Raw genomic sequence first — 418,054 nt, 5'->3', positions numbered from 1 at the left:
ACCTTAAAAAGTTCAGTCATTGGGTATATGCCTCTGGCATGCCTGGTTTTATTTTAGAATTTCCTTGTGTGGGAGAAGATGACTGAGACATCAAACTGTATGGACAAATGAAGAATTGAGTTCATGAATTTTATTTTCCCTCCCAATTCTTTCATAAATGGTCCTTAAGGAAGGCTCTGTATTTTTTTGCTGGTCACATTATTGATACACATTCCTCTTCAAACGGAAAAACCTGAGAGCCACACAATTGCTCCATTTTAGTCCCAGTTTTCTCAATTGCTACACTCTCCATTAATTTGAGGAGGTTTTTTAGAGTGGTAATTGAGCAGTTGCTCTCAGCACACAACAAGGAAAACAACATATCAAGGCTTGATCTTTTCTGAGTGATATCACAGATACTGAACCAGGTCCTGTCTTGTCCAAGAACATCACCTCACCCTTTCTAATTTGGCTCAATTCCTTGCCATGCCTATCCCAGCCAGCAACATTCTTTAGGGTTTTTTTTTGTTTTGTTTTGTTTTGTTTGGCTTTTTAATTTTATTATTATTATTATTATTATTATTATTATTATTATTATTATTATGCTGCTTCAATTCTGTCTTCACACAAGATGCAAGATAAAATGATCTGCACAAAACAGATTAGCCAAAGGTCTGAGTCCAAGAATGTTCATGACTGTCAGAGCAAAATCTGGGAATAAAGGCTTTTCCAGGTATTAAATCTTGCAGTAAACAGTGCAAGTCCCCTGCCACCCACCCTCCTTTGACTGTACTGACTCCAACTAAAGTGACACTATAAAAGCTCTTCTTTTGCTAAAATTTGCTAAAATAAATTTTAAAAGAAAATAGTGAAAAAAATTTAAAAGGGCTTCCCACTGAGAACATGGTATGACTTGGATCAGAGCTGACCTACATAAGAATCACAAAGTAAGTAAGGAAAATAAATTATAAAGGGAAAAGAATTTTAAAAAACAGGGAACCAGGTCAATCCAGCAAGAGGAAGAGGAAAAGGAAAAGGAAGATCTGAAAGTTTTGAGTAGGCTGCAGAAGTCCTAAAGAACTAGGATCCCCCTTTCAGCTGTGATAAAGAATGTGATGATGCTAATAATGGAGCCAGGTCCTGCTCCATATTGCCCAGCTCCAACCCCTTCCTCTTCCTACATGGAAGGAAGCAGCAGGGTTTAAAATAGGCAGCTGAGGCTCAGCTGGTTTGCTCCTCTTTCCTTTTTCATTGGAATCTCACCTCCACAGTGGTGTCCTGCCTGACCCATGCCCAGAAATGGGCACTGTGTAAAAAAAATATTTTTAAGTGTTTTGTTATATAAATAAATACATTGTCTAGGTAGGGGGATTCAGCTACCATTACCAAATTCATGGACAGCACCAGGCTGGATGGGAGTTTTGATCTGCTGGAAAGCCTGAAGGCTCCATAGAGGGACCTGGACAGGCTGGATCCATGGGCTGAGACCCAAGATGGGTTCAAAAGGATGGACTGCTGGGTTTTACACTTTGACCACATTAACCACATTCCAGGCTGGGCAGAGGGGCTGGAAAGGGCCCTTTGGGAAAGGCCCTGGGGGTGCTGGTGCCAGGGGCTGGACACGAGCCCAGGGTGCCCAGGGGGACAAGAGGCCAATGGCCCTGGGCTGTCCCAGCCAGGCTGTGACACAGCCCCAGGGCAGTGCCCGTCCCTGTGCTGGCACTGCTGAGGCACCTCCAGGGCTGGGGACAGCTCTGGGCCCTCAGGACAGCAGAGACACCGAGGGGCTGGAGCGTGTCCAGGGCAGGGAACGGAGCTGGGAAGGGGCTGGAGCTCCAGGAGGGCTGAGGGAGCTGGGAAGGGGCTGAGCCTGGAGAAAAGGAGGCTCAGGGGGGACCTTGTGGCTCTGCACAGCTCCTGCCAGGAGGGGACAGCCAGGGGGTCGGGCTGTGCTCCAGGGAACAGGGACAGGAGGAGGACAGAGTCTTAAGCTGCACCAGGAGAGGTTCAGGTTGGACATTAGGAGGGATTTCTTCACAGAAAGGGTGGTCAGGCAGTGGAAGAGGCTGCCCAGGGTAGTGATGAACTCACCATCCCTGGAGCTGCTCAAGGAATGACTGGACATGGCACTCAGTGACAAAGGGGGGATTGGTCACGTCTCGGACCCGATGACCTCAGAGGTCTTTTCCAACCTAAAGGATTCTGAGATTCTGTGATTGTTTCTCTGAGCCAGTGCCAGAAGAACCCCGATGCTACAGAAACAAAGAGCAGCCCTGGAATCCCATTTCTGCCACAAAAAACCAAAAAACCTTCTCCTGGACGATTTTAGTCAACTACAGGTATATTAAAAAAAACCAAGAAAAAAGTTTAAAAGCATTTTCTACTGCTCTTAGCTGCCGTTTTTTTTGTACCAAGAATGTGCTACTGTAGCTTGCTACTCCATTATCATGCTCTGCAAAAATAAGGTCTCATAATTAATGTCTGAAAAAATAGCAGGTGTCCAAGCCTGGATTTTCCCCCCTTCCTTCTCTTTTTTCCCTTTGTAGCATAAAGGTGAGTTAACAGCCTTATGTGTTCTGCTGAACTCGAGCTAGATCCAGCTGAACTTCAATTCATCCCAGCAGCAAACTGTTTATTAAAGACCTGTCAAATGCCCATATTCTGTGGATCATCACAGGAGCTGACAGTGCGACAAAGGCTTGAAATCCAGTGCATATCACTGGAGGATGCCATTAAAATGAAAGTGAGACCAAAACCTCGCAGCTGTCAGTCATTATCTAGGACATTCTCACACAGTAGATCTCACACACTTCCCTTCATCTGGCGTGGGTCTCCTCTTCACACTTCTCCATTTTTTGCTGTAATGAAACAGCTTTCGAACAAAAAAGGATTTTTGAAACAAAAAAAAAATCCATAAATCTCTATAGAAGATGTGCATTTCTACTCCATTTGGAGTTCTCCTGCATGTCCAGTTAACCATTGTATCTCTCTTTTTGTCACCTGCTGCTTATTTTATAGGCTGTTATAATTTAGAACCTGAAAAGAAGCATAAATAGGAATGACTGAATTTCAGCCATTAAAATAGACCTTTCACAAGAAAAATTGTTCTCAGCCACTTGCCCTTATCTCAGGCCAAGCCTGAACACAACTTTGTTCCAGTTCAAGTGAGACTGGCTCATAATGTTTCTGTCCTCATTATTTTTTTGGGTTTTCTTTTATTTTTCCAATTCTGGGTCTGCCTGGGGATTTATTGGCTGTGATAGCCAGATCAAGGCTGTGCCAGTGCTGTCAGTGACCAGGTCTTAGCCAGAGAAATGTCCAGTCTGAGCTCTGTGGACCAAAAGTAGGAAATACCTGAAGTCTCATAAGCTTGTTCTGAAAGAGCTTGATATCCAGCCTGTCACACTGATTTTACAGCCATTTATCTCTATCAACATCAGAGACACTGTGCCAGAGCAAAAAATAATAGAGTGTTGACTCAGCCTTTTACAATTTTAAAGTCATGCTTGATTTACTTTAGGATACAGCATATTTTATTGCCTCTTGTCTTCACTCTTGAACCCATGTCTCCTCATCACCAGACCAGTGGCTAAAGACATATCCAAACACAAGACAAAAGCAGGGTGTAATTACTCAACTGCACTCTCATCACATGTCCTACATAATTATGAAATGGTTCCACTTTTTATGTCTATAATTATTACAAACTCATATCAAAAGGAAGGTCATCCATATTAGCACAGCTTTCAGATTTATTACACTACTCTGGCACTGCTTTGATGTAAAAGAGTTTGACAAATATATTTGGTGTAAAAAAATATTAAGGGTAATTATGTCATTTGCGCATGGATTTTTATGATTAAAGAATTTTTAGAGGCTCAGTGCACAACTTACCTTACACTACAATTATTTTAAAATTTTATTTTGCTTTAATATGTACAAAACAGCTACAAAAATTGTCAGAATAATTCCAATGCGGCTCCAGGTTAAATTCTGTTTCATTAAGAACAGAGAGTTAATAATGCCAGTCATACATTTCAACTTAGGGGTAATTATACCCAGTTAAAAATATATTCTAAGTGTAATTACAGTGGAATTACAGTAAAAGAACCATGCAATGAAAAACACTCCATTACCCAGAATACCTGAGGCGGGTGGAAACTTAACTAAATCAGATGACTTAGTATTTCAGCCTGGAACTTTGGAGACTTTTCAGGCATGTCAGTGAATAAGGAACAGCAAAATACAGTGAATATTACAAAATGTTGCAGTTAAATCTAATAGCACACAGCTGTAACAAAATTTCCATGACACAGACAGTACAAAAAAGTGTAAGAAAATGAGGATATTCTGACCACAGGTTTTGAGTTCTGGCTACAATTTCTAAATGTAAATAAAAAACAGTTTTGGGGAGGGGTTGGACAGCAGTTTTTTAGACTGGACAAAGAAGAGAAGGATGGTGTAAGGAAAACCTATGTAATGCTGCCCAGAAGATGAAGCTCCTGCTGGAAGGATGTCTGGAACCATGGAAGCCATTCCGGGCGCCTCCTGCTCTGCTTAGGAAAATGAGTCATACATTCACATACTCTTCATGACTAAAAAGGATGGCACTCCTGCACTGCTTGGCTACAGCAGCAATGCTGCCTCCTGACAGAACAGCCCTGGAGGCCCCAAATCCTGATTAATTGCTCATGACATAAGGAGTCATGTTAATATCAGCAGCAGGATCTGGCTCCCAGGGAGAGAAGTGGCAGACTGGTAATTCCTCTTGATCCAAAATGGAACAAATAATGGAAATGATCGTGCAGATCAGATGAACAAAAACAAAAACCAAAACAAGGGTGGAAGACGAAGCAAGAAAGTTTTAAAAGAATATCTGTAAGCATCCCTGGAAGAACTTAGAGTTGAGCTGTATTTGGGTAATGTAAAATATTTCCAAGGACAAAAGCTACAAAAAGTCTGAAGAGACCCAGAATCTCTCTGGTAAAGGTGTCCCTAACTCTAGCCTGGCAAGGTGGGTCAGGATGGTGCAAGCTGTCCCCAGGCACAGCAGAAGACATGGAGAGAGTTATGGCCTGATGTGTCCCTGCCCAAGATGTGCTGTGGCAGGGGTTCAGGGAGCTGGAAACATCAGCTTCTGTGAGCAGTGGGAGGCGTGCAGACCAGCATGTCTGGATGAGTCAGTGGAGGGGGAACTGGGCCAGCTGGAAGATTTGGTAAGACTGGGCACATATATCTTCCACATTGTCTGTAACCAACATCATCCTGGAACAGAAAGGCTGGATTATCCCAGCCTGAGTAACACAGAAGCTAATTATTTTTGTGCAAAAAAACCTCCTCGAGTTCTTGCTTCTGTTTAATTCCATGGTCCAAGTGAAAAACTTGGAGACTAGACAAAATGTGCGTGAGGTAGAAAGGGAAAGGACAGGGGCACTTCCAGGCAGCCAGCTGGATTAGCTCATCTTCAGTGGTAATGCAGCACAGTGTCCCCAGGAAAGAAGCTGCACGACCCAAATCTGACAGAATCCCTTTGGTGTGGGGTGGAAGGACTCACCTCATCTTGCCGGAGCACGCCCAAGAAGACCCCAGCTGAACCTGAAAGAGCCTGTGGAGACAAGTCCTCCTGGCACGCCCAAACTCCACATCCCCACAGCAGCTGAGGGTTGGGAAAGGACAGAGATCTTCTGGAGGTGGCCATTCAGGATCAGTAAAAAAGGCCTCAGGACTGCAGCAGAGGTTCCTGACCTTTCCAAAGATCCTGGGGTGTTCCTTGGTGCAGGTGAATGAAAGAAGGAAATGGGTCACCACCGGGCATGGCAACACTTGGACACGTGGCCTGAGGGTGTTGGGTAAGGGGATTTAACGTGGCTCGTGAAAACTTTGGGAATGACAGGAAGAGCTGTGAGACTTTGGTCTCAAATTGAGGGGAAAAGGCAACCGGAAAAAATAAAGATTGCAGGAACAAATTAATTAAATATGGACACAACCAAAAGAAACTTCACTCAATTCAAGGCTGGACAGGACAGAGCCTCACGGTGCCCAGTGAGCTGCTTTTGGGAACCTGCAGATCACCAGCTGGAGATGTCTTTTTGGGGGAAAACTCTGTGTTCCAACATGGGCAGTGCAAAGCCCATTTGGGAATTTTGCTAATAAATACAAAAATCTGTGAAGGACACAGGGATAACTGGACAAATTTTAAAGGTTGATTTTCATATAATTCTAGAGGAAACGGAGCCCAAACTTATCACGGATGGAGAAGTTTGACAGGAAGGCAGGAAAACACTCAGGAAGATTTGAATCATGTGGTTCTTTCAGAAGGCTGTCCATAGGAAGAAAAATATACAGTTTGATTGTAATTTTGGTAGGAACTGTGATACAAGAAAAAGTGGCCAACAAATTCAACCTTTAGAAAAGTATTTTGAAGAGGACAGTTGACTGAAGTATGATTTCTAAGTATTTGGGAATAGTAATTGTCATAACCATGACAACAAAAACAATAATAACTACAATAATAATACAACAATATGTCCTGAAATCATTCTGAAGTCAGTTCCAGAGCTGTATTCTTGCTCTTAGTGAAAATACAGATGATGCTGATGAAGATGGAGGTTGGCACAACAGCACACATTGAGCAGCTACTTGATCATTTCACAGTGTGAAAAAGGATTGAAAAGTCCCAGCGGAAAGTCATCATCATAGTGTGAATTAGCCTTCAATATGTCCTAAAATCTCACCTCCTTTTTGGCTAAAATGCATGGTGGAAACACGTCTTCTCTGGAAGACAAAGGATGAAAGGCTAGAATCTGCTTTATTTTCAGATAGATGTTGACCAGGATGCTCTAACAGGCCCAAAGTCCTTGGGGAAGTGTGTGTAGGGATGTGTAGCAGGAATGTTAAACAAGGTGAGGAGAACTGCAGGACAGGATTACATCTGAGGGCATCCTATTTAAAAGTTTAAAATGAGATTGGAGTGAAGCACACTGGAACTTCCCAAGGGCCTGTCATAAGGTCCCTTGGTTTATCAGGACAAGGACACAGCTGGAATGACTGGCTAAGAAGAGGGAATTCTTTGTGGGCTCAGTGTCATTAGGCTTAGAGTTGAACCCCAGGGAGTGTTTCTGCCTTATCCTTCTCCCCTTGCGTCCAAACTTTAAAAAGTTTATTGCCGAATCTCAGTTAAGGATATATTTTTTTTTTTTTTTTTCTCCCCCAGGCTGAAAATCTAGTGCTTAATTACATTTCAAATTCTTACCATTTTGGAGGCATCCCAGAGAGGAACAAGAGAATTTCATTTCAGTAGCCATTTTGCTCTTGCTCCCAGTTCCCTATTCCTTCCCATGAAAGACGTTTTACAACTTGGAGCACCAAATCTCAAGGATTCCTTCTGTAACATGTTTAAATTACTTCCTTCTATGGAAGATAATTGTTTTTCTTCAAGAAATCTTACAGACAGCAGTGCTTAGAGACTGCAGCAAGAGCCCAATGGACCTGGCACAGCTGTGCCATACGACAAAAGCTCCCAAAGAAAATAACTTGGGCAAAAACCCCTTTGCTGAAAAGGAAGTTCTGGTTGTGGTTAAATCTGTAAGGCACTCTCACCATGGCCTGCAAGGCAGAATAGCTGTGGTTAGATCAGGCCATAGTTTCTTGCACTAGCTCTTTAATTCTGACATCCAGGGGAAGCTTGCCAGGTGGTTGGAAAAATTGCCTTGTTTTGATTTCATGGTCATATTGAGGCCTGGGTGTGAAAGCACAGTAAGGCTGATGCTCTTCCAGATGGTGTTATTGGGAAGCTAATTGTAAACACTGTCTCACGCAGGAGTGGGAGGAACCAGTTGCTCCAGAGAAGGCTCCTGTTTGGGAAAAGCTGAATGCTTCTTTTTTTGTCCTACTTTTTTTTTTACTTTTCTGCCCATTTAAGAAAAGCGGAGTGAAAGTGAGAAAGTGGAGTGAGGCTGCAGAAAAGAACACTAGAAAAGATCTTCCAGAAACAAAATTTGCTATCAAGACAGAGGGGCCAAAATATAATTTGGAAAAAAATTCCTGACCGTCCAGAACCAAAGTATTCCCTACATTTTTTTTTCTCAGTGTATGAGGAATCCCTCACCCTGGTCTGAAGACCCCAAAAATAAGATGTTCAAGGCACTGGGGACCATGTGTGAAAACTGGGAGAGCTTTCTAGACTGCAGAGAAGTGGCTGTCAGGGAGGTGGATGCCCTGTATCCTATCCCAAGCCTTTCTGATTTATCTCTGGGCTACCCTGCAGTCTTCCTGCTGGTTGGTCTTGCACTGGAAGATGCTGGACAACCTGAGGCTCGGATGCCACTGGCACTTGTGGGTGCTGTGCTCTGTCTCTCTCTCTGCAGCCAGCAGACCAAGTGCAGAAATGCATACTAATGCCCTCACGTGCTTTACACCTGGACAGGTGGAAAGAGGAAAAAATTATTTTGCCTCTAGAAGAGGAACAGAGGTTCCCATCTGCAGTGGTGGAGGAAAAGCTCATTGCTGAATCTCAGTTAAGGACATGTTTTATTTTTTTTCCCCCAAGTTGTAAATCTAGTGCTTAATTACTTTTCAAATTCTTACCATTTTGGAGGCATCTCAGAGAGGAGCAAGAGAGTTTCATTTCAGTAGCCATTTTGCTCTTGCTCCCAGTTCCCAATTTCTTCCCATGAAAGATGTTTTACAAGTTGGAGCACCAAATCTCAAGGATTCCTTCTGTAACATGTTTAACTTACTTCCTTCTATTGAAGATATTTGTTCTTCTTTAATCTAGCTGATTTTTCCCCCAACAAATGAACTATAAATTTTTAAAAATTTCTTTACTTTTTGGTTGATTTTTTTAACCAAACATCATGCTTCCGGTTGGCACTGAAAATGAAGTAATTCCTTCTGTTTTTTCAATCCTCTTTGAATGAAAACCTCTTTATTTTTAGCTCACTGTCAGGCTTTATTTCATAATTTAAAACTTTTCCAAGTTAATGAAGAGTTTTGGTGTGGGCACTAAAAAATAAGTCTCGCAAACTCTTGACTCATTGACATGCACCAGTTCCCCAGGTTCACCCACAATTTAAAGGCAGAAGACAGCCTTTCTCAGCCCCCTCTAGTATCCTTCAAAACACATTTCTTTAAGCTGCACAAGAATGTCTTAGAGGCTGGTGCAATAGCCAGAAGACAAGCCAGCACTGTTTTGGGCACAGAGCAGCAAGTATGCAGGCATTAAAACAATCTAGCATGACTAGAATTATTTTACTATACTGTTTGTGATTAAAACTGTCCAAACAGTTAGAGGGAGCTGATTTTGCACAGCTCTGTCTGCATGCCTTGTCGTATTTAGGATTTGGACCTCTGAGGAGCAGGAATGCAGAGGTGGAGATGCATCATGGCACAAAAACACAGGGCAGATGAATTTGTTGCTGCTGGGTGGACAGTGACAAAATACTGGTAAAAACACCCCAAGCCCTGCTGCTTTTAGCAAAGGCCATTGTGCTAAATTCAAGTTTTACACTAGCCACCTCCTGCAGTTGTTCAAAGCTCTGGCCTACAGTGGGAAGAGAAACATTCCAGTGGGCTGCAGGGGTACAGGTGGTTGAGTTTACCAGCTCTCCAAGTGTTTTTCATTTCTTTTTCCTTCCTGAGATAGTTAAATGCACATTCCTCAGCTGTGTAAAAACAAATGGCCTACTCTCCCACTTCGGGTGGCGTGTTTCAAATGAAAGCCAGGCTTAATTAGAGCTTTTGAAGGCTTAAGAGTTAATGTGTGCCCATTAAACACTAACCCCCAATTCTTTACTCTCTGGCCATCAGTGCTCACAGCCATGCCAGTGTGGGCTGTGGGGCTGTGCTAGTGGGGACAATCTCAGGGTCCTGGCACCATGCCCAGCCTGGGATGGGCCAGGAGCAGAGGTTTGACCATTGTGAAGCTTGGAGAAATGTCACCAGGTCAGAAACACTTGGATGGTGATCTCGTTTTCCAGCCGGACTTACTGTGGTGTTTGAACTTGCAGGGAGGTGGAGAAAAGCTTGTGGGGAGGTGGCCCTGGTGGCCAGCATCACTTGGCACCCTGCTGGCCAGCTCTTGGGCTCTGTGGGTCAGTGGTGATGTGCACCTGGCCAGGGTCAGGCAGAGGATGGATCCCTACACTTGCCCCTGTGGGGGAAACACTGCAAGGATTATTGCTCCTATTTTATAGGTTTGGGAAGCTGGGGATTAAATGAGTTGTCAAAGGCCACACAGAGAGCCAGGGGCAGAGCAGGCAGCACACCATGAGCCTTCAACTGCACTCCAAGGCAGCTCCAGACCACACTGCATCCTAAAGGCAGACATTCAACAACCCTGTGGCTTGTGTAGATGCTTAAATGGAAGATAAATTGCAGCATTTTTTGCTTTTATTTGCAAGGGTAACATCTGTCCAGACTTCTAAACCTGCACAATGACTGGTGAGTAATTCAGCAAAGAGCTCTACCAGACAAAACAGACATGCAACACACAGGGATTTCTATGCTGGGTTTCCCTGCAAAAATCGCACCGACAGGCTTGCAATAAATATATAATTTTATGGCATATTTCTCAATCATATTCTGCTACATAATATCATGCTACGAACTGTGAGCTACCTTGCCAAAGGAAATATGCAGCTGGCAAGAAGTAAAGTCTCTCCAGAGCTGTTCAAGGAGTCATAACTGTAACAATATAAGCAAATAGATCATCAGCATACTCCTTTATGCAATTTTTCTAATTTTTTTTCCTCTCCTCCTTCTTTCTCCTCATTTTCCCCTCTCACATTCTTCCATCTGCCCTTCTCCACCATCCCTCCCCCTCAGTCACTCCTCTATTAGTGTTTAGAAGATTTCACAGTTTTCTCCCAACCCTGGAAAGAATGTAAGTCGATGCTGCTGATTGCCTTTGAAAACATTTGGAACAAATTATGTCTACTTTTGGAATCTGAATAAAAGAATGTGAGCCTCACTGGAGAAATATGAAATACAGGGTGGGATTCACAGAAGATCTGTAGCATTTTTTCCTCTCCTTTCTTAAAAACAAAAATCAACAACACTTTTAATTTATTTTTCCTTGTTTTTGTTACTTCAGGTTGGAAAATATTTCATGTGGGAAAAGTGAAGGGTCCAGAAAAGTGCTTTTTATGAAGTGACATCTTCATCAGTTCTTTTAAAGGTGACAATGGTGATTGGCATAAGTCAATTGTTAACATGAACTCTGTGAACCCTGCAGGCTTGATGAAGAAATGAAGCAAATTGTATTTTCTGTACCTCCTCCACTGAGGGACATTTTGGGTGGCTGAAGTCTCTATTTTCTGCCTTATTCTGCTTTTAGGTAGTTTGCCTCAGTTTCCCTGCCTGCTGGCTGCTGATTCTCTGTGGTGCTGTGAGCTGCCATCAGCAAAAGAGCAGAGATCTCCTGGGGAAAGGTGCTGTAGGGACATTTAGGGCAAATCACACATTTCCACATTCAGGCTTTCCTGCATGTAGAAGGTTTTGTGTCCAGGATTTTGTTTTGTCTTATTGCAGAAAATGGTGCTAACCACAAAGTTTGGTTCCAAATCATCCTACAAATGGCTCGAGTTTAGTGGAAGGAAAAGTGAAGGAGGACTTCTTGTTTCTCCTTCTTTTTACAAAAATTAATGTTGATTTGTTTTGGGTTCAGATTCATGCCTAGTTTAAGTGGAAAAAACCTCATAATGAAAATATGGACAGCTTTGCACTTCTACACCAGGCTCTGTCAAATCAGCAACTAGCTGATCCACAGCCACATATCTGAGTTTAGGAACATTTCATCCTTTGCTCTTGAGGCTTAATTAAGAGAAAATGAAGACAGAAATTTGCCCTGTAGAGGGCCAGCCATCAGAACCAGTGTTGCTGAATCTCCTGGGCCACCATGGTCTGACAGTTCTGGGCTTAGCCCTTCCCTGGGGAAACTCAAAAACTGGGGAAACGTACAAACCAGGAATAAGTGTCTCACAAGGGTTTTCAGCAGATATCTACTGATATCCTGCAAATTGTGCAAAATAAAGGGAAAGGTCTTAGCAATGACCAAGACCTTTTGACCAAGACCTTTTGCCATTTCTCTTCTGCTTTTGTGGAAGCTCTCCAGAGGAGTTGAAGCTAGTTGAAGCCTAGCCACACTTCAAACCTGTTGCAGCTACTGAGTTCAACAATAATCTTCTTTCCTTTTTTGGTGGTGTTTTTTTTTTTTTTTTTTTGAGCAGATGAAAGCTATTTTCTAAGCTTTGGACTTTTTATTTTGTTTCCTTGACTCATAAAGCTTAGGTGAATCCTGCTCCTAAGTGCTAGAGATGGCAATAAATGCCAAAGCCCTGGCAAGTTTGAATCTGTTCACATAAACTCTGTAGGTGTGAATTTGACTCTTTCCAATGATTGTTGTGGAATTATTTAGTCACAATGTTTTGACCTACTTTCTCTCCTTGCAAACTTCATCTAGGATGGTTATGGTTTATACAAAGGGACAAAAGGCTATTTTATATGCTGGTACATTATTTCTGATAAATAAGCTGAGGGAAAAACAAAAAGAAAATAGGTGAAACACGCTGTAGGGGAAAACCAAGAGTTTTTTGTCCAGACTGGAAAAGTCACAATGCAAAGAAGAAGGTTGAGAGAGCGACTCCAGCAGCTTTGTCCCTCAGCACTCTAAAAGATGAACACAAGAATATGAGAAAGCAACTGGGAGAGAATCCCTTGTGGGCTGGGGAAAAGAAGATGTCTCAGGGGGGCAAAATCAAGGCTTGAGAGGTGACCAGGAGAGGAAGGAAAGTCCATTGGAGACCATTACCTGGTATTCCCTGATGGAACAAAGTCAGTCAGTCAGTCAGTCAGTCAGTCAGTCAGTCAGTCACCAGCAGCTGGACCATGGGAGAATTTTTGGGAGACCCTCTCCTTGGTTGCACTGACAGGCTGTTTGGTCTTGTCAGCACCACTGTAACAGCAATAATAGGGATGATTGGATTCCTGCTTCCTGGAGAGAGAAAGTGCCCTACGGAGCTGGGGAGAGATAGGAATCAGGAGGATCATAAAAGATGGGAAGGCAACAGTTGAGGCAGGGAGTCATTAAAAGGAAGTTAATGCTGTTAGTGGGAGGTAGTCTAAGAAAATATATTAGAAGCTGAGATGTAAACTTGAAGGGCAAATATAACCCTTTACATCTACAATTTTCAAGAAACTCCTACGGAGTGGCATGCCACAAATTTTTACTGGAAGCTTGACATCTGGTAGCTTTTTATGCCTCTGGTAATCAGCCTCCTCATATATGACAGCTGGGCTGGGAGCAAGTACTTTTCTTCCAGTGTTTGCTGACACTTTGGAAAACCACCATCACTGAGAACAGCACAAACCCTCCTCGTGCCTCCTCCAGGGAACTCAGAAATGATCATTATGACTATAGGGTTCCCACAGAACATAGCAAGGAGGCATCCCTCTGCTAAGTCAGTCTTGAACTGCAGCAGGGAAAAAAGAATATTAAAAAAAAAAAGACTGTAAATAAGCCTTCAACCCCAGATCTCCTGGACCTTAGGAAACCCACATGAGCATACAGTTCCACTCAGTTTAAAAGCTCAGGGCGATGAAATATTACCAGTAAAACACCAAGAATAGACTTTCACATATAGTAATTGGAATGCAAAAGGTATTTAATTGTCAAGCAGGACATGTATCATGTCTGAAGCCTGGAAAACCCCGAGAATGGCAGTATTTATAGCCCTTTGCATTCTCTGCATTTCAGTTCTGTGCAAGACAAAGAAATCATCTGCTGGGAAAGTGTCAATCCTGTGGCAAAGGTTACAGATTAAACTGCTGCTCTGTAAATATGTATATACATCCACAATGCATGCATTATTCTGAAAGGAAGCCAGTCATCCAGACATTGATTTTCCTGCAAGGAATATAATTCACTGAAACAGAGTGGTTGCTGCAGTTTAACAAGCACTATTTCCTTCCCTCATACATGGATTTTTGCATTCAAAGGACACGGTTTGCTTATAAGTTTGTGTGTGTGCAGAAGAGGGAAATCTTTACCTAGAAATCTTTATCTTCACTGAATGCTACTTTTCAGCTAATGAGATTTCTGTCACCTAAATTTTCATTGTTTTAAGAGCAAGTGGCTGCCGACAGTTTCCTTTCAAGCTTGAATGATGAAAGGAAAACACCACGCTGCCTCATCTGGCTAGCTTGCTGTGAGCTAATGAGCCTGAGGCTGCACCCATCTTTGCTATACTAGTGTGACCTTATGTCTGCTAATGCACAGGGAAGGAGTGAAAAATGTACTGCTAGTTCCCTCCAACAGTTCCCTGGGGACACGCTGAATGTGCCAAACAATTTAGTAAATATATATCAGGTTACTGTGTTGAAACATACTCCAAAGTATTGCAACCTCAGGTATCTCAATCAAAAGATCATATTTTATTTTTGCTTACCTTCCCCCTCTGTGTTCAGCATTTGGTAATTTCTCTCTGAAAGGGATATGTTCACCTTGTAATTTTTATACCTTTCAGAGTAACTTCCAATTAGTGATTAGTTTTGTAATAGGCTATCTGAAATTTTTAACTGTATTTTTGGTTGGGTGGTTTTGGGGGTTTTGTTTGTCTGCTTGTTTTCTTTTCTCTTCTACTACCAGGTAAATAGAAGTTGATTTTAGAAATAATTCCTGACTGTGGGTGTACAAACGTGCTCTATCAAATCTCTCACAGAATGGTTTGTGTTGGAAGGGACCTTAGAGATTACCTAATGGTAATCTCGGATTACCTTGCTATGGGCAGGGACACCTTGCCCTGTCCCAGGTGCCTCCAAGCCCTGTCCAACCTGGCCTGGACTCTTCCAGGGATGGGGCAGCCACAGCAGATCTGGGCACCCTGTGCCAGGGCTTTACCCCTCTCACAACCAAGATGTCTCTTACTCCAGTAGAAGTGATTTATCAGCTGTTGGCAGCAGTACCCTCTGTAGTTTGTTGATTTATGAAGTTCGCAGACCTCTATGCAAAGAGGCAGAATGTTTTTAGCTATTCCACCCACACCACAGCTCCCATCTGACTGTTCTTCACTCTGTGTCCTCAAACAATAAATTTCCACCATTTCCCTCTAGAATGGACTTGGCAGAGAAAAGAGTGCTTATCTTTTGGGAAGTCACTCCCTGTAGTGAAACAAAGGTACTTTTCCAAAGGCAGCCCTGACCCCAGGCAAACAAAAAATGGGGAGAAGACCGTGCTTTCCCCATTTGAGGGCAGGGGGTGCCGGGAGGGATGATAAGGTTCTCGGCCCCGTGTGGCACAGGACTGACTGTGTTTGCCTCCAGCACCGCAGTGCCTGCCAGGGCTGTCTCTGCCTGCTGCAAAGAAGCAGATCTGAGCACAGACCTCCTGCCCTGTGCCTTTTTAATGGGCTGTTTTGTTTTATTTTGTCTGGGGCTGCCAACCAGCATTTTCTCCTCTGCTGTTGGAACAGCAGAAGTGCTGGCTTGTTGGCACGGAAGCTGCTTTTCCCTCTCACTAAGCCTGTCTGAGTTATTATTGCACTGCAGTCACCTCGTCCTTTTTTGCTTTCTGTGGCATCAGCATTTCCCTGCAATAGCAGTTGCAGCGCGCTGTAACCCTGCGGATGTGCTCCATAAGCCCTGAGTCTCAAATCACAGGAGCAGTGTTTTTCCCTCTGTGGTCCCTGCCTTCATTTTAAATAAGTATTAGGTCTGAAACACAGAATCCTATGTTTGATTTCCTTTATTTGCCTCCATCCACACCTTCCTGAACTGCTGTGGTAAATCCTTCATGCTAATTATGATCCTTTAAGACTCACAAGAACAGCAAATGCTTATACACTGCTTGAAATGCAGAGATAGAGCGTGGCACTTATCCAAAAGCTACAATCCAGCCAGGATAGGATTAAGTATATTCAAGGCAAACACACCCACAATCTAATCAAGACAAAAGAAGCAATCTTGGCTCAGTTTGAGTCAATGGGAATTTTGCCACTGACTTCAGTGAGGTTAGGATTGCACCCAAGATAAACAAGTACGAGACAAGACAAAATAAAATAATTTAGAAGTGGGGAGGTTTTTGAATGAGTCATGGGAGAATAAGGCAAGAGATATTTACTTTCTGGGGGGAATGAAGATGAGGCAAAAATGAAATATGTTTATTTATTTATTATTGAGTGCAGTGAAGGAGGAGTGAGGGGTCCCTAAGTGCAGAGCCCTCACCTTTCTGACAGCTGCAGGATGGTCACAAGTGAGGTTCCCCTGGCTCAGTATTGGAGCCAGACCTGTTTAACATCTCCAGGGATGATCTGGGTGACAGGATTGAGTGCACCCTCTGCAAATGTACAGATAAGACAAATTTGGTTGGGAGTTTCAGCCTGCTGGAGGGTAAGAAGCTCAGCAGAGGGTAGTGAGATGTGGCCGTGTGTCTCGTCCTGCTGGCACTCTGCTGATGAGAGGCTGACACCACAGGATAGGCAGCAAGACAAATGTCTTCACCAAAACCTCACCAATTATATTTTTTCCTCCCTGCAGTTTTTCCCTACTGCAAAAGTCCTGGAGGGTTCTTTACCAGGCTTTATTTTTCATTTTTTATATGAGAGAGCAATAATAAATGTCCTAAATCTAAAAGAACCAAAGAATCACCTTTAATTAAAAACGAATAGAAATATAATATTTTTTAATATTTTTTTTCTTTTCCAAGTGTATATAGCTTAGCATGTAAAGCTTACCTAAAATTTATTTTATTTTAAATAAATTGCTTTTTTGGAGGGAGGTGCTTCTTCATGACAGTGTGAGTGTATGTTTTATAACTGGGAGAGAGCAGGATCTTTCACTCTTGGTCTTGCTCTCAATGGAAAGTGAAGGGTGATGGGTCTTGTGTTAGAAAATTCTGCCAACCCTTGGCCTCAGGGTCCCTGCCACCCTCAGGACCTGTTGCTGGGGACAGGAGCTACCACTGCTTCATAAGTGAGTGCATGCCTACCTTCATCCTTTGGGCTTTCCCTTCACTGGGGTAAAGAGGTGCCTAAAGTGGGCAGGATGCTGTGGCAGTCTCAGCAGGAGCCTTGCTGAGGCTGCCATCTCTCTGCAAGGAGAGCTGTGCTGCTCCAGAAAATGCTCCTCAGAGGTGCCAGCTCTGAATCCCCTTCTGTGACAATCTGCTGCTACCTGCTGCTGCCATCAGCAGCACAAAGCCCAGGAGGAGGGCAGGAACCTCTGGGATACAAGGGTGCCAACACTGGGGCCAGCATTACCTAATACCTGCACTGGTGCAAGGGCAATAGCACTGAGAGAAGGTGCCAAACTGGGAGGCAGAGAGGCTGGGTGAGGGTGTGGCACCACTGGGAGGACCTGGATGACTGGGAGGGATGGGTCTGCAGGAATCCAGGGGAGCTTAGAAAAGGGAAGTGACAATTCCCTCCCCAGGGAGGAACAACCCCAGGCACTGCACGCCTGGAGATGCCCAAAATCTGAGTGGACACAGCTCTGCACATCCTGCTCAGACCATGGATGAGCAGGAGTTGTACCAGAAAATCTCCAGAGAGCCTCTCCATCCTCAGCTGTTCCTCAGGACAGAGAGAAGGTTTTTACCAAAACAGGCTGAATTTAGTCTATGGATGTACCTGACATGAACATGATACCCATGTCTAAGTCCTGTGTGTTTGGATGAATAACAAATTCCTTTTCCTAACACTTTCACTTCTGATGGTGGGAATTGGATGTCTGCAGGTTATTCTGGTGTCCCATGCACACACACAAACAAGAGCATGGGCATGACCAGCCTGGGCCACCCAGGTACAACGGGTAGGACCCCACCTTTGCAGCATTTAACAGATTTTTCTTCACACACTTGACTGGGAATGGGACTGAGAAATTGTAAATTGGTATGACTGAATCCCCTTATGAAGCTAAAGATACTGTCAGGGTAAGACACCTATAATGATCGTGGCTTCCATTAAAATGTCATTCATGAAACAGCTCTTACCACCTCAGCTTATCATTCCAAATGCATGGGAACTGCCTGCCATCCCAAATACTGAAGAGCAGTGACTTACTACACTCTCTCAATCACAATTTCTTGCAAGACCTGGATGCAGCAGAGAGGAAGGCAGGACATTTTGGCTCAGTCACAAAGTCAGTGACTTGTCCTCAGGGTTGCTCCACTGCTGCTCTGCTCTGTGATGAGTCCCTGCTAAAGAGGGAACAAAACCAAAATCCTCTTTGCCAAAAGGGGACAGTCAAGGGACTGCATAACAACGGGGCATGGGTAGTGAAAATGTTTTCTGCTTATAGTCCTGTATTTCAGACAAGAATAAACAGTAGGGACACCTTCTGGAATTTTGGCTGAATTTTTTCAACCTCCATAGTGTCTTCTGACTACTAGCTCTCCTGGAACCTGCAGGTGAGCAGGGGAGGAGCCAAGTGAAGCCTTGTGCCTTTCTGTCTCTTACCTGGCTTTGCAACAGCCCCCTGGGGTATAAACAAGATGGGCTTCAAAGCTGCAAGAGGATGAAGAGGGATCTACACCAGCTCCAGTGGAGAATGTGTGATTTGTGATGAGTGCCTGAAAATAGCACAGCTAAATCTGTCCTTGAAACAGAGCTACAGAAAAAAAAACAAAACCAGCAGTCCAAGAAAAGGTCCAAAGATGACAGAAAGTTCAATAAATGTGGAAAATACTTTCTGTGCTTTTCTGTTTTTTCAAGCTGCCCTTCTTTGAAATGCCCCTGTATGGTCACACCCACTGCCTTGTAGTGAGGGGGAAAAAAGTTTGCAGTCAGACCTTATTTCAGAAAGTTCCTGAAAAATTCTTGTTTTCATGTAAATTCATCCTGCTACCCCGTGCCCCCCAGAAAAACCACATTCCAGACTATATCTGGTTATCTGTTACTGAAACCATAACATGGTCATGAAATCTAAACTCACCCTCTTCCTGGAGGCATGCCAACATCTCCAAAACTTTTACAACCAGAGTTTCAATCAAGTTATTCATCCACCTAATCAAAAAAGCTAATAACATATACAATTTCAGGACTTCAAATATTTTGCCTTCCGTGGCAGAATACAAATGAAACCACAGTTTTCTTAACACTGGTGATAGCTGACAGGAACTATTTGATAAAATAACCTCTGCCTGCCTCAAACAGAACATGCCTTCTGAAAGGAAGAACCATAAGGAAAAAACTAGGTTAAATGGTGTGAATGAAGCAAGATTGAAAGCCCAAATAGTAAGGGTATGCATAACTGTTGCTGTCATAAAAGAAAAAAAACCCAAGGGGTTAACCCAGAAAGATGTCTGTATTCTGGGCTGAAAACATAGTGCTTGGGGCAAAAACTAAAAAAAGCTAAGAAAGCTGATGAAAAGGTCCCTCAACACCCTAATTAAGCCATATTCTATATTCAGTTCCAGGACTACCTTGGCTGTTTTTTTAAGCAAATGATTCATTCAGATAAAATGAAATCAAGCAAGAGTTGGTGTTCCTAAACTAATTTGGAAATGTTACACTAATTAATTGGTATTTCACATCGGGATGGAAATTGAGGGAGGATTCTATGAAGCTAGCAATGTTTTCCCGTTATGTGAAAGAGCAAGGGGCAAAACCTGAATGCAAATTCCAGCCTTTACATATTAGAGTTTTGGGCTTTAAGGTATGGCAAACATTTTTGGCAACAACAGTCTGCAGTGTCCTGAATGACAAAATAAGATAGTCTGCTTAATGTGGTGAGAGATTTAACAAAAGGGTGAGAAGGACGATCCATTTCTGGATGAGATCCATGAGGAATGGAATTTGAAAACCTCCTAAAATACTGGGGGTCATTTTGGAAAGTGCAAATTGACAAAACAATCTTGTTGCATCACTGCTGCTGAGTCTGAAGAAGGAGAAATAAGAACAATCAAGAATGATAACAAACAAGGGGTGAAAATAAAAAGGTCTAAGCACAGCACAGCAGAATGAGACATCCCCCACTCCTATTCAAATGGACTTGAAGAAGTTATTGAAATGGACCAGCTGCTTTGGAAACAGAAGGAAAACATCTTGTGAACAGGGAGGCATATTACTACCTGAATTACAGATGCAAACAGCTGATTTTAGAGAGCATTCATAGTTCACCCTTCTACTACCAACTTTTCTACTAACCTTTTTCCATCATTTTAGTTAGGCTGAGCAGGATTATATACACATTTGCATAAAAGATCCAAACTGAGCAACACATTTCTGCCTTTCTCCCCATGCTGAAGCTTGACACCAGTGTGTCAAGAAACCTTTCAGGGAACTGTTTGGAGGAAAATGTCTCCTTCTGGTAGAACTTATAATTTCAAAAGAAAAACTCCCTCCAATGAAGGGAACCCTCATTTGTGAGATTAGGACAATTACAAGTTCACAAGTTTTGTAGGTATGTGGCAATGATCAGGAGCTCTTTATTCAGCATAATCCCTCCTTGACCAGCCTGGAGCTATCTCTACTGAATGCTCATGGGTTGAAGTGCACAGTTATATTTTTTCTTATAGTAGATGACACAAACAGCTGGCATAGCAGATGAAAACATTTCAGATGGGAAAGGCATTAAGAGTTCTGTGTCCTCAAACATCAGGCATTGGAAAAGATGGGATAGGTTAGCATAACAGGGAATTGCAAAATTATACAAGATTATCCCCTGGGAATTATTTAAACAGCATTGCTCTGCCTGTAAAAAGGGTTTTCCCTATGGTTAATCACATTTATTGTTGCTGTTATTAATACCTCTTCCTTCTAAGCTTCCAAAGTCCCACTGGGATGAAATCTAGTCAGTGGAGACAAGCACAGGGACCATAATTAACCTCCTGGACTGCCACCAGATCAAGGCAGTATCTGCTAAGATACCATGTGATGTGGGATCCCCAGAAAGGGAGAACACCAGCCTGTTAGAGTGACTCCAGAGGATGAACACCAGGTTGATCAGAAGGATGGAGCAGCTCTGCTGTGAGAGGAAAGGCTGAGAGAATTGGAAATGCTCAGCCTGCAGAAGAGAAGGCTTTGGTGTGACCTAATTGTGGCCTCATGTACCTAAAGGGAACCAACAAGATGGGAAGAGGCTATTTAAAAATGCCTGGGGTGACAGGACAGGTGGGAATATCTGACCTAAACCTACTCTCTCCCAGCCTTCAGACAGGGAGAGAATAGGTTTAGGTTAGATATTAGGAAAAAATTCATTCTTGTGAAGGTGTTGGGGCCCTGTCACAGATTGCCCAGAGAAAGCTTCCCACCCCTGGAAGCTTTCAAGGCTGTTTTAGGGACATTGCCCCTACCCATGGAAGGGGGTTGGAACTAGAAAAGCTTTAAAGTCTCTTCCAACCCACACCATTCTGTGGCTCTGTGAATCTCTGAGGAGTTTGCTTGGCCCGTTCATCTTGCCATGCAAAATGAAAGCAAAGCCACTGGGTGTGTTGTTCAGTAGCTGCTTGTGGAATGGAATGGAATGGAATGGAATGGAACGGGATGGAATGGAATAGAATAGAATAGAAATAGAAATAGAAATAGAAATAGAAATAGAAATAGAATTAGAAATAGAATAGAATAGAATAGAATAGAATAGAATAGAATAGAATAGAATAGAATAGAATATTTCAGGTGAACTAACAGTAATGATCTTGTTCAACTGCTTATGGTGTGCTAAACTTGCAGATTGTGGAATTTCACATGGCAGTTTTGTGGTCATGTGTACAGATACAGAAACCTGTGTACTCTCAAAGCAGACCTTTAAAAAGCAGAGCAGAGCCCAGAGTCTAAGAAACCAAAACATCCTGTTTCATGCTGTCCTGGCATTTTCCTTTAGGAGGCCACTCAAACACACACCAGCCTCTATCCTGCTTGCTGTCCAAAGAGGGGCCAATGGACCAGTCCCTGGCACCTTGTATAACCATTCACACTTGTGAAAGGTCACTGCAAAAGCACAGCACATCAGAGCTGTGCTGCTTGACACCCACTGTGTACAGATGTAGATGGCTCACCACTGTGGAAAGCAGCTGAGAGCAGATCCAATATGCTACACTAATTAAATGTCAGACTGGGCACAACTAGAGGGAAACCAGACGAGAAAGAGAACTCCGTTTTTTATTTTGTTAACACAAACATTTGGACAACTCTTGTGGCCACAAAGCATATTTGCACATTCCATAAAACTTGAAATAAACACAACAACAACAAAAAGTTACTGGAATTCCAATGACTTCTGCAGCTATATCAGAATTACAATGTCCTTAGAATCACAGTTTGGGTTGGAAGGGACCTTAAATATTATCATCTTCCCTGCCACAGGCAGGGACAACTTCTAGTAGACCAGGTTGCAACTAGCTCTATTCAACAAACCCTCTACCTGATGTTTTGTAAAAAGCAAGCACTTTTGGCATTGCATCCATCAGCATCTTAAATAAATTATGTTTCCCTTTAGTGCCAAACTCCCAGTTTTCAGATGGTTTAGGAACTTACTTGGTAAAGATGTGTTCACAAAACAGATTGTGCCAGACTGTTCCAATAAATGCCTGGTTTTCTAGAAAAACACAACTGATTTTCTAGGTATAAAAGATGGGAAAATCCTCATTTGTTAGGCTATTTTTACAACTTTTGATGAAGACACATAGAACAGACAGCAAGGGGTAGCACTGAAAGTTGAATTATTATTCGAGAGGGAAACAGTGCTGTTGGACTAAATTTTGTTTTTCTGCTCCTGTTGTCATAGGGCAACATCTTTGAGTGGCAGCACAGAGGAACATCAGAAAGTGTCACAGATATGGCATGAGCTTGGAAACTTGATTGGGAAGAATATAATACCATATCCTATGTCATCATATCATATCATATCAATCATATCATATCATATTTGTGGGTGCCTCATCCCTGGAAGTGTTCCAGGCCAGGCTGGAAGGAATCCTGAGCCACCTAGTGTGGTGGGAAGTGTCACTGCTCATGGCAGGGGGTTTGGAATGAGATGGTTTATAAGGGCCCTTCCAGTGCAAGCCATTCCATGACTCCATATCACGACTTCTATGATTCTATATCATTCAACAACAAGGCACAAAATCACAGACCCTGAGGGCAAGTATCTCAGTTTTGATGTAATGATATTTTGAGAGTTTTTCCCCCGGAATGACAAAGGAAGAGATGGCCCAGAGGTGGTAGCTGATCACAAATGGAAGTTGTTCAATGACAAGTACGATCCAATAGTTTGCAAAATAGACTGCAAATTCTGTGGAGAAAATGAGGTGTTGCTGGTGAGAAGTCCTCCTGAAGATATGTTCAAGTGCTCAAGAACTTGTAGTGTAATTAGATAAAAGGAATTCTTGTAAATATAAGGTAAAACACAATTGCTTTTAAGATATTTCCTTTTTTTGAAGTTTATTAAGTTTATGGAGGGAACAAATGGGACATTTGTAGTGGTCAAGGCTAAATTCCCTGGTCCAGATCTATAAAGTCATAACAATCTCTTTCCAAGTTACCTGTAGCTCCTCACGATTGTTATTGATATAAATGTCATTTTTGACTTGGACACCCTACTCTTTTCTCCCCTAATGCATGGCCCTAGTCCCTTTTGCTTCAGTAGGTGAAAAAATTATCCACTTTTTTATAACATTCACCTGGTGAGATGAGGAAAATGTGAAGTGACTTCTTGCACAGGTGGATATTGCACAGCTTCCATTTAAAAGCCTCCTCATGGCAGAGCTGTGCCAGCACCAGCACAATTGATTCCTGTACTACCATCTGTTAAAACAACATGTTGGCTTCTAGACTGGGTCTGGTTCATTCTGGGATGCTTGAAACACCTTCCCATTGTGTTAGACCCTCTCCAAAAGCTGTGCCTTTCATTTAGGGGCCAAAGAGTGGGTTAATTGGAGACACCACTGCAGCAGGGGCTCTACAAACACCTGGCCAAACCAAATGTGATAAAAAAATCAATGAACCTTAAGTGTTTGCATCTGGGAAAAGTCATATTTTCTTGGGAGCTTGCTCATCAAGTCTAGGGAATTAGTGACATGCACACTTATATCATCTATAAGTTGCAGACCCTTCATCGTAATGTGCTGGGCATGTGTCTGAATTTCTTCTTCTTAAATATCAAACCAGAAAGTACTGCTGGTACAGGCAGAGGGAAATTATTCAGAGAGAAAATTACTAGTGAGGTTGGCAAGAAAGGAATTCTACAGCTCAGCAATTCAGCCCATTAGGCAGTCTATGATTTTGCAGATTCTACCTGACCCAGTTCTGCTCTAATTTTTCTTTGATTATCTTGCATACAATATGTCTGTATTCCTATTAGTCTAGCAAATGTTGGTGTAACCTGAAAATTTTACTTGTATTTTGAAATATCAAAGTGTATTTCTTAATTACAGCAAATTTTTTTCTACTTTAGAATTTCAGTTTATTTCAAAAACTTCCTGTCTACAGTCAATTTCTCAACTGTTCTTCAAACCAACGTGGTTACACACACAGAGAGACAGCTAAAAGGAAAAAAAAAAGAGAAAAAAGAAACACCGGGTGCTAAATGTTCTCATAATTTCAGACTCTCTTCAGACAAAGTAGTTTTGGATTCATTCCTTATTTTCCAGCTCATCAGCTTTAATTGTAAACTCTTCATCATGACAGACTATGGCCAGCATGAAATCTTAACCACTGCAGAAGCTTTTTAAGCTCAACACACAAACCTTCTTTGGGGGTTCTGAAGGGAAGATTTTTAACTGTTTGTGTGCCCTTTGGTAACCAGCTCCTGGAACAGGGCTGTGCAAAGATCTTTGAGATCTCTGGATGGAAAGAAAATCAGCTTGTAAATGTACCAAACCCATAGTTTATTTAAACATGCTTCCTCTGTTGCTTTCTGTAAAGAATGGCCCTGCACCTTGAGAGGCAAAGACATTTTGCTGGTCAGATAATTGCTCTCACTGTTAAGGAACATGTCAAAACCTGATGACATAAACACAGAAAAGGTGAGAAATTTTCTAGTTTCATTTGAATCCATCAGCCTTGAAATGGAGATGTTGGTTCATCAGGACAAAATGGACAATTCCTCCAGATTATTAAAAAGTTCCTATGACCACTCAGCCTACTCCCTACTACCAGAAGGTAGTTGATAGGTTTAGGACCCTATCAAGTACCTTCTGTTTGCCTGTTCTACAAGAATAATCTTCAGGAGAAATCTGCTGGCAACCACAAGGCTGTTAATTTCTGTAGGCTTGTTTGCAGCAATTATGTCCAGGAGTGTCATCAACTGAAACAATTATTTTATTATTGCTAAGAAATACCAGCTTCAGAGTAGATGTAGAAACATTGTGTAGAGATCCTGACAAGAATAAAAGTTTTGGATCAGGGCTCAAGAAATGTATAGCAAGGCAATGCTTTTTTTACAGCCTTTCATAATTAAGACTCTTTTGTCCTAATCCATGGGATTGTTGGATAGGGAAAGGATAAGGTTAACTTCACCAAGCACAGCTGTAGGCAATAGGAGTGGCCTTCCATCAGTTTGTGGCCAAGGGCTGGGATATTTACCTACGCTGTGAAAAGTCTGGTGCAATTTCCTTTTCTGCTGCTGACGATTGGAGCTGGCATATCCCAGGCCAGTGAATTAATGATGATGCTCTGTGGGTTGCCCAGGGGTGGCACTCTGGGCCCCTCCTCCCCACTGCCCAGCTCTCAGTTGTGGGCGCTGTTTTATTTTGTATAAACAGGTAATAACCAGAGCTGGGACCGGCGCACACGGCATTGAACCGCCAGGTCACGGTGTCATTCAGCATCTCCCTGGCTCAACTCCTCCACTGAAACACAGCACAGAGGTTTCAGCAGATGAGATGATGAAAGGTCAGCCCTCCCCTTGGCCTACAACCTCTGATTTGGACATTCACTGCAAACACAGGAGTCATTCATCCAAATCCTTGCTTTGAACTTTTCCCCTGCGTTTTTGTAAGTCTCTCACAGCCACCTTCCCTCAGTTTTTCTTTTGTGGGAAAACGAGAGGTGGCCCTAACCCAAAATTCTGTAGGTTTTTCAGGTGTTTAGATACAGGTGTAAGGACAACATAGAAAGCAAAATGAGTTCATGGAGTAGTTTGTTATGTCCCACCACAAGGTGAAATCCCCTGAGGCTGCCCAGGCAATCATTGCATGGCCATGCAAACCAGTGGTACAAAATGTGGTGTCACAGGATCCCATTACCATTTGTAAAGTTCCATGTGGTCAGTGTTCTGCAAATCCATTCTGAAAAGAAGGATAATAATGACATGCTATCCTCTAGACCATCTAGTTTTTCCTGTCAAAAATATCTTAATCAGCTATTAGAGATGTTTAACATGTGTCATGGCAGGGATTATTTGTGGGTATCAAACAGTGGCTGAAACCAACTGCAGAGGAAGATCCTGCCCTCATGGTCCTGGTGATGCCTTAAGTTTTAGCTTTTATATTTTTCAGATCCTGCACTGCATTAGTGTATAACTCTGAATAATAGAGTGTTGGTAAGTTCTCTTCACAGTTTGGTGGGACAAAACAATCCTTTTCCAGATGGGAAAGGCCATCATCTAAAGGTCATCATCTCAGCCTCAGGCCTGAAGAGTATAAACACAAGTGAACAGGGAGGAGCAAACTGAGGGAATGTGACTTCATTACCTAAAGCCATAATTGGACAATAAACCCCTGATAGGCAAATAGACTAAAATTACATCTGCCCAAAAACCTGTGACTGTCATCCAGGTTGGGTGCAGCCTCTGCCGGGCTCCTGCACTGCCCAAGGTGTACCCTTCAAAGCCCTTCCAAATAAATCCTTACTTTATTTTATAACTCTCTCTGGCCTCTGTTCTAGGTAGCCTCTCCAAGGCATCACTGGCTGCTGTGGGGTGCTGTGGCAGAGTGACTCAGGCTGTGCTGGCTTGTTCTGCTTGAGATTACAGCCCATCATATTTAGAAACACGGTATTAAGAGTGGTTATGCTCTAAAACTTAATGAAATTACAAATTGGAATATCTCTAGTGAAATTAATGATCCAGAATATTACACTCGAGCAGAAGTCAGCCTTGTCTTGAATTTTGAAGGTCATTTGGAAACATTAAAATTCAGTTTTATGCTTTAGAGCTTTGAAACAATAATAAGGTAAAGCGGACATTTGACAACGACGGGGGGAGAAGTATCTATTTCCCTTCTATTACAACCAATTTGCTGAAAAAATTATGGAGAACTGCAGTCCCCCAAAAACCCCACCATATCCAGAAAACCATGGAGACATTCAGAACAAGCTGGTGGTCACTATTGCTTTCAACTCGTGCTCATGACGGGGCAGAAGAGTGTTCCAAAAAAAAGACCACGTGGAGAAGGTGCCTCAGCAGAAACATTTGCCCTGTTGCCAACCTGGCATACTTTTTCTTCCTATTACAAGCCCACTTTAAGAACCAGACAAATTATGCATTTAGGAAAAACTGGGATGAAAAATAAAATAGCTTGAGTCAAGCCAAGCAAAATAATTAGGTTTATTAAGTGGAATGAATAAAAACCACCCAAAAGCCTAACTCAAACCCAAAAAGCCTCGCAGGAAAACAAAAGGTTTTTTAGGGGAAATAAATATTTATTCAGGTTCAAGGCAGTTTTTCTGGTTTTAGTGAAAAAATTGGTTTAGATTATTTTCCCTTTCCCTAATTTTTTCAACACCACAATTCTTCTTCTTTTTGATTAAAACAAAAAAAAAAAAAAAAAAAAGAAGAAAGAAAGAAAGAAAGAAAGAAAGAAAGAAGGAAAGAAAGAAAGAAAGAAAGAAAGAGAAAGAAAGAAAGTTGGTTGCTTTTGAATTGACTGATTTTAAGAAAAAACTTTCAGTTTCTTTAAAACTTAAAACTCACTTTTGCAGCTTTAGGAATTTAATTTTCTTAACATAAAGAAGGCTCTTGCAAGTCATATATTAAATTTGAGGTAGTTTTCAGATAATTACTTATCTCACAGTAATATTTTCTCTACTCTACCCAAGACCAACAGAGAGTGGACATTATTAATAAATCCTAAGAGAGAAAAAAGGTAAATGAGGAATGGACTACTGAAAAAAAGACATTACCCCATCAGAGAGAAAATTTGTTGTTGCAGAAGAGAGTAGTGCATTAAAAGAAATAGTTGATCCTACTGCTCTTGGCCAAAAATATTTGAACAATTTTGGCAAGCAAGTCACAGAATAAAAGTGCCTGCAGTAGGAATGCCTCACTCCTTGATCCAAGTCATACATGGTAGGGACTGAACATGTTCCTCATGTGCCTCATTTTTCATTTGTAATGTGGGAGTAATAAATATGCTACCTTGATGTCTTGGGAGTTCAGAGATAATTATGGAACTACAGGGTGAAACTCGAAGCTAACTGAAATCCACAGCAGCATTTCTTTTGGCCTTGGCTTCTTTTCTACTTCTGCTATTGTTCCTCTTGCTTCTCTTTCAGCCAAAAAGCCACAATTTTGAGAAAGTCAGAGGATGTCTCTGTTTGTGCCCATCTCTGTTGTATCAGACCTTGAGCACACACGGGGAGAAATCTTTGCCCCAGATTCCTCACAGCTCCCACCAAAGCAGGGACTAGAGAAAAAGAGATATTTGCTCCCTAGCTTTCAAACACTGTGGTTGACCTGCTTCCTTCTGGAAGTGAGTTCAGGCTTAGGAATTTGCCAGGAAAGCTTTTTCTCTGGCCCACACAATTCTGAGTTCCATCTAGAGGCAGCAATATATTTTCAGGCTTTTTTTTTTTTTTTTCTCACTCTCATAGAAAGAGCATTAGTATAGTTGAATTTTTAGAAAGGGCAATATTAACAAAAATGGAGAAGGTAAAACTAAATCAATACAAGGTAATGTTCAAGATGACCTGTGCTGAAATATCATTTTGAAATTTTCAGCCCATGAAAATACCCCTAGATTGACATTTTGTCTTCATTTTTGCAGGAAAAAGTGCTTTTATATTCACATTTTCATGGGAGGGGAAAATTGTTTTCCATGCAGCTGTGTGCTTAAAGTTGACAGCTGCATTTTTCATGGGTATGAACACTCAAGCTGAAGTTGTCACTCAAGCATCTTGAGCTGATCCCATGCAGGGCTTTGAAAATGACCAGAACTACCCTGAAATTGTCCTGAAGAGAGAGGAGTCCCAGGGCAACAAATGCTTCAGGGCCATGTTGCCATGCAGACCATTTGCTCTGTTCTGACCCCAAAAGAGCTTGGCATCACTAATTGTGGATTTCCTACATGTGACAAGACAGAATTAGTGAATCCACATCATTAACAGAAACCCAAATTGTTGGTACATGACAGGAGACAGGAATGGGACCTGTTTCTCCTGGGGGGTGTGGTTGAACACTGCTCCAAATCTTACAAATGCCAAAGTCAGAATGAGAATGCCTTAGAGCTCTGAAAAGACCACCTAAAATCTCATGCCAAACCGAGTGTGAAGGCAGGACTGGTGCAAGAACTTCCATCCTTTTAGGTTGTGGATTTATTCCCCAAATGTCCAGTTTTGAGAGCTCAGTTTTCACAGAATCCCAGAACAGATAAGGTGGGAAGGGACCACAATGGCTCCTCCAAGAGCACATGGCACAGGATTGTGTCTAGATTAATATCTCCAGTGGGGAAGACTCCACACCCTCTCTGGGCAACATGTTTCTGTGCAGAGTCAGTGAGCACCAAAGAAGTTCTTCCTTTGTTCACCTGACACTTCCTGTGCATCAGTCTCTGCCCATTGCCTCTTTAATCTGCTCAGACTATTTTAATCTGAAGGGACTAATGTTTTTTGGTGATTTTCCTAACTTTAAAATAAAAATTAATTTAATTAAAAAAAAAAAAAGCAAAAGAAACAAACCAAACAACTTTGCCTAATTGAGTCAATGACACCGAGAAGTCAGTCGATAAAATTTGCATTTACAGCAAATTGAGACAGGGATTATCTGGGAAAAGGGGAACTTGGATTCTCTCTTGATATGTTCTTGTAGAGGTCAAGCTTACCTCTCTGCATCACCACATGTGTGTAACGAGGGCTTCATTCTGGGGGTTTCCAAAATGGAAAAGCAACCTTCCAGATCTTGTGCACCCTGCTATGCTGAAGGCATGAAATGTGAGTTGGCCACAGGGTTGCAAGGCATTATGAGTAACCTACACGTGTAACCTGCTCTCTCTCAAATACCTCATCAATCTGGAGGCTACACTCCCCATATGTCTCTTCTGCCAATTCGTTTTAGCTGTCAAAGAGGTTGTTTTCAAAGGACTCGAGTGACAGCTCAGAAATCCATCTTGGTGGATTGGCAGGGCCTGGAAACTGTGCATCTGAACTGTATAGAGGTCAGATGTTTAATTTCATGCGGGTTCCCATGATTTATAAATGCCCCAGCTCTCGATAGAGAACGGTCTGTGCTTCCTCTGTTTGTCAGGATGCAATGCCTGCCTAGGGACTGCTCCCTTCTGCACAGCCTGTACAGTTGCAAAGCACAAAGTCAGTTCCAAAAGAGATAAATACACTAATATTAATATTAAATCAAAAGGGGAAGCAGGCAGGTGTCCTGTGAACAAAAAATCTGATGTGAAGATGTCACAATTTCTCTGAATTTCAGAATTTCTCTGGGCATCCCTCTGGATGGTGGTTTGAGCAGCATTAATGGGCAGAGGTGAAATCTCTGGTATGGGCAAAGGAACTTGTCTGGTAAGATGCACAAGGGAGAAGGAAGGAATTCACAAAGCAGTTCTTGTGAGACAGAGCAGAGCCTTACAACACTGTAATTCTAGTATGTTTATTTTCTGCACAAACAAGGGCAATTTTAGAAAGACACAGAGAGGTGTTTTGCCCGGTTTGTGCAGCAAAGGAGGAAGGAAGTTTCCAAAGGAAGGTTCCTTTAAAGGGAGGAACCAAGCCCATGAGACATGGGCTGGGACTAGGTGACCTTAAATTCCCTTGTAACCCAAACCATTCTGTGATTCCTGAGTTACCAGCTTTGCTTCACTCCATGGAGTGGAGTCATTCCTATGTTGTTTCCACCATCCAATATACTCAGCCATGGGAACAGTCAGGAGAACTCAAAGGTGGCTTCCAAACTTGGCCTGGAAACACCAAAAGACCAAAAAAGCCAGGACATGGTTTTGATTACTTTTGATACCAGCAGAATTATTCCATCCCAAAAATGCTCAGACTCTTGGGAAATTATAGGAGAAGAAGGGGAAAAGATGTTATTTTTTTTCTTTTTCTCTTCCCGTTTCATTTTTGCTGAATCTTATTCTCTGTGATTTTGTATGCTGGGCTATAACATCATTCTCATATGGAGGACAGCCTGAACTGAATCTTGCAGAATGAAAAAGCACCAGAAAAGACCTCACCAGCACCATCTCTGAAAGGCTCATACATCTCCTGTCTCTCTGCTTCTCACAGAAATGCAGCTCTGGTGGCATCAGCAGCTGCCTCCTGGGGCAGGTCCATGCATTGAGCAATTATTCTCTCCAACCCAGACTGATGGAAGGTTTCTTGCCTTGGCAAAACAACTAAGCAATCCATATATTTCTGCTTTTTTTATGACTTGAAAAGTTAAACTGCTTTCTGCCTTGATTATTTATCTTTGAGTAACTTGTAAGAGAAAAGCCAATAACATAAATGGAACCAATGTGTCGAATTTTAACTCTACTTGGTTTCACAACTATTATTTCTCCATTATTAGCAAGCTCTCTTTTTTTTTTTTTTTGTTTGTTTTGTTTTGTTTTTGTTTTTGTTTTTATTTTTGTTTTTTACTTTCCTTGCTTGCGCCATTGCTTGGGTGTGATGGAAGAGGAGGATCCATAAATATAAAATACATTCTTTTGTATTTCCATTAAGACTGCTGGTTCTTGTAGCAGATGAAGGAGAAATGAGCCAGCACAAACAATATTTGCTTTGTGAGGCAGGTAAGTCATGTGTGCACTCTAAAGCCAAACCTTCCCTTGGCTTTCCCTTAAGCTCTCAGTGATTCAGAGGCTCCAGATGAATTTTCTGCTAGCCAAAGTAACAAACATCTCACAGCAAGTGTTTGCACAGGCTGGTTGATGGATCACAAACGGAGTCTCATCAATCTCAAGTGTCCTTCTGCACCATTCCTTGGCCCATGGATGTCTTAGTGCAGACTTCCCAGGACACTGGGACATATGGCTCTTGGGGAGCACTCTCTATTCACACCCATCAGTAACATTACACCAGCACAGGATGAGGAGACAACTTTTAATTTCTCTTCTGGTGTCTAAACACCACTATATGGTAAGGACTAATCAGCAGTGAGCCCAGATCCTCATAAATATGGGTGCAGTCATCTTTGTTACCTGTTCTGCATAGCTGAGTACTGTGACACTGCAGAAAGAGGGAAAAATTCAGCCTCTGTCTCCTGCTTCCTGTCTCTCATGGGGATTATCATGTGGATTGCAAACAGCACCTGCACCAAAAGGTGGTGCTCTGGGTAAATGGTTGTTCCTCTTATGGTTCTGGTTGGGATGTTGTGTGTGTTGTGGAGTGAGCCCTGACTTCATGGATTTGCCCTGTACTTGTGCACCCCTCAAGTCATTACTCCAGCAGTGTCAGCCATCAGCAAATGCCACCAAATGTGTATGTCTGTGAAGATCCATGGCCATTTTCAGCCCCTTCAGTTCCAAGTGCTTCCTTTCCTCCTTTGCAGGTGGTCCCAGTACAGCTTTATATGCGTTTTAACAACCCAAGAACATCTGTAAAATGTTTGTGCCATGCTTGGAAACAGAGGAAGGGAGAAGCCTTAAAAAGAATAAGTTCTCATACCATTTCAGGATATACTGTAAAGACTTGTTGATATCCTTTCAGGATACCCTGTATTTCATCAGAGGCTCCTGAGCTTTCTTCAGAGAGATTTAGCAGATCAACCATCACACACCAGCACGTATCCCAGCACAGAACATTTCTGAAAACTAGATTTACTCCTGAGCATGGGGTCTGATCCAAAGTGACAGACAGGAAACTTCCTTCCCCCGTGCTCTTGTTGCAGATACAGGTCATAGCTCTTCAAAGAAATTAAGTCCAAGGCAAAGAACAAACTTGATCTAGGCAGTGTCCCATTTTACTCTGAGAGCTCCCCCTGTGCAAGGCAGATTGATTCCTTGCTGTCCTGGGAGATGTGACTGTAAACCAAAAGAATAAACAAGGAAGTTATGCCTAATATGCCTTTCAATATAGTACTCCACCAGAGTGATCACTAAAATAAATAAGCTACCTTTGCCTTTGCTCATGTATTCTCAGTGCAGGGGTGCACTACATGGGTGCAATGGCTGCACAGACTTACACAAAGACTCCATACAGTTTGCTATTTCAAAATAGTGTAATGCTGCATTTCCCCTGCACTGAGCTCCGTATTTCCAGTTCAGCTGGACAGGCAGCTCTCAGACTCCACACTACACCTGTGTGATTTTCCTGCATTCCCCAAGTGGCATGCCACATTGCAGAGACACAGGCAGCATTCAATCCTTTCCCCAGAGTGCCATGGGCTGTAAAATCCTTCTCTGGAGAGAAATTAAAGAAGCCTCCACTGGCTTTTGGAAATGGCAGGCTCCCATCAAAAGCAGAGGGTTGGGACAGGCCAGAAGATGTTTCCCACTTTGTTCTCCTCAGCATAGGTAAAATGAAGTCAATGGAGCCAGTTTGCTCCTTTTGGCCATTCTGAACATAAAGCAGCAAGAGACAGATGCCAGACTATGTTCAATAGAAACTTATGGGTTTATTCACACTGAGAGGCATTTAATGCTCAAAATTTGAGAAAGTAATCTACAGCAAACAGCCACAAAGCAGAATGAAATATATAGACCAGGATTACTCAGCAGCTGGAAATTTGACTTTTGTTTATGGAAAAAACATCTTATAGGAATTACCCAAATCCACAGAGTTCACAATTATTATTAATGGCATTAAGCAATACATTCTGTTACATTGTAGATTGTAAAACTGGCCCTTTGCCAACCAGTTACCTACTGGAACACTCATTATAGCACAGAATTAATTCAGTTCTTTGGAAAAGTGCTCAGGCAAGTGAGTTTTCAGACAGCAGGATAAAAAAAATAAATGGATTGCATTAAGCAAAATATTTCTGTTTGTACAAAGCAAGCAATTTTTTTATTCCTTTGGATTCCTACAACTGAAAAGTAAGGGAAAATGTGGTTTAGGGTTCAGCCTAATTTGGGAGGAAGTCCACAAACTGTCAAGAAAAAACACTACATCACAGCAAAGCTCCCAAGTATTCCTTCCTTCTTTCTTTCTTTTCTTTCTTTTCTTTCTTTCTTTCTTTCTTTCTTTCTTTCTTTCTTTCTTTCTTTCTTTCTTTCTTTCTTTCTTTCTTTCTTTCTTTCTTTTTCTTTCCTTCCTTCCTTCCTTCCTTCCTTCCTTCCTTCCTTCCTTCCTTCCTTCCTTCCTTCCTTCCTTCCTTCCTTCCTTTCTTCCTTCCTTCCTTCCTTCCTTCCTTCCTTCCTTCCTTCCTTCCTTCCTTCCTTTCTTTTTCCTTCCTTCCTTCCTTCCTTCCTTCCTTCCTTCCTTCCTTCCTTCCTTCCTTCCTTCCTTCCTTCCTTCCTTCCTTCCTTCCTTCCTTCCTTCCTTCCTTCCTTCTTTCTCTCTTAAAATTGTATTATAGATTTTGTGTTTATGAAAGGAGATTAAAGATAAAGGCAAAAGGCTGTCCTAAAACCTCCAATCCCACAAAAGAAAGTCCCTAGCTATTTTTCTCTCAACAATTATGGACATGGGCTCATGACCCTCAAGTGCTTGGCCTAGGTGGAACCGTGGAAGGGCAGAAACTGAGTCCACACAGAACAGACCCAGGAGCCCAAAAACAGGGGCCAGCCTTGTCAGTGCCTCAGGGTGCTGCTGTCTCTTAGGCTATCCCCTCCCCTGCTCAGCAGTGCCAGCTTCCAGCTGTTTTCCAGTAAGATCAGACAATCCATTACATGAAACAATAATGGCATGATGTGGTCTCCTCCCAAGGAGAGGGATCACTCTCCTTATAACACCACTGCAGACAAGTGCTGAGTCTCTCCAGGAGAGTTTCAGTACAACAAGGTGGCAGAGTGGCTTAAATTGCCCTCTCAGTGAGTGAATGTCTCAGCTGGGGGGCACAAACTCGTGAAGCAGTGGTGGCTTTCACAGGGGCCCTCAGCTTCGTTGCTTTTGTCCTTCCCACATCCCTTTGACTCTGATGGCTGCCCTGGCTGCCTCGCCTGGTGGGAATCATGTATTCCTGTGTGTCCCTGCAAAGTGCCTCACTCTCTGCTGGTGACTCAATTTGTAATCCACAGTGACCTTTAGACCACCAGAATCATCAGCACAATCCTATTTACATTAATGTTAAATAATGTGTACAAAAGGAACACTGCATATAGCATCTCTCTTTTTTCTTTTTTCCCATTTCACAAAAGGTTAAATTAGTGTACATGCTACGGGATCTCCACTGTTTTCACTTTATCTGCTACAGAGCATGAACTTTAGTCTTTGGGTGCAAAGGGGGGAAAATCAATAGCACCATACTGATACACAGGAAATTTAATTAAAGCAGCCATGGGCATCTCCACAACCTTACTCTATCAAGCTGGCTTGCTAATTGGTTTGCAATAGTGTGGCAGCCATGAAAATTATCCAGGTCTGTCTCGTGAAAATCCAGCTCTATCAGCATCAAGAACACAAACATCCAGGGAAGTGGGCAAAGGTCACTTCTTCGTTGTAGGGAATAGAAAATGAAGCTTGTTAACATTCTGCTGCTGCTTCTTCTAGGGAGGGAAAAAAAAAAACCAACCCACATCAGTGCTGCGGGGAGCTTTCCTCTGGAGGATTGAACAAAGATGATCAAGCTTCTCTCTGCTCACTTCCATTCACCCATCAGGTTTTCACTGACGGGGAAGCCTGAAAAAGCCTGCCAGACATGTCATTTCATACCTGCCTGAAGTCTTTAGTTTGTAGTGCTTCTCTTATTTGTCCATCACAACACAGTCTCTCTCCCTTTTTACACGTCGTCTCTTCTCTTTGCTGAGCCCTGGCTTGTTGCTGTGCTAAACCCAAGTCAAGCTCAAAATGGCCTGAGAGACAGCAGAGTATCAGCAAGAAGGAATTAAAATGTTGCAAAGCTTTTGCAAGAAATGCTAATTATAAATGGAAGAGGAGAGATGCAGTCTCAAAACCACCCCTGCCACCAAGCTCCAATCCAGAAAAAACTTTGGCTGGCTTCAGGAGTTTACAGTGGTGTCTGTGAGGTAAAAATGTGACTTTAAGGGTGGTGTTGCCTCACTGAGTCTGTGCCAGCAAGAACCTGAAAGAGATCCTGTGTAAGGAGAAACAACTGCTGATAAACCTCAATTCACATCAGGTGTGTTAGCCACACAAAATCAGCACTGATTTGCTCTCTGTTTTGCACCAGAGTTTCTCCACAGGATTCTGTGATAGAAAAATTCCTCTGACAACTCTCTCAATCCATCTGAGAGGCCAGATGAACAATCAAAGGTGTCCAAACCCTGGTTGTTTTGGTTTGTTTCCCTTGCAAAACTTTAATTCAGAATGTGGCCCCCAAAATAAATGAATCAGTTTTACCCCTTCATGATGATGAGGAACTTCACCATAGGGCTGAAGCAGTGAATATGGGGCTCTCCTTGTCTCCAAGAAATTGAGAGAGGTAGGTTTTTTGACATATGCAAGCCTTCATAAACACAACTTTTTTGGGGCCTGCCACAACTCAGAAATAAACCATCAATCCATGCCCTAAAGCTTAACCATTGCAATCTCAGATACATGGAAGTTAAATATGGTTCACAGCCAGTTTTGTTCCCTGATCAATCTCCTGATCATCTTGTCCTACTGATGGATTCTTGACACTTGGAGGCATTCTCTGTTTGAACTGACAGGATCTCTCTCCCAGGGAAGGGAACCTGGATGTTCACAGACGCTCTCTGTGAGCCACACATCCCCACACAGATCTCAAGGTTAAACTGCCTTTAGCACTCCTCATGTGTGGCCATCCTGTGTGTAAAGATCTAACTTTTAAATCCATCCAACTGCTTATACTTGGATAAGACCCTGGAGGCTAACTCAAAAATTTCTATCTGCGTTGTTGTTGTGGTTGCTGTTAAAAAAAATAATGTAGAGAAAATTTTGCACAAAACATATGGAGGAATCATAGAATGACTAATGCCAAAATTGAATGTTTTATTTTTTTTTAATCACAGTTTACTATGAAGATATTTTTAATTTCTCCAGCCAGCTCACTGGGGATGATTTCAGCATTCCCATATTGCAATGGAAGGAAGTCAATTTAGGGATCTGCTGTGCAAAATCTTCTGTCCTGGCTGGTCCAAAATATTAAAATCCTAAGGGGTCAGTGGATAAGGAATAAAAAACCAACTAAGAATGCATGAAATATGGCTTCAGGAACTGGATTTGAAAGAAATGGAGGATTTCAGTTTGATGTACATTTTTTTTTCCTTACTATGGAGTGGTTATGTCAAAGTAGAAGAGACTCATCTTTTTGTCCTGTTCACTTTTCCATTAGCCTGCCAAGAGCAGTAGATCATCTTGAATTTTCAGAAAAAAAGAAGAAAGATGAATTTTATGTCATCATTAAAAGAATTAATACCTCTTTCTGAGGGGAACTGCAGATTTTTTTTTTTTCAGGTGGAGCAGGAGACACTGGACAGGAAAACAAATGGATTCAGAAGGCCATTGAACTCTGTGAATAGCTCAAATCTCTTCAAACTAGTAAGGATTTGAAATAGTTTGTTGTTATGCTACCAGAGTCTGCTGAAATGTCTCCTCCAGTACCTCACATGCAGAAGAACACACTTTAAATACAATATTAAAGATACCCTTGACTAGTAAAGATCCTGTCATAGTATGCTAATCAAATCCAGCTTTGATTTCATGCTTACTTTTCTGCTCATCCCAATTGTAAAGTTAAGCTGTAATTAATACATAAGAGGCTGGTGATTATACAGTATTAGGCTGAACATATAGAGTGAACATACAGCATTAGATTGCATTTCAATAGATCAGACACTGTAAAGAAATAAGATCAGCTCATGAGGTCTGGTATTAGCAGGCTGCTAACTTATCTGGGTGAAAATCTTGAGCTCTTGCATTGATCTCCTGCTACGGGTGACATCTTCTGCATCTGTGTGTGTGCCAGCTTACCTGTGCACATGCAAACCTGACAAGTGCTCCTTCCCAATTATTATTATTATCCTTTTTTTAAAAATTTGTAGATTCATAGAGTTGTAGACTATTCTGAGTTGAAAGGCACCCACAAACATTACTGAGTCCAACAGCTGGCCCTGCACAGGGCTAAAGAGTCCCACCATATGGCTGAGAGCGTTGTCCAAAATATTTCTTAAACTCTGACAGGCTTGGAGCTGTGACCACTCCCCTGGGCAGCCTGTTCCAGTGCCTGACCATCCTCTGGGGCTCTGCCACCCAGGGAACCATCAGTATTTATTGGGAAATGGACCTGGTAGGTGACTGCCATGGCAGAGGTTGTGTCCCTGCAGCAAGCAGAGGTGGAAGCTGTGTGTTCCCTCCCTGCCTGCTCAGAAGAAGGGGCAGAACACATAAAGGAATAAACCCAGCATTAGCCAGCACCCTCCTGCCAAAGGGTGCATGAAAACTAGAGGAGTCCCTTCAGACATCTTGTCAAAGACCTGCTAAGATCTTCTTTGCATCCTCCTGCCAGAAGGAAAAAAAGATAGCTTTCTATAGTCTGAAACACTTAAAACTAGAAGAAAGGACATATGAGTCCAAGAAAAGCACTGGGATTCATCATTCAGCTTTATAGCATAGGAAATCACACTAACTGTAATAAATAGTGAATAGCAGAGATGAGGAAGAAGTAGCCCCCTATGATCCTGAACCCACTTGTGCTTTCTCTGGAGTACATCCGGAGCAATTGCAGTAAAAAGAAACAAAAGAGGTCCAGACACTCAAAGTCAACTTGGCTCCATAAAAGTTTAAGGAGTTCATCCTTTGAAGAGCCCTGCGGCTCAAAAGATTTTTATTAAAAGGAAAAAAAAAAAAAAAAAAAAGAAAAAGAAAGGAAAAGAAAGGCAGGGAAAGGAAGATTCTGTTACAGAGAGAGGTTTATTGTGCATGCAGGGACTGACTGCCTTTGGCTGCAGAACCACACCAGAGCCCTGCTGCCACTGCTGTGGCATCCCATCTCCCCGCACCGTAACGAGATCGCATGTGAAAGCCTAAATTATGCAAATGAAAAGGCTCCACTAATACTGTTGAAATATTCCTGGAGTGTACACTTGACAACCTCAAAGTACATTTCACACCACTAATGACTTCATCACTAACACAATTGTCATGAGTCAAGCAGTTTCCATAGCAACGCCCTCGTACAGCTGTTTACCCATATAAAGTACTGCACCTACTTAGTTCCATATACAGACAGATCACTAGATTCCTAGGTACTGAAATTGAAATAATTCAATTTTCAGTGTCTCTCTTTATGAAGTGATTCTGCCAGCTATAGGTATTAGCATATCAATGTGACTTTGACAGGGTCTGCTGCAAAAGACATATTTTGCAGGCACTTCATGTCAATTAGAGCCCTAACTGTTTCATGGAATAATCATTCCTGCCAGATTAAGGTCAGGCTGCAAGGTAATTTAATTGGTGCCATTATATCTAGGGGGAAAAATGCTCTAATAAAGTGCACACACTGTAGCTGCCAGTGAGGATGTGCTAGGCGACATAAAAGGGATTGCCTTCCTAAATGTGTGGGCAAACCATTTAGAGAGGAGGAAATAAGATGGAAACAACTTCAGATGCTTTGTTTCCAACAAAATTCCAGTGTGTTTGACCAAAGGGGGAATTTTATTTTACTTGAAGTGGTGCTACTCATAAGGGAGGAAGCACTGAAGAAAAATAAATAAGAAAACATAAGGAATCCCCTCACTCTGCGCACTTCTTATCTCCTGTGGAATGATAAACACTGTAACTAAAAATCTGAAAAAAATCAAAACAAAGTCTGTTTTTCCCAGGGCTGGGATGTAGCAAGCAAGGCAGGAACCTCCTGGCCTCCCCATGGGGAGCAGAACTGTGGGATTACTCTTTCCTGCGGCAGAAACTTTGAGCCAACAACTGGTTTCATAGGCAGCACGAGTCCAGTTTCCTATGGAGTCAGGTAGAATACCCCCTAGATTTTCCCTACCTATCTATAATTCCACTTCCCACATTTTTTCCAGAGGTTCCCTTGCTCCTGCAAGAGCCAGGTCCAGGGACATCCAGTGAAGGAGTCAAGACATGACTTTGTGTTAATATGGGCTGGGAAAGTCAGCTGCGTAGTTGCTGCTACCTGCTTTCTTCTAACCTGAAAGGGACAGTAATTCAGGTATTTTTTAGTTCTCCAAGTCTTGATTTTCACAGAATTCTATTTATTTTCCCCGGAAATTTGATTTTCCTTGGAGCACGTGTTTTGTTTTTCTCTGCTGTCTACATCCAACCAAAGCTTCCAGTGGACTGGCAGATGGATGGAGCAGAGGGCTCTCCAAAATGACAAGCTTATAAGGTAGGAAGGTGATGAGAGAATAAGACTTTTAGTTCTGTATCCAGATCCCATGATGAATTATCTAATGTCAACAAACAGGGCCTGTCCTGGGCAGGGCCAGGAGCTGAATTTTGATGATCCTAGTGGGTCCCTTCCAACTCAGGGTATTCTGGTCATAGCCATCCTTTAAACACCAGTATATCAAAGACAAAGCCAACTGAAGGATGTAAAGTATTCCTCAAAGGCTCAAGGCCCACTTTTCAGTTATCCCACCTGTCTCATTTTCACAAACTTCATCTAGGCTGCAATGACTTAAACCTGAGCATATTCATAGGATATTGTGACAGGGTCAAGAACAGAAAAAAGTTTGGTTTGATTCTTTATAACACAAAGAGTTTACAAGTCTTTCTCAGGATACTGCAATCTGAAGATTTTATGCAGCACTATTTTTTTTTTCCAAAGAAAACGGCATATTTCTTAACTGTGGTTCCAGACTGGTAAATTTTACATCCCTAAAATACTTGCATTTATGACTTAGAGTTGTGCCTAGGATGTTGTGCTGTGAAAACTGATCGTGACAAGCCTAAGCTCAAAAAGCAGAGATGAGAATGTGAGAATGAAAGTTTTCTTATTTTCTGAATGATTAAAAAAAATTATATACATATACATACATATATATATATATTTATATATATATATATATATATCACAGGAAATTCTGCCAAAACAGAATAATTTTGCAAAATTGAAGCAATGGAGAAAGATCAGATTCTGAACCCTTTGAATTTCCTTATGAATATTTCAAAACTCTCTATTCATTATTACTATTTCCTTTTTGCATCCACTCAGGCTCATAGAGGAACTATTTATGAAAGATATAGGAAGGATTTTTTTCTGCTATGAATATTGTATAAAATAACTGATTAAGGTCAAGCAAAAGTAGATTATAGATGGAAATGAAAATTTTGGTCATTATTATTTTCCTTTAAATGTCTGTTAGAACATTTTGGTTCAGCATCTGATTCAAACGCATTTGATCAGCCATAAATTACCCATTAAAATCTCCATTAATCCCATTACAGATGCAGTCTATCTTCCTTCATTTGGTTCACCCTTGGTCCTGAATGCAGGAATATGGATAATGGGGTGAAAGATGGCTCTGGATTTGAGGGCTCAGCAGCTCAAAGAACTTCAAAGCTCTTGGACCATTTTTTTTTTTTAATGGAAGTAAGGAACTTTATGTTTTTGGGGTGATATTGTAGCCACAAACTAAGGAATTATTGAATTTTGTTTGGAAAAGACCTTCAAGATCATCAATTCCCACCATAAATTTCACACTGTCAAGCCCACCACTGACCCATGTCCCCAAGTGCCACCTCCACATGGCTTTTAAATCCCTCCTGGGATGGGGACTCCACCATAGCTGTTCTTATGTTCAATAAAGCTTCTTGGTGAAGAAAATTCTCCCAATTTTCAATCTAAACCTCCCCTGGCCCAGCCTGAGGCTCTTCCTCTCCTCCTGTCCCTGTTCCCTGGGAGCACAGCCTGACCCCCTGGCTGTCCCCTCCTGTCTGGAGCTGTGCAGAGCCACAAGGTCCCCCCTGAGCCTCCTTTTCTTAAAAGAGTAAGGTTTAGTGACAGCAAGCAGAGATTTAGAAACTTGAACCTACTTTAATGTTATGAGGGAATGCCCTTACTGTCTTTCCCACTCTACTTATCAAAAAGAATAGAAGAGGGCTTCTAATAGAAGAGAGTAAAAATAAGTGCAGAAGGAAAATCATGATATTTTCCATGTTTCCCACATTCCTCTCAACACAGACACTGTGGACTATGCTTAAGACAGTTCTGCCCACAAAGTCCAGATGCAAAGTCCACACTAGATAACCAGTCACACTGTCAAAAATCTGAAACTCTAAGATGCTTTCTGGTAGAAACTTAAGTTTTACACTCAAGAAAATGTGAGAACAGTCAAAACTCTGTATGGTTGTTGCTGTATCAGTGTTGTCATTAATCTTTCTGTTGTATATGAGGAGGGAAGCAAAGACTCAGCCTACTCAACAAGAAACTTTGATTTGAGCTCATGGGACTGACCTGTAGCTTTTCTCTCACCTGCAAGAAAGAGAGACTCACTGTTGAAGCATTCAGACTTTGCTTCAAGTTATTGCAGCAGTGAAATGAGCTGTCTGCTGTGGTCTGGGTGTTGAGCCTCTGCTCTTTTCATGGACAGTTTGTCCACATTTATAACATAATCGCTTTCACCACTGGGCTGTGTTCATATGAGCATGGCTTGTGGAAAACATCCTTCTCTTCACCAGGTGATCTCCATGAGGGGCTCTGTACAGCCGTGCAGATCAGCTGCACCTCTGCTCTGGCTTTGGCTCCCATTTGCAATATTACATTGTCCTGCTGCCTACGGCTTCCTGGCACACCTATGCACCTGCCTGGGGCTGGAGGAGCACAGTTCATCAGTGAATTTTTAGGCTTGCACAAATTTTTGCTCGTGAGGCCAGCTGCATCCTGCAGGAGCCCTTGTGCTCTGGGCAGTGGCTGGCCGATGATGTGGGAGGTAACAGTGTACAAGCAGATTGATTTTCTGCTTGTTTTATGAAGTGTTACAGTTCCTCTTTCCCCTTTTTCTGTCTTTTTCTTTAATAATGCCTCCTTCTTCAGCTCCTGTAATAGGAATGGACTTGTTTTCCCGAGTCCAAGAATGCTGAGCTCAATGTAAAGATTTAAGGACTATGAAAACCGCTAGATCACATAGCTCTTTCTTTCTTTTCTTTTTTAATAATTTTTGAATGACATGGAAAACAGGCAATGGAAAGTTTTCACATTTGTGCAAACATCTTATTTCAAAGGTTGTCAGACAACAAATAAACTAAACAGATGACAAAAGCTGACGAAAACTGGGAAAATATTTTCATAAACAGAATTTATTCAAAAACACATTTCCATCTGGATGAAATCCCCTTTCATTCTTTTCTTCTAATCTTATTTTGAATGAAATAATTTTTTAACAAAACTCTCAGCGGAACTGGAGATATCCCCCTGGTGCTAAGACCTGACTTGTTAACTGCCATTGGCTTTCTCTTCACCAGGTGAAGCAAACCAGATGAGTTTGGCCAGGGATACCTCATTGGCCACGAGAAGACCCTTTAACAAGCAAGCAACATTATTTTGTCTGTACAATGTCTACAGCCTGCAACACCATTATTTAACCAGCAAAGAAACCGATTATCAGAAAAATACTTCAGATTTTGACTGCTTGCTTTTAGCTGCCGTGATGCTTAAAGCAGAGAAAGCAGCTCAGAACATGCACAAAGGAAGAATATATTAAGTTATAAATTAAGGGAATAAACCTGAAAAAGGCTTTCATGCCTAATTTATTTTTTATTTTTTACAAAAGGAAGACAACTTGCAAATGTATATCCGTGGAAAGAGGAGGTGGCAGTGAACAAGGACAGTGCATTTCCCAGTAGGGGCTGAGTAAGCTGAGGGATAGCTGCAGGATGTCAAGATGTACTCTGCTGTCACAAAGATTTTACACATAGGCTGGACAACCTGTTAAATAAATCAACATGTATCTATCTCTCTCTCTTTTTCCTTTTTCCCCCCAGATATCAATGTGGAAACTCACAGCTGCATTTTAATGTGTGCAGAGTGTTTGTTAACTTGGCATAGCCTTTTCATCATTTCCAAACCAGTGCTACCTCTGAGGGGGGTGAATCATCATTATGTAACACAGCACACATGGTGCCATGTGATGATCTTTGTCCTCGCTGAGGAACGAACAAAAAGAAACTGAAAAACCACAGAGCAATATTAATACAGAGGTACACACACATCCTGGTTATCATAAACAGGATGGACTGGCTGCTGGATATGTTTTTCTCACCTCTCAAAAACACTTATTGATTTGAGTGGGAAATGTTCTTTCCTAGCCAGTACAGACTCTGGTCTCTGGAGTAATTAAAGGTGAAATTTATTTTTTTTTAATCAGCTTTTGCATTGAAAGGAGGAATTTCAGCTAACTCCAGTAGTCAGAGCAGGCTTACAATAACCTGTAGCTCATCCTTGTCTTAACCTCTGATGCACTGCACTGATTCAGACCACAAAATAAAGTGAGATTTTGTGGTCAGAAGTCTGTTGTAAAGCTGAAGAAGATCAACTTGGTGGTCACAATATAAAAGGAAAGAGTGAGATTGTTGCATGGGAAGTTATAAACAAAACAGAATAAGACCTAACTGATCAAGTGATAAACAAGAGCTGAACATGAAATTAAAACAGAGACAAAGCAACTTTGGCTATTCTTCTGCACTGGTAATGGGAAACATCAAGGGAATGCTTAGTTATGAGGAGAAGTTTCCACTGCAACTCAAACAAATCCAAGAGTGGGCACCTCTGGTGTCCCTGTGAAAGGGAGCCAACAGCAAAAGTGTGTTGGAAAACATCTGTCTGGGAGAGAAGGATCAAGGAATATCCCACCTATAACTGAGTGGTTTGTTCTCTTATAAAGACAGACTCAGGCACCATGATCTGGGCATTGAACTCTAGTGGGAATTAGTAGATAAGAAGATTTTTAGAAAGCTGGGAAACTAGGCTTCAGAAACAGAAAGAACAAAAAATTTAGAGTTAGCTGCAGCTGTAAAGTCTGAAAGTAGAAAAAGTTACAATGGTGTAGTGAGCAAGGAAATTAGGTAGTTTGAGTCTGGGTGCTGCTGGCTGTACTTGACCTTTGCCATCTTCCTATTGTCTCAACCATGCAATAAGGCTGATGCTGCTAATAAAGCTCAAGGAATGTGCCCCAGCAGTCCCGTCCCGTTTGTGAGAAAGAAAAACACCAACACAAATTCATATTTCGAGAAACAGTGTCATTTACAGGGGAAACTACCAGGACCACCACAGCCACAGACAGCTGTGACAGCATATAAATCCTGCCTCAGAAAGGGTCAATAGTTTCTAAGATGGAATCAGTGGAAGATAACAGATTTTGCACTACAGGTGTGAAATGGCTTCATATGTCATAAAACTGTCTCTCCCAGGTTTGGGAAGAAAAAGTAGACAAACATCCTATCAAGTCCTGCTCTTAATATTCAAACTTCCTCAAGAACTTTCAGAAGGTTTAATATTTTCAGTAGATGTTTTAGAAACCTTTTATATTCAACAGCTTGCCCCTGTCTTGCTGTTCCACGGGTGGAATACCCAAGCTGCTAACAACCAAAGAACAACATAAAGTGCCTTGAGAAAGGAAGAGCTGGAAATAGCTAATATGTAATAGCTAATATGGAATCACAGAATGGTTGGGGCTGGAAGGAGCCTTAAAGATCATCCAGTTGCCATGGGATGATATCACCTTCCACTAGACCAGGTTTCTTCAAGCCCCATCCTACCTGGCCTTGGACACTTTGAGGAATGGGGCATTCACTACCTCTCTAGGCAACCTAATATAAACATAATTTTTGAAAATGGCATTGATTTTCACCAAAACCCTGTATTATATCTGACAGTATGAAAACAGGAATTGGGAAGAAAAGTACTTTGCTTCTCTGGTTTACTAAGTCAACATGGGATTAAATAGATATTTGTATCTGCACTGAATTAAGATTTGAGTGATTGTCATTCAAATTTTGTCTGCTGTTTACAGTCAAATATTCTATCACACAGACTCTTTCTTTAAATATTTGTATCAAAATATCACTATGATTTAATACAAGGCATGGACGCTGATGGGATTTTTTTTCTGTCAAAATTGTCATCCTCCAAGTCCACAACTCACCATGTATACAACAGGGAGAAGGAGGAAAAAAGTACCTGCCAAGTATTCACAACATGTTTTCAGACAGTAGCAGTATCACTTACGTTTGAAAGAATATCAAAATAGGGTATTGCAACCTGTCCAAATACTTCTGCACTGCAATGTTTCATACTTTAAGAAACAGAAGGAAAAAATGATTTGCCATGTTTCAGTGGATCAGTTTCTGAGTTATGAAGCTAGTAAATTAATTAATATCTCAGACACAAGAGAGAGTGGTGTAATGAGCCACAAAGAAACAGAGAATCATGTAATGGTTTTGGTTGAAGGGCATCTTAGAGATCATCTCATTCCAACCCCAGTGGCATGCCTGGGCAGGTACACCTTCCTCTAGGCTGGGATGCTCCCTGGCCCTTCTGCCCACACTGCTGGGGATGCAGCCAGGACACAGAGAGTTTCTGGGCTGCAAGGGCACGTGGCTGGCTCATGTTCAGCTTCACATCAACCAGCACCCTCAAGTTCCTCTCCCTGTTGTCATTCTCAACCCATTCCCTGCTCAGCCTCTCTCTGTGCTGGGGATTGCCCCACACCAGGCACACTTTTCAGCCTTGCTGAACTTCCCAAGGTTTGCACATTCTCACCTCTCCATCCTGTCCACGTCCCTATGGATGGCATCCTTTCTCTCCAGTGTGTGGCCTCCCCACACAGCTCAGTCTTGTTGGCATTTATGCTGAGGGTGCATTGTTGCCACTGCCCAGCACTGTCATTGTGCCCTTGTCACCAACAGAGCTGTTAAATGTCACCAGTGCTAATTCTAACCTTTGGGAATGCCACTGGCTACTGGTGTTCTCTTGGACATCAAGTTCTTGACTTCACCTCTTTAAATGAGACCATCCAGCCAGCTCCTTATCCAATTGAGTCATCTGTCAAATCCACATCCTTCAAATTTAGAGACAAGGATTCCACGTGGGATAGAGCCAAATGCTGTGCAGAAGTCCAAGCTGATGAAACCAGATGCCCTTCCATCATCCCCTTACACTGCAACCCCAACAGAGAGGGCCTCTGAATGTGCCAGGCACAATCTGCCCTCAGTGGGTCCATGCTGGCTGTCACCAGCCACCTCCTTATATTCCACATGCCTTAGCACAGTTTCCAGAAAAAAACTGCCCCGTGGTCCTGCCAGACACCTCGGTGAGTCTGACTGGTCTGTAGTCCCTTAGGTCTTCCCAACACCCTTGGGTCTTCTTCCTTTTTAATAATGAGGGGTATGTTTTCCCTTCTCCTTGAAGTCAGTGCAGATTTCATCACACCACTTCTACAACTACTCAAATATGATGGGCAGTGGCTTAGGAGCTCATTATTCTCCATATCCAGACTAAACCCACCCTCTGTCAGTTTGAAGCCATTCCCCCTTGTCCTGTCACACCAGACCTTTGTAAATAATCTCTCTCCACCTTCCTTGCAGGATTCCTTCAGGTACTGGAAAGCCACATTAGGTAACCCCAAAGCCACCTCTTTAGCAGGCTGAACAATCCCAATTCCCTCAGCCTTTTCCCACAGCAGAGCTGCTCCATCCCTCTGATCACATTGGTGCCTCCTCTGCATTCATTCCAGCAGCTCCAGGTCCTTGTGCTGTTGGAGCCAGGGCTGGGGCAGCTCTGCAGGTGGGGTCTCACCTGAGCCCAGGGGCACAGGGGCAGAATTCCCCCTTTCCTGCTGCCCACCCCTTTCCTGGGTGATGCCAGCCCAGGATGTCACCCAGCCTGTTTTTGAGCTTCACATGCCTCACAGGGATCTCCTTGCTGGGATCCAGACTAAGTGAAATGTATTTAACTGCATGCATGAGTAATAAGGTGACCAAATTGGATGCATATGCTCAAATTCAGAAAAATGACTTAGAATTAAATGTAGACCGTGCCCAGAAATAAAACAATTACAAAAGAGTGTTCTGAGGGTGGGGAGAACCATGTGGCATCAGACCAGAACTTACAGGGGAAGGTCAGGGCATTTACAGGCAGAAAGAGGGGTTTTACCCCAACTGCATGGAGAGAAGTGGTATCTGAACATCACTGATGCTCTAGAGGGTGTTTCAGAGGTTGAGCCAAGAGTTAGTCTATTTTTTTCTTTTAGAAGAAATCTAAAGCATTCTAAATTATCTGAGCATGACCTCAGAGTATAATTATGAAAGTTTAAATTCAAACCTTTTTACAAGAGGTCCATTAATTCTGAGAGGATATTTTTTTTAATACAATTTTCTTTTTTTTTTTAATGGTGAGATTTTTTTACCTTGATTTGACTTAATTTTCAAGCTTCTGTGCATTAAAAGACAGATAATGATGATCTATTGTATGTTAAGGTGTGTTATCTGAATTTCATTTTCATGTAGGTGGATTAAACCAAACCATTTTTAGAGAGATACCTTAAAGATTCCAAATAACAGGAGAACTGCCATGCTGGCTGATGAACAGATACAAGATGCTGCAACTGCCACTGGTAGAAAACTGGATGTAATTTTCAAGTGTGAATTTCTCTTACTTTTAACTCTTGAGCATTCTTATAAATTGGGTCTTGAAAATTAAAATACCCATTTCTACCTGTTCTACTGCTATGTAATTTCCCCACATGTCACTAGCCACACACACTACCAAAATCACATGGAAAGGCTTTCTTCCCCAAATTGATAATATGTGCCCTCCATCTGCTTTCTTTTTCTTACTCCATTTTATTTGAAGAAGCCACAAGAAATTTCATAGCTTTTCTAACAATGCTGAGTTATGATCAGAGATTAATGTTTTTAGAATGGATACATTCATTAGGACAAAAATCCCAACAAACCCATCAAGAAAATATGGCTCCAGAGGGATGTGAGTTATTCATGAACTGTGGTCAAAATCAACATAAATTTTGTGGCCAAGGGAGTTGAAAGAACATTTGGAAATATATAATATTTTGTATTGACATTTTTGAAGAAGAAATTGCCAATTTTCTTTCCAAGTGTCATTTTGTCTGAAAAGTTGGAAAACATTTCCTTTTAAAACAATCCTATAATTATAACAATGACAATATTGCATATTTTCCATGATATTTCCTACTTGGTATTTTATGACACCATTTTTATTCAAATATCAATCCTAAATCCCTTATTGAGCAAGTCTTTGTCTTATATTTCCTACCTTTGAGATTAATTTCCACTAGCATTTCTTTTTCACTGTTTTCTATTTTATAAATTTGATCCATAGTTTCTGTTCATGGTGCTGGACATTTTGTTTTGTTTGTGAACTTGTTCTAATAGATGTTGAACCTCTGGTGAGGCATTTCACTCATTACTGCACTTATTACTGGTCTACTTAAAACCATTGTGGCATTTTCAGATTTTACTGGTAAAGATTTATCTCATTGATAGAAATGCTGAAGGGAGCAGGATTAAGACCCTAATCCCTTGAAGACTGCATTAGCAGTAACTCATGGATTTCTACACATTAAAAACACTGTTTCAAGACCTCTCAGACAGGCAGTTTTAACCCATCTAATGTGAGCCTTGTTAATTCAATATAATGTGCCAGTTTTTAATCTAAAAGTCATGTGGTACTAATTCAAATTCATTGGAGAAGTTCAAGTATGTTATGTAAACACCCTTTTTCATTAACCAGACCTGCACCATTGTAAAAAAAAATGATGTTTGTTGTTTGACTTATACCTACTTCCATGCAAACATGTTGACCAGCATCAGTTATATTTTCAGCCTGTAGTTATTTTTTGTCTGAGTCCTGAATTAAATGTTTCTGTATTTTCATCAGACTGACAGCTGACTAACGAGTCTGCTGAGTCATCTCTTCTGATCTGTTCAAATGCAGGGCTTTCACTAGCAGCCCTCCAACCATCAGGAAATATCCTCAACTTTTTAGAAACTTGTTAAAATCTGGTTTGGACAGCTACATCTTTTTGGATCACCATAACACATATACAGATCTGATTATTTAACATTGTATTTCCCTCTATACCAGATGGCCTCCACTCTACTGCTGCTTTATCTGTCAAGTCCATTCTCCTGATTCACATAACTCACAGGACAGAACTACCTGCTTTAATATGAATTTTTATGCTTTAAACATTTTTAATATACGATAAAAAACATTTTATGGCATCACTGTAAAAACATTTAATAATGAACAGCAAATACAGAGGTTTTTTTTCCCCTTATGCATTATATAATTGCACTTTTATATATTTTCATGAGTTAACTTCTCCACATTATGTATTTTGTTTTTATTTTTCAGATGTCCTATAACTTATTTCACACCTCTTTTAATGCATATCTCAAACCCATATTTTAGATATCACCAGATTATGAAAAGTATTCCCCAAAACAGAAGACATTCATCTATCCATCAGCAGGGTGGAGAATGGGTTTCTTTTCCTTGCTTCCTGATTTGTGCCTTTTGTTAAATTTCATTGCATCTTCATCAAACATGAGCAATTTAACTGGAATTGTACTTCTCACAAACAAAGCAGATTTCCCAGGCAATGGTACCCATCTTGCAAAGTTTCAGGACCTCTTTATTATTATTATTATTATTATTATTATTATTATTATTATTATTATTATTGAAAAAACCCTAAATCCCAAATCCTATCTGTAACACAGCAAGGCATTGTAATTCCATGCCAAATTATTTCAATCACTTCACCAATTCTTCTCCATAACCTTTTTTTTTTAATTCTTTCTTGGTAAGCATGCCAAGAATTTGTGTTTCACCATCACAGCTAGTAAGACTTCTGTACTTGGGGAAAAAAAAAAGAAAATTGTATTGTAAGAAAATACAGGATATGCTGCCATCAAGGTCTCAGCTCACATACTCAAGAGAAAGAAGTTGCCAAGGGCCAATTTGCACATTATTGTTTAAGTTCTTAAGGAAGGGAGGATTTGGCCCTAGACTAGCATTTTTTGATCAAACCAATATGCTCAAGTTTGGATGGGTAGTTTAAGGAAAAAAATAAAAAAGGTGTCCTATTTCTATAAAATTCTAAAAAATTAATTCTGTGCGGTTAAAGAGCCTTTCTAGAGTAAGTCAAGTTTCTGAGATTTGGTGACAGCACACCAGTAAAAAGAAAAACACAGAGTGATACAGGTCTTCTACTTTCTGATTCTGATCCTGGGACATTATCTGTGGAGCCATCACAGCTCTTGCACTCCCTGGTCTTGGAAATGTTTTGCTTTCTCTTGCTTAAAAAAAGTGAAGGATGATTGTCCCTTTGAAAAACTGTCCCTGCTCTTTCCTACCTAGAGCACTTCAGTCTCCCAATCCTTGTTTTAGAGGTTTAAAAAAAAAAAAGAGCAGAACAATATGGTTTCAATTTGAGGTGATGCATGAATTGTATTCTTTAATTAATAAAATTATACTCCTTTGTATTATGTGTCATAGGAAGTTTTGTTTGCGCACGCTGTGGTGAAAAAACAAGCCCCAAAATATCAAAAAACTGAGGAGTGACATGGATAACTTGTTGGACATAACAGACGAAAAACCAGAAGCAGTGGACTCCTCTGGGCAAGTCAACACCAATGTACAAGGCAGGTATGGACTAAATCTTGGGAGCTGAACTCTTAACCCAAGCCATTGAGCACAAAAACACTGATTCTCCTCTAACATTCTGCAAAAGTAATTCTGAACTCAGCAGTTTTGCAAAGTTTTAAACCATTGAATCTCAAGACCAAGAAACTGCCAGTTTTATCTCTCTGTCATCCTGCAAAGATCTGTTCAAGATGTACACTTATAATAAATATAGAAATAATAAATCTTTTCTCTGAAATACACTTTGTCTAGCGTTTCATTACTGCCTTCAACAACCTTTATATTGCCTTTCACAATGGTGTCTTATCTAGAAAAGAGGTTAAAGTGCCCAGAGCCTGGTTAAAGAAAATGAAGGTAGGAGATATGCTCTTACATGCCTCTTATTTTCATTTCCCCTTTCCTACAGTTATGAGCAAACTTCTCTTCAGTCCATTTCTGTAGATTACTTCCATTTAATCTTTTGTTCCTCTTTGCAAGAATACATCTTCAGAGTCAATTCAAGCTCTAATACACTGCAATTACTAAGGAAATAAAATACTATTACCCCACACCTTCAAGGATTTTGGACATATTCTTCTTGCCTTTTCTATTTCCAATATCTAAAGTGCAACACTCCTCCAGTGCCCTTGAAGAAGTACTTGTTACATTGCACATTATTTCTTAGCAGCAGAAGGGATAAAAATATCATCTTCAATTTATGAATCATTCTTATCTTTACTCTTCACCTTTAGTTCTCTTTGTGCTTCCTTCTCCCATAGTCTTCTAAATTATTTCTGGAAAACTAGTGTGCCTAAATTGGAACACTTTATTTTGCTACTGCTTTTATCAATGTTTTTACTCCTGCCATCTTGAGGAAGTTCTGCCTCACTCTTTTGGCACTCAATAACATTACAGTAGAAACCTATTTTTCTCTTTTTATTTCTCACCAACTGTAGGGTTCTATATTTACTTTTTTAAAAATGTTTTTTTTCCCTATGCCATTACTTTGTCCTAAACACATTTCTGACCTAAGTTACATTGGCCTTTACTAGAAGCCCACAGTACTTGATATATACAGCTCTGATTTCCTCAAAAGCTGTATTATGGAAATGAAACCAAATGACACCATGCACAAGAAACTCTTATCTACATAAGAAATGATTGCCAGGAATACTTGTAGAACAAAGTAATAGGGTGGCATTTTAATGTGCTCCAAAGAAGGAAAAGAACCATTGATATAATAATTTTGCATGTTACTGAACATGAGCAATCTCTGGCCACCCAGCATGGCCTCAGAGGAAAATTTAAAAGGCAATTGGATGTTTTGCCAATGGACATTATTAACTTACTAATATAACTCAGATTATGAGGCAAGGGGATTAATACTGTGAGATGAATATGAAAATCCATGGAGATATGAAGGTTGCAAACCAAGACAAGAGACTAGGGCTGACACACTGGACTTCATGAGCTGGGTGGGCAAACAGTTTCTTCAAAACACACCACCTGAGAAACTTCTGCAAAGAGTAGATGAGTTGCAGCTCCCTATCCAGCAGCAGATGTAAAATGTGCAGGCTGACTTCCCCAAGGAAAGATGTGCACACCAAAACAATGAGAGACCAGCCCCCCAGAGAAGTCACACAGACAAGATAGAATAGCTGGGCACATTTTCAGTAACATTCTCTGTTTTTATAGCATTTTTCCACTTTGGACAGCTCTCCAAAATGCTAACCACAACCACATGGCTGTCAAGTCACAGATATGTGAGCCACAGGAGCCCCCACAAAAGCCCCACCACCTCTATTGTGTTCCCTTGCAGTACGATAAGATTTCTCAGCACAGCCCCAAGCTGTGTTGGCTCCAAATTGAGTTTCAGAAGGACCTTGCAGGAGGCAGGTAAATTACACAACAGTTATGACTTGACATTTCTCTTTCCCTGAGCATTTTGCTGCTACTTTGCAAATTCAGAGTCAGCTTTTAAGTCTATTACATTTATTTCAAAAGTTAGAACATACTTAAGGCATTTTTGAACTACGCAGAGCTTCAGCAGTAGAAGAACATTGTTCCTCTCTACCTTTATTCCTACACAGTATCTGCTGAAGTCAGATGTAATAAAGACCCTACACATGGGAAATGGCCTCAGGTTTCACCAGGGAGGATTCAGGCAGTAGGAAACATGGCCAGGGCAATGGTGAGGCCACCATATCTGGAAGAGTTCAAAATTATGTGGATATACCACTTGAGGACATGGTTAATGGTGAGAATGGTGCTGGGTTGATGGCTGAACTTGGTAATCTAAGAGTTCTCTTCCAACCTTAATGATTCTTTGATTCCATAGAGCAGGGTGATGGTCTGCAGCCTTACAGCTGCTGACTCTGGTTTGTAAAAGAGTTTATAAATCTGTACAGATTAGCCCTATTCATAAACCCTGTTCATTATAAATCTGTACAGATTAACCCTATTCAAAACCCTATTCAAACCTCTTCTCCAAAACTAATGATGTGGAGCTCCTGGTGCAGTCTTACCACAGTGAAAGTTTTGGAAGGTTCACTTGCAAGGAAGGACGGTACAGCAATTCCCATTTTAACACAACAATCCCGATTTTCATACAGCAAGTCCCATTTTGCATGGAAAATTGGGACACAAAGAGGCCAACAACTGGAAGGTTGACTGTCAGAAGATTTGTGAAAGTCTTTGAGGATCCAAGTTGACCTGGTTTGCCCATGATCACTCCTAAATATTGTGGTAACAAGTTTCCCCAAGCCTAGGAAAATGAAGCACTAGGACATGGAAACCGGATGCGCAATTAATTTTCTCAGTTTTTCAACCTTATTTGTTTTCAAATGCACATTTTAACAGCTTTTTGGCAGTTTTAGGAAGGGAAGAAATTGAGAATTCTGGAAGAGCAAAGAAACAAGAACAAAATAAATGAAATAGTGAGTGCTGACTCACATATTTTTAAGACTTAGATCCCTGTTCATTCAAGGCCAGGTTGGGTGGGGCATTGAGCAACCTGAGGTGCTGAAAGGAGTCCCTGCCCATGGCAGAGAGCTGGAAAGAAATGAGTGTTAAGATCCATTCCAACCCAAACCGTTCTAGGATACTACAATCTCTGCTGAAGTTGATTCCATAACATGCAAAATTAATGGCTTGGAATGTTGCTGGATTTCTGGTGAATATTACCATATTTCTGTTGGTATAAACAAACATTTTCTGGCTTGTGGATTGATAAAATGCTCAGAAAAGAAGGAAGCTGGAGAGCTCTCTGGCAGACCACCTTGAGGAATACTTTGTGGCAAGACACCACAAATGTGTACCTCAGTTTTAACACCTAAGTTCTTAAAATGTGCTGCCCAGTGCTGCACATATGTGTGTGTGTGTGTGTGTGTGTGTGTGTGTGTGTGTGTGTGTGCATGGCAGATGCAACAAGTATTTGAAATATTCTCGGAAGAAGACAACCTCAGAGCTGTTGGATGTCTGCTGTGGAAATTAAATGACCCACTAAGTGCCACCACTGCAGAAGATAAGTGTGGGATGAGAAGCAAGCTGCAAAAAATGACATGGCTGAGAAATGAAAAATGTAGATGTTTAAGGATATCAGCTCTGTGTAAGTGGATGATTGGGATGAACAGGTTGGAAAATTAAGAATCAGGGCTAGGCATCCTTAAGCTTTGCATCTATGTGCTGTCAGCACAATTCTCATCCTATCTGGATTCACACAGAGAAGAGCCCTGATGGTGGAGTGACTTCTAATTTACACCATCAGGGTGGTGCTTGCAGTCTCCTGCCTGTAAATGACAAAGCTGTCAGCACAGGTTTGTCTGGTGCCATTTCCAGGTGAAGCTAGTGAGGACTTTGTGCTAATGAGGAGAGCAGTTGTGCGTTAAAGCGGTAAGGGAAAAATCAGATCATTTTGTTAAAAAAAAAAAACAACAACAAAAACAAAAAATAAAGGGGGGGTGGAAATAAAAGAAGATAATCAAGGTTTGTGTAACTATGTGTATGTGAGAGAAAGCGCTGTGAGAGAAGAGTGAGATGTGCAAGGGGAGACCATTTGCTCAAATCTGATAGCATTACTAATACATAACGACCCTGCCAGCGAGGCACTGCACAGCTGGAATTAATCTGAGAGAATGTGTGCTGCTGCACAGACAAGCACACAGAACTTTCCCCGTGTGAAGGCAGCGTGAAGCCCTGCCCTGTGGCTTGGAAGCAGTTCATCAGGCCCTGACAGCACCGACATCTTCTTTAGACCATCGCTTTGGGAAAGAGGGAGGAAAAATCCCTGCCCTGCTCAGAACAACACCCAAGAGGAGATTTTTGTTTTATTTCGTGGTATTATGCAGTCCACCACTGTGTCTCAACTCCCTGCTTTTTTAATTTTTTTTTTTTTTAATCACCTGGTTATTTTTGTTCTTCTCTTCCCTTATTGCCTTGGCTCTGAACCCAGCTGAAAATTTGCCATGGCTTATTTACACCAAGCATCTATTCAGGCCATAAGCAGCTGCTCCATTTAGCCAAGCACCTCTGTGCTATCCAGTTTCTCTCCTTGTTATAATAAGGTGCTTTCTTTTAAGTCCATGCTGTGAGGAGGTAGTAGTGAAATGTATGCAGCAGATGACTGTTCTCTCTGAAAGAGGGTTTTTGAAAACTCAGTGAGCCCAGGGTCATTATTAATAAACAATTCCCCAGTAAAAGACAACTCTATCCAGAAATGCACTACAACCACAGCTGGTTTTAAGCAGATTCATACATATGTGTGTGGTTTCTTGCCTCCAAGCCCCTCTTTACTCCAGTCTGGACCTGGGAGGTTTCTGATTTGCATCAGTAAGTGATTTACCCTGAAGATTTCAGATTGCCAGTGTGACCCACTCTCCCTTTGTCATGTAGCAGAGATCCTTTCCTACAGAAATTCAGCCACAAGGAATTGAGGGAAATAAGAAAAGTGCTTTGAAAGGGAAATAATATGGGTTTAGTGCAGAAAATGAGACAAAATGGGGCTTCTGCAAGGAAAAAATATGACTTTGAGGGGAAAGTTTTGTCCCCTTTTTGGTGAAAGCAAAAGCAGACATGCTTGTTCATACACACACATAGAGCTTAGCTTGCAAACATTGATTTAATGTTCATTTCACCCCTAATTATCCTTGTAATAGCTATCAAAAGTCTCACATAGTCACCAAATTGAAAATAACTTCCCTTGCGCCACTTCCAGTTACTGCAGGAATTATGGCTTTATTGCCATTATTAACTTTCCCCAGCTATAATGTATGCCTGGCCTTGGATTACCCCACTGCAGAGGCCAGTGACTCCAGCATAGTTTGTTAAATGATTTTCTTGCATTTTACTTCTCTCCAGCTCTTCATTCCAGTCTGACTCTCCAGCATCACCCCTAAATATATTTCCTACATTTAACACCACTCCTCTTCCAACTTCCACTTTTTCTTGATTTCTGTGGAATTCCCCTGCCTTTCTTTTAGACTTCCATCCCTGCCACTCCCAGGATCTTGTCCTAATCCTTCGGTTCCTCAATTTCTGCTCAAAGATTTCCCAAGTCTCAGAAGATTCCCTCAGGTACTATATAACCAGCATATCTACCTCTAAAAACACTTGCTCCAGTTCATTGGATTGGGATCTTAGCAGGGACACCCCAGACACAAAAGAGCTGCTAGAAAAGCCAGAGGTGGGCTGCAGGAGCCACCAGAAAGTCACAGAGCTCCACCAGGCACTTCCACAGGTCTCACCATGCCCTTCTGTGAGATAACTGAGCCAAGCTGTGGGACTGGTGTTTGGCTTAGTGAATAATTTGGGCTTGATGAACACAGGCCTGCCTGTAGTTTAAGCTGAGCTGATGGTGGAGTCAGTGCTAGATTGACTTATGTGGCTGAAAAAAACCAGGAAATATACAAGTGAATGAATTAAAAACCCTACCCCACCCCCTCCCCAAATAATCACAGAAAACCCCTGCCAACCTCAAATTCTGTGCCTAATTTCTTGTTTGATTTCACCAGACTTCAGCTCCTAGGCTTGTTAAATCTTTCTCCTTGCTTTTTAAGAATTTTGTTGGTTTTTTTTTTTTTCAGAGGTACTCAACTCTACATAGTATCTTTGAAAAATTAAGCAGTTTGTCGACCCAAAGCTTCTGAGTAGGAGGCATTTCTGCCATTTGTCCTCAGAAACTGAGTGACTTTCTTCTATAATTCCAGCATTTCAGCATGCAGTTTTTCACATAGAAACTAAGTGTCTGATCTAGATATGGGATCTCAGTTTTACTATAAAAATACATAAATCATGAGGCAGAGGGGGAGGAAGAAGACCTACAGTCCCTTTCCCACTATGGATTCCCACACCTGCATTGTTCACACATCTTTATCATGACTCATCTTCATGTTTCCTAATATTTGTCTCATGGCCTGCTTGGTGACTTCTGTGATTCCTGTACATTGGCAATAAATCCAGGATTAATTGTACCTCACCTTTGGTGCAAAAAACCAAGGGGGTTTGGCTTCTTTGATAGCAAGGGGCCCACCCTGATAAGGACATTCAGCATTTAGTTGATATCCACTTCTTTTGCCACTGATCACAACTTTAGGTAGCTATTTTCCCCCCTGGCTGTACCCACTAGACATCTATCACATACTGGACTGTTTATTCTGGTCTAAATGTGTTTCTGGGCGGGCAACAAGGGTCCTCATCCTGTTATTGAGGACAATATCAAACACTTGATAAATGCAATGCCAAACAAATGTATCTTAATTATGAGAAGATTCAGGAGAATGAGCTGATTAAAACTTTGCTTCCAAGGACATTGAATCTCAAAGTCAGGCTGCACAGGGCTTCAAGGTCTGGTTGGATGGGACTCTGAGCAACCTGCTCTAGGGGGAGGTGTCCCTGCCCATGGCAGTGAGTTGGACTAGATGGCCTTTTAAAAGTCCATTCCAACTGTCCTGGGTTGTAAGATATGGTTTGGGGGTGTTTATTCTATCACCATCTGTTAGAGGTGGGGCAGCTATCTAATTAGGCATTCTGTTTTCTTTATCTCTTCACAAACCAATCCTCCCTCCAGGAGATCTCTTCTGTCCATGGCCACTGAGTGTCCCTGCAGGGCTGATCAAATTCCACCATCCCATGGGGAGATGCTCCACCCAGGGGAGGAGCCAAGCATTCCTACCTGGATACAATCTGAGATTTGGAACACCACAACAGCCTTTGCCCACTGCATTCCCATAGGAGCAGCTTTCTTCTCTCCTGCATTCCCAGATGAGAGCAGGCCCATCTCCAGCAGCCCTGGAGCTGCAGAGGAAAACTCCCCTCTTGTGCAGGATCCCTGCTCCAGCAGAACCACAGCTGGCACTGCAGGAGGGCTGAGCCCCCCTGGGATGGGACTGTGCCACCACCCTGAGCCCCCTTGGGATGGGACTGTGCCACCACCCTGACACACAGGGGGCCAGCTCCTATTCTGACTCTGGCAGTGTTCTTTTGTATTACTGCATTTTTATTTAATTTTAATTTTCTTCCCTAACAAAGAATAGTTGTTCCTACTCCCATATATTTACTTGAGAGCTCCCTTAATTTCAAAATTATGATAATTCATAGGGAGGGGGTTTACATTTCCCATTTCAGGGGAGGTGCTTCCTCAGCAGACACCTGTCTTCAAGCCAAGACATTAACCCAAACTGTTTTATGATTTCAATATGCAGCCACTATCAGCATGCAACCAGAGTGTGTGGTTTTACTGCAGAGGTGTCAGAGTGTCCTGGCTAGGACTGGTTTTTGTAGGACAGGGAGATTACATGGACATGATGGACACGTGGCTGCATGGCTGCAAAGCCTCTCCAGAGGCTCCAGAGCTACTGCTGTGCACAGCCCTTCATGTTGAGATTCTGAGTAATGGTTCTCTACCCACAAGGGTTTTAAAGGCCATGGGATGGAAGAGGAATGATTAATAACAGTAATTTGTAAAGGTTATGTTTGCATATCATCATTTATTTGAAGGCTCCAAATGGCAGCTGATCTCTCTAAATGGGAACTGAAATGGGGAGACTTAAAAGGATTTTAGCCAAGAGTTTCATCCTGGACTTGAGGGCTTGTGGGATTTCATTGCCAGTAGCATGACCAAAAGTTCCAGATATTTTTCCAGCAATACAAAGCACCATTTCTGGAAGTCCCATACTAATCCTTTTTTGCCCATAAATAGCACAGCATTTCACCACACCCACCAGTTCTCTTGGGAAGACAAGACTGAATTTCAGAGATGCCTGAAGGTTTCCCTCTGTGCTTTTTTGTGCATTTGTTTTCCCTTGCAATGAATGCAGAAGAAGAACTCCAAACATTTCTTAAAAAGCATTTATATATTTATAAGCACATAAGCAAATGAGAAAGCTTGTAGAGGGAGGGCTCAGCTCCTGAAATGCAATTGTTCATCAGGTGGATTGTGGCTACTAATAAGAAGCTAAAGGCAACACACACAATAATTGAAATCAGCAATTCAAGAAAAAGAATGTGGTTTAGAACAGCAGCAGGAGAACCTTTAGAACCTTTTTACAGAGGTTTCATTACCTGTTCTTTGTATTCAAGGCTGGGTATTTTGAGGACACTTGACTGCAAATCTACAGTCAGTAAACCCTCCTCTTGGGTTACACATTCACTGCTAGGCTAACATTACTGCAGATACAATATTTCCACTGGATTTACTACAGCTATATTTTAGAAAAGCAGATCTAACACTCCTCTGCATTGCAGTTTTGTTTGGGGGGCATTAGTGACTCTAATGACGCTGTGCTTACAACAAGTGCTAAGTAACTGCTTTGAGATAAACCACTTAGGAATCAAAGATGCCTTCTACAAACACACATCTGTTTGCAATGGGTTCTCCTCCTCATTCTGCTTCCCTGAGGTCCCTCTCCCATCAGTGGGTTCATCACCAAAGCGCAGAAAGCTGGTTTTGTGGGAAACATATTGATTGAATTTCTTATCTGTGAAATCAAAGTGTATAATGAATCAGTCTGCAAGCAGTGCTCCCTGACAAACAGCATCCCTGCCAAACACAAGAACTGGCTAGAAATCAAATTTCTAGGTGTTACTGTTTACTAAGCAAAGTCGTCAGATTGTCTTTATTCCCAGGAGAGTCTATAAAGCCCCAGTTTGATTTCTATTTAATAAAAACAAGCTGGTGAGGTCAGGGGGAAATAATTCAAATCTCCTAATGTTTTTTGGGCTTACTGGCTTTGAATGGAATTGATTTCATATTATGGATTTTCATCTTTGCCCCTCGATTGATACAATACATTAGGAAACAAACACTAGGTATTAATTTATTCATACTGTTAAACATATTTTTAATTGTCAAGTGGTCAAACAATATTTTGTCAGCTTGCTTAAAAAAAGGCTTCTATATAATGAAATGCAACCAGTTCTATCTTTTTAGATATATAGATAATTTTTTCACCATTGGTCTTACTATTTCCTACCCTAAACTTCTTACATGCATTAAATGTACACTTTTCTAACCTGATGCCAACATCAAAAGAGTATAGAAAAAATATTCTCCATATTTTTATCTGTTGGAAACAAAATCTCAAACAGGTTGCAGCACAGAGCCTCGAGGCAACTTTGATAGTTAAATCCCTAAGATTTCAAGGGAGATCTTAGAAGGTTGAGGAGCTGGGACCAGGTGATTTATTCAGTAGTAGAGGAAATATATGGTGGGGAGGCAGCTGAACTGTAGAAGTGATCTACCTTAGAGCTGAACTGTGGAGCTGAACTGATGTCCCTTTGATCTGTAGCCATTTCCTAACCCAGGAGGATCCTTTGCCTGACTGTTGAATAGCTTTTTTTCCAAGGACCAAAATCACAATGGAGGGAGGTATTTTCTTCCCTAAAGGAGAAATGGTCATATAACTTTGATTTGGATATTCACGAATGGAAAAAGCAAATACCAGGTGTTTTAAGACTTTTTTCAGATCTCTTTTTAGTGCTTAGAAGATGAGTTTGAAGATGGTCATAACCCAAGGCAACAGGAGGCATTGTAACTCCTGGGCTATGAGTGTAATTCCAGATTTGGGCTGTATGCTCTTCTGTCACAAGTGACATAACAGTAATCTGCATGATTAAGGAGCAACAGAAATAATTTAATTTTTTATTTATTTCATGCATTCTTGCCACCTGTGTAACCGCAGAATGTCCTGATTCAGAAAGGACCCACAAGGACCATGGAGTCCAACTCCTGGCCCTGCACAGACACCTCAGCAATTCCAGTTGTGCCTCAGAGTGCTGTCCAAACTCTCCTGGAGCTCTGGCAGCCTTGGGGCCATGCCCATTCCCTGGGGAGGATGGTCAGTGCCTGACCCCTCTCTGGGAAAAGACCCTTTTCCTGATATCCAACCAAACCCTGCCCTGACACAGCTCCAGCCATTCCCTCAGGTTCTGTCACTGTCACCTGAGAGGAGCAGATTGGTGCTGCCCTTCCTCTTCCCCTCACAGAGCATGCAGGTGGGTAACTTGGAGGGAAGGAGGAGCTGCAGCATAAATCCAGTCAGTTGGAAACCACAAGGATCTCAGGCCCTTCAGGTTCTTTAAGGACTATTCCATTTCTGCTGTGGCCTCCATAAGCACAACAAGAAAGAGATGTGTTTTAATGGCTGGACTAAGGGTGCTGAAGGACTGTGTGTGCTCAACAGGCTGCCTCTCAAACATCTCATCTCTCTGCACTGCCTGTTAATGGCAGAATTCTTCTTCATCAGCTCAATCCCACAAAATCTTTAGTATGTGCTTAACTTTCTGAACTCTGAGCAGTCCCTCTGACTTCAGCACAGCTACCCCTGGTGCAAAATTAAGTGTAGACATAAATCATTGCAGGACCAAGCCTGGAGTGTAGCATGGTGAATTTTTCTCTTCAGGAAAGCATTTATTTCCTGAAGGCACTGCTTCAGCTTAAAGTTTTCACATATTTGGGTTATACTGAGTCAGTTGGGAAGCAGAATTGAAGGACAACTAGAATTGTCCAAAATACACATTACTAAATACAATATTTTCAAACTGGGGTGGAAGACTCACAAAGGAATTCAGATGCCACAACAATGTTTCAAAAAGAAGTGTCAGAGAAATTTGTACTTCTCTATCTTAGCTCAAATGACCAAGGGTAATCGTCTAGGAAGAAAAAGACTGGAGTTTAAATTTCCTCTTTGCTTGAAAGTATGAATGGGAATTTAGATTCCCAACACCCTGAGGAAATTATATCTTAAACAATGGACTGTGGAATCTGAAAAGGTTGCATAAGGCCAGGTTTGTGAATCCAGTCCTCTTGAGAGTTCAGTGCCCATTTATAAATGTGAAATATATGCTTAAAATTACTAATTTAAAAAAAGACAGAGAAAAGAATGAAGAAATAGAGGGGGAAAAGAATTAAAAAGTTAGAAAAGGAAGAAGAAAACAGTGTCATGTCACCAAAATGTTTAAAAGCAAGGTCATGTCACTTATTCACATCTTGTGCTATGGCTGGAGCAAACAATAAGAAATTTTTCCCAAAGATCCAGCTATGACAGGGGTGGCTCGCAAGCAGGACTTTAAGGTACTCCCAGTGCCTCAAAATATTTTTTGGGAATAAATTTTAACATTTCTAAGATGTTAAATACTTATCATAGTTCCATAAAATTTTACATTCATTGCACCGCTTGCTTGCTTTACCTGGACCTCAAAGAACAAAGAGAATTCTGTAGTTGCTTCCTCTTTCAAGCACATCAAGTAATTTTTTTTCATAATAGCCCTATTAAGCCATAAGTCTCCCAGTTTCCCAAGGATTGTCACTAAGTCATGTTGGTGTCAGTGCAGAGACCCCAGCTGAGTCTCACTGATGTCAGTCCAAAAAGGGACGGAAAAAAAAAAAACCACCAAACCCCAGAATTTTTATAATTACTGGAGTTAGCAAGACATGTTGCTCATGTTGAGTTGCAACTTCCTTTTCTGCATTTGCATGTTGACTCTCAATGCTTTTTTGTCTGTATGGCATCATGCATATTGCCAGCATGACACAAATAAAGGAGCTAATGAATAAATAACGGCAATCAATAGAAACTAACATAAGATTGACTGACCTCCTCATTGTTCTCACTGAAAGAGATGCCAAAAGTAATCAAGCAGCATAAATTATAAAATATAATCTCCGCGTCAGAAAGTCATTGTTTCAATGTTTTAAGGAAACTGTGGAGTGAATAAGGCAATGTACTGCCTAAAAACATTTACTCAGGTTTGATTTGTTTTCAGCAAATTTCCATTTCTTCTCTCACTGAAAGTAAAAAATAAGTTTCCTGGTGCAGAATGGCTTCCAAAATCTTTCAAAATGTTTTTTACCAAATGAAGTGTTTGTAATTTTTTTTATTATGGTGAAATTTCCTCCTGTAAGGGGTTGGTGTGTTTTAGAAAATAATTTTGATCAATTTTGCCAAGGATCTGAAGACTTGAGGCACATATGTTTGTCAACAGAGACTCTCTGCAAGTAGTGAATAATGAAATACTCCTATGGAAGTAGTTATTCTTGAAATAACATTGAAATAACTGTTTTCAATAGATGCACTACTTCTTCTACTCTGTGCTTTTAAGTATTCCCACTCCTCTTGAATCTTTATACCACCTCTTTCTTTTGTCTCTTTCATACAAATACACAGAGAAGCCCTGTATCCATGTGCAGTGCTTGCCACAAGCCAGCTCTCTCCCCGTGACAATGCTACTTCTCACAGTTTCCTTATCTTCTTCCTATCACTAATGACCCCTTAGTCATATATTTACAAGCAAGGAAAAAACCCCACTGAGAACCACAAGAGCAGTGGAAGATTTTTGCAGCAATCCAGCACAAGGGAACCACGATGCCCAGATTTACCATGACAAAGATGCATTAAAAAAAAACACAACAAGGAAACAAACAATCAAAATTTAAAAAGAAACCTAACAAACAAGCAGAAACCAGACCCCAAAAATAAAATCTCCAAGCACAAAGGACTGTATAAATAAGGTGCCTTGGACCTCCCTTTCACCACTGGGTGCCAGATTGTCTTTTATTAGCCAAAGAAGGCTCTAGCAGACAAAACCCAAAAGGCTACAAAGGCCCATGTTGTAGCCATGTTCTGTAGTGCCATATGATAATTTACAGTCTGTGTATATTGAGATAATACCACGGGGCATTTTTCTCTAGCAGAGTGCATATCTATTGTTAAGTAACTGATGACAAAGGCTGGCACATTATTAAAGGCTGGACTGAGTTCAGAATTTAAAATTCCCCTCGCATTTCAAGCAATTTTCAATGTCCACAACTGTCATCCAACATTGTTTCCAAGTGGCAATTCAGTGGGAGAAAAATAGCGATCCATGTAGGGCTTCACAGTGACACATCTGTTATGTTATTTATCTTAAGTGTGAAGACAGGAATGAACCAACTTCCAGCCTGAACTGAACATAATAGAAATTAAAGGCAGAAAAGAAAGGGACAGCCTCTTTGTGTGAATGTAGGTTAATGGAGTATCATGTGAAGCTGCTTTTGCCAGAATGACTCTCTCTGATTGCGTCCAAGTCTACTTATCATGATGGAAATCAGGAGGAGCTTCATTAAGTGAATTGACTCACTTTGGCCCAAACAGCTGTAAAAGAGATCTAAATGAGGCACAGTATCACTGCAAGGGGTCAGTTGTCTGAAGCCTTTCCATGATTAAAACGGTGGGACAAGCACTCTAATCTTTCAGACCTGAAATATGTTTGTCTTCCAAGGCAGCTCCCCAACACTGTATTTTTAAAAAACATTTCCTGCTTTACACTTCAGTATTTTGGGGCTTGCCCCTCCTACCCCTTGCCAGCAGTCCCCACACACAATCTCGTGGAACTTCCAAACATTTCCTATGGAGAAAAAACCCCAAACTTTCTGAACTCTATTTTGCTTCAGGGCATCTAATCTTGAAAGTTATGTGTGCTGTTAAAAATTGGCTTTCAAATCATGGAACGAGGCCCTTAGGGATACTTTCTTTATCTTATTTTATTTTTTTTTTCCCCTCTTCAGAAGAAGTTTCAGAGCTGCAGAGCCTCAAGCCAAAAGAAATAGTTGTACAGGCAAGTTTTCTACAGAACAAGAAGCATGCTGGGGTACTTGCTGGAGGCTGTTTTACCCTCCCGCACTCACATGCCTCCCACAAGGATCCACGTAGCAGATATGAAAATGAGTACATGAACTCTTCTGTGAACTTTTAGGTTGGCCTCACTTCCTCCTCTCATCTTGGCCATTTCACAGAATCATGGAATAATTTGGGTTGGAAAGGATCTTAGAGATCATCCAGTTCCAGTTGCTCTGCCATGGGAAGGGACACTTTCCACTATCCCAGATTGCTCAGAGCTCCATCCAGCCTGGCTTTGGGCACTTCCAGGGATGAGGCAGCCACAGTTTCTCTGGGTAATCTGTGCCAGGGTCTCACCACCCTCCCAGGGAAGAATTTCTTCCTAATATCCCATCTAAAACTACTCTCTTTCAGTTTGAAGCCATTCCCCCTTGTTCTGTCACTCCAGGCCCTTGTAAATAATCTCTCCATCTTTTTTGTCAGCTCCCTTCAGGTACTGGAAGGCCACATTTAGGTCAACCTGAGGCTTCTCTTCTCCAGCCAGTGCTGTGATTTGGATTTTCATCTAACCAGGATGGGATTTACTCAGAATCCATTGATATTTTTTTTTGGGAAAAAAGTCACTGCAGTTCCCGATGTGGTTTAATCTGGCAGTTAATGCCACACAGATTCTTGCTGACTTCTTCCCTCTCAGCAGGGTGAGGGAGAGAGTTGTGGGGAAAAAAAAATCCCCAGTATAATTTGTGTGTTGAGGTAAGGGTCATTCATGGAGGCAGAGAAGGAAAAGATGACAGTAATAATAATAATAATAATAATAATAATAATAATAATAATAATAATTAGCAATCAGTAATAGTAATAACTACAACAAAACAGATACAGAAAAAGTGATGAAATTGTTCAACACCTGCCATCTCCTTACCGACATGTGTTTAGAAAACAGAGTTCTTACCCACAAATTCCCAGATCACTACATTTTCTTCGTGCTATATGTGATAGAGAGAAGGCTTTGCTTCTGCTTGTGTTAGAATTTTTTTTTCTTTTTTTCCCCACAAAACACGCTACTCATATTCTCTTTTCTATACCTTAGGGCCAAATAGATCACTGTTTTTTTCTGGCATGACTGCCTCTGGCATTGAAAATAAAGCCTTGAAATTTTTCTTAGTAGCCCTGAAATGGCAAAATTTAGTTGGAAAAGATGAGGGAATGCTGTCAGATTTCACGCTTAAAATAGCTTTTCAAAGATTCATGCACAAAGGGAAATGCTTAAATTAAGTGTTTCACACACCAAGCAGGCTGTTAGATAGGAGACTTTCACTTTGGTACTATTATTATTATTATTACTATTATTATTATTATTATTATTATTATTATTATTATTAATGGTACATTGCAGAGCTGCCCCCAGTAGTGCCTTTGTAATAAAAGACAGATTCCCTTTCCCTCTCCTTTCATGACTCTGAGTGATTGCAAACAAAGGCTCTGACCATGCCAACCTTCACACCCATGGTGAATCTCACACACTCTGTGTTTCCTCTGAAAACCACGACTGTACACAGACCAGGGCTAGATGATGTCACAACTATGAGCCTGTGCCCACAAAAGCACATTTGTACAGTTGGTGGGAAAGTTTGAGTTCTTGCTCATGTCTTTTTATACTATCTAGACATAGAATTCATAAACTATTTATTTTCCTGATAGTTAAACCAGAGAAATTCCCTGGTTAGCAGAGTCCTCAGCCTTCACTGATTTGAATATGGAAGGCAAGTATAGGGGTCAGGTGTGAGATGTTTCTTTGTGTTTCCTCATCCCAATAACCCACAGGGACTGAAGATAAACTTTATTTCACACACTGATGAGCCCTGGCACAATGCAGGTTCATTTCTTGCCCCCAGACTGCCAGCTAGCAGCACAACAACTGGGAAAATGCATTTCTTCACCTCCTGGGGTCACACTGCTTGCGTGGTGGTCTGCCCTGCATGAGTCAACCAGAGTACAAATATGCCTTTTTTTCTCCTGTGTGTTGATCTCTCCTTCAGCTTACCTACACAGAAGGTTTTTCAAATGCACTTAAAGGGTATTAACTTGTAGTTTCCTTACAACTCTCCAGTCAGGCTGCTGAGCAATTAATTGCATACTTTCTTTTCAGAAACTCAAACGGGGACTCCAAGGACTAAATCAACCTAAAGTGCAGAAATTTGTTCTACCACAGCTAATTATCCAATGAAAACTCTCAGCTCAGCAATATATCTGGAAACAGAGTGCTTGGACAGCCAACCTAGCATTTCAGTCTATTTATTATATAAAGCTCCACTGTAGCCAACATTGTTAAGAGGTTTTTACGGTATATAACATGAAGTTTTGGTCTTTAATTACTCCTTTAATCTTTGCTGGGCTTGTTCCTGAGAATAAGTTACACTCCTGCTTTTTACAGGATAAACAGCTTCCAGGAATGCATCAGACTGCCACAAGGGTCAGGGAGTGCATTTATTGAACACCTATTTCAGCCTAAATACTGACTGGTCTGGTTTTGTTTAGTGGAAGTGTAATTAATATAACTAATTAATGACTGACCACCCAAATTTATTTTTTTTTCAGAGTATTGGTACACTTCAACATTTGTTTCATGTGGCTCCTCTTCCACCTGGACAGGTCAGCTCTTTGGAGGATTGTTAAATCCCCATATACTAATATGAACATTATGCTAAATAATGCTAAATATGCTATGCTAATATAGGGATTATATTAAATTTTAAAAACACACTAATGCTGCCCATTTGTGTTGTCAGATGGGTGTCTCATAGGACTACAGCATTTACTTTGTTTTATTACACTTTCAAACCATGGACGGGGTCCAGGTGACACTTTGATTCCTGTAAAAAACTCAAACGAGGTTCCCAAAGATAAGGTATTTTCTCTAAAGTCCTGCAATATGACAGGAAGACAGCTGATTTCACAATGACATGACGTGTTCCCAACTTCAGGTTAACCATGGAGTAACAGCCCTACTTTTTCTGGATACCTTTCAAAACTGGTTTGAGATTCTGGGTAATAGGAGAATGAGGCCTTGTTGCAATTATAGAGCTTCCAATAAGAAAAGAACTCTTTTATTTACCATACATCCCCAAATCATCATTATCAGAAGACAAACATCAAAAGAAAAAGGGACATTAATTAAATTTATGACATTTGATTCTGAAACAGATTAACTGAGTGACAATTGTCTACATCATTGCTCCCTCCATCTCAGCCTCTGTTTTCAAGCAAAGGGTGCCAAGATTGTCTTGTGGAAGAGGGTTCTGATCTGAAGAGATGCCCCCTTGCAGACTTCTCCTAAGGACTCAAATATTCTCCTCATCCAGGAGGATTTTTCAGGACTACAGAAATGCCAACAACCCTTGAGCATAGCAAATTAGAGAAATCCCCTTGCATGCAACACAGTTTTTGGAAACTCAGTCACCCATTGGAAGGAAAGAGGGTTTTCCTTGCCAGAAAGTCAATCATTCTTGTGTAACTTTTGTTTTCTCAAAATCTCAGTTTCATATACAGTGATGGTTGACCTGTATTCATGCATGCAAGTGAGACTTCATGCATGTGGTTGGCTCTAGGAAAGCTCCTCAGACTCAGCTGTAGCTGGATAAGGATTTGACAGTTGGCTGGAGTGCTGACACTTCATCCTGCTTTGACCGATGTCTGCCTGGTGTAAAGTTGTGGTGCAGCACTGGAAACTCACTGCTTGGTCAGCAAAGGCACATGGAGCCCAGGAGTTCACCACATTGCGTTGGATTAGGATTTAGGGTAGTGCACAGCCACCACAGTGGGATTCTGGAAGCTGCTGAGCTTCACAGGAAAAGAAAGGAAGAGTTGTGAAATGGTAGTGAGAGGTTCTTGTTAGAGGTGGCATATGATGGATCAGTGGAGGGATGGATGGATGGGTGGATGGATGGGTGGATGGATGGGTGGATGGATGGATGGATGGATGGATGGATGGATGGATGGATCAGTGGAGGGATGGATGGATGGGTGGATGGATGGAGGGATGGATGGATGGATGGATGGATGGATGGATGGATGGATGGATGGATGGATGGATGGATGGATTGATGGATGGATGGATGGATGGATGGAGACTCAGAAGAATATGAATGATACCGTTCCATAAGAAGCTGAGGACTTCTACTGAGGAGCTATTGATTATCACTAAGAAAATAAGACTGAGAAAATGAGTCGGAAGAAATAAGAGAAGAAATATGAGTCACAGAAGCATATAAAACAAAAGTTTATGCCAATAGCTGATGGATGGATTGATTGGTTTGATAGCAGTGAAGGCAAAATCTGCTAAACCATGAGCACTAGCAGACCACACTTACTAATGCAATGCTTCTGTAGTGGTATTGCTCTGACCACAAATCCACACGAGTTCTGGAAGCACACGGTAAGTGGTCTATGCACTAAAGAATAAAACATGTTATGTTTATCTCATACAGCTGTACAAGTTGCCTGTGATCAGCTTATTTAAATTGCTCTGCTAACTGAGCTCATGAATGATTTGTATGTTTGTTCAAATGAGTTTTTAACTCCAAGAGTAGCTTTCCCCGCAGAGTGGTCTGAATGGTGGTCATCAATACTTTGTGTTGGTACTTTTATTCTTAGACATTGCTTGCAACCTACTATTGATTTTTGAAAATTGATTTATTTATACACATTCACTAAGCAGCTTTGACCAACAGATTCTGAAGTATGAGGCATCCATGAATGGCACCTGCTCACTACAAGATGTACATTATGTGTCAAGTTTTACCTCAATCATAGGGTACTGTCCCCAGACTAGACACTTTAAATTCAATTAGTGAGTGGATGGCTTAAGACCCATTTTGAATCATGAATGACATATAAATATTCAGAAAAGCTTCTTTTGGGGAACACAAGGGACCTGGAAACAGACTGAGAACAGACTGTGGTCATTCATACACTCATGAATAGTGTTACAAGACCTCAGAGGAGCAGGGGAGTATACCCACATACTAATATGTGCCTAACCTCATTTTATTATTCCAAGGGCTCTGATCTAACTCAGAGGGAGATAATTTACATGAAAGAATCATTAGATAAAGTGCATAAACAGCCTTTGAAAGAGAGATGAACACACAGATCTACCTCCTTCCCAAAGCAGGCATCTGACACAGTAGATTTGAGAGCTCTACAGTCAATTGATATCTCTTTCAAGCTCAAAAAGAAAAAAAAATCTCGAATCATTTTCTCATCAGCTTCACCATTTCCACCAAAAAAAAAGTGCTAAATTTAATGTAGTGTAATCTGGTGTCTGCTGAGCTCCCTCTAGGAGCCACAAGGTCTATTTTGAATCTGTTAAGGTAAACATGAACTCAGACCTAGGCTTCACATGGAGCCCCGTGCTCCAGCAAGTGTGGCTGCTAGCTCCATTTATGAGGGATGTGCAATATCAGTAGCTTTTCCTCCTTTACCTGCCTTGCAAAGAAAGAAAGGACTCTGGTGTTATAAAACATTACTGTATTTTAGAACACCTGCAGAAAAAGAAAATTAGATACAGGGAACACCGTGGGGTTTTCTTCCTAAAGAAGTCATTGATGGAGTTCACGCTTATTCAATATTAACTGGCAGTTCAGATAATGTTTTCAGAGTTGAAATTTTTGAGTCTATTCTGAGGAAAGGTACTACTCAGTGTGATTGAGCAGGTTCTATCAAAACACAGTGATACAGTCAGGGATACAGTCAGCATTCAGCTGTCTGCAAATGATGTCTCTGTCTAGATACTTGTGAAAAATGGCAGTGCACAGAAGCAAATCTTTAAAAATCAGAGTTCTACCAAATGGAGGCAATTGAGATCCATAATATGCAGTCATCTCTTGAGTCATTTCCAAAACTTTTCTTTGTCTCACCAGAGGCAGCTGAGGGTTAAATGTTAATGTTCTTATCAAATTGTGAAATATTAATTAAAAGAAAAAAACTCAACGAACCAACAACCATCAAACCCAACACACATACAGCACTTTTGGGGCCAAACTTCCCAAGGGTTGTGAAGATAAGATTATGATAAGGCTATCTAGAAAAGAAATAATCTAAACTAATGAGATTAAGTGGGGTGAGATCATACATTGATGAATTTATCCCACGACTGAGAACAATGAAATGGGATTAATGACAAGGATTTTGATCATAATAAGATGTGGGCTGATGCCTGAGAGAAAGTTCAGTGGTTGCACAAACTGCAGCAAGTCCCACGTGAAAAGACAACACAGTAAATCTTAATTGGCAAAACGCCTTCTGGTAAAGGGATGCTTTTGCTATTGTTTTATGGAGAAGTTTTATGAGATTTAACAGAAAACTGCAACTCTTCTCTCAGTACTATTTCTTTCTGAATGGATCATGTAAATGAAATGGAAACTTTGTATCCATGGCAAACCTTTTTATAAAGCTAAAGCATCTGCCAAGTCACCTTATGTGCGAGGCCTTTGGACAGGCTCTACCCTGGAGTGGTGAGACTGACACGAACTTCATCACCAGGAATTTCCAGGAGAAATTCCTTGGGGAGCACCTAAAGGCTGTGTCATTCAGGGAAGTCCACCGTGGTCAGGATCATGCTGGTCTTTGGGTTCAATTCATCTCACCCAGACATGAGCAGGTCACCCTAGTTCTCCTTTCACCCAGGAACAGGGTGTGCTGTGGAAGTTCATTTAACCAATATCAGAAGCTTGATCTAGGATGGCATCAGTTGTCTTTGAAAACATCCATCTTTTCTCTCACAGAATGGAAACAGGGACTAGTTCAAGAAGCCAGATGTATTTATTCAGGTGATAATGAAGGATTGTTCTGTGACTTGCCACTTTTTCTCCAATATACTAGGTAAACTTGATCAATATAATTAGTACTGTTAGTGAAACTAGAATGATACAATGGGAAAAAACCCCACCAAATCTTAGGTTTCTGATTGTAAAATCCATGAAATGAGACAATTCACAAAAGCTCCTTATTTGAAAAAAAGAAAGGTACCATTTTCCTCCAGAAAAAGCACAACTGAGAAAAAAAATATAGCACTAACAAAGCCTTAATGTTATTAGACAGAAGAACTCAGAGAGATCCTGTAACATAATTGTCCTATTTTATTAACAGGTAAACAGAGATGTCAAAAGATGACATGGGGAGCACTGTGAAATTACCATAATAATTTTCAGGCAGTTCTTCTACAGGGACTCATCACTTAGAAGAACATCAACATGTGAAATGTAACTACATCCTCTCCGAAGCAAGACTGGAGTCTCCCAAAATATTTGGTTTTAATCAAATTCCTTCACAAAATGTCACAGTAACAAGTAACAATCAGTGAGTGTATACAGCTACATAGACAGAAAAAGGGAAAAAAAATCTCGTATCTTAAATAACCTTATTAATAATACTAAAGTATTTGCCAACTTTATCATCCATTAACTTTTTATGGTGTGTGAGCACTTCATGTTTTACTGAGATGTTCAGAAAACATGTACAGAGGGACTAACTAGGTATGAGAGCAAGGGAGTTGTCCTAATTTGTAATTTCCTGTTATTGTAAATTATACATTCTATGCATCTTTATGGCCTCCTTATATCTTGAAATGGTACTACACTACTTTTCTCTTAACTTATGCACCTTGAATGTTGTAAAAACTACCTAAAAAGTCAATTAGAAATACAATGGCACTGAGTCAATCAACAGACTGGAGTAATCTCTACTGAGCAGACAAGCTAAAACACAACTGCACCAAGTTGTGATTGATTGAAGATATGAATCAGAAAATTAAAAGTTTGGGTTTTTTTCCTCCAGTCTTAGTTACTCCCAGCAGCTTAATTTATAGAGGAGTTACTTGGATGTTATCTCTGGTTCTGTAAAGAGGCTGCCAGTGCAAGAGGTGATGCTGTCTTCTGTTGCATTGGTAGCATGGCTTGACCATGATTATCCTAAATGCACAACAATACATATTGCCACAACATTAGTTCACTTCTATTAATGAGAAAACATAGGTAAGAATGTGGATTTTTTGTTTGTTTGATTTTTTGGTTATTTGTTGTTGTTGTTGTTGTGTTTATGTTTGTGTGTTCCATGGGGATTTTTTGTTTCTGTCTTGGTTTTTCTGCTGGTTTTTTGTTTGGTTGGTTTTTTTTGTGTGTGTTTTTTTCATTTGTTTCTCTTGTGGGCTTTTAGTGGGCTTGTTGTTTGTTTTTGTATTTATTTTTGTTTTTTGGTTGGTTGGTTGAGGTTTTCTTCCCCATGGGGAAGAGCATGACAGCTATGACAAGAGGGGAAGCTTAAAGTCATCCCTCCCCACTACAATCTAGGTGGCTTCACCCAGGGACCTGTTAGCCCAGAGCTTCACAACTTTAGCAATCTTTGTTGGTTCTTTTTGTCTCTGCATTTGTGTAACCACTTCATGGAGCCCGTCTAGATTACATCAACCTGCCAAGCAAATAACTCACAGCAAGCTGTGCTGATTTCAGCTCCTTTTGTAAATTCACATTTGAAGGGAGAATTCTACAGGGAAGATAGAATTTTGAAAATAAAGCTCCTCACAGGGCCATCAGAATGGGTCAGAAGCTGAGCAGAGAGGAAGCCATCATCTCAGTGATGGGGACATCAAAGGAAGAGAGAGGAAAATTTCAAGGCCAGTGTGGGTAATTTTTTTTTTAATTTCTATTGAATTTTGTTATGTATGTCTGGGAATAAAGTATCTTCTACAAGAATCCAGAATCCAATTTACCATTTTGGTAAATATGGTCACTTGATTCTAAGCTCATCTTTACACACAGCAGATAAAGAAGCAATCATAAAACATGTCATCATAAATAAAAGCATTATTGAGCTCAGGCAATGAAAACCAATCAATAGAGGACACTCATCCTCAGTGAAAGCAACTGCTAATGCTCTGTGGTTCCTGGTGGATACTCTGTCATTGTGTTTTAAAACCACAAGGAATTCCCTGTGTCATCAGCAATGACCATTTTATTGCTGGTGAATTAGGAAATTAGGAGGGCTAAGGGTGCATCTGAAATCCAGGGGCTCGTTCATTTAGCCCATCCTCCAATGCAGGAGATCACATGGATTTCTCATGGATTTGGATAGGTTCAGAGAAAGAAAATTGGGGCCTCCCTGCAGTATCAAAATACACATGGTACTGGAGAGAATGGTGGAACTTGTTCTTCCAAACACAAGAAGGAAATTAAGAGCTGATTATCAGTAAAAAAAAAAATTGAGCTGATTAGCAGTCAGATTTTTATGTCTATTCCTCAGGTTGTTTCAGTCAAAAATTCAAACTCTGAGGAAAACTTTTCTAATTTTTCCAGAAGTGTTACACTCTTAACATTAACTAGATTGAATATACCCTTTTTATAAAGAGCAAACCTTTTCTATTTAAAAGTAGCTCTATTCATTTTTCATGAGAAAAGCTTTTTGAACATGAAGGGTTCCAACTTGAAATGAATAATTTTATCTATATTTTAAAAAGTTATTTCATTCAACTTGAAACCCCATATAAAACCCCCAACCCCCTCACCCCCAGTATATTTTATAGAATGAAATATTTTAGTGAATAAGAAGTTTCAGCAAACTGAATAATATATATAATAATTGTGTATTTCTATTTATCCCAAGATGAATACTATGCTGACTACTATCAGATGCATTAAATCAGGCTCATTTAATCCAAAAGTGATCAAACTTCATTTAAACAATGCAATTCCTTTTGAAAGTATTAGAGGGGAGAAGAACAACAAATTCAAATCATTCATTTCTCTCTTGCTTAATGAATTATTGATTTGTGCTTCCCTTTTGAATGATAGTGCTCTGATGCGATAAACATTGATTTGAATCTTTATACAAATATTGTATATCATCAGCATGTTATGGCAACAGAATAATACATACTCAAACAGAGCTGGAGGGATGGAATGCCATGAAAAAACCCACCATGAGCTGCCACAGCTGTGTGTACATATGTGTGAGGGTGCACATGTAAAATAGCAACTGGAAATGAAAGTTATAAATAAATAAAAGAAAAAGCAATAAATAAATAATAAATAAATTAAATCCAGGATGGAGGGGAGGGGGTAAGATAACGATGCAGAATTACAGAAAGTTTACATTTGGGTTAACGCTGAACAGACAACCTTGGAAATGAAAAATAATTACTTTGTACTACTGGTAATTCCTCTAACTTGACATTTCCTGCAGTCATGAGTGCAGAGCTGTCACAGGTTTAAAGGGAGAGCTCTTTCACACCCTGCTTGTGTTCAGCAGTTTTGCTTCGTGCTCAGCTATTCACACCAACAGGAGCTCCGCAGCCAAAAGACAAAAGAAAAGTGCTGAGAGGGGTAAACACATAGATAATCCTGTCCACCAAACAATTTTGCATTTCCTTTATGCACCATTTATTTCAGACAAAAAAGCTGCTGAGAGATTTACGTCAAAGTGATTTCCACAGCTCAGCTGCTGGAGTCTGGGGAGATGATTGAAGCGCTGAGCTGCACTTTCCTGGGGACCATCGCATCCCCCTGTCCTGCCCTGCTCTTCCTCAGGCAAGTCAATTTCTAGCATCAGCTGGGTGGTTTTTAGGCAGCCTGGATGAGAGGAAGGATCCTGTGACTGCTGTGAGGTGAAGGGACAAATCTTTTTTCCCTTGCAGAGCAGTGGATGCCCAGCACTGGTGGCTCCTCCGAAGTGGGCGGGCTGGGAAGGTGTTCCACCATCCCTCTCCTGAGCTCTCTGCGGTGCCCTCTCACATCTGTGGGGGAGATAGCTCTGCTTGGGGCACACAAAAGTCCAAAACATTCAGGTTTTTTGTTACAAAACCCAAAACATCCATATCTCAATGGAAAACCTTCCTGCAAAGCCCCTCAAATGAGTATGGCTGCACTGGGACAGTGAGTGTTTGTGCTATCATACACTTTCACAATGAATTAGTCTTGCAGCTAATGATCTAAAACTATTACCCACCAGGGCAGCATTGAGATTTTTTCCTACAAGGCCACAAAGGGTGAGATCTGAATCAGCATTCAGGGACTAACCAGATCCAAACATGCAATCCCATCTCAACAGATTGTAAAGTGGGAGCAGGGAGACATGGAAGCTGATCTCGTTCTCTCAGTCACAGGTATCACACCCAGTGTGGGCACTGTCATTTATCCTGCTGCATGACAAGAGCAGGATATGATTCCTGAGGGTAGGAAACAATCTGGCTTTCCTGTGACCACTCTCAAAGGAACACAGGCAATTTTATTTTAAAATCCTGGCTTAATGAAGTATCTGTAGGTAGAAGCTATGATAAGGTAGGTAAGGTGTGCAAAATACACGTGCAAATTAATTTGTAAACAATATCTATAACTTTTTTTTCTCCTGTACACATGATTTTGTTCATGGTTCTGCTCTTTTAAAGTGTCTCTCAATGGACTTAATAGAACAAGACTCCCCTCAAAATTTTTGCATGAGACAGTTCCCAAGGAGTAGGTGGCTAATTCAGAGTTGCCTTTTGCTTCTTCTAGTCTCGACAGAATCAGGCATGCTATTTCTATCACTCAATAAAAATTAGTTCTCCATTCCCAGAAAATGGCTCTAGTATTAATTGAGAGAATGAAATGCTTTTTTGTGGTTATCAGTAAAAAAACCCCAAACAGTCCATTTAAAACCTATTAGCAAGCATAAGAGGGCTAAAGAAGGCATAATTAATGTATTTTTTTTTCCTTTTCCACATATTTAACAGTGTTTTGGAACATGATCCATAACATACACAGCTCTGATTGTAAGGAGTTAGATCAACATCCTGCCCCAATGCTCTTACATATGGAGTGGGAAAATGAAACTTGAACCTTTAGTTTACAAGTAGCTGGGGAAAAAAATAGATCACAGGGTTGAAAACTTGCAATTATTATGGCATTTGCATTATGACAAATTTAAAAATGGTATTGCAGGTTACAGGCAGTGCTATAAAGCTGGTATTCTACGCTGTGTGTTGCAGGCTCATTTAAAATGTACTCTTCCACGACATGATGAGAACACAAATTATAATTAGGAAAGTAACCCAAGCAGAAAATTAGTCTGCAAGACTAGTCTGAATGTGCTCCTGCAGACAAAGCCACCCTGTGTCCCAACTTTACTGTCTCGGTGTAGGGAGAGATTGATGCAGAAGATAAAGAGAGATACGGCTTTCCGGGAGGGGGAGAAAAACAGAGGGCTTTGCAAATATGATCCGTGGTGTTTCACTCGTGCAAACACACACAAAGAGAAGCCCCAGCAGATCCCATCTTTGCAAAGCTACCCGGAGCACAGCTGTGCTGTGCAGGTCTGTACCTGGGGTTTTGTTCCCACCATCCCATTCATAGGCAAAGCCCCACATTTATCAGCACAGATAAGGTCTGCTGACCCCATCCTGAACCCAGAGCCCACTTGCACAAGTAAATGTACCTAACATTTGTAAGTAACAAAGGGTTGGCTGTGAAGGTAATGATGTGGGAGAAAAACATGGTTCAAAATTACATTTTGAAACAGAAGGACTCACAGCCCCCCTACTCCCCCCCACAAAAAAAAGTGAAACTGTCAAAAGTTCTTGCTACTGCTAAGTAATAAACCATATAAATGATTCTGAGAAACTTCTAGGCAAACAAGATACACATCTGAAAACATTTGCATTTGAAGTTTTCTCTTCTGTAAATGTTTTGTGGGGCTTAAAAGCCCCACATTTACATTTTCTTTACAAATCAGTTGATATCTCTGCACTTTTTCTAGATGGACTAGAACAAATTCACTCTTTGGGAAATTATACCAACCTTTCACATGTCTCTTCTTGTATACTCGACACTGGGGACATTGCACTCAAAGGAAAGGTTCACAATTTTCTATTAAATATTTCTTTGTATTTTCTGTGAGAGTGAGTTTTCTTGAGGTAACTGCTGCTGTTTCATTTTAAGTGCACCCATGACTTCCCCGTACCTTACAAGACTAAGCACATTTATTCTCACTTAGAAAAAGACCAAAAGGCAACAAAAAAATTCTGCTGAGGCAAGAAGCCAGATCCAAAGGTGGCATTAGAAAAGAATTGACAAACTAAACAAAGCAAGAGGAACAGAGGCTGTAAGTGAGAGCAAAAAAAAAAAAAAAAAAACTCTTAGGGAAGAATTTCCCACCTGCCTTTTGTGGGACAGAAGTTACTTGATACTTAGGACAGCATTTAAAGACATCAAAATATATTCAATCCAACTCAGACTTAGACTGAAATCCATCACCTTGACTTAGCAAAAACCCAGATCATCTACATCAGTTCCTGGTGGTCGCTGGGGCTCTGCCACATTTATCTAATCAGTATATTTTCTTTAATCTCAAACTTACCAGCCAGTCAGAGAATCTCACTTCAATGGTGGAATGGTTCAGGGACTCAGACTCTGGTTGGTGACAGTGACAAGAAATCCAAACCAGGAAAAAGCTCCAGGAGGGGTTTCTTGGACATGAATGAAAGAGCAGATTGATTAAGGTTAGCTTTTCCTCTCATTTAAAGGCTGTGGTGAATTTAAGTTTACTCATTTCACATTGTTTCATATGTAAATTTAAAAAATTTTGCTCTGCATCCCATATGTCCAAGAGCTTAGGGAAAAGGGAATTATGATTTCACATACAATGCATGGTCTGAAACAGGGTGTGTATGAGTTTAGTGTGTATTTGAATCTGATGCTGGTCAGAATATTTCCCAGGAGCAATGTTTAGTACAGGTTTCAATAATGTGTTTCTGTTCATTTGGGGGTGATTTAAAACCATGTCTGGAGTAAGCACACGTTTATTAACTGTTGTTTGGGGCACAGATATTTCCTGATTTGGGCTGTAGAAGAAACCAGAATTTTTCAAAACCAAAAGCAAAACTCTAGGTAATTGCTTATATTTGAAAAGAAAATAAACATGCCTGAGGTCAAAGCTCCTCCTTTAAACTTCATCACTGGGGTATGTGTTGTGAATTTGCGTTGCCCATTTTGAAAACTTTTAGGCATAGTATTTTTTTTTTTGTATTCAAAATGTGAAAAACATCTCTAGATGAAGAGCGCCTCCATAACAAAAAAAATTGGGAACAGGGATACAAATTCCAATTTATTGCTCATCAGAGCCCTCATGTTGGATTTAGTTTTAATGAAAAGGAAGAAATATACTATTATTAAAAAAAAAAAAAAACAGCAATAATGATGTAGAAGATTTAGGCAACTTTAAGTTTCATTGTTTGTTACTGACTCCTGAATTTTCATTCTTCCTCTATATATTTTCAGAGAAACTACTTATGGAAAGTAGCTATATATTATGAGCTAATTAAATTTCAAAACTCCAGTCTGGTGACACTTACAGGATATTTAACACTTTCCCAAACTGTGACAGAATTTATATTCATGGATATCTTTTCAGGAACCTAATTTTAAGTTTAAAAATACTGACTCATAGGCTTCTCGAGATGTGTGAGAAATGTCCTATGGAACATTCATAAGATGACAGCAAGAATAAAGGTGTTGGGTTAAAAAAAATTCTTGGAGAAATAAAAACCTATCAGGAAAGGTATTAATCTGCTCATGTCAAACTGCCCTGAGCAGCCTGAAACCTCCTTAGGTGAGGTTTCTTACCCAAAGTGTGTCATGGTTTGTACAGATTAACTGAGCTGGAACTCACAAAGTCTGACTTAACAAGCCTTCAATTGAGGATGAACTTGCTAGGATGTAGTCAGCAGGAGGGAAACTTCGTTATTAAGATTTTGTTATTGAACCAGGCAATATCACTTTGTAAAAGTTTTGGAGCTCCCTGAGTCCAAGAAACAGGATAAATATTCCTCATTAAAAGAATTTTACATGTAGGCAGCATTAAAGGTACCTGATGCTTGTCATATTGACCTGGATTCAGGTGATAACACAATATCTGGTTTTGTTATGAACCAGAACCTCAAATAAAACTCATAAAAATAATTTAAGTACTAATAAGAATGGTTGAAAGTTAAAACAAAAAATGTATTTACAGAGCAGCCCTTACAGTTGTGCTTGCAGAGAGCAAGGCAAAACCAAACCTGTTTTTTGCCAAAAAGCTGCTTATCATCTGAAGTGTTTTACAGAATTTTAGAAATTACTGGGTTACTCAGTAGATTTCTGAAAGCTTGAGAAATCACACTACAGCATTTTTTGGCAAATTTTCCATCACTTGGTTAGACTGAAGAAATTAGATATTCTGCTTTCCTTTTTCATCACCTCCTCCTTTCAGCACTCCAACAGATTAAAAATGGCATGATACAGCAAGACTGGCCAGGAGAAAAAATATGCAGAAACATCTCTCACAGCCTCAGGCTTCCAAACTCCAAAAGAGAGGGATGAAAGCTCCAGACTCGAGTGCAGCCATGCCATTAGCCCCAAGACTGTGTGTAATGTCCAGCTGAAAATTCTTCCCTGCAGTTTGAAACTCCCAAACTGCTCCCCTCTGCCTCCCCCTCGCTGCCCAGCTCCTCCAGTTTTAATTAATGACACAATTATGGATCTCCACCACAATTTAAGAGACCTTGCTCAGGCACTGTGCAGGAGCACCTGGAAGAAGACCTTCAGACAAATGAGAACTGTGATTGCTCTTTCTGGGTTAAGCCTTCTGTAAAAAGTATGTGAACATATAGAAGGGTCATTGCAGACAATTTTTAAATGAAATCTGTACTTGCATTAATGGTCTTCAGCAGCTGGCATAGGTTGAAGAGGAGTTAGCACAAAAAAAACTCAGATTCATTTCTGCCTTTAGAGTACACCCTTTCCCATCCAGCCTCTAAGTACAGAGCCCCCCCTGCCTTGTCCCTGGGCACAATTCAGTAGTTCCAGTGAGTTATCAGTGGCCAAAATCATGTATCTGGATATAATTTAACTGTGTTGCCCTTAATCATTTGCTTTGCCCCTAATGATTTGTTTTAATTTTCAGTACCCCTAAGCTGGTCAGGTAGTCAGATTAGTTTATCAGTGGAGGTCCCTTGCAACAGAAATATCCTGTTCTATCCTATCCTATCCTATCCTATCCTATCCTATCCTATCCTATCCTATCCTATCCTATCCTATCCTATCCTATCCTATCCTATCCTATCCTATCCTATTGTCAGCCCCAAATTCAGATCAGTGCTTTATCAAAAGCTTCCTGTCTTCCTCTGGAGCTTGTTGCCTCTAAGGACAGTTCTGGGAATGCAGCTTTAAGAGCCAGGCACTGTGAGGGTGGGGGTGAGGTGCCCCAGCCTGATCTGAGAGGTTTTCTTGACATCCATCTGATGTTGTGCCTTATCTCCATCTCCTGTACTGACATATAGATCCTGCTTCATCATTTCTGTCCCTGACCACTATCAGTAGTCTTCGATTTACTGATTGCCTTATCTTTGCCACAGCCTCATTTTACTCAATACACCCTGCAAGTTTTCAACCTCTGCTGGTCCCACAAGGGCTTCTCAAGACAGTGTGTGCCAATAAATGTCTGGGTGGGGCTGAAATGTCCCAGAGAGATAGGAAAAGGTTGGTTCTCTGGCCTGTGACACAATGTTATATCAAGGCTGCATTGCTGATAGGTAAATTCCCTTTTGCTTTACTGCACAGAAACATCTGACTGAGCAAAGCTAAGCTGTTTTTTTCTCCAAAGGAAAGGAGGGGAAGCATGTCTGTAAATTGTTTTATTCTGCTTGTTCCTTGGCCATGATTGTTAATCAGACACTTTTAAATTAAAAAAAATACCCTGAAAGAAGCATCACTGTGGCCTTTAGAGCAGAGAGGGGAGGTAGGGGAATCTTCAACACCACTCATGACTGCATTATCACAGATCAATGCAAACTGAAAAACCAAATACTTTCTTTCAGTCTCTTTTACTTCTTTCTTTCTTTCTTTTCTTTCTTTCTTTCTTTCTTTCTTTCTTTCTTTCTTTCTTTCTTTCTTTCTTTCTTTCTTTTTTTCTTTCTTTCTTTCTTTCTTTCTTTCTTTCTTTCTTTCTTTCTTTCTTTCTTTCTTTCTTTCTTTCTTTCTTTCTTTCTTTCTTTCTTTCTTTCTTTCTTCTCTCCTTTCTCTCTTTTGGTCACTCTCTTTTTTCTTTCTCTCTCTTTTTGTCTTTTTCTCTCTCTCTCTCTCTCTCTTTCCCTCTTTCCCTCTTTATTTATCTGATGTTACCTCAGTGTTCATGTGCAAGAGACAAATGAATAGAAGATCCTTACTGAAACATAAAATGGAGAGTAAGGAGTGAAAAGAAAGAGAGAAACATCTCTAATCCTGGTTTATGCAACACTGGCTTTCAACATGCTGCAAATATACTTCATGTCCCTTTAAGAATACTCTTAGTTTATAAAAGCCAACAGCATTAAAAATACAGTAATTAACATGTTCATAATGTAAATGCTAATAATTTAACATGTCAAGCATCCTCATCCCCTACTGAATCAATATGAATTATTAAAACCGACTCTTTAAGACCTTTAAAATCAACTCTCAAAGCATGCACTAACAATTACACCGTTGGCATACAGGAGCACCAAGTTACAAATTCATGTGTAAGACTGTCTGACACACTCGTTCTCTTTGATGCAAAAAACCAAAAGCCAAAAAAAAACCTCCCCCCAAATTCTATGTTTGGAAATGCATAATCTGAATGAATAAGTGAAATTTGTTTTTTTTCCTCTGAGATTTTCTAAGTTTCTTAGACATAAACCTTATTGAGAGGTTATAGAGTAATTTTTTCCATTACGAAGTTGTACGACAATCCAAAATGTTCCTGAATCAATAAGGAACATCAAAATAATAAAAAAATTAGTCTAATAAAGTAAAAGCTCCTAGACTTAGACCAATTTCTCTCAAGGTTGTTGGTCATGAAGAAGACACTTAGAAATTGATTTTAAATGTTATAAATAAAGAGTAGCCCTGAATGGTTATTCCCATGTTTACTGCATAAAAGAAAAGAATAAGTTTTGGGGGTTTTTTTAAAACATCTGTGAAATAAAAATGGAATTATTAGACAGATGCATCTCTTACCTCACAGCTTGCTCGAGACTCTTTGAGAAAGGCTCACAAAGTCTGCTTTGTGTTTATATATGGAGACACAGCCAAATGCCCGCAGGAGATGGCTGTTTCCTGGTCAGCCCATTGAAAGAAGATGGTAGATATGACCTCTTTTTTCATTTGTTACAGATACAAAATAAAGTTTTGCAATTGAGTACAAAACTCATCGCACCAACTGTGGCTTTCAAAAACTTATCCTATCAAATTGTGCAACGCTCGTGTTAACGTCTTGCTCCACTTGAACAATCAGCTAATGGACTGGAGGCCAATAGGCAAAGGTTGTTCTTCCTTTGGGAGAATGTTCTGTGCCCAGGAATTTCACTGAAAGCTGTTTTTCACAATGCCATGGTACCCCACTACAGCCAGACCGGAGTTTCAGCTCCCTTCAGACCAGTGCACGGCCCCCCTGCTCTCCATAAGCATGGACTGACTCAGCCCAGCTGGGAATCCAGCCCTTGTTTCCTATTTCTTGATCCCCCCAGTTGCAGTTGGGAGTTCTACCTGGGCAATGCTAAACCCCCTCTTTACTGTGAGAAAGGAGGAAGCTAATTTCAGAGAGGTTAAAATTTGACAAAGTTTGTGTACTCAGGAATAGTTTGTGAGGGGTTATATGTCTGATAGGAGATAAGAGCTCATGTACCTTACTTTCCTAGCACGAGAAAAAGGTCTTAACTTCCTACCACCCCTCTCCAAAACAAAATAAAAACCAAAACGACTGAGTGACCTGGAAAAGTTAAGTACACTTCCTCAGATGCTTTGAGATTAGCACAAATTACAGGCAGACAGGAGATGGAGGATTCCAGATCTGGGTCAGCTGCAGCTAGGGAGGCTTTTCACGGCTCTTGAGAAGAAAACAATTTAATATTGAGGGACATGCCTCTCTTCCAGTCCCTTGTGTATAGCAAAAACCTTGCACAAGAAGATGAAGAGCTCACATGAGAGATGTGAGCACAGTGCCATATTTTGTGATCTCTTAAGCCATTCCAGCTGCACTTAAATTATTTTTGAGAACTCAGAAGTATCATTATGGCAAGACCTTCTCTGAATTCCTATTTCAATTTCCCAGTTTGTTAAGGCTACACAATATTCAGCTAGAAGGGAGCACTTGATTATCTACTAGCTGTTTCTAGAGATAAAAACAAGACACACTTCAAAGTTCTGCAAAAGATGGGAAAGTTGAAACAAAACTCTTTCTACACTTCCCTAGTTTATCTTCTCAGTACTTGAATGTGAGATAACTTTTTTCTTTTCTTTCTTTTTTTTTTAAATCTATAAACATTTGATTGACATTCCCGAAGATAGAGATACAGAGTCAAAAGCTTCAATAAATGCAAACAGAACTGAAGAAATGCAAAGCACAAACAGAAAAAAAAGAATTACAATGACATTAACTTTTACAGGATATTATTTCTTTTGCTCTTTCACACCATAATGCATGTAAGGAGCAAGCATTAGGATACAAGTTTACTTAAGCAGTCAGAGAAAACACAGAAAAGCAAGAAACCAAACATCAGGAGGAAAGCTTGGGATAAAAGTGAATGTCCTCAGCCTTGAGCAGAACTAGGAAGTATGAGCCAACTGGATTTTTACTTTTCCAACTGAGGGGAATAAGATAACTGTCCCAGAGAGATGAGTTGAGGCTGGAACCATGAAGAACAGGGAGGGAGAAGAGAGACAAACGAGGGAGATGTTACAGGCAAGGGGATGCTCTTTGGAGGGAAGAGCTGAGTTGGTGACTGCAAATACAGCCAAACAGCATGATCCTTAAGCCACTCCTGGACACAGATGCTGGAAAAAGAATCTTCTGTAATTCATTTCAAATCCTACAAAAATAGGAGACCTTGGAGCCTGCCAGTATAAAGGCTCATCAGTAGTTAGGTGGGAATGTGAGATTAAATCCTAAATGGATTCATTCAGCGGATTTATTTGCTATTTTATTTTGTTCAGTGGATTTATTTGCTATTTCTAAGATTCCTGATACTGTGAGTTGCTGTCTACAACTGGCCCTCCCAGGAGTTTACACTGCACTAAACTTGTCTTGCATTTGATGATTTGCTATGATTTAATTTTACAGAGATGTAAATGGGCACAGCAGTATCAGCACGTGGCAAAAGGATTATCATCTGGAAAAGCTCACACTCGTGACAGGTGAAGTGGACAGGGTAGAAAACAAGGAAATGTACAATAGAGTTGTGATGAGGTTACTTGATCACGTATAAACCCAGACTGAGTCCCTTTAACATAAGGAATTATCCTTTAGGGAAAGAAGCACGGAGCAAAAGAACATATTGTTAGTTTAAAGTCCATAACTTCTCCCCACCAAGATCTGGTTTTTGAGATTACATCTTTCTGTTCCTTAATGATGGTAATTTTCTCATTACCACATGAGGAAATTGGTGATGAAGTACAACCTTAAGCAGGCATGGCTATAATTTAAACAAATACCATATCAAGGAAAGGTATTAACATACATAACAGCTTGGTAATGTTCAAGTTTTGAGCATTTGCACTGTGCAAAGAAGGACCTAGGAAAAAAGGCTTAAATTTGCCTCATGATTTTCTGTCAGCTTTGAGTGTCTACTGACTTAGCAGAGGCATGGCCAACACTTTGTCATTTCCACAAAAGAGTTACAGTGAGTGACATTTTCTATTAAGGATGCAGACATGGTGAGCTATACCACATCTCCAGTGACAAACTGTCTGCTGAGAAGAAAAATCATGTGGTTGTCATGCATATCTGATCCTATAATTACACATGTACATTTAGACACTGTTGAAAGAAGGGGCTTTCTGAGAGACAATTGTTCCAGCAGGACTGCACTTGCAAACCTCTGTCCATTTTAGGGTATGAAGACAGATCTTAAAAGATTTGTTAGCAGAATGGTCTGGTATTCTTAGACAGGGAAATTAAAAATAGAGACAGAAAGGAAATGAAGTTAAAACAGCAGTTTGTTTAGAAGACAAGAATAAAGAAAAGGCCAACATCCTTTGAAGGTGGCCACGGGTCTGAAGTGGATTAGCACAATGGGGCAACTTAGAAGTTGGCAAATTTGACTTTCAGCTGGATTAGTTTTGCCTATGGCAGACTTACAGTGTCACCTACCATGAAATTTATTGTCAGGCAAAGGAGACCTGTCACCTCTGAAAATCAACCTGTCTTTATTCCCTTCTTCCTTCAAGACTCTGCACACCAATTTAACATACATCAGGTAAGTTAACTGGCTGCAGAGTGCAGACATACAGCAAACTTAAATTCAAGCTGCAAAACTCTTCTGATTCTTCTGCCAGAGTGAACAAAAAAATCAGAACTTTTCTCTCACCTGTAAGTTTTATACACAAAATACTCATTGTTTATTGCATATCAGTGAAGATCTAGGTCATAAATACTGGGATGGAGGGACAGAGAAGGAAGAATAAATTTCAGCAGAGCTGTGTCTCATAGTTCCACAATTCCTGGAAAAGTTTTCACTGAACACCATCATCCTCACAAGCTGTGATGGTCACTCTTCCAGTACATGACATAAAAAGCAGACTCATTCCAGCATCTGATCCCTTAGAACTATAAAAAAAGATATTAACAGGACCTTGCTACTACCCCTCCTGGCTGATGAAAAGGAAAATAGTTTTCATACCAATTTTGAAATGTGCTGCATGCTGCTGCTACAGAGTTTGGGAGTGAAAGACTGCCAAGGCAGTCACTGCATTTACACGTTGGGAAAATGAGGCATGGAGAAATGTCTAAATGTCTGCTAGAGTAGGAAGAGAGGGAATCAATCTGCCTGAGCTTAGGCTTGCCTGGGATTCCTTAGAGCCCTTCCCAATCATGACTTTAGGACTTGCCAATGTGAAAAGAAGAATCAAGAAGACTTCCTGGTCTCTTTGGTGCTTTCCTGTGAAACCTAGGAACTCCAGGTGCCACACTGTCATCAGCATGAGCTCAGTCCTCAATTTTTGCAGGCAGGCCAGCCTGTGAAGCCCACTCTGTCTCCTCTCTGGTCCATTCCAACAAGGAGCCACAACAAATTTCAAGAGGAGCTCCAGAGAGCAGAAGACTTTGGGGAGAGTTTTCAGAGCACATTAGCAATCCTTCAGGACTCGTGCACATGTGCCACTCTGAACTTGTCATGACCTTGATCTTGTCCAAATCCACCACAGTCAGGTCTGTAGCTGCAGATAAAGATGGAGTAAAGGAAGCCAAGGGAGATGTCATGCTGACTGAGATTAAACCCTGTCCTGGGATGCCCCATGTGTTGGAACCAGCTGATGGCAGAGAAAAGAAGCAGAAAACACACACAGATGTTGGGGTTGTCACTGCATTAAGGATGTTGAGATGCTGGTGAAGGATCTAGGAGGGGAGGCATTCTCTACAAGTGTTGGACAGGAGGTTGTAGCCAGGTAGGGGTGGGTCTATTCTGCCAGGTAACCAGTGACAGGGCCAATGGAAATGCCTCAAGTTACAGCAGGGAAAGTTTCAGGGTGTTAGGAGAAATTTCTTGTGAAGCCCTGGAAAAGGCTGTCTGGGGCACTGTTGGGAGTCGCCTCCCCTGGAATTGCTCAAAAGCAGGTGGACATGGCACCTGGGGACATGGTGAACATGGTAAGGCTGGATGGTAGAAATGATTCTGTGCTGCTTTCCCTCACCTTAGTGCTTGGGGACAAGATTCCAGGGAGCAGAAGTCACAGGCTTTTCAATTTTCTAGAGTACCAAGAGGCAGAGTGGCAGCTGAGAACTGGATGAAATGTACCACACTGGCTCTCCTCTGCCTCCTGTGAGCAGACTCCTTTATTCCATGAGACAAATGTTTTTTTGTGGGACCAGTCAGGAGGGCAAGGAGACATTAAACAACTTCTTCTGCTTTCCAGCAACACCACCCCCACAAGGAGGGATCATGTCAAAGCCACTCCTCCTGGAAGTCCTGCAAGGAAACTATTTCATCCATCTCCCATTTCCCATATTTTTTTTTTCCCCTTCCTTTTTTTTTTTTATTTTTTTTATTTTGGTTTTTTAGAACAGGAGCCTGCACTAAATAATTTGTTCTCTTCTTAGCATGGCAGAGTTTTATTTACCTATCTTGCTGTTTTCCATAAAAGTTTTCAGGCTGGCCTGTGTTCAAAGGTGTGTCACCCCTTGACATGAGCCTCACAGCTAGGTAGCAGACAAAATGTGAGAAATCAAAGATACTTCATCTCTGTCTATAACCAGCTCCATCCTGACTCACTTTCCCTTGCAATTTGACTTTCATCACCAAATCTTCTGCTGAAATATGAGCCCTAAGGACTCAGAGCCTCACACTGTAACAGAGAAACAGTGCCCTTTTCTTGGAGCCAGCCGTGTGTGACCACTCTGGTGTTTCACTTGGTGATTTTTCAGCTAAAATAATTAGGTAAAATGGTGACAGTGTATTCAGATGTGATGATGTCTCCCACAAATAATTTTCAAAAATTTGTTTAAACTCCTCCAAGAAAATTTTTCTTTTCAAAATTCAAAAAAAACCCTTCTATTCCATCTAAACTATCAACATGAATGTTATTTCCATGTAAGACATTGGTTCAAACAAAATGTGCACAGTGATTGAATAGGCTTTGCTAGAACATGGCGATGAGCTAAATTCCCCCAGCTGTCTGCAGTTTTGTAGAAAAGTTTAATTTCATTTTGGTTTTCTTAAATTCGTAGAACAGTTTGGGTTGGAAGGGACCCTAAAGACCATCCAGTTTCATCCCCCCTTCCAAAAACTGGAGCACCTTCCACAAATCCAGGTTTTTCCAAGCCCCATCCAACCTAGCCTTGTTCAGAAAAATTCCTCTTTTGCTTTTACCTCTGCATTTAGCTTCCCATTGTACCAGCACAAAACACGTGCACAGATAGATGATTCCAAGGAGCAAAATCTTTAGGATATTTCATATCCTAAAACAAGGAGCTTAATGACAGTTCTTAACCAAAGACCTATTGAGATTTAAAAGTCCTACCCACATTTCACTGATTTTTTTTTGCCTACCCCAGCTGCACAGCTGGGAGTCTGGCACCAGCAGGGTTTTATTTTCTGCTCAGCTTCCAGCAAAATTCTTCTTGTGACTATTTTAACAGTTTTGTCTTCAGGGAAGGCCGTATTGTTTTTGACTCAGAGGAAGGATGGGCAGTTTACAGCAGAGAGCCCCGGGGGACGTGTGTTTGGCACCTTTGCTGTATCACAGGCACTGGTTTTGTGGATGCTAATATGAGGGGTTGCTTCCCTCTGCCTGCATCTCCTCTCTCTGAAAGAGCAGACATGCAGCTGTCATCATTAGGCTGCAGAAGAGCTATCAATTAGAGCAACTCATGAAATCCGTACAAGCGCCTCAAAGAAAGCTAGAACAAGCACATTCCTTCCCATTTGCCATTCTGTTTCTATGTCCACTGACTACAGAGGCTGCTGAGAAAAACAGAAACATAACTGTATCCTCACTTGAAGTGAGATCATTCAGTTCACTAGGCAAAGGAAATAAACAGCTGAGAGAGCACTGAAGTGGAGGTGTGTTTTTCCTTTGGAACTGCTGTTTAAAATGTGTATGCTGTGGAAGATGTTTATTTACTGCCTTTAGAAAAGCTCTCGCACTCAGAGTGAGTTTTATTGTGTTGCTCTCACAGTCCTCAGAGAACAGCAGGGAGCACATACGTTTTTCACACAAACCTTTTTTGAGAAGTCTCCTGAGATTCAGGCCTTTAGCAGCTCCTCTCCAACTCCTGGGTGCAGGAGGACATAGACCACCACCTTCCTCTCACTGAAGTCTTCAAATTTAGTAAATTATGGAAAGATCTTAAAAAAAAGAAAACAAAAATATGTCCTCCTGTATATCCTCCTTCTGGAAGAACAGTAGATAAGTGGCTTCAGACAGTGTTGTAAGATAGAACATTTAATGCAGAGCTTTCACAATGCTGCATCCTCCCATTCACCTCCCTCAAAGTTTCTTTGGCTTTAAGTCCACCTGGCTTTTCAAACATCTTTGCTGGCACTTTGTGCTCTAGCCTGCACCTTTGTGGGGACCACCAGGACACACCAGAAACACCGTGGTGAATTAAACCCATGGAGCTATGGGGACATAAGTCATGTAGTCATAACTGGGGTGCAACGGGGAATCAGGGATGTGCCTCTGAGAACTCCAAATGTGCTTTCCCATCAACTCCCTGCCTGGTGCTCCAGCTTGTCCTCGAGCAGCACCAGCCCAGCCTGGGACTAGTTTGAGCTGACTTGGGACAAGCTGGTTGACTGATTTCCTACTCTTTACAACAAAGTATTAGCTAATTGGTGCAGCAGCTCTCCAAGTGGGGATTTTAGATGATCCCGGAGGTACCCCAGCTCAAGGAGTCCCTGCTGAGCCCAGACCAGTTCACAGACACTACCTGCATGCAGCTTTACATAAGTAAGGCAATTGTGAATTGTCAATAGAATCTGTCCCTACAGATACAGAAATTGTCACACAGTGACAGTTCTGAACTTATCTTGGAGTCACAGTGTGCATATTTTCAGCATTTCAAAAGCAGTGGGTCTGGTGTGATCATGTAGGACCTTTAGCTGGCTGGGTGTAGGGACTGAGGACAGCAGCAGTCTGGTGACTGAACTGCCCATCAGGGTCATCACTCCTCTAGCTGTTAGTGTCACTCTTAAAAGCATAGGAAGTTTTCCCCTTTTTCTTTCAGAATGTGGCATGCCACCATGCATCTTTGTCCAGCATCAGGTCACTTTATGGAATATTATCTAGAAGAGTGTGAATACTATTTTTGGTGTAGTGCTTTAGAAAGTAGGAAAGAAGTCTGAAGAACTTCAGCCCTCAAGACTCAAGTTATTTTCAAGGTACTGAGGAATTATACATGAATAGCCTGAAGCATCTTGTATGTTCAAGTTCTGTATTATCTCATGGAAAAGTCAAGCCCATACACGTGTGTGGGTATGTCGGTGTGTGTGAGCAAGGAATGAGAGATATATTGATATATCTGAGTAAAAAGAGAGAAAGGGGATTCTTTTTCCTTAAAAATAAGACTCTGCATTTTCTCAGTGCAGTGCTATTCCAGCTCAGAACAAGTTCCAGAAGATTAATTCACTGAAAAACTTTTTGTTTTTCCCTCCTTGGCCTGGAACCTTTCAAGAGTGTTTGGGAAATGCCATGAAGGAATTTGCATGCACAGAGCTCTCCAAAAAGTGAAAAATGATGTTTCACACTCCCATGTGAAGAAACCTGACTATATCTGTGCTAGGGGAGATGGAATATGTAACACATACGTTCCTGCAGGAGAGGAAATTCATTTTAGTTAATGGAGACCTCAAAAATCGGGTGCCAAAGACATTAATCAGCTAAATATCTTTCCATGGTGTTGGTTTTACCCACCAGCCTGTGCTCCTTAATGATTCCATTTAGTGTGTGTAACATTTACCAGCCAGGGCAGTATCAGAACTCAGGTTAGAAAACTGCTGCCAATAGAAGGTGCTGGATCCTGCCATTAAATCAAAGCATTGGTTGCCTTCCTATTACCCCGAGGATGATAAAGGATCCTTTATTTTTTTGACAGGGAAATATATGTAAAATAAATAAACTGTCAGGACTGACTTTCTTTCTTTCTTTCCTAGCTTGTGTTAATATATGGGAGCAAGATGGAATTAAATGGAAATGTGGCTGAGACACGGCGCTCTGCTCCTCTGTCAGTCACAGGTAATGTACGATGTAACATCCCTATGAAAATACCACAGAGTTTAAGATGAATGGGGGATCATTCCAGCATCAGAACCCATGAATTCAAACTGATTTTTTTTTTTTTCTCTCCTGTCCACTGGGTTAAGTAATGCATAATACTAATGCATCCCTTCCTAGACACCAGAGAATCCACAAAATCCCCTTGGATGAGCAAAGACCTCTTTGCTGCTTTGAGTTCAAAGTATTTCTGACTTTACCTTTATTTTTAATTTCTTTTTTTTTTTTGCCCTAGATATTTAATTTGTTGATTTATTTTCTCCTCTTTTTGGGGGAGTGTTAATCCAGTGCTTTCCACGAGTCAGCTGATTCTTACCATGGATGCTGTGAGGACTTTGTATCTCAGCATCACTGCTCTGTCAGACCTGCAGCTGATGAACTGATCCAGCAGTTATTAAGTAGGACTGACAGGCACAAGGATCATTCAAGCCTCATTTCCTGAAGAAACCAGGATAAAAATTGTTCAGTAATTATCTTTAATTGTCCAGGATGAATCTCCACTATTCAGTGAGGAACATTTAATATGATATTTATGTTTCGGTGCTTTTTTACCTACAAAAATAAAGCCATATTTTATCTCCACCTCACATCTTCCCAGTGGTTCCTCCAAAAATCTCCTTAGACAGCCATCTATGGCATTTCTCTATTCAGATTCCTTGAACATGCATACTTAGGGTTCTTTTAAAAGCATAATAATCTTCAACAACAACAAAATAACTCTTGGAAAAGTCAGACAACTGTCAGCCTGTGGCAATACCAGAATAATTTCCTCAGGCAGCTGAAATAAATGAGTAACTGAGCCTTCTAAAAACCCAAGTGAGAATGGACTTGAATTCACAAAGCCAGCAAAACCTGGGCATGAAATTTTTCAGTCCTTAAACAAGATGAAACCATGCACCCAGAAGCCTTGAGTGTCTCATTCTGTTTAACTAGGCCATGAGAAGCAAACAAGTTTCTCACATGTCAACAACTCAGATTTACTGGGATGTAAAGCACCAAGCACATCTCTGCTTTTAGGAAGTGTGGTCTGAATAAGTCAGGAAATCACTGAATCATAGAGTCACAGAATAGTTTGGGTTGCACGGGACCTTAAAGCTCCTCTCCTTCCACCCTCTACCATGGGCAGGGAGAGGTTCCACCATCCCAGGGTGCTCCAAGCCCCATCCAACCTGGCCTTGGACACTTCCAGGGATCCAGGAGAAGCCACAGCTGCTCTGGGCACCCTGTGCCAGGGCCTGCCCACCCTCACTAGGAGCACTATCATCCCAATATCCCATCTGTGCCTGCCCTTTGGCAATGGGAAGCCATTCCCTGTGTCCTCTGTCCCTCCATCCCTTGTCCAAAGTCCCTCTCCTTGGAGCCCCTTTAGATGTGGAAGAAGAAGATGCTCTAAGGTCTCCTCAGAGCCTTCTCAGTCCCAGGATGAACAAGCCAATATAATATTGAATGTAATCCAAGCAGATATAGATGCCTAGTTCCTACTAAGAGTCAGTCCTAGTCTCCAGTGACTTCCAGTCATGGATTGCATGACCAGTTGCAAAATTTCTGGATATATTTGTACATTTAAATGTACTCAAATTACCATTTATGAGGGGGAATTCAGTTGCAGTTAAGCAGTTAAGCAGCTAACATCAGCTGCATGTTTCTGTGTATTGCAAGGGGTTTTGGTTTTATATAAAATTAAAAAAAAACAAAAACAACCAAACCAACCAAAAAGCACAATACCAAGAAGAACAAAGTCTTGTAATTTCAAGGTCTAAACCATGTGACTTCATAGAAAATTCTGCTTAAAATTTTAAAGAGAAGAGAATGAAATCTCCCAGTCCTGTGATTTCCATTTAAATTGGAGATGGCTACACATCCAGTGATAGGGAGGAGAAGAAAAGAGGGATGGTTCTCCCTGTGGGTGAAAGAGAAGGCGTGATCCTTCGGTGGGAAGCACTGCTGCATGAGTACACCTCAACTCTGTAAAATGGGTTTCAAGAGTGGTCTTTGGGATAAACCATGATCTTTCTTTAAATTTAGTCCATCTTTTCACAGCTACTGACACATAAATATTTCATTCTACAGAGAGATTGACATTGCATGGCTTGATTGCACGATAAATAGGACCCTAAAAAAGTGGTTTTCTGGTATCCTGGCAAGTAGATTTAAAGAACACTAAAGCATTATTTCCCTGGGGAAACGTGAGGGGAAACAGAGGGGTTAAAGATATTTACTGGTGAATAAAGAGAGATCGGGGTCTTCCAAAGGGGTGGGACAGCAGCACTTTGCTGGAGTCAAACAGAAATAACCAGGACTGCAAAGACCATGTGGGAAATATTTACAGGAAAAAAAAAATATATACTTTTAGTTTTGCAAAGGAGAATACACGACAGGGATTTAATGGGGTGAAATAGCAAGGAATTAAAGAGACATTTCTTCTTCTGAGTTCCTGTTTCAGTTGTTCTGTTCATTACAGGGCCAGTGTTTCCAGGAGAGGATTCCCAGCTATGAAAAAATTATATTTATTCATATTCTCTGGATTTCAGCCTAGCTCAAAGGAAGCAAAAGTGCTGAATAAAGAAATACATATTTTAAGTATAGTTTTATCATTTCTATATTTCTTTATTTCTAAAAAAGATAAGAGTCCAACAAGTAACCTATTATTTTCTTTGAAAGGCTTGGCTTGTGACATTTTCAAATAACTCAAAATTTTCAACATCTGTCTCTAATTAAGTAGCATTTTTCTACCAGGAACAACGATTACAGTGTCTGAAAGTTCTGTTTTGTAGATATGATTCATATCTCCCTCCTAAGAAGCTTGTCTTATGTCCTGAAATTTGAGATTTGTAAATCCTTTAGCTAAACATTTATATCTGCTAGGATTGTGCAGGTGCTTAACTTTGCAGTGTTTTGCTGAGGTTGATCTGTAAATGCATAACAGACGTCTAAGTGTTCTGCAAGCCTGGGAACTTTTCTGTCAAGGCTTTTCCAGTTTCAGGTAATGTATTGAGTTCTGTCTCCTGTGCGATACATTTTACACAAAAAAATGCCTCATGTGAAAAATTACCTTCCTGCACTGACTGCCAACCACTTTCCTCAAATGATAAAATAAGCAAAGAAAGATGTTTGATTGAAAAACAAAAAGTAAAGGAAAATTGTTCATTTAAATTTTAATTTTAGGCAAATGTTATGGTCTGCTGGTCTGAATTTGGTAGTTTTTGTCACTTAATAAAAGTACATTTTCCTATGTTTTGCATATATCTATGCACACACTTTTTATGTGTGTGTATATATATATATATATATATATATATATATATATAAACCAACCTTTTTTATGTATGTATTTATATGTACACTCTTTCTATGTATGTATAAGTATGCTTTTTATGTATGTGTATATATATATATATGTGTGTGTGTGTGTGTGTATAAATGTATTTCCTATATTTTCTTATATTGTCACAGAATCACAGAATAAGCTGAATTGGAATTGCACCATAAGAATCACTGAGTCCCACTCCTGGCCCTGCACAGCACCATCCCCAAGAGTCACACTGTGTGCTTGAGAGCATTGTCCAAACACTTCTGGAACTCCACCAGGTTTGGTGCTGTGCCCATTCCCTGGGGAGCTGTTCCAGTGCCCAAACACCCTCTGGATGAAGAACCTTTCCTTGTACCCAACCTAAACCTTCCCTGACACAACTTCAGGCCATTCCCTGGGGTCCTGTCCCTGTCACCACAGAGCAGAGATCAGATCCTGCCCCTCCTCTTCCCTCTCAGGGAGCTGTGGCTGCCCTGGGCTCTCCCCTCAGCCTCCTCTTCTGCAGCTGGACAGACCCAGTGCCCTCAGCCCCTCCTCTCAGGGCTTCCCCCCTGGGCTCTTCTCCATCTTTGCTGCCCTCCTTTGGAGGCTCTCTAAAGTCTTGAGACCTTTCTTATCCTGAGGCACCCAAAACTGCTCACGGTGTTCAAGGGGAGGCAGCCCCAGCCCAGAGCAGAGTGGGACAATCCCTCCCTTGCCCAGCTGGTGATGCTGGGCCTGATGTCCCCAGGACAGGGATGTCCCTCCTGGCTGCCAGGGCACTGCTGACTCAAGTTCCACTTGCCACTGACCAGGACCCCCAGGTCCCTTTCCATGGCACTGCCTTCCAGGGTCTCAATCCCCACTCTGTGCATCCAACCCAGGCACAGAATCTGGCACTTGCCCTTGTTGAACCTCACTTGGTTGGTGATATTCCATCTCTGATTTGTTGAGGTCTCTCTGCAGGGCCTCTCTGTCCTCAACAGAGTGAACAGCTCCTCCCAGTTTGGTACTGTCTGCCAACTTGCCCGGTATCCCTCCCATTCCTGCCTCCAAGTCATTAACGATGGTGCTGAGGAGCACAGGGCCAAGGATGGAGCCCTGTGGAATCCCACTAGTGACAGATCCCACTGTTAATCCCACCTGAGTAATGCCACACCTTCCAGCCTTTCTGTGATTCCTTGAGCCTGTATCTCTGTGATTCTGTGATGCATTGTGGAAAACAGTATCAATGACATACCATGTGTTCTGTTCATTTCTGCATACAGTTTTCTGAGGTGAATTTATCTGGAGATGAAGAGGAACTCTTTCCTGACAATTCAGTGCTGCTTGCCAGAAATTAGATGGTAAAATGAGACACGACAGTCCCATGTCCTTCCCTCACCTAAGACAGTGCCTAATCACAGTCTACAACCTTGGAAAGGACGCTGTTGTGCTTTAAATGCATATCTGTACTATTTTAATTAAAAAGAAAATCAAGTTATTAGAGTGGTTCAATACAATGGTTTAGCACAGTGCACTGAAAGGATTAAAACCAAAAAGGTAAAAGGCTATAATCTTATTGAAATATACAAAGCCATTGTTAATATAGCCAAGCGTCCTCTATTTAACTCTTAGAGTTGAGTGGGCTTTGTGCACCATTTTTTATCCTGTTTTAGCACATGACAAGAATTACAGCATGGACCTCCAAGTCTGTTAAAATTTATCAAGTATTTCCACTGTCTTTTTGGAGCAAACAGGTTTGATGGGGAGATGGGGAAGAAGTTGTGTTGCCTCACACCTGCTTATCTACCAATGCCATATACACTCACAGGCCTTAGCAGAGGTTCACTGATAAGAAACTACTCTTTCCTTATTTCTGTCTTATGTCATGATGATTTTCCCTGAACACTTGGTGGAAAATGTAAGAGCAAAGCTCTCACTGTTTCTCAATGAGATGCCTGCTTTTAAAGTATATTAGGAAAAAATAACTCTTAGCAGCACATTAGAATCAGAGAAAAATAATATTTAACATTGCTGATCAAGAATTGCCATGCATCTTCTCTATATGTCTTAATACGACCAAGTTGGTTTTTTCTGCACCAAAAACATTTTCTATCAGTGTGACAATACCTTGCACAATAACAAACATTATTTGGCCTTTTTTGGCCTAAGCTAATGTTAGTTCCCATTCACTGATTTAGAGATGGGTTAATCACTTTGGTTTGTCTGCAAACAGATGAGCCCTTGACGTGGGTGTGTGAAAATGCTGGGTGCACAAAAGTGTTTTTGCAGTAATGAAATCAATTAAAGTCTGACTAATTTCAGGTAACTTTTATGGGGTGTATTAAAATGCTGATACTAAGGAAAAGTTTCATCAAAGTATTTTGATGTAAGGAGATTGAATTGGAGTCTGTGAACCTGTGAAAATTTGGGATCTCAGCTGACAGAATTTCCTGTCCCTGGAGCCTGAAGGAATGAGTTAGTGAGTCAGTTTGAATTTGAGGTGGGGTTTTTCTGGTCAAATATTTAAACACTATCAAAATACCATTTTTGGACATTTACAGAAAGAAAACATTTGAGATTTCACTAACTTATATTTTTGTGTTGACATTTGACAACATTTGTAGCTTAAAATAGTATAAGAGAAAGTAAAATTTTTAAGCTGTTAAAACAAAACTCTTCATTTGGGGTGTACTGGTGCATTTTTCACTTCAGTTTGCAAATGTATTTGAGCTTTTGAGTTTTAATCTCTCACTGGAATGAAAATGGTGAAGAAAATAGCATTCATGCAGTTTATCACCACCTCTGAGCATGACACATTACTGAAGATTAATTCACCTGAAGTATTTTTGCTTTGTACAAAACAAAGCTGGTTTTGTTATTTTATTTTCATGAAAGGTTTTCTCTTGAGTTGGTTTTTTTCCCCCTCTGGTGTACATTATTTTGCTGCCTTCTCCCTCAAGTCTGATGGATAACAAACACATTCTCCTCCAGGACCTTCAGGAAGGCATGCACTCTGGGTGAACTCAAGTAAAGGATGAGTTAAGGTGAAGAAGAATTATTTAATTTGTGGTGTTTTCCAGTTTTATAACCTTGCTGTAACTTTAGGCCTGTCTTTGTCCATGCAATTATTTTCCAAACATATTAGAGAGTGGGAGAGAAAAATACACCCCTAGGCGTTGTTTTATAATCTAAACAATGACATTATAATATTTAATATGAAGAGTTGCAAAGGAATAAATCCCCTCCAGAGAATGCTAATATTGAAGAGGAAAGACTTAGAAGCATTTCAGAACTGACCACACCTGATACAGATTCAGAAATGAGTTTTATGTCTGCAGCCACTGCTAAAAACAGAGATCTCTTCTAAACTTTTTTTGACATATTTAGCCTCAAACTTTGAAAGTTATCCTTTTGGTTTAAATCAAACTGTTCACTTAGGTAAAACTAAGGCAAGTATCAATCATGAAAATTATCCTCTCCATTAGAAGAATAAGGCTGAGAGGTAGAAACATGGACTATAAAAGCAGTTGATGACATTTTAGGCTCAGTAACTTCCCTGCACTTACTTAAGTGTGACCGTTTCAATGTGACCACGCTCTAATGTGATTATTGCCATTCACGTGGCTCTGGTGCACTTGCAAGGAGAAAAAGTGTCTTCAGTGCTCTTCTCTTTTGGCCCCTACCCACTGCTGACCCACATCAAAGGCTTCAGCATGGGTGCCCAAAGCTCCAGACGTGATAAAGTGCATGTGGAAAATATGCAAATCATCATCAGGAAGAAATTTCCATTTCTGTGCCAGTGGTTTGCAGTTTAATCCTTTCGTCTTGAAGAGTTCATTTCCTTAGAAGAAGGGGGGTTGGAAAGGGAAGGATAATCACTCTCTAGTTCCATTTCTGTTGTTGCAGAGCCCTGATACTGAGATCCCATTTCTCAAGCTTTTTTGACTTTGATGAAAGCCTGTGACTTGCTGAACTTGCTCTCACTTTAAGTATAGCTATAGAATTATGGATTTCCTGACAAGATGATTAATATTTCTCTGTCTTGCTTTCTCTTTACGTATGTGTGGGAACCCAATAAGCTCACTTATAAAGTGTTTTTTATGCAACTTCTATCTAAAAACATTAAAATTTTCTTTTTTGTCTCATAAACTTCCAGGAGAAATGGCTCAGATGATCTCTGTCTTGCTCCAATAGACACAAAAAGTAATAAAAGTCAATCTAATTAGTATTTCTTGCAGTATTTTATGACAATAGTTCATCTTGAATAGGAAAGGAAAAAATGCTTTATGTACTTCATGCATTTTTTATATTTTTAATCATAATTTGAAAATCTATTGCAACCAAATACTTTATGTTCTGGATACAAAAACCTTTAGTTGGAAAGAGAATTGTGCTGTAGCAGGAGAATCGTTCAGTCATTTTAATGACTTAGAAACTGGGGCCAAACTTTTAAAGTCACATGGGAAGGCTATGGTAAAGCCAAGAAATTTATCTCTTGATAAAATTGTATGAACCAGACGTTTAAGGAATATACCACAATTTTACAATTTTCCATAGGTCAGCTGCATTGTGGTTATTATTGTCGTGTTTGCTTCTAGTCCACACTCAAAAAAATGTAATGAAAGTTAGCTTAATGACCTTAATTACTGATTAAGACAAGATAGAGTATCTCACAAATATTGGTTTGCTGTTTGACCTCTCAGTCTGGGGAAAAGAGCTGAGTCTGCTCCTCCTTTCTTTTACCAGGCACCCCTAAAAGGTGAGCTCCTAACTCTGGAGTTGTCATCACCTCTCAAAGTAGGGAAAGAATATCCTGAGGGCTGCTGACCCACGTGCATAATAAAATCTAAACTGATATTTCAATAGTAAAGTGTCAAGGCTTTTAAGTAGTCATTCTGGGTCAGTGTTCATTTTTCCCAGGCATGGATGTGCTGGCCTTCAGGACTCCCCCTTCCCTCCCCTTACACACACACACACACAAAAGAAAGCATCAGATATATGAAGATTTCATTTAAGAGAATAATATCATAAAAAATAGATGCATGAATTCCAAAGAAAGGGATATTGATAAAAAATAATTGTACAGAGGCGATGTTTTTACCTCCAGGACCTCTTGCTTTGCTCAAAGATCCAAATTCCAGTGCTTGAGGCAGCAAGGGTAATAATATGCTCTGTCCATCTGTTTCTCACAATCAGGAAAACAAGGACAGTGGAGAAAAAGGGTTATACCATGTTAAGGAAAACAGACTAGCCTAGGCTTTTCCTGTGGAAGTGACTTCCCAGTATTTCTGCCTCTGTAGCACCCGGAGATCACTTGCCATGCCATGTCAGATCGCCACATCCAGCATCATCAGGTTGTCTTCCCCCTCCACTGTCAGACATCCCTGTAGGGAAACCACAGCAAATGCTCTGAAATGCTCTGACCTACACTCCCTGATCCCTTCCTCATTGCCTTTTATCTGCTGGAGTGTCTTCTATTTATTTATTCATTTATTTCTCTCCTGAGACCATTCAGAGATTGGTGGTTATGATGATTTCTTCGATGCAAAAAACCTTTGCAACAGGGTCCTGGAGTAAATTTTATGTCACCAAGAGAAGGAAAGAAAAGAATGAAGTCAGTGCTAAAAGAAGCCAAAGGCTTCTTTAGAAAAGTTCCATCTTTCTGTTCTATGGATATAGATTGTCAACAGAAACACAGGCATTAAACCAACAAACAAAAAACCCCCAGCATTAAACCAATGAAGAAAAAAAAAAAGCGTTTTGAAGAAGAGTTAAAAAATAAAACATGTCCCTAACAATAGTTTTTATAACTTAAACATAAAAGTTACCTCTACTGAAGATTTATTTGAGAGTTTCAGCCTTTTAAATAACATTAGGAATGACTGGATTGAACACTACCTCTGAACTAGATAAAATCCAAAACGACTTTATTAATATAAGACAAAATAACCTCTGCAGCCCAGCTCTAAAATATTACCCTCACATCAATGGCTGAACTTTATTTTATGTTTATTTCATATTCTGGGTATAAGCAGGCAGTTGTATACTTGCAAACATCAGAAAGTAGCTTGGTAGGAGGAACAAACTTAAACCAACTCTAGTGCCACTCCCTGTGGCTCCATTATAGAACAGGGAACTTCCCAAGATGTGCAAAGTTAAGTTCTCTTCAGATCTATGATACAGTTCTCTGAAAGTTCATAAAATCATAGAATGCTTTGGGTTGAAAGGGATCTTAAAGATAAGATCCTTCCATTGGCAGGGACACCTTCCTTTAGACAGGATTGCTCAAAGCACCATCCATCCTGGACTTGGAGGGTTGTTTTTTATCTTCCTCAGTATCAAAGAGACATCCACTGTACCCTGCAGTGGGGTTAAGTGTGAATTTCTCCTGTGACAGCAAGATACCTCCTGAATGGGTTCTTGTAGGAGACCTTTCAGGAAGTTTAAAGTCACAAAAGAATTCTTCTCTTTTAATGTCCTGCTCATGTCTTGTGGGACAGTGCATTTCATTAATTTGTACTCCCTATTGTTTTGTCTTGGGTTTGGTGGGAACAGAGTAATTGGGGATTTGAATGACACAATCTTACTGCCCACAATACTTTAGAAGGTTAAGTTTGTATTGGTTCAAATACTTTAACTTTCTTCACAATATGTGTCTTGTCAGGGGGGAACTAAACCATTCTCAACAAAATTTCCAGCTATAGGCATTGCAAAGCCTCTACAATTCAATATTGAGATTTGGACCAGGCTTCTGTCAAAGGCTTCCTTGAGCTCATTTATGAGCAACTTACAAATTCAATCTGTCAATCTTATGACTTAAGTATGGAGATGTGATGTGACCAAATTCTCACTCTCGTGTCATTAACAAAAGTCCCTGCCAGAAAGCCAGGACTGCAGTCTGAAATTAAATGTCTTGAGATACTTCAATTTCCCATCTACTGCATGGCTTGCCTTATTCCAGTAGTTATGTCAAGCAGTTCATCTCTTTCCTGAATGCCCAAGTATGAGTATATTTCTAACAGCTTGGAATGAGATGGTCTCTTCCCTGTCCTGCTTCTATTTATCTTCTGCAAGGATTTGCACTTAAGGTGTCTCTTTTCTTTTCCTGCTCTGCTTTTGCCCAAGTACCAGGGATGCTGCCCAGGTTCCTGATGTCCTTGGCCATATTTAGCCAGGACAATGGTTTTATAGGGTTGGTTTTGTCCTGTTTTACACTCCCAAGATAGCCTCTGCTTTCAGTGATCTCAGTGTTATAATTTGACTGCATCTGCAGTGGTACTATGTATCCTTTATTCATATATCATAATGCTTCCAGCATTTCTGAGAGCTCACTTGGCCTTCTCCTGTGTGACTGTCAGCTCTAACAGAAGAGTGCATTGACAGCTGAATGTATTTCCTGGTAGATAATAATAATATCTTTCACATATAAGCCAGCTTGGCAGAGGATTTCCATATCTTTTCATGTTTTCTTTAGTTTCCCCCAGATGAGAATCTCATATACTAGTTTATTTTCATATTTCCAATGTGTAAAGTTGTCTAGATGAGGAAGTAACTTTATACATCTTATTTCATTACATATGACACTGCAGACTCAGTGGCATACATTGAATTCACGCTGAAAATGGCTTTTAGCCATGCTGTGGAATTACAGAATAGTTTGGGTTGGGAGGGACCTTAAAGCTCAACCAATTCCACCCCATGACATGATCAGGGACACTTTCCAGCAGAGTGGGTTGCTCAGGGTCCCATCCAGCCTGGCCTTGAACATTTCCAGGGAAGTGTTTTTATTCCAAATTATTCTCCTGATATGTTTTAGGTGAATCAAGTAACTCTTTTACGGAACACATTTATTATTATTTATTTTGACATAGCAAGAATTCAAAGACTGCAAATGAGTTTAGAAGATGCTCACTTTAAAATTCCTAAAACAAATGATAAACAAAAAATACCTTCCTGAGGAGGTATTTGCTATAACAAATCTATTCTTGGGGGTGTCTGAAGTGTTCAATCCCTCATTCCTCAGCCGGTCCCAATCTTGTCTCAATTTTGTTTGTATTAAATTTCAAATGTATTCAGTGAGTCGCTGTTGGGAACAGATGGGGTTGTGATTGTGACCTGCCACAGCTTCTGTCACGCTGCCTCAGTGGGTTATGCACGGATGTAGGTGGATTTACATACATACATAAATGCTGAGCTAGAGACAGTGATGAGTGACTCAAAGAGACTCCCAGACAGGGCTCTGACTGCCTGTTTTCCTGTGGAAACAAGCAGGAACCAACCTGTTGTGGGGGATTCACAGGGGTGTGGCAACGTTTCCCTGGTAAAGGGAAGGAGGGAAAAGTCATTAAAGTCATTGCCAAAGACTTTGGGGAGGACAAATCTGCAGTGCTGGGTATAGCCTTGCAGCACTCCCACCACAAATGCAAATATGCATTTGCATCTTGGACCCTCCAGCACTGCTTTTTAGAGGGATGATATCCCATTATTTCCCCCAAACAAAAGAAGACAAAGAGAATAAGAACTAAAACATAGCCTGAAGGAGAGCTTTAGAATAGGAAAAATGGAAGGGGATCCTGAGCCTGCAGAGCCAAGACCAGTCCCAAACAAGTCAGGGCACAGAAGACAAAAACAAAAGCCTCAACCTGTGCCTGCTTAAATCTGCAAATAAGGTGCACAAAAATGAGCTGTAAAAGGAGATGGGAAAGGAAAAATACAAGGAGGTGTACAGGACTGTCAAATTCAATACTACATTCTGAAAGAGTTTAGAAGTCAGGGAATGGCGACATCAAAGCTGCTTTGAATAAGGACAAGGCTATAGATTTGCTGCACTATTCTAAAAAAGTGAAAATCTGTGAACTGATTCCCATCTTAAATAATCAGCTACAGTGAGAATTATTGGAACCTTGGGCTTTTCATGCAAGTGGGATTTGTACAAGGAGGAACATTTAAGCCTTGCAACAGGATATCTTTCTGATCCACTGATGTGTGAGCCATAGCCAGAGTACAAGATATAAAGAGGAATCAAGAAAATGTGTTAGGTGTCTATATCTGAGACTTTGGAAAATTAAATTTGCATTCATGCTGTCTAATTTATTCTTTTAGAAAGAAATTGTGATATATGGTCACTGAAGGAGAGAGGTAAGAACAAAATAATGAGGCAAGAACAAAATAATTAAGACTGCTCAAAAATCAGCAAAAGGGTGAAATGCTTGCTCTGGATTGAAAAAAAAAATCAAGCAAGCAAAAGCAGGAAAAAAAAAGACATGGCATAATTATCCACTCTTTTACCTATCAAAGGGAACAAACCCAATATTTTACATGTGAAAATTTTTAGATTTACTGTAAGACTGATTTTCCACAAGAGAACAAAATTAGAAAATTTGAAAATGGAAATATTTCTTCAGGATGGTTCTGATGTTTCCTTCTCTCCATAAAGGTAAATTTTTGAAGAGTATTTCCACAAAATGTAAAAAGGAAATTGCGGTTTGGTTTTTGTCCCAACATTGTTTTGGGAAACTCACTTTCTCTCTAAAATAATTAATAGTAAGAATTTTGGTCTTGCAGAAAAACCAAAACCCAAGAACCCATTTTCCCAAACAGTTTTACTGGCCAGTAATTTTGTCATTCTGCTTTTCCAGTGCTGTAATATGACAAGAAATGCAGCATGATTTATATTTATAATTATTATGTCCTACTGCTGGGGAAGGAACGGTTCAACTCCCCCAGTTCATAATGTTCCCTTCTTGTGACATGTCCTGTCCCTTGCCTTCTCTACAGCAGTTTTGAATAGGTTATTTTTAGTCTTATTATATTTTGTCTTGCTGCATGTGCTTTCAAGCTTCCCTCTGACTTTAATTAAAGTGTCCTTAGGCTTGTGCATGTAGAAAGCTAACAAGTTCACCCAGTCAAGATCTCTCCTAATTATAATGCAAAGTAGGAGTTCAAGTGAGGAGAACATCAAACAGTTTTTATGTGACATATGAGAGCTTGACACTGTATTTTGACAGGCCTGTTGCAGAATACACGATGCCACTGAAATACATTTTAAAAGTAATATCCCAGCTTACACATCATCCACAAAACAAGCCCATGGTGCAGAGAGCGAGCTGTACAACATGCTCACAGAGCAAAAGACAGTGTTTGGCGTGTTATTGATGTGTTATATAAACAGTGCTGAGATCCAAAATGCTTCGACTTCTGGGTTTGCTTCTTACGTGTGGTGGCACTCACGGGCGTACCAAACCCATGAGCCAGTTCTTCAGATGTTGATGCCTGCAATGCAGCTGCTTGATGAGAAATGATGCACTGGACCTGCCCCATCACACAGCCAACACAGCCTGCCACAGCATGAGATAATCTGTGCGGCCTTTCTAGGAAGGAGTAGGGGAAAAACCACATTTTCAGTAGGTGTGGCATAGACAGAAAGTACAATACAGACTCATTAGTCTGGGAATCTATGTGCAAAAAGCAGATTAATTTCACTGCAATTGGCTTTATAAAATCGTAAAGACATGAAGGTTTCAAAAGACCTTTGAGATCAAGTTCATCCACCCAGCACCCAGCTTGTTCACTACTAACCCACATCCTCAAGTGGTACATCCACACAGTTTTTCCATCCCTGTAGGGATGGGGATTACACCACTGCCCTGTGCAGACTCTGCAAATGCTTGGCAACTTTAACCATGAAAAAAATTTGCCCCAATATCCGATCTCAGCCTCCCCTGCCCCAGCCTGAGGCCGTTCCCTCTCCTCCTGTCCCTGTTCCCTGGGAGCAGAGCCGGCTGTCCCCTCCTGTCAGGAGCTATGCAGAGCCACAAGGTCCCCCCTGAGCCTCCTTTTCTCCAGGCTCAGCCCCTTCCCAGCTCCCTCAGCCTCTCCTGGGGCTCCAGCCCCTTCCCAGCTCCGTTCCCTGCCCTGGACACGCTCCAGCCCCTCGGTGTCTCTGCTGTCCTGAGGGCCCAGAGCTGTCCCCAGCCCTGGAGGTGCCTCAGCAGTGCCAGCACAGGGACAGGCACTGCTCTGGGCCAGCAGGACACTCTTGTGTTGGGACAGCCCAGGGGCCATTGCCCTTCTTGGTCACATGAGTACCCTTCAGTCCATGATCATATTAATTATTATCACAATACCCTCTAAGCAGGTTTTACTCTGCTGAGAGTTTTAGACATGCTTAGAGGCTGTGAACTGAGCATATTGGTCCCATTTTAGGCTGCATTTCATCCACTCCAGGCTGAGACTAATCATGCCAAGTTGTTTCCCACTGGTTGGAAGAGGATTCAGAGGTGACTAGCTGATACACCAATGTTGCAGACATAAAAACATAGAACTATAGAACAGTTTGGGTTGGAAGAGACCTCAGAGATCATTTCATAATTACTGCATGCAAACCAGTTGAGGAAGAAGAGAAACTGAGAATGGGAGAAAGGAAGAAGGGAGGATGAACATATTTAGTGTGTATTATCAGAGCCAAAGCAGACACATGTTTTTTACTCAGAGCTTTCCTCTTTCCATGGAACGCTTGCTGCTGTTGCTAAAATCTGAATTTTCTTGGAAAAACACACGTTTTGTTGAGGTCTTGAGATATTGCAAATAAGACTGAGAAACAAACTGAGACGTGTGAAGGAAACTTCAGTCAGAGGCATGAGGGGATCATTTCCTGACACGAGCTTTAGTCATAGCTCAGCACCATCAGCAGTGTCGTGATCACCCTGCAGTCAGAGCAGACACGACGGGAGCAGGGTGAGTCAAACCCTGTGGGGGTGTGGGTGACTGCACAGGACCCCAGCATGACAAGCACCTTTCATCTCACCATTCATGGTGCCCCTCAGCACTCAGCAGGGACTCCTGCAGCTGCAGGATCAGTATCCCAAGTGAGAAGGGAAAAACGCAAGGGAAAGGAGGAGCAGCAATGCACAGAGTAACAGGCAAGGGAAAGAACGAGCTCTACAGTGTGAAAAATAACAAGTAGTTTGTTTGATTAGTTGCACAGAGGCAACCACACATCCTTTTGGTCAGGGGTGACGTTTCTGTGAGATTCTCCCAGCATCTCATCTGAAATTCCTGCATGCCACTGTCAATATGAGAGCAATGTTAACAGGAAAATCATTTCACCCACTACATTTAAGCTTAAATATTTAAAGCAGCTTAATTTCAGAGCATCTGAACTCCCAAGCAGTCACTTGCCTGAGAAAAATTTAGGCCTGAACAGCCCAAGTGCTATGTACTGCCTCACAATTCAGGCCAAAAGGAGGCAATAACCACCACATTTTGCTTTCTGCTCAACCCTGCCTGAGAAAAGCAATGATCTCCTCGGAAGTGAATGGAAACACAAAACATGCTTGGAGGCAAAATAATGTGCAGAGGCTGGAAACACAGTGTCTCATGTCTTAGAAGGTCTTAGGCATCCATTTATTAGAGCTGCATTTACCTAAATGTATTTCAGCGTGGATTGTCTTGTAAGGAGGGGATGTCAACAGCGCTGCAGTGGCTGTAACAGCCACAGGGCCTCCCTGAATGGCACAGCACAACATACTGTACTTAATGTTGACACTGTTCAGTGAAACAATTATTACAATCAATTTGACTTCTAATGTGACTTCTCTTGTAAATCTCTGGGTCATTAACCTTAACAACATCAATGTACTGTCAGTATCCAATTCCACCAAATTAGTGTCCGAGGTAATAGGAGAAGGAATGTATTAATGTGTTATCGGTGACTAATAAAGACAGCAATCCTCTAATGTGCTATGAAGAACAGCTGAAGCATGCAAGGGAAGAGGAAATACACAAAGTCAGGGCAGCAGCACCTTTGGTGGTGCATGTCAGGTCATCAGGTTAGGTGGTAAACAGATTGACCTCTTTACCATTGAATCAGGAGGAGCAGGGATGGGGATGGTCCGTGGTACATGGTCTAAAGCCAGTTTTTTGAGGTTCAACAAGGCTGAGTGCTGGGTTCTGATGGGTCACCCAACCCCTGCAGCTCCAGGCTGGGCAGAGGGGCTGGAAAGGGCCCTTTGGAAAGGGCCCTGGGGGTGCTGGTGCCAGGGGATGGACACGAGCCCAGGGTGCCCAGGGGGACAAGGGGCCAATGGCCCTGGGCTGTCCCAGCCAGGCTGTGACACAGCCCCAGGGCAGTGCCTGTCCCTGTGCTGGCACTGCTGAGGCACCTCCAGGGCTGGGGACAGCTCTGGGCCCTCAGGACAGCAGAGACACCGAGGGGCTGGAGCGTGTCCAGGGCAGGGAATGGAGCTGGGAAGGGGCTGGAGCCCCAGGAGAGGCTGAGGGAGCTGGGAAGGGGCTGAGCCTGGAGAAAAGGAGGCTCAGGGGGACCTTGTGGCTCTGCAACTCTTGCCAGGAGGGGACAGCCAGGGGGGAAGGTCTGCAGCCAGGGGGACTCTTCACCCAGGTAAGAGGTGAAGAGATAAGAGGATATGGCTTCAAGTGGCACCAGGGGGAGTTTAGAATGGATATTATGATTATGATTATGATATGATAATGATGATGAATATTATTATTAATATTAATGGAAAATTTTGTCAAGCATTGAAAGGGCCTCCCCAGGGCAGCGGTGTACTCCAAATCCCTGAGGGGATTGAAAAGATGAGTGAATGTGGCACTTGGGGACATGGGTTAGTGGTGGTCTTGACAGTGCTAGGGGAACAGTTGGATTTGATGATCTTAGAGGGCTTATCCAAACTTTTTTTTTTCTGTGACTCTGCATTTCTACATGACAAATCAACATTGCATTTCATTTTGGAGTGGTCAAAAGAGCTCTTCCCAGTTTTATTTCATGTTCCAGTAGATGAGAAGCTGCACCATGGGAAATCACCTGTTTGAGTACAACAAGATGAATGAAAGGGATAACACCTAACTGTGAAAGTATTAGATTTTTTAGCCTCCATCATGAACCATAAGGTGCCTTGCACTTCAGAGAACTGAAGTTACGCTGGGCTGATAAAAATAGACTTTCCATCATCAGTGCCATCCAATTTCTCTTCCAGCTGGCAGGCTCTGTGACCTGTCCCAGTACTGTTTGAGACCCTCTTTGCTGAGACGAGAGGTGCCACAGCCCATCACATCCAGCACCACGAAAGGAGCACTCACAAGCCAGCAGGAAAGGGAACACCGAGGCTCTGGAGGGAGATGGGAATCCACTGACAGGGAGGAACACCCCCTTTGAGGGTGACTCCTGCCAGCTTGCATTAGCAAAGAGTGGTGGCTGAACGTGGCACGACACAGGCACTACTTGGATCCTCTCTAATGCCCTGAAACATCAGCCTCCACCTGTAATCACTGATGGCCAGCACATTCCTCTTCCAAGCTGTGTTCAGAGGGTGGATGTGGCACAATGCTTCGACAAACATCACTCAATAATAATAATAAGGAAAGCCTAAGAAAACATTGTATTCATTCTATATTCCCAAAGTTCTTACAGGCTATAAACCAAAAATAGGAATTCAACACCAAAACAGAAATCCTTTGAAAGCAAACATTCAAACCAGGAGAAAAGGACATAGAGAACTAATAACAAGTTTAATTAGGAAGGCAATATTTCCTGAACAAAGTAAATTAGGCACTTCATTTGGGGATTGGCAGGATCATCAGGTTAATACCTTTTCCTATTAAAAAAAATGCTACAGGATTTTAAATTGTGTCCTATAATTAGGATTCTTGTCTTCAGGCTTAAAAACATCATTCTGTCTTCTGGTAGGGCACTGCCCCTGATGCTTAATCTCTGTTCTGGAAATCCATATACAAAGGTAAAGAAAAATCAATAGTAATAATAAAATGATTCTTATATTTTGGTAAAGCTGATACTAAATGTATAAAATACAAACAAATGACTAAGCCAAGTTTTATATTTCTAAGAACTTTTGTCCTGCACTGTTGGTCAAACCCCAAGGTTATTTATTTGCTAAAAATTCCAATTTTCTTCTACCATGGAAACTTGATGAAATGTGTAATTGAAAACTCATAACGAGTGAAATTTTAACCACCTCTATGCTCAAAAAAGAAAAAAAAAGGAAAGACAAAAAAACCCCCTCTGCTATGACAGCCTGGTGCCAAAATAATTGATGAAATGCATGTGAGGCTTTTTGCTTGCAGTTAAGCTTACAATTAGTCTCATCAAATGTGATTAGTTTAATCTGACCAGTCATCTAAGAGATAGGTGACTAAACTGAGATATCTAAATAATCATCTTCTATAACCAGTAGCTTTAGATAAATCTCCTGAGGTGCACTGAGGATTAGTAGGGGTTGCAGCTATCTGAGGTGGGTAAAGCTTGGGGAAAGGACCACGTATCTCTCTATATTCACTGAGGAGGAAAGAACTGAGATACCTACTTCAAAACTGATTAAATCTTTTGCTTTAGTATGACTAAATCCAGCTGTGAGAAGAGTCATACTTCTGGTCAATTAACTGGTGAGGTGGGCCAGTGGCATGCCACAGAGTGCTCTGGTGACAGTCACAGAAAATATGTGTTCATAATTTAAAATAATACAGAAAGGGCAGTAAATGATGGTGCACACTTTTTTTGTTTTATTGTGCTGCCATGGGTTATAATTTTGATTTTCTCCCTCTCCTGGATGCTGAAGTAGCATGGAGTTTACCTGAGCTTTATCTTTCCTTCCTTGTGTTTTTTAATTCTACAAGAACACAGAATTTGACACTCATGTTGTTTTGCCTTGGGCTCTGTCTGTGGGGGAAATAGAGGCAACAGCTCTGCTACCAGCTAAGAACTGGGCTTATTTGGGAGGATCTAATGATGTAGAAAGCTGTGTGTTTTTCTAGGCCATGCTCATGGCATTGACTGGTGTTAACAGGTAAGAGTGACTACTGCACATTGGGGAACATGTTAGTTCCTGGGACCCAAAAGTGGGGGGTCAGGGAGGATGATACTCAGTGTAAATTATATTTTTAAAAAGTGAATTTTCAGCATGTGTACAGTCTATCATTTTGACTTGTGTTTCTGTCACTTAGAGAAAACAATTCTGTTTTGTTTCATGGAAACTTATGTATGCATTAATTGGTATGCCAAATGTTGAAAGTAATACCTAGTAGGTGATAGCAGTTTCCTTCAATATAATATTTTATGATAATAAAATTATATTTTATGATAATAACAGTTTATTGGGTGGCATTGCTTCTTGAGATTCAGCCTCATTGCACCACTCAGCTGCAAAAAGGCCTGAAATCATTTCTAATGACCAAATAACACAAACCAGAGGGTTCATGTATGCTAATCTGGAATGGCATAAACCAACACTGCTGCTGAAAGATCTCCCATCATTTATCCCTACCCCGCTGTGCAACCCAGCCAACAAAAACCCAAGCACTGATCTGATTTAATTTTAATCACCTCCCTCAACCTGTCGGGGTAGCATTTGCACAATGCTTATGTTGGCAGGTGGAAGGAGGGGACACGGGAGGGTGAGGACCACTCCCAGATTCCTGCAGTGGCTCCTGCACCAATAGTGGGCACTGCACTCCCACTGCTGCCACGGGGGCTGCGCCTGGAGGAGCAGCTGCAAGGGAGCACTTCTCCCACCCTGAATGTTGGCCAAGCTGCAATTTGCTCTCTGCTCAGGGGAGAAGTGGACTCTACCAGCACTGAATCTTCAAGGCCAGGAAGGGCTGCTCCACTGAAATAACTCTGTTAGTTAAACACAAATTAGTGGGCTCCATGCAGCAGCAACTGAATACATTTTTTATTGCCTGCGTTATGCCAGAGGTCAGACTCAATGAGATAATCCTCTTTTATAGCCCTAAAGTGTATAAAACCAGATAAAATTAATCCAGAGGACACTCTTGTGCCTGTTGATGCCTAGCAAGATATCTACTCCATCTGACTTTTGGTATTTGGGGTCATTTTAATTCACAGGCTTTTATTTTTCTTCCATTATTGGATTTTCTGTCCTTACAGCTCTCAGCCTTTATGGCTCATTGGCAGAAGTAATGAGTGAGTAATGTGAGCAGCATCTTTCTTTGCTCTCCCTGCCAACCTGGACTGCAGCCACAGCCTCCTTAGTTTTAAGGGGTTTTAATTTTCTACATCCATGAGGAAAGTCAGAACATTTCCTGGGCAGAATACAAACTACAGCACACAGGTCAGGGGCCACTACTCTAATATACAGTTTCTCTGGAAGAAGGATCCCACACAGGTATTGGGCCCAGCTTCCCTGTTTTGGAATAATACAAAAGCAAGACTTTTCATCTCCATCATGTTCAAAAGTTTGTTTAGTGATAAAATGTATTTTGTGTTAATGTGGACTGAACGTGGCATTTTGTTGCATACTTGCGCTCCATCACAGCAGCCTATGAATAGAAATGCTTCTTGACAGGTATTAGTTATTTTTCTTTTCACTCTCAGCAGACATGGAAAAGTGCTACTTTTGTTGGTTTGTGGTTTTTGTTGGTTTTTTTTTTTTTTAACAGAAATCAAGGAATAAGTGTCTTGTCTATAATACACTTTAAGTCAGTCACCAAACATACGTGAACTTGACTCCCTGTCTGGATCTGTAATCAAAGCACCAACTGTCAGTAAATTAAAACACTAATACAACAAATGTATGTGAAAAACATACAAGTCTTTGAGTAGATGAAGCAAAATCTTTCTGGAAGTTTCCACAACACCTTTTTTTAAAGAAAGCATTTTTAATTTTAGATCTTTCCACTAGAAATGCATGACCCATTTCCCAAGGACAAAAAGAAACGTGGACAGTCAAAGAATACCAGCTTGTGGAAATAAATGAGAGGGGAGTCTTGGCTCTCAATTACACAGATCCTTTGTCACAGCTCAAGTGTGTTCTTTTGGCCTGAGAATGAGATGGTTTTCTTAGTAAGTCAGGCACTGGCAGAGTTTTTTATCTTCATCATTTTAATGGAGCATGTCCATTATTCGATGAGTTAATTTCAGAAAGGGGGCCAAGTTTGGAAGGATTAAGTGCCAGCTAAAGAAACAAACCTACATTACTTGGGGAGGGATTGGGGGGGGGAGGAAATTGATGCAGCTTTCTATGTGTGTGCTCATTTCCAAGTGCCTTCATGAGACATGACGTGACAAAGGCTGTCAAGTGTTTAGCACAATAAATGGAACCACATTTTAAACACAATAAAAACCTAATGAAATCAGCCCCTTTTAAAGCCACCCACCTTTAGCACAGCATGTTAGAGACTTTGTAATAGAAAAGCAAAAGGAAAGAGTAAAAGGCATTGATATATATATACATATATATATATATATATATATATATATATATGTAAAATCCCAAGCATATATACAGGCATTCAAACACAGGAAATAAAAAAACAAAACAACCCAGCAGATTTAAAGTTATTGCTTAGAAGGCAGTAGTAGTGCAGTAGTAGTGGTAGTACTGTGTGCTCAAGGGAGGAAATCTCCATTGTGGAGCTAAAGATGAAGGGAAGAAACAGGGAACACCTATGCTGAGCTCTACCCCTAAAGAAATGTGGAGGGTCAGACTGGTCTTCATCTCCTTGGGAAACAAAGCCAATATTAAATGGTTATGGTTATGAGATTTTTGTCTGCAACAAGGAGGAAGATTCTGCCCCTGGACACTCATTGGGCTGGTCCAGTGTAGCTTAGCAAAGGAAATGGCTGAGGACCAGAGAAAAATAAATTTTTTCTGTATCTTTGAGGATGATTCAGAGGTGCTGTCTGCTTTGAGACTGCACCAATACCTTATCTTCCAGAAGAGCCCAGTGTACACATGGGATAAGAGGTGAGGGTCATGGGAGAAGAAGCAGCAGGGGAAGGGAGCAGATTAATTTCTGTGGTGCCCACTGACAGGACAGAGGCAATGGGCAGAAACTGTAACACAAGAAAATCTTCTTCACTCTGAGGGTCTCAAGCATGGGAACAGGCTGCCTAGAGAAGTTGTGGAATTTCCTTTTGTGGCCATACTCAAACCCTATCTGGACATGATCCTGTGCAACCCGCTCGAGATGAGGCTGCTTTACACAGGGCAGGTGGGACAGGGTGATCTCCAGAGGCCACTTCCAGCAGCAGCTATTCTGTAGTCTGTGTCCTTGGAGAGGGCTTTTCTGCACAGCAGCACTGCCTATTCCTGCCTATTCCACAGCCCAGAGAAACAGCATTCCTTATGATCATAATTTCCTCCCCAAATGAGGGACAGGAAATTCCCAAAGCTGTGGTGGAATAGACATATTAAAGGGCTTCAGTATGTGCTTATGTTCAGGTTGGATTACCTCACCACCAAGTTGTGAGGCTGGAAATGCTGAAACTGAAGACTGGTGTATATATTATTGAGGAGTATTTTTGTGTTACTGGTTCAGACAGAAAATAAGACATTTCAATTCTCTGAAAGCAAGTGTGTTCAGATTAAATGTCTGTATGTGTGTATATTTAGAAAAAGGTATGATTGATATACTTCTCTGGTCTTACTTTCAGATAAAGAGGAAGGAAAGATTCTGCTGGAAGCGGTACATTTGTCTTTATCTTCTACCAGTAAAAGGTTCCAGTGGGAAACTTATAAACAATTCTGTAGGTTAAAAGGGCTCCAGGGTACATCTAACATAACACTGATGGCCCAGACTGGAGAGCCATAAATGACTTCTCCCTTTCTTCCACATGTCCAAAAAGAAGTGCAGAGAAGTGTGATGCACCTATAAAAGCTTTGAAATGTGTGGGGCTTCTGAAAAGAAATATTTCCCCAGAACACATTGTGGAGTAGCATGGTGAAGAAACATTGATACATTCACAGTATAGAATGGAAAAAAGCTGTTTAAAGCTGTTGCCTTCTCTGTACCTTTCTCCCAAGGGGTATAAGAAGGCAAAATAGGCAAATGGGTGTAATCTGGCACTCTCTTTTCATAATTTCTTTACAATACTGTAGGTTCTGAAACTCAGAGAGCAGAGGAAAGTCTTTTTCTATTTGAAAAAGAGAATCATAGAATGGCTTGTGCTGGAAAGCAGGATCATCTCATTCCACCCCCTGCCCTGGGAAGGGACACCTTAAACTAGTCCAGATTGCCTCAAGCCCCATCCAACCTGTTCTTGAACACTTACAGAAATGGGACATCCTCAGCTTCCCTAGGCAACCAGGGCCTCATCAAGCCTCACAGAAAAGAATTTTTTCCTACTATATCCATGCCATTGGTGTTGTACCATTTGCAAAATATATTAGTCAAATAAAATATAAGCTTATCTGACTTCTAGGCATAAGATATGATGATGATGCTACCTCCTTCTTTAAGATTTATTTCTTTTTTTCTTTTATAGTATTCTATTTTTGTGTGGCCTGATGGAATTAGTCAGTTATTAGGTCTCCATAGAAAATTACAATACACCAGAAGTTTCCAGACTGACAGGATCCTTCAGTCACATTCCCTTTGGTTTAGTGAAAATGACATTTTCTGTTGTTGTTGAGGTAACTTGAGCTTTATACTTTTCAAAAGAACCAATTTCTTTGAAAGGACTGGATTGAATGTAAATCAGTGTCCTGAAGCAGCCTGCAAATTTTCCAGACATCTAGTCTGACACTTTTAGGTTCCCAGGTGTCATCTCATGGGAAAAAAAATAGCAGTAAAGATGCCTCAAGTTTGTAAACAATGGCAAGAAGAACATCCTGGCAGGAGGCTGTAATGTGATCTTTTTCTCTTAGTTATTTACTTGCTGAAGTGTGAGGTTTTTTCCTCCAATCCCTTCCAATACAGGAGGATGTGCACCACAAAAAAATTCAATGCTTGCCTGCAGGAAGCAAGCAAAGAGAAGCCCATGGGGCTTGGCAACCTCCCCTGCAAGAGGGACCTGCAGAGACACAGTCCCACTTAGCAGAATTTGGTATTTCCCCCACCATTTCACTGCTGTGGCAGCATTGCATGTCCAGGTCTCCAAGTCCCAAAGATGATAGGAGGCTTTCCAAACTGTGGTTAGTGTGAGAAGTCCAGCAATTATTTAATCATAGCCAGGAAGTAAATGAGTCAAGACAGTGATGGGTTCATTCAACACACAGAAGGAAACGAAGTGTGGAGGTTTTCTCAGTGCTGGAGACAGTTCTGTGTGTGTGGGCTTGCTGTTTGTTCAGGGGGATCCCAGCACTGGCTGGGCCACATAATTCTGCCTTCAGGAGGCATAGAAGGACAACATCCAGCTTGTCTCTTCAGGTGGAAGAATTATGGATGCAAAGATGCAGCCTGATATATCACAAACCATGCTTGTTGCAGGTGTGTTGGACTAGATGGTCCTAAAGGGTCCCTTCCAACCCAAACCACATTGCAGTTCTATGACTCCATGCCTCTGTGTTTCTCTGATTCAATTAAATGTGCTTCTTTTCAAAGTCTAACGAGTTTTTCTGGGTTGCTGCACAAGCTATGCCTTCAGCTTGCAGCCACTATCTTTAACTAGCTTTAACAGACCAGGGATTTTGCTTACAAATATTTCAACATAAGGCTTTTCAGTTGTTATGAAATGAGTCAAATGTGACTAGATAGAGCCAGCTGTCATGCAAGCTTCTCCCCATGCTTTTGCCAGGCTGTCGCTGCGTGCGGTACCTATATACCACCATACAGCATCTTGGCTGTTACAGCTTTCTATAGCAGGGCTGAAGATACGAGCTGGCCCTGAATGTTTTCAGTCTTAAAGAGCTGTATTACAGAGCTCCAAATATAGCAGATGCAAAGCAACTGTCACCTCAAAGAAGGCACGTTGCACTGGTAAGTCAGTGGTGTTACTGAGAGCTCTGGGAGAAGTTAGATCTTCCCCTTCTCTGTGTTATCTATCTGTCCAAATCCTTGGGAGACCCTCACCATACAGATTCACAGATAATATTTTAGAGCAACCAATTCAGCACTAGAAGTCTGGAGATGTTATAACTTTCATGATCCCAAATTCACAAATGGTGCTGTTTCAGCACTGTAAGTCTGGTCACATTTGTAGTGACAGATTCACAAATAGTGAGATTTATTGATTTCTGCAACTGAGTGAAGTTCAGAAACTGCCATTGATACATACACTGATATCAGAATACATAAGCAGAGGTATTACCAGGGAATAAAGCTTACCCAGCTGGCCTCTTTATGGGAGAGGAGATGGAGACAGCCCACCAGACATCCCAGGATACAAAAGTGTAGTCTCTTCAAAGCTCCCTTCCCTCTTCAGCTTTATTTACATTGTTGAGTGTGGGGAAAAAGATAAAGTTTCAGCTGACATCATCAATGCTTAGGAGGAGTTTGAGTGTCTTGAGTCATACATGTAAAGCACATACAGATTTTACTCCATTAGTGTGTGCAAGGATGTAAAAGGTAATATGTATTTTTGAGTTAATGAAACAACGTGGTCACTGGTTAGTCCATTCCTTTGGCTTAGTTCCCATAAGTTCTGTTGTTTAAACAGAGCATGACTGCAACACCTCTGTGCCACTCCATCCTTTGTCTCATTCCTTTCTCAGGGAAGTACAAGCTTCCTGTGTTCCTCTTCCTCAAATTGCAGACAGTTTGTTTTTACTGAACTATTGCCAACATGGATTTCTCCTTCTTTTTAGCTTTGTCTTACAGTATTTTTCCACAGAGTGTGAGTTTGGTTAATGGAAACAAACATGCACATTTTCTGAGGTTAAGGAACTGCATCACCTTGTATAATTTTGGAGAATATTTACAGACCTGTGATTTGGGGAACCTCACAAAAAAACATGTGGGGTGATTAGCAAAGAACATTCTCCTCTGCCCTAAACCCAAAATTTATTTAATGGAGCTTATTTTTAACTGTTTCGTCTTCTCTGTTATTTTCTGAGACTGCAAATTTGGGTTCCATCTATGCTAAAATCCACCAGTTATAGGTGGATTTTAGCATAGTAAACCACCATAGTATGCCACCTTAGTAGGTGCTTCACTTTTGAAAAAGGGATTGGTAGAAACAATAATTTTGATTTTTAGGCTGTCACCACTTGTCTCACCAAATACAGCATAAAGACTGGTGCACCAAGTCTGTAGCCCTGTCATAGAAGGTCACCAAATTTGTAATGTATGATTTTGCCTTTGTTTACTGTTACCAATCACCTCTTTGTGATATTCCATATGTATAATTTCCAAGAATATCTGCTCTGTGATCTGCCTGGCACAGAGGTGAGATATTGACTAGTACATAGTTCCTGGGGTCTTCTGCTTTCAGCTGGTTAAAAATTGATGCTGTATTTCCCCTTTTCCAGTTATCAGGGAATTCACCTGACTGCTACAATTTTTCAAAAATGATGAATAGTGTTTAAGCAACTTCATCTGCCTGCTCCCTCAGACACACAGATGAATCTCATCAGGTCCTTGTGCGCCTTCAGGATCCTGAGATGGTGTCAAACCTGATCCTCTCTGACAGTGGGTTTAGGTTCTTCATTCTCCCAGTCCCTGCATTTGCCTTGTCAGCTGGAGCACTTGCCATTGAAGACTGAGGCATAGCACTCCTTGGAAACTTTGCCCTTCTCTTTGTCCAAGGCACCCAGGTCTCCTGTTCCCTTTCTGAGACACCCCACATTATCCCTGATTTTTCTCTTGCTTGCAGCATATCCCCAGAAACCCTTCCTGTTTTTCTTAACATCCCTGACCAGACTCAGTCCTAAGTGGGCTGTGGCTTCTCTAACCTTGTCCCTGACTTCCCACACAATTTCACTGCTTTGATTTGAAAAGACAGGTGTCTGCTAAGGAAGACAGGAGCCTCTCTTTTAATGGAAAATGTAAAACCTGTTTCTCCAAATTGTTATAATTTTGAAATTAAAGGGGGCTCTCAGGAAACGATATGCGAGCAGGTGTAACAGTTCCTTAGGAGCAAAAAAAAAAAAAAAAAAAAAAAAAGATAAAAATAAAATGCAGTAATACAAAACAGCACTGAGAGAGTCAGAATAGGAGCTGACACTCTGTGGGTCAGGGTGGTGGCAGCAGTCCCATTCAGTGTTGGCTCAGCCCTCCTGCAGTGCCAGCTGTGGTTCTGCTGGAGCAGGGATCCTGTAGTAGGGTGGAGTTTTCTTCTGTAAGTCCAGTGGTGGTGTAGATGGGCCTGGTCTTGCTCTGGGAATCCAGTGGAGAGGACAGCTGCTCCTCTGGGAATGCAGGGGGCAGAGGCTGCTGTGGTGTTCCAGGACTCAGATTATATCCAGGTAGGAATGTTTGGCTCCTCCCCATGGGCAGAGCACCTCCCAGTGGGATGATGGAATTTTATCAGCCATACAGGGACACTCGCTGGCCATGAGCAGAAGATATTTTCCAGAGGGAGGATTGCTTGTAGAAGAGATTGAAAAAACCCTGCCCCACCTGGTTTTCACAGGTGGCCCAATGAGCAGAAGATAACTGCCCCACCTCTAACAGATGGTGATAGAATATACACCCCCAGCCCCATCTTGCAACCTAAGACATCCTCCCTGGAAACTTTTCCTTGCTTCCACTTCCTTTTTTCTCTCTGAGTTTGCACAGCAGCTCCATACCCTTGGGGGTCTCCAAGGCATTTTTATGCAATTTCCTCATTTTTGGGATGGGTTGCTACTGAGCTTGGAAGAGGGTATCCTATAAATTCAACCACATTCTTGGGCCTCTCTGCCCTCCAGGGTTCATCCCTATGGGATGATAACCAGTAGGTCCTTGAGGTCTGCTCTCCTGATGTCCAGGGCAGGAAGCTCACTGCAAGCCCTTCTTGCTGCCCTGAGGATAATTTAGGTAAATTCAGGACTTCAAGTTCCAGAGCTGCAGTGGAGCAGCTTTCACCAGCACAGAGCAAAACCCCTTGCTTGCCTCACCTGCCACTTCCCCATGAACCTCTGAAGACTGCTGAAACTCTTGCAGCAGCTTCCTGCTTGATCCTGAAACCCAGAACTACACTTCATTCACTGTTCAGGTGGAGGGGGCCAAATCCCCTGCTGGTGCAAACCAGAGGTAACACTTCACATTACACTACATTTACATTAACCTCTAGGAGCTTTCCCCAGCAGGAGATGTGGCCCTTTAGCCTTGGCACCACTTAGAGTACACATATTAAAGAAAATAAAACAACAGCAACAAGGAAGTGCTCGTAGACTTGCAGATTTCAAATCTTTCCTTACCCCAAACAGAGCAGAAAGGAAAAGACAAATGCCAATTTGTTGCAAGCAGGGAACAGTTGATAAATGCGTAGGGTTCATGATCTAGTTCATTTTCTTTTGTTTTGCCTGGGGAAAATAAAATAAAATGGAACCAGCTAACAGCTCAGCCACTTTCCTCTCCACCCAGCTGCCCTCACCTGATTGCATCATGGAAAGACTGGCTCACATGAGGGACACTGCTCATTCCCAGGTTCAGCTTCCTCATAGGAGGGCAGGTTGAAGATGCTGCTTTTGTTTCCTTTTCCTCCCCTCTGAGGTGCCACCTCCTGGCGTGTCAGCTTGGTGCTGCTCTGTTTGTGTGGGTGGGATTTCATCTCCCTGCTCTGTGCTCCCTGTTGGATGTCTCTAATGAGATCACTTGGACTCTGATTTCAGTTGACTCTGGTGGCCCCAAGGCTCAAAGGTCTGAAGAAAAAAATCCAGAATAGATTATGAATAGATTATTCTTTTAATTTTTTCTTTTTTCTTTTTTTCCCTTTGCTTGCTTTGTTGGGGCCTTTTTGTACTTTTTTTTTGTTTGTTTGTTCGTGGGGGTTTTTGAGAGGGTTGGTCTTTGTTGTTGTGGTTTTGAGTGAAAAAAGATTAGGGAAAAAGATAAAAAGAAAATGAATTTATTTTCATATGAAATTGAAAGCAGGGCTTAACTGAAGTCTTCAAGAATTTAGGGGATGGTTTGTTTTAGAAATCAGAGTTGAGCTTTTCACTTCATCATTGGAGTATCATCCTGGGATTTCTTTCCAGTCCACATTTACACTGCTTTTCTTTCTCATTCTTCCCTTTTCAAGCCACATAAAGCTTTCTTCTCGGGGAAGGATCTGGAGAAATTAATGGTACCCATCCTCTCCAAGGAGTGGTGGGATGTTCCTCCCCTTCCCATTCCCCTGTCCCTTTGGTTCCAGAACTTTTAGAGGGTTTCTGTAAGTCAGTACTGACTAAGGTCAGAGCACAATACACTGGGGAGTGAATGGAACCCTCATCCTCATGCCCAGCAGACAGTGAGCCCATCCTGGGAGAGGAGGTGGTAATTAGCTGCTCTGCTGGCATCCTCAGAAGAAGAAGAACGAGGGATTGATTGGGGTGTGTAGCCCAAATTGCCCACTTGCCTCTAAAAGGAAGGATTGTTTCAGGATAATGTGGGAGCTGGTGCTGCTACCGTTCAGGCCCTGTGGAGGGTGATGGATCTGGTGTGCTGCAAGCAAGCCGTGGTCCATTGAAAAGAAATTCAGTAGGTGATCTTGTCTGCAACAAGGGTTCGTTTCAGCTCATGAATTATGCATGAGGCTCACCCATTTGGATCACCATTTCATGCTCCCCTCTCAGCATGGCTCGGGCCACTGTGACAGAATGCAGCTCTGTGTGACCCCAGACCCAGCCCCAGAGCAAGGATCTTGCCTCTCCCAGCCTCCTGCCCTTCCCATCACCCACATGCATTGGGTGCAAATATACTTCAGAGAGCACATGAAATGGCTGTGGTGCCAGTTTGGCACTTTCCATGAACAACAAAATCACTACAGAAATTAAATGTATAATGTCTGGTGATCAAAGAGGTTTTTTTTCTTAATAAAATTGTACTTTTCTTGTTACACCTAATAAAACTCTAAACATTTACCCCAAAAATATTTGTAGGTAGTGTTTATTTCCTGCCAGCTAGCAATCGTGGCTAGAATGACAATATTGCAGGAAAATAGTACAAACCACAATGGAACATCCAAAAGCTTGGCTTGCTTTAGCCTGTTTTCTGCACAGCAGGGCCTGTCTTTAATATCACATCTTAACAGAGAACAATTTCTCTGGGAAAAGCAATAATCATGCAATTTGCTCACTGTGCTTCTGTAACGTTGCAGGCTCTCAATGGGAAAGGAGGCAAATAATTTGGATTTCTATTTTAATTGGATGTAGCAGTGAAAGAAAGAGGCATTGGTGCAACCTTCAGATGTGTTCATCTTACACTTGGTTGTGGACCAACTTCCTTATGCTCAGAGACACCTCATGTTAATGAATGAACTTCTCGAACGTGCAGTATGGGAAAGGAGAAAAAACCAGATTTTTCCCTCAGGAATCCTTTGTGAAACCCAGAGGTGAAAGAGGTAAGGCAGGAATGCCAACAAGGCAGCTCAAAGGTCATGCAGGTAACAGAAAACATCTTGTGCCAAATGGTCTCTCTGATAAGCTAGCTGAGGTATTGATGCTCCAGGCTGATGTATATTTGGGGGATGTAGGCTAAACCTTTCACCCTCTTCCTAAAAATTCAACCCCTTGGTGGCTGGCAGTAGACAGTGTCCTGCAGTGATCACCCAGGATGATTTTTCTCCATCCCAATCTACTCTGCCTTGTGAATCTCACTTCCATCCTGACAGCTCACTACCATGCCAGTGAAAGCATTATATGCTTTCAAGACTATTTGAGCACAGCAAAGAAATAGAAATATTGCAGAAAATCACCCTTGGGAGCACATTGCTGATCAGCACTGCTGGATGTTTGTGCCATAAGTGGCATCTCATTGCCTCCAGCACTGGGGCCATCTGGCTCCTGTGACCACAGAGGGCTGTAGACCCTCACAGGGACATCCAGACATGGAGGGAAAAATCCCATGAAGGCAGAAATAACGGGGAGAGAGTGAGACCAACAGATGTGGTTAAAGTAATTACTATAAAAAAAATCCCTGGTTGTTATTACATGCTAAAATACTGAGCCCTGCCTTATCATTCACTTTCTCCTTTTAAAGTGTGAATTTAGTGCTGTGTGAAGTGGTAGCTCTGGGGAGCCAAGGCCTATGTCCCTAGGACAGAGGGAAGAAATTGAACAAGCTTTCCTTCACACTAACCTGCAAATATGTCTCATCTCCAGCTGTGCAGCTTGCCCAGGAGCTTTGAGGAGGAGAACCCCTTCCAAGCAAGGCAGCCAGGGGAATCCCACAGCTATTCTGGATCACAGAATCACAGAATAGTTTGGGTTGGAAGGGATCCTAAAGCTCATCTCGTTCCACCCCCTGCCATGGGCAGGAACACCTCCCTCTATCCAAGGATGCTCCAAGCCCCATCCAGCCTGGCCTTGTACACTTCCAGGGATCCAGGGACAGCCACAGCTTCTCTGGACAACCTGTGCCAGGGCCTCCCAAAGAAGAATTCCTTCCCAATATCCCACTTAACCCTGCTCTCTGTCAGCACGAAGCCATTCCTCCTCTTCCTGTCACTCCTGAGTCCCTCTCCTGTAACCCCTTTACATGTAGGAAAGTAGCAGTAAAATTATCCCAAAGCCTTCTCTTCTTCAGGCTGAATGATCCAAATTCTTTCAGCCTTTCCTCATTGGGGAATTGCTCCATTGCTCTGGTCCCCTTTATGGACACACAGACCCCGCAGTGTAGGTGAGCAGCTGAGCACAGGTTAAAGCACAAAATAGTTCAAGTGCAAGGTTCGCTGTTTTTCCAAGTCAGGAATAACCAGCTGGCTTCATTTCTCACCCCTGGTTCTGATGGGAGGCTGGAGCAGATCCTACAGGAAGGTTTACAAGGATCCTTCCAGACCCTCATGATTTCACTGTACCCTGAGGGCTCGTTTCACACTGGTGTTACTTCCACTGGTGTGAAAACTGCTTATATTTGGGGGTGAAACACAAAGGTGATGCATTTGCTTTTCCAACACGGCTTATCACTGGTTTATTAGGTCCAGCAGCTGCAAGAACTGGGCTGGATGGCAGCTCCTGTCATCCTGGAGATGGAGCATTATCATTCTGCTCCCAGCTGTGCCCCACCTGGCCCTGTCAGCATCAGCCACCGCCATCCTCCTGCACCCCTCTGTTATGAGTAGAAAAGTTGTCCATTTTTTTTAAAGGTTGCAGAGTTAACAAGTTAAACCAATTGCTGCCAAGATGGAGTTCTAACTATTTGATGTTAATAATTTCATGTTGTAATCACCTGTTGTTAATAATTTTTCTTTAATTACCTGTTGTTGATGGTTAGAAATCCCCTTTGTCGAGTATCACCCTGCTGCTTCCTGGAAAATGGCACTTGGGACTGTGAGGAGGAGGTGACATCGGAGTAGGCATGCAAATGAGGAAACCCCCCACCAAATCTAGCAAGAAAAACCCCTAAAACAATGAGCCACCACGGAATTAAGAGATTGAAGTGATGTCTAGACGTGAAGAACGGAATCCAACATCTGCTGAGACCCTTTTTACCTTTCACCCTAACCTAAAGGTTGTTGGCTAGAAAGAGGACCCCAAATGTCAGACTGAAAAACTGGGAATCTCCTGGTGCTCTTGTGAGGACAGAAGCCCCAGCTCTGCCTGCAGACCAGCAGACAAAGCTGCACTCCTCCTCCTCCTCCTCCTCTGTGCCACTCCTGGAAGCAGCGGCTCTGTGAGCGCAACCCATCGGTTCTCCCCACCCAAGCCGATTTTTAATAAAGGCATTAAAAAGGAGAAAGATCTCCTGCCCTATTTATTTCACCTCTGCTGTCTCATGCTGTCCCTCGGAATCTCTCCTTGGCACTGGCAGGTTTTCCTGCCGGCAGTGGCTGTGGAACACGGGCTGCTCAGGCCTGAGCAGAGCCCCATGCTGAGCATGGAAGGGCCGCATGCCGCTCGGCAGCCGCGGGCCAGGGCTGGCACGTGGTTCACATCAAATTCCCGTGTTTTATTTTCCCTGGTTGTTTTATTAATGGCTGCCTCTAAGTAGACTTCCTGAGCTGTATTCACAGTGCACTTGCTGGTTTGAGCTCCAGTGTGTTCGCACCTCTGGCTGCTTACATGGATACTGCATTTCCACGCCTTAGCTGTCCCTGGGTCTGATTTTGCTGCCTGGAAGCTCATATTTATCTTGAATTTCCACCAGAACCACTGAAGAGTTGTATGAACCCAAGAAAGCAGCCACCACAGTGGTGTCACAGTGTCAGTGTTGTTTAAATAACAACAAAATCTAGATAAAGTTTTGTTTCTTATCCAATATAATTTTTGTAAAAGGAAGTTATTTCCCACAGCTTGAATACAATACATCTTGTGTTTTGGTGATACCTTTTGTTTAATTTTTCTGCTTGAGATCAATTAATTTTTCCTTAGATCTTGTCCTCAATAGAACAGCTGCTTTGCTTTCTAATTGGGATATTTAGTGGAGGTTTTCAGAGCAGTGGGCAGCCTTGGCTAAGGACAGCACTGTGCCCTTTGGAAGTTAGGCACTGGATTTTAACGTTTCACTATAACTAAGACCTCCCTTTAATTAAATTATGGAGAAGACTGAAAAAACAGTCATAATATGTTAAATCCACATCTAATAGAGACGAATCATAGGGTCATAGAATAATTTGGGTTGGAAGTGACCTGAAAGATGATCCCATTCCAACACCTTGCCATGGGCAGGGACACCTTCCACTGGGCCAGGTTGCTCAGAGAATGGCTCTTACAATTGGATGTTATGATACATGGCCCAAATAACATGCAGCCCTGAAAATACTGGTGAACTCAGTTATGATTTTGTGATGCCTGACCCCTTTAAACTTCATAGTTTGGAGTCCTTGGAAATCTGATATCTGGGGAGATTCATGTCTAGTACACAGAGCAGTGACTCCTTGAATTCTGATGAGGAGTCTGCTTGTCTCCAGGCTGTAAGTTTGTGTAAAGTGAAAGTAGAACTCTGATTATATATATATTTTTAATGGTGGAAGGTTTTGTAGCAGTGGGCATGGAGGCATTCCAGTGACTGAGACAGGCAGATGTGTCTATCAGGTTCATGATGCAGAGGGGAAATGCCTGTTTAGACATGTATGTGCTTGTTTGTGACACTTCAGGATCCTTATTCTGAATAATAAATTCCTTAGAGCAAAATGGGAAAAGTTCACCAGACAATAATTACTTACATTTTCCTGTTCTAAAATTATAAATTTCAAGTCCAAACAGAATGGTGGGGTTCATTTTCTTCTTGCTTACCACAGAATGTAGAATTACTCAATATTTCCTACACCACGCTCTGCTATCAAGACTTTAAAAAGATACCCAAAAGCATAGCAAAGATCTCCTCTCTCCTGGGCAAGGCATTCCAGTGGTTAATTACCTATACAATCTGTGTGTAGAAACTGACCTTTTTAAGTAGTGAAAATGCTGTAAGAGTCAAATTTTTAACTGCACTTTCCCATTCATTTGTTACAGAGTCTTTTGAAGAGGAATTTCATGTTAATTTAGTCTTGCTTAAATTTAATGCTTGGGGAAAATAGGAAGTTAATAGCACTGATTTCTTCCAGGTGTGTGACGAAAATGGATTTGCAACATTAACTATGCTGCTAGTGTTCAGTGTTTTAGCAATATGCTTCATTTACCATTAAAATGAATATTTTAGTGGCAGAGGTGAGCACAAAAGTATATATATATATATATATTTTTTTTTTTATATGCATGGCAGCACATAAAATAGAAGCTTTACACCATCATCTACTATCAATGACTGCTGTTCCACACTGGGAACCTAATGTGAGTGTCAGACACAATCATCATTAGGAAGAGAAGGGCTAAGAGCAATTTTAAAAAATATCTAGAGGGAAATCATTGTGCAAATAGTCAAAGATCTTAAAAAAAGAAAAAAAACCCAAACAACCCAGAAACAAAACAAACACAAAAGCACAGAACAAAATGAAAATCATAATAAAAAAAAAATCTGAAATAACCAGGAATCCCTTTGCAAGCGGGAGGGTGAAGAATTTGTGAATTATTCAAGTATCTTGCACTATTCTTTCTGAAGTAAAATGTTATTTAGCTTTTCTGCCATCAGATAGCTGGTTTTATTGTGCATAGAAATGAATCTACACCACATCTCTGCCTAGACTACTACACTTGAATGAGGTCTGATAGCTATGCTAATTGCATCTCAAAAACAAAGGACGTGACATTCAGACATGGCCACTCCTGTTTCTCCAGTCCAAATGAGCAAGCACCTAATCAGAGTTGGTTAGTAGGTAACATTTTTACACTGAAAATTAATTTTTAAATCAGAGCCCTTTGCATGTTCTTTACTACTTATCCTCTACTGATATTTCATGTTGAAAAATCAGTTTATTTTGGAAACTACACAGGTGCCATATTAAGAAATGCACAGTCTGAGAAAAGCAGTTTACAAATCCATATGGTCTATTTGGATATTGAATGAACTACTAATTATACTGCAACATGTCTTACCAGCAGATGCCTAAGGAAAAAAACCTCATTCAGCTTCCTTAGGTACTTTTTGAGACAGACATAGAATTGACATTAGTTTGTTCAATAGCTATCAATGGACCTGGAAAACACATACAATAAGTAGGACCATTTATCTGCAAATAGCTTCTTTTACACATCTATGAATTAATATCTTTGGGCTACAGATAGAAAAGAAGAAATCATATGAAACTGATTAAACATAACATCAAATCCTATGATGAATAATTATTTTTGAATAATAAATAGGAGACACCAAATAATAAGATGAGGTCAGCAAATCAGTGTGATTAAGGAAAGTACACAAGACACACTGATGAATAGGACAAGAGAGACCTCTTGGAGAAGGAAGCACATAAACAAAACTTCCTGGAGAACATGTACAACAGAACTGATTGTGGCCAAGAACATAAAAGATTTCTTAGAAGACAAGGTTTTCTTGGAACTCATTTAGAAAATGTGTTAAACCATAAAATGAATGCCAACTTTGCTATACATTTCAGAAGGAGAGCAGGAAAATGTTCCAGTAGAAATCATTTGAGGCATCTTTGAAACAGCCATGTCAGTCTATAATTGTGTCAAAGCTGTTAATCCTTGAGCAAAATGGACTGAAGCTTTTCATCTTCCAAAGGCTGATGCTGTTGGTGAGACCTCAGCTGTGTCTGCCAAAAACTACCATGGCACACTAGGATGTGGCAGGTATGAGGTGTGATGGTACCTTTGGCCCTAACAGGACACTTTCAAAAAGGCAACTAAGGATTCAAAATCCAAATGAAACTTCTGTGATGTGAAACACTAAAAATTTTTCAAAATTTTATTGCCAATGAAGCTCTGCAGTTCAGTATTGTAATAGTTTAAGTAATAAAATGGAGAATAAAAGAGTAGATAGGTCTGCTAAGATTGAAAATTATGTGCAGGTGAAGAGAAATCAAGGATGCAATCCCCCCTGAGGTTTAGAATTCAAGCTGATCTCATAAAAACAGGCGTAACTGAGGAGAAAGAACACATTTCAGGCAAAATGTTAGGGAACAGCTCAAAAAAAAAAAAACAACCCCAAAGTTATCCATAAAATTTCACAATGAAGAATGACTGGTCCAACCCTGCAGAAAATACCTGTCACAGCAAATATCAAGCTGAACAAATTCAACATCTTTGGTGTTGATTAAAAAAGATACTACTTTTCTGGGATGCATAAATGGAAGAAATGGGGCTGTCTCATGACCACTGCTGAAACCTCAACAAATGGACAACTTTTCTCAGTTTTGATCCTTACAAATGGAAGAAGTTTGGAACCAAGTGGAGGCTGGAAGAAATTCAGGATAGTGTAACAAAAATGATCTGGGGTTTAGAGACTGGAACATCTGGTAAAAATTGAAACAACCTAAGTTATTTAATTTATAAAGAGACCAGGAGCAGATATCATAACAATTTTCAAACACATAAAAAATACTGTGTTAGGAGGAAGAAGTAAAGCAAAGGCTGTTGTCCTTTTTTCCTAGGTGTGGGATGAGTAATAATGGGCTGAAATTGCAGCAGCATTTTTCATAGTCTAATAGCAGTGTGGGATTTATTATTGTATTATATTACCTAAGGATGTTGTGGAAGTCTTCAATAAGATGTTAGGAAAACATCTGCATGGATGACATAATAGATGCAGTTCTGTTAAAGGCATGGGAATGGCCTAGACAGTCTTTCTGTGATGCTCCTTTTATTTTTTACTCTCAACCCTATAATTATAATGGAAATGGAAAATCAGGCATTCTATAAGAGAGAGGAAGTTGACAATTTCTGTGAGTCATTAGATCAAAGATGGATATCCTACATCTTAGAAGCTGAATATGATCCAGGACTTTATGCATGTTGCTTGTCACCCTACTGTATTTTGGGGATGTGATGGGGTTATGGAAGAAAAATAATGCACACATTAATAGGAGAGTCAAGAATGGTGTCAGAAAATACATGGACCTCACAAAGAAAAGGGTTTCTTATAAAAATGCATATTCAAACTCTCTGGAGTCCACGAATGTTACTGAAGTATAATAGCTCAGTGAAACAACCCGTTGCCAAATTCTTAATTGAACTAATAGCTGAAAAAGTGGCAGTAGTGGCAATTAATCATAAAGGTTTTTTCTTGTACTTCCAGTTTTTTCAAGGGAAACAAGAGTTCCATAAGGTCAAATCTCCAACAAAACTACTTTTGTTGGGGAAATGCAGCAAGGCCATTTGTCAACATTGAGAATGCTCATTTTGGCTGAAACTAAATTACCTAGGGATCCTAAGAATGATGAATTTACAGATGGTTGATGTCAAGGCAAGTTGCCAGATTCTTTTCCCTGGCCTTTTCTACAGGAACAAAACAATGTTGAATTGATACCTCGAGCACCTTTTCTCTTCTTTGCTCAATGCATCTAACAAATAGAAGGCAAATAAAGTAACATATGGTCAATATAACTAAATAATCAGGATATGTGATATACAACTCAGTATGTGCACATTTCCCATTATAAATGCTTTAATAGTCATTTTTAGAGATGGTACGGTTTTTTTTCCATGTCTGATTAATTATAAAATAATTATCCTCATGTCTGAGAATGGGAAACAATAATTGGGCCATAAAATCTAAACAAACACAGAAGCTGTTGCAATTTCTTTAAATCACATCTAAAAATATTTAGTGCAGTAGTAAAGGAGATCCTGAACCAGCCATCACAGGTGGTCAAAGTCAGCCAGCGATTATAACAGCAAATACTACTGATTAAGAGATATACTGATATCCTAACCACTCATGTTTCTATTTTTGGTGGACTTTGCATTAACATAAAAAATAAAATAGCTGCAATTATATTATAAAAATTTGTAAAAAAAAAAAAAAAGAAAAAAGAAAAAAAGAAAAAAGTTCTTTCTCTCCCCTGCATGATTGTGTAGAAAACAGTCAGTGAATGAGCAGTCCCTGCTGAGAGACTATCCAGGACTATTTTTTTCTCACTGCACAATTACCCTGTATTTCTCCATGTCATTACATCAGTGTTGAATCATAAAACGGTTTGGGGTGGAAGGGATCTGAAATACTGTCTTGTTCCATAACCTATCATGCACAGGAACACTTTGCACTATCCTGGATTGCTCCAGGCCCTGCCCAACCTGTCCTTGGACTTCCAGGGATGGAACAGCCACAGCTGCTCTGGGAATCCTCTGCCAGGTTCTCAGCACCTTCTGAGCAATGAGCTTCTTCCTGACATGCTCTATAAGAAAATGTCCCCCAACCTGGAAATGTTTCACTGACATTGATGAAAATCTTGAAATTGGAACAGAAATACAGTGGTTACAAGAGTAACCCTCTCATGCCAGAGCATGGACACAACTAATTAGTTCTCACAGAGAGGCTTATGGTCTTGGCCATTCACAAGACATTCCTGAAACCCTTGGGGTTGGGCCATGTAATTACCTGGTTTGCCTTGAATCTGAACTGTTTCTTTTCCCACCCAGATCACAAAGGTCTGTAAAATCATCCTCCTAGAAGAAGAAATCATCCTCCTGTGTATCCTAGAAGCATATATATAAACATTGACAGGTCTCAGTACATAATAAGAACACTTAAAAATTGCTAGAATGTGAATTATGGCACACAGATGCTCAGAATGTCCTGTTATAAGTCAGTCCATTCCGGCCACTGGCATTTCTGGATAAAACAGGACTTCAAGTGCAATGTTCCAGTAAGATTTTGGGAACCTAAATATTTTTTTCTTTTCATACAGTGTCTATTTTCTGTCTTGTGTACTGGGCATGTGTGAGTTCAGGTGTGTATGTCTGTGTCTTTTTGACTGGAGGCAACAGTTTTACTCTCATGGGAGAGAAGGCTTGTTTTCCAAAGATAATTCTAATATTTAAATCCAGTTCCCACTCTGAGGAAAATCTGCTACTTCCAAGTACAGAATGGGAAGAGAGATCTTATCATGAAACTTAGTCTGTGATTCCTACAAAATTTCATCTTCTCTCCTTTCTCATACTAGCTCAAGGGAAAAAAAAAAACCACCAACAAAAAAACACACAAAAAAAACCCCCCAAAAAAACAAACCACACAAAAAACCAACCAAACAAACAAAAAAACCACACCAAAACCAACCAACCAAAAAAAAAAAAAAACCAACAAAACCAAAACATTAAAAAAAAAAAACCCTCCCAGAAAGGAACCTCACAAGGTTCACAAGCTGTAAGTAAAGATATTTATGCATGGTCAATATCTCTAATGGCAGACAGTGTGTTTATAAACTATTTTGGATCTGGCCAAGTCAATCCTGTAGAAAAGCCCTTTCCTACTGAAAAATCAGATAAAACCTCCACAAATAAATACTAATTTCCTGGTGCTCCCTCTTCTCAGGATTGTGTCAGGAATGTCAGGAGTTGTCTTGATTAGGTTTCTTCAGGCCTCTAAGATGTCCAGGGGTCCCTCTGTTAACTCATTTTCCAACCTTCCCAGTACAACCAACAAACTACTTACAGGAAGAGAGTGGATAGAGGATTAGGTGTGTGTTATGAAAGTGACCATTTTTTACTGTGTCCTTACTAGGAACAAAGAAGATTGAAGTGAACTGATTTTCATGAAAAATATCAAGTCCGGCACAGAGATCAGTTTACTCATGACAGCAATTATCCATGACCTTCAGAATTAGCCCTGCTATCATTTTTTCATATTTGGGCCTCATCTTACACCTGGTCTCTTTCCAGTTTCTCCTATTGATCTTGCTGGCACTTGAAACTTATTACAGCTGGTGGCAAAATAACTGTTCTTATTCCCTAGAACATCACAGCCAATTTCTGTGGGAAAGCCTTTGTTATCCTTCTTTTGCTCCAGACATGCAATACTCTGAAAATACCACTTCTACCTTCAAAACCAAACCCAGGTGTCTTTATTGAACCCACTTGACCACACTCTTCTTACCTCTAATTTTAATTGAAAAAGCGGTGCCTTAGTGTTCCAAAACCACAATGCAGTTTTTCTCCTAAGCTTACAACTGAACATTTCTTTCTGTTCCCGTGCTCTGAAAGCCCAGTGTCAAGATGACCCAGTAAAGGCCCTGTGAACAATGTGGTTCAGAGGATATTCCACAGTGAATGGGTGGATGTGAACTTTTGAGTGGGAGGCTTGTAGCCTAGATAGGCACAGAGCAGCACAGAAAAACAAGCTCTGCTGCTTAGCTCTCCCTTCTCCAGTTTTAATGCCTTGCCCTCAAACCTCAGCCCTCTTATCTGCTTTTACAGCTTCTCACATTGCCCCTGTCAGTTCCACTGAATAAATGATGTCATCCTTGTCTGCTTGAATGTTTACTTCTCTCTGCACTGCCTTTGGCACACAATACTCTTCCAAAAACTAATCCATCCTGAAAGCCATTTTTCTTTTCCTTCCGATCCACCCTCGAGGCCCGCAGTGAAATGCCAGCTGCAAGTGGCTAAGCAGATGCTAAGAATGCAAAACCTCTTTTCAAAGTGTCTGCCTCCTGAAGCCAGCTCTGTCACCTCAAAGGCAGCACCTAGGAAAGTTGAGATAGCTCTGGCTGCAGAAGGCAGAGAGGGGAGATGGTTAGTGCTAGCTGCTGAAGGAGCAGCTTTCAGACCTACTCGGGGCTGGGGACCGTGGCTGAGAAAACACTGCAGACTTCACGGCTTGGTTATCTCAGCCGGAGCCTGTGGGACACACCGCCCATCCCGCCCGGATCAAAGCCCACAACCCCCATGGAAAGGAGCCAAGGGAACTTTTCCTGCACAATGGAAGGAAGCAGTAGCAGCAGCTGTGGCTGGTGCCATGTGTTTGTGCACCAGCTCGCTGGCCGGGCTCTTCCGCCGGCACAGAGAAGCGACAGAGCCGCGCTCAGGCTTCTTGACACGACAGACAACATCCAAGGCTTGGCCATGCTTTGAAAGGAAAAAGTAGGAAAAACTACCTCTGGCAGTCATCTGCTCAAACAGACACGAAATAAAACCATCTAAACAATCTACTAGGAGAAACCAGGGAGGGAAAGACTCCATGCGTGAGATGGAGCCTGACCAGGCAGGGAGGATGTGCTGAAATCCAGCGCTGCAAACATGGGAGCTTCTAAGAAATCCATTAAATATTTGGGGTGAGGTGTTGGCTTGGAAGGATGTGGCTTGCCAGGAACTGAGGTCACAGGATTACTCCACTTTTCTCCATGTTTATATTTAATTTATTTTGTTTATAATAATTTATATAGTTTTTATATTTTTAAAATATTTCTTTTAATTTGTCTTTTGAAAGAATGAAGCAGGTGACCAAGGTTTCTAGCATTCAATTTCCTCAGTCTTTCTGCTCTAGCATGCATCTACTTACTATTAGTAAGTTTACCACTGCTCTTTGGAGAACTGTGTATTTATACATTGTCTAGTATAATGAGAGGGCCACTAAGTGTTTTGGGAAGGATTAGTATAAAGTATATGAGTAATAACAGGAGAAATGAAAAAAAAAAGCTATGACTCTGGAGCAAAAAAACTGCTTCTGTCCTGAGTGCTTGTTCCTTCTTTATGAGCTCTGCTGTACTTCTGTGCAAGGTTCTCTGTGTGGTCTTCCTTTGACAAAGCATAATCTGAAAAAAAAAAATTAAAAAAGCATTTTTTCTTTATCTTCTTACTTACATGTACCAAAAAGCCACCAAGTGAGCCATTCAAATAAAGTATACTACTTACCCTTAATTGAATTTACTGGTTTCAATATAATTGCAGATTCAGCCCCATTATTTAATTTCAGGATTTAATGAATGTTGTCAGATCTCCTGAAGGGATACACATGAGGCTGATGAACTGGCTCCTGGTTCACTTGTGCTGTGTAGTCTCAAATTTCATTTAACTAAAGAAAGGTTTCTTCCTTTGACCTTTATGACACGTCTCTGAACATTTTTCTATGCTGCACCTGTAGGAAAAAGGATCCTCTGAGCACGCAGGCCCATTCACACCTTCAGGGTCACTGCCTGCCTCTTATTCTTCCTTGCAGCTTCTGTTCCTCATCACAGAAGCAGAAGAAAACAAGTTCTGCAGGGATTCAATTAGTGCAGTGTCTCCAGGTGTATCTGCCTGATTGGGATGTCATCCAGGTCTGCTGGGCTTGGGGTGGAGATACAGCACAGCCCCTCTGCCCACATGGAGGCATTTCCTGGTTTATCAGTGCAATCATTCAAAGCCTCCCTGCTCCCCCCCGTTATCACACCTCCACTGAGCTGATTCATGGCCTCAGTTTTGGGAGGTGATGAGGGCACCTGATGTATGGAAACTCACAGTACTGCTGCACAGGACAGACATGGGTGTGCTGCTGAATGTGATGGCAAAGGTAGTTAATGAAAATTGATTAATGAAAAAATATTTTTGGGCTACATCATGGGGCCATTTCACATTTTTTTAAAAGACACATTATTATTTTATTGAAAGACACATTATTATTACATCAAATAAATGCCTATAAAAAACTTCTTGGAGTTCTCATGATAACTGAAGCTTGACTCGCTATGACCAACTAAACCAGTCAGTGTCTCAGAAAACAAACATGAACTTTTGTTTCATCTTCCCTTTGAAACCATAAGCATTCTAATTTTTCCTTCAAAAAACAAGAAAGAAAATAAATATTCTCAAAGACTGTAAATTATTTCTCCTAGAGTATTGAGGTTTTTTTCTATAACAATGTTATTAAGAATCTAACCTGCTTATAGAAATGGAAGATAATAACCTAATGAGAGAAAGTTGGGATCAACTATACCAAATGAATTACTTTTTAAAAGTAAATTGAGCACAAATTATGGTACGGAATGAGGGAGCAACCAATTGCTCATCTTTTGCATCATGTAATGCCAATACTAAATAGAACTAGTTTAAACAAGAAATTCAAACTAGTAAAATACATAGAAAGGAGGGGAAAAAAATTGATAAGAGTGGATATGTGGAATAAATATAAACAAGAGGTAAGGAGCAAAAAAAGAGTATTAGAGAACAATGAAACACTAGAAAGGTATACATATGTCACACTGCTTCTAAGTCCAATTAAATCTTACAGATAACTTGAGAGAAGAAATGTCTCTAAATCTGCTTGTAAGTTATAAATGTATGTTCATTGAACAAAATCTCCAAGGCAGTGCCAACCTAAATACCCCTTGGTGTGGAGATATTAGTTTAGATCGCAACAGTACAACCAGACTGCGTGACTCTGTCCCTTAGGTGAAGTAATTAAATACATAATTACACCGTTTCTGATTTCAGAGCTGGCTCTCTTGATGCATACATAGCCTCCAGTCATTTCACCACGCTCTTTATGCAGATAACTAGATCATGTTGGACATATCTGCTGTCCATTTCACTGGGATTACTTGGAACTGATTGAAAATCAGAACCTTTTAATGAAGAGTTCAGAAATTTAGCAGTCAGAGCTTGCTACCATAGTGATCCTTTACTATAATGATAAAAGAGGTTAACAAAAATCTGTGAGAGCTCCAGGGAAAACAGGGATTTATTTACCCTTCAGTCAGCCTACGAAAACGAGAAGGAGTTTGTGTAGAGCAAGCACAATTTTGCTGTGTGGCTTCCATTTCATCACACCCTCCTTGTTACTCAACAAATTGAACCAACTACAAGATAATTCAGAGGTAAAGATGCCTGCTTTTAATGGGTTCATGTCAACGAGTTAAAAAACATCTGCAGCAACTCCTGGTCATAGTTAATGTTTGTAGAATATCCTGAGTTGAAAAGAGCTCACCAGGATCAAGTCCAGCTCCTGCCCTGCACAGACTCCCAACAATCCCACCCTGGGCATCCCTGAGATCATTGTCCAAATCCTCCTGGAGCTCTGGCAGCCTTGGGGCCATGCCCATTCCCTGGGGAGCCTGGGCAGTGGCCAGCACCCTCTGGGAAAGAGCCTTTCCCTGATATCCAACCTAAACCTCCCTGGCACAGCTCCAGACATTCCCTGGGCGCTGTCACTGGTCACCTGAGAGATCAGTGCCTGTCCCTCCAATTCTCTTCAGGAGGAAATTGCAGACCATGATGAGGCTTTCCTCACCCTTCTCTTCTCCAGTCTGAATTGCTGCTTTTGCTAAAGAGCATGCCCATTTTCCCTTCAACTATTCTCCAAATGAAATGCATCTGAGAAATTCGAATGTGCGAGGAAAGTCTTCAAACTTCTGTAGATAAAAATTACTGAGCAGAACCTTACTGTAATCTAAAATATCCTCCCCCTCCTGTTTTACTCATAGCAATGCAATCCAGCACAGCAATAGTGTGTTGGATGCTAACATCTCACCTTCTTGGAAGCACTGGACAGATGTGCTTTCTGAGGCACTATCTCAGCCCAATCTTGTGCACTTTTGCAAAGATTTTAAAAGAAATTTTTTTGGATGAAAGAAGTGCTGATTGTCTCTTTCTCCCATCATTAGCTGCCAGTCTGAAGGCACTTCCCTGCCAGGGAATTTGTTTAAATTTAAAATTAAACTTTAGCTATGATGTTGAGACTCAAAGCTGATGCTGATGAGCTGTTTTGATGCTTCCACTCCATCATTCAAGTACGATACGAGTTGCCTTTGTACTGTCTTCAAACCATGTTCTAGTTGAGCATCAACCCTGTCTCTGACTACAAATAAGGAATTTTTCTTTTCTTGCATCAGGTATTTTTCTATAATTGCATCTATCTCTCTCTCATCAGTGACAAGACTTTTCTCAGGGAGATGCCTGCCTTGAACATTCCTTGGAAAGATCTTTGTATGAATCTGCAAGCAGAGTGCTGTGAACCATTGTTTTCTCACAGAAACCTCTTTGAGTGTTTGGTTTAGTGTCTCTGACACTCGTAATCTATCCCACAGGAGATATAAAAGTGTCATTTTGGCTAAAGTACACTGCAATTTTATTACAGGAGGCTTTCTATGCTAGGTTTTTCTGTTGTTATCAAAGAAAAGGAATTGAACACCAACACCTCTCCACCCCAAACCACCCCCCAACCCCAATCCCTTGGGCTTGACTTTTTTTCTGAAAGTTTCTCTAAAATTTTCCAGTAAAACAATGTAATGGAATTAAGGACCATAGACCCATTCAGGAACCTGGAATCTCAGCTGATATACAATGTCACTGATATACAGGGCCAGCTCTCCTGGGACTCTTCTTCACCTTGGTTGTATTTTCTGCTACTCCTGGCCTGGTGCTGCCTCTTTTCTCCAATATAGAATGTAATGTCACCCAGAAGTTCCACTGAGTGTTTACATCACTATCTCAGTATTGAATTGGATAACAAAATAATAAATAAACGATTCTGTTTTATTCAGATCTGATGAGTTTTTACAAAATTTTGTGTCAGCTGACCCTGAGTAAATACAGTTTCTCTTATCATAACTTGAGCATGAAGAGTCCCAGCTGCTCCTGCTCTCTAAAGCCTGAAAGAGAAGAGCTGGACATCACAGACAGAAATAGAAAATGAGAATAAACCCAGAAACGACCACAATATGAAGCAGCAGAGATGGAACTGCAAAGGAAGAGTCTATTTGGTTCTGTATTTCTACTGCTCTTCCAGAGCAGCTGCTTTTTATCCTCCTCTACCAAAGAATCATACGTTGCAGTGTTGCTGCATGAGAAACAACTCCACACTCCTTGCTTGACCTGGGGTCCCTTTTTCTGCTTTTGCAGCAGTCAGGAATTAATGCTGTGGCTGGTGGCTGGGTGCTGTGTTCTTGGCATCCAGCTGGGTGCTTTCCAGAGTTTCCTCCTCCCCTCTCTCAATCCTTCTGATGTATTAAAATCTGGGTGTTTATTCCAAATCATCAGACCGTGTCATTCAACAGTGTTTGGCAAGTTTTATTTATTAATTTTTTTCCCAACAAAAGCCTGCAAGGCAACAGAAAAGTAAAGCGTAAAATACGTTTGACTTAATTGGCAGCAGCAGACTGCATGCGTCAGAAGGAATTAACCTCCAATAAAGCAGGATGTGCAGGAAACACAATGTACTACTTTGATATGGTCTTTCAAAGCTACCACTTCCTGAAACAGAGGCAGAAACACAGGCTGGCTAAGCCTGCGAGAGGCCTCTGGGTCGATGTGTGTGCAGCAGTTCACAGAAGTCCCGGCACACACCTGTCTAGAAACCTGGCGAGATGGAATTCAGGATCTCCCGCCGTGACAGGGTTTTCATGCCCTTTTTCATCTTCAGTGTTTGAATCCAAGGCAGATGGAACAACATTCATGCTTCCCCTCCTGCGATTCAGCCTCGGTGTCCTCACCCAGTCTATGGATCTGAATATGGAAGCAGCAGGAGCAGACAGATATCATTTCTTGGACACCCTCATCAGTGAAGACATGAAGAGATGGCTGATCCAAAACTGCATAGCTTGCATCTTCAGAAACCCACCCAGTGTGAACAGACCTGTCTTGAGGACTATTTATAGAAAAGAAATGATTTCACGGGGGTTTGGATTTTTTATTTTTTTGAGTTAATGAAAGATGGACAGAAACATATGGCTGCAGTAAAGAAGGACAAAGGAACCTGTGCCCTGATTTAAAGATTCATTTTCACTCTGCTGTGTAAGTGACAAGGACTCATTTTTCATGGTTAAAAGAAGTAAGGAAAGAAGCTGACTTGGAGACAATGCCCTGTCATTAAAGTCTTGATAAGGATGCTCTCCCATTCAAGTTGCACATCTCCAGCAAGGAATTCACATTGTTTTGGTAAAGTTAGCAAATAGTCCTTCGATGTATGCAAGGACTACTCATGGCAAACTGAGGCCTGGGGCTAGGAACACTTTGTGAGATTGTTTAAAACAGAAGTCTATTGATCCCTGTTTCCACTCAATAAAATAATTAAATTTCATCTTGGCCGATGGGACTAGGTGTTGGAACTGGAAGCCGGGTTCATTTTTGTAAGAGCAATTAATCATCTACTTAATTTTAAAGTGCTTGAATCATACTGATATCAGTGGGACTAAACCAAAGCTTAAACATACATTCTTGTTTGTATTATGTCCTGAATTTCCATAAGCATGATAATGAGATTTTGCAAGTTAAGAAGACAGTGATTCAGACCCAGAGATCTCTGGTGCCTCTCGACTCCCCCTTTTTTTCATTAAGAAAAATAAAATCATTCTTGGCTGATGTAATCTGGACCCTCAGGGTCGCCATGGCCATTCTGGAGATGATATTCTGGTGAAACAGCATTTGAAAACAAAGCAAAACAAAAAATCTTCATGGTATCCTGAGCAAAAACATAATGACTGGCTCACAGTCAAATTCTTCAAATTTTAATTTTATTCAGACTTTTATGAAAATCACCAAGGTACAAGTTTGGGGAAGTTTGGATCTAAAAAGCTGCCCCACTAAAACCATGGGCTCTTTCTTGGAATATTTAGAAAACACAGAGGCATGTGTGGGACTTTAAACTAGAAGCACTCAGTAGCACTGTACAATCTGGATGATATGGACAGTGTTTCTCTTACCTTCTCAAAAACTGGGGTGCTGTAGTGGTTGATCTTGGGCACGAGGTTCTCTTCATCCCCATGGGAAGGTAAGATAATGAGACACCTCACAGGTATAGGTGTTTGGGGGCAGGTGTTCAATCCAGGAGAACTGCAGAATCAAGGAATGGTTTGGAAGAGACCATAAAGGACAATTTCATTCCAGCCCTCCTACCCTGGAAAGGGACACCTTCCACTAAACCAGAAGCTTTGGGATCAACCTAAACATGATCATGTTATCTCTGCAGTAAATGAGGCTCAGTTCATTCCACCAGAGAGAGAGCATCTCCTTGAGTTCTCATCTTTGCAGGCAGGCTTCTGTACAAGTGCTGCCTTTACTGTCAGACCTTTGCTGTCATTTGCTGATCCCTGACCAGAATTTTGGGAAACTGCAGCTACCAGTAATTCAAGCAAAGACAGTTTTACTTCTTGCAGTAGCTATCTATTTATCTGCAGTTTAGGGAGAGAGAATTGAAGCCTAATGGCCACTAACTGTGCCCTGATGGTAGCTGTTTAATGAGGATAAATGAGGAGTGCTGTGTCAGCTTAGACACTGGCAATAAAGTCCCAGTGAGCAAGCAGGCTGCCTCTTCCATCTTCTGTCTCAAGATCCGTTTTTATACTCTCTCCATGACCTAGATCTTCATATCCTCCAGCCTCTCCCTCCTTTCAGTAAATGCCCTTTTGTGTTTCTGAATGCATTTCTTCCCCTTCAAGTGGTGCTGTTTTATATTTTCCTGTCTTCAAGAAAAATAAGCACTGCCCTCCTTTGCCACTGGCTTCATTACAGCTCTGCCACATTATCATTTGCTTCCCTAAGAGATCTCTCACTTTTCATCCCTCCTCTAATTGTGTTCTTGCCATGCTCTGAAAAGGCTCACCACAGATGCTTTTCATGTGCTCAGTTCCTTGCCTTTGCCTTGCAGAGGTTTTCATGGTTCTCCCCTTTAAACTAATTTTGTTCTTGATAGGCTTGCTCTCTGAGAATATACACAGGAAAAGTTATACTTAAAAATTTTATATTTAATTTTATATTTTATTTATATTTAAGTTTGCTATTTATATTTATATATTTTATTTATAATTTAAAAGTTAATATTTATCAATTTTATATTTTTTTATTTATAAACAGGTAGGGCAAGTAGAAGTCACCAAAGGCTGTTAGGGTGCACACATAATGTTGTGGCATGCCAAGTCAGGGACAGGTGGTGGGAGTTTTGCTCCCTTTGAGTCAATGACAAAAAATTGTATTAATTTGATTGGAGCCTTATTTGCCAACAATATTTTTGGGACAGTTTGAGAACTACCAGACATGATCATGCATTGGATTGGGTGGAGACAGGCCAGAAATTTTTCTGCCTTATGAAAGATTCTCAGGGACAACCAATTTTACCTTTGATTTTTTTTCTGGAGCAGGTAACTTGGAAAAGTACAGAGAGAAAAGGTCCCTGCTCTGTGCTTTCCATCACTGTCTGGAGGATGTTCACAAGGAGATAAATCCTGTGAGGAAAACAGGTGCCATACAAGATGCACCTATTTCAGAAGAAGAAGGAAAACTGGGCTTCCTACATGCCTGACTCAAGCAGGACTGAGGCACTCCATGATTTTTAGGACAAGGAAATTTTTTTTTTTTATTATTTTTGTTGCACAACAGAGTCCTGAGAAGTAGATATTGATACTTAATTTAACTTTCTGGTGCATAGAACACACTTTAATCTTTTTCCCAAGGACTCTCCACTTCTTTTACCCTCTTCCTTCCACCACAGCTCTAATGAAACTGTGATGAGATGGCTACTTGAGCTGGTGAACCAGTTTTCAAACACTTGAATCTTTAACAAAGGCCCATTTTGTCAATATGACACTTCTTACAGGCAACAAACAACAAGAGTTTATATTACATCCTTCTACCAGGAGCACTCCAAAGCCACTTTGGGATGAATAGTTTCCACAAAGAAAATGAAAGTGGATCTTTTGCTCCTGTAAACTGATTTAACACATTTTAAACTGATAGCACAGCTCTGCATAAGCTGAGAATGTGAACCAGCCTGTCTTGCTTTTTGTTACAAGGAAAGTTCGTGGTCATAATTAAATGACTTATGATTGCACTAATATTTTGTCAAAGTCGTCCTACAACTCCTGTGGTGCTTTCACACCAGTTTTTCCTGCAGATCCCAGTAAAAAATTGCATAGACCGTTTGATTTGCCACTCTTCATTGTAAATTCAATGCTTACTATTAGCTCTTAGCCCCCCATGTTAGTGCACCAGTGATGTGGTTCATGAATTGTTCTTAAAAGGCCAAACATATATTTTTTTTGTTGACATCTATGCTTCCCTTTGCTTTCTAGAGCTTGCCAGATGGTGTGTGCTGAAGGGCTTTGAGTAGGGTCCTGTCACTGACCCCCTCAAGGTCACTGGAACATTTTTTCGACTCCGTCAGTAACAGTAGCATTGTTCTAAAATTATGTGAGTGCATTGTGTTTCAGAACACCAAATAATGCTGTCATGAGCTCACACAACTTGCACACAAGCTGCAGACATCTCCAGCTTGACAAACTTTCCTTGAGACAAAAAAAATTTAACATATGAGATAGCTCAGGAGCGTGGTGGGGAATGGTACCAGAAGAATTAGTGGGGTGAAGGTTGAGGTTTGTCTTGTCTCTGCCAGAGGAGGACGAATTTCCACCTTGGAAAGGCTCCTTATCCCAGGCCACAGAAGCATTCTTCACTTCAAAAGTGGATTAAGATCATACTTTGCCCCAAGGGGCATCATCTTCTCCGTACCTTGAGGGTAGATTGTGAAACTCCCTCATAAATTCAAACTCCTATGATATGGAGGATGGCCAAAGGAGGTTTGAGCAGATCTCCACAGCTTTTATGAGCAAAGGACGCTCAGAAGAAAGAGGACAATAATCAAAACCAAAAACGATGCTCTTTCTCCATCACACTTGATGTTTTCATTACTTGCAATTATTTCAGGGCAGAGATTAATAGTGAAAGTATTCTAATTTAGAAAGCATTGAACTCTTGCAAACTGAGACAAAATGACAATATCTCACTGAATGGGTAAGGTTGGAAAGGACCACTGGAGAATATCTGGTCCAAACCCCTTCTCAAGCAGGATTCCCTAGAGAGTTCTACTAAAGATTGTTCCCAGGGAAGAAGACTCCAATATCATTAAACAAAAAGTGCCTAAAAAGAAGTTACACCCTACCAGCGCTTGTGGATTTCCTATACTTTGTTCCTAAGACTTCCTGAGTTTTTTTCTCAGAGATGCTGTAATCCCCAGGAGCAGAGCTGGAGTAGTTACAGATGAAACAGTGACAGAGGGATTCTAGAAAAAGTGTGACCCTTTAGCAGCAGTCTGGGGTGATGACCAGAGGATCCTCCCTGCCCAGGAGGAGACTGGTGAAGAGTGTGATCTTCTGGCCAGCCTGGTGGGGAAAAAAAAAGGGCCCAGGGGCAAGAAAGGGTGAACACCTCACAGATGAAGTACCTCATGCCCTTGCCTCACCCAGAGACAGAATCCAAACTTCCCAGACTTTGCTCCCCAATGCCTCTCTATCCCATGGCTGTGAGGTGGCACCACCAAAGCACAGCAGAGTTGGGCTGATGGAGGATAAGCCTCAAGAAAGAGCTGGCAGGAGGAGAGAACAGTTCTGAGATACTGCTGCAGCAAACACATATCTTGACAGTTCACAGATGCTTCCCAAGGAGCTTGACCACAGGCTTTTTACTAAAATGTGGTTAGAGTTGGAGACCAGTAGCTTATACATCACAGATTCTGATTAAAAAAAAAAAAAACTGAGCAAAAATGTCAGCACGTTTGGAAGCTGTCAAAAGCTGGGGCTATGCATGTCTCATACAGAGAAAGAGAGAGAAAAGAGAAAGAAAATAAACTCCATCACATTTGAGATCTTTGGAGGAGATCGACTACATTAACATGAAGCAACAGCTGTCAAAACAGCAGCCAGAGGGGTTGTCTTTGCAGTTGGACGAGTTGGTTCCACCAAGGCAGTCCACCCCACAAAGTTCCAGAAGGAAAGAGTGAGAGAGGAAGCTAAGTTGTCTATCCTGCCTGGCCATCACTGACTTCTCCAGGAGGTGAGATTTTATTTCCATGAGGCTGCTGAGCCGCTGGCGGAGGTGGTGAACTGTCTCTGAGGAGGAGAAAGATGAAACCTGGCGTTGCTGTGGAGGAGCTCGTGGATGTTGAGGCTGACTGCCCGCAATGGCAGCAAGACTGCTCTCAGCAGCAACTTGGAGAGGAAACCTAAAACCCTCCAACGAGCTGTGGCCTGTGCCATTGTCACAGCGTGAGGCTCCACTGAACGGAAAATACCCCTTGGCCTACAGCCCTTCCTCTCTGATGCTCAGTGAAGAGAGAGTTGGCTCTCATCACCCTCTTGTCGACAGCCCAGCCCCTGGGACTGCCTTCCCTGCAGGGATCTGGAGAGCGATGCTCCATCTGCTTCTGGAGTGGAAATCCCACCTGGGTGGCAAGTTCTACTCTGCTGGTGCCCCCGAGGACACAATTTGGAACAGAGATGTTTCTGTCCTTCTTGTGATAGGCACAGCATGAAAGCCCCCTTCTGCCCATGGGGCACATGGCACAGTCCATTTTTAACTTTTAAGGATATTCTGGGAAAAATTAAAAAAAAAAAAGAGAAAAAGAAAGAAAGAAAGAAAGAAAGAAAGAAAGAAAGAAAGAAAGAAAGAAAGAAAGAAAGAAAGAAAGAAAGAAAGAAAAAGAAAGAAAGAAAGAAAGAAAGAAAGAGAAAGAAAGAGAAAGAAAGAAAGAAAGAAAATAAAAAAGAACAGAACCAAAGCATGTTTTTATCCATTACCATAAAGAAGGCTTGTGAATGCATGGTATTAGTATCCCAAAAGCTATTAAACTCCCTAGTGATGGGAAACAGATGGAAAATAAGACAAAAGAATTCACAACTCATGTTAGACTGAATTGAATTCCTTTAATTTCACACAATGAATAACATATGAATAGGATTAACTTTTTTTTTTTCTTTTTTTTTTTTAGTTAAGTGCTCTATACTGTGCTAACCTGATTTGGTAGCGAAAAGACTGAGCTTTGTTTTAGAAAAAAATGTTTAAAAACCAACATCTAAGATCATGAAGGAGCATGACATTAAAGCATGCCAGATGTATCTAAGCCTCAAAGAACATCAAGTCCATATCCATTTTTAAATGTACAAAAATGCTTCATGAATAAAAACTGTTACAAAAAGAACATTTCAAACAATGTACAAGTTTTTTTCTTGCCTCTATATTCAATAAAATACAAATACATTTTTTTGCTCTAAAATATGTTTACATACAATCAAAGTAGAACATGCAAATTACACTTTAAAAAAGGCTTTTAAAAACCACTTATGAATACAAACTAAAAATTAGCCAGCACGACTTATAGAACAATCTTGTGCCCCATTCGTTTGATTTTTTAATTTTTTGAAATACAGTATATACATATTTAACACTTCATGTGCATTTATTATTTAAGAAATAGCTTAAAAAATAAAGAAAAAGAAAAGTAAAACAAACCAACATGGGATTGAACTGCTTCCCCATGTTGTCCAATTGGCAGCTCTTTTCATGTTTTTATATTTTTTTCTTTTTCTTTTTTTTTCTATGTAGTGTTTTATGCAAACAAGGCAGGCATCTTAAGGAGATCTCCAATATGTGTTCTTTGTTGAAATGTGCTTCTAATTATCTCAGAACTGCTGCACCCCAGTTTTTGGATGATAGGGAAAGAAGAGGTATTACAAGGGTAAGATGTAGAATTTTTTCAATTCAGAAAACCATCCTGGTTTTGTTTCTTAGATTTTTTTTTCCTTTTTCAAATTTTTTTTGGTGTTTTTCATTTTGTTTCTCTTTTCCCTGTATTCTTTTAGTTGTTCTTCAAACTCTTCAGGATGCTCATTAGATGTGCTTAAGTGCAGTCCTGAATCAGGGTCTGTTAAAATAAGAGTTAGGGAAATCCTCGTGTTTGGAACAGTGATTTCTGTTTATTTGGTGCATTATTGTAGTGCTCAGAAGTCCTCGTGATGAACTGGCACCCCATTGCACCAGATGCTACCCAAATAGTCACAATTAGAATATTCTGTGTTCCACAACATTTCTGCCAAATGGGCCATGCTGTAGGATACCTGGGTAGCTGATTACCAATTTCACCTCTTCTAAATTTATTTTTTCTTTTTTTACAGTTATCCAAAAACATGCAAGGTGCTTCACAGAAAATTTAATATTGAAGGGCTCAAGAAACTGGCAGCATGAAGTTCTTGGAGACACAAGTGGTAATGGTTTTTTTTTTTTTTTGCTTTTTTTTGTTTTTTTTTTTTTCCTCTCTCCCTGAATATTTATCCCCATTTCTGGTTTTACACTGGATTGAGGAATAAAAGACCCACAGAGTGGATGCAAACCCGTGGCCTTATTTCATATGGCTCACAGCCACGTGATACTGTTTTGTGTTTTTATTGAAGCATGCTCAGATGTGTGCTAATCTGTGACACAGTGGAGGTGTTTGAAAGGTTTTTTTGGTCTTAGTAAGCAAAAGGGCTTTCACCCCAGTTTTATACAGTATTTGGAAATGTGTGGAGAGAATCTAGAGAGTTCCTCAGTAAATCTTCCTTGTGGTAAGGGAAAAAAAAATCAAAAAGCTCATTACTGGAATATTGTTGGGTAATAAACTGCAGGAGTGGGATTTTAGCCTTAAGCCCTAAAACTAAATCCTTTATGATCTGCATGTAGTACATCGCCTTAAAATATTATTCTGTCAGCAACTTGCTTATCATCTTTATAGACTATGCAACATGCAGAACACAAATTCTGAGTGCCATCTATAAGAGTATTTTCAGTCTACTTTTTGTGACACTAACAAGCTACTCTCCCTGTCAGCCCAGGACCAGCTGCATGACAGTGCTGTGTGGACAAACAGCCAAAGCTGAACCACAGCCCCACGTTCCACCAGCACCTTCTTGCCCTGAAAACACAAACCTTGATCTTCTGGATAGAGTCCATCCCACGCTGAGAGCTTTTAGCTACCAAGTCCTGAGCTCAGTTTCTCTAGGACAAATAGGACCTCTTCATGGTTTTGCTCAATGAAGGGTCTGTGGGGTTGTTCCCTCCATGTGGATGCTCTCCTTAAACACTGTGCCTCTAGCAGCCTTTTGGATAGCACTTTTTGGAAGGATAAGAGCATTCTTTTCCCAAATCTCAGGAGCATGAGAGCCAACAGCCACTCAATTATTCTTCCCTGGGGCAGTTTTATCCCAGTGTGTCCAGAAAGGACCCAAATCCAGCCCTTATGGGCACTCTGACCCTCTTGATGCCACAATGGGCATTTGTTGACAGAATTTGTTGCCTTCAGACCTTTTTACACTCACTGCACACTGAAAAGTCCTTCAATGCTAGGAAGAACATCACTGGAGATAAAACTAAGGATAAGTTGTTTGGCTTAATTTCAGCTACCTGGAATACCAAACTTACGATTTTTTCTGTCATTTTAAGTGACTGTCATGTACTTTCAAGCCCAAAGGAGATTGGGAATAAAAGATTTATAAATTAACTAAACCTCAATCCAATGTTTTTTAAGGAAGAAGAGAGGAGTTCAATGAGGTTTAGGGTTTTTTTTCTGCAGGCCTACAACTTCAGTCAATAACACTGTGCTAATTCAAGAGAGCTGAAAAGCAAAATTGGTTTTAACAGAACGAGCAACCAGCCAATTTATTTCTAAGCTGCATTAATTGGAAAACAAAAGCACAAATAGGTATGATGAATGATGCAAAACAAATTGGAAACAAAATTCTGCGATCCCTCTTATCAGTTTTAAGGAGTTAGGACCTCAAAATTTGTTCCAGTCTTAAAAAAATAAAAAATAATACATCCCCTCTTCCAGCTCCCCGACGCAATCCTATCCCCATATGCGTTCAGTTTTAATAAGCTAAGGTGCTATCACAGAAGAAAAATCAGTCTCTAAAAAACAACGAGTTGTATGTTTACAGTGTTCCTCTAACACCATAGTCTTGATATGATTTTTGTAAATAAATAACAGAATAGAAACACAACATTTTTTTGTGGGGACTTTTTGTTGAGTTTGTTGTTTTGTTTTTTTGGTGGGGTTTCCTTGTGGTTCTTCTTCTTCTTTTTTTCTTTTTTTTTTTTTTTTTTTTTTTTTTAGTGTCGTGCTATATGAAGCTTCCTTGGCAATAAACCAATTCAAGATTTCTTGAAAAAGGGAATAGCATTTGGCTTGTCAACCATTAAGTAATTCCAATCCCCCCTCCCTTGGTGGAATCTTCCCTCCCTGTTCCCATTTTAATATCCATCTTGCCATGCTAGGTGTTGAGTGCACCGCAGGATTTAAAAAGAGAGCAAATAAAGTTGAAAGTACCTATTTCAAATTTCAACAATTTACTTTCTTTTTTAAAAGCATTGACACTGCAATGGAACAGCTTTTTTTTCAGTCTTTGTTTTAGAGAAACATTTTAATTGGGCTGTGGATATGGATCTTGGGTATTTTACCCAAGTTTAATCAATGGTTAACGGACAACTCGAATGAGAAATGTACAATTTGAACTGACCATTTAAAGAGACGATTTGTCACACACAGTTTGCATCCATGCAGACTGAGAGCTTTATAATTACATTATGTACAAAAAAAAAAATTATTTTTTAGTTTATTAAGGCAACCACAACTTGGAGAACATGTCCAAAGTGGCATTAATACAATTGCAGTGGTGATACCCTTTGAACATTTTTATTTCTATTTTCAGATAAGAACACTTATTCCTTTTCTTTTTTTTTCAGAAATAATTGCCAAGAAAGGATCTATTATCCATAGGGTTTGTTCTATAGTTTTTTAAAACTACTTTATCTATTTTCTTTAAAAGATAATATCAAGGCATTACTACCCAAAGCAAATTTTTAATATTCTGGTTTTCCCGTTAATTTCACTGGAAATTGCAGATGGCAAAAACTTGGTAGATTTGGGTTCTGGTTTTTATTCTATTTTTTTTTTTTTTCTGTCCTATTTTTTTTCTTTTATCTTTTTTATATTCTTTTTTTGGTGATTTTTTTTTTCCATGTTTACTATAACTATTCCCCAGAAGTGTCTTGCTGTTCTCTACTCATATGTACCGAGCATCAAAACAACTTGGCTGATGGATGACCCCTTTTTCACATGCCATTGCCAAGTTGCTTCATATAAACGTGCTATTGTAACCGAATATCCGTGTATACCTTATTTTAAATGCTGTGATATTCCATCGTTTCTTGGGATAGCACTCCGAATGAGTGTGCACGCGTGTAAGGCTCTAATTTTCTATTGCCTATATTGCAGCTAGTTGTAACTAGGCAAGTAAATGAGAAAGAAATATATAGTTCTAGCAGGAGCCAGGCCTTTTAGCTTATGCTGTCCCAAAGCCTGGTAGGTATATAAAACTGGAAAAAAAAAAAAAAAATCGGTTATACCAATATCACAGTTGAGAAAATTACATTATTTTTTGTTGGGTTTTTTTCTTCTTTGTTTCTTTCTTTGTTTCTTTCTTTGTTTCTTTGTTTCTTTTTTTTTTCTTTTTTTTTTTTCCTTTTTTACAGTGATTTGTACTATGGTAAAGTTACTCTTAGTTTCACCTGGCCCACCAAACAGAATCAGAGTCAAGCATGCACCCTTAGTGACAACGTTTAGCTGTCTGCGAGGATGACTTCCAGCCTCTGGGTACGGTATGAGAACAGCAATGCTGAGATTCAGATTAGTTTTGGAAACTCGGCAGAGTTCATGCTTTTTCCAACTTTGACACACATCCTCCTCCCCTGTATCCCCCACTTTTCCCACGCCTTTCCCCCCTCTTTCCTTGGGGGGGGGCTTGGGTCAAAGCGATGAAGAGGAAAGATGCGTGCCCCAGCTGGCACAGCTCTCTGCAATGAGTTCTGGCTGCTGAAGGGACAGGTCAGTCTGGTGCTGCCAAAGGGGTGAGGCGGACTGTGCACCTCCTGTCCCCCAGTCCTGGCGTGCTCCACTGTGGGCACCCAACATCTGACGAGGTGCACTGGCCTTAGGGAAGGCCTTCGCTTTCACTCCCTCTGCCTTTCCGGTGCCGCTTCACTTTCACGTCCTCCTCTTCCTCCTGCGGGGACTTGTTTTTTCTTTTTCCAACCCGGGGTGCCCGGGGTAGAGGGAGAGGGAGTGGAGGGGGTGGAGGAGGCAGAGGAGGCGGCAGCGGTGGCGTCTCTCGAGCCATGTGTATGACAGCCTCGATGGTGGCCATGATTGTATCTTGAGTGGCTGCTTGCTCCAGTATTAACGGGTTGAGTGTTGGTCTCTGACCTCTTTTGCTCGGAAGGTCAACGCATTTTTCCAGAACGGGCATTTGGTCTCTGGAGTCTTCGTCAAAGGAAAGGGGTTGCTTCCGAGGACGCCCCCTCCTCTTCTTCACGAAGTTATTGCCTGTCTTTGATTGTCTCTGCAGCCGCTTGGCTTTCAGGATCTTGTTCACGTGGTCCAGGTTCTTCTTTGTGGACAGGATCTTGGTGTAGTTGCACATCTTGCGCACCTCGCACTGGATTGCTTCAATTTCACGGCGCTTGAACCTTTTCTTCAGTGGTGAGCTGGCTGTTGGGAGACAAGGAGAGAAACAGGGGCAGGTCAAACAACAGTGGTTGGAAACTCTTCTTTTACCCCTTCTAGAATCATGAAGATTAGATGAAAATACAGCTTTCATACAAGTAGTCTTCAGAGATTTCTCTCTGCCTGTTCACTCTTCTAAAGCAACAAAGCTTTTGCCACAGCAACATTTTAGCATGAGTTTGCTTCATTCTCATTTTTCAACCTTTAATAGGAGAGAAGGAAGCTTTGCTTAGCTGTCATATTGGTCCAACTTAACTATTAAACCTTCTGTACCCCAAAGATATAATCCTGATGTCTTCAATTCAGCCTTTAATTCTTGTCATGAATGCCAGTTTATATGAAAAGTGTTTGTTGCTGAAACTAGTGGGCAGAGACAAGATGTGTGGGTCACTTTATCTGTGGCAAATTCATTACCTCTGCCTGGGTTTCTGTACTATCATCTCTTCAGATACTAGCTGAAACTACTCAGTCATATAATTGACTTTAATGGCCCCCAAAGTAAGCTTCCTCCTGGTTCAGATCACTTACTTTAGATCTGAACAAAGTCCAAAGTAGTTAAGTTTCTTGCCAAGGTCACGTTGTGAGTCATTGTCAGAGCTGGGAAGAGTACCCAGAATTTCTTGGCTCCTTGTCCTTTGCTTAGGACACGAGACCTTGCTTGTTTTGCCTAAATTGTCTCATTGTCCTTTCCTGAATATGGCATCTGTTCAGAGTTCAGGATTTGCACACAGATTAGAAGTAACTACTCCTTTGTGAGGGAAGCAGAATGTATTAATTCTGCTATTGCAATAACTGGTGCTCCCTTTCACTCTTAACATATCTGTTCTGTGCTGCTGGGAAAGAAATGATGGAACTCAGAATTTCTTTTTTGGTAAAGAATAAAACATCCTGCTAAATTAACCTCAGCCCACATCTACTGGCAAACTTAATTTACACCTGACTGTCAAGCAGCCATTTGGGTTTGAAATCCCTGAAGTTTCCCAAGCAGGCGAGATTTTGAGAAAGGTTCATTTGGGGGTTATCTCTGCCTTCACGGCTAACAGGCTAATCTTGCAGCAGTAGTTTAAATAAAGTTGCTATTGTAGCATTTTCTGCAGATAACCAGGAGCTGTCAAGTTGTAGAATCTCCTCTTGCTCTCTATGGGCTGTGACAGATTCAGCATATAAACCTCATTCACTGGCCTCCCCTCTTGGAGAACATAAATTATTGGCTCTTATACCACCATGTTGCCTGGATTCAGCGAAGAGCTTGCATAAACAAACCCAAGTTACAATGTAAGAAGTAGGAGTGAGTCATAAACAAAACACAGACATATGCTCTCTTATAAATAAAGACCTGGGATGGCCAACTTCCCAAAGTCTGGTTTTCATTAATTACAAAACAAAATACATTTTCCATATGTAACCCACTCCCCACACCAAAAAGAAAAATAAAACCCATTTGCAGTTTGTGGTTCACAAAGGACAAAAGAAAAGAGGAATGCAGTCATTTTGGTACCAAAGGAAAAGAGAAAGGAAATGAAATATCCAAGTTGCTCAGGAGAAGCTAATTAGTTGCAAAAAATTCCTCCCAAGTAGGTCACCCCTAAAAACTGTGGATTCAAGATCCCTAAAGGCAAGTGGCAGCAAGCTATTTCCCAGAAATTTGATCAAAAAAGTTTAAGTCCCTGTCACAGAAAATGATTATTCTCATCTGTCCTCACTGGTGATTGACATAAGTAGCCCCAGTAACTTCAGCCTTAAGCATTCAAATCCTTTGAGTCCCATCCGTATCCTGAGAGTAGCTTCAGGTCAGAAGATCTAAAAAATCTAACATTTGGCACACTCCTCAAGTTCACTGTCCACCTTTTGCTTTTTATTTCTATTGTCAGGGCACATTTTCAAATCCTATATATTTATTTTTAAATTCCATTATTTGAGGCACTTTTTATTTTTTTCCTAAAAGTAAAGCTGAAATTTTTCATTTGGTGATTGACAATGGAAAATTTAGCAGAAATGCAGGAAAGCTTGCAAGATATCATGATGATACCAGGAGATTTGGCTTTACTCTCAATTTTCATTTGGAAAGAAAGTAAGCCAAGTAACTGGGGAAAAAAATTGTAATAAAGCATTAGCCAAGTCCCTGCAAAGATGTTATGTCTTTACTGAGATTTATCTGTAGCCAGCTGTTTCTGCAGATTGGTGTTACCACCTGAAAGTGGTCAGTGGAGACCTGGTCTGTACAGCTGGTAGAGGATGACCTCAGCTTCTAAACCCTAAAATGGGAACTCGATGCAATTCAAGATGACCTTGCACATTGTTTTGATGTCCTGATGCTGGATAAGAACACAGAGCTCCTGTCCATCCTGAAAACCCCTTAGGCACTCAGGAGGTCACTCAGGCTGAGTCCTTGAGTGGAGCCTGATTCTGAATAGACACTGCCCAAGTGGAGCAAAGGCTGGCACCTGCCTTCTACCAGACTCCCCAGCTCCCCAAAATTAACTGATGTGCAGTCAGTTATGGGTAGGCTTCTGCTCCTGCATGTAAATGGATGGCTGAACACCACTTTCAGTGCATTCCTTCATGTTTAGATACTTTTTTTGCCCTTATAAAACTTTGCAAACTCACAAGTCTGCTCATTTTTGTGCTGAAACACTTATTCACATTTAGGAAAGGAAAAAAACTCTATGCTGTTCTATGCTGGCTTACTACACTAATTTTTCCTTTGTAAATGTTTTGGGGTGTTTATGGCTTTCTCAGGGAGCTTGTTAGAAGCTACTAATGATTCTTTTTCTTTCTTCCTAGCAAGCCTCTGAACTTGCAGGCTCTAGAAATCATTTGAGTTGTTACACAGTCTGCCAGTAGTCAGAATGCATGTACTGGGTAACTACCTATGCTTTCAGGTCAGGCTTTTGAAATGAGATATTAGGAAACCCAACATTATTTTGATTATTGATTGTCAGGGACATCTGATTCTACATTTGGTGTAGGAAGACTGTGCAGAAATAGTCTGATGGGCCTGCAGGGGGAAGCTTTGATGAGGTGTGCCTATGATAAAATATCAGGGAGATCTGCCAAAGTAAACTGCATTGAAGTGAGAGCCATTAGGTGTTATCAACTCATCTGGAAGCTCTTGGTGAGCAATCTTTGATATAAAATATTTTCCTATATTGCCATGTGACTTACTGCTCTGCTGAAAGCCAAAGCTATGCATTAATCTTTTCCATTTTATCCAGACAGACCCTGCCCAACCTTGGACCCAGGCTGGTCTGTGTTGGTCTTAGTTTTTTGGATTTTTTTCTGGTCTGCCTCCACAGAGGCAAAATCCAGCCCAAAATGAAGGGAACCTAGAAATGCATGATGCAGCACAAGCTTTTATACTTTTGCTTCATCCTTTCCCCACTCTCCAAACAACCCCGCCTAGCTGCCCCAAAACAAGCAAGAGCCAATGTTAGCCTTAAACCACAGCTTTACACATTTCAAATAGGGCCCATGGAGGTCTGGTGTTTCTCCCCAGGGTTCACAGGTGCAGTGAGGCTCAGTCTCACAAATTAGAAATGGCTGCAGGCCATGCTGGGAAGCCATGCAGGAATGATATGATGCTGGAAACAGCTTCTGAAGCAAAGAGAGCCACTCCTACCAAATATATATATTTCCAAGGGAAGCTGAGAGGAGGCTGAAAGACTCACTCCAGCAGTGATGGTGAACAAGGAGGTGAGCCCAGGCAGAACAGACCCTTTGGATGTTCTTCTCTGGCCCGTTAAGTTCATTCTGGATGGCTGTGTTAGGTCTGAAGCCCTAAAATCCTTCTTGCTGCCTGCTATTCTCCATCCCTTCAGAGGTGCCTGAGGCCTCTTGCAAGAACATGGCCCAGAGGAGGCTGCTCAGAACTTGGGTCAATTTCTTGGCTTGAATTGAATGGAGGAATTTTCAAAGAGCTTCCTATTAATTACAGAAAACCCATAGCACTGTCCTGCTTTCCCATTTACACAGTTTCTTTCAGTTTTCAGCTAAATTATTTCAACATCTGGGCTACAGATAAACCAACAATTTAATTAGACTTCTGAAAATGGAAAGAATGAACTATGCAGTCAAGCATACACTTTCATCTTGAAACGGATCATAAAATATTTGTGTGCTTTCCTTCTCTGCTGCTTTAAAAATCTGTCCTTGGTTTATATATAGGAAAGTACTAAAGACTAAACAGACAATCCTGACTTTTTTTAATATAAAAATTTATCGTTACAGCGGCTAATTTGCAGCATGAAACCCTTGTTTTCACAATTTATTCAAGAAGTGAGGGGGAAATAAAAATGAGTGTGTTGAAAAAGCACTTTCTGCTGAATGATTAAATATACAATAATTCTGTAAGTCAGTGATACAAGTATATTTCTTGTGAATGTGACATCAAAAGTTTGACAAGACTATGAAACTCCTAATGGCTGCACGTAAGGTAATGAACTGTGGATTCCCCATTCACTGGAAATTAAGACAAAATGCAAGATTAACCTCTCTATCCATGCCCAAGTATAGGCATGATGATGCCTGAATGACTTGGCTCAATTTCCAACAGTATAAAGATATAATCTTTCTGATCTGATTCAAAATAGAGGCACAAAATATAAGTTGATAGAAAAGCATGCTGTTCTGACTTATTTATTCTGGTATTTTAAATCACTGCTCATTGCCCCAGACAATTTTGCATTTGCAAGACAGAATATTATGCTAAAATCACTGAAGTATGCAGTAAGAAATCTCATCTGCTCCTCAGCTATTCACTGTGTATTTGGTTTGTTCATGCTACAGGGATGGGGGCATTTAAAAGAAATGAAGAATGGGGCTGAGGAAGGACCCCAGGAGTCTTGCTTCAGAGTGTCCTGCTAGACCCTACAGGCTGTGCTACTTGCATCCTGATTATTGCACAAGTGGTGGTGTGTGAATAAAACAGATTTGATGTGCCAAGACCTACAATCATGGTAAGAAAGCATTGGAGATGTTACAGCCTGATTATCACATTAGATATTCTCATTTGCAGCTGCTTCTCCAATCAGGAAGAGAATTAGGTGAACATATTATACAGCTCCAGAAGGAAGAAGATGGGGAAGAAACAGAGGGGCTGGAGTGAAAACAGAATTACCTGCTTCAGATGTTGCTGATGATGAAGGTAGGAGAGATAATACTGGACTTGGCATTGCAACACTGTCAACAGCTGCTGGTTTCCTTCTGGTCATCACATTACAGGCAGAACTTTCCATTTTACCATGAAGTGAAGTCTGGTCTGCTTTTAAGTGGGGACCTGCAATTCCTGGGGAAACAAAATTTGGACGAGTATTAGTTCTGTAACATATCTGGGGATATATCTGAAAAAAAGAGGAGCCAGTTGCTGTCCTTGCTACTTTGATATATTTCCATATTTCCTTGTGAATATATCTGTAATATAGTCTTGATACTAGCAAGGATCATAACTGCAATCAATTTTTGATAATTCTGCAGAAGGATCTACCACCACTGGTCTCGGTAAACAATGATAAACCGACAAAACATTCTGCATTAGTTTAAAAAACTTCTAAAAAACCACGTATACTCTGATACATGTATAAAGACAGATATCCTTTGTAACCCTATTTACTGGGAATGCCTATGTATCATTTCCTGTGTAGTTCATTCTCCACACATAGTTACATACTTCTCTGCTATAAAGACCTGACTTAGTGGGTGTTTCATCTGAGTAAGGAGCAGGCATCAGGAACAACCTCAATATGCAATTCCCATCCGGAGCACGTTACATTTATTTTTCAGGAATTCCCTTCCTAATTAAATTTGCCTTGCAACTCATCAAAGGGAAGTGAGTTAAAGAAAGAAAGACTTGTTTGTCATATATCTTTCTACCTACAGTTTACAATGCAGAATAAATGAGTGGTAAAATAATGCCAAAGAAGTTAAATAGTCCAGAAAAATAAAAGTTGCGCACCTATGGCTGGCAAATTCCCCCACTAACAGTGTTTCTCAAACTCTCGTATAGTTTGTAACCATTTTGTTTGCTTGTGAATATGTAAAATATAAACTCCTGGCATGGAAATTTGAAAACCTCTCCCAGTCTCTGTGATGTGGGGCTTCAACATGATTAGGGCAGATATTAATTTATCAGAGAAAATCCTTCATAAATTCCTTCTTTTTTCAGATCTCAACCTGCACACGAGCCTCAGATAAAATGCATCAGATTTTGGCAACTAAATTATACCATGATTGAAAAAACTACAAAGCAGCTGAGGTTGTAAAGCTCCTCTTGAGACCACCTTGCCCATGTCACCCTGCTGCAACAGGGTCATCCAGAGAAGGTTGCCCTGGACCACATCAGGCCAAATGAGAATATCTCCAAGGAGGGAGAGTCCACAACCTCTCTCTACAAACTGTTCATCTCCTCATGAAATCTACACTGTTCAGGAACAGTGTTATGTGTTAACATTTCAGCTTGTGCCCATTTACTCTTGTCCTGTCACTGGTTAGCATTAAGAATAATCTGGCTCCATCCTCTCTAATCTTTCCCATCAAATATTTGCATTTCTGGAAAAATCCCCCTGAGCCTTCTCTTCTCCAGGCAGAACATCCCATCTCTCTGAGTCTTTCCTCATAGGAGAGATACTATCCCAGATTCTTAAAAAATTCTGCAGCCTTTGACTGGACTCTCTCCAATATGTCCATATTCCTCTGCATATCAGCCTCTGCTCTGAGTTCTGAAATTCTCCAGATTTGTTGAGGGTGTTCTCTACCCCACCACCCTGCTCATTATTTGACATATTAAAAGTTTTTAGTCCCCCTATCGTGGCGTGCACCTCTACTTTCTGGTGTCTAAGTGGATTTTGTGCTGCCCATCACAACCCTCTGAGACCAGCCAGTGTTCAGTCCCTCACAGAGTACATTTATTCTGCCTGTGTTTCATCATTTTGTCTGTAAGAAGCTGATAGGACTCAGTGGCAGAACTCTTGCTAAAGTCAAGATAAGAAACATCAGATTGGTGAGGCAAGATTTCCACTTCACAGATCTGTGATAACTACTCCTGGTCATCTTCTCTTCCTTCATATGTTTGGAAATGCTCTTCACAAGTATTTACTCCATCAAATTATAGAGATTGAGATGAGACTGAACAGTCTTGCTGCTTCCTTGCTTCTGCTTCTTGATCTTATTGGACTGATATTTCCTCTCTTCTAGTCCTCAGAAACCTCTCCTGATCACCACAACCTTTCAAAAACAACCTAGAGTAGTCTCACAGTGATGCCAGCCAGATCCCTCAGCCCCTTTGGGTACATCCTGCCAAATGCAATGGATTTATGTATGTCCAGTTCATTTAACTGTTCCCTAATCAGCTCTTCCTCCAAGAGCAGGTTTTCTTTCCACAGCAGTATTAGAGGCCTGGGATTCTCAAAGGCCAGTCCTACCAGTAGAGATCAAGGCAAAGAGGACAATCAGTCTCCTGCTGATCTTTTTCAGCCAGGGTCCCTGTTTCATTCAGCAAGGGGCCCATGTTTTCCACAGGCTATTTTTGGCTGCTTTATGTAATTGCCAAAACATTTCTTGTTGATCTTCTTCCCTAGATTCACCTCCAGGTGGGTTTTGCCTTCCTAACCCCATCCCTGCCTGCCTGAACATTGCAGACCTCATTCTCTGGGTCACCTGCTTCCATGTCTCTTTTGCTTCCTTTTTGTACCTGACATTACTTTGGAGCTTCTTGGTCAATCATGAAAATCTCCTGACATCTTTACTGAGTTTGATTTGCCACTCTGATCTGGTTTTGCATGTCTCCACAACATTCCTGATCCAGGCTAGCAGCAAACCTCCTGCAGCTTTATGCCCTGCAGCACTGAACCCCCTTTTCCACCCCTGGCTGCACTTGGATAGCACCTGGTGGCTCCCCAAAGAGTTTCCAAAGGTGCTCTGACATAGCTTGGGAAAGCTCCCTAAGATCACCAAGTCCCAGTGTTCCACCACCACTGCCAAGGCCACCACTGACCCACATTCCCAAGCACCACATCCCCACGGCTTTTAAATCCCTCCAGGGGATGGAAACTCCAGCACTGCTCCCGAGAGCCTGTGTCAGAAGTGGACAACCCTTTCTGTGAAGAAAGATTTCTTAATGCACAATTTAAACCTCCCCTGGCACAGCTTTCCTCTTGTTTTGTCCTTTGCTCCCTGGGAGTAGAGTCTGGCTCCCACCTGGCTGCACCCTCCTGTCAGGGAGTTGCAGAGAGTGAGAAGGTCCCCCCTGAGCCTCTTTCACTCCAGGCTGAGCCCCCCCAGCTCTCTCAGCTGCTCCTGGTGCTCCAGAGCCTTTTCCCTTTTGTGTCTCTTCACTGTGCTCAGCTTGTCCACACACCAACCAGAAATTCCTTATATTTGCTATTTGGAGCTGCTATGAACAGTCACTATGAACTTAGGTTTCTGGCACGTAAAATGAGAAATATCAGCAGATCTGTGGGGTGTCTCAGAAGCTGTGGAAGAGATCCCTATCAGATTCAGGCACAGAAATGCTACAGTGAGAGGAGTCTGAAAGACAGGGATACAAATGGGCCAGTTTGGGATAGGAGTCCTGATGAAAACGTGACCTGTTATCAGCTGGTGGATTTAGGAGAGGCAAGAAAGGGCAGAAATAGTTGTAAGTGAGACAGTGTTACAGGTCACAGCTTGGTGGAGATAAACAGAGCAGTCTCTGCCTGTTAGACCACACATCTTTCCAGAGCCTCAAATCTAGTATTAAGCATCTCAAATTGTATCCATTAAACTTCAATCTCTCTCTGCTCAGCTTCTCTAGTGCAAATGAGAACAATAATATACCCCTCATCTCAAGAGCAGTCCTGTGAAAATAAAATTATCAACATTCATGAAACATTCATCTATTCATACCGAGGCTTAGAAACGTGGAATAAATGAGACATGATGTCACGCACTGAATAGCAAGAGGAAAATCCAGCTCCCAAATAGCTGTTCATTAGGTGAGCTCTATACATTGAATAAAGCAGTGTCCCATAGAATAAGTGAGATATTTGACTAGGTAATTACCCTGTGGAGCTCTGTGTATGCACACCTGAGGTCTCACCACTACACAGTGCTCCGGTTTGTGCCTTAACAATATTTATTCACGAGTGCAGTGGGTGCACAAGAAATGTGCACATGTGGGTGTGTGTATCAATACACACACACATATATGCACGTGCATATGGTACATAATAATGCTAACAACCTCATAAATTCAACATCTGGTTCTAATTAAACTGAAGGGCCTATATAAAGAGCCGTATGAAAACATGCAGCTGTAACCTGTTGACCTCTATTGATAAAAAAAGAAAAAAGTCTGTGAAGCTGTGTTTCAACATATCAAGGGACAATCACTCATTTTTTCAAAGGTAATCCCCCACAAACCACTTATCCTCTCAAATCTCTACCTGCACACAGTGTTTGCATTAGGGACCTTGATTTATGGATCCCCACTCCTTGGATGGAGAGGCCAACTTCCTGTTGCCGTGGTTACTTAGATCTTGGTTCAAGGTTAAACTACTCCCAAATCAAAATCAGTGGCAGGCACAGCATCTAACAGCCAGGTTATTGACTACCCTAGGATGCTTAAAGGTCAAAGACCAAAGTGCTGCTCACTGCCTTTGGGGTGAGTCAATATTTTCAATATTTTTATTCTGTTTCTTCTGAAGAAGTAGTTGCTGCTCAATTACCACCTATCTGGGTTTAGCAAGGTCATACAAATCATTGAGGAAAGTCCTCCCCCTACAGAAGAGATACAAATGTAATGGATTACTTCAAAGTCCACATGGCCCAATTGCAGCTCATCACTGGTGAATCATGGGCTCAGACATCTGTCTCTTGTTTTAGGGGCTGGGCTTCTTCAGCCTGTATCCCTCACCTCACTGAAAATCTCCTCTATATTGAGGAAGGAGGGTAATTTATGGATCTGGAGCAGTCAATAAGGGAGAGCCATCAGTTTTCTTTCCTGGATAACAGAATGCAAACAGATTCAGAGGTATTGTTGGAAACACACAGAGCCACAGCAATTTGCTAACAAGGTTTTGATGCATTTGCAGTAGTGGGATGTCTGTCCTTCAGTGGACAGACCTGCTGGTGTGGCATCATCACCTCTCATTGCACTTTTTCCTCTCAGTTGGACTGCTCTGTTCAGAAGACCTTGGGTAAGAGAAGGCCCTAGTTCAACCCATCTAAGAATCAGGTGAAAATAAGTAATTTCCAACACCATCACATGGATGTAAGAGTTTAAAATTCACATGCTCATTTGTTGAATCAGTATATATTATCCTTTGGCACTGCCTCAGAAAGAGAGAACATCCTGTGGGGGCTGGAGCACTTTTGCCATGGAGACAGGCTGAGAAGAAATGAGAGTTTTTCAAAGTGAAGAAGGCTGTGGGGACACCACATAGCCCATTCCAGAACTTGAAGGGAGCTTCAAAGAAAATCTGAAGATTGACTTTTTTGTGCACCCAGATAGTGATAGGACAGAGGGGAACTGATTTAAATTCCAAAAGGGGAGTTTTAGATATTACAAAGAAATCCTTCCCTGTGAGGGTGGAGAGGCACTGGCCCAGGTTGCCCAGAGCAGCTGTGGCTGCCCCATCCCTGGAAGTGTCCCAGACCAGGTTGGACAGGGCTTGGAGTGACCTGGGACAGTGGAAGGTGTCTCTGACCATTGCAGAGGGGTTGGGACAAAATGGTATTTAAGGTTCTTTCCAATCCAAACCATTCAATGATTCTATGATGTAAACTCATGGCCTGATTGAGACCTTATTTATCACCTACCCGTTAATCTTTGTGAATTTCCTCCAAATTAAAAGGCTTTTCATCCCATGAAAGACCCATACCTTAACTCCCCTGAGTCCTACTGATAGCACAGACAACACCACATGCACATGAGAGCAAACAATGGGCAGCAAAGCAGGAAGGAAATCAATCATTATGTGTATAATGAGAAAGGGCACCGGGGAAAGGACAGCTTCAAAAGCAGAGGTGGACATGAAGGATTTCATCAGGAGCCTGAAACAGTGATGGCATGATTATAAAGAAATAATCACTGTAATCATAAGTACAAAGGTGATTCAGAGGAAGCACGATTCTAGTTCAGGACAAACTGGCAGAAAGCTTGTGTAGGAGGGAAGACAATGATGACTTGGAATTGGCCTTTCCTTAAAGATTTATAGCATTTTTCATTCACTGGCTAAGCAACTTATGAGCTCTAACTGAAATGAATACATTAATTTTAAAGGCCTGGTAATTATTGTTATTGTTATTAAGTGCTAACTTTTTAAGCAATGTGGTCCAGCTGCATTGTGCTGGGCTCTGTACAAATGGATTAATTTACTTGCCTTGCTTTACTGTTAAATCATGATCACCCTGCTTATTGCAATCATCTGTTTTCTCTCATCATCTACTTGCAAAGAAAGATTCTTGGACAACATGCACCTTTTCTTCTTTAATCTGTGTACAGAATCTAGCACAACATGCACCCAGGCTGGAACTCAAAGTGCCAGTCCAAAAGAGATAATAAATGTTAATTTGCCATTGGAAAATGGAAAAAATCAGCTGATAAAAATTGATCTCAGCGAAGCTTCCACTGGGGAAGATTTTTCTTTAGAGAGTTCATTGGATTGGATTTGTACTCCCTACAGATTTCTGGAAATCCACAGCTATACTTAAATTGTTTATGTGTCTGACCATTGTTATTGAAAAACCCTTACAGATGTTTTTTTTTTCCTCCCAGTGTCTTTGCACAATGCTACGCAATGCAGCTGTACACGTCTAAACATGCAGCTAGTCAGAGTATTTGCATTTTGATAACTCCTCAGTTTGGAATAAAGAACCAGAAGAAACCTCATATCTTGGTGAATCTTTTCTAAAGGCTGGTTTTAAATAAATCAGTCAAAAGTTTGGCATTGCATCATATTCCAGAAGGGAGAACTGAATTACTATGTGATAAATGTAGTTAAGGAAAGTAATTATTCTTCTTAAAGTAATATTATTACCTTTCTAACTTATGGAAGTAATTTCCCTGGGTTCTATTTGACGTGTATTATCATTTAAAATAACTGTACTTTCAATGTAAAGCACTGCTTTATGACTTTAAGTCCTTTTATCTTCCTCCCTTTTCTACCACCACATTAAAAACTTCAAATTCCACATTTTCTAAGAGGGATTTTCTATTTTGCAGAATGTGTCCCCCTGAATAAAAACCGAGTGCCTGTGGAATAATAATGCAAAAAAATTACTCCCATTGCCAACGGGCAAAAATTTAAGAGACGAAGTCTGCTTTATTTCATTCTTGCTATTTTCCTACTTTTTTTTTTTTTTTAATCAGAATAGCTTTAGAGAAAGAAAGAGGGAGACTGAGAAAGCCATCATTAGATAGATCTTCTGATCTTTATCTCCAGTAGCACAGTCAGAAGAGCTAATACTATGATGATAGCTTTGAAATCTCTTAGGAATTGAATAAAAAGAAGTGATAGTGATGAACTCCCAGCTAATAAACACAGAGTGCTTATTTCTGCAGGATGATCAATTTCTGCAGATGTCCTGAGGCTTGTCTGATACAGTTGATTTACTCATTCTCCCTCACTTCACTAATAAAGCCCAAGTCCTACATCAGATTAGAGAAGAGCTGGATTTCTTAAAGAGGCAGGAGGAGGGCTGGCATCATGGCATACAAATGCTGGGAGACACACTAATCTCTTCTGCCTCCTTCTATAACCACCAAGCTGTCTTAAACAGCTGCCTTCCTCTGCTGAAATCATACACTTTATCCACTTTGGGTTAGTACAGTAATGCAGACAATTAATTTGTTATCTTGTTAGTGGAAATTTAATGCAATGATCTAAAAGAACTCTTACATATTGTGATAAACTTTAGTGCCTCCGGGGCACTTCTCCTCCATAGGACTCATTTCACATCCCATCCATTATGTAAATGAGATGTGGAAATAGTTTAGTTCCCCTAATGTATTTGTACACTGATGGATTGCACAAAGTCAGCCCTGCTGAAACTAATGAGGTTAAATGCATCTTGCCATTCCTTTCTACTTGGGTGAGTCTCTGTGCCTGTGTTCAAGAAATGCAAAGTGAGTCTTCCTCCTCACTTCTTCATGAAGATAATTGTGTTTCCTGACAGGGAGCACAGTGGCAACTGCTGCAATACCTGAAGCCTGGCAAGGCATCTCCTCAGCCAGCAGAGCAGCTGCTCTGGCTCTGTGCAGATGTGGGATGGTCTGGGGAGGCTTCAGGTCCTCTTCCAGCTTGGGGACAAGGGTCCCAGGGCCACGAGGAGCTGCATGCAATGGCATACAGTATTTGATGACTGCATAGCTGTCAGCATTGTCAGTGAAAGGATTAAATCCCAGGAGAATAGGGAAAGAAGGCATTATTATCATCAGGACAGGTCTCAAGACTCCATTGCTCAGCCATAAAATGTAAGTAAGGTGCTGCTCCTAATATCTGCACTCTGTCAGTGTGAGGCCATTCCACCCTTGTGTTGTCACTACAAAATCCTTTCCAAAATCCTTCTCCAGCTTTCTTAGAGCCCCTTCAGGCATTGGAAGGGCCTCGAAGGTATCCCTGGATCCTTCACTTCTCCAGGTGAACACCCCCAGCTCTCCCAGCCTGGTTCCAGAGAAGAGATGCTCCAGCCCTCTGAGCACCTTTATGGCCTTCTTTGGACTTCTACCAACAGGTCCATATCTCTCCAGTGTTGGGGGCTCCAGGGCTGGACACATCACTGCAGGTGGGGTCCCATGACAGGAGAGTCAAGGTGGAGAATCCCCAGATTCAGCCTGCTGCCCACGCTCCTGGGGCTGCAGCTAAGAGGATGACCAACTTCAACCTGAATTTGAAAAGACCAGTCTCCTGTCTTTTTCATATTTGTGGTGAATTAGACTTCCTGGCAGATGCAGTCTTGCTCTTCTTTGCCTTTTGGTTTTGCTTTGGATTTCCTCTTCTCTGTACCACTACAGGAAGAACCACAGGCCTCCTTCCTCCTCCTCATATTGCCAGGGTGAGTCAGGAGACTGAGGGATAAGGGACATGCAGCCCCCATCACTGGAGATGAAGTCTGTGTGTCTGGAAACTCAGTCTGTAATGAATGTAGTGAATTCCAAAATGAACACTTAATGGAGCTTGTGGGAGCAGTTCACAGTCCAGGGCAGCACAGGACAGTCACACATGGTGACTGTAAAAGTGCTCCTGCCCTGTCCCCTCCAGCCCCAATGTGTGCCCTTCCCCAGCCCTTCAAACAGAGTAGGGCTGGGATTCCAAAGTATCATGGAAGAAGCCACCAATTTTTTTCTTTTTTTTTTTTTTTTTTTTTTTTTTTTTTTTTTTTTTAATGCCAGGAAGTAATGAACACGTGAAATTAGGATTTTTAGTGGAATCTGGATCAAAGCAGAAGAACACAGTAGTTGTATGTGGGTGACAGCAATAAATAAATTTAATGAAAAGAAAACTTGAGGGGTCAAAAGACTAATTCAGAGTCAAAGGCCTGGAGTTCCCAGGCCTTGTGAACAGAGTTTTACAGTAAAGGGTTCAGAAACAGAAGTTTTTCCTGCTCAGAGATTGAAAATTGAACAAAAAATTACAGTTTACAGTTGTTGGAGACTGACAGAACCAAGAGGGGCAGACAGAGGCTGACAGGGTTGGAGAAAATAAATTTGCCATTAAATCTCAGCAAATGAATCACTTAATATACACTCATGAAGAACTAAAGTCTCTCACAGAGGAGATAGGGCAAAAATTAAAATCTGTGAATGAGGTGAAATGAAAAAGCATTGTTTGAGGGAAGATGGTTAGGTGGAAAAGTGAGACAAAGGGCTCTTTTTTAAAAAAACATGAAAAGCCATTAGGTGCACTGAGGGGAAGAAATGAAAAGATCTCCAGGTAGGAGCAAGGAACTACCTAGAATAAGTAGTCATTCCAAGATGAGCTGTCACAGTGGATGAGGATTTGCTCACTGGGGAGAAAGAAAACAGAAAACAGGATTTCTTTCTCAAGAACACAGCTGAGGAAAGACAGATGGGGAAATTTCAGTCCGTAAGTAATGAGAAAAGTCAGGGGTGGTATTTGAGTTGTTGTTTTTCTAAACAACAGGGATGATAATTTTTAAATGTGGCAGATAGAGCTGGTATCCCCTAGGCAAGTAGGGTTGGGAGCAGTTTGTATTTATCACAGATTAAATGGGACACTGGCAGCTCTGGTGGGAGAGTGCTGGCATGAAGCAGAGCTGGAAGAGTCAAGTTGCCAGCGGGGGGAGGACAAATGATGCACAAGGGCTGGGCTGGTGTAATGATGGGAGTCATTTTTCAGGCACATCCGTGGTACAAAACCTGATGAAAACGAAGAGAAGTTCTCAAAATAATTAGCAAAAGTCTACCTGAACGAGTTCAGCTGAGACCTTCACTAAGGAAGCACAGTGTTCCTCCAGAAACAGCTTCGTTCTCTCTGTGTATGCATTAGCAAAGAAAATATATGTTTGCTGCATGAATTCAGCTGATATATTTCTCTTGCTAAAAGAAATATTATATTTGTACTACACCAACATCAGCAGTCCCATGGTGATGTCTGTATTAGAGAAGTAAACTTGCTGGAACCCAGAAATCCATCTGGTTACAAAAGAGGAGAAGAAGAGGACCAGGGGAGCTTCTCCACCATGGAACTCAGTTCACTGACATCTGAACTGAGCCCCCAAGGGGTCCACACCTTTCTACTCACTGCAGCTGCAGGTGAAGGTGGCTAAGAAAGCACAAAGGTGCTTGGGGACAGGTGGGGTGAGGATAGGCAGAAAGTCACAGGGCTGACAAAAGCATGCAAAGCTGATGATTTCCAAGTTAGCATTTTCCCTGCTGGGCAGGGCAGCAGAGCAATTTCATTTTTCTTTATCTGTAATAAGCTGTGCCACAGTTCATACAATCAGAAATACTCTGAGTATGACATGCATTTGAAGTGAAATCTCAGCACTTAATAGGAATCTCCATAGACACTGCAATCTAGAAGAGGTAAAACTCCACTGTAACAGAGGAGTTTTTATTTTTAGAAGGTCTCATGTTGGCTTTGTTTTAAAATCTGAGTCCATTCATCCCACTTTAATGCTGATTTATCATAAGATGAGTGCTTTCTTTATCAGCAGCAGAGATGAAAAATAGTGCACACTGGGAGTGCATCTATTGTTCTTCTTCTCTTTCCTTTATTTCACATCAATAGATAAGGGGTGCTTTCTCACCTTCATGAGGAAAACTACAGTAACTGACTTTATTATGAAAACTGAAATCTGTTTAAACAGATGTGTAGATAAGCTTGTGAGTATTATTGACAAATTTAGCAACAAATAAGTTAAACAGCATTTGAAAACTACTAAAATATGTGGAAACTATCAAATACATTACAATGTTTGGCTTTATTTAAATAGCTCAGTGTTCCTCTGAATGCAGAAAAGACAGTCAGATAGGAAAATCAGAACTTTCCTTGAAGTTCATAATTTTGCTTTTATCCAGTTGAAAAACCCAGCGACACACTATTGTTCTGATATGAACCTGAGTGTAAAATCTTCAGTTTTGCATTCTTTAAGAGGAAAATTCTGAAGGAAATACTTTACCCAGAGTGTTTTTCATTAAAATTCTTGCTGGAGACTGCTTCCTACAGCAGTGGAAGAAGGATGGCAGAGAGACCACGTATAATAAGGTCAGAGAGTGCCTCTGTGGAGCAGAGACACGAGGAGGGATGTGACTGATGAAGAAAAGGTTAAAGAGGTGAAGAGTGCAAAGTGGAATGAAATAGGGAAATAGATGGAAATAGAAGACAAAGAATAGATTGGAAAGAAGTTGGAGGAGGGAAATCACTTATTACAGACATGTGTGAAGAGCAGATTGACAAGAGCCAGAAGAAAGAGCATACATGGAAAAGTCTAAATGCTCTTAACCACTGACATTTGGAGCTATGCTATCAACTTTAAGGTTGCACATCTATGCTTGACTCACTCTAAATTTGCAGAGAGCTTTCCTTCATGGCTTTGGTGCAAGCTTGTCTTCAGTTTTCACATTTACTGGAGCCAAAACAGAGTATTTTAGGTTCTCCAAGCAGTGAACTGCTCTCCCTATAGCCTTATACTCTTATTTTATAGCACCAGGCAGACAAAATACAGACTGGAGGATCAGGGTAGGAATATGTTCTCTTTAATCATCCTCTCTGAGAGAGCATCATGATGAAGCAAAGATTATGCAAGCAAAGTTTTCTTTTTTTTTTTTTTTTTTTTTTTTTTTTTTTTTTTTTTTTATGATGACCATTTTCCCGGGGTGGCAGAATTTTATTGTACAAAAGCAAAGATGGAACAGAGACAGAATCTGCTGAAATTCTGGCCCTGACTGAGACTTTGGTCAGGTCACAGCCCTATGGAAAAAACAACGAATGTCAGGAAACTGACAAGCACAAGCTCTCCAAACTTTATGCCTAAAATTAGGTTAACAGTGTACTTTCTTTTTTCAGAACTCTGTGTCCCAGTACAGACCAACACGAGGACAGGTCTCAGTTTCAGAAAATTGTTTGTAAAAGCTGGCCTTGTAAGTTTTGCAGAAAATATAGAATTCTGGAAAGAAGAAATCTAAAGGGACTTTATTTAGCAGTTTGGGTGTAAAAAGGAATGCAGGTCTTGTTTTTTTCATACTGGGACATGTGCCCAGGAAAACAGCTCAATCAAATTCAGTGTTTTGAATTTTCTCGTCATAAACAAATTTATGGATTTGTACTTAACACCCTCCTGACAGTGTTTTCTTTTAATAACAAAGGGAATAGTGGGTTCATCTCACTTTAGGTGGCAGCAACTCATGTTTCTATGTGAGAGCTATGTATTTAAGGCTACAAAGATAAAATTAGTGCAGTCAGAAGAGTGGAGTGGGCGTTTGAGCTGAAAAAGTGGGGCCTGCTTTAGTGCAAGATTATTTATGCTCCAGGCTCCATTAGCTAAACTTTCACTGACCATAATAATAGCTGAGAAATCTTACTCAGGCAGCAATCTTATGCTGTGGATATCCAGATTTGGGTGAGAGCAACCATCCTCCCCCTGCAGCACTGTGGCCAAATCCCCACTCAATGTGTAAATTCCTCCAACTCAAAAGGAGAGGCTCAAACGTGGATGGTGCATCTCTGGGCCAGGAGCCTGAAGTCTATGCAGGCACCTGGTTGTATTTGAAATGCCCTGAGGTATTTGAAACATCCGAGGGAGGCTGGCAGATATGATAAAGGGCTTGAGACAAGACCTCTGCCCTTCTGCAAGAGCAGCTGGAGGCCAGGCAGGATATTCTGGGCATCTCAAATGACAGTTGACAACTATGTGTGGGCAAGTGAATCAAGTCCTGAGCCTTCATTCTTGCTTGTTCCAAAGTCTCTTGTGGGTAGGGAAATATCTCGTCACTGTAAATATCCCCTTGTCACCTGTGAAGGAGCAGCACAAACATGTCCTGTCAACTCTTCCCTGAGCAGGAGGTAAAATGGCTGTGATGCAAGACATCAAGGTGTATGGGCAGGAAATTTAAACCATGGAAATGTCCTCTGATCCTTTAGGATGGATTTGTTACCCAGGCTGAAAATTAGGAATTTTTTTTTTCCTGCCCCAAGGCAAGGGTCTTTGGCTTCACATTGTAAACAAGCAAGAATATATTTATATTTCCATCAAACAGAGCATAAAAATAAATTAAAAAATAATAATAAATCTTTTAAATCAGCAATTTACAATTGCAGTTGAGAGACAAACACAGGAACTTACAGGATCCAGCTCTACAGTTTCTGTTCTGCACAGAAGAAATCAATGCAACAAATATAGCCTATCCAGCTGATAGAAGAACAAGCCATTCCTAAGTGCATAATTTGCTTCATCTGTGTTTGAAACTACCTCAAAGGAAAAAAGGCAATATGTCTCAGAATGATGAGACAACTAAGTAAGCTTAACATTTCCTCTGCCCTCTTGTTTATCCATTCTTCATCGTTCATTTAGTTTTGGTAAAATTCTATGGAAGCAAAAGCATCATGGTGACTTATGCTCATGTATCACTTAAATCCCGCTCAACCTCTCAAAAAAAAAAAAAAAAAATAGGCTCTCAAGGCAGCCTAAGTTGTGGTTTTTTCTTAAGCAGGGCTTCTCCACAGGAATTTCTCTCCTTCCCACAAACAAAAGAGCCATTTCATCTAGAGCTCTGAATCCTCAGAGATAGGAAAAAAACCCCCCATGAAATGCCGAAGACGCATGAGTAAAATATCTTCATTTATGAAGATATACTGTTTAAATGAAGAAAAAAAAGTGTTGAGCAACTGGTGGGCATTTCCAGGGCTTGCTGTGCTATTTCTGTATTGCTGTGTGGCTGTTTCTCATTCCAGGAGTTAAAGGGGGGGAGGGGGGTGAAGGTCTTCTGGTTTTTTTTGAAAGATCTGGAACTACTTGGCATGTGATTTCTGAAGTGTTTAGCACAGACTTAAAAAAATGTCATGGACATTTATCAGCCTAGGCCCAAAATCTACTTGCCTGCCTTGTATCATCAGTCATCATGCTAATGAAAATAGTAATGGCATTTCAATTGTGTTTCAAGAGAAATGAGCTGTTTCGACTGAATTAGAAAAAAAAATATTAAATTTTTGTACAAAGAGTATATCTCTCTCCTTTTTTATTATTATTAATTAGATGAAGCATTGGCTTCAATGAAGGCTGTGGTCCCAGCTGTACAAGCAACATGGGCATTCAAGATGAGAAATGAGCCCGTATCAGTAGACAGAGAATGGAAGAAAAAGAGTTAAGAATAAAAAAAATAGAATAGGAAACAGAAATACACAAAAAGTTTTCAAATCACTCAGTAGTGTCTAAGCTATTTTAGTATTTCAGATGAGCAACAGAGAGGAGATGTCTCCAGAGGTCAAGTCATGCCACTTGAGCTAGATGCCTGTGCTTGAGTACAATTCTTTGTCCCTGAGTTACCCACACTGGCTGCTTCAAATCCACAAAAACTTCCAGAAATCAACATGTGAGTGGCAGGCAAACAATCTCACCACCACCTAACAAGTCAGCAAGACGTGCAGTTGCTGATAGAGCAAGAGGAAATGCCGTCAAGTTCCATGAGAGATTCAGATTGGATGTTGGGAAAAACTTCTTCATGGAAAGGGTTGTCAAGACCTGGTACCCAGCTGCCAGGGGGGGATGGAGCCCCCATCCCTGGAGGGATTTAAAGCTGTGTGATGTGGCACTTGGGGACGTGGGTCAGTGGTGGCCTTGGCAGTGCTGGGGAACAGCTGCACTCCTGGTCTTGGAGGGCTTTCCCACCTAAATGGTTGTGTGATTTTGTGTGTCACACTCCCGTTCCCCAGCCCAGTTCCATAACACAGACTCCATCTCAGGGTCATTGTAAGGTGGGTGCCTCTCTTCTGGGGCACAGGGATGGAAACACAGATGGCTCAGATCTCCAGGTGGCACCACCAGGCTGGTCTTGCTCTGTCAGGATGGAGCAGGACAGAGGTACCCTGCAGATGAAAGTGTCAGTAGGTGGTGCTGATGGCCCAGGGTGCAAGCCCAGGTTTCACTGCAGCATGTGCTGCATTTGTTCCCTCCCACAGCTCTCATTTTTTCTGGAGATCTTATAGATTCATCACATCATCTTCACAGATGGACAACGCCCAGTGCAAATTTTGACTGTAAACTTTTTTCAATTGCCATCTTTACAAGGTTTTTCACCTTTTTTTTTTAAACCCCCCTGTTCTGTTGAAAAGTGGTAGTGACAGTGCAGCTGAGTGCAAGGCAGGTGGCAAAGGTCAACCCACCACAGGTAGGACAGGAAAAAGGTGCCCTTAGGAGGTCTTGTAATGGATGTATGGGAGAGCCTCAGTGTGTCGAGAAGCTGGGACTGGTGTGAGACAGAGAGGAGGGGCACTTGCTCCCAGGCATGGCTTCTGTGTGGCATGGGAAAGCACTAGTGCCTGCCCCAGTGGGTGAGTAGACTTGGCAGCCCAAGTCTAATCCTAGAACAAATGCTTTACCTTCTGGAAATTTTCAGCAAAAAGATGAAGGGGTAGAAGTTGCAACGCTTTACCTTAAAAAAAAAAAAAAAAAAAAAAAAAAAAAAAAAAAAAAAAAAAAAGCCCCAAAAGATTTTAAAAACAGTGATGGTGGAAAACCACAACAGTTCCTATGTTCTGATCTGCCCTGCCATGAAACCAGAACAAATAGGCTGCGGCAGAGTTTTAAGAGTCGATTATAAAACACCCCATCAGAACATAAACATCCCACATTGACAAAGTAATCTCTGTGGATCTCAGTGGGCCTGACCTGGTGCTGCCCTCTTCCTTGTATAGTCATGAATACAAATGCAAGGTGAATGCTGGCTGCCTTCTGATCGGGTGACATTTTACACCCATGTTACTGATGTCAACAACTGCATGAGGGAGCAGAGAATCAAACTCAGGATAACCACTTGCAAAAAATAGAAGAGCAAGCTGAAGGCATGTTTCCAAGCAGTCCAAGCATTTCAGGACTGACACTTTACATGGCTAAGTCAATCCCTTTTGCACTCCCACATTTACTTAGGGAAAAGCCTTGTGCTTTATGTTGTGCTGTAATACATTGTTTGAGTAGGCGCTGCCCTATCTCGACGGGAGAGCTGTTCTCTGCTCCTGCCATCTCATTTTGTGGGTGCTAAATCAGTGAGAAGGAATACTCCAGCAAAACTACTCAGTTATCTCTGAGATCAAAGCCTGTAACCTTTGTCTCCGATATGCAAAGGGAGAAAAATTACAGCTTGTCTCTGTTCAAACAGTCCTTTCTCCTTTCACGCAAACAAACAAATAAACAGCAAATGCCCTATTCCCACCCGGCCTTGCTGCAACATTGTGTTTGAGGCTTTAAAAGCGTAAAAGTCAAACCATTCAAAATGATGGGTCCCGTAGCTAATGTAACATGGTCCCAGGGGTAGCTAGTAGTGTATGGTATTGCTGCACATGGTATTAACTTTTATGCCTTCGTCTATATATGCAATGTGGCTCATTTATGGTTGCTCTGGGAACCACTGTGTTTACATAAATTTTAATTTCCTGTCTTTTGTTTGTTCTCTTTATCATCTTTCTAAAACAAAATTTTCCTTGTGAATTTTAGTGCTCAACCAATTATCCGCAGATGGAGGCACAGGAGAATTGACATCCTCTGATTTTTCCATGTGGCCCTGGCAGTGCGCCTCCGCTTCGGTTCGGGCCCACTAGGAATGGCAGAGCTCCAGCAGTGACACTGTGCTTCCACCAGAGCAGGCCTGTTCCCACGGGCCGTGGCAATTTTGGTCCTGTATCTCCTGGGATCTGGCCAAAACCTTCCTGCTGAGTTGACACGACCCATATTTACTGTATCATAACTCATTTTCCTCGTTTGGTTTTCCTGTTAAATGAATGCAGCTCGTGAATGGAGCGAATCTGGTAGCTGACTTTATCCATCCACACGTGAGTTATATGCCTTCAGATTTTGGTGTGAAAGCCCTTTGTCACCTGCTCTGATAACTAAAACAAGGTGTTTACAGCTGCTTGAAATGCACCTTTTGTTGAAGCTTGCAAAACCAGTGCCTTGCTCAGAGCAGACCATCACTATAAATGATTGAAACTGTAGAGATGCCAGTTGCACAGAAACAAAATCCATGATGGTCCAGCTACAGATTAATGCAGTGATCTTCATGAACTTGTAATTAAAATTCAGTGTTGACAGGACCAAGCCCTGCTACTATATTTTAGGGAAACAAGGAATAACAGATAAAGCTAAATTATAATAGGTCGATGCAGCAAATACAAGAAAAATATGGCAGTTCTCAGCAGCTGTGATAGGAATCCTTCCTCTTCTTGAATAATAAAGGCTTTTGCTAATTTTAACCAGAGCTGAATCTGAAAAACCTGCAGTCACATGTGACTCACAGAGCCCCAAGGGAAGGGGAGGTGGGGGAAGATATGTGTGTGTGGATGTCTGTGTGTATAATCTAACAGTGCCCAGAGCTTTTGAGATCCTGGACCACTTCAATCGCACAGGCCAGATTCATTAAAAACCCTGGCTACATTCCAGCAGTTAAAATTGAAGCGGCATATTTATTGCATTTTGCTCAAATAAATCTGAAAACGTGTGAATCATATCCCTGGGAGAGATGGAGGGAAGGAGTAAACAGTCTCAGGCTGGTGCTCAGGAGCAGGGCACGGAGAGGAACAAAGATGCGGGAGGGTCACGGCCGCAGGATGCTCCAGGAGACCGAGGGTTTGGGAGGCTGAGGGCTCGCTCAGTCGCCATTTTCTGCGACTGAGAGGCTGCTGTGCTGGCCTCAGACCCTCTGTTTGGTTTTTTTCTGGGTTTTTTATACCCCTGTGCACACACACACACACACACACACAGATGCACACATATATTTTAAGGAGCTCCTCAGCTTATGCAACTCCGCTCCGCGGCCCTCTGTGGTTTTCCAGATGCTGTTCATGACGCTGGCACCTCACCCCACTTGCAGCTGCATTCAGCTGGGATTCAATTACAGTCTGTCTTGCAAAAGCAGATTGGTTTTTCAAAGATAACATATTTTGGGGAGGAATTTTTTTTCCCCCCTCCAAAAAACCCATTTTTATTAGGAAGGGAGAGGCATGACTTGTAGATTGATTTTGCCAGGTGCTGAAGGGCTCCAGATAGATCCTTAGCACCCACAGCATTGTTTTACTTCAGCACTTAGAGAACATGCAATACCCTGCAGGTTTCAATTCTGTAAGAAAAAAAGTGCTGGCAGAGCAGGCTGCTCCCAAGCTGCTCCCACGGGGAAACTATCAGAAACAGCACATAGATAACCATTTTTGTCACCACTAATTTTACCAACTGTAATCAGCTGAAAATTAGGAAGCCCAAGTATTGATTTTCTTCTTTTTTTTTTTTTCCCCTTTTTTTGATCAGAATTTTTTAGGAAGGAATTTAGTTAGGTGTTGCAAGAGCAGGAGGTGATTGAATCGTCCTCCAAAGCCCAACATGAACCTTGTTCAGGTGATCTGTGGCTGTTCCCAAGATGATGCTGTCCCATGCAGGACAGCATCATCTTGGGAACAGATGATGCTGTCCTGCATGGGGGACAGCATCATCTGGGGGGGGTCCCATGTCTTGGCAGCAGGGTGGGAGTGAAAGGACAGCTTTGCAAGGCTGTGGTGTACTCAGGGTTTGGGACTGAGAGAACTCTGAGGAGCACAAGGGGCTGGGATGGCTGTTTTCAGCTTCAAGTCCATGTTTTCAATTCATCACATCCTCCTATTCAATTATTAGTTGCACTAATGAATGCAAAATAACAATGTTATTGCTTTCTTCAAGCTTTGGATGTTGCTCAGAGGCTGAACACAGTAAGGGAATGCAGGACAGAGAGACCACTGCTTGTAAAGAGCCTTGAGAAATCAAACAGAGCAATTTTATTACATCACTTTTACCCAGGACTATGCAAGCAGCCTGAGTTTTGGGAATGCCAAATGTTTGCCCGTGTTCTCTGGTGGAATGCTGAGGAGCAGCCAGCAGCAGCAACCTTGGCAACACAGGTGCATAAAGCACAGAGTTTTGACGACTAATGTTGTACAGACACTTTGGCAAGTTGGTCTACTGTCTCCTGCCTCAGTTTCCCCTGTCTGTAACAGGAACAGAAAACACGTTATCTTGGCCACAGGGCTGACAGAAATAGGATGCTGTATGAAGATGAAACAAAATTGCTTGCTCTAGAAAAGGTATGGTGTCTCTTAAATGAAAATATGTTTTTTGGATCAATCAGAGAAGCAATAATATTATTTATTAGATCAGTACAGCCCTAGCTTTCCTCAGCCCTTCTACGTTTTATCTGCATGCCATGAAATCCAAATGCCCTTTTTCAAAGACTTACTGGAGTCTGTAGCAGAGGAAGCAGCTTTAGCACAAAGGAAGAGAACAGACTTGGAAATAGGGCTGCATGACTTTGATGAAGGAATTTCTTCGAATTATAGTAAAGATGGAATAGCTGAGGCAGGGAGAGCAGCGCGGAGGGCAGTGCAGGCGTGGTGCAGCAGCAAAGGCCCTCAGTGTGTGTCCTCCTCGTGCCACTGGAAGGCTGAAGGAGCACTGAGCTTTCTTGGGACTCTCTCTGCCTCTTTGATGTACTTAGCTGCAGAGGGAAAGCTTGCAGGGGCTGTGAAGGAGCCACACTGCATTAAAGGGAGGCAGGAATGGCTTGTGGCTGAGAAGAGCTCAGCCCAGCTCTCCCAAGCCCACCTGGGGAGCTCCTTCTGCCAAAGGGCCCGGGCACAGAGAGAGGGGTGAGAGGTGAGGCCGGGGCTTGCTTTGCTAAATTTCCCTGCTCTGGGTTTGGTTTTGGGAAACAGCATCCAGTGGTGGTTCAGAGTGAGCTCCTGTTTGATCTGAGTCCCAGAGGTTAATGACAGCTTTGCATGTGTCTCATAATGCCATTTGCTAGGGCAGTGCAAAGGGGTTTTTTAATATATATTCACAGATGTGGTTACCCAGAACCCCTGGAGGTGAGAAACATGATCCCTGTTTCTAGTGGGTGAGACTAAGCAATCCCATTGATTTTGTATCATGGTTTCTCTTGAGTTTTAATGGGGAGGCAAACACTGTATCCCAAAGTCAGAGTTTCTGTATTATACCACTTGTACTTCTGGGATGAAGACAGAATTCTTAATTCCCTAAATAATCTTTCTTTTCCCACTTAGAGAATTTGGAGACACAAAGAGCAATTGGAGGTCCTCTCCAGAGGTCTTAGTGGAACATCAGATTCATAGCAGGGTGACATTGGCATGAGGTGGTATCATAGGGACTGTGGAAAAAATGAGGGATTTGATCCATGGAGAGCAACACTCAGGGCCTTCAGCACCTCTGAAGATCATTCTACATAGTAAAAGGAACAGCCATTGATAACTATTTTAATGACCTGATCCTCAAGTATACTAAATAAAATATAATGAAAAGAGGGAAAAGGGAGGTGGTTTACCCTTCTCATAGAGGACACTTATAGCCTGCAGCTCTCTACTTCCTCTGTCTGTTATCCCCACCTGCATATTGCTGACTACCTAGTGGGCTGCTGAAAGTGTTTTGATTCCTACATGTTTTTTCACATCAGAATATGTATCTCAACAGCTTTATTTTTAAAAAATTATTATTGAAAAAAAGACCCGAAAAAAACCAAACAAAACTCTCCCCCTCAAAAAAAAGGAAAAATTCCAAAACCCAAAGAAACCCCCCAAAAAAGCAACAACAACAACAAACCAACCGAAAAAAAAAACCAACCCAAAAACCCCAAACAAAAAACCCCTTCAAACCAAAACACAGGGTATAAGTTCTTGCCTGTGTTGACAGGGAGGAATTCAGGGTAGGTAAGGAAATGTTGTCTAAATATTAGCCCATCTGACTACTGGAATGTGTTTAATAAAGACATTTTTCATGATAGCATGGTACAGTGTCCACTAAAGCCTTCACTGGATTTCTATTGACTGCAGGGTGCTTTGGATTGGTCCAAAACCAAAATAAAATATTATAATATAATATAATATAATATAATATAATATAATATAATATAAACATCTATTTTGTCAATTTGATGGATGTGTATTTAGCTGCAAGATTTCCACTAAATGGAGTAAGAGTTGTGAAGCTAAATCTCCAGGCATGACTTCAAAGATTTGGCTAGAGAAATACATTTATTAAGGCTAAGCAGGACTTCGGCAGACACAGTTTAAAAGTAAAAGCACGGGCCTTGAAAAGCAGTGCCAGCTCCCTGCTAATTCCCTCTCCCTTCAGCACATATATTTTCCTTTAAGGAAAAACAGGGAGCTTGCAGACCACTTGTGTGGCGCGTTATTTTCCGCCTGCAAATAGAAACAGGCATGCGGCAGGCCTCTGAAAAATGCAGTTTGTAACTGTAAGACCAACTGACCCTCAACTGTGGCAGCACTTTGTGGCCCCCACATGCAAACAATCATCTATTGATTCCCAAGGCATCCAGCTTCAAACCCGCCCTTGTTTTCCAGAGACCTCCAGTTGCAGGAAAGACACTGCCCTGGATAACTCCCCCCGCCCGGGGGCTGCTCGGTATTTCTGCTGCTCGCTTGAAGTGTTATCAAAATAACAACGGCTTGCAAAGCAGAATTATTGAATGTTGGTTTTTCGCTGCTTCAGAGTAGAGGCGATGAACTCTTGGCCGCACAAATGGGCTTTTATTGCCGCCCTTTTGGCACATCTGCCAGAAGGAATATTGAGGAATATGATATGGGAAATATACAGCACCGGGAGGAGGGATGGAGTAGATCAACCACCACTGCAGTGTTTCCCAGGGCAAATTTCAGTGAATCAAAGGCCATCAAGGAAAGCTGCTTAAGCCTCTGTGCTCTCTATAAGCACATTACTCTATGTTTGCCACGAACAAATCTGCTTTATGGACTACAGGGAAGACAGGGAGGGACCTTAAAAAATGAGACTGGAAAAGTAAATGCTCTTGAACCATATTTCAGATCTTCTTCATCACAGCGAAAGCCTGCATTTCCATTGCTTCCTTCAGTAAAATTGGAATTATTTAGATCACTTTAGTATGTCAGTAACTTGAGGGTGTGAGGTACAGAACAGATGGGTAGCACGCACCACACTTATTCACCAGCCATTTGGGGTGGTCTGTGATCACAGCACAGAATCAGGGAATCATTAGGCTTGGAAAAGCCTCTAAGTTCACCAACTCTAACCATTAGCCAGCATTGCCAATCCCACAGCAAACAATTCTTTTGCTTGCAGAAGGTGATGTAGTCTGTGCTGGTCAGGGATAAAGCCTGTGACTGCACTGTCTCCCAGCCAAGGCAGCAACTCCTCTAGTCCAAGCAGAAAGGATTTGTATTTCACTGGTACATTTAGGTAGATTGAGATCAACTAATTGGAAGTGCCTGATGGGCATGGTCAGAGCTTGTGACTCAGCTTGGAGATAGGTATCTCAGGATGGAGATTCCATTGACTCCTCTCCACGCACTATAATTACTGACCTCTCCACTTGCCATTGCCCTCTCTCATCCCAGATGAAACAGTCCTTAAACTCTGCTGCTGAGTGAGACCCTGATGGAAGATGGTGCATTATTCTTAGTGTGAGTCATCCCAGCAACCCAGGGCTCTGACCTGGCACTGCCTCTGGGAGAGATGCAGGATCCACTGAATGTCTAACAACAGGAGTCACAACCCTCACTGCCTCGTGGCATTTCTTCCAGGTAATTATGGGGCTTCACTTTACTAAGCATGTGACAAATTAAACACATGCACAAAAAAAGAAAGGAAAAAAAAAAAGAAAGGAAGAAAAAAAAGGAAAAGGATGAACCTGGGCTTGTGAGGCTTGTGTAGAAGAGCTAACAGGTGAGCCCTGGAGGAGAGCACCTCATAGGCCAGGGAGATATTAATTGCTGCTTAGGGGCCTGAACTTCCTAACTGTTGAATATCTCCCAGGGAAGGTTTGTGGTAGAAAATTGTTGCCCTTACTTTCCCCTGAAAGAGGCATTCAACAAGCTCACAAGAAAAACAAACAACAGTCTAAAGCAGAGGAGCTGTGGCTACATGCAAAGCAAGAGCCATGAGGGAATTTCCTTTTTTGTCTGAATCTTACTGTATTAAAAACAACTGGACAAAGATTGCAAGGGAAGTCTGGGTGGTAATCTGAGCATCCTGTTCTGACCAGCATACAGAAAGACTATGGGAAGAGAGAAGCCACACAGACAAATCCTGCCAGCTACTGCAGCCATAACAGCTTGTAATTTCATTGCAACATATTTTTCTTAAAAGTGGAAACTTTACAAAATGAGTGATGAGTGCATGTCAGATGTCTTTAAAAAAAATTAAAAATACCCCAAGTGAAAAAAAAAAGACAGGATGGAGCCTTCTTCTGTTTGGAATGAGAAAAAATAACTTACTGCTCCCTGCAAATACATGAAACAACAAGGTGAATGCAATGGAAGCTATTTAATATTTGTAAATGTTGAGAAAAATTGAGTCATTCCCCAAATTGCTGATATCTGAGAGCATTAGAATCTTTTGGGGTGTTACAGTATTGTTAGAACATGGGGATCATGTCTCCAGATGACAATCCAGGAGAAAGAGGATGACTCGGTGAATGTATTACTGGGAGGCTGTGGAAGCAATCAGTGCTGAAGTTAATCAGCACCAAAGTTTTATGTTTATGGGGTTTTGACAGCCCCAAACATGTGGTGACAGAAAAGGTACATATGCAATGACTTTTGAGCTCAGCAACTCAAAAAATGGATTTTTGCAGATTTTGAGTGATGCATAGGTTGGTCTTGTCCAGTGTGACAGATATGACTCCCTTGAACCAAAACATAATTTAAAACCTCTTAGATGAACACCTTACAACTTCTCCCTAAGGACTTTCCTGGGGCTATCCTTATCCTTCAGCCTGGATTTTGTTTCTTAGAGTAAAACCACACTCTAGGTCTGACTGGTCTACGTTTGTCTCCAAAGGGAGCAATTACAGAGACTTCCAGTTCATTTCCCACATTTCACATCCCCTTGCTCTTTTGCCCTATAGGAGATGAGGTAGAGAATACAGGCTGTGACCAGCATTACACATTGCTAAGGATAAATCTGGTTCCAGTCTACAAAAAAGTAGCTTTCCCCTCAGAACATCTTTCTCACTCCTTATTATTCCTGCAATCCTTGACTGACTTGTATTGAAGGGTTATTATGCCAAATCTCTTATACTGTATCTCTGCTCAAGATGCAGCTTTTGATGGGTGAATGTCTGTGTAATTTCTTGTTGCAGTAATCTTACAGTGCTTATTTTTTTCCCTGAAAGAATTCCATCTCCAGTAGTAAACCTAACAAAATTTGTGTACTTCGTTTATTTTCAAAGTCCAACTTTCAGATGGAGAGGATGGTGAAACTGTTGCAACAGTTTTGGTTTACAGAAACTGAAATGAAAAATAGTATATGTATCTCTCTCTTTGTATATAGGTCTACATCTATTTATATATAGATAGGTACACATATGCACCCACTCTTAAAATCATGCATATCCTCAACAATTACTATGAACATTAAGTAATGCTTTATTTATTTAGACTCCACAGACCATGGCATGTGGGAGGAAAAAACATGTCTGAACATTAATATGTGCATTTCCAACCCAAAGTTTATTTTTCCTTCTCTGAGTGATATTTATTATTTACTTAAAACCCAAACCATAACAAGGCATACATTGATCTTCCAGTACATTTTTTCTTTAGCGTTCCTTCCACAGTCTCCTCCTTCCTTTAACTGTTTCCCAAGTTCCTAAACTAGATTACATCAGTTCAGGAGCAGGAGTCCTGAGTCTTTTCTGCTTTTGGAGAGCAAAGTGACTTACCACAAAAGTTGGAGAGGGAAGAAGACAAAAAGCCACAACTGAATGTCCAGGGATCCTGCGGTTATGACTTGTCTGCCTACTAAAAATGCTGTTCCTCATTCTCTGGTGTGTTCCTTGAAAGCACGTCTGCCTGCGTTGGTGGGTCTCGACTGTCCAAGTTTAGGTCAGATATATTGGAAATGGAAAAGCCATATTAGCTCAGCTAGCCCATCCTTCCAGCTGTCCCAGAATAGGTCAATTCATTCATCCTTAAATGACTGGGCTTCCCCAGCTTCCCTGGGGAACACTATTTCAAAGTCTGATAGGTTTTCCTTCCACAAGCCTCTCCTGATGTTAGATTCATTTAGTTTTGGATACTGAAAGGGAGGGCTTAAAAACTGTCTTCTGATGTTAGCAGGACAGTACTGCGTGTGCTTAATCTAAAAGATGAGATCTTTCAATCTTCCAAACATCTGCAGAAAAGGGTTTTTAAAGGATCCTCAACTGGCCGAGTGAGGCACCAGTCAATTAAAAAGTTGTTTTTGCATACGGATATCGATAGATAAATAAACATATGTGAATACATACACATGTGCACAATACAAAAATAAAGAGTTATTAAAAGCTGGTGCCAGAGCTTATCTGAAACCTTTTTTTGAAAGCTTTCTGAGGGGTCATCTGACTGGTCCTTCTGCCACAGGCTTGAGACTGCCTCCAGGGAAGAATGAACGAGTGCTTTAAGTAGGACGGAACATGAGCCTTGCTGTAAGTAAATATGCTACACAGCTTTTTTTTTATACAGTGTGGCTTAGCTGTGGAAAGAGCTCTTCACAGCTATGATGAGCACCCTTCCAGGCTGTACATACCTGTTAACCCAGATTGTCTAACCCTGCTCCATGAATAAGACCTTTAATAATAATAATAATGGTGCAAAGTCCTCCTCAGGCGGCACAGCACTTGCTGCAGTGACAGCAGACGTGCTCCTGTGCCTGGGAAAATGCTGGGGGAAGCAGGAGGAATGGTCTGGCTCTGGCACAGCCCCATTCAGAGTGACAGCCTTTTAGGGTGGTTTGTGCTGAAGCCAGTTCAGCAGTACTGCCCACATTGCCACTGTTGTTTGTCTTTCTCTGCAGGCACTTGGTGCTGTTACTCCCTTGTCCTGGCTCCAACACGCATTACTCACTGACCTCTTTTCAGTCTCTGTGGCTCTCTTCAACACTGGCTTTGCTGGCTTTAAGAACTAGGGCTCTAATTTCTCTTACTGGCCTTGGCAAAAGAACTGGCAGTTCAGCTCAATTTTTTTATCTGACCTTGGTCTTTTGTGTTACCTTCTCTCCAGAAATTTGCCTCTTCCTACCTACCAACTAAGCAGCTAATTTACGCTGTGGCTGTAGCAATAATTATTATTTTAAAACAGCTTTTCTCACCAAACAAATCTTATTGTCCTCCAGTAGAGGCAGGGATAGAGGAAAGTGTTTGGGCATAAATGTGCTCCCACTAAGTTTTTAAATTATGACACTGAGGGTGTGTGTAGGCTGAGAAGGAAGGGGGATTAGAAGGACAACACATGCACAGCATCCCAACATATTTCATATGGCACTGAGGGTCTGAGTCCCTGATTCATCCACCCTGGCTAATGGATCTTCCAGCTGGCCTGGTCAGCAAACACTTGCCAAAGGCAATGCATGCATGTTGGAGGGGGCCATGTTGGCTCTTCACCTGCTCAACAGAAGCCCTAAATTGTCTGGGCTAAGGATGGCTCTGGCACCTTCCCTTTGAAAATTTTCTGTGAAACTAATTGGAGAAAAAAAGCATAAAAAGCACCCCTGGAAATTTAGCTGAGGTCTTTCTGACATCCTTTTGTCTTACCAAGTTTGGTTTTGAGAAAGATCAAGCAGACATGCATGAACTACAAGGGAAAGGCAGAAGAGAAACATTGTCCTTGGCACTTGTGCGATAGGGGAAAAAATAGGTTGTAAAGTGTAAATTAGGTGTTTTTTTATCCTCTTTTTATCCATTAGGGATTCACTGAAGTGATGTGAGAAACAGCATTCCCTGAAAAGCATCAGAGGGAGAGGGCAAATGGTAACTCCCTCCAAACGAGCAGGATTTGAGTTCCTGGAGCTGTGGAGCACTGAAGTTTTTTGCTGCCTTCTAGTAAACAGAGATACAACTCCACTTAGCTGACAATAATGTGACACAGCCTGTGGCTGTGATATTGTTGAGATTTAAATAGATCAAAAATGGGCCACCATGACTGTAGTGAGCAGACAATGGGAGAGGTGTGGGTGTGAGAACAGACAGTTAGATAGATGGGCAGGGAGAAAGAGCAAAAAATAGTACCCTCTAATCCCAAACTAGAAATGAAAAGTCACAAGGGTGGCTTTGCCCTCCTCCACAAGTTCATCCTGAGGAAGTCACCAAGTCTCCCATTTCTCACCAAAAATGCAAGGCAGAACCTGCAATGATGAGCACATAGGCGGCTGGCAAAATTATTCTCTGGAAATCATAAAATGATGAAGCCTTTATTTTTTTTTTTTCCCAGCCATATGATTTCTGCTGATGGGAGACCTACAAAGAAACAGGCCAGCACCAGAAGAATGCCTGAGGCTGCTGCAGATGGCCAGGTCCCTCAGGATCTCAAAACCAGCCGAACAAACAGGCTGTGGCACTCCAAAAAGTTCACAGCATCTCCATATCCTGATCCACACTGATCTTAATACCAACCCCTGCTCATCAGAAATGCCCTCAGCACCCCAGGAGCAGCTTAAACCCAACCATATGCAGCTCTCTGTGTGATCTCTCCACAAACAAGTGTTAAGATTATGCTGAGACCCCATGTGTTCAGCAGCCTCCCTGCTCCTACAGACGAACCGACCTCGAAGCTGTTAATTTTACAGATGCTGCTAAGCCAGAATCTGAGTTATGAGAATCTCTAAACATTAGCACAGCTGTATGCTTTTGCCCAGTCTTTGCAAATATCCCTTCTCTTTTTAATAGACTAGCAGGGGGTTCAGAGCCCAAACTCAAGTCAGGGATCTCAGCAGGATGCCAGACTATTTTGTGTATAAAGAACTTAAATAATACAATATGGATTCCTTATTGGGTTTTGGTCTTTTGGTTTTTTTCTTTTTTTTTTTTTTTTTCAATTTCTTTCACATAATTTCTTTCCAGCCTGTATCCTCTGCTCTGGGTGGCACACAGACTTTCCCAGACACTTTTCCTCTCACTTGAGCATTTAATTACATGTGTTTAGAATACACTGATAGCTTTTGGGACAGAAAATGTAATCAAAACCAACCATAACCCATAGTTGCAAAAATCAAGTGTCTTTAGCTAAAATATTTGCATCCAGAAAAAAAGTTGGGAGAAACAGCTCTTGCACTTTAAAGTCACTGGTGGAGAATTGCCACCTACTACAGCAGAGGGAAAGAGTTACAACATATCTAATATAATATTCCCAGTCCAGCCTGATATGCCTAATTATTAGGATCACAAACAGCTGAAGATATAATGCCAAAGATAGACTTTGACTGGGTAGTTGTGAGCTGAAACCACATTGCCATGTTTCAAAGAGCTTTGAAGCAGTAAGGATTGGAGCAACACAAGCACTTTGTTGCCCTACAGATGATGGGAGGGCGAAGAAAAGGACCTAAGATTACAACCTTGCTGTTGACTTGTTTTCAGAATTTGTAACATATCAGGAAGCCTCCTGATTTCAGTAAAGCTTTGCTGATTAAAGGATCAACAGATACATCCAAAGTGCAAGCCAACGGTTCATTAAACAGAAGCTGGGTTCATCCAAACCCTGGATTCAAAGCTGTGCTGCTCTCTCTCCATTTAACAGCAAGCAGAGACTCCTTTTTATGGAGAAAGCAACACAACTTTATGATAGCACTAAACAGATACAACTGTCTTCTTATCTTGCAGAAGAAAGGGTGCCTGCTGAAATAACTACATTATTGGATAGCTACTGTGTTCCCACAGCACAATAAACTCAAAGTTCAGATCAGTGCCATGCCAATAATGAGTCAATAGTGGTCATATAGGAGCAGAGATAATCAGGAGAGCAGGCAGACAGATAACGCTAAACTTTTATGGCACTCTTCACTCAGATATAGGGGGAGCTGCAATGACTACAAAGAATCACATTAACAGCTCAAGAAAAGAGTAGGAAGCCCCTAGCTGCTCCAGGGTTTTTGCTGAAGTGCTGGGGTGTCCCTGCTCCTGGAACAAATCACTCTGCCCCCACTCCTCAGTTTCCCTCCTGCAGCAAGGTACACCAAGGACAATGCTTTAGTGATGTTTGGCTCCTTCTGCAGGATCTTTCTCCAGGAAAACCCCTGAGGATGGGTCAGGAAAGCTATGTTGAAATGGTGACACTGATCCCAGCCCTCAGATGCAGGATGGGAGTTGGTGCCTGATCCCTCTGTGCTACCTGGTTGGGTGCCAAGAAAAGAATCTTTGAGACTTGACCCCACCCCCTATCAATATTCGTTAGCCAGGAGAAAATGGGAGGAAAAACTCCATTTTGGCCCATCCTCCAACTCCTTTGCCCATTTCAAAGCCTGTCTGGTGCCTATCTGATCAGCTCACATCCTCCTGTGAACACACAGGAAACCTATTCCTGATATTACAGCATTTACCCAGAAAAATGAGAAATGTGAGTTTAACCTATCCTCACTCTCTGGGGAACCCAAACCTCCCAGCTCCCAGGACAGTCTCAGAACACTGCCAGCACTCAAAGGCAGCCTAAGGGTGATCAGCTCAGAAATTTGTAGTGCTGTGGTGAGCAGCCCACCAACACCACTCATTTATCACCCAGGGAGGACAGACCTGCCTTGGAAACATCCCTTGTTGCCTGTTCCCAGGAGCTGGGGCTCATCAGGCTGAACACATTTTAGTGCAAACACTGATATCTGAGCAAGCCCTTTATCAGCATCAGAAACTAGCCATTACAGCCAGCAGAGTTTAAGGGCTAGCTCAGCCCAGCCTTAAGTGGATTCTTTTGGGTGAATGATGTCACTGCTGCAAGGATTCCTTCCTCACCCACCCACCCTGCTGGGCTGATTTGGCCAGTGGTTCTGGGTTTGGGTCCACTGGCACAGTGCAGCATGTTAGATGCTTCACACCATCACCTGTGGCATCAGCAGAAATGTGTAATGCAAGTGGATTACCCACAGTGCTACACCTTCCCCCTGAAACTGTGCTCAGCTCTCTCCCATGCCAGCTACAAATGTACACCAGGGATGAGACTCTGCTATCCCCTTCCCCTACCCTGAGCCTGCTGAATGTGTGGTTTGTGCCTCACACTCCCTGTAGGCAGCAGAGAAGACAAGGGCCTGAGATATGCCACAACAGGCTGCAGAAAGCAGCCTTCTTCTTTAAACATGCTCGGTGCAGAGAGAGGACCTGATTCTCATCACCACCATGGAGCAACATCCTTGCAGCCAGGGAGGTGAGAGGGAAATGAGCCTGGGAGACAAGGGCTGAATGCTTGATTGATTTATTGCATCAAAATTTAAGCTTTCAAAGCTTTTCTCTTTTTTTTTTAAATTTATTTTTGTTTTACCTGCTAACGGATAGTCACTCCACTCTAAAATAATCACAATCATCATAAAAGGAGTTCAAGCTGCTTTTCCCCTAAATGAGTTGGTTTTTTTTTTTTTTTTAGATGCCTCTCTTATAGCAGGAGGATTGAAACAAGGCAGATAAAAGCTGGAGGCTGCAAATAGAGAGGGTAAAGCCACCCACACATTGTAATAACAACCAGTATTTTAAATCTGGCACTACCTTTGGAAACATTTACGGTCTTAAAACATAATTATAAAGATACGGGGGTTGAGAGGGGTGGTGGGAAGAAAGACACACACTGAAAAGAAGAAAAATGAGTGAAACAACTGTTTAATTTCTTGCTGTCATTAATAGCAGAGTATTAAAGAAAATCTCGCAGATGAATAAAATGACTCTTCTGAGACAAAAACAAAATTCCATCGGACTGGGCCTGGTTTTTGCAAATAGCAATATGTGTATGCAAAGGAATTCCTTGTCCCTGAAAATGTTTACAACTGAGAAATAATTGAAATCAGAAGCCAATCCTTTCCACAAAAGAAAAATAAGTCTTTTCTTTTTTTGGTGCATTATTTCTCTTTCCTTTTCTTTCTCCTTTTCTCCATTTCAGGAGGTAAGACTCTCTGTAATTTTAACTCCTTCCAGCTCAGACCAAAGCAAAAACCAAAATTGCATTAATGATATGCCAGGTTTTTCCTCAGTGGTTTTAACATTATCAAAACTTTCTGCCTGGCTTACTGTCACAGAAGACAGGTGGGGCAAATCACTCCATTTTTTTTTGCTATTCTATGTTTTTCAGACAGAGACTGAAAAACAGTTTAAGGATTTTAATGAGTCAAACCTCAAAGGGCCTCTAAAAGAGGCTTAAGTATCAACATTCCCCAGTTGTTTCAGACACTTCTTAACAGTTCATAATTAGGAATTATTGAAAGGTGTGTAGATAAACAATTCTATTAGAAGAAAAAAATGTCCTGGTGATTCCTGCTTTGCCTGCTTTCTGCAAAACAAGGCCTGTACAAGCCAAATTCCTCTAATTTCCCCTACTTGTTCCTTTAGGTTCACCTTCAGTTAAGCCAATATGCTGTGAATGCACTTGGTATTTCACTTTTCTTTAAACTTAATTTACTATTTCTATTACTCTGTCTTAGTCATACATGCTTGCTATAGTAAGACCAAAATAATGTTCAGGGGGGTTGGTTTTTGTTTTTTGTTTTTGGTTTGAGGGTTTTTTGTTTTGTTTTTTTGAGGTTTATTTTTTTTTTTTTTGGGTTTTTTTAGGTGTTTCTGTGGTTGTGGTTTGGTTTTGATGGTGTTTGTTTTTGTTTTTGTTTTTGTTTTTGTTTTATTGGAAAGCATTCAATTTTCAGATAAAGAAATGTAATGATGTGTAGAATGGGACTTGGATCAGCAGCAGGGTCAGGAGGTTTCCTGAAGGACCAGCTGCTTCAGTTACCAGGCTGTTTTGATATATTCCTAAGAAAATCATGGCCTGTTTTCTTTCTTTAAAGGCGTGTCACAAGAAATAGAGGAGTTTATGTTAATTTTTATGTAACCTGAAGCTTTCAGTTTTCTCAGTGGGGAGAGGGAGAGCTAGCTGTAGACTATTTCCTCTGCATAAACTGCCCAGGTTCTTGAAAGGGAAAAGCAAACATGGGCAGCTGAAGACGCTTTATTTTGTTTTTCCCTCAAAACCACACAAAAGTACATCAGCTGTGCTCCCTTTGTGTTTTGGAGGATGACATTAGGAGGGGCTGAGTTTTCGACCTTGGAGACACCTTGGAGACCCTTCCCATCAAATTGCTTCTCCAACATCCAGATCACCAAAGGCTTTTTACTAAAGATGGAATCACAGAACTATTTAGGTTGGAAAAGATCCCCTGAAATCATTGAGTCCAATCATTAACCCAGCACTGCCAAGCCCACCACTAACACATGTTCCCTGGGGCCACAGCTACAAGTCACACTTCCAGGAATGGTGACTCCACCACCTCCCTGTTGTAATGCTTGACCACCCTTTCAATGCAGAAATTGTTCCTAAGATCCAATCTAAACCTTCCCTGGTGCAACTGGGGCTTTGACTTCTCAGAAGAGGAAGTCCTACTCACTATTCATGTCAGAGAAACAAATCAATGCTCAGGCCTGACTTGGCTCTCACACATAACAGGGCAAAGGGATGTTTCCATCACTGGCTTCAGCTTCATTAATAAGTGCTTGAGCAGCTTAGTTTTGAATAATCCTGGATCATATGCTTTTTTCAGAGTTTTGTAACCTATATGTGGCCTCTTTTTTCATCTGAGAAGATTTCAATGAAACTTTGTGGTCTTCTTCTCATGTCTCATTTAAACACTACCTCAAATTATAATAATCTTTCAACAAAAACAGCTTGCTTGGAAGTACAGGAGGGGGAAAGGGCACTGGCACTTCTTTCCTCCTGATTTACACAAAGACATTTTTTGCTTTGTCCAAAATGGGGCCCATTTATCATTTTCAGTTACCACTGGACCTGAACCTCAGCTGTCCTGACTGCAAACCACCCAGGTATGGTCTTGAAAAGGAAGAAAGCCTGGATAATAAGGATGGCAGTCCTGTGCTTGTGCATGGGTTTGGGCCAGGCTCACAGCCCCAAGGAAAGCAGGTAGGGGATGTTGGGGGAGTCAGAGATTTCTTGACAATCTGCATACACACAGCTGAAAAAGCCAGAGGGTCCAACAAAGAATCCAAGATGTCAGAGTCACTGTGTCACTTGTAGGGTATTTTAATTAATTAGTAAATTAATTAGCGATCTCAAAACAGTGTCAGCTGGAAAGGGATGTCGTGTAAGCACAAACTAGACTGTGATTTGTTCCAATTCAGTTTGGTTTCAGGGCATATGAGATTTTCCAATAAGATCAGGTCATGCGTGTCTTTGTCCATGAAGATGGAGAGCGGCAGCACAGCAGCAAGGCAGCAATCTCTTGTAAGACCAGTGTGTGACTCCCTCTTGTAAGATTGTACTGAAAACTGCTTAAGATGAGGTGAATTTGTAGTGAAAAGACACAAACCAGAGGTCTGTGGTATTCTTTCACTGTATTCAACACTCCCTGACTGCCTACTCTGAAATCACTACCTGCAATTGAATGGAGACCTGTACCTTCCATCATAGATTTAGTGTCATTAACACATAAACATTATCCAGCAATTTCAGTCTGTTAAAGAGGCCTGGGATTGGCAAAGATGGTGGCATGTAGATTGCTTCCTGCTTCTGAAAGTGAAATGGTGCTAATGACACCCAAAGCAGCTGTGGAAAATGTGTGACAGCGTCACCAATGGACAGGAGTGACCTTCAGAGGTAATGATTGCAATATTTAAGTTTCCCCAGATGCTTGCTCCAAATAACAGGCATTAAGGCAAGGTCAAAATGGGCTGAATTGCAAAAGTACCATATTTAGCATAGAGTCTTGAGGTGTGTGCATGGCATTTCAGCCAAATCTGGTAATACTTGGCTCAGTTCTGTGTGCAGCCTCTTAGGCCTGCAGAAATCCTTATCTAATGTCCCTTTAGGTAGCATTTGGTGCTGAACGGCCTCTTACTGCCTCCAAAACGTGGTGCTAATTAACGTGAACCAAGTTACAATATGTGCTAAAGATTCCAGCTTTGTTACTTATTTAATGAGCTCTGTGGGATTTGAACATGAGGCTCAAAGTAGCAGGGGAAAGCTCATAATTAGTTTCAATTAGAAGAAGTTCCTACACATTACAACTATTTGATAAACTGCAGAGAACTACTGAACAGATACAAATCACTAGTGTTGTTTCATTTGTTATTATACTTATTTTCTTCTTAATTAGTGCTGATTGGCTTATGATCCTAATTAATGCAAAGAAATTTGGAATGGTATACAATGGTATGGTTTAGAAGATGCCAGAGTGTACAACTGCTAAATTATTGCTAATTGTTATTTACATGAGGACAGGAAGACTAAGCAATGTGCTGCCTAATTAGCATTAAAGATATGCTTTCCATTTCCAAATTAAATGGAGGCAAATGGGATAAAATCATTACAGTTACCAAAAAAATCCTCATCCTTCTCTCTAAAAGTCAATAGTTGCACTGCCAGCAATTAAAAAAAAAAACCCAAAAAACCCCACAAACACAAAAAAACAATAACTCAAACTAGCCAAGAAGAAAAAGACCTTCAAGAAAATGTAGACCCTTAATCCAAAGTGGACACTGTTAAAACCTTTTCAGCTGCCACTTCAAAATGTTCAGTGCTATATCCATTACAAGGATATATTACAAGCAGCAAGCACTGTGCCAAGCTTAATTAGGGAAGGCTGCAGTGATTTTAGCAGGCAGTACAGGTGTACCCAGCCTACAGAAATTGCTTTGCTTCAGTGGTTACAAAGAGCTGGTGTCTTCAGTTACTCCCTCCAGAGCCACGTGGGAAAGAGACCAACTCTGAAACACCAAAAAATTGGACCAGACTCCTGAATTATATCCTGGTTTCTCCGCTGATTCATCAGCTAGCCTTCGTATTCACTTCAACTCTGCTTCATCTTCCTCATGGGCAATGCAAATCTCTTTGGTCAATCCATGGGCACTGGCAGAGCACCCATCAACACAGATTTACATACCCTTGCCAAGGTCTCTGTAGGAACCCCTGGATTCTTTATTACATAAAGTGCTGTGTCAGTGTCATGGTAATTTATCTCCTTTTTTGTTTTTTTTTTTTTTTTTCTTTTTAATCATGCAATATTGGAAACAAGATAAAAAAGTCTCAACATTACGGTTTATGGAAAACTTGTTATGTGAGAAAAGAAAAGCCCAAGGCATTTTAAAGAAAGCTCCAAAGATTTTTTTCCCCTCTTTATATCAGTTTTGACGGGTTTTAAGCAACATAATGTGCAGTGGCTGTCACAGGACTTCTGTTTGCACTGTGATTTCTGAAAAAATATACATTCCATAGCAGATATTTCGTAGCATTTTTTGTTTGTTTGTTTCTTTTCCTGCTCTCTTGTATCTCAGTGCCAAGAGAATAGCCAGGATTTTCTAGTAGGTCTTTTTTATCTCTGATTTCCATGATTTGATGAAAAACTTTATTCTACACACTTCTCAGCCCCACAGACAAACATTTTTCTTGGCCACTGGTCTATGTTTAAGGATGTCATTCACTTCTCAGGGTTTCTGAAGGTTACATTTTTATACACACGTAGGCAAACATATATTTGGTCTGTAGTACCACCAGTTTTCTGGTTTTGAAAACATTTGAAATTTGAAAAAAAAAAAAATCACCCAAAATACCTTAAAGCTGGGAGACTGTAGGTATTGGATGTTTTCTGACCAAATACTTTTATACACATACACATCTATGTTACAAACATACAGTTGCATATAACACGGTGCTGCCACTGCTTGTCTGAGCTGTCTTGTTCCAATTTGCTTCAGGGCTCAGGGAGTTTGTGCTTCGCTGCCAGCAAGGGGCCTTTCATTTACCAGATCAATGCAGATAGCTCAGCACAGCCCTGCAGTGCTGCTGAATGAAGATGCAGGCATGTGCATGAAAAATACACAGCTTTTTCTAGAGAAAAATGAGCACGGGAATCTGAGCAACAGACATTTTTGTGACCAGCCTGCACTGAAGGCTCCAATCCAGCAGCACAGACCAAGTTCACTTGGACTTCTTTCTTACTTAAACAAAGTCCTCTTTTAAATGATAAAAGTGGCATTTTTCCCTATTAGGGTTTTAGCCTGCCAAACCTACCAAAACAGGGCTTGCTGGAAGTGGGAACTCAGCCCGCAGACTTTACTGATGCCACTTGCTTTCCTGCAGCTGAGCTTGTGCTTCACAGCTCCACTCTTCCTCCCAAGCCCCCTCAGCCCCCTCTGACACCCAGACACAGCCTTGGTGGCACTGCACTGGTGGGTGACACCAGAATCACACGTGAATTTGAGGACCCATTTGGAAAATGTCAGCTCTATTCTCTGCTGTACTTTTCCCTGGACCAACATCTCCCCATCTGAACGTTTTCCCCAGATGAGCCATTCTAAAATGCTACAGAACTGCACCATGCTGGGATGCCCCATCCCTGGAGGTGTCCTAGGGCAGGTTGCATGGGGCTTGGAGCAATGTGGTCTAGTGGAAGATGAGCCTGCCCACGTCAGGAGGAAGTGGAATGAGATGATCTTTAAGGTTTCTTCCAACACAAACCATTCTGCAATTCTATGGTCTTACAGCTTTCAGGGTTTATGTCTTTTACATGTCCCCTCTGGCTTACCTCTCTGCCTGCAGACTCACAGATTTTAACCTCTCTCCTCTCTGGGACTCCCCAGGCACAACTGGCTCTTGCTCTTTGCCTTGCAAGCACCCTCAGAAACCTTTCTTTGCTTCACTGAGGAGGAGTGCCAGCCACCCTCTGCCCTGCTGCAAAAATTCACCACGGTCCAGCTCTCACCCTGCACACCCCTGAGCCCCGACCTCCATTCCCCTGCTGAAGCCTCAAGGTCTTGTGAGAAGAGAGCACTGTGAGGGACATGAAAATGTGAGGGGCCTTGAGGGGAAACCACACAAGGAGCAGCTGAGGACACTTGTTCTGTTCAGCCTGGAGAAGGGAAAACTGAGGGGAGACCTTGTAGCTGCCTACAGCTTCCTCATGAGGGGGAGATGAGGGGCAGCACTAAATTCTTCTCTCTGATGGAAGGGGCTGAACCCAAGGGAATGGCTGGAGGGTGAGTCAGGGGAGTTTAGGCTGGGTATTAGGAAAAGGTTTTTTCACCCAGAGGGTGATTATGCACAGTCACAGGCTCCCCAGGGAGGTGGTCACGGCCCCAAGCCTGACAGAATTCCAGATCTTGGCGTGGTTCCACACATGATGGGAATCCTGGGGAAGTCCTGTGCAGGGCAGCAGCAGGACTTGATGTCTCCTCAAGGAGAACATGGCACAGGCACAATGGGAGGTGGCAGCAGGGCTCCCTGCCTTGCCAGCCTCACAGGTGAGATCCAACATCTTTCAAAAATTCCCATTAAATTTTCTTCTGGCTATGGAACAACCAGATTTTATTTATCTCAATGGGTTTTGCCAAGTTAGAAGCCTTTTTATTGTCTGGTTTGAAGCACAATCTGTCTGTGAGTGAAATTAATGGCTGCTGCATCACTATCAGGAGAATCTGAGAGGCATTGGGGTCCTATACCTGTTAACTTCTGTTCAGTCAGTTTACCAACATTAAGAAGAGGAAAACACTCTGTGTTCTTCATTTATAGGCTTGTGGGGGACAAAAAAAGCCTCAGGAACAATGAAGATTAAAGGAGACATTCAAATTTTAGAGGACATTTCCTAAACCTTATAAGAAATTTAGATAAGGTCACATAGAGGAACTCCTTGAATATGTATCTTTCAAATCATTTGTACTTCTCCAATCGACAGACTGACAACATTAATAAAAATCAGAGACTGTGAACTAAAATCAGAGCCTGCCTCAGAACTTGCCCATTTTCAATTCACAGAGCACTGCATGCAGATATCTTGCTGGACTAGATGCCTTAAGCTAAAATCAGCTTCACATTCTCCCTCCCAGGCTGCTGCAGTTATCATAAAGTTGTTCCCATCCAATGGCTACAAAGCAGCCTCTGTAAAATGAGAATATTGCCATTCCTGTTGCTAGTGGAGATGATCCTGTTACAAGAACAGCATGAAACAGGCACTAATTCTTTGAACTGCTTTCTCAGACCTTGATGTAGGGGTCGAGGAAGGCTGGCTGTTGAGCACTGTGGATGTTTGCTCTGTTATGGATTTACTGTCCTTGCTAAAGAGAAGGAAAGATATTTTTCTGACAATATTGCATCCAGTACTTTTCTTGTAATCATTAAGCTCAATTATCTTTTCACTAAACACACAGGAGAGCCTTGGAGGGGGCCATTTGAATTTGTGCTTAGCAATTTATCTTGGGTAGATTTGTAAACAGATTAAAGAACTAGTTATATTTTATCAAACACTGTGATTTAAAAAAAAAACCTAAAAAAACCCAAAAAAAGCATCATGAAAGTGCTCTATTTCTCCCTGGTTTTAATTGGGATTTGTTGACCTTGTGTTTAGCAAGCCTCGAGGACTCACTTCACTGCTGTGACCACGTCACACTGTCAGCTTTCCACTGCTGAGGGAACAGAGTGAAACTCACCCAACAGGGCACAAGGCAAGGATGACTCAGTTGGAAGCTCTCTGATCACAGAATGACAGAATCATTAAGGTTGGAAAGGCCTTCTAAGGCTGAGTCCAATCATTAACCCAGCCCTTCCAGGCCCACCAATAAACCATGCAACCTCTGTATATCCATTGTCTAGGCAAACCCCCAAAATATCCCCAGGAGAAAATATCTCTGATAAAATCATCAGCCAAAGAATGTCCTGATTTGGTCCTAACACATGATTAGAAAAAATAAGTAATTTAGGAGGAAGGCAGCCACAATGAAATAATATATACAAGGCACACGTGAGGAGGTGATGCTTTTATGAACAACAGAAAAATATGTAGAAATATGCAGAATGCATGCTGCTCTTGACTCGTAATGCACAAAGGCCTTGAGATCTATGGAGGAAAATTCCTACAGCAGAAAAAAGCATATTTTTATTACCACAATTATTGATCCAATGAGCGCTTTTTTAAGAACAACACATGGACATTTTCCTCATCTTTTGCTGGTAACCAAATCTCCCTCCTCCCTCTCACCCTCAATATTGCTGTTATTGGCTTTAAATTAAGTCAGCAAATGATGGAATTTTTTCACAGTCTAACCAGTAAAATGGTAAGGCATAAAAAGAATGGTGTCAAATCATATCCTCAAAGCTGATTAAAAGTAATCCTGCAGATGCTAAATATGGATTACCACAGCAATTACTGAAAATTCATAACCTTGCTAAAAAGGCATTCTAATGGAGTTCTGCAGTACACTGTAGTTAAGGGCTGTTTGCTTTTTTAAAAACAATTTGCAGTAAAATGTGTGGAAGTGTGGTCTCATACAAGCTCCATCCAGTTCTGAATCAAAAGCTGTTTATGGCTGTTGAGAGCTCTCCTGTGGTATTTGAGACAACCACAAAGAGTGTTTTGGCTATCTCTATCTGCTCTCGGACCAACTTTGACCCACATTACGTCCTCATTATATCTCTTTTACAGTTTAAAAAGGCTTGAAATCTATTTCATTCCTAATTTAAAGCCATTTCATACTATAAGTTGCTCTAGGATAAAGACTCTTATTGCATTAAGGTCTGTATGCTCAAGCCTGTCTATTACACAGACTTTGTTTAAAACACCATTACACCCAATCACTGGTGATAAACTAATTAACAAGAATCTGGCCATTTTTAAGTCACAGCCATTAAATATTACATGTGAACATAGCAATTATGAAAACCTTTTCATATCCACTCTTTAATATAGATTTAGCATTATTTTCAGCAACAGCTAAATCTGTGCTGAGCTTCAGCAAATTTTTATGTTGGCAACTCCACTACAGCTGTCATTTGCACCAAATATCAGTAGTGAAAGTTGTCTTTTTCCATGTCTGAGCTCAGATGGCAGCAGAAGGTCATCTCCCACCATCAGAATTGTGGAAAAAACTCAGAAGTATGGATATGTGCTCCTCTGTATTTTGCCAAACTTTCTGGCAATGCAACAGCATTCTCTGTTGACAACAGCAGAGAACTAGGAATGCAACTACAATAGACTGTTGCTGTCTTCCTGAAATTAATTTTTTTCTAGACTGAAATTTTTAAAGTTTTTTTTTCCCCCATTAACAAAAATATAGATAAATTTGGATTTCCCTCTATTTTGTCTAAGTGAATTAATTTCCTATAGATTTTGTTCTGTAATACATGAGGATATGTTACAGCTGTAGGCTTTTTTTTTTCCTCACTTAAACAGAAAAAAATAGTAAGAATAAGCTACACATGAAGGAAAAACTGCTTAAGTGCAACCTACAGCATTCCTAGATGAGAATGTTATAGAATGTAAGCATAGGGATGAAATAATTTGATCTAAAGTTTGTTTAAGGTTAACACATTCTTCTTCCCAGTGACTTGGAGGCAGATGGGATATATTTGCAAGTTTTGAAATCAGATGCCTCAATTACTTTTCCGTTCCTCGATAAGGGAAATGTTACTCTGCATATGGGGGAATCTGATTACAAATGTTCAAATACTTTGCCCTTATCTAGCATCAGACCATGGATGTCATATTGGAACGTGATCCTTCTACTCAGGTCTGATAATATCAAAGCAAACAAGAAAGAAATATGTTTCAGCTGATAAAACCATCTTTCCTGTAACAACAAATTAATTTCACGAACCATATACTTAAGAAATAAAGAAAAGAAAGAAATGAGGAGGGAGAGAGTGTGAGAGAGAGAGAGCGAGTCTAAGTATTTCTTTTCACACTTGCTGCAGTCTACTACTGCCCACTGGCTACAATTATGTTCTCCCAGCTGATCAGATGGTGGTGGTCCCAGTCCCACCAGCAACCATCATGATAAATAAGTTTTTTCCTTGCTTCCACCAGCTCAGATTCCCAGGGACATTGGGCACTAATGAGAACTTGCAACACAGGCTCTAGGGAGAGAACACCCAAAATTGCCCTGCTTAAGAAAGATTTGTGCTTCTCTCTACTCTCTTCCAAGGCCACTAATCAATTTGAGACCTGAGGACTTACTATTGCACTGTAGGACTTGCATCCTACTCTCTTCAGTCTCTGTTCAGTCTCCACTTAACAGAAGATGCAAGACTACTGAAGTTAAAAAGTTAACTTAGAATTTTTCCAGACTGCTGATGTATTGCCTCAGAAGACTTATCTTTTCTGCCTGTGCCTGTTGAGGGAAGAGAAAAGGCTTTTAATTATATCTGTAAAGGATTATCCCCATTTCTGCAGAAGGGCTCTTGACATTTTTGAAGTCTAGGCATCTTCTGTTGCACTAGCAGTGGAGTGTGTATGATAGAAACAGAGAGTGTTGCCTTTCCAAGTTGGTAAAATGACCTATGCTGCTAATGGCAGAGCCCTCAAAGCTTGCTGTTTAGCAGGATCCTGCACAAATACAGATCAATAGCTTCAATTTGATTCTCACCAGTCCATCTGTAAAAACAGTATCATTCATATGTCTGCTGTCAACACAATCGCTCTCTCTGATCCAAACAATTTGTTGTTTCTATTTGTTTAGAAAGAAAAATCCTCTAAACATTCAGATTAATTTGAAAAAGCTTCTCTTTTTCAACTACTATGTGCTTCATACTACTTTAGCCCTATCTTCTATGCATCAGAGAACAGTTATTACACAGAAATTACATTATTCTTCTCTCACAGGAAAAAAAAAAAATCATGGAGTGTCTTTGAATCTTCCTTTCACTAATATACTAATACACTAATCATGACCTTAAACTAAATATACTAAACTTATACTTTAGTATAAGACACAGGTGTTTCTTCTAGATGGTAAGAGCACTGTGTACCATGATGGAGATAATGCTGGAATGCTGTTTGGTTTCTAAGGACAAACTAGTACTGGAAAAACAATGGAAGTTTGGATATGTTGGGAAATATTACATTAATTACTGCAGCCTAAGTAAATGATTACTAAAGATACAGAGGATAACAATCTGCAGGTGTTTGATGGATGCAAACATAGAGGAAGAGATTTTCTTAGGGTCATCCAAAGGGTAAAAGTAGCAGCAATGCTTGATGGCCAAGCTAAATTAATGGTTTTTCTCCACCTCTAATAGCTATGATTCTGTTATATTAAAACAGGGTAAAAGCTACAGGGAAATTCTGAAGCCATTTCTAATGCAGACCCTCACTGACAGATTAAATAGTACAGTAGATTGCAATTTCTTCTTCTGTAGTCAAATGTTAATTAGATTCCTTGCAGCTGTCTGTATATCCTGAGTTGGCTGATGAGCACATTAACAATGTGAGCTGATTCAAGAGTAAAATGAAACTTCCTTGAGAAGGATAATGACACATTGGAAGAACAGACTGGTCCCAGTGAAACACAAACCACACCAGGGCACAGTGGCTCTGCTGCATATTGTGTACCATGTTCAAATGGCTCTGCTGCACTGGCAGGGTCCAAATTATCTAGGAATCTCAGCCCCTCCACTAAGGCAGATATACTTAAAGACACCCAGAGAAATTGGAAGTGAATAAATATTTTTTTCCATCTTTTGCAAACAGTCACAGAAGCCAGTCAAGTCACCTGACACTTCTAAGCATTCCTCACATATCTGTAAAATAAGGAAACGTTATTTCTCTTAGTTTATTTTTGGTAAAACCTCACAATGTCCTTGCCTGAAGAGCACTGACATGCAAGCTATCATGCCACTGTATCAGTGTCACTACCAGGCATTTTTTCATTTTCCTGAGCCTTTAGCCAAGTGTTTAACTGGAGATGGAGGACTCTGTCCTGTTACCTAAAATTGTCTTGGTTCCTTCAGAGTCAGGTTTGTTTCAATTATTCTCAAGGTAAGACTTAAAGTTTGAATTTGAAACAAAACAATCAATTTCATTCTTCTCAGAGACAAACAAATAGAACACTAAGAATGTGAATCTAATTCAACTTTGGTTCCTACTTTTAGATTAAATTGAGATCACTGCTTAAACATGCAATCTACCCACCTGAATCCTAAGGCCAGGATTTTGACATACACCTTTCTACTAAAATGAATGAAACTTCAAAAGTAGTGTTTCACTTGGCTTTGAAAACCTATCTTTTATTTTAAAACCTGGCTGAGTGTACAACAGAATAAAACAGCATAACCTTTAAAATATCTCCTACTACATCTTCATAAATTAGGGCAGATAGGTGAGCTGATATCAACTCAAACTCAATCAAACAGAAATCCACTTGCCATATTTCCACTTGCAGTTTATTTGAGAGCAGTTTTGTGGGTACTGCCTAAAAATGTCCTTTGAAGGGAACTACTGCAGCAATTACATTATTTTCTGTAAGTCTGATATTTTGTCCTTTTGAAATAATGAAATTAGAGCTCCGGTCTGAAAAACAATCCTGTAATGGAAGGGGAGTGGAATATATGATCTAATAAGTCCTATGATTGCTACTTATGATATAATTGCCAGTCAAATAGAAACCCTTCCATGAAATAAAATCTGATCTTTTCTTCACTACATCAAAAAAATTGCTTGAAATGTGATGGCACAAGAGGAGAAAAAGGATATTTTTGCACTTTGCTGACGCAGCCTCTATTTGAGCACTGTTCTTGTGATAACCACATAAAGCATTCCTGTTCAAAGGTTCTGTTATTGTCAAGGAGATGAATTATAAAGCAACTTTATATTGTGCAATCTGCAGATTTTATTGACAAAGTTGTCAGGAGCAGAAGAACTGGGAGTCTCTCTGCTTGTCATGGGATAAATAAGAGGATCTACAGAGCTCTCAGCTTCATTCAATTTGTTTAGATACAAGTTGACTGGGAGCATTGATTCGATGCAAGACCAGTTATGGATTTTTAGGTAGGAACATACACAGTGGGGAGTAATAGATGGCTCTAAAGTGAGTACAAGGCTGAAATTCACTTGGGAGGCTGCAGAGATTGTGCAAGCCCAGCTGTATAAGCATGCTTGGATCAAGGGAAGATGGGTCTGATCCTCCCACAGAAGCTTTTTCTCCACCTTCCCCAGCAGCAAAATATTGCTTGACCTCTTCTCCCATGGGGGAGCATCAAGACAGGATATATTTGTGTGCTGGGGGTCTTGATTCATAGCCCCTCATTATTTAAAGCTTAGTTTCCCACCCATACTGCCACAAATGGAGAAAGTCTCAACTGCTGAGTAATGGAAACACCAAATTCCAGCTAATTTTCTGGTTAAGACGTGCCAGAGCATGAGATTAACACAATATTTTGCCTTCCCATCTGTTAAAATGCACCTCCTTGCTGAGGGAGTCCTGCAAAGCCAGTACAGCTAATGTGAATGATCAAATAAACCCCATGATCCCATGCTCCTCTCCCACATCATCATAATTTAACCTAGTCCTGAAAACTCTTTTTTCTCTGGGTGGGAACATCGGAGGAGTCAATCCATGGGAAGCCCAAACCCAGCGTGGCTTTCCCTAGACAAGGGAAAACATAAAAATCAATGGGCATTAAAGGCTTGTGGGATGCTGAAGGAAAAGATCAAATTCAAACAGAGCCTTCAGCATCAGCTGATGTTTTAGTAACACAGAGGAAGTTCCCCTCCACTTCTCTGCCAACGGAGCCTAAAGAAGTATTTCTGTACCTAAAGAAGTACCTCCAGTGGTGCTGTTGTAAAGATGGATGGAGCTCAGTGCAGGAGATGAAGAAAGAGGCAAGGGAGGGTGGGATTTATCTCATATTCCAGCCACCCAAAAGTTATATATCTAATCTTAACCAGTCATCTAGTCTGCTCCATAAGGACAGGAAACTGTCATGTTGATTCAAATCTTTGGTTGTATCTCCAAGAGGATCTTCATTGCAAACCAACTAATTTCAGGCTGAAAATCCATTACATTGCAATTTTCACTGAGTTTCAAGTGGGATGGGATTTAATCTGAAATCTCTGGAATAAAGAATTGCTTCCTTAGGCTTTTCAGCCATGTAGGCACCATCTATTATATCAGTTATCAGGTTTTGACATTTCAGAATTCATGCAAGATAGTTCAAACTTGTGTTTGGTTGCTCTGCTTGCTGACAAAGTAATTAAAAATGGAAAATGCTCTGAAGCCTTTTTCTGGTAATGGCATTTTAAAGATAAAAGCTCTTTTTCATCTTTGTTGAAAAGGTTTGGTTTTGAACTGGTATAAATTACTTGTTCAGCACCAGTGTAATTTTTTGGTTTAATATAACACTGGAGAGAGAACAATGTATTTAGGAGAATTTTTTTCCCTTAGAATTTATTTTCTTTCAGTCAGATCTCTAGGTAATTCTGTTTACTTTTCAATTCCCAGCGTTGGTGAGAAACCTGTAATGTTTTGATCTTTCAAATATTCTTCACAAAATGCTCCAAGGTCTTTATCTGACAGATAAATCTGTTCTTCTGTTTTATTATTTGTTCAGGCAGAGCTATTCCAAACTAAGAATTGAAACATTGTGTTCCTCACCACAAGTTTAAGCTGAAAGAGAAAGGCAAAATTCAGTTTTTCCTTACTGGGTGAGCTGTCTCAATAAAAATCTAAAATAGAAAATGAATTAAAAATATATGATCCATTAAATGTAACTTCACTGGATGTTTTTAAGTATTCTGACAATTTTCCAACATCATTCCATTTTAAATAACAGATCATTAAAATAAAGCCATAAGAATGTTATCAGCTGATTTCTAAAGAACAGTGATTTAGGAGATCTGGCTCCTACTGCTAGATTTAATCCAAGTTTGGGAAAGATATGTAGCATGTCTGAATCCTGCCAGAGTTTCATAGAAAGATGTTGAAGAACTCTAGCCTGGACCAGTGCCTGCCTCCCAGCATCAGCAGCTCTCAGTCACTGGAGATGCTGAAGGACCACCCTTGACAGATGGAAATAGAGACAGCAATAAATCATAGTGCAGGGATGCTCACATTTTAAGGGTAAGAGCCATATTCCACTGAGTATCTTTGCATCAAGCCAAGAGATTTGTCTGTGAATATACAATAGCAGGCAGCCTGGATCTGAAGTCTTTCAGATGTCAATCATCCACACTGTGCTAATCACAGTCATACCTTCATTATTATCCTGGCTTTCTTCTGTGTTCCTCCCAGACTGCCCATATTCAGGTGTCTGGGTCTGGGCCTGAATGCCAATCCTCCTCTTCACGTTTGTGTCCCATCAAAGAATCAGAGAATCACAGAATGATGGAATGGTTTGTTTTGGAAAGGACCTTAAATATCACCTAGACCCAACTCCTGCCACAGGCAGGGACACCTTCCAGCAGTCCCAGGGCTCTCCAAGCCCCATCCAACCTGGACACTTCCAGGGATGGGGCAGCCACAGCTTCCCTGGGCAACATGAGCCAGGGCCTCACCACTCTCACAGTTAAGAGTTTCTTTCTAACATCTACTCTAACCCTGCCCTGTGTCAGTTTGAAGCCATTGCCTCCTGTCCTGTCATTCCAGACCCCTGTAAATAGTCTCTCTCCATCTTTATTGCAGGCTCCCTTCAGGTACTGGAAGGCCACAACCAGGTGACCCTAAAGCCACCTCTTCTCCAGGCTGAACGAACCCAACTCTCTCAGCTTCAGCAGGGTGACATCCCTCATCCTCTATGCAGATGGTGGCTGTCTCTCATTAATCCATCACACTGCTTTCCACATAATTCCCAAACTGAGCACTTCTGTGCTATCTCCCATGGAATTTTCTGCACTCCAGTGAGGTTTCCTCTAATCACCCATGGAGTTACCCCACTGCTTGCCTTGCAGTGCTCTGTTCCTGTAGTGGAACCTACAAACCCTTTCAGACAGTGCCCTTCCTGTCAAACTCACCAATACAGTCCCATTGCTCCTGCACCAAATTTTGCCCTTTATCTTTTGTTTTATAATTAGATTACAGAGAAGTTTGATTCCTCACCAGCCCTTGTTTTAATGATAATAACACAAACCCCAGTGTCTACAAGCAAGTGTTAATGCTCACAAGCTGTCCCTGATTGGCAAAACTTCCATGAGAGCTATAGGCCAGGTGAGCACAGCCTTCCCATTACAGACACTGCTGGAATGGGATGCCAGGTGCCAGGGACACACACAGAGTTCAATTTTCAAGACATGACCTGTGCTTAGTCTTAAATGCATAACAAAAATTCAGAGTGTAGCCCAGCCATTGGTACAGGAAATCCCGGAACAACATTCTGAGCTTTTCATTACAAAAATCCACAGTGCCTTTGAGTTGCAGTGATGACAGGAGCACAGCTCTTGCAAGACAGAGCCCATCACTGGAGAGTTTAAATCTCTGTTCCACTCCCATCCTAATTTGCAAAAAGAAACTGCAAGTGTATTTGTGGAAGGAAAGGGCTAATTTGATTAGGGGCATAAGATTGATAAACTCCGCCCCTTATGAAAATATCCTGTGATTTTTAATAGCCATTAAACCCCCAAAGGATCTAATTTCTCAGGATTTAACTCAGAGGACTTGTTCTGCCTGTAGTAAATGGCCAAGCACTCAATAGATCTACATTAGCTTGGTAATGATCCTTCTGGCATTCGAAATTATGGCTGGACTGATCTGTGGCATATGGCTTAAGCTGCTAAGCCATTGCCTGTTGTCTCTGTTTTTCATTTGACTTGGTAGCTTCCTGAGGTCCTGAATTCATCCTTGAGGATAATGCAAGCTTTTCCTGGCACTGAGTGAGCTGTCATGACTTACCTATGTGATATTTAAGAGGGGTAAAGGAGGATTACTCTAAATGCCTGACTTAACCCAACTAAAGTTTGACCCATCACATGATATTTCAGTCGTTTTTGGGTGCATGGTTTAGTTATTTGCACATTGCTGGCTGTTTTCTTTGGAAAGTTTCAGATATTGGAAAAGAGCCAACCTTTAGCCCAAGGTTCACATAAACAGCAAACAAGGATAGTCCTAGTACCTGTCTAGAAGCAGCCTAGTGACTGGTTTTGCACTGGTTTTGATAGTATTTAAAAAAAAAATTAATTTAAGGAAGTGTTGGCATGAGAAACAAAATAACCCAGTCTTTTTACAAAATAAAACAGTCATGCACTGCTTTAAAATAATTATTTTATACTGACTGCACTAAACTGGGGTGCAGGAAATGGGTCTGGCCTCTGCTAAAGTGGTTGATATCATATACTTGTTGCCAGGAGGGAGGAAGCAAAGTGTAATTCCCTTTACAGCTCTAACATTCAAGTTTTTTTCTCCTAGGCAGTGACATGATGCTCCAGAGAACGAATGGCACTTGAGCCACAGGGCTCCAGTTTAGGCTGCACTGCCTTCCTGTACAGCATCACATCACATCCATGGGCTTCAGCAGGAGCTCTTTGCACCTTACTTTCACCAGCAGGGGTGTTACTGGACTTCTCAGAGGCTGAGCAGATCAGCAGCAAGGTGTGCTGTCAGTCAGGAGTTGGGGCCTCCTGTGCATCCTCCAGAATCCCCCGACTCCAGTACATTGTCCCTCTCCAGGTCATCCCACAAGGCAGCTACTGGGCTGGGTCAGTGCCTCCAGGTCAGTCATTATCTGCTCATGACAGCAGTGATCATTTCAGCAGAGATGTGTCACTAATCACATTGTGGGCCAAAGAAATCCTGGCGAGGAAAGGGAAATCTTCCCAGGGGCACTCCTGTAAATGGTGGCGCCCTTCTTCTCTCCTGGGAAGGGCACAGCCTGGCTGTGTATCCCACAGCAAAAGCCTCCCTCTGGCAGAGCAGCACTGCTCAGCAGATCATGGCAGTCACTTACACTAACTTTATCAGTTACACAGCCTGCACGCTCATGCAGATGTTGTCTGCAGAACCCCGAACGACGCCAGCCAGACACTTGGCACCAAGACCCAACCTGGGAGATGAGGAGCTTTCGAAGCTCATTCCTAACATTCATTATTTTCATATTTAATAGGAAAACTGATGCGACACATCAGGGAGAGTGGTCAGCTAGCATGGAAACTATCAGTGCAGAAAAACGAATAGCCTGGCAGTAAAATGTCTGCAACGCCCACATACTCCGTAGAAGAACTTAAGGTTATTCATCTGAATTTATCTCATGATCTCTGGGTATCAGAGCAGTGGTTGATAGTGGCTGGAACTTTTTGCACTGCTTGTAGCTCCATCAGGGTTCTCTGTGGTGAACAGTGAGAATGTTTAAGGCAGAGTTGTCTTGAGTCTTAAAAGCCAGCGGGCAGATCTCAGAAAATTTTTAGTAACACTTGTGTGACACAGGGTGTTTCCCTGGGTGCAGACCCTCTGGACATCAGTTTCCAAGTGACAGCTTCAAGGGGGGTCCAGGAGGTGACTGTTTTTAGAAAGTAATTTAGATATAGTGGGTCCTGGAAATCTTCTTTTACACATACTCTTTTCCATAGTCACTGTCAGTCACTTTCCAGCAGCAACACCAACCTTTGAAATTTTAAAATAAGAAAAGACTCACAGTGGGTCCTTTCTCTTGGACAGCTACTTGCACACAAGCTCCAGTTTCAGACAATAAGAAACTCTCAGGTTCATCTTTCATTTCCCTGTATGTTTTTGATTTTTTATTTCTTTTCACTGCATACTCCTCTTGGGCTATATCTACATCAGTAAATAAAATGGGTCATCACACACTGCCCCTGAAAACAAATGGAATGGCTTGTTTTACTAGGATTAAAATTCTTACTTGAAACATGATCACCTCATCTGTGTCCTGCTGACTGAGAACCATCCCTGGCTCTTGCTGCCCCCTGAGCCATTCTCAGGTGTGATTTGGAGAGAGTTGCCAGCCACAAGCCACAACACCTGTGACAAGCTAACATTAGCTTGGGACAATCACCTCCTGTCCCCTTTCCAGTCACCAGCACAGATGGGTAGATCTGTGGGTCTGCAACTCAATTCATCAGTTCAACACCATTAAGACCAGTGGGTACTGAAGAGATTTGCACTTGTATTCATGGAAATAAAATTTTCCTCCAACTCTGAAGGTGGTGAGTCACCCTCTCAAAGTTGCTTCCTCCCTCCAGGGACTGTAGGAGGAGCTTGGATCAAAAGTTTCCCCAGGTTGCCTGGCTTTGGGTGGCTAGAATTTAGTGAAAATCCCATGCTATAGGATAAAGGGCTTCCTCCATTTTTAATCTGAATGATATTAAAACCAACCTCTACTTTGCAGGGAATGAAGAAGTTCTACTTAGAACATATGCAGTTCACTTCTTTCCTGTGAAGTTGCCATATGGCAGGGGAGTGATGGGAAGAAGAAAAATATTGACAGTGATGATATATCTTATTACAGAGCATACGGACCAAATTTTCCTCTCAGTTACACTAGTGAAAATCTGGAGTGAACAGCCTTGTCTTGATAGGAGAATCAGATCAGTCAGTGGATATACAAAGCCAATTATGAGAATGAAACAAAAGCAAACTTGGGAAACATTATGGTATAGTAAAGAAGACATGTGGTAGGATGCCAGAAGACAGGAAGTCGTTGAGCCCAGCATGCTTACTCTTCCTTTGAAAAAATCATCCCATCTACAGTAACCACAAGTGGTCAGGATCTTGTTTTATGCCTGAACTTGGCAAACTGAATGAAAGCTGCCCAAAAACATCTGTTCTGGGTTCCAAACATTTATACAGCCTTTTGTTAGAGTACCAAAGATGGCATCGCATCAATGGAAGGGAAGCTCTGCCGAAGAAAGCAGTTCAAGGACGCTATGGGGAAAAGTCCAAGATTAACACAAGACCTGCAATGTTTTACACATCAATAGCCATCACTTATTTCTTGCTGAACATCTAGGTGATTAAAACTTCAAACTGTATTTGACAGACAAAACCAGAAACTGGTCCGAGGAAAGAGACCAGGGGTGCACTCCTATTCCATATTATTTAGAATTTAGTATTCTGTTCAAAATTATTCAGAAATGCATAGTGGGCAACTTAAGTGTGAAATATGTAGCAATACTCCTGTTTCTCCACTATATTAAAGTGACAAAAAGGCAAATACAATGCTGAAAAGACTTCTGGAAATATAATGTGTATTTAGCAAATAATAGTTGAGTTATTTGAAACTTAGTTTTGCAACCAGCTAGCAAAAGGACTGTTTGAGTTTTAGGATCTTTTCCAGACTGTGTAAGATAATCAGAAAGGTAATCAGAAAGGTACAGACTTTTTGGACTTAAAGGCCAGGATGATACCATTTATATAAACTGGAAGAGGTAAACAGTGCATGAAACTCAGCCAGACAAATCAAAAAAACTGAAAACTGAAGACAAATTACCACCTGTAATTCAGCACACAAAAGAGTTAAACAGTTTATTTGATAAATAAACTATGTATTATTTTTTTTGGAGGCCTCTGAAGACTGAATTCTTGCAAACGAGTTCAAAGACAAACTATAGCCAACTCAATGTCCACAGTTGCTTTGGAGCCAGCATGGAACATTTGGCCAGAAAAAAACCAGTGCCAACTACCCAGTGCAAAGCCTATACTTTAATTTGCAAAAGCAAAAAGCTGTGATTTATACCCCTGAAAGGAAGAAGTTAAAAAAAAAAAAAAAGGATCCAACAGAACATTCTGTGTAGGTTTATTATTTCGCCAACAGTTTGTGGGTTGGATGATGAGGTACGTTCCTGAAGATTACACATCACCATTTTTTTAAACAAACAAAACAGCAGGCAAGATCAAAATTCCCCTAAAGCAGAGGCAGTGCTTGTGAAAGTTCAAGGCTTTTGTGGCTCTCCCTCAGCTCCTTAATTTAAAAAAAATGAAATTCATCAACAAAGAGCATTAATCAGCTTTGGCTCACAGGCAGCATTTTTTGCTTCCAGTTGCAGACAATTAGAGGTACAGTGTCAACTGGTCAGTGATTAGGTTGTGTAAAGCTCTGTGGATACACATTGCTTTTTGTGACACCAAAAAATTCTCATGAAGGATGGGACTGTAACAAGTAGACATGTCCTGGCTTCTTCTCCCTTTAAACCAAACGGGTTACTAGTTCAGAGGAAAAGGTTTAGAATAAATGGGCACTGGAAATAAGGAGTGTGGTTCCACTGACAAAATCAACAGACAATTGAAAATCAAGTGGAGTCAATGGTGTGTTGTTAATTCATGTGCTCAAACCTGGTAGCATGGCTAAGGGAAGGGTGTCTTGGTCTCCACAAATATCTACTGATGAAATTTAAAATTAAGATTTATGACACTATCGCCATCACAAGCTTGTTTGACAGGATTTCTTCCAGACTCCTAAACTATGCTGGCCTTTAGTAGGTGATCCATAAATCTCTTCATGATAGAGCCTCAAAATATCATTCAAATTTTGGCCAGATGTTATGGTTAAAAATGGGATATTGTTTCTCAGAGAGAAATCTTTTTCATGGTCATGACTTCCCCTAGCCACCAAAGGCCTGTTCTAAGGCTGCAAATTAAAAGTCCCAATAAATATGTTATCATTGTGCAATAAAATGGCTCTGCCAAAAAGACAAAAAACAAAACAAAACAAAAAAGCAGCAGCGTATGAAATCCCAAGGGATGTCATTCCTTAGCCTGAAAAATATTGCTTCTTGGTGAGAAAAAAGGCAGTCATAAGCTGCACATTGTTAGATTATTCTTCTGGGTTTCTTGGCAGTCAGGCTGGAAAAACTATTTCTTCAGTATAAATATATATATAATCTTAGTTAGAACAACATAAATTAGGGAAGCAAAAAAACCCCAACATAACAATTCCAGATATCTGTTGTAGTGCTAGGCATAGTCTTCCAAACCCTAAAATGTGTGTGGAACTTAAGAACACCACTACACAACTGTCACTCTTTTCCTGAGATGTGACTGCCCGTTTATAAATAAATTTTGTTTGTAAACTTCATCTCTTTTGGCAATACCAAGCGCTGAAGGCATTCAGGAAATAGAAAGGTACTTTTCTCAAGGTTTAACTCAGCATAAATGAAGATGCATCCTTATTAAAATCTCAGCCCTGCTCTTTGTTTTCTCTGCTAAGCCTTATACTTCATGAATCATTGCTACAAGTCTCAAGTTGGTTTTCATGAGGTCTCTCTTCTTTAATGTTTTTTGTCCCTAAAAAAATGGTAACATTTCAACTTCTGCTTCCTGAGGAAGGATTTTCCAAATTATTATAAAGACAGAAAATACCCCATGAGCTTCCAAAGTGTAGGTAGCAAGAGTGTATTGTTATGCTGGGAGAAAAACAAAAGGGATTTAAAAAGTGATTCACAATGACAAAAAACAATCTGTCTTTCAGTAGAAGGAGGAAAAGATGCCTTCCATGGACACATCATGCCATTTTTTATTTTTACATGTCTTCCCTTCCATATTCTTTGGGTGGAATATCAGATGAGGTAAATGCAGTACAGCAATTATTAGGTTCATCTGAAGGATGGTAATTAAATAAAACAGAAAAGTGTAGCACACCAAGATGACGTATACTTATAGAAATGCATGTGGCTGACCAGTCTTCATGGCAACTGGATTTTTCTTATTTGTGTGAATTTCATCAACAGCATCGTCTGCCTTCATTTCCTTTCTTCTTTTTATTTTTTTTTTCTATTCAATTTTGAATTGTTTTCTGGGATCTTTTAAGCCAATATTATGCCCCACTGACAAATTTTCCTATAGGAATGTGATAGCCATCAAGAGAACACTATCATTCAGATGAAATAAGACTCCCAAAGGAGTCCCTGAAGAGCTAGAAATCCTATAAACTTCCTACTGAAAGGTAACCCACCTTGTGATTTTGTCTTTTAAAGTAAAATATTAGGGATACTTTATAGATTTGAAGCATTTTTCATTACGGGAAAGAAAGGATCACTGTCTTCTCAGGCTATCAATATATATTTGTGAGGCAGCAATAATTCTTCCAGCAAATTTCATGTTCCCATTGTCTTCACTTTTTTTCAGCAAAGCAAGAATTTCAGAATGATATGATATGTATGAGATCTAAAAATAAAGTCTTTTGGCAATTGTGTTAAAATAAGTATTGCTACTAGTTTGATGTAAATAGAAGGAGAACCATTTCCTAAAAATTACTTCTATTGCTTCTGGGCATAATCACCCAGGTGGAGAAATGGCACCTGCTCTTCTTTAAGCCATTTATCATTTCTGTGGGGGAAAAAAAAATCTCTGGAGAGCATATCCTTATCTGTAGGGAAGAGGTCAGTACTGCTCTATTCCTGTCTTTGGAATGCCTGCCTAGCTATTTGGTTGATGGTGCAATAAGAATTATAAGTAAGAATGATGACACTCGTGGACAATGATGCATTTAAGTCTGTTGCAATTAGCTGTTTCTCGCTCTGACACCAAACTTCTGGCATTAGACCTCTCTGCACCTTGGCTTATCCACCTGTGAAACGAGGGGAAGGATACTGAGCTCTCTTGTAAAACTAGTCTGAGATTTACTGCTGAAAAGCACCTACCTACAAATTAGGCAGAATATTTACTAGCATATGTAACAAGAGCACAAACTCCACTGGCTTGTAAATTCCCATCTGGGAGACGCACTCTTGTGACATTCACTCCTGTCTGAACTCGAATAAAAGTGGTCATTTTACCTGAGACTGACAGAGTTTAGAATTTTACTTGGTTTTCAGGACATCTCTTATTCCCTGAATTAGGCACTGCCCTGGGGGCACATGTAAATCCTCCTTTGAGAATGCCATAAAAAAAAAAAAAAGGATGATAATCACAGAATCATAGAATGAATTTAGTTGGAAGGGTCCTTAAAGACCATCCAGTCCCACCCCCTGCCATGTCAGGGACACCTTCCACTGTGTCCCAGGTTTCTCCAAGCCCCATCCAACCCGGCCTTGGACATTTCCAGGGATCCAGGGGCAGCCACAGCTTCTCTGGGATAATTACAGAAAGTACAAGGCTTTCTAGTTACAAAAAGATGTTGGAAAAATGAGTATCCTTCAGTGTGGAGGATCAATACAAAAGCCTCCTTTATTGGGTCTGGTTTAGTGGACAGAACACTGCCAGGACAAATGCATGAGGGCCAGCCAGCAATGCTAGGGTTCCTCTTGCACATTGTCAGGAGCAAAAAAAGATCTGTCAAAACCTTGTTACACACAAGAAAAGAGGTGTCCTTGGTGCAGGAGATCTACTGGTAGGAGGATCACTCCAGCCATCTGGATGGCCCTTCAGCCACCTCCTCCTGAGGCCATTTCTTCCTGATGACAGTGGAGTGACAGCATCCCCTGGGTGTTTAGTGACATCACCTGCAGTTACACAGTTCAGTTGCAGATGTTCGCCCTTCTGTCTTTACCCTGTAGCCTTCACCTGTGTTTCACATAGCAGGGGAGGCAGAGTGCTTGGGGAGTAAGTTTATAATGTTTTTTCATTAAGAATTTACATATAGGTGGAATATGAGTGGGAACCTAATGAGCTACTTTGTAATTTGATGAAACAGTGTGACCTGCCAAGGGACTCAGCCCAAGGAGTTTTGTGTGCTAATCTGATGCTAAGCACAAGGAGGACTTCAGGGATATCAGCTTCTCCTGGGTGTCTTGCCCACTGTTGCAACTGCATGGCTATAATTAACATCAATCATGCCAGAGAAATGGAAGACCAAAAGCTACCTGGGGGACTACAGTGCTGAGAATGAGAACCTGTGCTAGCCAGCACTGTCACTGGGGAGTAATTAGGTCCTCTGCAAATCCTAGTAGGAGTCTCACATCTCCAGCTGGCACATCTTGCTTAAACATTGAGTTTGAGCTGACTGAGGACTCCACTAGAGATGGTTTAATACCGAGAGTTAATGAAAAGGAGAGAGCTGCCAGCACTTTGGACAGCATTCTTGGAGTGAGAATTAATCCCTCTTCCCTGTAATATTTTAACTAGTGTGAACGCATCAATACCATCCACATTTTAAGTACCCTGCTTCATGATTCATGATGAATTAGAGGATGCAGCCGCCCTGTGCTCTGCTCAGGTAGGGTGTGAAAGTGAAGTAGAAAGTGCCATCAAGTCATAATAGTACACTTGTTTTGTAAACCCCACTTCATTCCCTATGTTTCAAAGCCTTTCCAGTATTAATTAATTAAAACCTTGCCACAGCTCTATGAGTTGGGCAAGGGCTATTATCTCATTCTATCAGCCAGTGAACGTGGAGACCCTGGAGGCCACGCTGAGACTGTCTGCTTTAGGCACTCAATTTATTCATTGCAACATCTAAAGTAAAAGAGGTGCTTGGCTCCGGCAGGATGATTCAGATCTCTTAGGGCAGGTGCCTATGCAAACCATACAGGCAAGGCAGTGACAGATGCCTCTGAAGTAGGACCCAAGTGATGTTCACACGTTTCTCCATCAACAGAACAGAGAGCTGCAGGCCCTTCATGGGATGATTTAATGTGGTTACATGCAGCCACTCCAGGCATAAGCACTAGGAAGTATTATTCTCACAAGTGTGGCTGGGTAATTGCTTTATTCAAGGCTCAACAGTGCACAAACCTGCTTATGTGGGAATCAAAATATAAATTCCCCTCTGAAGGGCAAGCACCTGGGTTGGGGGATAAGTGGAAGGAAGCACAAGATAGTAATGATTTGAGCACTTATCCTGAAAATAGAAACGTAGAGATCTAGGCTGTCCAGACCAAGGGGGTCTGGCCCCAGCACTTCCCATTGCCCCAGCTATTCCAGGAGACAGGTAAGGATGGAGTGGACGCACTAAGGTCAACCACTCAACAACCAGCAGTGTAAGATGCAGAAACTAGAGAGAACAACCCAGTAAACAGGCAGATCTTTAGCTTGTAAATCCTCTATTTCAGACCTCTATCAGATAAATGGCATGAATTGAGTTAGCAGGGGAACAGGCCTTCCCTGTGACCCAGACTTAGCTGCTACTTAGGAATGCCTGGGTGCTTCCACACTGCCAGCCTGACATGTCTGGCATGTCTCCTGTAACCTGGTACCCAGGCCCCCCACACTCTGCAGTTATTAGCTGGCCATTGGGGAGCCATTTTTTCCCTCTGAGAGGAAAGCTGGGCATTGCAAAGCTGACCTGTGCTGCAGGTTCTGTTCCAGGCACAGCCTGGACAAGCACCACACAGCTTTGTCTCTTTACCTGGTGCAATATTACAGTGCTAGCCTCAAGCCTCAATACCCTCAATACCCATAATCTTCCTGTCACTCTCCAGAGCACACAGGAAGCACATGGCTGCAGAAAAAAAATAAACATTTTGGCATCTGTACTACGAAACAAAGAAATAAAACGCAAACACACAAACCCCCAAACCTAAAACCACAGAAATACGTAGAATGTTGCACCAGGTCTGTAGGGAGGTGTTGTCCAGTGGAGACCAGGATCAAGTGTTGTGCAGTATGGATGATCTGTCAGCTCCAGCTGCTAGCAGCTCTTAGCTGTGTGAACACAAACCAGCCTGCAGCAAGCAGCTCAGAAACATAGACTGTCATTCTGCTTTGGACCACTTAAAGAGTATGAACATGCTACAAATTTCTCTTGCTGGAGTGTTTTGTGCTAGCTTGATATCACCTGAAAGTTTGGTCAAACTGTGGCTTAATGAGGTGAACTCTCTTTCACACCTTATGAGATATTAGCAGCCTCTTACCCACTTTGTGAGTCATGATGGGCTGTCACAGGCTGTCAGTCACTGAACACAAACAAAACCAAATGCTTTTGTTAAGTTCCTCTCAGGTCTAAAACACACTGTCCTGATTTACATGTAACACTCAGTCTCTCTGGGAGGTAGGTTCCTCTTCAGATGAAACAGACTGAGCCATTCCCTTGGACTTAGACACTTCTAGTTCATTCTCACAGGGACTCAAGTTGACTCATGAATGGTCTAAATCACATTCACTGACTTCTTCCAGCTATGCAGTATCTCAGGAACAGAGCTGAGAAAACTACTCATGAGTTCTGAACATGGGCTTGAGCCTGATTTATTACCATTTTTACCTGCTAGGGGTTTCTTTGATCTCAGCAAGACTCTTCACTGATTAGCAGCAGAGAAGGAGAATTTGGGTTAATGCATGCTCTACCCACTCTTTAACATAAGAGTGGCTCCTATTAGCTCTTTAGCAGTTTGTCTTTTTGTGCAAGAACTTGCACAGCTGACTTGGCTAAACTTTTAATGGGTGCGCTTCTCATGTGGGAGGAAATGTTAAGCACTGCTTATTGTTACTTAGAATTACACACCCAAATGCCATAACTCCATCCAGAGTTCCCAGGCTACACTACTATATCACAAATAAGATCTTCCTCACCGCCTAAAGTAATGTCATGATGCAGTGTAGGAGCCAAGGAATGCTGGGTTTGCAAAACACACACATTGCTTCAGATTGCAATGAATTCATTTAAGAGGAGATCAGGCAGCAAACCATTAATTTCAGCGCAATATATTTCCCTGCTCTTCTTATTTACCGAGATGTTGTCTCAGCAGATCAAATCAATGAAATTACAGCAGTGCACTGACAGCAGCCAATATCTGCCTAGTATCTTGGGGAGGCATCCCTTTATCAACAGCTTCCAGCTTTTGCCTGACACATCTCCACTGTTTTGTCTGTCTGCTGGAAATAGGAAAGTTTAAGTTTTCCAGCGTAACTGGCTGAGTTGGGAGGTCCTGTGAGCAGCCAAGCACAGGCACAGATATTGACTGTCCTGCGAGCAGTGGACCCAGCCCCACCCAGCCAGAGGAGGTGTGCTGCTCTCCCTGGGTGCCCCACCGAGCCAGAGGAGGTGTGCTGCTCTCCCTGGTGCACTTCTGGAGGCCACGTGTAGGGCGTACACAACTCCACCCTCGGCTGAGGTGGGAAACTTGTTCAAAGTGGTTTTGAGGTTTTGTTAAGAAGCAAAACAGGAAATCTGCATGAATTTGGAGTTTCACTATATTTTTTAAACTTGTTGCTCTCTATTTTTTTTTAATAAAAATTTAATAAATATCAGGATGACAAACTTTCTGCAGCTGACTTCATCCCTAGTTTTTATGGGTGCAGATGAGATTTCAGGCAGCAAAGACACCCTGTAGTAGTCCAGGGAATTTTTTTTTTTTCTTTCCTTTATTTAGCAAACCAAGCAACTCAAAGGCTGTGTCAACTTACTTAAGTGCTCTTTATGCCAACTAATCATAGCTGGCACAAAAAACAATGCTGACTATTGCTCCCTTTCCTGCCTACAGTGGAGGCGGGGAAGGCCAGAGACACAGAGCTGTGATGGCAAGTCTGTGCCATCTGGAGAAATTCTGTATCCTCAGCTCAGCTGCTTGGGACTTAATTCCCTCAAAATAATCAGTGAAGAGGACAACACCAGAGGGGTAAAAAGCACCACAATAAGCCTTCTTGAGCCAACAGGCTGACCCACATATCCAGTACCACTACCACAGCTGAGTGTATCTGCTGCTCCTGTTCCTTCCTTGCTCAACTTTCCCTGTGGTAACTATGAAAACCACAAAAGCTGGTTTAATAGCCTGCAGTAGTGTGGGCCCTCCCCAGCCCTGAGAAAGTTATGGTGAAACCACCAAGTTTCCCCATGAGATGGGCATGGGGATGTTATTACTACTGACCTCAATGTAGGACCTAATCACAATAAAAACGCCACCACCAGCACCACAAGCTACTGAGCTTTGTGGTACATTGCTGATTCACATTCTGTGACACTCTTTGCTGAGCAAACTCTACCCAGGTGCCCCCACAAGTGTGTTTTCTCTTCTGTGTAAGGCTGAGTTTGGGTCAGATTCTCTGAGGAGATAGTCTGTTGTCATTCACAAGCAACTGCACTAAGACAAGAGAATTACTTGGTGTAACTCAAATTGGCTGAGCTTTATTTTGCAGTTGGGATCCCAACAAGCTCCTCACAGTTTTCTCCCAGTTAATTTGAGCTGCCTCTGTGTGCTGCATACGGCACAAGCAACGCTTTCACCGCCGCTCCAGCATCACTCTGACGTCAGCGCTTTGATTTGATTTTCTGTCACTGTTCTTACAGATTAAATTTCAACCAGTGACCCACAGCTTGATAGCTCATTAGCAAATCCCTTGGAGCCATCCAGTCCTGCCTTTGCTTGACAGTTAACTCAGCATTGCACATAGTCCTGAAGCCTCCTGAAGGCTGCACTGTGCCATGAGAGAACTTGGTCAGACTCAGTGCAGCTGCAAAAGCCTGTGGGGATCTATGCCCAGGTGCATGTTTTCAATGACAAATCACTAAGGATTCTTAAGTCCTTGGGTCTTTTCAAGTCATTGAGGTTGTGTAAAAACTCCTCCATGGACTGTCAAAGCTTTTCTTTCCCATCCCTCCCCACAGCCCTTTATCTACAGCACAATTATTCTGACTTTCTTCTTGCTGAGACCTTAAAACAGGACATTCTTTCTCCTTTTGTTGTTCAGCATCATTATTGCAATCATGCAGACTGAGCCCTTTCCAGTTTTCTCTTGTGTGACACATGAATATCAAACTCCAGGAAGGCAGAGGGAATGGAACAGCAGCCTCAGATCATGTCCTGGAGGTCAGATCCCAACTCAGTTTTGCAGCTGAGTAGGTCAGGATGCAGGTCTCTCTGACTGCATCAGGATCCCTCTCACTGGCAGATGCCTTAAGTTCAGATTTTCCTACGCCCAGCTTTGAGTCACACTGCTCAGCAGGTTTGTAGCAGAAGTGCAGCCATGGCTCTGTTTTACCTTCTCCATGCATCCAAACAGACCTCTAGCCTTGCACCTACAGTATCAGTGCCAAGAAAGAGTATTGTGTATAGTCCAGAGCTAAAGCAAATAGGCTTCCCTCTAACTCTTCTTAAACTGCCACTTGCAAAAGTACCCAGGCTGGCACCATCAAAGTCTTAACAGACCCACTCCCTCCAAGCTAAGAAAATCTTGTAAGTGTTGAACCAAGGCTATTTTCAGCACCTGGCAGGTTGAACGCAGACAGAACGCCTAGTGTCCTGCTCTGGTGTGCCACTGAAGCTGTGGATGGAACTTTCCAGCCCCACACTGTCCTTTTGCCTCAGCAGATACTCCACTCCTGAAGTCAACCTCCCTAATTTCAATGGGGAGACGCTTGATTTATGCTGGGCTGAGATGAGAATCTGGCCATGGCTCTTTATCGCCTTTTAAAGCCAAGAGCCCAGCAGAGGCCAATTGTGTCTGACGTGAGGCAGCTGCACACCCAACGTGGAATCTGCACAACTTCATAAACTAGCAGTGGTCTGAATAAAAACTTCAAACAAGGCGTTCTGGCATTGGCCAGAGAGAGTGAAGATAAATAGCTGGGAGACGCCAAGTCGTGAAGGAAGAACTGCTTGACAGCTGGACAGAGAGCAAAGTAAGAAGCAGAACTTAGGCAGGGTGCTGGGAGGTTTGTAACACTCCCAAAAAGCAAAAGAGTCACAGAATTTAATTTGATTAATTCATCGCTGGTCTAAAGGACTTTGTACTGAGCCTCAGGCAGTGCAATAAACATACAATCATTAAAGGAGGAAATAAAAGTTAGGTTAGGTGATAAATAGTCCTGCTTCCTCTCCCACTCCAGCTTCCCTCCTGTTTCTTCTCTCCTTGGTCAGTGCAGACATTGGAAGCAACACAGTAAATCAAGAGGTAGCCTTAAAACAACAACAACAAAGGCAAAACTCACTCTATTTAAATTGCCTTAGTCAAAACACTTTCAAAGAAAGCTCTGCTTCACTTTCCCCATCAGCAGCATGCCCCCTTAGGATACACGTAGGCAGAGAGGAGCAACAGTCATGCTGGCTTGCTCTCCTCTCCACAGGACTGATAGAAAACTTAGTGGAAAACAAGGACATTTATTCTGAAGGGACAGATAATGCTTCTGATAATCATTTCAGTAGTTTGGGTTTGCTTGGTTTTTTTTCTGCAGTTACATGAGAAAACTGAGATATGGAAGATGGGCCTGAAAATCCTAGACCATACATCAGTCTGTCTCTGAATTTATGCACTCAGTGCCACCAGGTCCTGTTGAGTCAAATCTTTGCTATTGAAGAAAGCCAGGTGACTTATTTATGTGTTTTTCTGGATATCTATTCAACTTCCTGCATCACCCGATATTTACTTCTCCTCTCTTGCTTCAGTGTGAAAAGGTTCATCCACAGGTATATATGCAAGACCCAGCCAGAAACAGGCATTCATTTTATGTCTTTGAGCTGGTCAGGTGAGAGCATGTTCATCACACATGATGTTCATAGAAACAGTGAAGCATTAAAGCTGGAGAAGGCCTCTAAGATCACCAGGTCCAACAATTCCCCCAGCACTGACAAGGCCCATCACTAAATCACCCCTTTTGCATGTTTTTGGACACTTCCAGGGACAACAACTCCACCACTTCACTGGGCAGCCTGTTCCAAAAATTCTTAAAAACATTTTCAGTGAAGAAGTCTTCCATAATATCCAATCTAAACATCCTCTGAAGCAACTTGAGGCCATTTCCTCTTTTCCTATTGTTTGTTACCTGAGAGAAGAACAACCCCCACCTGGCTGCCCCTCCTGTCAGGAGCTGTGCAGAGCTACAAGGTCCCCCCAGAGCCTCCTTTTCTCCAGGCTGAGCCCCTTTCCCCATCTCCCTCAGCCCCTCCTCATCACACTTGTGCTCCAGACACTTCTCCAGGTGTGTTGCCTTTCTCTGCACAAGCTCCAGCACCTCAATACCCTTCTTGCCACAAGGGACCCAAAACAGTGGGTCAAACTGTGGTCCTGCTGTTTACCCTCTGGCTGAAATAGTGCATTCACTGGAGAATAATGTACCAACATTGTGATTCCAGGCCTATGTAAAATGATAAACTACTTGTGGAAAGCATTATCATATGAAAAATCAGCTAAGTTTAATTAATAAAGCAATTGGTTAACACTATTTACCTACATCTGCCACATACATTTAGAACAAATATGCTTATCCACTACTGAGAAACTGATCCCTTCTCATTGTAAAACTGTGACTGATCAGGGCTAAAGCTGATACTGATTCCTTCAAGAGTGAAACCAGCACTGTACAAAACATGTGAGGAGGAAAGGTCAAGCCAGAAATTCAAGTCGGAAAAAATTCAGCTTGTAGCACTGCTGGACATTGAGGGGGGAAAGCCTGGGAGGCTTGTAGGTAAGTTAAGCATTAATTTATAAAGCATGTTTTTCATGCTAGCTATCCAGCATTCAGAGACTGATGATTACTGCTTTCCTAATAGCTGCATATGATTAACTTCATATTCCTGCAACTATACTATGAGTGGTGTCTGTGCTGTGTCTGATAAAACCAATGCACTTCCTAGCTGATCTTTGAGCCTTGATACCCAACACACAAGCAAGGCAACCTTTGTTCATATAATCATTGTTTTTAAAAAAAAAAAAACAAGGAGGCTTAAATAGTGCAACAGCAAAGTAGGAGAGACCTTGATTAGTCTCACTACAAAGAAAAGCAAAAGTGTAGCCCTGCATATAGCAGCTCTCAACCTCTGCTTCACCTCCAGCTACATCCTGGCCTGCAGTGATTGTAACTAGGACATAATCTGGCAGGTTGTACATGCAAATTGCCATTTTATCTATGCATCTTAAAAGGTTAAATGTGCTTTTCCTCATTATTCCATCTAAGGAAAAAGGTAAGAGATAAATAATCTCCTTTTTTTTTCTGTGGGATGAGCTATGGCATTGAGGCTGCTCATCAGCAATGGAAGTCTCTTCTCCAGCATCAGGAACCAGGCAGACATATGACAAGGAGATGTGGAGTTTGCCACGAGGGCCTCTTTAAAACAGCTCTACTCTCAGTCTCCCCAGCCCAGCTGCAGCACCAATCTGTGACCTCTCCCTGGGTCCCTCACCTGGGGCTTCAGTAACTGCTGGAAAGCAGATGAAAGTCTCAGCCATCCAGCTGTGCACAGTGCCTCAGGTCACACAGTGCCAGAGGGACTCCAAGACTGTTTTGCAAGTGTGTCGAGGTGTACCTCTGACTGTGGGAAGGAAGGAGTCAACTGAGCCAATGCTTGGTGCACGCAGCTTGACAGCTCAGTATAAGATGTGCCCAAGTGTCTGTGGCAAGGCAGATCAGAAACACTTTCTGCTGTATTCTTGCCTGTAGGCCAGGCTAATGCCACTGGAATAGTCTTCAGCTAAATAGAAAAGCACTGTTAAATTAGTTTTGATTAATTAGTCTTTCTAAATGCAGGAGGGTTGGATGAGCACAAGAAATTTAGCAAAAATGACAATTTCAGAAAAAGGCGCCAGGATGCAATAGTACATGAGGAGTGGTTAAGAAGAGTTGTTAGCTTGTTATTATGGAAGGAAGGAGGAACACCAGTTTCTCCAGAACAGTGGTGTGGAATCAGGCCATTGGGAAATTAGCCAAATGCACTAACACTGCACACTTAGCCCAAAGTAGTCCCAAAAGATGTACATTGGCTCAAAGCTCATGAGGTCTCCACTAAAGAATGGCCAGTGATAGTCCAGGCTGGTGCAGGAAAGAAATGGACTTTTGTTGTGACCAACCAAAGTAACTGGTGACACTCCCTTCATAGGTCTGTTCACTTCAGGCACAGATTTCCACATTAAATCACAGAATCATGGAATAGTTTGGTTGGAAGGGACCTTTAAAGGTCATCCATTTCCAAACCTCCTGGGCTGAGCTGGGACACCTTCCACTAGAAACAGTACTGAAACTTCAACTAAGTCCATGAACAATTCCAGAAATGGGACATCCATAATTTCTCTGGGAAACCTGTGCCAGGCACCCTTCTTGAGCCAGGACTGCAACCAGCTTCTCCAAAAGATATGAAGGACAACTCTTCCCTTTATGGCCTATATCTTTCTAGATGGTAAGATCATACCTAGGCTTAAAGGCTGTACAACAGGACTGTTTTCTACCATAAGCAGGACTATTATTCATCACCAAGGAGCACCACACTTCTCAGAAATGGCTAAGCGCTGTCACAACAGAGACAAAAACATAATACAATGGTACCTGCAGCTGCAAACCACACTGAAACAAATTGCAGTGCCTGAATCACCAAAAAAACCATAAATGGATCTCTCATCCCTCTCATCACAGATATATCCACTGAGTGTGGGTAGGTTTTGCTACGTATTTTATCTCCAGAAGAATGCAATGAAGTTGCAAATGGCACTACTGAGCACACCAAAATGCCACTGCAGTAGAGATAACACTGAAATTGTGATATAAATCTAATTTTAGCTTTCATCAGAATATTCAGGATGGCTCCTCTTATCTCTATTATGTATTATTTGTAACTTGTGAAAGATGACAAATACTGAAAGGAAAGAGCAATCAGGCTATGAAAGTTGCCTCCTGGGATGGACATATATGTCCTCATAGGGCTTTTTTTTTCCTTCCTTTTACCTTATATTTTTCTGATTAGTCAATCCCTCTTTATCCTCCTCAGGGAAATGCAAGGTGAGTTAGGAGCAAGAAGGTGAAGGTTATCATGGAAGAGAGCAATCCTTCCTCTGTGGGAACTGGTTAAATAGTTACGGCTAGACTCCAGAGCAGACCTCTGCTGGGAATCCCAGTGAAGGTCAAAGGCAGAGAGGAAAAAAAGCTGCACTGAGATCTTAGGCATTCATAAGCAGACAGATGTTTCTAGGCTTTAATGAGCAGTCTTGGCTCCAGGCCTTTCTTGGCAGAGCTGTTTAGTTTTAGTATTTTTCCTTGTAGTGCAAGGTATGGCTCTGGTCATCTGGCTCTGCTTAGCTAACTGCTGATGATTTTTCCATCTAAATAATAGCATGACAATGAAGAAATAGATTAATAATCTGAGAGGTGATGGATTAGGTCGTAGGGAATGTTGTGCGGCTGTAAGCATGAAGAGCAAAAATAAATAAAAATACTAATTTCAGCTTAAACAAGAGCTAGTTTAAAAAGTTTAAACTGCAAATCTTATGGCACTCCCATGACAAGTTCTAGCCCTCCATCTTATACTTTTATTGTCATGGGGAATAAACTATAGGAAAATAACCTGAAATCGACTTTTTCTTTACTAATTCCATCTTCAAATCAGTCTGGTGGGGATAATGTCCCTACTTAGGAAACTAACTTGAGTTCAACACTGTTGGGAATTTTGACAGTTTGCTATACCTTAGTGAAATATATTGAAAATTACAGATTTAACAAACATCTTTTGTTCAAAGAGCAAAAAGGGTAAAATGCAAAAGCTGTTAACAAACTGTGAAAAATGTGAACTTCCATTAAAAAAAAAATTAAAATAAGCTTGATAAACACTTTGAAGCCTTTTAATCCTATGTGCCAGGACCCAGCTTCCTTAATGAAATAGCCACTGCAGCACTTGGTGGAGAATACCTTTGTTCCTTGTCAGGCATGTTGCAACTCTGATGTTCAGAGACTTATTTAAATTTCTTTTCCTATATTTTTGGATGCATCATTTTTTGATGTCACAACTGCTCTAATATAATATGATATCATGAATGGGAACGTTTCTTGGGGTAATCTGTCATTTCAGACCGCTTTTTACCACTGTATTTCAGATTCTGGGCTCGGTGAAGGAATTGGAAATGTTTAGGTGGCTTAAGCATGAGCAGTCTTTGGAACTTGATCAGTTACTAGTCAGTAAAAAACTTTAGATCCTTATATTGGCAAGTTGTACAAATTCTCTACTCCTGTGTTCTCAGTTAATTTTCTTTTAATTTTGAAATTTTAGGCTATCAGCTACTTTTCTTTGAAGCTCTTTTTTAGCACATCAGAATCTCATCCACCATTGGTTGGTTCAGAAAAGCTCACCCCTTTCCAGAGCTGAGTGTGAAATCTGCTTTGTGATAAATATCTGATGGTGTAGAAGCACTGGGCTTGCTCCCAAGCTAAATTCATTTGTAATGCACCAAAACACCTGCCTCTGTGTCATCACAAAAGCAGCTCCCTATTGTAAAGTACAATTCAGTCTCTCAGGCAAGATTCAGATTCCCTTTTTCCCCACCCTGCAGGAGTGGAACAGATGTCCTTAGCAGCTGAAAGGAGCTTCCTCCCTCTTCATCTACCCAGCTTATATTTCCAAGTCATGAGACCTAAAACTCTTCAGAGTCCATTGGAGAGGGTTTGTTTCCATGACACCAGCCCCTTCCCACAGTCACTCAAAGCTCAAGATATTTATTTTACATGACACCTGCAGACTGGAAGTGACAGATTTACAATAGAACTGTACCCAGGATCTCTAAATATTCAGCCCAGCCATCACCATGGTGGATGCCTCTGGATCAGCAGTAGAACACGTTAATGGGACACAGACTCACCTGTCTGGTCCACCCCATCAACAAATGTGTTTTGGTCACTTTATGGGCCAGAGCAGAGACTCTCTGCTCTTTTCCCAAATGCTGGACAGTGACTTTGATCGTGTGATGTTGGACACTGATTAGAGGGATGACCACCTCGCCAACAGGAATTGCAATTGCTGCTGTTGCAGAATGCAATGGTCAGATTTTAGGAAGTGCAACAAGCCATGAGAGATGGGTGAAGGCAGTTCAAATATTTATAAAAGTGCTGTGTAACAACTCGAAGACTTGTAAAACTTTGGGCCTAAGATGTGGCCAACTTTCTTGTTGATCTCCCCTAAGTTTGGATGAAGAGTGACAGTCAGTTACAAAAGGCAGAAAAGTTATTATCTCATAAATGTATTTGCTGTAAATGGTCCCTCTTTGTTCATCATTGAAATTCAAGTGCAGTAAATAGTCAAAGTAAAATAGAATAAAACAAAGCTTACCTGAAGAGGCTGAAGAATCAAAAGTACTTCTGTCCTTCCTATTTGTCTTGAAGGGCTGAATGTCCTTTTCCCTGTAAGTTCCAAAGCCTTCAAAGCTTCTTCTTTTATTCCCACTTGCATCATTGTCCCGCTTCTCACTTGAGGAATTTATTTCACCAAACATGTCCAGGGACTCTGACCTTCCATTACTCTCAGTATTACCAGAGTATCTCTTTGTGCAAGAGTCAATGGGATCACTGCTTGAGTCACTTTTATCTTTACTCTGTGACCACTGCTGGGCATCAGAAAGTGATAGCGTAGACAGCGTATCCACTTCAAAGTTACTCTTTGAGCCTTTGTGCCCGGTTTCACAATGCTGGTGCTTCTGCTTCTCCTTATGCTTGCTCTTCTCGTTGAGCAAGGACAGGTCTTTGTCTGAGCCACTCAGCCTCTCGTTGATGGCGTGGCTGGAGAAGCCAGTGGACTTGCTAGCAAAGAGACCACTCAGATCTTCGTGAGTCCCCAGTATCCGCTCGTCCTTATGCTTGTGCTTATGTTTGTGTTTCCTTTTGTGAAGTCGGCCACTTGAAAGGCTTGTTCCTCCAACCTTTGGAGGAGCCAAAGAGGACTGCATGTCTCCAAGGCCCATTCCCACAGGGGTTTGTAGGTGCACTCCGTGTTTTGCTTTGTGTTTGGCAGTGGTGGACATCTTCATATGAGAGCTTGCATGGAATTGGGGTGGGGGCACGGTAGGTCTCATAAATGGGGAAGCCGCTCCAAGCGTGTGAGACAGGTACAAAGGAGCTGGATACTGACCGTAGTAACCAAGATTCATCATAGGCATTGATGTGTAAGGCATTCCATAGGGTGCATAGTAACTCCCACTGGGAATAGGGTAACCGAACCCTTGTAAAAAAGGCACCTTTGTCATGGTGTCATTGGTTTTGGCAGGTCTACCACGCTTCTTCTTAGACTTCATATCAGAGGTCCTGCGAAGATAGAGCAATGGGTCATACTGGATATATGGCACAGGGTAGTAGTGATCAAAATTAATCCTGAAGATGCTGGGATATGGATTTTCATGATAAAATGTATAACTTCTATGGGAAATCCTGAACACTTGAAACTTATTGATGAGTTCCTCAAGGTCTGCCAGAAACTGGAGGTCATCTCTGTTCTGCAGGCTTTTCCTTTTCCTCTTGTGCTTTGGCTTTTTAATACTTTCGTGAGAGAGAAAGTTATCCACAATGAGATGCTTCTGCCGGTGACCATGCCTGTTCTTTGTGCTGGTGTCAGATGGGATAGCCTCTGGATTGTCCAGGGTGCAGAAATCAAAGGAGTATCTCCGGCGGGATTCTGAGCTTTTCTCGGCTTGGTCAGAGGTACTGTTGTTGTCTGTACCTATCCCACTGTCGCTCGGTATGGTTTCCTCACTGTGAGACTCGCTCACTGGCGACAGCGTGACTTCTTTCAGAGAACCTATTTCACAGAGGTGAGAAGGTGAATTAGCCATTAGCCTGGGTGGAGACAGCTTCCAAGTTCCACTGTGCATTCCTTTCTGGGTTTTTGTAGGAAGAGCACTGATAGGTTGAAGATTTGGCATAGTTTTTAACTCTGAAAAATTAGTTTCAGTGCTTGCAGGGCTGAGGTTGCCGTTGATCCCCACTAATTGCGTTGAAAGCGGATGAATAGCTGCTGGTGACGATGCCACAAGTGACTGCAGGTTGGAAGGCACTGCTGGGTTTTCTGGCTGGCTGGAAACAGGCCTTGAGTGCTTGATGGCTGTCTTAGGTTCTTCCGGCTGAGGCTGCAGCTCTGCCCTTGGCTTTCTGCCCCGTTTTTTACCAATGTAGATAGTCCCCCTCTTGCTGACATTGATCTGCTTCCCTAGCCTGGCATCAATGGTGGTTGGCCCAGCACTAGATGGTGGCTGGACTTTTGCTTTCAGAGCTATGCTGCTGGAGCAGGAGGACAAGATCTGATTGAGAATGTTCTTCCTCTTGAGGGTTTTCATCTTATTAATGGTCTTGATGGTCTTCTTATCCAAGACCCCAAGTTTCCCGACCTTTTTGTGAAATTTGAGTTCACTGATGGACTTGTCCTCTCCTGGAACCATCTGGGCAAACTTGGCCAGATTCCTCCTCCTCTTCCTTTTCTTTGTTCCTGGAAATTCACGATTGATAGGGCTCACTGGGCTGGTGGAGGTCCCCTCGTGAATGGTTTCAACAGTGAGCAAAGGCTGTTTCTTTGGTCGTCCTCTTTTTTTCTTGACAGGTGTGATCACAGTAAGACTGTCTGTATTGGTATACAAAGGGCTGGATGGTGTGATGGGATAGGCTGAAGGAGGCTCCACCATCAGCTTCTCAGACGTCGTCAGGGAGGTCTCCCGAATAATAGATTTAGGTTTGCTGCAGGTCCACCGACGCTTAGCTGCGTGTTTGGGGTGCTGGATGTCAGGTAACTTGCCAGCTGTGGAAAGATTGGTGGGAAGGAGAGTGGATGTCACGGGTGCAGGTTTCCTGGGTCGGGCAGCACTGTTGGGGGACGCTTTGTCTGTGAACACACCACTGTCAATTGCTACCAAGGGGGACTCATTTTCCATCACTTTCCCTGGCTTTGTGGCTCGAAGATCTTTTTTATTCCCCTCTGGTTGAGAGCTGGTCCTGTTTGCCATTTCACTGCTCAAAGCAAGCACGGAAGGCAGGCTTTTCTCCTGGATAGTTTTCTCTAAGGAGGATTTAATGGATTGCCTCTTTTTCCTTTTGTGGCCAGACGCATCTGTTGTCGGAGACTTTATTGGGATTGTAATTCGTACGTGATTGGTGTCACTTTCACAAGTGCTGGCAGAAACGGGATTCTGCTTCGAGGGTGACATATCCAACATACTGTCCATTGAGTAAGACTCCTTTTTCCCTTCCATGCTGTCATGGGATTTGCTGTCAAATGCTTTCTGAGCACTCTTTACCCATTCCATATCTGTGGTTTGCATGGTTTGGCTCATCAAGTCCTTTTTGCTGGACTTCTTCTTCGTACTTCCAGCGGGCTGATCGGGGGCCTCCAGCTGCACAGCTCCCTCTTGATCTCCAAGAGGCAAAAGCCCATTGCACTCGGAGGCACTGCTGGGCTGGGTGGCTGTGCTGATGCCATTGGGTGACGGGACTGCGCTGCAAATCGCCAGCTCCTTACTACTGACCGACAGCTGCCCCCACGAGCTGCTGCTGCTGGTGCTGCTGCTGCTGCTGCAGGACTTCTTGGCCTGGGATTTGCTGTAGGAAACTCCTGGCTCCAGAGCAGAGACCTTGGTGGCACTAATTGCTTCTCTGCTGGGCTCTGTGTTGATGAAGCAGCTCTGAGAAGCGGGTCCAGTGTCGGAGCTCGCTGACCAGTCAATGTGGTGCTGGTTGCTACTTTTCTGCTGGTGTTTTGATTTTAAGGTGTCACTGGTGAAGTCTTGTTGGAGGCCCGGATCATAGTGCAGAGCAGAATGTTTTTGTGGCCTGTCATAAACCTGGAAGGGAGCAGAAAATAAACAGGAAAAAATAAAATTAGTTTAGCAGCCCATTCATAACCACTGGTTGCAGTTCTTTATTTATGCAGTGAATAACAACAATGACTTTGTAAGTGTTAGGAACCTTTCTAAAATCTTCCTATACTTGAGCCAAATTTGCATTTAGATTTCATGCACAGTAAACAAGTTTTGTTTGGTTTCCCTGCTCTAAAAACAGTGGAAATATTTCTATAAATGCAAAATTACTAAGGGAACACATTCTATTGATTTTTAATTTAAAACACCAGTGAAATATCCCCTTTCAATGGATGAATGGTGCAACTCAACCTCCTGGTGAGAATGCCTTTTTCCTGAAAAATAATCACTCACAGAACTTGAGGCTCAACAGCAGCAATTAAACTCATTATTGTAAACAAGAAAACTGCAAAATTATCTTCGAAGTTGTAACAAACAAGAGGAAAACCCATGGGTCCACTTCCCTATGAAGGCAAATTCTGCAAAGATTTACTTGAATTTCCACATGGAAGCCATCCCTGCATACTTAGTGCTTAAAATCATATACATAGCGTTGAGTCTGTGAGGCACGCTTGGCAGGTTCAAGATTTGCACTACTCCCTTTTTAATTTTAAAACTCTGCTATTTGCAATGTTGGTGAGAGATATTTTCAACATGATTTCTACTCTGACAGGAGCTCTTGAAGCCACAGAGGTTACAGCAAGGGCAGAATTATGCTGAAGACTCTTACAGAGCAAAAGAAACTCTACTGTTTTTCTCTTGGTGGGCCTCCAGCTAAAAAAAAAAAATGTTTACTTCAGCTGTAACTTTTTCCTTTTAAAGAAAAAGTATCGATCTATTTGTTTTTTACTTTCTTTGGTTGATCTGTTTTGGGGTGTTTTTTGGGGGGTTGTTTTTTTTATTTTTTTATTTTGCAGCTTTTATTTTGTAAAGCTCTGGGTCGGACTGTACAAATGGTTTTGTACAAACTACTGACACTGTTGTGAATGCCAAATAAATGATGAGACTGAAAATAAAAACATAACCAAGGAAAGAAAAGTAGATAATAAATACTGTGTGTCCTGTGTTCCTACAAACACCCTGTTACAATTAAGCTTCTATCAGTAGCCCATTAGATCTCCCTTTGGGGTGTTTGCAACACAAATTTTGGGGCAAGCAGGCAAAAGGGAATAGGAGGGAAAATTAGGCATCCCTAGCTCTGAGCAACTTCAGAGAAGTTTGAAAAGACAACCCCAAGCCCATGGCACATTATTTAGTGGCCACTAAACATGCACATTATTGACAAATTGATGCTGAGCTATCTTTCATGCCCATATAAATATAGACATGTGGCTTTTCTGGAATAGGCAATAATGATGAAGTTGTTCTGGTCCATTGTCTGAGCAGCAATCAGGGAGTCTTAAATCCTGTGGATAGTTCAGCTGTCACACACATGGACCAGCCACGCTCAGGGAAAACAGAGATTTCCAGGAATTGTGGAGTGAGAGAACGAAAGCATGCAGCTGTGGTGGAGCTGCAGATGTCGTGGGTGAGCGACACCCGGTTTCCTCAGCCTGAGAAAAGAGCTGAAAGCATAAACAGCCCTTGGGGAATGAATCCTTCTCCTCCTCTTCCTCACAGTGGCCTCCCACACACGAGCCCTGCAGCACACAGAGGACACAACCCACACTGATGCCCTCCTTCAGAACAGGGGGCCCATCCACGTCCATATCTTCTCCTCCAGGAAGGGGAAACCAGCAGCACCAGCACTGGAGTTTTACAGCTTGTTTTTTTTAATTATTTAAACTGATCCCAAAGCTCCAGAGATTTTGCCTGGGCCACTTGGGCTTCTCCCACTAGGCTGGGTGTCCTGGCACAAGGAGGTGGGCAGGCCATGCCCTGGTGATGTGCCAGGGGGAGATGGCTGTTCTTCCCTCCAGCCTCACATAAAACTTCACCTCCCCAGGGTACCACAACTCGTGATGGGAAGAAGCCCTGGAAATGCTGGGCTGAGGGCTCTCTCAGCCCCACTGAGGCAGGGCCAGGCTGTTCCTGAACAGATCCCAGCTAAAGCAGCGTCTTACACCCACGTTACTTCCAAGTGCTGAGCCGTGAAACTAAATGACCTGAAGCATTTCATTTGGAAGAGGGAAAAAAAAAAAGATAAAAATAAGAAGGAGGGTTACAGCAGGGAATGAAAAGAACATTGCACTCTGGCAACATCCTAGTCTCTCCATATCTATCACAGACATGGAGATCCATGGTCTGGAAGGAGCAATAATCTCTGATCTGTATTTTAAGGCAGTTAATAAGGGCTCAGAATGGAGAGGCCAGCTATAGATCAGCGAAGAATGCTGATATATGGCTTGGCTCCTCCAGCCCCATTTCTTTGGCCTGTACATTACACAGTGATGATGCAACTCCCAGCACATCCCTAATGACAGCCCTGTCATTGCTCCAGCAGCACAGGCCACCACCACATCGATCTTAAAATTCATGAGGAAGATATGCCTATGTCATCAAAGGTGCCAGCTCTGGAGGCATTTAATCACGCAGATAAGCACTCCAATTTCAACAGGCCTTCAAAAAATGACCGGTCTGCAGGATCAGGGGACTCCATTTCCTAAGCAGGATGTCAGAACTATATATCTGCCCAAGCACATTACAGTCTGCTGGGTTTCCTCATGAAACCTCTTCCAGTGAAACATTTATTGGCTCTGCCTTGCCAGACACATCCAAACCACCCAAAAATAATTCCTCTGCAGCACAGTGACTAGAGACAATTTTGCTGCAGCGGGTTGGGTTTCAGGGGTTGAAATGGATATGTGGTGACTGTTTACCTAAAAGCACAACTAAATCAGTTGAAAGTAAAGTGGCCAAGTGTATTTTATTCCCCATGTATTCATCTGGGTTGCTGTTTGATCCCATTGGTCCTAATGCTTAGGCTTCAATTTTCCCTGCTGTGTGAGCACTGTCCCAAAAAGCCAATAAGGCCTAGCTCAGCTAAGCCAAGACTCTGCTAAGCTGACAGAGATGTCAGACCTGTCAGGATGGTAAGGGAATCTTAAGAAACTGATATCTTGATACCTTTCACCCAAATTCTTTGCTCTGTTTGTCAGTAAGTATGTAATATACTCCAACTTCATGGGGCTGCTGGCTCAAACCGAGTTCCTGTGGCGGCCGGCCGAGACCGGCATCGAGAATAGTGGGCTTTTTTTCATGAAAACAGAAGGATTTATCTTTATTTACTTTTTGGTTTATAAGACCCTAAAAGTGCTTCCAACTTCAGTGCTGGCCTCTGCTTGTCATTTGCCCTATCATTAAAGAGGATTTTCTTGCACAGCCAACTATTCTGCACTGAGAGTCTTCTCCTTCTTTCGTGGAAGTAGAAGTGTAAATTAACTCATGTAATTTTACTACAACTCAGCATACTATGTCAATATTTCTCCTCATATACAGTTTACTGGGTGCTTTTAGTAGGTTAAAAAATCCCAACTTTCCTTTAAAGAAAATAAAATATACAAAAAGAAGATGATAGCTTTTTAAACTGCAAAAATGCTTGAGTATCCTGATCCAGCACGTCTAAACCTCAGACTATAAGAATAAGATTACAATCCTCTTATTAGTAGAATAAGATTTGAATGACAAACTTGTGAGTTTCAGGCCTCAGCTTTGGCAGTGGTGGGCAGACTGTGAGCAGGACAGATCCCATACACTGGAAGTCACTGGTCACAGACAAGAAGAGGTTTTATGCTGTCCCTCCACTCCTGTGCAACCCTGCACCTGCAGACGTGACTAGTCCCCAAAACAGTTTTATTCTGGTATCCAGCCCTTGCAGCTGAGGAGATGATGCTGTACCAGTCCCAGGAGGGGCAGCACCCTACTCTGCAAGTAGTACCCAGCAACAGAATCTGTCCCCCAGGGACTCTTTTAGGACACTTCACTCTGCATATTTCTTCTCACATGCTGCTTCCAATCCAAATGCAAAAACTAGGGGCAGATGACAACAACAAAATCAATAGCCTGGTAATATAATAACAGTGATTATTTTAAAGAATACAAATTAAAAAAAAAATTAAAAAATGATAAAATATACATTTAGTAAACCCAACACCTGAAAAAAAAAAAATCTGACTGCTTAAAGGGATGGTTCCCTCCTACTCCAAATGCACCTTTTTTAGGAGGTAACAGACATAAAGCTTGTCAAGAATCTGGCTTGCAAATCAAAGTTAATACTACAACGCCCCCTCTTTAAATCATTCGCAGATCCATCTGTGTAATGGCTCCTCAAGTGTAATTCCCTATTAAGAGGCTTTATCTGGAGAGATAAGCAGCTGGTTCCCATGTCACTAATTGCTGTCTGCTGTGATTTTAAAACATCTGCACCATTGTGCTCTTCATTTTCATATTCTAATCACCCTGAAACTTGAAAAAGGTACATCATTGATTGTTTCTGTGGGTTAATTAGTACACAGTCTCCTTGTAGAGACAATTTAAAGGCAGTCAGAACCTCAATCAGCAAGTTTGTTTTAAAAATTAATAACATCAGGAGCGTCTGTGGGGATTGGCATCCACAGTGACACACCAGTGTGCTCTGAGGACATGCCATCCTTTGTTATCTTCTTCATAGGGATGGAAAGAAAATTGAAAAAAAAAACAAAAGGAAAAGAAAAAAGGAAAGAAGAGAAGGAAGGTCTTCCCTAAATGCATCATGTCACTTAAAACAGGGTTTTGGGAAGTGCTTTCTTTGATCTCAGGGCCACCCCTGCATCACCAGCAAGAGCAAATCTGAACGATTCAAAACATCGCATAAAACCTCTGGGTGGTCTAGGAACTTGCAAGCATTTTTTGGTGCCAATTTTGCCACCTAGGATCTGGCATCTCATTGGAAATTCATGGGGTGAGCCTGTGATGTGTGGGGGCACTTGCTGTGTTTTTCCTCCTGAGCTGGAAAGGTGTTGGATCCCCTGGTGCTGTCTCCTAACCATGCAGAGGAGGTTTTAGCTCAGGAAGAGCAGCTTTCTGTGGCAGAGGTGCTTCATGCAGAGTGGACCTTCCTTGTACCTAGCCAGCTCAGAGGGAAGGCAGGCCTGAATTCAGAGCTGCTTAACTTGGGTTTATACCCAAAAGTACTCCAGACTCCTTGTAACAGAACTTTGGAGTTTAGCAAACTGTCGGCCTGAGATGTTCCAGGCTGAATGAATAAATCTGCAGGCACTGAATGAAAATGCAATTGGCATTCTGAAAAGTCATTCTCTGTTCTTGTCCTGAGTTCCTAAAAACTGGAGAATCTCCAAACTATTTTTCCCCCTTGAAAAAGCTTTCTCTTTAGTTTCTGCTTCCTAGACATGCATGAACACATGCTACTAGAGAAGAAAAAACCTTTTGAAAGAAAGAAAAAAACTGAGATTTCTAGCTCCAACACATGAATAAATAATCCTGGCTCTTCTCATACTTTTGCTCAAAATGGAGCATTTCCCCTTGTGTCCCAATGGGACAGCTGTAAACTGCTCAATTGCAGTCTCTAATCAGAGCTACAGGTTTCTTTTGGTGAGTGCACTGAGCTTTCCCAGGACAGAATTACTCTGTAAATAAAAGATGCCAAGCGGAGGAGACAGCAGGCTCAGGCAAATATAACTTTGGCCTGATGACTTACAGGTTGAGCAGTCATGGACATGAGGTGTGAGGAGCCTGTGATCAAGTCAAGGCAGTTCATAACTTCAAGTCTCTGGAATGGTCTTAGGAATTTCTTCAGGTCCTCAGTGACTCTAGCCACGGATGAGGGATACAAACCAGAAAAGGATGCTTGCTGACACTATAAACAGTGGAGTCTGCTGAGGAGCACTGAATCTAGTCCAAAACTGATGTAGGGGCTTTAATTAAAAGTGATACACCAATAGAAAACACATCAGCAACAGGAACATGAAATTAATTTCTGTGGTTCCAGAACAGGACATTTTCCAGAGTACTGTTGCAAATTTACCACTCCCAGAGTTTATTCCTTCTACAGCTCCCTGGGTCTCAAAGAGCACAAAGCCCAAACAACCATCACACTCGCAGGAGCGTGGATCACAGAATCAGAGAATGGTTTGGGTTAGAAGGGACCTTAAAGATAATCTAGTTCCACCCCCTGAACATTCATTTGACGTACAAAGAGAGGCAGGAATTAATGCAAAAAAATGCCCATGAGAGCACAACGCAGCATGGGGTGGGAGTGGGTTAATTAAAAGCCAAGCAGCACCTCTTTGTATCCATTCACCAAACAAAACATCCCAGACTGTGGAGTGTGTTTGTGTGATTGTGTCAATACAGAGAAGCTGAAGTTCAGGCTTTGGCATCATGATTGCTTTGAGAATACCTTGTCTAAAGCACTTATCCAAGGAAAAGACAAATCAATGCAGAGATTACTGAACAGTACAAAGATGCTCACATGGTTGTGAATTGTAATTTTTCATGCATTCCTGGTAAAGCGTCTTGATTTTCTAAATAATTCAGAAATTCCAAAGTTATTCCAAATTCATTTTGCTACTAGCTTTAAACGGAATAATTTGCACACTGTTTCAATGTTTCAATCTTCTGCTGCTTTGCAGACACTTCTATTTTCCACATGGAGGGATTGAGGATTTTATTTTGTCAAACTGCAGCAACATGTTGAATTTATAAAGGTAGGATTTGGTGCTGCAGGCTGATCTGCTCCTCACTGGTGGAATAGACCACTGCTGCACACATTTTCTTTATCAAATGTTTGAACAACCCTGTGCTTTTCAGAGCTTCGTATTAAGCACCGAGTCTGGGAAAACTCTAAACAATGGGATTTTTCTGTCATCTCCAACAAAGAACCCATCATCACCGACATAACAATGAAGTTTAAATATCGTGTTTAACCATAACACTGATTGTCACCTCGATTCAGGCAGCTGGGAGAGAACAACTGGGCACCAGCTAAGGTGGACTACAATGGGACTCATACAATTTTCCCCATTCAACTGCTGAGATCACCCTGCTTTGTCCTTGTTTGGCCTCAAGCCAGTGCAAGGATTTTTAGGCAAGTGTTAGCCAGACATTACATCCACAAAGCCAGTGCTTGCAGAGCAAGGCACCTTTGCTGAGCTGAGTGCTTTCCTTTGTTCAAGACCCTTGCTAATGAACTTAACTGCCTGCAGGAGTGATATTAAGGCTTTATTATGCATATATATAACATACTTCCATCCCTTCAGGAATGGGTAATTCTGTGGAGCTCAGCCTGCTCTCATCAGTGTGTCACTATGACGTTGCTTGTCCAAGTTTCCACCTCATCTTGCTCTTCCACTTTCCTCTGTAATTTCAAGCTGTAGAGAACAATGCACATGTGTACAGTGGCTCTGCCAAAATAAAACAGCAGAAGGATCCCAAGACAGACTGGGACCTGCAGAAATGGGAGCAGTAAGGGGTACTAATGTAGGAAAGACTGGGTGTGTTTTCTAGGATGTTAATCCCAGAATCCCAAAATGACAGAATTGGGTGAGCTGGAAGGGACCCACAACAATCATGGAGTCAAACTCCTGCCCTGCACAGGACACCCCAACATCTCCCTGTGCCTGGAGCATTGTAGAAACTCTTCTTGAGGTCTGTCAGGTTTGGTGCTGTGACCACTCCCTGGGGAGCCTGTTCCAGTTCCCAACCACCCTCTGGGTGAAGAACTTTTCCTGATATCCAACATAAACCTCCCCTGACTCTGTCTCAGGCCATTTCCTCAGGTCCTGTCAGTGGTCACCACAGAGCAGAGATCAGTGCCTGCCCCTCCTCTTCTCTTTATGAGGGACCTGTAACTGCCCTGGGGTCTGACCTGTATCTCCTCCAGCCAAACAGACCAAGTGACCTCAGCTGGTGTGGCTTCCCCTCAAGGCCCTTCACCATCTTAGTTGCTCTCAGCATGTCTGAGATTGCTAAACTGGAAATAAGGATGTGAACAGCTGTGCACTTTACATTTCTGCTACAATTTTTAAAATCCTGCAGTTCTTAATTTACATTGAAAGGTTTCTTTTATCCTTCATTTAATATAGGAATTGCAGCATTACCTTGAATACTCTTTTTTTTTTTTTTTTTTTTTCTGAGGGATGGGAGAAATATAAATTACTTTTCCATCGAGGCCAGTGATTCTTTCCACTAGAGTTAAATAATTTGATTATAAATTGAGTCCTTAAATGTCAAGGAGATGCTGAATTCACCTGAAAACAGGCATTTGGGGAAGCTCATAAAAGCTGTGAGCTGCAGTCAGCTAGCTCATCATTCTTTTAGCATGCACTTCATTTAGCAGTTACTGACCGCCAGATTAATTCTTCCAAAGCATCCTGATTGCAGATAAGGTCTAGCATGAAGTATTAAATGTGCAACAGCATTGGCAAAAAGTCCAGAAATCTGCCAGAACATCTACCAGGAACAGCTGGGCTATAAAGCCTTTGAGAATTTGCAGGACAGGTCAAACACACAGTGTCTTCTGACTTCCCTGAATGAAAATCTGAGTCCAGTTCCATGAATTCAGTGAGAGCATCACTTGTGCCTTCAGCAAATTCACCGTGAAAAGATGAACTCCAGTGACCTGAACCAAAACGTGGGAGGTTCCTTCCCTTCACAAGGTCTGCCTAGAGGGGTCATACGTGGTGAATTTCTGGCTCTGTTGGGCACACACCAAAGAGCCACTGCCCTTTGTGCAGAGCCAGTGGGTGCTGTGGGGTGTACACATCCAGAGGCAGGATGTGCTCTGGACCCTCCCAAAAAACTGGTCTCAGGTCAGACTGCAGAGTGGGATTCTGCTTTGTTTTCACCAGCAAAATCACGGTGAAAGGATTTTTCTGACAGAAGGGAATAGGAACTCTCATCTTGCCTTGCACACTGAATGCAGGCCTTAGCACAGTCCAAGCAGACATGAAGTGGAACCTATTCCATTTGCAAAAGGCAACAGGATCAGTGGGGCTTCAGGAGATTTATGTTACAGTTTGGTCCCTCTCCCCTTTTCCCTAGAAACCCAGGAAGTGATGGCTGGGGAAATTTCCTTGCACACCTTGAAGAGGCCAAAGCATGGCAGACATCTCTGTTTCTGGACTAGAGATGATGCCCCTGTGACACAGTTGTTGAAAATTTTTTTCTTCAACCAGGGGATTTCAAATCCATAGGGTCTTTAAGTAATGATGGAAGACAGGTTTGGAGAAGGATGCTCACTGGGACTCCTGGGGCGTGGACAGGAGCTGTGGGAATAAAAATGCTCAGCTGCAAGTCTTCCTTCAAGACCATAGAAAGGGTGATTTTGGACAGCTGCAAAATCACCAGCTGCCTTGACTAAATCTGACTGCTCATCTATAAGAACCAATTTTACCATCCCCTGGATCTGGCTCCCTGCAGATAACTCTTCCATACAGATGTTTTTTGCAGAAATTCCAAGTCTCCCAGTAGGAGAACTTTAACTAGGCTTGTAGTAATGTACTGGAGCAACAAAACAACAAAATGGTGGCATAAAATGTCTCTCTGGTGGTGCTAGGGGATGTGATGGTGATAGGTACTGCCTTTTTTGGACTTTGCTGTGCTTTTCCTGAAGGACACCTACCTCTGCTTTGATGTTCATCCCTCATCTCTCCTTCCTGCCCTCACTCCCCAACTATGACAAAATCACCTTTACTAATAAACCTCCAGCTCAAATAGCAGGTTTTATTTAGTGTGCTATAAAAACAGTCATTTCTCAGATCATAAAAAGGGCTCAACTGGGCTGCATCATTTTGCTGAAGTGAGTTTTCTGCTGGAGTGATTCTCTCTTCTAAATGCCACAGTCCCCCACTACCAGTATTTATGTACCAAAATAAAATGCAATTTTCTGTATTTTATTAAGTGTGAATCTCCAGTGCAAATCCATTTGGGAGCTGATCCCAAGATTTAATTGTCCTTTGCTTTTATGCTGTCAAGATATTTTCAAGAGTTTTCACAGTATCACGAGGCTAAATACTGTTTTATTAAGGTACAACATCATCACTTTAAGGCCCTGACCAAGTTTAGGTTTGTCTTCTACACATATAAATCCACAGCAGCAAAGAGGAGAAAAAGAAAGGGCAGGGAGCTGTGATCTAGAGAGGAGGATTGCAAAACACCCTGAGCACAACTTAGTGCTTAAATGACCTCCAAGACTTCCCTAGTTTTCCCCCCAACAAATCAGGTGTAAAATGAAGCCCTGAGTCTCACACCCACCAGGCTAAATATGTAGTGTTTTAATATAAATTCAGGCCTGGGATTAGCATCCAGAGCAGAACTGGCATCAGGAGAGCATCTAGGGAAAAAAGTGGCCTATCCCATGCTGAGAATCTGCTCTGGAGAAACTCTTACAGCCCTGAACCTGTGCATAAATGCATGATTTCGGGGCACACACTCCACTTGGGACTGGCATCAGACCAGACAGAGCCACGGTGTGGTTCCACCAGCACCTCAGAGCATTGCCCTTTTAATTGCCTTTGTTCTAGTAACTCACTCAACCACATTTCTTTTCTCTATACATGTTGATGAAGCAAAACTATTCCCAGCCCTGCTATTGCTTCCTCTTAAATGCTGACTGCGGGCTTGAGTTGAGTAAGTCTATAAAAATACTGGCACTGAAGGTGCAGTCTCCTATCCAAGGAGCTTGGCAAACAGGGTAAATCACCAGCAGCAGGACTCATTTTAGATATCAAAGTGCACTTGCCCATTGCTAAGGGAGGGAAACTGTGCCTCTTTCTTTACAAAATGTGCTTATTTTGGAGGATTGGAATTGGAAGAGTTTGGGAGAATGTGTTTCCAAGGGTTGGTTGAGGAGAGAGGGAGACTGGCTAAAGGAGAGGTGAACCTGGTGGTTCATGCATCTGAGGTACACATGAAAGGGAATAAAAATACATGGGGACACATGGGGACACATGTATTTAAGCAGGGCCACAGGAAGTCCTTACTTTAGCAGAGACACAGAAGTTAGGAAAACTGACATGATAAACATGGCTCACACTTTAAGAGGGTGTGTAAATAATCATGAGAGCACCTTATCACAGAAATCAATGGCTTCTCTAGACCTGGGAGTTTCTTCTAAAACTAGGCTGGGTGTTTTTCTGACAGCTATTGGACTTGGAACGGGAATACATTTAGGCAAATCCCCTGGTATGAGTCATGCAGGAGGTTTGACTAAGTGGTTCTTTCTAGTCTTAAAAATCTGTGACTATATAACCTCTCTAAATCCTCCAGTGTTTTGTCCAACCTGGTGTTAAGCAATTCCAGCAATGTGTCTTCAGCCTCTTCTTCTGGGAGCCTACATCCCAGCACAATAAATCTCACTGTTCAGCATCTCTTCTCCCTTCCCCTGGAACCATTTCCATCCCTAGACATATCTCAGTTCTGGATTCATCCCAGCAATTCCTCCTCAACCTTGGACCAAAAAGGATATTTCACATTTTTAAACAATTCATTTCGCTTGCCATATTCCCTGCTGCTGTAAAGCACTCTGTCCCACGGGTAAGACAGAGTTGATTTACTAGAAAGGGCCTTTCTGTCTTGGCAAACCCAGTGAGATGTGGTTCCCTCTGGAATAAAAGATGGGCAGTGTTGTACCACACTTCATCCTGCAATGACAAGAGGTGCCAAAATCCACCAGCTCAACACTCTCAACTACCACTCTGGCACGGGGAGAGTTACTGTGATTTCTGTTGCCATTCCTCTAACCTGGCTGAGCATGGACTTCTGAGAGGCAAATGTGTGTGAAATATTCCTCCAGACTGACTCTGTCCTCACCAAATAGCTGAGATTTGGCTCTGAGCTTTAAGAGGAGGCACTAAGGATCACCTGATCTGGATTCAAGCCTCAAAGATGTCTCTAAAACACTGCAAAACCAAAACATGCTGGGTGTGAAGAGTGAAGAACCCTGGAGTCAGTTTTAGACATTGGCTACATTTTTTTTCTCTTTTCTTTTTTTTTTTTTTCATTCCCCCCCCCAAAGTTTTAAATATAGAAGAACATATTGATTTGGTCTTTTCTGGTTTAAATTTCTCTTCTCTTCTGTATGCTGCATCACAGTCTCCAAACATGAGCCCAAATGCAGAGCTCTGAACAGTTGGAGACCTCTTCCTCAATCCAAATGTCACAGCTGGTGTTCTGAAGGGTGTTTTGGGGAGATTTTTTGGGTGTGAGGGGAGAAAAAAGAGCAAAAGCTAAATCCCAAGCCTCTGTACAAAAGGGATGCATATGTTCAAGTGACTGTTGCAAAAACTACTCAATGACTTTTTTAAAGATCCTTATAAAAAAATCTATTTTATTCTAAGTATTTGCCAAATACTCAGTAGTTTGTTTTTTTTTTTCTCTGTGTTTTCCCCCCTTTGTTTTGTTTTCCACTAGACAATACACAGAGTTCTGTGTAATCCCCCTTTAAGGATTTCTCTCAAGGATACACAGATATCTATTTTCTGGTACCAGACACAACAACCTTGTGAAATCAGGGCAGATTCATCACCCATCCTGCACACGACCTTATCAGCAGTTGCTCTGGGTGGCCCCTGTGGAATACTGTGGAAAGGGCAAAGCTGGGAAATGTGCACTTTAAAGTGCCAGAGAATTTAGTTCAGTGTGCAGCACTTGTAATTTCTGCTGCTGCAGACTGCTCAGCTTGTTATGGATATCTGAGAATTCTCTTTTTCCCTGACTAGAGGTCATGAGATTTATTACAGTAAATTTTTTTGCCCCCCCCCTTTTTTTTTTTTTTCTGGAATAGGTAAGGCATAATTGAGGGTGTCAGCTTTCTTGCATTTATAATATCTCCAGAGATGAAGAGAGAAGTGAAATAGAGATTCCTGCCACTTCTTTCCCCACACGTAACATATTTTGCATTTACTTGTACTGACAAAGGGAATATTTAAAGAGAAGGCAGTGTTGTGCTAGGTTTTGGTACAGAAGGTATGACAAAAAAAAAATTACTGGAAAACAGTCAGGTAGATGGACTGCAGCAGCAGATAATAAAAAATAAGGTTCTAGTTTCCTCATCATCTATAATTCCATCTGGTGGCAGCTACTACTAAATATATCCAGAATATGAATTTTTTTTTCTATTGATTTGAATGCCATTCTCTATACAGAGCCATGGAACTACATTTTGTAAAACTATTACTCCAGCGAGTAAAATCAGCATTCTAGTGTGTTCATGTGGAGCAGAGGGCTACAAACCAAGGAGAAAACAAGTAACTAAAGTTTATTAGATCTCAGCATCATTCACACCAAGCAAAAATACCTGGTTGGTACCTAAAGTCAATCTTAAATGAATCTCAAAGCACTTCATGAAAGAAGCAGCAGTCATTATCCCCCTACAGATGGGCTCAGTGATTTGCCCTAGGTATTTCCTATTCCTTGACCAGTGCAAAAGGAAAATTTAGTGAGTATTCCTCATACTCATTTTTGCTGATGACCATGAAGATTCCCATGACCAAGGCCACAAGTTCACATTTCCAAGGCACTCTACAATCTAGACAAACATGCCTTTGAGTAAATGAATATCTGGCTGGAGTGCAAACAAACTGATACCTTGCTGTATGAGTCTGAACGTGCCATCTAAAGTGCCTATTACAGGCACAGCAGGAATCCCTGTTTGCCAGAGGAGGAATAGCATGGATCTGTGTTTCAGCACAGCAGCACCTTTTCACGGCCTGTCAGCTGGGATTCCAGGAAGTCTCATACCTACAGGACTGCGATTGCTGTGCTGCAAACCCACCAGAGTGTTCTTTTTAAGGAGTTTTAGCTTTGTGGAGATAATGAAATGGATTATCCATGCACCTGCTGTTGCAGCATACCTGCAGCTCTCTACCTGCTGCGGTGTGTGCGTGTGAATGAGTGTGTTGGTGGGCATCTGATTTTAAAGAATGGGTTTTAATCTCACAGAATGAAACATGGGGAAGATCCCTAGTCACCCACCCTTCAGGTAATTACACCAGGAAAGCTACCAGGTATATCATCTTCTCACCAAGCAGAAGATACTGTGGCAAGCAAAAAGTGACCTTGTGTTTCTTATGTTCAGACTCCCAGCAATGTACAGCAACTTAAATTAGAGCATGTGCAACATAATTAGGTTTTCTTCCCTTGCAGACTCCTTGTGCATCTCCTGTCTGAAAAGGAGGGGTCACTTCAGACAGAGGCTTCAGCTCACCAGGGCTGCCTGCTGCTCACCAGGGCTTTGCTTCAAGCAAGATAAGAGGAAAGGCTGCAATTAAAGCAAAAACTTCATGTTTTGGGGGCTCCTTTCCTCCAGAAACAGAGTGTTAACTCAGGAACCACAGAAAGTGAACCCTGAAGTTGGAGGAAAAATAATAAATTCAGGTTGGTGTTCAAATCTTTCCTCCCCATGGCCGAGTGTGTTGCCATGGTGTAGTTTGGAGCGCCCTGGTCAGGCATGGAATGATACTTGACTGTGGTCAGGTTTGGCATGGCACTTGTTAAAATGCTGCAGGAATTGTCCCTCCAGCCCCATCTGTAGAAGAGCCTGGTGCAGCTCACCAGTTGGAGCAGAGAATTGTCAGAGTGTGGCTCTGCCACCAGACTGTCACCAACACCTGGTCTAGGAGCTTGGCTTCCCTCTACGGCCCATGACGTCTCCAGAGAGGACACTAAAGGTGCTAACTCACCCTGCTGGCTATCTAGGTCACCTGAGAGGATAATTTAGGCACCCAAAGTAGACATCCAATGGGAGGTAGTGTGCACACAGCCTAACTGACCTCAGTGTCTTGTAATAGACTTTTAATCCCTTTCCTGATGCTCTTTGTCAGACTCAAATGGGCTGAACTACGCCCTTAAAAAAGTCTTTAGGAAGCATTTCTTGAACAATAAAATATACTGAGGCGCAATCTGTTTATGGAAAAGGATTGAAGTTTTCCTTTTTTTTTTTTTTGGCCTGGAGATCCTTGAAGTTTTTTTGAAAACACAATATTGATTAAAAGTATGGTTCATTATGGGGTTGTCTAATGTCATCCCTCTTGTCTGAAACAGAGATTTTTTTCATTCCTCACCATAAACTCATAATATCACAAAGTCTTAATATGAATTGGTCTTCTGGTTTCCTTTTCTTGAGACAAACCATGGAAGAACAGAGATAATACTGCATACAACTCAGTCTCTGTGCCTTTCCTCACTGCTACTTAAAAAGGAAATATTTTAAAAACTAATCCACAGAACAAAGTTATGCACACAATTGAATTTAAACCCAGTCTTTTCTTGCAGGATGTCACATTTCCTTGCAGTCCCTCTGAAAATGCCTCATTGTCCAAACATGCATTTGGAAACAAAACAAATCTCCTGCCAGGATTCAAGCTGGTCATGCTGTTCAGATGACCACACTTCTGCCTTCTTGTTCAAACCTTTGCTCCGTGTCTTGAGGTTTACTCATCAGTAAAATCTTGAGTTAAGGGTATTCTGTCAACCACAGGGTAGAACAGCTGACCACAGGAAGGATGCAACTCAAACATGAGCAGCAGCACCATGTGACTCTGGGCACCCTTCCCTTCTGCTTCTTCAGTAGGTTATTTCCCACAGGAGCATCTCTGACCTATTTGTGGTGCTTCCAGAGAGGCCTCATCCTATCACCACACCTTTAATGAGCAGCTCCTTACTCTGTCCTCTAAGAGCAGTGCAGATGAGGGCTGTGAGATCAGAAAGGCTTTCCTCTGCTGAGATTGAATGTGGTTTGAGGTACTGTCTGCTGTAGACATATTTTCAACTCTTGGTCTCTCTTCCCCAGGCTTTTAGGGGAAAAAAAAAACAACTTATCCCTATGAAAAGTTCCAGGAAGAGCACAGTGCCTGATGGCAGCTGTCTGGGCATGGGCAGCAGGAGCCTCCCCACACATGTGGTCAGTGGATTTTGACCATACTGATGCTGGACCAAGTCTTGGCCCCTGCTTAGGCATCCTTTAGAGGACCAACGTGCCCTTTTCTTTCTTCTCATCACCAATTTATCATTTTTCTCACTTCTTTCCATTTTACTAGGAAAAATTCTCAGGACTGAGGTGGTCAACATGGTCTAACTGATCTAGGATTTTGGAGATCATTTTTGTGTTCTTGTGTCTGCTTCTGACTCCAGCATTCCCTGGTCTTTAATGAGTCCAGGGACAGTTTTCCTCAGTTATTAGGCAACACTGAACCACAAATTTGGCATTGGCCAAAATAGTAGCATTATATGTCATGATTTTAGTAAAGAAGATAGAAGATGTTTCAGAAGATGTGTTCTCCCACTCTAGTGGAGGTCCTGCTGAAGTGAGGATATCTGCACAATTCCCTCAAAGGAAAACAGACTGGAAAACATTAAAAGAACAAAACTTTGGATGAAACTCATTAAATTTTGACAATCTTGGCTCACCACCTCCTCTGAAGACTCTGTCTAACTGCTAAAACACAAAAAGACCACGTTTCCCATGAAGTAAGGGGAGCAGGTCACCTAGTTTAAGCTCCAGTGATCTGATTTCCAGTCCTATTAGGGCAGCAACCTCAGGACAGATGAGACTCTCTCCCTCTCTGGCAGGTTGGGTAAGCAGCAGACAAGATGCAAAGTTCACCTGAAGTGTGTGCTACACCAGCTTGTTTGTTGGGAAAGCTGCAAGAGCTACTGCAACAGTGCCTTTTTTTGTTAGTGAGAGGAAGAAAAGAGCTAAATTTTTTCACTTTCAGACGATTTATCCTGATAGTAAAGATTTAAAGTGTGGCCCATTCAGGAGAGGAAGGCTTAACACAGGTGTTGGCAGTGGAGCCTCAGAGGCATCAGAGCAGCACAAAATCCTTTCTGCAGCACACACGAAGGGTCAGAGGTGCCTGTTTAAATTTTCTGCCCACTCTGGAGTAACATGAGTGGCAAACAAAGCCAGGCTGCTTTCTAACAATCCAGTCTCGGGAACAGCCATGGTTTGGGGAATATCACTGCTGAGCTTTGGTGTAACTCAAATAAAAACACGAAGGTTACTAGGGATACGGGGAGACTCATGGAGCAATTAAATAACCAACAGACACACACACCCACACACACAGCCCTCATTTACTCAAAACCCTGACAGTTGTTTATTGAGAAGTAGGTGCTGACGGTTCACTTGTCTTGGATGGATTTCTCCCGGAATAAACACCAGGGCTTTCAAAGGGCCTGATCCCATTTTCTTGTAAAAGAAGTTTAAAAAAAAAAAAAAAAAGGAAGGAAGAAAGAAAAACCTTCAAAATCTCCCTCAAACACTATATACAGCATGGGTATCATTACTGCTGTGTGCTGTAGAGAGGAGACTCCATGTATGGGAAAAGATTGAGCTACAAGAGTGTTTTGGAAAATGAAGAGTTATTTCGCAATAGGCCGTGACATCTCCCTTGGAGAAAACTTGCCCAGATTCTGCAGATTGCTTTGCAGATGGAAAAGGGACAATGTCTGATTGCAGTACACTCTCAGATAAAGTCAATTTTGGCTTGATCTAGAAATTTTCCCTCCCCAGGAGGCCAACACTGAACTCTGAAGGCATCTATCCTTCTTTGAGCTAATCTTTACATTCAACTGCAAGTGCAATCAATAACATCAGTGCAATCTCCATAGTAAAACAGAGCCCCCTGAATGCCAAAAGGCTGAGCAAAATCCTTCTTCTCAGTCCCAGGTCTGTGATATCAACATCTAAAGAGACAGCTGACTCTTCACAATTCAAATAGGAGAAAAGGGATGAAATGAAAGGAAGTTCACACTTAATATTAAAACCTGCTGACAGCAAGATGTATTAAGTTATAGGGCAGCCCACAAATGCAACAGGAAACCCACTTTCTGAACAGTTAAGACTAGAAAAATTATTAGAGTATGGAGAAAGAGCCACAGAGAGCAATTGTGTAATGGTAGGAAGAGACACATAAAGGTTGTCTATCTGCATCTTTCCCATTCTTCCCTCCCATGTTTCCACAGTATTCCCAGAGAATTTTATTTTTATCCCATTGCAGAGTTTTACTGTGTATAGTGGAAACATGGTGACTCTGACACAGGTTTGAGAAATCTCTCATGGTCAGAATGGCCAAAACCAAGGATGCTGAGCAAGGGTGATTTTCAGTGACTGCTCTGAGCTGCACTTCAGTGTGTGCATGAGTTCACATTTACAATCTCAAGAAGAGGTAAGTGCTCATAACAGTCTCATTCCTGAACTTCCTTGCATTAGAAATGTAGGCACATTACTCCAGGATATTATATATGTTTGCATTATCAAGCCTGTAGCAAGAATCAAAGATTAACAGAATCACAGACTGGTTTGGGTTGGAAGGGACCGTAAAGCTCATCTATTTCCAGCACCCTGCCATGGGCAGAGACACCTTCCACTAGACCAGGTTGCTCAGAGCCCTATCCAACCTGGCCTTGAACACTTCCAGTGATGGGACATCCATGTGATTCTTTTCTCCTTAGTCTCCTATTTAACTTCAAGTGCTATTAAAATCACTCCTATCCATGCATAATTTTTTGGGACATGTACACTGACAAACCATCTGTAAATACTTTTTTTGATGGTACAATTAAAAACTATCACAGAGTAAAATTTAATTCTGGGGTCTGAAACCATTTTGCAGGGATGTTGCTGGGTTTGTCACACTCTCTGGCTCACAAGTGAGAGCAATCAAGCAAATAACCCACCTCACACACACGTTTAAACAATCCTTACACACTTGCTGTCTGCATTCTCCAGGGGACCTTTAGAGGCTGTTTTGTACACAGTGCAGCATGAGCTTTCAGTGGTGTGAAATAAAAAGTTTAGTGCCACGGCAAAAGTTCCAAACACAGAGAATACTGCTCAAGATGCATAAATAATTAAACAGTGTGCATTTAAAACATGAAACATTAAAACAGGCTTTGCGAGGGAAAAAAAAAAAACCAAAACAAAACCAAAACTGTAGGATGCAAATTAATCTTTCATAAGGCAAACCTTCAGATGCTTGCTTCTTCATGGGCACTTCACAGTGCTCTTTTTCCTTTTGAACCCAGCATTCATACAAAAAAGCGTTTTGACAATCCCACTAGGATGCTCATACTCTGTGTTCAGAGGGAGATTTATAAAGATCACAAGGCAGGATTGTGAATATAATGATCCCAGGGATTAGCCTTTCTTCCAGCTATGGTAGGGCAGTCCTCTGGATCTATCTGAAATCAGAGAAGGAGCTCTTGACTGTGAGCCAGCGTGCAGCTTTCTTCTCACTGCTATTGTCCCCTCCCCACCTACTCTCATGTGCTTGCAATACTTTAAATGCTCAAAAGTTTAAAGCAGTTGCATGTTTGCTATCACCCTCCCTGTCAAAGGAAAATGAAGGAATTTCCATTAAAAATAAGAGAACTGTTGCTCTCTGCCAGAGTGGATCTACTGCTGGCAAGCCCTGTTTAAGTATTGATAAAGGAGCTTATTTAACCTACTGGAAAATCAAGCCCAAAGGATAAGGAAAAGCTTATTCAGAGCAAAGAAGATTTTGTGATTAAGACACTGGATAGGTATTTAGAAAACCTCTTGTTTCCTCTTATTCTCTTGTACCCTCTTCGACTTTGAGCAAGGAACTTTATTGTTACCAGCCAAAATGCCAGAAGAGATCATGTCCTACTTAGAAATGGATTTAAGAGGAGCAGGGCTCACTCCCTAGTCAAGATGCCTAATCCAGGAACACAGTCAATGGTCATCCAGAGGTATTTCAGTGCTTGGTAAGAGAGAAAAAGAGACTTATGATGATGATTAGGCCAATGTAAAATCTAATTTGAGCTCTGGATGTCCATGGACTACAAGGATAAAATCTGTTCTCCAAAGAAGATAAAACTTTGCAGAATGTTTTCCCAAATTCTGTGGCTTTCCGTCCAGAAAGCACAGAAATAATAATCCTTCCCCTCTCTTGCTCCATACCTCTGTTTTTGCTTTAGCCTATAAGCTCTGAGGAACAAGACCTGTCTCTCACAGAGCCCACCACAACAGGGATCAGGTTTAGTCCAGGCCTTTTCAGACTGAACACAGCAGAGATACACACAATTAACTGAATTAAATGCTGCTTCAACCCCTTGCATCCAAGGACTAAAGGAAAGGGCAATAACATTATGAAAGGAGCTGAAGCAGTATCACTTATGCAAGAAGAGAAAACCAGCATGCAACTGTGCATTACCTATCATTATTTCCCCAAATTTTTATGCATGTAAACTTTTTAGTAATCACACTGGTTTACAGATCATTATAATGAGTATAACAATAAATGACTAAAAAGTCTGTCATAAAAACATTACACATAAGCAAAGAAAAGAACCTGAAAGGTCTCATAACTTGATGAGTTTGTGAGTGTGGCCTCAACTGAGTCCATTTCTGCAAACAGATTAATGGCACAGGCTTTAATTACATGTTCACATACTGCTCTTTTCTGCAAGGCCCCAGCTTCACCAGGTGCCAGAGAGAGGTTCTAATTCCTGTAACTTTATAGCACATTAATCATGGGTGATGAGGCCATCAATCAGTTATGCAAGTCATCCCAAATACATACTGATGAAATCTGCAAGCCATCACCACCCATATTCTCATTATCGACCTCTGTTATAGATGAACTATTTTGGGATTGTTTTAAACAATTCTAAGGACATATAGAGTTTTTTGAGTACCACAGGGGCGTCTGACCCACCATCCCTATAATATCATGTGCCTCAGTTTCCTTGTAATCATTTATTGAGGGTCACAATAAGAAAAAATATGATGGTCTAACATTGAATGTCTTCAAGTAGTGGCCTAGGGCGACATTCTGTATGGGAAAAACCCTGCCATAATACCTTTAAACACACTTTACAAACACTTTGTAGTTAACCCTTTATGTGGTGTTACAAAGCCCCTTTGTTATTAATTTAAAAAATATATGCTCTGTCACAGTGTGACATGATTGGAAAAAATCTCCTTTGTACAAGGCAAAATGTTACTCATTGCAGTGTACAAATGAGATGGTCAAGATCTGAAATTTCATTTGTTTGTTTGTTTGTTTTCTTTTTTTGATGTTTGGTACTGGGTACAAGGATGTCTCCCTAGGAGCAGTAGATGAAGTAGATGAGAAGGCAAAGAGAGATTTACAGTATTTAATTTCTATTTGTCATACAGAGACATGTTACAGGTTGCTCCAACTATTGGTGTTATCCTTTTTTGGTAGTGGCTTGAAATTTACCCCTCACCAAGTCATAAATATTACATTTGGAGAGACCTTTCAGACCATTCAAGTCACCCTTTTGCAATAGGTACAACGGTCCCTACTAAATATTCACAAGCATAATTCAATTTTGTCATCAGAAGGGTCATTTGCCTCCTAATTACCATGGAAATAATGCAACGGACCACTAGGTCTTCACCACAACACATACATTATTTTCCACTATGCTCCAATATATGGACACATAAATTGTACTTGCCTGTTTAGTTCACTGCCAAAGTAATCCCAGCCACGAGTATGTTGTCCAATAAACCCCACAGCTGACACGAAGTCTCAAACAAAAAATCTCTTTCTGTGTTTTAAAGTAAAATTTCAAAGTGCACCAGAGAGCCAACAGCAGCTTTTCTTTCAAGGGTATTGATAGCTAAAATAATTTCCCCTCAAAAATTCTGTTGCTCTAGGATTTTAGAGGAGAAGGGAATAAGAAACAATGGCTTTGAAGTAATTAATCTCAGAGAAAGAAATTAGATCAGGGTTCATATTTTACAGTGATTTACATCTTGTGCAACCCCATTACATTTAATGGGACTACTGAAGGTCTGTGTCAACATGGAATGTGACTCTTCAGGCTTAAGTGCTGTGATTCATGGACTGGGTTACAGTGGGAGCTGTTTTTAGGATAAGACTTTATTTCCCAGGACTACTGATAGAGATTTTAGTTTTATTTAGAGGGGGGAGGGTGCTTTGTTTTCTCTTTGTTTGAGGAATATTCAAGGGGTTTAGTTAGTTCATCAGATGCTCATATTTCACGTCTGTTGCGCTTATTCTAATGGGAGTACCTGGACTCTGGGCATGCATATTGTCATGTTTTTTGATGGCATAACTCTTTATAGTAGATCATATAGAATGTAAAACATTCAGAAGGGAGCAATACAGGCTGAAAGTGGAAATTATAGACCAAGGCCAAGAGAGGCAGTATTTTATAAATACCTGTGGTGTTATTCCCCCTCTTAACTTCTATTTGCTTTCTTCCTTTTATTTATTTTTTTTAATCCTACAAGGGCCTGAAATGAGCATATATGGACTTATATTTCTTTCTTTCCTGTAAAGATTTATAATATTGAGTTACTACTGCAGATGAACCAGAGTTGCTACACAGCTTTTGACGTTGTTGAAACAATAGACTGCAGGCATAAATCCAAAACACTACTGAATGAAATAATTTTGGTGCCTTTTGCCATTAACCAGGAGGGCTGTAATAGTATAACGAATATTTAACATTTCTCTTCTCTTTTTATTAGCGTTTGTAGCACCTTATAAACCACAAGAAGCACTTACTGCTTTGTTCCATATATAAATTTCCTGTCTTGGAGTGTAAACTGCTAGACATCATTTAGAAACCATTCTTAAAATGGAAGAACACTCCAGCAATACTTCAGATTAAATATATAAATAATTCTATGGGATGTTTAGTAACTGCAATTTCAAAGGAGGACTACAAGCACATTTCTCACCTGAAATGCAGTGCACAAGGCCCACTCCCACTCAGGAGATTTCACAGGAAAGGAAGAAAAAATAAACCTATAAAGTCACTTGTGTTTCATGCAGAAACTAAATGTGTATGGGAAATAGATATTTAACTCTCCCCCAGTGTATTCTGTAGGGGTTGCTGGATTTACAGTGGAATATTGCAAGGAAAACTACATTCAAGGCACGCTGGCACAGAAGCATTTTCTATTTGATACTACCCTGGCAGCTGCGGTGCCGTGTCCTTTCTCTAGGTGCACACACTATGCAGGAGTGGGAAGAAATCTAATCTGGGAAACTCTAAATTAAGGCTTGCCTACGCTTTGTGCTTCGCCTAGGCTCTTAAACTTGTTTTTGATCACCTATGACTATTGTCATGCAAAATGTTACTTCATAGAAGTTTATCTGTATTTTGAACTGGCAGTTGCTTGTCCAGAATAGGATTTGAGGGTTGGACACAATAATCTTGGGGTTTTTTTCCAACCTAAATGATTCTGTGATATACAGACAGATATTACCTTTCTGGTGTACCCCTACAGAAGACTGGGGATATCCCCTCACTTGTGGTACCTGAGTGCTGATTATTCACAGCTGATTCATAGTGCTGATACTACAGGCTTTATGGAAAGACAGTTTTCCTCCTTCAAACTGGATACTTGCCCATTAAAGTCAGGCAAAAAAACCCCCAAACCAAACAGAGTGGCTTGAAGCCTTGCTTGGTGCCTTCCCATTTTGAACGAGTGCTTTTGATCGTGTCACACCCTTTACCCACCACCTCCCCAAATAGGCGCCAAAAGATCTCCAAGGCTCAGTTTGAATCTCCTGCCCTCTGACTGGTGTAGCACCAGAGCCTGTTGCCCCTCTGCAGTTTGCTCCACTCGCCCTTTATTAATGGTTTCCCTTCCTCCCTGCTGGCACCTCCCAGTGCGAGCAGAGAACCCTTGGCAGTCCCGCGAGCTCTGCAGAGCGCGGAGGGCGAAGAGAGGAGTCGCGAGTTTGGAAGTGGGGTTTGATCTGCCGCACAAACACTGACCACGCTGCGAAACAAACAGCTGCAAGAGGAGACAAAGGAGGTCTGAGAACGGAAACCAGTGCATTCTGAAAGCTGGGAGCGGTTAAACACGATGAAGAGCCACGGCAGCTGACGGGGAGGGAGCTGGGAGCGGGAGGAGGGAGCGCTCCGTCACATGCGCTCGGCAGATTATCATTTTTCAATACTCACATTAAGAACAAGAAAACCACAAAGTTTCATAACTTGTCATTTAGCTTAAGTGGGGAGGGGGGGGAGGGGGAGGAGGAAGGGGGAGATGAAAGAAAAAAAAATTTAAAAAAACCCCTAAGGTTAAAAGAGGAATAATAAAAACATCTCTGAACCACAGAGGATTGCAAGGTGACCTTCAGACGAAATCTGGGGTGAGCAACCCAGCTCTTGCCTTCAGATGTCATTCATTTCCTAACACACTCTTTGCAAAGGAAGGACAAAAGGAGCTTCTTGAGTCATCTGCAGGAAGATGAACAGAACAAGGACCTTCTGTTTGTACTTCTGCATTCCTCTTTTTAAAATAATAACAGAGAATAGTATGATCTGAAGTGGCTGCCTGGGGAATTTTTATCTTTCTGTTTTTAGTGCACATCTCTCTGCGCTGACTGAAGGTTCCATGCAAATAAGTGGAGGGTTTGCACAGAAGGGACTGCACGGGGAAAACAGCCAAATTGATTGCACACCCATCAGTTCACACACTGCCAAGTGCCTGGAGTACACAGTCCAAAAAGACAACAGCACATTGTGTTCCCTTGCACTGGTTTAACTTCTCTCACTTCTTTTAATAATTGCTCCTATTTAAGATACAAAACTGATTTTTCACATAACTTTCCTTTGCCCTTTTGTAACAGTTTGAGTTCCTTGATCTCAGGAACCTCAGAAGTGTTAAAGTCTCTGGTGGTATTTAGCTGTGGAAATGGAGGTGCTCTTGGAAATTATGAAAATGATGACACTTTTGTCATCAAATGATTACATCATTTGGTTGTGTCAACCTTCCTGTGAGGGGATAATGCTGAAATCTCATTCAGACCTCCCAAAATCCAGTCCCTTCTTTCTAAAACTGCAGTCATTTTAAAATATGTATGTATAATAAAAAATAAACTGTCATGTCTCAGGGTATAAGCCAAACACTGAGAACAGAGAGTGGATGAAAACTATTTTTCTTATGATCAAATTATGTTTATTATTATTGTCTACAACATGTTTTCTTGCATTCTCCTTTGAAGCATCTGGTGTTGTCTGCAGTCAGTAATTGGAAACGTGTAATAGGACAATTGTAAGATTTTGACTGGTGTAACAGTTCTATGATCTAATGTTTAATAAACCTCAGGAGTTAAAAAAAAACAGTTCATTTGCTCAGTATTAGTATCTAGGAAGCCTACCTGAGTGAATGAAGGCAAGCTCTTATGGCATTCAAACTCCCATAATCAATAACTCAAAAAGGTTTAGCTCCTCGCATGCTTATAATAAACATTAACTTTCTGAGTATGAGCCCATTCATTTAGTGGTGAAATTGAATTCTCTGGCACTGCCCCAGCTCTGTCTCCCAGGTGCAGCTGAGGCCCTGCACATAAGGCAGTCAGGTGAGAACTTTGAGACAGTGTTAAGCATCTTCAAGAATATGGAAAATATTCTGCATCTGCCGAGATGTCTCTGCAGTTCACAGACAGATGTACCATCATGGGACAAAGGCAATTATTACCTCCCCAAAGTAGGGATGATGCTCCTGAGTCAGAGCAGCAGTGAGCAATGAGGGGGCATCTCGAGCAGTGAGGAAGTCTGGGTGGTGATGCACACCTCCATGAAGATGTTGGAACCTCCAACATGTGCAGAGACCTGGCAGTGCTGGGTTTGGGGTTGAACTTGATGATTTTATGGGTCAACCTAAACAATTCAGTGATTGTCTGATTCAAAGACATCAACTTCTTTAACTGTCCCTTGAATGTTTGTTTTTTTTCAAATCCTCAAGCCACTTAATAGATATTATCAGCCTTTTCCAATTTTCCTTTTTGTTGGAAGAAGGGTACAACCTCAGTGACTGGAAACATGAATGATCTCAGTTTAAAAACAAACAAAAATCCAAAAAATTAAGACCTTTCAGGGGAAAAAAAAAAAAAAAGCAACAAACGAATCTTTCAATTAAAATTTAGCCTTTTCAGTTTTAAGAGATTTCTGCGCTGTCCACAATCTATCAGACCACAGTAAGATCTGGTAAACTGGAAAAAAATAAAAGGACTTTTCAGAACTAAGGTTTCATAGGTCATCCTAAGAGCTATAGCTGTTTATTTCCTGCTGGAAAAACTCCCTAGGCATTCTGTGTACCTGTGGAGCCAGTGAAGCTCCTGGTGGCATCAGCAGGAGTGTGTCAGACGGGGGAGAGAGCTGCACTAAGGGGTCTCTTCTTAGTGGGACAGTGCATTTTTACAAGCTGAAAGCATGCCTAAGCTCCAAAAGTGCAAAGTTTCCTCTGCATCCACAGCTGAGGTCAGTGTGCAGAGAATTTCCCCCAGGCAAGCTTTGCACAGAAAACCCCTCACCACAAGATCTGTGCCTCCGAGGGAAGGAGCAGGTTAACACTCACCTCAACCCCCCTATTAACATGGGCACCCTGGGAGTGCTGCTGCAGCAGGCAGAAGGCTCACCCTGGCTGAGACAGCACACATACCACTATGTCAGAAATAGCTGGATGTGGCAGGAGTGTCACGTGCCCCCTAACTGGAAGGGTCGGGTTTCTCTGTGGCACGGGAATGGCTAAACAGCCTATGGAACAGCATCATGGGAACCTACAAATTGCAAGGGCAAGGAATCAAGAAAGAGCTGCCTGATGATGACAGTCCCGATCCTTCTCGTGCCATCTGGTTGCACCATCCCTGCTCTGCACATCAGGCTGTGCATGCACTGTGATAGAGACAGCATGTTGCTGTCTTTGGTGGTGCAGAGACCCAATCTGGGCAAGTTGTCTGCAGCCACACATGTCCACACAGCCTCTCTGCTTCACAGAGCTGCTGAAACACAGATTAATCCAAACCACTGAGATGTGCCAGGCTTGCTCTGCCAGTGGGGACAGCAGCTGCTGGTGGACACTTAGGAGTAACTATCCAGGAAGAAAACAGGCCAGGAAAACTGGCCTGGCTGGTAACAGGGACAACTGGCAGGGACCTAGACTTGCTGTGTGGTCATACCTGACTTCTCTGCAATTATATAAAGAGTGGTAAAGTCCCTCTGCCTTGGGAATCCTCTGTATACTCACTGATGCACCGCAAAGATTCCTAGCTAATATGTGGTCCAAGATCAGCCAACACCAACTGCTGAAGTCTTCTTTATTGCAGGCATGGCTGGGGTATCTAGGACACATCTCCTCCCTGTGGTCCACGTAAAGAGAGCAGACTTCCCTGTGCTGTGGAGCCTGCCAGAGGCACTCCCTCCTTCCTTGATATGGGAAGGTGTTTAGGATGGTTAAGCCCCTCTGTTGAGCACCACAGTTGCTCTCCTCAGATGTGGGCTGGGCATAGCTCCGAGCACACCTCCGGCATGATGACAGGTTCATCATCTTGAGTGACAGGGCTAGACTTGAGGAATTTGGATACACTACACAGGAATCCACTATTAGCAGGATACACAAGAGGCACAGGTCTAAACCAAGTAACACCAAGTGATGAAGTGAATTTGGAGCGGCGCCAGGAAGGCTACAGGACAGGAAGAAATGAAAGATGAAAGTGTTTTTAACACTGTCTCCACATGCTTAACAAGGATTTTCCCAAGAGTCTTTGCTTTAAAAATGCTCTGTGATATATAGCACTCTTTCCAGAGCTTCCCTTTATCATCTGATGAACAGAAAGAACCAAATTGCTGTGGCAGTTGGATTAATCCTTCCTGAATGGCTCATTTCTGCTTCTATTCTTAAGATGTAAAGCATGGTAATTCCACCAAAATCTGTGAGACTGCTGGGACTTTATACCAGAGTAACAACAGCATTTGGCCCACCCTTACCTGCATCTGTACCCCTGAAGAAATGAGGGTGATGTTCTTATGTCCTCCTTTCAAAACACAGAATGCTTCAGCAATGCAGGAATACAACTCATCCAGCAACTGACTCATAAAGGATGCAAAGTAAGCACTACCACAAAACAGGCCTCTGCCCTATAAATTTATAAATTAAGGGCTGTGGTTCCACAACTCCTAGGTGTCCCACAGAGAGACACACCTTTCCTCAGGCATCTGAAAATGAGAGGGTGGGAGGTGAACAAACCACCAGAGGCTTCCATGAGAGTCAGCAAGGAGCAGCAGGTACCCCAGAGGACAATTTGCATCACACTCTTACAGGCATCCAAGGCAGTCAAATGGATTACTCCCTGGAGATACCTGTTTCTTACTGTTGACTAAAAAGGGAGCCCAGGGTGACCAGTTCAAACTTAGGCACCTAACTTCAAACACCTAAAGCTGTGTGAAATTAATCACACAGGTAGAGGCACTAGTAGGTCATCTATCTTTTATATATCATAGAGTTTTAATTTTTATCCAGCTCCTCTTTTGTTGAGCCCAATAATTTTTGTCTAAAACATTTCCTCCAGAGAGGCCTTCAGTCTTGAAGACAAAGAAGATGAAGAATGCTTCACTTCCACTGCCCCCTTCTTTTAGTGATTAACCACTATCACTGGAATAAACACTACTGGTTCCAATTTTCCCTTGGTTAATATTTTGTTTCCTTTTTCTATCTTGAAGATTTTGCTGTATTTTCTCTCTGGAAGTGCAGATGCAGTTTCAGATTGCCAGGTCTGAAGCCTGAGTGGTCCCTTTTCCCTTTCAGAATTTAAGACCTTTGTACAAACTTCCACACACCTAGCAGAAGCATTGCTTCATCTTTATGCTTAACTAGGACGTGCCTCAATAAGACCAATGTCTTTGCATGCCCCAACTTTCAGGGACCTGAAAGAAGATTGAAAATATTAATAAATTATTTTCTCAGCATCTTTTAAAATAAATATTGCCACAAACCCTTCAGAAGCAGAGAAACTAGAGGGCAGAGAAGGCAAGTAACTGACTCAGGTCTGGAGAGTAAGTGGGAGCAGATGTCCTCTTACCTGAACTATAATAATGTCTTTTAAGGACTGGATTTCAGTTAACACTTTGACAAACACCTTTTGTTTCTTTTCTACTGCAAGAAGACAAGAATGTATTGGAGAATTTTTTTTTTCAGTGCTGGATTTACAATATCTGAGAAGCACCTTTTTCTTCTCCTTATATTACCTCCAGAAGAAAAGTTATCTGATGTCCATGACATTGAAATATATATTTTAACATAAATTAATATATATTGCCCACAAGTTTCAATCATCATCAGAAATAGTTTTGGATGGAATTTGCTTAAATTTGCCTCAGAATCAGTAGCCACACCAAATATCAAACAAATTTCTGCATTTACAGATAGAAACTGGACAGTGAGGAGGGCAGTTAATCAAATCACTTAAAAAAAAAATCAAAAACCCCAAACAAACAAAAAACCAAACTAAAAAAAACAACCCCCCCCAAAACTCCCCAAAACAAACAAAACCAACAAAAAACCCACCAAAAATACCAATAAAAAAACCAGGTTGTCTGAACACTGAACATCCTAGAAATAGCCATTTGGCACGAGTGCCAATTCTCTTTATTCAATTGCCATTATTTATACTACCATGGATGAGGAGCCTATTGCACATTGCACTGCAAAATAACAGAAAGAATAGTCCAGGTTTTTATTTTCATGAGCTGCATCTAACACAGCCAAAGTTAAAGAATATAGTTGAAAACATCTCCATATAAAAAAGCCCCCCCAGCTATATATAGATACTAGATAAAGCTAATCACATCATGATGATAATGTCTCTATGATCAGTTTCCAAATGCAGTAACAGCAAGGTTCCTGCCAATTTTAAGCTATTTCGTAATGGGCACAAACAAGAGCTATCCCAAAGTGAAAAATCTCTCCTCATCTTCAGTTCTGTTGTCTCTGCCTTACAGAACTCTCTTCAACTCATATTTATTGCAACGTGTGTGCATTGTTTTTCCCACTTCAAACTGAATATTCCTCTTGAAGAACTTGGTCTGTTAGCAGATTTTTTTTTGTCACTGTGCCTGTCTAGAGCAGACTATCCTGTATAAATGGTCCCCATCCATCATTTGGATAATATATTGATCTAAGAACTCTGATCAGAGTCATGTCCTACCAAATACTACCTGCAATGGCATCATTACTATTACTATTACTATTATTATTATTATTATTGTTATTATTATCATCATCATCATCATCATCATCATCACTATTAGCATTAGCTTTAGCATTAGTATTGCATTTTTGTTTATCTGTACTTTAGCACATTTAGCTTTTAAGGGACTGGCTTAAATGGATGGTGAAGTTGTTAAGCACCTGCAAGCAGAGCTGGAATCTCACTGGGTTTGCTTTTACAACAACCAAGCCTGAGCCTGACCCTCAAACCCACTGCAAAATACTTTTATCCAAACTGTCCAACCAAAACATAGATTTAGAAATGTCCACATACTTTCCCAGAGTATTTAGTGCTTTAGAAGGTCATAATAAAAGTACTAGTTTTATTATTCCACAGTTTCAGCAGATGGTCTGAACTATTAAGAGTCAATTTGAGCCTATTAAAAATGTCATCTATTCTATTTCCAGACAATATCGCAGCAGTTCAACCTCATTACTTATCTGTCACTATAAAGAGCAGATAAACCTTCATCCATCACATCCAATGACTTTTTGCCCAGAATTCTGGATCTTTTTTTTTTATCCTTTGCTAATCTATTCCTCTCCTCTCAGTTCCACAGCAATGTGGGCATCCATTCCCTATTCCCCTAAACAAATATATATATATATTTTTCTATATCTATACTTTAAATATTAATATATTTTATATATATTTATATAGATATTTGTATTTGTATTTATATTTATGTTTGTGTTTATAAAGAATATTTAGTCTTCATGTAGCACGTTTTCCAAAGAATATCAAAGGACACCACAAAGTACAAATGTGATCTTTACACCCATTACTCCAATGAGACTTCTGAGGTATGGGGTCATTTGTCTCCACAATTGGAAAACAAAAAGGTCTCTGAAGGTAAATAAAGAAATCAGTGCTGACACAGCACAAGTTTCCCTTTTGCAATCATATAGACTCCCAGAATTTCTAGAAGCACTGTCTGCTCTTTTTTCTTGAGCAGCTGTTGCTCTGGTTCCTTAAATCAATCATTCTTTAAAATATTTCCCAAATACTTACATCCCATTTTTGCCTTGGTTTAAAGCTAGTTTTCCTTGGAAAAGACCAATATTATTTCTGCAATTCCTGACTTAAAAGCTACCAAGAAAAGCTTTAGAACATATATTAATTTTATTCAAGGAATGAGTGGTGTTTTACACTGCATATTGATTAGCAAAGTCATTAATAACTTATTCCCAAATTTTTAAAAAAGCAGTCTGATCTTTGGAGACCTTGTTTTGAAGAGTAAGATCCATATAAAACACTCTCATCTGTCTTTTACATCTTTTATAAAGTTAGCCACAAGCCAAGTAATTTGAAGGATTTAACACATCCAGGGATATTCAGAGAGAATAATTTTTTCAATTATGTTTATACAATGCTTAATTATGGCCAATTTGTTGAAACAAAGGGTCATTAACAGCCATGACTACCATATTTATCAATGCTTATGGATACATGAGAAGCAATTATTTAAGGTGGAGCAATCCAGTATGTTACCCTGTGCCTACGGCTCTGATATACTTTGCTGTGTGAATTGAGAGGGGGAAAAGGAAAATTTTTACTGCCATAACTCAATCACATTAGGAGAAAAAAAAAAGTGATGCATTTTATCTACCTATTTTTATAAGACAACATAGAAAGAGACACTTCAAATAAAAAAAAAAGTGATGCTTTGAGCTCATTAAAGGGAGATATTTTCTGATATGTAATACAACTGACACTTTGGGGGAATATGACTTTTTTCCCATCACAGAGAATATCTGAAACATGAGAAGCATCAATCAATACCTGCAGTTCCTTGAGAGGCAGCATTAAACAAGAGAAAAGATCACTTCCTTGCTCTGCTATGAGTGTCCACACTAAAGGTCTGTGTTCCTGCCAAGGCAATTAATGATTAATGAAAACAGACAAAGCTGTTTTAGAGAAAGGGGGGAACTCATGAAAGTGAGCATTCCATGATGTCTTCATTAAAAAGAAGCAGGCTGAGCACCAACTTCAGGGGGAAAAAGAAGTACAAAGCCTTTTTCTGCATCTTTGTGCTTCCACCAAGGAAGTTGCTGAACCTTTTTCCCAGGGTGTTTCATGGACTGCATGGGAGAAAAGGCCTTCACCAGGTAGAAACCTGTAGCAAAATTGTCCATTTATGGTGCTCTGTGGCTCTTCTCATCTCTGGGTCACCTGGGTGAGAACTGATTTTGGACTGGATCACTCAAGCCACTCCCTGAGGCTGTGGTTTCGGCCATCCATCATCAGCATCCTTGACACACTGGCTGGGCTATGCCACACACTGCAGGAGGAGTCTCCCAGCCTGACAGCTGCTCCTACTGCTTGCAAGATCTTGAGAGTTGTAACTGTTTAACTAATATTTACTCTATTTCAGCTTATGGGCTGGATTTTGTCTTTTGTAGCCAGCTGGAGGGGCACTTTTCCAGTGGAAAGCACAGGAGAAATTTGGTCTGGCTTGGCCAGAATCCTGCCTGTGATCCCCTGAGGAGAAGACGTTGCCATGGCAGCTTTGCTGTTCCTTCAACTGGTGCAATAGCTGCTGTTGCCACATTAAGCCAGCTCTGCTGGTCTGTGAAGGTGAGCAGCTTCTCCGGGTAATTACAGACGTACCTGCTTCCCCACATGCTGCTGCTGCTTGTCCCTCCATCTGCCTAAGGTACACAAATATTTTGTTATCCTTTCTGCAGGAGGTGACCTACCATGGCTGTCATGCTGCTCATCCCTCCAGACTTTAGCAGCCAGCTCTGTCCTGTAATGGGCTGCAGCTTTTGCTGAGGGACTCGAGCTGCCCCATTAAGGCCCCTACCAGCAGCGGGAGAGTGATGTCAATTAATTTCAGTTCTGAGCTCTGCAGAGTCATTCACCCTCTCCTGGGCTGTTTTGTGCTTCTTCCTGTGCCTGTGACATATGAAGGTGCTGCAAAAAAACACAGCTGATGAAAGGCTGCACTGCTCAGGATGGATGCAGCCTGAGTGTGAGGATCTCAAGCCTTTCATTTGGAGAACTGAGCAAGGTTGTCCCCTTTGCAAACACAGGGCTGTCCCCTTGCGGACCTCACCTCTTACACAAGGCTGGGTCTCACAGATGAGCCAGAGTTGAAGCTCTTTGTCTCTCAAATCCACATCTCACACCCCACTGGAGAAAGCCCTAAGGCCACTGATGACTCCGAGCAGCAGACATTCACCCGTCTAGCCTGCTGAAACTGTGCCAGATTAAATCAATGGGATCTAAGCATTTAAACAGGAATTACTCCTGCTCAACCAGCTAAAAACGTCCTTTATTAGGCAACAGCCTCACTCGCACCCCTCTGCTTGAGCTATAAACAAAGCACATCAAGCTGGAGGCTGCACAGTGGAGGTCGAAGCCTGCTCAAGGTTCAGCCCCAGCAGAAGAAGAAAGGAAGGGGTGTGCTTTATTGCACATGGATTCTGCAGTTCTGGAAATGATACAGCTACTGTACCTGTATCACAGGGCAGGTCTAAGAAATGAACACATGATTAAGAGCTTTGAGAGCTCTGTGCTAAAAAGAGATGCAGCAATGTTGCTGTGATTTAATTCATGCATGCGTGCACTTCAACCCAGACTAATTCCCCAGGGTTAAAATGAAATGGAGTTTAAATCTAACAAGGGTAGAAACTCGTAACCAATTCCTGTGCTTCTCAAAGAGAATATCAAATGACATGAAATCCTTAATTGTCCTGAATGAGACACAGACATCTGAAATGGAGTTATGTCTCTCCTATCTAAAAAAAACCCAAAAAACAAAAAAAACCCTTAAATTAATTCTTTACCTTCCTTTCATTTTCACCCTTAGAAAACGAAACTTCTTCAGACATAAAAATAGACTAAGCTTTACTAAAACCAAGTGCAGATTTAAGCACCTACTTTAAAGGGCAAGCTGCTTGCACAACTGATATGATATTATGAAACTTTAGACATTTCTTTCACAACTGACAAGGAACTGAATGCATTAGTCAGGCCTGTTTCACATCTGAAGGCACAAAGGCTCCCAAGTCCGTATGCCTCTGGATTTTTCTCTGAACTCCATTGTTTGTGGTTAAAACACCAGAAAGGGTCTGACCCATTTTAAAAGAAGGAAATCATATTTCTTAGTCTGCAAATGATACTCACTGCTAGCAGAAAAACAACTGAAGCTTAATCCTCCTGAAGAAAGGAAATGTCCCAGGTCAAAGTCACAGCACATAATCCCCCCCAGAAAGTAAGGGAAAAAATAAAATACACCAGGGCCAGGCTGGTCATGCAGAACCACACAGCACCGGCAAAGTTTACAAATCACTCTGTCAAACACAGCTGATTTTCATCTAACAGAGCAGTGATGTTTTTGGTGGAAGGTTAGCATTACTTTCTTGGCAGAGCAGAATTGTACCTTTATTCTGAAATATCACTTCATGGTGAGAAGTGTTGCGCACAGTAATGAAAAACAATAATCTGTCTTCAAAGTCCTTTTGAAAGGTCTAGCTCATTCCAGTTCCTCGGGGCAAAGCAGGACAAAGTGAAGTGGAATTGTTTCCATTTCACAGATGGGAGAGATGAGGCAACAAAGAAGAGGATTAGATTGGGGGAGGGCTGGTGTGATGCTGTTTTGGGATGTTCAGATTGCAGTCTCAGGCAACCGTCTTTTTACATTTACATTCCACAACAGGGTAAACATTTCTGTGCTTTTCACCAATGAAGTACATGAGATCACTACATCTGCAACTCATTGTGCAGCCTGAGTGCACCAATTGGCCTGAACATCAGTGAAGTAAGCCCACAAGTTTGGATGAATCTCTGGCCTCTCGCCAAGCATGCAGAGATCTTGTTTCTTAGAATAATTACTGAATTAAACTCTTTGCAGGGAGAAGAGGAAATGGCAGGAGCCAATTTTTTTGCCAAGTCTTAGCACGAGAACTCAGGACATCCTGGGTTTCTTGCCTGCCTCAGATCACTGAGTTTCCTCTATGCTCCAGCAAATCCCAGTGTAAATGGATTTAGCAACAGGGAAGGCACATACCCAAGTAGGGAGTTTGATCCCACTGCTGAAGGGAAGAGAGACAAAGACTCTTAACATGACTGCTACAGACAATCTAGCACTGAACTTGTGGACTGCTCATTTTCCCTTGGAAACTCAAGCTAATCACTTTCCCTTTTCTTGACACTCTGCAATGAGCTGCTCTCCAAGGCGCTGACCCTGTTATTACTGACTACCAAGTTTAACACTCATTATCATGGAAAGTCTCATTGTTTAAAGCAGCCTCTGCCTAATGGTTTTCACATACACTTTACACCTGGTTTAATTCAACACTGCCTCATTCCGGTGCAAAAAAACAGTGAAAAGGAGACGCCTTGCTTGCAAAGTGTGTGCATTTTTGATAGTGCCCATGCTTGCAAGATGTAGGGCAATGCCCACCAGGACCCCAGTTTATGTGGGCCAAGCTGAGGCTGAGAGAACACTGAAATGAGTCTCTCTGTGAATCACAGATCCAAAAAGAAGAGAGAGAGACTTCATCTATCCTTACCACCTGTAGATTTCACACCACCATAGCCCTGCATCATAGAATCAAAAAGTCACAGAATGGTTTGGGTTGGGAGGAATCCTCAAGCTCATCCAGCTCTACCCTCTGCCATGGGCAGGGACACCTTCCACTATCCCGTATTGCTTCAAACCCATCCAGCCTGGCCTTGGACACTTGCAGGGATGGGACAGCCACAACCTCTCTGGGCAAACCATGCGAGTTCCTCACTACTTTCGCATCCAAGAATTTTTTCTTCGTATCTAAACTAAACCTACTTTCCGCCAGTGTGAAGCCACTCCCCCTTGTCCTGTCGCTCCAGACTCCTGTAAATTGTCCCTCTCCTTCTTTCTTGTTGGTTCAGGTACCAGAAGGCTGCAACTGGATCATTCCAAAGCTTTCCCTTTTGCAGGCTGAACAATCCCAGTTCTCTCAGCCTTTTCCCACAGCAGAGCTGCTCCATCCCTCTGATCACATTGGTGTGCCCTACTCCAGCAGCTCCAGGTCCTTGTGCTGTTGGAGCCAGGGCTGGGGCAGCTCTGCAGATGGGGTCTCACCTGAGCCCAGGGGCACAGGGGCAGAGCAACCTCATTCAAGTCTATTAAAGTTCAAATAAATCACATATCCTTCAAAAATCTCCTGTGACATCCCAAGACAAGCAGTCTCTAGGAACCATCTTGGTTTAATCTGTTAAACCTTTGCCTCTGTATTGTAAATTGTGCTGGTTTTAACTTCTGGTCAGTGGGTTTGTTCTGTTTTTCTCATTGAGGTGGTTATTTTCTATGGGCAGTTTTTTTTATAAAGAACTCCAGAACTTGCATTTTAATGTGTGTCACCATGAGCTGGCTGGCAGGTTAATTTGTTTCAGTGTCTGTCGTCATGAACAACCAATTTGTCCGGAGAAGGAATTGCAAAAAGGATGTGAAATCATGACAGTCCGGGTAATTTCCTTTCCAGCTATAGCTCTGTTGACATTAACTACAACATTAGCAGCTATGAATAAAGTTTGTCATGTACAGTCCATGAAAAGAAGAAAACAAATGGAAAAGTTAAATGTTTACTCTCTGACACCTTATTTTTTTGCAAGTGTGTTTTTTAACTAAAGTTATCCAAAGCCTTCCCAAACCATTTTGCCAAGGGAACTGCTGTTTGCAGGATCAGGAGATTATGTTTGCTTAAGCACATCTGTGGAGCCACAAGAAAATAAATACAAAAATTTTAAAAAAAAGTTCTTCACCCATTCCTCATCCATTATTTTATTAACCACAATTGTAAGGTTAGAAAAATACCCACTCCATTAGCCCCTGGGGCATGAGACACAGGATGCCAAAGCCCATTTTGCACTCAGTTCTGCTGAATTTCAACACCTACTGATACTGTGTGGCATCACACAAAGTTGGCTGGACTATGAGTTTTTCAAATGGCAGCTTGGTCAAATCATGTTTTTGGTTATTAACGAATACCATACCCAAGGGTCAGCTTAGACTTTCCACTACATGCTCAAGGTGACTGAATGATAAACAAACCACCAGTGGGAAATTTGGGTGCTGGCATACGCTGTCTGGTTAGCTTTTAGAAGGAGGAAGTGAGAAGATGTATGGTTGACTGGCCCAAGTAGTTTAAAATAAAAGAAAAATATTTGAAATAAGAAAAAAACTGCAGCTCTTCTGTCTTCACTTTCTTATGCAGATACCTATAATCAGACTTTTATTTGTACAGAGAGATGCCAAAATAAACAGGACTTGCTCTCAGGAGCATCCATTAACTTCAATTTGGGTACTCAGTGTGCTAAGCCTCTGTCTAAGAAAGTTTACTTTTAAGTGCCTAAAAAGGATTGAAGTGACTGGCTGAGAAACAATCATCCTGATTTGGACATTTCTGGCAAGGCAAAAGCATGAGGATAATGGGATGTCTGAAATTGATTCATTTCCTGACTGGATCAAATTCCAGACTGATTTACTAAAAGTGACCAAGGCACAGAGAAAGGAACTAATGTGTGACTGTTTGCTGTGGGCAGCATAAGAAATTATGTAATTAAGTGGAGGTGGGGGAAATATAGATGAGACATTTAAGGAAACAAGTGAAAGGTAAGGAGAGTTGCATGGTGGTGCAGGATGCTGAAGGATTCAGTGTTGCTGGACCAGCATAGGAGCAAATAGACAAATGAGTTTGGGGTAGAGCTGGCCCTGCCTCATGGGGGATGGGTTCAGTGACCTCCTGAGCCTGGTCTGGCAAGAGGAGAGGGAGAGGGAGAGGGAGAGGGAGAGGGAGAGGGAGAGGGAGAGGGAGAGGGAGAGGGAGAGGGAGAGGGAGAGGGAGAGGGAGAGGGAGAGGGAGAGGGAGAGGGAGAGGGAGAGGGAGAGGGAGAGGGAGAGGGAGAGGGAGAGGGAGAGGGAGAGGGAGAGGGAGAGGGAGAGGGAGAGGGAGAGGGAGAGGAGAGGAGAGGAGAGGAGAGGAGAGGAGAGGAGAGGAGAGGAGAGGAGAGGAGAGGAGAGGGAGAGGGAGAGGGAGAGGGAGAGGGAGAGGAGAGGAGAGGAGAGGAGAGGAGAGGAGAGGAGAGGAGAGGAGAGGAGAGGAGAGGAGAGGAGAGGAGAGGAGAGGAGAGGAGAGGAGAGGAGAGGAGAGGAGAGGAGAGGAGAGGAGAGGAGAGGAGAGGAGAGGAGAGGAGAGGAGAGGAGAGGAGAGGAGAGGAGAGGAGAGGAGAGGAGAGGAGAGGAGAGGAGAGGAGAGGAGAGGAGAGGAGAGGAGAGGAGAGGAGAGGAGAGGAGAGGAGAGGAGAGGAGAGGAGAGGAGAGGAGAGGAGAGGAGAGGAGAGGAGAGGAGAGGAGAGGAGAGGAGAGGAGAGGAGAGGAGAGGAGAGGAGAGGAGAGATCTCTCCCTTCACTGTGTGTGAACCACTTAATAGAGACAATGAAAGAGGAATAAGTGTAATCTTTCTCCGTACAGTTATATGGCATCTTTCATATCAAGACCTCAAAGCAGTTTTAGTTAAATCCAGGAACTGAAGGGGATGCCATTAATCTGCTCATTTATGAAATCCAAATGAAGCTAAAAAGGTGAGGTGTTTTGTCCACAGGTTGTAATAGCAGAGCAGGAGCAAAGGTGGAAGTACAACCTTGGGGCCAAATTCTATCTAAAGTCAGGCTCTTCCTCCTCCAAAAGCATTGGAAACAGGACACTGGTAATTCAGGGAAATTTGATTCCCAGCATTCTGCTGTAACATGACAAAGGATCCTATAGCCTCACAGTCTTCAAACACCCTTCAAATGTCTTTCTTCTCTATCACACTGCTGTTTGTGCCCATTTCAGCACTGAACCACCCAAAGAAAAAGTCAAAATAAAGCAAAGATCTCTGGATAGAGAAACATTTCTGTGACGCACATGGGAAAACACTCACAGAACACCACAGTGGTCATGGTGCTGTGAACGAACTGCAGGACACATTGGCTATTCTAGACACCAGGTGTCTGAGACATAATGACCTCTTAATTAATGGCTAAATAATGACCACTAACAATTAAGCTGTCAGAAGACAGAAGAAAGAAGAATGGTAAGTACAATTCCCTGTTTACCGCAGGAGCACCTCCCATTTCTTAGGCCCTGTGCTCAGTCCTTAAACACCTTTCTTGTCCACACAGTCTGGGGACATATCTCTTGTTTCCTTGAATAAAAGAGAAATATAGTTTCAGTCCAAAAGAAACCTTCCTCAAACTGGGAAATTAAGAAATTAGAAATATCTCTTTCAGCTTGGGGAGCACAACAGGAAGAAAAGCCTGCCTGAAATTTTGACAACAGCTGTGGAAATACCCACATATGAGTTCTAGACCCTTGCTTTTTTCAGCTATAGCAAGGTTTCCCTGCTGGGAAACCCTTGGGCCTGTCCATCTGCCATACAGTATGGTGAATACTACTACAATGGCACTTTAACAATAACTGTGCTCTTTTGAACCTCCCCATTCAAGTCTCTCCATTGATTACTCAGAAGAATGCAGACTCTTGTGTTATTTGATCGGCACATATACTCTGAGCATTTAATCCCCTCAAATATTTTTCAATAACTTCCTTTAATTACAAGGAAAACACGTCGAGTGATGCATGCATTGAAGAGCTTCCCGTCATGTCTCTCTCTCTCTTTTTTTTTTTTTTTTTTTCTGTTTAATGAAGAATTTGAATCACTTTTCAACTTCTTAATCCTATAATCCTGGAAGGAATTTGCTCTCTTCCAAACCCTGGGGGTGGTAGGCTTATGCTCAGTACAGTACACCCAGCAGATCTTGCAGCAGGGTCTTTCCAGAGGAGTCCCAAATACCTGCATTCCTCAGCTGTGTGGTCACCATGTAACTCAGCCTCACCAAAAACACCTCATCTCAGTGGTTCAAGGATTGACTTTTTCATGGGAAGTGCAGGGATAACACGGCACAGTAGACACAAAGTGTGCAGAGAGCCAAGCTTTGCCAGAAGGAATGGGGCGCTCGGTGCCAAGCAGGACGGTTTCAACACCACCTTCTTTCCCTTCAATGAACCCATTCTTCTGGAGAAAAAAGAAAAAGTCAGGGGAAGAGCGACCTTGCTAATGCTACATCCTAGCACCTTGTTTCTTCCCCTTCCCAGGGGATGATGCACAAGTCTGTAGGACTGTTCTTGTTGGGAGGGTTGGACCGAGCCTGCTGGCTGCACAGTCTTTGCCTTGAAGGGCACAGGGTGCATTTGCAGCACACGACACTCTCCCCTGTGAGCACGGTGAGCTCACTGCACAACAGCTTCAGACTTGTCTGCTTTTGTTTCAAGAAAAGCCTTCGTTGTCACAGCAAGACAGCTCTTTTTGCAAAGAACTTAAAGTCCGTGATTTTTCCTCCTCCTGGCATTCCTGTAGAACCAAGGAACTCTAATAAATGTACTCCAAAGCACAAATTTTCCACCTTGTCTTTCCAGGCTGTTGGTTCTCAAGGGGTGGCCTGTGGATCTTTAGGGACCCGTAAAATGGGGGAAAAATGGTGCATGGAACAACTGTAAAAGAGTAAAACCACAGTAACAACCCAAACCATTCCCTCGTAATTCCGTGTGTGCCAGCAGGCAGACAGGGTGAAAAAAAGGCTGTAAATACACTTTCAAAGTTTTGCAGCTTTTTTAGCTGTTTGTAAATCAAACACCTTGGGGCTCCGTTGACCAGAGCAAGTCTTGGCTTACTCTCCAAACATCTGAGCATTCTTTCATTACAAGCAGTAGCAAAACACTGTGAAAAGGCATCTGTTATTCACTCCTCTCCCATTCTAGGTCACGCTCCTCAGTTCTCTTTCTTTTTCTCATGCTTGTTAGTTCAAGTAACCATTGTTTTGTCAGTGGTTAGTTATCTAATCCCATTACACATAACCGTTGTCATTGTGTTTTCTGCTAAAGCAACAACACTGAGAAACAGGTTGGGAAACCTGAACAGCCCAAAGTGCATCTATCTCTGTCCTTGCTGAGATAAGATGCCATCAGAGGCCTCAGCTGAAGGGTGTTTGGATGAAGAGGAGCACACAGGACACCTTGATGTTCACGTGGACACAGCACAGACACATTGCACACAGCAAGGACACGTGGGGAACGAGGGTGTTGCTTGCACATCATCTCCTTCCATCTGAGGAGTCTAAAAGTTGCAGGCAAATTCAGTGCTGGATCAGCCTGAAAGTCTGGCCTGTTTTCAAAGGTTTGCACATTTTAGTGCAGCTCCAGTGATCAGTTTTATGATCTGACAATTGACAAACCTGCTAACACGTTAATCACAGCTCAGCTGGCAGAGGATGATGAAAAATTATGTCATACTGTGATGTATGACTGCTGCTTTCCATTGCTGTGATAGACTCCAGCACCTATTTCATACCCAAACAGGCCATCTCATGTCTCTCCTTCTGTGGGGGCAATGAGCTCCCTGCATGTGTGGCTGAAGCATCATGTAATAGGCAGGAGTATGAATTAGACACCTGTCATTGATGCAAAGAAACTGTCTTCTCTTTTCCAAAATTCTTGAGCTATTTCACCATCAACTTTCATTAAGAGAACAGAACCCTCCTATCTTCAGAGGACTGCTGACAAAAAAAGCTGAGTGAAGGAACGCACCTCCAGGAATATTTTTCAGCATATATGGCAAGCTGTGTGTACATGACAGCAGCAGATGGGTTACACAATGATGTCCTCTTTAGGAGAAAAGTCTCATTAGAGCAGACAGGACTGACAGTTTCTATCCAGACTTGGCATGTACGTAGTGCCACCCTCACCTCCAGCTTGGAGTGGAGCTGGGCAGGTTTAATGAACAAAATCCATTAAACCCCCAGGTTTGCAGAAGGGTGAGCCAAGTCACACAGAAGTTGTCACTTGCTGCAGGTCACATGTCAATTCCAGACTGGATCTAATGACAGTATCCGGGAAATGAACTGAAGGAACAGTGTATTTTTGTGGGGATGAAATCTACATAAAATACCTCAGGAAGTGCATTTCCTCATGTTCTTGAAGGGGAAAAAAAAAAGACCAATTCTTTTTATCTTCTTGCTTATGTTTCCTCTCTTTCATCCTTCTTTTCCTCTCCATATGTCTCAATGTACACATTTCAATAAGAAAACATTTTTTTTTTCAGAATTCCACTCTCTAGTTTTGTAGCAAAAATTGTTGGATGAATTTAATCCCAGTGTGGAGCTATTTATTTTGGAAACACTCTACTGTTTTTTTGCACAGATTTTGTGCACATAATACAAAAAACTTAGATAAAAATCACTGGTTCTCACTAGGAAAGCATATACCCATGCCTTTCTAGCACTCTCACTGCCTTTGTCCTTGTAACAGTTGTATTATCATCTGTGACCCCAACACCTACATGCACTTCAAAGCCCTGTAAGGACTATTATTCCTTCTCAAAAAGTAGAAGAAAGTGAAATTCACTACAACAGGGAACTGGCAAGCTTGTGGTGGGACAAAATAAACACTCTGGAGAGAGAGCCCCGGGGAGATGGCTCACCTCCAGCAGCATGGACCAAAGGCTTTTCAGCAGCAAGGGGAATTTTTTTTTTCTTTTTTTTTTTTTTTGCTCAAAGAGATGCACCCAGCAAAGACAACCTGAGAAGGTTGCTAAGTAATAACAAGACTACTCTTAATAATATATTAAACAATTCTCACAAACATTTTTTTGTTGCTGCTGTTTATTGTTTCTCTAAGACAAAACCCAGGGATAGCCCTGGCCCACAGCAAAACCTCCTCTCTGTCCCAGCCTCCTCTCTTCATGGACAGCAGAGTCATCACAAGCAGAAGAGCAGGAGCAAAGACCAAGGGTGCTGGCAGGGCACAGCAGTCAGTGGGTCACTGTGATAATCTGCTTAAAGGAGGAGGCCAGGGCATCATTAAATAGCCTGGCCTGAAGTGCTAATGGAGCAGCTGAAGATCTGGTGCTCTCTCCACACTAAACTGTAGCTCATGTATCACTGCTTTAGATATGTACCTAGGAATGAGTTCAGCCCCAGGCCCTGACCCTCACCATTCTCTATCACCAGAGATATCAACCTCCTCTTCTCAAGTCACAGTTGCAAAGGTGACCCCTACCTTTTTTATCATGTATGAGAAGCTACAAAACGAAACAAGCAGATGTTGTCACACATTTTTGCTCTGGCAGCCACAAAATCATGGATGGCAAAATCTCCAAAAAAAAAAAAAAAACCCAAAACATTGCAAAAAAGCCATTCACATGAAAAAGGCCAAAACAACAAACATCCAAACCAAAACCAGGAAAGTAGGCCTTTTCAGAGCACAGGTTTCTATGATTTTGTTTTGACATTATAGGGGAGAATGTTTTGAGTTTCCAAACATTTTTAGCAGGTCAGCAGGATAAAGAGCAACCAGCTGGACGTCATGCAGCAGATGACCACTGGGATCCTCAAAAGATAGGAAGACCTCACTTGGTTTGTATGAGACAAACAAGACAGACACAATTTCAACCTGGAAATCCATCTGGGACTAGATGTCCACATGGTTCAGGCAGGTAATGGCCAGGTAATAATCACTTTGCCATCCTTGTTTTCTCCTTAATTTGAATGGCTTTCTTCATTCATTGGCATCATCTATTTTTGGTTCTTTCAGAAAGTGAATTTGAATTTCTTGCTGAAGTTCATTCAAATACCCTCACTTGCACCTGCATTTTCTCACGTTTTTGCCAGTTTAATCAAAATGTGCCTGGATGCCTTATCCCTCCAAGCCCAGCCTATGTGCTCAAAACTTTTACAGCATGTAAGAGGTCTGTATTTCAAATGCCAATTATTCATCAATTAGAATGGATAAACTTAGAGGCTTCCTGCAAGAATGCTGTTTTTATGGAGATAAAGAGAAAAACCATCTAATGAAAAAACTGTCCTTGAAAGCGAGCAATCTTTTTTTCTAACAAAAAAATTTATTCTTGCTAGTAAGACAAATTAAGTTGGCCTCAAAGACCGTACATTGGCTTTGGATTTTTTGTTTCTGTGGGGTATTTTTGTGTTTGTTTTGTTTTGTTCTTCTTTCCAACACACCAAAGTAGCTACAAGATAAATAAAGTGCTAAGTATCAGGGGGCTGGAATTTGGGAAGGAGCAGAAAATTTTCTTAAGCAGTGGTAGTGGCATTCACCTTTAACGTCTGGATGCCAAGCTGTCAGCCAGCAACTTCAACACCACCCTTATCTCTCCTCTTTTCTATTTATACATTACACAAAGCTATTTTTTTCCTGGGTTTAATTGCACATCAAAGGACCAACTGAACGGATCAGTTTCGGAGGTTGCTGATAGCAACACTGGGGAATCCTGCAAATGGAGGTCTAAAATTTCAGTTCTTTCCAGTGCTGTATTAGATAATATGGGGAAAGCCAGTGAAACACTCAGCAAAAGCACCCTGGCTGTGTTTGTTTATTATTTGCAAGTTCAAGCTGGACATAGAGAGGATTAAACAACTAATTATTATATTAACTTGCTCCCTCTAACCACAGGTTTCCTGCCAAAGGAGACACCAATGGCAATGATTATTTCAGTTTTTCAGAGGTAGTGGCAGATCTCTGAAAACATTCAGGTGTCTCAGAGTCCATGAACACATCCTTAAAAGTGGACTATAGCCTCTTATTCATTCAGGGATGTAAAAAAAGAGGGAATCTCCCAGTTCCCTTTAGGCCAAATATATTTGCCTTGGCAAATACGGATTTTGAAGGACTGCCCCAGGATTACAGAAACACAAAAATCACAACACTAAAATTGGTTATATTGGACACAGTATCAGACTGAGGGTTTCACTGACTTGTTAAGTAAATAAAAATGCCTGCACCTCTATGTTCCCATTGTAAAAGAGATGTGAACACCATAAAGTACTTCAGCTGGCTTAAAAACCATTTTCCCATCATCGAGTTTGTCTCCTCTAAGCTTTATGCACAAGAAAGGTAAACAAGCACAGCTCCAGCCTAAGTTGAACAGCCTTTTTTGACATGCTGACTTGATTATTTCTGTCTACTTCCCCAACCTTTCCAGCTCATACTGACTTAGCTTCTCTCAGATGAAACCTCTGGCAAAACTGCCTCTTGTGTTTCAAGATCCTTAAAACTCACTCCTTTGTCTGTCTCAATGTCAATTATTGCTTATTTATGAAAGGAAAGGAAAAGCAAACCACACTGGCCCAGACACACGAAATAATGAATAGACAAAGCTCCACATTCATAAATAAAACAACATACTTCATATAGCTCTTACATAATCTTAAGGGGTTGTTTTGTTTTAAATCTGGCACCATTTTCGTATGTCTTTTTGTTCTACTACTCTTGTGCTACTTTTAAATAGGAGAGGTATTTGACAAGTGAATCTTCAGTGACGGCAACTGCAGCTTTTATTGACTTTTTTTGCAAATATTGAGCTAACTCAGAATTGCTGAAGTGAACAGCACTTGTGAATACAAACTAAAACAATAGGTGACTGGTAGACATTGTGTGAGAATTTATTTATTTTCCACCCGATAGAGACTGATGCCAAAACTAGACACACTTTAATGCTGTTGCAAAACATTTTTGCTCCCTGGAATGGACATAATCCACCTCTAGGCTTGATTCCACTCCACACACACAAGTATAATTTACCACAGTAATTTATAATGGCGCATAAATTTGTAATCAAGCTGGTTTCCTTAAGCTGTTTCTGTTGACTTAAGGAAATATGACTTTCTAAAGAGCACAACCATACAAGGAGATGGACATGGGTTTGGGGGGAGGTAGAAGAGCTGGAAGACAGCTCAGTCTTGACTGCCAGTGGTTCCTCATGTCACACAGCTTGGGCCAGTCCCATGAGGAATGCCTCCAAAGAGCTCGAGAGAACATACCTGTTTGCAGATACAGCAAACTAATTACATGGAGGCAAACCTCAATGGAAATAATAATAATAAGAATTAAAATGTTCCAAACAGTACTCATCTGGGAATCTCAATTAGCTCCACAAACAGTAATTAATTTAGCTTCTTAGCTCTCTGCAAGATAGAGAATTAGTAATCTTCCCATTTTATGGATGGGGATATACACATGCAGACGTGTCAATGAGACTTCAGCTGGATTTAGACAGCACAGCTTCTTGCAGTCTGTTCTCTACCTTGTGCTCTCTCCTGTCTTATCGGCTGTTATTCTCCCTTTCTTTTTGAGCAAAATTGTATTCTGCTGGTGTGGGCCAAAGACAAACCACTCCAAAGTCTCCAAGGCCCTAACACAAGCAAAGTCTGCTGCACTCACCATAAGGGTTGCATTAAATACCCTGTGCTCTGATAGAAAACATATCCAGTGGGACCCCACCGGATTTTATTTGGTGACCCAACAGTGAAGTTTCCCTAATGAGGCTGATGACAAATTTGGCTTTATTTCTTTTACTAAATGTTGCTAAAACCCAGGAGATGATCCCATAAAAAAAGTCAGATTAAACACCAGGAGAGAGACCTGCCTTTGACCTCGAATGAAGGGCAGGAATTGTTGGTGCTCTGAGGGCAGCTCTCCAACACAGTGAGATAATAGATCCTTCCCTAAAATAAACACCAAGCCAGCCATACCAACAGAGCAGCCTCTAGTTTTATAATCCCTTTGCTAGTTTAAATCTCCAGATGAGTTATTATATTGCAACGCATACACAATAAGTATGTCATGACCCTACAACAGTACTCTATAAGAATACAGAGGACTAGGAAAAATAAAGAAAAAGGTTAGTGGCTTTTCAGTCTTAAGTGAACTTGATTTGTCTACATTCTGAAAAAAAAATATTTTGGTACTTTCAAAATCTGAAAGAGTACTTGATTTTTTTAGACATTTTTTGCTCTCTAAAATTACCTGGAAGGAGGTTGTAGCCGGGTGGGGGATGATCTCTTCTCCCATGCAACAAGAAATAGGACAAGAGGAAATGGCCTCAAGTTGTGCCAGGGGAAGTCCAGGTTGGACGTCAGGAGAAAATTCTCCACATAAAGGGTTTCTAAACATTGGAAGGGGCTGCCCAGGGAGGTGGTGGAGTCACCATCCCTAGAGGTCAAGCAATGACTGAGAGTGGGACTTCAGTTAGTTGACATGGTGGTATTCAATCAAAGGTTGGACTTGATGACATTGGAGGACTTTTCCAAATTTAACAATTCTAGGATTCTGTTGTTTAATTTTTTTTTTGCTTGAGGGTGAACTGGATATGGTATGGACTTAATGACTTCTGAGTTACATGCTGCTCCACAAACATTCACACATAAACTATCTTTGAATGCAAGGCTGACCTGCAGGTGATCCAGGAGGTAGGAGATGCTCATGTATTTTTAACTACTTCTCAAAGTAGGTTTGTGCCTTGGAAAAGTTATTTTTCATTGTGTCTCAGTTTCCCACAAAGAAAACAAGACTTGCAGCTGGTGTCCATGGCAGCTGTGCTGCTGTGAATACAGAGTGGACAAGAAATTTTAATCCTGGACTGTGTAAGGGGAGATTTTAGCCTCAGTCACATTTTGCAGTTTTTGTGGACTGCAGCTTTTGTAAACTACCAGGCAATTGGGCATGAGGTCCAATGCAGTGACACTGCTGGAAAAAGGAACCACATCCCAGTGTGTTCATCTCCTAGAGCCAAAGTCTGCCTTAATTTTCTCAGTTTAGGGTTACTAAACATTTCCCCCTCAAAGTCCCTTTGCCACATTTCTCTGACACGAGCCAGCAGCTTGTCTGTTTTGTGTCTATTTGTGGCTGATATGAACTCTGACACGTCCAGGGGATCTTTTACAATTCCTGGTGACAAGGAGGGCTGTGAGCAGCAAAGTGTGTCACATATATTAGTCAGCTGCAAAGCTGAAACTGATAGCAGGGTATGAATAGAGCTGATAGCCTCATCCCTAGCTGATATTTCATGTGGCAGATCATGTTTCTGGGGACTCCTTTGCTTGCCCCAGGGATGGATAGGAAAAAGTCCTGCTGCATCCTGGTGAAAATGTGCTCAGATCAGGCTCAGACTGGATATTAGGAAAGATGGCAGCAAGGCTGGTATGTGCAAAGTGCACCACCAGGAGGGTTCTGGAGATGGCAATAGCTGCTGTGGGAGGGTGAGAGGAGGAAAAGACATTACTCACCCAAGAGTTCAAGCCACCTCTTGGCATCTCTTGAAGGAGGACAGAGGAAATGTGATCCCACCCTCCCCAGTCTGAACCTTACTGAAAAGGGAATTAAACCAGCATTTTAAATCCCTGGAAGATACAGCATCACTCTACATTCAATCCCTGCAGCACTTTGCACTCAAGTCGCCAGTCAGGAAGATGCATTCCTTTAATGTCCATGATTAGGGCTCTTCCCCAATTAGAGGGAAAAGAATCACAGCTCTTGTGCAAAGTGGCACAGTAATTTCCATGGACTTGAAAGTAAATATCAATGAAAAACTCCAGCTAGCTTGCCAGGGAGACTCGCTGTGGGCGTGCACATGTATTTGTGTGCCTTTGTCACAAGGAGAGGCATAAGGTCCTCCCTTCTATCCCTGAGATAAAAGCAATCAGCTTCAGAGCCACCATCAGCATCCAACCCCAGCAGCCCACTCCTTGAGAAGCTCCTTGACTTCTTGGCAGGGCTTTTTGCTTTCTCAACTCATTGCCAGGAGGAGAAGAGGAGGATGATCTCTGCATCTACAAAGTTGTTGGGAACAACAGCAACATCTCTTGCTCCCAAGAAACTTGTCATCATTTTAGGATAGTCTGCCCCACCTGTCAGGGGCAGAGGGAAGAGGATTATTCTGTGCTCTGAGACGGGCCCAAGGAAAAGAGAAAACACCACGGGAAAAAAGACAAAAAAGCTCTGCAAATGAGGAGTCAGCATAAACAAAGTGTTATCAGCCCAGGCAAGAAGCTAAAGCATGACTGCACTAAACAAATCACAGTGGAATCAGCAACTGGCAAAGTAATTGGCGTTATTACAGCTGATGGAAAATTTCTGATGCCGCCCATGTTCGCTTTCGAAACAGAGCTCAGACATTTAATTGGCTCAGTTCACATCTAGATGATTGCTCTCTTTGTCCTTCTGGAGTGTATCAAGCCTGTAGCTGCAGACAGAAACTTTTGGATGTGCCTGCCTGGCTCTGTCCATCCGCTGTGAGACAGGGAATGAAGTTTTGCACAAACTGAGCAAGACAAGTGAAATATGGAGAAAAATGGGTCTCACCTAAATAATTTCAATCTTTCTGTTACTCCAGTTCCTTTTAAGTTCAACTCTGGCACTACCAAATAGTCCCCTGCTTGTAGTACCTAAGATGCTGTGAGTTAAATGCAGGGGTAAAAACTGCATGTGTTGATGTCAGCAAAGGGTGGGTTTGGTTCTTTAGTCACATTGGAGGAAAAACTGTTGTCTCTGTCACATAGAAATGCTCCTGTGAGCTCCCTCTGGCCTATTAATCCCACCATTTCATGGAATCACAGGATGGCTTTTGTTGGAAGGGTCCTTCAAGACCATCTCATTTCTACCCTTCTGCCAGGGGCAGGGGCACCTTCCACGAGATCAGGCTGGTCAGAGCATCATCCACCCTGGCCTTGGGCAGTGCCAGGGATGGCAGTAGAGTGTCAATAATGGCCGAGTGTCTGTGCTCAGAAAGCTCTTTTCCCTCAACTTGCTAGACTCCCTTGCCAAACTGTCTTCATCCTATGAAACACTGTCCAGAAAACCAATTCCTCCCAGCAGCTCAGCCCTGCATGGACGGGGAAATTTCATCCAGAGGCATCCTAGTTTTCCCCAGTGTTTCATAAAAGCCTCACAAAATCATTAACCTGTAGGCAGCAGCCAGGATCTCAAGGTTTGTGAAATTGGGGGAATGCTGCTTTTTTTAAACTTCCATGAGAAAAAGCAGCTTGGCTTGGTGCTGAGTCACAGATTCCCCCACTCCCTAGGCCTAATCTTGGCCCACGGATCTGCCCAGTAGAGGACAACAAAGTCTAGGAATAACTTGGCCAGAAAATGTGTCTGTAGTGTGGACAGGGCTGTGGAGGAAGGATGGTATTTCCCACTTCCCTCCTTTTCTCTTGGAGTGTGTTGAGAGCTGCGTGACCACAGGCTGCCTTTGTGGAAAGTGCCATGGGGGCAGTGGCTCTGCAACCCTGTGGGGGGATGGCTCCTCAGTTACCAAGGAATTATTTCTGAGTTCTCCCTGGAAGCAGAGGGAATATCCCTGAACTCACTTGGTTGATTCATTCACCAAGGATATAACCCATTCAGCTCTTTTCCAAGGAGGAGGGAGACCAGAGAGGCTCATTTGTCACATCTCCTCTCATTATAAATCAAAAGTGGTGCCAAATGCCAAAGGGAGAGGACATTTGGAAGCATGGTTCCCAGAGATTTTGGGAGCTGCTTGACACCAGTTTTCCCATTTTTCTTGAAAAGAAAAGAACCCTTCAAAATGATGTGGCATGTGACAGAAAAGAACAAGCCAGAGGATTTGAAGGGACACAATGGCTCTTCAACAGCAAATGTGGTTGTACCAAGGTGTGGCTCCTCAAAGCCTGCAGTAAGGCCACCTGTAATACAGCAAACCAATTTGGGAATGCCATGGCTTCCCAACTCAAAGCCCAGAAGGATGGCTTTTAGGAATAAATCCCTGCCCCAGGACTTTCAGGATACCCCCAGAAGCACAGAGTTGAAGAACTGGACCATTTAAAGAAAGCAGGTGCTTTCCCTCCCCCCAAAAATTGGCTAATTATGTGACCTACTGCCACAGTGAGATTTTGCAGGGACTTCCAGCTTTGCCCCCATGACTTTGGGCCTCCCAAGTGGCTGCTGCTGCTGCTGACAGACACCAACACAGGACCTGGTGAGTCCTACAAGCCTCAGCAGAAGATGGAGCCCAAGCTGCCCTAGAAGCAAATTTGAGACCAGAACAAAACAAACAGGAAGCACAGAGGAGGTCAGCTCTTTGCTTCTCTATGCCAAACAGGACTTAGAGAAAATCCCACTAGAAAGGGCTGACTGACAATGGACAGTGACAAAAATGGAAGGAAAACACAGGCAGCCTCATGTTGTTTGCTTTATCTGCCAAGTGGGACATTTTCCCCTCCAGTTACTGCTTCAGAATTCCTGACTCTGAAAAAGAGTCTGGAGACAAGCAATCCAGCACCACAAGAAGCCAAAGGAGACATGTCCATTGTTTTCATCAAACCTTGGGGCAAGCCTTTGGTTCACATCCTGTGTGACACTGTCTACTCATGGGTAAATCCTCCAGTGGGAGATGCAATGTACTCCTGGGATTTAGAAAATCAAGGTCTATTGCTCTGTGGCCACAACTGAATCACCTCACTCAGGTTTTTTTCCCTTGTTTTCTGAAACAGGAGTAATGTTATGCCCTGCTTACTGAGGCACTGAAAGTTATGTAGGAAAAGCATGGCTTCAAAACTAAATATTGTCACTTAAAGCAAAATGAAGGTGCACAAAAAAACCAAGGTAATGTGTGTGCCATTATAATCCTGACACCAGATGCCAGAAGTGGGCTGAATTTGCTGAGGTACTCCTGCTGCTCCTTTTCAGCAGGCATGGGGAAATACGGCTTTGCAGATAAACATTGTAATGTGGTGAATGTCCAGAATTTAATGAAGTCCATTATAACAGATGAAAATGAAGCTTTCATTAGTTTATGAATGCCTTATTCATTTTAGTTTTGGGTTTGGTTTTTTTTTTTTTTAAGTCGAGAAAGAATGTTTTCCCTAAGCAAGTGCCAAGTAAGAGAGTAAACATCTTCTGCTCTTACACCTTCATCTCCTCCTCGAGGCTGTCACTCCTGCAAGGAAAAGGCTCTCATTACACCAGCCTTGCCCACAGCCCTGCCACAAACCTCTCCCAGTGAGATGCACCCAGTCTCAGGAACAGCTGGCCACAGCTGGCTGTACCAATGGGCCCTGCAGAGCCTTTTCCCACTCCTGCCTGCCTCTGCAGGGTTCTTCAACTCCCATCTTCACCTTTTATTGTCACACATACTTGGGGCCAAGAACAATAATACATTTGCTTTATGATGCTCTGGCCATGACAGTGATTTTATGGACTGCCACAATATCATCTTCATAACTGCTACTGCCATATTGCTGATTAAAAGGGTCACACTGGCACGAGGAACCTATAATGTCTTTATTTGTTCACAGGAAGGATACACCAGGAGTTCAAGTTTCTCTCTTCAGCTTTGGACTCTTGGTGCTTTGATCCTGATCACCTTTGAGAATAAAAGGGGAATTTAGCTCTTAAATGTGGTTTTGTCACTGGTGTCTCAGTTAACACCATCCATAAAAGGATCATTTTCTTTGTTACACAGGACAAGGCTGAGACCACAGACTTGAAATAGGAGTAGAATGATAAAAACTGTATCTTTTTAGCTAAAAGGGACAATCATTAACCATGTAAATAAATGACAGACTATTGAGTTTTAATAACACAGCCCATTCTGCTGTTCATTCATGAAGAGGAGTGAAGAAAAAATGTTTGAAGGCTTCAGAAGGACTTTTACTTTTTTTAGTTGGATAATTACACATCCTGGTATATCAGCACTACAGACACCTGCTGACAGTATGATTGCAAAACAGGACATTCTTGAGGCTGCAAGAAAACAGGCACAAGAAAGAGAATCCTGCTATCAAGTAAAATATCTGAAGACTGTGGGTCTGAGTCTGTGTTTTTTTCTCTGACTTCTAAAAGCGTCACATCCTCAAATTCAAACAAGCAGATGGCTGCCAGAAACACTCTGAAACCAGCAAGCTGCTTGCCTTGGACACGTTATTTTGGTATCTTGACCCCTTGACTCTCTCATGGATTTTTTATTTAATTTGGGCTTGATCCAAGGCGATCAGAGAGGTTTTTAAAGTCACCGATGACCTCTGAACTTCAATGATGGCATTTTGGGCCATTTTACCTTAAAGAAGAGATAAGGGAAGAAATGGACATACAACCACCATCCAGTGGGAGCAAAAAATATAATAACTTAACTTGTGGTTTCAGTCATAGCTGAAGTAAGCTGCTGAGGCTGTACAGAGAAGAAGTGATAGTGGTGGGGGGAGAAATGTTTTGAAAGCTCGCAATCATGGCACCATCTCTTTTTGCTGGCACTACACAGCTACAGCTGATGACAACTTCAGCCCTTCCTCCATGTTCTTCCAAGGAAGCAACCCTAAGTCATTCCTGCTCCTGGCTGAGTGCCTGAGTTTTAGTTTCTTGCCTCAGAAAGAGTGCAGAAATGTAATCTTTGATATGAAGTCGGGTCTTAGGAATTGCCAATAGATAAAGAGCCTTGCATTCATTTTCCCTGCAACTCTGACTGCTCTTCAATCCTGACCTTGATTGCTCCCAGTAAGAGATAATACAAATCTCATTCCTCATGTAGACTTCCCAAGATGTTGTCTTGAGCTTCATCTCACAGGTGCTAAATGGCTTTTCATGCAGGAGATAAGCTGAAGTTCTCTGATGAAGGATAAGGCTGATAAATTTGCTCCCGGTGAGCCAGGGGACGATGTGGATAAAGGTCACCTAGGAGAGAGAACTGAGCTGGTAGCACAGAGGGTCATGATGACACTGAATCATGATCAGGCCACCATCTCAAGGAGAGGAGCAAGGCATTGCAGAGGGTACAATTTCTTCTGATGCCCTCTTCCTAAGTCGTATGAAAAGAAAGGTTTCTTCTTTCCTCCCTTACCCTGTCAGGGCTTCTCATGGACTGCTTCCAGCCATCTGGCTCCTGCTTCTACACTTCCACCAACATCCTGCACCTTTACCCAGCCATGGTGACATGGTGTGACCATTCCCTCTCAAATTTCCTACTTCACCCACTTATCCTGACCAAGTTTATGCTTTACTCATAACCGTATTTCTTATTTCCCACCATTCTTATTGAACGACAGGCACTTATTAAAAAATGGGAGCATCATCTAATGCAGCTGCTGCTCAAACATGAGGGGCCAGAACTACAGCATTCCTTTATGAAGACATCAGTGACAACTAATTTTGGTGACACAAAGATAAAATACTGACTTAATTTATCTGGATCTAGTAAAATCTGAAAAGAGCTTATAAGAAATCATGCCTATACCTCAGTTAATGAAATTCTGGGCTGCTTCTGGGAAGGCTGACAATTGTAAAACCAGTCTGCCAAACTTTCATTCACAGCTTCATTGCAAAGTCATTAGAGATATGACAAAACCCGCCAAACTCACAGAGGTGTGTGTGAACACACATGTGAGAATGGGGAGCACCACTTTTTCTCTCTCCCAAGGCAACCTGGCAGCTCGGAGGGGACAGGAGAACAAGGAACAGATGATCTTGGTATTGCCAGCAATACTCAAAGTTGCAGGACCTTTTTTCCCCACCTGAGGACCTGAATCTGAAATCACCTCTGCAAGAAAACCGTAGGAGCTTTCACTACTGATGTTGCTCCCAGTGCATGGAGAGGGATCAGGTCAGCCATCCATGGACCATCTCACCCTTCCCAAAGCACCACTGAATGGTTTGAGTTCAAAGGGACTGTAAAGATCATTTAGTCCAGCCCCCCTGACACAGGCAGGCTCACCTCCCACTAGACCAGGGTGCTCTAAGCCTCGTCCAACCTGGGAACACTTCCAGGGATGGGGCAGCCACAGCTGCTCTGGGCACCCTCTGCCGGGGCCTCACCACCCTCAAAGCCAAGAATTCCTTCCCAATATCCCATCTGTCCCTGCCCTCTGGCAGTGGAAGCCATTCCCTGTGTCCTGTCCCTCCAGGCCCTTGTCCAAAGTCCCTCTCCAGCTCTCAGAATCCCTTTTAGGCACTATAAAGGGTTCTAAGGTCCAGGACACTGATTTTAGAGATGGGCACTAAGGTTGATGCAGATTGTTTTCACTGGTGCTCTTTGCATCTGGTTTGCTGCACTGAGAAACCACAGAAGGCTGAAATAAATAAATATATATATATGCACCCTATCTGCTGGTTACCTGTGCCCTGATCCCCCTGTGTTTATATTTGTGTTTGTTATGAGACAGGGAATGAGGGTGAGCATAAAACATTATTCCCTGGGGAATAGCGATTTTCAAGTGGTTACTCTGCAGGTAAAACACAGGGTGCTGGCAAGTAATGCCTGCAAAATGTGATGCCTTGATTTCTGTTGTGTGGATCAATATTAATAGCAATATTATATTTCCAGAGCTGGCAGAACTATTGATTATTTGGCATGTAGCAGTTCATTTATACTTGAGAGCAAACTGGGACGCTGAAACAACAAATGTGCAGCTGTTAACAAGCAACACAGGACATTGAGTTTCAGTGACACAACTAGGATATCACTTCCTTTGTCTAAAATGGAACATCTTTAGCATGTCAAAAGCATAATTTACTTATCTGACTTACTGCCATTCCTGGGGAAAATACCTTTTCCTCCTGAAACCTGCAGATTAAGGTCATGTTTCCAAATATGTGCCAAATACAATCAATAGTTTCATCCCCACTGTGACCAAACACTTGAGGTATTCTTGAAGGGAAAATGTTTTGTTTTATATGTTTAAACAAGTATTAAATTAGATCACCTTGTGCATGAGAAGATTTCAATGAAAGAAAAGATAATGAAGCTTTATAATGTGGTTGCCGGAGCTGAACCAGAGTTATTTCTTTTCAATGAGGTTTTTAACTCAGTGAGAAAAAAATAGATACCTGTATCTATATATGTGTGTAAATAAATTTTGATAGGGTGAACTCAAAATAAAATTTTCTTTATTAAACACAGGGTTTACATACATTTGTAAGGCATAATGCTCTATCCTTCCATGAGCTTCTTTATTATGTATAAGTCTATAATTGTCTCCTAGGGACACATTTAACTATCAAACTGTTGAAAGCAAATTATACAGAACACCTATCTTATGGCTGAAACTTATTGAAAAAGGAACCCCCTCATGGTAAGAGAGAAAAAAATTAAAAATAATGGGTGACATTCCCTGTTGCAAGAAAGAGCACCTCAATAACTTAATAATCTTTTTATATGTGCTTGAAGAGACTGGGGAGGTGACTAGTAAATATGCAGGAAATGTACTATACATTGCCTTTTGGGGGATAATACGGCCTTTCCTCTGCTATCAGCATGTGAAACCCTGCAGGCTTAGCTGCCTTAGCAACTGTCTACAATTTGGGCAGGTCAGGATCAAGGGAGGCTGAATCAGCTTCTGCTGGTGGCTCCCCTCTCCCACTGCTGACAAATGGAGTTTGGAGTGAAGGAGTCCAGTTTCTCAGTTGGGCCTGAGCCTCTTCAGCCAGCAGTAATTAAATGTGCCCAGAAATACTCCCAGGCGTGGAGGCCAACTGGCACAGAGAGGTTTGTACCTCTGCTCACAACCGTGCCCTAACTTTCCTAGCCCGGCAGCTAAATGCAAACAGCTCACAGGGATGAACCCTGATCCATGCTTAAGGATGATTTAGGAGCTTGCTAGTTGGACCAAAAGTGTGCTGAGAACTGGTTTAATACTTTGAGTACACCCAGTGACATTCCCATGAACGTCCCCAGATACTGTTTAACTTGCTTAAGTTATTGTTATGACATATTTCTTTTCCAGATCAAGATTACTTCTTCCCAGCCAGAAAAAGGGAATTGTATGGCTGTAAATTTGGTTATGACAATAAACCTTCTGCTGGTTCATGAAATCATTCTTACTCAATAGGACGTGTGTTTACTGCTGTCTGCAATCTAAGAATCTTTGCAAGGAACCAGATGTGGTGTGTTTAAAGTGAAAAAATTGTTATGCCTGGACAGATGAACTTCATAAACAAATCACTGTCCTCCTTATCCCCCTGCACATCACTGACATCTGCCTGATACTATATTTTCAAAGTTTGCTACTTTAAATTCCTTCCCCCCAGAAAAGCATCCCAGCCCAAGTACTTGCCATAAACTCTTAACTCTGCTGCATTGGTGTGCTGGTTTCCTCTGGGGCAGGGCTCATTTTCTTCCCAGGGGCTGTTACAGGGCTGTGTTTTGGGTTTGTGCTGAACACAGGGTGGATGACACAGGGATGTTTTTGTTATTGCTGAGCAGAGCTTGCACAGAGCCAAGGCCTCTGCTGCTTTTTGCACTGCCAGCCTGGGGAGGGGATGGGGGTGGCTGAGAGTTTAGGAGGAGACACAGCCAGGACAGGTGACCCCAAGTGACCAAAGGGATGTTCCAGACTGTGTGACATCATGCTCAGTGTATGAAGTGGGGGAAGGAGGAAGAAAGGGGGAATGTTTGGAGTGATGGTGAGTGTTTTCCCAAGCCACTGTTACATGTGGTGGGTTCCAGCTCTCTGGAGGTGGCTGAACACCCGTCTGCCCCTGGAAAGCAGGGAATTAATTCCCCTTTTTGCTCTGCTGGTGTGCAAGGCTTTTATTTCCCCTATTAAACTGTCTTTATCTCAACCCATGAGTTTTACAGCTTTTACCCTTCCAGTTCTCTCTCTGATCCTGCTGGTGAATCTGAGTGAATGAGGGACTATGAGGGGCCTGTTGGGGTTAAATCATGGAAACTGGGATACTGTTAGATGTCCCATAGCAACTTTCTGTCCTGACCTGCAAAAGGCAGAGCACTTCTGTTTTCATGGATTTCTCTGAGCTACAAGAAGATGAATGCAAGTTCTTTTACTTTGAGAATTGATTTTATCAAGGCAAGGCCATCTGGCAGAAAGTAGAGCAGGATTAATGCAATCCCAAACCAAAAGGGAAGATCTTGGCACTATCTCACCCAAATCTTGGCACCCTCCTGCATCCCACAGGGAATCAAGGCAGAGCATGGAGGCAGAGGAAATAGTTCATGACTACACTCTCTCCACCACACACACCACAAAGCCTTCCCAGGGGAAAAGTTTCAAAGCTGCCATCAGAAACTCTTATAACAACTGTTCAGAGGAACTCACCCCTTTGAATAGTTTAGCTCATGATGCTTCTAAGAATCACCTGTGCAGCAACCTACTTAATCTTTGCAGACAGAGCTTGGGAGGGAGCTCCTTATCCTGGTGGGCTGGCTGAACCTCAGCAGTGGCACTTCCTCTGTGGACAGAACCAAGGCTGTCATCCACCTTTTGCAGTTTTGCCTGTTTTTAGCAAGGAAAAGAAGGTGCAGACCTGTGTCAGGAGTTGGTGTCACCTCTCAGCTCCCCTTTGGACACCTTTGTGGCCCTGGAAGAAGCAGCTAAAAAGCACCATGTAGGCTCACAGCCTCGATGTTTCACAATGGCTCCCTGACTCAGGAAGCAATAATGCCAGGAGGATGGCAGATTCCTTCATGCCAGGAGGATGGCAGATTCCTTCATGCCAGGAGGATGGCAGATTCCTTCATGCCAGCAGAATCAAATGCCTTATGATCCTGTCATCTAGTACAAAAGGCAGGAGGAGTGGGAAGCCCAGCAGGCACCTGATTGTAGAAGCTGGGGGAGATGAGAGGAGACAGTGTCCTGCTGTGAGCTTCTCCCACCTCCATAACCTGCTTATTTTCAAAGAGTTTCCACTACTCTGTGATAGCTATTGTTCTCCACGCCTGGTGCATCATCATCCCCACTACACTGATGGTTTGGGATTGTCACACTGCCAGCCCTTCTTCCTGAAATGAGCATCTTGTTTGGCTTCAGGAGGGGAAAAACACGTGCAGCTCGGACACCCCTGTGCTAGCAATGTACAGGATGATGCTGCATAGCCCATGACCAGCATGGGCTTCCTGGGCATATAATCATGCTCAGACAGGCCCAGAGGCATTCCACACCCACGTGTCTTGCCCCTTTTCCTTCCTAAAGTGACCACAGCACCTGGGTCAAGCTTTGGCACAACTGCTATTGATGTGCAGAGTCAGCAGTGAACAAGGGATTTTTTTCTGTTTGATTTTTAAGGAGGCTGCATATTCCTCTTGGCCATTAAGGTGAAAAGGAGGCTAATTCAAAGCTAGAGCCAAGTCTGAGGAGTAATTCTGCACAGGCAGGTAAGAGAAAGTAAAAGTCATTCTTTGCTCTGGTTGGCCCTGTAAAATGAGAAATACTATCAGGGCTGTGCATTTTTTGAAACCTGTATTATTTCTTTTTTCCTTGGGAGGGCTGAAATAGATTCAAGCACTACTGTTATTATCTCAAAAATGACAGAGACATTTTCGTGTGAGTTTCCCTTCACAGTCTTATATCCATATTCACCATGTGCATTCCTTTGATTCGGCAACTGCAGCTCCCCTGTGGTCCAAGGACTCAAGGTTCATTTTGTGTTGCTCTTTCTGCCAAAATGTGGTTATTACAGATGGAAAAAAAAAATCACAAGGTCACCCACAGCCCTGACAGAAAAAGGAGGGTAGGAGAATATTAGGAAGAAACTATTAGCTCTAATATCCTGCTGCATTTGGCAAACCTGAGCGTATTTGGATTGTCTATACCAGCATTTCACTCCCCTGCTTCCAAATGACTGCCCCAGTGATTAACCACCTGAATACACCCAAGAAGGATATTCACAGAAAAGATCTCATGATGAAAAGGCTATTCCTGGCCTTCTTTCCATCACATCATAATCTGTCCACTAATATGGCTTGAGATCTCAGCTGATCAAAAGGTCATAAGATGCTACTGCTAAGTATCACTCTGTCTCTGTTCAGCCAAAGGCATTTTTACTCCATTCAACGGGCAGAGGAATGTAATAGCAAAGCCTTCGAATCTGTTTGTATAATAGATGAAGTCTTCTCTTTATGGCATTATTCATCCTTCAGGGAATGACACCTGATAAATAAACCTCTAGTTCCCAGTGAATTTAAATAAAACAAAGGCAAATCATATCCCTGTGCACTGTAAATATAAAACTGCACATAACATAAGATTTCCCAATCTTCCACCATCTCTTTGCTAAAAAAGTTATAAAGTGCTGACCGTCCTCAGATTGTGCCAAAATCAAGGGAGCCTAAATCTCTGAATAAATTACAAAAAGCATGGTAATAACAGAGGAAGGACTTAAAGATAGGTAACTCATTTAGTCAAATGGATTTGGTAAAACTTGCATCTTTTTGTCTTCATGCTAGTAAAAACCAGAAAGGTGAAAAAAGGGGGGTTAGCAGCACATCAATAGCAACAATGGAGTGAAAATAGGGGAAAATCTAATAAATGGGTTAATGTGTTTCCCAGGGAATAACACTAGGGGGGACACAATTTTCAAGCATGCTGGGATGAATAAAAACACTGAACCACATCCCACTCAACACCATCACTTGGCCCAGCTGGTCACCATTGCACTGGTGGCAACTGGTCCATGTGATGCCAGTCATTGCCTCCAGCAGCAACTGCAGCCACTTCTCTGGCCATCCTGCTTCCAATTCTCTCAGCACAGGCAGGGATCACTGCCCAGAACCGCAGGGACAGAGGGCACCACTGCCAAGAGCCACCTGCCACCTGAAGCCCGTGTCCAGCGGCTCTGCAGAGGTCCTGTGAACAACACCCTTGGGGAACTGTTTTGTGTTTACAGCACACCTGAAGAGTTGTCACAAACAAATTAAACCCCTCAGCATTTCCCAGATTATCCGCCCACTCTCTGGCTTTCCAGAGCTCCACACCAGGACCAACAGACAGTTTCTTTAACTGCACCTGGCAGTCGTTTTGCTCCTCTCCATGCTTTCAAAGCTGAGAGCCATCAAAGATTAGGAGAAAAAATCATGACTGTTTTTCCCTAAGAAGCAGAACTGGTAATAGGCTTCAGGAAAAATCCTTCTAAATGCAAGTGATAAGTGTAGACTGTGTGAAGGCTGACAGGTCTGATTATAATTATCACTGCAAGGGGACTAGCACTAACCTCCCTTCTGGAAGGCAATGACAATTCCTGGAAGGGAACATGCAAGTAAATTATCATAAACAAAATTGTTGCAAGTGAGTTGTCTTTCTCTGGAAAACTAAACAAGATCCAGATTTGGGAGTGAAAAAAAAAACCCCAAGCCTTAAGAATTTATTAAAGTTAATCCTGATAGAAAATGACACTTAATCATACATTTAAATTTTTCTGATTTCAGAATGATGGGAGCAAAAGAATCAAGTGGGACATGTGAAGTGTAAGATGAAGTCATGCATGCAAGAGGTGTTTGGAAATAAAGGATATATTCTGAAAGTACACTTGAAGAGCATACCATGTATTTAAACATGAACAAGGAGTCTCAGGGTTGGTTCAGACTGAGATAAATATTCAAAACTAAGAAAAAAAATCCAAGCCACCTTGCACCAACCTTTCTCCCTTCCTCACATCCTAGCCGATCAAAACCAATGAAAATCTCCTCAGATTGCTTCTATCCATATACATCCTTCCTTTGCATCTACAGGTTAACTGAAATACAACAGCACCAGCTTTCAGCAGGGTTGTGAGGCAGATAGGATAGGAAGTATTCCCTCAAGATCATCCTGTCCTGACCTTTCTGCTTTCTTTGATGGCATTCCATTTTTCTTAGTCTGCTTTTTTTTTTTTTTTTTTTTTGGCATTTTTTTACTCCATTTCCATTGAAACCTTGGAAACAGAGAAGCTTGGGCAATCTGGACTGAAAGTACCACAGCTTTTTCTTTCCGGAAACAGGGAAACAGATATTATCTTAATAGGGGCTATAACTGCATAGGAGATGAAGAGAAGAGTCAAAAGCAGTCAAAAGCAGTTCTAAGAGTCAAAAGCAGTTCTAAGAGTTTCATTCTCATTATACCTCAATGGAGTGGAGCAAATAAATTGTGCAAGGAGACATATGGAAGCTCATAGCAAATGGCCTATTTAAGGCTCTTACTTCCTAATTAGGTCCTGGTGTCAGGAGGTTGGTAACAATTATTCACACATAGATCATTTGGATATGATACAAACTGCTCTAAAACCCAAACCATCATAATGGCATGCCTTAAAAGAAACCCAAATCAACGTTTTAGACTCATTTGCTTGGTGCTTGGACTATCAGTTTCTGTGGTACAAATAGCTAAATTTTGTGTCAAACATTGCAAAATTGTGTTAGGAAAGAGGAAAGGATAAAAAAAAACCATCACAGCCATGTCCCCTTGTTCTTACCTTGTTCACAGATTTCGTCACTGGACTCTGCACAGGGAACCCACACTCTCTTCCCAAATTCTTCATCTGACTCTGTGGTGTTTCCCAAAGCAAAGAGAAAGAAAGAAAACCTTGATTGTAGGGATGACTGTGTAGAAAACGGTCACAAACATCCAGAGTTTTGCTCTGCCCTTTTGATTTCCTCACGTTTCAGTGTGACCACTACCACTGCTTGCCAGCTGGGGCCCCGTGAGCACTCAGTGGTGGGGTCCCCCCTCGGTCCTGCACTGTTCTGTAAGGCCCCCCAAGCTTCCCCTCAACCCACACAGATGTGTAAACTTCCCCTCCCAAGTGTCCCTTGTGAGCATGGTGGCATGACAGAGCCACCACAGCCTTCCCCAGCAGCTGTGGGGCACACGATGAGCCCTGGTCTCAGGGAGTGATGCCGTGGGTTCCTCTGACAACCTGTGCTAGAGAAGCTTGGGAAGAGAGCAGGGAGGTGTCACAAGAAGCCAACCCGCCTGGTTTGTATAAGAGTTAAAGCAGGGAGCTGAAGCCAAGGATTACCACATTGCAAAACCATGTAAAACAGAGTAAGTGCTCGTGATTCTACAGCATGACTACAGCAAACCTGCTCTGCACTGTGCTTTGGTACTTCTGGTATGAAAATGAGGTCTTCCTCTCCCCTTCCTGCCCGCCCTCCTCCTCTCCTCTTTGTCCACCTCTCCAGCCCTTCACACAAAGGTGAAATATTTCACATTTTCACCTGTGGTGATGCAGATCAGAGTGTTTGCTTTGCTTTTCTTTGCTTTTCACTGATTTTGCCAAAGGCATTCTTTTAAGCATCAGTCTGTGCAAAGATAATAGGTGACACAATTGTCTATAACTGGGATCAGCAACAAATCAGCCATCTGCCACTCCAAGGGTCTGAGATTAACCCAGCCACTGGACCGTGACTGCAAAGCATTTGCACATTTAGATTACAGAAATGTAAGGTTACAGGTACAAAAAAAAAAAAAAAAAAACAACAAAAAAAAACCCAAAAAAAACACTGGGAGTGGGGAAAGTGTAGGGAGAAGGAGTGGAAGATGGCCTCAGAAGAGCCCTTTAGACTGACCCTTCCAGACACAAGTCACCTCATAACATCTCCAAGTAGAAAGTGTTTCTCATTAAGAAGTGCTAAAAGGATGAAGGATTTGAAGGAAGCAACTTGAGACACATTAGACATCATGTTTCTGGAGAAGATATCCAAAGACACTTCTTTTAGACAGAAAGAAATGAAGACAAAAAACCTCCAGCTGCCTTGTCAAAGCCTTCCTTCCTTGGGAAGCATGACCAAGCTGCCCAGATGGCTGACTTGACCATTTGGAAAGAACAAGAGTATTATTTTTTCTCCAAGAGGGACAAGATGCATTCCACAAGCTCCCCTATGGTTAAGATTTTAAGAAATGAAAGATGTCTGCCTACTGAAACAACAAGGTTTGTGAAGATATCTTAATTTGTTGCTCCCAGTTCTCCTTGAATAACAAACACTATTTTGCTGCTGCGCATACACGGGTGCTGTCACTCCACATTAATACTTGTCCATGTCTTTGGGATCCTCTCTATAAATCTGTTGGGAATTTTTATTTGATAACTGAAGTATTTGAACAGTGAAGAAGTTTAAGTCAGTAGTAAACACAAGCTGGCTCCAGATCTAAAGGCACGAGCACTGGTCTGTACAGTGCATGGTGGGTCAGGACAAGAACCAGGGTCTCCTCAGGTCATGTTGATAGGCTTTAACCACCACTCTCTCTTGCAGGTTAGAATCCCACAGATCACCCCTGAGATTCCCATCCTCAGAGATCTCAGGTTAAAAAGAGGAGGTTCTGCCCAGAGGAGCAGGTGCAGCTGCAGCCAAAAGCGTCAGCAAGAACATCTGGAAAATTCTGGAACATCACACCTACAGGTAAGGGCTGAAGAATTGTAATTGTTCAGTCTGGAGGAGGGAGGATTCCAGGGAGATCTTGAGCATCTGCCCACACCTAAAAGGGCTCCAGGACAGCTGGATAGGAACTTGTGACAAGGACATGAAGGGACAGGACAAGGGGGAATGGCTTCACATTGCCAGAGGGCAGAGATGGATGGGATATTGGGAAGGAATTCCTGGCTGTGAGTGTGGGGAGGCCCTGGTAAAGTTCGTCCAGAAAAGCTGTGGCTGTCCCTGGATCCCTGGAAGTGTCCAAGGCTGGACAAGGCTTGGAGCAACCTGGTGTATTAGAAGGTGTCCCTGCCCATGGCAGGGGGTGGAACTGCATCAGCTTTAAGGTTCATTCCAACCCAAACCATCCAAGGATTGGGTGATTCAATGAAATTCATGCAAGGGCTGCATGGTGTGTGCCCTGGGTGGGGAAGGTATTTCCAACAGCTTAACTCATGACATCCAAAGGGACAACTGAAAACCAAACAGCGTGCACACGTGTTTAGAGAAAACCCATGTGTTTTAAGCATGTCCTTTATTCAGAGAAAACTGGTAGGACTGGGTGGAAGGTACAAGAACACACTCCAGGTTCTTTGGCCAGCCCTCTTGTTGATATTTCCATGGTGAAAAAACCAAGGTTTCCTGGGCCAAGCCCTGCACACCCTGAAGTCACAACAAAAGGAAAGAGGAGAAGGAATGGCAGCACCTTCTTTGCACAAGCCCGAGTTGAACTGCAGCAAATACAGGGTACAAAGCACAGCTGAGAGGTGAGGAAGAGCAAGGGATCAGCTGCTTTGTTCCTCCTACTCCATACAAAATCTGCTGGCATCAACTTAGAAATGAGTGCCACTCCCAGCAGCATTAATTTGGGATGGAGAATTTGATCCTCCACAAAGGAAGGACTATTGATCTGTGAGGAGCTGTGAGAAGAGGGTGAGCAGAGCATGCTAGACAACACCTTTAAGTCTGCCTGAACTCCCCCCTACTTATAACAGCATTTCCAAAAGCCCTTCCTGGGCAGGGGTAGGTGCTCCCAAACCAGGCCTACGTGTCTGAGACCAAAGGTGAGGTTTGAAGTGGTTTGAAGGTGTGCTAGGGCATGGTTTTCAGGTGAGAAAGAGGTCACAGGGATCATCCCATGCCTGAGACTACAAAATGGGCCAAGCTAACAACCCAATAATCCACAAGCTTCTGAGATGCAGCAAGCTAATGAGGCTCTGCCCGTGCTTTAGAAAGGTCTCCTTGAACTTGACCTGCTGACTATGTGAGGGCTAAAACTGCTGTTCTAACAGTATCTAGACCTGTTTTCAAAACCAGAGACTGGGGTTTTCCCTTTCTCCAGCCCCTAGTTTCTGTGATGACGACCAAAAACTTTAAATATAAATTCCAGAATGATCCCAAAAGGATCACCTGTGCGGCAGGAAGGGGGTGGGAATGGGGGGGGAGTAATATTTTTGGATTTAACTTCAACTACTGAACTACTACAAGGTTATAATTTTTTAAATGATAAAATTAAAAAAAAAAAATCAAAACCCTATTTAAAAAAGAGGTGGTTTGGTTTTTTTCCTTGCCTGTGAATGGAAGAGCAAGGGGATGAGCACAGGGCAAAACCTTCCCTTTCAGACAGAAATCACCACAAAAACTCCATCCCGTTTCTTGGAAATCAACCAACATTGCAAAATGCTGCAGTTTCAGCCATGCATGCTTATTTGTTTGTTTATTTGTTTGTTTTATCCAGGCAGGTTTTTGCAGGAAGGGGCTTTTTGCAGCCCAAACAGCGCCACTGCATCAACCAGGAGCTGAGCTGAGCCGCGGAGCCGCTTGGAAGTTGCCTCATCTCCCAGCAAATGAGAAACGGAGGGAAACACCGACGCAGGCGACGCTGCACCTTGCAGCAGAGACTCCTGTGTCCTACAAGTAACCTTGCATCGACATACAGACCCGTAACAGCAGCCTGATGGGTACAATGAGGAGGAGGAGGAGGACAGCGACTAGGAGGGGAAGGGCGACAGGAAAACAGTAAGAAAACTCCCCGAGAGTCTTTTCCTCCTTACAGGGGCGGAAAAATATAAAAAAATAGAAATCCCTGCCCGATACGGAGATGGAAGAAGGGGATGAGACCCTTTACACTCCAAGTCCCCAGCAAAGATCCCCTCCCTTTCTCAGAGCTCCTAAATACCAGAGTGGGTGGGGGGGGGAGCTGGGGGAGAAAAGGGTCACATTTAAAAGGCGAAGGGGAGCAGGGAGGAGGGAGGACCCTCCTAAGCCCGGCCAGCAACCCCACGGTCTCGGCCATTCTCATTCCCGACACGTTTCCCTGCTCTCCAGCACAGCCCGGCTTCGAAATATTAGTGTGGCGCAGAGTGCCATTTTCGAGCCGCTGCAGCTCCTTCTTGGCACCGGTTCAGCTTTTTGTCTCGCCTCCTCCTCCGAGCGCCCAGCGGAGGGAGGCGGAAAGAAAGGAGGGAAATAAAGCCCCGTCAGGCTGGCCGCAGCACCCCACGCCCCCCCAGCCCAGCCCCTCGGCCAACATAAATCTCCTTCCACCTCCACGGCAGCCGGCTCGCAGCCTCCTGCCCCCTTTTCATCGCGCTCCCTTTTGTACTCCTCTAAATTTTTCCAGCCAAGCGTTGCAACCTTCCACCCTGCCTTTCTCATCCATCCCCAGCCCTCCCACCTCCTTCCCTCTCGTCTGCAGCAAGGATCGTGCCAAGCTTGCCGATGCCCGGGCATCTCCCCGGAGCGGGGAGAGCACCCGCAGGGTGCCCGGTCCAGCTCGGAGCGCTCAGGTGTGCGCACACACACACAGGTGTGGCAGGGCAGGAGGTGCTCTGCATCCCTCGGCGTTGCTGCGAGCGCAAGCCTGAGCTGGGCAGCCGAGTCCCTCCTCCTCCTCCCGCTTGTGGGGCAGGGAGGAAAGCAGAGGCAGGATCACAAGGGAGAGACACACTGTATTTTTTTAAGCAACCCAAACATGGCACTGAGTGCTTCCACCAACAATTTCTCAGCCTGCTGTGCTGGCAACCAGCTGCTGGTTCCAGCCTGGCACCAGCTTCGATTTGATTTTCTCTCCTCTTAAACGCCCTCCTCCCAAATATTTATTCTTTTTTTTTTCCTCTTGAGCTTTTTTGGGGTTTTTTTTTTTTTTTTTTGGTGTTTTTTTTTTTCTCCCCTCTCCTATTTCCCTGTTAGCTTTCCCATAGAGACAGGGCTTCTCCATAGCTTGCCACCTTCCCTCTGGTGACAGGACCCGAGGGAGCAGCCTGAAGCTGTGTCAGGAATGGTACAGGATGGATATTAGGAGAAGGTTTTCTTCCCCAGGGGATGGTCAGGCACCCTAGGGCACTCAAGACATCAAGGCTGCCAGAGCATTTGGACAACACTCTCAGGTACATGGTGGATTCTTGGAGCTGGACTCTATAACCCTTGGGAATCCCTACCACCTCTGAATCTTCTATGATTCCGTGATTCTAGGGGGAACTCCTCCCGTTCCCACCCCCAATTCTGAAGCAGCACGTGTGGAAGAGGCACTGAAGGAAGCAATACATGATGTAATACTCAATGGACCAAGAACAAGAAAATAAAAAAACCTCATATGTACACACAAGAAGAATATTCTTTTCTCTGAGGCGGAGTAAGAGTGAGAGATGCCCTAAAAGCAGGCAACACAGCCAGTGGGCTGCCAAGATGTGCTAACCCCAACCCCCTCCTCAAAGGAGGGAGGAGTCAATTTTTGTTGGAAGGTAGAGAACGAGGCAAAATGCATGTTCTCTGTGGACAGGACCTGAGAGAGCCAACTTCCATCCACTGATGTGACTCCTATTAAACCAGAGTTTCAGACACTGACATATGCATGACAGAGATAAAGTGCTATCAAATACACCTTGTCTGGTGCCTGGAGGGAAGAGATTTAGAGAAAAAAATATTACAATGCTGATTCTGGGGATGGCTTGGGAAGGACATGGAGGGAGGAGAGATGTGCTGAGGATTTTATCATGGAGACTATGAGTGTATTAATCTGAAAACCTGTCTAGAGACCCAGAGTAGGGGGCAGCCCCATAAACAGCCACTGGTGTCCCTGCAGTTTTCATGGGACTGCCTGGATGGCTCTGTCCACAGGAGAAACATCAGGACTGCTTAGAAAACATAGGACTCAGAGGATGCTGAAGCAGATGGGCATTCCCTCCTGGTGGCAAATCCCTCAGGAGACCCAGCAGAAGTGCCAAAAAAAAAAAGGCTGGTTCTTGTTGAACATGTTCTGGCCACCTCAGGGAGTAGCAAAACAACTGGCTTGATATGGGGCTGCAGAGGCAGAGCAGAGGAAGGCAGGCAGCAGGCTCAGCGGGGTACGGCAGTGTCCTGAGCAGCTGCCTAAAATGTGTCTTGGCAACATCTTGCCTGGCTGTAGATGAAGAAGAAATTGCGGGCTGGATTTGTAACTCATCATCTGGGCCTGACTTTTGCCTCCCTGGCCTGCAGGGATAGCACAGGAGGGGAGCAGAGGGCTGGGTGACACCTCTCGAGCTGCCAGGAGCCACCTGGAGGAGCTGGTCCTCTGGTCCTCTGGTCCTTTTCAGCCAGCTGCTGAGTGGGGAGCAGCTGGTGGGCAGGTGCTGGAGTGGACTTAAGATAAGCAGAAGGCACTGCTATGACTGTGCTCACTAAGGGATGAGTGAGTTTGAGGATTTAAACCCAGCCTGTCCCCTTGGGAGCACCTCCACCACTGGGATGCATACCCTGCATAGGGTCCCAGTTTCTCCAGGCCATCACAGCACAGCTGGATCTGCTTAGGTTGGCTGGGGTGTTATCCAGGTAGGGACACCAAATGCCCTCTTCTGAGCTGTGGTTTTACTGTCCCAAGCTCTTTGCATAAGGATATCATCCAGCACTGGCCAATGTCTGCTTCCAAAGCCAGTCAGTGACCATCTCAGTGCTCTCTCCTGTAGGGTTTATATGTCTGTTTTCTCTGTTTGCTGTTATTGAGGCTTATTAGGGCAGATTTCTGCCCTCCCCTCAAGCCTTTAGATTACTAAGTGCTGGCATTTGGCAAGGCAGAGGGGGTTCCTTACAAGTGTCCATGACAAAGAAGGCCCTGACACCTCAGCTGGAGTCATCTGCAGAGAAACACCCCTGCCTGCAGGTATCATTGAAGTGACTCCCAGAGAGAGGCACTTTCAGATCCTTTGAGTCAAAAGGTGCTATAAATAAAAGATATTACAGGCTAGCAAGTTCTCAGTTGCAAACTGGAGTGGGAAGGAATATTTTAGCATCCTTTTTCTGAGCGCATTAACTCTTGGCAGACGTGATCATTCAGGTCTTCACAGCTGAAAACCTCACACGGTGTGCAGCATGTCGAGTCCACACTCTCCATTTCCATTTTCAGCAGCTCTAAAATCCATGCTGCCCCAATGCAATACCACCCCCTGAGTGCAGAGAGCACCCAAATATTGCATCACTTTGGGGGTCGTGACACTGAACATACACTCTGTGGTCATTTTCCCAGGAAAAACAGCCTAAGCTCACCATAGAGGGTGCCTAAAGATTTTTATCAACTGGCTTCTGATGCTTCCCTTTCCAGGGTGAGCAAGCACTTTGTATCAATCTGGCTTTCTTTAGTGCAGTGACCCAGCGCTGTGCTCTGCTGCTGAAAGTTCAGGTCCCAGCTGCGGGGCTAAACTCTTGCTGACACTGGGCTGATTTCTCTGTCTCTGTCACCCACGCTGCCAGGGGAGGGAGAGGAGATGTTGGATTTTTCCAGGCAGGGGAAAAAAAAAAAATAGGAAACAGTCATGCAAAACACAGAGATGTGGCAAAGGAGAAGGGGGAGGAAAACAGTCGTGGTGTGTGCAATGAGGCTGAGGAGAGGAAATGCTTTGGGCAGCACGGGGCACTTTGATCACGTTCTTTTTCTTCGTGGAGGAGAAAATCTTGTCCAAGAGGCAATTAAATTGTTACAGGCAAAGAAAAGCTTGTAAGATGCCTTGAAGAACTTGTGTGTGTGAGCAGCAGCACAGAGAGGTGCAGAGGAGGAGATCTGTATTAGTGACTACAAAAGTTTGGGTGGTTTGTTTTGGATAAAGATCCCCACATGCAGACTCTTATCTAAAGCCCTCAATCTTCAGAGCAGGGCTAGAAGTCTCTTAATAACACACTCTTCTTGCATGACTTCCAGTATCTCTGAAAGCCATTGTCCATGCCAAAAATACAACAAAACCAGCTTGCTTTCTTCTTATTTTAATGCAGTATTTTGGCTCATCTGCCTCTGATTCCAAGAAAAAAAAAAAGCTAATAAAAAAGTTTTTAATTTAAGAAGGCTGAACTGTGCTACTTTAATTTCAAGCCGTCCTTGTTCTCATGGCTGCACAAGTACACGCGAAATAAAGAAAAAACCTTCTGTGAATCTGTGGAAAACTTTCAGTGAAGGATCCCTAAAAATCAGCAGAAAAATAAGCTAGTTTTCCTAAGAAAAGACTACAAGCCTTGAGTTCTCCCACCTTAATCAGACTACTTATCTGTAAACTGGCTGTACTGCCATTAAATAACAGAAGAGATCACGGCATTCCCGGTTCAAATGAGCCTGTTAGTCAAGGGTGGTTATTAGCCATGAAATACTATTGAATCAATAAACCTAAAGGAAAAACCAAAAAAAACCCCAAAACTTTGAAGAGACTCTTATTTCCCCACTCAATCTGCGGTAGCCCTGATTTGACAGGGAAGAGTGAGAGAAAACAGTCTGAACATGATCCGGTGCCCTCCAGTTTTCAGAAATCCAGGTGTGGCTGAGGCAAATCAGCCTGGTGCTGTTGGAATGAATGCTGAACGGGGCTGTTTTGATGAAGTCCTCTGGCCAAACAGGGCTGGGTTTGACCTCTGGCTGGATTTGCACCACGGTATCTGAGTTAATGCTGCTCTGTGTCTAGGGCAGGTCGAACTCAGGCTAGTGTGCTTCTAAGGATGTTGGTGGATACCCTGTTCTCCTGAGCCATTCACCTCATGAAGGTTTAAAGCCTATAGATTCATTTCACAATGCAGTGAAGGCTTTGTTGTTAAAGACCAGGTGATGCTCTTCCCAAATGATTTCTTGTTGTCTTTTTCTCTGCCTTCCCTATTATTTATTAAATACTCAAGCAAAGATCTTCAGCTCACCTAGGTGGTTTGGAGACCAAGACTCATATTTCTAGCTGGTCCAAACAAGGATAACTTAATCCTGGTCAACAGAAACAATGAACAAAGTCAGAGGAGAAGTTGTGACCAAGATTTTAAACCAAAGAGACTTCTGAAACAAGGACACAGCCTTCTAGACAGCACAGTACATACAGGCTATTTTCTCACTGAAGGGGATGGCACTTCTTTTGGGTGACCAAGACAGGTGTATGAGACCCAGGTTCCCATTCATGTCCCCATCTGTGAATGGGGAGCAGCTCCATTACCTGTCACATGCTGTGCTCTTAGAAAAATCTGCCCACTGTGTCCTGCTGAATGCTGCAGGATGCTGATTTTTTTTTTTCCCCCAAAGCTTGGCTCTTGTGCAGCTTCTTAGTTTACACAGTGGGAGAGAGACTTGGCTTTTTGGCTTTAAAGTAAAAAAATCTGGACTCTTGAAAGAGTGCTGAAATCTGCCCCTGAGCTTTTCAGAAAAAGTGACCCAATCAATCCAGTTATTACGCCATTCTCTGGCCTGTGACTAACACATGGATTGGTATTTACTTGCAGGAAATGTTGGCAGGAGTTGGGGGTTCCCATTGACTCGTGCTGTTTACTGCTCCCCGAGGAGCAGGGGCCGCAGCGGCGGCGGAGCGGCCGCTTCACAGGTGCACAGCTGATCTGCCAAAATGGGCTGTAAATCAGAGCAGAGGAAGAGAGGGCTGGAAAAATGCTTGCCTGTAGGAGCCACCATTGGAAAGGGACGTTGGCCATGCTCATTTTGCAGGTTTCCTCCCCTAAGTCTATGTGTGCTCACACTGCACCAGAGGGATCGGGTCCCAGGTCGGAAACATGAGGAGCATGCCAATAATTTGGCAGAGATTACATACAGGGTGAACTTGTCCCTGATCTCCATTATTGGTTCAAAATCAGGAATTCTCATAGCTTTTTTGGACAGATGGCTTGTCCTATTACTTCTTGTGTTAGATTTCCCACTGAGGCTGAAAGCAAATCCACATTCAAGCTGAAAGTAAACAACCTGTGAATTCAAAAGGCATTAACTCAAACTGCCAAAGCATTTGCTGCGTATGCTGCAGATGTCAAACAGACAGTTTCCCACAGCCCTGAGCCTAGGCACATAGCTAAGTTACACAGAAAAACCTTCCACCCGGCCCAAAAATCCATCCTGTGCAAAACTCGCTCTCCTTGCTGGCATTTTAAGGGCTGGAGCCTCAGCTGGAATGAATTAATGTAGCTGCTCTGATTTGAATAGAGCTGTGCCAATTTATACCAGATGAGGATTTCACCCTTTGGAGGCCAAGTGGGAAATGGTTATCCACTACTTTTTTAAAAGTGTGGTTTGAGGCAGAAAAACATAAAATGTGGTGTTTCTTAAGGAGTGAAAGAGCACTAAGTAAGATTCTTTCCATTACAGTGAATTATTTTGAAGGAACCTTTTAGAGGGGATGGTTCTAAAAAAATCAGGCTTTGCAGAAAAATGCATATAAATAACACAACTTACAAGTACAAACAGCACAACTTAGCCAACTTACTCCTATTCCTGATACATTCCAAAATGCCAACAAAAAGTTAAGTAGGAACCCAAGCATGATATTGCTGTGGCATTGCAGGAAATTCAGAAAGTGGGAAGAACTGTATAAAATGGTCTGGTTTTCCTGCCAGAGCTGTATGAAGAGGACAAAAAACGCCCTTGAAACTAAACCATACAAAGAAAAAAAATCCACCCATATGCTTTGAAATGCTCTAAACTTTGGAACCATGGTGTTCTCCTTGGCCATAAAGAGGTGAAAGGTAGCTTTTCTGACATATTTTGGTTTAAATTGAACAGCACAATTGAAGCCACATTCTGTAAAGCAAGACTCATTCCATTTAAAGCAATGCAACCTCATGGTACATATTCTGGAGTGATTACTTGAATTAAACCTTTGATTTATTCTTTACCATAGGAGGCCCCGCTTGTAGACTCCTATTTTCCCCAAAGTAAACAGGAGGTCAAATATTGCACCAATATAAATGAATGGAGATTTATCAGATGATAGTAATGTAAAATCAAACTTTAAACTGTTTAACCTACAACCACTAGACTGATTCAGCTTACCAGAGAATTCAGCACCTCTTTCCTCCAACCATCTTTATTTTTACTTTACAGTTTAGTATAAGCTGGCAATTAGTAATACTTTGCCTGTTTATAGAGCCTTACATCTGAGGATCTGGAAACACTTTGTAAACACTAATGAATTAAGCTTCTTAACACCCCCTGTGAGACAGATACTGCTATCTCATTTGCACAGCTCGGAGAAGTGCAGGTTTGCTGAGGGTTGGAGCCAGGCAGCACCAGAGCTGCAAAACCACTGCAGTCCCTTAGCCTCACCTTCAGCTAAATATCACAAGGTTTTCCATGGATGTGGGGATGTGCCTGGCAACTTCAGGAGCTTATCCTGGAGCTGCCAGCAGGCCCTGATGTCTGTCAGACTGAAAAAACAGAGGGCTGGACTTCCAGCCACAAAGAGAACTTAAGACCCATTTAGAGGAGCACCATGAAAACGCCATCTGTCCTCTCCTGAAACAGCCATTCACACTTAGGATCCTCTGATGTGTAAACAGGGGAAAAATTGGGATTTTATTTGTCCTCAACTCAGTTTTTAATAACAACGCTGACCCTGGTCTTATTATTAAAAACGCAAAGCAATGCAGAAGTCCAGGAGGATTCTTCCCTTTCCTTTTCATTTTTCATTGCCCATATATTTTTCTCATTTAAGATAAAATATCCAAGCTTCCTTTCCAGTCACGCTGACAAGAGGAACTTAAAAGGATTTTTAAAGAACTTAAAGGATTTTTAAAGAAGATTTTACTTCCAACACTATCAGGAATATTTAGATCCTAGGAAAGCCCTAGGACAAGATAGGCATTGGTGAGATGCTTTTCTTGGTTTTTTGGTTTTTTTTTTTCCAAAGCACATTGTCTCATTCATTGAACAGCAGCTAATGTCGGGTACCTATTTGAAGCATTTTCCTCATGGCCATTCTCCAAATGCATGGCAATTGGACAATTTCCATGATGATTCTTCTGTCTAAAAATACACACCTTCCCTTCTTTTCAATTTATCATTGAGTCAGTCAGCCTATTTATTTTTGAAGTTTTTCCCATTTAATAGTGTACTTAGAAAAGCTTAATACAAACATTGACCAATTCATCGCTGTCACAAAAAGAAAAGCTTTAGAAGTAATTCATCTAAACAGGAGTCAAGAGCAAGAGTCTCTTATTTAGAGATCAGTCAATAAGAAACTATGCTATGGAAGCTATTTTAAAGGGAACAAATTTTTTAGATTTTTTTTCTTAAACACCTCTTTTCTTCCACAGATTGAAACTGAGGAGAATAGCAAATAAAATATTTGGGTTTGCTTTCAAAATTTGTTCATGACCTTAAATCCCAGGAATGGGAACAGACAGGCATTTGACATATTCAGTGTGTTGATTTGTGAACTACTGGCAGATTGCTGTTTGCCTAAGAAAACGTGTTTGAAATTCTTTTCTAAAAACTCTTCTTGATCTTTTCCCAGTTCACGGGCTGTTAAATGTCTGCATGACACGGCGGTGTTTGTCTCCTGAACAGAGGGACATTACAATCTCTGGAAGCAGTTTTTCAGTGGGAATATTAAAGGCACTATTCAGGAATATTCTCCAGTATTTACAGCCTCCACAAACAGAACTGCATGCAAACATGTTTGCTGGAATATTTGTCAAGAGCAAACATGACAGAATGGTGGGAGAAAGTGTACAAATTCTAACCAAGCTTATAAAAACCCAACAGCTAATGAATACTTGTGGAAAATGTCTTATGGCATTTCCTCAGTGATGGATGCTTATTAGGAAAGCCTATAAAGCTAAAACTATTTTGCTGCCTACATTTTCCTTTACTCCAGAAATGAAAGATGCTTCCATGGGTCTCTTTGTCACCTTCATCCATTACTCTGCTGGATGCAGGAGCATTTTCTAAATAATTTTTTGTAGGTATCAAATGGACAGAGGCCCAGAAACCCATTTTACAGAAGCATCTTGGTGTCTCAAAGCTCTTTGCTGTCTCTGACCAAAAAATAACCAGAACCAAACACCAACAACAGATATGAAGGTGTATGTAGATTGGCCAATATACCTTTTTGACCCATAATGTACCACCACAGTGTTACATGGCACTATGGGTCCTCTTTTTCGGGCTCTTCCTCCAGTGACAAAACTGCTTTTGGATTGGGTCTGTTCCTGTAAACAACTCAGTAAGTACCCAAATAAACAGCAGACTCATGTCTCAAAATCACATGGCCAGGGAGGGAGGCAGATTTGAAAGGAAAGGCTTGGGAATGGTGGATTATGGACTCAGCTGAGCCAAGACTCAGCTGAGCCAGTGCCATGCAGGCAAGCAGGCATTCATGGCTGAGAAAATCACCTCTTACTAAAAAAACAAGGCACTGAGATCCAATATTTTTAGTCAACAACAACCAGAGGAAGCATTTGGGATATGGAGCAGTGGGACACAACACAAGGGTCACATGAATTTGCAGACTGGAAAATCTGTCTGGGGAGATATTTTTTCTTTGCCCATTAGTCACATTTTACTAACTCTGGACCAAATTTTACTTCCAAAGGGAAGTTTTAATGGAGTGGGACCACTAACCCTTTGACACACTACTGGTGATAACACAGGACAGATTGGGTTACAGTCAGGGCCAGGCTGAATTTGCACCTTTGCTCCTCAAAACTGTGTAGCAGTGTTATAGCTCACCATAAGCTCTTGAAACTCACCCCTGTATGTTTTCCAGTCAAGCATGACATTTCCTTTTTCACCTGACTAATACTGATCCCCTCAGTATGTTTTCTGAGCAGGAGTTTACTGAAAATGATCTTTGTTCTGCTGTGCTGGCCGACAACTCAAAAAACCACTCAAAAGTAGAGTCTTTTCTTTTAAAAAACTGCAGATCTTAGTTCACCAAAAAGAGGATCTTATTTTGCTAATTCTGCCTGTTTACTGAGTACATAATTCCTTATATTCCACTCTCCTGAAAGGTAAGGGAAAGTGATGGGCCATCCAGAATTTTTCCCTTCTGTCCCCTCTGTTCATGCATTGCTGGAGATGATACTGTATAATGCATGACTTACCTGCAAAGACATTGGAGGAGTAATGAAATAAGCAGATGCTCTGTCAGCAGGCTTTTAAAACATTGGTATTGCAATCTGAGATGCAGTCAGCCATCCCATGCATATGTCCTTTATTTATGGAGCTGATAAAGTCTCTATGTCAGAAACATCAAGCCACCTTTTTACTCCCTGCTTTTCTTCACATTTAAGAAAGTTGCTGTCTGGATATTTTATTTTCATGAAAGCTCCAGATCTGGGAGGAAAAGGAGGACTTGTCTTCTGTTTCATCCATTAAAAATAGAGGTCTGAAAACCAAACAACTTCATCTAAACAAATCACTGGGGATTCCTGCTGTGAATCCTCTCCTTCAAGCACAGATGATGTCTGATATAAGTGCATCTCCCTGGAGTTACCTATTGCTCTTCATCACTTGGAAAGGGACCCCAGAACTGCCAACCCAGCTACACCACAGATCACAGCATCAGAAAGAGAGTCAGAACAGCACAGATGCTCACTCCAGCAGAAAGAGAGCAGGTTAAAATTAGATATTGGAAAAAAAAGAAAAACCAAACCTTTACTTTGGGGGTGGTGAGGCCCGGGCACAGGTTTTCCAGAGCAGCTGTGGCTGTCCCTGGATCCCTGGCAGTGCCCAAGGCCAGGTTGGATGGGGCTTGGAGCAGCCTGGGACAGTGGAAGGTGTCCCTGCCCATGGCAGGGTGTTCAAAACAAGATGAGCTTTAATGTCTTTTCCAACCCAGGCCATTCTGTGACTCTTTGATTTGCATGTATTCATTCATCTATAAATTCAATTTTGCAAACTTTTCTATAGTCACTATTGTTCTAGGTCATTTCATGACAATATAAATCCCATTTTCCCTCAAACTGTGCTCCAAGCACCAAAGACAATTTGGAAATCAGGGGAAAGCAGGCACAAATCAAATGGAAGGATGGCATTCACATTAGCAGCCACCATACGAGGAGTATTTTGCAGCATAAATGAAAGAGTGTTGCTCAGCTGAAGGAGGAGTGAGTTTCTGAAGTCACTGAGCTGCGTGGCTGTGGCTCAGGGGAGGGTTTCAGTTCATGCTCAACGCTGTGCTTGATTACTGGTACATCACCCAAAGGCTCACAGCAAAACAGATGATGGGACACAGAAAAGCTCTTCTTCCTAACACAGCACAGAGAGCTGCTGCCTGCTGACTGACAGCTCCCCAGCCAGCTTATGTGAATCTAATTACCCAGCCACAACCCAAATCAAAATGCCCCATTGCAGCTGGTGTCTCACTTAATCCATTCATAACACGAGCTAATTAGCATTGATGTTTTTGGGCAAGTTTATTCCAAATGTGGTCAAGTCCCAGGCTTTCAGCTTGGTTGCTAGGACCCATTGAGGATCCTGGGAGAGGCTGTGTTTCTGCCCAGAAGGCATTTTTCTGTCATGGTGATGGAGAGATTTAGGAGTGTTTCAGTGGAAGATGTTGGGCTGGGCAGAGATGAATATGGGCATATAAGCAATGCTCTTAAGATGTTCTCACTGCTACACCCTGCCTCAGTGCAGGAGTGTTTGTAGCAGAATTGCAGTATTTCATAGTTTGTACTGTATCTGAATTCAAACATCCTAATTGTAGGAAAAAAAAAAGGTGGGGGGGAGGGAAAGAAAAGGGAAAAAAGAGGGAAAAAAAAAAGGAAAAGGACAAGTAAACAAAAAAAAAGAAAGGAAACAGAGGAATAACAAGTAGAAGAAAAAGAAGAAGAGAAAAAGAAAAAGAAAAAGAAAAAGAAAGAAAAAGAAAAAGAAGAAAAAGAAAAAGAAAAAGAAAAAGAAAAAGAAAAAGAAAAAGAAAAAGAAAAAGAAAAAGAAAAAGAAAAAGAAAAAGAAAAAGAAAAAGAAAAAGAAAAAGAAAAAGAAAAAGAAAAAGCAAGCTTGGAAAATGAGATAAGTCATGCAACAATTCTGTATTTTATGGTATTGTTTGTGAACAGAGCTGGGAAAAGAGGCCAGTTACCAGAGCTTTGCATTTCCTTTTCAACCTATGGGATTAGAAGATGAGAGCAGGTGCTAATGGGAATTTTGCCCATGGCAGAAAATCAGGATCCTAAATCTTCATCTCTGGAAATCACAAAAACCCTTAGCAATGATCTATAGCGGCTGCACTTGGAAATTGGTGATATAAGGAATTGTCACTTGGCAGAAAACCGACTTTCTGCTCCTTCAGCACACCACAATTTCAGTTTAATCTGTAACAGGATGCAAGTGTAAATGAACTGACAACAGAGCTATCAGCTATTCTGTTGGTAACACTTGGAGCAATAGTTTCGATTTGACTAGACACAGCTGTCCACTGCATGGAACGACCTTTAGCCCCATCCTTGGCGAAATTCAATTCTCTCCATGTCTGACTCCGTCCATGGGGACTGGGGTAGCAGAGCTGCCAGAATAATCAGCACATTGCTTAATGACAGGCGCTCCAGCCAGCGACGCAGCCGAGCATTGTCAGAGAGGGAGCGCACAGCTCCGGGAAGGGGCGGGCGGCCGGGGAAAGCCCCTCGTTATTCAAAGGGAAATAAAAACTGTTCTGTGGCAGCAAATGCAGATGCCCGCAGCCGCCTCGGCTTGACGAGCGTCACCGATGCGCCGGCACCTCGTGTGTGTGTCCATGGAAATGTGGAGTTTTCCTTGCGTGTTTGTCAGAAAACGTGCATTTATGGTAGGTTTCCCTCAAAAAAACCCCCAAATAACAACAACAACAACAACAACAACAACAACAAAACCCACCAAAACCCCCCCAAAAAAACCTCCCTGGGATTCTGCTTTTCTGTTTCTGCATTGTACTGCTGCAAACCAATTTTTTTTCCTATTTTTCTAAGCCTAAACATGAAGACATCCCACATGGCAGTGCTCGCGTGGCCATCCAGATGTCTGTCATCCAACATGTGCACACACGTGTGTAGAGATGCACACGGTTTCTCCCTGCTTACTACACTGGCAACAAGAAACATGCTTTCCCTGAAAGTGTCAAAAGCCAGGAATTCCACAACTTTCACAGCTATTTGCGCGAGCTTATTCTCTGCCTGAGTGAGCGCCTCTCCAGCAGCGTGAGCGGAGCGCTCCCTCGCACATGACAGGAGGGACAGGGACAGGTCACCGTGGGGTTCACAGGTAGGTGCCCCAGCCAACACCATGACTGGACCCACGGGGATGAAGACAACCCTTCCTAACTCTTTTGCAGTTTGATTCAGCAGCCTGAAGACGGTGTGTATGCTCTGTCCAAAAGCAGAGCCATCCTTCCCTTCCCCGAGGATCCCCAGAGGCACACACTGCTTGGGTTGGCAGGATTTGCCACAACCTCTGCTAGTGAGAAATTGCAGGGGGTGATGCACTGACTCCACCTGCCCCACGAGCCCCCAGGGATTTCTCTTGTTGCTATTTTTGCTTTGGCAGCCCTCTGGGCCCAGGTCTGTGGAAGATTCCTGTTCAGTTATGATTCTGACGCGCTGCCAAAATGTTCCTGAGAAATACAAGGCAGAAATGGGGAATGTTGATCTTACACAGCTCATAACTCAGCCAGAACAGAGGGGAGGTTCATGGGAGCAGGGAAAGGCATATCTTCGGCTGCAGGGCCTTTGTCCCTGCCAAAATTCAAAAGTTCTTTTTCAAACAATAGAGATATTACTGTATGTTAAAAAAAGAAGTATTCAGAGAAATAAAGAATTTATGAGAAAGTTTGATAATCAAAATCATTAGGAATGTAAAGCTGCTGGTCTTTACCAATAAGAAAAAATGTGGTCTCCAAAATTTATGAAATCACGTTACAGTGGAAGGTATTTACCCAAATACAGAGTCACTGCCACCTCCCTGTCACTCTCTCCCTACCAACTGCTTCTGCTATTTATTCAGGAAAGGGAAAACCAAAGAGTGGCCTGGGTAAAAAGAGGCATTAAAAATCATCCCACCCCCTGATGTGAGCAGGGACAACCTTCATGACACCAGGCTGCTCTGAGCCCCATGCAACCTGAACTTCAACACTCCCAGGGATGGGGCAGGCACATGGGCACCCTGTGCCAGGGCCTCACCACCCTCACAGCCAAGAAAGTGTTCCCAATATCCAGCCTAAACCTATTCCCTGTCGGTGTGAAGTCATTCACCCTCTGCTTGTCACTCCAGGCCCTTGTCAATAGTCTCTCTCCATCTTTCTTGTGGGCTCCCTTCAGGTACCTGAAGGCCACAATTTGGTCAAAGCCTTCTCTTCTCCAGGCTGAGCAGTCCCAGTTCTCTCAGCCTTTCCTCACAGCAGAGCTGCCCCTATCCCTTGATCATCTTGGTGGCCTCCTCTTCCTCCAGAAAGTCCATGCCCTTCCTGTGCTGGAAAATTATTCTCCTCAGGTAAATCCATCCAGCACTTTATGCAGATATGGCTGCACACAGTTTGACCTACTTCTGACCATAGGGTTTCTCTTCCCCATCCCTGTTGGCTCCTCCCTGGCTCTCTCCTGGATCCCCACTCTCCCCACCACACTGACACTTTTTCACCAGCCTCCAGTGACCCTTGAGGGCCAAGTCCTCTCTGGGACTTCTCTTGGGCTAAAGCTGTTTTCTGGCTGGCTTTTACACCCTTCCTTCTTGTTTTTCCTTCACTCCTCTCATGCTGGTTTTCTTTTTTCACCTTTTTAAACTTGTTTAACATTTGATTACTCCACAAACCTGTATGCTTGGTGGAGACATTATTCCAGTTCTTGAGCACATACTACTTTTCGTTAACTTAAAGCCAGATATTTTTTGCTCAAAGTCCTCAGTTACTAATGCAGAAAGGAGACAAACTCAGATATCCATAATCATCTGTCCTGGTTTCCAGCAGGGTGACATGCACACAACTGAAAGCAAGTATTTTCTTCCAAATTTATTCAAAATCTACATTTCCTCATTCAATAGCCACTCCTTGTTCACTTTTCAACAAAACTCAAATAGGCAAAGCAGAACATAGACAAAACTTGTGAAATGCCTGGTAGATAAATCAAGCTCCTCATAAACAATTTTTCCTTTTTTCCTCCACTATCAGATTAATTTAAACATTTGAAAGAGTGTATTTCTGTAGGTCCCACAAAAACAACATGCTGTGGAACAGATAGGAAGTCTCTCAGCAATTTAGAGAAACACATTTTTTACAGCCCTGAGAACTAGAATATCAAATTGATCCTTAGATAAATAAGCTCTTCCCAGAGCAGGTCATTGGAACAAGTAATGTAATAGCAAAAATGGAAAGTAATCACCCTCACATTGAAATGAAAGGGCATTTCCCAAGTCTGCTGCCAATCTCAGTGGCCCAAAACTCCTCCTGGAAACTCCTGGAAATGTGCAACTGTACAAAGCTCAACATGAGCATACCAGAAAAGTATTAATAACTATGTAATACATGTGGGACTCCAGAAATTGGGTTAAGTAGGCAGGAATTACTGCTTCTGTCACTGCTGAAGAGGGAGCAGGAAAAAACATTATTCTAGTTCTCAGAGAGAAAGAGAGAGAAAGAGAGAGAGGTGACGTGGACATCTCTGTTCCTCTCCAACCACCCTGTTCATAACAAATTTTCTCCACCATCCTCTGGTTCCTTCAAATTTGACTCAGCACTCAAGAGTTATGGAAGAGATTCAAGGCCACAGTGACAGTCATGCTCCCTTGGGACAAGCAGGGGACAGGACAAAGCCACTCTGCTTTCCAGTCCTTCACCAAACGTCCACACCTCCAGCAACTCTCTTTCAGAAAAGCCTCACCCATCTCTGAGAGCTGGAAATGTGCACTCATTTACTCACAAACAGGGAACTCTGCCAGCAGCCTCACAACCTGCAGATTTTGATTGCATTAAATTGTTCCAAAGCAGGTTTTCCTCTTGAGCCTGGAGTAGAAGGCAATTAATTAAGACCCATTCCCCCCCTCCATCAGATTAAAGCAAATTAAATGGCAGCATTAGGACAACCTTGCCTGGGATAGGGATACTTGGAGAAGCAGTGCTTTCTCTCTCTCTGTCTGCACAGGAAGCTGATCCTATTACTTTGCTCATCTGAGCTTGGATCAGCTCTAAAAGGTGCCCTAAGTGTTATCCTACAAGTCTGGGAAGTGCCACTGCCATTTCCCAGACAGACAAGCCCAACCACAAAACAGCACGAAGAATTTCTGCTCAACCACTTCCATTGGAGATAAAGAACACAGCACTGGGAATTGGGTGAAAGCAGCACCATGTGTGGAAAATCTCCAGTTTAACCTGTGTGTGACTGCCATGCTAAACTGACAAAAGTCCTTTCCTGGGGTCATTCTTCACCTCACTGGAGAGGAAGGGAGACAAGGGATTGTGGGACAACTCTCTGAGGTGCCACATCCTCCTGGAAACACTCCTGGCATATGGTCCCTGCTGGTGTGAAACACTCATAGCTAAGCAGATGAGTGCTGAGTAATTTCTGAGAATTTAGAGATAGGTAAATCAATCAACTAAGTGAGAGACCCAAATGTACACTGGATTAATCTACTCTTTGGAGAGGATTAGAGGAAATTTTATCTCACCCAGAGCCTTTGCCAACATTTCCCATTGCATTCTCTAATTTCCCATCAGGAAATCAAACCCAAACTGCATAAATTCACCCAGGACCCTCATTCTAGAGAGATTAAAGACTGCAGTGGTGCTTCAACCCAGAGACATAGTACAGCTTCCAAACACTTCCTGCATTACCTGGAAGCTTGGCTCATTTCCCACTGTGAGAATTTAACCTTCTTAAAGTGAAAATCAGAGAAAATCCTCTGCTAGTGTCTCCTCTTTGCAGTTGTAATGTGCTAAGCTAGGGAACCACATTCAGGGTCAACCCATCACCTCAAGTGGAGTTTTTCACAACTGTCTTTGCTGCCAGTGCCACAGGACTGTAAACTGGGGAAAATAGCCAAAGTGATGATTGCTTTTTTGTTTTCAAGTGATGCAGAGAAAAGTGGAAACAACAGCAAAATTATTCTTCTTCTAATTGAAAACACAGTACCACTTAATGGTCTTTGAAGTGAGTGTGTGTGTGTGTGTGTGTTTTGTGGGGGAAGGGGGAGAAATGGATCGCTGTAACCAACACCCCAAAGGACTATAAATCAAACAGCATACAGCTGTTGGTATCAAATATAACTCCTTTCGCACTACATCAAAAAGCTTTAATTAACAACTAATTTATTCAAGTGAAAAAAAAAAAAATCCTTGCACTAAATAATTGTATTATAACTGTGGGACTAGTCTGTATTTCCCCCCTCTCAAAAGCATGACAGGAGAGGAAATTGAGTCTTTAGAGAACAGCAAAGTAGAAAAATGGATCAAAGATTCAGGGGGCTTGTTGATTGGCTTTTTGAGTCAGCAGAGACCAAATCAAGCTCATTTAATGAAAAAAGCCACACTGCGAGGTCTGTTTGCTCTAGGACCTACTTTTAATCAAAATGTTTATAAAGATAAATGGCAGTGGCTCACACCAGGCAAGGGGTGGACAGGTGTTGCACAGCCCTCCTTGCCTCTGTTCTGTCATCCACTGAGAGGCTCCATGGCACAGATGGACAAGGGAGGCTTCAGCCATGTGGGGCTCCAGACAGAGCAGCCAAATGTCTGCAGGGTGCCCATTGGTGGTCTCTGAGCAGGCTCACTTGGGAGCTTATCCACATTTGAACCCAAAATGTGAATGGTCAAGCTGGCCAAATCAATGCTTTCCTTTCCCTCCTTTTGAAGATCATAGAATCATGGCATATCCTGCATTGGAGGGACCCAAAGGGATCTCAAAGCACAACTGAAGGTATGTGCTGGTGCACTCCCAAGAATGCTGCTCTTGCAGATCAAGAGCCCATGCATGAGCATCCCTGCCCTCCAGAACCAGCCTGGCCACAAGAACCATGTGGCATGACCTGGGTCCCATCCTCTGCCAGCATCAGTAAGGCACAAATTTAAGGGATGTTCTTTTTTTTTTTCCTTTTTTCCCCTTTTTTTCCCCCCATAACTTTGTGCTGGTGATGACTAACCAATCTCTGTCGAGGTAAGGAAAGTGCCATTATCCTGCTTTAATGGCTAATGAAGCTGAAGCAGAGTAAGTAGTTTACTGGTTGTCTCATCTTCAGGGTCCCATCATGCATGTTTTACTGTTCCTCAGAGTGCACTGAAGTTCCACATTAATGCTGCCATTGATTACAGTGTACAATCTTCAGGGCAGGGACTGTGATTTTCTTTTCATTTGCTTAATGAAAAGCACACTGCCTTTTAATTCCTCTGGATCCTGTTGCCTAGGTTTTAGGTGGGAGGCCCCAGGGATGGCAGCAGCAGGGGGGAGACAGGGGCTGTGCCACGTGGTGCCCATGGGCCAGCAGAGGCTGAAGCAGAGCCAGGCTGCAGCCTCAGCACCTTTCTTTATATTCATCTCCACCTCTGAATCAGTTCCTGGGTAGTGCTGGTCCACCACCATCCACAAGCAATTCTGAAGACTCCTTAAGTCTATATATGTAATCGGGTTGTGACAAATAATTTTTAGTAATAAGATGGTTAAAGGGAAGCATTGGGTTTGCTGCTGCAAACATCAAAGTGAACTGGCAGATGCAACCTGTAAGCAGTGTCCAACCCAGAGGACAAAAAGAATTTCAACACAGTTAATTGATTGGTTTATGGATAAAATTAAATAATTGGGTACATAATTCTAATGATATATTGCACCATAAGAATGATTTGAAAGGCGGACAAGATTTATTTTGCTTTTGTGACAGGTTTATCCTGTTAAACATCAAAAATAAAAATAATGTTCAAAAAATCCCTATAATTCATAAAGAACACTCCAAAAAGCTTAAAAAGAGCTTAAAAACTGAGCAGCTTAAATCTTTCTGATATATTTCAAGTATACAGGTATATCCTAAAATGAATTTCAGAAGTAATCTCCACAAGTAACATTACTCAGGATTCAAAAAAAAAAATCCAAAGTGTTTACACATATAAAGCTCTGAAAAGATGTACATATAGGTTGCTCCTAAAGAGATTAAGGCCAGTTTAATTTGGTAACTCTCAGCCCTAAGCATCAAGGCCATGAACAGGATAGCTTTACACAGAAAACTGAGTATTGTGGTCCTCATCTACCTCCAGTGAGTAATCACACCTTTCAGGACTAACCAAGAATGAGTCAGATAAGTCTCCAGCCACCCAGAACAGGTTCCAGTATTCCCGCTGACCTGCACTGCAGAAAGAAAAACCAGAGAACAGGACAATTCATGGCTTCAGGGAGTGAATTGTTTGGTGACCAAGATACCCACCTAGGCTCAGGTCCTGCCTCTGCCAGTGACTACAAAGATGAAAGCTGCTTCATCTTTTGAGTCCTCTTCTATAAAATAAGATCTTCATCTCTGTGAGAAATTCAGTGGGTTGTGATGCTTAGGTTCCTTTGGGCATCACAAATTATAGGAGAAAAAAAAAGAATAATTTTTCAAGAACAATCTTCCTACTTGCTTCTGTCAATGATGAATTTAAGCACAGTGCATAAAATCTGACAACTCTATGTTTGGCTTAAGTATCTTTTATTGTTGGCCATAAATTGTCAACTTCCTTATAAATCTGGGCACAGAATATAAATATAGTTGTTAAATGGCTCCTTGAAATTAAGTAAAAATTACAGCACACAACAGCAAGAACCAAGCTAAAAGAAAACCTGCTGGCTCACACAAGACTTTTTTATTTGTTATGAAAACTCGTTGCTAAATCCATGTTGCCCCCAAAGCTAAGAATCCCTCCTCCCACCTACTGACCAGTTTGGGATGAGCAGAACTTCAAATTGCCCCATGCCCAGGAGGAGATGTGGAGGAAAGGCCACCATGGGTGCTTCAAGCTAGGGGTACTCTAAGCACAGCAGCATCCTTCATTCCTCAAGAGCCCTTTTGCTTTTTGCACACTCATTCTGTTTCCTGTTTCACCTCGTCCCTTCCCATCCTTACCCCCTAAACAATAAAAGCTCAATGGGAATGCAAATGCTGCTCTCCATTTAAAATCCCAGCCGAGAAGGCAGCGTGTCACCCATATTTATGAGCTCTAAATGGCTTTTATCAAAGTGAGGTCGTACTAAATCACCCCCAAGCTGTCATAAATACAAATGACTCGACATAGTCTGCAACAAGCCTTCGGGGGAAAATTATATGATCTGCTGTTGCAGTTATGCTATATCACACAACGAGCTCATATATTTCCACTGGCAAGGTAACCTGATCCTTCAGAGGACACTAATAGGTGAAAGGGGGACGAGAGGAATAGTGAATCAAGCAGTGCATGCCTGCACGTCTGCACACACGTCTGTGCATGCACCTCCCAGCTAAAGCTCATGCTCCTCTCCCTGTGTGGAAGAGGAGGTTCTTGTGGTTTTGGAGAATGAGATTTCTTTGGCTGCCTTAATGGATATGGGAAGCTGCCAGCCAAGAGAGTAAGATCCAGGGGCTCACCAGGGTATTCCCTATTTTAAAAATTCATGCAAAGGCATGAAAATTATTAAGATATGAACCAGAGCAATCCAGACTCCAAAGACTGGACCATTTCCAAGCCAATTAAAGGAGCCATTCCTCAATCTCAACTGGTGAAGCCCAGCATTATAGCAGAGTCTACCGCACAATAAAGAGGAAACACTTATAAAAGAGGCATGAACTGGGCAGTGGAAAAAAATCAGTGTGGGCTCCTGAGATAAGGGGCACTATTTTCTGCTTATTTACCTGCTTTATATTTATGTGCAAACATAGAAAGACACATTGACAAAGGAGGAGAAATTCTGATCAGATGGCATAATCAGTGACAGCAATTTGGGGCAGCCTCTAGATACAGGGTTTGGGACAGCCTCTAGATGTAGAGTTTGGGATGGCCTCTAGATAGAGAGTTTGGGATGGCGTCTAGATACAGAGTCTGGGACAGCCTGCTGAGCACCATCCCCTCTCAGCTCTTTGCAGGCAGCCTGGCCATGACTCAGTGTGGCACTGTGGGGGCTCAGAATCCACAGCTCTCCCTGTGGTCACACTGGGGTGTTTCTCACCTCACACGCAAAATAAGAAGTCAAGTCCAATGACTGTTTGCTCATATTTTTGTATCTGGCATGAAGGCTGTGCCTGTCTGCTTGGCAAAGGGTTACAGCAATAAGTCAGATTGGGTTTGCTATCTCTAACGTAATAGAGGCACTATGCCAATTTTCAGCAATCCAGGTCGGATGTGGGCATTTACAATGGTACCCTTCTTGGAGAATGAGGTCTCTAACATTAAATTATATATTTTAATTAAAAGCTGAACTTACTGAGCTTGAGCTACTAAACTTGATTTTCAGCTGCTGTGAGCCTGGTGGGAAGCCAGTTGGACAGTGCTGCCATTTTCCAGTGTTGAGCTTTTCATAAACGCTCTGCACAGGAAACCTCCTCACTGAGGAGCTGAAGAGTCAGCCTGGTGAAATGCATGTTTGAGCCATTTGTTATCAAAGAGGACAATAAGATCAAAGCCATCAGAAATCCTGATTTGAGCTCCTTCTGTTGTGCTTCACTGTGCTCCTTCCCCCAGGTGCATCATCTCCTGCCAGTGTCAGGGAACAGGCAGCCTTTCCTGGAGCTGGGGGCTGAGAGCTATCAGCTCTGCCCTGTCTGCTGGAAGGCCCACACTGTCAGATAGGAGGAGCCCAAGGAGCAAGCGAGCTCAACGCACTGCCTGAAGAAGCTCCTTGCACTCCAAGAACTCCACCAGCTTCCACAGCTGGTCTGTTGGCAGAAGGTTCCCCTGCCCAGGAAGGGAGGCAGGGAAGACACGAGCATCCTTGCAAAACAGGGAGGAGGTGGCAGGCTGACCTGCGCCCACGGTCAAGCAGAGAGGCTCGCCATCTGAGAAAGGCCACCTGGAAACCAGCCAGCTGGCTGTCTGATGTGATTAAGGACAAAATATGAAATGCTTCAGAAGAGGGAGAAATAGGATCGCAGGTCTGAGTTGCATAATCTCATGCATTTGTGTAACCAGTCTAAATAGAGCGTGTGAGCTGACCAGATGTTTTTCATTTCAGTGTACAGCACTGTGGAGCAAATCAGAGACCAACAAGTGCCAAACACAACGGTGGCTTTGCCAGCACTGTTGTAATCAGAGCTCAACAAAGGGCACTGTCAACCCCAATCTCTGGGCTGACAGGTCAATCTCCTGGCTGGGTAAAGAAGACAGACTGTTCTTTACACCAAGTACCTATATCTGAGCTAAATATCAGTAGTAGCTGGTAAATCTGGGGTTGGGTCTCAGTCACTGAGCCAAATACCAACAGAAAACGAGCCAGCAGGAATTTGTGTATGATTTGATCCACTGTGGGAGTGATCTATAATGTAATATCTATTTGTTTAGGCAGAGCTGGATGCTGACTTTGTGAGACAAAACCAGCCAATATGAAAATGTTGCAGAAAAATAATACACAAACTCATTTATGATTATAACATCATTTTGGTTTGGAAACACTCTACTCAAGGAGTGCTGAGCTCCACTCACTCAGTACTCAAGGACTGTACAGAGAAGATACATTGGGGCAATGCTCTGACAGGGTGACAAATTTTGCTTTGTTAGGGGCCATTTTTATCCCCAGATTTGTATACACAGATCTGTGATGAAACAGTAAATCTTAAGCAGATGCAATCTGGTTCTATAATTACACATGTGCCTACACACACACTTCTCCCACAATATCCTTGGTGGATACATTCACTGATGACCAAAACTCTTTGGCACCAGATAAAAAACACTCTGTTGTCCTAACAAATCCTTGGAACAACAATTGGTCACCTCTGCCTTAAACTTAAATAATTAGTTACTGTGAAGAAGTTACACTGCTTTTACTAGGTGGATAACATTATACTGAAGTAACAACGATTCTAGACAGCAGTTATGTAAGAATAGGGGAAAAAATTATCCCTAAAGGCATCCTAATTCTCAGAACTGTGTGTAATCTAGGTGTCATATGACTTACTATTGTTATATTACACTGATAAAACATGGGGTGTTGTCCTGGCATAAAATGTGTACTGGGTTATACAGACCAGCACTTCAAGTGCTGCACGTGAAAAACATTGTAGTGCATGCTCTAAGTAAACTTTGGATACTGGTAGATAGTATAAGTGATTTATTTAAAGCTAAGTTGACTTTTCTGGATGCTCATTTTATTTTCTCTTTTATTTCTAACTGTCACACTGAAGTGAGTATGAAGCCAAGTTTGCAAGTCCGGAGGCTGAAATCCTCTCCCAGGTTGCAGCAGGTGGTGCAGCACAGCTGTGCAAGCCACAGGGTGCTTCCCGACTTTCAACTTGAGCAGCTCCAACAGCAAGGGAGCAAGCCTTCTCTCATTCCACCCAAAATAGAAACAAACCCAGATTTTAAAATCGGGCTCACCGGGACTGTGACAGTGGGAGGAGCCAGGCTCTGAATCCCATTTCCAAGCAGAGCTACAAGCACAACACCAAGCAGGAATACCCCACCATTAACACTGACTAGGAAGGTGTCCCTTGTCCCATGGGCAGGGACACCTTCCACTAGACCAGGTTGCTCAGCTGGTGCTGTTCCTGACTGCATTCTAATACAAATAGTCCCTCAACAACATGATTTTACTCACAAAAGTAATAAAGTTAAAAAGGGTCCTCAAAATTCCTGAAGCCACAACAGCTGGAGACTTATTGTAGGCTCTGATTTTGTATTTGCAGGTCTAAAGCATGTCAGTTGTGCAAAATAAGGATTAACTGGATATTTTGTGAGCAAGAATGGTTTGCTACCCTATAGATAAATGAAACTGAATTAATATATTTGTGCAAGCTTCAACATAGGCTAAGTGCAGTGTAATGTAAGTATTGCCATACACTGCTTCTTTTAAAGGCACTGTATCCCAATACAAAATTATTATAATGATTATTCTAGGCACAAGCCCTGTTTGTTCATGTTTCCTTTTCATGCTTATCTCCTTTGTGCCTATCTTAGGGGCTAGAACAACCAACCCACGAATGAATTTTACCAATGTTTGTTCTGTGTGAGTGATCAAAATGTTATATTTGAACCTGCTCTGGGGATACCTCTCTGTTTATTTGCTTCTTGAGGTGGTAAGAGGGATACTTTCTACAAAGCTAATTTAACTACAGTTTGTACCAACAGGAATATTTTCAGCTACAGCAAGAGGGTGGCAATGGCAATGAATATAAACAAATGGATCAAGCTTATTTTTGAGTCTTCTACTTGCTAAAATATCAGGAGAGGATTTTAATCTTAAACAGCCTTGTAGGGGTTGCTGTCTCTAGAAAAGCCTTAGTAGCAGCTGATCAGAGGATTTTTTTTGACCAAAAGAGAGCAGACAATGTGATGAATCCATGGGTGACAAAGTGCTGACCAAAGCCATCACAGCAGATCAACCTTCAGTTTGGGATCTGATCAAAAGCAGCTTCCAGGTAGTTTGGACTTTCAGTGTCATTTACCAAAGAGTTATAGCTTTAGAAATCTGTGGATTGCACTGGCACAGGTGAATGTCACAGTGGTGTGATGATAGACAGAATATGCTTGCACCTCTGGGGCCCTGAGCACCTTGACCCAGGGGGTGGCAGCCCAGGCTACCACACAGATGTTGAAATTGGATGATTTTTAAGGTCGCTTCCAACCCAAACCATTCTGTGATTCTCTGATTCTGTTCTGTAAAATCAGTAACCCAGGTGAGCTGCCCAGGCCTATTCAGTCAGTCTGCAGCTTCCTCCCAAGAGGAAGAGGAGGGGCAGACACTCTTCTCCCTGGCAACCAGTGACAGGAGCCAGGAAAATGGCATGAACTTCTGACAGGGGAGGTTTAGACTGAGCATCAGGGAAAGGTTCCTCTCCCAGAGAGGCTCTGGAACAGCCTCCCCAGGGCAGTGGTCACAACCCCAAGCCTTAAAGAGCTCACGAAGCATTTGGACAATGCTCTCAGACCTGTGGTTGTGACTCTGGGGGTTGTCCTGTACAGGACCAGGAGTTGCACTTTGATGATCGTTGTGGGACCCTTTCAACTCAAGATATTCCCTGATTTTATGATTCTATGAATTCTTCACATTGGGAGGTCTCATTTACTGTTGCATAATTATGTGCTGTGATGGAAAAGTGACCTGGTTCAAATATGAAATCCTTTCTCACATAAGTAGCAAGTTTTTCACCAGCAGTTGAAAAAAAACAGCTTTATGGGTGCAGGCTCTGAACTGGCAGAGGCTTTACCCCTCAGTTCTTTAGGTGGCCCTAATAATGCAAACTCTGGATAAAATTTGGTTGCCCTAGATGAGTACAACAGAGAAATCATAAATTTTAAAAAATTCAGAAACTTATCAAAATAACACAAGAAAAGGGTGGCACAATCAGAGTAAGATTCAACCACAGCAAGAAGCTGCTTCAAGAGCACAAGGCTGTGATTCCCTTTGGGATGAGGTTCATGAAACTGGCTCATAACCAGAGCCATTGACTGGAATAAAATTCATAGAAATACCTGATGACTATCTACCTGGGGTACATAAGATATCACTCAGACTCTTCAGCAAATTCAGAGTCCTTTTCAGATTGATAGCTCTTAAGGCCAGCAGAGACCTGAAAGGATGGACAGACAAACTTTTTTTGGCTGAATCAGACATGAGGAAGGAGTTACTGCTACCAATCCATGTCCAGCTGGCTCTTCTGGACAGGAATTGCTGCCAGCCCAGTTTGGCTGTCTCTCCATCTGAGCAATCTGAGCAGGTCCTAACCCACATCCACCCTCCAACAAGTCCAGAGTTCTTTTGGATGAACAGCTAAACTGAGAGAGCCAAGGGAGTGACCTCCTGAAACCTCAGGGATGGAGAAGGCATGGGAACAAGCTGCCCAGATCACGACCTATACATCCCAGGTCTGCTACAGAGAATGATTTATCTGACCTTTCCTTGGAGTTGTCCAAGCTGACCACTCAATTTGCCCATCTATGCCCTGACTCAGTCAGAAATTTCCTGGCTCAATGCATCCTTCAGATTACACTGCCTTGCCTGGAGATATCAGAAGATGGAGAGAGCCTTGCTACCGTGAGTTTTGCTCAAACAATCAAACGTGTTTACCAACCCTGATGCAGCCTGACTGGTTATAGATTCTATTTGTTCCTGCACCTGGTCTGTCGTAGGCAATACAGAAGAAGATCCAAGAAACAACAAGCTGCCTCTTACCATACAACCAAGAGGTCTCACTGCTATATGCAGTGCCCTAGAAGAAATGAATGTTTGAAACATCTAGCAGGCACCCAAAAAAAAAAAAAAAAAAGTAAAACACACACACACACACACACACACACATGCATGCTGTTACAGTCTTCCCCCACAGACCTTCTTTGTCCCTGTAGCTGCCATTGCTCCCCCATAGCCCACGCTCCCCTCTGTCCTCCTGACCCCTCCTCTCCCTCCATTCATTCTTCCAGAATTTATCCCGCTTCTTTGACTCGGCATGTGTCTGGGCAGATGTCCAAAAAACCTCCCTTCAGCAACCGGGGGGAGGAAATTCCTCCAATTCAGCCCAGGCTCTTTCCCCCCACCCCGCTTCCCGCCTTCTCTCTCCCTCTTTTTCTTGCTCCTTCTTCTCTTTTAACATGTTGAATGATTGATAACACTCTCCTAGCCTCTCTGCTGCCTGTTTCAGCCCTTCCTGCCCGGCATCTGCAGCCCTGCAGGGAAACAAGCTCTCCAAGGCGATGGGATGTTGGGGACCCCCTTCGGTTCTTTTCAAAAATTCAATAAATAAAAGGAAAGAGGAGAGAAGCACAAGGGAGTCTGGAAGGGCTGGGGAGGCGGGGGAGGAAGGGAACAGCTAGGAAAAGCCCTTGATTAGGACGAGTCCAAAACAAACAAACAAATTAAAAACAAATGCTTTGCGTGTCCTCTTTTCTCCATTTGCCACGGAAAAGTGAGTGGAAAGCTTTGTTCTTGGTGTTGTTTTGCATTTTCAGGCCCAGACTTTAAGTTTGTGCAGAACTTCTAGCTTCTTGTTATGCTGTTACTATGAATGAGTTTGTTGCCTTAAATTCACACTTTCTGGAGCCTTTCATTTGCTTGAAGATCTTGAACTTCATGTAAAAACAAAACTGTGTTTGTCTTTCCAACAGCAGAAGGAGGTTTGTATAACCTCTAATATAACACCTTATACATCAGAATCGAAAAAAAAAAACTTAATTTTTATGTGTCATGCCACTGTGCTTGTACATCCATGCAGGCATCCTGTCTTTATAGTTCTCGAATACCCCAGGATATCATGCTAGTGCCTAGATTTTGATTAGATGTTCACATTCACTTTATAATTCAGATTTCAAACATGAAACTTGTTGAAACTGATGTTCAGGCTGTTTTATTTTAGCACTGTACATAGCACATGTTTAATAGAGATGTAAAATACAGGATCACAGAAACGCTTGGTTTGAAATGGACCTTAAAGATCATCTCATTCCACTCACCTCTCCCTGCCATGGACAAGGTTAGTATACACCTATTACATGCAACAAGCTCCCATTAATGTCTTAAACTACCTCTTCTTCTTCTTCTTCTTCTTCTTCTTCTTCTTCTTCTTCTTCTTCTTCTTCTTCTTCTTCTTCTTCTTCTTCTTCTTCTTCTTCTTCTTCTTCTTCTTCTTCTTCATTATTATTATTATTATTATTATTATCATTATTATTATCTGAAATGTAAGTGAGAACTCATGGCCTGTACCAGAATCAGCTCTTCATTGCACTGGGCAGCATTTGCTGAGACAACAAAGCCCTGAGGCAGTTACAGAAGCAAGGGTAAGAAAGGATAGATTGTTATGCCCATTTAACTGAGGGAATCTGGAGATGGACCAAATGATGAAGAGAAGGATGAACAGAAGGGTTTGTTTTATCTACCTTAAACATCCAAGTGTCAGCTGTTTCCAGACTCCATCTACAGAGAACAAACCAGCATCTCCAGAATTCTCCTAGAAAGCCCTGGTCTGACTCTCTCAAATATCATACAACTGTAGGATGTGGAAAGTTATGCCTTTTTAATCCATCACCCAGAAAGTCTCTGGCAGAGTTGAGATTTCTGCCCACATATCTCACTCCCTAGTCCAATGCCTGAGCAAAGAGAGAGAGAAAAATATCTGTATTTCTTAGTAATGCTACCTGTCTTCTCAGTAGCAGAAGAATTGTTTCTTCAAACCAGGAGAAACAGATAGCAAAAACTTTTCATATTTTATTAATCAAGGTTCTGAGTTTTGAGGCTTCTGCCTGAAAATGAAAGGTAAGTTTCTGTGACATGATAATTCAAAGTTAAATAAACAACTCATTGGTGTTTAGAAGAAGTTACATTTAAACCTTAATAAGATGGAAAACAAAACATAATAATCAGCAAGATTTTTTTCTTTTCCTTATTTTTAAATTGAGGCAAAACCCTTCACTTCAGTTACATCTGGGATAACTCTTTGTTGTATATTTATTCCTTCCTAGCTCATAAACTCTCAGCGTCCTTGCTGTAAGTGATCTCCCTCTCCTGGGCCTGGAGGATACTTGTCATTTCTGTGTAGGTAGCAATCTATCTACCTGCTGCAAGCTGCTGACTACCTCAACAGGATCTGGGGAAGAGAAGCCCTCATTTATTTATTTGAAACAACTGTAAAGTGCTGTTGGGAAATATCAGATGTATTTCCTTGTCAGATGTGTCCGCACTGAAGGTCTCCTAATGCAAAGCTGGTAATTACCAAAGGTGAAGTACACAACACAAACATCCAGCCTACCAGCCTAGCACTCACCCAGCATCACCAAATGACACATCCCACAAAAATAATAGCAGTAATAATCAATTTCTCAAAGAAATTTCCTGACAGAAAGCTTGCTTCCCTTGAAGGCAACTGTTAATGGTGTCCTACAAATTCAACATGACCTTCACAAATAATTCATTGGTATCTGCAGCCTAAACATGTGAAGACTGGGAAACAGAATTGTTTTCAGAGAAAACAGTTAGCTCTTGGTTTCTGAACTCTGCAAAGATGACTCAGAAGCCTGGGGGGAAGAAATTATGTTCAAGCTCCCCAAAATGTCATAGACATAGAACCGTTCATGTCCTGGCTCAAAACATTGAGTGGTCTCATCTGCCAATTACTTTATCCTTTTTATTTTGCTTCACCTACCCCTCCATTTAGAGTATGGCTTTTCCAGTATAAATATTGCAAAATTCTAGTTATGAAAAGTGAGACACAGCCCTTTGCTGCCCCACTGCCTGATGAAACCTTCCCAGTGAGAGGTGCTACTAGGAAATCTGTGAAACCCAGCCCAGAGTTGGCAGCCTCTCATCCCCTTCAAACAGCTTCACGGTGGGCTCAGCTTCAGGGATGGGCTTTCCCAGGGGTGCCAGTGTGAGGAATTTGTCCCTGCTGGGTCCTGAATGGAGGACTGATAAATGACAGGCACATACTTTACGTAGAGAGATGAAACCTCCCCAGACTGTCTGGGGCAGCAGTGCTTATGTGGTGTCCTCTTTCCAGACCTCTTGCTAGTCTTGAATGTGAGGCCACTGCAAATGATGTCAAGCCACATATTTGAAAACAATATGGGTTTATAGTTTCAACAGATGTCTTTTTTTTTTTTCCTCTTGAATAGTACCTGTTAAGTATCTGTCTCAGTACTATCCCTGCAATAAAGTCCAAGCAATTAAATGTTTTCTTGGATGAGAGACATCACCTAAGCTCTTTGCACTGAGGTGAGAGTTGTCCCCTTTTTATGTGGCCAAGCATGCAACTGTCTCCATCTTTGACTTAAATTTAGATGTAAATTCAGCTAAAATAACACTGGAGATCAGCCAAACTCTCTCAAACACCATCTCCCCTGTGCACCTCATCCTTGCCCCATAAAAACAACTGCACGGATTAACCCAAAATCCCACTGGCATTGCTCTGCTCTGTGCAGCCATGGCAGGAACCATGTTTCACTGAGACAGCAATCCAGTGCTCCTCTGACCTACTACAGGATGGGGAAGTGAATGTAAACACATCTATTCTCTTTCCTCTTCTATATCACACAACAGACAATTCCCATTTACATCTATGAGCCAAAATTTCATGTGGTTTTTGGTTTCGGTTTGTTTTTTGTTTTTTTTTTTCAAGTCTGTGGAATTGCTAAAATCTCCCCCAAAGAAAAGAATGTATTTATCAAAATCTATGACCATAGAAGTAACTGCAGGCTTTATTCTGAATGGACCCAGTAGGTTTTAAACTATTTTGCAACCATTAGCAGCTAAGGACCCAAAATGTCAATCTCATTTGTTATGGGTGCAGAGGGGAATAAATGTCCATTACCAATGGTTTTTTTATGATTCCACCAAGAATGCAAACCAGAACAAAAAAAAAAAAAAAAAAAAAGTGGGATGAGCTAGTAATTTCTTCCCACTTATTCAGTAGCTTTAGGTACTTGATTTTGAGCAAAGTGTAATTGGTCATTGGTATGTGGCAGCAGGACAATGAGGCAAAGGGAAGGAAAGATAGAAATGGATTGGAAAGATTTACATAGAGAGAACGTGATGGGGCAGAAAGGAGTCTATAATAAACAGGGAAGGCAGCAAATCTAATTAATAATTAGTATAATGAGATCAGCTGTAGGCCTTGCTCTGGTGTGCCAATAAATCAGACTCTAAGCCCTGTGAACCTCATGCCTTTTCTTCTGTTTTACCCATGGTCTGGGACACAATAAAATGGATATATGTATCTTTAGCTATATATGCAATTATATATTTATCTGTATCTATATTATTTATAGTCATATCTGTATCTATGCCTATACTATCTCCATTTCTCTCTGTACTTCTGTCTTTCACTCCACCTGGATCTCTGTATCTATCTCCATATCCATCTTTGTCTACTGTAGGAAAAATATTTTTACTTAAAAGTTTACAGAACGCAGAATGGCTGCCTGCAGGGTAGCACAGAAATGTAGAGGAGGAAAACACAACAACAAAAATAAAAATTATAAAAACAACAAATGAAAAATTATACATCCCTGCATTGTTCTCTTCAAAATCAGCTTTTAAATGACTGTTTATGACCAAATTTTGTCTGCATCTTTCTGGCCCTGGGTAGAGTTTAAGCTCCTGCTTTTCCCTGTGTAACGTATGAATTTAACCTGAAGGGCAACATTATCATTTGACCCATGAGAGTGTAAGCCCGAAAGATCATCAATTCCCTTAAATTGGTGGCCTAGTCACTCATTTAATGCCTCCACGTCAGCTTGAAATAAGACTTACAGTTTGATAGGTCAAAGTGAAAAGGGGAGGATGGGGGCGGGGGGGAAGCACTGACTGATTGCCACAGCAATAAAATAAAAATAAAAATAAAAAAAAAAAAGTAAAAAAAGAGGAAACACTCCTCAGTGAAAGCATTGTCAAAAAAATATATATATGGGAAGGAGCAGTTTTACAACCTCCTGTAACCCAGTGGTCCTGAGGTATTGCCTTTCACTGTCTACCCAGGAACAGGCCTCTGAGAGGTTGTAAAAACACCATCTATTATTCCAGAGACCCAGGCATCGTCTGAAGGGGCTGTCTTGTACAGAGAGGCTTCTCTCTCTCCCCACACAGGCCCAGGCTGAGAGCAAAACCTCAGAGAGGGTGAGTGGGTTGCTTGGACCCCTCCAGCTCCTGTCCTGGGGTCTCCACAGAGTCTTCTGGCCCTTGCAGGGTGCTGCCAGGGTGCTTTGTGGATCCAGCTGCAGTGCTCACTTCTGCCTGCATCCTTGTATTTGGATGCAAAATATGCCCAGGCTCTCACTCATCCCCTCTCTGAACCCACTGTTTCTTCTAGATTTGTTTGTCCTTGCCCCATATCCTGGTTGGTCTTTGTCATTGCTTTTTCTCCCTAATTCTTAATTGCTTATGCTGAATTTCCCATGTTTGTTTTGGGTTTCTTTTTCCTCCTTTCTTTCCCCCATACTAGTGATTTGCTTTCTGGTTTTATGGTTTGTTTTGTTTTGTTTTGTTTTGTTTTGTTTTGTTTTGTTTTGCCTTGTTTTTCGGGTTTTTGGGGATTTTTTTTTCCTTTTTTCTTCCTGAACAACCTGGCAGCAATAGGCACAGAAAGGGAAATCTTATAAAGTGTGCTGAAGAAACTCTTGGAGGCTGCAAGACCAGTCAGGCTGGTTTATATAGACAAAATAGTCAAAAAAGCATCAAGGACACCAGCTCTGGAAACCAAATCAAACTGCTGTTATCCCTACAGAGACAAGATAATAAAAACATATGCACTGAGATAGTTTTCTCTAACAAGGACCCCAAGGGTGTGGTGAACTAGTGGTTCATCCAGAAATGTGACCACAGCAAGCTTGCACTGACCTTGTCCTTCTCTCCCTTCCTCCACTGTAAGATGCTGTCAGTTTCCACTGTCACAAAGCTCACATTTCAGGCTTTTGGTTTTTTTTTGTTTGTTTGTATGTTTGCTTGTTTTATCCTAAAGTATACTCAGGATGGAATGAAGTTGCAGTGTTGGAGTCTGGGACAGGGACATAGCAGGACAAGTGGTTTCGCCCTCAGTCCCTGTGTCCTGTGCTTGGACCACACTCAAGGTTCATCTTTACAGATGAATTTCCCCCCTAGTATTCAAGCCTACAGAACGAGGTGTGTACAAACCCCTCACACCATCCCCATTGATCACAGTCTCCATTTCAATGGGTTTGCTTTCAAAAAGGCACACAATCAATCCTAAACAGACTCCTGAAAGAAGTAAAGTTTAGCTGCCATGACTGACACCTTCTCAGTCCTGCTTCTCCTCTTGCTTTCCAAAAATGTGCATCCAAGGAAGGACAAATGTCATGCCAAGGGTGAGAGCCCTCCTACAGATGCATCTTCTCAAATGGGTCGTAATTTGAGACTTAGGGATTTTTTAAATCTCATTTTAAAATCCTCAAGTGCAGCAAGTTTTCAAGTAGGTGCAGCCAGCTACAGTTTCTGCTGCTGGGAGCCAGCTGAGATCTTCAGTGAATGAATCCATCAGCTTTTCCTTCTTGGACATGGAGGGATCATGGCCATAGTTAGATCTAAGGTCACCAGATGGGGCCCAACAAGTACCTTGAGCTACCCTGGAATTTGAGAAATGTGATGGAAACTGATAGCACCTGAAATCTGTTTTGGTTTTTGCTCATGTTCAGGTGCCTCTTGCAGGACAGGTGTCCTCATTCCTCTGGCCCTGGGGTGGATTAAGCCAGCTGACCCCACACCTTGGGTCAGAGGTGGGGGCAGAGGGAAGCCCCAACTCCCACGAGGCCTCTTTATGTGGTAATGGAAAGCTCTTAGCCATGTCCAGTGTAGAAAGTGCCCCAGGATCAAACAGGACCTTGGCACTCTACTGGGCACTCAAGTGTGACCAAGCATCCAGCCTCCTGCTGCAGGAGATGGGTCATATTTACAGCTTGTCCTCCCCTTCCACAGCCAGGGATCTTGGAGGAAAAGGCAGCTGCTCCTTCCTGGAGCACAGGGCACCTGTTACTTTCTGTCCTGATCAATGGCCAGAGGATTCTGGGCAGAGCACAGCCCAGCATGATCCCTCGAGCAGCACTCCAGCCACACAGCACCACCAGTTCAACCACAGATGTGGGAGTGACAGAGGAGGGGGAGAGATGGGGAAGGGACCATGGAGACAGAGACTGCCAAAGTGATGGAGAGAGGAATCAGTGTCAGATTTGGGACTTGGAGCAACCTGATCTAGTGGGTGATACTTAGTGGGTGATTCTATGATTCTGCTGGCATCCCTTGAACTTCCTTTCAGTGACTGTTTCGTTGCAGCTTGCCAAAACAATGATCAGAAGCAGGAAAGATAAAAAAAACCCTGTGAATTCATGTTTTTTTTCTAAAATTCCAGATCTGAATGCAGTGATTTGGAGTGGAGCTGCAACAAGGTGCATAAGACACATAGCAGGATCTCTGCCCCTTTTCCTTTTCTGTGGGGAAATACAGCAAAGGGGTGAGAGCCCTGTACAGCCCAGGGTTGGAGCAGGTGAACTGATGCTGTTCCCCTCCCTTTACATGCATCCACTAGGATGCTGCATCTCACTTGTTCTGCAGAGTGCCTCCAGCAACTTCCTTCCCTCTTCTCTGCACAAAAGCTATATGCAGCATGAAATTATTTCATCACAGTCCTTTAATTTGTTTGCTTAGGCAGCCAATTTTGTCTTCTTGTCTGAAGATCAGAACACGCATCCCTTTTGTTGTGATATTTAATCCTAACTTTCACCTCCCCTACATGTGGCCAAATCTATTAAAATATATTTGTAAAGTTTGATCAAATAATCAATTAACAAATATCAGTATCTTTAAAACTGAAGAACAATGTAAACACAAGAACTCATAGGCTTTCTGAGAGTTATGTGGTCTGATGAGGATTTTCTATGACAAACCATCTTGTGAAATCATCTAGAGAATATTTTTTTCCTTGAAGTTCTTTTTATACAAACCTGTATCCTCATTCAGTGAGGGCATCACTACTCACACGTGACTGCTGGCAGAGTTCCTCACATATAAACTCAAGAAGAGCCATTTTGTCACATTCACCTATACAAAATGCTCAGTTCAAGTCATTTTGATATCAGCAGAGGACCATTACTGGGGTATTTATTAACATACAGATTTCATTAGTACAAAGAACTATAGAACCGTAGAACATCTTGGTTGGAAGGGACCTTACAGATGATCTAGTTCCACCTCCTGACATGGGCAGGGACACCTTTCATTAGACCAAGCTGTCCAAAAAATCTTCAAGAAATGTGGCATTCATAACCTGGGAATGTTTCTCCAGCTCCTCCTGTCTATTTCAGCTCTATAAGGCATTGATAACTGGGAACAATTCCCACAGACTGAAGCAAATCAAACAGGGAAAGCAAACAAACAAATAAACAACCTGGGACAGTTGAATCATAGCCCAATTTGTCTCAAGGAACTTTTTCTGTCCCTTAAAATAATTAAATTTCAAGGCAAAGAAGTCATTTCCACTGTAATTTTCCATCTTGGACCTTGGTGAACAAAGAATGGGGAGGCAATCAAACGAATAAAAGAGCATGCTAAGCATACAAGTCTAAGCATCCACACTCACATGCCAGAAAAAAAAATAGAAGAAACCTCCTCAAAATAAACTATAAATATCTAATACAAGGAAACAGAATTTTTTAGGTCTAATTGCATAACTGTAAGTGCATGCACAATTCCCACTTCTGAACAGAAAAAAAATCTGACAGGAAAGCACCTCTCATTACAGATATATATTGAATTGTCCAAGCTTTGTCTGGATTGCCTGCTTGTTATGCAGTTCTGTCAAGTACTCTTATGTTTTCATTCTGCCCAGCAGTTTCCTCTGTAACCCACAACAATGGCATAAAAATGTGGCAAGCGCTGAAATATCTAAGTAAACATTTTACAGTGCATAGTCATATGAAATTTGAATGATACTACTCTTACAAGAGAAGCCACATTGGATATCTGATAGCAGCAAGAGCCAACATGACATTATTACTAATAGTATTAATAATAGTAATGGGAGTATGAGTGGGATTGTTATGACTATTGTTATTATTATTAGTGTTAAATCCCTTTCCTATCATTAACAAGATCACTAAATCACAAGTTTATTTATGGATGCTTTCATTAGATGCAGAATACCACAACACAATCCCAACAATGCCAGACAAAGAGGAATTGCAGATCTAGATTTAGAGGAATACTTTTCACCTTGGGCCCATCTCAGAAACTTCTGTGCCTAATGAGATACCCTGGATATATAATTGCAGGCTTGCCCGACCAGTAACCAGGACTGGGATTGCTTTTCAGTGCAATGAGAGACTGTTGCTTCTGGTGAAACCCATTTATGAGTTTGGCACCCTCCAGCGATGCCCACCAAGCAAGATGAAGAAAGTTCCACCAAGCAAGTTCCCAAGAATTTTTGGGAAACCAAGAGTTGGTGTCCATTATGAGGGGAGGAAACAAAGCCTGAACCCTCAAAGCTGTTGACTGAAAAATCTCTCTTTTCTTAAGGTGAGCACAGCCCAAGGCAGACAAACTCAGGCATCCAAGATCACACTGGACATGGTTTCATACTGATGAGAGAGACTGTAGGGCAGATTTCAGATTTACACCTCACACAGGATTTTTTCCGTGACACCTTTTCTTCAGACAAACTGTTTCACTCCCAAGTGCGTGCCAAGAAAAACATGGTCCAAGTTGCCTGGCCACTCTATTTGATCACCCACCTCCCTTTTTAACTAATGGGCTAACACACAGCCTCTGCTGCTGACCAAAGGGCATTCAGCTTAGAAAACACTAATGCGTGAAAACGTCTGCAGGCTGACTACGTGAACAGCAATATACATTTTTAATTTGAATAATATGCAGTGTTTACCATAATTAGACAGCACATTAACATGATTAAACCAGCGCTGCAGATCAAAGTGGCAAGGCACCCGTCTCGAATCCGAAGCCTTTATTGCCGGGAGAACTGTGTTGTGCTTGTCCATTGAGTGACTGCTTGCCCTGCCCTTTTTGCAGTGTGAGTTTGAAGCTGTCATTGCAGGGGGGCAAAATTTTCCCTGACAAGCAAACAAATCCATTAACATGTTAACAGGTCTTGCATGGACGTGTAGAAAATATTAAGGATGCCAATACAGCAGCATGGTTAGGAGGGTAGCGTTTATTCCAAGACAACAAAATTCTCAAGTTTTACTATGGGAGGCAATGTGTTTTTACCTATCCTGAAAGGCTAGAAAGGAATTGATTTTCAACAGTAGTTAAAATAACAGAACTAGGAATCAGCAGAACTTACTGCTATTTTTATCTGCTGGTTGTTGATCTCTAACTTTAGCATCCATCAAATGGCCGCAATTATATTGCTATGTGTGATTGCTTTGTGTACACCCTCCAAGTACTCCAAATCACAGTCTGCTCTCCTACTCGTTCCTGGGAGCTTTGCCATTGATTTTAATCAGGCCAGAACTTCACCCTTGTTTCAGCCAGCAGAAATCCTGGCAGCAGACTTTTTCTCTGAAACAAGCCAAATGTGATGGAAAGTGGAAATGATGGCAAACGGGCACAAAGGCTGCCCACACATTTAAACGTGGGATTGTCCAGTTGTGGAGCTTTTAAGAATGTCTGCTGTTTTTATTTAATTCTCTGTGTTGCTGGAATGTGAGCATGGATTTCTTTAGAGAGATGGCACAGAGAGATGTGTCTACAGACACAGAAAAGAAAAAGATAATGATCAAGTTTTAAGTAAAAGTAGATGGTGATTCATAAATCCTCTCATTTCATACTTTCAGTTGCAATATTTTTTTTCCCATTACACCAGATAAGCACCCTTGCTTTTACACATGAAGGAATTTGGCAACAAAACTTATTCCAAAATACAGCAGCTGCAGTGCATTAAGAGTGCTCTAACCATTAAAGGGCATCTGGAACATCTCAAAATTAGTATTGCATCAGGCCACAGGCCACAGAGATTTCAATACAATGGGCACACTTCAATTCATTCCAGCTTTAGCCGTGTTCCAGCGCAACGTCTGGTGCTTAAGACTGGGGAAGCCCTTGCAAGCTGCACCAGTTTTGTGACTGTCAGGGAATGATTTTCAGCATGTAATCTTCAAAGCAAAGTGGAGTAACCCACAACACAGCAGCAAGATCCTATCTTAATTTTTACAAATGCTTTGCTTATGACATGAGTGCCTAAAGTCAATAAAATGTCCTTCTGAGCAAGGTGCGATAAAAACTCGCAGGGCATCTTACAGAGTGTGAGCTCCAAGTGCCTGAAGCAAGCACAAGGTGGGACTGACAGAGAGTATAGAAGTAGAAAGAACATGATGACAGCTGTAGATATTGTTTCTCCCTGACATCTTGGACCCATTCAGCCCAGTTTAACAGTGGGGTCATCTGAGGAGGTGGGGGGTTGAAGACAAAGAGAGGATGAGGTGATGGAGAACAGACAACACCAGCTCTTCCTTTTTGTGCCATGGCTTGGGGCTAGGGGAGTCTTTGTGAATGGATTTGGAAGAGGAAAGAAAAAATTATGTGTGTGTGCTGTCAGGCACAGTGGAGTGTGTAACAATGAGGTTTACACAGTCATTGCTGTGGTGAAGTGTGTTGATGAGAGTTAAGAAATCTCTATGAGATAACCTCACCTAAGGGCTGGGTTTTGAAGAAAAAAAGATGAGAATGGGATATTCAGGACTGTCCTGCACGAATCCATACCCAATACCAGGAAAGATGGGTGGTTCACCACACTCTTCAGCAGTGAAATACAATAGTGAGCCCTTCCAATAATCTCACTCCCTGCATACAGGGAAAAAAAAAAGGCTTAGAAGAGCAGAAAAAAAAAAAAAAACCCTCCAAAACCATAGTGGTTTATTTATTTCTGCCTTGAATCTTTTCTGTCATTCCTAGAAAACCAAACGTAACCCTTCCACTGGAATTCAAGGGGATACAAGAGCTGAGCTCTGCTGGTCTCTTTTGAAGAATTTTGATAAAAGGATGATAAGAGCAATATAAAACAGATAGGGAAAGAAATACAGATCACAAGATAAGCACAGTTTCAGCAATGAGAATACTCTAGGTAATATTTTCTCATGTCTCAGGGCTTTTGACAAGAGGAACAAACAACTGCTAGTAAAAAACCCCAAAATTTAATCTCTGTTTCTCTCAGTTTCCAGCTGTAACTGGTGTTTTCCTTGCTTCCAAGATGAAGAAACTAAACTAATCCAGAAGTTATCTGTGTGCTCCCACAATATACTGGGCTGGGACATGCAAGGATCAGTCCTGACAGGGCTTTTTGCTTGCAAGGGCCAAATATTTCAGCAGGAGAAGAAGCTTCTGGATACTCTGTGCTCGACACAGTGGATGCTGTCAAATCCCCAGAGGACTGAACATTCACTGGAGGACCCAAAGGCACCTCCCATCACAGCACAGCACTCACTCTCTCCTGGAAATGTGAGTACAGAGAAGCAGGGCTTCCCCAAGCCTGACTTCAGTGCTTGGAGGCAGAGCAGGAAGAGGAAGGGTGGATTTATTCCTCTGAACTGAATGGCTGCAACTCCACTTTTGGCATTTCAAAGTGTGTCTCACTGCAGCTGACTGTGCAGATATAAAAAAAATTAAGCTATGGAGTGAAGTGGCTTCATTTGTGAGGCTTAGCTGCTGGCCCAGCCATGGGGGTAGGGCTGGCAGCTATGCTCTGCTGTGCCCACACCATCCTGCATGGGTAAAGCTCCTCTCCATGGCACTAAACTCACGTCAGCTGGTAGCAGCATTGCTGCAGGAGACACCCAAAACCAGATGTACCTCCTTAACCTTGTAAAATCTCTATATTGAGGAGGGGCATTGCTAAAGGGATCAGCAGTGCCCCTGGGACTTGGAACTATCAATCCCTGCTGTTGGAGCAGCACCAGCCTCTCAGAGATGACATCCCTGGCTGTTCATGCTCTCCCTACCCTCTGGTGAGATGCCATTGCATAATGACTGACTCAGATCAGCACCACCTTCAGAGCCCAGGGTGGCTCGAGGTGTAATACAATATAAATTCCATGTTTGTCCACCAGGCCTAGGAAGTATAGATCATTTTTAAAGTGGCTAAGGGTTGTGACCTATCTCCTGGACTATAAATCTAGGAGGACAATGTGCTCACTCTGCTTCCCTCCTCAGACTCTAGACAAAAAAATGATTGTCCAAAGACTGAATGGGAGGGGAGTGTGAAGTGTTACTCCACAGGCCATCAAAAGCAGCTATCAAAAATGTACAATCTGTAATGATCAGAGCATTGAAAAGGGGCTCTAATAAGAGTTTACCGAAATAATAATAATAATAATAATAATAATAATAATAATAATAATAATAATAATAATAATAATAATAATACATGCAGTCCTTTCCCACATAGCCTGGGTTTGCTGGGTTGTGTGTACTTTCAGTGAATTTGGAGGGACTAGAGATAAGAGAGAAAACAAAACTACAATATTCTAGATCTATTACAGATTATAAAGGAGAAGGCAAATAGAGTCTAATAAATTGGATCAATCCCTGCCTTGTGTTGCTGTAGGATTTCCTATGACCCCAAAGCCTTTAAATGGTTTCTCATAAAAAATACTGGTTCATGTAGGTCATTGCACATATGAGCAGATGATTCTCTCTAGCTCTGGCCTAAATGTTTTGTGCAGCCATAAACCACCTGGGACACCACACAGGTCCTGTCTGTGCACATTAGCTGGATTTAAATCTTCAGGATCAAACAGCAGTGAGCAAAAAGTGCACACTCCTTTTCTCCCAAAGAATCACAAATCTGGTGCTTTCAGACTATTAAACCTGCTTCACTTCAAAACTGTCACTTCCTATGATACAAGAGCCTTGGGCTTTCCCTCCCAGAAAGGAAAATACAGAAGACTGTCTGAACTTCTGGGCACTTTGGGCATTGCCTTCAGCATCCCCGTGGCTTGCCAGGTCTTCAGAGTTCTTTAACACTGCTGCACTGAGCTGCTCTGCAGACCTGTGATGCTCTTCTATAAAGCCTGTCAGGATAAGCACACCCCTTTCAATACCAGTGCTCTCCCAGCTTAAAAATAGCAGCAAAGGGTTGGAGGCAGGGAGTAAAAAAATGATTAAAATCCAATTTCCTAGAAAGGCTTCATCCTCATTCAAGCAAGAGAAAGAACAGGCTCCTTTCTAGCTTTTCCAGCCCTAAAGAAGCAAGACAAAATGTCACAGGTGATCTCTCCACACTCCTTCTCCATGAAAGTTAGCAGAGGGACAGACTCTCCTGTTGTGTGCACAGATGTGGCACACATGGATTTTTTTTTTTTTCAGTCCAGGCTGAGGAAGGGCTTTTGAGGAATGCTTGCTGGATATGCAGGTTTTGCCTTCAAAAACAAAACTTCAGGGAGGTGTGAGCTCAGAAGGGGGGATGCCATCACAAATTTTAAACAACACAAAAGCGCAATTGGATGTGAGAGAGGGTGGAGCAGAGGGATTAAGGATGGGAATAGAGGAAGGCCAGGGCAAAATACTCAAGGTATAACTATTCCTTGTAGTTTTTTAGCTGCTGGCCTCAGCCCCTTACCACAAACAAATCAACACAATCCTACTGACTTGGAGGAGCCCTGCCAAACAGGTGCCTAGAGGAGATGTGTGCAAATCCAGACCAAGACCACATCTCCCCTTGGAGCCAGATCCACAGCCCTGGCTGGCCAGTGGCAGGATGCCCATGGGAGTCGTGGCGCCGGGTGAGAGTGCCCAGGAGAGCTCCCTGACCTAAAAGGAGCATCAGTGCAGGGGCAAAGTCCATCTGTCTGTCTGTCGAGCAGCACATTCTGTCCTGGCTGTCAGACACAGCCCCGTGTACATTGCTGCTCGATCTATATTTAGCCCCTGATGTAACTAAAGTCAATAATATTCCATTAGGGCAGCTGCTCCCAGCTCCCGAATAGGCTTTCCTGCGGCGGCTCCACCTACGCATGTCAAAAATCTGGACATATACAGCAACAAAACCTTCCCGTGTTTATATACACAGTGGTACAGTTTTGAATAGAAAATATACAACAGTTAGCATAGCTTAACAGCCTGCTCCATAACAGTAGCAGAGCTTTTCTTTTTCTACAGGAGACATCAATTCTCCTTGTCCAGGGGGTGAGTTTAAAGGGCTTAAGCTTCCCTGCAAGTCAATATTGGCCTTTCCCTTTTTAGGGTATGTTTCTGCATTGGAGCATTCCTTATCTCTGCTGCTGATGACGGGTTTGGTGAAGGGTTTTGTGGTATTCTCTGGGAAGGAAGACGTGCTCGTGAAAAAGAAGAATCGCTTTCCAAACCCCACACTTGAGCCTGTAAGAAGTTTACATCTGGTGTTTTGTGTTACTTAAATAAGGACCTGAGCCATGCAGTGCATGAATATTCCTGCATGATTGCTTTTCCAAAGGAAAATTCCAATTTAAACATTTTGGGTTTCCTTTTACTTTTGCTATGAAATGCTACAGAAGGAATTGCAATGCAAAGCACTAGAAAATAACAGCTCTCTTCCACAGCCAGGAAACTGCAGGAATTATGGGGTTTACCAATATAAAGAACAGATAAAGACACAAACCTGAGAACACAAATGGGAGGGAAGAAAATCTCATATAGGCAAAAGACCCATATGCCCTTCTAGATCTATAGAGTGAAAATACACATTTTATATATATATACACACATAGGGCTGTATGTATATAGTGAAAGTACATTAAAAAGTAAAAAAAAAAATAAAATAAGGTTGAGTAAAAATATATATTCAAGAAGTATAGCTTCTTGACTCAAAATTACTACCACCAGTGTTCAAACCACTGGCCTTCATCATGTGTGCTAGAAGGGCACAGGCAACCTCTGTTGGCCTTTCTGAGTAAATATAAATATTTCTTCCACTAGCAAGGCACATTTGGGAATACAAACTGATGACTTGAGAGTCTACAGACATGTTGCCATTTAGATCAGTGGTTAAAGCCAAGCCAACCGTTTATTAAACAAAGTCTATTCCCAACAGATAGCTAATAGTTTTTAGGAAATGAACAAATGCTTCTTCATTTTGAAAGCTAAAAGTTTAAATTAAACATTATAAAGGATGCAAATTAACCAGTATTTTTGTGCCTCCAGAGATTTTTGGGGGTAATGGAAAAGTTTCCTTAACCATGCAGTGCAGAATAAAAAAAAAAAAATCTCCAGTCACATGAGGACCTACAGTGAAGTGACACCTAAAAGAGCACCTGGATACTCACATGTGCTCCCTGCAGCCATGCATGTCCCCACAGGGCTGTGATGACACAGGCCCCACTTATTTTTGGATGCCACCAATGAACCACAGAAATGGTCCCATCTCTGCAGACGCAGACCTCAGCAGGGGCAGTGGCTCTGGGAGCAACACTTGAACTAAAATCAACCACAACCTGATGGAAGAGACACTTTTTAGAATCACAGAATGGTTTCTTTTCAAACCTCCGGTCACAGAGACTCAGTTATGAAGAATTTGCTTTCTCTGTCTTCCCATGGAGAGCAGAGGCACTGATGACAATGACAGAGAGAAGCCACCTGCCAAGACCTGGCTGTGAATGTCCATACCTGGGATCAACTGTGTGCCACCCTCCCAGGAAACAGCATGGGATTTGTCACATCCTTCTATTCTTAAGAGCTCTGCTACTACCCAGGGGGTCAGAGGATGTGTCTCCACTGGTGATGTGGAGTGACCCCCAGATTACCCACCTGGGAACTCAGACAGTGGGGTGACACTAGAAATCCTTGGCATGAAACCACAAGACATGAATTATCTCAGCCAGATCAGCTAAAAAAAAAAAAAATCACTTTGTACTTCTCAAAATTATTTCTCTAGAAATTCATAAGCATGGACTGAACCCCTTGTGATCAGGGTGTTCTCTGAAGGAGTAGGTCAGCATTAAACTACGGGAAGTCTGTAATTTTTCAGGCAATCTATTTACTTGGTTTGCAGAAAAAGATACTTGGAGATGTGTAAATTCTGGGAAATGTATTCCACTGTACAATGGCACTGCTCACATTTAACAGGGAGAAAGAAAAATGTTTCCTAATCCTTTTAGAAATGTAAAATTTCCAGGTTTAAAAATTCAGGATCAAAGCAAGTGCTTCTGGTGATGCTTGCAGCAGAACAATAGACCAGAACAGAAGAGAAACTCTATTTTCTTTATTCAGGTAAGAACCTCATTAAAAATCAATAGGCCTAATTTATCCCTGATAACATTCTGTTGAAGTCTGTACATTTACCCTGGGGATTAATTTAGCCTAATGGGTCTTCATGCGCAAACAACACAGGCAAGGCTTGATTCTTGGAAGTTACAGCATAGAAAATGCTCCTACAGGACTTGATGCTATCACTGGAGAAGACACAGAGGGCTGAAGAGTCTAATAGGCTCAAAGCCCTTGAATGATGTCCAAATACAGCCTGTGGTGAATAAATGTTTTAGGGCCACTCATATATCAGCGTGAATCAACTTTTTAATGGATGCTACTAACCATAAAATGACAGAACTGAGATCAATTTATACATTTCAAAGGAAAAAAGAAATTAAAAAAAAAAAAAAAAAAGATGTGTGATCTTCCATCCCTTGTGGACATGGGCAAAAGTGAGTCATCCTGACCTGCCATGATCCTTGGAAGGAGATATTTCTCTCCAGCCCTAGAAAATGAGTATTTGCCTTGCAAGGCTCTCCTCTAGTGAAAAAAAAAGTGAACACTAAAGAGCCGGGTTTCACTGAGAATACGTGACAGTGAATTAGTGGCCCTCAGGTGTCGGTATACAGGCCAGCGAATTAAATTAAGCTCTTTGCTGCTGTTCTAATGTAGCAGAACTAATGCAGTCACGGCTCAGCACTACAGCTTCTTAAATGTGGGCACTGCTGCTGCCACGGGGAGGGGAACCTGCTTTCCATCCCCTGGGGAGGGCGGCTGGAGTCAGCAAGCAACCCCAGGAGCTGTGACATAACGTCTGAAGACATGGGCAGGAGGAGGACCAGGCAGCAGAGGCAGCTCCAGTTCCAGCCTTAACACCATTAGAGAGGAAATCAAGTCCAGTGGCTTTTAAGAACAGTCTGAGGGAGCATCACACTAGGAGACTGAAAAAAAAAAAAACAAACCAGTAAAATCCCAACAGGGTTGCAGTAACCCTTTTACTTCCTCAGGGAGAAAAAGGCATTGCTTGGAGAGTCATAAAAAAACCTTCTGCATATGACTGCAGCTGCCTTGATGATGATCTAAGGAGGGCTTGTCCTGAGAACCTTTTAAAACTGCTGGTGACAGAAAAGGAAGGGAAGGGAAGGTTTCGGGAAGGGAAGTTCTGGGAAGGGAAAGTTTGGGAAGGGAAGGGAAGATTTGGGAAGGTTTGGGAAGGTTTGGGGAAGGGAAGGTTTGGGAAAGGAAGGTTTGGGAAGGGAAGGTTTGGGAAGGGAAGGGAAGGTTTCGGGAAGGTTTCGGGATGGGAAGGTTTCGGGACGGTTTCGGGACGGTTTCGGGAAGGGAAGGGAAGGGAAGGGAAGGGAAGGGAAGGGAAGGGAAGGGAAGGGAAGGGAAGGGAAGGGAAGGGAAGGGAAGGGAAGGGAAGGGAAGGGAAGGGAAGGGAAGGGAAGGGAAGGGAAGGGAAGGGAAGGGAAGGGAAGGGAAGGGAAGGGAAGGGAAGGGAAGGGAAGGGAAGGGAAGGGAAGGGAAGGGAAGGGAAGGGAAGGGAAGGGAAGGGAAGGGAAGGGAAGGGAAGGGAAGGGAAGGGAAGGGAAGGGAAGGGAAGGGAAGGGAAAGAGAGTCTGTTTCTCAAACTGTGTTCCCACATATTTTGTGCTTCCCCGACCGTATCTTTCACTTTCTTGCTCCTGCCCCTCCCATCACCCTGGCTGCACAGTAGCAAGGTGGACAAATATTAACTATGATAAGAAATGATTAATGAATTATCAATTGCAATCAAATTGCATAATGCAAAGAGCTGGACAGCAAGGAAAAATACTGGCTGCTGTGTTTATGTTATTATATTTGAGAGAAGGTGGAGGCAGAGAGTAAGTTAAGAGGCTGCTACATCTGCTGCAGATCCTGAAACATACCTTATACTTGGCTGTGCCAGGTAACTCCATGGTAAGTTGAGCAAAACTCTGTGTTTGATTTGCATGTAGCAGTCATTAAGACAGTGCATAAAAAAATCCCAGTTTTGCCCATGCAAATGAAGGGCAGAACCACCGATGGTAACAACTCGTGCACAGCTGGGCTGTAACAGCACATGCCTGGAGAAGAGCAGGGCTCCTTGGGAAGGAGGCTCAGCCTTCATCCCCTTTCATCAGCAGTATTTCCAGCTGGTTAATGAACAAACACTCTGAAAGCTCCTCATGAGGTAGTCAAGATATTTTCCCTGAGAAAAGCCAAAGCCTCACAATATCAAGAGCTGCCCTAACAAGTTCCTCCAAAGGTAAACTGAAACAAAGGGGTGATAAGGTTGATATTTTCCAATGGTGTTGCTTAAAATATCCAGCAAAGTCAATAATAATGAAGACAACCAATAATTTGGACTACTGCATTGACGTGTAACTATCTGACATGAAACTTTCATGTTTGAAAACACAGGCCTGAACCATTTGCTTGTGGTTAAAAAGTGGTTAAGGAGAAGACATGTGCTGGTTTTAGGACCTGACCACTAAAAACAAGGTATAGAAAAGGCTGGAAAAGCAGTGTGGGCACAAGAACTTGCCCATCTAACTCCCTGAGAGAGAACTGTTCCCTGGAAAAGGACTGGGTTCTGTGTTAAAGTTAGTCAGAGGAGCATGGAAACTCCTCTGTGGTCCAGGTGCTTCTATCTGGCTCTGGAAACGAGAAGTTTGCCACTTGCCCCTTCTCACTCCCTCTGGAAACACAAGTGCCAGCAGCTCAGCCACTGACTTCTTTTACATTTGGACATGGGTGACATTGAGTGGCGTATCTTTAACAGCTCTTGCTTTTCTAGTTAAGCATTAATGTTTAACGAGATCAGCCTGCAGTTGCTCATTAGTGTGCAGTGCTCCAGCTAATTAATACATCACTGGGAGAGCCAGTCTGGGAGAGAGAGCAAGTGCATTCCTGAGGCATTTCTCAGTCTTTAGAAAAGAAGGGGGATAAAAAAAAAAAAAAAAAAAAAGCAAAATTTGGGCAAAAGGCTCTTCAGAGAGGAGGAATAAAAGGAATTGAGCCCTCCAAATGCTTGTGCAGCAATGCTGAGCTGACTTTCTGTGAAAAGGATGTCTCTCACCACACCACCATCCTCCTGATAAAAGATGAGTAGGTAGTCCACAAGAAGCAGTGATGGTGAGGCAGCTCGAATGTCACAAAAACACATCGGCCCTGACGGCCACAGACATTTTCCAAGCAAGGAGAAATAAACAAACCATCTCCTCATCCCCCTGCATCCCTGCTAATTTCTCCTACCAGCTCACCTCCTGCAAGGGGGGTCACAGGGAGATCAGGAAATTCTTGTCAGCACCTGGCTTGAGGCTGCTCCATTGCGCTTGGTAGGGCTGATGCCTGCTCAGCAGGCAGGGAGTTTTTTGGGTTTTTTTAGAAATCATATGAACTGCTGTTAATTCTCACAAATGTAACGGGTTTCCCATCAAATTTCAATTTATTGCATCCACAGTCCCCTTGCCTGCGTCAGGCGATGATTTGTAGCCTCGCTGCTGAAGATAACATCTTTAAAATGCAACTCCAGTACTTTCTACTATTTCAGAATCCTGCAGGAAAATTGAAAGACCCTTTTGTGCTTACCTCAATTCAAATGTCAGCACAATTTTCAAACCAGAGGAGTACATTTGGAGCTACTGGATGAAAAAAAATTTAAAAATCTGAGGTCAGTCTTACTTCACATAGTGTGTTAGAGACTTGTGTTCAGGGTTTTTTATAGCTATTTTAGAATGTGAGAATGGAAAATGTAATTTTCTCTTTCTGTAGGAAAAGACAGCTACATGGTGCAAGCCCTCTATTTGTATGTAATATGAAAGATCAGGTGGGGTCATCAGAACCACTGAGCAGAAAGTTCAGTTTTTAAACATTTGGTCTTGGGAGTGTTGGAAGGAAGCAGAGAAATGGGTCAATGTTTGTATTGCAGATTTAGGAAGAGGACCCAGCTTTTCAAAGGAATGTGTCTTGCAGTTGCTGACATGGAAGAAAAAGTTAGTTGGTACTGAATCATACATGATTTAGGATTAAAAATCATAACTATTTGTGAGCCACTACAAGCAGCATTATAATGGCAGTTGCTAATACTGCTAAATTCAAAATGTTTGAGAATTGTGGATCAGGCTCCTTAAAATCTGAATTAAAATCAGGCAAATTATATTCTATTTATGTGCCTTCTGACTTTCAGGGACTTTATTATTTAAGCCTCATCATTCACTGATACTGATGGAGAAAAAATAAAATTTAAAGAAAAAAAGGGGGGGGGGAGAAAAATACAAACTGCTGCACACCTCATAGAATAACACTCTTAAAAATCACATAAGTTGGCTGTGGAGGTCCCAAACAAAAACTCAGCCCATGCAAACCAGTTATTCTTCCACCTCTGGATCCAGCAGAGTGCTAAGTGGAGAACATATGTAGGAAGTTAATCTTCAAATGTTGTTGCTTGGGAAAACTGAAATGAACAGGGAAAACTAGGAACTTTGGCAGAGCAAGAATGGAAAGATTTTCACTGCTACATATTAAATGTGGAAAGCAAATGGAAATTGTGTTCCACCACCTTTTTCATTACTGGTTAAATGTTGGTGGATACAAAAGGAAAATTGGCTACTATCATTGGAGAGAAGGAGGGAAGTGAGAGGGGAAGAGAGGTCCACATCTCCAATAGGGGACAGCTGGGAACAAAGTTAAGTAGATTCTTCAGTTCAAAAGACCATCTTCACTTATGCTCTGCTGTGAGCATCCTTTCCACAGCAGTAACTAAAACACTGGTGAAGGAAAATTCTAATTCTAAAAACTCATTGGGCAACTACATTATTCAAGAGAAAAAATTAAGTTCATTCACTTTTAGTCTTAAATCTCATAAGACAAAATCACTTATGTACATAGATTTGTTAATGCAAGCTTTGTTTTCGATAGCTATAAGGCCTGAGTTGTTGGAATAACTGGAATCCCTTATCATGATTGCTAATGGATTTCTCCTGGCACCAGTCTCTGAGATTAGGAAGTTCCTCTACTGCCTTTTATCAGATGAGGAACTCAGAGCCAAGCTTCAGGATGACTCAGCAAGGCTGGAGAGAAATGTTCAAAATGAGTTCAAAATGATTTTCAGTGGGAGAGCAAAGACCTGATTTAAGCAGGAAACAATTTGGCTCATCATCTTGGGTAGATAAGGAAAAGTGAAAATGAATATGGAACAAATAACCTCATAATTGTTACAGAAAAATAGTAAGGACCCCTGTTCAACTGAAATGACACTGTATACTGTTTGGAGAAATACAGGTCAAGAGACTTGGAGGAACTGAAAAGTAGAAATAGTAATTTTGAGTTGATTACTATTTACTTGTAATGCCCAGCAACTAAGTCTAACTTCTGCAACACCCAGATGGTGTTTACACAGGATTGGAATCAGAGACAACACCACTACTGCCATCAAAACCTGACTAAGGCCATATTCAGACACTGATAATTTCTGAAATCGCTGCACCTGTCCATGGAGCCAGTGTCTTTCTCCTCTGACAATTGGTTGATAAAGAATCAACAGTAACAGTATGAGTACTGAACATAGCACAGGAACCTTCATGTAATCCTACACACATTAAAAACCAACAAATAAACAAACAAACAAAAAAAAACCAGCAAGACAAATGGATAACTTTTCCACAAAATTCTTTCACTACAATGCTTTATCATCACTTGACATCACTGGAACATGTCCAAGGGAAAACTTAAACAAACCCCTGGAAGGACATCATTTCGACCTTTGATTGTGTCCACCAACAGTGCAACACACAAAGTCTTCAAGTCCACTGATGTCCTAAAACTGCAACTCTCTTGCTGCCTCCCCTACTAATTTGGTTTTTTTCCATGATATTGCTGTTGCTGGAATGATCACAGAATGATTAAGATTGGGCATTACTTTCTGCTCATGCTGACACAGCCCATTATGCAGAGGGAGTCATAGAATCATTTAGGTTGGAAAAGATCTCTAAGATCATTGTGCCCACTGTTAATCCCGCACTGGCAAGGCCACCACTAACCCATGTCCTCAAGTGCCACATCTACATAGTTTTTAAATCCCTTCAGGGGTGAGGAACCCCTCCACAGACCCGGGCAGCCTGTGTGGGCAGGGCAAAGATTTCAGTGAGGATTTTTTTTCTAACATCTGACTTAAACCTCTATTGTTGCATCTTGAGGACATTTTTTTTTTTGCCCTGTCACTTCCTCCCTGGGAGAAGAACACAATCCCCACCTGACTACCACCTCCTTTCAGGTCGAGAGCAATAAGCAATGAGCAATGAGCAACACTGATCCTTCTTTTCTCCAGGATAAGGACAGCTGGACTGCTATTGCTTCTCAGGGAAACTTTGTGCTAGGGAGGAGTGGAGGCAGCACCCTGGGTAGTGCCCAGCATGTGGGACCACTTCATCTCACAGCTTACCCTCACTTTTAAGGACTGGTGTGCAACAGCACACCTGAAATGAGCTTTTTAAAGATTGAAAGATGAAAAAGTAGGAATCCTCTTCCTGAATGATAAAAGCCAGCATGGTTTTAGCAGTGCACTGAAAATCCCCCTCCTCTGAGATGAACTCGGTGGGAGTCTGGAGTGCAGTAGGAGAGGCTTCAGCTCAAACCCCGGGGATTGCCACAGCCCAAACAATCAAATGAGGGACTTATCATAGGAAGTGACAGGCAACCTCAGCCATAAGAGAGGTCATCAGCTCCATCTAAACACTTTCTTTGAAACATATCTGCAAGGGAATAAAAACAGGATGGCAAATGATTCAAGACTAAATACTCCGACATATCCTGCAGTACCCTTTGCACTCTCTTTTTTGACTCCAGGAAAAGCCAGGAAGCTGAGTAGCAGCCCCATTTCCTTTCCCTTTTCACCTCCCCTCAAGAAGAGTGACTTTTAACCTTATTATTTATATTACCCTCGCATCTGCAATTAGGCACTGCGCAAACACGCGATCTGAGGGAAGTACCTGCCCTAAGGAGCCCGCAGACGGGCAGAGGCAGGGGAAGTTTGATAACCCCTCTCACTCTATGCCATAGAGACAGCCGGTAGTACTGGCCAGACCTCGTCTGGGTGACACTGAGCCCCTCCTGCGGTGACACAGAGCAGACACGCGTCCCTGTCCGCGCTGCCCGGCGGTGGCCGTCGCCCATCTGCCTTCCCAGGCGGGGGAGGTCAAGCACGGAGGGGGTGAGCGCATCCTGCCTGGCAGCGTCCCTTTCTGCGGGGGTGGATGCAATTAGCCGGAGTCGTTAGAGCTGCCTTCGTGCCTTTGTTAGGGCTGCCTTCGTGCTTTTGTTAGAGACATCACTCCTCCCATGAAGCCCATTCTGTGCGTGATGGGCTCGCTCTGCTCCATCAGGGTTTTACCAAGGCCAACTGCTCAATGGGGACTCAGTAAAATGAAGGCAAAATACAACTTGAGCAGCGGCCATAGATTTGGTTTTTTTTCCCCTCCGCAATTCCAGCCTTTTTAATCTCTCCTCCAATTCCTCCCTTTGTAGGCATCCATCCTGGGGCCCCACAGGCTGAGAACCTTTCATCCCTTTGCAGCTAGAAAGCAGAGAGATGTTTATTTTCTTCCTCTATTCTCAGACTTAATGAAAGCTTTTAAACCCAAATGGCTGGAGATTCACACCTCTTCCAGAGTATATCTGAATTCACTAAAAGCTCTTAGGTTTCCTGTCATCCTGTGAACATAAACAAAGTGCACAAACAGCCACACCTCCCCTTGGAAACTGAAAAAACCAGAGAGAGCTAAAACCAACATGGAAGACCTTTGGCTAAGAGGTTGAGTAACAAACACATGCACGTGTACACACACACACACACACACACACACACACACACACACACACCCCCCAAACCCCCCTCTGCCTTGCTGGAGATTCAGTCCCTGCACTGGAATGTGTAATACAAGCACAACAGCTGCCTATAGCACTAATCTAAGGAAAAGGTCAAGGAAAGGTATGTATCCAGCATTCGTTTTGAAATACTCTATAAGGAGAATGTGGTGAGGGTTGGTTTTTTTTTTTTTCCTTTCTAATGCCTTTAGCATACTTCTCTGTGGCCTTTTCACATTAATGGAACCAAGAGAATCAAGCAGGGCTCCCTCTGGTATTAAAGATCACACTCTGAACTGGGCCACTTTTGAGTTTTTTTCAAGGAGGAGAGAAGGTATAACTTGCTCTGGACAGAGAGTTGCTTAAATATTAAGCAGTGGAATGAAGTTGCGGTTTCTGCATAGGAAGGATAGTGGTGGTCTTGAATGAAGAACAGATGAATTTTTTTTATATTTTGAGGTCATAAGAAACTCATTAATGGATTTGAGTGACAAGGGAAAAAATGGAAATTTTAAAATTACGTTCAAGGAAAAAAATCCAGTTTGGTGCTGTACATGGATAACCTTCTCTATGGACACTTCTCTTCTCTGAGACAACATTTATCAAAAAAGAGAAGAATTCTCCAAAGGACAAAACCTTCTACCAGTAAGGTTAGAATGTAGCTTTTCTCTTCTTTAATTTCTTTAGGAATGTGAAAGGAAAAAAGTAATCTTTGCAATTCATGTATTGATAGAAAAATGTTTAACATTGCAACCCTGAGAAGAAAAGAGTAAATTCACAGAAATTACTCAGAGAATTGGCCTAAAAAGGATTCCTTCTCCACCCCTACTATTATTATTTTTTGGTGGTAGATTATTTTTCTAATAGGATTAACATTACCCTCTTGGCTTCTGTGCAAATGGGTGAGTTCACCTTGCCATAAGCTGTTTTAGTGTGAACAGAGAAAAGAGAGTTCTCAAATTCTTGAAGTGTTTTTTAAAGAAGTCTCCTGATGGCCTATTCTTCCTACAAAAAGAGATATATTCATTCATTCATTCATATTGGCTTATGATGGAAAGATTCTCAGTAAAGGCTGTCTCAGATCCTACCAGTGATACTTCAAGGAAAAGGTCGTGGAAGAACTTCATGGACTACAAAGCTTTTGCCATGTTATAGATAAAGGAAGGTACATACTTGAGGCCCAGCACTGCTAAAAACTGCTCAGATGGGTTAGCTAAATCTCCCTCTTCATTCTTTCTGCTTGGCAAACCTGTCCCACTTATTTTCACTCCTGTCCTATTGCTGGGGGTGATGCCTTTACATAATCGAGCTCTGCCTGAAAAAGTCTCCATTGTGTTTCTTGGTGCTGAGAGAAACACAGAGGAGTTCTTCAGGATGAAAGGTAAAGAAAGTAACTTATTCCATCAAGCTAAAGAGCAGTTCCTCCAGAGGAGGCAGGCCATTTGCATGCCATTTGGGTTCACTGGGAGGGAGGCCTTCCTTTTTCTTCCATTCCTGCCTCCCAGTCCATGAGTGAACATGGGGCTGAAGGGGAGAGTCTACATTACCCTCCAAATGCATTAAGGATCCCAGCACATTGCTATAGGCCATCAGAATAAACCTGGCAGTGCTTTGAAGTCTGTAAACTGATTCCTAGATAACTGCTCAGAGTTTCTCCCCTCCCCATGCCCCAAACAGCTTTTCATTTGATGTTCTGGCACTGAGCTAATCTGAGAAAGGATCAGAAACTCGAAGCTATTGACAGTAGTGACAGGAGTGTCTCAGTGTGACAGCTGATTGAGTCCCTCTCACATTTCACTGACAAACTCAATTGCTCCAGTAAATCGAGTGAAAGTCAATACAGGCATCTCCTCCTCAAGCTCTGGGTACATCCCCCCTCCCTGAGCCTTCCTGGGGGCCCCTGGTTGCTGCCAGCACTTGTTGGACGCATCTGAGAGCTCATCCCTGTGTGGAGACATGGACCTGAAACTCAGGTTTGGGGTTTTGAGGGCAGCAATGCAGTGCTTACCCTACTGATAAAAAGCCTAGTTTGTCTTACTTCTCCCCCTCTGCCAGTTTCCTTTTTTTTCTGTTGTTTTTTAATAGAGACCTCTCCTGGAAAATCGAGTGTATCCTACATCTTCAAGCCAGGCAGACACCGTTACAGCCAGGCAATGTTGTAGGTGCAGTAGAGTGTTGTCTGCACATCCAGCCCTCCCCAAGCAATGCCCATATGGCAGTGCATATTGGGGTTAAAAACAGGAAATACAGGTCTGTCTCTGCTGGCTTTTTCTGCTGTAAATCAGCAATAAAAGCCAGCTGTGAAGAGTAAAATCTTATAAAGGTAGAGGACGTGGGAGAAGAGGCTCAAGCCTGTTGCAGATGGCAACCTCGTGTTAGTCCTGAGTAACCAGGCAATTAAATCAGTGACTTAACAGGCTTTTTCCACACTTTAATTGTGAAGCAGGGGTGTCTGTGGCCAAGAGCAAGCAAACCACAAAGCAGACTTAGCAACACACATGGGGAACCTGAATTTTCTCAGAATAAGGCACAGGGAGACGGGGTACATGGTGAAGAACATATGCAGGCTACTGTTTGCAAATGGAAATCAAATAGGCTGACATTACCAATAATGAAGTGTGAGGCTGGTGTGGTTTCTCTCTCAGATTTCAGCACAGTTTATTTTTATAGAGGCAGCTTCCTCGTGCAAAGTGTTGGCAAACAGGTTCCTGGCAGGGAAGTGGGGAGAGGGGCAGCAGGACAGACAAGGGTTCTTGGGGAGGACCCAGGACATTCCCCACCTGCTGGGATAGAGCACTGGGCAGCAGAGATGGAGATCCCACAGAAAAAAATGACATTTCTTAGACACAAATGACCTAGATACTGATCTTGGTTGGTGAGAGGAGTAAGGGAAGATGAAGGAGCAGAAGGAGGAGAAAGTAAAATGGTGCTGAGCAGGTATCAGGCGCTGGTAGGGCAAGGGCTAAACATGACAAACTCAAAGATAGAGCTGGGCAAACAAAATAACAGGCTCTTTGTTGTATGAAGTCATATGAACAAGTAACCAAAGACATCCCCAACTAACTATACTCCCCTGTCCCCAGGTTATTAGAGCACATCAAGCTTTGCCTCTACTTACCCCATCCAGCAAACAGCTGAGGACACAAAAGCTCCACTGTCCCGCCTGCCTTAAAAAGAAATCAGCTTGAACATTACAACACCTCCATCCCAGAGTCATGTTCTGATGCCAGGATCAACACACAGATGATCTGCCTTGCCCTGCTCCCACCACTGCACCCTGGCAGCTCAGCACCCTGCAGCCAGAGCATCCTGCAGGCTTCCCTGCCTCCTGGCTCTGCATGGACACATGTTCTCCCAACCAAATGACCTCATCTGGACTGGATTGAGCCTTCCAACTCAAAATAAATACAGCACATAGGAACTGGCAGTGATTTTCAAAGATTTAAGTTGGGTCCTTCTCAATTTTCACTCAGCACTTTATACATTTTTTTTCTGCTATGAAATTGGGAGCATTTTATATTCCCTGCTCCAATACATATTTTATAAACCTGCCTCTCATGCAGTTAATATTTTGGTTCCAAAGTTAACTGGTTAAAACACATATTAATAGATTTGGCATGGAAAAAAAAAAAAAGGAAAAGAAGAAAAAAAGGCAGGTGAAAAAAATGCTGGGGGAAGAAAAATAGCAGTGGTGTTTGGAATGGCTCTGGAGCCAAGACAGCAAACCTGGTCTTTTTAATGGGACCACCCAAGTGAGAAAGACCTTAAGCTCTTACTCACGTGTGTTATGTTCTCTGCAGTGTAATTCATAGTCCAGAGGGCAGTTAGAAAAAGTAGTAGTGGGGTTTATTAAGGGCTTAGCAGATGAGACAAAGGGCTGGGCTCCCATCAAAGGCCATTCCCAAATTTTCCAGCAGAATATAATGTGATCTCAAGTCCGGTTCACCAAATACAGGAGCAGGAAGACTGTGCTGCTGGAACAACCTGTCACTGACTGCCTGGACTTTGCATAAGTCAGCCATAGTTCACCAGCGTCTCCTGAATATATGTGTTGGGATTTTTCCAGAGGTAACATCACCTCCTCTAAACACATTTCTGAGATCCAAAGCAAAGAAAATCCCAACAAATCCCAGCACCCATTCTGAAGGCCTCTAAACAGAACAGCATTTGAGGTTGTGATATTTTGTCCAAACAAGAACCTATACAGGAATCCTAATTATTTAAAAATAATTACTTAATTCAACACCAAACCTTTATGTGCTATGAATTGTTCAGCTGGGTTGGCTGAGTCAGATCTAAGGTTCATTTCCAGGTCATAATTAAAAATATTACCAGCAAGGGAAATGCTTATGATGTTGTAAGTGCCAAGATAAGAGAAACTAAGAAGTAATAAATGAAAGAGAAGTTTAGAGAGCCACTATGAAAAGAGAAGTGGATGGAGATAGAACAGAGCTCCCAGCAATGGCAAAGCGCAAAGCTGAGTTCTTAGATTACTTGCTCCTATTGCTTTCTCCAGCCCTGCTGAAGCACTTCCATCAGCAAAATCCTACCAGTGGATTTAGGTATGGCATCTCCAAGGACAGAGCAACATGTGCAGGACTGGCTGTATCAGTATCCCTTCTCCCTGGGATTACACTGTTTGTATCCTAGCCTCTAGGAAAGAGGATGATTGATGTATAACAGTAGAGAAGGAGGAGGGAGACTATTGGAAGGGGCAGGAGATGGCAAAATCTGGTGCCCAACATGAAACATTTAAGCCCTAAACTTCTGGGGGGTTATGATCATACCCTGCAGTGTTGCTATTTTTTTGCCACAGAATTTAAAAAAAATGACTTTTCCTGGTGTCACTGCAGGCCACAGAGGATAAATCCAAATGACAGGGCTTAAGTTATGAATATGGGGAATTAGAGATGAGAAGCAAAGCAGCTTATAAGGACTCTCCCTTTTGCTCTTTGGATTGCAAGCTTCAGTATTGATTTTGAAATGCCCTGTCTTCATCCTAACAGCTTCTTGAAAATGCAGCTTGAGAGTTTCTTCACCTTGCAGCCTCTTCAGAATGATTTGATAATGATAAAAAGAGAACACAAAAGCTTTTGCATCAGATATTATGATATTCATTCATCTCCTTGTTTTCTAAGCATGACCACTGACCTGCTGAGAGGGTGTTGAGAGAGAGATTTCAATTAACTTCTCTATGAGGATAGCCAGTGTTCAACTCAGAGCCTTTATTCCCAACAGCGTCACTGCAGGGAGACATGGGTGCCTTGACAACACCTCACTCATTCAGTCAGCCATCTAAAGTCCAGCCACAGGAGTGCCCTGCAAAACTCCGGCAACAGCTCCAACCTTGCTGCACCAGGGAATGCAAAAGTTCGTGGAAAGAGGTTACCACCTCCTTGTCATCTTGTTCACAAAGATATTCAGCAGCCTCAGGATACTCACACAAGTTTCGCCCCACAACACCACAGACAACACAAGTATCCATATGCTTTTGTTTTCCCCTGACCAAGACATGACATAGTAAAAGATGGACCAGCTCAGAGAGTACTGAAGAGCACACAGGGCTGGCAAAGTTAATTTTATTTATCTGGGGTCTATTCTGACCCCAGATTTGAGGTGAGGCGATCACACCTCCCACTCAATTGCAAAACATTTTAAGCTCTTTTTAAAGTGCTTAATCTCTACTACCAAGAGAGCCAAGATGGGCATCTTTGGTGGGACAAAACACTGGGCTGCATCCCTCATAGCTTTTTTCTGTTTGCTCTCAGTGTTGTGCAGGTGGAGTCTAACTTGTTCCAAAAAGGGAGGGAAATAACTGCTCTGTCAAATAATCCACCTCCTTGGAGAGATAAGGCTGAGAAGGAAAACTGAGGTGAAATAACTTGGCTGAGTTTGTACACGAGATCAGTGCTGGAGAATGAGAGTCAATTTCCTGGCCTCCCACTCCAATACTCAGCTGCTAGATTGATCCTGCTGTCTTCCAAAAATGAACTTCACTACTCAAGGACAGACAGTGAGGTTTCCTGTGGATTTTCACTTTCCTCTCTGTGTTTTTCCTCAACAAAAGAAAAGCCATTAATATTCAATCATTCCTGCATGTAAGATGCAGTTGCTAAAATGGTTTTGCACTTAACAGCCTCCAGTTGTAGACTAAATTGATGACACTTAAAACATGCCCAGGAGCCATAGCAGATTGATCCTATTACAGCAGTGCCTTAGTAATATTGTGTTAGTTAAGGTTATGTTGGCTGGTTCTGAGGGTTTATAACCCAGCTGTGAATATATTCTCCAGGCTGGGACCAGTTGCCAAGGGAATTTATTCCTGCAGCAAATCATATGGCTTTTTGGGTTGGTTTTTTTCTTTTCCAGTTACTTTAGATCACAATTTTGTCTGTTTCTTTTTAAGATACAACATAAAAAGAAAAAGAATAAAACATCCCTCTGTCATGAGGCTAGTAGGAGATGTACTATATTGCAAGCTAGAGTTAACCTACCTCAGGCAATCCCTACCCCATGCCAATATCCAAGTACTCCCCAGCCTTTAACATGAAGGATATCAGTGCTGCTTTCACTGCTTTCTTTATAAGAGAGCTGAGGTTTTCCAGGAATTAAATCATGATTGGTTGTGTGGGAAACCTGTGACAGACTGAGCATCTCTGAAGGGTGAGCCAGCTCCATAGGCACTGAACCTCCTCTTTTTCCACCTGCTTTAAAGACTTTCAAACTACAGCTTGAATGATTTCTCCCCTGCACGAGGGATTTTTTTTTTTTCTTCTACAAAGAAAATTTTGGTTACAGTTCTATTTGACAGAGCTTTCTGAGTGGTTTCCAGGAGGTAGTGTTTTAAAAACTGATTTGTCCTATAAAAGGAGACTTAAAACCCAAGGCACACACATATCTACTGTCACTTACCAAGCCAGACTCGTGTGAAAGAACAAGAAAGCCATGAAGTGGGATATAGTAGGGAGTAAAAGGACATAAGGAACAAAGGCCTATTTGGATGGAGCAAGGCAAAATGTTCTTCTCACCATGGTCAACCCAACAGCAGATCAAGCTCCTCAAGAGCTGGAGCTGATGGAAAATTTAACTGAATACATTTTCCATGTATAACCATTGTCAGAACCAAATATTTGCTGAATGCAGAGCAAACATATAGGGTACAATTCCAGACAGATGACCTGCTGAAATATAGGACCTGAATTTCATTGTCTTGACATTGACTCTGGTACAGTGTCAGTAAAAGGAGGGTGCAACCTGCCACCATTCTGCTAGGGTTGCATTTTGCACCCATGCTGACTTAGACAGGCGTGAAGTGCTCCACAAAGCTTCGAGCACGACATTCCAACCAACAAGGCAGGTCCTGTTCTCCATCTGCCACCTTCCACAAAGCCTTTGCACTTCCCTTGCACCTCACAGCTCTCAGCAGCTCTGAGCAGGCTGCTCAGTTTGCACGAGCCTCAGAGGAGATGGGATCTGGATTCACGTGGCATCTGTCATCTAAAAGGTGGCTGACTGAGGCTGACCCTGCCGTGGTGTCTTCACATGCTGGCATCTGCTAAGGGGAAATGATAACAGGACAGAGTGGGAAAGGCAGCAGAGCTGGTGCTGGAGAAGAGAAAGTTATGTGGAGACCTTATAGCAACATTCCAGTATGTGAGGGGGCCCCAGAGGGAGGCTGGACAGGGAGTCTTCTGCAGGAACTGCAGTGTCAGGACAAGGAGTAAAGGGTGCAAGTTGTAAAACAAGAAATTTAGATATCAGAAAGAAAATATTTACTGGGAGACATTGGCACAGATTGCCCACAGAAGGTTGTGGGTATGCCAACCCTGGCAGTTCTCAAAGCCAGGTTGGATAAGACTTTGAGCAACCTGGTCTGGTGGGAGGTGACTCTGCCCATGGCAGGGAGGGGTTGGGAGTAGATGGTCTCTAAGATACATTCCAAACCCTTAACATACTATGATTCTGTGATTCCATGAGAGGCAGCCAGAATATCAGAGGATAATGAGGAAAATGGTCCTTATTATATAATTATCAAATGGACAAGTCCAAATCTTCGCCCAGGCCTTTTCCTCATCCATCGGCATGTTGCTCCTGCCTTGGCTGAGTCTCTGACAGCAGATAAGTTGCTAAGGCAGAGGGTATGGAATCACTCTTTCCCCCCCTATCCATGCAGAGAGATCAGTGAAAACAACAAAATAGTTATTAATTCTCCCTGTGATTTTAAAGCCTAAGTTCCACAACTCAGCATTTACTTCAGCTGCTTTAGCTCTCATTTAACATGCTGTTTGACTTTAAGGAGTATAAATGACCCTTTCAATTTCAGCATTTGAGGCCAGGAACGACAGCTGATAGCAATAATATTTTTCATGTTGGCAACACTTTTCATTCAGAGGGCTCAAACTGATTTTCAAAATAGTATGGCTTCCCTTCATCCAGCACCAAAATGAACCTACCTCCAAGGTGAAACAAAGGACCCATCAATGCAAGGTGCCAGTAGATGGCAATTTAGGGCAGGAAGTCCAGAATTATATGTCCCACTGAAGGCAGAGGGTCAAGTAAAGTTGGCTGAAAGCATATCCTGAATAAAAGCCTGGACAAAACATCATCACCAGCTCCAACTCAGGAGGGAAAGTGCAATGGGATCATCACTCACTAGAAAAGGTCAGAGCCCCAATCTTTACGTCTTGAACTGGGGCAGGGCACTGTGTTAACGCTCACATTCAGAAGTGCCTCAAAAGAAAAAGAAAAAAGGCAATTTGCTGACTGCACTTCTGAAGCCTTTGCTGCAACAAAAAGAAAGGGCACTATGAGTTTTTTGGTCTCCCTTTTCCGGTAGAAAGGAAAGGTTCTATTGAACTTCAGTCTACACTGTGCTACACTTTACAGGAAGCCCAACCCACTCTGAAATTAATATGAACAGTAAGAGGAGACCATAAAGCGGAAAACTCTTGAAGTGAGTACAAGACTATTCATAAAATGAGTGAGAAAAGGAAATAGGTGATTATAAAAGGTCATTAGAAATGTCAGCTTACAAATGGTATTGTGTGAAGGGAGGTGTAACCCACGGCAAGACAAACCTACCACAGTTGAACTTGCAGAGGACACCCATAACTTCAATCTCTTTTGTTCAGAGGTTTACATTTAGGAAATTTCTTTCATAATACTACCACTTCAAAACTTACATAAATCCAAAGAATGGGGACGAATCCATCCAGCTTCCATTCCCAACAGATGAATAAAATGAAAAAATTTTCCCAGCCACCAGGAATTCAGATGCTCAGCAGCAGATCCAGCAATTACCTGGACACAGCTTCTGTATGAAATTGGGAGGTCCTGAGAAAAGGTAGCTGGGGCATCTGTTGTTCAAACACCTCTTGTCCCCAGCCAGATCCCACTGAGAGGATCCCAGCTTTTATAAAACATTTCTGAGATTAAATTTTCTTCAGCATTTTGTTTCACCAAGTGAAACTTCTTTCCCCTTAGGGCACCACTAGCAGTAAGTGAATGGATAAGGGTGATCCATCTTGCTAAGTACAATGCCTGAATCATGGAAAGGTGAAACACTCTGACGTGGCAGGAAGAACACGATGCACAAGTATTACATGAGTATTTGAACATTAAAAATTTAATTGGTTAGATAAGAGTAATGACAGAGGTATAAGGGTTGCTTTTAATAGGCACCAGATCCAAAAGGGATGTGTTTATCAGTGGTGCTATATATAACACTTCTATGAGTTCTCAGTGACTGGAACACTTTCCTACAGTCCAAGTTCTTTGTATGATCTTCTACCCTGCTTTATTATACCACAAAGTATTTCTAAGAGCCCTTTACTCCCCAGATACCACAGACATTTAACAGTCTCTCTTTAAATTTTACTTCTTGTTTTAGCTCTTTAAAACCTGTGCAGAATCCAATGATTTTTTCAAGCAGAGATTCAAACTCTGCCATAAATGTGGGCACAGGAGATGGTGGACAGCATACACTCACTCCTACAAGTCTCTTCTCCTGCTTCATTCCACCCATGTAATTCCAAGTTAGCCAATGCTTCCACTTATTTTTATTACTCTTATTTCTTTTAGCTGAGAGAAACATTAACTGAGGGGGTGTGATCCAGATTTGCTCATATGAAGTACAGGAGCCTTTGCACTCCTTCATTTCATGCCTCAGTGCATTTCTTGCTAACAAGTGGAAGAAATGCAAGGGAGAGCCAGCAAAGCTAAGGCAGATTCTCCAAAATTTGGTCTCAGCCATCTGCTATGCCCTCGGCAGATATAACAGTGCTGGCTGCCAAAGGAACTTAGCTCTGACACAATTCAGCCCAGGACAGTCAGCTATTTAAAGAGGAGGGTTTATTTTACACACTTTCCACCCTCCTCCCCTACAACCTCCTACCCTGTTTTTTTAAGATGGGAAATTATCAGTAGCCCTGAACATGTAAAATTTCACAGCAGCTTACCAGACCATTTGTATTGGTCCCTTCATCTTTGCTGTTACTTTTATTCTTCTATAAATTCCTTCAACCATTAAACAGTGTTATTCCCACAACAATTTTGGCAAAGATCAAAATAAAGTAGCAGGTTTATTCCAATTTTCTACTGCTACCATCCAGGTAATGAAGAGGTGGATGGAGACAAAAGATTTTTTCCTTTCCTTTTCTGTCCGAAAGGATTTTGTGCTGGAATTCCACACAGTCAGTGAAAATATTTAAAAAAGTAATTAAGGTGGACTTTGTGGGGTGAGAAGGTTGTGAGGATTGGTTTCAGTCCAGTACTTAAGTCATTGTGCTTTTACTGAAACAATGACAACATCAGTGGATAGCACAGCCTCGCCTTTTTAAAAAGAACCTGAGGGAAATAATTATGAATTAAACTACTACCAGAATAATTATGAATTAAACTGCTGTTTACTCTCAGCAGACCTCTGGTGACTGAAAGCTCTGTTCTGACATAGATATGTATATATATAATTCTGCAAACCCCAGTCCAGTGACTTGGAGAGAGAAGTTTGACTTCTCACAAATGTTTTGCACAAGATGAACATCACCACATGCCTCACCTCAACAACACAGTGTTTTCTTCAAGGAATCCAGAAATCCTCAGAAAGGGTGCTTGATTTAGGCTCTGCTTGGTGCCACTGAAGTCCCAGAGAGCTAAGCTCTTAGTTAGTCTCACGAGCTGTTGAATCCTGCTGTAACCAGGATCTTAAAATGGATCTTAAAATCCTATCCTTGCAGGGACTGACCATGCATTAGATAATACTGAAATCTACTTCGGTTTGAAAAGAAAAACAAATTAGTACACATATAAAAAAAAAAGTCTGAGACAGATTATTTAATCCCTAACACTGAATTCAACCTTTGGAAAGAGTCAAAATCTCATGAGGCTTCAGGGGAAAGGAGGACACTCAGATGAGGCCGAAGCAGCCCACAGGGGAAGCTGCCTATTTCATTTCTGGAACATGGGCCATGTGCATCTATTTTTAGCTTTGAACTGAGTTCCTCTGCCTCCTGCCAGAAGTCCTGAGCCCTGTGCTGGTGCAACGAAAGCAGTGGCTCAGCCATTCTCTAATAGCTTTTACTTCTTAATAAAGAGCAGCACTTAGGCAAAGGATGAGGTTACTGTCGGAGGGGTCATGATTAATAATGATTAATCTGATCCTTGCCAACATGAACTGGATCCACCATTCACTAAATAATTACTCTGCAGCATGGATACCATTTCCAGAGGAGGCACATGTTTGTCGTATTAAAACCAAGACCAAACACGGGGAAGGAAAAGGGGATCTGGCTTCTCAGGAACCACCAGAAAAGTTAAGCAAAGAGGGGGGGGAAAAAAAAACAAACCCTACAACAACAACTGCAAATCAAAGTATAAAAGCAGTTAAACACTGATGAGTCACCCACTTTTTTGGGAGAAGCAGTGGAAAGCAAATAAAACTAAACCCTCAGAAGGGAAAGCTGCACGTGCTGAGGATATGGTGCACTCTGCTACTTCTGGCTCTTAACCTTATGCATAACTCTAATATGCACATTATTTGCCCACCCACACATTTCCCTCCTGTTCTTAAATTACATTTTTGTTTTCCTCAGAAAGCACACAAATGAAATTGCTCCCTGGGAAACATCTTTCCTTCTTTATGTTAGTATGCTGCTTGGCACAAGGAAATCCTAGTCCAGGACTGTCGTTTTTAAACAACAATGCATCTCAAATAATAAGGAACATTATAACTTTATAACATTATGGGGAAGCATAAACTAATGGGAATTTAATAAGCACTCCAAAGGGCATATATGAACCTTACAATTACAGCAGGAGGCTTGTGGTGCAGAGACTTGGTTCTGGGCCTCAGAGCATGGATAAATTTTACTCCCACAAAGCACACAAACAACAAGCAATGGTGCCAAAGACAGACAAGGATATGGGGGTTTTGCTTGCAAGAAGTGACCTTATCTGGGGTCTCTCCATCATCTTGCTTCACTGACCCAAAGCTTCCTTGAGACCTTCCATGGGGGATGCTACTCTAGTACTTCAGTGCACTCAGCTCTATTCCCTTTGAGGTTTTCAAAGCTTTGGTGGGATTTATATGGCACTGTTTTCCCTACCACATCATCATGCAGGGTTTGATTTGGACTGGGAGGGCACAATACAGACCACCATTGCCTCTCCTGGTCTGGTGCAAATCCAACAGGAAGGTTGGGTTCCTTGTGCCTGTTGTGAAATCCCAGCCCTGTGTAAGCCCATTTGGACTTCTGCCCTTGACAGGTCCAGATTTTACACACTGGTGACTTGCAACATGGAAAATAGTTGGTGTCTTTGCCAAGCTCAGGGAAGCAGGGTGCAGGTCAAGAAGTGCCATTGCTTTTAGAGGCATCCTGGAGAATCACAGAATCACAGAATGTTCTAAATTGAAAGGGTCCCACTAAGGTCATCAAGTGCAACTCTTAGCCCTGCACAGACACCCCAACAATCCCACCCTGTGCATCCCTGAAAGTGGGGTCTAAACTCTCCTGGAGCTCTGGCAGCCTCAGGGCTGTGCCCATTCCCTGGAGAGCCTGGGCAGTGCCAGCACCCTCTGGGGGAAGAGCCTTTCCCTGATATCCAACCTAAATCTCCTCTGATTCAGCTTCATGCTGTTTCCTCAAGTCCTGTCTGCCCACAAGAATGAAGAAATCAGTGTCTGCACCTCCTCTTCCCCTCACAAGGAAGTTTTTAACTACAATGAGGTCTTCCCTAAGTCTCCTCTTCTCCAGGCTGAAGTAAGAAATGTTGGTAAATTAAATCCTTGGCAATGAGGTTATGATTTGGTTCAGCTGGGGCAGTGTGTTTAGGATTTTTTTGCCAGTTTCCAAATTCACTTGAAGGAATGAATGAAAAATCAGCTCTTTGCAAAACATCACCTGTCACAAAAATTTCATCTGAAAAGTAGTTGGTGACTTTAAAACCAAGCCTTTAAATACCTAATGGTGTAAAAACCAGGTACCTATTTATGCATATATTCATGCAAATGAAAACTAAGTTGCATTTTCACAAAACTTTACAGAGGCACCAGAGTGAAACACAAAGAAACGTAGGGAATTAAAAAAAAACAAAAGAAAAAGAAAAAGGTCCCAACAACAGTAACAGTAATGAAGGTAAATCTTTAAAATCTGACCCCCTACGGGAGGTAGGGGTAGAGCTCTACAAACAAAACTAGATCCAGTGCACTGTTTTTCCCCTTCACAAAGTGAAACAAGCTGCTCCTAAAAAAATGCTTCCTTGGTTTTCTGGCAATTAGTGTCCTGGAGGATTAGCCTACAATCATCAGCAAGTGTTTGCCTTTCCCAGCCGATGTCACCATAGAAGTCTGTGTTTATCTACAAGGCCCAGGGGATAATTTATAAGCTGAGCTGAGGTCCTGCATTCACAGACAAATGTTCCACACTGCTACCCACCCTCCTGTACTAGTTTCCTTTCCATCTACCTCCTATCCCCTGAAATATAGACAGGACCCTGCCAGGAGCATGAAGAATGAGCTTTACAGCCTCTGAAGCAAGCACTTGCCCAACAGTTTATGTTGATACAGCAAATAAAGAAGTACTGATATGGTCAACACATCATCAGGCATCAAAAATAAAATTTCAGGAAGTAACTGAACACAAAAAATATTTTATCGCTGTTCCAGAAACCATCAAAGAGAAAAGGATATTTTTTCCCCCTCTGAAAACTGTTGCCTACACTCTAAAATATTGTCATTTGTGAGTTTAAGGTCTAATACCCAGGGTTTGCTAGAGATACTGCTTTGTAAAACCTCTCTGCAATCAAAATCTTCCAACTTTATCTCTAATCAATGCTACCAATGGTGTTCTGGTCCCCCTAAAATAATTTAACCAGAGTACATCAAAATACAAAAGACTAAGATTAGTAAGAATGCTTATTTCTAAATTAATTTCCCCCTGATGTGTTAGAACCTCAAAATGAGAATATTAAGCTTGCATTTGAGAGAATGGGAAGCTAGTCTTTTAAAGAAAAGTAGAATGAATCCTTGTCTTGATGGTAAATTGATGATATAGCTCATAACAATTAATTTGTTAATATGAAAATTCTAATAAAAGCACCAAAGCAAAACAAAGCAAATCAGTGAAAGACTTAATTCTAAAAAGAATTGGTAAGTGTGACCAACATTCCTCACAACAGAGAATACTGCAGAACAGTATTGATAGATGGATAGGTTTATAGATAAGATAGATCTGTTCTTAAATCTCAAACATTAACAAAACAAGGCTTTGAGACACTAATATTAATTAAAGTTGACGAATATGCATGTTGAAGGTGAAAAACACTTTTCTTCCTGACAATTCATCTCTTTTTCCCTTCAGGAAACTATCAGGAGTTTCTGGAACTTCATGGACACAGTTGGAATCTGCCCCAGGTCTAAACCCAGTCACAGGCTGTCCTCAAGATACATTAGAGTGCAAAGTTATCTGGTAATTGAGACCAGTTGCTTCACTCTGCCACATTTAACATTGGGTGACCTGATTTTATAAAATGTTTATGCTCAAACCAAATTTTGTTTCATCTTTGGAAAAAATGATCTCCAGATTCAAACTCATCTTTAGCTACAGAGACAGGAGGCCATAAGGACTGAAAAAAAAATTGTCATGGATGAACTTGGCTAGTCTGAATAAGTGCCAAGTGGTAGGGGGAAGGAAGAGACCACCAGCTGGCTGTTATTCCAAGCACAGTCCATCTCACTTGCAATTACTGAACCTTACCAGTGATCCCACCAATGTCAATTTGACCAATTTTAGAATAAGGGGCCATTCATTCCAAGTAATGAATATTGAAACCTGGCCATCGGTTTGTGAACAAATGTCATGAGGAACCCCAATAAAGAATGTCCTTGTGATGGTGTCACTTCAGAACAAAAGCATGCAATGAACTACCACCCATCCAGGCAGCTACAGTAGGAGACCAAAGGTTGCATGCATTTAGCCAGCAAGGAAAAGCAATATTCTTTAAGAGAGGCATTGCCTGGAGTGGATTCTTATAAAGAAACAGAATTCATGAATAAATAAACCAGATGGGAATAAGCCAGACTAGGGAATTCACATCTCCTAGTGCAATGAATCCCCAACCTTGCTTGAGGGTTTTTCTACAAGTAACAAACACAAAAACATTAATGTTGTACCATTGTCAATCATGCCAAGGACTCTGTTTGTGTCCAGGAATTCTGATATGCAACAACGCAGATCAAATCCACCAGACGTTAAGACATTCTTAGATTTCACCAGTTAAGGTACATATTGACTGACCTGATCTGAGTCTTTCACTTGAGAATTTTTCCCTTTTCTGCAACCACAACTCATAAGCAGTTTTGAATCTCCAATGACTTTTCCCTATAAGAGATAAGGAAGGAAAAACATCAGCACAATCTGAACCACTAAAAACCAAGAGGCTTGTATTTGTGATCAGGAGCAGGGGAAGAAAGGGCAGCCTGTGGACTCTTCCTGTGCTGCTGGGAGGTTCACTTTCACAGAGGGGGAGCTCCCAATCTGCCAAGAAGACTTCCCCAAAGGATAATATCCCAACATTAGGGAAGTCACACAGAGGCAGAAGGAAGGCCAGGTGTGTGGGAAACGACAGTGGAAAAGCAAAGCTGAAAAGAAACATGTTATTTTAACCCATGGTTTTCACACACTTGCACGAACAGAAACATGTCTAACATACTCACCCAGTACGAATACCAAACAGCAGTGACTTGTGGAAAAGCTCATACACTACCTCTTCTGTTCACCTTTACCAAATTAATGCCTACTTGCTTCTGACGTGCCCAGATTTGGTGAAATAAAGTCTTCAGGAGAGACTTGCTCTCAGTAAAACAATGGGTCCACATCACCCACAGTAAATCCATGCCACGAATCCAAGAGCACACTCTCACCTAAAACTGCTGGTGCAGACTCTGCAATGTCTGTGACACAGACTCATAGAATGTTTGGGTTAGAAGGGACCTTAGAAATCACCCTGTTCTACCTGCTGCCATGGGGAGGGACATATTCCCCTCAACAGGCTGCTCCAAGCTCTGTCTAATCTGGTCTTGGATCCTTCCAGGGACTGATGCTCAAACCAACAGAGATTTGCAAAGAAACAGAGTCCACTCATTCTCCTTTTACCTGTAACCAGCAGTCTGAGAGTGAAGCTGACCTCAGACACCTTTACTTTTGTTGAAAACCCCTCAGACTGACTGAATATGATCCAAGCAGCAAGGTTACTCATGTTAACAGGGTTCTTTTCTGGGGATTATTTGTCACTTTGGTTCTTCACCAAAGTATTTTTGTTGCTTATCAAACCTGAACATCTTGATAAATCACCATGGCAGAAAGGAATTGGGATTCCAGACTTGGTCAAAATGCTGCTTGAATTTAAACTGCATGGGGTCAAAAAGAGCCAATGAAGTCTCCACAAATGCATCACAATTACTTGTTTTTCCATAGGCATGCACACAAAGAAAGACATTGCCTACTTCCAGACTTTTTGTCCAAAGCTGAAAAATAAACACTCTTGGCATCTGCTGGGGAATGGAGGGAGAATCTGCTCGTGTTCAGCCATGAACAGTCATGAGATTTCAGCAGGATTAATTTATATAGAAAAGAAGATCCCAACACAGTCAGTGAATTTAGCCAAGTGGAAGTGCTCTGCCCTAAATTATGAGGAAGGGAAAGGGCACAATTAAAAGGAATTGCAGCCATTGCTCAATGTCAGGGCACAGCAGAGAGATGACCCTTGGGGGCAGGAATTAAAAACAGGCAGAAAAACTTTTGGTCACCTTGGGAGAGTCTGCAACCTGCCAGGTGTGGAGAGGTCTCTTACTTGGTGAGCTCAGCATCTCAAAATCTCAGCAAGGTCAAATAATGTGCAGAAAATATCTTTCTTTCTAAAACAGAAGCTGGGAAAAAACTATGACACTGAAAAGGTTGTACTGATACCTAATCTGATAACTACCCAAAATGCCTTATGTTTGGGCTGCTGATTACAAACTGGCAGACTCTGAGGTTTTTAGGGGACTACTTCCAACTGGTCCCCTCTGCCTGTGACTCCCAATTGTCAAAGGTGTTTCACTCTTGCCCTGTTGCTACAATCCTTCAACAACTGGTCTGTAATCTATTAAAATAATTTTTTTTTCTCAGAAAGAAGTGATTAAACTGTATTTAAAGCAAGTGTATTAAAATGCTGTGTTAGAGACAGGAAAATGAGGCACAGGGACAGATCCCTTTGTCTAACCACAGAGTATCTTCCAGACACCCCACAGCATATGAGACAGGTTGGAACTACAAAAAGAACTAGAAAAGACTCACACATTTCCCAAAAGGCCACTGGATGCCTTGGGGTGGCTATAGCATAAACATACACTTGTGGTAAAGGAACTATATCCACATATGTCTCATTGGTGCTCAGCTTGTCCCACTGTCCACTGCAAAGCTGTTATGTCAAATAAAATAATCCAACCCTTCTTTAACCACAAGCCAAGGAAAAAAAACCTCCCATTTTTAGACCCTTCTTATGGGTCTAATGCCACCTGAGCTCATGGCAAACCATGGCCATATTCTCCTGCCCAAACAGAAGTATCACCAGTTTTATTTGACAGAGAGACATCACAAGATGTTGCCCATAACCACCTGGAAAATCAAGAGTACAAAGGAAATATGAACCCAAAACTTCAGAGTTTTTTTGTTTTCCTCTGACAAGAATGAAGGGGCTCAATTCCCTAAGAAAACCCAAATGAAAGCAATGCACTGATAAATAATCCCACCTCCTTTTCCAGCTGCAGATTCACCTCTCTTAATGTGCTTTGGATGAATGAGCTACTACCTCCACCTTATTTTAGGAAATCTCCTTATGAGCAGATGATTAATTTGCAGATAGGTGTCTAACATTAGGCAGCTAAGTTGAAAGGCAAAAGGAAAAAAAAAAAAGCATATGGACAACATTTGCAGCCAGTCGCAACTCTGTTCCAGAGCAGATGGAGGCCTTGTCATTCAGGGGTTTCCTCACATACACCAAGCAGTTCAGTGGGGATAGGGAAAGGGGCTTCTGTTTGGATGCTTCTGTCTGGAACCAGATTAGAGGAAAGCGTGCTTTTCCACAGCACACGCCTTGTGTTACATTAAACATGCATGTGCAACTTCAGCTTTTATTCAGCGATCTGAAACAGAGCCCTACAGGGTGCTAAGGGTTAGTGAGTTTTTGTTTGTTTATCTCTATGTTATTTTACAGTTTCTAGTGCCCAAGGAGTTCGTTAAGAAATTAAAACACCTCGCTGGGGCTATCCTGCTGTGCTTGTTGCCTCCTAATATTTCCCTCCTTTCTTCATCCAGCAGTGCTTGATGCTCACAGGGGAGAGAGAGAACACCAAGAAGAGAGCAGCCTCATCTGACTGGGTGTAGATGTTTGGTCTTAATTCATTAAGAAGAATTTCTGCTTTTCCTGGTTTTTTGATAACATGAGATGCTATTGTTTAGAAGCAGGTAGGCACAAGGTTTTTCAACAGGGAAGATTGCTTTGCCTTCTGCTGACTCACATCCACTGCCAGGCATCACCCTTCCCAAGGCAAAAGAGCAAGAAGGCTCCTTGACATATGTCCTATTATCCACCTCTTACAGGGAATCTGGCTGGCCTCACCCACCTCCTTGCACCATGGGCTCCAGCAGTTGGCCAAAGTTTGCAGAAAAATTAAAAAAAAACCCCATAATAATAGTAACAGGCTTAATTATCTCAGCTGCACGGGTGACAGGAGCTGAGCAGTTGCCAGTTTTAACAGCCTGTGGTCGAGAAAAACTGAACTGCATCACCCAGAAGTCAAATGAGGGTCGGTCACAACTCGTTTCACGCCAGCAGCTCCAGGGGAGGCACAGGGCACACACAAATCACTGCGGCGTTGCCCAGAGCCATCCCGTGTGGAGCTGCCAGCCCCACTTAAAGGAGTCAGACACGAGGCACATGGCACCAGCCGGCCTCCAGGGAGCTGCCAGGCTCTGTGCTCTGGAGTTGCTGGCTGGGATTAACAGTAGGATCCTCTCTTCCAAGTCTGTGGCTGGAAAGCTCAGCTCCAGAGGTGGGCTTGGCTTAGCACTGTGCCACGCACCTTGCAGAAGCTGACAGGTCCAGCTGGGCTCTAACCTGCTTGATTTTCATTAGCCTTTCTCTTTTTTGAGTAACAGCAATTGAAAATACTGGATGCAGCTTTTTCCCTAGGGAGCTGGCACAACCACTCAGAGGGTGGTCAGGCACTGGAACCACCCCAGAGAAGGCCTCAAGTCTGACAGAGTCCAAAAAGCATTTGGACAAGGTTCTTAGGCACACAGTGTGATCCTTGGGGCTGTCCTGTGCAGGGCCAGGACTTGGACTCGATGATCCTTGTGAGTCCCTTCCAACGTGGTATGTCATTCTTTGAGTCTATGTATAGTACCACAACAGCAAACTCTAAAAATCCCCCTGGCTGCATAAACACCATTAGGAAGAACAACACATTCAGTGTTTGTTATGTTTTTTTTGCTGCTCTGTCAGGGTGATCCACACATTTTGAAGAACCAGTACCCAAGTGCCTACAGTGGAAGAGTGGGAGAGAAGGGGGGAAAGGAAGGGAAACAAGAACTGAATCCAAGGTGGAGGCAAGCAGCAGTACAACAGACAGCTGGTGTTTGGGTGGTGGTAAATCACCCTGAAATGAGCCTCTTCCCTCAGCTCAATGAGGCCTAAACAACAAAGGAAGGCACAGCTTGCAGCCGGACAGCCTGCTAGCCAACCACAGACACACATGACAGCTTCATTCAGGAGCCCGGAGTCAATACAAAAGCTCCGAAATCAATCCGACATCCTGCGACCTCAAACAATGCGCCAAATCTTCTCAGAATTGGAGCCCCAAATGAGGGGGAGCAGCATTCAAGGGAGATCAAAACGCAGGGCTGGCATTGAAAGGGACTAAAAAGGAGAAGAATGTTCCCAGTTTATTAATGGTGAGGTCTGGCCGGCTGCATCCCAGCCACCATAGGTTACGTTCATTAAAGGGCAGCGCTTTGCACGCATTATGCAGAGTGCCTGGAGAGTATGTGTTGTGTGCGTGTGTCCGCCAGCGTGCCCCTCACTTGCTAGAGATCAGGATGTGCCTTTCTGCTTAGCACTGTTGTCTCCATCAGAAATTCCTCCTGTGTGAACTGCAAACGGGGTTTTTTCCCACTTGAGCGACTGTATGGGCACAGACGCACACACGTACACTCTCTCTCTCTCATCCCTGAGCCTGAAAAGCATAAAGGAACTCAGACAGACTCTTTCCAACTTAAAAAAAAAAAAAAAAAAAAAAAAAAAGGGGAAAAAAAAGACAACATTTCACATCCCCTTCCCTCCTGGCCATACTTTCAGCTCATACACACAAAATCTATTACAAAAGACCAAAGCATTATGTGATTGCCACTACTGCTGATGGAGTTGATTGCTCCATAAACCCCACTCCTAACATGCCATAAAAGACCTGGTCCCACAGCACAACAAATCCACAAAGGAGGGCAAAGGAAAAAAAAGAAAATCTGCTCAGTCCCTGGAGTTGTCCCCTCCGGGCAGGATTGCCCCTGCTGGGGTAGTTTCACTTGCAGAATCTGTCTTGCAGCACTACACAAAAATTGCACCCTTCCCCCTTCAGCAACAAAAAGACCAAGCAAATCCTTTTTATCAGCTTCCCTTTGAAGGCAGGTGGAAAAGTATAATATAGACATACACAGGGAAAAAAAAAATGCCATTTGCAAAAGTACTGTTTGGATTTGCCTGTCCTAATTATCTTTTTTTCAGCTGCCACATTTAAAAGAATAAGACCTTGAAAATTTTCTCCTTCTCAGATGCTTAGCCCAAGATGAAGGGCTTGCTAGAGGAGGTCAGGCTTGAAAAATATTTCTCTTTTTGTGCTGAAATGTAAGCAGATGAAGAGAAATGACTGAAATTTTCAAAGATATCTATGGGTCTTGATGCACATTTCCCATGAGTTTTTACTGAAGACATGTCAAAGCCTAATCACCTGTGCTTTTCTTGTGTCACACTGATCTGACATTCAGAACAGACATGGCTGAGGAAATGAGCAAGCTTTCTCGAATTTGGAGAACCTTAGACAAACAGAAACTGAAAACATTAAGTGTTCCATAGGATGCAGCAAGTCCCATATATTTTATCTCAAAATTAGGGGGAAAAAAAACTAGAAAAATTGTGCAGGCTCCATCCCTGGAAGTGTTCAAGGCCAGATTGGATGGGGCTGTGAGCAACCCGGTCTAGTGGAAGGTGCCCCTGGCCCATAGCAGGACGTTGAAACCAGATGATCTTTAAGGTCCCTTCCAACCCAAATTGTTCTATGATTTTATTAAATCAATGTTAAGGGTCCACAAAATATCTTTATGCCTATTCACACTTATTCACACTCTCACAAGACTACACTGTTATTGTGACCCCACTGGAGTCTTTGAAGACCACAAGTATGACCTCTGTCTCCTCCTTTGAGAAGAGATCTCAAATTTTACTCTGTGGCAATGTCATACAGATGCCAGAGGGCAACCAGGCAAAGACAAATGTAGCAGATGCAAACAAACAGCTTTTTTGAGGTAGGATGGAAGGTCACCTCTAAGGGCAGGACAGGATGGGGTGATGTCCAAACCCAGGCAAGAAGACTGGAGCAGTCCTCACCTGGTTTACCAACAGTAAGTCAAAAAACCTCTCCAGCAGCATTTGTAGAGGAAAACTACATCCAGTGTGGGTGAGTGCCCAAATATGTGCTAGATGAATGCCAGGAAATTATGGAGGCTGCAACAATTACTAGCATTGAAGATGAAACAGAGTCTGCAGGGATCAAAAGCAAAAAAGATTCAAAATTAGGGTTTTTTGTGAGGGTAAAAAAACGGAAACTTTTTTTTTAGATAACTAGTGAGTCTAAATGTACAGTTTTCAAATTCAGGAGAACTGAGCTCTTATTTGGATGAACTGCCTTTTTTGTTTTGTTTTGTTTTATCTTGCCTGCTTTAAACTCTGCTATTTAAATAATTTAACAATCTATCTTAAATATTTCACCAATAAATCAGAGGCTTGTGTTTCTATTTCATGTTAAAACTAATCAGTGGAGGAATGCCTGAGCTGTAAGTTAAAATTCTGCTCCACCAAGCCAGTGATGCATAATCATTTCTCTGCAGAATCTCTAGTGAATAAAAACTTCTCTGCAGAATTAAAGCCATATAAAAAGTTCTTTGTGCAGGCTTAGAGCGCAACTGCTGCCCAGGATCATCTGCATCCTACCAACAGAATCAGGATTTCCAGAGCTAATTGGTTTGTAGAGTTTTCCCACCCTGGCAAGCACAAGCACGGAGCTCACAGCTGAATCTCAGGCATGGGCATATTGAGATGGAGTCCCACCCACCAGTAGGATGCTGATAATATGGACAGAGCTCCAAATGGTCCATTTGTGTGATGATTGTATTGGGATTTCATGCTTGTTCCCATCAAAGAGGAGCAAACAGAACATAATTATGATGTTGTTGGCCAAAATGGGTGTTTTTAAGAAAACCTCTAGAATTAAGGTGTTGAGAACATGTACCATGGAACACCAAAACCACTAAGCACCAGCAGGAGTAAGACTTCTCAAGTTCATAAATTGTGTAGGCATTTTAAACTACATTTCAATGAAGCTGAGATTCAAAAGCAACACATTTACAATAAGTAAGAAAATACACCTACCTCTCCTCACTCTCTACCAAAGTCTGAGTACTTCAAAACAAAGACAGGAAGTCTCACATATCTATAATTTAGTGCAATTCCCTCTAATTTTCTTCCTAAATCTTTTAGGACACATTTAAGGGAAGAGTCCCTTTGGTCATAGTCAACAAAATCCAAAATGCATGAACGATGAGAATAGATAGCCAGAAACTGATAGCTTGCACATTGAATCCAAAAAGTAAATTGAGACAGCGAAAAAAGAAGGCCAAAACAGAACTGAAGGGGAAAGGGGAATCACTGTCAACTACATTGTTATTAAGCTGCCTTTAATTTTGTTTTGTGTCAACTTTTTGTTTTGTTTCAAAACTTAAAAAGTTATGCCTTTTGCTTCAAAGGACTATTTAGTGGGTGATCTCACTTTGATGCCCATAGGAGCAAAACATACACAGTCCTATTTGCAAAAGAAAAAAATCATCTAGGCAGCACGACTCCTGCAGCTGGGCAAAAAACCCTCCACATCCCAGGTCCTAAACCTGGCTGGAGCTTGCCTGGGACAGGGGGAGTGAGATGGAAATCGGAGACATGTCCTCCTCCTCCTCCTCCTCCTTGTTTGAGGCAGACATTCCCATCTCTCCTTCCCATGTGCAGCCAACAAGACTTCCTGCACCAACTGACTCGGAAACAGCTAATTTACTGCTTTGTGTCAGGAATGCAGCCAAGGTTTCAGTCCCCTGTGCCCTGGACTCCTCTCAGCTGGGCTGCTTCATCTCAAAAAGGGTCTTCCCTTCCTCCTGCCCCTCCCCTGCAACACACACTCCTCCTCCTCTTCTGCTTTTGTAACTTATCTCCCTGCAAGCCACTTCCCAACAGGAGCTGAAATTAAACAGGCTGCCCATATGCCATGGCTCACTTGTTGTCTGTTCCTCTCACTGCCATCTGGCCTATTTGCTCAGCCAAAGAGAAAAACAAAAATAGTGAAAAAAAGAAAAATGAAAAAAGAAGAAAATAAAATAAAATACAAGAAAAAGGGTTGGGGGGGGATAAGGAAAAGAAAAAAGATAAATCCAGACACAATGAAGACGGTGAGGGAGGTGATGATGCTGTCTCTCACATCTGCTCCTTGGCCAGGCTCCCAGATAGATCAGTAATGGAGAGCAGTAGAACCAGTGACAATTAACCCAAACATAGTCCTGTTTATTTAACCTGTTCACAGAGATCAACCCATGTGCTGCTCTCCTGGCAAGGAGGCACCACACTCCAGCAAGGAGATTCCCACTGAGAGCCATCAAGCCAGAGGAGGAAAAGGGAGATCCTCATCTCCTGAACTGGGCTGGCAGACTCTTCAGGACATGAGGACTGTGATGCTGGGCTAAGATTTTCTTTAACTCTCCAAGTCACCTTATTTTCTCCTATAGTAGCACAGGCTAGAGCAAGGGGAGGTGGGACTATGGGGGGGGGGGGAATTTGCATTGGATTTTGATGCACCTTAACTTCCCAAGCTCCTGACCCTGCAAAACCAGAGGAAAATAAAGAAAGTGGCAATAAAGAAATAAGAAAAGAAAAAAAAAAAGTTTTCCTAAAATACACCATTATTTCCACACTGCATCTTTAAAAAAAATCGTGCCTGGAAAGTGCAGACAGCAGGGATTTTTGTTTTTTAACTTTTTGAAAAGGGAAAAAGGAAAGAGGATGGCTCAATGAACTGCATGGCTTGCCATCAAAAAACATTGTGGCAGGGTGGGAGTAAGTCTGTGGGCAAAACAGAAGTTATGTTTGTTTTTCAAGCTGAAATGAAAACTTCAAGGTTAAAAAAAAAAAAAATAGATTAGCCTGAGAAATAGTTTTCTAAACCAGACAACTACAAAGCTGTTTAAACAGCAGAGTGAAAAGGGGAGTAAGAAAACTACTTTTTCAACACTTTTTACTGATTTTTGTTTTTCTCTTTTTTTTTATCTTTCAGTGAGATGTTACATACCTGTGAAGATGGGTGCCAAAAGCCATACGGTTGGTTCCTCTGGAGGCAAACCCTACTGAGCCATGAGATGCTGATAATTACCACCAGAGCTGCATGAGATCATGCAGGGGAATCCCCTGCAGGGAGAGGTGGCTGGGGAGGAAGAGCAGACCTCCCCTTTCCAGGGGTTGTGTTTGGGCACAGATGCTGCCCAGAGGGAAAGGTGTTGCGCAGACTGCTAGGGAAGGAGTGCTTGGATTAGCCATGCACCTACATCTGAGTCCTTCCCAAACACAGAGCAGAGGAGACAATCCTCCTGAAGGCAGTACCTTCTGATTCAAGGTTGTGTTTTTCCACTGCAGCCTGATCCAACAACAGAACAAAACTGAAGAAATTGAATGCTTTCACTCATGATCATTCCTCTACTTGCAAGCACTGATCTTCATGATCCTTGTCTGTCTTAGGATCCCCATTTATCCACACCTGCATTTGTACGTGTAGGGAAGCAACATGCAGAGTGTGGCGAGGGTTGCTCCAAAGGAAAGGTTGCACTGAGTTTTTCAGCTGTTGGTATTGTGATCCCTAATAAAGAATCAGAAAATCATAGAATGTTCTGGGTTGGAAGGGACCAACCACAATGATCATCAAGTCCAACTCCTGGACCTTCACAGAACAACCACAAGATTGACCCCAAGATTGACCCAATGTGCCTGTTACTACAGAACGACTCTTTGCCCACCCAAACAGCCCACTTGCAGTCCTCAGAAAGGAGGAAGTGCTTTGTGAATGCAAAATACTTTGTAACAGGGGAAACAGAAACCAGTAGTTCACGTAAAACTGAAACACGGCAGCATTTCCATCTTTAACACTTGCTGCAGTCACCCTGCAGAGGGGTCTCCATATTTGGGAAACTATAAAAACAGGAACAGCCAGGGAGAAGTCCTGTGTGAGGTGACAAATTTCACCACAGGTTTTGGCTGACATCACCAGCCCATCCTCGCTCCACTGTTGTAGTTTGTGATCTCACCGTGAAGCACCTCTGTGGAGTCATCCCCTCCTATCTCACTGCAGCTCATCCATTATCCTCTGCCTAATTACTTCCACAGCGCTGCTGCAACAGAGATATTTCCTACAGCTGAACATTTTTATTCCCAAGAGCTGGCACCTGCCAGGTCAAGTTTCTCAGTCTTTACATTTGCTGTTACTATTGCGGGAAGGTGTTCCAGAGAACAGAAAAGCACACCAAGATGGCAATCAATCTGATTCCTCCATTTGGATATTCCTTTAAACAAAAAAGGACTTGCTAAATGTCATATTATATTATTCTACAGAAATAGGGTGGAAGGAAAGAGGAATTGTGCTGACTACAATCTGTCCAACACTCCATTAAATCGGAATTCTCTCATTAAGGATAACAATGAACTGCAATAAAATCAATGGGAAGGCGGTGCAGCATGGAAAACTGGGAAGGGGAAGGTTATTTTTTCTTGAACTTTCATTTTGAGATGCAGGAGCTGCGAGCAATCAACACTGAGCTAATAGCATCCAAGTTGACTCCTGAACACTGCACCCCTTTGAGGTCACAGTTTTCCACAAAAACAGCTAATTCAGCCTGTGAAGGGAATGAGGATTCTGGGCATTTTTTAGCCCACAGGGAAAGCCCCAGAAGATCCTCTAATGTGCTCACTAACAGGATGCCACTTGTGGCAGGTACCAACTTTCACCTCTCTAACTGGAGCTTCTGAGCATAAAACCATCCCAGAAGCACATAATTTCACATTTACACTCTGTAGCAAGGTTTCAAAATACTCTGCATCTGTATGTTGTAATAAGGGAAGATGTTGTCCTCTCATGACTATTGGCGTGACACTAAGAAATTTTGGGGTCCTTGACTTGCCTTCCCTCTGAGACTTTTTTGTATTTAACAATCACTTTCACTGTCTCTGATTCCTTCCCTTCTCCCATGTTTAATGGCAACAAATCTTTTCATTATAGGAGGGCCTGAGAGTAGTTTTTTAAACAAATAGTAGGTTCATCTCTAGACTACCATACCTGAGTTTTCAGCTGTGACTCTATCTATACAACAGAACTGAACACCTTCAAAGCTCTCCCATCCAAATATTGGATTAATACAGGCTTATGGAATCCATCTAGACCTAGATAATTCCCCTCCAGCAGCTACAAGACCACTGGTAGTGAAATTTAAGGGACTGTGTTTGCTGATCTTGGCCTCACAAGGACCAAAGGACAATTGTCACCTTTAAAGAGGAACTCCCACAGTGCCATATCATGCCCAAACGTGGGCAAAAGGAGCAACACACTCAGGGACTACTTCTGGGACAAGCTGCCACTCACTGGCTAAGGAAGCCAAACCACATCATCTGTATGAAGGATCAAAGATATCAGAGGGGTCTGAAGCCTCCTTGGTGACCCGTGACAGGACGCAAGAGGATCAAATGAAATTGTGTCAGGGGAGGTTTAGGTTGTATATCAGGAAAGGTTCTTCCCCCAGAGGGTGGTTGGGCACTGGAACAGGCTCCACAGGGCAGTGGTCACCAGCCTGGCAGAGTTCAGGAAGTATTTAGAAAATGCTCTCAGGCATGGTGTGATTTTTGGGGGTGTTCTATGCAATGCCAGGAGCTGGACTCAATGATCCTTGTGGATCCCTCCCATTTCAGGATATTCTATGATTCTATGAAGACCTGAGTCCCTTTATCCTGACAGTCCCACATCTCCCTGCCACAAAGCCTATGGGTGTTAGTACAAGGCTGCCAGGCTTATCTTAATGAGTGGATCTTGTCAGATTCTCGCTTTTAGGGGTGCTTTAAGGCCATCTGCCACCCCCAACTTCCCGTATCAGCTGTCTCAGCATCTCTCTTGGAAGTTCAAAAAAAACCCAAGGCTCTGAGTCACAGTGGGCCACAAAGCAACTGTGTAAGACTGGACCTGAACCCATGCCTTTGTGCTGCTGCTAGAGCTGGATCTAAAACTACAGGAAACAGCATGGTCACATGCAAATCAGCGGCAAGCATGGAGAGATAGCCAGCTGCTGTCCAGGCAGCCTACTCTGCCTCAGAGGAGACAAAACACAACCCAAACCTCCTTAATTCCTAGCAGAGGCTGGGGACAGCCCAGGCAGAGAAGCAGAGTGCTGGCAGACAGGGCTCTAGCCTCCGCCCTGGCCTGCCTGCAGCTTCAAAGGCCTAAATCAAAGCAGCAGGAGGAACTCAAATGCCTAGAAATGTTCAGTTTTGACTTGTTTTAGCAATGGTGTCAGTGAATAAATAAATAAATAAATAAATCAACAAATAAATAAATAAATAAATAAATACCCAAATGACCTCTCTTATCTAGCCAAATGTGGCCAAAACCAGCATGTTTGTTTTCATTTAAATTCCCTAAAAGCAATTTAGGGTTTTCTGAGAATGCCTGCAGTCCCAAAAACCACTCCAATTTCCATGCATTTTTATTCTTTGACAGAAAAATTTTTAGGGAGGGCAAGGTCTGCTTTGCTTTCATTCAAAGTCTGAGAGACATCTTTCCAACCAAACTTATCAAATTTATCAGCTTCCACTGTTACTTCACCATCTTTCCAACATTTGATGTTCACTTTCACCCAAGCTTGGTGGTTGTATTTTCTTGAGGTGTTAGAAGCAAAATCAGTGGGGGAAGGATGAAGTATATTTGTAGTTCCTAAAATATTCCAAACAAGCAAAGTGTCTTTTAGGAAGCATGGATGATCTGAGCTTCTTTTCTGGTTGTAAAATGTTACAACAACAGGGCAAACAACTGAACAATGACATCAAGATATTGATAGTCCTTACTGCAAAATACCATCCCTCCCTTTAGCCCCAGATGTTAGGAGCTGCATTGCTTTGAACTGTTATTACCCATTCCTCCCACCCAATCCTCTGAGAAGATAAAAATCAAGGTCTGGGTTGCTGAGTCAGATTACAAACACCCAAATAAGACATTTACTCAGACACAGTTGTTTTTGGTCCCTGCTTGACTGAAACTCTGTGTCATGGGGCTTGTAGGAGGCTCCTTTACTTTCTTTCAGAGAAACGAGTTGCTGGGAACTAAAAGCCACACACAGTGAGGGAAAAAAAAAATCAAGAAATACATTTATTTTTTGAAGAAGGCAAATTTCTAAACTTGTGGTCAGAAGCTGGTTCTTCTTGATATAAAATCCTGAGCAACTGAGTAGACAGCCGTGTAGAAATATAACAGCCTGAAAGATAAAGCACTGGCCTGGAAATTGTGAAAGGTAAGTTTTTTGGAACAGCAATGCCATATATGAGTAACATGTGGCAATTTGGGTTACAGCTGTGAGCCTCAGTTTCCCCTGAAAATTGATAACCAAAGTGGTCTGGCAGTGCCTACAGAAAAAAAAAGAAAAAACTGAAAAAAGAAAAAACCCACAAAAAAAACCCCAAAAAACAAGCCAAATCAAACCAAACCAAACAAACAGCACAATAAAAAAAACAAAACAACAACAAAAAAACACATCTCCATAGTAAGAGGCTGGTATTATGGGAATTATTTTAGAAATCAGAACTTTTGAAGTGACCAGAATCATCAGTCCCCTGAGAGATCCTCTTCTCTTTTTGCTGCATGAAAAAGTACAATTTCCCACTCTGGGGTGAGCTCAACCTTCAGGTCATTACAACTGAAGACACCCTGGCAAAGTTTAGATTTCCAATTCTCTTGGGCTTCTTCAAGTCTCTTTTTTTGTTTCAGTTTATATTTCCTGTCTTGCTGCCCTTTCATTTTCAGATTTAAACAAAAAACCAAAAGCAGCACTGACTCAAGATCTTTTTGTGTTTCTCTCATTTTGACTAGAAACCAGAACAGACCAAATAAAATGAATGGTATCACTCTGGGGTTCAAAGTGCTTTGTAGATTTAATTCTTTTCTCACAGAGGATGGCGTGAGCTGTCATATCCTTTATTCGAAGGGAGAGAGATCAAAACAGAGGAAGTTTACTTTCATTTTAAGCACAAAACCTATGTTTCCAATTCCTTGGCTTGCATGCTGGATACACCTGGGTTTTGAGGTCCAAAACTCTTTGGATTAAGAACTTCAAACCTTCATGTGAACATGAAGTGGCACATGTACTAAAAATATTCATGGTTAAATAAAACCAAACCTCCCTTGCTCAACTCAGAAGGCATAAATGGAGGTGAACAGGGGCTCGTGGCTGAGAACTATGGTCCTTGCTGCAAGACACTGTTTTGTTGGAAGACATAGTTTTGTGTGTGTCTCAGATGGGCTGGCCTCTTAACATCCCAAAAACAAATAAACAATAACAAGTTTTTAACTGAATTTGATTGACTTCTCATCCTCTTGTTTGGGTTTTTTTTTTTTCTTTTTTCTTTTTTTTCTTTTTTTTCCTGGCAGGGTTACAAATGAAGGATCAGCTCTTTAGAGACTGCAGCTAAAGCTGTTAAATCTCCCTTGCTCCCTCACTGTGAGCAGTGTAGAGGATGAGTGCTCACATCTTTCTCCTAATTTCAGCACCTGGGAATTATTTCCCTTATCCTGCAATTTTGACCTTTTTTCCTTTCAGTGCCACTTGCACTTAGAAAGCAAAAATCCAGTCCCAGGGGAATATATGGGATGTTTTACATCCCAGAACAACACTTCAACACTTTGTTTTGGGACTGCAAAAGGAGGCAAGACAATCACCTGCTTGAGTGAGCTCTTTGGACGAGGCAAACAAGTGTCACTTTGTTCTCCCCTGTGCAACCCAGGCACAGACTGAGGGGGGTAAGGGAAGGTCAAGACAGACTCATGATTTAAAGGCAGGAGGATGATTTGATGACTGAATGAGTCAGGGGCTTCACTTTCAGCTCATGCTGACACAGAGCATTATGCAGAGGGAGGCACAGAAGCATGGAATCTTTTAGGTTGGAGAATACTCAAAGATCATGGAGTCCAACCATTCCCTCAGCTCTGCCAAGGCCCACTGACCCATGTCCCCAAGTGCCACATCCATGAGGCTTTTAAACCCTCATGAGGTGGTGATATAGCCCTTTGGTGATGAAAGTTTTTAATATTCAATCTAAACCTCCCCTGGCACAGTTGGAGGCTGTTTCCTCTCATCCTGCCCCTGTTCTCTGGGAGCAGAGCCTGACCCCTGGCTGTCCCCCCCTGTCAGGGAGTTGTGCAGAGCCAGAAGGTACTCCCCTAGCCTCCTTTGCTCCAGGCTGAGACCCCCCAGCTTCCTCAGCTGCTCCTGGGGCTCCAGCCCCATCTCCAGCTCCATTCCCTTCCCTGGACACACTCTCTGTTAGTGCCTCAGTTTCCCTATTGAAAGGTGTTTACTGTGCTCCTTGATTCCCATCACAGGCCTCCTGAAACAAGGCAAAAATCTGCAGTGCTGAGCAACCAACACACCAGCTGCTTCATAGCCACTGGCAGGAAAAGAATCAACCCTTGCCTTGCTCCAGCATCAGGAATATTGCCCCAACCCTGTGAACTGCTTTCCAGGAGCGACTGTGGTGCAAGGCCAGTAGAATGGAACACTGGCAGCCCTCAGCATGCCTCACTAGAAGATGATCCACAAAGCCAGGCAAGTTTTCCTTCCTTTTGCTCAACAATAAAGTTTTGGAGCTGTTGATAAATACTGAGGCCTTAACCAAGCTCATATTGACTATTAGGAATCTCTTGAATGCCTCTTGGGCATCTTTAAGGAGCACATGAGATTCCAAGAGCCCAAATGCAACACAACTTGCTGGCCACAAACTGGGTACACTCCTGCCAAAACTTTCCTCTGCTGCAGTTATGGCATGCTTCAGAAAACATTTTATAAGTCAGCCTCCCAGCTTTATGACAAGAGCATTTAGAAGGGAACATAAACTTTGCTGACCCTCATGCTGCTTTTTGGCTTGAGGAACTGTTTCTTTTTACATCTTTCTTCCCCTACTCCCCGACTCCTTAACTAAGACCATATTTCTAAGAAAGAAGGAAATTGCATTAATTGAAACCTTCTCAGTACATTATCAGCTTTTGAAGGAGCATTTAGGGAAGGGGAAAGCAGAAGGCTTAAGGCAGAGGGCATTTGCAGGATTAAATGACCCCTTGAAGGAAGATTTCAGGGTGTGAAAGGTGAGTGAACTGCTTTTGGTAACATCAACCTGGAATTTCCTCCTCACAAGTGCCACCAGAGCTTCCCACTAACATCCAAGAGCAAGCATGGCATGCCAGAGGGATGGCCCAAGGCAGAAATCAGTGCAGTCAACCTGTGCTGCACCAGAAAAACTCAATTTCTCTCTCTTCAGTTCCACAATGACTGTAACAGTCCTGTCCAGACACAAGACCACCACACATTACACAGCCTTGAAACACAGCTGAGAATTATCCGTGTTACAAGCAAATAAAATTGAGGGTTGAGTAGTTGTCATGTTTTATCAATATATCATCAAATCTCATTAATCTCCCATCCAGCAGATGAGAGATGGATCCTCACAACATCTGGATTTTTCATGGTAGCACCTTCATGCAATAAGCTAGACTTCCAAAGAAAGGTTTGATGGGGCTTGGAGCAACCTGATCAGGTGGAAATGTCCCTGACCATGGCAGGGGCTCAGAACAAGATGATCTTGAAGGCTCGTTCCCACTCAAACCTTTCTACTACATTCTATTCAATGAAAGAAAAACTTCTGTAGCTGCAAAAACAATAAGAATTGGTCAAATTCTGCTTTTGAGACATGTCAAGTTCAGAGGGGCAGCACTTTGGCTCTGCAGTTACACGGCAAAAATGACCAAGCAAAAGGTAAGCCTCAGACTCCAGAGATTTCTGCAAGAATAAACACAAAGCTTTTGGAAATGTTTAGTGGAAATAGTGTTTTTATTAAAGTCCTCCCATCCTTCCCTCCCTGGCTGGCTGACTTTCCCTGTCTTGATCTGCAGCCTGCCTGAATACCACCCAAAATATTTTCTCAATTAGGGGAGAAAACAGGAATTTGCCACTTGTCTGCCTCTATTCTGCTGCCTGTCAGCATTCAGCAAATATTTCAATCCTAGCCCTTTGCATGCTGCTAGCCCTGCTCATTTAACCTTTGGCCCTTCCTTAGGCTAATCCATCGGCCTTTACCTTCAAACCTTTACAGCCAGGGGCTGACTGCAGGATGGGCCAGCAGAGAGGGGAGGATGAAAGGAGTGTTGTGAGTGATAAGTGATGCCAGATTTCATCGCAGTTAAAGGGTGAGCAGGGAGGATGGAAATTTCTGACCATGGTCCTCAAAGAATTCAACTGCCAGCAGTTGAGATTTGTGCTTCCACATCCGGGGGATGTGAGGAAAATTAACAATTTTTAAGGGAAAAAAAAAGAAAAGGGGAAGGAAAACCTCCATCATCTCAGCTCCTCTTCATGTGGCTGGCAGCATCCTGAGGCAGGTACCTAATTGCCCGTGGAGCCTTTGCTCTGCTGCCTCACCCGCTCTCCTCCCCGCCACACGTGTTGCTGAGATTAGTAGCTAACAGTTCCGCTGTCAAAAGCGCATGTGATGAAAATAATGCCCAGAGCGCTGCCTGTCAGCCTCAGAAATGCCTGCTCAGCTTTGATGGTGGAGGACCCCAAAATCTCTGCCCACCTAGCCTCCCGCTCAGCCAAGCATCCACTGTGGCTCTCTAAGGGCCGTGCCCAGCCGCCTGCTCTATGAGAAATCGCTGACCCTTCCATCACATGGATGCTTTAATTGTTCACATTGGTATTTTGTTTCTCTCTACTGTAGACAGTTTGCTGTCAGTTATCTGTCCTTCATATGTAATTAATTGTCCTGTCTCCTGGCTCATTAGAAACAAGCTCCTCTCCTCCCCTTCCCCCTCTCCCCTGCCCAAGTCACAGTGTGTGTTATTTAGGTTAAATCATGTTTAAGTAACTACATAAATAGTAGGTCGAGTTTGCCTTTTGTCTAGGCTGAGACTGTTGCTTGGCTCCTTTCTCAAAGCGCCAGACCAGGAAAGCCCTTACCCCTGGAAGCCCTCGAAGGGAAATCCTCACTGGGCAGAGCAGCCGTGCCATCCCAGGAGCAGGGGAAGCTCCTCTGAGCAGAAGGCTCATCCAGTAGGTAACAAAAAGGCATTGCCAAACTTTAATAAGTCAGGCACAAAAGTCAGCACTGCAGACCAAAAATCCTGCCAAGGGGATGTTCATCATCCAGCAAGAGATAACAAGTGAGAGGAAGGTGAAGATTGGTTCGTTTTTTTTTTTTATTTTTATTTTTTCCCCTCCAGAGCTTATTGCAGCCAACAAAATGCACCTCAAGGGACATCACTTCACACATAATGGGTCACCCACTAACACCTGGCAACTACAGCACTGATACTCAAGTGCTGCAATGCACATGAAAGACTTCTGGGTGTTCATTCAATTAAGAACAAAATGAGAGTTTATGAAGTGGATTCCCTCAGTGCACCAGTTAAAAAAAAAAAAAGATTGAGGATGTGGGTATACAGGTTCAATCAATCTAAAAACCAAGATGAATCATCACCTTGAACTCAAACACAACCTGCACTGAACTGTGTTTTAGTGTTACAGTAGTAAAAGTGAAACCTGTAAAGTTCATTTGCTTATTTTTCTGGGCCAAAGCTTTATGTCCTTGTAAACCATTTTCCTGTGCCAAAGTACTGCTAATATCACCTTATGCAAAGACTTGAGGATTTAAATATCTGCTTCTATCTGGGAATAACCACTGACAGAACGAGCATGATAATGCTTGTTTCCTCGAGATTTCCAGCTTAGCTTAAGAGATTTAATCATCTGGAGGAGCTTCGGGTGAATCACCTGAACTTTTGGATACCAACTGCAGCCAAGACCTCCCATCCTCCTTGTGTGTGCACATCCCCGCTGATAGACGTGGGCTAGCCAAGTGCTTTAACTGATTGGACCAGGCTCAGCTTTGCTGGATTGCCTGCACAAAGGTTGTGAAGGGCTTCTGTGAAGACTTCCACATGAAAAGCACTGCAGACATTTCCAGCGCTGTTATTCAAAACTAAATTACTGCTCAGGGAAACTGTTTATACCAGCAATGTGAGGCAACGAAGTTCTCTCTTTCTACCTCAATCTGGGCATTGATGATGGCAGAACAAAAGCTTTCCAGACTGCCTGAAACCAACGAATCTGACCAGTGACATGGGAAGACCACCACAAAGAGCCAGGGGCTAGTTCAGTTTTCCAGTCTATCTACAGCTCGTCCTGTCCTCCACAAGGGCTTAGAAAGGATGGGGATCACTAAAGTTGGTTTATCAGAGACCTTCAATCTAAACTTGCTGCCGGGGCTTAATACAGCTGCTGGTCTGCCAGGGAGAAGTGCTGCTTTTGAGCTGAACCCCACAAAATGGCAGTCTGGCTTCCCAGCTCACTCTCCTAACTCTGCTTGTACTGCTTCAGGACACAGTCCTCCCACCGCTTTGTCTGATTTTAGGCAGACAAAAATATAAACTAGCCACAGCTTGGTTCACCAGGAACACACCCAGCTCTTAGGTGATGTTGCATGATTAATAATATATGCTTTAAAAAAATAAAAATGTTCTCAAGAAGAAAAGGGGAAAGGAAGGAAGAAAGAAAAACATGCATGAGTGGGGGAAGGGGGAAAAAGGACAACAATCTGAGACTTTCAATGGGAATGTCCAAAAATAACACAAACAGGATCTCCCTGCCATCTGCTTCGATCCTCTCTGAATGGCTTTCAAAGCAAAAAGCCTTGCCAAAACCTGACAAACAAAGCACTGAGCATCACTTTTAATGGAATACCAATACTGTGTTCTCTCTTCCCCCCTTTTTGCTTCATAGACGCACACCTTCCACACCCCTCCAGCTGCCAAATAAATGACACTATGCAAAAAAATTTGCTTCGGTTACGAACCTGAATAAACAAGAAATAATTTTGCAAGTGGTCCCATATGTCTCTGCTTCTCTGCTTACAATGGACACTAATAAGATTTGCCATAACTAATTCTTTCTTTCACACCACTGCCCTATTCTCTAACTTAAAAAAAAAAAAAAATTAAATTCTGCATATCCCATGTGCATTTTTCTTCAACTTTCACACAGTTGAAACACAAGGGCTTCAATGGCAAAGCCCACCCTTCACAGTGCAGACATCTTCAATTTAGTTTAGGTCTTTCAACGAGGCTTAAATGTGAGTTTTACTTTGACCTAAAATGAACAGAGGAACGTTTGTCACTTGTTTGATTATCTATTCTCATTTTAAAAAGAGATGTCTAACAGGGTTGATGTGAAATGGGGAGGCATAGGAAAGCTGCACTCTTAACAGCAAATGCAGTGTGTTAGTGCACATGAAATAGAAAATCTTGACTCCAAAAGCAATGTGCTAGCACACATAAAACAGAAACAAAATTCATTGGCGGCAAAACCCAGCAACTCTCCTGTTTTCCCTTCAGCCAGCTAAGCAGACCAAACTTCTTTCCTAGGTACGGTTTTTTGTTTTTTGTTTTTTGGGTTTTTTTGGGGGATTTTTTGTTTGTTTTTTTTTTGCTCAGTTGGTTAGTTTTTTGTTTGTTTGTTTTTTGTTATTGGCTGGGCTTCTTCCAAGATTCGCATCTCGCCTGACAAACTTGAGAAGAAAATGCAAAACGCTTAAATCCACACTTCTTCCCTGCACTTTGTCCCCTCTGCTCTCGGGATATTTTCATGCACTAGGAGCACACCTTCGCCAGCGCAGATCGACCTTCCTTTTGCTTTTCTCTCTCAAAAAAAACCATCTGAGGCCTAAATTACTTGAACAAACAAAGGCGATTTCCCTCGCTCTCTCCCCCGCAGCCCCCTCCCCGCTCAGAGCCGGGCCTGCCCCTCCTCCTCCCCCGCCTCACAAATGGCCTCACACCAGACGGGATGGAGGGAGGGCTCCCAATTACACCTCTTTATTAACGAGGGGCCACGGCGGGGAAGGCACGGCAGCAGCCCGGGGTGCAGACCGTGGCTGCTGGCTCCTTCCTGTCCCCCAAACCGCGGAGCAGAGGTCACGATGATCTGCTGGGGAGCGGCCCGAGCGCCGGAGCTTTGGCCCACCTGCTGCCCATGGTGGGTGGGCATCGCTGTCCCTGCCCGCAGCGGCACATCTGGCAAAGGGTGGCAGGAAGAGCCTGCGGGGAGCCCTGTTGTTTCTTGCAGCCTGCGGACAGGGAGAGTTGGGGCATGGTGGGGGATGTGACCGATCCGGCCGAGCCATGGGGTCCTGGCTGCAGTGGTGTGATGCCTTCTCCAGTGGCCCCGGGTGATACACGTCTGTCTGCTTCCGTTTTCTGCTTCAAAACCTTAGGACCGAGCTGAAAACCTGTTCTCTGTTCTACCAATAGAGGTGACATGGCCTTAAAGTTGCCTCTGCTCGTGGCAAGGGTTTCCAACCCAAATCATTCTATGATCTATGACTGTTACAGGGCACTGCCTTCATTTTTCTGTAAGTACCATCCATCATCTAAGTCCCTTTTCTCTGTCTTTGTGGTGATTCATTTTCTTGTTTTACTAGAAAAGATAGGAAGGTGTTTTTTGGTGGTCAAAATCAAAACCCTTTCTTTCTCTCCTGTTTCAGCCCCAGGCCACCTTTTTCACTCACCCATCAATGCTGTGGTATCATACCTGATGTTATACGTACTGAGCCCCTTGGACCTCTTATTTACCCATCAGACCCTCTCCAGCACTGCCTACATGGCTGTCTCCATCTGGCAGAGCCCAAATCCTCCTTTCTCCTTACCTCACTGTTTAAATTCCTCTCCCACTGGGCTGCTGGCTTTTCCTTGGGAACAAAGCACAGGCCCCTTGAGCAAACACTTCTACCCATCTGTGTCCATCAGCTATGACAAAAACGGCTCTCCTTACTCCTAAAGCTCTCCACAATTTTCCCCCAGACCTCATAATCCACTTGTCCTTTCTGACTCCCACCCTACTCTCAAAACTGTATTTGTTCACTTTGCCCAGGCTTTGGGCTTATTTATTTAAAGACCTTCATGCTACCTGTGGTCCTTGTTGAGTCTCTTTGGTGTCAACCTGCATCTGGTTTCACACAAGTAGCAAGTCTCTGGGCAGGCAGTCAAGATGCAGAGAGAAAAGGGGGCTAAAAGGGGAGCATAAAGCATTTCTACTTTTTCTAACCAGGGATTAACACATGGTTTTTAAACAAGGGGACTCCCTTTCCCAGCTGACAGCAGCAGCTGCAGCTTCTGACTTGCTCGCAGAGTGGCAGGGAATCGAATCAAAGAGAAAAGAAGAAAGAGGACAACCCTTCCTTGGGGAGTAGGAAACACAATACAAGCTATTCTAAAATCCCTGAAAATACTGGCTTGGTTTTAGGTCAGGCTCTCCTTCCTCCTTCTGTCCTGTGTGCCCCCACCCCCTCACACACACCCCACTCAACAAAGGGAAATTGGTATTTTTCAAAATTCTTATGAAAGCCAATCTGGCAGATGGTTCTTTCCATGCCGGGGAGGAACAAAAAGAAAAACCTGCCAGGATACACATCACTGAGATGTGACAAAGATGGGCATGGTGGCTGGCCTTTGACCCAGAGATTTCATAGGCCTATTAAACCATGTGGCCAAGATGGACTGAGTCGACTTCTATCTCCAGCACACAGCTGCTGTACCCCATGGGCTCGTGCTGAGTATATTAGATTAAGTGAGGTCAGATTGACTAAAAAGAGACAGGGTTTCCATCTCCCACCTATTCACTACCTCAGGACAATCTTCAACACCAACATCTAAGCAGGTTGAAGTGAAATTCAGTGGCCAAAATAATGTATAAGTAAAAGACTAATTTAGAGAGTAATTTGCAACAGTCCTACTTTACCAAAGCTCTGCATATATATCGGTGATATGTACTCCAGCCAATGCAGAAAGCCAACAATAAATCACTGCCAGCTCTTCTATCACACTCAAATGCCCCAGGTTGTGCATCTGGCTGTGTATCACAGGCTACCCTCCTTTTTCTTTTAAACATCCTCTAGATAACACGAACAGCCAAATTACAGCCCAAAGCTCTGCATCCCAAGGACTCAAGCTGGCTCCAGGGATGAAGCATGGCTTGGTTATGCACCACAGCTGCCAGCCACAGCACAGGGAGCAGCAAAGGACGTGCTGCCCTCCCTCAGAGGCTCCCTGTTTTGTCACAGATTCCCAAGGAGCATGCTGGCAGTTGTTGTCCCCCAGTGACTAAGAGCAGCTCCTGCCCACGCCCAGAGCTGATGGCTCAAGGACAGATCAGTCCCTCCCCATCACCCTCTCCTCATTTCTTCCTGTGATGGCTGAACTGTAGTCACAGAAGCAAATAGGCTTTCCCACGCCCCCCCCCCACCCCCCACCCCCAATTTCAAATCAGGAGTATAATTACCAATGGTGCAATGGAATTAAGACCAAAGAGAGAAAAAGCTGGAGGGTATTTGTCCTGCTGGGTACATAAATTATTGAAGAAAAGTATCTCATGGAAAGCAAGAGGCTGTCTTTGAGAAGAGAACTTCACCAGCTGTGTGCTGGTGGACACAATGTCATAAAACGGACAGGACAAATTAATTATCACCATCCAACTTGCACACAACATAGGATATAAGAACCAGAATACCTTGTAAATCCAACAGCATCAGTTCCCAGTGGAAGATGCAATGAAGAAATGCCTTCAAGCTCCCTGTTAATGCAGATTAGATAGATGACTAATGTAGGGACTGTCCCTGCAGCTGAATAGACTTCGGTGGGAAGCAGAAATGAGGGCTGATCTTGACCCTGTTAGTGCTGCTGCTCCCCAGTATATCTGCCTCAGGTATACTTTTCTTAGTGTCTTAAGGGTGACCTTTCATCAAATTACCCACCTGGGAATACTGCAGGTAAAGTTTTGGTGAAGCTACCCAGGCTGCCACAATGTTCTCCTGAGGAGCAGGGGACACGACTGATTATTTAGTAATCCCAGTGTAAGCTCTACCTCGGAGGTATGAGGAAACTGTTTCCTACACATCCTCCTGGGAACTGTTTGCCAACCAAGTTACAGAAGTGCTTTCTCACAGAAGCACCAGCTGGGGAAGCAGTGACTTGCCCTGCAGTGAGGCGAGGGTGTGATCATGGTGACTCACTGAAGTCCACTGCTCAGCCCTCTCCCTGTCACGGTCCTCAGCATGGAGAGAGGGGGGCCCTGTCCTCTGGCTCATTTGTTTGTGCCACCACATTCCTTTGGAAAGCGAGAGCATTGGGCAAGTCAGAATTGCCCACAAATCTCCTCCGGGCTGATTCTCATCTTTCAGCCATGTGGAGGGAGAGCAGCTCGCATGAAGTTAGGATGCTGCAAAGTACTGGAATTCCTCAATGAGCCACCCAAGTTTATAGTGGTAGAGTTTTTGTAACACCCAATGTCGATAAAAAGATACCGTCTCTCTCTGTAAACCTTGCCACCCAGGTGAGAGACAGCCATGAGAAACTGATGAAAAGATAATGAGTCCTCCAGTAGATATTCCTCATTCAACTCTTACCACATTTTAGGGTTTACAGACCAGAAGGGATTATTAAGGGCATCTAGGTCAACTGATTGCATACCGGCCCCAAAACTCCACCCCCTTATTTCTGCATCCAGCCCCAGCTCTTCCCTGAGATAACTTTTATTTTTAAGTGAGCAGTGAAGATGCAGAGAGTTTACTATTTTGTAAAAAAATTGATCTGTTTAAATGACAGCTAGAAGAGGACTGGTTTCCAGAAGGGCTCTGCATTCCATGCTTGGAGATCAGGCCACCCCTGGGAGACTCAACTGTGTCATGGTTAAGTAACCACAGCTCAGTGAAAAAGGTTTGAGCATTAACCTGGCCTGTGACAGGCTCCTTGAGTGAGTCACTTAATCTCATTGCTCTATTGCACATTCTGTACCGATAGACAAGATGGTTCCACTTATCCCTCTCTATACAGAATTTGTGAAATTCTTGTGGGATGACAGGCTCTCCTGATGCCTTCCCTGTACAGGACCTGCCAACAGCAGACATGGATGCACAAGAGCAGCATGGGACAGCACCTTAAAACCCCATTTGGTTCAGCTGTGGTTGACTGTCTATCTTGAATGACCATGTCCTCATCTTCAGCTAACCTGTCTTGGCCACACTCCAAGCCAGATCTCAGGTATACAATCCCATTTGCAACCTGTAGTAAGACACCTTGGCCTTCATGCTGTTCTTTTCACTGCTAGCCTGTAGCTCCAAGAAAAAAAAGAAAAAGAAGAAGAAGATATTTGGACTGATACTACTCTGCCCAGTCTGGAGAAGTATAGTTTGCTGTCCACGTGAAAAGCAGTGTCATGCTACTGGTAAACATGCCATGGCTTGAGAATCCCTTTCCTCACAGTAACCACCTGCAGCTCAGTGTCCAAATATAACCGTGATGTAGAAATAGCACTTTAGTCCTGAAATGAATAAGCCAACAGCCACTGGCCTAACTTGTGTTAGAAGTCATGGCAAGAAGTGGACAATAATGCTCTTATGAAAACACAGCTAACTGGACTCGTCCTCGAGGGTCACTTCTGAAATGGAATCATTTTAAGGTCCAAGAGTTGGAAAAGTCTCAGCATTAAAAAAGCAAAACAATTCATGTTTATTCTGTATATTTTTAGACCAGTTTCCTAAGGAAACAAGGCTAACATGGTCACATGGTGTCTGTGTGTATGTGAATGCACACACAAAGTCCTTGCCTGCCTGCACAATCCTCTTTCCTAAATGTTTTTTGAATATTTTATCCTGTTTTGATTAAATGTGATGCAAAATCACAATCTTTGGGATAGAATATTTTAACATATTTTATTCAAATTGTTCTCTGGCCAGAAGAAAGGGAGCTCTGAGAGGGTCTGAGAAAGAGCTTAGCTGAAAAGTTCATTCATCACTAGACACCAGAGAACTCACATAGGAGGAAAGTGGCCAGAAACCAACTCTTACAAGTCTTTGTTATCTTAAAAAAGGCAAAAGGAAAGGCAAGCTGAGGGCACCAGGTAAAGACAAGCTTTCCCTTCAAATGAACTAAGACAGGTCCATCACTCAGTCCCACTGCTGGGCAGAGAATGGGGCCAGCAAGAATCCCATCTAGGAATGAAGCATGGGAAGAATCAGTCCCGACCTGAGGGGCTGTGTGTGTTTAGTGTGTGTGTATTTGTGTGAAAAAGGAAGTCAACATGAAAAGTCCATAGGTAAATCAGAAGGTATCTGTGGTCAAGCATGCCTGGAAGGGGAGGAGAGAAAGCACTGCAAGCAAAAGCTGATGCTGGAAGAACACGATAATGTATGTGAAGGACTGAACCCCAAAATCTCTGTGACTGAAAGCACAACCAGTTTACAGCCCTCGGTGTACATGCCAGCACATCACATCTCCATCTCTGTTAGCCTGGAGGCCACAGTGCTTTTGAAACAACAGCAATTTGGCCAAGGCTTTGCACCCTGTCCTCCTGTATGACACCTGTAGTTTGGTGAGTGGGGCTAAGGACCTCCACCTGGACCCCCAGCTTCCTGCACTTGTCCCAGTTGCTTCCTTGCAGCATCTCCTCAATCCCAACACCAGGCCTGTGGATATTTTGTCATGGTTGGAAGATAAAGACACAGCATAAGTAAACAAGGAAATGTCACAGAAGGCAAGGCCATCGAAACTCAGCTGTGGGAGGGAGAGACTGCTGCAAAACAAAACCTGTCCTCAACACAGACAGCCTCCCCAAGCCCTGGTCGTATGGCAGCTATTCAAGTACACCAAGTCTTCCTTGTTTGGCACTGTGTTCAGCAGAAAAAAGCCTGCTTACATTTCCTCAGCCCATCCCTTCACTGACAGATGTTTGCTTCTTTAGCACCCACTTGATTAGTTGCAAAAACAAAAAAAAAAAAAAACACCACAATTCTTTGGGAGCAGACAGAACTAAGGGATGGGCATAAGCTGGCTCATGCAGGGCACTGAGCTGGAAAAGACACTCTGCCTTATTCCTGTCACAAGATATCCAGATATCCAGGACATGATGCAAAACAGACACTTCTCCAGCAAGCTTTGGAGGAAAAGGAAGGGTAAATCTGGGATCCAGCCCTCCACCTCTTCATGGAGTGTCTTTGAACCACCTTCAGGTGGGATCAGCCTCCTCCAGATGGCTGTGTGGGGGATCAAGATGACTCAGCTCCCAGTGTCAGCACCTCAGGTGCCTTCATGGATCAGGATGAACATAAGTTGTCCTCACCTCCTGGAAAAACTGGTTTCTTAAGTGAAGAAATTAATTTTATCACAAACACAAACCAAAATCCCAAAAAAGCCCCCACCATTCATTCTTGGGTTTTTTTTGCAGCGAGCCTAAGATACCTGAGGTGGGAGACCACCAAACTGCAGCTGTTTCATTTGTGCCTTCAACAATGTGGTAGAAAGAAAAGCTGGCCTGAAGGGCACCTGGGATGACTATCAAAGAGCTGAGTTTGTGTATCTTTGCACCCATGCACTTGTGTAGAAAGACTAAAAATGCCAGGAGCCTTGTGCCTGTTAGAGCAACTCTGCATTGATCTCTCAGCTGCTCGAGAGCCAGGTTCGCCTTGGAGGCAGCTGGAAGAACACTCCTCCACTGTGCTGGCAGTTCTGGGGCTCTATGATTATACCATAGCCTGGGAAGAGGCTGAGCTCTACTCTGCTGGTGTGAGCTCCAGGTAGCCGCCACAAGCATCACAGAGCTGCCTTAAGGCTTTACAAAGAAAGAACAAGGACTAAACCAGCACAGAAACAGGTCCAAGCTGAAGGGACTGTGGATGTTACATCCTTTGGAAAGGAGGGGAGAGGGAGGGGAAGAAAAAGAAGCTGTAAATCAAGCCCTACCACTTCAAGCAGGTTCGACTGACCCGCAAGTACCTTCTTTTCCTCACTAGGCCGAGCACTTATGTCAACCCCCTGGGCCACATTTGGGATTACAACAGGAAGAGCTGACTCAGATGACATCTTGCACAGGGATGCCCCTAGCAAAGAGGGATAAGCATGCATGGTGAGCAATTGGATGATCATGCACACAAATCACCGGGGAGATGAGTCTGGCACAGGGGTAATGCAGCAAGACCTGCAGATGCGCACGAGAACCTGGAGGGAAAGTGCAATGTGCAGTCATCAATAAAAAGAAGGGGGAAGGAGAGGAGGGGGAGCACTTGTGATCCTCTGTGGAAGAAGAAGGCGGGCAATGATGCCTTTTTTCTGGTGCTAAAACACAAGCCAGACACAGTAAGGTGATAAAAAGGGGTTACCTTTACCAGGATCCTTAGGTGCACAATTCGCCAGGTGGAAAATGCTGAAGATGGGCCCCATAATGGATACATAATTTTTATTTGTTTAGCAAATTGGCATATCTGACAAAAATCCTTACTTAGAGACATCAGTGGGGAGGTAATTCCTTCCTGGTTCAACCTTCTTTCAATTCCCTCTCTTTTATATAGGAACTTTATGAAAATGTGTCTTGGACAGCTAGTTTCAACCTTGGCTTCCCCAAGAATCTAACCTTGGACCCCCAGCTTAGAGCTGCTAGGGAATTCAGTTTATCTTTCTGTCCAATAGAGTAGGTAAAATGCTACCTATAAATACTATGATAGGCTACAAAGCTACAAATATATGTGTAAAGAATATAGGAATATAATAAAAGAATATAAAAGAAAAAAGGCAAAAATCAATTTGGCATCAGCAATGGTGAGGGCACATGAATGAGTCTTCCATGAAAGGTGAATCACCAGAAAAAGTTGCATATGTGGGGCAGTGAAAAGGAAGACTGTGAACTGAATTTCAAGGGGGACAATGTTAGAACTGCTGCCTGCAGAGAAATGGCCAACACCTACAAAAACTCAAGGAAAAAAAAAAAAAAACATTGCTAGAAAATTCAGAGATAGAGTTTCCTCTGACTGCACACAAGGAAGCTTTACTTCCAATTGACTTGCTGCTGTGCTTATCTCTCAGCAGTAAAATGCACTCACCCATCCCAAGCTCTCAAAAAACCCTAGTGCAGTAATAATTACAAAACCACAGCTTACATCCTCTGAAAGACATTATGTGTATCATGAAAGCTGCAAAGAACCTTTGTCAGGCTGTGCCTAAAGAAAGAAGGGGTGGAAAATGAAGTGCTTACAGACATAAGAGAATAGGAAAAAAAAACCCAACAACAAAAAATAAATGCAGGGTAGGGACAAAAAAAAAGGAAATAAAACAAAATCAGAGAAATAACTGTTCATCTGGGACTTGTTAAATGCTACATGGCAGGCAGGGAATGCTGATAGGTTGCTTCATTGCATTTGGTACCACACTTTCAGTATTCTTCCAGACTGATAACATGTTTCCTTATCTGAAGGAAAAAAGCACCTTTAGTATTGCTGAGGTGGTTGACTCGAACAACCCTACTGCAGGTGAGAGAGCAGCAGCTGCTGGGCTTGCCAGCCTGCCAGCAGGACATCCTCTGGGCTCTTGGCTTTTTTATTCCCTCCTTCCCTCTCTCCTTCTCCAATCAGACTAAATGAAATGGAGCTATTTGTGGGTTTAGAAGTGGCAACAGTTCAGCCCACTCCATCCCCAGGTGCCAAAGGGTTGAAACAAGAGAAAACTCTTACAGAACATTTGTGCACTTTCCAACTGCCACACAAGCAGCCAAATAAACAGCTCAAGCTGTGATTCAACTTCTGAGCAGCCCCGGGAAAGGGGTTAGGAAACTACCCTTACTCTTTTTTTTCTTTTTTAAGTGAGGGAGGCCGATGTGAAACTTGGCATGGTCTGGACTTAAAAGAAACCCCAAAAGTTGTTGCGTTGCAGCCAGGCATTCAAGCCAGCAGAGCAGAGGTTCCCAACGCTGGTATTCTCTCATCCCCTGCCTCCCTCCCCACTCCGGGGCATCAGCAGCTGCACCCAGCAAGATCCTCACCTGAATTCCCTCCCCTCCCATTCAGGATCGCATAACATCCCTGGGGCGATTGCTCACACGGAAAAGCAACATGAGGAAAGTATTTAATACATGTTTATGTCTTTTAATATAGTGTAGCAGCTGGAATCAAAGGCAAAAACCCTGGCCCTCAGCACATGAGCATCGTGGCTCTCCACAGAGTCCCCTTCTAATCACTGCTGCTCTCTGGACCACAGCTTTAGAAATCAAGCACTAACCCCTATTGCCTAATTAGCAGAGCAGTGTAAAGCTTAGAAACAGGCATATCTTCTTCCTCCCTAAGTGGCCACTGAATAAATGCTATATCCCCAGTTCACAGTCCCTTTTTACATTGCTGGCATTACCAGTCCTTTGTGTACCCACATGCTGTTACTTAAATTGCTTCCATGTTTTCATTACTTGCTCTCTGTGCTGTGTGTATTGAAACTCCTGCAAGAATGCTGAAGTGGTATTTCAAAGCACTGGGGACTGCTGGAGATGTAGCTGGAAATATTATGCAACAAACCAAGGGGATTTTTCAAGTCTTGATAGAGTTTGCACTTCCTCAGGGGAAAAATAAATTTGGGTGCTACTCCATGATGTGCAGGACAACCACTCCCACCCACCAAAGGCACAAGAATGGCACTTGCAGCTCAGTCTGTGTCTATTCTCCGCATCCACAAGCAAGGTGGTAAACCCAAATAATGCTCCCATGTGCAAGGTAAATGTGTACATTGGGCCAAACTCTCCTGGCAGAAATCCACAAAGGACAGTGGATTGATGCCAGCTGAAGGTCTGTCCCACTCTTTAAATGTGTTGTTCCCTCCTTCTGCTGCCAGGAGCTGCTTTTCTGGAGCTTGTGCTGATTAAAGCAACAGGCAATCAAAACAGCCTAACGCTGAAATTTCAAAACCGCCAAAACCATTTAAATGTGACAAATCACTTTTTTTTTCCCCCCCCAACAATTACTGCAGCTCTCAATGGTTATGCAAGAAAATGCAGGGGGCTCCTGCATGCTCTGCTCTTCCAGGAGAACACACAGATAGACCAGAGAGCTACATAGCCACGCAAATTTCAACTTGCTGTTTCCTCCTAGTTATCTTCCCCCCCAGAATTTTTGTACCCACCACAAGATAGATATTGGCCACAGAAGAAATCACTCTGCCAGCACCAGAACTTTTCTCCCCTCGCTCCCAACCTCCCTTTCTGCAGTGCCTTTGATCACCCCGTGATGCGAGATGTTCACAGCCTGATCCTGGAACCCCACGAGCCAAGGGGGAGGCGTGTGTGCAATTCCCCCGGCTGCAGGGACACAGGTTATTCCCCATCCTGGTGGTGCAGGCTGCTGGTCTCCAGGCATCAGGCACACCCCTTGAGATCATTGCACTGGGGTCTTCCAGACCCCTGCTGAGGACATCTCTGCCGCAGCTGCGGCTCAGCAGCTGCCGCGCGGCAGCCGTTGGGTGTTATGCTAATGGTGCACCAGGGCAGCAGCCTTCTTCCCATCTGCTCAGAGCACCCACCTGCTGGGTGCTGAGGTTTTTTGTTTGTTTTAATGGCCAGATTAGACCAGTGTTGACCCAAAGCACTCCCAGCTTGAGAACAGGGTGTGTGTGAGCACAGCCCCAAGCCAGCTCGGACCTCGCAATGCAGGTGCAAGCTGGATGCAGCCGTGTCTGAGCCATGGTCTGTTTCTTTCAGACTCCTTATCCTCCTGCAATAAAGTCATCACCCTGAGCATAACCATGCTACAGGGTGTTTTTTTAAAACTATTGTTCCCACTGTGTTTGTTTGGTTTTTGTTTGGGGATTTTCTTGTGCATAACTTCCTTATGCTTAGCTTTATTTATTCAATCTTTTGGATGACCACACAGAAAAGAACACACCTTCCATGACCATCAGACTGGGTGATACATGGAAATGAGGGCTCTGGTTTTGTGCAGTCAAATTCTCCACAGCCCATGCATGGTAAGTAGGGGTTTGCAGTTCTTTTTTTTCTGCTCTACATTGCTATGGAAGGATTGCTTGTGACATCTTTGCTGTCACTGAGCATAGTCTCATAAAACTGCTGCTTCCCCAGAGACCTCTAAAAACATTCAGGGAGGACAGGAAAGTAGAAATTAGACATTACTTGGTGCTAAGAAGGCAGCTCATCCTTTTCAATAGGTGGGAAATTCTTTTCTCAAAGCGTTATAAGGCCAAACCTCTGCTGTGTTAAAAAGAGCTACCTCTTTCATGCCCATACACTACATCATTTAAAAGATTAAGAGAAAAAAAAATCCCCTTGAATTGTTTTTTTTTCAGTTTGTTTTCAAGTTCTGCTTGTAAGAAAAGTACTCCAGGAATGAGTGATGTTAATCTCCCTGGGCTCTGCCTTGAGTCAATGGGAAATATCAATGCTTAAAAATGTGATTTTTGAGTCATGACAGGTTTGGTCTATGTCAGTCTGCCAAGGAGGATTTCTTCAGGAAGAGGTGAAGGAGAATTTCTCCAGGCAATTAGTCTCCTCAAGGCTTCACACAGCCCTTTGAGCACCCATCACATGTATGAGGTCTGGGAGAAGAAGAGTCAGAGCTGCATGAGCAGGAAAACCAAGCTGTGACCCAAGCCCTAATCAGAGAGTGCCTAAATCCCAGATCAATTTGTCCAGGTTTTGGAGACACTTGTCCATCTTTTATCAAGTCTGGGTTCTGTCTGAACTCATCATGAAACCTATGCGTTACTAAGGAGGCAGAGGTGAAGTATTTTTACTAATACCTGACTAGACATACTTGGGTAATGCTTAGGACAGAAAATACCACTAATCCAAAAATTTGTGTCCCCAGCAGTGCTGCTTAATACACTCAAACTAAATTTGGTCTATGTACTAAGTGTAGGCGACACTACAGAAAAATCAAGCCAACATCAAATCAAAAGGGTGCTCCTGAAAACAGCTCATATGAGGAAAGGATTTTTTTTCTTTTCTCATCCTTGAGAAAAGGGAAAAAATAAAAAAAAGTTCAATTTTTATCCGGACCTAAGTACCAAAAATTTCTCTGCAGAAGGATATTTCAAGAAAATGATATGCATCTCAAAGAAAATGAGACTTATAATGGAAGTATTTTGTGTAGCATAACTATAGTGCTACTCACACAATGCTGTAATCAAGAATAATGGAGCCCATCACCCAAAGTACAGGAATGAATTCAATTGTTCACCATGCACATACCTCTATTTTAAAAATGCAGTTGAATGCTTTAACTGCCAAAAGGCTTGAGCATTAGTGCTCAGGCACAAAGCAGTTTAGAAGTGGGCTCCTTCATTTCTCACTCATGTAATCATTAATCTCAAAACTCAATTACATACAAAAATAGAAGAAGCCCGGTTGAACTTTTGATCTCTTCTGAATTGGTTCATCTGAAGGATAGTTCAAGATCATTCCCGATGCATACGTGGCAGTGCAGGATGATACTTGCCCTGTGCTCCTCCAAGGCCAGATCTTACAAAGGCTATACCTTGGGCACAAATTGTTTGAGAAGAGTCATTCCTTCTCTCTTCCTCTCATTCTGGAATTATGTAAAAGAATGGGACCTACCTTCTTTTTGGAGTGTGATCTGTCCTCCTCTTTAGTTGTTTTGCTATTTTTCCCGGTTCTGGAAAGTTTCTGTTCCCCAGACTGCTTGATGGTGATTTTGATCTCGGGAGGGCAAATATAGTTCTCCAAGTTCTTTGGGGGCTTCTTTGCTCTCTTGGTGGTCTGGATCTTTAGTTTTAAACTCCCCTCTGTGAAGTTAGCCTCCTTGATGGAAAACTCCTGCTCCTCCAGGCCATCTCCTGCCACCCATTTCTCGCTGTCCGCATTGGAAGTGGAATCCACGTCTCTTCCAGAACCCAGCTCATCCTCTTCCTCAGGCTCCAGCCTCTCGCTGCTCACCGGGATCCCTTTCCCCACGCCTGACGAAGACAGCATCGTCTCCCCTGCACAGCCCGAGACGGGCGAAGCCTTCGTGGAGGTGACGGCAGCTGGCAGAAAGTCTGCCTCACCTCCCCTTTGCCGTGAGCTGCTCAAAGTCTCTCTGGGCTCCATGGCAATATCACAACGCCCTGGAGTTTGGTTGGAGGGAAGGGGAGTAGAGAAGGGGATGAGGGAAGCAAGGGTGGATATGATCCCAGGGAGCGAATGGCAACTGTCCACCAAATTCAATGTCCCGGTCACCCAGAGGCTGCAAGATGCTCAGAAGAGACCAAATGTGCCACTGTGAAAAGAAAGGAAAAAAAAAAAAAAAAAAGGAAGTTAGCACATGCACAGATATATCAAATCAGTATGGCATGTTTGAAACAAGGCACAGGGCACACTCAGGCTTCCCCTGCAGTATCTCAAGGGCTTTCCTTGGAGAAAGTGGGAACCAAGGCTCACCAGCATTTCTGAGGGCTGGATCTAACATTGCAAAGCAATGAACAATTGCCATTTCTATTGTTAAATTGATGACAATGGATATATATTAAAAAAAAACAAAAACAAAAACCAAAAACCAACCCAAACTGTTGTCTCAATACAAGCATCTTCAAGTTGACCTATGCAATAAATGAGGGGACAGCCAGTTGTCCACATCCATGAACCTCCTCATTACCTCAACGTGCTCACTGCCACTGGGTTTCCAGCAGGGGAAAAAAGTAAACTCAGATACCTGCCTTGGGTTAAACAATAACCCAGTGATCAGAGCACAGAAAACATGGTGCTGCCCTCTGAATCAGCAGCAGAGTTTCAACTCTGTTTCCTCACTTCCCAGGTGAGAGAGAGACATGCCCTTGGTTGCCAGCTATTCTGAGGGTAATCCTGCTTTGGATGAACAATTTATTAGAGACCAACTGCAGCCCAAGATGCTCTATGGGATACTGGAATTGCAAGAGTATCCACCTGGGCTTCTTTCAGGGCATATCAGTGTCCCAAACACTGAGGTGCACGGAGAAAAGCTAAACTCAAGGTTTTCCAGAGTTCTTCACGCCCTCATTCCAATGTTCTGTGGAAAAGCCTTCGCTGGATGATGCAAAGACTGTGCTGTCAACCTTGCAAATTTTATCTTTCTTTAGAACATCAGAGATGAACCCTTTGAGATGGAAACACTCCTGCTTGGTACCTTACAAAGCCTCAGTTAAAGAGAGAAGCCGTGGATGTTCAGTTAAAGCAAAAGTTGTATCACCCAAGAAATTCTTGTTATAAGTAATACTTATGGTGTGTTTTAAAAGGCATTGAGGTGCTTTCATGCACCCTCCCTAAAACTCCCCTTTTGCCAGCCCACACACACCCCTCATGGCGAGCCAATTCCAGACACAAAATTAGCATAAGAATCCACAAAAAAGTGTAAGTCTACAAAATTAGTAGAGAGAAATAAATATATTTTCTGCTACTTTAGGAGAAACAACGAGTAACACTTCTGGCAAATGGAGAAGGAAACAGGAAGGCACTGCCAGGAGTAGGTGCTGGGAGCTCAGACTGGCTCTTTCAGGAGTAGCTCCCTGCTAGATTAGCTCAGCTACACTTGACCAACTGCCATCAAGATCTGAGCACAGCCAGGGATTTCCCAGGTCATTCTTGGCAGCGATATGCCAAAGAGAAAAAAAAAATGAAAATTATCTTGCAACCTATCACCAAATCAGAACAAGAGTGCCAGTGTACACTACTGTAGAGCACAGCTCACGTAGAAGAAACACATATCCTTGTAGCACTGGCTTATTTTTGCTTTTTAAAGGTACTTTGCAGGGGCTTGAAATTCAACAAGAAGTAATAATAACTGTGTTTTATTAGTTATAGATCCAAATTTTCAGTGGAGTGTGGCCATATGTCACTTTTCTGACCTGGGCATGTATGGCTACTAGTGAAAAGTCCTAAGTGTCCTACAGTTCCATGAAATCACTCGGGGACCTCCACCCAGGTCCCAGCAGACACAAATTCAAATAAAGTTCCCATAAATAGCACAAGCTGACAACCCAAGCAGAAAGAAAAAATTTAAAAAAAGGAAAAAAAACCCCAAACTTGGACTTGCCATCTGGCCTTAGGGATGGTTTCCGTAGCTCACAGGAGATAGAAATGCACCACAAAAACACTTATACTTGAATTGCACATCTCCTGGCAGTAGTGGAGAGACTCATTTCCCTGAGCTGATCCTCCTGTGAGATGATCTTGAGGAACTAACAGATTCGAGGTCTCATGCATGCCTGCCCTGACTCACCCTGTGGTCAGCAAGTCTCTCTAGTTCACCTCTGGGAAGCAAGGATCACATTTACATCCTTCAAACTCATTGTAGAGTGGGATAGTTAATGCCCTTACAAAATGCCATGCATTTTGAACCCAAACCATGTGGTAGTTGCTAATTACTAACACAATTAGTACATGAAAGCCACCCGGTTGCAAGGAGCTGCTCCACCTAATTGGCTGACTTTGCACTTTGCCTCTCCTTGTGCTTGTGGAGGTGATGGGAGTCAGAGACACCTTCCTCTTCCAACCAGCCCAATCAAGAAGAAGAAAAAAGAAAAAAAAAAAAAAAAAGTCTTATTTATCTGCCGTTTTACATTGTTAATCTACACAGAGAGGGACACAATGTACACACTCTCCTGGGCTGCAACACAAACACAAGGTGGTAAAAGCTCGGAGGTGCAGCATTCCAGGGAGTTACTGCTCTGGTATGCACGCATGTACAATGGGCACTGTGTGCTGGCCTCCGCCCACAGGCTTTTAACCTCTCTCACTGCTGGCTGCAGAGAGCAGGCTCTGGAGCAGCTCAGCAGGATGAACCTGCAGCCAGCAAGGGCACAAGGAAGGGACAGCTGCCATTGCCTTTATGAACCAGCCCTCTTGGGACCCTCACCTGAATGGGAGCTTAAATGCAGCACATGGCTCCGGGACAGAAGGAGTCATTCAGGTTTTGAGGCATTGGGTAATGTTTTATGGAGGGTGAATAAAAAGCCAGGTTTCTGCTCCAAAGTCTGGTTGTGGAACCCAAACGCTGGGTCATAATGTCCAAGTACTCATCCATGCTTGGCTGTGTGCCTCCAGCTCAGAATAAACAAGCAACAGATAAATAAAGTCATAGCATTACACCCGTGTCAGATGAATTCATGCCAAATCCACCTTAAAACCCAGCTTGAAAGTATTGGCCTCCCGTTCTGCCAAGAGTCTGCAAATGATATCACCGGACCCACAGGTAGCAACAAATAACCCTGCACTCAAGTGCTACACCCAGAATTAACTGGGTCATTGTTCCAGATATCTCCTTACTCTCCTTCAGGGTTAATAGTTAAATGACTTGGGTGCAGGGACATCATACTCGTCTTTCTAGTTTGGGCAGGCTACCTGTGCTTTGACTAATTAGAAACCTCACTTCAGGCCTCTGAATGTGTAACCTCTGCTGGAAACCTCACCTCTCCAGAGTGCCTGTGAGCAGAATCATAGAATGGTTTGTGTCGGAAGGGACTCTAAAGCTCATCTCATTCCATCCCCCTGCTGTGGGCAGAGATACCTTCCACTATCCCAGGTTGCTCCAAACCCCATCCAACGTGGCCTTGAACACTTCCAGGGATGGAGCAGCCACCTGCCAGGACTTCACCACCCTCAGAGGGAACAATTTTTTCCCAATACCCAATTTAAACTAACTCTCTATTGGTTTAAAGCCATTCCTCCTTGTCCTGTTGTTGGAAGAGCTCTATTTCTATTTTAAATACCTAGGACATGAGGTATGTCTGAATTTCTAAGTGCTGACCCAAGCTATCGTTCCAGACCTCCAATGCTCACCAGCACCAAGTCCTGTTCAATAAGCAGCTACAGAGGCATTTTACCTTCCAAATTAGGCTCACTGAGGAAAGTGTTACTGCTAGCAGGCTTCCTGCAGTCAAGTTAAATTTGAGGAGGATAATTCACAGGTGAATGACAATAAATTTCACAGAAGTTGGCATTAGCTCTTAATTAGGGAGAGATTCACACTTCCTCTGATAAGTACTGAGAAATAATCAAATGCCTGCTTGCTCAGCCTTGTTACCAGTGCACAAGTTTCTTATCAGCTCCTCTGGGCACCTCAAACACTCTTATGGGGGTAAAGACCTTCAAATACAAAACTCCTATTTGGGTCATACTGGATGTCTCCTATTAGGGGCTCTGAATATGCTCCCTTCTTCTACCTCAGGCAACCTGGTGCTTGTGAGTATTCAGATGCCCCAGCTATAAAGTGATTAAAGTGAAAGTTTGCTGAGGACAAAAACAGAGGTGAGAGCCAATAGGAGGGAGGTGAAATCCACCTGCTTGGGATTCTCTGTGAAATAAAAGTGGTCTTATTACTTCTCACAGCTTTTGCCTTAAGCTTGGACTCAATGATCTTGGAGGTCTTTTCCAGTCCTAGTGGTTCTATGATTCTGTGATTCTAAGTGTGACAGCAACCACATTAGGAGCAAGCAAACACTGTTTTGACACATGCAAGCAAGGCAGGCTTAGCTGCCCAGTGTTTCTGCAGTTACTCTGAGCTGCTCAAGCACTAGGAAGACCAGCAGGGAGTTGGGAGCAATATTAAAAGGTGCTGTCCAAATCCCTTCTACACTAATACCACCATAAGTACTGAGACTGCTTTAATTTCATTCATAGAGTCTGAAATGAACGGGTTAGAAAGAGAAAAAGCCTGTTAACAGGTTCAAGTCAGTGGAAACTAAAGCACAAGTCTGAGGCTTATTGGGGATGCAAAGGGGAGGTCACAACTTTTCAAACTCTGTGCCTATCAGGTTGCCTTTGGATCTTCCATTTTTCTGTAGGACATTGCATTAAATCCCTAATCTCTGCAAAATATCAGGAATCCTGGAACCCTCTTTACATTCCATCCTTCTAAAACCATTCGCCACAAAGCACTGGAGACTATGCAGCAGTTTTTAATGATGAGATTTCACCTTTCACTCCAAGGACTCACAGGTTGCTCCCATGGTCATGTATGACACTGTGGAAATGCAGTTGCCTCTGGGCCAGAAGCTAGTGGACAACCTGTGTTACAGCCAAGGGCAAGTTTTGGTCAGAAACCTGCTTTTATGAGCACTGTCAGTGAAACTTCAGAATTGGTCACAGGTTCTTAAAAACCCAACATCCCAGCATGTGACAAGCTGCACTGAACCCAGTTAACCCATAATGGAGTACAAAAATGGCCCAGCCTATTCCTTCATTATTGTTTTGCAAAAAGAAATTGGAATTTCATGCTTGGTTGTGGTCTCTGTCCATGCACTGCCAGATAGCCAGCAGCATGACTTTGATGCTGATCAGGAGCAGGCATCTGATCACACTTCTGTGGAATGGGCAAGCACACAACATGAGGCTTAACATTTTCTCTGCGGCGACTTAAAGTCAGTTCCAGAGGATGGAACTTGTAAGCCAGAGTGGTGCAGACAAGTGACATAACATGATACAATACAAACTCTTCTGGAATAAAATTAAATCACTGCAATTTTTTTTTTTTTTTTTAGCGAATTTGAACCAGTGTAAGTTTATACTGGATCAGTATCATGTACCAGTACTGCATCTAATCCTCAGAGCCCTGGAGCTAGATTTATGGCAGCTTTGGACCACAGCCTCTCGTACTTCCTGAGGGCATGATCCTCTGAGAGAACAACCCAACTTTGGCAGGGAGTGCAAATAATGACTGTGGCAGTTATTTTTTGTCCACATTATGGATCACATAGGAAACACCCTCTCCCTGTCATCTGCCTTGTGTTCATCTAAAAAAGGTATGTAATTCATTAACAGGGTGAAATAGAAGAAGAAATGTGATTGCTCTTCACATGGTCCCTCTGCCTCCAACTCTGCTTTTGTTCAAATCCTTCTAATTCTGCCTCTGATTTTGTGTGGATTATGTGAATTCCTGCAAAGGGACAGGATGCAAGCTGTCCCAGATGTGGGTTATCCACGTGGAAACAAGGAGCAAGAGTTAATGGCAGTTGCCAGAAATATAATCTTTACTTGTGTTCATCAGATTGTGCTGAGTCCAAGAGCTACCATCCCTCTGTACCTCCTGACCAACACTGACTGATGGCTGTGCCTCAGTGTGCCCAAGTATGGCAAAGGGAGCCAGGAAAAGTCACGCTGGAGGGAAAAAGATGTGGTAAAATAATATCTGTCACAGCCAGATGAAGCTGCAAAAATCCTGCCCAAGACAAAGAGTCAGAAATAAATGAAAATCCAAGCACACCTGTAATTACAGAGGCATGTAAGTGTGCACATTACACACACACATATATCTGTCTTCTCAACATAGACACATTTAGAGTAGATTATGGAATCATATCTGACTCCATAATTAGGTTTGAGACTTTATAATTAGATCAGATAGTCACCTTTCTATGTAAGTAACTAACTATCATACAGGGCTTGCAGGAGGGCCAACTGAATGATTAAACAACTGACATGGCCATAAATCACAAGGACAACAAAAGCAATACTGCCAAGGTACAGCTGTGGACAGTGCAGCAAAGCACCCATCTGCAGGACCAGGAGAGGTGCTCATCACGCTGCCCAAGGGCTTTTACAAGCTCCTGCCTGAGAAATCTACCAAGGTTTTGTAAATCTACTCACTCATTACCTAAAGCTGTATCAGAGTGTTGGGAAAGGGAGTGCAGTCATCAGACCTATGTACACCTTTTCACAGAGGCTTCTGGTCTCTAAAATGATCAAACTCCTTCCATTTGTTCCCTCCGAAGTAGGCAACAAAAATTTGGTTTGTGCTGGAAGGGACCTTAACAACCATCTTTTTCCAGCCCCTTGCCACGGGCAGGAACACTTTCCACCAGACCAGGTTGCTCCAACCCTAAGTCCAATCTGGCCTGGAACTCTTCCAGGCCTTTACAACTTCTCTAGGAAATCAAAGGTAGTGTTTGATCCTAATGACATCTATAGCTGGCATGTAGTTTTTGCCCGTTTTCCTTGTGAACATCAGGCCTCCAGGACACTGAAAAGCAGAAAGAGATGCCAGCTGTGCCTCAGCTCATTACAACACAAAAAGTCAAGCTGGTGAATTTGCCTAAGTCAGATCAACACCAGGTTGCTGAGCTCCCAGACCAATCATCATCACTCTTAGTGTGATGTACAATCAGAGGTGACTCCTGGGATGACCCAGGAGACCACCATCAGCACTCTGCTAGATGCAGCTGAGTGTGTGCCACTGCAAGGATAAAACTTATTCCATTAACAACAGCCATAAAACTCTTTGGGAGGAAGTGTCAATGCGCACAGAAGGGGACTTAAATACTTACTATGTTCCAGCCAGCTCTTGCCAAGCACACCATCCTGGAGGTAGCAGCAGCTACTCCAGGCTACAAATGGAAAGTTTTATGGGTATTTAGGGAAAGGTTATTGGCACAGAGATCAGCCACAGAAAGCAAACCCCTGTACAATTCCATCATCTGTGTTACCAAACTTTCCTAGATTGACTCTGCTCTTGGAGAGCTGCCATCATACACAGTAGCCTCCTTCTAACACCATCATGGCAGGGCAACAATCTCTTCTGCTCTGGTCAAACATTTCCCTCTGCACCACGAAATGTGTGGAAAGTTATTTCTCTGCATGAATCATTAATGAGAGTTTTGTTTTTATTTACTGCTGCTGCCACAGAACTCCTTCTTTCACCTTTATTTCCCCCCTTCTCCATTATTTCATTTTTGCTTGCTCATGTGCCAAATAGACCAGCTTCCTCTTCCTTCGGGAAAAACAAAGAAATAAATAAAATCTAACAACACATCTGATTGGGAATGCACCATGTCTTGGCTCAGCATCCATTCCTCAGAGCCGTAAGTGATGGCACAAGGAGGACCTAAAAGGCTTCAGTCCAGGATCTATCCCGTGCCCAGTCTGGAGTCTGTACAAACAACACATCCCATGTTATTCCATTCCACATGCTTCAAATGATGCTGGGAGTAAGAAAGTTTGGATTTTGTCCATCCAGGACACTGCACTGTGTGTTTCCATGCCGAGTAAGCAGTGGTGTTTGCTTGGTGCTGTATAATACACCAATCATCCCCAACGTCAAGAGGGGACTTTGAGAAAAAGGGATGTCTGAAGGGCATACAAGAAGAATAGCAATAATTTGGGGTATCTAAAGGAAAACATTGGGAGTGCTTTGTCCTGCAGAGTACATCAGTTTTTTTGGGGAAAGAGAGTGTCGGGGTCAGAAATGCAAGAAATTCCTTTAAAGCCTCATAGATAGGAGAAGACAAAGACAAAGATGATGAAGAAGATGACAAAGAAGAAGAAGATGAAGAAGACAAAGGAGAAGAAGGAGAAAAGAAGAAGAAGAAGGAGGAGGAGAAGAAGAAGAGGAGGACAAATCAGGAGGCAAAAGCAGCACAGGACACAAGTGGATGCAGCTGGATGCACACGGAACAAAGAGCAGCCCACAGTGCTGGGACAGTGGTATCAAGAGGCACAAAAACATTAGTTGGGAGCATGCTGATGGGAAGACCTGAGGCCAATAATAAAGGCAAGATAACTGACAGCTGCTGTGGGCAAAGAGAAGGAGCACCTTTGCCTCTAATGATGATGAAGAGGAAGTGGTTACAGAAGTGCTGTGTGAAGTTGAGTCAGAAGGAGATAAAAGCCTGCTGAGTATCTGCAGGCCTGAAAGGCCTCTCCAGCTCAGTTACTTTACTGTGCTCTTTGCACACGTCGGGCTCCCTCCACGGCAGCAGAGAGGGTCAGGAGCCCCAGATTCACCACTCAAATCCATATTGAAACAGGACCAGCGCTTTGGATTATTACTCCTATGGACTCACAGAATGATTCAGGTTGGAAAAGCCTTCTAAGATCATGTACTCCAACCATTCCTCCAGCACTGCCGAGGCCACCCCATGTCCCCAAGTGCCACATCCATGCATTTTTTTGATCATTTCATGCATGGTGACTTTAACACTTTCCAGGGCAGCCTGTTCCAATGGCTGATCAACCCTCCAGGAAACAATTTATTCCTGTTATCTAATCTAAACCTCCCCTGGAGCAACTGGAGACCATTTCCTCTCATTCTGTCACTTGTAATACTTCTAACACTGACTCCAGGAGGATGTTAAGGGTTGGGATAGAATCAACACTTGGAGAAGAATCTAGTCGAGTCAGTCATGGATACCACCTCTCTTCACCAATGAACCTTGGATTGCTTTCTCTTAATCTGAATCCTTCACTTAGCTCCCAACCAAAGAAAGTTTGGTCTGTTGGCTGTGATGGGCCAAGAGAGCCCTGAACTGAGGTGTCTGTGCTACTGCTCCCCATCTGGAGGTGGCTGTGGGTTTGATTAAGTTCTCAGTTCCTACCTAGAATCATGCTGCAGCTTATTGTTATTTTATTTTTTACTCACACTGTTTTTTTTTTAAAAAAGGTTTTCCTTAAGGACTTTGGGAGGTCTGTTTGCTGAGCTAAGGATGAAGAAAATGTTCTGTCCTAAAAGCCACACCTAGAAGACAGCTTGTTTTAAGAGCAAGTGTCTCTTCAATGCTGGTGATAGATGTGGAGGAGCAGGACTCATGCTCCTGTGAGTACCTCCTGTGACACAGAACTCCAATCTAATGTAACCAACACCTATGAAAAAAAGCCATTTATGACTCCTATCCAACAGGATTTGTTGGGCCAGTGCCCTTCTCTTTAAGCCAACAGACTACCATTAACAGAATACCATTAACTTCAGGATGTCTACACTCCAATCTGTCATGGTATCAGGAACCATGGCCTCCAATTTTTGTTTTACTCAAACACCAAAAGATGACAGAGGCCATCAAGAAGCCCTACACCCATAAGATGGAGACTGCTGTCCTCTTTAAAAGCATGCAGTTAAAAAGGGAAAGTGTATCCTTTTTCCACTCTCCCTTTTTCTGAATCATTTGAAAACAAAACTGATAGCTGGAAAGTTACTCAACTTTTCAGGAAGAAAATTGTCATTAAACAGAGAGGAAGCATGGCATTTTTCAGCCCATTAGTTGAAGATTTAAGGAAAATACAAGGATGTGAATGTATGGGTTAATATTTTAAACTGATTTGCAACCTTAGGAACAATGGGCATGTATAGTAGCACTCTGCCCAGATGCCTGCTGCAGCACTTTACATGTGTACAGTCCTGTTTGAACACTTACTGAACTCCCCCAGTTCAGCTTTGTGTCTCTGATCCCTTCTGAAAAAGAACTAAGGGATTCAGCAGAGAATTATTCCCAGTATAGAATTCTATTGAATCCCCACTATAGAGCTCCATAGGAAGGCTTTAGAGAGAGAGAAAAGAAAAAAAAGAAAAAAAAAAAAAGGAAAGAAAAACTACAGGAAGGGTTTCCTTGTCTAGGAAACTAACAGGATTTCAGAGGAGTTTCAGTGAAACCCCACCACATTCTCCAAAGCCAAGTGTTTAGTGAGTCTTGAGGAGAGGTAGACATGGATCAAAGCATCACTCCAGAATATGCTGGGTCTGGAAACAAAGAGGGAAGTTAAGCCGGTGTCCAAGTCTTAGAAATCACATCAGTAGGACATTCAGGTTATGTGGGTTCTTATAGAGGGAAGACGTGCCTGTAGCAACTTGCAGCTTGACCTCTGGTTTGAGTATCATCATTTTCTCCCTTCCATCTCAAAACTGGCATCTCCATCTGCTAAAATGCCAGGACAGAAAGAGAATGATTCATTGTATACATATATATCTCAGTTTTAGAGGTAAAGGCTAACAAAAATTTCAAGGTAACTTAAAACCTCAGGCTTCCAATCTTCAACCCATCTCTAATTTTGAGGTATTTGAGTGGGTCCTGGGTTACCCCATGCTTGCCTACCACACATTCTTCTGAAAAGATTTCCCAAGCACTGTTACTAGTTATACCATACTACAGTAGAGGAAACGTTGCTCTCATTGATGCCATCCTCACAGAGCCCTTGTCTGCCCAGGATTGCAAAGCAACCCTTACTGAACCAGGAATTCCCTCTTTCAGAGGCATTGAGAAGATGAATAAGTCACCCCACGACTGCATTTAGCCACAATCCCAGCTCCTCCCAATATGCTGCAGAGCCAAGTCTTGGGCCATCTCATGCTCTGGTGTTCACTAGGGCAGGTCAGAGCCTTGTGACCTCATGTTTGTGTGGAAATAGACCTCCTCTTGCATGGCTTCTCCTCACATTCAAAGGGCACATCCCACTCAGCAGCCCTACACAGGAAAGGTAACTCATCCTCACCACCTGCACAACTCCTGTATTCCCTGAAAAACCCCTGTGCTGGATGGACAAGTACACAAGCCCCACCAGAGTGCCTACTCATGAGCAAGAGTAAACCTGACCCAGGGATGTGTGAGCAGCACTAAGGTCCATGTTCCCAGAGTATTTCCCTGGCCACCTTCTTCTTTGGTCACCTGCTCTTCTTCAAAATTTCTGCTTGGTCTTTTGAAGAGACATAAAAGACAAAAAAACCCTAAATGAGGTAATGTCAGAAGGTTTCTTTTCATACCCAGACATCCCAAACCTTACTGAAAAGCTCAGCATTGCATATGGACAATTTGTCCTCCAAAGTAAATCCAGCTCCAAAAGGGCAAAATAGCTCCTAACCCTGCTCTCTCTCAAGAGCTGATAAATAGAAATCAACTACTTCCTTCACTCATTTCCTCAGCTCTGAGATATTCTCTGACTGCTTTTATTCAATTTAAGAAATTATTTTGTCTTCCTTTATTCCCCCAGCTGTTTATTCCCTTAACTTTGTTCTCTCTACAAGCAGTCAAATGTGAATTCAGAATCCAGGTGCCTGTTGCAGGGCTGTGCTTGGTCCCAGCATCCAGCAGACCTCTAAACAGGTCCAAAATGCAATGGACTTTTGAAGGCACATCAGGTGAAGCCTTCTCATTGGGAGGAGAAAGAAACAGTCTCCAGGTGTTGCTAACCACACATACTTGCAAACTGACTTCATGTCTATATAGAAGGAAAAAGGAGTCCCAATATCCAATGTTTGCAAATCGCTTTCAGATCTGACAGTCCCCCCAGCCTCAAACACTGAGTAGAGGATTTTGAAGTCCATCTTTAATCAAGGTGACAATTTCCTAAAAGTGTAAGTCACTGTATTTCCTCAGCAAGAATAACGGGAAAGAGAGCTCTTCTTCTATCAAGCTGGAAAGAAAGTAATGAGAACAGAACCTACAAGAGCAGCAAAACCAGTCCCGGTAGAAACCACAAGCCCTGCAGCAAAACACTGGGAACCTTCTCCACTAAGGTTCTCCCACAGAGTCTCACCTTCCCCTCTGTGGACTAGCTCTTAACTTTGTATTTATGCTGCCCTAAGGTTTCTTGGACTTTCCAGCAATGAGGCTAGACCTTACCATGGATTTCCTCTGTCTACTTACTATTTTATAGGTCACCTATATTAGAAAAATATTCCTCTCTGTGAGGGTGGTGAGGCCCTGGCACAGGTTTCACAGAGAGGCTGTGGCTGCCCCAGCCCTGGGGGAGTTCAAGGCCAGATTGAGCAGGGCTTGGAGCAGACTGGGATGATGAAAGGTGTCCCTGCCCATGGCAGGAGGTGGAATGAGATGATACTTAAACTCCCTTTCCACAAAAATCACTCTCTGATTCTAAGATTTTTACACACAGATTTGCTGCCCTCATCACCAGAAGCATACTTAAGCACAGCACTTACAAATCTAAAACCCTGCATGCCTGCATGCTATGGTAGGCGAAAATGGTGCTGCATGTTCTGAGCACGGTTTATAATCTGTCCCTCCATGCTTCATGGAAAGCATTTTGGCAGTTATTAATTCTGCCTTTCAGCATTGTCACAGACCCACAGATCACAGATACTCCAGAGATGGGTAGTTGATGGGGAGCAAGGAAAACCGCCTAGGCATATGGTTAAACAAATCAGTCATCAGTTCACTGGGACATCTTTCATTTCCATCACAGCAATCTGTTGGATCCCAGAACTGTTTTTACGTGGTTCATTAGACAATAGCCTTTCTTACTACTAGTTAGGTCAAGAGTCAAAATTGCTGTGTAATTGCAAGTCTCGGGGCACAAGGCAAGAGTTTTTCAGTCCTGGAGGGTGTTGTCCAAAGGGGAAAGAAAAGAGAAGGGAAAGATTATGTGTGAGCAATTGAGCCCTACTGAGAGGGGAAAAAAGTCACTGAAACTGGGATTAGGCAAATCTGGTAATGGAAAACAAGAGTCCTGTTGGTAAATTGGCACTTGCACCTAAGAGATGTGTGTGGTAGGGAAAAGGAGCTCAAGGGATGGGTCCTCTCAGAAGAGGAGATTAAGCAGCATCTGAAGCCAAAAAAATATGGTTGCACCTTTTTGAGCATTTAATTCTTTGAGATAATTAGGAACACAGCAATAGCAGTTGTTAAACAAGAACAGTTCCCAACTTAATCAAAGTACAATATTATTGAAAAAAATATAGAGCAACCTCAGTAGTGAAACCAGTATATATCAAATCAAGCTAAATAGCTCAGTTATGATCATTATTAATAATAAATCATGGCCACTGTTTCTTTTGTTTGCCAACAACCAACATAGTTTATGGCTCTGCACAAATCTAACACACCATTTTATAGTATTTCAAAAAGTGCGTCCTCCTAAAATGATAATGTGTTAATAATCTATGCTGGGTTTTTTGGCAGGAATCAAAAAGCTCAAACGACTTGAAATAACATCAGCTAAAAATTATTTATTCCCCATCCCTAGTTGCAGAGAAAACAGAGGTTTTCTTGGCTCAGTTACTTCTCAATAGACTTCTGGTTTCAATTAAAACTTTGAGTCTGAGAAGTTTAAAAAAAAAAAAAAGTTGAAGCCAATAAGAGATGGAAGAGAAGTCTCCATTCACTGAGTGTTTCTGCTTTTGTTTTTTTCCCTATTTTTACATAACCCTTCTGAGCTAAGAGCACAGATTAAAGTACAAGTCCATTGTGTAGATGGGGTTTTCTTTTTTTCTCCTTTCAGTTAAAAAACAAATGGAGATGGAAAAAAGTTTCTCCTTTGAGTGGAAGGAGCTTCTGATGAGGGGTGTAATCTCAGTGAAGGCTGAGGAAGTGCAGAAAGCTGTGCATGAAACAGACACTTGCACATTTTCCCATGAACGTGTCCAGTCCCTGAAAGTGTTTGGGGCCAGGCTGGATGGGGCTTGGAGCAGCCTGGTCTAGGGGAAGGTGTCCCTGCCTTGAGGGAAAATGGGGCTGGAATGAGATGAGCTTTAACATCCATTCCAACCAAAACATTCTATGATTCTATTATTCCCTGATAAGATTTTTTGCTGTCCACAATATAAGATCCACTTGTTTCCTCAGGTTCATGCTGTCACTACCTGTCTGTAGGCACCTGATAATACCATTTCTGTAGCCTGCACCAAGTCAATCCTGCATGCAGGGGCTTTCAAACCAGTAATCCCAGTTCCCATTTGGGCCCATAATATTCCACACAGGACTGGATTTGCCAGCAGCCCTTTCCTCCTGGAACAATTCCTTCCACGCCAAGAGGTTCAGATGCTCTCCCTGACAGCGGAGCACTGACCAGTTCTGCCCTCTTCTCTCCCCACTCCTCTGCATCCTTTGCCGTGTGACAGACGGATATAGAAGGACACACGGAGGATCACCCCCACCCCAGAGCGGGGCCGCCGTGGGCCGGTGGCTAATGAAACACCTCTGTACACCGGGGGAACAGCCTGCCAGGCTCCCCTGCCCTCCTCCCTTCATCCTCCCACTCCTCCCAGAGCCCGGCTGGGTTAGCCCGGCTCACGGCAGCCGCGGGGACACCGCCACCCCACGGTACCGGAATGGGTGGGTACTCCCCTCGCATCTCCCCTCGCATCCCCCGTGCGCATCCCCCAGGTACCAAGCCCCTCTCATCACCCCTCCAGAGGCCAGGGGGACCTGCCCACTGGGGGTGTCCGAGTCGGGTGTGCCCCGTCTCCCCCCCGCCTCCCCGGGTTGGGCTCCCGGCAGCCAAGTGCCTTTTGAGCATCAGGCGTCAGGCCCGGGATTATCGGGGCCGTTTATTTGAAGCGGAAACGAATCGGAAATCCTTCTCTCAACTGCCTTTTGGAGACATAAATACAGCAGGCAGGGGCAGCGCGGGGAGCTCCGTGCCCGCTGGGGCGGTGGGATGTTGGGATGCAAACACACGGACACGCTCACGCTGACACACACTCACTCACTCGCTCACACTGACACACGATCGCACCCGGGGATTCAATAAGGGCTGCGGGGGACCCGAATTCCCCTTGCCCTGCGGGGAAACCCGACGAGGAAGGGGTGTGAGTGTGAGTGCGAGTGCGAGTGCCCGGCGCCGGGCAGGAGCCTCGCGCCAGGGCTGGGGTTGACAATAGCCGCCCGAGGCTGCGGGCTGCGTGTTACCCCCTCTTCCCCAAAGCACCCCGCAGCCCGATGGTACCGGCGGTATTCAGCCTGCCCATAGCTGAACTACACTTCCACCCCTTGTGGGGGCACCAGGGGCCGGCAGGGTCCCGAGGGCGGCAATCACCGGCTTATTAAGAACCATTATCCAGCCACCGAGCGTGGTGGGGGTGGTGGCGGGGAGGGGTGGGGGGGTGTCCCGCTTTGCTAATTACTACCCCCACCCCGTCCTCCCACTTCGTTGTTGCCCAAAATCTCAGCTTTTCAGGGCTGCGTGTCCTTTTCAATGTCAAAACACGGCGGGGCCACCCCGGGGCAGCGGCGCCCCCCGGTTCAGCCGCGGAGCGCGGCCGCGGAGCCCCGCGCACACGCTCACACTCACACACTCACACACACAAATCCCCATAAGGTTACAGCGTTGCTCTCTAGCTCCACTTAACCTGCAATTTATGAAGCGGGGGGGTCGTGTCCCCCCCTCCCCAATTTCCACAGGCACACACATAGCTGCCACCTACACATATAAACACATGTAGGCTACCAAAGCGGGGGCCGGGAGAGGGGGTATATGGCGGGGGTGGGGGGTGGGGGGGGGAAATAAATACATTATTCAAACTCCTGAAAAAAATTCCAACCCCTTCCCGGTCTTACACGCACCACCAGTACCCCCCACCCCACGACAAGCACACACAGACACGCACACATGCTCCTAAACAGGCACAAAGCATGGGGAGGAAAGGGGTCGGAGGGGATGGGGAGGAGGATTCACATGCAATGCATAGAGGGGAAATATTTCCCCCTCCCAAAAAAATAAATAAAACCCTTTTCCGCGCCATTGCAAAGTCACAACAGAGTGGAGGGGGAAGAAAATAAAGAAAAGAAAAAAAAAAAAAAAAAGGGGGACGACATTAACTTTTGCATGCAGAAGGGGGAAAAATTAAAAAAAAAAAAAAAAGAAAGAAAAAAAAAAGAAGGGGGTGAAGGAACAGGAGAGAAGCGTACGATCCTCCTGCGATTCCGATCATCAAGGCAGACCTTTCCTCGATGCCTCAGAATGTTTTTTTTTTTTCCCCGCATTTACTAACCCATATCCCCAAAACGGCAGCGGGGGCTTCTTAGCAGCTTCCTCTTCTTCTTCTTTCTTCCTCCTCCTCCTCCTCCTCCTCCTCCTCCTCGGATTTCCCCCCTTCTTGTCTCTTCTCTTTTAGATCCCGGTTTCAATCCCTCGCCACAGCCCCCAAAGGTGCTTTTGCTTGTGTTGCGGCAAACCCATGGCGGTGTTCATCTGTCAGATGGGGATGAGGGGAGCGCCCGGCCGCGCAGCGCACGCAGAGCGCAGAGGGAGGAGGGCGGGGGGAGGAGGAAGGCACCGGGGAGAGGGAGATGGACGGACAGACAGACGGAGAGGCAGCTCGAGAGATAAAAGATAGATAGAGAGGGATAAATAGAACGAGATAGAGCGAGAAAGGGGGGAAAATGGCGTCTTGGAAAGCCGGAATCCCGGAGTAAATCAAATTAACACGCAACACCCAGAGCAGTCCCGGCTAATTTTAGCAGGATCCAAAATAAAATGAAAAGGAAAAAAGGGGGGTGAGTAGGAGGAGAAGGGGGGGACAGGGGGGGTGGGAGTGAAAGAAAGGAGGAGGGGGTAAGAAGGAAAAAAAAAAAAAGAGACCGAAAAAAAAAAGAAGCCCCTCAATGCACTGGATGAAATCCTGGATTTGAAATCGATGGAGCTGGTCTCCAGCTCTCTCGCTTTTTCTTTTCTTTTTCTTCTTTTAAAAAAATTTTTAGAGGGGGGCCTCTTTTGCTCTCTGCTTGTTGTTGTTAGTTGGTTGGGAGCCTTTTTGCAGGGGGGCGAGGTTGCGGGGAAGCGTTTTCGGTTTTGCTTTTCCCGGCGAGGAGTTTCAAAAATATTTTTAAAAAAAGAAAAAAAAAAAAAGAAGAAGAAGAAGAAGAAGAAGAAGAAAAAGAAAAGGGAGGAAAAAAAAAAAAAAACACGAAGAAAAAAAAAAAAAAGAATGAAAGAAAGAAAAAGAGCAAAGCCCCGCCAGGAGAAAAGGGCTGCTTGGCGGCGGCGAGGAAGCTTCCCTTTATCCCTGCTCTCCCTGGGCTCCGGAGCGGGTGCCGGAGCTCCGGCGGGCTGCGGGGCTGCGGCCGCCCGCCCCGCTCCGCTCCCCGCTCCCCCCGCGCCGCCCCGCGCCGGGCCGGGGGAGGGCGAAGGGAAGGCGGAGGGAAAACACCCCCTTCTCCTGATGGGGCCGGAGTCGGTGCTCGCACACACTCACACAGCGCACACACACACCCGCATCCCCTTCCCCGCTGAGAAAGGGTGCGCCTGGGGGCGGCTTTTTGCTCCCCCGCTGGATTTTTCCTTTCTCTGTCTTTTATTTTGTCTTTTTGGTCTGGTTCTCCCCCCCCCCCCCCCCCCCCCCCCCCCGTTTCTCCCTCCCTGCAAGGGGCGGCGATTTGGTTAAGCAGATCTGGGGGGCTGATGTCTCTCTCTTTCCTCTGTTTCCATCGCTCGCTCCCGGAGTCCTGCAGCACTGGGGGCGGGGGGGAGGGGGCGAAATGTGGGGAATAAATGGTAATGATCAGGCACACACACACACACACACACACGCTCTCACACACACTCACACGCAGACACGCACTCGGTGTGGCTGCAATGCTCGGCTCTGGGTTAATGTACTCAACAGTGCCACTACCTGACACAACTGCAGCACTGATGGGGGCAGGGGAGAAAAGGCAGAGGAGGTGAGATTCAGGGCAGGGCTATTTATCCCATTTATCCCACTCCAAGCTCAGTCTCTCCCACGCCCTCCCAGCCGCCCCCCCGCCAGCCCCCCGTGTGCTTTTCGCGGCGGGTTCGTGACCCGTGTGAGACATTTTTGGGGTACAGTGACTGCTGTTCAGGCCACACTGAGAATTCCCTCTCTGGGGCTGGGAGAGATAAGCAAGGACTCTCGACCCCTAATTTAAGGACTAAATCCACCTCCACCCCCCAACCCCCATCATCTTTCAGAATGGACCAGCATCAGTGTACAAAACACAACACAAACCCAGCTGCAGGCCGGTGGAGCAGTGCAAAATCCCAGTTGTTGGGCTTTTCCTTTCCCACCTTTGCTCTGCCAGCAGTCTGGATGATGCTGCCTTTTGGTCTGCCAGCTGGGCGAACCTTTACTCACAGGAGTAAATTGCTGGCTTGCCTGAGTAACCACAGAGACGATGAGGAGGAACCCCCAGAGGAGGGAAGACTTGTGGAATGGAGCTGTGGACTTGTACTTACAGATGTTGATAAAATTCCAGGGGCAGGGAGGGAGTTTAGGGAGTACCCCACTGTGTTCCTCTGCCTGCTTGATCCCTTGCAAAGATGGTGCCAAAGGGTTCCCTGTCCCAGAGTGCTGCAGGAGGCTCAAAGAGCACCAAGTCTCTCCTCTTTGCTCTGGGACAGAGAGTGGCTTCAGGCTATCATCCTGAGTGACCTGAATTGAGTGTGCAGCTGATGCAAGGGTTGGCCCTCACTGTCCGTGGAGGCTTATTCATATCTGATATCCCTTACATCATAGAATCATTTGGCTTGGAAGGGACTTAAAAGGTCTTGTCTCACCCCCTGCCATGGGCAGGGACACCTTCCACTATCCCAGGCTTCCCCAAACTCCCATCCCACCTGGACTTGGTCACTTCCAGGGATGTGGCAGCCACAGGTCCTCTGGGCACCCTGTGCTAGGGCCTCACCACCCCCACAGCCAAGAATTTCTTCCTAATATTCAATCTAAACCTGCCCTTTTTCAGTCTAAAGCCATTCCCCACTCCAGGCCCATGTAAAAGTCCTTCTCCAGCTCTCTTGGAGCACCTTTAGGCTCTGGCAGGGGCTCCCTTAGAAAGGCCTTCTCTTCTCCAGACTGAAAAACTGCAGCTCTCTCACCCTGTCCCTTTGGAAGAAGCAACAGACCTACAACCCAGGTCGCAGTCTAACCCCAAATGGGTGGAAGAGATTTGTGGGCCCACGAGATGCCAGCACAGCCCTCCTGAACCCTCAGCAGACTCAGCTACCTGGGTGAGTATGTTCCCTCAGCCCCACTGTGCTCCTGGGAAAAAAATTCCTGGGACCAAAGCATCGCTTCCCTTTGGATCTCCCCGTGTGACTGACATCCACCAGATACCTGCAAATCCCAAACACCCCAGCTCAGGTGCAGCAGCCTGTGCCTGTCCTTCCCTCATGGTCTTTTCCTCATGCTTCTCTCCAACAGGAGAAAACAAATAAATCAGTAAAATACACAAGAAGCCTCCCAAATGACAACCAACAGATCAACCCCATCTCCATCCCAAACAAACACGGGACTCACAAACCCTCGGATCGGAAATGTCACTCTGAAAACGTTGACGTTTCTGATTGAAACCAAACAGGGATTGTCATTTCCAATCCGCTCTTTGACATGGAAGGGAGGCTTGTTTGTTTGAATTAAATCACCCAACTGGAGATACATTTTGTCATTTTGTATCTAAACAAAAGGAAAAAAGAAACAGTTTCAACATTTCTTGGCAGAGCCAGCGCTGACATTGCCTGTGAAGAATTCTGGTTTTGAAATGAAAACTTTTGGCAGGTGAACTCTGTATCAACGAGCTCTGATGACCATCATCTTCCTCCTTGGAATAAGCTGACAAATAGTTATGAAATAATTGTTATGATTAAATTAACATAGAAAACCAAATTATGAAATCAAATACTCAAAAAAAAAAAAAAAAAGAAAGTAAAGAAAAAAAAAATCACATTTGCTTCTCCTTTCCTAGAAAGTAATATTTTGATTATATTCAGTAAATTTAGGATAAAAAGTGTTTTCTGAGCCTTTTCTCTTTTTATTTTGTATTTATTTACTTCTGGAGAGAATACACATACATAAACAAATGTATTTAAGCAGCCCCACAAAAAAATAATTTCAAAGTGAGTTCAACTTGGAAAGCAATATAGATAATGGCTTATTTAATGCTCACTTTGAAAACATGGCAGAATTTAAGGAAACAAAAATAAGAAAGACTCAAACCTAGCAAAGGAAGTTTGTGATTCACCCAAAGTTATTTTTAGACGTGTCATATGTATAACTGAAAGATAAAAAAAATCACACCTGGTTACTTTTACTTGTAGACATCAAAATCTGTTGTGAAAAATTTCATAAACAGAAAAAGACCCATCCCTTTGAGTGGTCACCGTGTAGGACACGTGTGCATAAATCACCGCAGATCAGCGCTGACATCAAAGGTTTTCTGACCTGTGGTTTTGTCTTCTAGTTCTAGAAAATTTTCCCTCTTTTAAACAACCTCCTCCCTCTGTCTCTGCTGTGTGTCAAGAAGTTCAATCTAAGTGGATAATCTCAAAGAGGAAGTTCTCTCCTCTTTGTTCTTTTCACTTTAAAAAATAGTATGATGGAATTCATAAACTTGGTTTGGTTCAGCAGCAGACCTGAGATGAGTTTCCTATTTGTGCCTAACAGTCTACACATAACCTTGACTGCATGAGACAGATGTTTTGTAATGAAGGCCATGAGCCTGTTATTTTTATATAAATAGCATAATAAGTTAAATATCTATAACTCTCCCAAAGTTCAAGGTATGAATTAAAATGTTGCAGAATTGTTGGGTGATTTGAAAGTCAATGTGAAAGGTACCAAAAAAAAAAAAAATCTTGAGAGGCCTGCAGTAAGACAGTGGTAATTTTATAGGATACAAAAATACAATCAGATCATTTAAAGAATATATTTGCTATTAAAATTGCTTAAAACAGATACTTTCTATATGTGTTGTGGCTCATCAGATATCTAGCACATTTCTGAGATTTATGTAGAAGACTATCTATCTATCTATCTATCTATATCTATCTATCTATCTATCTATCTATCTATCTATCTATCTATCTATCTATCATCTTGTGATCATTTATCTATTTATATGTACATACACACAGCCAAAATTTCAGACACACAGTTTCAAACTCCTTGTATCCCACTACAATCATATTTCAAGACAACTGAAAACAGGGGCAAAATGTGAACATATTTCAATACTCTCTTTTTTTTTTTTTTTTCATCAAAAAAAAGGTAATTCAACTGTTTGGACAAATTAGAAAAACCAGTGATTTTTAAAGTTACTCTTTTATTTTACAAATCTTTCAGACTTCTGGTATTGAGTATTTTAGCATTGTTGTGTGAACAATGACAGGCAAGAATCAAAATTCAGGGCCAAGGAGTTGGAAACCAAGAGCAAAACTAATTTTGGAAGACATAACTCCCCTGTTTTGATTGATTCTCCATGGGTTTAGGGCGTTTATACCCACAGTATTCCCACCCCAAACCATTTCCCATGCACATTATTTTGATAACTCAGAGCTGACACCCTTGTCTCAGCATCTTCATGATGCTGACAAAGGCTATGTCATCTTGGTTACTGTCCAAAAACAAGAGGATTTTGTCTCCAATTCCTCAACCAGGACAATTAGGAGAAAACTTTGGTAGTTTAACAACCAAGGAGACGATGACATGGGAGTCTCAGGCTCAAACCCAGGCTTTCTTGTCTGTCTGATCTTTCCACATCCTTCTTTACCCCTGTGGAGGTGGTGTCTGAACACTTCTCTGCACACAAAAGTTGTAATGCTCAGTGATGCAGCACTTGCTGGCACACCAGCAGAGCACCAGGCCCTGCCCTTTGCTCAGGCTGCTCAGACACTCGTGTCCTTTTGAAACCCTCTGAATATTTGCTCTTTCAACATCCATCAGTTTGCCACTGCTTTTATTGTGTGTTGATGTTTCTCAGTCTTCCCTGAGCAGACGAGTGACTCTGATCTCATAAGTGCATTAAATTCTTTCCCTTATAAAAAAGTCTTCAAAGAAACTAATTGCTAATG

General features: G+C 42.4%; 1 protein-coding gene across 4 annotated transcripts; it reads right to left on the bottom strand.

The window, feature by feature from the left end:
• Positions 1 to 145,630: 145,630 nt before the first annotated feature.
• Positions 145,631 to 413,319, bottom strand: SETBP1 (SET binding protein 1). Of its 4 annotated transcripts, XM_059836818.1 has the most exons (7): positions 412,242 to 413,319; positions 395,402 to 396,062; positions 361,583 to 361,666; positions 290,003 to 290,074; positions 224,526 to 228,012; positions 156,436 to 156,603; positions 145,631 to 151,304 (listed from the first exon to the last, which is right to left on the bottom strand). In XM_059836818.1, exons 2-7 carry the CDS (start codon positions 395,891 to 395,893, stop codon positions 150,748 to 150,750), a joined length of 4,860 nt encoding a protein of 1,619 aa, XP_059692801.1. In that variant the 5' UTR covers positions 395,894 to 396,062; positions 412,242 to 413,319; the 3' UTR covers positions 145,631 to 150,747. The 4 variants fall into 4 exon arrangements, with proteins under 4 accessions (XP_059692801.1, XP_059692802.1, XP_059692803.1 ...); XM_059836819.1 differs by lacking the exon at positions 290,003 to 290,074; XM_059836820.1 differs by lacking the exon at positions 361,583 to 361,666.
• Positions 413,320 to 418,054: the final 4,735 nt, after the last annotated feature.

Source organism: Haemorhous mexicanus, chromosome Z (assembly GCF_027477595.1).
Source record: "Haemorhous mexicanus isolate bHaeMex1 chromosome Z, bHaeMex1.pri, whole genome shotgun sequence".
In the NCBI taxonomy this organism is placed as follows: domain Eukaryota; kingdom Metazoa; phylum Chordata; class Aves; order Passeriformes; family Fringillidae; genus Haemorhous; species Haemorhous mexicanus.
Note: the sequence above shows the minus strand (reverse complement) of the source record. Positions and strands in the feature narration are given on the sequence as shown.

What these genes read in the sequence shown, in the direction of transcription:
- SETBP1 (XM_059836818.1), bottom strand. Translation starts at nt 395,893, where the DNA reads ATGGAGCCCAGAGAGACTTTGAGCAGCTCACGGCAAAGGGGAGGTGAG. An exon ending in AAGTGAAAGACTCAGATCAG is followed by an intron (nt 290,075 to 361,582) that starts GTCAGTCAATAT and finishes GAAACACCACAG; the next exon opens with AGTCAGATGAAGAATTTGGG. An exon ending in TGATTCTTCAGCCTCTTCAG is followed by an intron (nt 156,604 to 224,525) that starts GTAAGCTTTGTT and finishes TTGTTTCCCCAG; the next exon opens with GAATTGCAGGTCCCCACTTA.